Source organism: Camelus ferus, chromosome 8, assembly GCF_009834535.1.
Source record: "Camelus ferus isolate YT-003-E chromosome 8, BCGSAC_Cfer_1.0, whole genome shotgun sequence".
NCBI lineage: Eukaryota > Metazoa > Chordata > Mammalia > Artiodactyla > Camelidae > Camelus > Camelus ferus.
The window spans coordinates 64951595-65528310 of record NC_045703.1 but is presented as its reverse complement, the minus strand read 5'-3'; the positions used below and the strand labels follow the sequence as shown (position 1 = coordinate 65528310).

The 576716-nt window shown below is 40.5% G+C and overlaps 3 protein-coding genes and 4 long non-coding RNA genes across 16 annotated transcripts; 2 read left to right on the top strand and 5 right to left on the bottom strand.

Annotated features, from left to right (window-relative positions):
- Positions 1-24867: 24867 nt before the first annotated feature.
- On the top strand, positions 24868-64861 carry TMEM242 (transmembrane protein 242). Of its 2 annotated transcripts, XM_014554492.2 has the most exons (5): positions 24869-26758; positions 27299-27399; positions 34999-35136; positions 48389-48537; positions 62614-64861. In XM_014554492.2, the coding sequence occupies exons 1-5, from the start codon at positions 26671-26673 to the stop codon at positions 62615-62617; spliced, it is 480 nt and encodes a 159-aa protein (XP_014409978.1). In that variant the 5' UTR covers positions 24869-26670; the 3' UTR covers positions 62618-64861. The 2 variants fall into 2 exon arrangements, with proteins under 2 accessions (XP_006179074.1, XP_014409978.1); XM_006179012.3 differs by lacking the exon at positions 48389-48537 and having other exon boundaries at positions 24868-26758.
- On the top strand, positions 48545-50440 carry LDHAL6B (lactate dehydrogenase A like 6B). The gene has a single exon (XM_032485250.1). The coding sequence runs from the start codon at positions 49024-49026 to the stop codon at positions 50167-50169; it is 1146 nt and encodes a 381-aa protein (XP_032341141.1). The 5' UTR covers positions 48545-49023; the 3' UTR covers positions 50170-50440.
- A 67974-nt stretch (positions 64862-132835) lies between the features above and the next one.
- ARID1B (AT-rich interaction domain 1B) lies at positions 132836-513035 on the bottom strand. 8 transcript variants are annotated; one of them, XM_032485239.1, is made up of 22 exons: positions 510789-513028; positions 468067-468261; positions 400460-400609; positions 377633-377743; positions 291848-291889; positions 247033-247276; positions 222051-222140; positions 203135-203314; positions 190177-190504; positions 188261-188389; positions 173596-173741; positions 167356-167465; positions 166486-166644; positions 160602-160811; positions 157362-157566; positions 151678-151816; positions 151212-151384; positions 146025-146181; positions 143499-143595; positions 141312-142095; positions 139348-139478; positions 132836-137068 (listed from the first exon to the last, which is right to left on the bottom strand). In XM_032485239.1, the coding sequence occupies exons 1-22, from the start codon at positions 512571-512573 to the stop codon at positions 135356-135358; spliced, it is 7278 nt and encodes a 2425-aa protein (XP_032341130.1). In that variant the 5' UTR covers positions 512574-513028; the 3' UTR covers positions 132836-135355. The 8 variants fall into 8 exon arrangements, with proteins under 8 accessions (XP_032341130.1, XP_032341134.1, XP_032341132.1 ...); XM_032485243.1 differs by lacking the exon at positions 166486-166644 and having other exon boundaries at positions 510789-513033; XM_032485241.1 differs by lacking the exon at positions 377633-377743 and having other exon boundaries at positions 510789-513029.
- On the bottom strand, positions 316098-328429 carry LOC116665453. Its single transcript, XR_004322086.1, has 3 exons — positions 328419-328429; positions 317446-317453; positions 316098-317273 (listed from the first exon to the last, which is right to left on the bottom strand). It is a non-coding gene; the product is annotated as an uncharacterized LOC116665453 (long non-coding RNA).
- Positions 367363-373678, bottom strand: LOC116665452. The gene is made up of 3 exons (XR_004322085.1): positions 369575-373678; positions 368419-368429; positions 367363-368087 (listed from the first exon to the last, which is right to left on the bottom strand). It is a non-coding gene; the product is annotated as an uncharacterized LOC116665452 (long non-coding RNA).
- Positions 415276-433373, bottom strand: LOC116665451. Its single transcript, XR_004322084.1, has 4 exons — positions 433363-433373; positions 431946-431955; positions 427178-427181; positions 415276-416053 (listed from the first exon to the last, which is right to left on the bottom strand). It is a non-coding gene; the product is annotated as an uncharacterized LOC116665451 (long non-coding RNA).
- Positions 513036-518631: 5596 nt separating the features above from the next.
- On the bottom strand, positions 518632-556600 carry LOC116665450. Of its 2 annotated transcripts, none has more exons than XR_004322083.1 (5): positions 556500-556600; positions 552269-552470; positions 526841-526924; positions 525345-525512; positions 518632-523146 (listed from the first exon to the last, which is right to left on the bottom strand). It is a non-coding gene; the product is annotated as an uncharacterized LOC116665450 (long non-coding RNA). The 2 variants fall into 2 exon arrangements; XR_004322082.1 differs by having other exon boundaries at positions 552319-552470.
- Between the last annotated feature and the right edge of the window lie 20116 nt (positions 556601-576716).

Here is a 576716-nt window from a genome sequence, read left to right as displayed (position 1 = left end):
CTCCATTGTATATTCTTGCCTCCTTTGTTGAAGATTAGTTGACCATAGGTCTATGGGTTTATTTTCTGGGCTCTCTATTCTGTTCCATTGATCTATATGCCTTTTTTGTGTGTGCCAATACCACACTGTTTTGATTACTGTAGCTCTGCAGTATTGTCTAAATTCTAAGAGGGTTATTCCTCTAGCTTCATTTTTTTTTTTCTTCAGTATTGTTTGGCAATTCTAGATCTTTCATGATTCCATATAAATTTTAGGATTATTTGTTCTAGTTCTGTGAAAAATGTCATGGGTAAATTTGATAGGGATTGCATTAAATCTGTAGATTGCCTTGGGCAGTATGTCATTTTAACACTATTGATCCTCCTAACCCAAAAGCATGGGATACCTTTCCATTCCTTTAAGTCATCTTTAATTTCCTTAATCAATGTTTTGTAGTTCTCCATATATAAGTCAGATTTATTCCTAAGTAATTTATAGTTTTGGATGCAATTTTAAAAGGGGTTGTTTCTTTACTTTCGTTTTCTGATATTTCATCGTTAGTGTAAAGAACTGCAACTGATTTATGTATGTTAATCTTGTATCCTGCTACCTTGCCAAATTCTTTCATCAGCTCTGTTAGTTTTTGTGTAGAGCTCTTAGGGTTTTCTATATATATATCATGACATTGACTGATAATTGAATGCTAAAATTTACATTTCTGAGATAATACTCACTTGATCAAAATGTCCTTTTCATATTGCTGGATTTGTATTACTAATATTTTGTGAAGAAATGTCCATCTATGTCCATGAGAGTTCTTGGTTACTGACTTTTTTTTGTCATAGCTCTGCCAGGTTGTGGTTTCAGGAGTCTCCTGACCTCCTAAAAACAAGATGGGAATTGTTTCTTCATCTGTTTTGGGGGGAAGGTTTGGTAGGATTAGTATTATTTATTTATTAAGTGTTTGATAGAATTCACCAGCCAACTATTTAGTTATGGAGCTCTATTTGAGGAAAAGTTTATGGTATCAAATTCAATGTCTTCAGAAGATATTGAACTACTCTTTTTTTTTTATTTCATCTTGTGTCAGTTTGGGTAACTTGCTTTTTAAGGAATTTTTATGTTTCATTTAAGTTGTTGGATATATTGGCATAAATTTGTTCATAATGCTCTGTCATTACTTAATGTCTATAAGATCATTTATTGTAGATATTGACAGTTTTCTTAATCAGTCTTGCTAGGGTTTTATCAATTTTATTAATTTTTTTCAGAAAGACAAATTTTTGCCTTCTTACTCTGAGCTATTATTTATATTCTGTTTCATTTCTATCTGTTCTTACCTTTATAACTACCTTCTATCTATTTACTTTAGGTTTAATTTGCTCATCTTTTTTCTAGATCCTTAAGGTAGAACCTTAGGTTAATTTTAAACCTTTTTTCTTTTCTAATATAAATATCTAAAACTATAAATTTCCCTCCAAGGATCTCCTTAGCTATATCCCACAGTTTGATATACTGTATCTTCATCATCATAATTCAAAATATCTTCTAATTTTCCTTGTGATTTCTTCTTTTATCCATGGTTTATTTAGAAGTGAGTTGTTAAATTTCTAAATATATTACAGTTACTGGCTTCTTATTTAATTGTTTTGTGAACAGAGACTGTACTCTGTAAGATTTCAATTCTTTTAAGTTTACTGAAACTTGTTTTATTTTCAAGTATATGATTGGTCTGTTATGGTTTCAGATATACTTGCAAAGAATGTGTTTCTGCTCTTCTTACGTGTGGTATTCTTTAAATACCAACTAGGTCAAGGTGGTTGATAATTTTGTCAGGTCTTTCTTTTATACCCTTACTGTTTTCTCTGGTTGTTCTATCAGGTACTGAGAGATAGGTGTTAAAATCTCCAACAATGATTATAGATTCATCTATTTTCCTTTCATTCTGTCAGTTTTTGCTTCATGTTTTTGAAGCCTTGTTATTGGGAGCATATAGATTTATGATTGTTTAATTGTTATATATTCCCAATGAATTGACCATTTTGTTAGTATGTGTTCTCCTTTTCTCTGGTTATATTTCATGTCTTGACATCAATTTTGTATAGTATTAATTTGCCAGCTCAGCTTTCTTATGTGTACTGTTTGCATCGCATATATACTTTCATTATTTGACTTTTAGCCCCTCTGAAACTTTGCACAAAAGTAATTATTTTAAACAGCATGTAGTTAGGTCTTGCTTTTTTATCTGCTCCAGCAATCTGTTTTATTTATTGTTTAATACTTACATTTAATGTAATTATTAATGTGATTGGATTTATGTCCACTGTTTTGATTTGTATTTGTCTGATTTGATATTTTGATTCTCTGTTACTCCCTTCCTACCATCTTCTGGTTTTATAAAAAAAATTTAATATTCCATTTTAACTCATCAATGGACTTTTCACTTATTTCTCTTTGCCTTATTTTTTAATGGTTTCTCTAGGGATTAAAAATGCGTACTTGTCACAGTTTTTGTATAATATTTGAAATCTTGAAATTCTAGTATAGTTCTATTTCCCTCCATTTTGTACAATTGATGTCATATAACTAAATGTATTACAAACCACACAAATATGGTGAAAGTATCTTTGTTTACTTTCACTTTGCCAGTCTCTTTCTGGCTTTGTCATCTATTGATGAGAGACATCCACATGATAAGATATAGAACAGCACTTTATTAGCAAGGTTGATTGTTGAGGTTTAGGCAAAATATAGGCATCATCAAGAACAGGTGAGAAGAAATACCTGGAATAGAAGAAAGGCATGTTTAATTTACTAGAAACATGTAAATAGAATAAAGTGATAAGTTACACATGAATATTGTCCAGCCCCCATGATGGTTCTGTCCACATGTAAATCCATCACCACAAGAAAAACTAATGATCTCCATCTGCTTTTCTCTGACAAATATTTGTTATCCTCCTGGCAAAAGGGAAACTAGGTAATAAAAAGTTCATTTTCTTAGCCTTGGTATCTTAACAGTGAAACCAATCTAACTATCTAGATTAACACAGATGTTCAGTGAGCTTGCGGCAAAGCTTTGAAAAATCTCTCATAGGCTGAAAAAAAGACTATAGAAGAGGAGAACTGAGAAGGGAAAAAGGAGACAAAAGGAGCTCAAGTGATATAAAAAATGTAACACTTGAACCTTAAAAGTTTTGGGCACCCAAGATAAATTTGAGTAATGTTGATGACCTATAGTTTATCTATCTATCCTCAGAGTCTCAGGCATGTGCTATAGATTATGGGGCTGCAGAGATGGGTGAGAACTCTTACATTACATGTAGCAACCAGAAGGTTACTAAGGACAGTCCCATAAGGCAGATAATCACCACAATTTTGGTGCCCAAAACAGAACAAAGGGTCATAGATAAAGGAATAACTAATGTGGAATCTGACACTTGGTCTGGACCTTTACTCATCCTCAGTTAAAGGGATGAAAAGAAAATTCTAAAACCAAGGCAGAAAGACAACTATCATGGCATTGTTTAAATATTTGGGGGAAATGGTATGCATGAAGAATTATTTTTTTAAATGTATGTGCTATGGGCTGAAGTGTGTCCCCACCCATCGAAATTTATATGTTGAAGTCTTAATCCCCAGGACCTTAGAATGTGACTATATTTGGAGAAAGGGCCTTTAAAGATGGTGGGCCCAAATCCATTTTTACACGCGTTCACAGGGGAAGATCATGGGAAGACACAAAGAGAAGACGGCCATCTATAAGCCAAAGAGCGAGACCTCCAAAGGAACCAACCCTGCTGACACTTTGATCTCAGACTCCTAGCCTCCAGATTGGTGGGGAAATTAGTTTCTATTGTTTAAGCCACCCAGTCTGCAATACTTTGTTACGGTAGCCTTAGCAAACTAACACAATATGGTACCCTTAAAATGATAGCAAAAATCCTGTTTTGACCTATAATATTCAAGCCATATTATCAAGTTTTTTTAAAAAGCAGGCTATGAAACACATATATAGGATGATCCAATTTTGATAACATCATGCCACTGTAGGCATAAATACAGATAGAAAGATGACAAATGTTACCTCTAATGTTTTGTGTGATTTTAAAAATTTTCTCTGTTAGGCTTTTCTGTACTGGCCCATTGTTTTCATAAGAATGTGAGTGGATGGATTCAAGTGGGAATAAATATATAGAGCAAGAAAAGAATGTAGCTCAGGGCAGAACCTGGGGGAATGCTGATGTTTAAGGAACAGTCGGTGGAAATGAGCAACGGCAGCAAAGAAGATTCCGTCAGAGAGGAAAAGAACCTGGAGTATAATTCCGAAGAAGCCGATGAAGGGCAAGCTCTTGGAAGGAACAGGCACTACCCAGTGTGAAACACTTTGGAGAAGGGCTGCAGGGAGTCTAGCAGGAGAATGCTGCATTTGGAAATTAGGAGGTCGTGCTGTCCTCCAGAACAGTTTGAAGGAGTGGTGAGGCCAGTCTGTCTGTGGAAAGAATGGACAGTGAGGAAGGAATGCAGCAAAATCATGAATAGTGGCAAAAATCACAGACTTTCAGGTAGAGACTCAGACTGTCATCAACAAGCTAGGAATAGCCTGAAAACAAACCTGGGATGTTGAGATGCCAGTTACTCTAGAAACCCAGAGAAGAGTACCTTAGCAACGTGTACCAAGCTGCTAAATAACTGCATGGTGCCTGAGATGTTTTGGACCCATTCTAGAGTGTGATTTGTCAATTAGCCTGTAGTCTTTCCTTCATGGGAAAGATGTTTCTATAAGCCAAAGGCCTTGACAATGAGATCACTTAGTAGCGCCTCTAGAACAGCAAAAGGAATGACAGCAACCAGCATGATTTGTTGTTAGAAAGGCTCCAGATGTCACAAGAAAGTCTTTATAAACTCATCTGATTACTGGGAAACATGCTTTCTTGTCTAGTTTCCCTACCTCTTAGCCAGGTTCCTTGAGATGAGGACACAATAAAAACTAAATAGCCAAAAGAGAAGGCGAGGGAGAAGGAGAGGGCATGTGTTTAGAAAGCATGCCAGGCACTGCTCTTTCGTGGCCCTGGGATGGCATGGCACCAGTGTATGGCAATCATATATAGACACGTATTTGAGTATCATGTGCCAAGCAGCATACTACACACTTTACTTGAATTACTGTATTTAATTTTTATACAATCCCCAAATCCCAGTTAGGTGAGTACTTAACATCCCTTTTTTACTGAGGAAACTGAGGCATAGATAAGTTATGTTTTTTGCTTGAGATCACACAAATTATTTGATTTAAGGTAATTTCTCGATCAACAAGGGACACAAAGTGACTTCAGACATTAGAGCAACCTGCATCCTGGGAAAACACACAAGGCACATACAGAGTTATTGGCACCCAGAAGCAGCACATAAATGCTGTGTGAGAGCGGCAGGTGCCTACTCCCGGCTGGGGCACCAGGAAGATTTCTAAAAGGAGGTAGCTTTCAGCTTTGACTTTGAATGGGTAGGAAGAATTTGAGTAAGTGGGGATTCCCTTTACCACAAAATCAAAATGAATCTGTTTTTCTACCTTTCTGTCTTTGTGTTAATCCTTCCTGGCTCTTTTCAAGGAATCTCTAAACAGCAAGGCATCACTACTATGAACATCTTTTTATTCCCATCATCTCTAATTTCCCTCTGGGCACTGAAATTCCTTAGCAATCGCAGACAGAGGTGGGTGTGCTCAGGTGCTGGGATGCCAAAGCAGGCTTTGATTGCTGAGCAACCGTGGCAAGGATAACCTGGTTTTGGTGACTTCCGTAAAGGACAGAAGCCCACCTGCCTTTGGACAGGCATCTCTGAATGCTGTGTGGACCAGCTTTCAGGGGAGGCACTGTCTGAGGCAACTAGAATTCACCCTGGAGGCATTTCTGAGCACAGCTCTGATCCTCTATGGAGGTGTTCACTGAATTCACCTTCAGTTGTTGTCTGCTAAATAAAATTCTAAAATTCTTTGTCTCTTTAAAGTTGGAGGCTAGAGGGATTGAGTGGTCAATTTCACAGCTGTGAGCAGGTGACGTGAACATTGATGGGAAAGTCCACTCACCTGGACATTCTCCCAGGACTCTCTGGCATCCATCTCTGACCCTGCTTCCCCTAAATGTCTCTAATTGCTCCAGCAGGAAGCAGAAAGATAATTGTTAAAATAATTTTTCTAAATATTAACAAGGCTTTTCACATTGCTCATAATCAAATGCTCACAATTGTGTAACCAGAAGGGAGAGGACATGTTTTTAAAGCGGTTCTTTAAGCAGAGGGTAATTTCTGGATACCTATAGAAAACAAATTAAAAATATTGAAGAAAAATCAGAGAGTCATTTGCTCTTATAAAAAGCAAATTATTTCTTTTGAGAAGAAAAGCTCATTGACGGTTGATAACTCAGTCAGCTGAAAGAAACCTCAACAACTTAAAAAAACTTTAAATGGACAAAAAATTGAAACACTTGATTGCAGTGTCAGTTTCACATTTTTGACCTATAAAAGGATGAAGATGTTTCTATACCTCCTTCAAGTACCCGCAGGTTACAAGGAACTGCCTCTTCTCCACCTCTTCAGAAGAGAAATTTAATTTTAAGAACAGTTACGATTACATAACTTGAAAAGAAAAACCCTTATCTCTAAATTATGATTGTAAAATAAGATACTAAAGTGCTTGCAGCTTTAATTGTTCCTAAGAGTAGGGTGGACCACCACCCACTCACAACCCTTGCTCCCAACCTCCCTAGAATTCATTACATGAACAATGGAAGTACAATCCACTTTGTGTTCCAGATAACGTAATCTAAAAAATGCAGCAAGGATGCCATAGAGCCCAAACAGCTGCATCTCCAAACATTTCCTGTTATTTTCTGTTACTTTAAAATCTGGATCCCGAAGTGTCATTTCTTCTCAGTTTAAAAATAATGCTATTTTTATTATTGTTTCCTATGGAAACCATTTCCCTAGGCATGACAACAGCCATGTCTTAACAGGGAATTATTTATTTAAGCCAGTTGCCCTTGTTGAGCTTTGGATGACACAAACCCATATTTTACCCCAGTAGAATCTGCGAGGCGAATCCCTGCCCACTCTCAGAGGGTCATCTAATGCTCGGTAGCCAAGCTCCCAGCACGGAAACTATTCTGTTCTCCAGGGATCCATTTGAGGAGCTTCGGATCCCCAGCGACTAATGGAAAGTTACAGAAGCTGTGATCAAATTGTCAGAACCCTCCAGATATGCTTGAGGTCAAATGTCCAATATTAAATGGCAGATAAAGAAGTGAGGCTCAGAAGATGCAGAAGCAATTCAGGGAGCCTTGTACAGGAGCAGAAGAACTGAGTGATGCTTGCACAAAAGCAAAAGAACTTTCCCTTTACATGATGCATATGTCTTACAATGTAATATTCTCCTTTAAACATTAAGGAATGGGGAACTTCCATCACACCTATAAATGAGTAGCTTGTCTCAGACTAACTCTTCCACAAAAACAGCTGTAAAAAAAAAAAAAAACAAAAACAAAAAACAAAAAAAACCTCCCCTATATTGTGTTGGGATAGGCATGCAATACTATATAGCAATAAAAATGAACAAACTATTGGTAAATGCTCAGCATGGATGAATCTCACAAATACCATGTTAAGTACAGACAGAAGAATACGTACTACACAGCTTCATTTATAGAGTTCACAAACCAGGAAAAACCTGCAGTGACAGCGATCAGAATAACGGTTACATTTGGGAGGGTTTTGGCTGGGGAGGATGCATGAAGGAGGTTTGTGGGTGACAGTATGTTTTCTACCTTTATCTATTCGATCTTTGACTCTGTAAAAGTTCATTGAACTGAGTATCGAAGATATGTGCCCTTTACTGTATGTTGTGCTTCTATTTGAAAAGTATAAAAATATAAAATAGTAAGAAATGATTCTCAGTTCTATTCTCTACAACGTTTTCTTCAAGGAACGTACCTACCCCTACACACTTTTAGTTATTAGATTTTTGCTGGTGACTTAAATCTCTGTCCCAAGGTCCTGTCACCCTGCAGTCCTTCCACAGCCATCCATCTTTACATGATCCATTAACGAGGTGAATGCAGAGTCTCAAACTGAACAAACCTCACCTACCCCTCATTTGGGTTCACGGTGCTCCTCATTTTCAAGTACCTTCTCTGACACCTCTCATTGCCTTGTCTCCCTTGTTCTCCGCAGCATAATGGTAAGTCCTGTCAGTATTTCCTTTGGCTTTTCCTTCAACTGGCTCCCTTCCTCCTTTCCACTGTGTCAGTCAGGTTTCAGAGGCAGGAGATAGAAACTGCTTCAGTTATCTTAAGCAGAATGGGATTTAATACAGGGAATTCAGGCTTAAAGAATTATTAAGGGACAAGAGGAGACTTCTTCAGGCTGACCTCCTGGAATGACCCCCAAAGCAAGACCAGCAAAGTGGATCTCCAGGGGAGTTCTACCTCTGTCACAACCAGGCAGCTGGGCTGCAGGAGGCTGTCACTGGAAGTGTTGAGCTCAAAAACACCTCATCACAACTGCATCCAGATATCAGGGAGCCACCCAGTTGTCTCACAGAGACACTCAAAACTCGTAACATCAGTGACTGGGTACTTCAGAATAAACCCAATCTATGCATGACTTTGCCTGCCTGCAGCAACACCCAAGGTTGTCACATCCCACTCCAGGAAAGTGCATCTAATTGGTAGATGAAAAAGATGGTCTTACGTAGAGATTTTTTTTTTTTTTTACTGTCAAGTACGTTTTTAAGAAATTAAGCTAACAATTGGAAATCATTAGATTGTCTTTGAAAATTAGAGATGTGTTCCATATGAGAGCAAGGTGGTGCTTTTAAAGGATATAAGTATGTTCTGGAAAGTCTATTCATATGCATATCAATTATACCATTCCAATTTTTGGTCTAGAATAAATCATACTGTTCATGAAGGAAAGCATCTTTTACTAAGTCCCTGCCCCATTTAATTTGCTCAGTTTAACAAAAATCACTTGTTTCATTATAGCCAGCCCTGAGACACCAGATATAACCCCTGTGTGTCCATGCAGGTCATCGGGTTCTTACTGGGTCATACCACATCAATGCCATACATGTCCTTCTCTGACCTGTGGTGGATATTTAGAGCTGCTGCTTGTAGTTTATGTGTGCAGGTGTGATTATAGCTGGAGATTCCATGGATGACTGAGATATAGCTGGCATGTCATTCTGATAGTTTCAACTCTTCCCTTTGGGGGCTGTTTAATTCCTTGGCTCAAAATGTGCCACTCCATTTCTAATTACTGCCAGCCAGATAAGTGTGCCTTCTCTTCTGTCCTGTCCTATAATAATATGCATTATTAAAAGCTGAGTAATTTTCATCATCTTTAAAATATAAATTATAACCCCTTTAGGCCAGCTACCATATGAACTCGAGGCAGGGTTAGTAATGGTGTCTGGATGAATAGTAATAGCTAATATTACTCTAGGACCAGAGCTCTCATCTAGGCAAAAGCGTGAAGTGGGCAAGTTTGTGGGTAGGAGCAAGGGATCTTGGGCTCTGGCAGGTGTAGTCTGGTTCTATCTGAGGACATCTCTTTTTCGGAAGAGTGTGTGTGGCTTTCTCACAGTGCACCTGCCCCAGAGGCAGAGCCAGATCTCCATTTGACCTTGTGAGCAGTGTAAGCCCCTGATGCCTTCTAGGAAGGTGGTGGCCCATCTCATTCCCTGTCCCCAAGGCCTCCTGGGCAGCCCGTCCTCTGTTCTCATGAAGCCACAGGGATCCGTGGCCCTCTTGGGCAAAGATGTTAGAGAATTGGAAAGGAGGAGGTATGCTAGATTTTCAAACAGTTTTCCTTGTGCCTCTAAGCTTAAATTACAACTCAGTCTATTTACACATGTAGTAAGACAAGAATAATTAATTTCACTTTTTGTTTTATTAACTACCAATTATATCAAGTTGCACAGACTAAATTCCTTTAAACAATGACTCCCATTTACGTCTTGGTTAATTAAATTCCCTCAAATATATAAAACTGCAGTTATAAATTTAATGTATTCAATTTTCTTTTGAACTACTTCAAACGCCTATCCTAAGCTGCAAAGCCTTTCCAAGTACTTAAACAACTGGAATAAATCTGATAAATTAAACCTATAAATACTGTGATTCTCAGTTCACTTAAACATTTCAATATTGTTTATAAATTTAATCAAATTTTTGTACTTAATTTAAATTGCAAGTCTAAAATCAATTACTTAATTACGCATTTTAAATTGGAATCACAAGGGTACTCTGCCTTTGTTCTAAAATGTCCGATTCTCCCATTATAAACAGTGAAATCCCAGTATACCCAGCTTTCTTCAATGATTTCAGATGTATTCCTGAACTACACAAAAGTATGAATATTATGGTTTTATTTATTTCAACAACTCCATGCCTAATTCTAAACTCTCCTAGGGCTGGAAATACAGGTCACTGAGGGAATGACTGCATCACTCCCCAGAACCTGGGTCATCTTCTCAAGGTGTTGGAATCACTTATTGGCCAGGCAGCCGAAAGCCTACATTTGTCAGAGCCTGCATTTGTCCCAGGCAATCTACCTGCACCAGCAGTGGACCTGTGAGCCTTTGTGGCCAGACACCAGGGGACTCCCAGTCCTCACCTTACGGAGGGTGTTAATCTTGAAGCCCTGGCCGCCTGGGGTCAAGTGGTAGCATGACCTAATCTTCCATGTCTTCTTTCGACACCACTGCCCAATGGGGTGTGATGGAAAGCTGCATCCCCACATAGGTTTCAGTTACCTTCTAGAGCCCCTCACTACCTGTCACAATTTGAGTTCTTTTGCTCTTCCTTTATGGCCAGGCCATAACTCTTACAGACATGTAAATGACATCTGGTTGGTTCTGCACGTGTCGTACGGCTCTGTCAGATGACGCCGGCCCTGCTGCACCAATGTCCCTTCACATAGCCTTGGCAGAGCCGTCTACTGGGCTGCTGACCTTAGTAATCCAGACTGGAAGTGGCAACCTTCCTCTGTGCTCAAATACATCTCCAAAGTACTGATCTGAAGACACTGAGGTAGGCTTCCCATTGATGGAAGGGACCACGAGGTGATTGGGTAAAAGAATGTAAGTTACAAACATCAATTCTATCAAATGCCAGTCATGTATTCACTCCACAAACATCACTGAGCAGTTATTATAGGCTAGATAGTGATGGACAAGACCCACCACGTTCCTACTGTCACCCCAGTGAGAGAAACCAGATGCCAAGCAAGCAAACCACTGGGCCTCGCAGTAGTGTCTCAGATCCACCCAGCCCTCCTGTGGCTGAGAACTCAAACACCCGCCCCTATCCTCTGGGCATTAGCACGGTGGGGCCCATTGTTTTTGGCAGCACATGCTCTGGTTCCAATAGTCTGCCCTCCAGCGATAGAAGCTTCCACTCTGGCTGGCTCTGTGATCTGGAGCAAGAGAGGAAGAATTCCTTGGACAGCAGTTTCCTCCCCTGTCAGATGGTGTGGTGATAAGTGGGCTCATTCAGGTAAAGCACGTGGCACTGTGCCTAGCACCAAGCATGTGCTTTATAAATGATAGCTACTGCTGTCCTCAGAGATGCATGTTTAATCCCAGGTATGCATCTTAGTCAGCTCAAGCTGCCATGATAGGACACCACAGCTTAGCAACAGAAATGTATCTCTCATAGTTCTGGAGGCTTGGAAGTCTGAGATCAAGGTGCCAGCATGGTCAGGGTCTGGTGCGGGCTCTCTTCCTGGCTTGCTGTTGGCCATCCTCTCGCCGTGTCCTCACATGGTAGAGAGAGAGAGAGAGAGCAAGCTTTGGTCTCTTCCTCTTCTTACAAGGACAATAATCCCATCCTGAGGGTCCCATCCTCATGACCTCATCTAAACCTAATTACCTCCCAAAGACCTCCCCTCCATATAGCATCACAGTGGGGGTTAGGGTCTCAGCCTATGAATCTGGGGGGAAGGGACACAAACATTCAGTTCATAACAGCATATTTCTCTGAGACTTCAGTGGGCTTGGGGTTTTTTTAGCATCTCTTGAAAATGATACAATCCAGAGACCATACCTAGATGAAACTTGAGGAAGCATAGGTGACCATTGCCAAGGGTGTCCTCGATGTGTTATCTCCTTCAGGAAGTGAGCTGGTCACTCGCCATTCGTGCCTTCAGATCCATTCCTCATGTTCCCTGCCTTTCTCCATGCTCCAAAAAGCTCTTGTGAGGTCTATTTTGGCTGATTTCTGAAGGATTTGGCAGTGGGAGACACCAGAGGACATTGGTGGCAGGAAGCAGGGCAGTTTTTCCCTATTCCCTTCATGCTAGGTGCCTGATTCTGCAAGTGGCAACATCCCTCCACAACCACACCTCCTGCCAGGCTGTGTGCCTTCTGCCTAACTCCCAATCTCATTGGGTCTCCCTTTCCCTTCAGGTCCAGGGTCTATACCAGCTTCCCACTGTTATAGTCTCTGGTGCCTCAACCTCCCTTAACCCTGCCCACTCCTCTGTAAACAGTCCCTTCATTAAAGAATCTTTTGTTAAACCACCTGACAGGTTTTCTATCTGCTGCTGGGACCCTGGTTGATAGATGTAATTATAATAAATTTCAACATTTTCCCATGCAACCTACTTCCCTATCAGTCATCTCTTAGTTTAATAAAATATTTTCCATCATTAAAAAAGAAATTCTGGAGAATTTCCAACTGGCACATGCAGCTTTTGCAAGGTCATGATGATAATTGCCTTAAGGGAAATAGTCATTTTTAGTACTACTTGGAAATAAGAATGAGAAATACAGTAAAGGAAATATGATCTTTGCTCATGGCTTGATGTATTTAGAAGTATGATAAATGGGAAATTAGAAGTCAGCACAGGAGTCCAGAATCGAGTTATCAAAAGATCATTTTATTCCTCATTTGCTTTCCCACTTTAAGGCAAAGTACTAATTATCTTTTCATAGGAATCCAACACTTACCCTCAGGCAATATTTAGGGGCTACCACAAGGCATACCCTCATCCCCTCCCCCAAAATCTTGGAAACGAGGGAAATAAAATTACTCTCAGAGAGTTCGACTTTAAATCATTTGTACTGGATCAGAGCAGAGAAAGGCAATCACCTTAAAAATCAAAAAGACCCTTAGAACTGCAAGGAAGCCTTGGCTTTAGCTGGACTGAAAACACTAAACTATCTAAAGCAAAAATACGTTGGTCAGAAGAGGCCAGCCAAAGGAGAATCACAGAAACAGACGTCAGTGGTGTTCAATGAACTACCTTGCAGAGGAACAAGCTTAAATAATTTGAAATGTTCTGACAGCCTTGTAATGAGACAAACACCTCAGCTTATCTTAGCCAGAGACCATTAAATAATCAGTCCTTCTAATACCCTGTGTTTCAACTCTGTGCTCACCAATAAATATTTTTACAGTATTGATTTTCTTATTTCAAAAGTAATATATGTTTATTATAGAAATAATCAGAAAATGTGGGCCAAACCCAGGGATAATGTTAATGTCTCGATATGTTTTCTTCCATGCCATTTTCACACACATAAATACACAAACATACATATTAACAAAAATCAGAATGCTTCATCCTTACTGAGGTGTTTTTCAAGTTGCTGTTCGGTGAACATCTTTCTGTGTCAATAAATACACCTCTACTACAGCAGGTTAATGGTTTTAAGGTGGGAAATCCTATAATTTACTTTACCAAGGCTGTATTATTGCACATTTCTGCCATCTCCATCATTTTTCAATTACCAACAGGACTGCAGGAGACATCCTTGTAGCAAATCTTTGGATCTTTAACCATTTCTCTGCACAGATTCCCAAAGGGCATAAACATTCCAAGACATTTGATATATTTTGCCAGATTGCTTTCCAGAAAATATTATAATTGTTTCAGGGTTTGGCAATTTTTATAGGTGATAAATCATTAGATTATTATTTTAACTTATATTTTTCTGATTACTAGTGAAGCTGAAATTTTTTTCATGAATTTATTAGACATTTGAAATTTTTTATGTTCCTATTCATATTCTTCCCCATTTTTTATTCAAGTATCTATTTCTTATTTAATATAGGGCTTTTTACATCAATAGGGATATTAACTTTTATGATATGCATTGCAAATATTTTTCCCAATTTGTTATTTGCTTTTATTGATATATGATGTTTTGCCTTAAGCTCAGACTCAGTTAGGAATGAATTTTAAGTAACAGAGAACCCAATTCTACTGGCTTAAACAAAGAAGACTTATCGCACATAAAAAGTACTGCATAAAGAAGAAGCTGTTGAAACTTGTTCAAAGGGTTGACGGTGTGAGGGCTCACATTCTTGCCCTCTCTTGGCCTCCTCCTGCTTGTCATCCTAAATGTCACTAAATGGCTGCTGCTGCACTAGCCATCAGGTCTGTGTTATAGGCACAGGAGGAAGGGTAGAGGAAGAGACAGCACCAGCTCACTCTTGCTTATTTCCATTGGCCAGAACTGGTCACATGGCTACTCCCAGCAGCAAGTGAGGGGCAGGTAAGGGTGAAGAGGAAATGAGATTAAGTGAGCCAGTGTGCACTGTCTACCACAGAGCAGTTTTAAGATTTATATAGTCAAATAGGTCTATATTTAGTTCTTTGGTTTCATGCTTAGAAAATTTTTCCCCAACTAAGGGATGTATTCCAGTAGATAGTCATCTACATTTTCTTTCATTATTTTTATGGTTTCATTGTAACATGAGATAGCAATTAAACTTTTTTTCCAGATAATTGGCCAGTTGTTCCCAAACCAAAAATGTCCAAAACATTTTTGGACTTACTTCACTGATTTGAAATACTTTAATTGTTTACTAAGCTATTAAATACACTTAAGTCCATTTTGGTACTTCTATTCTGCTCCGTGAATCTTGTTAGCTATTCCTGTGATGGCTAATACTTTAATTAGTATAACTTACCATGCACTTTAACATTTCAGGACAAGTCCCCCCTCATGATACTGCTTTTTCAAAAATGTCTTGATCTTTCTTGAGTGTTTATTATTCAGATGAATTTTGAATCATTTAGTCAGGATTTTTAATGATCCTATTTAGATTTCAACAGGAATTGCTTTAAATTGATAAGCTGAGAATAACTGACAACTTGTACAGGTAAGTTTTCTGAATCAGAGATGCAGTGTATTCAAGTCTTCTCATGTGTTAGTAAAGTTTTGTGATCATCACATAGTGGGATCTTTTTCCTCTTTGTATTTTACTCAGTTACAGCTAATATACAGGAAAACTAGAGATTTTTGTAAGATTGATTTTACAGCTGGCCACCTTACTGAACCCTCTAGGCAGTCTACAAGTTCTCCTTACTTATTATTTGTCTACCTTATCTGCCGGATCCTGAAAGAGGGGGTGTCACACTCAGTTTCCTGATTGTCACCTGGCTTCCTGTGATGTGCTTGCCATATTTTTCATTACACAGTGTTAAGCTGGCACTGGGACTCATGAGCCTGACTAAAGTGATTCTTCCCCGAGAGATAAATCCAATCTTGCTCTGCTGACAAAACCAAGTTTCAGAGACAGCAGAGCTGAGCTGGCCCCTGTTCTGTGACATAAGCCTTCTTGAAAGTTCTAACATGTCATGAGGGCAGGAATGTCTTCTATCTCTTCTCCATCAGACATTAATTTGACTTCCACTGAGAAACTCCTGCTCAGAAATAATTTAGGGTTCCTAATTCCATTTGGGGGACATATCAAATTTTCAGAAGGGTTCTTATTTATCGTGACAAAATCTACCTAGTCTACTGCTTCCCTGTGTTTCCTGAGAGACTTATGCTTCCTTCTTTAACACTTTCCCTCAACGATTTTTTCTTAGATGACATGGTCAAGATTTCCCTCCATCCCAGACACCATCCCTGTTACCTGCCCTGCTCTCTGAGGATGCTTCCTCAGAGATGAACCAGATGTGTTAGAGCAGAACAGGCAGACCCCTCACAGGCAGGCACACAACCTTCACTGTTTCTGCATCACTGCCAACTAAATGGTCCAGGTCTTTTTCACGAGAAGTGCTGTAGGCCAAATCACTCCCATCCTGTACTTGTGTATTTTGGGGAAATTTGATTTATCCCTTTTAATGTTTCTTTTATTTGTTTTTGACTTTTGTTCTAATCTGCCTAAGTAACTTTGAGACATTTCTCTCATTCATTAAATCACTAAACCTTCCTGTTTTGTGCATTTTGTAAATTTAATAGGCATGCCTTCTGCTTCTAGGTCCAAGTTGCCTATGAATACATTGAAATGGCCAGAGCTGAGGAGCGAGACCCATAGCCTGGCCTCAGGTGTTTCCTTCCAGGTGAGATATAAATCAATACTCTTTGGGAATAGATGCTCGCCAGCTTCAAATACAACCCCTTATTCATAAAGTTACGAAAGGAAGGACTTTGTTAAAAGTCTACTGAAATAAGAGTGAAATAAGAATACAGTAAATAATGGTTCCATGGGACCCATCAGTGATGTGGTCGGTTATGATGCAGTGCTACAGTGGACCAGGGCGTACAGAGAGAACGCCAGGACCCAGAATAAGATAAGATTCCTGGAGTGAAATGCACAACGGGCTGGAGGTGGGGTTGGTGGTATGAGGACTCACTGCCAGGCACAACAGGAAGTGTAGCTCAGCTCCTGGCAACTGCCTGGGCCTTGGCTTCCAGAGGGTGTGTGAGTGGGACAGCATGTGGCACAGGTGTGCAGATGTTCGATTATCTGCTAATATAAAACAACTTTATGTTAGGGTGCATTTTTCCAATTCTAGCAAAGAGGTCATAAGTGACAACACCGTGAAAAATCACTCTAGTGACAGCACGGCAGCCAGAGGAAGAGGGGCTGGGTAGGAGACCTTGAAGGACAGCTTCAGAACTCAAGGAGAGAGAGCAGCAGAGTTTCAGGAGACAGGGAACAGTCAAACCATGCACTTTAATATGTGTTGTAGATCCACTGAGCCGTGTGATAAATGGGGCTCCTGTTGGGCAGAGTTACTGGCCTACCGATGACTGTCTTTGGGTCTGGTGGTGGTCCTGGTCCAATTCACTTTGGCCCGGGCAACTGGGTCATGTGATCATGTGACATGAAACATAGAAACCTCTGCAAGTGGACCTGCCTGAAGCCAAGGCTGTGATCAGCATACAACATACTACTGATTTCTCTAGTACGTGCTACCCCCATAACCATAGCACATGGAGTCTTTAAAGAGAAATTACACATAATGTAGAATATATCTAAGCCAACTGGTTGCTCTGCAATCAGGAGTCAAGACAGACCTACTGCTGAATCTGTAATTAGGAGAATTTGAGTGAAGCCCTTCCTGAATACAAGATGATCTGCTACACGACCTCTTAAGGTCACTCCTATTTCCATAGTCATGCAACTCCATGAAAAGCAACCAAATAAGGATAAGTATATAGCAGAGCTTGAAATAGTAAAGCTAATTCTACTGTAAGTCAGTCTATTTTGGTTTCTCAACTATACCAATTCAGACTGTGCTTTGGGGACTGCATTTTTCTTCCTAATTGATTGGAATGAAGTAGATTATTCATGACCATTTTGGCTCCCCCCCCCCACTAACAAATAGCTCTCTTTTCTCTTAGAATGTGAAGAATAACTCTAAATTTGACATGGGAAAGTGAGATATTATTTTTGGCACAAGTAGAATTAAAACTTCAACCCCTGGGTGAAATCTGGTCTTCACTATTCCAACTACCCTTCAAGTTCAGACTTACTGCAGAGTGAAGACATTAAATTTTAGACCTGACCTTGCAAATCAAAACTACAATCAGGTATCACCTCACACCAGTCAGAATGGCCATCATTAAAAAGTCCACAAACAATAAACGCTAGAGAAGTTGTGGAGAAAATGGAACCCTCCTACACTGCTGGTGGCAATGTAGTTTGGTGCAGCCATTAAGGAAAACAGTACGGAGATTCCTCAAAAGATTAAAAATAGACTTACCATATGATCCAGCAACCCCACTCCTGGGCATATACCCAGAGGGAACTTTAATTCAAAAAGATACATGCACCCCAATGTTCATAGCTGCACTATTTATAATAGCCAAGACATGGAAGCAACCTAAATGTCCATTGACAAATGACTGGATAAAGAAGTTGTGTTATATTTATATAATGGAATACTACTCAGCAATAAAAAGAATAAAATAATGCCATTTGCATTATTGCAGCAACATGGATGGACCTGGAGATTGTAATTCTAAGTGAAGTAAGCCAGAAAGAGAAAAGAAAATACCATATGATATCACTTCTTTGTGGAATCTAAAAAAAAGACACAAATGAACTTATTTACAAAACAGACTCACAGACATGGAAAACAAACTTATGGTTACTAGGCGGGGAAGTGGGTGGGAAGGAATAAGTTGCAAGTTCGAGATTTGCAGATACTAATATATATAAAATAATTAACAGCAAGCTCATGCTGCATAGTGCAGGAAACTATATTCAAAGTCTTGTAGTAAGTTATGGTGAAAAAGAATATGAAAATGAATATATGTATGTTCATGTATGACTGAAGCATTATGCTGTTCACCAGAAACTGACACAACATTGTAAACTGAATATACTTGGATAAAAAGTATATACTAGATCTGCCCTTGAGCTGCAAGGAGAGGCATTGCTCTCTGCCCTCTAAATGAAATAGCCTCATTTCTCCAAACTTAGCTAGAGTCATAGAGTTGGAAGTCAGGTTGAAGGGTAGGTGGGGAGATGGTAGAAACAATCCTAGTGACCAACTAGTTTAGTATTTCTCAAACTGTAGTCCAACATGCACAAGATGCTCCTAAACAATCCGTGGTCAGATTACCTATGGAATCACTGCTTATGGGTTCTCCTCTTAAAGACTCTGAGAAGCTCCGAAGCAAAGCAACCTGTTGTATTTTGTCTGCCAAACTGGTTTGAGCACAACCCCTCACCCCTTTCTTTTTCTAGGTAGCACCTAACAGCTTCTAGAACTGACATGCCATGAAATGTACCTTGAAGACTGCTCATCAATTCACTCCTTCCTCATTTTACAGAGGAGGAAATTGAAACCCATATTAAGAGAGGGTGGAGAAATCATCCCCATTCCTGGCAGGGCTGGGAACTAGATCCTGGCTTCCAGAAAACTGGTCCAGGCTCTTTCTCTCACCTTGAGAGAGGCATTTAATGGTGGTGGCTTTGATATATCCCCTAGTACATTTTCATTGTCTGGAATTTGAGCTTGTATTTATTTATAGTGCACTCAGCAATGAATCCATCAAATGCTCTGAATGTTTCTAAAAGGGCATTGGGTCCTGTACAGCTGACCTAAATAAAACATTCTGTTTTAAATTGCATGTAATTTACTATATAGTGAATTATTTTATCATGCTATATAATCCCTTTTAAGAGGTTATTACTTTCATATGAAACCATAAAATCAAAAGGGCCAAATCTCAGTAAAATATGTTATTAAAATGAAAGTCTACAACCCAGTGAGAAGTAACCATAGACACTTCTTTTAAATACCAAGAACAATAGTTGGTGAGCCAAAATTATAAAAAAAAAAAAAAAAAAGTCCAAAGGCTATGGGTATATTTTTTCAAATAAGGTAAATTCAAGCAGTTTGAGCATGTTAGCACTATTTGGAAACAAAATTTTTCTGACTTATTTTCTGAGTTCCAAAGACATTTTGAATCTATGTGTATCTAACCATTTCTTTAGCCATACAATTTTTTCTGAGAATTCAGACCTGGATACTTTGGGATCTTTCTTAAGATTTTTTTTCTGCCTTAATATATTTGAGGTACAAGATATACTCCCATCAGTTGAGATATTTTAAATTAGCTTCCAGCTTCTGAAAATTAAATACCCATATATGAGTCCAAAGCCAGTAGTGGCCCACGTGATACATTTTTGTGAACCAGGAAAAGCTCCCCCACTGGGGGCACTGGAGCTCTGCGCTAGGGCACAAGTCTCCGTGAGTAGACCGCAGGCTGGCTCCCAGTCCCACCTGTCCCCATAGCTGGAGGCCCTCGTGCAAATGAACAAGTTGTACAAATAAAGTAGGGGTCCTGTCTGCTCCCCTCCCTCTCCTCCAGCCCTCACCCCTGTAGGGCTGCACTGACTCCCAGCTGCAGACCCAGCCTTCATCCTGACCTGAATCAGGCTATATTTACGCACCTTGGGCCTCTCAACTCATCTTGCTGACTTAGCACCAGAGTCGGGCTGACTCAATCTCACTGCTCTGGGTCTGATAGCTGGGCTCCTGACCATGGTCCCTTTTTGGTGCCCACACTATTTTAACTGGGTTTGTGCCTTGCAATGGCCAGTTACCATCTGGGTCTTCGGTTCTGCCCGAGATCAGAATCTATTATTCATGGACAAATCTCTCGGTAATGCCAGCCTTCCTGACTGAATTTCTGAACTGTCTTCCCTGCCCTGGATCTCTTGATGCCATGTTAATGGTTTAGAAATCCTTCTGCTTAATCTCACAGCTAGACCACCTGGAGTGAAGACCTCTCTTGCCATGACCCCTTAGGCATGTTCTTTGTCCCCCAGAATAAGCCTATTGCTTCTGAGTCGTTTGTTGGGGACTCAGTCGCTGAGCCTACTTCTGGGCACTAGCCCCATCCCCAATTCCCCACCCTGAATCCCGAGGTCCGACAGGTTCAGCACGGATGCCTACCGGTCACCAAGGCCCTCTAAAGCCACATGTACAGGAATAGTTCATATTCAGAGGGGTGACCTGGAGCAGCACAGATTTTAAAAGCAAGAAATAAGAAGGATGCTTCTATCTATACTTTATTTTTTTAAGGCAGAAAGTAGAAGAAATACAGGTAAAAAGAAAATCAACCACAAAGGTTGAAACAAAAAAATGCTTTGACGAAATTCTCACTTAATTAGAAAATTGAGGGCCACAGAATGATAAGCTCCAAGAGCCAAGAGCTACACCTGTGTTCCTCACCACAGTAAATCCAGTGCCCAGTTAACACTGACTGAATGAATGAAAACTAAAATCAATCTAGACACAGTATTCAGTCAAGAAAGATTTCATTAGTTTCTATAGTCACTCTTTTATAATACCTGTGATAGAACCTGTTTTCTTTTTTTTAGTAATTTGGTAGTTTATGACCTTTAATACATCAAAAATAAGAGGGGATAATTAATAAAAAGAAACACAATACACATAATAAGCACTAATGACACAGTTGATGTCATGGATCTTAGTAAACATGAGTGAAGCATGTGGCTATGTTTGAAATACTGGCAAAATGATAATACTAGCATAAATGGAAAGATATTTTACTTTTGGCAATGTTAAAGGGTTTCCTATGACTGGGATACACACAGGACTAAAAATAATCATGTTTTGAAACAGACTCACAGACGTAGAAAACAAACTTATGGTTACCAAAGGGGAAAGGGGTGGGGGAGGGGTAAATCAGGAGTTTGGGATTAGCAGATACATACTACTATATATAAAATAGATAAACAACAAGGTTCCATGGTATAGCACAGGGAACTATATTCAATATCTTGTAATAACCTATCATGAAAAAAATGTATTATGTATAACTGCAATCACTATGCTGTAGGCCAGAAACTAACACAACATTGTACGTCAACTATACTTCAATTAAAAAAATTATATTTTATGTTGCCAGAATACTTGACAATTTACAAAATGTTTGAAAAAATGTGATCATATTTCGTCCTCACAAGAAAGTAGAGGACCATAGTTAAAGGATATTATTTGCATCACTCTTTTATAAGAATATATCTAGTGGCTGGTGAAATATAACAGCTCTCAAAAAGATTTCTGATCTATCGTTAACAGTAACAACTCAACTGATAGGCTAGAAAGAGAGAGAAAAGATACTCTCCATAATAAAGGAAAAAAATGAAAGGAAGGAGCCTATAATGACAACTTTCGTTTACTGTGATGAAGATTGACTTATATTATTCAGCCTAGGACAGTTATAGAATATAATTCTAAGAGATAAGTAATGAGGTGCCAAAAGGGAGTAATGAGTCAAGCTTTGAAAGTCTGGTTCCAGCTCACTGAAGAGGAATTATTACCCTATTACCATTTATATTGCATGATATTGATTGTTGTGCACTTCAAAGTAGCTGTAACTCTGGGAATCCAGAACAGATATTGGGAAGAGTTCAGGAGGCTCTGACAGTCCACTGGGGGACGCAAATGCCACGTGGGTTCTGAGCCATCCCAGAGTCTCTCCTTACGACACACACTTCTCACTTTTCTTTCCTCGCTTTCCAAGAGCGTTGTTACTGGATATCCTGCTGGAGAGTCTGGTATGTTACTCTGGAAACCTATATAATATTTCTACTTAAATAGGAAAATCCACCTTTTAAATAAGGTGATTTATTTTAAAGTATATTTATTGTTTCTTTCCTTTTGTTGTTTCGTCTTCATGAAAGTAATGCAAGTTCCTTGTTAAAAATGTTTCAAATATTATTGAAATATGTAAAACTGTTACTTTGGTCATCATTTATTTTACTTATTAAGGTAGAAGGTAAGGGAGGAGGTGGACTCTATCTGAGCGTGGCACATGTGCTGAGGCTCAGCCTTGCAAAAAATGTAGAAAGCAGAAGAAACGCAGTTAGAAAGTATCACCTTCTCCCTTCCCTCAACGTAAAGTCCAGCAGGTTTTTTCTTCTATACACACATTTAATTAGACAATGACTTTTAATAATCTCACCACTACATTTTTGACAACTATCTTATATCAAGAAGTAGTGAGAATAATGACCAATATGTGACCCTTATCAGATTTTAAAAAGAATTCAACCTCATACTTTAAACAGAAGCTCCCAAGAAATATTTTTTAAAAAATAGTTGGGGGAAAAGTCCATCAGTGTTTTGGAACTAGCTAGAGCCAGGACTACCCAGATTCTGGACACTACAAGGCTAACAGGTTTTTAGCTTTCAAAATTTGAAATAGAAACTACAGGGGCCAAAAGATTTGAAACAGAAATGTGGTCAGAGACATCACTGGTATGGACATTCAGCTGATTAAAACAAACACCAAAATAGCAACAGAGTCTGTCTCAAATGAACTTGCTTTCCCAGCAGTCTCTTGTGCTTGCGAGATTGTTTGATTACAGTTTTCTAAAAGGGAGTCATGCTTCCATTGAAATGGCAGTCCTGCTCACACTGCAAGGAGCACCATTTCGGATCACTGGTTTCCAGGCTTGGAAATGCTCTGTCTTGCTCTTTTAGAACTAGTGTCCCTGTCTTGCAAAGACACTGTGCTCAAAAGTTTGCAAGTCTCCTGTTTGGAGCTTGTATCCTGCATTTTCATAGAAACCAGTCTAGGTGGGATTTCAGGGTTCCTAGAACTGACCAGTTAATCAAATTGTGCCTGAAATGCCTAACTGTGTGCACTGTAGAAATACAAGACCTTGGGTAGTATCACCTTTAAAATATGTTTTCTTTATGCGTTCTAACTTGGGATGCCTGGAATGTGGTTCTAATCTCAGGGCCAGGGACTCTCCATCCTTGCACCGGGCTTGTTTCCCAGGCCCTAGAATCACCATCTCCCAGGATCTGGGACAGAGCAAGGCACCAAGGCTGGCGCCAGTGAGGAATGGGGTCGTAATCTCCCACCACAAGCTCGTCTTGTCCAAGTAGCTCTCTGTCCCTCCTCTCCAGTGTGTATCTGACAAGGACTCTCAGAATGCAAACTGCTCACCTAAGACAAAGATTGCCCATTGGTTTGCTTTAATTGCCTCTTCTGCCTTCTGTTCACTGGGAAAGTAAGTTTCATGTAGGAAAGAAGAAAGCTGTTCTTTACTTTTGGGAGTTAGAAAGAAGGAAGAAGTTTGTGAACCACATCCTCAGGAATAAAAGCAGATGGGTGTCCAACAGGGTTTGTAGTTACTGTCTCAAAATGGAGACCGGCTCCAGAATACAGGACGCTGTAACTGCCCTAGATTTAAAGATGTTTTCTCTCTCTTGTAAGTACTATATGTAAGTACTATATACACTTACAGTATATAGTAATGTGATCCTTAAAATAAAAAGTTTCTGTGCTTTTTGGGGGGACAGAAAAGAATGGGGAGAGTTGAGGAATTAACACTTTTTCTCTGTAAATATGTCTTGAGAAAACAGAATTCCAAATGTTAAAATGGTCCTAAACTTTTGTTTGTTGGGAGTTTTTAAATTACTTATTCAATTTCAGTACTGGTAATTGGTGTGTTTATATCGATTGTAGAGGTAGAAATTGTAAGAATAAGTCAGAGAGAAGACGGTCTCCAAGCATCAGCATCACCTGGGAAGATCTGCATCACTTGTTAGATCTGCATGTTCTCAAAACTCACCAAAAACTCTGGGATTGGGGACCAGTAATCTGTGGTCAAGAAGCCTGTCCATGTGATTCCAATTATCAAGCTCAAGATTGAGGATCCCTGGGAGATGGATAAGGGCTTGACAAGGAGCTGCTTGTAAATCCTGGCTCTGCCAATGAACAGCTGAGCAAGTCAGTCTCTCAGAGTTTATGGCATTTACTGAAAACACACAACCTAAAAGTTGAGTTATGTTTTATTTGAGGGTCTTACTGAGGACAATAGCCTAGGAATCAGCCTCTCAGACAGCTCTGAGAAACTGCTCCAAAGAAGTAAGAGAAAAGCCAGGATAGATAGGAGTTTTTGCTGGAAAAACAAACAAACATAATCAAACATCAAAAGATTGATGCTAATCACACACACACACAAAATCTCATGTTAATGATTCTAGTGTTTTGCTATGTATGGGAAGATGCAAGAGTCTGGGCTTATTGAAATTATTCCTTTGATATGCATTTTAACTGTCTAGGGCCAGTAACCTGTTTTTCTCCCTCAGGGTACACCATCCAGGCAGCTGCAGGGGCTAATGGCTTAATGGAGGGCAACATTCATTGTTTACTGAAATGGTAGGCAATAATTATTTCTTTTGGTCCACAATGGAGAAGATTAAATTAGATAACTTATTTGAAGCATTTAGGGCACTGCCAGACCCACGGAAAGCACTCAATAAATGTTAACTGCTATGGTCTCCATTGTGTAGAAGGGGAAGGATAAGTCTGAGGAAGGAACTTCAACAAATTAGCCCAGCATTTGCCAGTTTAAGGGGCTCTTTCCAATTATGACATTGTGCTTCCAAAGAATCCAAAGTCAAATTCTATGTGATTTCTCCCACACAGAAATTTGAATAGAGCAGTAGTTTTCAACCTGGTTCATATCAGAAGCCCCATGGAGATTTTAAACTGGTCTGCCTGGATCTTCAGAGCTGTAATCTACAGTGTGGAGGCCCTGAGCGTCTGTAATTTTTTTTTAAAAATCTCCATAGGTAATGCAGCAAAACAGCTACTGGAATCGAAGGGGATAGTAACTAGAGCTAAAATCTACTGGGTGTTTGTTTGTGCCAGGTATTATGTGAAGTTCTTTATCTACATTGCTGCATTTAATTCTCACAGCAACCCTATGAAGTGGGTATTCTCAGTTTCTTTATTTTGCAGGTGAAGAAATTGAGATAAGAGAGCCTGATAACCCCATCAGGTTCACACAGCTGAGAAGTGGTTTAGGACCTGAGCCCAGGTTTGGGCTATAAATTGTATTTTAACTGATGCGTTCATTTACTCACGCAAAATTTGTTTATTATGCATCACGAGGTAATATCCTGAAAGCAGGCCCGGACATTTGAAAATGAATAAGGATCTCCATCACCCACCCTCAAGAAGTTCCTGGCTTTTGTTGTTTAGAATGAACAAGTAACAGTCAGAGTGCTTCATTTTAAAAGATGATGTCTTGTGTCTGTGTTTACAAGGCTGAAAATATTTTGACTACTAGCCTCATCTTCTCAATGGCCATCTACAAAATCCACCACCATTCTCAAATCAGCCTTCCAGTCTGGGAAGACCAGGTTTGTCTGATGGTGGCCAGCCAGCGTTGAGCGGTTCTAGGGCAGCCTTGAAACTCGGTTGTTAGCAACTCCTTGGGGTGGTCCTCAGCTGGCCCGGCTGGGGTTGTGCCGTTCACTTCAGTTCAGCATGCTAGACATCCAATCCCCTAGGTTAGCTGATCAATCAACTAGTTGGATAGGAGGCACATGACCACAGAGCTGAGAGCCTGGCGTTCTTCCAGGGATAAACCCTGTCAGTTACACCTAAAGTGACGACTGTTAACGAAATTTCCCAGCGAAGTACAGAGAAAAGACTGAGACCTACTTTTTAGAATCGTGAAATGCTAATGCGGGCCAAATCCCTGGACATAGTGTAAGGCTGATCAGGAAACTAATCTCTTGGCTCGCCAACCAGGGTGGTCCAGGGCTGCTGGCGCAATCTGCGACCCCTCACTGCCTCCTAGAGTCAAAGTTGAGCATTGTTTCAAATAGACACAGCATTAAAGAGCAGCGATCATCACCTTGGAGCAGGCAAATGATCCTCCCTAGTTGACCGCCTTGGAGGACACTGGCCTCAGGGTGCAGCCACCGCATCTTCCCCGAGATTGCCCACAGGAAGACAGACGGCTGGGGACTGCGGTCTTTCCCCGGACCGGTATTCAGGTTGCACAGAGGGAGGTGGCAGCGGAACCTTTCTCCTGTGCCTCGCCCTCGCTTCCACCCGGGCCCAGTTGGCCCCGGACGCAGTAGTGGAGACTAATAAACATGGAGAGCGAGGGCTCTGGGACTGCGGACCCGTCCGCCGCGCTGGAGGCTCCGGGATCCACTGACGAGCGTCTTTTCCTGGTTAAAGGTGTGGTGTAGTGTGGGAGTGGGTGAGCTCACCCGGGGCACTAGCTTGCGCTGGAGTGGTCAGTCCCACGCACATCCCGCCCAGGGAGACCTTCGTTTTGGTGTCCCTCAGTTTAGCGGTTGGGATCGGGCGGGGTGTAGTCTCTCCTGGGCTGGAGGCTGGTCCCGTGGGCTGTTCTGTATGTGCTGCGTTGCCCCCATTCCCTTTACAGTTTCTCTCGTATCCCCCTTTTCTAACTCTCACTATCTCTATTGTTTTTCCCCTCCCCGGGAGAAACTTCACGCCACTGTCCAGAGGAAGGGACCCTGCTCCTATTCTCTGCACTGGGGAATGACACCTTGGAATGGCCTCAGAAATCAGAGGTCGTGAGGTCACGCAGGTTTCAGAGCCGCTATTATTTACCTTTGCCAAGAGCTGCTTAGCCATCTTTTCTCAAATTTCAAACAGTATCTGAAACTTACTTATGTACCTCTTTTTAACTTCAGGGTTTTTTTTTTCCTCTCCCCACCCTTCACTCCCTACCCCCAAAACTCTTCGCAGGTGGAATTTTCCTTGGTACTGTTGCTGCAGCAGGAATGCTGGCTGGATTTGTTACAACATTATCATTGGCGAAAAAGAGAAGTCCTGAATGGTTCAGTAAGGTTTGTGACACCGAAATCCATTCATTGCATTATTATTGTTTACAAACAAATGGCAGCTGTTCTGCTTAAGATAAGTAAAAGAAGTGTTGATGGCCTCTCATATTGCTGTAAGTAAACCAATATGTGCCTCATAGATTCAAGAAGTATACAAATTAGTCAACTATCTTTATTTTCATTTAAAAAGAAGTACTTAATTATGTGCTTTTTAAACTTTGACTTTGAAACAAGACTTTGAAAGCTCATCTAGTACATTTCCTATTCACATGACATTAAATCTAAATCTAGGTAAATCACTTTCAGTGGTAAGGGGCCCCAATGTTTTATGTACCACTGAAAAAGAAAAACAATGCCAAATAAATTCTTGAGACAATGCTGCGAGAGGCATTTTTGTCTCAGAGAGATTAAAATGTTGAAATAAAGTGCATCTTAGTATTGATGAAAAACATAGGTCAGCTCCTTGAACCCAGAAACCATGTGTGCTTGGGAGGTGCAGCAGCCTCACTTCCTAGAAAATACCTGGTACATAGTAGGTGCCCAGTAAATTTTGGTCAAATGACTATAACCTCCTAAAGGCAGAAAATCCTTACCTATGAGCAAGATCGAGCAGTCACTCTGACATGGATAAATGTACCTCATTTCCTCAGTTGATGAGAAATTTTCTTACCATTTACTTGTAGTTCTCTTGTATTGTCCGGTCTCTGGCCTACCCACCTGATGTAGTTTATTTATCCATTAATTCATGGCTTCAACAAATGTTTATTCCAGATCTTTCTTGTGCAGGCACTGTGCTAGCTAGGTACAAGAGATACAAAAATGAACAAAATTTATCTGCCCCTCAGGAAGCTAGGTCTGGTGCAGGAGACAGTTATTAAATACATATTAAATACATATGTAATTATAACTATATAATTACAATTTGATACTTGCTTTGGAAGAAGAGTGTTATGTGAAAAAATCATAAACCAGTCGAAGTCCTTTTTTGCTTGTATCTATCTTTAATAATCTAATAATCATATTTAAGCCTTAAGAGTGGCAAGAGATCACATTTGAAGTGCATTTGGATTCCCCTCTGTACACTCAGGGTTCGTATGGAGGTTCCCAAATCGATGTTATGCATTTTAAGGTCATTCTCCCTCTATGTTACAGAATATTTTCAGAGCAGAAATACGTCTCTTGTGGCAGAAATCAGTAAAACCTGACTGATAGTGGTGCTTTAATGTGGAGTTTTTGTCGATTTCTAAATACAGGTTATGATGATAACCTTTGGGTCACAGATCTATTTGAGAATCTAATCAAAGCTAGCGATTCTGTCTCTCAAAAAAATAAAATCACATACACATGTTCACAATTTTGCATTCTATTTTTCTATTTTGTGGTTCTAAGATTTGATATTACGCATGGCCTTTACAGTCTAACACAGTGGTTTTCAGACTGTGGTCCACAGAACCCTGGGGATCCTTGAGACCCATTGGGCATCTGTAAAGTCAATTATTTTCATAATACTGCTAAGACTTTTCCACTAATGGTACAGAAGCAATAGGGGGAAAATTGCCGGTGCCTTCCTGTAGTCAAGGCAGTGACCCTAAACTGTATTGTGGTCTTCCTTCCCACACACCTGTGGTTAAAGCCATCACTGCAGAAGAATGTCCTTGTTGAAGCAGTAAAATTATTAATCCTTAAAATCTTGATTCTTGAACATACCTCTTTAATATCCTATATGAAGAAGTGGGAAATACATGGAAAGCACATCTACTTTATACCAAAGTAAGATGTTTTTCTCAAGAAAAACCAGTTGTGTGATTGAGTTACACACTGAACCAGTCACTTTTTTCTCATGGCATATAATTTTCACTTGAAAGAACAACTGAGTTCTGAATAGCTGAACAACTATAGTTACTCAGTAGACATCTTCAAAATGAACAAAATGAGCCTGTCCCTTCAAGTGAGCCGTTGTTAGTATTTGTTGTCAATGATAAAATTCTATATCTTTTCTGTATCTATAACTAAGAAATCTATATAATTTCTTATAGGTAAAAATTAGATTTTAGAAAACTTGTATCTGCCATTGTGAGCTTGCCAGCTGCTCAACATTTAAAGGCTTTTCTAACAAGATTAGTAGTGATATTAATGATGTGACTTTTAAATATTTAATAATGGTGTCAACAATTGAAAGATCTACATAACTTGGCAAATCATTATTTCCTGAATGATTGTGATGCATGGATAAAAGTTCCATTCAAAATGTAAAACAGACTAATGGGTTTTAATGTAACAAAGTATAAAAATTCATTGATATGATTTCATATTCCATAGTGCAGGTAACTTTTAAGAAACTATTTGTCGAATTTGGGTGTAGTATCAAAGAAGCGAGGCTGTTAAAATACTCCTCTCTTTTCCAATCACACATCTGTATAAGGATAGATTTTATTCATATACTTCAACCAAAAACCTATTGCAACAGATTGAATATAGACCTGTATATGAAAGTCGAGCTGTCTTTTATGTAGCCATTTACAAGATTATCAAAAATGTAAAGCCTCGCCTCTCTTTGTACTAAATTTTTTGTTTTGGAAATAGTTGTTTTAATTCACAAAATCAGAAATCTTTGGGGTCCCAGTGTAAATGGATCCAGAAAGACTGAGAAGCCTTGTTTTGGGGGTTAAATATTCTTCAGATAACTGAGTTATTTCAAGACCCATTTATGTAGTGAGCAGACAGAAGGGTGAGTCATCATCCTTCTGAAATAGCTACAACTGCTGAGAAATTATAAAAGCAAATATTTAAAAAATATATACTGTGTATGTTATAAAAACAGTTGTTTCTATGGCGTAAAGAATGTAGCAAAATGTGTCAGATAAGAATGCTCTATAGGGGAAATAGCTAGATTGAACATTCTTTTAAATATCCATTTGATTTATATCAAATTCATCCCAGGATTAAACTGAAAAAAAAAAAAAACCCTAAAAACATGAACCTTAAATTCTTAGGTGTGCAGTTGACTTTCTGACAAACTGAGCTATTTGTCCTTAGAATTCCTACACCTGTGAATAATAGACTAAGTCTTGTTAAAAATAGGTAGAAGGGGTACCTATGTCTTTAAGCATAAGAGGTATTATAAATACAATTTTAACTGTGAAAATAACTTTCTGTTTTATCTTGGGGATATTAAATATCATAACTGCACTGTGAATTGTTAAATTCAACTTCCATATGCATATGCCTTCATTTTAATTTAAATGAAAAAAATGAACAATGTGGTAGTGAGAAAAATGTAGCTTTCATTTATATATACGTGACTAACATATGCGGTTTTATCTAAAGAGCTTTTGAAGCAACAGTATTTGTTGGCAAGTCAGTCTTTCCCTGCAGCCAGTCAGCCAGTGTTCATTTTGAAAATTCTGAGCAGGCTGTATGAAAGTCATGTGACATATACTCCAGCAGATAAAGCTTGTGACTAGACTTTTAAAAACTTAATAAGGACACATCAATTTTTAACATCATTTCCACTAAAATTCATTTTTGGAAGTATGCAGACATCAACTGATAATAACTCACTTCCTCATAATCAATTTTTGAGACATACACAAATACAGCATGTTCCTTGGTTTTTAATCAAAAAGTTTGGCAAGCCTAAGATTTTATTGGGAGTACTGCTATGTTATTAAGGATTACTTTTACGCACAGCTACCATTCTTACCTAGCAAAACAAATGTGGAATTATGTAGGCTTTAAAGATTTATGTATATCTGTAACACATATATAATTTCTTTCCTTCCCAGGGAAATAAAGGATTTTAATTTAAGTTTCTAAAATAAAATTTAAGCCAAAGCACTTAAACTGACCCTGGTGTAATAATATTTGGTTAGTGGTACCACTTCTAGATGAAAATTCAGGCCATTGAGAAGTTAGTGAATTTGTGTGAGATCTGTAGTATCCAGGGAACCACTGAAATTATAGCAACATGGCAAAAGGAATAATTGCAGAGAGTAGTATATTGTTTTCATCATAGAAAATAGCTAAAGAAAAATCTCTTGAAAGTCTGGTTGGGACTAGGATATATCTACAAAAGGTCTGTCATGTGATAGTTTCTGGTAGGTCTAGGCATGTGCTGGCATGGGAATGCAGGTAAATGAAGTGTTTCTGTGTACTCTGAATAACATTCACAGTCACAAACACATGCATTAAAAAACCTTTATTAAGAAATGGATTGAGCAATATAGAGAAAATTATTCTTAAAAAAAAAGACTTGAGTAAATGGAAACATATTTCCTGATGAAAGACAGGATGTCATAAATTTGCTGTCGCTTACCAGATTAGCTAGTAAGTTGTCATTCTAATGAAAATGACAATGAATGGGAGTTGGAGGAATCTTGACAAAATGTTCTGGGGTTTTTCTAGAAGAATTAATAAGCAAAAACAGTAAAGAAATGTTTGATAAAAAGTAATGAATATGATGTACTTTCTGGACATCAAGACTTTTTATGATTCTATAATTAAATCTGTGATTCCAGCAAAATTTGTAGTACAAAAATAGCTTAGAAACAAACCTCTCTATTTGCAAGTTTCTTAAGTAAGTTGGGAAGAGAAGGTTAATCCATTGAGTGATGCTGGGGCAGTTGCTAAGCTATTGGGGAAGCAAAATCTTTTTAGTTACCAGCTTCCATCAAAACTGAAATAAATACCAGATGAACTAAAAAGTTAGGGGTAAAAAATTTTTTCTTAAACAAAAATGCAGCTAGAAGGAAAGAGAAATGACTATGACTTTGGAGGAGGGAAGTTCTAGTAAGCTTAAAAGCATTAGAATGCATCTTTGACCAAAAACAAACAAAGCAAAATAAAAGGATAAAAATAAACCAAACTAGGGAAATATGATAGCACGTATGATAGGTTTAAGGACTTCAAAGAACATTAATACAGAAAGAATATACAAATCAGAAAACTTTAAGTGGACAAATAACAAGAATATGTAATTACAAAGATGTAAACATTGGCTCATGGTAACTTGGACCGTCATTCTCAGTAACAATAGAAATGTAGGTTATAAATAGTTTTATATAAATTTCAAAAGTTTCTTTTTTGTGTGTTTGTTTTTACTGAGACCATCTAATGCTAGCTAACTTGAAATTGAAATGGTCCTCATGAAACATTATTGTAACTTAGTACAACCTTTTGAAAAACATTTTGTAGTATGTATCAGTGTATAAAATGTTCATGCTTCTCCACTTAGTAATTCTGCTTTGAGGAGTTTTCCCCATGGAGTTAATCAGAAGAACAGGTAAGTGTTTAGGCACAAAGAAGTTTTTAATTTAAAAAATATTAAACTAGGATACATTCATAACAAATGGCTAAGTAAATTGTGATAAATCAGTGTAATGTAACCATTAAAATATGAGTTCTTGACACTGTGAGAGGATGAATGTTGAAGATTAAAGTTTTAACGATGTTAAATTGTTTTTTAAATGTCCTCAAAAAATCAAAAAGAGGGAGAATATGTCGAAATGTTTACTGTGGTTTACTGGATAATAAAATGAATTTTTTTCATTCATCATTAGGCTTTTTCATACATACCAAATTTTTCATAATGATATATAATTAGAAAAAAAATAAGACTAAACTTTTGAGAAAGTTAAATTATTTTTTCTGAGCATTTTTGTTTGTTGATGTTTAATGGGTTTTAGCAGACAGACTCACAGGAAAAAAATAATAAATTTTTAATAGTTCCTAAATTCTACAGATCCTTTTAAAAAAATTTTAAAGATAAATTGTATTTCATATTCAGGTCAAATTAAGGAAATAAATGAATGTCCCATAGTTTAAATTTCAAGTAGGCCCTTATGTATTATCACTTCTTTCTCAGCTTCCTCTAGTGTAAATATTTGAATTATTCTGAATAATGATGGTTTTTATTCTAATTTACACCATGGATTTGTTTCCACTTAAAAAGATACTTTCACTTGCATTTTGTATTGTGTTGTGTAGAATCAGAAGTGATGAATGACTGAATGGCAAGTTCCCCTTAGTCTGAAAAGCCAGACTGCTGAAGTGCCCTAGCTTTTATAAGCTGTGAAACCTTGAACAAATTATTTAATTTCTCGCTGCCTCAGTTTAGTCTTTCATAAGGTAATAGTACCTATCTCACAGAGTGAGGTTAAGTGAGTTAATACATGTAAAATGCTTTGAACAGTGCTTGTCTTATAGTAAAGGAGCAATATATAAAATTACACTTATATATATAATTATTAACTATGATATAGTATTTGAATATATAGGATCCCTGGGAGGTTGCAGTCCTGCAATCTTATTTAAAAATTAATCTCATTTTAAAATAAGATTAATGATCATTTAACAGTATAAGGAAAAATGTGCCTCTTTGGTTCTTCTGATCAGTCTAATTTAGTCACCAGTATTAATAGTAAAAAGAAACTTTTAGCGTATGAATACTGCTTGTGCAGTTTTATTCATAAAATAATAGATACAGAAAAATAGCTCATCACATCCATAGAATATCATCATACTTTACAAAAAATTAATTTATCTCCCTTCATGCTTGTCAGACCTTTACTATTTTGTTGTTTTCTTATTATGAGCTCCTTCTAACCTAAATTAATAGACACTAACCCTAGATATTGTCCTCCAGTGAGCATCTGATCAGTGTAGTAGAGGAATATCTTTGTTTATTTTTACTTCAGAGTTTCGATTTTTAAATAAAAATACACTGCCAACTTATATTTTAAATTACCAAATCATGGAAGAGACTTTAGAAATCTAATACTCCATTCCTCCCAATATTTTTGTCTTTCTATAGTGTACCCCCTTCACACACACACACCCGCCCACTACTCCACCTCAGTGCTGTCGGTAATAGGACGGTTATTCCTTTTTGAAGTATGCATTGCATTCTTACCCTTCTCTAGTCGGGTTTTTTATGCTTATCGTCTGAAAGTTGTTCAGTTATTATAATTATAGATTTTTACCTTAATATTATCTTGAAAATTGGGAGGAGGGTCACTTTATTTTCTAGTTTCTCTTTAATAGCTGCCATGGACTGAATTTCTACTATGTGCCAGGCATTTTGCATATATATTTAAAAGTCCTCACAAGGAATTATATCACACATCTTTCTCAGATTTAGATTTAGCTCACCTCTTTCAGGAACCTCTCCTTAAAACTTCCCCTCCCTGCAGGTAGATTAGGTGCCCTTCTCTGGGCTCACAGTGCCCTGTATATATGTGTGGTTCTATCATTGTCCTTTCCATTTAGATCATAATTAACTTCTAGGTGTCTGTCTTCACCATGTCCACCTCCACTATCCCCAGGACTGAAGTGCTTTGTCATAAAGAAGTTGCTCTGTTTACCTTTATTCCTCCAGTACCCAGCACGGCTCCTGGCACAGTGCCTTGCCTACTCAAATATTTGTCAACCAGAGAAGTTGTGACTTAAGTCATACAGTTATTAAGTAGCAAAGCTTGTATTTGAACTTGGGTTGATCTGGCTTCCCAATATCATGGGAAGAGAGAATTATTCATTTCAAACACTCTCCAAATATTTATTCTTTCTGAGCTGATGATTTTTACCCAAACCTTTCTGTCTTCGTTTCAGGGAAGTATGGCCACGGCTGCCTTACCAGAGAGCGGGTCTTCCCTTGCCCTGCGAGCCCTGGGGTGGGGCTCACTTTATGCATGGTGTGGGGTTGGTGTGATCAGCTTCGCAGTCTGGAAAGCATTAGGAGTTCACAGTGTAAGTAACTACAACCCTGTAATTGGTATCTGGAATGTTTATTCTACTTTGTGCAGTCTAAATCTACCAGATTTACAAATTTGTATGTAGTTTACTGTCTTGGGAAGTGAGTAACAGGGAATTGACTAAATTCTTACTAATAACTAGGCAACTTCTCATTACTAGTAAATCATATAAATAATTTAAATATTTGAAGGTGGTGAAACTTCAAATATAATTAATGACTAATTCATAGCAAATGTTCATTTTATATAAATTGGCCATTGCTGCTTGTTCAGTAAAATGATTTAATTTAGAACAATTTTCTATGCTGTTTGATGTCCATATATATATAAACATCCTTGTAAAATAGTTAAAGCATTTTAAAATTATTATTTAAATTATTAATGTGTTTATACATTATTGGGAAAAGATCCTAAAGTGTGTGTGTGTGTGTGTGTGTGTGTGTGTGTGTGTGTGTGTGTGTGTGTGTGTGTGTGTGTAAGTAGTACTCCAAGCAAAAAAGCTGTACATTCAGAATGACTGGCTTATATTTATTTAAACTACTGGTAGGAAGTTCTGTGGACCAGGCTCTTTGTGACAGGTGAGAATTGGTAGTGGTTTAGAATTGATGGCAGGAGTTGAGTTGATGAAAAGAAGTTCTGGATATATTTTGAAGGTAAGGGCAACAAGGGATCTGTTATAAATTGAATGCGGGAGGTGAGAGAAAATAAGTCAAGGATGTCTCCAGGCTTTGGGTCTGAACAGCTGGAAAATGGATGGGACGGACCAGTGAGAGAGGAGCAGGTGTTAGGGCATAATGTCAGGAGGTTAGTCTGGGACTTGTGAGTTGGAGGTGCCTTTTAGAGAGCCAAGTGGAGAGTCAAGTAAGCAGTTAGATATAGAAGTTTTGAGTTCAGGGGAGAGGCACAAGGTGAAGATATAAATTTGAGACTCATCAATATGTGGATAGTATTTAAAGCCACAAGGTCAGATGAGCTCACCAAAGTGAGTGTAGAGAGAAGAGAGCAGAGTCTGAGGAAGGAGCTCTTGGGCATTTCCAAGAGCTAGAGGTTGAGGAATGAGGAGAAGCTTTCCCTACCCAAGAGTTAGGGAAAACCAGGAGAATGGTGACTTGGATGCCAGGTGAAAAAAATGGTTCAAGGAGGTAGATGCTGGGTATAGTCGCATAAAATGAGAACTGGTAGTTCACTGAGTTGGCAGTGTGGCGTCTTTGGTGGGTAAAGCCTGAGTGGAGTGGATCCGAAAGAGAATGGAGCAGAGAGGCTGGAGGCAGCATGTATGGGCAAGTCTGAGTTTGCTCTAAAGGGAAAGAAGTAAATGAGGTCATAGCTGCTACAAGGGGGAGTGGGGTCGAGAGGTTTTTGTTTTTGTTTTTAAGTTGGTTGTGTTAATAGCATGTGTGTGCGCCGATGGAAGTAGTTCAGTGGCGGGGAGACTGATGCAAGGGAGGGGGAGTTGCTGGAGTCTAGGTGTTAGTGTTACTGCATTTTTCACGTTTAGTTTAATCATAACTACACACAGGCACTATTGTATTTTTTCACTCAAAATATACTGATAGACAGATGTTGCTTTTCCCCTAATCTTTATTTTTAAAGTAACTGCCTGCTACTCATTGTAATGATAAAGTACAGATTAGTTGAAAAAGTTAGAAAACCCATGACTGAAGATTTTTGATGATTTTGTTACCTCAGTTTTGCTTTTGACCAATATAAAATGTTTTCTTCATTTCAGCCATTGTACCAGACGTTTTAGACATAGCAGATTATTTAATCTTCATAATAGCTATGAAACAGGTACTAATATCCCCCATTTTATAAATGAAGAAATTGGGACTCAGGTTCAGTCACTTGACCAAGATCATAGCTTGTAATTGTCAGAGTCAAGATTTGAACCCAAGTCTGGTAGTCCTCAGAACCTAGATTTTTTTTCCAGTTTTACCTCCCTCTCTTAGTTAAGATGGGAAATAAAGGAGTAGGCAGAAGGGGCCAGGGCAGGGGGAAGGAGGTAGTGAACTTAATGGTGTTGATTGTGGCATGTTCCACACAGTTCCTGATAACCTGACAGGTTTTACTGGGCATCTTCAATGTGGCCCTCATCTCCCAGTATCATAGCTGAACTCAGTCTGGTATAGGAACAGCCATTCTTCTCTCATAGTATATGAAAGCAGTTATTTGAAAACAAGTGGAAAAGACTAGGAGGAAATATGTCTGGTGGTCATATGTGAATGAATTACAGACATATGGGTAAATTTTTTATTTCACTTTTCTGTATTCTTAAAATATATATTGCTTTAACAATAATATTGCTTTAAAAAAAAAAAAGTCCTAGACTATTTTTATTAATGTATGCTGACCATAACCCACAACTGTCTGAGAGTTGTCAAAACTTCCTTGACTACATATAAAGCCTGCTTGGGAGGCATGCAAATAATAATAAAATTATTAAGCTTTTAGTGTCTGTAAAAATGATGGTCTGTTAGCACTTCACTTTGAGTGCATGGAAGTGATAGGTAATGTTTCTAGAGCTTAGTAATGTAGGTCATAAATTGAGTAGTAAATTTTTAAGATATGTGAAAATATGAACAGTCTTTGATTTGGAAGAGTCATAATCCAAATTTTCATAGGCCAACAAAATCAGGTTATTTAAATTAAATTATATGCTTGAGAACTTGGGCTTCCTGGGCTAGACTGTGCTATTTTAGTTTCTAGAATGTGAACTTTTTTGTTTTATAGCACTGATAAGAGGATTATTACCTAAGTAAAATATTTGGGGGAGAAAAATTCTTTTCTCATTGGCACTATTGAATGTAAGGACACTTGAAATCGTTTTATATTACATGTTCATGTCTTTAACCAAAAAAGAGAACGCAAGTTCACTCTTCCTACATGGTGGTCATTAGGCATATCAATTTGATTTCCACATCTGAGAAAAATGAACCCACTGATACTTTTTTTAAGACATATTTAAAAGCAGTAGTGTTTATTAATTTGCTTATTCAAAAGACATTTCAGGCCTACCCTGAGCCTGGCACTTGAGCTAAGACAGGGCTCCTCAGTAAACTGTTAGTATATAAGGCTTAGGTTTTAAGCATCATGGATTGACTTTCCAAGGAAGTTTCTTATTAAATGACCCTGCTCTGAGGCTTGTGGAGAGCAGTGTGCTATATTTTGGTTCTGGAATTAGACAGTTTTGATAGTAACTGTGAGGTTACCCTGATTCCACTGATGAACTTTTATTAATTTACTGCATCTTATTAGGAAATGTCATCTTTCAATGAATAAGGAAAAGTTTCAGTCAAAAAATGTTGAGCAAAAATGGTCCCGATCTGTGCACTCAGTAAGTAATTGAGATGATCATTCTAGATAAATGCAGGTAAATAAGAATCAATTCCAGTGTCAAATAAGTGTTGGTAGCTACCTTGAATTGTATTAACTCTCCAGTATAAATCCAGTTCCATACAAAAGGGTGCCATCTAATGGCTGACTGAGAGAGCAGTTTGCATTCCCTGTTTTAAATCACAGCTACATCTGCTGGCCTAAAAGGGAACATGCTGAAAATGCTTAAAGCAGAGCTCTTCGTTTTCTTAGAAATATTTTGGATTTACTCTTTGTTTATTCATAATTAGTATAGAACTTCATTTCACATGGAACATGTTTAACACATCAGATATAAATATAAGTTTGTATTTTACATAATGGTGTATAGCATTTAATCAGAGGTTCCAAAAAAGAGCTAGTGGAAGCTATCTTAGATAAGTCAGCCGACTGATGCAGATCAGTGTGTCCAGAATCTAAAATGGGACCCTGCCTGCCTTTGTGCAGGAATCAGTACAGGTCCAGCCTGGCATCACCACACCAGCTCCACCCTGCTGACCAGCCTTGGGTTCGTCAATTAATTTGAATTATGGTTATGATTGAGGCAGCATTAATTTTATCACAGGAACTTAATTGTGTAAAGAATGGACATTTACTGTGGGTTCATGGTCCCCTAAGGCAGTTGTGCAAATGATCCTGGGAGACTGACATGTTCGGACATGTCTGTGCATACTGTGCACGTGATACTGTTAGATTGTTTTATTAGGGAAGACATTTTAAGTTTAGAAGACAGTGGAGATAAATGCTCTTCAGGCAGTAAATAAGGGCATTAGTGATGCTAACTGGTAATTCCCCAATTATCAAAAGAAAAAAAACATGCCATCTACAGTTACTTACATGTTAACTTCTTAACCTTTTATTATTTATAGTAGTAGTGACACTTGAAACCTTTTCTGAAGAGGTTGAGCATATTTATGGTTAAGCTATCTTGTCTTTTTTTCCTTCCCTTTGAAGGAGAAACATTAGGGATGTAAAAAATTCCTGATTTATATGATTGGAATCGTTACAGCATTTTATGCCTGTGGACCCTTGTTCTGCATTTGTTTGAGGTGAAGTTATCTAAAAATACTGGTCAGAATCGCCCAGTACTGGTCAGTAAATTGCTAACATTTACTGTGGTTTGTGTAGAATATATTCACAATACCTAGTGTAGTTAGAATTTACATATCACCTACAGTTGCCTTCATAGGAGCTAAAACCTCAATAGCAATAAATCCATGAATGGAAACATTCTCAGTTATTATGAAATATTTCAAATTTGTCCAGAGATTTAAATTTAAAAATTAACTTATAAATGGAAGTTTGTTTGTTTGTTTGTTTTTTACCATGGGATGAGAGGTATTTGTTCTTATTTATATATATTGGTGTTTATTTTTAAAGAAAAATATATTTCAGACCTATTTTTAAACAAAGATGGCTTTGTTTTCTCCTAAAAAAAATGAACTCATTGTTTTTTTTTTTTTTAAATCAATGTAGAAAAGTACAAAAAAGAAACAGAAATCACCAGAAATCTCCCTGAGTTGTAATCACTTATTACAGTAGAAACATCCTTCTAGACTTTCTATAGTAGGCATGTTCATATAATGGTATATAAATGTTGTTTTTTACTATACTATTCTGGAACTTTTTTTTTCACTGAATAGTCATGGGAACATCTTTGCACAGCAGACTATATAAATCTTCATCACTTTTAATGGCTACGTGGTACTCAGTTGTATGTTATAGATAATCAGTCTCCAGCCAACAGCATTTAGATTGTAATTTTTCACTATCAAACCCCATAGTGAACCTTTATAGGCAAACATCTTTTTGTACTTTTCTTGGTCAAGAAATCTGTTCTAAAGACAGAAGATGTTATTGTTGAATCAAAGTGCATTTTTAAAATGTTTTTGATATCTGTTGCTAAATGGTCCCCAGAAAAGCTTATGTAGTTCAGAGAATATCAACAATATGTACAAGTTTCCTAGCACCCTTGCCATTAGTGGTTTCTGTTACCCTGAAATTTTTGCCAATCTGATATATGGAAAATAATCTCTTCCTTTATTGCATCTCTCTGAAGACCCTGCTGCTGTAAAGACTTTTATGGAAATAATCTGTGATCAAAGTCTTGCATACTCTCCAGCCTGTCTTCCTCCTCATCTAAAATAGATTGCTTTTTTCTCAAAAGCCCAGACCTCTTTTTCTTTAAAAAACTAGAAGTAAAACATATTAAAAACATATAATATTTTAAATATTTCTCAAAAAATTGTCGTTTGACTTTTCTACTCTAATAAAGATCTTTTAAGAGAAGTAATATTATACCTTTTCTCTGGCACAATAATGGATGCACTCTAATAAAATTTTCTCCAGCTCTTTTTTGTAGCTGCAGCTATTGGCATACTTTTATATTAATATTTGGGCTCACTTTAATTACCTTATGACCAGCTTGAGGGCTTTTGCTAATTACAGCAAATCTCTCTCTTTTTACTTTTTGCCAGTTTCATTTTTACCAACGTTCTGGTGCATCTCATATTCAGTACATTTATTCTTACACTGTGTTTACTTCTTCATTTCAAATGAAAGCAGCATTGTAGAGTGAATGCTCGAACCCCATATGTAAAGTAGAACTATGGAAAAGCTGAAAAGGTTTTAACTTCTAAGATATCTAAGAAGGAAGTAGACTTCATGCTGTATATTTTTCATTGGTTTAGGTCAGAGGTTAAAAACAAATCTGAGTCTCCTGGCACATTGTGTAATTGTAGCCACTTCTGAGTGACCTATGGGGAAGTCTGAAATTTGGCTGAAACACTTCCCTTCTGCATCCTTGCCTAATCTAATTTCAGTGCTTCCAAAGGTTTCTACCAGCTTCTGCCCCTAGGAAGAAAGCTTCAGTCTCTGATTCTGATGACCGTACGTCAGCAGCCCCAGCCTTGCTTCCTCTTGCTGACTGTACTTCCTAGGCTGCCCAGGACACAGTCATCATGATCTTGCGGAGATAGCTCCATCTGTCAAGCTCTCGGGCCTTCAGACAACTGAAGCATTGAGGAATATTTTTTCCTGGAATCATTTTTAAATTAATTGGAAGTGGTGCTGTGCTTCAGTTAAACTCAGGTCTGAGGTGACAAGAACATCTCTATACCACTTATTTCCCATTCCGTTGCAGCTCTAATGGGCTTGGTGGGGAGAGGCACTCTGTGTAAATGTGGAGCAGCAATTTGCTGACAAAGATCAAATCAAAGGGACTTGCTCAGTTTAAAATGGGAGATAATGACCAATGTACTTTTCCTTTTTTTTTTTTTTAAGCCAAGGGTAGGGGGAAATCAGCTCTTTTGGCATAGTGCCAAGATTCCTCTTTAAAAACCCACCAGTTTCCTTTCATAAGTAAAATGGGGCCTTGAGCATTTTATAAAGTGAGAATGTGCAGCAGTTACCCAGAAGGATAAGCTCTGCCACAAAAGCCACCTTCTTCCAGGCCTGACGCAGTCGGGCTTAATCATCTCAGGAATGGTCCCAGTCTTACGCCTCTGGAGGAAAGGGCCCTTGATTTCACGTGGGCTTTCTTTTTCTCTGTCTTACTTCTTACACTGAGCTTAGAAAATTGGACTCAAGTGAGCAGATCTCTCTAACCAAAGCATGATGGAGTGAAGACCTGACAGCAAACGCTTCCTCCTGCAGCTTTGTTTTCAAAGGTACCTGTTATTGGTTAGTCACTTACAAATGCCTCACACTGTGAAAAATTTTTTATATATGTTGATATATGTATATATTATTCATTTATCAGTATATCAGAATATGAACTGTTCTCTCAAATTTTCCTGACTGAAATACCTCTGACAATTTTAAGAAGTTTTTGTAATGTGTTATATACCTTTCCACAAAGCAAATTGTGCTGAACATAATTTAGTTTCACCTTTTCTTGATGACTCAGATAGATCAGTTATTATTTGCTTCTGTGCTGACAGAATCTGGGCTTTCATACTTCTTACTCTTTTTGTACTTGTTCTTGATCCTAGTTTGGCTCTTGTTTTTCACTTCCCACTACCCCATTTACTTTGGGTTCCTTCTTTGCCCTTGTCTTTTCTCCACAGGTTAACTCCGGTGGCTTTATCCACCTACAGACCACTGCCAGGTCTGCGCCTTCACCTGGACCCCTGAGCTGCATTTGACTGGACACTGATGCTTGGATGTCCTGCAGGCATCACGTGTGTCTCCACCTGAACTGTCATTTACCCCACCCCACCCCCCAGCCTACTCCCAGGTCACGCACAGTGAATGGCAGCATCATCCACAAAGCTGCCTAGAGAAACACTGGGTTTTATTTATGACCATGCTCTTTCTCATCCCCGTATCCGATCAGTCACCAAGTCTTGCTACTGTCCAACCCCGACAGCCACTACAGTTAGGGGCACCTTCCTGCCTCAAGATATTTTCCCAGCTGATCTCCATTCTTCCTGCCTCCCACCTTGCTCCCTACAGTCCTTTCTCCATGTACTGCAAGAATGCACTGGCCTTCATCTCCCCAAACCTCTGCCTGCAGCTGTCCCGCTCCCTCTGCCTTTCTGTGTCACCATGGGTGGAATATCCATGCTGCTGCGAAAGCCCTCCCCTCATGAGGGCGTTCACCCTCCTCCCCGCACGTCTGCCCAAGGACCTCGCTTCCCTGATTATTCCCAGCCTTTGCTGATCACCAGGTTTCCCCTCTGCTGCAGTGTGTGGAGACCTGCTCTAGTTTCTCCCACCTCTAAAAATCTCTTGGTGTTCCTCATCCTCGTCCAGCTACCAGCCCATCTGCCTGCTTCCCTTCACAGAAAAGATTTCCTAAGAGAGTTTCCTGTGGTCACTGTCTCCACTCCCTGCCCTTCGCAGTCCAACAGCTTTCCCAGCACCCCCTAAACTGCTGGTGTTGGATCGCCAGTGCCCTCCATGTTGCCAGACCCGGGTCTTGTCCTTATCCCTCTTGTCACTTGACCTCCCAGCCCATTTGACACAAGTGAGCATTCTCCTCTCCGTGACACACTGTCTTTTGGCTTCTACCCTTTCTGTCTCACTGGCCATCTCTGGGTCTCCTTTGCTGGCTGCGCCCCTGCAGACGTCTAAATGTTGGTGTTTCCAGTGGCTTCACACTTGGACTCTTCTGTTTTCCATGTGTCCTTAGTCCCTTGGTGCTCTCACTTAGTCCCTAGCATTTAAAAAGAATCAGTACAACCTGATAATGTCCAAATATATAGCTCCCGCCTGACCTTCAGATTTTCCTTGAAACTGCATGGAGTCTACCTCTTGTATGTCTCACAGGCATGTCAAGGACCCGCATCCTAAGCAGAACTCCAGTTTTCCTCACCTCCTCCCCACCTTGCTCCCCCTGAGTCTTTCCCATTTCAGTGAGTCCCCTCCCGTCTCCTAAGTTGTTCAAGCCAGCAGAGAAGCCTCTTAGATGATCTCATTTCCCATCATTGCCTTCACCTGATCCATGAGCAAGTGCTGCTCGTCAGCTCTGTGGCTAACACTGTGTGGCTCTTCATCTCTCTCCAGCTCCATTCATCTTTTGCCTGGTATATTGAAATAGTTTCCTGTCCAGGATCTTGGCCTCTCCTTTACTTCCCCGAGAACTTTTCCACACAGCAGCCAGAGATATTTTTAAATGTAAGTCATGTCTCTTCTTTATTTAAAACCCCTTCAGCGTCTCCTATCTCCCGCTGAAGAAGTCTCACAGGATGTAGCCCCACCTACCTCGCTGACCTCATCTTGAACCAACCCAGTCACCCCTCCAACCCAACGCACCTGGCCCTGCTAGGGCCTCGGCCTCCTTGTTCCTTCAGTACCAGGGCCTTTCCAGCTTTGCCCAGGAAACTCCTTGCCTGGGGCTTTGCATGGCTGGCTCTGTGTTACCTTCCAAGGTTTCAACTCAGATTTATTTCACCTCCTCAGAGAAGCTTCCCCAGACCATTTAGTCTAAAATACAGTAGCCTCTTTACTCCCACCACTCAGGTCCTCTCTGACATTATGCTAGTTTCTTCACAGCACTTGTTGCAAAATGAAGTTATATTGACCATTTTTTAATTTTATCTGTCTTCACTAAAAGGACATAAATTCTGAGAGTAGAGACCTCATTTATCTTTTCATTGTTGTGGCCTCAGCGCCTGTACTGTGCCGAGCACAGAGGAGGCATTTGGTGAACATCTGTTGGATGGGCTCCCTCTTCCCTTGAGAACATTCCAGGTTTCTTGTAATGGTTTATAAGTCCCTCTGTGATCTGGCCCCTGCTGATTCTTTAACTTACTGGCTCTCAACCCAGGGTTGAGGGTGTGTGTGGCAATTTTGCTGTGTCCTTCCCACCTTACCCCACCCCAAAAGAGACCTGGCAGTGTCTGGAGGCACTGTCGGCTGTCATGATGGCAGGGGGGCCACCTGCATCTAACGGATAGAGGCCAGAGATGCTGCTAATCATCCTACAGCGCACAGGACAGGCCCACAGAGCACGAGCAGGTCCAGAAGCTGGCAGTGCTGCAGCTGAGCGTCTGGCTGTCCTCATCAGTCTCTGTCATGTTCAGAGTTCTAGCCGTGCTGAAAGGCCGCGTTCTTTCTAGATCTGGGCCTTTCTAGCTTTGCCCAGGAAACTTTGCTAATCCCCCACCTTGAATCCCCCTTCTTCTCCCCACTATTCCCAGCTCCTGCTGTCCCTGTTCTTTGCATAGATGGAATCTGGAGGCAAATTGATTTTTAACCTTTACAACATGGAGTTTTGACAGTTTGGAGTCTATAAAGGTAACTTAAGTTTCTACCTTAAGTTGAAAGTAACTTCCATACACAAAGATATTCTCCATGTCTTTTTTATTTTTAGATGAGTAACACTGTTGTTACTGAGGGCTATAGTATTATTTTTGTTAATCCAATCGCAGAGAATAAATGGGCTGAATTAGTAGAACGGCACCTATGCAGTTAGAGCTTATGGCCATGAAATTAAACTTTCTCAATAGTTAGATGCGATTTAGGATGTTTAAACAGATACTAAAGAATTTAAATTTTGTTTTTCATGTTTTGTGCCACATTAAAATAATTTTTTTTCCTTTTTAATAATTAATACAGGCAGCTTTTTTTACAGTTGCATCAAAAAGTATATGTAAGATGATACCTTTAAAGAACAAAAGTGGAATTTGGGTAATTTATCAGAAGAGCTTGCCAATTCATGTTGTAATATTTGAATACCATAAATAGGATGTTGATCCCAGGGTTGCTTTTTAAGTTGACATTCTGCCTTTATTCTATTCAGAAGACAAAGCTTTGTCCCCTCCTTTTCTCCTTCCCCCAGCATTCCCAGTATTACTGACAAAGGAAAATACTCTCAGGTACTGCAATATGAAAAGACCCCCACACGAGGATTACAAAGTTATATTTTACTATCTGTGAGCGATAGAATCACAGCCCACCAATTTAAAAAAAAAAAAACCCTACACTTTGCATTTTATGATTTTCGAATCATAAGACTTTTAAAATAACTGTGTTTATGTAATGCTCTACTTGCATGCTGGTAAGTTTATAGCTTATAATATTAACACTGCTTTCATTGCATTTTCTTTTCTATTCCAAATCAAGGGTTTTGTGCATAGATTATTTTTTAAAAGCTTTCCATAGAACAAAACATATTAAATAACTTCAAAGGATAACAATATTCTTTCTGCTGTTGCATATTTATCTTACTGTGTTTCTAGCACTATAGAATTTTTTTTAATTTGTATTTTCTAACTTGGTAAAGATGGTATTAAAAGTAATTAAGAAATCTTTCAGCTTATTCACAACTTTATCTGAAATTTATGCATCAACCTTGCTAAGAAATCCCAAATAGGCACCTATACATTTTACTTACCCCTTTATTCAGAACTCTAGTACCAGGTGGATTCTCCAGCCCTGTCTTTCCATCTCTCTTTCAGCTTTTAGCCTTCTGGCCTTAATTAATTCAGTTCTATAGTTATTTACTAATTCTTTTCTACCACGAACATTTCCTGAATTCCTGTTCAGGTACCAAGTTCTGTGCTAGAAGATAGGGATATGCTGGTAAGTAAAAGATGATGGAGTGACAAATTCATAAGTAATTACATCTAATTGTATGTGATAGATCCTATAATGGTTCAGAGTACACTGGTGGCAGAATTTCTTAAAGTTTGTTATCCTTGGTAGATCATAGAAGACTCAGAAGAGTATAAAATATTTGAACTGAACTCCTAGGTAGAAAAAGGGCAGGAGGAACTGGGGGTGAGTCCAGGTAGAAAGAGTAGAATAGCTTAGTTTACCATTCTTGGTCCAGAGACTTGCTGGTCATCTTCATTTCCTGCTTCCACCCTCCTGAGTGGTGTAAACAAAGGTATTACGGCGTAATCCTTCCACTGGCTATAATATTATACTGAATTTTGAATAGATAATTTGAGTTAGATTTTCCATTCGAAAAGAAGAATGAGCCACCTAAGACAGAAGGTCATTAGGGAGATGTCTAGCTATATTTGGTTTTCCACATCTTTGAGTAGACCTAAGTCTGCTCTGTAGGTCATATACATCCCCTTATCTTTTTCAGTTCTTTCCTTCTTATCTCAAGACTTACTGTAAATAAAAAGCTGCTTTGTTTAAGGTATTTTTTTATTTTAGAGAGTGCTGTTTTTCTCAAAATTGATTTAGTTGTGGCTAAGGGGAAGACTGAAGAGGCAGCTGTCATAGTGATTGTATTTCTAAAGAGGTTCAAAGTCTAGAGAGAAAATTACTATAAAAGAAGCCATCTAGCTGAGTCTTTATGTCCTTGAATTTCATCCTCAAGAACACTTATCTCAGAAAGTGGCTTGACTGGTCAAAGGAATCATTGCAGGAAGAAGGTGGGAACAGGCTGGGTTAAAACATTTCAAGCTATAACTGGGATAAAAGGAATAATAGCTGTCAAAAGTTGGTCTTTTACGAGGATTCCTCCAAGATGTCAGCCACCATTAAAGATGATCATTTAAAAAATTCTAGCTTTTAATTTGACAAACAGTTACCATAAATTTGACTACCAGTGTGATGAGAACTTATGTATGTGGTGCTCTTAACATTTTATGTGTCACGGAGCTTGCACTGTACCATCTAAACAGGGTACCAGCAAGTTAACACTGAAACAGGATTGCAGGAACTCCACTAATTGCCACACTTTTCTCACCCCCTCACCAACTCCTTTGCTTACTATTCGTCTCTTCTTGAACTGCAGTTCAGTGGCAAGAAGAATGAGAATAGCTTTTCAAGTCCTGAGTATAAAATGTTAATTTTGTCAAGATTTGATATTCTAAAACGGAATTCACGCACACATACATGTGCATACACGCAATTTTTTTCCCCTGTGAGGAGGCTCTGTACACCAAGAGCTCCATTAGGGGAAAGCGTATTGCTTTCTTAGAATGAGAGGAAAGCTTTGAGGAATCGTTACATGGTCAGAATTCTGTATATATAAGAGGGGAGAAAGTACCATTATTTTATTGGAACTTTTGTAGTATTGGGTTTAAGGGTATATATTTCATCAAGATGGAAAGTTTTTATTTCCTTAGAAACTTGAAAGGAAGTTCAAAAGACTGACCAGAGAAATGCAGAGGAAGGTAAGATATACTGATGCCATGTTGTGCTAGCTAATATTTTATTTTACTACTTTAATCAATAATCTGATTTGTGCATTGGTCTAAACTTGCCGTTTTAAGGTTCTTCATATCTTCATTTTACTATAACTCTACATCGTCATGTTTCTACTTGAGAAGTCAGTTTTAATCAAGACTCAATCACAAGCTTTCCTTTGGCATGAGAGAGAGTAACAGCCTCTCCCTGTGAGCTTTTACCGTTGAACTAGCTCACAGTCGGCTCCTTCCCGTTGTTAAGAACCTGCTTGTTTCCCACAGTTACATCTTGATTGGTATAAAGGCAATAGGAAGCCTTTCCAAATAGAAGCTTCTCCAACTGGATACGACAGGAGCCCTACTTCCCAAACAGATGCAGGGAAGTGGTGCAGGAGACCATCGGGAGACAAAGGACACGCATCTTATTCCCGGTAGGGATCCAGTTCAGAAAATTTAACCTTATTTTCATCTGTACTTAATGGAAGTATTTTTATTTTGCATAGGTAGTAAAAACAGAAAATCACTAATCCCAAGGATGTGGGTTGACCCATTATACACGCTAAGTTTTGGAGAGAATTTGTGTTTATAAAACTTTTACTCCAGAATCCATTTGCTAGAGAAGTCCTTTCTCCACCGTCGTCAGAACTGACACTGCGAGCGCTCTCCGAGGGTCCGATCCAGGTCACGTGTGTTGGGCCTGCCTTGCGCAGCCGCAGTAGCCGCCAAAGGGGTGGTCAAAGGGTCCAGTTTGCGCAGCCGCAGTAACAGGCGGAAGGCGCGTTCGAAGGCGCCGGCTTGGTACCGCCTCAGTAACTTGCTGAGGGAGCGGCCAACGGTCACAGGTGCTTCCCTTCGAGCTTTGAAGGCTGCCGGCTGCTTTCTCCCTTTCTCTTCCGTCATCTGTTGAGCGAGGGGCCATGAGCTGGACTGTGAGAGTCCTGCGGGCTGGCCAGAGAGTGGGCGCTGCGAAAGCGAATTTCCTGGGCTTGGGAATGGTGTTAGGCCCCCGCCAGACAGCTGGCGTCCCCCTCAGGGGCGCGTGGCCCGTCGCCCCCGCGTCTGAGATGGCGACCGTCAAGTGTGAGCTTCTGAAGAATCTCACTTCGGACGAGGCCGTTCGTTGCAGTAAGATCTCTATTGTAGGAACTGGATCGGTTGGCATGGCCTGTGCTATCAGCATCCTGTTAAAAGGCTTGAGTGATGAACTTGCCTTGGTGGATGTTGATGAAGGCCGACTGAAGGGTGAGACAGTGGATCTTCAACATGGCAGTTCGTTCGTCAAAATGCCAAATATTGTTTACAGCAAAGATTACCTTGTCACTGCAAACTCCAGCCTCGTGATTATCACAGCAGGTGCACGCCAGGAAAAAGGGGAAACACGCCTTAATTTAGTCCAGCGAAATTTGGCCATCTTTAAATTAATGATTTCCAGTATTGTCCAACACAGCCCTCGCTGCAAACTGATTGTTGTTTCCAATCCAGTGGATATCTTAACTTATGTAGCCTGGAAGTTGAGTGAATTCCCTCAAAACCGTGTTATTGGAAGTGGTTGTAATCTGGACACTGCCCGTTTCCGTTTCTTGATCGGGCAAAGGCTTGGTATCCATTCTGAAAGCTGTCATGGGTGGATCCTTGGAGAGCATGGAGATTCAAGTGTTCCTGTGTGGAGTGGTGTGAACATTGCTGGTGTTCCTCTGAAAACTCTGAACGTAGATATAGGAACTGATAAAGATCCTGAGCAGTGGAAAAATGTTCACAAAGATGTGGTTGCTAGTGCCTATGACATTATTAAAATGAAAGGTTATACTTCTTGGGCCATTGGCCTATCTGTGGCTGATTTAACAGAAAGTATTTTGAAAAATCTTAGGAGAGTGCATCCAGTTTCCACCAGAATTAAGGGTCTCTATGGAATAAATGAGGAAGTATTCCTCAGTGTTCCTTGTATCCTGGGAGAAAATGGTATTACTGACCTTATAAGAGTAAAGTTGGCCCCTGAAGAAGAGGCTCGTCTGCAGAAGAGTGCAAAAACTCTTTGGGAAATTCAGAAGGAGCTTGAGTTTTAAAGTTGTTTTAAAAAACTGCCATTCTGAAGTTATTCAAGGAAAGATAGTTATGGGGTTATGTATATCCAGTTTTTGAATAAATTTGAATTCCTAAAAGTTGGAAAGTGTGTGTGTGTGTGTGTGTGTGTGTGTGTGTGTAGAGAGAGAGAGATGTCATTTGGTTTTTGTTCTGGGTAGCTTATACCTATGTTCATTTAAATACTGTTTTTTAGAAGTTGTAACTTCCTATACAGTGTAAAAATAAATGTATACATAGAAGTACTTTGTGTAATGGAGCCATCAGCTGTCCTCATTCCCCTGTGACAACCTTATAAGCCAGGCCTTTAAAAAGGCATCATAAAATGGGAGCAGCAGGTCCTGTGTTTGTGTGTGTGTGTATATTTGCATCCGTTCACCTTTGTGTGCCAGTGAAGCAGGATCATTAGGTAAAATATGAAAAATAATAGTGATCTGGTTGGTAGCTGTTATAAAGTTTAATGCAATAAAATATAAAGCTTTTAGAAAGAGGCCTGTACTACAAAGGTAGTACAGTTACTAAAAATAAAGCCTGACTGAAATCATTTTAGAACTGCCTCTGAGAACCTGACCTGTTAGCCCATTAAATCAAGAAGCATGTTATGGAGGGGAGGGTATAGCTCAAGTGGTAGAGCACATGCTGAGCATGCACAAGGTCCTGGGTTCAGTCCCCAGTACCTCCTCTAAAAATAAATACATAAATAAGCCTAATTACCTCCCTCCTGCCAAAAAAAATTATAAATAAATAAATTAACAACAACAAAAAAGCAGCATGTTAAATTGTTCTTACTGGACTGGGTCTTAGCTGCAGAGTAGGCCTTGGCCCTAAGACACTCCAGGGTCATCTCTTTCCAGTTTACTTCACATTTACAGAAAGCATTTGCTTTTGAATTGTGTCCTGTTGTTAATCATTGTCATAAAAATTGGCCATTTTAATGAGTACTTAAGGGATTGTATTTCTCAGAAAGTTACATGTTCACTTTCTATTCCTAAATCAATTGACTTTACTATAGATTCTAGACTTTATGCATGTGTTACAGTGAGAGTTTAGGAGAAAGTAAAGATGCTTGTCTGACCTTTACCTAAATAATGGTACTAAGAACTTAGAAAATGAGAAGCTGAGATTTTTAAAATTCATCTTAGCCTTCCTAGTGCAACTGAATATTAAATAAATAACATGGTATGTTCAAACATCTCAGGATTTACATGGCTATCAACAGGCCTAATCAAAATTGAAAAGTACCAGCATCTGCTCTCTAAATTAAGCCAGTCCTGCTTAATTGAACTTTATCAAGTAGACACAGAAAAGCCATCCACCCCAAAAAACTGACTCTTTAATCAGAGCTCCCATACTATTTCATTGAAAATATCAAAATGTTCTGATTATACAGGAAGCTGTGCCATACAATGGGATTAGTTGTGCTGAGCTCCCTGAAGGTGGGAAGAGTGGTGCTTTGGTTGTACCAGGTGGTTCTAAAACCTTTTTAAGCTTAACTGCACAAGGTTCCTCTTATTTGTCCAGCCCTTGAGTTTATTTTTTATTGAAACATAGTTGATTTACAATGTGTTAGTTTCTGGTATACAGCATAGTGATTCAGTTATACATATATATTCTTTTCATTATGGATTATTACAAGATATTGAATATAGTTCCCTGTGCTATACAGTAGGACCTTGTTTATCTTGTATATAATAGTTTGTATATGTTGATCTCAAACTCCTAATTAATCCCTCCCCCCTTTCCCCTTTGATAACCATAAGTTTTCTATGTTTGTGAGTCTGTTTCTGTTTTGTAGATAAGCTAATTTGTGTCATTTTTTAAGATTCCCCATGTAAGTGATATCAAATGATACTTGTCTTTCTCTGTCTGACTTACTTTGCTTAGTATGATAATCTCTAGGTCCATCCACATTGCTGCACATGGCATTATTTTTATTCTTTTTTATGGCTGAGTAGTATTCCATTGTGTGTATATGTGTGCATGTATACCACAACCAGCCCTTGAGTTTTTACTCAGCCGTGTTTCAACCACATTTAATGTAATATGGAAGGGGACCAGAGCATGCCTTATGTCTGTTTTGTAATTCTCTCCATCAGCTATGTCAGTCAGGATAGGCTAGGTTATACCACAGTAAAAAACAATCTCCAACTGTGTGGCTTAAAATAAAAGAGGTTTGTTTCTTTCCTAAAATCCACTATGAGTTTACACAACTCTCTAGGAAGCTTTCCCCACAGGCCGGCTTCATACATCAGGTTGCCTTGATCTTGAGGCACCACCACAGCTACACAGGTTCCCATGATTGCTATGGAAAAGGAAGAGAGGCCTGGAGAAATGAACACCTGCAATTACACGCTTCACCCTGGAAGTGACATACATTTCTTTTCCTCATATTTTATTAGCCAGAATTAGTCTCGTGGTTACCTAACTTCAAGAGGGTAGAGAAGTATAACCCCCCTGTATCAAGAAATAGATGAGTGCTGGCTGTCGGTAAACATTGGTAATAATCTGCTATAGCATTCTAAATAACATGGTCACCATTGCAAGAATTATAGGCTTTTAAAGTCATTTTTAGTGAAATCTGTACATGAGTAGAGGTTGTAGAGGTGCCATGTCTTTACAGATCACAGAACCAGAGCGTCTGTGGGGGAAGAGCCTGGATATCAGTCAGGCAGTTGTACTCCTAAACCACATCACCATGGAGGGGTTAACCTCTCTGACCTCTGGTTGGTTCCTCATATGTAAAGTGGTAGTCCTCATTTATGCCACATAGAATTGGGAAGACTTAATGTAAAAGCCTACTGCTTGGTATATATAGGTGATCTCAAATGGCAGATGTTATTATTCCTATTCAGGGAACACTTACAGTCTTATTCTGTTTTATCTTATGAAGAACCTGAATTTCCAGGTTCTTCAGAATTACCATTGGCACTGTAAGTATTGACATATGCAAAGGCTTGCTCATCAGTTGGTCCTATAAAGCCTTTATTATTCCAACCCTAGCACTGAGGCTGGCAGTAGTCCTCTACCTACAAGTGAGGAAACTGAAGCTAAACGAGCTAGTTGATGGCAAAGACATTTTAAAACTTGGAGCTTTTAATTCCGATAGCTGTCTGTTTATTAGGCTAAATGCTGTAAGGCTTTTCTCAGATTAATTAAATTGGGGACTTATCCTCAGGCTTTTGTCATTTTTCATCACAGCATATATTAGACCAAAAGTTTTCATGTTGTTTTTTCCCTTGCCAAGATATGCATGTTAAATGTGTAGCCGTATCCCATGTTTCACTCCTGGTATACTGGCTAAATGGCTCTTCAAAAAGCCTTTGCAGTGTGAATGAGAATAGTAACATTATTGGAAACGTAATCTTGAATCTGTTCTAATATCTAAAAAAGTCAGTCAGAATGTCTGTATTAGTGAAAATTACTTGTAGTACATTTTCCAATTGTCATAACACTCTGAGAATTGCTGCCTTAAAGTGGTACTTTCTGGTAATACCACAACACAGCACTATTGGACACAATTTGGGACTTAAGGATGGTGTTCTTGGAGCAGTGGGCTCATTGCCTAGGGAGTGCCATTCGGACCTTAGTTTGTGGAGAGAGGCTCCTGGAGTTGTGCATTACTCAGTGGCCCTGCTTAGAAGGGTAGGCCTGTGATCAATAACCTTGGAAAAATTCTCCCTGGTCAAAGGAAAGAGGGAAGAAGACTGCAGGAAAGAAATCCCCAAATTTAGAAAATGCTTCAGATTAAAACTGAGTTGCCAGATGGAGAGTCAAGTTACCAGCATGCCCCATCTTCAAACTTGTGGGGTATTAGGGTAGAGGGATGGTTCTGTGGCAATGGCTGTGATTATTATTGTGGAATACATTTATTTTATAACCACATTTGCTTAAATGTACTCAGTCCCTAAATCTTTCATCAAGCACATTTGTAAGCAAGGGAATGTTCTGTAGGCCTGTGATGGAGTATCACTGATAAGACCAACACCTCTGATCTGCATATCAGAAATTGAAACAGGTGGAAAAAACTGAAGGTTTTCATCTACTATCCATATACATTAATACTACAAGCTTTAAAACCTTCTATGGAGCCCTATTGTTTAAAGCAACTTGAGGCCCTGTTTATAACTTAAAATGTAGACTTCATTTCCATTTCCACAGCTTACATTTTTTAAAAATTTCATCAAAATATAGTCGATGTACAATATTATGTAACAGGTGTAAAATACAGTGTTTCAGAATTTTTAAAGGTTATACTCCGTTTATTATTATAAAATATTGGTTACATACCCTGTGTTGTACAGTATATCCCTGTAGCTTATTTTATACATAATAGTTTGTACCTGTTAGTCCCCTACCCCTATATTGCCCCTCCCCTCATCCTTCTCCCCACTGGTAGCCCCTGGTTTGTTCTCTATATCTGTGAGTCATATGTTTCTTTTTTGTTATATTCACTAGTTTGTTGTGTTTTTTCAGATTCCACATAAAAATGATATCATACAGTATTTGTCTTTCTCTTTTGGACTTATTTCACTAAGCATGATACCCTCCAGACCCATCCATGTTGTTTCAAATGGCAAAATTTCATTCCCTTTTATGGCTGATTAGTATTCCATTATATATACGTGTGTGTATACACACCACATATTCTTTATCCATTCATCTGTGATGGACTCTTAGGTCACTTCCATATCTTGGCAATTGTAAACAATGCTGCTATGAATGTTGGGGTGCATGTATCTTTTCAAATTAGTGTTTTTGGTTTTTTTCAGAAATACTTCCAGGAGTGGAATTGCTGGGTCATATGGTAGTTCTATTTTTAGTATTTTGAGAAATCTCCATACTGTTTTCCACGTTGGCTGCACCTAGTTTACATTCCTACCAATAACGTATAAGGGTTTCCTCTTCTCCACATCCTCACCAACATTTGTTGTTTGTGTTCTTTTTAAGGATAACCATTCTAACAGGTGTGAGGTCATATCTCATTGTGGTTTTGATTTGCATTTCCCAGCAGATTTAGTGATGCTGAGCATCTTTTCATGTTCCTGTTGGCCATCTGCATGTCCTCTTTGAAAAAATGTCTATTTAGGTCTTATGCCCATCTTTTAATCAGGTTGTTATTTTTCAGTTTGGGGGTCTTTTTTTTTTTTTTAAGGTGATTGTTGTTGTTGTTGAGTTGTATGAGCTATTTATTTATATATGTTAGATATTAAATCCTTATCAGTCATATCACTTGCAAATATTTTCTCCCATTCAGTAGGTTGTCTTCATTTTGTCAATGGTTTCCTTTGTTGTGCAGTGTAATTAGGTCTCATTTGATTGTTTTTGCTTTTATTTCCTTTGCTTTAGGAGACAGACCCAAAAAAAATATTGCTAGTATTTATGTCAAAGAGTGTTTGCCTGTGTTTTCCTCTAGGAGTTTTATAGTTCCCAGTCTTACATTTAGGACTTTAATCCATTTTGAGTTTATTTTTGTGCATGGTGTTAGAGAATGTCCTCATTTCATTCTTTTACATGTAGCTGTCCAGTTTTCCCAGTACCCCTTATTGAAGAGACTTTTCTCCATTGTTTATTCTTGGCTTCATTGTTGTAGATTGATTGAGCATACGTGCATGGATTTATTTCTGGGTTCTCTAGTCTTTCCACTGATTTATGTCTTTTTGTATCAGCACCATACTTTTTTGATTACTGTAGCTTTGTAGTATAATCTGAAGTCAGGGAGTGTGATTCCTCTAGATCTGTTCTTCCTTCCCAAGATTATTTTGGCTATGTAGGGTCTTCTGTGTTTTCATACAAATTTTAAAGTTATTTGTTCTAGTTCTGTGAAACATGCCATTGGTATTTTGATAGGGATTGCATTGAGTCTGTAGATTACCTTGGGTAGTATGGTCATTTTTAACAGTATCAATTCTTCCAGTTCATGAACATGGTATATCTTTACATCTGTTTGTGTTGTCTTCAGTTTCTTTCATCACTGTCTTACGGTTTTCCAACTACAGATCTTTTTCCCATCGGGTAGTTTTATTCCTAGGTATTTTATTTTATTTTATTTTATTTTATTTTATTTTATTTTATTTTATTTATTCATTTATTTTTATTTTTTATTTATTTTATTTTATTTTATTTTATTTTATTTTATTTTTGATGCAGTGGTAAATGAGATTGGTTCCTCGGTTTCTCTTTCTGATAGTTCATTATTAGTGTATAAAAATGCAGCAGATTTCCGTATATTAATTTTGTATCCTGCAACTTTACCAAATTCACTGATGAGCTCTAGTAGTTTTCTGGCAGCATTTTTAGGATTTTCTATGTATAGTATCACGTCATCTACAGTGACAGTTTTACTTCTTCCTTTCCAATTTGGATTTCTTTTATTTCTTTTTCTTCTCTGGTTGCTGTGGCTCGGACTTAGAATACTATGTTGAATAAAAGTGTTGAGAGTGGGCATCCTTGTCTTTTTCCTGATCTCAGAGGAAACACTTTGAGCTTTTCACTATTGAGTATAATGTTAGCTGTGGGTTTGTCACATATGGTCTTTATTATGTTGAGGTATGTTCCATCTATACCCACTTTCTGGGTAAAGGGATGTTGAATTTTGTCAAAAGATTTTTCACCATCTATTGAGATGATTATATGGTTTTTATTCTTCAGTGTGTTAATGTGGTGTATTACACTGATTGATTTGTGGATATTGAAAAATCTTACAGCCCTGGGATAAATCCCACTTGATCATAGCGTATGATCCTTTTAATGTATTGTTGGATTTGGTTTGCTAACATTTTGTTGAGGTTTTTTGCATCTGTGTTCATCAAAGATATTGGCCTATAATTTTCTTTTTTTGTGTGATATCTTTGTCTGGTTTTGGTATCAGGATGATGTTGGTGTCATAGAATGAGTTTGGAAGTGTACCTTCCTCTGCAGTTTTTTGGAATAGTTTGAGAAGAATAGGTGTTAACTCTTCTCTAAATGTTTGGTAGAATTCACCTGTGAAGCCATCTGGTCCTGGACTTTTGTTTATTGGGACTTTTTAAATTACTGATTCAATTTCATTACTGGTAACTGGTCTGGTCATATTTTCTATTTCTTCCTGGGTCAGTCTTGGGAGATTACACATTTTTAAGAATCTGACGTTTCTTCTTAGTTTTCTATGCTATTGGCATATAGTTCATAGTAGTCTCTTAAGAATGATCCTTTGTATTTCTGTGGTGTCTGTTGTAATGTCTTCTTTTTTTATTTCTGATTTTATTGATTTGGGTCTTTTCCCTTTTTTTCTTGATGAGTCTGGCTAAATATTTATCAATTTTGTTTATCTTTTCAAAGAACCAGCTTTTAGTTTCATTGATTTTTTTTTTTTTAGTCTGTATTTCATTTATTTCTGCTCTGATCTTTATGATTTCTTTCCTTCTACTAACTTTGGGTTTTGTTTGTTCTTCTTTCTCTATTTCCTTTTGATGTAGGTTAGGTTATTGGAGATTTTTCTTGTTTCCTGAGGTAAGCTTGTATCAACTATAAACTTCCCTGTTAGAAATACTTTTGCTGCATCACATAGGTTTTGGATCTTGGATTATCATGTTTTCACTTTCATTTGTCTCTAGGTATTTTTTACATTCCTCTTTAATTTCTTCATTGATCCATTGGTTGTTTAGTAGCATATTATTTAGCCTCCACGTGTTCATGTTTTTTGCAGTTTTTTTTCTTGTAGTTGATTTCTAGTCTTACAGCATTGTGGTTGGGAAAGATGCTTGACATGATTTAAGTTTTTTTGTTTTGTTTAAATTTACTAAGGCTTGTTTTGTGGCCTATAGCATGTGATCTATCCTGGAGAATGTTCTATGTGCACTTGAAAAGAATGTGTATTCTGCTGCTTTTAGTTGCAGTGTTCTATATATGTCAATTAAGCCCATCTGGTCTAATGTGTCATTTAAGGCCAATGTTTTCTTATTTTCTGTCTGGGTGATCTGTCCATTGATGAAAGTAGGGTGTTAAAATCCCCTACTATTATTGTGTTACTGTTGATCTCACCCTTCATGTCCATTCATATTTGTTTTTTGTATTTAAGTGCTCCTATGTTGGGTGCATATATATTTACAACTGTCATATCTTCCTCTTAGACTAAACTTATGTCGTGTCCTTGTCTCTTATAGCAGCCTTTATTTTAAAGTGTATTTTGTGTAATATAAGTGTAGGCAGCATGTATATGCATCTTGTTTTCTATCCATTCAGCCACTGTATGTTTTTTGATTGGAGCATTTCTATTTAAGGTAATTATTGATATGTATGTTCTTATTGCCATTTTGTTAATTGTTTGAGGGGTATTTTTTAGGTCTTTTTTCCCCCTTTTGTTCTGTTGTGATTTGATAACTAACTTTAGTGTTACACTTGGATTCCTTTGTGTGTGTGTGTGTGTGTACATACCCATTATAGACATTTGGTTTGTGGTTACCATGAGGTTTCTAGATAGATGGATAGATGGATAGATAGATAAGTAGATAGAGAGAGAGTTGTTTTAAGTTGCTGATCTCTTAATTTCAAATGCATTTTAGCAACCCTGCATTTTGTACTCTCCTCTCCTCACTGTTTTTTATATCATATTTTATATCTAAGTGTTTTGTGTATCCCTTAACTGCTTATTATGGATATAGATGATTTTACTACTTTTATCTTTTAATCTTCCTACTAGCTTTGTGTGTAGATGATTTCCTACCTTTATTGTATGTATGACTTTACCATTGAGTTTTTGGGTTTTTTTTTTTTTCATTTTGTAATTTTCATGTTTCTAGTTGCGGCCTTTTCTTTTTCACTTAGAGAAGTTTCTTTAACATTTGTAAAGCTGCTTTGGTGGTGCTGAACTCTTTTAGCTTTTGCTTGTCTATGAACGTTTTTGACCATTCCATCATATCTGATCAAGAGTCTTGCTGGGTAGAGTATCCTTGGTTGTAGGTTTTTCCCTTTCATTACTTTAAATGTGTCGTATCACTCCCTTCTGGCTGGCAGCATTTCTGCTGAAAAGTCAGCTGATAGCCTTATGGGAGTTCCCCTGTATGGTACTTGTTGCTTTTCCCTTGGTGCTTTTAATATTCTCTCTTTACCTTTAATTTTTGCCACTTTAATTACAGTGTGTCTTGGTGTGTTCCTCTTTGGGTTAATCCTGTATGGGACTTTCTGGACTTGTATGACTGTTTCCTTTCTCAGGTTAGGGATGTTCACAGCTATTATATCTTCAAGTATGTTCTCAGCCCTTCTCTTCTATGATTCCTATAATGCAAATGTTATTGTGCTTGATACTGTTCTAAAGGTCTCTTAAACAGTCCTTATTTCTTTTCATTTTTTCTTCTGTTCAGCATCAATGATTTCCACTGCTCTATCATCCATCTTACTGATCTGCTCCTCTGTATCATTTAGACTACTATTGATTCCTTCTAGTATTTTTTTAGTTCAGTTATTGTATTCTTCATCTCTGATGGTTCTTTATTTTCTAACTTTTTGTAATTTCTTGCTCTGTGCATCCATTCTTCTCCTGCATTCTTTGATCATCTTTATGATCCCTTCCCTGAACACTTTCTTGGGTAGATTGCCTGTCTCCACCCTATGTATCCCAGCAGCACACTTACCCTCTCGTCACCCAAGCTATATATGCTCTAGGGGTTCCCTCATGAGGGGTGTGTGGGCCCTTCCGTTGTGATCTGCTGACTATGTGGGTAGTCTGATAGGCTTGGTTGGCTGCTGGTTGAGTTGGTTGTCAGGCCGTGCCTTGTGCGGAAGCTTCTAGCTGCTAGGTCCAGGTCACGAGGTGGCTGACTGCAGAACCTCAGGGGGCTCCGGGGCTAGGGCTAGGTCTGCAGGCTGCAGTATTGTGGTTTTCCTGAGTCTGGTGTCAGCCTTCTGGTGGGTAAGACTGTTCCAGAGGCTACAGCATTGTGGTTTTCCTGAGTCTGGTGTCAGCCTTCTGGTGGGTAAGACTGTTCCAGAGGCTACAGCAGGCTTTCTGGAGGTTAGGGCTGGTGCCTGCCCCTGGTGGTTGGAGCTGGGTCCCAAACCCTCTGGTGGGCCAGGCTATGTCTAGAGGCAGCTGTAGGCTCAGGAGGTCTTAAGGCAGCCTGTCTGCTGATGGGTGGGCTGTGTCCCTACCCAGTTAGTTGCTTGGCATGAGGTGTCCCAGCACGGGCAAGTACAGGCTGTCAAGTGGGCCCAAAGGAGAATTCCACAATGGCGCCTGCCAACACCAGTGTCCAAGTGGTAGAAGGAGCTCCTGAGAATGGCTGCCGCCAGTGTCTGTCCCCAGGGTGAGCTGCAGCTGCTCCGTACCTCTTGAGGAGACTCTCCAAGACCAGCAGGTAGGTCTGGCCCAGGCTCCTATCAAATTACTGCTATTGCCCTGCGTCCCAGAGCATGTGAGATTTTGTGTCCATCCTTTAAGAGTGAAATCTCTATTTCCCCCAGTCCTCTAGGACTCACAAAAAGCCCCACTGTGTGCCAAAGCCAAATGTCCTGGGGGCTCATTTCCCAGTGCAGGACCCCTGGGCTGAGGAAACTGACATGGGACTCAAAACTCTCACTTCTCTGGGAGAACCTCGGCAATGTAATTATTCTCCAGTTTGTGGGTTGTCCAGCGAGGGGATGGGACTTGACGATATCGTGAGTGCACCCCTCTTACCTGTCTCTTTGTGGTTTTTTTCTTTATGTCTTTAATTGTAGAAGATCTTTTCTGGTAGGTTCTGGCCTTTTCACTGATGGTTGTTTTGCTGCTAGTCATGATTTTGGTGTGCTTGTGAGAGGAGGTAAGCTCAGGTTCTTTCTACTCTGCTGTCTTGGCCAGTCTCCTCCACAGCTGTAAAAGAGGGCAAAATGGTGTTCTTTATCCCACTTGTCTCCCTTCCCTTCCCTTGCTCTGAAGTCTGTCTGTTCTTAGCTGGCTATATTTCAGATATGATTCCTTCTAGTGGTTCAGTTACTCACTTATGACCTTGGGAACAAGAAAATAATATAATATTTGGGAAATGAAAGGAAAGGAAAAAATTGGGCCAAGAAGAGGAAATGAGAACACAGCCCCCTGCCCCTGCTGAAGGAAAGCAGCCACTGCTATTTAGAAGTACATTTCCAGTCCCTCCCCAGGAATGCAGCACTGCCTCTAGTTAAGAACCCCTCATGAAGGGTTCATCAGAGAACAAAGTAGAGAGCTGCAGGGCAGAGGGGGTCAGGGGGAGACACACACGCCGTGGATGCCTGTGTGTGTCTTCAAGATTGGTGTCTGGGACCCAATGTTGAGATAGTTGGCATGGACCTTCTACAGCCTACATATGATGGGTAGCATTATATGTCTTCCACTATCAGAATATTTAAATCAAAATGATATTTAACTATAAATTAATGCTTTTAACAAACATACCATTAATATATATATATATATATATATATATATATACACACACACACACACATATATATATACATATATATATATATACATATATACATATATCTCCATGTGAGCTTTGTTCTTGGAACATAATATGTAATTTGATACTGTAATGACAGTAGCTGAAATATTAGTCCTCTCTCAAAGTAACCAGTCCAAGTAATGACTTTCATGTTGTTCTGAGTCCAGAGTGCTTCCCCAGTCTGATTGAGGAGAGTTGTATCTTTGAGAAATACTGGTTGGGATATGGCTGATCAGAAAACTGCAGTGCTGTGCTATAGTACCTCTGAAATAATACCTTCAGAACAAGACCGTCTACATTAAGAAGAATGAACCAGAGAGTGTGGAGCTAGTATTACCTAACCTGAAGATTACCCACCACCCATAAATTAGCACTCCCCTCCGTTAGGGCAGGGCTCCGGGCTGATACTGCATATTCAGATCATCCAACCTCCTGCTCAGACTCTCAGACCCCAGGTAAACCTCTGCTGGTTGAACCTCTACATTTTTCAACACTGTCTGGCATGTAGAAACATTCTAGTTTATCTGCCATGCATTAATTCCTTCTTTATTAGCCCCCTACTAAGTTTCTTCTCTCCACTCCTTCCCTCTGGCCCCAAAATTTCTCTAACTTTGAATGGCCTCGGTATATTCATTTATTCATTTAGACAGAAATCCCATTCTCAACTGCATCTTTATAATATGAAAGCCAACAACACATACCGTAGGGAGTAAACATCTTGGAGGGCTGATGGTTTAGGGCACATTGCCTTCCCGATTCAGAATGGAGTTTTATGTTATTTAGGGTCCAATAGATTTATACTTGGAAGAAGAAGAGATGTGTCTCATTGTCTTTCAAGGTAGTGAGAACAGTTTTTATCTTTTGTTGCTCTTCTTTGCTCAGTACCACAGCAGTGAGACATCATTCATTCAGCCACGGTGTCCATCTCTAATTGCTTTGGCTCTTTTATCCATCTTTTAACATTTAATGACTAATTTTTTTTTCATCTTTCAGATGAAAGACTTTCGAAGCAAAATGCAATCAATATTTCCAGCAATTCCCAAGAACTCTGAATCGGCTGTTGAGTGGGAGGAAGCATTGAAATCTAAATGAGATGAGCATGGTGGATGAAGTCCAGAACCATTGTTCCGGGAAAGGCTGGCATTGGAGATGCCACAACAGCAAAGAGACTCGATTGATTTCTCCTCAGGAATACATGCAGTTTGTTGACTGAACCTATGGGATGGATGGCATTCAGTGTCCTCATAGGCGGCCGATGGCCATTTCTGTGTGCTCTACTTTACCACTGCTGTGGTTATGCTCACAAGGGGTGTGTATGTATGTGTGTTGGTGGGGAGGGTAAAGTTTTCCCAAAGTTAGGAAGGAAGACTACTTAAAAATAATTATACAGATAACTTCTCCATATGGAGGAAATCCCAGTGGAAATACTTTCATGAATATAACAGTTGAAACTAAGTTTTTTACCTGAAAAAAGAATGTATAATAATATATGATAGAAAATCTTTATAAACAGACTCCTAACAGTAGTACCTCAACATGTCCAATTAAATAAGTTTCAGCAGCCTTTCTTGTCAGCATGTGGTTGTCCGAGCTTGGAGGACTTGCTTCTGTTAGGCAGACTCCAAAGTGATGGATCAGTAGGTGGATCCTGTACATCAGGCAGTGGGTGTGGCTCTGTGGTCCCGGACACAGTCTTTACTTGTATATGCTAGTTACTTACCTGACGCCCTTACCTTAAGGCCTGTAGCAGAGGGTATAGCTCAATGGTAGAGTGTGTGTGCTTAGCATGTACAAAGTGAGATCCTGGGTTCAATCCCCAGTACTTCCATTAAAAATAAATTTAAAAATTAACCTAATTAGACACACACACCCCCACACACGTACAAAAAAAAAAAAAAAACCCTTTAAATTCTTAAACAAGAAGCCAGTAACAGATTATAATAACTTGAAAGGATAATCATGCTAAAATAATGATACCAAGGGTATAAAATGTACTTTTTTGAGAAATTGGTTCTGGGTCCCTAAATAGTGACTGACAGTTTATAGTTTTATCTCAGTTGTCAGTATGAAAATAGCCCAGTTATCCCTTACCTTAAATATTTTCAACCAGAAAGTTACCTGAGTATTGAGTGTCAATATTAATTGGTACCACCTCCCTAATAGAAACAGCTATTGTTCTGTTTCTGTAAACACACCCAGCCCTTTCCTGTCCTCCAAGATCTCTCCCAGAAAACAGAGAATAATGTCTACATGCAGTTATTTTTGCTGGAGATGAAAATTTTTTTTAAGAAAAGTAATATGCCAATGTGTCCAGAAAAATAACCTCTGGTTGAATATCTTTCTTTATAATTGCTTAGGCCCTAATTAGCAATCAAGTTTAATAAAGTACATTTGAAATTTATCTGTTATAATGAAACCTTTTAATTTTAAGGAAGAATTTTAAATGAAATGTCGAGTGCATAATGTAACATTTTTCTCTGGACTGTGTTACCCTGTTTAAATTGCTGTATTGTTAATTAATTAAACAGGTGTAATCAGCATCTGGGATTCATATTTAAGCTGTTTAAAATCCAAGACTAAAAGGAAAGGGTGTAAAATTTATCCGGGTATGTGGAGTAGCAAAAACTTCACCCACCTTCCATTTTTAACTAAATCTCTGCTAACAAAATATCTTTAGCCTTTGAATGAAATGAAGGAAGGAAAGGCAGGAACAAGACAGAACAGGCTTTTGTCCATATTATGAGCCTGAATCTAGGGGCATGGTGGGTGCACTCTGGTCCACAGGGCCTGGCACACGGAGGCCTGGAGGAATGACTGAATGCATCTGTGTGATTGATAGGCCTAAGGTTTACAAAACCCTTTCCATAGACATCTGTTGTTCTTAAGGGATGGCGGGGGACTCGCATAAGAATCACCTGCTGAGGGAAGGTTGATGGGGACAGAGTCCTTAGGACCAAGCATAGACTCCAGTTGCATTTTAAAGGCAAAAATGAAGTAACAAAGATGACAGTTAAAAGGAAAACAATATGACTAAAGTGGTATTTTTCTACAGTCAGAACTTAGATATCAGAAGATGTAGTCATTTGTCTGTTCCTGTTATACCAGAGGCGTATTGTTAAGTTGGTTAATGGTAAGGAAAAATGTTTAACAGATAATGTTATTCTTTATGTGAAGTACCATCTGTGTACTGAGTTCTGAATGTTCCTGGATATGGAAGAGAGGAAGTGTTATGGAATTTCAAGTTTGCCTTCTTTGCTGTCTTTATCTTGGGTAGAGTATGACAAACATAATCACATTTATCTCCTGGAGCATAAAGAGTCTTAATCACCCTATTAACCAGGATGACATTTTTCACAGACTTAAAAAGGAATAGAACAGACATTATCTCCCCATAAGCAATCATTTCACGGAGGCTGAGCACTAGAAATATTTTAAAGGATGGATAACACAAGCCATTTCCATTTCATGTGAGCCAGCATTAAGGTGGCTCCCGTAAGAATGCTGCTTATACTGGTTGAGGGTTACGCGTTACATTTAGAATCTCAGCGTCAAAAGAGCCATTAGAGAAAGCAATATAGAGAAAGAGAGAAAACGTGGTGGGCAGGGAGGGGCGACTGCCAAGGCCTCGGGGTTCATTCAAGGGGGAAAAAAAAACGTATTCTGGTAAGTTACTGCTGCGCTGTAAAACTGTATCCATGGGCTGCTGTTATTTTCAGAATCAAGAAAATAATGATTTCTGAACAAACTGGGAATGAAAAATAGGGCATGGGACCTGCCTCACAAGATGCCTAGCAGCCTGTCTCCATGAGAAACATGGAGTCTAATGGTAGGAGAGTGAGCGAGCCGCTGCCCAGGCCCTGCGGAGCTGAGGCGTGACCCCAGGTGACCCTCATTCCATCGCGCTGACACAGGCTGATGCTGGAAAAAACCTGCCTTAGCTGCTCGGTCAAAAGGTGGCACCTCATCACCTCGCCTGTCATACATTCTGCTTAGTTTCATGGCTAGTATGGGACTCAGCTTGCAAATTAATCATTGCAACCTAAGGGGAAAATATAAGAAATTAAGGAAAGGGGGGAGCCCTTTGGGACAAAAGTAATTAAAATCCACTGAATTTAGCTATTTCACTTGAGGCAGAATTTAATCTCTCCTAGGTTTGGTTCATGGAGAACGTTGTATATTTTCACCTCATTTTCATGTATCTTCTTTAAAACAAACAGTTAAGTACAAATGAAAATCAGCAAGGTAAAATATAACATTTCTCCAAATAGTGAAGTTTCTCACAAAAGTTAGTAAAATACAGATGTTTCGAATATTTTATCATGGGCAAGTGAGATATTTTTCCTTCCTGACGAGTCCCTGAGTCAAGTATTTGGGTCCCTGTATTGATGTGATGAGGACTAATTATCAAAGGCTGTGCTTTTGTGAGTATAGCAGAGGAAAGGAAGCATCTCCTGTAGGCAGTGACATTCATCTGTAACGAGTGAAGCTGTTAGCAGATTTTGTCTGATGGCAGGTAACTCGGTTTTGGAGAAAATTATAATAGCAGTTACCAAGAAGCACACAGAGTTCAACTTTCCTGCCCAGGTGTTAGTGGAGCGATTCAGACCTTAATTTATATTTCTTAATAAGCTAGGTGACGACTTTTGCCTTATCTTTTGGTGAGGCAAGGCCACTTACTAAAGAAAACAAACCAATAGAAAAAGACAAGACTGCATAAAAACGTTCTTAATAACAGAAGGGTAAAAGTGATTCTTAATGGACTCCCCTAAGAATCTAAATCAGGCAAACTGAGAATGCTTGTCACATTTATAGAACACCTACCTGCTCACCTGAAGACGCTCCAAAAATTCATCTTCCTGCTGCCCCTGATGCCCTGGGCTTAGTGTGGGAGTCCCGCTCTGCAGCCCAACAGAAAACACCAGGGGACACATCAGGAGGGCTGCCTGGAATGTCAGCGTGAGGCCCGCTGTCTGAAAAGAGCAAGTTGACAGAACTGAGTATACAAAAGCTTAGATTTGACATTCTCTACAGAGTTGCGCGCAATTCTGCAGAGTCCCTTTGCTCTGCCAACCTGGGTGATGGGAGTGTGTTTGTTTTTATTGCTACTGGTTGTCTTCTCCAGCTGTCCCTGTGTGGGGTGTTTCCCTCTGCTTCCTACTCTAAGCAAAGCCCAGGACATCCTCATCCGGAGGACCTGGGCTGTTACCAGGGCTGGACCATCATCACCACCACCTTTGCCTGTATCCTTCCAGGTCCCTTCAATCCGCAGTGGCCACAGCTACTTAGACATCCTTCAGTTGAGATAGAGGTTACAAAACTAAGAAAATTCTAGGCGTAAATCTTATGCAAAGCTAAAATAAGACCTTGTCAAAAGATAAGAATGATTGAGGAAACCCTTTGCTCTGAGCTTGCGCTTGGGCCAGCCCTGATTCTGTTTCCATAGATTTTTATTACAAATGATTGTAGTAAAATATCCATGGAAACAGCACTTTATCGAGTCTTCCAACCCCGTTTAAAAGACTCTTCGACATAGTAAGTGGTGAGAGAGTCTCCACTATGGCGGCCAAGAATGCACAGAGGTGGGATCACTGTACCTTATTCAAGCTTATCCAGAGCTGGAGGCAGCTGGCACTTCAGCCTGCAAGACGTGGCTCTGACTCCACAAACCAACTTGCATCCCAGTTTCCCCCGTGCCTTTGCAAGCATCTTTCACATACAAGGTATTCCCATGAGAAGTGTCCAAATTTCGTGTCTCTGGTATGTTTACTAATGAGTTGGGGGTTGAATCCAAGTTCTTCACAGGACTATGCTCAATATTCCTAGTATCACTGAAGAGCAGGAAGGGAGGGCTGGGTTAAACACACAGCGCCAGGTGAGGCCTTAGAGAAAGGCCTACATCCCTGGCAGGGAAGCAGGCATCCATCCTTTCTTAGTTACTTCAGGTTTAAGACTAAGCCCATAATAAGCCCTTAATAAATATAGGGAGGGAGGAAAGGGGGAAGATGAGAGCAAGGAGGAGAAAAGAAACAAAGGAAGGAGGTAGGGAAGTGGAAGGGATGGAGAGAAAGAAGGAAGCAAAGAGGCAGGGGGGTGGGAAAGCAGAGGAGGGAGAGAAAGGGGAGGCAGGGCCCTCCTCACTGGGAAGAGGGTCCCCGTGTCCAGACCACACATCCAGCTCCCGGAGAACTCACATACGCCTTCTCATCCATGCTGACCTCATTTACCTCAGCCACCAGCACATGAGGAAATAAAGTCACGTCAGACTGATGAACCATTAGTTTCTGAAGTGGGTCCTGGGCCCTTGCTGGGGTTTCTAACTCCCAGTCCCATGACTAGGCAGGCCAAAAATTAAAAATGAAAAGCAAGATCCTAATGCACTCCCCAGCTCTGACCGGCCAAGCAGGAAGGACGAGAGAAGATGAAGCCCCATAAGAACAAATACCACTCTGGGTCACCTCGCGTCTGGCTAAGGCGAAGGCGGCATTCTCACTGTGTAGGGCCTGGTCGGGCACCCAGACGTGCAAAGGGGGAGTTTTCTCCCTGAAAACAAAAGATCTCAAAAAAAATCCCTGCTGCTTCTCACTTCCCTTTGGAAACCTCACTTTCTTCCCATTTGTTGTGTTGGCAATGCCATCGAGGAATAAGGTTCTTTCCTTATCTCTGGGGTGGAGAGTTTTATGCTGTAGACAGAGCACCTGAGCTGAAGTTCTATCTGAGAGTCCTGAGAGCAGGAAGAGCCCAGGAACACCCTGGGCCGGTCCCCTGGGCACAGAGTTGTTCACTGAAGAAATCAGACAGAAACCAACCTCCCATCCACTTCCCTGTGAACCTAATATGCCCCAGAAAAAAGTCCAATAATTCTACCTACTCTACCCAACTCGTGCCTTTGCTGTAAGCCTCAGAAGTACATCCTACTTTTTCGGTAGTCACTAAATCATTTTGAGCTGAGTGCCATCACGCATTAATTACCCAGCATGGCAAACCCTCAGGTCAGTTGGTTTTCTGGGGTTGTGTGTGCCGGGAGGTGCAGGAGTTATTAGAAAAGTTCAGGCCATCAGGTTAATATCCCTTCCTGTATCAGTGTGTGATGCCACGATCCGTGTTTGGGCTTTAAGAACTGCAATTAAAAACAGCTGCCTCAAATACACGACAGGCTGACAGTCTTACTGGCCCTGAACTGTCCTGACCAGGTGCAATGATTTTACCCTCTGTGGCTCCAAACTTCTAAATCACCCGTTCATAGTAGCTGCTCAGTAACCCAGGAGCTACACCACCCACTCTGGTCAGGGGTCCTATCCAGCGGTGGTCAGTGACAGGGCAGGCCAGGAGATAGCCGCCTTCTCTAAGATGGCAACATCCTGAGTTAAGAGGAGTCCCAGGAGGCAGGGAGCTCTGAATAGCCCCATGTGTTGGTCTGCCCCAGAAAACATTCTTAAAAGCATCCAGTAAGAAGGCACCTACCTCCAACTGAGTAGCAGCATTGCTGGTGCAGACATGGGCTGCACACACTATCCCTCCTCCTCTCCCTGTTTGTTTTATTCCGTGGTCACCAGAGCTAATGCCACACCTCCTTCTGGGCCTCAGTCCTCTGACTCATCTAGACTTTCTCCAGCTCCTTCTTGTCTTCCAGATCCTCCTCCATGGACACCTGGCGAAGAAAGACATGAGTGTGCTCTTGCTCTTAAACAAAGGGGCGTTTACTCCAACCTGGGGGAAGTCTTCTCGATCTCCTGGCTAGCAGAAGGTCAAGGCAGGGGGTTCCCAGTCCTTGGGTTTTCAAGGACTCCTCACATTTCCCTGGGTGCGCTGCACCTGGACCTGCCCCAGGACCAGCCCAAGCTCTCCAACGGAGACTCCACTGGGCAGAGTATTAGCAGGTAAACCAGCCTTTACTTTCTCTTTCAGAACAAAGAACTGTGGACGAGTGATTCTGCGATGCCGTGTGTTCTCTTCAGTTTTCTTACCTCTTCTTACCCGGTGCCAGCAGTCTGCCAGCCGTGTTTGCCCCTCTGGAGATTATTTGATTTGCTCTCGGTGGGTAGTCTGCTCTTTGGAGGCTTGTGTTCTAGGATCCCCTCACCGGGGCATCCTTCCTGGCCTGGGTAGTCAGTTCCAAACCTCATCTTCTTCACAGTCAGTTAGCAAGAGTCTCTTTTCAGTACTGTGATGCACCAATAAACATTTTTCTCTGCAGCTAAGACTCTTTTATGACAAACCGCATCTTAAACGTTAAAAAATTTCTTCACAATCACACAGCACCCAAACAACCACGCGGTCTTCCTGAAGGGGTTTCCACGGAGCTCCTAGAGAGAGAGGAGATTCGAGTCTCGTCACTTCCTGCTCCTCCCCAACCCGGCCACACCCTCCAAGGCTTCTCCAGCCTCTGGGCCTTAACCCTCAAACCCAGCCCCTCCACTCACAGCTGCAATGACTTTAGGCAAACAACCATGCAGGCCCACTGTCTCCATCTCTAAAATGTGTAGAACCTCTACATCTGTCGTTGGGAGGGTTAAATGCTTAACGTGGCAGCCAGCTCTTGAGACCTCCCACCTGCGCAGCGGGATACTGGGTTTCTGTTAGTGAGCACTGAGTACCACCCAAATCACTCCTCCAGCACACTCCTACGCACCCGCTCCGAGCAGCCTCCTCCCACCGCGGGGCCTCCGGGTCCTGCGCACCTTTCACCTGCCACCCAGCAAATGGGAGCCCCCTCGGGCCTGGGCTTCAGAGGCTACACCTGCTGGTGAGCCGGACACTGAGGGGGACGGTTCCCCATCTCCGCCCTAGAGCATCCCTGAGTGCTCAGACCACTGAGCATCTGAGGGGGGAGCGGAGCGCGGGCCTATGGGTTCACCCCAGTGGCGAAAGGAGGGCTTGTGCACCTCAGTTCTCTACCGACCGTGGTTCTCAAACCTCAATCAGCCTGAATGAGAATCACCCGGAGCATTTGAGAAACCAAAAGTCCTGGCCCCGCCCACGGCTACCAAGTCAGCGGTCTGGGGCGGGGCCGAGAACACCCCCAGAGGTGCTGATGCTGCCGGTTCAGGGACCACAGTCTGAGAACCACGCCCCGGCTCTGTGTCTCCGTCTGATGGTGGCGCTTAGGACAAAAGGTGTCACAGGAAAGCATCTTTGTTTAACAACCTTCGCAGCTTCTGTGAAAGCTACAGTTCCAGCCTTCCTGATTCCGCCGTCACCCGACTGGGAGATACACCGGTGGTGTCATCAGCTGGGCTGTCACTGCCCAAGGCCAGGCTCTGCGCCTTCCCCTCTCTCCTCACCGCCGACCCACTTTCCCGGGCAGGGTCCTGACTGTCGTCCAGGCAGCTGGCGGAAATAAGCACTTCCGTGTGGACAACCGGGCGACCCCCAGCGCCTCACCAGCTTTCCCCGTGCGGATCCTGGGGCCCAAAAGTCCGAACACCTGCGGGGCAGGCCTTCCCTGAGAAGACAAACGACTGTACTTGCCCCTCTACCCTCAGGCTGCAGAGCTGGGCCCTCCCATCACCTTCCCTCAAAGGCCCTTGTCATTGTCACCAAATGAACAGGGTACCGTTGGGGAGCTAACGCATTGCCTGTGATTTTATTTTCTCTACTCAGATAATGAAACTTTCCAAGGCTTCTTGTTTCCATCTTCGCTTTAGCTACGGGAAGGCTCAGCACTAAGTTTAACCTTGACTCATAGTAATTTTATCACCTTCTTAGCTTCCTCCTCCTGCAAGACTTTCCAACGTTCTATTCCCATTTTAGCAACCTGGTTGTGCACATGTCTTTTACTGGAAGCAGCCTCAAACCCCTTTTAGAAGCTGACAGGGTATACGTTATAAATAAATAATAAATACTGCTGAAACCTTCCCATTGTCGCTTTCTTATTTCTGGAATTATCTGAAGTCCTGACTTGGCATTTGTGATCAACTCAACACAAAACATTTAATGTACTGACATGTTTTAAAATTTGTTTCTGAAAGCCCCCTGGGCTGCTGTAATCCTGGACTCACAACTGAGGACTTTCCAAGGGAAACTGGTCTGTAAACACTGTTACTTCCTATAGTGACTGTTTGCAATACTTTCCCAAAATCTTAACAGATAATATTTGAGGATTATTCCTAGCTAGCTGGGAGTATTCCCATCCTCTCTGGGTCCTTTGCACTCCAAGTGTGACCCCCTCCCTCCCACAGGCTGGTTCTTCTGGCAATGATCCTGGTTATTCACCCTGGCTGGGTCTCCTGTGGCCCCCCTGCTTGCCCACGGGGGCTCACCTAGGGAAATGGGCCTTCCTCATCTTCTGGGCCCCATGAGCAAAGCACCTGCCCCTGATCCTAACTGTAGGTCAAATTTTGAGAGAAGAATAGCCTTCTTAAAAAAGAATCTACAAAACTAAATTTATAAAGTGCTGGCAAAAGTCACAGCTCCAGAAAGGTCAGCCATGTGGCATTATTCTCAATGTGAACAGTGTCTTCACAAGTATTTACATAAATGTATCAATTTACATGCAGTTCTCACTGGGTGCTGGGGTTATGGTGATTTTTAAAATCTTTATACTCTTTTGGACTGATTTTATCTTTCAGTGAGCATGGGTTACTCTTCTAACTAGGAAAAAAATGATGGAGTTTTGGGTTTTTTTAATTTTGAGAATAAAAAACCACTGCCTACTGTATATCGGTTGATCTAAACCCCCAAATAGTCCTCAGGTCAGTTCCCAGGAGGGAAGTAGAGGTGCCCTGACTTCTTCTCCAGAACCGCAGCTCCCGCCCCCTGAAGCCAGTCTCCATGCCGGGTGCGGGCCCCCGGCCCAGTGCCTCTCAGATTGGATTAGACCATCAGCCCTCTCCATGTTTCCTCTGCCTCCAGGGTGAAGCCCAAGCTCCCCTCTGGACTTGCCTACCCACCCGCCATGCTCGATATGGGTTGAATCATGTCCCCCCAAAAGATATGTTGAAGTCCTACCCCCAGTACCTGTGAAGGTGATCTTACTTGGAAATAGGGACTTCGTAAATATAACCAAATATGACTGGTGTCCTTAAAGAGGAGAAGAGACAAAGGCACATGGGGGAAGACAGTCAGGCATGTGATGGGGTGAGGGAGGCAGAGTTTGGAGTGATGCGTCTACAAGTCAAGAGACGCCAAGGATTTCACGGAGCACCGGAAGCTAAGAGAAAGGCACGGGAGCCTTCAAACGGAGTGTGACCCTCCAGACTCCTGAATGTTGGACTTCTGGCCTCCAGAATAAATTTCTCTGAGAGAATAAATTTCCTTTGTTCAAACCGCCCCAGGAAATTGATACAATGCCCTTGTTGGATCACTCACGTGCAGACCTGGAGCCCACTCTTCCATTGTCACCTTTCTCCTGAAGCCACCTGCCCTACTGCCCCAGTCTCCTTGGAGACTCCAGATGGTCTTACTGTTTGCCTGGCTGTTCTTCTCATCATGTGTCAGCTCCTGGAGGAGCTGGGCGCGTGTCTTGCTCCTCTGCCTCCCACTCCCTCTTGCATCCAGCACTCTGTATGCAGTAGATGCTGTGCAAATGGCCCCCATCTCGGGAAGCCGGTGGGACGCGGAGGTCAGCCTCACCCGCTCTTCCCTAATGCACCGCGAGTACATTTCCTTCTGAGATCAGTCTACACTCTCACCCTGTGCCCCTTTCCCAGTCTTCCCACTTTTGTGTTCTAAACGACTGGCTAGATTTCCGGACTGGATGGGACGGTGAGGGCCCGACCTGAGTCTGCACTTCACGCTTCTCCCAGCAGAGGGCGGCCGAGCCCGGGCCCCGGGGCCGCCGCAAGTCGCGATCAGTGCGGGGCGGAGAGCGGGGACAGCCCGGCGCCATCGGGGGGGCTGGGGGCCCAAGGCGCAGGGCTCGGCCCTTGCGGTGGCCAGGCCCTGCCTGCACAGGATGGGGCTTGGAGCCGCCACCATCATCTCGGGACACGGTGACCGCGGCGCGGGCTTCTCCCAGCCAGGAGGCTGGCGCCCAACCCAGCTCGGGTCCCCGAGCCTTGCTCGCTCGGTCCCGTAGGGTGCTTCCTTTCCTCCTTCTGTCTCCATTCTCTAGATCATGGGCCACTGGGGCTCCCGGGGCCCACGCGGCGCATCTCAGACCCCCGTGTCCTAGAGGCGTGGCCACAGCCACTTGGTCACACGCGTCTCCCCACCGCCCTCCTCCCCCAAGCCCTGGAGGCTGACAGGCCCCCACGACGGTCCTCTGCGTCCCCAGGACCAGGCCCTCAGGCTGCACCCAGACCCGGTCCACCGCGGCGCGCTCGCTCGGCTTCCTTATTTGCAGGCCCTCCCTCTCTAGCCCCCTCCTCGGACAGCATTGCTGGTGCCCCCCGCCTCACCTCATCACCGGAGCCAGGGCTGGAACCCCGCAAGCCGGCCCTCCTCCTTCCTCTTTGTGACCCCAACGGTGTTTCTGACAATTTGGGTTTGACGTGCCTTTTCCCAAGTGTGTGCCTTTTCTCTACTTTTTTGAGTGACTTTTCCCCCCTTGCTGCCCAATAACTACAATGCTCAAGGTAGAAAAATGAGAAAACAGATGAACAAATAAGTGAAAAGTCACCGGAAATCCAGTATTAGCATCTCGGTGTACCTATGGCCACATTGCGCCCTCTGTGTGAAGATATGTACCTATTATTTTTCCCAAACAGGGATCACACCCTCGCGGGACTTCTGTAACTGCCCTTCCACTCCACGACGCACGAGAGCATCTCACCCAAAGGCGCAGCTGAAAACGCACTCAGGAGTCCCGAGCCGGTGAGGGGTCTCTCGAGGAACCTCTGGGGAGCAGGGGCGTCAGGCGACCTGTCCCCAGGAGTGACACTGCCCGTGCCCTCCGTCATCTCGGAGGTAGGCTCTGGTGGCAGCGCCCGGGGCTTTGGTTCCTTCTTTTGAAGAGCTTTCCACGCCCGCCACTTTTCTCCGGTCCCGCCCACTTTTCAGTTGAAACAGTTCCTCTCTTTTAGGGCAGCTTTTCTCTCTTGTGTGACTTTAAATATGAGAGACACAAAAGGAATCCATGTTGACACATCATCCCTCCTTTCTTCATCTGGGCGGGAAGGACGGGCCTCCAGATCAGTGGTTCTCAACCAGGTGTGTTGGGGTGGGGGAAGGGGACTGTCTTCCCAGGGGACGTTTGGAGACATCTTTGATTGTCATGACTTGGGGGCTGCTACTGGCTGAACAGCCCACAGACAGCCCCCAGAAGTGGAGAATGAGTCACCCCAAGGTCAGTAGTGCCAAGCTCAGGACCCCTGCTCCAGATGGTCCTCAACACCCTCCTTGGGGCCCAAGAGGCTGGCAGCCTTGGTCGACCTGCAGCCCCACCTGAGGGCCCTGGCCCTGCTAGGCCCTGTCCATTTGGCCGGGACATGAAAGGGCTGGTGACAAAGAAGGCAAGAGGTCGGAAGGCAAGTCTGCTGAAGGAGAGGACGAGAGGCCCGAGCCGAGGCGGAGGAGGGCTGGTGTGGGAGGATCATTTGGTAGCTGGCCTGCCCTGGTTTCTTCATTGTGTTGGATTCAGATATTTCCTGGGCTACTCGGGGGAAGACATAACTCACTTTTGAGCCTCCTTTCAAGGTGAATCGGGACCACCTGCCATTTGCCCCTTTTGGCTACAGACTCTCAGAGTGTCAGCGCTCAAGGGAGCCTGAGATGTCTCTAATCCGAATGCCTCATTTTCTAGGTGGGACTCGGGGCCCAGTCTGCGGTGCACTCCAAGCCTCGTGTCTGGTTTCTGAGATGACGGATGGTAGCACCTGGCTGTCAGGCACCATCTGCGCTTCGAGCTCTTTCACGCACACTCGCTGCATTGCTCACGAGCCTGTGAAGGAGTTACCCCACCTCACAGGTGAGGACACTGAGGCTCCCAGACTCTGGGTAACTCATCTGTAGCCACATGGCCAGCAGGTGGAGGAGGACGCCGACCCAGGTTTCTCTCGCCCTAAATCAGACCAGGTTCCTGGGTAGAATCACCTGGGGCGTTTGGAAAATGCTGGCGCCCAGGTCACGCCCCAGAGATCCAGATGTAACTGGTCTGGGCACTGAGACCTTCAAACCTCCCCAGGAATATCCAGCCGCAACAGTTAGGGAAGCCTCCAGACACTCGCCCTCTGCCCCTCACCACAGCACCCAGGTTAACGTCAGAGCTGTGACATGGGGCAGGGGAGGGTCTGTTTCAAGAAATTTTGAGATCTTTGAATATCTTCTTGGGCACAATCCCATATTTTGAGTCTAGAACCGTTAGGATTGGCTTCAAATGGGTTTGCTTTCCACTCGAATGTTGAGGTCTCCTAACCTGGTCAGTGTAGGACCTGTATTTTCTGGCTTCCTTTTCCTTCCTAGATGTTTGGAGAGTTGAAATAACAGCTTAAAATATACCTATGGTGCACGGGGCGAGGTCTGCTTAGACAGCTCAGATCTGCGTGGGCGCCAGGAGGGGGCCGCCCAGGGTGTAAGGGCTCAGGCGGCCACTCCCAGGGATATTTGTGCTTTTAGCAGAGACTCTGGAAAACGGAAAGTCCTTCAGATGAACAACCTAGCAGAAGGTGGCATTCCAGACACGAGGCCGGAGGGGAGCATTCCAGACACGAGGCCGGAGGGGAGAAAACGGCCTGGGGTGGCGGCTGGCACTTCACCCCAAACCGCGGCTTCCGCTCCACAGTCCTCCCAGCACCTTCTTTTCCCAAATTCATCTGTTCATTCCTTTTAAAAATTTTTTTTTATTTTTATAAGTTTTATTTACTTATTTAGAGGCCAAAAAACGCGTTTATTGGGGGTTTGTTAGGACTGCAGGCCAGGAGACAGGGATCCAAGAAACATTTGAATTGTGTTTCACCAGACTACACAATGGGGCAAGTTGGGAAAGGCAAACAAAACACAACACAACAGCAAAGGTTCCATAAATGGTTGGCCAAGAATTAGGATTGGAACTGGCAAGCAGTAAGGGTGTTTGTTAAGCCAGGATTGGTTGGGATTTGAAATGTTCCTTCCTTTTTTAAAAATGAGTCTCAGGTCCGAGAGAAAGGAACATCACATAAAACTTTAGGCAGTCTCTTCTCCCCTTGAGTTGGACACATCACCTGCATTTTTGTCTTTCAATAGTACGAGCATTTTCAACCACACAGAGTACACAGCACGCAGAATCTTATGTCACTCCGACATCAACCCTGCCGAGCGTGTGTGGTTATTGGCATTTTGCAGACAAGGCTGCTAGAATCTCAGGGGCTCAGCCGGTGCTGGTGGGCAATGGGCCTCTGACTCAGGTCCTCACCTCCCCTCGTCTCAGCTGCCAGCCTCCTGCCCGGGGGCATTTGTTGAGCCTGGAAACGGGTGTAGGCTGCATGTACAGGGGAATGCTGCTGCCTGGCTGCCCCTGGAGGGCCCCATCCCTCACGGCCCCCTTTCCTGGAGCAGGATCCCTCTCGGTCCCTGGGCCGCTCCTCAGCTTTGACCCCCACACTCCCTGAACTGCTGTGCCCACCCCCCACCTAGGGTGAGTTGTGTTTCTTTTAGCTCAAAACTTCCTATCTTCTATGTCAGTCCGCCCAATGCACACCTCTAGGCCAACTGTATTACAACACTACTTTTCTCAGCTGGTTGAATGATTTTAATCTCTTTTTAGCTCTCCATTTTATTTTATTCACATTCTCCAAGCTCTACATAGGACAGGAATTGCTACATAGAAAGAACTGATGGGTTCGTTCTGCAAGTGTGTGTGTGCCATGTGAGTGTGGCTGTGTGTTAACCCACTGGACTGACTCTCAGGTGTGGGTCTAGAGCCGCGCCGGCTGCAGCATCTCTGGGAACCTGTTAGAAATGCAGATTGCTGAGTTGAACCCGAGACCTAGTGACCGGGAGACTCAGTGGTCTATGCTGTAACAAGCCCTCTGGGTGATTCTCTTGCGTGATAAAGTTTGAGAACCACTTATCTTCAGGATAAATCAGTTTTTATGATCTGCTCTCTAAGACAGAAGCTTATGATTTGCTCTGTTAAGATCAAGACGCAAACAGTAAGAGCTTTGACATTCTTGCAGAGGGGTTTGTAGACTTTTTCTCTTTTCAAATTTGTTATTTAACTGATAAGACATGCTTCTGCATGTGCATGTGCACCCCTCCCCCCCCCCCACACTCGCTCAGTTTCCAACCCTTGTCCTGTTTTGAGAGGCCTCCCCTCAGCATCTGGCTCTGATTCCTAGGGACATTCAGTTATTGGCAAATCTGTCTCACACTAAGGTAATCCTAAGAGAGTGGCTGAAGAAATCAAATGATTAAGCCAAAGGAAAAAACCTGCAATGGTGGAATTTTAGGCACCGGAAAGGGGAGTGGTGGTAGCGATGGTGGAGGTGATGGAAGTGGAGATGCTGCTGGTGACAGCAGCGGTAATGGAGGTGAAGATGGTGGTACTGAAGGTGGTATGAGTTCTGATGGTGGAGGTGACGGTGTCGCTGGCATTGGCGGTATGGGTGATGATGGCGGTAGTGCTGCTTCCATACCAGTCCCTGGGATCACAGTACTTGCCTCCCCGGCTCCTCAACCAGAAGGCGTGCCCTGCATGTGCCACGGTGTGCGCCATGGTGCATATCCTCGGACATGTGTGGGCAAGTGTCTGACCACTCAGGCTTTAGCACCTCCAAAGTTTACAAAAACCCCTAAAGCTTTTAAAATAAAAACAGGGGTTAAACCATTTGGATCCTCCAAATTAGAAAGAATAAATGAACCACCCAGCTGTAGTTATAGGCAATTAATGTGATTCTGAGAGGACTTCACCGCAAGATAATGGAAAAGCTGATTATAAACGAGCCAGGAGTAACGAGGGAGGTCAGAGCAGTCCCTTAGGCCTGGAGGAGCAGCCAGCGCTCTGCTCCGACCCACGCGGGCTGCTTGTAGGCGCAGGGCTCCTTCCACACCGGCCTCCAAACCCCGCTGCCCGCCCCGGGCCCAGCCTGGAGGGCAGGATGGCAGCTCTGGGGGCTGGGGTCAAGTGGGGAGGGCTGGAGCCTGGCCTGTTTGTGCCGCTCCGGCAGCTTCAGAAGGAGAAAGCAGCTGCAAATAAACCCAGAGAAGGGCAAGGAATTGAGGGCAGGAAGGAAGAGAGCAGAGGGAGGCTCCAGGGAGAGCAGACTGAAAGCAGGACTTCTGACCTGGAAAGACGCAGGCAGGAGCGGGGAGCCTGGAAAGCACGTGTCAGGAGGCCGCTTGGTGCCTCCTACCCCACAAACTGAGAAATCTCAAAACCACACCTGCAGATCAACTATGGCCCTTAAGTAGGCCCCATGGCTTGCATATTCACATTCTAATTTTATCCTTGTCTTGATTTTTTTTTTTAACCATTCTTCTGGGTCTTTTAAATATACATATAAAATTTTAATTTTCGCTTTCTTATATCCTACTGCAATTCTTTTCTAAAAACAAGTCTGAGTGTGAATGAACAGAGGAACACACGAGCCTGCAGCACTCGACACCCTGCCCTTCTGCTGTGAGCTGACCAAGTTCACCAGGGAAGCCGGGGCTCAGGTTAGGCCAGAACTGTCTTCAAACACAGGCTTTTTTCTTCAGAACCTGCCCTCTCTCTGGAGACCGGCCCCATGGTCAAAGGGACCTTCCACTATCTATCAGGCCTCTGGGCCTCCGGGTTGTTGAGTCGGCCGCAAGGGCTGCTCTCTGGCCAGACACAGCTCTCCAAGGAGCTCTCTGCCCCTACAGTTTCTTCTAGCTTTGCAGAGACGTGAGGGGTCCACCCTCTTGCTCAGACAGTCTGGCTACAAGTAGCCCTCCCTCCTCCCAACTGCTCTTCTGGGGCAGGACTTCTGGAGGATAACTATTTCCCCCACAAACCTAGTCTTGTCGTGCTGGACATGAGAATCACTCACTGGCCTGCTGCGACCTTTATCTGGCAGTTTACGTGGCTGGGTTGAGAGCGAGCCTGTGAGGACTCAGGCCCAAGGGCCTGGGACCAGGCTGCCTCGGTTCAAATCTGAGCTCTTCCTCACACCGGCTGGGTTACTGACAGCCTCTCTTCCTCAGTGTCCTCACCTGCGGGGACAGTAATAACCCTCCTTCGCGTGGCCGCTGTATTTAGAGATAAGAGATTTCAAGCACATGGTTCAGAGCCAGGCACAGTGCAGACTACATCAATGATCATTTTTATTATTATTTCCGCTGGGCAGCAGTCAGGTGCTGGCTAACAGGCGACTGGGGAAGTTGCACCATTGGTGCTCTGATCGGGCTCCAAAGCAGGGCCTTTAGAAGCTGCAAAAGCCTGATTCCAGGACACGTGTCCTGGATGACCCCACCCCCAGTCGTCAAGGTCCACAGAGACTAGTAAAACCAGCTGTGCCTGGTTTTTCGCATGCCCCCACGATCTGTCCCCCAGGCTGACCACATTCGTTCCCTGTGGGGCACCGTGTTTCCACCATCACAAAGACTGATGCTAACGAGCCTTGGACAGAGAAATGAAGGTCTTGGCTTAGGCAAGGAATTTTTCAAAGCATTCATTCATTCATTCATTCATGTGCCTCTGCTCCCTGCAGTGGACAGTCGTCTCATTTGGAGCCACCCCTCATCTGTAGTGGAGGAAATCCCCAAGCTGGGAGCCCTGACTTCCCGACACAAGAAGTCAGGACCCGGTTCCCGGCTCCCCTCATAGCTAGGAGGCAGGTCCTCCGCAGACACGGCCAGGCCAGACCTCAGTTCAGAGGGGAGCGGTGGGTGGGGACAGGCTCAGCCGGGGCTTCCATTTTGCTGGCACTGGGGAGACAAACACACCTGGTTTCAGGGATGACTGGAGTGGGGGCCACATCCAGCTCCCAGGGCGGGAGGCCCATCTGTGCCGGGGCAGGCGGACCACAGTGAAGTTGGGCTTTGACATCAGGGTGTGGTGGGATTTGAGGCCCTGAATCTGGAGGAGCAGCCTTGATCTGTTTCTCTCAGTGTTTCTCTGCTTCATGACCAAACCACGCTAATAATTCCCTTTCGGCCTAAACTGGTCGGCGAGTTAGTCAGTTGTTCACCACCCGGACAGCTGACGGCCACCACTGTTCTTGGGGCGCCCACCTCGTGCAGGGCTGCCTTTTCCTGCCGAACAAGCACCCCACGTCATCACACTGCATGCTCACAGGGCCTGGGGACGGGGCGGCTGGCACAAGGGTCATGCTGCCTTGGGTCACTCTGTCAGCCTGCATGGGGACAGTGATAGGTCCCCTCAGGGAGACAGTAATTTTTTGTCCTCAAGCCTAAAGTCTGCCCCAGACCTTTTCTAGAAGAGACTGGAACACTGAGATGGGCTTTGCAGCTCAGCCAGGATCTCAAGGTGCTTCTCAGGCCTCTGGAGCAAGCCGGGAGGGAGTCCTGGGCCACCTGGATCCGGCCTCCTCCCTCTCAGCCCAGAGCCCGGGGTCCGGAGAGGAGTGTGTACCTCACCCAGGCCCACCTGTCACCGCCCTGGGAGCCCCATCAGACCTGGGAACCTGGGGCTGAGTCCATCTCCCAACTGCCCGCAGATACCTCACAGCTGCTCAGCGGAGATAGATGCTGCCTTAGACTTGATGTGTATATGTGTGTTGTGTATGCATGTGTACATGTATACGGGTGTGTGTATGGTATGTGTGTGTGTATGTATATGGGGTGTGTGTGTATAGATGCGTGTGTGTAGGTGTGTATGTATATGCATATATGGGTGTGTACATATGTGTATTGTAGGGCTGTGTGTCTGTATATGTACATATGTATATATGTGGGTATGTGTAGGTGTGTGTATGTGTAGGGGTGTTCATGTCTATGTATGTATGTGTGTATGTGTGTACATGCATGTGTGTCTGTATGTGTGTCTATGTGTAGGAGTGTGTGTACGTGTATGTATGTGTGTGTATGTGTGTATATGGGCGTGTGTAGTATATGTGTATATGTGTGTGTCTGAATATGTATATATGTGTAAGTGTACATTTGCATATGTGTAGGTGTGTATGTATGTGTGCAGAGGTGTGTGTATATGTGTATACATGTATATTTGTATATGTGTAGATATGTGTATGTATGTATATGTGTAGGAGTGTCTGTGTGTACATGTATGTGTGTATGTGTGTATATGGGTGTGTGGAGTATATGTGTACATGAGTGGGTGTCTCTGTGTATGTACATGTACATTTGTATATGTGTAGGTGTGTATGTATGTGTGTAGAAGTGTGTGTGTGTGTGTGTGTATGTGTGTGGTGCTCTTCTTCCAGGCACTGTCCTTTACTGCAGTTCCTAATTTTATTAAACATCAGAGCTCTTCACTGAATGTTCAGAATATTCCACTAATGGCATTTATGCAGAAGCCAGAGCCAGTGCCACCAAAGTGACAGCTGCATTCATCCTCCCTCCTTCAGATGACACCTTCATCCCCAATCAACACCACAGAGCAGTTAACTCTTTCTGTGGGCAACACTGTAACTCTCACAGTTACTACCTTCAGGTCACAAACAGAATCTAAGTTCTGGAACTGACGGGCTTCACTCACTTAGTCACTCACTCGTGTGTACTGAGGACTCGCTCTGTGCCGGGCGCTGTCGGAAGTGTGGGGGCCCTGGTGGGACAGGGACAGGGTAAGCCTAGAGAGTCGTGGGAGGACCCCAACAGCTCAGCTGAAGGAGCCGGCTGGCAGGAGCGCCGGTGGTAGGTGGGAGCCAGCCGGGAGTCCTCGCTGTGGGCGGCCCGCTGACCAGGCAGGGGCCACGCAGAGAGCGGGGAACACGGCTTACGGCCCCCAGAGAAGAAAGAGAAGCCCGGTTTTTCCAGGGACCAGGCGGGCTGGAGTCTGGCCACTGGCAGGAGGGTGTGAGGACAGGACACCAGTCACGGGGCCCAAGGCAAAGTGAAAATGTCAGCCCCTGTTCAAAAATTATTAAGAATTTCCAGGCAGTGACAGCAGAGTAAGGAGCAAGCCTGGGACCCTGTGGGGCTGGGTTCAAATCTGAGCTCTTCCTCACACGGAAGCTGGCCCGGTGTGAGGACAGGGGCACTGAGAGGTGGACGGGGTCAGATCATGAGGCCTTGGGCCAAGGAAAGGGCAAGATTTTAGTCTACTGACCTTCCTCGACTAACAATGGGGTTACACTTGAAACTGAAAATGGGGTTACACTATAAACTGAAAATATTCTAAATCAAAATGCATTTGATGTACATAACCCACCGAACAGCATAGCTTAGGCTCAGCCTGAGCGAGCTCAGAACACTTATATTAGCCTACAGTGGGGCACAATCACCTGGCACAAAGCCTGTCTCATAACGAAGTGCTAAAAGCCCACCTGGCTGGGCGCAGAGTGGCTGTGAGTGGTTTCCTGACCCACGTGATCGCCGGGCGACTGGGAGCCCCGCTTGCTGCCCAGCGTCTCTAGAGAGGATGGTCCCACACATCCCTAACCCGGGAAGAGATCTAATTCAAAACTCAAAGCATGGTTTCTACTGAATGTGTATCACTTTAGCACCATCATAAACTTGAAAAATCCTGCGTCCAACCACCGTGAGTCGGGCAGGGTCTGTACTTGCAGCAGAGGTTTCAGGAAAGGCCTACCCCGGGGAGGTCTGTGGGGTGTCCGTCTCGGAAGCCCCACTGCATAGGGGGCTGTCCGAGAGGAGATGGTGGGCAGAGGGTGGGCTTTAGAGAGAACTGATGGGTGGGCTGGGCAGTGAGAGAATGGAAGCTCTGGATTCTGCCTGATACTTGCATTTGGAGTGGCCCATCCGCCAGCCACGCGGGACCGAGGACGGACAGGGCCTCCCCCAGGGTGGCCGCACCTCTCCTAGCAGATGCCCTTCTCCCTCCGCACAGAAGTCCAATCCCAGCTCACCGCAGCGACAGTGCTCGCTCGAGACGCCTCACAGTCGGAGGCTGTGCTGCCAGATGCTCAATCTCCCCCCTAAGAAATCGGAAGACAAAATGTGCAGCAGCCGCTGTCCAAAACCAATATGTACAAAACAGCACAGAGCCGGCTCGAGCAGCAGGTGTCACAGTGGTAAACACTGGAGCCAAACGTGTTGGCTTTGGCAATGCTTGTGCATCTTGTCCTGGAAATGGAGTTTATCGAAATGGAACCTGGGAATAGGAGGCTCAGCAAGGCTGTCAGCCAAAGCGCTGCTAGGAAGGGCAAGGTTACCATCGCTCAAGTGCCTGGTGCGTGCAGGGGATGGTCAAATGTCATGGGGCCATTCCCCAAGTTCTCTGACTCAGTCCCTCCCACAGCCTATGAAGTCAGCAAGATTATTCCTATTTTCCAGGTGCTGAAAATGGGCTCAGAGAAGCTGAATGATTTGTTCAGGATCACCCAGACAATAAAATGAAGCCCAAATTTAAAGCTAGCAGGCAGATCCTGTGAGTGGCCAGCCCCCTTTTCCGTGTTAATGGCATCTGATTTTTTATGGCAATCTGGCATATTGGGGATGCATTCTGATTGGTCATGGCCAGTCACAAGAATCCTGTTCCCCTTCGCCACTGTTGGTTTGGGTAAGCATGGAACCCACTCTGGCCAATAAGATGGGAGAGGAAGCGGCGGGAGCAGGAGCTTCTGGAAAAGATTTCCTCCCTGATAGAAAAGAGAGAACAGTTCAAGGCAAAATCCTCCTTGCATCCTTGGCCTCTCTTTCCTGCCTGTGAAGATGCATGTTGGAGGGGGAGGTGGGGTAAGGTGTGTGCCTAGGCAGCCTTTTTGGATCCATGAGGTGATAAGAATAAAGCTAACCAGCTGAAGATGTGATGGAGCCTTGGAACACGCCCAGGGCTAGGATGCCATGGCTGGGCTATCCAACCAGCCTCCGGCGTCCAGACTTCTCGTTGAGTAAGCAGCAAGTGTCCAATGGTCGAAGCCACTGTGAGTCAAGGATTTATTGGTTCTTTTCAGTTGAATACCTCCTAACATGAATCCTGGGTTGGTGTAACTTCAAAGCCTAAGATCTTTTTACTGTTATGCTCTGACGTTTACATGGGGTCCAGCTGTCACCCGAGGTAAATTCTCAGCCTAATGTACAATAATTACAGAAATGATCAGACTTAGAAACTGAAATCTGTTAGTTTAAAGAAGGAGAGGTGGTCAGTTCAGCAAGATCAGAAATCTGTCTTCTGGCCTTTATTGTTCTTGGCATGAATCCTAGCGTCACAGACTTCAAAGCTGGAACAGACCAGAACAATCCCCTGGCTCAACCCCGTGGTACAGCTGATGAAGCTGTGAGAGGCGAAGAGAAGCCGACAGGCAGCAGCCGCAGCAGCAGCTGAGGAGGGGGAGGGGGCCGGACTCAGCGCCCCGGGGGCTCTCAGCCACACAACCTCCCCTCGCTCCCCACAAACTCTTCATGGGGCGGGCCGGGGGTGGGGGTGTGGGGTCAAGTTCCTGGCTTTTCAGATTAAAGTCAATTCTCCAATCTCAAGCTCTGAAGGGATCCAGCAGGAGCACTGCCCTAAACAACAGGTTGGGAAGAGAGGAGTCGGGGAGTCAGAGTGCCACACCCTCCGTGAGGCTGGCCGGGCAGAGGGAAGGGGCTTAGGTGTGGAGATGCCCTTAGAAGGGGACTGAGGTCCAGGGAGGACAAGCGGGACACCAGACAGGCTTGAGGAGGAGACACAGAGGCTTCTCAAGGGACATTGAGGGGTCAGCACCCGATCACTGAGATTTTGGAATCTGACGACAGAGGCTGGGCCTGCTTGCTGTCCGGAGCTGTGGAGAAAGCCATAGCTGAGGGCATCGCAATGAAGGCATAGCCACAGGCATCACAGTGACCCATGCGAGCCTGAGGCCACACGGAGCTGTGAGTCCCTTGGTGAGCCCTGAGGATGGACAGCTGTGGCCAGCAGATCTCATTAGGAACCGAAGTCAGTAGTGAAATAGGAAAAGAAGTCTTCAGATCTTGGCAAATGCTAGTGTAAGTGGGGTACACTTCCCCTAGATACCACAACCTCATGTGATTTATTTACTACTGTCACTAAAATGCTGCATAGCAAATAACCATGAGCCTGGGTGGGGTTCAGCTCACCTGGAATGTGCTCTCACATGCCTGCAGTAGCTGTGGGTTGACCAGGTGGCTCTGTGGTCCTGGCAGGGCTCCCTCTCATTTCTGGGATTGCTGGCTGCAGGCTGATTGATCTCGGATGGCCTAGATCACATGCTGGGTGAGCCAGCTCTGCTCCACCAGTCTGTCATTCTTCTCCTGGGGTCAGCAGACTAGGGTGGGCATTCCCATCTCCTGACAATGGCAAAGGAAAAGATCAAAAAAGGGTAATCATGCATGTACTTTTGGAGCCTCTAATTGTGTCTCATTTGCTAAGATCCTATTGGTCAAAGCAAGTCACATGTTCAAGGCCAGAGTGAGAGTGGGTGGGCACAAAGAATTAAGTGGGGAAGGGCACTGCTGACACAGGGAGGAGGGGTAACTGAGCCACTCTTACAGCCTTGCACACCACTACCGCACCACATAAGCCACCACCTACCCAACAGCCCCAGAAATAAGAGGCCATTGAGGGAAAGGTTTGATTTCAACTGCTATTATACACGAAATGGCTGCTAGATCATGAAATTGTCCAAGTTTAAGCTGTAATTTATCTAAATTAGGTTTTCTGCCATTAGACAGAAATGGGGTTCAGGATAAAAATTAAGTTTAATTGTAGAAAAATGAAGTTACAATTTTTGTTCCTGTGATTTGTGACTGTGATTTTTTCCCCACTATGTTCTTTAAGCCAAAGATTCAGTATCACAAAAACAATCATTAATTTAGCCTTAAATACCTATGGGAGCCAGTTTTCTGAAGACTAACCAAACCAGGCAATGATATCCAAAGATGACATGATTTTATTTCCAAAAAACAAACAGAGAGGTGAGGGGACTGATTAAAAATTCCGATTTAGCTTACAACGATGGAGTCTGGAACACAGCATCCAGAAGCCTCTGACACTCCCCCTAGAATATTACCTTCCTAATGGCAGTCGTCTCCATAATTACAACCGTAATTGATTCAAATGTAAAATATTACTTATCTGGTTAGAAGATCTGTCTGGGTCAAGGCAAAAAATAAATAACATTCAATTGCTTGTTGTCAAATGAATAACGTTAACATCATTAAACTAGTTCTAGGGTACAATCTGGTGGGGGATGGGTGGCTCAATTTAGGACCAGCTGGGACACCAAAGTCTAAAGATGAACATTCCAGGTTGCTCCTCATGGCAGAGGTTCTTTCTCAGTATTTGCTGAGATATCCACAGTAAAGGAAGGGCCAGGGCCTCGGGGGAGGTGGGGGGTGGGCAGGAGTGAAACCAGAAAGGACGTAAATGCCACGGGATGGAGGTAGGGATTCCATATGTCGGAGCAACTGACTTCAAAACAAGTATTTCACAAAGGTCTCTCTGATGGGAGTGGGGGGGCCTCTCCATTTTCACAATAACGTTAAGTGTGATGCATCCGTGTCTCTGCCATGTCCTGGAACTTCCTCTGAGCGTGGTGGTCCGTTCCAGGGCTTCAAAAACGTTTTCAGAGAACAAAATGTCTGTGTCCCTTTTTTATTTCAAAGCTTTGTTGTGTAAGTTTCATGTATACATGATATTCCTACTTCTGTACACCCCACAGCCTGCTCATCACCAAAAATCTATTTCTATCCATCACCAGACCCTTTGTCCCTTTTGTCCTCCCCCTACGTCCCCTCTGTAACCACCACTCTGTTCTCTGTGTCTACAGGGTTGTTTTTGTTTGATTTGATTTATTCATTTGTTTTTTATACTCCACATACGATTTTTGTCTTTCTCGATCTGACTTATTTCACTTGTGCATCCTCAAAGTGCATCCAGGTTGTTACAAATGGCAAGATTTCATCTTTTTTTGGCTGAGTAATATTCTATTTTATACACACACACACACACACACACACACACACACACACACACACAGCATCTTCTTTATCCATTCATGGGCACTTAGGTTGCTTCCACACCTTGGCTACTGTACATAATGTTGCTATGAACATTGGGGTACATATTTGTTTCTGTATTCTTTGGATAAATACACAGAAATGAAATAGCTGGATCATAAGTTCTATTTTTAATTTTCTGAGGAAACTCCATACTGTTTTCCACAGTGGCTGCACCAATTTACATTCCCACCAACAGTGTATGAGGGCTGCCTTTTCTTCACATTCTTGCCAACATTTGCTATTTCTTGCCCTTTCGATGATAGCCATTCTAACAAGGGTGAGATGATATCTCACTGTCACTGTGATTTGCATTTCCCTAATGATTAGTGATGTTGAACATCTTTTCATGTGCCTGTCGGCCATCTGTATGTCTTCTTTGGAAAACTGCCTATTCAGCTCTTCTGTCCATTTTTAAATTGGGTTGTTTGTTGTGTCTTTTTTATAAGTCAGGGATGTGGAGCTGAGGCGAGGGGAGATGACAGTTCGTTTTGTCCTGATATTTTCTTGTGACTTAAAGTGAGCCTCTTGGTCAGAGGCTTCACCACAAAGTGGGGTTCTTTGAAGACTAAGGATTGCTCACATCATCCCAAGAGAAGAAATTAAGTCAAAAGATGGCCAAAAATGAACTGTACACGTACAATGGGTGAATCGTATGGCATATGAATTCCATCTCAGCTAAAAACATATTTTCAGGGAAGGTCTGGGATACTCAGGCCTGACATTTCTGGGGGCCTTGGGCAGTCTTTCAGTGTCCTGAAAACGCCAGCATGAGCATCGGGTCTTCCCTCTGTTAATAAAACCCCAGCGTAAAAAGTCTCCTGCCCCAGAGCAGACGTGCTGACCCCAGCGTTCCCGGGGAACGCGTGTCTCTCCAGGAGTCCGCGGTGGGCGGCTGCACGAGCTGGGGTTGTCCTAACCCGTTTACAGATGAACAGAACCTCTGGGGTTTCGGCACCAGCTGGGCAGCCGGAGTCGTCGGGTCTGAGGTCAGCCTTTCTGGGGTCTCATCTCTGACGCCCACCTGCCAGTCACCAACCTCCGCCCCATGCCTGGGAACAATGACCAGTGGGGACAGAGGACCACAGCTCTGGGATCAGGGTATTGGGGCCCATCATCTCCCTCGTGACTTTGCCTTCATGTCGGGAAAACTCTCCCCCAGGGACATGGAAAACCTGCACCTACGGCCCTGGGGTCTCTGACTTGAACCCAAAGTGTCGGCGGCAGCAGCACACGCAGAGTTTCCCCTCACCCTCAGGCCCCCCGGAGGATGGTGTCAAGGAAACCCAGCCCTCCCTCCGAGCCTCCTTGCCAATGCTGACTGAGGGAAGGCGTGGTTGGTGCAGGCGCAAGATGCCTGAGTTCTCAAATCGTCCCCGATGCCGGGGGTGCACGCTGGACGCCCCTGCGATACAGCCTGCATGGGAAATCGCGGGTCCTAGGACCGCCATCCACCTCTCCTCCAGGCCACCGAGCCCTGCCGCGCCCACCCGGCCCCAGCGGGGGGGTCTGTGGCCTGAACCCCCTCCCCTCCGCATTCCCACCCCCGTGCCTGCCCTCGCGGCCCACTCTCACCCGCGCCTGGTGCTGGGCTCTGCGCACATCCAGTGAAACAGAGGCATCTTCCGTTTGGGGTCCTTTTGAACGACTTGGGTTGGGCCTGCAGTCCCTGTGTGCCCAGGGCCACAAGCTGGCCACCTCCACAACCTAACGACTTTGTCAAGCCCTGGGGCCAAGTCTTCCTCTGCCACTCGCTGTGCTAAGGGTTGCCCATTCCACATCCCACGGTTCCTTCCAGACAGATCCCTTTCCCCCAGAGCCAAGGCTGCACCTTGATTGGCCCAAGGGCAAGTTAATCTCCCTGGCAGTGATTGGTAGAGTGGGCACGTGATCCAGTCTGGGCCGCTTTCCTGGCTCCTAACTGAGGGACCCTGAGAGACCCCTCTTCCTCTCAAGACTGTGTACCCAGAGCCCCCATGGGACAAACCTGGTGCCACCCCACCTTCAAACACTTGGTGTGAAGTAACACGTTGCCCCAGTGACTCCTCCAGTTTCCCTCCAGCTTTTCTGTCCAGCTTTTCTGTTCCTTCTGCTGGAAGCATCCTGAATGCTGAAGACACCTGGGCCTTCCCAGGACTCTGGTCCTATTTGGGTTTTGCCTCTCTCACCTGGGGCTTTCCCTCCCTTCCTCATTTGCATGCTCTTTGCTTGGCCTTCTTGAGAACTGCTCTTTCTGAGCATCACAGCTGTTTACCCTTCACCCAAGTCCCCCCACCACTTAGGGAGAGGCGGGAGGGGTGAGACGCTGCCGTTTCCTGAGGCCCTGCCCTGTGTCAGACCACGGGCCAGGCCAACACGTGCTAATTCCTATCCTCCTCTCAGGACTGTTATTATCCTGATTTTACATACTTGGCTCTGAAGCTCAGAGAGGTTAAGTGGCTTGTCCAAGGTCAGAAAGCTGGCAGCTGACAGATAAAGAAATTGAGCCCTTAGGAGATAGGGCTGTCGCAGGTGGCTGCTTCACCTGGCTGCCTGGGGCCTTCCCTCCGGGCCCCTCCTTGCTCCCCACCAGCCATCACCCTGACCTGGCTTCACAGCAGAGGAGGAAGAGCATGGGGTCACCACATGGAAGGGAAGGGTGGGCCTTTCAAGTACCATTGCCACAGTCAGTGTCACAAACCACCGTATGTCCTCGATGACATGTGAAAATGAGCTTGCCCATGTGACTTGCTTCCACCAGTGCGAACCTGGGGAGAGTGACTTGATGGGTCCTCTGTGAGCCTGTCTGTTCCCACTTGATTTCTTGCACTTTTGCCATCACTGTGAGAAAAAGCTCTAGAGCAGCTGCTGCCACCTGGGCCGGGCATGCACACACCTGGAGGAGAGGCATCCGGCTGATCCCTGGCTCTGCAAGGAGAAGCTGAGGCTCCCAGCCTTGCCCAGCCTGGAGCATCAGCCCCCAGTCAGGTGCAGACACTGCCCCAGCCGCCCTGTAAAACTTAGTGCATGTCACTGAAGTTCTTGGTTGTTGGCTACCTGCATGGTGGTGAGGGTCATGTGAGCTCTGTTTGCACCTCGATTTTCATAACTTGTGCTGGTTTGCCGTATCTTTGACCGAAGTGTTTTGGCCTCAGATTGCTATTTCTAGAAGATCTGGTGGGTAAGGCCCTTAATAGAGGACCTGTAGAGAGTGGACCCTTGGCAAATGTAGAGAGGATGGTGACAACAGAGGGGTGGTGATGATGGTGGAGGTGATGGTGATTCTGGGAGGCATTGGGTAGAACCCTGGATGCTCCGGGTACCCCTGAGCTCCCTACTCCTCTCCACAGAAGGAGAACCTCTTTCCAGAAAGAGCTTGTTCTACAAAGAGCCTCAGGCTTGCAACCCAAGGAACGCCGCCTTCGCCCAATCCCGCACCCACGGGCCCAGGCCTGAGTGGCTCTCTCTGATGGTATTTACCAGATCCTGACATTTTGGCTGATAAACACAGAAGATAATTTTTCAAAAAAAAATTAACAGGATTATTATAGAAAATAGTCATCACAGAGAAATGTGGATTAAAATAAGCTGATGTGATGGACTTTTTCATCCTGTTATTTCTGGCAGGAGGCCAAGACCTGACAAATAAAGAGGTGATAACAAGAAAAAGAAAAGCCGTCATCCTTCTGTGACCTCCTAGGCTTTCTTGGGGCGGGTTCAGGCCTCCCCCACTCCATCACCACTGGGTTTCCTGGTGAGCCTTAGGCAGCCAGGGTTGTGCTCAGCTGGAAGAGATGGGTTGGGGGTGCTGATGCTGCACTAGAAGGGGTTCATCACTCACTCCACAAAGTGCCAGGCCCCCAGGGGAGAGGGGGCCCCTGTCCTCATGGAGGTCACATTCAAGTGGGAAAAACAGACCGCAAACTTTTGCAGGAACTAACAAATGCTTTACAAAATGGCAAAGCAAGAAGAAAAAAATTAAAAGGTAAGAGAATGTTGAGGTGGGGAAAGGGGGTGTTATGAGTTGAATTGTGTCCCCCCCAGAATTCATATGTTAAAGTCCTAAGCCCTAGTACCTCAGGTTGTATTTGGAGATAAGGCCTTTAAAGAGAACATGCGTTCAGTAGGGCGGGCCCCTAATCCAAAATGATTAGTGTCCTTATAAAAAGGGGAAATTTGGACACACACACACACACACACACACACACACACACACACACACACACACACACACAGACAGAACACTGTGTGAACGCAAGCTGGCCATCTGCAATCCAAGGAGAAAGGTCGGGACTAGGTTTTCTCACAGCCTCAGAAGGAACCAACCCTGCACACATCTTGAGACTTCAGGGCAGAATATGCAAAGGGAAGTTGGTTGAATATCCAGGCTCTTTAGCAGGATTTACTGTTATTTGCAACCTGTCAGTTAGGAGGCGAGCTGATGATTCAGGGCCTCGAAAGCACGGGAGCCGAAGGGCTGCGCTCTCTGGGCACCGTGTTCCTACGCGGGGTCCGCCCCCTCCAGAGGTGGTGCCAAAAGATCGTGGAGGCTGGGAGTGGAAGGGGTGTGCGGGCCAGGTCTGGAAGTGGCCCCATTACTTCGGCTCCCAGTGTAGAACGCCCACGGCCACACCTACCTGCAAAAGAGGCTGGGAAGTGCAGTCTAGCCCGGAGGCCAGAAGAGACTGATCAGCCAGCGGCCTCCGCCCCTCCGCATGACGTCAACAGGGCCCACGACACAGAAGACGTCGGGTCTGAGAAGATGGGAGCATCCAAGATGCGGCTTCAAACATCGGAAGGGTCTTCTTGTGACCGCGACGAGGACCATCTTTGCTCTGCGTTACTCCACAGCCTGCGGAGGAACAGAAACTCCAGGGAGGCCGGGAGGGTAAACAACCATCCTGCACTGCCAGGTTTCAGCGCTGACCGCCCCCGCCCCACCCCCGGCCCCCGCGGGAGCCTGTCAGGCCCGGCACAGGCCCACTGTGGGCCGATACCCCAGAGTCTGTCCTAGGCGTTCTCTGGGGCAACACTCCTTCCTCCGTCCCCTACTCTTTCAGATTCAAGTGATAGTGCCTTTGACCATGAGTTCAATGTTAATAAGCCAACAATATATATCAGATAAGGCTTCTGTAAACAGAAACACCCATAACACTAGGTTATGTGTTGATCAGTTGATGAAAACATTGTGGCCAGAGTCTCACAGAAACCCAAGCACGTATTTGCCCAGGAGCAGTGGTGCGGTATTTGCTAACGCAATGTTCATGTAGACCAGAGCTACCAAAAATAACAAAAATTGACTGTCTAGCCATACGATGGAATATTTTTTGGCCATAAAAAGAAATGAAAGCTGAACCAGCATGGATGAACCTTGAAAACATTATGCTAAGTGAAAGAAGCCAGTCACCAAAAGACCACATGTTGTATGACTCAATTTTAGGAAATGTCCAGGCTAGGGCAATCTATACAGATAGAAAGATCAGTGGTTGCTTAGGCCAGGGGAGGTGGGATAGACAGTGAGTTGAAGAATGATACCTAAGGGTACAGGGTTTCTTTTGAGTGATGAAAATTGTCTAAAATTGATTCTGGTGATGGTTGTTCATGTCTGTGAATACACTAAAAAAACCGAATTGTACACTTTAATGAGTGAGCTGTTACAGTATGTGGATTATATCTCACTAAAGCTGTTTTAAAAACAACCCTCAAGAGTGACTCACAGGAGGGAGCAGACAGGGGTGTGTACCTTGGTGGCTTCCCCCTTGGCACCTCCTGCCCTGATGGCCCCTGCCCTTCACAGGTGGGCTCAGCCCCCACTCCCCAAATCTCGTGGTGGGGATTCTCTCATCACATCAGGAAGACTTTGCAGCAGAAGTGCTCAGATGCAGCCTGGGAGCTCCAGAAGGAAGCAATTCCTCCTCTGATCATTGAAGCACAGTTTGGAAGATCACTGCATGGAAGTGACAGAGTGGGGATCCAAGCAGATGAGAGCAGTGATTGTAGAGGACCGTAAAGTGTCTTCAGCTCAGAGAGCCTTGGGTCAGTCAGGAATGCTTTTGACTACAAGTAACAAAATACCTGACAAATAGGAACTAAGAATGAAGAGAGGTAACTACCTCAGGTAGCCAGAACTCTGGAGGTCGAAAGTCCAGGATGAATGCAGGCGCTGGATGGCTTCCTAGCACCCCTCTCTGCCATCCTCAGGAGGTGGCTATTCACCCTAGGCCTGCCACTCATGGCCAAAGGATGAAGCCAAGCCCCAAGCAATATAAGAACACACAAAGCATTCTTTGAGGCAGGAAGAAAAAAAGGTGCAAAAAGCCCTTTTCCTTCATTGACTTTGGGGAAAAAAAGTCTCTGTCAGAAGCCCCATCGGCAGACTTGGCCTGTGTCTCACTGGCCACAACCAGGTCCTGTGCCCAGCCCTGGAGTAGTCAAGAAGCTGCCATGATTTTGCTTCCATCTGGAACAGCGTGCCCTATGAGATTGACATCACTGGACCCTAATCCCTCCACCTCAACCAAACCCAGCTGCTCCTGGCAGGGCAAAATGGGAAAAGAGAGAATGGCTGTTGGATGGGCCATGAAGGGTATGGGGCCAGGGTAAGGGAAGGTAGAAGAAAAACCTACAGCATTCTCTTGCAGGGATACTGTTGTGATGTTTTGAGAATCACCAGGAAAGAGACTTTGATGCTTGCAATTATGAGCACTAAACCTAACCAAGTTCCACCAGTGGAGCCCAGGGCTTCAGCCTTTAAAAGTCCCTGGGGCTTAAGACATCAGAGCCCTCACCTGGATGGTGGCTGGAAGGACACCACCTGCCCGAAGAATGCCAGTGCCTGCACCTGCGTCTCTCCCCCAGGCATCTCCTCAGTCAGAGAAGGTGAAACTTCACTGTGTTACTGGCTACACAAGAAGGCTATCGCCTTCTTGCCTCTGTCCGAGATTCTTCAGACATGGAAAGTACTTTGAAAGTGATCTGTTGGCATGCACGTGGTTGAGTAATGGCTCATATCTGGAGCTGTGACCCTTCTGTGATGGGCAGTGCCTTCCGTGTGTGTGTGTGTTCAGACACACACCCTAAATGTGACCTCCACGTCTTATGAATATAGCAGAACAGCTGCCACCTTCTAAAAATTAATTGGTTTCTGGATCATTAGCATTTTTTTATAGTTTGCCAACAAAAGGTAGGGAGAGGGAAGGGAATTTATTAATGTCTGAAAAAATTCTCCAAAAGGAGAAGAAATGAGCATTTTCAGCATTTCCAGAGATGCTCATCTAAATATGACATCGAATTGCTTCCCTAGCCTCCTCTCCCGGGCAAGCCCCTCCAAGGGAGAATTGATATGCAGCTCTAAAACGAGACAGCTGCCGCGGTCGCCCAGAAACCGCCTGGGGCTTACATTATTTTATTCGGGGTCTGCATTATGGTTTGGTAACGGCCATTTTCAGAAAACAACCAAGACAATTTCAGGATTTGCTGTCACAATAGGCACACGAAAAATAAAGTCAGCATAAATAGATTAAGAAATTGACAGAATAACAAGGCATAAAGAATGAGAATGAGTGCACACGCTCCAGATGACAACACAGTGCACCATGCAGGAAGCGGGCACCGAGGGGAGGTGGAGACTGAGCTGCTGACTCGGTGGTTTGCACGTTTCCTGACTGTGGGGAGAGCACATTAGTGGCAGTGGAGGCTCTAAACTAAGGAGGGAAAGTGGCTTTCATTGTAGAGATTCCATTTTTTTCGTGGCTGATCCCCCTGCTAGAAGACAGATGGAAAGTTTTCCAGGGCTGACCCCCTCCTCCCAAACACGAGTTTGGAGAAGGATAGAGATGCAGTGCAGAAGGAAGTGAGCTGGAAAAAATGTTTAATTCAGTTCTGACATTTGGAAAGAATGAATTTCTTCGGAAAACTGGCATGAGAGGAAAGAAAAAAAAATCGTGTGCTAGAAACTTACTGTGCTAACTTGGGGAGGTGGGCTTCTGATCTAGGGCTCCCAAGCACTCTTAATCACCTGGTTAATAGCAAAGCTCTGGTTGGGGCTTCTGCCCCACCCCCAGCAGTGCGACTAGAAGCCCTTGGTTTTCCTCTATATTCCAAGCTGGGAATGCCAAGGAGCCCAGGAAAAAACCCAAATTCCTCATTGTCTCACCGTTCACTGATTCTAAAAAATTAGTTAAATAGAATAGAGGACCAGACACTGCTTTCATGAGGATATCTTATGGAATTTTTTGGAGTATCATTTCCCAACCAAGTTCCCTGGTGTTAGTAGGTATTACGTTAAAAAAAAAAAAAAGAAAAGTGTCCTTAGCTTAAGTAAGTTTGAGAAATTTGCAGGGGCATTTGTTGCACAGGACTTTCCAAAGTCTTTACTATGATCAAGTGCACTGTGAATCTTACAGGAAGGATAAAGTACATAGGTTCCTCAAATGAATTTTACCATGAAAACGCCCCCTTAAAAAAATATTTTTTGTGGAACACCTTGGTAGAATTCTCTGGACATGTGTTTTGTCCTAGATACAAACCACATGGTTTTCAGTCAATCGAATGTCCTGAAGCTAGCAGCACCTCATTCTTAGGAGAGGTGGGAAGGCTGAGGAAGGAACACAGCCTCCCTGCATTTCTTCCCAGCCAAGACCAGTTTTGTTTGAGAAAGGAAACATTTTTATTGGTATTTTTCCAACTTAACTGTCTACAGGGGTCGTGGCTTACAGAGTGGGGATGATGGCCCTGGGTTGGCCGACCTGGGGGAGAAGGAGGCAACCACAAGGTGGGTTTAAATCTTGCCCGGTGGCAGACACCTCGCCTTTGACGTTCCACGCTGTGCTAGTATTTGGCAGACATTTGGTAGCGGTCAATAAAAGTTAAATAAATGAAATGGGGCTCCGCTGTGGAGACATGTAATCATTTCATTAGCATACTATTGTGTCCAGGTGCTCTGCCAAGTGTAGAGCCGGTTATGGCTTCATCTAATTCCTCACTGCTGGGAAAGTCAGCCAGAGACTCTCCGCTGTTCCCTTCTCTCTGTGCAGCCCGCCCCGGGCAGCTGCAGGAGCAGAGGTGGCCCAGATGGGCTGCTGGAGAGGTGAACTTTCCAGGTGTTTGAAAAACAGATGGGATCTTCTAATCGATCTTTCTCTTGAAGGTTCTCCAACCTGATTGGAGTTGAGGGAAGGTGAAGACGGGAGGCAGGGTACCGGGTGGGGGGAAGTGAGGGTGCTCTGCAGCCTGACCAGGGTTTAGAGTCTCTTGGGCATCTGGAGCTGTGGTCCAGAGTGGGAACTTCACCTTTGCCATATAGGCTTCCTGGAAAATGGAAAACATGGTTTGGGGAACCACCCACCTCTGGGGAACGTGCATTCATCTGCAGCCAAGTCCCACTGGGGCTCAAGGAGCTTTAAGGATGTGGAAGAGCTGTCCATGCTGGCTGTGCTGGGGGCTCGACAGGGAGCAGTGCCCAGGTATCAGGGGGAGGAGTTTCAGGGGCTGAAGGCTGGAAGCAGAGAATTTCAGTTCAGAACTACACAATGAAAATTGAGATGCCTTCCCCATACATAGATGGCCAATTAATTTTCAACAAAGGTGCAAAGGCAATTCAATGGGGAAAGGATAATCTTTTCCATTGATGACACTGGACAAATGGACATCCATATTTTTTAAAATGAACCTCCATCCAAACCTCACACCATATACAAAAATTAACTCAAAGTAGATCATGGACCTCAACATACAGCCTCAAGCTATAACACTTCTGGAAGGGAACACAGGAAAAAAATTTGTGACCTGTGTTTAGGCAATGATTTCTTAGCCACATCACCAAACATGTGATTCATAAGAGGAAGAAAAAGTGATAAATTGGACTTCATAAAGATTAAAAATGTCAGCTCTTCAAAAGATGATGTTAAAAGAACGAGAAGACATGCCATAGGCTGGGAGAAAATATTTGCAAAATACCTACCCAATAAAGGACTTGTACCAAGAATATATTTTTGAAAACTCTCAAAACTCAATAAAAAAGAAAATAAACAACACAGCTAAAAATTAGAGGATTTGAACAATTTGCCAAGTTGTCAGATAATGCCAAATAAGATACATGGATGGCAAATAATCACATGAAAGGTGCTCAAAAACTTCACCAACTAGGGAAATGCAAATTAAAACCACTGTGAGATACCACTACAGCCCTATTAGAATGACTAAATTAAGAAGACTGACCGTGCCATGTTCTGGCAAGGATACAAAGCAACGGAGTCTCAAATCTGAGTCAGAAATAAATCGGTTACTTTCTAGAAAAAAATTATTTCAGAAGAGTGCAATATTGGTCAATAATGGTCAGTTTGCTGTCAGAAACCTAAAGCTCAGTGTCTGGGGTCAACAATCCCAGGAGGACGGTACCATTCTCCACCTCTCCATTTAACAGATCAGCACACCGAGATCGGGCGTACCTGGGTCACAAAATGAGCTAACATGAAAGGTTTAAAGCAGTTGGGTTAGTTCCCCAGCCCATGGCTTAACCCCTGCATCACACCAGCTCACACCCACTTCGCGACAGTGCCATGAAGACCACACAAAAGGCAATGCCACAACAGCAAGACTGGAGAGGAAGATTACTCCTCAACATCCATTCCCAGCTGGCACCTCTGCATCAGGAGGGGCACGTACAGACACATGGGTTAAGAAGGAAACCTTGAGAAGTTTGGAAACACAAAGGATATCTCTGAGAAGAAAAGTGGGATTTGGCAGTGAAGCTTTTTCTGTGTAAAATTTAACTTGTTTCTTTGCTACCATAAACCAGAAGGAAAAAAGTTAAATACAGACTCTTGAGATAGTTCCAGGCTTGTGCAAATAGACATTAGGAAGATGGTTGAAGTTTGCAGAAAACTACAACATGTAATTAAAACTTTGTTCATCAATCACTATTTGCCAGGTACTCTGATAGAAGTTTTATGCGTGATAATGCTATTCACTCTCTAAAGGGAGGCATTACTAGCCAGATTTTTAGAGATGATGGCCTTCAGAGAGATTAAGTAACTTGTCTAAGATCACACAGCTAGAAAGAAGCAGAGCCGGGGTGAAGCCCAGGTGCGTCTAATCTCAGGGCCTGTCTCTTCCATTCTATTCGTTGCCTCCACCAAGGGACTGACCTTTTGGGTGTACAGATACACAGGTCTCCTTGGGCAGGTATGTGTCCTGCCTCCATCCTATTTGTCTTTCATGCTTTATTTTTATGTGATGCTAAGAAACACGTGTTTATATGGTTTGCTCTGTAATTTCGAATGACTACCTTGCCTTTCCCCTGCTCTGCATCCCTCAGCAGGTAATGAGTGCTACTTCCCAGGCAGGAATTACAAGTGCAGACTCACCCTTCCTTCCTCTGTCCTCAGCAGTTTGGCCAATGTCATTAACCCTAGACAGAAACTTAAAACAGTTAGTGACAACTCCAGCTCCAGACAAGGAAAAGGGCCCTGGCCCCAACCCCCCCCCCCCCAAGACCCAAGTATTTATTAATATCACCTCGGGAAACCTCACACCTTCCAGCATTGCGCGGGGGCGGGGGGTGCGGGGGGAATTCAAAATTCTGATCAGCTGTGGAAATGATGCCACGTTTAATAAACAGCATTGTTTTGTCCCAGCGGCAAATGCACTTGGCAAGAATCGAGACTTGGAACACGCGGATGATGATTTTTAATTGGATGGGCCTCGTGGCTGTAACAAAAATCAATGTATTTCCGACGCGGCTGCAGATGCGCTTATCCCTCTCCGCCCTGCGGCCCAGGGGACAGAGGACGCCTGCGCCGCGGAGAGGCGCCCCCCAGGGGTGGGGCCGGGAGCGCAGATTCCACGGGGATCAGACAGTCCAACTGTGGGAAGGGGCTAGCAGGGATGGGCTCTGGGGTGCAGGCGAGCACAGGGCCCACGGACCACGCAGGGGGCGGAGGGGAGCGGCCAGCCCATGCCCCCTGCTCTCCACTTGCAGGGTCTGACTTTCCAGGGAAAGTCCACACCCCTGCTGAGGATGCGCCACTTACATCAGGGGTCGCAAGGATCCCACGCACAAAAGGGCCGAGCAGATGGTGAGACAGGGAGCCTTTCAGTGCTTTTGTTACTGGCTGGAATCACCATTGTGAGATACTAAAACTAAAACAACAGAACAGCCTCCTGGACGTTGACAAAAGCACATGGCTTCCCCCTGCTGGCAGCAGCCCCAAGGTCTTTGGAAAGATGGCATCCTTGGTTGTTTTTCGTTTGTTTTGGTGTTTTTGTTTTTGCTGGGGTGGGGGATTGTCTATGAGCAAAGGAGATGAGAGAAGTGTTCTATGGAGCCATAAAATTATTTTCTTTCACTCAAAATGATGCACTGAGCACAGAAAAATGTAATTGAGTACTCATACCACGAGGAAACTGCTGGTTTGAAGGTTTTCCTCAGGAAAGACAATGGCGTGGCCTCTCTTGGTATCAGGTGGAAGCAGACAAAGTGATCCCTTCTGCATGTGAGCCCGGGGGGACCTGGAGGTCAGCAAACCCAGATCTCCCTGCTCACAGCCGCGCTGGGGCGGGAGGGCTTGGCATCTGGGAGCCCCGATGGGAAAGGCCACCACTGCATGTGACGTGTCTTCTGAAGACTTTTGGAAGCTGCTTCTAGACCACAATACAGCCTTCCGGGAAAGAAAAGGAGAAACTCACTGTAGCATCTGGGGGTTTGCTGCAATTCCTGTGAACAGTGCCAAGCAGCCAATCCACTTTTTCTAAATGAAAAAGTCCCCATTTCACTTAGATAACATCAAAAATAATTTAAAATACTTTATGGCCAGCGGAATTACAGTTTCTGATCTTTGCCCTGGGTGGGTGTTTAACACACAGACACTGCTGAAGAAGAAATCTCTGACTTTGGACACCCCTAAACCCACCTGAGCCTGGCTCTTGGGAAAACATCCCTGACGTCTACATGATGAGCTGGTGGAAGCTTTGCTTGTAGGCTAGGTTGCATTTGCTACAAAGCCTCTGGTCTTCACAGCTACATAAGCTTTTCTCTCTCAACGCACTGCTTTGGGGTAGAAATTTATCATGTTTTTTTCATCAGTCCAGAAGTGAATTATTTTTTTTAAATTGAAGAAAATCCTTTAAGCTGTTTTGGACTTATTCAAGCATGTAAAAAGGGTAGTTTCCAACCATAGTTCAGATGCTGAGTATGTTCTCAGATAGCCCAAATCATTTGAATTTAAAACTTTGAATCGGGCCTCTTAGCCCAGCTGCTAAGCATCTTAAAAAGGTGCCATTTATGAAGAAAAATATGGTCATGAAATAAAGGATATGGGGAGTAAGTGATCCTGCTGGTTACAGTAATAGATTGAAACTCATAAATCTTAGATTCTATTCTTGGCTCCGGAAAGAATTTATGTGTTCACTGCATTTGGCACATGGAGGCAACGGGGAGAGAGACTCGAGAACTTGGATATGAAGGAAATAAAATCTTCCTGTAAAAGTTAAATGATGAAATCCACACTTAAGACCACAGAAAAAAGTGCAAAGCCACCTTCCAGAAACACAACAATTTACACGTCAGATGGTGGTCAGCCAGGATTGCACAAAGGGTCACAGAAGCAGCTGTTGGTGGCCCCCATAACCAAGCAAAAGGGAAGAGGATGGGGTAGGGGACAGAGGGGAACCAGGAGGTGGCGGAGTACCTCTGGGCCAAGCCCTGAGGCATTCGGCTGTTTGGGAGCAGTAGAGTGTACATGGTAACTGGGATTTCAAACCTCTTCTTTGCCATTTACTAGCTGTGTGATCTTTTTATTTTTTTAATATTTTATTTGTTTATTTATGTTTGGAGGGGGAAGTAATTAGGTTTATTTGTTTATTTATTTAAATGGCGGTACTGGGGATTGAACCCAGGACCACGTGCATGCTAAGCATGCACTCTAACCACTGAACTGTACCCTCCCCACTAGCTGTGTGATCTTGAGCCAGTGACTTAACCTCTTTGAGCCATAATAGCTTTATTTGGGACAACGGAGATAACCCCTTATCCCACTGAGTTGCAGAGGGATAAAGTGGTAAAATGTATATAAATCCCTGAGCAGATGGGTGGTGGTGAGAGTGTAGAGGTGGTCACGGTAATGGCAGAGGTGATGACGGTGGTGGTGGGGATGTGGAGGCAGGGAGCCTCTCCTCATGCAGAGATGGCCAGGTTGGGCGGACAGAGCTGATGCCATGATCGATGCCCACTAGCCAAACATACCAGGAGCACATGGGTAGTTGAACAAAGTTGGGTTTCTTGGTACTTGTTGCCACAAGGGAGACTGCATATCATGGGGAACCATGGGAGTATCTGAGGGGAGAGCTGGGCAGAAACGTATTCTGGGGATCAGGCATGTGTTAGATGATGTCTGAGGCAGTCACTCTGGATTGGAAATCGGAACATTGAAACTGGGTGTGAATGGACATCACAGTTTATGTAGGAAGGGGTACAGCTGAGGCTGTAATTGGTGGAGGAATGGCCATCATGGCATCCCACGCTAGCTGGGAGGGAGGGACATGCCGTTACACTGAGGTCTGAACAGTATGCTTATTCTTTTGTCTGTGGTCAAACGTGATTATGGAGTGGCCTTGTTTTCTCTCCATCCTGGTCACAGAGTGACCTCATTCGATGTTGGTGTTCAGTGAAATTGTGTTTGTTCAATACTAGAACACCGCGGCCGAGCTGTGAGGGCCAGGCCAGCTCCCAGCTGACAGCTGCCAGGCCCTGCTTTTTTGTTTCTCACCGTCTAGCCCCAGAATCCTTGCTCCGGCTCATCTGTCACCACAGACCTCTTTGATTATAATTGGGCTTTCCAAACACGGGACCTGCAGGGGACAGTCGTGGCCACACAGATCTGAACATTCCAGCTCCCTGCCGTGATGTTAATGTTCAACCATATGAAATTGCCACTCGTGGAGGTCAAAAGCATTCAAATATTGGCAGTTGCACACAGTTGAGCCTATTTCCCAATGTAGTTTAATAAACTGTCATCCTGGAGCCGGTAACTGTCTCCCGTGAGCCCATCATGAGAGGAGGACTCTGTCTCTGGTGTGAACGGTTTCGAGGCAGAGCTGACTAGCATTAAGCCACGCTCAAAATTATCAGAGGGAATCTGCCTCCAGAAAAACTTTCACGGTGCCAGTAAGTCCGTGAACTCACCAACGTGCAAGAGGACTGAGTTATGACGCCCCGGCCCCAGTGCTGCCTGGTGGAGGAGTTGGGTCGGTTGGGGGAGGGGGGGGCCTGCAGGAAACAAATGAGCAACATCCAGACACCCCCCAAGTGGGGAGCTGAGAATAAACATTTAGCCTGAGAGTGGGCCCAAGGCCAGCAGTATAAGCTGCTGGCTGCAGACCACACGGCCGTATCCAGGTACCTGTTACACGTCCCCAAGTCTGAATGTGACCTCAGTGAAATTCCCGTGGCAACTGCTGCTTTAATTGATACTTTTACACTGCAGGAGTCGTGGAGCGCCTGAGCAGGTTAACACATCGAGGCGTACAAAGCCACCTGCACTCTGAATGGCTCTATTATAAGGGCACTTGCTGAGGCCAAGAGAAGGACAGCAGGGACGCTGAGTTTTCCCAGTGTTCTTTCTGCCAGGCTGGGTTGTCCCCACCAGTTTGGGCATTTCCGGCCAGAATCGGTCATCCTCAGAATGTAGGAGCGGCTGCTGGAAGGCCCAATGTCAGCAAGTACCTTTCTGAGCCAGAGTTTGGTGAAGAGGAGCATGTTAGTCTCTGTGGTTGCTGTTACTGATGACCCCAACCGTGGTGGCTTAAGACAACATAAATGTCTTCTCTCGTGGTTTGGAGCCCAGAAGTCTGGAATCAAGCGTGGGGGCCAGTGGGGGTGGCGGTAACCTGTTCCATGCCTGTCTCCTGGCTTCTGGTGGCTGCTGGCCACCCTTGGTGTTGCTTGGCTGGTAGCCACATCACTTCAGTCTCTGCCTCTATCGTCACAGGGCCTAAGACTCTCCTCTGCTCCTTCCCTCGTGTCTCAAGTCTCCCTCTGCCTCTTCCTTATAAGGACACTTGTTACTAGATGCAGTGCCCATCCAGATAATTCGGGATGATCTCATCTCAAGTTCCTTAATCTAACTGCACCTACATAGACCCTTTTTCCAAATAAGGTCCCATTCACAGGTTCCAGAGTTCAGAGCATGGACATACCTTTTGGGGGCTATCACTCAGTGCACTGTAGAAGCCTGGGAGCAGCCTGGCCTCGCAGGCAAGTGTCCCGCTGCCTGGCCCTTGGTTAATGGCCTGATGGACGTCTCTCAACCAGGCTGGTACTTGATGAACACTACAGCCTTCTCACGTGGCGGGTGTCTTTATCCTCATCCCGCCCAGAAGCCCTAGGCCTGTGGAATTCCCCCTTACTGCACCCTCCACCCCCATAAACACGTGTGTGGTCACCTTCTGAAACCTGGCTGCCTGGCTTCCTTCCCTCTCGCCTTCTTCCTTCAGTGTTTACCCTGAATGGGCCTCATACAAGGTGCTGGGGAGCCAAAGCGGAGGGACCAGGCCGCCCTTGAGGACCCGATAGTCTACAGAGGCAGACACGACCCACCCTACCTCCTCCCCTCCCCTGGGGTGGCAGGTAGCACAGCTCACAGGTGAGGATGCCCCGCAGCATCTCAGGTGCTCCTGTTCAGCAGCCCGACACAGGTAAACAGGAAGGATGTGCCCCATCCTCTGGACCGGCTCCTAATTCCCCAGGCAGTGACTAAGCACCTTTCAGTCACTGCTCCAGCCATTAATTTAAGCGCCAGCGTGGCCTGGATGGCCTGTTCTCCTGGAGCGCCAAGGCTGTCCACGTAGCCATTGATTTAAGAGACAATATCACTTGCTTCCAAGTTTATGAGGCAATAAACAGCCCCCGCATATTGATGACCGCCGAGGTGTTTGCTCAGCACATTTGCTGTGCGTGTTTATTACGAGGGCTGGGCTTTAAAGCAAATGAAACTGCAACTATTTTTATCTCCTTTGGTGGAGCCATGCCCCTCCCCCAACAGCTGTCTTAATCTATTTGATCCCTGGTCCCTCTTCCTGCTGCGCAGGGATGCAATAACGTGACCAGCTGAGACTCACTCGTGCCTGGTCACTGAAAACTCGCCATCCTCACTCCCTTGGGTCTTGGGGAGCCTCGAAGGGCTCACACTGCTGGGAGGGCCTTGGGACAAGTGGAAAAATGAAGAAGCTCATTTTTCTGAGGGCCCTGCCCCTGAGGCCATCTCTCCGGCCTGTCTCTGTTCCCTGCAGAAGAGCGCACACGGTCATAATAGAACCTAGCAAACCGCCAGCATCCACTCCCCGCGTAGCAAAACACACCAAATAAAATTCCTTTTCATCTTGAGAAGCTGGGATGCTACAAGGCTGGGCTGCTAGTCCATAAAGATGAATCTTCAGGGCATTTACTGGCTAGAATGCCCTGTGAATCCAAACTGGTTTATGTATAAAATATTAGGAAGTTTCAGGGGAGGTGGTGAGGCCGGGTGGGGAGCGGGCGGGGAGCAGGCGGGGAGCAGGCGTGGAGCGGGCGGGAGAGATTGATTGCAAACTTTGTGCCAACTGAGCAGTTCCATGCATGCCAAACGGCGAGAACAACACTTGAAAAATGTATTAGATTATCCAGAACACAGCGCTGATTTATAGCCGCAGTAATCCCCATCTTGCCATCCATTTTCGTAATAGAGAGAGATTAGGGCAATGGTGGTGCTTTGTTGGGATTTGCCAGCTCCACCCCCACCCCCACCCCCAGCAGCCTCCAAACCCACGATGAATCACACGGTAAAATTAAGAGTTAACATTTTTAACCGGACATTCTGATGTGGAGGGTTTTAGGATTTGAAGTACTTCTGAGTTAGGAATGAAAACTGAGTGCAATGAGGAATTCGTTTTCTGTAAAAAAAAAATCTAATGATATTGATTGCTTAGCATCGCAAAGAGCTTCCTAGTGAGTGAGAGGAGGCAAGTTCTCCAGGAGCTCCTGGCTGGATTTAAAGCATGAGGTGCCTGCTGGGAGTGGGCAGGTGACTCACCTCCAGAGGCACCTCAGGTGGTAGCTGCCAGTGGTCCTATCTGGACATCCCTAGCACCCTGAGTACATGGCATCTGGGGCCATGTGAGTAGGGGAGGACAACGACAGAGCCTGCCTGGAGAAGATGATATGCACCCTCACTTCTGTCCATGACCATCTGTCTATTTAGTAGACATTAGCCGACACCCAGGATGGACAAAGCACAATGCTAGATTGGTGGGAGATATCAAACATGGGCGCCCCCTCTGCTGTCTACTAAGGGCTTTGTGAAACATTTGAGGAAGCAAATCTGGGGTCCTGCCCTCCAGAGCCTTACGATCCCAGCTGGAACTGAGGCACAGGAACCAGATGAATGAGCAAATATGGAGTAAGTACCCAGACCAAACAGGAACCAGCGTCTTGTCAAATCAGGGGTGGGTGAGAGGGACCCAGAAATCTTGTGGGGAGGGCGGGGGGTGAAGTGCACTTGAGGGGACTCTTCTTCCTGTGCAAAGGGCTCCGGGGAAGCACTGGAGATGGGGAAGTTGCTGTGGAGATGTGGCCCATCCACAGGGCCTGCTCACCGATATTTTCTGCTTCTCTGGAAGAACCATGACTCCTAAAAGCTGTCTTCCCAAACCCCTCTTCTAGGGAAATCTCATTCCCACGTTTGTTGTTCTAAGAAATCATTGAGAGAACTCTTGTCTTTCCTTCCATCTCTTGCACATGCCCAAGGTCAAGACTGTTCAAGGACTTCTGGGCAGCTCTAAACACTCTCCAGCCAAGTCCACCGTGCCCAAGCAGGGCAAGAGATTCTGCCTCTCCACATATCCACTTCACCAACAGATGGATCGCTTAGGTCCCTGGAGGGGATGCTCTTGGGGCTGAGGGGAAGGGGTAGTCCCATCACCCTACAAGACTACCAGCTGCTATAGCTTAGGGGTTGGTGAGGGTTGGTTTCTGCCCATAGGGCTGCCCACGAGAGAGGAACAGGGTGCCTGCCCAGAGGAGTGACCAACGGCATAGGGTAATGAGATGAGACGTACTGTGCACCCAAACTCATGGCACAGACAATAGGCACAGTCACCAGAAGAGCTGAGTGATGACACTGAGATCCAGTTGCTAAAAGAGAGCTCTCATCACCATCAGTACCATCACCACCACCGTTATCTTCAATATATTCCATCACTGTCCCCACCATCACTGTTTATTCCTGAAGGTGCCTGTGGGCCAGGCCTTTGCAAAGGGCTTTACAGTATCTGGATTAATCCTCACAACAACCCAGTGACTAATGGACCACTGTGATTTTATAGATGAGGGCACTGAAGATTAAAGAGATCATCTAAATAACAAGGCAGCACAGGAGTTCAAGAGCATGTGGCCTGACTCCAAAGCCTGAGTTCACCATATACCAAACTGCCTTCTCTCCCAAGATCAGGGTGTCTGGTTGATGCTGGTATCCTGAAGGTCTGACCTGGGGAGACTGAAAAGATCTATCACTTTAGGTCATGGGCAAGCTGCAGGTGGAGCGAGAGTGGAGATGTGATTGCTACATTTGTTCTTTGTATCATTCATTCCTTGACCACTGATCTGGGTGGAGACATACAGGCATGTCCCTGGAGGAGCTCACCCATGCATGGCCCTTCGGCAGACACATGTGGCCATGTCACTGTCCTTGCCTGGGAGGAACACCAAGAGCCCAATGTGTATATCATTCTCTGCTGTGAGAGCCGCCATGGGGGCAGGTGGCAAGAAGTCTCAGCAGCCTTCACCTGATGCCTCCTTTCTTTTTTCTCATCATCAACCTTAATATATATGTTACACACGATTAAAAAAATTACCCGCACAAGACAAAACCCCAATCCATCTTGCCAAAGACATTTTCCCTTAGATTTAAAACCTTGTGTAATTTAAGAGATGTAATTCATGTGTCTGCATTTAAACCATCAAAGTGCTTTTAAAGAGCTATTTGAAATCTTTGGAGCTTTATGAACCTTTAAAGTTCGTTCTTTGAAACATGGGAATCACACACTGCCAAGGATAGAGATAGTCAAATACCAAAGGCTAGGGGTGGGTTTGAAACTCTAAATCCTTGACATTTCGCTTTACAAAACTGAATTTCTCATCTTTAACATCCACTTCCAATTAGGACCGCACGCCGACAAGGAAGGCTCACACCTTTGTGCGCCCCTCTGCGCCAGCCCAGCCCGGGACGCGCCCCCGCCCCAGACCCCGCGTCCTTCCCTGCCTGCGGCGCGCGGAGGCTCCGCCCAGGGCTCGGCGATTGCCGCGCGGAGGCCGGTCACCCGATGGGGCGGACGCGCGCGTCGTAGGGGCGCCTTTTCTAGTGCCACTAAAGCGCCCAGGAGAGGGCACGAGTGTGTGGCAGAGGCGCCGCCAAATTTCTCGCCCGAAGCAGATTTAAAAAGCCGATTCCTGGGCCGCTTACCTAGAGTCCCTGAAAGATGTGCGCGGGCAGCTCCGAATCTGCGCCTGAGCCGCGCCCCTCCCCCCACCCAAACACACACAGGTACGCAGGTGGTGCCGGGGTTCACTCACGCCTGGGGACGCCACCAGAGACGGCTCGGGCCCTACCAGGCTCCGCGGCCGCATCCGCTGAGGCCCCGGCCCCCCACCCCCACCCCAGAGCTGACCTCTCGGGAGGAGGAAAAGGTCGGCGCGGAGGCCCGTCGTTGACCTTGGCCGGGGGGGTCGGGGGGTCGGTGCCCGCGGTCTGGCCCGCGCTCCGGAGGCGCGGAGAAGTAAGCCCTTCACCGCTGTCTAGGTTTGCATGATTCAAAGCAGTGGAACAAGCTCACCCTTTGGCCTCGGGGCAGCCGTCTGAATCGCGCGTGGGCCAGAGGGGAGGCGACCTCGCTGGGACGAGCCAGTGGTTCCCGCGGCGTGTTTATCCCTCCGCCGTCTCCCCGCTGGCGACCCGGCGTCAGACCGACCCCAGGCCTACAGCGGGGCACTGGGATGGGGCCGCGATCTGCGTCTGCCGTCCCATCCCTGGCGACCCCACCCCCACTGGGACCGCTGCCTGGATCCCTCCTCGCCAGCGCATCCCACAGGCCTGGACTCCGTGCTCCTGGCTCTGCCCCCTCCGCCTCCCCCTCCTCTCTGGCGCTGGGAAGCCCCCTAACCCCCGCCCACCCACTTCTGTATCCCTGGAAATGGGTATTTTACTCCTTCTCCCACCTCTGCCCTGCTCAGGACAAGCCTGTAACCCCCACCAAGGCAGCCTCGTCTCCCGGGTTAAAGATGGTCTGAGGCAGCTGTGTGGCCCGCAGTGCGGACTGGGCCAAAGGCAGAGAGCAACAGCCCGGGGACACTGCGCCGTCCTTCGTTTCAGTCCTTCGTCTCAGTCCGTGGCAGAATCCTACTTCACTCTGGTGACTGAGGGCCGAGGGGTGTAGCGGCCTCCCGGCAGCTGCCTGTCCGGCAGGGTTCTGTACATCCTAGCACCAGCATGGCTCCTCAGCTCCACCTAAAACCATCAACTAGCAAATTCAAGTGCTGCGGGATGCTTTTTTTTCTTTTAATTGTTATATTTGAGCAGCAGCATGAGATTTTAAATCCGTGGGCTTTGGGTTCCCTTCCAGAGCAGTGAAGAAAGCCAAGGTTGATGTGACTGGGCTAAAATTGCCAGGGGGGAGGGACCTGGTCGTGCCACTTCCTGCTGGCCTCCCCTGTCCGCCTGGCCCGCTTTTGCCTCCCAGCCCCTCCCTTGACCTAATTTCCCAACTCTGTCTTCCCAGTCCTAGTTCTGGCCACCAGCAACCTGACTTCCTTCCAGGTTACTACTCCCAGGCCTGAGTCCTCACAGAGTTCTCTCCTGCTGGCTCCAGGTGGTCTCCCATGACTGTGTCACTGACAGGGGACATTGACCTTGTCCAAAAGGAAGGAGAGCATCACTCCCTTCACAGACCCCCACTTTCCAGTTTCCCCACTACTTGCTACAAACCCCAAGTGCTACAAACTCCAACATCAAACCCACGTGACTAGGCTGACATCTTTCTCTCCTTTGCTCCTCTCAACACAAATCCAATCTGATCAAATCCTGCCAATTCTCTTCTTGAACTGCCACTCAGATCCACATAATGTTTAATGAAGGTTGAGTCTTGAAGGCCAAGCACAAGAGGAAGGACCTTCTAGATAAGGGAACAGCATATGCAAAGGCAAGGGGCAGTGAGAGCACCCCATGTGGGGAACCAGCCAGTGGTTTCAAGGCCCCTGCTCTTGGAGTCCAGTTCTAACTTCTGTCTCCATCACTTCTTGGGGAGCAATGAGCTTCTGAAGGCCCCTCCCCAGTGTGAGCAGGACTTCTGGTGTGCACACTGGAACAAATTCTAGTTCCAGGTTGGGATCAGGCTGCTGCCTCTCAAGGCAGAAGAGGCCCAACCAGCCTCTTCCACCTTGGCCTCTCCTCAAATCTCCTCAAACAGGCAGGTTTCCCGCATGGTCCACCACCACCCCCATGTGACCCCCACCTCTGGCCCTTGACTCCTGAGAGATTTCAGTCATGGAGCAATAGGGTGTTACTTACTGTTACTGAACTGGAGGGCGGGACGATTGCTGGAGGAGAGGAAGGCTTGCTTGGCCTGTTCATGGAGAACATTCACATTAGTTTTACGACCAGCAGGAACCCCGCCAAGTACACGAACACTGCTGACCACGCAGCAAGGCCTCTTCCTAGAGCCAGCCTGGGGCAAAAGGCCCAGCTGGCGGCATGTTTTCACCTAGGCTGATGTTCGTAGGAAAATGACAGCATATTCCAGTGCAAAGGCCACGTGTGACAGCTGGAGATCTAAGAATTCCCATGAGCCCTGAATTCTTTACGAGGTGCCTGTTAATTCATTTCCAGTTAAATACAGAGATTTTGGTAACACATCAGCCTTCTGATAAATCAGCCAGAAAGGGAGAGGTCTGACCTGGGGCCTTGGGTCCTCCCATCACCATGGAAACACACTCACTACTGGGTGCGAGTAGAGCCAGTTGTTGACCTGGTCCAAGTGTTCGGAGGGGACAGTCCTGCCATTGGTGCCCGCCTTGCCTCGCTCACTTTCTTCTTCCCCAGTCTGTGAGGTCCTATAAGTTCTGTAGAGTTTTCTCTGGGGTTCCCTGAGGGAGTCCCTCCCTCACCCCCAGGGTGGAAGACCAAAGGGTTTAGACAGATGCTCTGATGGGAACTTGCGTCCCACCCTTTAGTGGCTGTGTGATGCTGGGCAAGTCCAGAACCCTCTGAGTCCACCTCCCCGGTGAAGGGAGGAGTAACAGCCCAGCACCTGGCCTGTGTCGTCACACGTTTAAGGGGGATAAACTCCATGAGAGTGGTGTGTAGATTATACAGTGTGGTCAAATGCCAATGATTTTTGTGGTCCTTCCCTTCCCAACAGTCCTCAGGGGCTGGACGATGAGGCGGCAACTTACAGAATAACAGGAACAATGAACCATCATGAAGTGCTTCCTGCTCGGAGGACGGACTCTTCATATGAAGTATTTAAGAGCCCTGTTGGTGTCTCCACAGACAGGGAAGGAAAAGAGGGGTTAACCGCTTGCCCCTCAGAGGAGCTCTGATCACCAGTTGGCCAGCACAGACCTGGTCACTGTTTGCAGAATCCATCTTTCCATGGTTGCGTCCACACACCCACACATACCCACATCCACCCACCTACACACACACACACACACACACACACACACACTCCTCCACTCCCCACATGGGCCCTCTTGCCCCTCGGACCCTCACTGGGCCAGGAGGTACCTCAGTGGGCCTGCAAGTGTAGAGGCCCAGCCTCTCCAAGTGGGTCATGTTAGAAGTCCTGCTCCACAGCTTGGAAGCTAGGCCCAGTCCCAGATGGCCAAGGGAACACGTGGATGGACCAGGGACCCCCAGTCAGGTGGCCTGGCCTCTGAGGTATCTTTTGCTGTCAACCAAAATTGTCACCAATGTGTCACTCTCCCTTCCACCCCAGCCCCTGCCTTGGAGTACAGACTCTTGGAGTCCCACCTGGGCCAAGAGCCCCTCCACTGGGTTTCCAGTGCCCCCTTGGTTTACTGCCATCAAAGGTTGGGGATGAGGGTTGTGGCAAATGCCGCGTTAGCTCCCTGCCCTGGATCAAGCTCTCTGGGTCCAGAGAGTTGCCCACACCAGCTCCCCTTCACCCCGGCTCCTGCGGGGTCCCCGCCGTTCCCGCGCTATCCTCTCCGTGTGTCTCCCAGCCCAGCCGCCCTCGGGTTCCTGTTCCTTGATGCCAAGTTGGGTGGTCCAGGCCCTGTCCAGTCAGTGCTCCTCTCAGTTTAGACAGAGCCCACTGCCTCCCAGCTCCAGTCACTCCCTCCCGGTTGTCCGGGGCCAAACCACCCTTTGTGGGCACAGACATTGGGCCAAGGACATTCTCCTCAGTCATGAGATCGCAGCTCTCGGACACCCTCTGAGGTGCATGGAACACTGACCAAAAGACAGCCCCATGAGGCATGCCACTGTGTGGATAGTATTTTTAAAGAAAAACTCACCTGGCACCTCAAGCAGGTGCTCAATCAGGCGCACATTATTGGAGACAGCTCAGGGACGAGGATTGGCTATGTTACTAATGACAGTGCACTCACACTGCACTTTTCAATTTGAATTAATTTTTGTAGCTAATTCTGGCTGCTGAATGTCTTCATTTAAAAATATACATATACATGTATTTTGTTCAGTATTTTAATTAGGCCCAAAGGAACAGACTTTCAAAGTTTGGTACCCTTCATTTGTTATATTAATGAAAAGCCACTTTAAATCAAGTTTCATGTTGATATTTCATTATGTATGCTGTTCTCACATGTCTCTAAAAGAGATTTACGTAACAGGTAGAACCACAAATACTGGCAGTGGACATGCTGTTAATTTAAAATGTACAGTTTTCTTTTCAGGTGCAGCAGAAATATAAGGTTGCACAATTCTCCAGCGCAGCTAACTTCCCTAGAAAGTGGCTACACCTCGCATTGCAAGTAGAGGCCCTCCAGCACCCCGGGCCTCAGCCCTGGCATTCGGGGGTCTGTTGTTCAGGCCAAGATTCACAGGAGTGAAGACAGAATTCAGCGCAGGGTCAGAGCCCAAACAGAGGGGAGGGTAGCTGACATGGCCAGCTGGGCACCAGCAATGGGGAAGGAGAGGATTTGGACCCTTGGGCCCTGAACGCTGCAGCTTCGATATGCATGCTTGAGTGTGGCTCATGCCATCAGCACGCACACGCACGCACGCGCGCGCACACACACGCGCGCACACACACACACACACGATGAGGATACTGTTGGGGTCCCTCCCCTACAACATGGACGGCCTGGAAGGTGGCTTTGGCTTTGCCCTTGGCTATTGCTGAAGGTTTCCAGGTTCCAGGCCAAGCACGTTAGCCATACGCCATCATGTTGATCCCACACCACCTCAGTGTGATGGAGCTGGTACCGCCCAGTTGTGTGTGGCAGAGGAGAAAACTGAGACCTCTGGGGTCGTGGAGTTGACATTTGAGGCGAGGCCTGGGGCCCCTGACCACCGTGTCCCACTGACAGCAGGTTCTTCTAGGGACAGACCTCTGGTGCCTTCTGTTGTTGGGATCTTGCCACATAAACCTGGCTTAGTAGCCAAAGAAGGAGGCCACTGCTTTGCTCCCTGCAACACGGTTCTGCTGACGTTTCTCCTTCTAAGGTTAAACTCCATTTCTGACATGTGTCTCCGCACTCAGTCTTACTTCCACGCTCACAAGCAGTTCATCAAACCATCTCTCCCCACCCCAGCAGGCTGAAAGCAACCCGCATGGGAGAGTGAAGCAGGAAGACTGTTTTTCCCGCCTGCTCGGAATCCTTGGGCACATGATTTAACTCTGACTCCCTTTCCTTATCTTTCAGGGGAGGGAGGTGATAATTGGGGCAATTGTGGGAGAAGCAGCAGTCCAGCCCCACTTCCTCTAGTGACCTTCAGCGCTTTACAGATACTCTGACAGACGCTCTCCCACTGGACCCTCACGCTGACCCTCTGCACCAAGATGTTCTTCTTATTCCTGTTTATAGAGGAGCCAAGTAGTTCTCAGAGAGGTCAAGGGACAGGCCCCAAGTCACAGAGCAGATGCGGGGTGTCAGTGGAGTACAGAGGAGCCCCAGGTCTCTGCTGACTGACATCTGTGTTTTCCATCTTCCCTGGCATCACTGGGGAGCGGGGGCTGTATTCTGGTTGACTTCTTAATGTGAAAAAAGGGATTTCAGACAATATTTTGCAGCTTCCTCTTGAAAGAGAACTTCTAAGTGTACAGGAAAACATTAGTCCTGTGGTATTCAGCACCATATGCACTGATGTGGCCTCTTGATGGAAAGTGAAGATCAATATGGCAGTTAAGTGACTAAAAGAGTGTTCTACACATTGTCTGGTATCCATATTTGAACTGACCTTAAAAATCATAATTATTAATAACACATAATAGCTACACCTTCTTGAGTACCTCCTCACTGTGGCCTGGTCGATCATGGCATCAACTAAGGTTGTCCACATCTGCCTGCCTGCCGGCCCCTCCATCCAGTCACACAGGCCTGCTGACGGAGGAGCATGTCAAACTTGTTCCCACCTCAGGGCCTTTGCACATGCTGTTCTATCTGCCTGGAATGCTCACCCCTGAGCTTTGCAAATGGAGGCTGCAGGAGCCCGTCTCTGACCACCCAGTTGGCCCCTTGGGATGCTCTAACAGAGCACTGGCTTTTTCTTCCCAGCAACAGAATCCTGGAATTATGTTATTTCTGTATTTACTTATTTGTTTTCTTTCTATCCCACTAAGGGTTGTCAGATAAGATACAGAATATCCAGTTAATTTTGAATTTCAGATAAACAACAAGTATTGATATTTACACTAAAAATAAATTTATCACTTATCTGAAACTCAAATTTACCTGGAGATTTTGCATATTTATTTGCTAAATGTAGCAAACCAATTCCCATCAGCCCAAAGGCTACATGAAGAGACTGTATGGTCCAGCAATATATTCCCAGGGCCTGCATCGCAGTAGGTTCCCAGGAATTATTTACTGAGCATATCTAGCAAGTGGCTGCTTGGAGATTCCAACCCAGTTCAGCTGACACCACAGCCCACACACTTCCCAACAGTGCACAGAGCAGCATCACCCTCCCGTCAGGACATGGTGTCCACAACCCTGCCCAGCACAGCAACACCGTCGGCCACCCCCAATCCCCACTGTCAAGAGACTAGGGTTCAGAGCAGATCAGCAAATCTTCCAGTAAACCATCTTAGAGACACTAAAACTGGGCAGAAAATGAGAATTGCAGGGAAAGGAATCTTAGGAGATGAAACCAGACCTTAGGTGTACATGGGTGATTTGGGGAAAGAGGAGGCTGTCTGTGAGAAGGGGGTGTGTGAAGGCAGGGAGGTGACCAGAGGCAGCAGGTATGACCTCATAGGAACCGTGCCTCCATCAGAGGTGCCTGTTGCCATGAAGACCAGACAAATGGGTGAGCCGGCCCAGGGAGGCAGAAAGAAAGGGCTGTGGGAAAGGATGTTAAGAAGAGCTGGAGTTAAATGTGCAGCTAACTTCCCACATACCTAGAGGAGATGTGCACTGGGGAAGGAGAGGGGTGGTGTGCAGGGAGGCCAGGAGCTGTGATGCGGAAAGGTAGGAGGAGTTAAGAGAAGGAAGATAAGGAGGGGATCCTCATCAGGAGGCAGCATCTTCTGATAAACAGAACACTATCTGGGGCAAGTGCCTGTGCCTTGGTTTGGGACAGGCACACAGAGACCCAGGCAGTCAGTGCTGGCATGGGGACAGCCCCTCAACACCGCAGCCCTGACAGCGCCTCCCGTTTCTAGTAGCCCGGCTCAGGGAGCCTGATGAGCAAGGGCCTTGCTAGAAACTCTGTCAAACCTTGGAGCACTTGCACTTGGTCTAATTTGACCCCTGAGTCCCTGTGAGGCAGACGCGGGTGGGGTGGGTCTTGGCTGCTTTGTGCCCTGGAGGAAGTGCAGGGCAGTGAGGCCCCCGCGGTCTTAGCACCAGGCTTCTGATTCCCTGTCCCCTGCTGTGGACACCCTGGATAAAAGAGCAGCTACAAATAAAAAACAGCGGACAAGTGAAATTCCTCTGTGTGGCCCTCTGACCCCTTTGCCCAAGGTCTCTGTCTGCGTCCCCAGGGCTCACAGGTTCCTGAGGGGGGGATGCTCTTCTCAGTGACACCCACGGCCTCTCCAGCCTCGTTCCTGGCCCCTCTCCAGCTCTCGCCTTGTGGTCTCTAACTGGTGTCCTCCTGCCCACACCCTCGGGACTGCCTCCTGCCTCGTCCTTGGACCCCTTCACCAATGCCGCATCCTGGAAGAAGCTCCCTTAGTCCAATGAACCAGGAACAGACTCCTTCTTGACTCCCGGTGTCCTTCCCATTTTATTCCACTCTCTCTGGCCCTCTCCACGAGGCTTCGGTCGTCCTTCCAAAGCCACGATCTTCCCACCTCAAGGCGCTCCCACAGACCCCCTCCCCCCAGTTTTCCCATCATGGCACCCTCTGGGCTTGACTTATGTCACCTCCTCAGAGAAGCCCTCTCTGATACACCAACATGGGAACCTCCCGTTATCCTTTGTTGTGTCACCTCAGTATTTTTCCCTTTATAATATGTGTTCCCATTTGTAATTGTTTTTCATTTGTCTTCTGCTCATTGTCTCCCCCACTTCACTGAGGTGCCCCAAGGGCAGCATCCAAGTTGGTTTGTTCACACTATAGACAGCTCCTGGTTCACAACAGACATCTTTTATCTATTTGTCTGTCTGTCTGTCTATCTATCGTCTATCATATTCTAGGCATTGTATATAAAATGTAATACATATAATATATATGTTATAAGTATATAAATAATAAATGATTGACTCTCTCTCCTTGGATGCCCAGATCACTTTGCCTGTTAGTCTTTAACTGTATTTGGTCATTTCATTTTCACTATTTGACTAACTTCCCTGTTTCTTACTGAACACACTCCCACTAGACCAGCGGCTGATCTCCGGGGAGGCCCTGGCAGGTGCTCTGTCACGCCCTGTTTGCCAGACCTGGACACTGGGCCCCTTTGTGTTTTCCTTGGTTCTGATTCACAGGCAACAGCAGGAGAGTGTGGCTGTTTACTAAGTTCCTTCCATCCCAGGCACCAAGCAAAGGACCCTACAAACATCACCCCTCTTTATCTGAGACCCATATTAGAGTTTCCACTCACGAACAAGCACACTGGAGGCGAAAGTTTAATTTGCTTGAGGTCTTTCTCACTCGAATCCTTGCCCCCATCCCCGTCAATTTATCCACATGTAAAACTGGAAAACTGGGTTTTCTTAAATTTAAAAAATTATTAAAAAGGACTTTCCCTGGGCCATCACAAGAGTGCCAAGTGTTGATAGTTCTGAACCTTGATGATAATGTGTTTGTAAAATTACCTGTCACTCTGAAAGGATCCCACCCTCTATGCCCCAGCCCAGGCCCTTCCCTGGAGCCCCCAGCTCTCCTGCTCCCGCAGCCCCTCCTTACACTCTGAAATTTGGGGAGATGCCTCTCGGTGTCTAGAAGGGGCATTTATCTGCTCTGATCCCGAGCCTAACCTGAGGCATCCCACCCCAGGTCCTACTCAAGTGGGCTCATCTGGGGACGGAGGCAGCGGGGCTGGGCTGCAGCAGGACCTGGGCCCGGGGAGTGGCCTGCAGGCAGCGGCGGCCAGCCCTGAGCCAGCCTGCACCTGTGAGCCCTGATGTGCATTGTTACAAAGGCGCTTGATCCGCACATCTTCAGCTGAAGGCGGTGTAAGCTAGTGTGTGTTCGCTGGCCCACTTCCCCGGTTCTGGGCGTGCAGGACAATAGATAGTATTGCAGGAGTGCCTAGATTTTCCTCTTTCAGTAGCAGCGCGCCTCCCTTACCCCGCTGCAGCCTTGACTTCGCCAGTCCTAACAAAATAGCTGTTTTAGATCCTCCGAAAACACGGGCCTGGGAGAGCCAGCAAGAGACCCCAGGACTGAGAAGTCCCCTTGGGCTGCCCAGAGACATGAGCATAGGTGCATGTGGGTGTGTGGGGCGCGGCAGGGGAGGGGGGACTCTGCCAGGCAGTAAGTAGTAAATTCCTGGGCCATGTTTTTCTGTGGGCCCTGGAGTGAAGTTTGAAAAACAGGACACTGAATTCTGCTCCCATGCCCCTGAGAACCCCTATTTCAGGAGGTTGTGGCCCCAGACCCGAGATCCACAAATGCCCAGTGGGAGAACATTCCTCCTGAAGAAACCGCATTCCACTTACGGGAGCAGCTTTCCAGGGCCGACACGGCCTGACAGGACCCGGCAGACAGAGCAATGAGGTTCCACCCAGAGCCGCCTGAAGCTGATGACACACCGGCCCCGGGGACATGACTTTGGTGGCAGCTGCCCCAGCGCTCACTTGTAGGCAATGTCTGAAAGGAAGGCAGAGACAGGAGTGGTGTCACTAGGTGAACGACAGTCATATTTGTGTCGAAAAGTACAAATTAAAAAGAACCAAAAAAATTGGTAATCCTACCAGCTAGAGATGAACATGGTTCATATTTTGCAGATGATGCTCCCGGTCACACTGTGTGTGTGGGTTTACACGCACGTGAGCATGTACGAAAGGGCTTCCCTTGCTCTGGAATCTATTTTTCTTATGTAAAAAATTCTTGCATGTCACAAAAGTTACATCTACATCCAAGTCCCTTGTGTGGACAGATCATTATTTCCTCAACCGGTAAGTGGGGGAGGTTGGCCCCCATCAGGCACTTCTGCAGTTAGAACTGCCCGCACCCAGTTCCTGGTGTGAGACACAGGCACCTCAGCCTGGACCCTTTCCTGGAGGGGGACTGGCTCCCACTGAGACCTGTGAATCTGATGAGCTACCTGCCTGGATTATTCAAGTGTGAAACTCAACCCAGGCAGACATTTGAAATTCAGGTTTTCCTGGAGCTATGCTAATAGGTTTAGAGAACTGGGCAGGCCGCCAAGCGGAGGGTGACAGCCCAGAGCAAGATCTGAGCTCTTTGAAATGACCTTGGGGACAAGAGGTCATTTGGTCCAAGCGATACTTTTTGCAGATAAGGAGACTGAGGTCAGAAACAATTCTTATAAAAGATTGATAACCTGGTGGAGGAGTCGACAAAGAATACAAATAGAAATTCTCCAAAAGACAAAACATAGGTGAGTTGAGAAAATATTTTTTAAATGTTCAGTCTTGTTGACAAAGAAATGAAAACAAACGGTAAAAGATCCTTTTTGTCTATCAGATTTGGTGGTGGGGGGAAGCTAGTGCTGGCTAGGTTCAAGGAGTCGGACCCTTTCATACATTTCCATTGGGATTTTCAAAGACATGATTTCCCAGGCGTGTACCCTGGTGATGTGCCCAAATAGCTTTAAATATAGTCATCCCACTTGACACATTGTTTTTACAGGAATTTATCCTAGGGATTTATCTTAATGAATTAATTGGAGATAGTCGCAAAGATTTATCTTCTAGGATGTTCACTGCAGCATTTTTTATGATGGTGAAAATTTGGAAAAGACATAAATGTCCAACAATAGGGGATTGGTGAAATAAATGGAGCCCTAGGCAGCCACTAAGATTCAAATTTTAGAAAAATTAATGACATGAAAAGGCTCATGATATAATAAATTTTAAAATTTGCTTGTAAAATTGAACACTTTATTATAGTGGGTATTTCTGAGTGCTAGAATTAGAGGTAATTTTTATTTAAAAATTTTTATCTCTATGCTCCCGTATTTTTCAAAATTTCTATAGTAGCTACATTTTTAACCTGTTTCAAGAAAAGGCCACAGAAGGGAGATTGGATTTGGAAGGGATGATGCAGGGAGTAAAGCAAAGAAGTATTTGTGAGATAATTTCCTGACTGCCACTCCCTATTAGCCAGAAGCCTCAGGGTCAGGGGCTGGGTCGAGGCTGTCCAGACCCCCAGTGCCTGGCATCCACACAGTGGCCCGGGGCCTGTAGCCAGAAGTTCAGCCTGTCAGCAGACCCTATAAAACAAGACAATGGTGTTGAAGGCCAAGGGCAGCCTGCAGGCTTCAGTTTGCACCTGATTCAAGTAGCAAGTAGATCCTAAATGGACTCTGGTACTTTCGGGCGGTTTCTGGCACTGCAGTGCCTCTGCCACGTTTCCACACTTTCTTGTTCCTGGGACTATGGAGAGTTTTACTTTTCCCATGTCCCAGTTCCCTGTCCCCTTTTCTGACCAGGGAGAAGTGGGTGGGAAGTACTCTCCACTTGGGTTTCCTCCTCCCGTCCCTGGGTACGGCTCACCCTCCCTTCCTGACGCTGGCCGGCCAGCTCCCAGTTCTCAGGGCCTTCCCCCCAGTCTGCTTGGAAAAACTGAGCAGGAGCTCTCAGCCCAGAGCAAGGGCGGAGGATGGGGCTCGCTGGGCAATGGACAGGGACAGGGGGCAAAGGCGGTAGCAAGGACACAGGACCAAAGACTCGAGAGCCCTGCGGTGGTGTCACACCCCAGGCCAACCAGGACCAGTTCTCTCTGAGAGTGGAGAAGGGCGTGGTGACTGCAGGGAAGGCCGCCCTGGGGCAGGTGGCACGTCTGAGGCCTGTGGGGAAAGGCGCAGGGTGGCCTGAGCCCAGGCAGGAGATGGGGGCGTGGGCCCTAAGTGATGAGATCCTGGGAGGTGGATGAAGACCATATGGAGAAAAGTTAAAGAAGGAACATTCAGGGACCAAATTCTTCTTAAATCTAAATCATGCTGAAAACAAGAGGAGATAAACACATCTGTCCTGTAAGAAGTATGTTTGTAACCGAGCAGGACCCTACAGGCCTTCCAGGGTCAGACCCTTCTGTCCCATGTCCTCTGCTGTAGCTCCTCTCTGAAGTACCCAGATCATAGTATCTCATGCATATTTCCTGAGTTTTTCAGATGCTTAAAACTACCACTAAAGTGAAGAAAGGAACTACTTGATGATCCAGAGCACGGGGCCCCAGACCTTCTGAGGCCCAGAAGCTGATAGTGTTGACGCCCCGTTCCCACAAATTAAACACAGAATTGTGCACAAGTTCATCACATACCCTGCGACCTGCCCCCTAACCCCACGCCTTACCTGGCCTTTAAATATGCTTTGTTGAAACCCTTGGAGGAGTTTGGGGTCTTCCTGGGCATGAGCCACCTGGTCCTCCTTGCTCTGCCCTGCAATAAACTTTTCTCTGCTGCAAACTGGTGTTTTAGCTTGTTTGGCCTCATGGTGCGACAGGCACACGAACTTGCCTTCAGTCACAAGCTGCTCAAAGGAACTCCTCTGGGGTCAGTTCAGCGGGGACAGAACTGGTGCTTTTGGCCACATGAGCGGCTTGTGCTCTGAAGGTTGCAGGGAGCACGCAGGCCCCCAGCTTGCCCCGGTGGAGCTCCTAAGACTGATATAAATGCACGGCTGGACGACGTGGTGGAGAATCAGGGGTGAGCGTTGAGAGGAACGTTGTCAGAGACAGGGGGGCGGAAAAGCCACCAGGGGGAGGCGGTGGCGGCCCCCGTGGAGGAGGCAGCCTGGCTGTCTGGCAACAGAGCCCCCCGCCTGGCCGGCTTTTGCCCACGTCGGGTGGTGTCCATTTGAAGCCATCTAAGGGCTCAGTTCCTAACACAGTTCCAGCGGAGGGCCCTTGATCGCCCTCTAGAAGGCTAATTAGTCCCTGAACCGCGGTGTCTGCGGGGCCTGCGGGACAGAGGAACCGGCAGGTGGCACACATGGCGGGCCGGCATGGGGCTGCCTTCTAATGGCTTTCTGAAGATTGCTGTGCGTTTGATTGACAAATGCCATATGTCCCCCGTGTTCAGGGCTTTGGCCTCTCCTCTGAGCTCTCTCTTCTTTGCCTCTAAAACAGGTTCCTCTTTGCTTTGATTTCAAACATGAGATTGTATCAGTCCCAGTTCTGAAAAGGGAGGAAGTGCAGGTTTTAACGCCTCGCCTCGCCCTGCCCCTCCCCTAGCCCACGCCCCTAAGGAGGCCCCTGTCCCCTGACCCCTGCAGGGGGTGCTCTGAGCAGCAAGGATGATCGGGGCCCAAGGGCTTCCCAGACTCAGGCAGCTGAAGGCCCGAAGGGGCGCTGCGTCGGCCTTGAACAGCCAAGGGCGGAGGGAGCTTGCTGGCTCAGGACCGGGGTCTCCACTTGCGACCCCACCGGCTCCGGAGCAGTGGCTCCCTCCCAGGACCCCCGGCAGGAAGGGCTTTTTCCTGTCTCCCCCATCCTCGGGGCTGAGGCCGTTGCCCTTTCTCCCGTGTCCGTCACTGCCATAACAGCCCGCGCCCTCCGCACCTCCCTGGTCCTCATCCTCAGCTGGCTGGCCTTCTCTTCTCCAGGCAATTCCGGAAACCTCTAATTGCTTTGATCAGTCTTAGAGGCACGTTGAAAATTGGAGCTCTAGTTTCCTCACTTAGTCTGCGGCTGGGAAGGCTTGGCTGGGGGACCAGTTCGCACCCAGGGGTAAGTGCAGGGGCAGGACAATTAGAAGCTGGCAAAGCTGTCAGGGAATGCAAGTGACAGGCCTGTCACTGTGCTCTAATGACTGCCTGAGTGTTTGCTTCATTTTGTCAAAAACAACATCCCCGTCCACACGACAGTCCAACACTTGTCTGTCCCTCTGTCCTTCAGACCATGTCAGAGCTCTAGTGTTTAAGACTCTCAAACATCTCTCTCAAAAATAGGGGACTCCATTTTTCTGTCATCCATGTACTCTGCACCTACTGTGAGTCCTGAGACCCCTGGAGGAGCACCCTCGAGCCCCCATTACCACCCACACTGCCCTCCCAGCGAAGCCCCAGCACCCTCAGAATCCTTCTTAACCTGGGGAGCTGTCTGAAGCATCAGCAGAGAAAGAATTCCTTCTGGCCCTGCTTCGCTCATAGTGTGCCCCTCACCATCCACCATCTGTTGAACCACATGAGCCCCGTGGACAGGAGGGCCACAGGATGTCAGAGGAGAGCCACATGGAGGGGCACACAGTGTCCACAGTCCTCTCAAGCTAAGGCCTTGGCACAATCCTGGCAGGAAGGTCTGGGTGGGGACTGGTCTGGGGGCACAGCTGTTGTGTTCTCAGCTACCACCCTACTGTGGTCCCTGTCCTTTTGCTGAGCCTGGTTTTCCTCCTGCTAATTCTGTGAGCCACTTGATATCCTTCTGATAAAGCCTGTTTCGGCTTGAATTAGCCCATGTTTGTTTCTGCTGTTTGCAACTGAGGGCCCTGGCTGGACCCACCGCTCCCTCCCAGGGCTGCTGGAAGCATTGATGGCCTGGTGGGAGGAGCACTGGAACACCGGATAGTATCTGAGAGTAGGTGTCCCACCTTCACCCTCTCCAGCACACGGGCGGACTTCCTAGTGCCGGCTTCATTACTGAGGTTTTCCTGTTGTCGGAGTATTGTTAACATCTCTGGTTTGCTTGGGTTATTGAAGACTCACGAGTCGTGGAAGGCTGATGGGACTGTTCACTGCACAGAGTTGCGCCCGTCACGTCCCTCCACACATCAGTGAGTGTTATTCATAGGGGCCTCCTTGGGAAGGTTCAGAGCTGTTCATTACCTGCAGTCACTCCAGACCATCCCTCGCAAAAGAAGCCTTGTTCCATCATTACTGCCCTCCCCTGGCGACCTGTCTGCCTTTGTGCCCTCCCCTCTCTGAGCAGGGCCTGGCCGTCGTAGCCACCACATCCTCGGTCTGGACCCGAGCACTGTCCTTCCCAGATCCTGCTTACTTCCAGGAGCTGGAAGGAGGGGTCTTTGTTCTGGGGGAAGCCAGGGAAAGCACAGCTCACAGACAGACACACAGTACCTTGGAAGAAAGGAAATGTTGCTTTTTCCCTCCGTAACAGTAAAATCAATATATGAACAACAAGCTCATGAGAAGGCACACTCACAGCTGTGAACTGCGGCTCTCTCGCTCCCTTAACTACACTCCTTGCGGCAGGATTCCCTTGAAGGTCCTTCCTGTTTCCTCTGGGAGGTACCTTGACCCCCAGGGCCCACGCCTCGTGCAGAACGACTCCGAGCTCCCACCCTTGGACTCAGGCCTGGAGACGGTTGCCAACGTGGTGCTGGGCGGCTGCGGGCACCGTCCAACTCTCCTTCCCGCCGTGGGCTGTGGACGCCAAGCCTGGCCCTGGGGTGTGAGTGTGCAGGGACGTGGGGGTAGGGAGCTATCAGACCGGGCAGCTGGGCCTGGAGTACACACTCACCCTCCAGTAACACAGGGGATCCTCCAGCCTGGGGAGGAGGCGGAGGCCCAGCACCGGCAGTGACCCCAGGGCCCTGCGGACTGACTGAGGGGAGGCTCCTGGGAATGAAACGGGTATTTTCATTACCTTTGAATATTTTAAAGTATGGCACATACACAGACATTGTACCGAGTTCAGGTTCCTGGTTTTAATATTGAATACGGTTATCTAAGATGTGACCACTGGGGAAACTGGTAAAAAGCACACAGGACCTCCCCACACTATTTGTGCAACTTCCTGTAAATCTATAATTACTTAAAAAGAAAAAGTCATTAAAAATATGGGATGAAATTTTTTATAACAAAAACCTGGCCGTGTCAGGTCTCAAAAGTAAGCTCCCACAAATTCCAGCGGGGAAAAGTAAGAGCTGGGACGTAATTTTCGACTCCAGGCTCTGGGAGTGGAACCACTGGTTTCCCAGGTGCTGGCCAGGGCCGGGCATCGGGGCCAACAAAGGGCACCAGGAAATGCTGGTGGGGAGCCCCGTGCTGGCATCCACCCCCAGCCCTGAGCTGAAAAGGACATTATGATTGGTACCATGGGGACATTTCCATAAGGGTCCCTCATAGAGGTGGTGGCAGAAGTTAGAGAAGGTTGCAGCACCCCAGACAACACACAGACACACCCCCACACACAGACACACACAGACACCCAGACGCACACACCGCACTGCTCAGCCACCCCCACGGAGCTCCCTTCCTCTTTCCCATGACCCCGCCCCAGTGCAGGGTAGAGGACAGGCCCTGAAGTTACTGGCAAAAAAGCAAGTGTCCACAAACAGCTTCCAGGACACCCTGAGTGCCCGCAGAGCACAGCAGACTTGTATTCTTTCTGTGTAACTTCAGCCCTCTCCTTTATGACTCACAGAGCCTCAGTTAAAATAAAGAAAACATAAAATTTCCCTTTTACTCCTTTGTGTGAGATGGAAACATTTTAATACAATCTCCAACAAAATCCATCTCAAATCCAATTAATTATGGAGAAAGGTAACTGGACATATGAAAAGATTCAGAAACCTGAAATAGGGAGCTTGTGTGAGCGAGTACTTTCCTGTGAAACTGATTTTCTCCAAGAAAGAAGAAAACTTTATATTCTCAAAGAGGTGAGGGAGGAAATTGCATTTATGAAAAGAGAACCATCTGAAATGTTTAAAATACTGTGTTTAGAAGTAAAACAGTAATCACTCATCGTTTCTTAGCTCCACAGAAGCAGTGAACAGCATACTGGATGCTACAGAAAGCCAAACTAATACCTCAGGAAAGTCTCTGAGCGCTCGGAAGAAAATTTAAAGAGGCGAAAATGATGAATAGCAAGGAACATAGGAAAAAAGGAAGAGCACGGAGTATCTGTTGGGGAGACCTGCACAACACAGCTTCCAGAAGGAAATAATGGAGCAGAGAAGAAGAAACAATATAAGAAAAACGCTCAGATGTAGAAATTACAGAAGCCATAGTTCATGACAACAATACAAGAGAACTAAAGATCATTATTAGCAGAGGGGCGAACAGAGGGTAAAAATGAAACCACTTTCAAAAGAAAAGAGAACCGCCCCCCCATCATCCAGAGGGGATGGAACACCACCTTTGCAAGGTCTTTAAGACACAATCAAGGAATGTTCTGACAAGAAAATGGATACCTTGAATGTGTTTTACAGAATCAAACAGAAATGAAGATAAATATTCCAACAAAGAAGTAGGAAAATAAAGAACAAGACGACCTCGATGGAAAAAGGAAGGATAAGCTGAGATTCATGAGGGAGAGCGCTGGCCGGAGGACCCAGGCAGAGAGGGCAGGGCCGCATCCCCTGGGGAGAGGAAGGGCAGGAGCTTCGGGTCAGGTGTCCAGACCCTGGGAAGGCGGTGAGCAGCCCGGGGAAGGGACTTCGGGCTGAGAGTGGAGCAGGGAGTCGAGAAAGTGCCTGTAGGTGGAGGGGCGCTCAGCCCCCTCTCCTGGTGTTGGGGAGCAGTCGGTTTTGTGCTTCAACACATGAGCTCTTGGAGAGACAATACCAGACCACAGGCCTCGACAGGTGGCCATGGCGCTCTTCCCAGGTTCTGGAGGGACTACCAGCTGCGGCATCGCAGGCCGGTCACGCCCCCTCCCCAGGTGGCTGTGCTGCACAAGGAGGAAGCGAGGGGCACCAGAAGCCTAGATACTCACCTTGGAATGTTCCAGTAGCTTTGAAAGGCTGGTCTTGAGGCACTGGTGGCCAGGAGTAGAGACCTGGAGAGGAACCCAGGGCCCACAGGAAGGAGGCTGGCCGTCAAGGGGAGTGCGGTGCAGTGCTCATCTCACTCACCTGGGATCTGGGCCATCATCAGGGGCCGTGGGATGAAGAGAGCGCTGCGGCTGAGATGAATCGAGACTCCAGGATCCTGCAGCCCAGGGGCTGGCAGCACAGGATACGGGCCACTGTGGATCCGTCTAAAGTGCCCCAGGTCTAGATCTGTCCCCCTGGCTCAAGACCCATGTGACAGAGTCTGTGGGGTCTGGTGTCCACCTGCAGGCTGGGCCCCTAACAGTGCAGAGCTGGTGGTGCTCCCCGGGTGCGTGCAGCCCTGATGGAGGAGTCACTGCCCAGGATGCGGATGCAAACTGCTGCCAGACGACAGTGCCCACGGCGAGAACACTGGGATCATTGGCCAGTTCGTCTCTTTGATCCAATCGTTTTTGAAGAGCAAAGTAGAATTACTTTTGCCTGCACGAGATGAGGCAGGGCTGCTGTCCTGCCAGGACTTCCTTGGACCAATGGCAATAAGTTCCCCCTCATGTTTCTTCTGAGGAGCATCTTAAAGGGGTGGCCAGGCCAAGCCTTGGGGGGTCTGAAGTGGTGAAGGACACCCCCAGTGAAACTGCCCTCCCCACGCTGGTGACCTCCTCTGGAGTGCATGGACACAGAGCATCTCCTGCTGACCGGTGGCCAGCAGGTGGGACCCGGCTGACTTGCATCCTTGAAGGGCGCTCACACACACCCATCCAGGTGTCCTCTGCCTTGGACTCTGCTTCTCCTGGGATTCTCTCCTCTTCTTCCCCAGCCTCTCTCTCTCGTTCTGAATCCTGAGCCCAGCCCTCCAATCTTCCCCATCAGCACACTCTCCCCTCTGGGGATCCACATGTCCCCTCTATGCAGATGACACCCAGATCTTCACTCCAGCCTCCACTTTGGCGCTGGACCTCAGACCCCATGCAACTGCCCACTAACTAATTCCCCTGGGATGGTCCATATGCACCACAAACTCAAGAAACTCCTGCATTCGTTTCTTGGGGCTGTTCCCACCCAGCCCTCAGCAGTCCTTGTTTGAACACTGCAAAACTCGAATGGCTTTCACTCCTCAGCTTCTAAGCTGAGGCTGTAATCACACTGTTCCTGAGCTGAAGTCTCCATAGCCCAGCAAGGCCAGCTTTCTCAGGGGGGTGCCCGCCCCCTTGTGGTCCTGTCCTTGCTGACCACTCCCATCTCATCCTTGGCATTCCCACCCCTCTCCTCCCTCAGATCTCTTCAAAACCTGCAATGGAACAATTCTGGATTTATTTCAGATCCCAGAATGCCCAGGGATTTTCCATAACTCTCTTCCTTATGATGAGCCCTGCCTTGGAGAGAATGCTTTCTCCTTTTTTTAGCTCTGCTCCAACTCAGGTGGTCTTCAGTCTCCGACAGGAAGCCTTCCCAGGTTGCCCCCTCCAAACTGGGCTGGGTTCCTCCCCTGTATCTTCTGCCCACATCTCTGCAACACACATCACACTGAATGGTTCTTACTTGCTGACTTGTGTGGTCCCCTTTAGGCCCGTGATGAAATGAGAAAGCCTCTGATTACTAAATGCCTATTGTATGCTAGACAGCAAACTCACACTTTGCTCATTGTTTTACGCTGAAGGGAGTGACAGAGGCACAAAGGTAGGCAAATTCGGAATCCCCGTCTCTCCCTGGGGCAGGTACCCGGGCTGGGTCATGCCACCTCTGTGCCCTTGCACGGTGGGAGGGTCAGAAGCCCTTTGTCCTGGAGGTGATGAGGGCCTGTTAGCAGACACGGGGAGCTTGTCAGCTGCTGAGTTGGGAAGGTAGGCCTCTCCGGAGGAGGATGGGAGCCCTGTGAAATCCTCTGCAGGGCTCCACCAAATCTTGGTTTCATATGTGCTTTTGAGAACAGAGAAAACAGACTCCTCACCTCCACCTCCATAAAGGAAGCCAGGCAAGAGGCTTTGAGGAGAGTGTTCTCCAAAAACGTTCAGTTCAGTTCCCCAGACAAGCATGAGAATTTGAGAAACGACCTACAGTCCCTTATGAATCTCTACTTAATAACAGCCCTTAAAGACAGATTCTGGGTGGGTGGGAGGAAATGCCAGTTTGTATCCAGATTTGATTGCTCAGTACTGAGCCCCCAAACTGGTATCAAAACTAATTTCTGAACAAAGCCCACCAAGATGAAATTCCACTAATTAACAAAACCCTTCTTTTTCCAGATGCATTCCAATCTATTACCCACCAAAGCAGACATCAAACGTGAAACGTGGGGAGAGGGGATTGCACATAAAAAGTTGGCTGAGAGAGGCCTTCACTCCAAGCTCCCCTTTGGAACTGAAGCGCCTCTTGATGAATCACTGTGGCTCCTCGCCATCAGGAGCCTTCTCCCTTCAGAGCTCATGGCCAGGAGAAGTACCGGCCATATGTTCACACCATTTGGTGAAAAATACACTGAACCAACAAAACAAGCATCGCACTTATGGGTACATTTTTTCTATCATGCTAAAAGTGTATTCATCTAAAGTGTGTGGAAGATGTTGTGTCATTTTTTTTCTCCCCATGGGAACAAATAACTGTTCCTATTAGACCAGCATTTTTAAAACTATGATCCAAACATAAGCAACTGGTGTCCTCTCCATATGTCCCTTGTCACTTTTCATTCCTCAGGTGCCCTATTTTGAATCACAATGGGTGACTGGAAAGTGAAATAGGAAAGAAAAAAAAAAAAAAAGAAATTAAACCCTCAGTGTTGTCCAGCACAGGCACCAGAAAGGTCACTGACTGGTGGCACACTCCAGCAGCCCCAAGCCAGCGAAGCTCCCAGGCCAACCTAAGAAACCACAGGGTTGAATGAGGTGCTCGTTCCTACCCGACAGGCCCATATCCTGGATGACTCTGAATTTCAGTTTAAAAGCGAGCTGGGGGTTGGTTTATTCTAATTTCTCAACAAGTACCATCTGTGAAAGCCCATGGGCCCAACAGTACTTTCTGAGAAAATTTACATTCCAAGTTTTATGACATATTTGAAGGTCCTGGAGCGCAGAAAATCTGACCTGTCTTGGGAATCTGTCCTTGGTAGAGTTTATCTCATGTCCAGTAGGGACGTAATCGTGAGTTTCTCACGGGAGTTCACACAACCCTTGGACGTGAGAAGGGCGGCCCGAGGCAGGCTTGGAGGACTGAGCCCTGTAACAAAGGGCTGCGGACTCCAGGGAGCGGGGGGGCCTTACATTTGGACCTCAAAACAAAACGTATACAGGACGATGAAGGTGGTCACAGTAAAGAGACTGATGGAAGGACCTGTCATACAAGAACACAGCAGTGGCCGGAATTTCCCAATTTTGGTTTAAGTGTGCACCATGGTTCCCATTATGTCTTGGTCATGAGACTTCACAAAAGAACCCCCCCAGCCCAACCCCCGGCTCCAGTCTATGGCTGATCTCCATCACGGCTTCTGTTGTAAAAGTCCCTGTCTCTTCTGGATTCTGTATAAAGCTGAAAACCTTTCTAAGGCTAATACACATTCTTGGAAAGGGGAGGTCTCAGTTTGGTTTCAACTACTTGGTGTCAGCCTACGCCTCTTTTTAGAGAACGGATGTTATAACGTTCTATACTCAGACTTCTATGAAGAACAGCTAATAGCTATGAAATTCTTTCAAGTGCAAAAAACGTCCAAGTGTGAAGTAATCACCACTTACCAGTAAGCAGTGTTACAAATGCTGCTCGTTCTTGCCTGAAGGAACTGCTTCTGTTTGCACAAGGATATCTTCAAGGAGTTGAATCCAAGTTTAGGTTCCTTAAGTCTTAGGAAAATCTAGTTTGTAGAACATACAGAGCCAGAGCCAGCTAAATACCAAATTTATGCAGAAGATAAAAGCTCAGGCTTCATTTATTTACCTGACCTTAAGCTTATACAGAAACGAGGCACACCCTGAATCCCACCTCTATGGCCCACGGAAATACAGCCCGTCTCCAGCCAAGCGTGGAGACCGCAGTCCCTTTTCTCCAGGGAGGCTCTCTGCTGTGTGCATCAGACGAGAAGGAACAGCAAAGACAGCACTGTGATCGGCCACCTGCTGTATCTGACCCCTGAAATATGTTACAAGCCACTTTTTTTTTTTCCAGAAGGCCAGGACAGGGCAAATTTACTGCATGACTGTACTGCATTCCAGAGATATGCTTCTCCCCAGGCCTGCAGAACTGAAGGTGACATCTCCTACCACCTCTGGATGTCCAACAAGCCAAAACTGACACTTAGCAGAGAAATTACGCAGAATCAGCCTTGGCGCTAAACACAAGACAATCAGTAGGCTAAGCCTTTATGGCTTTTACTTGAAAACCAAGAACAACAGCAAAGTCACACAAACTGTGTGACTGATTATGAAAACGGGAAGCTATCCTCTTAGATCAGATTTTAAAACTATGCTTTACGGCCACTCACCAGACGGAAAGTGTGTATGTGTGTTTGGGATTAATATACCGTGATCACTTAGGTTACAAGAACTTTATACAATTATCTAATTTAATCCTCACCAACCCTGAGGTGGGTGTTACCTCTGCATTATAGGTGAGGAATTGAGGTTCAAAGAATGCTAAGTACCTTGTGGAAGGTCATGGAGATAGCAAGAGAAGATTCTGTGAAGTCTCCTTCAAGGAGGCCATCTCAATTTTAGTTTAAGGAGTAAGAATACACTGAGATTAGCAAGATGTGGATGGTTAGAAGTCAGGCATGATCCTTGGCTAAGACAGTTATTTCCCAAAGCTCTGCAGCATGTTTATATGGATTTTAAAAAAAAGTTCAAAGGTTGATTAAGTCAGGAAATGCTTGGGATAAACAGAGTTCTTTTCTGCAGGATTTCTCAGAGTCTTTAATGTGATGTTATGGATTATAGATGCCCAAAAGGAGAATATACCAGGGGTGTTTTTTTTTTTTTTTAAGATTGCTTGTTTCTTAGAATATACTTTAGAAAAAGCTGGGGTAAAACTTTAAGTCCTTGAAATCAGATTCAGGAGGAAGAAAAATGAGTCTCATACTCTGGGACACATTTGATGGTCTTTCTCCAACTTCCCCTCAGGGTTTCATATATGTAAATCTCAAATGAATGAACTTGACTTTGGTATTTGAGGGGATTGCATGACTTGGATCACCATAAAACAAAAGCAGGACTGGAAATCAGCGGACAGAAGCAGGAAACAGTAACTGGAGACAAGCAGGGGCACATGTGGCAGTTTGTGGGCTTAAGAACAAAAGGCCTTAAATAAAACCTTCTTGCATAGTTTCAGTCAGTTCCTGAGCTCCCAAGGGCTGACCACGTAAGCTGGGATCACGGGGGACCAGGCTACCACGTCCGGCTTTTCCCCCTCCTCTTCCGGAAGAACAAGTACCCTCATGTGCAGAGGAGCAGGAAGGGAACCAGATGCTTTGAGTCACACTGTAGGGCTAGAAGGGACCTCAGACACCGGCTGTCCCAGGGCGTTTTCTAGGGCTGACGGACAAGCCTGCGGGTCAGGCCACGGCTGAGACTTCACTGAGTTCTGATTTTCAGTCCAGACCTCTTCTCATCAGACCCACAGCTGATGGGGTCTTGTCTCCACAGCTAGGTCCTCATTTCTTGGTCAACAAAATGTACTCAGTGCTGTCACTGCATAAACACCGTATTTGGGAGACGAGTTGATTTCTGTAATTGTCTGACAAGAACGACCAGAAACGTGGCTGAACCAGGGTCTTTGCTCATTGGTGACTCCTCAGCGCCTGGAACAGAGCTTGGTAACACAGCATGTGCTCAATGTGTTTCTGCTGAATTAGTGAAAAATGTGACACCTGAGCAGCTTATATACTAGCATCGAAAATATTTATTGGCATTTTTAAAAGCTTGTTTGACTCTGAGACTCTCCGAGGGCGCTGCCGGGCAGGGGTGGGGGAGGGCGGGCCTGCCGGGCAGCTGCGCTCAGCTCCCCGGATAAAGAAGTGAAACAAAACTCAGCAAGAAGAAAATGGGCTGTTCGGATGGTCACTATGGCTCATTTATAATACTTTCTCTGCTTCCTTGAAGGTGAACAGAGAATGGGAATTTGTACATGGTGTTTGACAAAAATGAAGGATTTCCAGCAGTTTTTAAATGGATGATTTCAGGGCTAAAGCCATCTGCTTTTCGTAAAAGAGGTAGTTAACTGCTTACATTGTCTATCACGAAACTGCTCATACCCTTTACAAAAATCACTACTGTAACTTTTAAAAAAGCAGGCCTCACTAGTTTCTGAATAGGCAAAATTCACCAAGAAAAACTGACTCTATGTCATTCTCAACCTCAAACAAAACATTTGAATAGTTATTTTGGCACATGTGTCGCCCAATAGTTCATGTGACATTAAAGAGATTCACTCAAACACCAACAGATTCAACTTTATAGCACCATTCCAAAATACTAAACTTTCTTTGCACCTTTATTTTAATCTTTTTTCTTTTGTACACATTTAAAGTATGGGCATCCTGTAAATTTCTGAAAAGCCTCGTAGGAAAAAAAAAACCAACTAGTTTTGAGGACAAAGCAATAACTCAGTTTGTAGGCAAGATGATCTCAGGCAGGTGGTAAGTTCTTCACGGGCTTCTGCAGTCTTCCTTCTGGGCTGAGAATGTAGAAAGGATGCTAAAATCTTCCTGGGTTATTATAGAGATTACGTTGCATATCAGTATGTAAAATCTTGTTGCTCAATGGTCAGACTCTAGGTATTGATTACAACTCAAGTCATGACAACAATAGTCTTTTGTAATGATTTTACTCTTTTGATTGACAAACTTCAAAGTCTGTATACACTTTTTGTTCGTACAATGTAAGAGAGAAATTAGAGTAATATTGAATTCCCTCTTACAAACCTCCATATTTGAAGCTTGGAGCACTAAAATCTGTTCTTAGCAAGCAGATGTCTTTAAAGTAGAATTATAAATGGATTTTAAGTTCAACATGTATTTGGCTGCACTGTTACATAAGTTAACGTGGGAGTTGATAGATGATGAGACCTCTTGCAGAAAAAAATTTTTTCTTGTGACACTAGAGTCACGTTTCACACTCGGATTATAACTGAGTGCTCCTGTCTAACCCTTCTATGTATTACTGTGAGTAACGTGCGCCCGGATACCAGGTCTGGCGACAGGACTTGGAATTTTTGAGTCTGCTGAGACTGGGGGTTGTGTTAAGAGGTAGAGTCAGAAGGGTGTCCACTAACAGCTTAACTCTGCAGCAGTTTCAAAGAAATTGATTGTTATGCAATAACAGTCAATGACCCAGGAAGAAAAAGTTTAAATTAGAAGTGACTAGTATTAAAAAGCTACTGTGCACCAGGTAGGAAGGAATATGAGAATATTAATATGCCCTGAAATAGAAATAATCACTTTGCACTATGTACACCACATACAATATAACATATTCTTTTTAACATTGCACAATATAAATATTATACACGGTGGAGAAAACTAAATGCAAAATAACTTTGAGGCACACAGGAGAAACACGGAATAGATTGTACTCTGATCGAAATTACGACGGGGTTAGTAAAAGGCAAGGTGTTTACACTGTCAGGCCAGTGAGCCCTTGGGCTGTCACCTCGTAGGCTGGCAGCCACCTCCCATACACATCAAAAATTCTCATACCTCAATGTTGTTAGAGTTGACTTCTTCAAACAAAGACTAATGAGCTAAATACTTTGAGAAAATCAAACTGTTGCTCCCCACTCTAAAGTAGGTAACCCCTAAAGGTCCCTCCCGACCTCAGGGTTTTGTAAAGAGGGGCTATGTTAGTACAGGGCTGTATCTCCCCTAATTCCTGTTACTTGGTTACTATGAAACCACTTTAAGGAAACTACAATAGTATTCAAGAACACCCATCACAGTGCTTAACAAGATTTAATGTACATTTATTCTTAACATGTGGAACATATAAAGATTTTTATATTGAATAAATGATATTCATTAAGCCAGAGGAAAAGGAGGAATTTACATCAAGTTTTTTTCTTTTTTTTTTTTTTTAAACTACATTATCTTGAAATACAAATGTGGATTCTTGTCACTGAAAAATCTTTGAAGTTGTGTTTCTTCCTTTTAGTTGTATTTTTTCCTTTTTGTCTGTACTGGTAACCATTTTCTAAATCAATCCATATGCAAACCATTTCCACACCTTGATTCATGAAGCAAATTGTGATCAGCTGCTCTCCCGAAATAGAGCATGACTTTATACATACAGAAACTTGTACATTACCCTCTTTTTTTTGTTTTTTTTTTTTGTTTTTGTTTTTTGTATTTTTTCTTTTTTTTTGGAGATATGGCCCTAATGAAAAAATATATAAAACAAAAATAAAAAATTATTTAAATCTACCATCACTTCGTAGTTACCACATCATGAAAAAGAAACTAAAAACTTTGTACTAAAAAAAAAAAAAGAAAAGAAAAAAATGAGGGTATGTTTAATGTACAACTTCTATATACATCACAGCCCATAGGCAGTAAAAAAAAAATATTTAAAAAATGATTAGAGGAATTGTGAAGAACTGTCATGTGGAAGGTCAAACGACAGACAGCAGACATGACGGTAGTGGTGAGGAAGCAATTTCCATTGATCATTGTCAGGGATGTGTTTTCAATCTTAACTTAAAAAAAAACATTGTTTTTGCTCCTAGCCTAATGTAACCATTTTCCTGTGAAGAAACCAGTATCATTTCATAATTGCCTGCTGACTGACACACTTCTGTGAGCCCCTGTACCTACATCTCTAGGAGTTTCTATTGCACAGAGCTTTTTGGGAGATGGGATACAGTTTTTATTTTTTCATTATCTGAAGAATAGCACAGCTAGGAAATTGGTAATTTTCCACCTTTTTGCCTCAGTGTGGTGAAATTTTCCCATCTTAGCATCTTTTGCCACATTTTTCTTTAAAGTCAATTCGCTTCCCAAAAAATGCAGTACAACATGGAAAAGAACATTAAAAAGAAAGTATGTGAAAAACAAAAAGTGACCTTTGAATGCACTAGACAGCAACTTTGGTTAAAAAACAAAACAAAATAAAAAAAAAAAACCCAAAAGGATGTACTTATACACACAGACAGCAAATATTAATTTCATAACTGTTCGAATTAATTATCTCTTTAATTCCCAATTGGTAAATAGTGAATGGGGCAGAGGAGCAAAGATTTTCTTTCCTTCTTCCTACGCTGGAGAAACAAGAACAGAAAACAGCCAGTTATACGGGAGCCTCTAGTCTTCACTCACACATGCTGCCTCTCACTGATGTCATAACTGCCCAATCTGAAACAGTACATCACAGATGACAGACGCAACCAGAGAGTTCAGGACGGCTGATATCGAGATATCCAGCAATCGACCCTCGTGCAGAAGGAACTCTGAGCGGTTCTCGTCCACTCTGGCCATGGCCAGCAGAGCCTTGGCCGCCCTGCACATCATGTCCACGCTAGGGGGCTCTAGAGGCGGGGGCTGCATGTGCATGAGGTTATGCTGGCTCTGCTGATACTGGGCCATTGTGACCCCATCCTCCAGGAAGCTTATCAAGTTTCCAATGCTTCCTTTCTGCACAGCTATCGCCCTTGCAGCCAGCGCGTCCCCTTGGGCAAGGTTCGATAAAAGCGCCATGGACATTTCTCGACAGACTGGGTTTTTGCGATCCCCAACGTACCTAACTAACGTGGCATAGAATTTCTCCTGACGGCTAAATGGAGGCGTGGCCAAGATCAGGTCCACATTATTGTCCTGGATGCTGAGTTTACAGAGCGTCTCCAGCACAAGTCTCTGAGGCGACAGGACAGAGTTGGGTCCCACAGTTGGAAAGGGGTCTTGTGCCTCCGCAGACGGGCACACCATCCAGTGCAGCAAGCCATCCAAAATTGGCAAGCAGATGCTTTCCGTGTAAGCAGACAAGTCTAGCTGCCCAGAAATGTTGGCCAAGGTGACCAACGTGTTATCCCTTAAGACCTCGAGGCAGTCCCACCACCACTCATCTTTGCTGCAGGCCACCCCTTTGTCCTCGTCTTCCTCCTTCTCATACGTTTGCGGCGCCCGTTTCCTCTCGGGATGCTCGTGGTGAAGAAGAATCAGCTTCCCCAGGATCAGCACCAAGCCTGGATGTTTGGACATTTCGGCGTCATTCCCAGGCACAAAAGACAAGCTCCGGACGATATTCGACACACAGATGCAGCGCTTAGCCAGCGAGTCCTGCCAGTGCGCGACGGTGCAGAGCGGAGCCTCATCCCGGCTCCTCGGCTCATCCTCCAGCAGCTTGATGTTGCGGTGACTTTTGGCTTGATGGATTCCAAAGGGAAACTTACTGCTTTCGGTTTGGGCACCAGGGTTTGCGTCTTCTGGTAGAGCCCCTGGCCGGGCAGACAGGACATCATCGATGGTTGCAATGATGCTTTTCTCTTGCTGCTCCTCAGAATCCCCTTTTCCTTCTTGCTCTTTCTTTCTACCTGTGGAGCTTAAAGGGGGAGGTGGACGCCTGCGAGGAGGAATTTCAATCTTGCTCTCAAAGTGAGTCTGGATGTGCTCGGTGGTGTCCCCACCGCCGAGCTGCCAGTGCAGAAGTCCACTGCTGAACTCTTGAACACGACCCAGCTTGTCAGATCGGTCGACGACAAACAAGTTGTTCTTTTTGACTATCTTTATTGGCAGCTTGTCAAACTTACTAGCTTGCCTGGGCTTCTCCTTTGGATCTGCAGCGGTCACAGCCGTGCTGCTCCGGTCCTCGGTCTCGGTCTTCCCACCATCCTCCTCCTCATCCTCCTCCTCGTCCTCCTCCTCCTCAATACATTCAGCATCTTCCTCCTCTTTCCCAGAATCGTCGGCCAAGGACTGGCTGTCCTCTCTCTTCACCGCACTGTGATCAAGTGCTTTTTGGCCGGGGTCTCCCACTTCATATTCCATAAGAATTCCAAAAATATCAATCAGGCATTTCCTAAAGTATTCTACTAAAAGTTCGAGAAATCCGGACAACTAGAGAGGACGAGAAGGAGAAGAGGTACAATGTCATAACCTCAGGCGGGACTGAGAGGGTGAAAATCCTGATAGGTGGCAATGCGTTTTTATGATTAGTGTCACTTTTAATTTCTTTCTGGCTAGTCCAAGAAAGAGAAACTGTATATCAGTTAGAACTGTCTTCCTGAATTTTTCATTATTAACCAAACCAACATTTACCATCTTTCTTATTTGCTGTTTACTTTCTTATACTGTCTACATGAAAAGTTACTTGTTATTGTCATATTTCTGATACCATCAGGGCAGGGGTGCTTTGCTCTTCTTTACTTTGCTGATTTAGATACAATGTGGGCATCACCAGAAGAGTGGGAACCTGGATTTTATAGACTCATTCACCCAAAGTGAGTCTGTTCTCTTCTCTTATTTATCTGAAACTTTGCTTGCCTAGATTTTTATGGTTATTATTCTTAGGATTTTATGGTCATTTTTGTCTTAGGTGCCATAGGTTATTCTAATTTACATTCTCCATATATTTTGGGGAGAAGATAATTTCAGCAATGTAGCAGCTTATAAACACAGAAAATTAAAAACAAACCAATTTAGTCCCTGATAAATGAATGAGAATGTTTCATAGAATGCACTTTTATATTTCAGTTATTCACAACTCCAGCTGAAAGACAAAAGCCACTATAAGAACTAGTTTTATTTCCTTTAAGTAAATGTTCATATCAAGAAAACCAACATAATTCATGATTAGCAACTGGCTCGCTTCCCTCCCCCAACACCCACACCACTGCATTTAGGGATGATAAAGAATAAACAGTAAAAAAGGGTTTCTTAATGACAGATGTTATTATCCTGCTGTCAGTTACCTGAAATTGGGTTTGAAACAATTATTAAGAGGTAAGGGGGAGGGAGGAGGGTATAGCTTGGTGGCAGAGCACATGTTCAGCATGCACGAGGTCCTGGGTTCAATCCTATACCTCCTCTAAAAATAAATAAACAAATAAACCTAATTACCACCCCCCCAAAAAAGTAAGGGAAAACCTGGGTACCAACCAGACAGTACTTGTTCTTAGGGTATGAAGGCATAATTTTTCAAGTGGAAGTTTGGATGTTTCCCACCCCCTACCCTTAAAAGTTTAGTTTTTCCCAGGGCAAGGGAAGAGGGATAGCTGCTAAAGCGAATCTGGTTATGAAACAGTGCGCTCAAGGGCAGTTCACCTCACGTAAGGATGAAAGTTGATTACTCTAGTAAAGGCAGTATACATTTTTAAATACTTATTTTCTGTTAAAAAGGACTTCATGCAATGTTTATGACCTTATTAATACACTTGCCACCAACTGAGAAATTGCCTTTCAGGACTATAATGAGGACTTAAATGAGAGAAGAAAGAGGAAATGGAAGATTCTGGTCCGACTTCAATAGAAGCAAGGGAATTAGATGTTTTGGATTTTTTCAGCAAAAGCAGAGAGTTGTTCAAACACAGTAGGGAAAATAACCTTTTCTTATTTTTGTTTCTAAATATTTCTTAAAAAGTCTGTAGTCCAGCTGACTGCCTGGGCCTTTGCCCTAATCCTTAGCTCCCTTTCTGTCTTCTGGCTGTTATGCTGGGAGCTCCTTTAAGCCGAGCACAGAATAAAGGAGGGTTTTTAAGCTCATTAAAAGTAGTAGGCTTTTAAATGACTGCTTCCAAATAACCTGGAGAGAGGCAGAAATGGGAGGGAACAGACCAAGAAACAAGTCTGGCCATGACTTCATTACCACTGCAGCTGAATGATGGGTCCACGGGAGTTCCTTGGCCTGTCTTCTCTATTGTACCTATGCACTGTACATCTTCTATAATATAAAATTCTTTTTAACTTTACATTTATTTTTAATTAAAAGATGTTAGGTCCCCCTGGAAAACGGGGTAATGTCTCATTGCAATCTACTGCATAGCCAACACTGGTTACATCTGGATTAATTCCCATTGGCCTGCTAGTATTCATTCTGAACAACAATTTAATTTTATCAGTATTGTCTATTCCATTTACGTGTACACACACACGTGCACACAAGGTCACCACTTTCTTATGAAAAATATAGGTATGTGTACATTTAAACTAAATAAATAAATTATTCTAGATGAAATTCACAGACAACTCTACATTGATTGATGTTGGTCTATGACAACTACGATGATAAAAAATGTTCGCTGGCGAGTGCTGACTACATTAGGCATCAGCTTAAGCATTATGCACTACTTAATTCTGTTGTTCTCGTCTGTTCCTCGGTTGGATCGGTGCTGGCTTACCTGGGAGAGGTTGAAAGTAGCGACAGTGCTGTCATCATACAGGAGAATGTTAATAGTGTCCAAAGCCCAAGTACTTTCAGCCAAAAGACCTGATTTAAGGGACATCATCACACGCCAGGCCTCAGGAGTAACTAAAAATGGGAGAGAACAAGGCTGTGATTAATACTAACTCCACGTATGAAAGAATAGCAAATAACAAAAGAACAAGAAAAAGAAGTAGAGTGTTAAGTTAAATACTGATTTTAAACAAGTGTTCTGAGGGACAGTTAAACATGGTCTTTTCAGATTTCAGTCGGAGGTGACAGCTACACTAAGAAACTTCTGCTGCTGAAGAGCCTTTGGCTTTGCAGGCTACACAGAGGTGGGAGTGGTTAAGCGCAAATAGTCCTTTCTGTGTTTGTCTTCTTCTGCTCTGTTCACAAATGTCTCAAGGTGGCGTTCGGAAGGCTGGCCAACACGCAGAACATAAGCAAAGTTTAATTCCCGAGCAGCAGGTTCTCAGATACGAAGTCTTCATTCTCCCGTGCCATCCTCTTCCATCCGAGCGCTGCCCTCAGACAAGTACCAGCACTTTGATATTTCAGATTTTTCAGGAGCTTGGTCTGAACCAGAGGATGGGAAGTAAAAGTGCTGGAGTTTGTTTTCCCCATTCCTGTTACTGACGAAGCCAGACCAGTGAGATGGAAGGTTTGGATGATCTGTCATGAGATGGGGCTACGAGAGAAGGTGCATCTGTGTCTGAAATTTCGAGGGAAGCCGTCTCAGGAAACCGGCGGAAGCACACGGTATGAGCGAGCCTGTGCTATCCGCGCTCACCACAGCCAACGCCAGACACCAACAGTGATCTCATTTGCCCGAGGGGCCACGGGTTTCAACCTTTATTTTAATTTCATTTAGCTTTCAAATTTTCTAAGATGGGCACATAATACTTTTGTAATAGAAAAGGCAAACTTTCATTTTAAAATAGGGAACGTAAGTTTCCCTAGGCTGGTATACATTCACTAAGAACTTTTTAAAACTTTAAATATACTTATTTATTTATACATCTCTATACACACAAATACATGTGTATATTTTTACACTCACATTTCCATATATAACATGATGCTCGGTGTCTCTGTCTCTTCCTTACTTTTCTCCCTCCGTCTGTCTCCATAACGCCCAGTGATTGAAAACACCCTTAATATCTTTAATTTTCTAATCACTGCAAATGGTTTCAAGTCAAGCGATTTTGAGATTTTTGGAAAATTTTTTTTATGCAACTTTGCTATGTTAAAAAAGTACTTCAAAAGTCATGCAGAAAAATTCTGTGTACATCCAGATATTCTGGATCTCTAATTAGCATTCAGAACATTCCAAATGGGATGAACAAGCGACATCAGCATTCAACTGAGAGAGCCCCTCGGCCCGACACTGCAGCGCTGCACGGATCACACTGGTTCTAGCCTTCACAGCGTATGAAATTCCATAGCGCATATCATGTATCAATCTACATATCACAGTCCGGCTTCCATTTCTTCCTGGGGAAACTCACTGTCTGTATGTTGTTCCCAAAATTACAGAGTGGCTTGCCGTCAAATTTTCTCAGGCCACCCTAGCATCTCATCAGCCTCTGTTCTGTTAGACATATGTGGCAGAGAGTAAGTGTTTGGTTAAGGTCAAATCTTTAAGCCCAGAACACAGTAGGAGGTCTGGAGGAATCCCTGGTCTCTCACCTGGAGCTCTACCCTCTCCCACAAGTCACACTCATACATAAAAATACCATTTCAACTCACACTCTTCTCTGGCACCGTTGCTTAATTCAGATGAGCGGCTTCCAACTACTGCTCCTGCACCAAAACACATCCTAGTTGGGTGTCTCAGAATTTCAGCCCTTTGAGATTAAGGAACTACGTCTAGCCTAAAATTAAATTCTAGATCTCAACAGGAATTCATTGCAGGAACAGAGGCTGGGGAACGCTTACCGATATCTTTTGAGGTAATCTTTCGCCTTTGTTTCAAGACTGGCTGTGATGCTTCCACAGAGCCAGGAGGAAAGGTAATCTCCCTTCTGATTGGGGGTGGCTGGGGGGGCGGCCCCGTGACCTGGGACGTGGGGACGGTGGGCATGACCTTCTGCATCTTCATGGAGGGCAGGAAGGGGGACTTGCTTGGAGACATGCGACTCTCCAGAGAGCGCTGGAAGGAGGCGGGGCTGGGCGCTCTGGAGATGTGGTTTGGCAGTGACGGTGGCGTCTGGTAGGATGACTGAGGTGGGCGTGTGATGGGCTGCAGGGAGGCTGAGGAGGACATATAAGGCTGACGCTGGCTGACGTGAGAAGGCCACTGGCTCTCGTGATTCATCCTTTGATCAGGTACCATCATATCATCCGTGCGGTTCATGCCTGGATAAGGAGGTGCCTGTGCGGGACCACCGGGGCCCTGCCTGTTCTGGTATGGATAAGGCATATCGTTGCGTGTCGCCCACATGCTCTGCTGAGGCCCTTCGCTGGAGGACGACTGCATCGGGCCGCCCATCATCTGGGGCGGGAGCCCGTGCGGCTGCATCTGCCCGGGGCCCTGCATCCTCTCTCTGTTGTAGGGGTAGGGATACTGCCCCTGGATGGGCCGCCTGTCCGGCCCGGAGTAGGAGCTCCCGTACTGGTTGTACAGCTCCTGCTGCTGGCTACCGTACTGCACGCTGTACATGTCCCCCTCGTGGCGCTTGGCTGGAGGCCCGTACATGCCGTCCATATGGCGCTTGTAATTCTGAAAAGTCACATAAAGACAAATCATACTGATGTGCTTTTACAGGTATAATCACACACTCAGATTATGCAAAACAGTTATTACTTGGTGGAATGTTCACTTCAAAATGAATATGGGACGCTCCCACGACAACTGAGGACTAACAATTTATGTACTACATTCAGTGCTATATAAAACCATGTCACGTACTCTGAAGGGAGCCTCCACAGTTTGTTTTCATGTGCTTGACATTTTCTGTGGGGAAAAACAGCCTTCTCTCCTGGTATTTTCCAGGGCTGCAGTTTGGGAGAGCATGGCTTTGGTGACTATGACACAGGCAGTGGCTTAGGGACACAGTGGAAGCCTTCAGTAGGCAGAGAGGGAGAGAGGCCCCGCTGGCATGGACCGAGCATTCTGAGGCCAGCCTGAAGGGCTCCTGGGTAAACAGATTCCTTGGGGCTAACTTTACAGAAAAGCCTCCACACAGGGCCTGGCTTCTCAGACTGGACCTGTGCTGCCCTGACACCTGACATTCTCCGGCCCCCGCCCCAACTTTCAGCTCCTCCAGGTCACCTTCTCCATGAAATCCTGCCTCAGAGGACAGGGCTGGGCGCCGCCCGTTTCTGAGCACCCCCCGGGGATGCTGGGGGCTCGCACACGTGACCTCCTGACGAGACTGAGTGAGGGGGACGCTGATATGTTGATTAGTGTTCTGTCGCTTTACTGAAAATTGTTTAAGATCAGTTGGTTTGATAATACAAGTCACTGTACAAACATGCTCCAGTAAAATTTAAAAAATGTTTAAAATCCCTTCTATTTCACAAGAGGTGTTAGGCATGAAAAGGTGGTTAGAAACAGCAAATTCCTGGGTCTGAAAAGCACAGCATGTTGTGCAATCTTCTGCATTAGTGTGAAAACTGCAAGGTTGCCGCACACATTTTAAGACCTCGAGCTGAGTGCCGTGTATGAGCAGCAGAAACCTACACGCCTGTCCTGTGTGGTCAACATACGCCATCGTTAATATCTTATTCTTAAAAACAAATCAACTTTCACTATTAATATATAATACTTGAAGTTGTTTCTTCTAAATATCCTCTTTAAAACATACTGGCAAATTTCTGTGCTAAAATGTCATTTGATACAATAGTATACAGAAGAGACATAGGCTTAACATATACTTGAACTTGGGCTTATTATTTACAACGATGAATGTCTTAAACTTTCTAAAACATGCTATATTTTCAAGAGCTATTTCTAATTTGCTGATTTCAAAACCCCAACAGTTATTTTTTAGTATAAACAAATATAACCTGATTGTTCGATAAATGCTTGTCTTCTTTGTTACACCTCCTAAAACTCTTCAAAAGTAACACGAGTTTGAATTTTAAGCGGAAAGTAGAGATGCACCCCACTCGCCAACTCACCGTCTGCTGTGGATACAGGCCTGGCTGGTGCCCTCCATATGGCGGCTGTCCCGAGGGGGGGCCTTGGCCTGGGTACTGCTGCCCATAAGGTTCATGCCTAGAGTGAGGCATTCAAAGAAAACTTCATTTACCATGGACCTCGGGCCAAGGGAGAAAATTAGAGTCCATTTCTGGGAACTCCACGGCTGTCTCTCCTTCACTGCACCCTCCCCACAGAGGCACTCTGAGCAGCAGCAGCAGCAGCAGGGGTGGCGGCACCCACTCTGGGAGCACTGCCAACCCCTGGCTGGTGGGTGGGAGGAGTCCCGCTGGACGAGCCAGCACCCTCTGCCTTTGGGGAGAGGCCCCGCCCATCCTGAGGGACCAGGGAGGCATGACACATGCTGATGTGAGGTATTAATGAGGGCAAGAAACAACAGAAGAACCGAAGGAGCCAAGCAGTACTTCTAGGAGTACCAGAACACTGACATACAGTCATGGAAAATGTTCCTACTTTCTTGTCATGAATACAAACAGTTCAAGTTTTTAAAGGGATACTTCAAAAATAATCCAGATGATGCTGTTAGTACAGACCAAACTACTCAAAATTTCAAAGTCCTATGAGCCTAGAAGGCTACAGAAAAGAATAACAGGGATGATTTAAATGTACTTCTATTAATTCTTAAAATGCGAATGAACAATACATTTGTTTTATATTGAGAAATTATAAATATCATAAAAAATAGCATGTTTAAAAGAGCCATAGATTTGAAATTAAAAAAAAAAAATAAACTGGCTTAGTTAGTATATTGAATCTTGTAAAAAAGAGAATACTTAGACTGAATATATTCCTAAACTGGTCAAGGAACGAGAGTTAAGAAAGAAAATAAATGAATTTTTAGAGTACCACCTATAAAACAGATATAGGGGAAGCTTTTGCTAATGACATCGATAGCTAGAAGAAGCTTTATAGTTAGGAGGAAAGAAATATAATCGACATGGATGAAATTTAAGCTGAACAAGTAACACTTTTCAGAAGAGAAAACTTAATGAGGTAGACCCTAAAGCCAAGGTGGCTTTCAAACCCAGGCTGTGCAATGTTGGAGGCAGCATTCTAGAGGAAACAGGTAGGTGCACCTGCTTGGGTTCCTTTAAGAAAATACGTCTCAGGAAGACTGTCTGCCTTTTAATCTCATCAGCCCACCCCTCACTCCTACTTCACCAAAAGCCTTTCCTGGACCCTCAAAAACAATCCAAATCCTAGTAAAATCCTTGACCCGGTACACCACACATGACACAACAGTTAACCGACCAGTGCAGATTTCACAGATAAACCCTCACTGATAGCCAGGCTCAGAATTACAAGATTCTTGAGTCACTGTTAAAAAGTACTGTATCACTTCGAGCATATGATGCTATGTAGCTCAAGAACCAAGCTCACAGAAAATGAAGGAAAGAAACTTTATTTGGTAAAACAGTGATTTTTTTCAAAAGTTTTTCCCCCCTCTGTGTTAAACCAGGGCCACTTCATTAACCGTCCCTATATCCCCGGCATGTGGACTGAGGAGAGGCCTGACGGAGGCCCCGGCACATGGGATTCCGAGGGAGATGATGGAAACCACGCCTGCCCTAAGGCCTGCCCATGCGGCTGCGGTTAGAAAGAGGGCCTCCTGTTGTGGCTCCACTGGTTTCCTTTAAAAATCAAATTAAACTGAAGGCTTTGTTTCTGAGCACTTCTCCATTAGGGAGGTAACGAACATGCCAACCAGGGGAATGGGCTTCCATGGGCAGGACTAAGGTCAGGGGCCTTCTTCACAAGAATAAGTCCAATCTAAGCCACTATGTTAGGAAGCAGCTTGCTGTTACCCCTTAGAGACATTTCAATGACTTACTTTCTATCTTATTAAAATATTCCAGGCCAGTAATACAACCTAACTTGCCATTTTAATATCAAGATGCTATTCTGAAAAAAAGTATCCTGGGAAAAAAAAAAACCTGCTGTGGCTTCTCTTGGAGAAGCTTATTAAGGGGCAAAGTATTCTCTCTCTGTTTTGACAGTTCATAGGACAGTGGAAACATCTGAAAAAGCAATGCCTGGAAGACCCTACCGAGAACTCACCACCACCTGAGTCTGCCGGCAGCCCACGGTGGCACCAGTGCCCAGGCCTCGCCCTCTGGCAGAAAGGCAGGGGCTGCAGGTCACGAGAGGAGCCACGCATGGAAGCTGGAGGCGGCGGTCTCGGCGTGGTGACAGTGACTAGGATGACCGTGGCTCTGCACTCTTAGGGAGAAGCCTCTTGCCATGGCCAGCCCAGCCCTGGCATATTTCTAATCTATGCTTTTGGGCACCCAGTAATAAAAACACAGCTGTACTTGGGGCCTGGGGACAAAGGCCTTCTCCCCAGTTGTTGACTGAAGGCAGCCACCTGACACTCCAGCAGGAAAGCAGACACTAGTGTTGCCATCAGTGGCCAGGGCTCAGAAATGTGTGTGAGGAGAGCACAGTTTGCAGTAAATCATCTCATCTTCACAGCAGGAGACACTCACCTTCGATCGTAGCTGGCTCCGTAGGGGAACTGCTGCTGCTGCCGCTGCCCCAGGCCCAGGCTTGACATCGCTCCAGACGGACTTTGGTTGTACATGTCCTGCATGCTGCTGGTGGCCATCTGTCCTTGCGTCATGAACGGCTCACTACTTCCAGGCACTGCAATATTTTCAGTAACAGACAAGACATTAAGCACTTTCAAAAGCCAAAGGGCCCAAATATTCCTTTCTTGTCATTTCTGTTATCCTTAATATGACAGACGACAAAACCAACGGAAGAGCACAACGTCTGAAGTTAAGATGGACCCTGCTGGAGAAGATGCTAAGATGGACCCCCCCAAGGCCCCTGCCTCCCCCCGCCTGCCATGTGCACACCTTGTATGAGTGGGTCCCTTTGAGTGTGGCTAGAACCTATGCCTGTGATGGGGTATCACTCCCAGGATTATGCTATATCACACGGTAAAAGGGATTTCACAACTGTGATTAAAGTCACTAATCAGCTGGCTGAGTTAACTGAAAGGGAGAGCACCCACATGGGCCCTTTAAATTGGCTTCTAGAGGCGAGCAGCTCCCTCCCGCTGGCCTTGAGCCTTGAAGCAGCGGTGTGTGGCTGGCGGCAAGAGGCCCGCATGTTAGGAAGGCGCCTCTTGGGAGCAGAGAAGGCCCAGATGACAGCCAACAAGAGAACAGGACCCCAGTTCTACAACCGGCAAGGAACCGAATTCCACAACTTGAACGAGCTCAGAAGAGATGGAGTCCTGGGTGACAGCTTGAGTTCTGCTGAGACCCAAAGCTGAGGACCCACTGTGAAGGCACACGTATATGTTTTAAGCTGCAAGTTTGTAGTGTATTTGTTACATACAAAACAACACAAACCCAGATCCATACTTATTTAAATGAGTTACTGAGCTTCCGAGTTTAATTCCTTATCTACAAAATGAAGTTGGTAATATCACCTCATGGAATGATTGTAAGGAAGAGATAAAATATCTATAGAGTTAGTTCTCTTCCCTTTTAGAGAAAAAAAAAACCAAAAACTGAAAACCTTAACATAACCCATCCACCGACTCACTCCAAAATCAGGGTGAAGAAAATCAGCAGGGAGTTAAGAACAGCTCAAGACAGGATGAGACACAACTACTTCTAACACGGGGCAGAGTGTCAATTAGGTCAAACATGCAAAGTAGCATCAACTCAGAGCCTGAAGGAAACTGGGTCAAGCCCAGAAACTAGCCTGTAGGCAAATTAAACATTTTAATACTTTTCTTAATTGACATCCAGTACTACTAGCACCCTCCTGCATCCTAAGAAGGTTACTTTTATGTTCCGTGAGATAAAAGCAGATTAAAATTTTGCGAGCTGATAAAATTTGTTTGGCTGGCAGAGAGGAGCATATACTGAGGCTTGACACTGGTAGAGTGTATTTTGCTCTGTAAGCGATTTCACATACTTTATATCTGACATGATCTTACATTAACCTGCAGTAGAGCCAGTTTTGATGTTACTTTCCACTTTACAGAAGTAAAAACAGAGATAGAAATAAGTGGGATAATTAAAGTTAAGTAGCTTAATTCCCTAACATAAAGAGTTCTTAAAAATCAATAAGGAAAAAGACAATCAAATTAAAAAATAGGTGAACATACCAATGGACATTCATAGGAAAAGACAAATGAATGGCCAATCAATATATGAAAAGATGTGTGACACTTCACTAATTAAGGAAATTCAAGTTTAAAAAATGACGAGGCTTTTCCCTCCCCTCAATCTGATCAGCAAATATTAAAATGACTTGATAATAACTATCCTTAGTATGGTAGAACACAAATGCTCATGTTATGAGTATCACATTGGTATGATGTTTGTCAACAGCTTCTATGGTAGGCTGTATTTTGGTGACCCCCACAGAAGCACATCTCCAGGTATTCATAGCCTGTGAAGTCCCCATCTGCTGTGAGTCCGGGCTTAGTCATATGACCAGCTTTGCCCACAGGGGCACTGGCAAATGTGATGCAGCAGAGGGCGGTAAGTGGGCGCAAGCAGGACTGTCCCCTTGGAATGCTCCTTCTTGGAACCCATCTACCATGTCACGAGGCCCCCAAGCAGCTCCATGGAAAGGCCCCACGGAGGAGGCCCCCACCAACAGCTCCAGCTGAGTTCCTAATAGAGCCTCCAGATGACACCGGTCATTCAAGTGACATCCCATGTCCAGAAAAGCTCTCAGTCAGGCTTCAGATGACAGCAGCTGCCTCGGAGTCCCAGCCGACCACACATGGAGCCAAGAGACACCCCATGCACCACAGGACTGAGATGTAATTAAATGCTGTTGTTAAAGCTGCTAACTTTTGGGGTAGTTTGTTAACAAAAGTAAAAGATACTCAGTAAACTAAAAAAGGATTCTTATCCTTTGGTTTGGTTATTCTACTTCTAGAGATCTAATTCAGAGAAGCACTCTTAAAACTGTGAAAAAACAGCTGTACTTCAATAACCACTGCATCATTGTAATAGCAAAATATTATGGAAAAACAGATCTATTACTAAGAATAGGTAGGACTGTGTGTATAGACATTAATAAATATTCAAAATATACTGTTATGTTAAACAATATATTCATTTGTTGTTCACTTACAAGAAATTAGTCAGCCCCTCAGTCAGTGATGAATTAAGCAAGTGCGTGGGGCAGGCAGGCAGGCAGACAGGTGGGGCCTGGGCTACTCGGGGCGGCTGAGTCAGATCAGGCTCTTTTATCCACGCCACCACCACACGACAGGTCAACAGCAGTAGCAGGAGCACCAACAACACACAGCATGGTATCACTCATGTTGGTCATTAAATGAAAAAACCAGAGCACCACCAAGTTCACTGACAGAATATGGGGAACTGAGGAATGGAAAACTTTATCGTAACGGGGATAGAGCTATAAGAAAATCTGTGTCCTGCGGCTTTTCTGTTTATCTACTTTCACTTGGTACTAAACCTACTAGAATTGTAAGGTAGCAGGTGAGCTGAAACATCCTAGGGAAATGTGAGACAGAGCTTCCCTCTGAGCCACTGTATCATTTACACAGTTGATGAAAACACATTACAGAGCTACCTAATACCTGCCAAGGTAATCCACAGTCCCCCCCTCTCCATCCCCACATTTATTTTCATTATAAAAAAATTATAGGCATAAGGAAACAAAAGAAATAGAACTCTTGGTGTCCAATATAGCATATAGATTGAATACTGGAATAGTTCACAGTAACTTTTGAAACCAGATTCCATGTTACTGTCATATTTTCGGAGTCTAAAAATGTTATACAACCACCAAAGCACTAAACCATGTTCTTTCCAGCATCTCATACCACTAAGAAAAGCGGCTAACTCCAACATTCACAGAGCTTCTGAGTTTCTGACTTAGGGACTTATTGCATAGTCTGCAAAATCTTTACACCTGAAATAAGCAGCTTTGAAACTTCTTGAAAGGAAAAATTATAGATTACCTTGCTTTGTATAACATGTTGAAATATAGATGAAATACAACCTCATTTGTTAATTAAAATGGTAATATGCCCGACATTTAAAATTTGGAGATTATTCATTTTTATTTTTCATTGCTCTGTAATACTTGTGAAAACCAAGGCTTTGGACCTTAACGCTTCTCTCTACTCAAGACAGTATATCAAGAAATTCATGTCCCCCAAACCTCTGAATACAGCAAAAGTACTATTATGAAAGGGATCCCAAAATAAGTACTTCCATAAAAATATTATTCAATATTATGAAAATGTTGCTATCACGACTCAGTTTCACAGGACCCAAATGGATCTGGAAGCGTGTCAACGGCACGTGGAGCCTGCATGCCATCGGAGGAGTTCATAGGGCAGCGGCTTAGGTGGCTACAGTCTCAGGGCTGAGCATGGAGGGAAAAACCACCCCAGGTGCTTGCTAGTATCAGTGACAACTCTCTCGGTGATCTCACCCGTCCTACAGTGGTCAATACCACTTCTCTGCTTAGTCTCCTAGATTGCACCTAATTCCAATGCGCTGCCCAGCTCCAGACATACACCCTACCACTTACCACCTGGACATATCCACCAGTCAACGCTGGATTTCCTTCTCTATCTTGTTCATTTCCCAGGTGTCTACACCCAAGGCGGTAACATCACCATGTTCTCAGTCACCATCACTTAGTCCTTCTTCCCTAACCCCCTTGTTCAGTCCATCAGCACGTCGGTCCTATTGTTTCTACCCCCAAACATATAATGAGTGGTTCCACTTCTCTCTCTCTGCCAGGGTCTGACTCTAAACCATCACCTCTCCCTGGACTATGACAGTGGTCTCCTCAACTCTACCCTCACCTCTCTCTGCTACATTCTCCATAAGTGTCCAGTTATTTACTCATTTATTTTTAATAAAAAACCCAGTCACCTCGCTTCCTGGGTAACATCCTTCAGCTATGGTAAAAACCCAACCTCATCAGCATGCCTCCAAAGGTTGAGAAGCTCTGGCCCCATCAGCCTCGAGGCGCTCAGCCTGCCCTCTGCTCATCATGCCACAGAAGCCTTCCACCTCTTCCCACACACCGGCCTCACGCCTGCCTCAGCCTCCTCAGCCCCTTACTCCTCTCTGACTCCTTGTTCCCCAGGTCTCAGCAGATACTGGCCTCTCCTCAGAGCCCACCCCTCCTGGTCACCCTCTCTAAGGTGATGGCCCTCTCCACAGTGTCCCCACCCAACATCATGTCCTTTTTTCCTTTTTGTTTCCTTTCTTCCATCAACCACAATCTTTAATCATATGTAAGTGGTTTAACTTATTTTTCGTTTGTTTGTAGACGGTCAACTCCATGAGGGACTGTCAGATATACCGACATACTACCCAGCCCCCAGCCCCCTGCTCAGCTCACGCCATGTGACAACAATGACACCGACGGGAGGCAGGACTGAGAGCACATTCGCTTAGGATATGGTCACTTTCTACGGGCTGTATTTATGTGCATTAACTCAATCCTCGTGACCCATTCATTACTATCCCAATTCCTAGATGAGGAAACTGAGGCACAGAGATGCTAAGTACTTTCTCCAAGGCCAGAGATTTAGTAGGCTGGCAAGCTGAGACCCAAGTACGTCTTGAAAGGATCAGTGACTCATGGGATGGCAGACAGAGGAATGCCCTCTGGACCAAGCCTGCACAGAGGCCCCGAGCATTTACCTTTTCTCATTCCTCCAAAGGGGTCCTTGTTGGGCTCATAGGGCATCCTGCCCATCACGTCTGGCATGCTCATGCCCTGCTGGTATGGGGCACTCGGGGTCATGGAGTTGCGTTTTGGGAACGATGACTCACTTGCGTCTGAGAATGGGTCGTGGACACTGACGGTGCTGCTTCTGATGAGAAGAGAGACGGGAAAGCTTAACGACAGAGCATTAATCTCCTCCAAACACTTATTTAGAAAATAAGCCGATCTTGAAACCTGTACATGCAAAAAACCCTCCAAAATAAATGTCGTGGATGTAAACAGTGGTAATCAATATTTAAAAACTCACTAGAGAACATGTCCTCTCTCTGCAAAGTCTGCTCTAGAAAATTCCAAGATGGACAAATCTGATTTTTGTACAGCTCACGGAGATTTTTTTTAAAAACATCTTTATTGTGGTATCACAGAGATCTTTGAACGTACCTTCCACCTTGCATTGGGGTCATCTGTCCATGAGGGGTGGAGGCTGGTGTGGGTGGCTTCAGGTCACCTGGAACCTCTGCCATTGAATTACTGCCAGTTGACTGGGGCGTCTGTGGACCTTGCAGGGATCCTGAGTTAGCTGATAGTAGTAGCATCATGAAAAAATGGAGGAAAACTAGAGGTTATCAAGTAAGCGCATCCTTGATAGTTATTTTTTTAAAAAAAGGAAAGAAAATAAGATACCATCTTATTTAGAAATAGTAACAATATCTATTGCTGGTAACACTATAGTAAAATTAATTGCTCTTACATTGTTTATAGTGAAAATTAGTAAAGTTTTTTTACTAAACTATTTGGCAACACACTTCATATGTGAGCCATGAAACATATACTTTTGACGGGGTATTTATCCCAAGAAAATAATCTAATATAAAGGAGGCTTTAGGCAGAAAAACGTTTATTTCAGTGTTGTTTATAATGGAGATGACCTAAAAGTCTGAGAATAAGAAAAAATGGAAAGAAAATTTTGGTGTATCAATTTGATGGACTATTGTGCTGTTTTAGAAAAAAATTAGGAAAATTAACCTGGGTCTTAGGCAATGAGAAACGTTTCAGTTGTAAAGCAATGATACAAACTACTAATATGCCTCATATCACTGCAACACCTTCTCAACGTCTGAATGTGTCTATGTTCTGTCATGAAATCGTATTTGTTATTTATATAACACAAGTCATGTTGGTTTGGAGATCTTTAATGTCATTATCAGAGTTATAAGACTTGGCCTTTAACTATAATTATATTATAATAACAGCTCAGAATTGAGCAGATCTTTTTAAAACTTAAGTGGGATTCTTGAAAAAAAAAATTTAACCCCACTTTCTAGGAAAAACATGTATTTAATGGCTCTTGCCTTATCACTGATCACAGTCCTCAGCATGTTAGGTGTTCATAGATACTGGTTTTATTCACTAACTAAACAAGTACTGAGTGAATAATGTGCTGCTCTACTGCAGGCTCTCCTACAGCCGGATGCACCCACCGACAAAAAAGACAAAATTCCTGCCCTCATACAGTTTACAGTAAATACTTTCAGAACTGTTAACAAGCAGAATTACTAGCTGCCTGTAAACCGTAACACTGCATAGACTATTATCTATAGCTCCTCAGCCATGAAGTTCCAAAGGCTCACTACAATCACCACCACCCCACATTTTACTTTAGAGGAGGCTGAGTTACACAAATCACTGGAGACCAGAGTGTGTTACAAAGGAGTGAGAAATGGAAATGAGTCTATTGCTTCTACTCAGAAGCCTCAGCTGAGCCCAGGCATCTCTAGTGAGATCAGGGCTGCTGTTCCTGGCCTGGTCAGCAACAGTGCTGATAACTGGCCAGCAAGGAGGACATTCCACAACCGTCCCTCCTGGGCGCCTAGGGCTAAGTGACTCAGGACATTCTCAGAGATGCCAGGAAGACTGATGTTAAACGCAGGTATCTTCTTAGATGTAGACACCTTAAAATAAAAACCTACCAACTCATGCTTATAAACCAAACTCCGGTGAAACCCTGGAAATGCAAATTTAAAAGCAGATATAATAAAAGAGAAAAGTAGAGTCTTTTACAAATATGTAAGGCTAACCCAACACACGTGACCACCCAGAGAGGTGGCAGGAGAAGTAACCGGCTTCTTAAATCAAGAACCAGACTGCACAGCAGCCTGTACAGCTTCCTTGGAAACATGGCTCACAAGGCTGTGATTTCAGAATGACCCTTATTTACAAGTATTCACATTTACAGCTAATTAAAAAAAAAAAAAAGGAAAAATTCTCCCCTCTTGCCAGTGTTTTTTCCTTTCCTTTCAGGAGAGAAAAAAAAATGAATGTAACCTCTTGAAGTTCCGTTAATAGAGGAGGCTGGCTCTCTAGGATATCCCTACCTTTTGCCAGAAGCTACAAATGTATACTCGAAAGTAAACAATGGAAAGGTTACTGAAGGTTAAGTACATTCACACACTTCAGACTGTACAGCCAGACTCCTGGCTGGGAAGATAATTTACACAGCATGAACCTGGTGCCCGGGTGCTGGCTGGGGTTGCGGGAAGGAGGGTGGGGAGAGGAGGAATAGCTGATATGTCCCAGGTCTACAGCGACTGGAGGTCACCCAGAGGGCACCTTTGTTTATAACCCGAGCCCCTTTCTCATTTATCTTCCACTGAGGATTCCCTAGTTGGATCCACACAGGCTCTGTGACATCACCTGTCAGCTAATAATAGAAATGCAGTCAGCCACCTGCCAGCAAAGATGGATGGGTTTTTGGTTACAGACTTACTAATTGAATGCGTGGAGCTTCCTGCCACCTCCCCCCACCCCTCCAGGCCGGTCCCTGCCCAGCCCCACCCCTACTCCAGCTTTGAGGCAGCTCTTCATTAGAACTCCACACACTTTTACAGTCTATTATAGATTATAATAAGATCCCCACAGGCACCTCAGAGACACAGCCTACCCCAGGCCTTGCTCAGGTTTCTCTGAGGAGCCTTCTTTTCCCTGACTTGTTCTCAGTCCCCCTGGAAGACACACCTGGATCTCTGGCCTGAGAAGCCACACGCCACTCAACAGTGAGGATTGGGGTGCAGCCCCCAGGGCTATGGGGCTGACAGGATTGAATTTCAGAGCCCTATCAACCACATCAAATCAAAACTGGAATACATCCATTACTTATCTATGCTGCATCTTCTTTATCCATTCATCTACTGATGTGCACTTAGGATGCTTCCATATCTTGGCAATTATAAATAATGTTGTTAATAGTGGGGTGTATGCATCTTTTTGAATTAATTCTTATTTTGTGGTTGGTTTTACTCCTTTGATAATTATGTAAGTTTAAAAAGCTAAAGCTCTAAACATTCTCAGAAACAATGAACAGTATGTATATATATATATATATATATGTATATATATATATGTAAATTTTAAAAATACATGCAGTATATTGTGTAATGTATTTACATGCAATATATTGTATATGTGCAGTCAAACTGTAACAACTCTACCTAATAAAACTGAGAAATGAAAAAAAGATCTAAGTAACATAAAACATTAGTTCTCTATTGAAAAAAAAAACTGGAATACAGATGGATGACTTAGAATGCTAAGTCATTAGCACTTAGGATTTAAGTTGGTTCAGAATGACCATTTGAAAAACCATCTGGAGTGCTTCTCAGGGATCTTTTTGTTTGCCTGGATATGCTGTTAAGGAATAAAAACCAGTTATGTTCTGGGAAAAAACTGACGTCAAAGAACACAAACTTTGGCTGAAAGTTAGTTTAAAAAGTTTTTGCAGTATATGAGGCCCTGACATGGCAAATGATTGGGAATAATTTGTGTTCCTTCTCTGATAGTAAAAAAGTCTCAGAGACATTTTCCTTACTGATAGTTCTGGAATCAAAGAGGTCACTGATTCACAGATGCTGGAGGAAACACCTGGCTTTTGCTCAGAGGCCTGTTACTCACTGCCCCACTGACCAGCCCGTGTGTCCGTCTCTCTTGCTGAGCAACGTGCAGAACACGTAAGCCAAGCATGCTGGCCCCTGCGCCCCGCATGGTGCCTTCCAGGCAGCGCCCTGGCCGAATGGCCAAATCCAGGAAGCCTTCCCCCTGCTTCCTGTTTCACAGGACTAGGGCTCCATTTGGACCACGGAGAAGAACGTATTATCAGAAGTGCATCTGCAATCCAAGCTCTTTTGTGTCGTTAAAGCGATAATGTTGCCTTAAAAATGGTAGTTTAAAAAAAGGGGGGAAAGAAAAGAGCCGACTGTTAAGAGAATAGGCCCTGCACTTTGTGAAGCATCTGTACCTCAGCAGGACTCCGTGTGCTGAAGCTGATGCGCACTGGGGGAGCTATTCTCCACACAGAGGTGCGGACCATTCGGCGACACGAGTTCTTTCCTGGCAAATAAAATCCACCTTTAGATCTTTGCAGACATTGCCACTTTGGTCCCTACACCCCACTGGGGTTTTATTTTGTAAAAAATAGTTTCAGAGCTGTTCACAGGCAGTTTATTTTACTCTGTGAACTGAATGTAATGTTGTGAGATTTTAAAAATTAGATTTCACAGTTTTTAAAGTACACCTTCCCATCTCTAACAGGCAAAGGCTGTGAGTCTGTAAGGGTGGGCTTAGAGAGGAGGACTTCTACTTGTGTTTAGAACCAACAGATCTATACCTAGGTATGCTCACTACAAGTGTACCTTGGGCCTAAAAAGTATTTATGGGAGATCCCTTGATTACTGGCCTTAGATATTAGCGTTGCCATCCAGATATCCACTAGAGGAAATAATTAAAGGAGAAACAACTCCTTTCTTTGGCTCAGAGATACCTTGTATGCATAAAGAGTTTACCCGTTACAAGTTACAAAGCTACTTTAAACACAGGCCGGAGTGTGATAGGGACAGGGTGTAACACTAGAGCGAGATGTCTGGTATCAAAGTCCAGCTTTTCCACACACTAGCGACATGACTGTGAGCTTGTTACTTAGATTTTATGTGCCTTAGTTTTCTCGGGGATTTTAGAACAGTGAATAACAAGGCTAATATGAAGATTAAATGATAAAGCACTTAGAAAAGTACCCGGCACACCCTAAGTGCTCAAGAAACAGTGGCAATCATCTATGATCACTTGACGGCAGAACAAGCCTGCTCTGGGGCGGGGTGGGGGCAGTGGCAGCTCTAGTCAGCCCCACCTTGTATGCAGGTGAGTAAGTTAGGGCCATCACTTGGTCCACCAGCAGGGCTTGGACATGGCCAGAAATAGACGGCAGAAAACAGAATGACCAGATTTGAGAGAAGTTACCACCTAGAGCTAAGGATGATGCAAGTTTCTTCCCATCTCTAATATTGTATTTATCAGAATATAATGATTTAGTAATTTCAAATTTGAAACACTAACAGGTAGAACAAAGGCTAGCAGGAGAGCCGAAAGAATGGGAGGGTCTCCACCAGTCGAGTGAAGAGGTAGGGGAGAAGGCAGGTATCATTAATTAGATTTTGCTTATGAGAAGCTAGGTGAATCGCCATTATTCCTAAGTAGCATTTTCCTAAGATTCTTGACCTCTAGGTCAAAGCTAACTGGACTCTTTCTTAGAAAAAGATAGACCTTTATCATGACAGTTGGCTGAATTCCCTACAAGTGAGAACTTACAAGCTAAGTCCAAATTTTATTTTGCTAACGGTAGGAATCAGAGGGCCGCTGCCAGAGGCGGGGCTGGCGGAAGAGGGCTGTTAAGTGTGCAGGGCGGCACTGCAGGGGTGCCAGAGTATTTGCACAGGTTACTGGGGAGACTTATTTTGACATTTAGATGGGCTCTTTTAAAATGCTTGTATAAGGAATAAAGGTATACAGGTCAGAATTCCAAAGTGAACATTGACTTAAAAAAAGTAAAGCAAAAGAATGGTGCCTTCAAAGTGCTGACCAGAAATCTGGGCAACATCCCGAGTTTTACTCTCTTCCCTTAAGGACTGCCAACGGCGGGGGAGCAAGTAAACACACCAGGCAAAACCAAACGCGCCTTCATCTCTCAGATCCCCGTCTGCTCCCGGCCCACTCTACCAGGGAGTGGCCTTCTCAGCGCCGGCGGGGCTGCCTGCCGGCGGGCGCGGGCCCTGGGCGGCAGCTGCAGTGCTCCCACTTACCAGGAGATGGCGGCTGGAGCTTGGGCTGCTTCTTGGTGTCTCCCGTGCTGAAGACTTCCGGCGGGGGCTCCTCCCCTCGCTCAATCTTGCACTCAAAGGCAAACAGGTACTGAATATACTGCTTCTTCAGGGAGCTTGCTGCACTGCTCGAAGTGCCAACATTTAGGTTGGTTGCCAGCTCACGCCACTTCTTGTTTTTATTAACCTAGCAAGAAAAAATGGCAGGATCATTGGTTTGCAGCAAAGTGGCTTGTTTAAAGCCAGGAGACAAAAAAAGCACTTAATGTCTTGGTTTACTTTTTTTTTTTTTTTTCATTTGCCTCTTTTAACTAATGCTCATTACTCCGACTCAGTAGTGCACAGACAGCATTTACAGTTACAAAACCATTAAGGAAACCTGCTGATAGCTACATAAAGAGCACTGCTGGTGGAGATTCTTCTGCCTGGTGCATCTTCTAATGCCTCGCAGTCTTCCAGGGTTGGAGCTGCTCAGGGCCGGAGATTTATCTCTGAGCAAATGTACCCTCTCCACTCTACCCATCCCACCTCTTATTTATTTTTTTTAAAGCACGTCTAAAAACTAATTTAAAAAGCAATAACAGAACTATTTTGCAATTTAAGTGTTTAAGCCTTAAAATGAAAAACAATGTCTCCTTCAAACAGCCCCCAAGCTCCCAGAAAGAGGCTATAATTCCAGCCCACGCCCTTCCTCTCACATGAGGCTTCCTCGTGGTGAATGAAGCCTCAACCAAATGACCCCAACTTAAAAGCCCGGCACAAGCCATCAGCCCTGTCTGAGCTGTGGAGCCACCAGGTAGCTGACCCGGCAGCACCTGTGGGACTGAGAAGGGCACAGGACTCTCCAGTGTTGCCATTTACACTTAGGCTGGAGAGAATACAACTGCAGGAAGAGAAGAGAAAAAAGGAGAGAAATCCCCAAATGCTACATAAGGATTTTAAGCATTATTTTAACTTCTGTGATTCCCACATGGGAACAGAGTTCCATGAGGTGAACACATGAAGGAAACACGAAGGCCTGCAAACAGGTGGGGAATATTTTGCCTTTAGATGTGTCCTGTTAAGTAGCATGGGTTAAGGGGCAATGACTTTTAATGAAATGTTCCATTTTTTGATTCAAACTTTCTCACAAAGCTCTTTATGTTCGTACTTAGTACTAAATGGTGCATGATAAAACCACAGAATACTCTTGGGAATGCTTAATGCCATTTTTGGTACTTAATGCCAGGCTGCAACAAGCAGGCCTGTGATTGCTTCAGAAATGGTAACCAGAGCACTGCCTGGGACATCCCGGAAAGCAAGGCTTTGAGTGGATCTCTCCGTAGCTGCAGCACCTGTCCCAGCCACACCTGATAGTCAGCAGGTAGAGCTCAAGATGGGGTGTGAGCGACAGTGCCACGAGGGGGCTCACCGCTGTGAGTCACAGCTACATTCAAGCAACTGTTTTAGCTAAGCCAGCAGTCTTGCTCACAGACCCAACTCAGGAATACACGCTGCTGAGAGTCAAAGTGAGGTGCCAGCCAATGCCTGCGCTTCTGAGATGGGCGAAACCCAACTGTTTAGCATCCTGGGGATTCTACAAAATCTGCGCCAGGGGGTCTAGGTTCAGGAGGAAGGTCAGAGGAGTCTATGCCCAGAGGGGAAGCATCAGGGGTGTCTAGGTGTAGATGGGGAAGGTCAGGGGATTTAAGTGTAGGAGAGAGGTGTGTATCCTGACCTTTCTCTTCACTGACCACCACTCACACCTGGTCTGTATCCTGTGATTTACCACCTGATTTGGCAGAGCCTTGAGACAAGCTCTAATTGCTTGTTGTAGGTCTCCGGTCCCAGGCAGGAGGAGGCACCCCATGGAGGGCTGAGAACAAAGGCCTCTCCTGCAGCCCCACAGCTGTGCAGCACTGGGACCAGGTGGGCCCTCAGTGATACCTGTGGATTAGCTGATCTGCCGCTGGATAGTGAGGCCTGCAGCACCTGGGGCCTGGAGTGGCTCCTTTCACTGATCTGGGTGGGAGCCCAGAACTGGCAGCTTTTAAATGCTCCCAGGTGATGCTCAGGAACAGCGAGGTCTGAGGCTGATGAAAGGGCGTGCGTCTTGGAATCAGACAGACTTGGCCCTACCACTGACTCTGAGAACCCCTGGGCCACAACATTACTGGACAGTTGGCCTTCTGTGTCCCTAGGTTCCTCATTTGTAAATTCAAACAACTGCGGACTGAAAGTATTCGGGGGAAAAAAAATTCCTGAAAGTTCCATAAAGCAACACTTGAATTTGTACCGGCAACTATTTACATACCATTACATTGTATTGGCTATTTTAAGTAATCTAGAGATGATTTAGAGATATAGGCGGTTGTGCGTAGGTTATATAGATAAAGGACTCGAGCTCTGTGGACTCTGGTGTCCTTGGGAGTCCCAGAACCAAGCCCCATGGATCCCAAGGGAAGGCTGGACTTTATTTTGTTACGTCTCTTCTTTAAGGCTGATGACCCTGCATTCTATGCGTGTTGAGAAAGAAGTGACAAGAAAAAGCACGGTGCCCAGCATGTAGCGGGCACTCACTCCTCAGGACCCTTTCCCCGACTCTACTTTGGGATGTGGACACAAACTAGACCCAGTGCTGAAAACAGGGCTGAGACTAGGGTGAGGAAAGCGTGGTCTCTAGGGCACAAAACTGAAGGCGCAAGTGCACAGCCCCCAGGTGCCCCTCCTGCCCACGCTAGACCCAGCCTTGTGAAAAAGGGACAGCACAGCCTCTCTCATCACCCAGGTTGCCTGAACATGGTCTTACAGGTCTGACCCATCTTTCTTGCTGAACTGCTCTGGAAAGAAGGAAACAGTGAATCTGATTTATATCTGATCCAGACAATTCAGTTACTTGCAAAACATTTCTATTTACTATGAAATTCTGACAGATTCCACAGGATTCTTGAGCTGTCAGGGACCCTAATGAAAAATCCAGCCCAAATGTCACATTTTATAGGTGAGGATTGAGGCCCATGTAAAGGACCTACTGAGGTCACTCTGCGAGTGGGCGGCAGATCTCGGTCCCTGGTCCCCAGTGCTCTGCCCCTGCAGCACACAAACACGGATCCCAGTTAAGGTGACCTTCCCAGAGGCTTAGCTTTTTCTTTGTGAGAAGAGAATTTGACCCTGTATATTCAGAGAGCTGCTGTATGAGCTTATCTGTAATGTCTCCTTATTCACTCGCTCATTCATTCCTACCTGTGCCAGACCTCCAATCTCTTTAACGCAGACATAGAGCCGGAACAGGTCCAAGGGCTTCTTGCCCACTGCAGGCAGGCTTGAGACCGGGGAGCCTCTCTCCTCCATGAAGGTGAGGTATCGGTCGACCCATAGCTTCCTCTCGGGCTCATTCCCCAACTCGTATACCTTTGTGATCTTTTCCCCAGTGGTGGTAGATGAGCTGGACTTCTAGTGCCCAGGAGGAGCATTTGGAGATGGGGCATGGTGGGTAGAGGGAAAGGGAAGAAGGTGAGAAGAAAGTAATGAGCTACCAGATACAAGAAGAGAAGAACTTTTAAAACTACTGCTATCACACAACAATTAGGAATGAAGGCTACTAGTTCAGGCACAAAGTATACATTTGCTTAATTAAGAATTTACTTTGACTTTAAATAAAGGGCCCAAACTCCCCCTTTAATATACCTGAAAAACAAAAACAAAGGAACAAAGCCCTTTTTTACTTTATTGATATAAGCGTTGAATCCCAGAAGGCAAGATCTACTGATGCATAATGTCATTTTTAAAAACAAAAGGCTGCTAGCTCATTGAATGATCACAGTGAATTTAAAATTTCACATCACAGAGCCCCAAATCTACATGGACTCCTATGTTTCCTTGTCAAAATATGAATGGTCAGTTATGTGTCTTCATTGAAACTAAATCATTTGGAGGAAGAGCAAACACGTGGTACTTGCTGACAAACACAAGGCAGGTCACACGTCACAGGACCTAGTGGTGTATGGGCTCCACGCTCATTTGACGGCTTTATAAACTTGTGGCCAGTGAAAACTCTGGCATTCATTCATGGCGACCAGCTTTCTCTACTTAAGATTTCTTGAACTTCTCTGCTAAGTTAAGGGTCTATTTAGGTAACTATTTTAATACATCTCTTAAGCAACTGTGCTTTAACCACAGACACGTGCTATTTCATACTCCCTGCTTATCTATGGATAAATATACACATTTACTTTTATGTGCCCACATGGTTTATCCTGATACTCTAATTCTGGTCTTTTATTTTTCTAACTATATTTGATACTAAAATGTCAAAATTTGCTGTCTCTGCATACCTGATGCCCACCCTCTGGATTATGTGAACTGGGAAGGTAATAATTTGTGTCCTAAGCAGCCTAACTGCTTATTTTTCCTTTCTTTTATGTCTCTGTGACAATATTTGTGTACTTGTAATATTTGCAATTGAGTGATTATTGTGCAAAATCACTTCTGAATTCTCAATGAAGATTTCCTTGGAATAAGATACTTCATTTAGTCATGTTTATTTACTAGGTTATCATTTGTAATGTACAGCCATTATTTTAAATGGGCGTTTTCTTAACTTTTTCATTATATTTAGCTTAACGTAATTTTAAACATTATTGCTCAAATGAAGAAGGGGTTAAATAACATCAATGCCGTTGAGGTTTGATGCCACCTTGTTTAGCAAAATGACCTCATAAAAGCAGGGCCCGAGAAAGGATGCCTGAGAATGAAGCTAATCCAACTGGTGAGTGGCAGATTTCCCTCCAATTAACATAATTTTCCCGACCTATTTTTGCTAAAATTTTAAGCCTTCAGCTTTAGGGTTATTGAGGCATAAAATCTTTACATCAGATATATATAAATGGGTCATACAGTTGAGGTAAATAAAAAATGTAGTGGTAGGATATAAAAACAGTGTAATCTTTTAGAATTTATGTTGATGCTGAAGCTAGAGAGAAAGTCACTTAAAAATTATTTTAGATGAGAACTTAAAGTGTGTGTACATATCCCTATATGTCTGTACACCATGCATGTACCAGAATATGGAACGTACTCCATATCCAAGTAAGTTTTTAAAATTGATTTACCATATTCTTACACTCAAGGAATATCTAACCCGGAAAAGAAACTGTTTTAACACATTTTACACCACATTCTCATACTGGGAACATTTCAGAAGCTTTGGCATCATTAATGAGGTAGTTATTAACGGGAGGTTTCTAAATCCTAGAACTGATTTTTGGGGGGGGTACACTGAAAAAAGTGGGTCCAATCTTTTCGAAAAAATGAAAATTTGAAATAAGAACCAGAAGAAAAAAGCATTATCACCTAAAATCAATTAAAACAACCACCACCATGAATCTCTCCCTTGCATTTCATTTGTGAAAAATTGAGAGGTAAAAGTTTGAGATTCAATTTAAGGATAAGAAATACAAAAGCAATCATTTCAATTTACAATCACTCTGAGTGACTCTATCAACATCCTGAATCCAAGATCCAACTGCCACTTCTGGCCTGGTCCTCTCTGAACCCAGACTGGGGAAGGGTTCCGGGAGAGCAGTTAATCACCACCCAAGCAATGAGACTCTGAAGTGTTTGTCTCTATTAGAAAGGAGTGGATTCTCGTAACCTGAAATGGGCCTAAAGGAATCATTTACTTAGTCTGACTATCCGTATTTTAACTTTTCTTACCTTTCTTTGTTAAATGAACTAAAGTTTAATTAATTTCCACATGTCTCAATTTGTTCTTGTAGAATTACAAAACCTTAATGAAGATAATAGTTTTTAATAGAACTGTTTTATTTTTCATACTTTTTTGATCTTCAAAAACACATTTTTTAAGGTGCCAAAAGGTAGGAAAATGCCTCTGTAGGAAAAGACAGTGGCCGGGCCTCAGTTTATGAGTGAGGTCCTAGGAAAGGCCTCCCCGGACGCCGGCTTCCTGGCCTGAGTGATCATCACAGGCTTTGTTTGTCCTTGGTGGCACCTGGTCTCACAGTGCACAGAGATGGACGTTTCGTGTGGATTAGCTGTCTGCCCTCCGCTCTCCTGATGAAACCTTAAGTTCCACAAGGCAGGTCTGTGCTTTTTTGAATCACCGACAGTGATCACATACTGAAAGTACTCAGTACATATTTGTCTTTGAGCAAACACTCAAATGAACGAAAAAGGTTTGAAAAGTCTGGCACCATCCAAGTAAGAATTAACAGCTGATTAAAATATCCTATAAACAGGTTTTCAGCGAGCGAGGTGCAAAGTGAATGTGGACACAATCTAGCAAGACTGAAGGCTGAGAAGGGATGGGTGGGCATGTAACATCTCCACCCCCAGCCTTGAGGGCTGCTCAGTAGCTAGCCCATGCCCAAAGCTAGTATTTGGGTGTCCGAACAGAGAGAAAGGACGTTAAAAGGAACAAAAGCCTTAGGAAATAAAGACTATATACTTGATCACTGATCAGACTCAACATATACTTCTTTTATTCATAGACATTAGCTATGATGTGACCTTTGGATAAATGTCATTTACATTCTACCCACTGACAATGGGCAAAAAAAACTAGGGCTGCAGAGAGACAGTTAACTTTTCCAGGCCAGTAGGACCATCTTGTATTGCTTCAGTGTTGTAAAAACAGTACCCCACTGCATGAAACTGTCGTGGAGGTAAGCAAAAGAAATGGAGATTACTGAAAAATTACAGCAAGACATTATTATGGTGCCACAAATGCACAAATGTTTTCCTTGCATATAACTTAATTAAGTCTATAAGCACACTTTTCCTCAAGTCTTTGAGGCAGATTTACATTTCAGCAGTCTTTACCATATGCCTGGTAATATGTGTATACGCATGTGTATGTACAAATGTTTATTTTTATTTTAGAATGTTTTGTAACAAAACAATGTTGGTCCACGGCACACTGTCAAAGCATACAACATCTTTGTTTTTAGTCCATTTCAGGCCTACTATTAGACAGGCTTTATTAGGGATACTGTTAGGAGCAATTTTAAGTACAAGTTAAAGTTACATCTCAGAAAGAGAAGTTAAATACTCCTCAAATATATATATATGCAGTGATTTGATAGCAGAGATAATCTGAAGTCCTTCATAATAATCTCCTTTAGTTCCCTTCTTGAAATAGCATCTCATTCAAGGGAGGGGCTGTTTTCTCAATACAAAGCAATCCTCTACTACCTTCTACCACCTTGAATCACATCTCCTTTTGTTCAGCTGGAGCCAGAAGTTTGTTTGTAAATTTTTATACATGATGGTTATGGTAAGGAAGAGATAATGTATGTGGAAATACTTAGAAAAAAAGAGAAAAGTTATATGCAATTTCAAGTATAATTATGTTACAGCTGGAAAATGAAATCAACAACTCCGTTTTCTTTTTTCTCATATTTAAGTAGAAAGTAGGGTTTTGATAATAGTTGCCTACAGGACTCATTGGTTAGGCATAATGTGACTAGTAACTTAAAATATAATAAATACCTCAGTCACTCTTTTTATAGTTTGGGAATTTTAAAAATATAATATGGCCTATTAGAAGTCTTTGTTACTAACAAATTATTATTCTTAATTATTATCTTAAGGTCTTAAAATTTATTTTCAACCTCTGAAATTCTTCCCTCCTAGCCAATAAATAAATCTTTTTTGAAAAGTTACAACTGAGGTTCTACCTGTTAACTCGGGGGTATTACTGATTCAAAAATGCTTTTCCTATGATTAAAATAAAACAAAAACCCAGAGTAGATTATGGGGAAAAACCCCCCACAATGTTGGCTGCCTTCTGAGACTCAAAGCAAATAACACAAAGACATCAAAATTAAGGAGCTGCACTCTCCTTTCCGATTAGTTCTGCTTAACGGCACTAGAAGCATTTTTCATTGCATCTCAGTTGTTCAAAAAGTGAAACATACGTCTACTGAGAAGGTAACGGGCGAATATTGCCCTTTCTTCCTCTGAAAAGGAAAATGCTGGTTATACGAGAGCTCCACATGAATTTTACAAACATTTACTGGAACCACCATGTCTTCAGACCTTCAGCTCTGTCTGTTTAAACCAGCGAATGGATAATTAATAGCAGCTTCCTTTTGGGGTTTTGACTAGATTGCCAGATTTTGCAGTCAGAGTCTTCTTCCCTCCAACTTGCTTTTCCTGGGCTGTGCTCTTCAATACACAGTCTTACAAAAATTAGCGTATTAATTAAGCCTTCTTGGCAAGTAATTGCATGTTAAGTTTTTCTTTTTTTTAAAGATCTTTTGATTCCCTATACGAATATAAAATAAAGGTTACTACAGTGCCATTCTTCTTCTTTTTTAATGGCACAGAATTAATTTCTTTAGTAGGAAAAAAAAAAAGCCCTAGCTCTACAGACAGAATATTAAGGCTAGAAAAATTCCCTTACATGTACATTACCACTTTTGTTTTTTGTATATCATAAGGAAATCAACACTTAATTTCAAGATTATCAGCAGGCTTGTGCAGGATATAATTTTTCTATCTCAGCTGATTCTAACGTAGCCACATATTAATTTAAAAGTAGCATTCAAAATATTCACATGCACTAACATTTATTTCTACAACTTTTCTGTTAATTTCTGACAAGAAGATTGAAACCAAGCAGGCTGATAATATGCTAAACCATGTCCAATGTAATATTTACATTTTCAAGATTTGAAATAAGATGTTTCAGATACAACAGCCCATGAAAGATTTAGGCCAAAGGCCAAACTTGTCATTTACTCCACGGCTGCTATTAGTCCCCATGTAAATGGAGAAGTTAACTCATTTGAAAGATCTTCTATAAGTGCACAATGGATTAGACATTTAAACAAAAATCACTGTGTGAAGGAGTTTGGACCCAGAAACACAATCGCATGCTTTGTATACAGACGCTTCTTTATATCAGCGGTTTCATTACCAGAAAGCAACTTATATGATGCATATAAACTTTACTCATTTTGTTACTAGTATAATTATAAAGAAAAACCTTTCACGGATAAATTATGAAGAAAAGGTCTTATAAAACAAATAAGCAAGCATTAAAGTAGAATTAATTATCAAAAAACCCCAAAAAACAAAAAAACAAAAAACCAGAGCCACTTACAGGGCTTGATGGAGTCTTTGGCCAGCCTGGGCTGCTAATGCTATCACTCTCATCTCCATGAAATGAGGAGATGCTAGCAGAGCTGGGGGACATTGGGGAAGGGACTGGCAGGTTGCCGGGGGTTGGGGGCTGAGAAATACCCTGAGAGCTGTAGCTATCCTGTGGTAGAGGAATAAAAAAAAAAAAAAAAAATGACAAAGGTAGGGCAAACTTTATTTAAAATAACAAAAAGCACATCCAGTTTAACAGACTAATTTTTATATATAATAGATATATATAAAGACATGTACAAACAAACACACAAACACACACACATATAAAGGTATTAAAACAACATTCTTAATTAGTATAACTTGGTAAGTTTGCTGGATGCTGGATACGGCCACTAAGTCACCATGCTTACTTCAAGCTTACATGGAATGCTAAGCATGGGTTACCACTTATGAAAGAAAGAAAGGAAAAAAAAAAAAAAAGCTGTTCACCTTATTTATCAAATAAGGCAGGAAAGCAAAATAGTAAGTATGTTGCTGTTGCTGGGCGGCCAAAACAGGAAGCTATAAACTGAAGGCAGAGAAAATGGCTGCAAGTATCAAAACCAGGCAAGATCCCTTCCTTCTCCCCACCCCCAAAGCATTTCGCTGAGTGGGTCCTGTCCCTCCGCCCCTCTCCCCCAGCCACGAGTTAAATGCCTTTAAGAACTAGTAACTTTCAGATCCACACCATGAAGGGGGTGGGGGAAGAAGACTGCAAACATGTCGCACACGATGGAAGCATGCAGAGAAGAAACCAAATGCAAAAAAGGGAGGAGAGAGCCACATGGCAGCTTCAGCGAGGCAGGCCCCACACCGCGTGCAGAGGAGAGAGGAGTACCTTCGACTTGCTCTCCGGCTGGGCAGTGCCTTCTTCTTTACCGTCTGCTTTGAGAGGCAGGGGCAGTTTGGATTCACCAGGAGACATCATATCTGCAAGACCCATAGATGCTAATCGAAAACAGGAGAAAGAGTTTAGGATTATACGTGTGATTCGCCAGGCTGTGCTCCTGCTAACACAAGCTACTGAGTGATGCACAGGGCACCTGAATTTCCCTCCAACGAAGAAAAGAAAAAAGGAAAAAGAAATTGTAACTCAGAGAATACGAATTTCTGAAATCTAAGTAGGGTGACATTCTGGCAATCCTTTTTTATCTTGGGTTGGGGGCGGGTAGGAAGCGATCATTTACTCAAGACTTAAACCACTGAAAGTCAACTTTTATCAATCTCATTATTTTAAATTATTACAGCTTTAAGAGGGTAGGTAACAAGTGGAAATATGCCCGATATCTAAACTGTTCATTAGGTGCTGAAAGTAAATGCTGGATTATTTTTATTGTTGACTAGAAGATTTAGTGCTTCCCTAACTTTCTAAATTCACACAATCCATAGTCTATAAAATAATTTGCCATCTTCTATTGTTTCATTCAAAAATTGTTAACTATTACTTATGGCCTAGGCTGCAATAATGGAAGACAGCTGTAACAGACAACTTTAAAAACAATCATCAGAAGTAATTTTTGAAGGAAAGGATTTCTAATTATTTTGCAATGGGGCTGGTTTCCTTTCATTTTGGTGCAGTGTGGACACACATCAGTCCTCAGCAGCAGCTCAAATGCCCAGGTCAGGCACCCACAGCAGCTCAAGAGGCAACCACAGCTCCCAAGCAAACCTCATTTTCTATCTCCAGACTCAAATTCAATTTAGTTCATCTAGGCTTTAGAATGAAAAGTTCACCAAAGAATAACTGATTTATATACATTTACTACAATTATTAACAGAGATTTTCAAGTTAAAAATATGGGTTTAGATTTCTTTTTAAAGGAAGAACAAGGCTACAGTAGGGAATCAGTGTCGATATCCAGGGAGTAACAGCTGAATTTCTGCAGAACCCCACTGTGCAAGCCATCTGCACAGCACTGGGCTGTGAGCACCACACCAAACAGCTGTGTGAGGAGGCAGAGTGAGGAGAGGTGGAGGGAAGAAAGGGAGAGGGGAGAGAATTACGAGCCTTATAAATGAGTGAAAACCAGGAAACATTCCTATTGCAAAATAAAGTAAACCTGAGGTTTTATGAACAGGACCCACTTTACATTCTGCAAATGGAAGTGCTGGCCCAAGCAAGGCAGCGCACATGTAGCGTAACGTGCCAGGAAAAAAAAACAGCTTTAAAAAAAGGCTCCACAGATTGCCCACTACAAAATGATTATTGCATATATTCGTGTATTACTATGTTTTAGAAAATAATTAGTTTTAATTACTGCAGTGAGAGAGTGAGCAGGGCTCTGGCGAATTAGCTGGCAAGCTTTGTGGTGCTAATTTGCTAATATCGTTAGCATCACTGCAGGTTGAGACCAGAGGTCCTGCCAAAAAAGCCTACCCCGCCACGTGCCCATGAGTTTACATCAGCACACTCAATGATGCACTTTGAAATGCCTGTATTTTCCATGGGCACATTGGCTCGTTTTTCAAAGCCCATTTGCAGCCCAGTCAGCCCTTGAAGTCATCACCACACACACAAATCATAATTGGGATGTTTTTCTTTTTTTTTTTCAAATTACTTTCAATACTTAGACTTTAAGAACTGGAACAAAAAGCTTTTTCAAGTGATGCAGCTGCAGAGAAAAATCTATTGGGATCAGCTAAAAATGCTGTTATTTTTGTGAATGTGTGAAACCTCAAAAAAGCAGCTGAGAGATATTACACCAAGAAGACAGCCTCGTGCAAAGTAGTGGATTGCTTTCGTGCAGTTTTACCTCTCAGGTCTAGCAAGATATGAATTAGTAAATCTGTACATTAAGAAACATCCTTTTTAGATGAACAGAAGGGAAAAATAGCAGGATGAGTGTGGAAATAGGGGCTTCTTTATGAAAGCCCACATGTCCTCGCTAGTTATTCACAGGGACGGTTCAAAGGAACGACAGCCACACAATTCCTGAGAAAGGGGCAAAGTCATGGACACACGTCTTCTGTTAAGTCGTGCGCCTCCTACGGTTATAACATAGTTTGTCAGTGTTTACAATACATTATGCCTGAGTATTATTTTTGAGAAATAGGAAACAGTAATTTCTTAGTAATTCCTTCATGCATTAAATGTGTCCTTGTACACAAAAGCGATTTTTAAGCATAAAGAACTTGGTCAATATTGTATGATGATAATTAACAATAATTTACAGTGATTTAAAAATCACACTTAGATGATTATAAGTATACACATGTTGGCTTGAAATTCCTCAAACTTATTCATTTTCTATTATATATTAAAAAATGGACATCTGGGGTATGTAAACGTAAGTACTTCTAAAGTTACACTGCTTTCTTATTTTGAGAGATAAATAAGGATAGAATATAGAGTAACATTTTTATTTAACAGTCCTGCCTACAGAGTAAGTTTTATTTTACTAACTGGATCATAAGGTCTTTCCTTACTGTGGCTTCTACTATCCCTTTTGTTGAAATGCTTATTTTTGACTTCTTACCAGAGTTCTCAATGAATCACTGCAAAGAGCCACAGGCCTCCCAAGGCACTACCTTTCCCTCCTTTCCCAGAAAAGAAAGACCACCACTACTGTGAGGATGTGTTAAATCAAGGCGCTGCTCTTTCTCCTGGTGACGTCAGTAATCCAGTACGTAAAGTTCAGACGTAAAAAGGGGCAGTAAAGAATCTGTGACTGCAGAAAGTGCTATGTGAGCACTGTAAATACATTTCAAGTACTAGCCTCTGGCTTCACCATTGGAATTTAAGAGCTAGAATGATTTCTTAAAGTAAGTGTGGGTCAAGGTCCTAAGGCAGCTATTCCACCCTGGATTTAATGTATTCAAAAAGAACGTAAAGAACATATGGTGTGAGTAAAACTGAACTTAAACATCACTCTTACTCTCCCAGCTTCCTTAGCTCAGTCTCCCTGCAAGGCTGCAAAATCACTCCCAGAAGACGGTAAAATAGGACCAGAAACCCACAAATAGTTCTTTTCTTTTCATGGTAAATAATATACTATACTCTGTAAAATATTCTACTCCTTGGTTTTGAAAACACAAAAGGGTCTATCTATTTATCTATATCTGTAGATATTCATGACTGTATTTATATATGGCAATATATAAAGAATACTAACGCATACAAAGGATATGAGAAAAGCTCAGGACAAACACTTGTCTCTGGCTGGATCAAGAATCCCCTGAAACTTCCCTGTGCTGACCTACCTCTGAGGTGGCAGCGCCTGGCCACGGCGGCACAGGGCTGCTCATTTACAATCTGTAGGTTACTTGGATGGAAATGCCCTGCACTTTGTACAGTGACTTCTGGTGAGACAAACTTAGAAACACAGATGGTAGATAAATTTCCTGGAATTCTGATGTCTTCTTTAAGGAGATGGTTTACACTCAGATAATTCTATGACTAATGAATATTGTAAAATAAAACACAAATAAGTACAATGTAACTAACAACACAAGTATTATATAAGGGAATATTTAACAAAGTTGTACATAATTTATAATTTTGCCCATGGTAAAACACGATTCTAATCTTTTAATTCAAATAATTTTTTAAAAAGTCTCCTTTGGAGGGGAGCAGTCCCCACTGCTTACCACCCTACTCCCTTGCACTGACGTGAAGGAAGGGTTGGCACAGTCACACGCGCACTGACTCCATTTAAATAGTTACTTGCTCACTGAGGCTTGTGACAATTTGTCACTACACAGGAGGGCTTTTTTTGGTCCTACACACTGTCTACAGCACAACTGTTTGAACCCAGCAAAGAGGATACTGGAACGCCAGTTGCATAAGCTGCTAAGTGAGGTTCATAAAACCCCACTGCTAGCTCTGGCCATCATTTGTACTGTCTGCACTTTCTCCAAAAGTGTCCTTTGTTGGAGAAAATGCTTTGCTGTTTTCACTGGTAATATATCTCCATGGGCCCAACCCAAGCAGACTGATGTGATGATGATCTGAGCCACTTCTGGCCCGTCTCTAGGAAAGGCAGGTGTAGACCTTCAGACCACAACTCTCATCAGGAGCTACGCTGTAACATTCTGGGTTCCTTTGTCATTCTTATTTTCCTCCGAGACTATAACCCAGTTATAGCAGATTCACATGTACCTATCAATGGATACACAGTAAATGCTAAATCGTCAATATTTCTTAGATGTGCTGGATGATTACTTTCTATTAGGTAGCATTTGACTTAATAAAGCTGGAATAAAATCATACAAATGTGGAGAGGAAAATTTGATAAATGTTTAAATGATTAAAAATTCAATATTTCAAAATGCACAATGCAATAAAAAATATACTACTAGCCTGTACAAAAAGACTGTGAGGATAAATGGCCTTTCATTGAACAGACTTCCTCTGTATGAAATAACAAATAGCTGAATTATCTGAATAATAATAATAAAAAGAAATCCTCTCTGTGAATCTCCATTAAATTGGTTGTTCCTTAGGAATACATAAATCTTCTTAGGCAAGGCATCTATTTGTTGGTTATTTTTGTGGCTCTGGGGTCCAAAGGAAAAAAGGGAAAAATGAGTATTGCTAATAGTGGGTGAAAATTTATTGTGTAGTTTCAAAGCTCTGAAGTAATCTTATTTCAGCAAGCCAGACAAAACACATCATGTCATAACCCAAATACCCCATTACCTGGGACAGTGCTGGGAAGGGAAGGGGAAGCTTCCAGCTAACAGACTGTTCGAGAGCTTGCCACTTTTCATCTCAAATGTGAAAGCATCCACCTCGCTGGGATCAATGACTGCCTGCTCAACGTCAGGAAGGGCTATTTCATTTTTTTATTTATTTAAAACGCTTCATTTTCACCGGCAGTTTTTATTTTTAACTCTTCTGCAAACTTTTTAAAGAGGGAATGGCACTATTAAATTAGACCCTAGAAACCAATAATGTAGAAGCTCAGATAGGATGCAGGCCTAGCCTCTAGCTGTCTGTCCTTCCTGACAAAGAAACTACTGCTTCTGGGGTGGCTTTTCAAAGACGGAGAGGTCAGGGAGGTGGTAAAAGGCAGAGGAAATGAAAAAAGGGAGTAAGAAGGTGCCTGGCCTCTAACTGCACGTTTTTCCAACGCGTCGTAAAGCACAAACAGCTGGCTACGCAAAGCTCTGTATTAACTAAAAGGAGGGAATCCTACCCAAAATGTCGGTGCTAGAAAAAGTTAACAGGTCAGGTGAACTACATCAGCACGTTCTCATTTAAAGAGCAGCACTCATCACCGCGAGGTGGTTAGAGGGCTGGTAAGGAGGTGGGTCAGGACTCTAAGAATGTGGAATATGTGCAGTTTTAGACATTCTTTTTATTTCCACAAACGGACAGAATACTCTTATGGCACCAGTCAGACGGGATTTGGTAAGAATGCAATTGTTGAGATCATAAAATGTGCTGAAAAAAATTAAGCATTGTGAAAAATTTAAAACAATCCATTACAAAATATGTAATTTCTCAGTAGAGACCAATCTGCAAATAGCACTGAAAGAACAACTAGGTTCATATATCCATTTAAAGGTGAGTTTCCCTTTAAATGGAAAAAAAAAAAACTATTTCAAACACACCCTTGTTTTGCCTTTCAATCATTTCCTCTGAAATATGAATCTTTTTATTAAATTTTTTTTTCTTTTTAATTGATATTTGGGGGATTGAACACAGGACCCTGTGCATGCTAAGTATTCATTCTACCACTGAGCTATACCCACCCTCTTGAAATGTGAATTTTGTATGTTTATCTCCACCACTACCAAATGGAGTAGACTTTGTTATGGGGTCTTCCAATACCCCTAATAGTGCCCAAAGATAAAAAGAGCTCGGTGTATATACTTAGCGAGCAATCTCCAGTAACACTTCAAATACATCGACATATCACACAAACACAGAATGAATAAAAATAATTCACATAAAATGTAATGGAACCTGTAAGTCTTAATCAATAGAGCAAGTGTCCAAGCAGCAGAGAAGCAGAATTGTCCCCCTTTTCACCAAATGATCCGAGTTGCTTGTGTCCTCTCAGTGCTGTGAGCCTGAGGGGCGAAGAGGGGAGGGGGAGGGCAGCCCTCAGAAGCACCGAGCTGCCAACGTTACCTGTTGAGCTGTTCACCATATTGGGCGTCATGCTGTAGGCGGGCGCCTGGGTGTTCATCAGCCCAGAGCTGTTGTTCATGGGCTGGCTGTAGGGAGAGCTGGAAGCCATGAGTCCAGTCTGATTCATGCCGGGAAAGCCGCCTTGCCTATATGAAGAGAAAGCACAGGAGTACATACACTGACCACGCACAGCCACGGCGGTTCACCCTGGCCGTCATTTCTCACCATGGCAGTCATTTATGCAAGGGGTGGGGCCATTCTTTCATGTTCCCTTAAAATAATTTCCTGGAGAGAGAGGCTGAACTCTATTGCTAAGTAATTATTTAATACACTGTGTAAAAATTCTAAATAATAACAAGTTTCACAAATAATCATGTCAGGTGTTCCAGGTAATAATTTATGTGGAGGATAAGCAAGGTAGGGGGCGCTTGAAATAAGAACAGGAATTACAAAAGCAAGCAAAATTAATTTCTAACATTTAAAAAGGTCTGACTCTATTAACATTAATATCCTCACATCAAAAACCAAAAGTCAAGAAATGAAAAACAAATTGGCAGTGTGGGAATGTTGTGTTTAAAAATTTTTTTTCTTTGACCTGAATTTTCTGATATAATGAATATGGGAGAAAGCATTTCCCAAACTCCCTTCAACCTTATTTAACATTCTGCAATTAGATGCTATTAAAAACACACTAACTTTTCTATATTAAAATTACACAGCAAACATCAGACTTCCACTTTTTTCTGTAGGGTTTCTCCTGTAACAGGAGGGAAGGGGGGCTCAGATGGGCTGTCATTGTCCCTAATAGGCTCTGAGTCCCCCCTGCTCCACGCCTGCACAGACATTTTTCTGGTGACTTAGTTTTGTGCCTACGTTCTGTTAAAGACAAACTTCTCTTCACTCTTGCAAAGAGGAAAAGAGTATTCTTTGATCTGAAGGAGACAACTGTCACAGTGTCATTTTTCTAACTTCTGGTAATGAGACCAAGGAAGAGGGGACAGAGGTTTAAAAGATGCTGTGGTTTAATTCTCCCAGGAAAATTACAACACAAAAAGAAAGATGATGGCAATGTGGCAAAATCCTGCAAAGACTTCACTGTTGTAGTCAAATCAAACTTTCCTCATGTGAATAGTACACTTTAAAAAAGAACGTTTCAAAGTTTTGGCTACTAACGTTTTACTTTTGGAGTAAAGCTAATGGGAGGGGTAAAAATCCATATACTTTGCTTTTCTGTTCCAAATTAATTATGATTACAACTCCCTCCACCTCCATTAAACTGTCATTTGGTGGCTCTTATTGCATAATAGTAAACGTTTTTAGAGAGATTCTTTAAAAATTAGCATAAGTCATTAAAATTATACTATTCTTTATGTGTAGCTATTTTCAGTGGGTACAACTTTCTGGCTGGTAGAAGTTCAAACATCAGCTGTTTGAAAATTCAAAGTAGCAAAGGTTTGAGTGGTTTTTTTCTTTCTTTTAAATATTATACAAACCATTTAAGGAAATTCTATGCAAGCTAACACTTATGATGGCTTGGAAAGAACATTCTAGAAGCTGAAAGGCTAATGGTGTAAGTGTGGCTCTGGGAGGAAGGAGTGAATCCTCAGCTCACCCAAGTCCCCCTTTCAGTTACTAGAGACTATGGGCCTGAGACGACCCTGAGGCTTCTGATTAACGTCTAGGTCATCCAGTACTTATAAACACACCGCCCAGCGGCTATGAACATATTCCTATACAGTTAGTGTCTTTACATCAGCATGCAGACTGCTGGCATTAACTTCAATGTCTTAGGTTCCCTTCTGAGGTGTTTTCATTCAAACAGAAGAAAGTCAGCATTTACGTAACTGTTTCAAAAGAAAACAAGAAGCATCTGTTGGGACTGTTCTCTCAATTTCTGAGCCGATAAATCACATCCTTAAGTTATGTGTAGGCTGTGTTTTGTGGAGACTACTTCCAAGTCAGTGACTGCTTTCAAGTTTCAGCCAACTCTGACCCATCCTTCAAGGTCCAGTTTCAGGGCCACCTCCTCTGTGAAGGCTGCCCTTATTCCCCAGCCTGGAAGCTCGGCCTTCTCCAGACTCTGTGCCTTTTATAGTTTTTTTTTTTTTTTTTTTGTAGCTTTATAGCTTCTGCACTTCCCTTTGTATATTAAAACAATTGATGTGCATATCTTGGCTCTTCTAGGTGTGTATGCCTCCTGAGAGGCACAAATAAACTCATGACAGCTACTAAACATGAATGAACTGATGGAGTATTTTTATCATTGTAAACAGGCATCTTGAAAGACGGCCACCTTTTTCAAGTTTCCACCAAATTTAGTTTCACATGTGGTGAAACTAACATGTGTATGAAACTAATAGTTCCTGAAGCACACTTGTTTATAACTAAGGCGGAAAAAGAGAATCAGAATATAAACCCCACCAGGCAGATGGTTAAATTAAGTAACCTCAAAGGCCCAGCTCTGTTATTCCTCCTCAAGTCTCCATAGCGCATCTTCAATCACCATTAGATGATGAAAGTGCACATTACACAGGTTTTAAAAATAGACTTAAAATAACAAAAAGTTAAATATGTAAAGGTCTGTGTAGTGGATGCCAGTTGCTGGTTACAATGGTCCTTAATTAAACTATGTCTATAGCTTTAAAGGTCTAGTTAAAAAGCCAGGGGTCTTGATTCTGTCACTAGTGCCACCTTCCACTGTCACTGGGATCTGGGGGGAAAAAATCACCTTGACTTTCTGAGCTTCAGTTTCTACATATGAACACAGAGACTCTGATTACTAATAATATTAATAACTTATTAAGTACTTATAAAGATGCCTGGCATGATTTCCAGGTACATTTAATTTTTTAAATCCCTAGAGGAAGGAAGGTGGCATTATGCTCACACACAAAGAAAGAAAATAAGGATCAGAGACATTAAATAACTTGCCTGAAGACACACAGCTAGTAAGTGGCAGAAACAGAATTCCCCAAGCCTGCTTTCGGCCCAGTAGCCTACACTTCCTCTGCACGGGCCCTCTAACACGGCTAACGCTCGGTGAGACAGAGCAGCCCGTTGTCTACCACTCTCTCTTCCATTGTAGAAAGTGACGATCAGAGCGGTGCTTTTCTCTGGGCTTCCTGGGGGCACTCAGTGAGTGGCCAGGGAGAGGGGGCAGCAGGGGTGAAGGCAGCTCCCGGACATCTGCTTCTAGAAAGCAGTCCACCCTGGGTGCTGGGGGCCCCTTGGGTCGTGTCCAAGCAGGGGCGTGGCTGAGAGGGAAACGAGCCTTCCCAGGAGTGCAGGGCGTGCGGGGCCGGGAGCACAGCACTTGGCCATCTGTCTAAGTGGGGGCGAGAGCCAGCGTGTCATCATCACAGAAGAAATCCTGTTCACTACTGCTTCAGAAACTACTGCCAAGACTGTTGGTAATTTTGAACAAGCAAGATGGGCATGACACTAAAAAAGAGCTTTCCGTGCCCTCTGTTGAATTTTGGAAATTGAGACAATTTGTTTTTTGGAAGGAAACCTAAGATGGTGGCCTCTCTGACGAAGCCAAGCTTTCCAACGGACGGCAGTGCTGCTGCTCTGAGAGCCTTTCCACGCTCCAGACAGAAAGCTGGTGCGCTTGGGCTGACCATCAGCGCTGGGACCACAGTAGCCTCAGAAGACACTGGTCCCTTTCCAGAGGCAGCATCACTGACCGCCAGCTCCCTTTCTGACCCCAGCAACACACGTGGAATGCCCCGATGGATTAGGAGAGCGAGCACGTCACCAGATTCTTTTCTCAAAAGGAAACAAGAGCAACAAAACAACAGGCAAAAATACAAACCAACATAAGGGAAACATTTTCAACGTAAGACCCTCCCAAAATGTAAGATGTACCTGGAAGAGCAAAGTGCCCCACCTTGGTCTCTGGGGCTGTGAATCGCTGGGCCATCATTTCTAGTGGGTCTACAGGCTCAGACGGTTTTGTTACAAGTGACTGCTATCCTGATGCCACAGAGTCTTAACCTGCAGTGGCTGTGGCAATGAATGTCCAGTGACGTCTGGACACCAGGGAGGCTGATAAACGAGGAAAAATAACGTTGTGTTGCTGTTATGCTGGGGAGGCAGCTACTGCTCTGCGCCCTGTGACAATGACTGTGCTGGGCAGCATCACAAGTTGCTATGCACTTGCTGTGCTCTGCGCTTGCCGGGGCCGCGTGCCCAGCCTGGCACGACTCCCTAGGCTTGTCAGTGCCAAAGTGTGACGTGGGGCTTTGCAGACCTGCAGAATAACTAGAGGACCTTGATTTTAATTGGTCATTGGTCAAGACCAGACGTGCGTGTTTAAGATCTGTCATCCCACGACAAAAACTAAGTGGTTACAATGAGAACAATTCAGAAGCGGAGCCTGAAATGCACTTCTCTCAAGCACTGCTCATTCCTTCTCCTCAGTCTACACACACACAAGTGATTCTTCATCGATTTTCCTTTTATTCACATTGGAGATTTCTCAAACGTTACACATTCATCTGTCAAGAAAGAGCTGGCTTCGGAGAAGAAAACCCAGAAGTGAACACCAATTTTAAAGTGACCATTTCTAATGGTTCACTGTGAAGGCAGAAAGGAGAACAGAGCTTCCCACTACAGTCTGAATTGAGCAGTTAAAAATATCAGCATGAAAATCCCATAAAGAGTAATCATATTTCTACATATCTTGTTTTTAAGTCAACTACAATAAAACTTAAAGTAAAATAAAGTCTGTAAGTCTATATATGACTTTGGTGCTTTAAAAGAAAATTTAGGCCATACTGTTTTAGCAATCACCATGATTTTTCCTTAACAGGCAGAGATGGTAAAGCGTGAAATGTTTATTTTGAAAGTGAATGCATTTCTGAAACAGCTCTTTGGAGAAGGGTAGGGACAGACAGAAGAAATGCTTTGGGAACAGACCCCACACCGGTGAAGCCACTTCACAGAACGTCCTAGCAGCAAAGACACGTGGAGAGAAGCTCCACTCTGCAGAGTCCTAGCACTGAAAGTGTCCTTCCTGAGTTGTGCTCAAAAGGAACATAAAGCAACGCACACTTTATTGGAAACTGTGTGACTGCCAAATGTATGTATTTTCTCTATATGGACTGTCACCATGGATGTAGTTCAAGTTATGAAGCCAGAAAAGATTACTTACTGATAAAATAGATGAGACTAACATTGAAATTTGGGGCACTTTCTCACTTAAACCCAATAATTATCAGAACTAGGAACTTGAAACTTTGAAAAACCCCAATTCCAGCCAAGTTTACTCTTGGAGAGCTCCAACTGTATACATAACATTACAAAGGATGCCTTATTTTGTTTTATAAACACAAATAATATCCACAAATGTATCCAGATCACTAGTGAAACAGACTTTCAACCTAAGGGACACAGTAGCTCTCCCACAGTAGTACAGAAGGACACATTGAGTAGAGATTATTTTATAGTTAATATCTGAAGAGTGAAAATCACTAGCTATGTCCCCAGAATCAAACCAGAAGCGAAAGCTGTCCAAGCTGCAGACAATTTCCGGTGTGGTTAATCCATCAGTACACCTGTGACAAGAAATGCAACTATAGTTCCAGTGGTGAAATGATGTTATAATCTCAACAAGCCAGTTGCTCTGGCTAGAAATCAACCCTGTGAAGGTAAGGCCGCACTTAGATCATTAAAACAAAGACAAAGAATAAACACAAGTGCCAATGACTTAAGAACTGCAGATTCCTGGAAAGACGCATAGCCACATGCTACTTAGGCTATAATAACAAGATTAATCAGAAATACCTTCTGTTTAGTTGACAGCTGCAGTCATGTGTTCCTGATGGGTGGGGTGGGCACACAGGTGGGCCCAGACAACAGCAAACAGAAGTCAAGACACCAGGGCAGGGAGTGTCCAACTGCAAGCACGCCGTGTGGGTAAAGGAGAGGTGTGGGCCCTGGGGGTCAGAGGAGGTCAGAGAACGCTTCTTGTGGAAGGGATGCCGGCCCCTCCGACCCCTCCTCAGGTGAGACCTAGGTGAGGGATGGAACGGGACTCAATCAAGTGAGGAGGGGGAGACGTTAAGAGACGAGAGCAGAGAAGGAAGGGCCAGGTCACACGAGGCTTACGGTTCTGAGGTTTCCTCTGTGCTGTGAGAGGCACAGGAAGAGACCAGGGGTTTTACGCAGGAGAAATGCCAGAAAAAGATGTGTATTTCAAATGCACTGTTCTCTGGCTGGAGGGGAGGGCACATTGGAGGCAGGAAGAATGAATGCAGGGCAACGGGTGTGCGGCTATCACGAGAGCCCAGGTGAGGAAAGGCTGCACGTGCGACCGGACAGGGAGGGACAGGGAGCTGGGCGCTGTCTTGGAGGGAAACCCGACGGCACCCGGCGATGAGTCAGACTCTGTGGGGAAAGGAAAGGTGGCTGGGATGCCTCCTGGCTGCTTGGCTGCACAGAGGGCGGGTAAGGGGCAGCTGTGGGGAGGGAAGACACCAAAGAGACATGAGCTGGGCTCTGGACGTGCTCGGCACTGCCAAGAGGCAACACCATGAAGGCAGCTGGAGACTCAAGTCTGGAACACACAGGTGAGTTCCCTTAATTGCTCCTTCCTCCCTAAGCAGGAATTCCCTTCCCAGTACTTCTTGAGTCTGTGTTCTAAGATCTTTCCTTATTGCGAACGTGATCTCTTTTCAAGGCAGCCTGTTTCCTTAAAGAAAGCTAAAATGGGTAGAATGCCAGCAACAAATTAGCTAGAGCGACAATGATCATTTCCCAGCTATAAATTAGTAACTCCCTTTGGTAACTGATACATTTAAGTTTTATTTTTTCCTTTAAGAATGGGCAAAGAGGAATGTAATACCATTCACCATTTCTATGAAAAAGACCCTTCCGATAGAGGGGCAGAGGGGACTTTGTTAGCATATTCTCCAGAATGCGCTTTAGTGAGTGGATATTTGCAGACGACTTCAGAGCAGAACTTCTCCCGTGCGCGTTTGTGCCGTGGGCCTGTGCCGCGGTGTTGCGCACAGGGCCTCTCCGTGTCTAAAGCATTTCTCCTGGTTGTCTCTGCCTTTCTCCGAAAAGCTCTATTTTCGCCCCTGCATCTTGGTGAAGCTGTTTCCACCAAGCACATAGGAACAATGCATATTCCATCCTGGATTCCCTAAAAGCCTGTAACATCGGAAAACTTGTTTCCCCTTTTGTTAACTACTTCATGCAGACTTCTTGGAGGGCTCCAGGTGGCTCAGTTCTGCTCCTGGCACTCATGGCTGAAATGGCACCTGTCATGCAGTTGCAAGATTCAGTGCTTCCTTTTAGCCTCAATGCAAGTAACTGATTTGCACTGCTCCTAAAGCAGCTGACTGATCTTCACCTCCTCTCTCAAAGCAGCCAGGAGAACAAATAGAGCTCAAGGCTTTTGAAGCAAGAGACTTCATTGCCAGGGTGTGAAGAAAATGCAAAAACTAACTGGCTGCTTGAATTCTGGTAACTGATAACTAAGAATGTTCTCTTCATCTTAAAGTTGATTTCAGTTTGTAAAGCCCATTGTTCTGTTATTATGAACTGTTTACTGGCAATCACACAAAAATGAATTAAAAGTCTCCCTTCTGAAGATGCCTCATTCAGAGAATTTGAAGTCACTACTTTCCCCAAGTGTAGGGACTTACGAAAGCCACAGGGGACAGCACTGGGACCCCGCAACCTGTCTTTTTCCTGTAAGGTGACCATGGAACTTTGTGGGTGCTGGCATGCGTGGCTTCCTACTGGCCTCTGACAAGACGCAAACGGCTGAGTTCCCTTGTCTGGTGAAAATGAGACCTGTTGAATCTCAGGAAAGAGAAATTAGCTGCCTCTGACATGCCCTACAGAAGGAAAAAAGTGGCCCTTTCTAACTGCATTATATTCAAGAACTTTAAGAATGTTTTATCTTGAGATCATAATACAATTAAGAAAAGATCTCAAATTATTTACAAGGAGGCCTATTCCTTTACAGTGACAGGAGCTCCCACCTTTATACCAGGACACCCTCCTGGGTACAAGATAGAAGGGAGAGTGAGCTGACACGGGAATGGGTCTCCTTGGAGGCCTGGGTACATGGGACACAGCGAGCTATCAGCCTGACAGATACTGAGGAGCCAGGCAGCACCGGCAACGAGCTAGCCTGAGTGCCCTTTTAGGAGGGAGACGACTGAGAAAGCACAGAGCTCATGTGCATTCAGACTTCCTGTACCTTAATGGACCAGTCTGTTAGCTGGAAAAAAAAATAGAATTTTGGTCCTGAGATCTTCATCTCATACATTTTGTCACAGCAACATTTTGTAAGCCTCTAACAAGGAACGCACCTGTCCAGGGCTGTAGTGCCAGAAAATTTATCAATAGAGTTATTTCTAACTTACAAAAAAATCCTCCTAAAATTCTTACAGATTTTCTGAGCTAATGGTGGCCTTGGGCCACAAAGTTACTTAATTTGTTTTAGCAAAACACTGTTTAAAAGTAGGGTAAAAAAAAAAGTTGTAAGTAAGGCCTGATAGGTGAACAAAACTACAGTTCTTTATGTCCTCACCAGTCACGTTGCCCTGAGAAGCAGGAGGGGGTAGGATCCAGCAAGTTCTAACCTCGCAGATATTTAACAGTCTAAAAGCAATCCTATAGGAGTTAACTTTCAAAGGGACAAAACCTTATGGTTTGGTTTGGTTTTTTAACCTATGCGATGGAAGTGGAGTTCAAAACAGTAATGAAGGTCAAGATTAAGAGGAGCCTCAGGGAGTTGCTCCCACAATCCTTAGCGTATGAGCTAAGAGGCCCCCTGAGCAGTCAGAGACCCCAGCCCCTCACTTCTGCTCGTCACTCAGTCACCCACGGTCACCCACGATACCTCCCAAACCCCAGGCTGGGACACATCAACACAGAGATCATATCCTCTTCAGCACTTACAAACTGTCCCTGCTGCCTTCAGCCAAAAACCCTGTTGAAGTTATGAGATTTCAGGCTGAGAACAACTCAACACTTTCCAGTTTCAGCCCGAGCACCTGGTGGGTTGGCGACGAGGCCAGTGTTACTACTTGAGACACACGTGATCTCAACAGCCCTACCTTTAACAACTTTGAATAGCTGGGATTGTCTGGGCTGTGTTGCGATTTTTCCCAGTGATGGGTGGACTGCAATGCTGATTCTAAATAATGACAGTTGCAGTCTGGCTGGTATATGTGGGGGCGGAGACGTAAGCAAGCTCATGAGGTCAGATGTGAAGGCAAGTGGCCTGGACGTGTAAACAGGGCACTCCCTCCACTGATGGAGACTCACCTGTTAATCAGAGCCCCAACGTGGTGCAACACCCTTCACCGTGAGCTCCCCTAGGTGGTAAGGACAGCACCCAGCTGTGAGAGGTTCAGACTGGGACCTGGATAGAAGACCTTCTGAACGGGGAAGGCAGGTCTAGGAATGGAGGGGACTAGAGTATCTCAGAGCAAGGAGGATACTGATACCTGAGAGGACGTTCAGAGGCAGAAAGTGAGAGGGACTAAGGGAGACAAACTTCGCACGAGTCAAAAGATGCCCAAAGCCTGAGTTACGGTATCAGGTCTGTATAAACATGAGTTCCTCCTAATTCTGTGCAGTGTCCCCAACCCTAGTCCAGTGTTTCCCCGTTCACTGTCCATCAGGTACAAGCAGGGGCTGTCCAAGCCTGGGCTTCCCTGCCTCTTCCCTCCATGGTGTTCCTCAATCCTCCCCAGCAGCAGGAAGCCCTAATGCCAGTCCCCAGACTCGTGTGACCTCCTACAGCACAATCAGCTGGCGGGTTTATAAAAAATACAGGCTCACGAGCCTTGCCCCTTTGGCGGCCAGGGTGAGGGTGTGCGTGTATTTAAAAATCTTTCCAGATAATAACCAGCTGTTTAGGGAACCTCACAGACTCTCGTCCATTAATGCTTTGCTGTACATTTCATACTTTGACTCCTTACATCTCATTAAACTTAAAAAAAAAAAATCTCTTGGTTTTTAAAAAATTAGTGTTTTACCACTTTTTGATTTGAAGACTAATAAATGTACTCTGTGGCTGCCATAATAATTCTGGAACTCTGAAAGATTTAATTGAAATCACATTCTTAAAGTACCAACATAATAACATTCATTCAAATTCTAAATTTTGAAGGGAAAAGAGGAGCTAAAAATTAAAGCACAGTGTTTAGATGTTAAAGCAAAGGCTTACATTTAATTGCAAAAATAAAAACTCTAATTAAGCCTTTGAAATCTTTTTTGCTTTGTCTTTCAGTAACATGACTTTTCAAATCATAGCTATTATTTTAAAACCTAATTGTCCAAAATCCAAAGGGCTAAATTCTTAGTCGACACAATTCACTCACAGCCCTTCAGGCACATGGACCCACGATAACTGGGGCTTGACGCATGGAGAAGTTTCTGCCCCTTCTCTTTGACATGTGAATGCACTGTCTCCATTACTGTGTTTCCCCATCAGCGGCTCCTAACCCATCAGAACTGCATCATACTGGCTTCAGAGGAGAATGACAGAGAAAAAGTGCCTGGCTGGCAAATAGCAACAGGGGAAATGAATTATAAATACACCTCACTAAAGAATAGTTGCTGGAAGGTGTGTGTGTGGCGGGGAGGGTACGCAAAAGACACAGCTATAAGCGCCTACGTGTACCCAAGACGACAGACCAATCCACTGGGGTTTGGAAGTGCAGATGTTTCCAAACAGAGCAAGACCACTGGTCAGACTTTCACAAAACATTCAGCCACATCAACATCAATCATTAGGCTGCAACTGATCAAGTCACCTTATGGTTAAGACTTCATGGAATTTATTCACCTCTTTAGAGAGTGGCTAAGATTCAAAAGTAATAAGAATTAAAATTCCTAATCTCCTACTTTTTAGTATTTAAAACTAATTTCAGTTATCCTAGCTTTTGGTGTAAGAATTCAAATGTAGGTCTCCAGACTCAAGGTTGTGATATTCAGTATAAAAATAGGCAAGAGAAATGAGACTACAAATTGACTTATTTTTGCTCATTAAAAAAAAAAAAACTAAGAAGTCTGAGAACTTTCTTCTGTCTGATGTTCAATCAGTTCACTGGGGAGTAGTCTTTCAGGGACAGAAGAGGACGACAGACATCGCTTGTATCAGCAAGCAACATGCAGGTATGTGCATTTACCTGGGTAAAAATGCCAACTTGTGTTTCTGCTCTTGGACTCAGAATCCTTACTTTAACAGCCACACTCCAGTCTCAAGAATGCAAAATGCTAAAGTGCTATTATTGGTGGGCAGCTGAAGGGTGAAAAGGACAGAAATTCAAACCCAAGTGTGTGCCATCAAGTAAACCTTCACTTCATCGCACAAAGTGTGTGGTCCCAGAAGCAAACAACCTGGTGACGTGCAGGAGTCTGAGGGAGGGAGCACAGCACTCACTGCTGTTCAGGAGCAACAAAGGCTGAGCTAACGAAAACCAGTCCAGACCTCGACACGAGAAGTAGGACCTCCAGCAAGACACTGACTAATATTTGCTTTCTAATAGTAGAACTGCCTTTAGACGTGGGGGAGAACTAAAATTAAGAGTTTTTTTTAAAAAAAGAGAAAACCTACAGGGACAGCACTAAGCAGAAGGAAGAGCAGCAGGCGCAGGAGACGGGCCCTGGGGTCGCCCTGCCCTGCCCGTCACTGACTAAATGACCCAGAGCAGGCAATGTCGTAGGTCTTGGTTTCCTTCACCATAAAATTGAGGGGTGGAGACGGTGACATCTACAATCCTTCCAGTTCTAAAATTCTATTATTTTACAATTGAAACTCTATACTCTCTTGGAACCTACTCTTATGAAAATAGTTATCTTAAAGAGCTGTGCCAGGACTTTGATACAAACCATCTCTTGAAGACTTGATTAAAGCTGGTATATAGGAGGTACTGGGGGTGGCTGACTTTGAGAAACCAAAATCTGTCATGCCCTAAAGATCTAAGGTTTGTCAGGCTTCTGTAAGTTCCCTGAAGTCATGCATCATCCTTGGAGCTTATTTCCAAGAAAAATATCTGGACAATGCTGAAATATCCAAATCCACAGATCAGCTGTATTGGGCAGAGATGTCAATTTTTGGATAACAAGTATGTATGGGGGATTGGGGGTTCTGGACAGACATTACATATAAATGGTTAATTTCAAATTACTAGATCGTATTACTCAACTAATCTAGTGCCTGAACCATAAGATGCATCCCATTCTATTGCAGATCATCTGATAATCACAATGAGGGATTCCCTGGCTCAAAAGGTGAAAAAGAAAAAACAAGTCACCCATATGCTCCATATTTATTCAAGAAGCAGTTTTACTCTCACAGTGCCGCTTTTTTTTTTTTTAATGAGTTAGTAGAACAGCTTCCAATCAGTTAAACCTGTATGTTTTCCCTCTGCACCATCTCACACAACTGGCTGAGAAAGCCTGACGCAGACGGCCACAACCCTTCCTTTCTGCGGTGAGCTTTCTGCTTCTAACTGTGTGCACGCGCGCGCACACACACACTCTCACTCACTCACTCCTTCATCACTAATTTGTCTTTTTCAGATTCCTTCATAGGCTCTAGGCTCTTTGGGATTCTGACTGGAGAAAGAAGTCATTCCAACAAATTCTGTGAATACTGTGTTTCTGAAAGGCTTGAGGCCCTTCTTCGTGAGAAACTGCCATTAGTAGTAAACTGGCTTTTCAGGTTGCCAACCTAACTTTAACCTGGCAGAGGTATCAGTGGGGAAAGAAAACAAAAACAAAAGCAAAAACACGAGTTTACTGCAGTGAGCTGAGCTGTTGAGCAAAAGCATGTTGGAAATCAAATTTCTTAACCCATAGCACTAAAACATGAACAGCACATGTTTTCTCACATTCAGGCTTCCGCTTAAAAAAAAAAAAAAGGGCACAACAGATTATGTATATTACAGAATGCAAAGGAAGGAAGACTTAAAATCGGAATAAATAAATAAAACGTTCTTTTCTTTCTCTTTTAGAAAGAATAGTGTAGACACACACGGCAAAATTCAGAGCTGACAGGGATGGAGCTGCAAGGATGCGCCGTTGCCAAGTGTGTGTCATGAGAGTTACACAGAACCACTCCAACATCTTCCTTTTTCTTATCCTTAATTAAGGAGGAGGCGGTGTATTCTAGGGAAGCTATCTGGATGCTGCTGGCCGAAACACAGATTGGATCTTCTCGTGCTGGTTAGCTAACATTGATTTTCTGCCCCAGTGGAAGAGATTTTACTCTGATGCTTGCCATTTAAATTCATTTTACACAGCTGCTTAATGTGGCTTGGCAAGGCACAGCCAAACTAGCTTTGTGGGTCTGAATAGGACTCCTGAGTTGGTAAAGGACAGATCCTATGGATTAGCAGCTGATGATAAATGCTTTTCTCCCCTGACGGTTATCTTCCCACTAACTCATGAAGTGACCTTGAAGCTACTACAAGAACGGAAAAAGAGGAAAAGATAATTTCTCCGAAATAAGTATGTTTCTCTAATTCTATGTTTATTTCACTTTTAGGATTATGTTTACAGAATTCTCTATTTGTTGGTCCACATTTAGGACCATGTTTACAGGATTTAGAACTCTCAATTGCAAAATTATCATTTGCTCTTGCTGCCTAAATAAATGTATACTGAATATAAAACTGCTGAAAGCTCTTTGTGTCATGCACTCAGAACAAGCAGTGAAAGCATCATTCTGTTAAGTTCAGGCTTTAAACAGGGCTAGTTGACCATTCCGTTTTATTTTACAAAAATGTGGTATGTTTCTACTGAAACAACTCGTGAACATGATTCCATCTGTGTGAGATAATCTTATCATTGCTATATGCAAAATGGTAATCAATAGAAACATTTTTGCTTAGAAAATCACTCAATAATAATATACTTTGAGACTATTTACTAACCTAAAGCCTGTTATATAGGTTTTGTAGTAGGAAAGAAGAGAGACTTTTTGTTGCTGTATGTAATTCCTGTGTTGAAATCGATAATAATATGGTAACATTGTGCTTAGAAAGAAAATTTTGTTAGACTGTTTGGTTGTATTTTCCTGGTGACTTCAATATTCTAAACCTCCTTGGGAGAAGGAAGTAACAGAAATCTTTGGCACGGATGTTTGCTCAGTGATGATGTAATGAAACCCTCGACCGTCCTATTAATCACCTACGCCCTGCCTCCTGCAACCGGGCTCTCGTCAGCGAGGCCGCTGTCGTGGCAGGAATGACAAAAACACAGGCATGATAACGGTGCTGCACAACACAAGTTCCCAGACAACACAACGACAACAATGGGGGACGTGACACGGGAGGAGGCGGCTTCATTACTTTTACGTAGATAAAAGTCTCCGTTTCCCTGTCAGGCATGAAGGGAAGAAGCCATGCCGAAGCCATGCAGAGACAGGACCTGGGGAACCGCATGCAGGCTTCCACCAGCTACCAAGTACCGCCGGTGAGGATGAGAAACGGAACAGAACAGAACAAACGAAAAACCCGAAACAAACAAAAACCAACAAAAGACAAGCCCCTCTGAGACGGATTTCCTTTTTAGGTCTCTCACTCTCTTGCTTTTGGGTGTTCCTCTCACAGCCAGATGGCACGTTCATTAACAGTTAAAAAAAACGCCCAGGTCCCGCAGCAAGTCAGGGTGTGTTGCTACCTACCCGTACTGGTCAGGCTGGTGCATCATGGGAGCCTGAGAGTTGCCATAGTTGGGGTGCTGGGAAGAAAACATGGGGCGTCCGCCAGCCCCAGACTGGCTGGGATAAGCAGGCGACCTAATGTATGGTGGCCTAAAGTAGAACAGAAGAACAGCTTCTTTGGATTTGTTCTGCAGACAAGTATGAATCCCCCTGTCCACCATGTTATTTCCGCACATAGGTGTGGAGGTTCCAGAATGTGGCGTAACACCCTGCACCATGTAGCTACTGGGAGTGGAGCCGGGAAGTAATTCTTAAAAAAAGGGGTGGGAGACAGGGCAAAGGAGAGCGAAAAGATTCCCAGGTCTGATCTCAGTTTTAAAGTTCTGAAGCATAGCTCTCTGACTTTGGGAAAAGCCAAAAAATAAACAGTCTCCATTTAAACTCCCGGAGAGCTCTGATGGGCAGTGTGTGAAGGCAGGCTTTGCAATGGTTACTGATTCAAAACGGAAAATGCACGGATGTGTACTTGTATATTCATTTATATAAAATTATATATAAACTGATTCAGAAAGGGAACACAGCAAGGCTTTTTAATCAAACAATTATGCCTTAATCTCTACGGTTATCTTCTTCCCAGATCACTAGCTAAGGCTTCATGTCAAATGCAATCAAGTACTTTCTACTTAAAAAGGAAATAACTTGTGCTTTATGAGTTACGACAATGGACAATTCGTGTAAACCTAAATTAGAACTTGAACTGGACCAGCCGAACCAGTCCTCAGAGATAGGTTTATTAAAATATTCTTTCCACAGCCTGCATAGGTCCATTTCAGAGGTATACTGCTGGGGTTCAAAAGACTCTAAGTAACTGCAATGCGGATGAGAGAGACAGAGAGAGGATGTGACTGATTTTCATTTGGATTCCTCAAGGGAAATTTATTTTATTATTATTTGGAGCAAACAGTGAGACTGGAGGGTCCCTAACATTCCCACACAGCAGCTTCAGAGGAAAAGTAACAAAGGGATACATTTACACACACACACACACACACACACACTAGCTTTCATTTCTCTTTGACAAAAATCAGAATTTTCTTTTTTTTCTTCTGAAAATACCATATTTTCATACATATCTTTCAATGTCCTTTGTTTTAAAACATATCTTAAACATAATTCAAACATCTTTTGACATGTGCTTCTTTTAAAGCACACTCATTTTGCCTCATAAACTTTAAATTCAGTTATTTTTATACATGTCAAGTATTTACTTCAAGAATTAATTTTAAAATTCAGTATTAAAAACAATTAAGGAATTCAGGCTAAAGCCTTGCTTGCTCTATCAACTCAAACTTTCTGAAATATAATCTTTGCTTTACGAACCACCTTTTGGTTTGGACGGAGAGGTAAGCCCAGGAAAATAAAACACAACGTGAGAACATGAAGTCATAAACCTCACATACATGCACTTAGACGAACACACACAATGCACATGTGCACACACAGAGTTTCTGTTTTAAAAAGACTTTTATAGTGGGATAAAAAGAAGGGAGAAGTTCTTTTTGAGTGTTTTAGATTTTACCCAGTTTTTAGGCTTCAGAATTTGCTGCCTAAGCCTGGCTGTGGGCGATGGAACCACGTAGACACCCCTGTGCCACTGGCTCTGGGTCGCTTGCTGCGTGGAGTGTTCACAGCCGTTTCAGACAAGCCCCACAACTGACCCGCCCACCGCTCAGACTCCTTCCTCGATGTCTCAGAGAACATGGTCTGTCATTTACTTCTCTGATCTTTATGGTACAGAATATATTTAACACAAAAGGAACGGCCAGGCAAAACGACACTCTGCGGCTCTCCACCCCCATGTGACCCGGGGGTGACACAGCTCTGGGCTCAGCGCGTGCGCATACGTCCACACACAGACCGCCCGCCCGACGGCATACCTGCTTTGTGCCGAGTTTGCAGCGGCCTGCATCACTGCGGCAGCTGCCTCCTGTGCCTTACGGTTCACGGTTGGCATTGGTGGCCCCATTCCTGGCCCTCCCTGCTGAGACATGCCAGGAGAACTGGGGGTCATGCTGCTCATATTTCCAGGAAACGGTCTGTTCTGCATTGCAGCTGATGGCATTCGTCCCAGGGGCATAGCACCACATGGCTGGCTTGGCCCTTGTCCATGCATCTGGTTGTTGGCATTGATGCCCATGCCGGGCCCTGGGCCGCTGTAGCTTGCACTGGGCACCCCACTATAAGTTGGGGGTCTGGAGTAGTTACCTAAACAAAAATCAAACACAAATTAAAGCCTTTTACTTAATATTTGAACTCGTGAAAACATTCACTGGAAATACTTTTTATCCAACAATGTGATCGACACAGAGTATTAGTCATTATCCTTATTAACCCTTCCCCTATTGGCGCTGATGAGGTTGGCAGTCTCAGAAAACGCTCTCTCTGCACATTCCAAAGGCAAAGAGCCACACAGGACCACTGCAACACGGAGGGAAATCCAGATCGACCAATGAAACCATCTATGAGCGGACAAGGGAGGCTAGTCCGCGGTGCTGCTTCAGCACATCCAACACCTCATATTCTTACCAAATTTAACCAAAACAATTATTTCAGCCCCTAGTCCCTAGGTGAGCACCAATCTGAGACTGCACCACTGCCTCACTACCACATTGGACAGTTAGGACAAAGAGTTCAGAAGACAAGGGGTAAGAAAACAAGCACACACGGTCAAGACCATCCTTCAGAATCCCCCAGGGGGTGTCGTGTGGAAACTCAACATTAGTTCAGCACAGTTGGCTCTTCTCCAGTGTCTGGAAGACGTGCTTTGCTTGAGAACCAGATAAAGTGGCTGGTTTCTACCTGGTGCCGTGTCTTATAAAATGCAGATTCAACACTGCATGGCACTCAGCACTGCGAGGTGGTGGCACCGCTGGGAGCAGGGAGGGCCAGAGGCTGAGATGAGCGTCCGCCATCCCACCTCCCACCTCTGCTCACACGGGGGCTCAGGATCCCGAAGTAGAATGGGACTATTTCAATAGTTTGGTTTTCTCTCTCCTTCCACACCTTTTATTTTGATTGAGTTTACATAAATTACATTCAAGTAAATTAAAGGTATATATAATGCTACTTTGATAATAATAACAACTGCTGAACCGTATTATGTATGAGACACTGGGTCAAGTGCTTTGCATCAATGACTTCATTCATTTCTCAAGTAACATGTGAAATATATATACGACCATGACTCCATTTACAAATGAAGAAAATCGACGGCTAGTAGGTTAGGATTCAAGCTCAAGAGAAATGATTATGGAACCCATGTAGCTGACCAATAATACATGCTGCCTCCCAGTAAGTAACGGCTGAAATGAAATATACGTATAAAGGGAAAAGTGTTTGCAGAACAAGAATTAGTGTTTCTCCATCCATCCGTACTACTTTCTAGAAGAATCTCATCCATGTAACTGTCCTAGGGACAGGATATAAAGTTAAATGCAATGCAATTCTGGTACTCAAGATACTCACAGCCTAAGTGTGTGTATGTGCATGTGTGTGTGTGTGTGTATGAGGTGAAGCAGCAGGGGTAAGATGAGAAGAGAAAAAAAACAAAAGCAAAAGCAAAAACAAAAACAAAAAGATAATGCACTGTGAAAACTACAAGAAAAGTCAGTCTGCGTGGGGTGGGGCACACGGGGTCGCCTGTGGCAGGCAGGTGCTGAGTGAAGGTTTCTTTGAATAAGCCACTTTGGGCTGCAACCTAGGAGTCTGTGTGGGGCAGGGTCTGGGATCTGGGAGAGGTGGGGCTGAGTCAGGACTCCACGTATATGTATACACCGCCTGTATGACCTTAGTTGCTTCAATCTTTGTTTCATTCTCTTCTCTGTAAAACAGAGATAATTCTCTTTCATACCATCTCCTTGAAGAGTTGTTAGGATTACATGATGTAATGTATGTACAGTAGTTCAAACACGGGTGCAGAATGGTAGGGGTTTATTTACTGCTGGAGAGTGAGTAAGGCAGAGGAGGGCAGAGAGCACCTGTGGAAGAGGCAGGGACACCAGCACAGGCAAGAGAGTAAAGTCAAGAGCGAGTCACTGCTGAGCTTCGTGAGGCCATGAGAGGGGGCAGCGGGGAGAGGCCAGGTTCAGCAGGCCCTCGCGTCCCAGGCTTCCAAGCCTGGGATTTGTTCTGAAGATGAGGAGGAGTTTCTCCAGGTTTCCCAGCAGAAGCTGGACTGGATTAGTAACAATAAAAGCCAATAACTGATATTTACTGTGTGCTAAGCTCGGTCCTGAGTTCTTTGCATTACCTCCTTTAATCCTTACAAGTCTAAGAGGTCCCGTTATTATCATCTTCCTTTTAGGGGGGAGCAGCCCGAGGCTCGGGATATTGAGTGGTTTGTCCCAAGGTCATGTGGCTAAAACACGGAGGAGCCAGTCTGCACCCAGGGTGTCTTGGCGCAGTTCAGAGCACCCCAGTCTGGCCTCTGAAACGTTTATGGAAAACTTATGTAACAGTATCACCACAATGTGAAACCAGGTTTCGGCAGTGCACACCTTTAAGGCTGCATTGCCTACCAGTCTCCAAGGAGCCCAGACTTCTCAACACCGACTGGCGCTTGTTCCTTGTTAGGTGCCTCCCGTGAGCTCTTAAGGTGGCTGTCCATGCACTGCCCCCTGCGGAGGCTGTCAGGCTCACTGTTCACACCGACACGGGCTGACACACTTTCTGCAAAGGCTGGAGAGTAAATATTTCAGGCTTCGTGGGCTAGATGGCCTCTGTCAAAACTACACTACTACTGCAGTCCTGATGATGGCCAGAGGCGACCCACATGCAGAGGAGTGCCTGGGTCCCAATAAAACTTTATTTACAAACTCAGGCGGCCGGACAGAGTGGGTCATACTCTGCTAAACCCTGCTACTGACCAGTTTTGGCACAAGCTTCTAAAGTGCTCCACCAGCACAGACAGTGACCTGGTTAAAGCCACCAGCTACTTTTCCCTGAATGTCCCTGGAAACCAAGACAGGCTAGAGAGTAACAACAGGGAGGCACCGGCCACCCGAGGGGCTGGACATGGCCAGGAAGACAGGGAAGAGAAGCAAGGGATGGGAGGGGTTGGGCATCAATTACTCAGGTGACCCCCCTCCCCGCGGTGCATGTGAGTTAGTCTTTTATGGCTAGCACCTCAAATTTAAACTGCCTTTGCAGAAATAATCCAGCTTACACTGTTTTCAAGTAAAAGGTAAACATTCACTGTTTATCAATTTCAAAGCTCTGCATAAAGTTCCGAGGGTGCTCTGAATCTTCCATCCCACGGGACCACACAGAAGGTACCCGTCTGTTTTCCCGTCACAGCATCTCGGCGGAAAGGGCAACGTATGCTCTCCCTGGTTGGGAGGACGCAGGGCAGTGGGCAGGATGCTGTGTCCTGCCTCCTCCTACCCTCCTCAGAGCACCGTCCTCAGAACTCTACCCTGTAGCAGAAGGAAGACATCTCCCCACTCACTGACCTCACAGCCCTTCACTTTCAGAGTATCTGATAACATCAGTGAGGTACAATGCTCCTTTTTGGCTCTTGCTTTTATTAAAAATAAACAAACTTATTTCACCGTTTGAATGCAAATGAAATTAATTCACAAATTCATGTTACGGCTCTGCTGCTAGTTTCCATCCTGCCTCAACACTTGATAAGTGAGTCATTTTGTAAGAAAGTTTATTCAGTGAAAACATATGTACCCTTTGCTTTCAAAGGAAATGAAACGACACTTTAATCGTGTTTTAGAAAGCAAGCATTTACATTGCAGACTATGCCCACAATGCAGTTTTATTAGAGAGGAAGGTTCCTGATTTTGTTCAGTCCTGCTTATAGCTGGAGCAGAACGCTGCTCATACTTGGAACAGAGAAAGAAAACCGCCACCCCGGGTTCCTGCACCTTGGGTTTACTGGCCGGCAGGGGCTGTATTTTAATGAACATAAAGGAAGGAAACAACTGACATGTTTAGTTGCTGTGTATCTGATTTTGACTTCTATCTTTCTCATTCACTCTACGTACTAAAAAGAGAAGAGCTGTGTTCCGATAGCTTTGCTCAGGCCGGCAGCTGGTCTTCGTTTTACAGCAGGAAGCATTCCGCGGCCGTGCGGAGTGTGCACACCCGTACACGCGTGCCCGCACTTGTCCTCAGAAAGGCCCACTGAGCGCTGGGCTCCCAATCTGTTTTCCCTCAATCAGTTGGGCTGATTCCATGAATTGGCACTCAAAAGCACATGTCAAGGGAATACGCTCTAATTATAGAGGCCCCTATTTGGTAGAAGAAATACAAAGTCCCCTTTTCTTCTCCTTGAAACGTTAAAGCCTTTCCTCATTAAACTCACATGCCTGGATAAAAATGGTTTCTAAAGGCTTTAAATGGCTTAAGAGGCAGCAATGGATAAAGCACAGGCTCTAGAAACTAGGTCTGAATGCTGGTTCTGACACTTCCTAGGGGCGTGACCTTTGACAAGTTATTTAACCTCCCAGAACATCAGTTTTATTATGTAAAGTAACCATAATAATGGGGAATAGGTGGAAAGTGACGAGTACAGTGCCAACCACAGAATCACCTAATAAACGACAGCTGCGATCACCCCGCCACCAACAATCATAATGTTATCAATAATCATTAACATGATCTCTTTTCCAAAACCCTTAAAAATGTATGTTAGGTGTGAAAAATGATTCATCCCCAACACTTTGCCTACTCGGTAACGTATCTTTCTCCCCAAAATAAACAAAAACCAGCTATGTAAGCCAAGCAAAATACGAGAGGAAAAGCCAGGAATGAGAAGTGCAATCTTATTTCCATGTTCCTCTAATAGATTAGTAATTTGCTGGCACCAGCTCTGACAGAAAACAGATGGATGGAGCATTAAGCACAATGGAGGCAGCAGACGCTGGGCCAGCCCACCTCAGCTGGACGGGTCCTGCAGCCAAGTCCGAGAGCCCACAGTTTTCAAGTGGGTTCATCTTGGCACACCAGCTTTGGAAAATTGGTCACCAAATGAATTCAGATTTCAACCCACCAGGAGTTGTATTTGAGCACCAGACAGAGGAAACAGGAGCTAGACCCCCTTCAAGTCACCATCATCATTTTAGGAGGATCACAGATAATTCTGTACCTGACTCTAGAATTTTAAAATCTGCTAGTTACAATGGATATTCCAAGCTTACTGCTTTTTTTTTTTTGAATTATTGAATGTTTCCACTTATTTCGCTTCTCAGTTTCAATCATTTAACGATTACTCGTGAACAACTGCTACATGCAAGGTCCTGTATTATTTCCCTAAGCTGTGGAGGATAAAACGGTGCACCAATCATAGAACAGACATCTGACCCTGGGTGGGAAAAAAATACATGGATAGTTAGTTACATATTATCATAAACATATTTGTGAATTAGGGCTAAATATGCATTTACCTTATTGCTTAGCCAACAATGCTCACTTTTGATAGCCATCCATTACAATATTATTCTGTCGTGTTTACTGAGGTAGAATTTATATGCAATAGCAACCATATATGTCCTATAACCAGCAGCACAGTTGGGACAGGAAGTTTCTATCATGACAAAGTTTTCACTTTGTGGTCAATCTCACTCCACGCCCGCCCGGGCAACCGCTGATCTGATTTCTGGTCCTACAGTTTGCCAACCCCGCGATGTCACAGGAACAGTCGTACGGTGTGTGGTCGTTGTGTCCGGCTCCTCTCACTCAGCACTGTGGTCCTGAAATGCATCCGTAATGCTGACACGTCGATAGCGGGCTCCCTTTCGTTGCTGAGTAGCATTTCATCCTGCGGATGTTTGGGCTGTTTCTAGTTTCTAGCAATCATGAATAAAGCTGCTGACGTCTGCACACAGGTCTCTGTGTGGACACACATTTCATTTCTCCTGGTAAACTCTAGGGTTGAGAGTGCTGGGTTGTACGTTAACTGCATGTTTAACTTTATAAGAAACTCCACTAAAATACGCATGAGAGTTCTAACTGCTCTACATCCTGGATGTCGCCAAAAAGACATCAGCCGTTCCAGTAGGTGTGTAGTGGGTGTTTTTGCGGCTTTAATTTTCATTTCCCTAATGACAAATGATTTCGAGAGCATTTTTCATGTGTTTATTTGCTGGTCACCCTATTTAAGTAAGATCCTTGCTCTGCAAAAACGGCTGTATCTTGAAGAGCCTGCCAGATCTGCCTGCCTACTCAGACCGGTCACACAGTGCTGCTCTTTCAGGCGCTGCTTTGGGAGGGAGACTCAGCGATTAAGACCACAGGTGCAGATTCGAAATGAAAGCCAACCCACCCCGTGTTGCACTAAATCCGACTATTTGTGGGAACAGAGATAATTTATCATTTGAAATGACGTATAAAGCACCGTATTTTTCCTAGGTCAACATGCATTTTAAAAAGTCTTCAAAATGTGAAAGCAGTATCACGTAAAGCTTGTAAGAGAGGAGGAAAGACCCACTACATTACAGTACGACTTCAGTATTTCACTTTTGGTAGTTTTTTCTCGTATGTTACAAAAATTAACTCCTTTAAAAATTTAATTATATAATGATGCAAGCTTAACGCAGAAAATACAGCATCACAAAGAGAGATAGACAAAAATGATCCTTAGTGTCATCCCCCAAAGATAATTCTTAAGCACTGAGTATTCAGAACGATAGCCCTCAAGCATCAAGGCAGGGTTGAGGAGGTATGCCAGTGTCTTTGGAGCACTCTGTCTTCATTCATTTAGGAAATAGTTCTTAAGGGCCTCTTACGTGCCAGCAGCTCTGTGCTGATGGCTGGGGATTCAGCTGTGAGCAAAGGCAGAGAGCTTACGTTCCGGTGGCAGCAGACATTCCAAGAAACAAATCTAGACAATGTCACGTGGTGCCAAATACTATGAAGGAAAGTAAAGCAGGCAGAACTTACACAGACTGGTGAGGGCAGGTGCCGTGAGACGGGGACTGAGGAGAGCCACTCGGGAAGGGAGCCGGGGGCCCGCTGGCTACCTCTCTGGGTAGTGGAAGTGGATCTTTGGAGAAGCCACCACCACCACGCTGACATCACACACAGGCCCAGGGACACACGGCCACAGGCAGACGCTAGTATCTGACTTGAGGGCAGTAGGTGAAGAAAAGAGCACAGGCCCTCAAGGAGCAGGGACGTAACCGTCTGTGCATGTGTGACCTTCACAAAGCTACCTGTCACTACAATGTTCAGTTTCTTCATGTGTAAAAAGGGACAAGATGATCTATGTCATGTGGTTGCTGTGGGGAAAATGATACCAGTAACCACGGCTGGACTAATTTTACTTTCAAGATGCATAGATATTCAAATTTATTTCTTGAACAAAGTATAAGAAAAAGTGAGCACTAAGAGAAAAAATGTAAAATCGTATTATCTCAATTCAATAGCCAAATTTGGCATAAAACAGTAAAATCACTATGGTAAGAAATGAAGGGTTCTCAGAGCCGCTGTTGTCACCACAGCCTGAGCGCCTGTGCCCTCCCCCGGCTCAGACCCTGCACACTCACGTTGCCTGCATGGGAATGGCGCCCCCTGGAGGGACAGCTCTGCCCGGCTTCACCTGATGGCAGGCGGGGGAGGCCTTCTGAAAGGACCCTTGGTGCCACTCTTACAGATTTGAAAACTGTGTCTCAGTAGGTCATTTCTTCTCAAACAAACATTTGAAAAAATGGCAGTGCTATGGAGTCCCAGGGAAAGGCACCTTGCTGAGATGTAAAGAGAAGCTACATGTCCACGTGCTGCGTTTCTACACCGCTGTCCGTGACTGTCACGATCCAGACCCGCAGCACAAGCCCGCTGGCTGACCACGCTGCACGAGGCGCTCGGTCCCTCAGTGAGGGAGTGGATGCTGGCGCTCTGCTGCTGCTGCTTTTAATTAGCAACGTCAAATAATTAGCTTCACACTCGATGAAATTAATGTTGCTGTACGTTTTTTCTTTTTCTTATTTTAAGTTGATTTGTATTTAAAATTTTCCTTACTGCTTTCTTAATTCCCAGGTATTGATAAAATCATGATGATTATTGGTCTGTTAATAGAAATTCATGCTTAAATCTTGCAACTTGAAGGCTAAATTTGAACATCAAGAGAAGACTGCATTAGCCACATTTTGCTATAAAATGATCTATTACAATTTGTTTTTTCTACTAGCAAGATAGAGACTTTGAATAACAAAGACTTACAGAATATGGAATTAATACTTTTGCCTAGCACTGTCCATTTAACCATAAAATAAAGGTAATAGGAAGCAGTAAACATATCAAGTGCATTACAACCAGTTTCCCAAAAAATGCGTGAAACTTAAGAGGGAGTGACCAGCCTTTGGAAAGCCAAAGAAAAAGATCTCCAATTTGTAGCACTGTCCACGGGGGTAAAAAACGAATCCATGTGGCAGACACATCTCATCTCTGTAGAAGAGCAGATGAATTTAGCTTAATTTAATAGTAAGAGCGGAGACTGAAATCTTGGGTCATGGTGACACCAAGGTTGTCGTGGGCCTGTAAGGCACTCTCAAGTAGCTAGTGGGCTGCCAACTGGTGACGTTTCTATGTTGTTCCTCTTGAACTGAAACAGCTGTGAGATCATTAATGTGCATTTCACTACTCTGGAACTGCATTCACTTCCACTCAGTATCATTTAAAGTTTGCCTTTACTGAATTTATGAGAAATATTTTAATGAATGAAGGAGAAGGAAGAGTTCCGATGGCATCTGATATGCTTTAGAGAAAAACACTTTAAACCCTTCTGAAAAACACCTCTGGCCAAGTAATTTAGGAATGAAAGACTCACCTACTTGTAAGCTCCCTGCTTCCTAAGACACAAACTATAGAAATTAAGGCACAAAACCAAGGCTGAGTCATTGTACGACCTACATAGCTGTATGTGGTGGCCCAGACACTAACATACAAGGGACTGATAACTGGAGGGGCAACCAGGCTCAGAATTACTGTTAGTTGTCCAAGGTAATACTTCTAATTCATAGCAAAGCTAAGGCAAGACCCTCCTGTTTTGCAATTAATGACAAGTATGAAAAAATATCTGTGGACAGTTTGTGACAGACACTGTTCTAGAGAACACAAAAACAAGGAGGACAGTCGCTGTCCTTGGGAAATAGAAAGGCTATGAAGATGAAATTGATTTCAGCTCCCTTTATCCCATGCAAATTCATGTATTAATAATTAACATGTCAATCACATAATTCCTTTCTATTTATTAGCCCAAGTCCCCATGGCCATCTCTACTTGCAAACACTTTGTAAGCGTAGTTATTTTACACATGCTTGCTTCAAGGTAGGAAAATACTATTTCGTAAAATATACTGCAATTAAACATTTTTACACATTTAGATTGGCTTCATCCCATTTGTATATTAAATAATTCAGATTTTACAGTATTAATACACATTTCTGAAAATTTCCTCTTAACATAAATTTTTTCCTTAACCTCTGGCGTTTTGATGTATTTCCAAGCCTATATTCCCCAAATGTTCCTTGCTCCTTGAAGGCAAGTAGTTCGTCTTTTGTTCCCCCAGTGGCTCACTGAATGAAGGGACCAGTGAGGAAAGGGTATAGCTGAGGCATGGGAAATGACACACCAGTGACTCTGTGAGTGGCCTCTGAAGCCTCCCTCGGTTTGAACTCTGGCTCTGCACTTCCCAGCTGTGGGATTTGTTAAGTAATCTACTTAACCTGCTTATTTGTAAAATGGGATAACGTCGCGGGCTTCCCATTAATTAAGAAAACAGGTAAGTCTGCCTGAATTTGAATCCCAGCATGACCACTGTACACCCTGGGTGAAGGTGCTGACCTGGTATGAGCCTCAGTTTCTTTGTCTGTGAAGTGGAGTCATAATGGCACCTGTCACACAGCACTCTGAGAGGATTAAATGAGTTCGTATATGAAAAGCACTACAGGACCCAGGACCCAGGACCCAGGACCCAGGACCCAGGCAGTGTTGAATCAACATTGGTTGTTATTTATGAGTAATTTTGGAGAAGCTACTCCTGACCACAGAAAGGTTCATGAAAGGAGATTATAAAATATTTTCCCCTGAGATCTCTTAAAAACCAAATTAACCAGAAGAAAGCCATCTAGTTGGTAACCGACATAGAAGATGAGACTAACGACTCTGGGTCACCGCACGAGTGACTCTTTCCAGAGACATTACAACGTATAACATGAAGACATAAGCTGAATATTTTATGACTAATTTGAGTAAGTTAATTAAGAGAAAGAAAGAAAACTTCATTTGGGTCTCTGTTTAAAAGGATCAATCAAGAGAGAAACGTAAAAGTAAGAACATTTATTGACTTGAGCGATACAGGTTACGGGCACTATTTCCTGTCACTGAGAGTTTGCTGAGGAGCGGAGACTCCCCGGAGGAAAGCAGACACGGACCCCGGGGCACCGGGCACTGGCCTTCAGCACAGGGCACTAGTCAAGGGGCCAGGAGGGCCACCAGCATGGACTGTGTGGAGATGTCACCTGGTGGGGGGGGGGCACTGCAGAGAACACGAATGTGCAGGCACTTTTTTCAAAGTTAGAAGGTGCCGTGTATAGAAATCATTCTTATTTAAATTGTCTCTAATACTAACCTAAACTCAGTATTTATGTCTTAAAAAAACCTAAAACAAAAACCTTCTTGACAACATAACTAAAATGTTCCGCGGTGGATCCAGCGGGCTGCACTAATGTAAAAGGCTCTGGAGTTGAAGCAAAATTTAGACTCACAGAACATTTGCATTGGAAGCAACTTCCAAGGTAACGCAATCTAATGTTCTCATTTTCTACAGGAAAAGCAAATCCCAGAGAGTAAGCCATCTTCCAAGGACACACAAGTTTGGGTGAGAGCCCTCACAGGTTCACCGCTCTTAAATCAAGAATCCTAATGTTCAACAGATCCAGAAGACTGAGGGTTTTATTCAGAAAATAAATCCATTCTATAGAAATTAGCTTTTGTGTTACTAACTACTAAAGCTAAGTGCTCACCAGATAGTCCAAGGCTCCATCTTCCCTTACTTGAGAGCAGCGCAGGATGAGGCTGCAGGAGTGAATTATTTAAGAGTAGAAGAGATCACTTCTGAAGATTACACGGAGCCCTTGAGAGCGCTCGTGGTGCAGCCCAGGCCTCTGCCACCCCCAGTTCTCAGAACAAAGCTCTGACCTTCTCTCCAGTTATGTTACGAGTGAAAGTCCGCATCTTCTGCACACATCACAACTTACAAACTGCTTTTCCAACTTTCACTCCACTTTTTTCTTTTCCCGACAACCAAAGACCCCAGTTTTGAAGACACCCACCAGGCGGGTGCTGCAGGCAGGCGGCGCACCCACAGCTCAGTGACTCACGCCCGCCTTAGCTCAGCAGCAAACTCCGCAGGTCACAGCTACCTGGGGCCGACAGGGGACAGAGCAGATTCTTCTCTTCCTGTCACTGGGACTCAAATTCCTAGAGCTTATTGTTATTAATAACACGGAAATCCACTTACAACATGGTATGAAGGGAATCAAGCAAAACTCACATCTATATCCCCTCTGACCACGTGCACTACTGATTAGAGTCAGGAAGGGGCCATGGAAAAACTTTGTTTTGGGTGTTTTAACACAATTTTGCTAACAACAGAAATACTTGGAATGTAAAATAACAGAGCAATGTAAGGCAAGCAGGTGATGCTACACGGACAGTACTGAAGGTGCTTAAAAGAGGTCTTCAAAAAACAAGGCAATTTTCAAATGGTGAAGTAAAGAAAGCTTTCCTGAGAAAGAGCAGGTAAAAGCTGAGCAGGTCCCTGGCCTCCTCAAAGAATCATCTGGCCTTGCAGGTGCTTACTCGACGGCTGGAGAGGCTCAGAGAGCCTCAACACAGCATGTTTTCCCAACGGACACAAACACTCTTGGAAATTCTAGGGCTTTATTAAGTCATGAGACCCGGCTCTGCTGTGGAGGCGGTGAACACTTTATTTCACCACAGTTTCCTGGTGAGCATCGTGCTCACTTGGAATGTTCCTGGTACTTTCAGAAGTGAGGAAACTCTGGGAATTGTGCCAGATTATCTCATTCTCTCTAAATTATCCATTAATGTCTAATTTAAATAAATAGAAAGAAGGTGCTAAATTCAAATGCCTTACTGCCAAAAACGACTTAGAAAAAAAATGTATGTATCAGGTTAAAAACCCTGATAAAAGGATTCTGCATGTATAAGACAAAACAGACATCAACTTCCAGGAAGGCAGAAGGCAGATGGTGCATTTTGGGCACAGTTCCACATATTTTTCTACCTTTGCCTTATCTTCCTTTTTAAAAACATGTGTCCATTTCACACTTTGTCCTAAGAGTAGAATGGTAATGACTGTGACAAATCAGAACCACTGTCTACCTGATAAGAGCACTTTGGAGACAGATGGGGAGAGCCTGTACTGGGGTGACATCCTCCTGAGTAGGGGGCACATTGTTATAAAGATAATTACATAGAGGGAGGGGCCAAATCAGAATTCATGATGCAACCTAAGTTTAAAATATGAAACTTTTTGAGGACAAGGCTTGTGACATTTTCTCAACAAGCATTTAGAGCTCCATCCCAGAGACAAGGGTTTACTCCTTTATTATTAATAACACATGTATGAAGAGCACTTACCGCAGCGTCTGATGCATGAATACTTAATGAACAGTTGCTATAATTATTCTTCCCATCACTATGGGCAACTGAAGGACTGTGGGTTTGCATTAACCTCACAAATCTGTCAGGTAACAAATAACGGGATCTTAAAAGATGTTTATACTGTTAAGATCTTGAAGGACTAACATTAACAAAATTTCTACAACCGACTGCAATGCATTTTGGAGAAACTTTTTTTACCTTGTGGTCCATATTGGCTCATCTGTGCACCGTAGGTCCCACTTGAGCTACTCTGCTGAAAGCTGCTGATTCCAGGATGCACCTGGCCTCCAGGAGAGGGATGAGGCGACATGGACGGTCCTGTCTGTTGAGGTCCGTACTGAGACATCTGCGGGTTCCTTTGTGTGCCTGCCATAAAACCTAAGTGGGAAATAAATGGAAACATATAAATGCAGAGGACAAAAGTGGGCATGGAATTGAGTGGAAGGTGGATGGGAAAAAACTGATGCTGCAGGATTCCCCTAAAGAGCATCTAAAGACATTGCACCCCTAGTGTGCAGGGTGTGGAGGGCCCCAGGGGCCACCCTCGTCCCAACCCTGAACTGTCATCAGAGTTCCTGGGAACCTAGAGGATTGTGGACTTGAACTAGGGAAAGGAGGAGAGGGAGAAAAGGCAAGTAACCTTAACCTCTCTTGACCTCCACCCCTGCCAGGCTGGACATGTTGTGCACACCTCTCAGAGCCTCTGCCCACTTCCTGATCTCTAGGGTGCATGTACTCAGTCACTCAAACACTCCACCCCTCTCTTAAGCTCCGGCCGGCACCCAGCTCTCCCCTGCATGTAACTACTTCTCTCCCCTCTGCTCTCCCAGAGCCACACCTGTTCACCTCGACTCCTGCGTGCTGCAGACTTACTAGCTCATACTAGCCCTCAGGGGTGAGCTGTGAGTAAAAGGAGGGTCTGAAGTGTAACCTGCTATTCCAGAACAGACTCTGACTTCCTCCCATGAAGTTCTGCCTGCGGTCTCCCCAGCTCCACCAAGGGCACCACCACTCACCCCAGGGCGACACCCATGATCCCTCCCCGACTTCCCAGGGTGCGATGGAGCCATCGGCTCCTGAAACGGATCTCAGGTCGCTCTTCTCCACTTCCTCGTCTACAAAAGCCTCGCCCAGCTACCGTCCTGTCTCCCCACCGCTAGCTCACCCCTCTCTCCTGTTCTGCACCTTTTGGTTCACTTTCACAAAGCTGCCACAATGATCGCTCAGAAATAAAAAAGGAAGTTAGAGTACATCTTCTCTGCATAAAACATCCCCAGGCGTCTCACTGGACCTGGGAACAAAATGCAAGCATCTGACTATGACCTACAGGCTCTTCTGTGGTTTGGGGTTGCCTTTCTCACTTTAACCCCACTTCCTGTAGTTTTCGCTCCTTCTCAATATCTTGTATGTCCACTGGCCTTCTCATGGTTCTTAAAGGATAACTTCAAGCTCTTGCCCTTGACAAAGCCTACTGTCTCCTGTTCCCCCTTCTGAGAATGTTCTACTGCTGCTGGTTCCTTCCCGTTCTCCAGGCCCGTCCTCCCTGACGCGGCACCACTCCTTGACTTTCTCATTCATTTTCCCTCAAAGTGCTCTTTGTAACCTGTAATCAATCATCGTACTCTGTTTCTGACTCACTTAACCTCTCTGTTTCCCACTAAAACATAAGCCCCATGAAGGCAAGATCACGTCTATGTTCCTGGCTGCATTCTCAGTGCCCTGCAGGGCATCTGGCATGTGACAGGTGTCAGAAACTACTTACTGAGTGAATGAGTATTAAATTCCTCATGAACTCAGAGTGTTGAGCACAACACAGTAGGTGCATAGCAGGTAGTTGTCCAAATGGGTAAAGAAAATACATTTTTAAATTACACACTATGTCATCCGGGTACCTCCCCATCATCAGTAGTTCAGCCAAATATAAGTAAGCATGCAGAAGGAACTGTGAAACACTCATTTAGACAAGGAATACCCCAAGACAAGTATCTTAGGAAAAGATAATTCATCAAACCAGCAAACTAAGAGCAGTTTGAAGAACAACTCCCAGAGCCCAGGAGTGAGAGCTGATGAGAGCTCAAGTGCGTCAGGTGAAGGCTCTGGCTTCTGCCGGAGGAGAGCCGAGAACAGTAGCTCCTACAGAGCCTCCTGAGGCAGCCGGAGGGGACGATCGTGCCTGGATCCCACATGGTCAGCTTGAGTTTAGGGTGTTAAATAGAGAAGGGTAGTATTTACAAAGGTCACGGTTTACATTTCAGTAAGGAAAAAAAAAAGATCTATTAACACTGCTTCTGTCTGAAGAGATAGACATAAAATAGAAGTAGAGCTCTTCCTTTTTATTCTATTTCATTTATTTATAAAGATAAGTCTTGTGAAATTGGGCTCAACTGGCAGCTCCCAGATATAAATCATCATAGAAAATATGTTTGCTTTTTCAAATCTGAAAACAAACAGAAATCAGAGTGCTAAAATTACTATAAATGATTGCATCTTAAGATGTAACATGAAATATTTATCTAAGCTTTACTGTAAAATTCTCAAGAGTTTCATATAGAGTTGTTTAATAAAAGATGTGTTTAAATTTCATATAGATTGTATAAGTTTTCGTTCCTTTTTTTCTTTTGGACAGTGACTGCTTTCTTCTTCATTAGTTAAGGAAAATAATATACATCCTTTTTTTTAAGCATTAAATTTCACTTCAACCATGAAAGTGTCCACGCTGAAGGATCTAGAACCTCTGATAACACATTACATCCTTAACTTAGTATTGCCTCTGGGACACTCACTACAGGCTTAAGGTTTGTTCAGATGACTTTTAAGAATTCTTATCTGGACAAGTTACTTTTTTATTTCTGACTCTTTACTCAGTCCTTAATACACACACACACACACACACACACACACACACACACACTTGAACTATCCACTTGAACTATCTCACTCATCACTGGAATTTTACAGAAAATCAACTTTATGAAAAGGCTCCAAAAGAGGTGGAATGTTAAAGCTAATCCCAATGGAATGTATCACAGCATCAAATTCCACAACTTAGAGACAAGCTTCTATGGAGGATGGAATCCACTTCCTTCCACAGAAATTAAAATCGGAAAGCTAATTTCTTTTCTCTGTATGCTTTTGCAGTGGCACCACTTACAAGAGTTCCCTGAAATCTTGTTTTATATTTTTGGTAAGATTCATCCCTTTCCATGTAATCCCCAAGACAATGAAAGGAGATGACATAACTTCCCTGACTCTTTTTCTGAGCTATAATCATCTAATGGTGGTCAACCGGGAATAGAAGGCCTGGATTACAGTCTTGTTTGTGTCACTGGCTCAGAATCCAGCATGGGAGACTGATATGTAAATAAATATACTGCAGTGTGTGTATTGACCAAACCAGCTGTGTGACCTTAAGTGAATCATAATTTATCTGAGCCTCAATTTCCTCATCTTAAAATGAACATGAGGCTCCTGTAAGATTAAGTGAGACAGCGTATGAAAGTGTTATGTAATCTGAAATGTATCTGATACACAAAAATAAGAGATTATGACGGTATTTTTCTAGTTTATAAACCGCAATCCTATGGAAGTTTGTTCCTTCAGTCTGATTAACACTGGCAGAGGCCACACACAGTCTCAGCAGGAAAGCGGTACAACCTGACTTGCATTTTTGAAAACTAATTCTACTGTAATATGCAGCATGAAAAAAAGGACCGAAGGAGAGTAAGGCTAAAAGTCAGAAGACTAGTTAGGAGGTAGGTAAAGAGGTACATGATATGTAACCACAGTTAAATGCCAGCAGTGATGCTACTTAAAAAAAAAGCTTCCATTATGGATATAACCATATTTTTAAAAGGTTAATGAACATTATCATAATGTAAACAAACTGATGAAAATTAGCAGACATTGACCAAAAAAAAACTCTACTTTTCATCCTAAACATAGAAACTCTGCATGTCTATTATTTGTTTCCTCATCCATTAAATAAGGACCATTGTATCTATCTCATAGTGTTGCTGTGGGGATCGAATGAAACAATATGTAAAAAATGTGTAGTAGTACCTGGCACACAGCAAGCTCTCAGTACGTATTAGCTATTATTATTACAATATATTCAAAAAAGGGAAGCAAGAGAGGTAACATGGTGTGACAGCAAGGGAGCTGAGCTAGGATGCTAGTCGTGGGCTTCCATGTTTGCTGTGCCGAACACAGCAATTAACTTGACCTTTTTGGCCTCAGTTTCCTTACCTGTTAAATGGGGAGACACACAATACTTGTGGCAGTACTTCCAGCTCGAGTTCTCTATGATTCTGGCTTAAACTTTTTTTTTATTTTGGAAAAATCTAATTCAGGTCTGTAATCTGTAAGTATATTTATTTAAGGGTATTCTTCATTTTGTTTTATTTTAACCGTTATTCTGAATGAAATAAATATTAAAATGCTTCCAAAAAAATCAAACTTCAACCAAGAATTTTCTATTTATGGTAACGTATTTATTTGATTGTATCTTGCTTCCTTTAGAAAGTTATTATAAAATGGCAGCTTGTAATATAGCTTATGAATAGAAAAACTGACAGCTGAGAGAATGAAGCTGCTTTTTAAAAAAGTTGTGAAATTGTTCTAGTTACAAGCCATCTGAGTTTTAGAAAACCAAGCTATCTGGTAAGGAAAATTTAGAAAGTGCAAAATGAATTTCCTACATATTACAAATACTAGATGTATTATGGAATTATATGCTAGGTAAATAATCTAACATGGAAAATTCAAACCTTGGAAAAAAGAACTAATTTAGATAATTATTATTTACATTATACAAAAGGACTTACCAAAAAATCTTAGAAGCTGGATGAAAATATGATTTATTCATTTCATTCATAACATATATCCACAGGTTTATATAAATGGATTTACAATTTTTGAGTCCTTCATTACATGTGTATGCAAATCACAAACACTTGTACGACCAAACTCCGAATGAAGAGGCACAAGCTATGTTCTCAGAGAAAAGGTAACAGTAATGGGAAACAGATACAAATTGCACCTGTTGGGAATCAGATGTGGGTTACAAGCTGCCACCACCAACCACTGTGTGGACCCGCAGGTTCTCTTGTAGGAAATAGTGAATGTATTTCCTGTCCTGGCTTGTAAGATCGTCCTGAGAGTCAAGTAAGAAAAAACCTATGTGAATGTGTTTTTCTAAACTGGAAAACACCATGACAACACTAAACAAAGGCTTTGCTATTGCCTTTTGAGTGATGCCGTAAGCCCTTCTTCATTCACTGTGTGAGTTCCTAACTAAGCTATCATATGGGTAACTCAATCCACAATAATGATACACAAATCTTCTACCAGCATGCCCCAATTTTACCCTGGCATTAATGGATCTGTGGGAAGAATAAGAGAGCATTAAAAAAAAAAAAAGAGTAAAAGATGTGATTCTTGTCCTTGAAGGATTACAATTTTAGTTGAGTAGAAAATAAAACCTATCAACAGGGAAAAATGATAAACTAAAATTACAAAGCCCCTGAAGCAGGTGCGGGCTGGGTGCTAGGTGCTAGGGATGTAAGCCATGAGCAAAGCAGGATCCGCCCTCCTGGCCCTCACAGTCTAGTGGCAGGACAGCCATCCTGAACACAGCCAGAAGGAAGTGTGATGAGCACAAGAAAGCAGAAGTACAGGGGCTATGAAGATGTCAGGGAAGACCCAATTCAGCCTGGGGACAAGGAGGGTTTCCCTGAACAAATCCTATTTAAGCTGAGACCTCAGCTGAAGGTAGGAAGGATGCAAGCAAACTAACCACATCCGACTAGGACGAAAGCATGTCTGACTAGCAAAATGTCCGTCACACTGTGTACTCTCGGCAGCTACAGTTCCTGCATTCAGCCGAATCCTAGGGGCCACGGGCACCCTTTTATTTGGTCAGGGCTTGTCAATGGTTAGTTTGATATTTACCATCCCTTTCTTGAAGTCTGCCCCTAGCCCCGCTGCTAAACGTAAACAAATCACAGGCAGAGGCAGCATCACCTCCCACAACGGCTGCCTTCTCACCTACAGACATCCACACATCCATGTCCCACCCTTACGGATTTTCCTCCTTTCAGAAGAAGGAAATCTTTTCCTTGAATCCAAGGCTAGGGCCTTCACTTTGTGCTCTGAATGCCATCCTTTCTATCTCTCCAGGGATGTTCAACAATGCTTGTTAAAAAACTAGTCACTGACTCTTGACTGCTTAACAGAATGAAGGCATACTGTTGTGGTGTGTATTTATATATATATAAAATATATATATAATATATATATAAACTACTACTCAGCCATAAAAAACGAATAAAATAATGCCATTTGTTTCAACATGGATAGACCTGGAGATTGTCATCCTAAGTGAAGTAAGCCAGAAAGAGAAAGAAAAATACCATATCATATGTGGAATCTAAAAAAAAGAGACACAAATGAACTTATTTACAAAACAGAAAAAGACTCACATAGAAAACAAACTTATGGTTATGGGGGGGTGGGAAGGGATAAATCTGGAGTTAGAGATTTGCAGACACTAACTACTATACATAAAATAGATAAACAAGTTTCTTCCGTATATCACAGGGAACTATATTCAGTATCTTGTAGTAACCTATAGTGAAAAAGAAAATGAAAATGAATATATGTATGTTCGTGTATGATTTAAGCATTATGCTGTACACCAGAAACTGACACACTGTAAACTGACTATACTTCAAGGAAAAAAAAAAAGAATGAAGGCAAATGTATTGGCCCAGCAATCAAGTCTTTGTGGCCTGACCTGTTTCTCCAGCCCCATCATGGCTATATGGTCAACACAAGGCACCCACCCTGTTTCTATCACTCAGACACTTGTACCTCCCTACAGGCACCATGTCGTTTTAGACCTGCAAATCTTTGCACATTCATTCACTTAACAAATATTTACTATCTCTCATGTTCCTGGCATAGTGTTATTCACTGGTCTGACAACAGCTGACATTTACTGAGCAGATACTATGTGCTAATAGTTTTGTTCATTATTAGTTCATTTAAACTTTAAAACAACTATGAAGACATTGAGGCTCACAGAAGTTAATTCACTGAAAACACTTTCACACATTTTTTTACCACAATCCATAGTTAAGAAGTATGTTTTATACCATGATTCAATGTGTATACGTGAGCATACATGTTTATATATTCATATTCAGTATTCACACACTCACTGTATGCCTCACAGAACAATTTCTACCCTGATTTTTTCAATTAAAAAATCCACTAATGAGAGGCACAGTGTGAAAACAGAATGTTCGACTGTGTTCTCTATTGAACACTGTTTCACAGTGAGCCCCGAGGGCCATTCACCTCCCTGTAACTGACGTGTTCCCGTCCTTCCTGGCTCTGCCCCCCGCTGCCTTCCACAGCATTCCCTGGCCTTCCAGAAAAGCAGACACTTTCATATGCTTGGAGAGCACTAGGTATGTTAGCTGACGTAGAGCAGTTGTCGCACCGCCATCACTGTTTGCTGGGGTGACTGTCTCCCCCCAGATCGTGAGCACTGAGGCTTTAAGAACACTTTCTCTTCGCCTCTGTCTCCTCAGGACCAAGCAGAGTGTCTGGCACACAACTGGAACCAAACAGTATGTGTTTATAATGAATAAGAAAACATCTTCATTCAGAATGCATTTACTTTTACTTTGGGAAAACGATTTAATAAATGTGACGGTCTGACGCCTCGTTTCAGAGTATACTGGAGGAATCATTTCCGGGGAAAGGACAGCTATTCAAGGAAGGAACAACTGACAGCTGATGGCCTAACAGTCCAGAAAGCGCCGTTACTTCTATCACCTAAGTATCTGCCGAATGCATCCACTCCACCCACCTCCCCAGTCACTGCAAATTCAAGTTTTGGCTTCAGCCCTTATAGTTAGGCAACTTCAGGCAAATCAGTGAAGTCAAGCCTCAGTTTCCTTCTCTGACGGGTGGATACATCTGAGCCTACCTCCTAAGATGAAAGGAGACATTTGAGGTAAGCACACAGCTCAGTGCTTGCACACAGAGCAGAGGCTCAGTAAGTGACAGCTAGTATTTTTCAAATATTTTTAATACAACCCACCGTTTATTTTCTATCTGAATGACTCCAAGTTTTCAAACTGGCCTCCCTTGCCAGGCTCCCCTTTAAACCATTCTGCACGGCAAAGTCAGAGAGTGCTGCAAAGCCCTGGACCGTGGTCAGTTCCCTGGGTGACGAATGCCACAGCCTGTGGGCCTCCTGGCAAACAGCCTGATGCCCTTCCCCAGGCAGCACGCAGCTCCCTGAGCTGTGCTGGGCCTGCCTGCTCTCCACCGCCTCCACCAGAGCCAGTTACAGCTGATGGGGGCCGTCCTCATGCAGTTCACTATCCAGAAACCAGTGCCCGTTTCCAGGTAGCTAGTTCTAGAAATAGCTGGCCAGCCGTGTTATTTCACTCAAAAAGCTGAAGCTTGTCGGTTTCAGGCCGCTCAACCAACCACTACAGAACAGAGTAGCTGTGACAGCCTAAGATGCAGCGCACATCCTTCTCGGTCCCACCGAGCCCCTGGAGGCTGCCTGCTGGTGGGGGAGCAGGGAGAGAAAGACGGTGGGAAGGAGGAGCAGAAGACAGATGAGCAGAGAGAGCGAGAGTCCTGTCAGGTGTCTGAATAGACTCAACATGAAGAACAAGGATCCTGATTTTTGTTTATTACAGGATCACAAGCCCCAAGATAATGACTAGCTTGATAAACATTCATGCAATGGATGAATCAATACATTAGGTTTTTTGTGAGGTTTGCAGGGAGACTAGAGTCTGAAATAAGACTATTCTCTTTCTAGCTGTAAAGAAAAACTCCCACGACCTGGGCGCAGCATAACGGAGGGCTGCTTCTCTGCTGGGGCTCTTCCCGGAGCTCTGGCGCTCACGCGATAAAGGCCCACTCTTGGCCAGACTCATTTCCACCACCTAGTAAGATGCTAACAACTTGCCCTAAAGTTTATTCCAAAGGCACATGGGTTTAGATATTTAATTACAATTTGCTAATTTTTTGAATGCTGTTTTCTACGCATCTAATAGCTGAGGCAGGGTTGGTGGTGGGGTTGCCAGGACCTTACCTGGAGTCATTCAGTCTGCAGGTTATGAGTGGTTTTCTTTACAGTCATTCTCCTATGGATATTTTTATTAGTATCAATGGAAAATTCCTAGACCATGTATTCTATTACGGGGCAGTATAAGTCACGTTAAGTCTGGGGAAATGCTGCTTCAATGTTTACACAGAGACCAGTATTAAAGACTAAGCCAAAGAGGCTTTTTTTTTTTTTTTAATGTGTTTTAAAACATCTCTTCATTGTTTTCCTGGAATCCGGGGAAACTGGCCTAACAGAGAATCAGTATTTCTAAAATGTTTATCTGTATTATTAGGTGAGTTTTCAGGATCTTTCAAATACTCTCTTAAACACTGTACTATTTGTGTTTTATTAAGTGGGTATTTTTCCTGGTTTAAAAAAGGCTATGATTCTCTTATTTGAAAAAAAAGAAAATTCTTATAGAAAAGAAAGATCCAATATTACTGTCCGAACCTTAGCAGACCAAAAAAAAAATTTTAAGCAACTGACTTATACAATCATTATAAACAAAGTCACATTTTCCATATAAGAGATGAAATGCATATAAATGTTTTTATGCCGAATGAATGAGGAAAAACCCTTTACTGGACAAGACAGAGACATGGCTTATCTTTAGAATTACTTCAAAACTTCTCAAAAGTAGAATAAAATTATACTTAGGCCTTAAGGTGTATTTGGAGGAGATGCTAAAATAGAAAGACAGAGAGGAAAGCTCCCATGAGTCCAAATAGCCCACGACAGGCTGTTACAACTGCACAACAGTCACTAACGGGTTAAAGCACCATCCAGTGAAAATGCAGCCCGAAGCTGAAGGGTGCTACAGAACTGAGTTAGAAAGAAAGTCGAATAAATAATGGAGCAAATACATGGAATGTCAGAAAATTAAACTGTAAGGCATTTTAACATGGATCTGAGCCTCCAACCGTATATCCTTTCCCTCCTTCATGCAAGACAACAAATTCTGCAGCGTCAGCATGGGAGACTTTAAATCCTGTTGGAAAAAGCAGAGTTAAGCACGAGGCCCAAATCATGGTTCATCCCATCCATGAATGAGAAAACAGCCAAGAAAGAGGGAGACTGCTCAGGCTGCCACCGGAGAGCAAGTGAGTGCAGAAACAGTCACGCCAAAATGTGACCCCTTCATCAGAGGCACCCCTGCAGCTGGCAAGGCTCCAGCACTGTGGGGACACCAACAACACACCCAAGGCTCCGGAAGCCACCAAAAAGCAAGGCACGTTTTTCCTTTGGCACATGGACAATTTATTTTCATGTTGGCATCTGTTAAAAATTCACAGAATAACTGCCTTGTTTCCTCAAGCCAGTTCAATAAAAGATGCTTTCCCACATGTGTGAAATAATGGTCACACGCTGTACCACCTTAGTGGAGAGACTCCGACTATAAAGACAGTGATTTCTCATCACAAATAGGTGTCAGATTCCCATTCGGGGAGAAAAATAGATTTTAAAGAACATTCTTGTTACATTTTAATATCCTCAGTGTTTATTTGCCTGCCTGCTTCTCTTCACAACATGAAGTGCTTTGAGGAAGACAGAAACTAATGACCCGTCCAAGGCTGCAGCCCCGGCCCCCGGGTGCTCTCCCAGCTGTGCCATCAGGTTAACTGGCGGAGTCGCTCCCTCTTCCTTCCCCACCACTGCAGCGTCCTATATTCGGAGACACAGACGACAGCATCTAAGCTCTCCTCATCCACCCCCATAAAGCCCTCTCAGCCGCTGACATCATCTATCATCGGGAAAATTAGAGTCAGGGGAGGGATCAGAATGATTACCCAGATGGCAGATGGGGCCAAAATATCCGGCCTTTCCTTATTCAATTCTTTGGAGTTTTATCTGCAAAAGTTTGCTTCAGTGCTGAGGGCAAAGACAACTGTACGCATCACTATGTGCTACAAGGAGCAAAGGAACCACCTTTTAAGGCTTTCAACCCGGGTCTCACCTCAGTGACCTCACGCTTCTTACTAACATCTGCACAGTGCTGTGCAATACGTAACTTTTGGACATAAGGTTGCACCTGTGCAACAAATCCATGGGACACTCTGATCCTCATTTTCAAATGAGTAAGCAGAGATTTAATTAATTGTCCAAAGTCACAAAACCAGTTAGTGATAAGGCTGCACCTGAACTCAGATTTTTTGGTTCTAAACTCCCTAAAGATTAAGATGAGGAAAAGAATGTACTATAAGAGGCACTGGAGCTGAGACACTGAATAAGGACACATGGTCCCGGCTCTCACAGAGCTCTAGCTGGGGAGGGAAGTTACTGTTACTGTTACTGTTACTCCCAGCAGTGGGTCCTGAGCATGGCCAGCCTGCACGGGGACAGTGCCCAGCCCGCAGGGCCGCACCACAACAGGGAATGTTTCCTTTAACCACTCAGTAAACCTTGACTCATGGACCGACAGGTACCAGGCTGTTCTGAGGACATGAAGGATTAGTAAGATGGGCAAGGGGACCCCATGTTGGGGTAGGGGTGGGGTTGAGGAGTGGGTGGCAAAGGGTCAGAGAGAAGAGTTTATATGAAGATCCCAAAAGAGGTTCGGTGTGACAGGAGACTGAGAGAGGCAGTGGGGTGTTGAGAGCGAGATGAGGAAGGGAGGCTGGGTGGGAGGAAAAAGGGCCTCATGACCAAGCACATCACTGTAGCCTTTCTCCTCTTAAAGGCTTCTATGAAGGGAATGGCATGATCTCACCAGTCTTCTGCAAAGGCCATTCTGGATGCAGCTTGAGAAGCGAACTGGAAGGGAGCGATGCTGAGGCAGGAAGAATGGCTGGGAGGAGCCGATGGTGCCTCAGTGGCTGGGGCCGGGGTTTTGACAGCGAAAGCCAAGAAAGGGGTCTGTGTGGGAAACATCCCAGGGGTGGAGTTGCAGAATGGGATGACGTGTAGGGCACACGGGAGAGAAAAAGACATCAAAGATGCCTGCTGGCTTTCTGGCCTGGGAAACCAGGCAGATAGCAGCCTTCCACTGAGGGACAGACCCATAAGGCCCAGGAGAAAACACGTTATAAGGTGCACACAACCCACAATGCTGAGTTTACCTAAGGTCCAGATGTTCTCAGGCACTTCCACTGAAGAATAATGAGCCAATTACAAATGAGTGTTAACTATTAAAAGCAAGCTTTAACTGGCAATTCAAAAAAATTATTGCATATGCAAAAGTAACAAAACCAGACTTCCTTTGAAATATTCTAAAATTTAGACTGAGAGTTCCCCAGTGGATATAAATTGGCTTTTACTGTACGTGATACTTGTTTGCTGAGCTCTTTGGTGAACAGATCTCTGGACAGTAGACTTAATAGATTTTAACAATAACCCTAATACAATTTCTATACTGTTATCCTCTTCATTACTGACTAGCTTTGGCTTGGTCCACAACCCAGCCCAGAGGCAGAGTTCTGGGGCTGAAGAAATTAGAAACAGCTTTCTAGATATTCTCTCTTGTATAGTATCTCCCATTTGAGTTTATTTTCATCTGCCATGGATTATAAAAAAAGGGATCCTCAATTAAGAGCAGAGGCTAAATTAATTGCATCTGGGGATGGGGGTCGACTATCATTACTGCCCGCACATGCTGATCTACTACTGTGTCTACACAGCAGTGCTTGGGAGCGGGATCTGTCTTCTCTTCTTGACAATATGTTTGTGCTGAAAGGCAGCACCATTTTCTAGCTAGTGTGCTCACAGTATAAATGACAGGAACACCTTCACATGCAAGAGCAATTAAAAAGGTGGGCTAGGTCATTTTCTGACACCCAGCATCTACAGATATACCGAATACTTAAACAGAATCCCACAGAAAGAGAAACAGAGCAGTTTCTGCAGTTTTTGCAGAAACAGAAAAAAAAAAAAAAATTCTACTTCCAACTCCTTAACTATTATCTCAGTGCGTCTCCTTCATTTCTGTCCTAACCCGTTCATCTGTTCTTGACAAATGAGTTAGGTCAACTAAGATATTTTAAGATAATTTTTAAAACATCAAAACTGACTTTTGGTGTACATTTCACTAGGAAATAAGCTTTTTCTGAACTTTTACTTATGTCCATCTAAATATTCCTGGGTTATAAAGAGCACGATTGGTCTCTGGACAATTTACTTAGCTCCAGGCTCCAGGTGCGAGCACTCCAGCTCAAACTGACATCGTGTCTGTAGGGTTGTAGGAAGACATCTGGGGAGAATGGAAGGCAGAAGTGAGAGCTTTAATCTGGTGCAAGATCAAAATGCCTGCAGTGTTTTAAGAAAAACACTATGCTACAGCAAATGACCTATTATGGTAAAACTGAAAGAAACTTATGGGGTAAGCTTCCTTAATTTAAGAACAAGAAATATTTTGTTCTATGGTTGTTCTGTGCTCTGAAAAGACCTGAAACTTCTGAGTGGTTGTGAGGGCTGAATTATTTTCCGCTGCCCAGCTCAGTCTTTGTTGAACATCTATTATACAGGAGGTGCTGTTGTAGACACAGGGATGCAGAGCATCAAGATACAGTCCTGGCCCTCGAGAGCTCGGGCTAATTTACAGTAAGACACTGGATTTGTTTTAAGAGATCTCTTACTTATCCTTGGCATTAAGAAGTAGGAGAAAGATTTGCCCTAAGCAAATAGAGTGTGCCTAGAAATTTGATGAGGAATTCTATACAGACACTGAAAAGAAGCTAATATACATCATTAAAGGGTGGATAAAATTGTATCAAGGTAGTTAACATTTGGGATTAATAACAGAAGAAAAATATGTAAGAGTGATGAAAACAAATTCTACTCAATCAATCTCCATAAAATGTGCAAGTCTGAAACCTCACACTTCTGAAGGACACAAATCCTGATTCACATTTTCACGGAAGCACACAAAAAGAGCATCTAAATGCCCAAACCCACCTCTGCTACACACTTTTTTTGCATAATGGCACTATTTATATTTATTAAAATGGAGCAACTGATAAATATCATCGTGAATATCAGACTCAAAAGATGAGAATTTTGTGATTCATTTGACGTAGGGCTGTCAGGAACTAGGCCTGGCTGGATACTTGAGATGTATTAAACTGCAAAATTTTGTTATTTTTCCCTTGTCCTGCAACTACAGAGTAAATACATGACTTGTCTGGCTTGTCTGCTCGAGCACCAGCGACACAGTAAAAGCCATTTGTCAGTCAGGTACAGGACGCCTGTATACTTTGACTACAGGTCTGTTTAAATAGTTGGGAAAGACAGAAAAGGTGATCATGTAGATGGACAAGAGTGAAAGCTTGGAGGAGGGGGACCTCGATAATTCTGGAAGAGTCCACCCAGGATACCCTCCATACAGAGCTGACGGGCACAGAATGGTGCCGAAGAACTGCCTCCAGCAACAGAATACATTTTCTAGCACATCACAGTCCTATGGTAGCTGGCAGTCCATGTCCAAAAGGGGAAGTTCTTAGTGGTTCTGCTTTCAGCATATCTCAAGGACTAATTAAATCCTCATTAATACCTTCTAATTATTCAAATACTATGGGATTACACTAAGGAAGTCCCTGCTGGCACACTAGATGAAAAGGGTTAAATAACCTATGTTGATTTTGAGAATCCAGATCTAGTTCAGACCTTCAGAAAACGAGCAGCATTAACATGAATATTTAACTAGACACCACTGTGAAAATTAAAAGGGAATTCAATTAAAAGGTTTTCAAAAAATTAATTCTGACCTCTCTACATCTGTCCAAATAAATAAGCCTTCTTGAAACGTTTTCACCTAATTGCTAATCCAATAAACTAGAAGGGCATTTTCTAGTTTCATTAAGCTTAACATTTTACAGGGGTTAAAAATGTGATCATTTTGATGTTAATAATAATTATACTTATTTATCTACTCAGATGACTATTCCATACTCTTCCAAGCCCTCTTGGAAAACAGGACAACACATTAATAAGCCATTTCCTATTGCTCTTTTCAAATTTTAAGATACATGTTAAAGATTAAAAATAAGGATAAAGCTAATCTAAACTTGTTAGCTACGATTTTCTTGTAAAATGCATTTCAATACTTTAGGGTTATCTTAACTGTCCTTCCAATGCCTTAGGTAGTATGGTTTTCACTATTTGACTTTTGGGGTGAGGGGCTTTAATATCAATTCTGTATGTTGTTATGTGAGGTCTACAGAGAGAAGATGTGGTTTAAAATAAAAACCAATGGCAAATGTGTTACAGAATACCATACTTAAAAAAACCAACTCTATCAGTAACAAAGAAGTTAAAAACCACAGAATTTGAACTAATTATCTTTATTCAGTTAGTAAGAAGCACCACACAATATGCGAACAGGAGGGTCTACGTCAAGTTTTATATTGGAAAGTACACGAAACACAGAGGAGACAATACCACGTAAGAATAAAGAGGCCAACAAATGTCCCAGGTGTCTCCCTTCTTGTGACCTACGAGGGCCATATCCACACGTACCTCTTACAGATGAAAAATGCAGAACTATAGACACTCAGCCATTTTTGCCCACATACAATGTGAAGAAATGAATCTGTGACGCTTGCCACCAGGACCACCAGATAAGGAGGGCACTGAACCGAAGAGGGGCGGGCCCTGCAGGGCCGGCTTCTGGGCAGGGCGCTGACTGCACTCTGCCTCGGGAAGAGGAGACGGCCTCGCCGCTGCCAGTGTGGGCCAGGCCCCAGCACTGCCTCAGAGCTGCAAAATTCTCCTAGACAGGGTATCCAGTTTCTTACTAAATGTTCCTCCTGAAGCGGGATACAAGGACCAAATAGGAAGAAACGACAGCAGAACAAGACTTGAGCTTCTTGAGCCCCGAGGGACCTAGCGCCAGGGCAGCGTGTCAGCACTGCCGGCCCCGCTGAGGAGCTCTGGAGAGGACCCAGAAAACTGCACCTCCACGCGAACGTAGGCTCCACCTCTCGTTCTGTGCAGTTGTCTCTGTGCTGCCGTGTCTCTAGATCCTCTACCAATAAAGAAAAGCTATCTCCTATGGATACGTTAAAGAAAATGTGTCTAATTGTGGAATCCTGCTCTCTTATCTTACTCTCACCTGTTAAAACAAAGTAAGGGTGTTTCCACCTTGGTGGTTTTAGCACTCAGCAGTACAGAAAGCTATGTTCTCATCTTGTCTGTCAAGGTCCATGGTTTCTAAGAATATGTTTTTTGACAATAAAATGCTAACTCACCAATATAGTTTCCTCTCTGCTTCTTTCATCACTTCCTTGAACAAGGGGGGGGGGAGTATATCAATTGTAAAGGTATAAATGAAGTTAAATTACTTTTCAAACATGAGAATCAATATTGGGGAATTTTCTAGCAAGTGTTTTCTTAGATTTACTTTGAAGTATAGATACTGTTGGGACATACCAAATGGTGGTAAAAACAAACAAGAAAAATGTTTTATTATTGTATCAAATCATTAAAATGATTGTGTCACTTGGCATTAAAACATCTGATCAAATGTCGTCAGGTAGGAGCTTCCTAGATTTTAACAAATAACAATGCCATTTTTAAAAACGTAATTACTAATCAATTTTAGAGGAAATTTAACTCAAATGTGGCAAAGTATCATGCAACAGTCACTGTAAAACTAGTTTTCCTTCTCAGGGATTGCCCAAACAAAAGTGGCACAAGGGACAGACATGGTGTCTCTAGCAGCCTTTCAGGGGCAGTTGGAGGAACATGTTCATAAAACAATTCAGATTTAGCAAATCGTTACATTTTTATTTGCTATTTGAAGGAAATGGGCATTACAACTAGCGAGATTGTTATGCATCCACTACCAGTTACCAACACCACACTGCACGTGAGAGGGGAATGAAACCTCAGACATAGCTATGCAGTCGTTTCCCTGTAGTGACACCAGAGGAAAAGCCCTGATCTGGCCTTGCAAGTGTGTTCACTTACAAGTTTGATCTAACTACATTTCTTGTCATCGTATCTTTCACATTTGGTTTTCTACATTTTCAAATTCCTTAAATGCTCATCAGGTGGACGGGGTTGGGGAGACACTGGAGGATCTGGAAGGGGGTTCTTATTTTTTAGGTCTTAGCAATAAAGAGTAGAATTGTAGGACTTTCAAATAAGGTACCTCTTAATCTTTGATACTTGTAAAATAAACAGCTCCCAGTAGGAATGATGTTACAGGGCTATGGTAAAAATGAAATAACAAAGTATCTTCATTTTACCTCTGAGATTTGCCTGAGTAGGCATTCAGTGCAGGATAATTTCTTTTATCCCCCACCCCCGCCCCTTTCCTGACCTAGCAACGCAAGGCAGGTACAACTCATGGCCAAGTAAAGGAGTTTGGGGAGAATTCCCCCTTGTTTGGCTTTAGGGCTTTCTCTATGAACTTTTATAATGTCTTCAGATGGCCAGAGCTGTGAGGAGTTAACATAGAACCAGGAATTTATAGAGAGGATGTGAGACACAAGACTTCTAGGAGGCCACAGTGGAAAGTTTAGAGAAACAAATGCACATGTCATGCAATGATTAAAACATATAGTACTGTTAGAAGGCAGTGGTTCTCTGAGTACGGTCCTCAGATCAGTGGCATCAGAAAAACCTGGGAACTTGTCAGAAATGCAGATTTTAAGTGCCTCACACCTCAGACCTACTGACCCAGAAACCTGGGGTGTGGCCTAGCAATCTAGTTTAACAGGATCTCCAGGTGATTCTCAGGCACACTAAAGTTTAAAAACCATTAACTATTCTGTTATTAAAGCATATTGTAGTATCTTGATAAGAGAATTAAAGTATTAACTATACATTAAATTATAATACAAAGTTAAATATGTAAAGGTATTATAAGCTAAAATTTCATTTAATTCCTACTAAACATTCATTTCAATACAAATGATATGCAGATAAGGCCAATCCATCTTTTCACTGGCATTACTTTCTAAATAACCTGCTGCTGAGTTTTCAATATGTAAAATAATTGAAACTTTGTAATTCTAATTAGAAGTAAACCGTCATCTCTACAACCCATATAGAAATAATTACAAACATGAGGGGTCAGGAACCTTTAAGTGTCAGCTACCAAGCCAGCAACTTCCACGTCTGGGTGGGTATGAGAGAGGAAGGGGAGTGAAGAAGGCAAGTGGCATCTTCCATGGGCAGGCAGACAAGCCCTGACCCACAGGCAGGGGGAAGTGACTTGGCGCAGAACCAGATGCTGCAGTAGGCTTGTAAATTGCGGTCTGCACTAATTTGGATTAAAATCACCACAACCACCACCACCAAAAGTGGCTTTAATTCTGAAGGGGAGAAAGAAGATAGAAGCAAACAAATGAAGGCCTAAGGCCTCAACCAAGGCAATAATATATGTGGGTCAACATGCAGAAATGAGCTAAAAGTCAAAGAATGAGCAGATGTGGGACAGCTTGAATGTTCAAGGCTTTCGGGAAAAGCCCACATTCTTTTTTCTGACTCTGGCAGTAACTAGCCTCTGAGAATGAGGAGGTCATATAGAACTCCTATGGTCCTCAGTTTCTTTATTCACAAACTGAGGTCTTATAGGCCTGATACAGATCTAAGATCTGAGATTCAACAAAGTAAGGTCTTACTATGTGTTTAAAATTTTACTGTTAAATATCACAGGATAAGTAATTGATCCAAGCAACTAAACATACACACATACTCCAACATTTTACCTCATCAGGACCAATCTACAAATTGAATCATTAATAGTCATTTTTATACATCTAGACCAACTATCAGACTATAGTCATGTATAAACTATGCTTCATGGTTCTAAGTGGACATAAATATTTGGGTCTTGAGCTGTGCTTTGGCAAAACCGCCCAACATGCAATAACATGTTCATTGTTGAATGTAGGTTCATATTTATTGTTTTAATCAGATGAGGAAACGTAATATCCTCTAAAAATTATTTATAAGGACACACATAGGTAAGTAAATTCACATAAGCCTTATATACTCAAAACACAAAGGCATGTAAGATATGAATTGAAGACCAACCTCTTTCCTGTGGCATTGGTGACTGGCTCAAGGCAGGATGGGAACTGGATTCTGACTGGCTCCCAGGTGGCTGAGGAGGCATCTGACTGCCTGTAAAACACAGAAGGGGAAGAGGGATGGGGAACCTTTTGCTTAATATTGCAATTGTGCAAAACCAAGGCATAATTAAATTTATTTACTCTTCATAATCACAAGAGGTTATGGCTCCACAGTGAAAAAGATCTAGCTCAAAGACTGATATTTTACCCTTTCTTGGCAAAACGAAGAGGAAACATGCATAACCACATTTATCACATGCCCTTCTGAAAAGTTCAATTTCTGACTGAATGAGTTCCCAAGTTCACAGACAAATCAATCTGTAGGCGAAATCTCCTGACACACATGTCTACAGTGCATTTAACAAAATCTAAGACTGATGGATTAAACTCATCTTCCTGAGTTTAAAGTAGTCTCTAAGTGGGCAGGCATACATAGTGGCCAACAATTTTTCATTGGTAACATTTATTCAATATAGTAATAAAACTGACTTCTAAAAAATCTTTATAATTAGTTAGAGATTTAACTAACATAAACTTAGAAGAAAACCTCAACTAAAAAACATAAAACATACTGCTATAAAATAGTGTACATTATCAGTAAAGAAGAAATATTATTTTGCATCTCTTTTGATCTTTATTGCTAATAAAACAATAGTATCTATTTGATTTCCAGTTATTTAATTTTTGCTGTCTTTTCAAACTATAATGTAAGCTCCTTGAGACAGGAATCACATCTTTTACTCCTTTAACTCCTCCATTAGCATAACAAATATTTAATACATTTTTGTTATTTAATAGCCCTTAATCCAAGAATATGAATTAAAGGAAAATATACTATTTACTTTATTAATTAAAGTGAAACAATGAATCATGTGACGGCTAGAGATAGGACTTTGAAATTTAAGAATATGAGTCACTTGACAACTCAACTTACTTTCCGCCTCAGCAGTTTAGGTACATTTCTAAGACTAAAAGTATTATGGAATAAAAATGGCATGAACTTATTAGCACAATCCTCAAAGCACTAGCTCTCATGGCATGAGGACCAAGTTATTTTATCTTCTAACCGCTCCCTTTGCTAAAATAACTGAAAAGAGAGAAACACACACATACACATATACACATGCAAATATACGTATCTCCCAGCATAGTCCTCTGGGATGGTAGTCTGTGATCATGCTAGATCAAGCTAACTGCTTTGATACCATACGATCTACTGTTGCACAGTTTCGTGTATTGCTAAAAGGAATCACAATTACTGAGTAGAGAGGGAAATTAATGTACTGAAGATTTCCACCAGTTCACCCAGGTAATGGTCATGATGCAGAGCCTGGTGTTTTACACTGCAAACGGCCCTCTTGTGTTTCTACCTGATGGCATCTCTGTTAGGCCAGGCAGCCTGAGTACAGACCAGGACCAGGATGGTCTCTCAGGACGGCGTGTCATTACCAACTCTAATGACAGCTATATCTGTGACAGCCAGAGAGGCAGGAAAGTGATCTTCTATCAGACAATAGGTATAAAGAGTTGTAAAAATACAACTATAAAAAATTCTCAATGTTTTTGGGAGTTTAAACTTCTCACTTTTAGAAAAGAATGTAAAACTGATGAATGTATTTCTGAGTGCTGCTGGATTCAGCTGCCCCTCTCATTCTTAGATAAAGTGAAAACCAAGACCTGAATTTACAGACACTGAGAAATGTGCTGTAAAGCCAGTAAGAACTGCTCTTAATTTAGAGCCACAACTAGTAGGATGAAAGACCTAGACAAACAGCGCAGAGTTTGTTTAACCATTCATTTACCCTTAGGCATCTGCAGTAAATCAGTGTTAGTACCAAATAACTCAATACAAAGTAAAAAAAAAACACTTACAAAAAATATATATATAAAGTGAAAACAACCTCAAGGGTAAACACTGCCATCCACTTGGCCACAGAGACACAAAAGTTGCTGTGTGTCCACTCAGGGTCATGCGCTTCCTATGAAACACCCGAAGGCCCCCAAGCTCCAGTCCATTTAGAAATTTAAAGCACTCTGCAGCCAAATACTGACTTTTTAAAATGTCACTGGGGAATCAGCTGCAGTAAGACAGTGAGTGCTCACATTATAATGATTGTTTCTGCATGACAGACTGGATTCATAGACTCATGACAGTAAAAACAAACAGTGATTCTACGTTAATACAGGACACCACTCCTTACACTGTGCACACTCCAGGCACTGCTCTTATATACAATATTTCAAGTAAAAATAAAAAAGGCTGTAAGAAACCCATCATGAATTCATAAAATACTGCCATATCCAAGCAGTACGACTGGTTGTCTGGTATAATTCTAAGACAGATCTCTCTTTAAAGCAATGAGAGAATTCATTTTCTAAATGCACCCTTTAAAGAAACAAACAAGAGCCTTTTCATGGTAAAGATAGATTCTCTCAAGCTGTTTTAAATTCTCCACTTGCATTTACCCCCTATCTTTCCATCAGTAGTTTCATAGTTCCTGAGAAATAGCTTCATCCTCCATAAGCACAGATACAAGCAAAGTCATAGCAGATGATGAATCAGAAAGTATGTCTGAGAAACAAAACACAGAAGACTCATTTCTGTCCATTGTACATACAAAGAAGAAAATTCAGAGCCCTCTGAACCAACTGAATTGAGTAAAGACCTTCAACACATGGGTTTTTATGTGACATATGTTTGTTGTAAGTAAAACCTTTTAAACAAAGCTGGTAAAAGAGAATATTACCATGTGTAGCGAACAAACCAAATTTATGAGAAGGCTTTAACATTAAAACTGAGTTTTTAAAGAAATGGTTTTCCCCCCTCATCTATGTCTATAATGATGTAGGTACAATGGGAAAGAAAAACTGGAAAAAACTACCCTGTGAGTTAGAATAAATTTCCACCACTTCACACCTATGTATTTATTTTTCAATGACCTCGTGCACAATATTGTCCAAAATTTTGATGCAACAAACTAAAAAATGAAACATCAGTAAGTCATCTGAATTTCTACTTTTGCTGACAAAATTCCCAGAACAATTTTATAACTTCTATTTAAAAACTTTTATGTTTAATTAATTATAGACTTAGAGAAAAGTTATAAATTTAATAAGGGAGTTGCCTTATATCCCTTAGCCCACCCCCTAACCCCAAGAGGTCACATCTTATATAACCTTTATCTAAGTTTCAAGAGGAACTTAAGATGGTACAATGTTATTAATTAAAGATACTTGAATTTCACCAAGTTTTCCACTTAATGTTTCTTTTCCATTTTAGGGTCTCACATTGCATTTAGGTGTTTTTTCTCCTTAGTCTCCTCCAGTCTATAAAAGACCCTCAGTCTTTCCTTATATTTTATGACCTTGATGCTCAAAAAAAAAAAAAAAAAAAAAAAAAAAAAGCAGTATAGTTGATTTACAATGTTGTGTTAGTTTCAGGTGTACAGCAAAGTGATTCAGTTATATCTTCTTCAGATTCTTTTCCATGATAGTTTATTACAAGATAGACAGATATTGAGTATAGTTCCCTGTGCTATACAGTAGGTCCTTGCTGGTTATCTATTTTACATATAATAGTGCATATATAATAATCCCAAACTCCTAATTTATCCCCCCCCCACCCTTTGGTAACCATAAGTTTGTTTTCTATGTCTGTGAGTCTGTTTCTGCTTTGTAAATAAGTTCATTTGTATTATTTTTTAGATTCCACATATAAGTGATATCATATGGTATCTAACTTATTTCACTTAGAATGATAACCTCTAGATCCATCCATGTTGCTGCAAATGGTATTTCATTCTTTTATATGGCTGAGCAATATTCCATTTTGTGTGTGTGTGTCTGTGTGTGTGTGTGTGTACACACACCCCACATCTTCATCCATTCATCTGTCGATGGACATTTAGGTTGCTTCCATGTCTTGCCTACTGTAAATAGTGCTGCTATGAACATTGGGACGTGCGTATCTTCTTGAATTAGTTTTCTCTGCATGTATGCCCAGGAGTGTGATTGTTGGATCATATGGTAACTCTATTTTTGGATTTTTAAGGAACTTCCATAGTGGCTGCACCAATTTACATTCCCATCAACATTTTAGGAGGGTTCCTTTTTCTCCACATTCTCTCCAGCATTTATTATTTGTAGACTTTTTAATGATGGCCATTCTGACTGGTGTGAGGTGATATCTCATTGTGGTTTTGATTTGCATTTCTTGAGTAATTAGTGATGTTGAGCATCTTTTCATGTGCTTGTTCTGCTGGCCATCTGTATGTCTTCTTTGGAGAAATGTCTATTTAGGTCTTCCATCTTCTATTTTTTTGTGCATAAATGAGAAGACAGTAGTATATTCTCTTATATTATCTTCTACCTCACATGAAAATAGTACATCCTAGGTATCTTTCAGGTTTTGCTTTTTCATTCAACAGCATGTCCTGAAAAGTACTTTCTAGCAGTTCATAACATTTTCTTCATTTTTGTGAGAGTTTCATAGCTTATTCAACCACTTTCTTATGTATCAGCATTTAGGCCACTTCCAATCTTTTGCATATGTATTTCTGTGATGTTTGAGGTCTATCTTTAGGGTAAATTCCTTGAAGAGGGGCTGCTGGATCAAAAGGGTTAAGCATTTCCAAATTTTCCTCCCTGAAACTTTATTTTGCTTTTTTTTAAACTTTTATTGATTTATAATCATTTTACAATGTCGTGTCAAATTCCAGTGTAGAGCACAATTTTTCAGTTATACATGAACATATATATATATTCATTGTCACATTTTTTTCTCTGTGAGCTACCATAAGATCTTGTATATATTTCCCTGTGCTATACAGTATAATCTTGTTTATCTATTCTACATTTTGAAATCCCAGTCTATCCCTTCCCACCCCCCTATTTTGCTTTTTTTTGGTCTATGAAATACTTCTATGTTTCTAAGAGTCAGAGTTATACAAAAAGACTTATGTATGTACCTCTGTACAAAAAGACTGACATTCTCACCAGCAGTGTCTGAAGTGCCTGTCTCTCCATAACTTCACTTAACAGAGTATGCTATCGTTTAAAAATGTTTGCCAGTCTTTTACGTGAGAAACGGTATTTGAGATTTTTGAATTTGCATTTCTCTAATTCTGAGTGAGTTTGACCACTTTTTAATGTTTGAGGGCTATTTTTTATCTCTTCTTGTGGATTTTTTTGTTCATATCTTTCCTCTATTTTCCTATCTGGGTTTTTAGTCCTCTGTCCTGAAGTTTTTAATAGTCCTTCATATATCAGGGATGTTTGTCTGTGGTGTAAGCTGGGAATATTAACTCCTAATCTGTCAGCTGTCTTTTATTTATGGTATCTTTTATAATGGGATTTTTAAAAAAGTAATCAAACTTGTCCGTCTTTATTTTTATAGTGTCTGGATTCTAAGTCATTGTTAGAAAGCTTTTCATTGCACCAAAGTTCAGGAGGAACTCAATCCAGTTTTCTCCAAGTACACACGTGTTTTCATCTTAATCTGCTGGGAATTTATTTTTGTGTGTGGTAAGAGATATAGATCTAATTTTATCTTCTGTGATGAGAACCTTTAAGATCTACTCTTATAGCATGTTTTAATATCTAGTAAGTCTGGTCCTTCCCCCAACTCCCGCCTCTGCTTTTTCTTTTTCAGTGTTTTCTAGCAGTTTGTTTTTTCTACATGAACTTCAGTTTCAACTTAACTATATGAAATAACTTATTGATATCTGTATTGGGATTACATTGATATTGTAAATCAACATAAGGAAAACTGACGATGGTTGAGTTCATCCTATTCAAGAATAGGAGATGGCTTTCATTTGTTCAAGTCTCCTTTTGTTTCTTTCAGGTACATAAAACTTTGCACATTTTATGTTAAATTTATTCCTAACCATTTAATCTTCTTTGTTGCTACTACGAATAGGATTTACTTTCCTACCAGTATGCCCTCTAATCGTTTATTGCTTGCATATAGGAAGGCTATTGCTTTTTGTATGTTAACTTTACATCCTGCCACTGCACTAAATTCTTTAATAGTTTGAGTTAATTTATCATTGATTCTCTGGGGTTTTTCAGGCTTACTATTATGCCATCTATAAAGAGAGGCAGTTTTATTTCTTCTATGCTCATTCTTATGCCTTTGAGTTCTCCTGTCTAACTGCACTGGCTAACATCTCTAGAACACTGTTTAATAGCAGTGGAGATAGTGGTCATCTGTGCCTTGTTTCTACCTTAGTGGAAATGTCTCTGATGATTCCCCCACCACACAAGATGTTGGCTTTAAGGCATGTGCAGTCTACCATGTTGAGATTGATTGCTGTTTCCTTGACTGCTTTTATCACAACTGGGTATTGAATTTTATTAAAGAAGATGACATTTTCCCTTAAATTTGTTTATATGGTATATTATATTAATGCAGTTGTTAACCTTGAACCAATCTTGCATTCATCAAATAAATCTCGTTTAGTCATAGGACATTATTTTCTTAATATACTGCTGTATTGTGTTTGCTAATATTTTCCTTAGAATTTTAACACTAGGATAGGTTTTGAGGATAATTTTTCTAATTAAGAACAGTTTTTAAGAACTGGATCAAGATAATCATCAACTAAACATTTTTACTAACGAAACACTGGGAATACAGTATGTAACAAAACTGGGAGAAAACAGGTTAATATGTATATTTTTGGTAAATTAGCACACAATCCAGCAATGCGTAACTTACAGTGAGCAGACTGAGACATGAACGCATTACCGCTTGGTATACTTCATAGAGCAAGACGGTGGAGCAGTGAGTACTTGCAAGTGCTGAGCTCTGTTTCTTACAGGCAGCACGCTCTTAACAGTCTCCATAGTTCTTATTTTACTTCTCTGTTTATTGTTTGTCTCATCTCACCAGAATATAAATTTCACGAATACAGAGAATTTGGTGTTTTTTCCTACTATATTCCCTGAACCAGACATAGTAAACATTCCATGAATATTTGTTGAATAAATAAATGTGTGGCTTATTACTCTGGAAACCAAGCACAGACTAATAATTAATTAGATCTTTATAAGTTATCAGTAATTATGTAGTTTTACCGTATTATTCTAGGTAAGGAACAGGCAAACTTTTTTTTCTGTAAACTGCCAGATACTGTGTATTTTAGGTTTTGCAGGCCATATGTTCTGTCTCAACTATTCACCTCAGTTGCTGCAGTACAAAAGCAGCCACAGATAACATATAAAACAAATTCACATAAACAAAACTTTATTTACAAAAGCAGGTGGCGAGCTGGATTTGGCCCAAAAGTGGTAGTTGCTGACCCCTATTCTAAATGATAATATAATTAAAGAAACATTGAGGGACAGTTGCTCAGAGACTTAGTAAATGGTATTTATTAACAACAGCAATGACAGATAAAGCTGGTACATTCTCCATACGTAAAGACGTTTACATAAATAAACGTCAGTAACAGAATCTTGCTTACGTCCTCTTCAAATTAGATCTAGCATAAGGTGCACGGGATTCCCCAGCACCTAATACAAGTGCAGTTCTAAGACTTAAATGGCAAGTGCATTTAGCAAATGTATTTTTAGAGAAGTGATTCCTTGCAGTCTTACTGCCCTAATTATTTTTGGCCAAACCGTAACAAATAAGCAAATCAGAACTATTGATCAGATGCAATCATGATTAAGTTATACTCTACCACTGTGTGTGTTGTGTTGTGTAGTGGGGAGTACACATGAGATGAACAGGACTCCCGCATTAATCATTTACTGAAGCTGAAGTTTCCCTGTTTAATTCTTTTCTAAATTACTATGGCATACAACTACAGGAACACAGTAAGAACCAAACACACCACTCGGAACTACCTCTGGCAAACAAATCATTCATCCCTTTTTAAGTGATACTGTGCTCTCTCTATATAATATTAACAGACAAAGAAATCCTCAGAAATCCCATTTTTCAAAAGTTGTAGTGGCCAGAGAAAATGCATTTCTTCCCTTTACACTGTGGTAGCTAAGAAGATCAACCAACCTAAGATGGATCTAGTTATGTGATGGAATAGTGATATAACTAATCAACGTGCCAAATCTGGAGTTTGAACAACACACTACTTGATCTCAGTTTTACTGCAGAAATCCATTCTCCCCCTCCAATTTTACTACATCAGCTGACTTTGGGCAAAAGTGGATAAAGAGCGAGCAACATCTGGAATACACGTTTACTTGTCTTACCAGTTCTCATCTAAATTGGAGATGCTTTTATTTGAAAGTAAAAAATGATATTAAAAAAACACTCTGTACTTACCATATACAAGGCAATGTCCTAAACGATATTCCTCCATTATCAATTCAAGACGATTGGCTTCTTAAAATTAATATGAATGACTCCTTTAACCATAGAAATCTTGACAATTTTGTTGGTCAATCTTCCTCAATAAGGGTCTTTAGGGAACATGGGGATCATGAGGTGTTTAGTGACAAAGACTTGGACCCTATTCATAAATTTCTTGAGATTAACAAGTGAGCCAGGCTTGTCAGAAAAAGTAGGGTCTGTGAATTTATGTGAATTAAATTGCCAGCTGGGGCTGTTGCCGAATTTTGAGAAGAAACAAGGAATACTTTCAGTCACTTTGTGAATCATTGTACTACAACCAAGTTCTTTCCCTGGAATGCTGCTACAAAAATCAGTATATACTTCACAGTTTTTAGCAATTAGCCACTGAATTATTCTTCTACTCTTCAAGAATCCTTACTAACTTTAGTGAGGAGTTTAAGAAGAAAACCACACTGTAGAAATTCTTGCTGCTGATTATCAATACATCACGTCGCAGACCAGCTTTCACTCTGCACTTTCCTGTTATTCAGTTCTGCTGCATCCAAATAAGACACTGGGTGCTTTTTTCTAATACATCCTCATACTTTCTTCATGCTATGGAAATGGAAATCAGCCCTCTCTTAACAACATGAGCCTCATCTGCCACAGTCTGACTTCACAGATCTTCTGGAGGATATATTTCTTATACGCTGCCAATCCTGCTGGAAAGGGCACTGTAACTTCTTACCATAGTAGAAGCTACTCCTTTTATTTCTGAAACATGAGGTACTTACTAGTTAGGATCTTTTCGTCTGCCATGACAAACGACAAACATGATTTTGTTGAGATGGCAATGGTGGATTGCATGGTGGGCTCCGTATGTGTGGAAATCACTGAACATTCTACCTGAGACAGTACCCAAGCAGAGTGCAGTTACACAGTGCAGCGCTGCAGTGCAAGCACCAAGGATTTAGCTGCTCATTTCTTCAGGGAACTTAACTACCTGCATAATAATGCCTAATAACAACTGTGTGAGTGAAAAATGAGTTTTCAATACATTCATCGAATGTCCTCGTCTAGGCATTTATTTAGATGAGTCAGAAAACGCACAAATGATTTTGAGTATAGCGTCTTCTGTCAGTGTCTTCTATTTCATTTGCTTCAATAAAGGAAAAAAAAATCTTTCTTACTCTCGGATTCACGAAGCAGGCTGAATGCCATCAACTTCAACATGCTCCAAAGCAGACATTTAAAATATGGAATCTGCTCAGGTTGCAGCTGGGTGGTTATAGTGAACAGTTTACTGAAGGGTTTGACTGTGGGCTCACAGTAGTCACGACTGTTTGGCATGTTTTAAATAGGATCTCACTCTTACCAGAAGGTGCTGTGTCAGGGTACGGAGGGGAGAGAGGCAGCTGTGAACAGGTGTCAACACAATTCTTTGCTGGGAACTAACCCTACCTCGAATCAGAGCAGTATAAAACAGGAAATAACGCTCTCCTCTACCTGTACCCTCTAACTGGAACCCAGACCACACCAGCCTGCGCCTTGGATGACAACCTTTCCAGGTCTTATGGTTCAACATTTCATTCAAAATAGGGTGAGATTTCCTAAGTCCTTACCCAAGATACTGCTAACTGCTGATGTGTCACTGGGTCCTAAAAACAGGTGAATTAGCACAGCGGAGGCATATTCGACTTGTGTGCTTCTGAGCCATCAAGGTAATGAGAAAACTCCCAAGATGCCCTGAAAATGACAGGACCCTTACAGGAGCCACATGTCTTCACTCTAAACACAGTCAACACCTGCAGGGTTACGTTTCCAACCACTCCCCCTCCTGCACGCAGTCCGAGGGTCGGGAGTCCTCCCCGCAGCCTTACTGCTGGAGTCCAGGGCAGAGTAGCTGCAGAGGCCAATCATGTGACAAGTAAGAACCAAAGCGAGCAAGGTGCACCCTGTGAAGAATCATGCCTTCACAGGGCTGTACTACAAACTCTGTGGGGTGTATTGGTTTGTTTTTATTTGTAAACTTGTTATAATACATTATTATTTCATCTAGCCCATTGGATCCAAACCAGAATTTTTCCAATTGCCCTCTGTTATTAAGTACTTAAGTTACTTAATGTCTTTCATGTGAAGCCAGTCTGATAGCCTCATTATCTGAAACTCATTAAAGTCCTTTTGGGTAGACACTTTTCTACAGAGAACTCAAGACAAGAAACAAAAAGGCTCTCACAAGGTGCACAAGTCAAGTCAGGGGATACGAGGCAAAACAGACTTCTAGACTCTGCTATTCAGGTCTCAAAATAAACCAGAGCTCTAAAACACTTAACGTACAAAAGTCTCTCAGCATTAAACATAGCATTCTTCGTACGGACTATTCCTAGGAGACTGGGAAGGTGTGGGAGAGGAGCCGGTGACTGCACAGAGGCACGATTTCCAATCCTGCTCCACAGCTGTCAGGCCCGAGCAGCGTGGCCTGACCTGGCTACCCACTCTGTGCCCAGCGCCATTCAGTTCAGATGTTCTGTAATCCCCCAAAAACTCTGACGAAGTGAACGAAAACTGTTTCTTTCAGGGGAAAAAAATGGCCAATAAATAAAAGATAAAACCTTAAGGAAAGTTGATCAATTTTAGTTAACTTAAGGTGTGAGGACATACCTAGGAAATAGGTAATATAACCAAAGATGTGGTTTGGATGAAAGCAGGAGCCGCTCCATCTTTGGGCAACTTGAGCCTCTCAGGAGGTATCCCTTCGGAGCATCAGAGATGCACTGAAGTTCGCAGACCACCACACTGACATCTGCTCGGTGGCTATATTCAGCATTCTCACATATATACACCCTTTTCAATGGCTTTAAAGCATGGGTATACAATCCAAAAGCCTTTGGGGTCCAGAAAAACCTTTGGGGAAAGGGAAGTAGATTTGTGTTTGGATGTAACAGAGCTGGGCTGTCCTCCAACGGCAAGTCTCAATCCGGAGCACTCCGTCGTCTACAAGGAAGTGGTAGGTTCTGAACTTCACTCATGCAGAACACCAGACAGAAACGCAGAACAGCTACCAGCTAAATCTGCCCTAATCCTCGCTTTGATGTAAGGTAAGAGGCAGGGGAGGGGAAACCAGAGAGCAGCAGTTTCTATTTCTCTCATGAGGACAAATTAATAAAAACAAAACCTAATTTCCCCCTACTCTTACCCATTCTTATTCCTCCTCAATATTTTTCCTCTTTCTAAGATTCCTTTTTTGTTTGAGAAGCTTAATATTTGGCTGCCTTCTGAAGAAACGGGTACAGTGACAGATGAAAGACTTGTATTCATCGTATAATTCAGAATAAGGGGAAAAATCGACTGCTGTGCATTTAAGATTCTAACAACCTTGCAATTTTGTATAGTCGTTTCCCCCACCCGTTCTTTTGAAGAAATCTGCTTTTATTCTGTTAATAACTAACCACAGTTGCAGCAGCATGGATCCGATTAGCAGTTCTTATGGTACAAAGGGGAGAGGGAAAAAAAAGCTGTGAACAGGGTTGCCAATTTGTCCACCTGGGCCCCCAGGAGAAAGATTAGATGAGGCGCCTGCCTGCTCCCTTTTTTCCACTTCATCGCTGCTCTATATGGCCTGATAGAGACAGGCCTTTTTTAAAGCCAAGGCACTTTTTTTTCCTATAATAAAAGTTTCACTCGCCTCCATCCTTTCTTGTCACAGATTTCTCATTCTGGGTCCGAACGTGTCAGGACAAGTGTAAACGTGAGCAGCTGTGGAAAGCACCAGACACTGATGCTCACCGATCTGCATCTATAACAGTGACCCACAGAGGAGTGCCCGAATGCCCCGTGCAGAGGGGGACCACACTTTCTAGACCGAAAGGTGGGACGGATGGTCAGTGCATAGGCATTTTTGTGCTACTTCTGGATGCAAAATAAGCTAGGAAAAGATCCACAGCTTAGGAGTTTAATTTTACTAGAATTTGAGGAAAATAGCACAGTATATGTAAATTTGGGACCAACAGAAAAAATACTGGCATTGTAGGCAACATGGTTTCTATATATTTTCTATTTAGATATGGAATTAAGTGTCAATTTATGTACTAAAATAATACACTATTTTCTCAAAAGCTTTAAAAATTCACTGCATGTATAATTACACTTAATAATGAGAGCTTATTTTTGTGATAAAACTTAAGGCTTCTAAATCCTTGGAATAAAATGACTTTTAATAGTAACAAGACAGAAAGCTAAAGCATTGTATTATGCTGAAAAACTTACAAAATAACTCCAAGCCTTATGACTGAAATCTCAACATTCTAAGATGTATAGCCAACACAGAGCACTACTTTATTATTTTAAGTAAAGGTACCTGGGGTGCCAAGGTGGGGAGGAAACAGTGTTGCTTTCAGGTGTATGCCTCTTAGGAGCAAAGGATGGCCAGGGACAGGGCCTGGCTGTGGGCAAAGCAACACTCTGGGGGCGACTCCAGAGGGGCCAGGTGGGCGAGTCTAGGTCACACGGAGCCCTTGATAGAGGGGCAATTCTGAGAGTGTGGCCTATGGACTGCGGCAACACAGAGGAAGGAAGACATTCTGGACCATATCCTCATGTATTTTTTATCTGTTCTTTTATTCCAGATTTTAAGATCAGCAAGTATGCCTCTGCAGTGTACCTTTTTCATGAGTAGGTATTTTTTACCTTCTTCTAGTTGTTACTCTCAAATATCTGGAGTCTATTACTTATGTGTTGCTGAAGCCCAAATTCTAGTCAGTAAATAATATTGCACACTCCATGTTTATCTAGCCAATGCTGACAGTGGCTACTTGGGGAACAGGAATGTTGTCTGGGTAGTGATAAAACCCTCCCCAGAGCAAACCTGTTTTTAATTAGCCATTTTCTTTGAAGATATAGTTAGTTATTAAAGATAAATATTTATTAAAAAGATGAGACAATGAAAAACGTGGCTGTTAGACAATTCTGGAATTTTACTACAATACTTGTGTGACAATTTCTGTGTATGAGGGATTAGAATTCGGCAGCATCTCATATGTAAAGGTCTGGTTTAAATGGACAAATCTTGGGACCACTATTTCAGGTTCTGTTTTTGAAAGGAAAAGAAAGTAAAATAATCTATCATAGTGGAATCTCTTTTAGGAAAGAGGGGAAACAGAATAATCCCAGGAACACAGAGGCAGAAAGATGTTATATCAGTCATCAATTTTAGAACTTTTTCTTGAATTCCTGTTTATTCCAAGAGAACTGTGAGCTCTTTCATTTGGCCAACGTTTACTGAGTGCCTCTTACTTGCCAGGCTTTGTTCTTGTACCAGGGGTAAGAAGGAAGAAATGCTCACTGCCCTCGAGAGGCTCCCAGGCTAGCTGGAGGACCCTGGAGGCAGGTACATTTGGATTTTCTTTGGCACAGAGGGTTCGGTATGACTTTCCAAAGGTAGGCACTGGACTTGGGTCTTGAAGGATAAGTAGGAGTTTGCCAGGCAGGTAAGGGGCAGGATGGATACCCTAAGCAAAAGAAATTAGCTCTAAGAGCAAAGATCTGACACAAAGTCACTACCAGTAGTACTGCAATGGGGAATACCGAACTAGTTCCCTCTGTCCGCTTCTAATAAAAAGCAACGATGCAACATAAAAAAACTCTACACTGGGGCAGCTCTTTACAAATACACATTTTTGCCTTTTTTTCCAAGTAGAATTTAAATGGATTTTATGTGAAACAGACTTAAAGGAATAATTGTGAAAATAAAGGATTCTATCACTAACTGAATTAGGCCTGTGAAGATAAGTTATTCTATCACAAGAATTTTTTTCCTGTGACATTACAATTTCAACTGAATCACTACATATTTAATATAAAGGCAAAAAAGGGCAATATGCTGCTTTAAAAAATGAGCTAAAAGCTTATTCCTAAGCTTTTATAGGATCAATACATGCATGATCATAACTGGGAATCCTAGCTTCCTTTTAAAACATGCCTTCAGAACACTCCGGGAGAAGTGTTAGGCTTGCTGGACACAGCTGGTCTCTTCCATATTCCAGAAGCACTCTCTCTGTATTGCTTCTAGAACGCCACACTCTCCCTGTTTTCCACTTCTGCCCCTGGCTATTCCTTTTCCTGTTCATGGTGTCTATGTTTCTGAGTGCCCTAGGGTTCAGTCCTCAGAATTCTTCTCTCAGGATTTCTCAAACTTGGCTACACATAATAATTACCTGGAGAGCTCTAAAGAAAAGTACTGTGGAGTATTCCAGTCAGACCAACGAAGTCAGCATCTCTGGGGGCTGGCCTTGTTCCGGCATTCCCAGGAGGTTTCCTGCAGCCAGAGTTGAGAAGCACTGACCTTACTCATTCCCCAGGTCAGTAGTTCCCAGAGCAGAAACTTCAGTATCAGCTGGGCACTTGCTGGAAATGCAAATTCTCCAGCCCCACCCCAAACCTACTGAATCAGACACTGGGTGTGGGGCCCAGCCTTCTGTGCTTTCACAAGCTCTCCAGGTGCTTGTGACGCAGGCTAGGTGCCCTCGGTGATCTCATCTAGAACCCTAATGACTCACAAACTTTCCCTCCAGCCTAGATCTCTATTCTGAATCCAGGGTCTCGTATAACCAACTGCCTATTCAAAATCTCCCTTGGGTTGCCCAGCAGGCATCTCAAGTGCAACATCTTCAAAACCAAACTCTAGATCCCCCTTCAAAAATGTGCTCCTTCCTCTGTCTTCCCTTGTACAGAACCGCCATTTACCGATTTCTTGGGGCACCTTCTGTCCTCACTGCTGCTACCCACATGCCCAGCCATGACCAATCCTCCGCTAGGCCACTGCAGCAGCCTCCTAACCAGTCTCCCTGCTTCCTCCCCACGCCCTCTACGGTCCACTCAGCAGCCAGAATGATCCTCTCAAAGCGTGTACTGGATCACGTCATTCCCCACCTTCTCCACCAGAACACTTAAGTTCCTAAATCCCAATCATAATCTAAAAAACCCTATACAAGCTGGCCCTGAGTTAGCCTCTAACCTAAAACGTGTCCCCAGCCCAGCACACTGAACACATTCCTGATTCAGGCCCTTTGTACTTGCTCTTTGCTCTTTCTGGACACCTCACTCCCAGACATTTACACGGCTTGCTTTTGACTTTCATTCACTGAGCCTCTTGTTTGAATATCAATTTCTTAGAGACATCTTCCCTAATTACTGCTATCTAAAGAAGCAACCTGATTTTTACCCCCTGACTGTAAGTTATATGCTTATTTGCTTATTACCTGTCTTTCTCACTAGAATATAAGTTTCATGAGGACAGGACCTTTGTCATTTATGTTCAGTGTATTTTCTCCATTTCCTAGAAACATGGCCACAGCATAGAATGCATTCAGCACTTTGCTGAATAAATGAAAGAAGAAAGGGAGCATTTGGGCTGGTTGGCCTTCCTCAGGAAATCACCTGATTTATCCAATAGCAAAAGTACAATATGCTACTTGAAAAAAAAAAATCAATGGATTAACCCATTTGGCATCCTCAGCAAGGTCACATTTTTGGCATTCAGCTATATGCATTTAATGTAGTTTGCAAGTACAAATTCCTGTGTCATTTTCTGTTTGGAAGGGAGAAGATCAACATTAACAATCCCCGGTTATATCATTTATAAACATGCAGATGTGGATTATTAAAGATTAATGCATTTTAGGATTGGTGTCGGCATTCCGTTTGTCTCATGCCGAAACCAATTCTGTTCTTCATTAGTCAATGACAGCCCATATCACCCTGTTATGGAAGAGAAATCAAAGGTGCAAGTGTGTGAATTGAGAATAAGTGATGAAACTGATTAGTAAGAGACTTAACGGCTATAATCAATCAACACATCATAATAATCCTGGCTCCAGGGTTATCAGAAGATACGGAGATAAACATAGCACTCCCTGCAAAGTGGTTCTGTTCCTTTCACATCTACTACTTCTTCCCTTTAGAAAATACAGCAAAACTGAACAGAAGTTTGTGGAATCAACTTTAGGAACATCCTGATTATAAGAACTATTCATTTTACCCCCATTTTCCAAAACATAGTTAAATGATTTTCGAAACTTTTACTTTTAGGCTAAAATGAGCTCCTAAAAGCTTTTGTGCCGCTCCCTTTCGATTCCTCATTCCCAGCGAAGATGGAAAATGAAGAAGGTCAATGCCAATGGCACTTCAATAGGGGCAGCACACTGCTGATTGAAGAAGCAACAATGCTCAGTCAAGCACAAATGCCATGACAGTTCACTCCGCTTAAGAAATGAAAACAAACAGTAAACCAGGCGTCTGAAGTGCCTCTTCAGTGAATAATGTAAAAAATATATATATAACTAAATACGGGAGAAGTGGGAGTGGACTGCTGGACCCACCATGTGGGCACAACAGTCACTTCTGATCGTACAGAGCGAGACACAGAGCACCACCCTGGTGACACAGGCTTGCCTATTTTTTTCACATGCAGAAGATCAAAGAAAGGGAATGGAAGATGAGGTGAACATTTAAACTGAACTATGTAACTTAATTTTAACTAAGAGGGGGCGCAAAACCAAGTGGGACTGTGTATTTTGAGAAAATCCTGAAGTTCTCATTTCTGAATGTGAGAGAAGGAGAAAAGGCTTCCTCTGAAATTTGTTGGGATGGAAGAACTGGAAAAAGATTTCAGCTTTTGGAGAAGAAGGAGAAATACTCATTCCCCAGAGATCAGAAAAACTGACTTGGGTCAGGAGGGACCTCTAAAGGGCAGAACCCTGAGCAGCTGCTTCGAATGCAAGGATCTGGCTGCAGGTCAGCAGTGGGGAACCTGCCCTTTAGAAACAGCAGGAGAACTTTCATGACCAAGGTACTGAGTTTCTACAGCCAGCATCCTGGTCTGAATTTTAAATCGGTATCTTAAAGGTGGAGCTCTAATACTTATCAGTAACCAAGCCACACAGAGCTGCAATGGCACCTCTCTAAAAGACAAAATATGTTGTTGCTTTCTTAAGTGTTACTAAGCATCATTTGGAAAAAGATCTGAAATTACTGTTCTGTATAACATACAAATATTTTACTTTGTAAGGGAAAAATATACTGGCTGAAGTTCTCTTTGGTTTGTAGGACTGCTGAATCGATGTTTTCTGGGCTGCCACAGATTAAAAATATGGATATATCAATGGCATTTTCTGTTTAAGAATTTCTTTTTTTTCCCTGTTCAGCTTGTGCCAAAAAGCAGCATGCATCTTCCTTGCAACAAGCTGTTGTAGGATTTCTACTTCGAGAGAAGCCAAAAAGGAACACATGATAGATATTTCAAAAAAGGATTACCAGGTAGTGTGACTGTGCAGACTTTCAAATAAAAAATTTGTCATTCTGTCCTTTATGATTGGATTACTGCATTCTGTTGATTCTTATTTTGTGGCTGGCTTTATTCCTTTGATAACTATGTAAATTTAAAAAGTTAAAGCTCTAATCTGTTCTTAGAAACAACGATCAGTACGTATATGCAAACTAAAAAAATGTGCAGTATATTGTGTGTACGTATTTACATGAAATATATGTATATGTGCAGTCAAACTGTAATAATTCTACCTAATAAAACTGAAATAGGAAAAAAAATTGGGAAAAAAATTTGTCATTACATGCAACGTCATTTTAGAGATTGTACTAAAGTTGTCATGAAAGGGGGAAACTGGTTGATAACCATTTACATATAGAAATTAACTCACAGTTTTACCCTGAGTTTTATTAAAAGGATAAATTAAAAAGCGGAAAATTTACTTACTTAGGATGGGTTAGACTTGAGCCGTAAGAGTTCTAAAAATCCAAGGGGACTGGATTAAAAAGGAGACACTGATTTGCACCCGCCGGTGCTCATTTTATAGGTACTAATCTTGACAAATTAGACCAGGAACTATCATTTCCTCTCACTAAAATCCTTCCTGTTCACTTCAGCCTATGACTAAGTCCTAACTGCAATTCATTTTTCTCTTTCCCATTATAGCATCTTTCCAGAATCTGCTTGTCTGAATGGCAAATTAAGCAAGACAATTTAGTTTTGTTTTTTTTTTTTGACCAGAATATCTTCTTGTTTGTATCTGCAGCTATATCAGCCCCTACAGAAATCTACTTAGCTCTCACTTGAGAAGCAGAGGGTAAACCGGGTAAATCTGAGCACTCATACAGAAGAGCTCTAAATATACCACAGTGCTGCCCAAAGAGTTATTTTCCATATTGAATCTAATATGTAACACCCTTTTTGGAATTCATTCTTTTAGTGTCTAAGATTCTCCTGAGGGGTACAAATTCATTATGGTTAGTTGGTATGCTGGATGCATCATTCACCATCCAGGAACTGACATGATAAAGCTTCAGAGAATCAGGCTTGACCATAAACTAACTGGTGCTTTATGAGAGTGGAAGGGCTATCTCTGGCAAAGCCATTTCTGCAGGCTCTTAAAACCTGTGATCCTTTTCAAAGGACAGCAACTTAAGTTATTTGCCAGGTATGAGCCTGTGTGAGCCGCTCCGCCCAGGGAGGCACGTATGCAGAGATGCTCCAGGGGAAAGGCTCCAGCTGGCTGGAAAGGGAGGAAAGGAAAGCTTCTGGGGAGGGAGGCACGAATGGAAAAAAAATCGGACCAAGAGGGCAGCTCTTGAAAGATTGATGAAAGACTGCTCTCCCCTTGCCCTCCTCCTTCCACCTTTACAGTCTCTCCGCTCTCAGACCAGCCTGGCCCACGGCCTCCTGCTCTCCTGTGGCCAGCAGTCAGTCTGGGGAGGAGCGCGGTGGGAGGTGAGACACTTCAAACAGCTAAGCACATAAAACCTAAAAGGAGGGAGTTTTACTTTCATATCTGATGAAACTTTATTTTATTTCTGTCTATGACAACTAGGAAAATGCTCTTTGATTGGTTTTCTCATAATAAACACCTAGTACTATCCCAGAAAAAGAACAGCTTGAAACAAATGTCTCTTCGTCATGACACTAATGAGAATACCTAATTTTCTCTCTTCAGGCCCAGTCTATTATAATCAATAGCCCCTTCGCTGTCAGATCAAAGTGACTTAACTCCACCTAAAACTGGATTTGGTGGTACAAATGTCAAACGCTTAAAAAAAAAAAAAAAAAAAGAGAGTGGGTGAAAATCTATTCAGGAATTTACAGTTTCTAACCTTAGATCTTTGTTAATAAAACCCATGAACAATCTTCAACAGTCCAAACATTTAAAGTTTTAATAGACAAAAATGTTTATCAGGTTATGAACAGTTAATACCTGCCTGCCCATCACCACCCTCCCCACCGTGTGTTCACCCTTCTTAATATTTAAACACTGCTGCTGCTTACAGCACATGGAGGAAAAAGCTGACAAAAGACTTCGGCCAATAAAATAAAAATTAAAAAAGTTCAGCTTGTTTACATTTTTGCTTTGTTAGTAAACTGTAATGGTTGGCTCTGGAGGCAAGACAAGTGGAATTAACATCCACTAAATCTTCTGGCAACAGCAGTGCATTCTGATGTTGTGCTGTGTCAGCTTCCACTATGTGTTAGGACGAATTAGGCCTGGTATGAGACCTGCACAATACGTTCAAGACCTGAGTTTATTCTCCTTAAACCAAGGTAAAAAACTCCAGGCTGCAATCCAGGAAGCAGCAAAAGTACAATGCAACTGGATCATTTATTAGAAGGGAAACAAAATGTTTAATACCATACATTTCAGAATCAACTGCACCCGACATTAGCTTTGCTTTATTTATATACGTGTATACGTGCACACTACCAATTAGAAAGATGGAGAGATTTCATTTCTGTCTCTAAATATAAATACATATATGAAGAAGAGAGGGAAATGAAAACGATAAGTAAAAACCAAGAAAATGTATAATGGCCTTGGGGGAATGTGTAACGTTTACATTTCTGTCCTCAAATGCTTATTTAGATTTAAACAACCAGGTTGAATCCTTCCCCTTCCAACTACAGACAGCTGCAATGCTGGAGCCCAGTAATGTGCAAACAAAGGGAGAGAATCCATGTGGCTACTTACCACAGAAAAACCTCCATCCTGCTTTTCCAAAGAACGCAGGAAGGAAAAGCCCCACTGAGTTAGGGATGTGCCAGGGCTGATACAGTGCCAGTGTATTACAGAAGTTGTTCCCACGACACTCACAACGTTTGTGAGGCAGCATGATAGGAGGGCAAATTTGCAGTGGGTGGAGAAACAGTTTAACAGGCAAGAAACAGACTCAGCCATTCGGGATGCTTTACTGGGCTTTTGTTTATCTACCTCTGTGATACTTCTCATTAGCTGTCAATTTCATTTACCAGTGCAAAGTTGGAGAAAAATGATTGCTCTTTTTCGACAAACCCCAGGAAAGCAGCACTGGGAAGAATCCCCTCAAACATTTTGGCTTCCCCTCTCCCCAGCTATCAGCTACACAACAGCTGCACATTTTAACAATGACTTGCTGGAGAGACAATGATCGAAAGAGCCAATCTGTGACACAGGGAGAGGCATTAGCAAGATATAGCAGGAGGTAATGGGAGAGAAGTGAGGTCAGGAAAAACAAGTTAGTGCTGGGAATGAGAGGAAGGAAGGGAGAGAAAAGAAAGCAAGAGGCTACAGACAGAAAAATAAAGGGAAATTCCAAACAGATGTTCCCAAAGCAGCAGTTTGACTATCACGCTCTGGGTGAGGAACCATGCAATCTCTACCTGACATTTGTATTTCACTGGTACAGACTCAGAAGCAAATAAAGGTAGACTGTAAATTATCATAGGATCTAATGTACAGATCAACAAAATTTAATGTAAGGACTAGAGCTGGGAAAAGGCGGAGGTGAGATTAATCAATGAGCCTAAGGGATCACTTACTCTCCAAAGAACAGCGCTTGTACTTAACAGTTAAATAAAAAGCAAAAAAAAAAAAAAAAATCAACTTTATGATCATCTTAAAAAAATTGTACAATAGAAGCCACATAGGCTAAATGGAGGGAAAGAAAAGACCAAAATTTTTTTTCAATAAAAACCTGCATGATTCTTAACACACCCCATAAAGTAACACCACATAAAATTTTTGATGCTCATCTATCAAAAATGTATGTTTTCATGTCTCTGGGCTTAGCTGTGGGAACAGAGTAGAGAAACAGGTGGTATGCGGACTCAAGCCACGGAGATGACTACCTAGAGGTCCAGGGCAAGGGTGCTGATAGCTGTGGCTCCTTTATGTCAACTACAAAAGGGTGCCCTTTCCACCAGGACAGCAGCCTGAATTTCACTCCCATTTTCGCCTCCAGCCAATGGCCCTGGTACACTAAGCAACCTGCTCAAGTGCATGTGGCAGCCCCTGGCCAGGAACACAGAGAGGGCAGGCTGACGTTGTCTCAATATATGCAAAATATGTGAGAAATAACCCAGGATTTTGAACTTCATTTATTGTTAAATTTTATGCTAGACTTCCTGCCCAACATATCACACAGAAACCTATTTGCCTATAGTCCAAGTGAAGCAAGGGTTTAGATGCTTGTCTTCTGTCTCCTCTTAACCTTCCGAGACACATCTCACCAAGAAGAGCAATCGATGACCTTTTGTTTTTTCAAGTTAGAAGAAAAATAAATTCAACTTTGTGAAAATACATTATGCTTTTATGGCTAGCTCCTGTGGTCCAACTGAATAACCTCAGTAAACACAGCAAATCATCACTGGAAACTTTAAATACATGTCTTCTGAACAGCACAGAGTCCCAGTGGATTAGGAATCAGAAGACTTGTTGCCAAAACCAGCTGTGCTGTTCTGGACAGTAATGGTCATGGACAAGTCTCAACACCTCAGTGTGAATAATGATGACTGTAATCACAACAATAATTAACATGCGCTGAATGTTTACCACATGCCTGCTTTATATGTAGTAACACATTTAATCGTAATACACCCTATGAGATGTGATTATTATCTTTACAGATGCAGAAACTGAGGCACAAAGGATCAGAGGCTTGTCCAGGATTACATATTAAGTGGCAATAAAATGAGGAGGTGAGATATGATGATTTTAAAAGTTTGTCCAGTTCAAATGTTATTTGTAATTTACCGGGGAGAAAAGTGAATAAATGCCAAAACTTTTCAGCAGATTTTCTAAGAGGGTATTCCCCTTAAAATAACTTAAACATTAAAGAAATGTTCTATTTGAGAAGTTTCATATAATTCTATTAGTATACAGCTTCACACTCAGCAAAGTTAGTTACGAATTAACTTGACTGACATGCTTCTGAAAACAAGTGGAACTTCCGCTGTGTAACCTCCTCCCTGTACTGAACTTCACCGACCAGTCTGATCAGGCATCACAGAGAGTAATACCGGCTGCCGTACGATGAAGTAAAATGTAGGCCCTGGCCCTGGGCAGTCAGAATTTCTGACACAAGTTTAAAAAACAATTAGCCTTAAGCATCATTTCCAAGAAAGCTGAAAGTTTTCTATTAAAAACTCACTTTCCCAAGAAGTTAGCAGAGAAAACTAACATTCAGGTTCTCCCCGCAGGTACTCTGAAGGACCGGCCTCATTTATGACGGGGCTAACAGGTCATCAGACATGTGATCCACCAACTTTATCGTGTGCAAAACACAACTAAGTACTGGACTCCGGGACCAGTTCCATCTGCCTCCTCTACAACGTGTACTATTATCACATATCCAAAGCGAGCTCTTTTGTAGGGTTACGTGTGTTCTATACTATATCAAAATCCAAACAGTGAAATAAAAGTTTCAAAATCCCCATCTGGAATGATAAATATACGTATGAAAATTGTCAGATTGCGAACAACCCATGTCAGGGATTTCAAATGAAAAACGAAAATATCTTTATACCTCAGAAAAGTCTTCATTCAGGTTATTAAGAAAGTCCTTTTGATCCAATTCAGAAAGAAGGAGTAAGTTCTTCTTTGACAAATACACTATGTTACTTATAACTTTCCAATGTTCAGGTAAGTAGTATCTCAATAACCAACTCAATACCAAAAATTGCCTCAGGAATTCTGGAATACAGAGTATATATAGCTTTAAAAATGTTAAAAGCAGGTAAATCCAGGTTTTATGACAATCATTATGAGGACAAATATTTTTGAAAGAAAGGTAACATAAAAATGTCTTAACAAAAATGTATTAAAATATAGGTATATTCAACATATGGATCTTAGGACCATAATATTTAGTCAAAAAACTAACTTGGAGAAGGCCACATGCAGTATTATTGGGGTGAGCACATTTCTTCATTTGCTCAGACCTTCATGGTTTATGGCTGTTCTATTGCAATTATTAATAGCAACCCTTATATACTCAGAAGTGTCTCAGCATGTTTAATAAATTATATAGTCATTTAAAATATGATATATTTCTAATAAAACTCATAACTACATAAAACTAACAATATATACTCTAGTCAATAGGTGTAATAAAATTCTTAAAAAAAAAAACAAATCCCCGAACAACCCAAAAAGAGTGATTTAAAATATTTTCAGAGAATATTTGAGGCAGGGGAGAGGTATAGGGCCAAACATAAAGAAGGAATATACAGGTGGAGACAGTAACACCGTAAGACTCAAACTGGACAGTAGGTCGTAAGTGCTCACTTGATAGTTATGTTTCATAATTAGCATTTTTCATATGTTCATATACATCTGTATATATATATATATATATATATATATATATATATATATATATATATAACATCCAATTATAAGTATTTATTTAAAATATAAAAAGAGTAAAGGAGTAAAAAGGGATAAAACTACCATCTACATTTTCAAGATAATAAACTTGCAGAAAATTTATCAGCAATGCAATATCAATTCTCATAGATTAGTCAAAAGTGTTTTCTGGCAGCCACCTGCATTACCCTAGCAAAAGTTACACAGGAAAAATAAATTACATCTAGTTTGCAGATAACGGAAAGCTAGTTGCTTGGTGGGTTTGAACTGATGATGTTTGATGTAAGAAAGAAAGCTGAATGAGGATGAGGCAACTGACCAATAAACAAGTAACTAACCTCAAGTACATAATAAAGGAAGCAAAAAGTACAGAAGTAGTATGACCACTGAAACAGCTGACTGCGAGAGGTTAACTGGAACAGGAACTCCTTAATATCAAAGTTAGAAGGTAAGACTATTAACAACAAGGCCTTGGAAGTGTGCTGGCAAATTAAGACACCAATAAGTACAAACACTGAAAATATTTTTAAAAATAACTGCCGTGGTGTAAATTTAAAAGAACCCTAAAAACTAGGGCTAGCACTACCCAACAATCTCACCTTAGTGGCACGTATCAACAGAGGATCTTCTTTAACAGAATCATTATGAAACATATGCTAAGAGAATAAATAATTTTCTGCATAAGTTCAGGGAAATGTGTAAGCTGAAAATATCAAAGAAATTCATGACTGTATTCACTGAGTGTTTATGTTCATTACTTGAGTATCTTTAGGAACTGGGAGTCTTGTATGCTTTGGTGATAATTTAGAGTTGTACTCCTAACACATGGTCAAATCCTTAGGTTTTTAAATAGTAAAATAATAATAATAATAATAATGGTACATATGTTGCTGTTGCTATTGATAAAACACTAGGTCTGTATTTCTTACAGAGTAAAATAATAATTATTAAGAAATGAATACCTGGAATACTTGCAGGAGAAATTGGGCCAGATCGGGACTGGTTGCTTCCTACAGGAGAGCCGACAGGAGAAGGCGATGGGCCCCCAGGGATGCTGGAGAGGTGGGGAGATGCATGCGGAGAGAAAGGCGACTGAGCCGGATTGCTCTGATCCCCTTGGCTGCTCGTGGACCCGGATGCACTGACTGCTGAGCTCAAAGTTGCTTCCGTTCCGGTGGGGAGGTCATCGATGGAGCCAGACAGATCCTAAGAAAGAAACAGTGTGTATTTATTAGATTAACACATATTTGGACCAATACATGTTTAAAACACTAATTGAAAACCATAACAATGCCCCCTTCAGCATCAGAGTTTTGCTAGGTAATGCTCAAAATTCAGAGCATGGCCACTTGTTACTAGAAGACTTTAATGACGCCTCTTATAAGTTGAACCCACAGGATCTGGTCTATTGCTAAAAAGTGAATAGAGTTCTACCTCTCTTTCATAAAACTATCCTATAGCTTCCCTTTAAGCTGTCAGTATCTAGTCTAATAAACCTGTTCAAAAAGTCACAGGAAACAGCACTCTAGGTGGTGATGTTCCACTTGAATGACATGCCTGATTTGTAAATGATCATTTCATTAAACTGAAAACCAGAGACTTTGGATCCTTCTATTTTGAAATCAACATTGGAGGACTGTCTGAATCCCAAACTTCTAATGTAATAACAGTCAAGATTTTAACCAAACTTTTGGTGAGAAATTCTTCCATTTTAAGTAGTTGCGGAAGTGCTGTTATAAGAGTGGTATGTGTATTTTTATCTCATATTGTGAAAATAAGTCCCTTTGAAGTTATGTTGGCAGAAATGAGTCCTAATGTTAAATCTTACTTTCTGTAACAGTTTTAAGTTCAACAATCTATAAAGTCCTGTAAGTTTATCATAACACCCTCTACAGCAGTTATTAAAATCCCCATTTGACAGATAGAGAAGTGAAAGGTCAGAGAGTCAAAGTTATTGTTACTAGTTGCACCATGGAGAACAGACAGCATCCGCTGAGATGAAGAAGGGAGAATGAGAGAAAAGGAGGAGCCTGTCTTTCGCACGCTCATCAGAGCCAGAGGAGGACAGTCTTCACCCTGGTTTTCTTCCCCGCTGCAGCACCGGCTCTCGAATGCGGCCCCTGCCAGCAGCAGCCCGAACCTGAGCGCAGGCCTGGGCTCCCAGATCACTAAGCCTGCAAACCCAGGTAAGGCCCAGAGCTAGGTGCCAAACGAGCGCTCAAGGCTAAGCTGCAGGATAAAACATATTTGTCTTGATAATTGAGGACTAAATACTGCAGAATGGGATCAGAAATATCAGGTTATGCCACCATCTGCAAAGCATATTCAATCCTAATTGACACCTTCCACTCATGCAATTTTATTAATGTTTAATTTTATCTCTGCTTACTACTGGGACTGCTAAAACTAGGGCTTTGCAAACTGGTGGAGGAAGATGCTTACAATTTGAAGAATGAATCTAGACCGGAATTACAAAAGAGGCCAGGTAAAGCAGAGCTGGTTATAGCTTTTCAGGGTACCCCAAAATGTCACAAAGCAAATTCAGGATTAGGATCCTAGTCTCCTGGAAAGTTTATCTGTTAATCATCTGTTATATTATTTACTTCTCTTTTTAACATCAAAATTGCCAATGATTAAAAACACATTCTAAAGAATAGCTGATGAAAACGTTACAAAAAGATGAATGTTAGAGAAAAACAAAAATGTTTTATGCTAAAATTAACATCCAAGTAAAATAGAGAATAATCTTCAATGTCATAACTGCACTTATGAATAAGAAACATAAAAATAGTGATTGAAAATATCACCCCTAGAAAAAGTATCATCAGATCTCCAAAATAAAATGAGGCAAACTGAATCAGATTTTGAGAATTCAGAGAAACAATATATAAACACTTCGACTTAGGGCACACAGACGAGACGAGACGCAAGATTTTGCACATATTCAGCTGGTAAAACGCTGTATTCAACTTGATCATGGGTTCAGCAATAGTTTGAGTCACACTTTCAGACTGAACACAACTTTTGTGAAGCTAGGTAAAAACAGAGGAAGATTATTAAGCAAGTAACATGCTACATACAATGCAGAAAGTATTCACATTTCAGCAATCAAGGCGATTATCTGAGTTCCTCAAACAAAACTTAAGCTAACAGATGTCCATGCATGCTGACATGCTGAGTGCTGAAAGGGATGACAGGACAGGACACCATCTGTTTCTCCCACCTGAGACTGAATGCTGCCCCCTGCCCCACCGACCCCGGGGAACAGTCTCAGAGCCAGGGTGGCTGGGGGTGTGGAAGAGTGGTTAGGTCTTGGATGGTTCTTAAAGTGCCTGCTCCCAAGGCATTTCTTTCCTAACTTGATATAACCAACTCATAAAGGTGCAAAGGGACACACACCTGTGCGCTCTTCAAAGCAGGAGGGCTAAAATCAGACCCTACCTATTTTTGCTCTGCCCACAAGCCAAACAGTTTTAAATGACTGAAAAAGATAAAAAGAGTAATATTTTGTGGTATGTGAAAAATATCTCAAATGCCAATTTCAGTGTCTTATTGGAACACAGTCACAGCCATTCCTTTATGTACTGTCTGTGGCTGCTTTCGGGCTGCAATGAAAACCCTGAAAGAGACCCTGTGGCCCTTCAAAGCCTAAAAACTTTACGATCTGGCCCTTACATAAAGAGTGCCGACCTGCGGTACCTAGTATGGCTTGTGATGCCTTTACCTCTTCCCTCGGGGAAAGCAGAGGACAGGTCTCAGCTGAAATGCATGGTGACCCAAGTGCGTTAGGAACTGTACAAGCTTCACCAAAAACAGGGACTGACTCCACAACTACACCCACCTGGAAGACAGAGTGGCAACCAGACAGAGACTAACCCAGGGAGCCCCCAGTAAGAATGGGTGGTGAGCTCCACGTACAGATACCCTCTCTAACACCTAACAAACACGTATCACTCATCAACAAGGGTCCATGACACAAGAATCAGTTGGGAGGAAACATGTTTTTCATGCTTTCTTTAAAAAAAAAAATTGGTGGGTAACTAGATATAAAATAATTATCTTCTATTAATACTACAAAATGGAATTAAACATAGAAAAGATAATGAAGATTCAATTTAAAAAATCATTATTTGAAGTTAAATAATTTTATGCAAATCTTTCTTCCTAAAAAATCAAATTGTTACTTTGAAAATTTTTAAATTCTCTGCACAACCTATTAATTTCTTCCCTGTCCTCCCTTAAAATTCACCGTTATGGTTGAAAAAGTGACACGGATGGGTGTTAAGAGAGCTTCATTCAAGCTGCAAAGGCATGAAAAACATTTCTGTTATTCAACAAGCTGATCAAGGAAATATCAAGAGAAAAATATAAAAACGGTGGCTTTCTTAGTGTTCACTTGTCATCAGAATTTCAGTGCTGACTACACCTCAGTGTAACAGAAGAGTAATAAAACGATGTAATTTCTATATTACTGTTATATACACACGTAACTTTTGTATGTAAATTACAGAGAAATATTCCCGCCCTGCAGATACTTAGGGTATCCATATGTATAGCTATCTTAACAACATGTTAATAAAAGAAGTTCAACAGTGGTTTAAACATTCAGCCTAGTTAACAAAGAAGCTCTGTAACTAATACCCCTCCAGAGGACAATTTAGTCAGCAGGGCACCAACTCTATCCTTCTTTTATAAGCACTATCAGATCTATGATGCCTGTAAAGAACAGAGAGACCTTACTGCATCTCATTCTAACCAAGGCACCTTCAAGCTACAGTGCTTCCATTTATCTTGCTGGAAAGCTGGCAGGTAAGGTAATTGCAGGGAGGACTCTTTTAAGGGGCTGGAGTCTCCCTGCCCCACAGCGTTCCTTACATCCTGACTCTTTACTGATGGAGTGATGAGTAAGGCAATGACTTCACGGGCTCATGCATAGTAAATTCAGTACTTTGCCATGACAATCTGATTTGGTAAAATCTTGCTATCAAGTTGGGTTTTCAACATCTGACATCACTCAGAATACAGAATACTTTCCAGCACACCCAAAAATAACTCTTAACTACCAACGGTTAGTTTATTTTTAGAAAATCAATGACTTTTTTAAAAAGCTTGTTTCACTTTAAAATTTAATTTTAATGAAATTTCCCTGCAAAGACTTTCCCTCTATAATCATCACCCTTCCATCCTCTGCCCATGTAAAATGTTCATTGTAACCCAAGTGACAAGTACAAGAGATTTCACTGCACTTCGAATGAAATGCCATCGGGGAGCAATAACAATCCTATCAGACTCTGACAAGAGAAACACTTATGAATTTACATACAGCACAAATATGTTCCTGATTCAATAAGATGGGACAGGGTGGGGGAGGACAGCAGTGGAGGAAAGGATATAAGAACATGCCACAAAGGAGCACAGGAGGAGTTTCTAGAGATCTACAAATATATAAAATAGACATAAAACATTAAGTATAAATATCCCCTTACGGATAAATATTGTATACAATCCTCCCTAAAATATTTTACATTCATATCTTATGACATCAAGAGACATCTTTGGTTTTGATGGTATTCAATTTATCTAATAAGTTTACTAAAGGATAAATTCAGTCAATGCTGGTGATGTCGTACTGTCTTGAACTGGGAATAAGTTAGAAAATTTTACTCCCTTGTTTAATTAAATAAGTGGGTTTTTTTTTTTTTTTAAAGCAAATCAACTCCAAAATACTCTCAGCTACAGTTCTCAATACAATTAGTTGATGGTATTAGATCAGCCACTGGTAGAGAACCGCAGAGCATCACACACACTGGGCATCTCTTGCTCAGAAGAGCCCCAAGAGAGCACGAGGATAAACACTGAATTAGAAACAGAGAAGATATTTCAATCAATGAGACTAGTTCAGGTCTCTTGTTTAAGGATTTTAATAGGATACAGTTAATGATTTCTCACTGTGACTTCCCAGGGGTTTGAAGCACAGGTTAAAATGTCAGCTCAATGGTCTTTTAAAAAGTCTCTCAGTCATCTTCAAAAGCAGAAATAGTGCCTCTTCTCCTTTTTAGAATATTGAGTATGAAATCCAGGCGTGTAGTTTTTTTTCCCTCTCTCCAACTGGACCCTAACTTTCTAAGGGCAGTGACTCCTTGTGCCAGGTGTGGTGCTAAAGAGAGGAGGATCTGACTGGTCACTGGTGAACGCCACTGAATCTGTAAGTTCTACAGTAAAATACAGCTGCAAACATTATATACTGTAAGCCAGCACATGCAAGCATTTCTAAATATTTACCATAAATGCCCTACTGAAAATGATTGGGATCTCTATTAAAATTTAGCAATGAATTCTCGGCCCTCTGTTTCCAGTTAACATCCCAGAGGCCAAGCATCCAGCCTCATTAGATGCTTAGCTCTTTGGAAACTGTAAAATCACTTCATGCCCTCCAACCTTATTTTAGAACTATTACTTTGGACATGTGATACAAACACACCTTGAAGTTGATGTTAGAAGGGAGACAATAATTTGACTGACATATATGCACAAAAGGAAAAACCTCACAGTGACTCTGTTTAATTTCCATGTTTGTAGGCTTCTTTTTAGCACAAACCTGTGTAACAGTGTATTTCAAGACATCCACCTAAGTCCTTGCTGCTTTCATTTGTCTAGACAGCAAATGAGTTAAAAGCTTAGACTTTCTGTCTAAGTGAATTTAAAAAATGCAAAGGCACAGAAAGACAGAATCCATGAGGAAAATCCTTCTAAGCACTAACTTTTAGGCCTGTGGCATCTTCTTACAAAGTTATGTATATCTTACTTTCTACTTAAATATGTTCAAATAGCAAGTATTTATCTCTTTCTTATATGCGAAAATATATACAATTCTTAGCCTTAAGATTTATGAACTCAGCTGGAAAAAAAAAGTCTGATCTTAATTTGAAAATAATCATGAGCTCAAAAAATGACAATTACTTCATATCCAAAGCCAGGGCTAACACAAGGAAAATTAACGAGTCAGAATTCATTGTAAGAGAGGTAACCAAGAACCCCTTTTGGGGAGATGACTTTCACCTGATTCATCTGCATTCTTTCTCAAGCAAGGATTCTATTACGGGTAAATCTCATTTTAAAGGGACGTTTACAGGATGATTAGCTAAACTGATACTTCACAAAAGCAGGATTCAGAGTTAAGCATACTATCATAAGCAAAAATGTTTATAACGGTTATACTTCCTTTGATTTAAAAAAAAAATCAGCACCTAAAATAAACGCGATGGTCAGAGGTCTTTGGGTTAGAGCCGCTGATGTGAAATGTGCTGCCTTTCTAAACTGAGACGTGGTAAACAATGTACGTATGAAATACGCATCATGTAAGGGGATTTTTTGTCCCACTGCACAGGCCTCAGGGGGATCCTAAATTATTCTTCGTTTTTGAACTCTGCTCAGGGAGATTCTCTGCTCTTCCACTATTAACAGCAGTCTCGAGACACTGTGTAGGAATAACAACAAATAGACCCTTTAACACAGCATGGGCTGTCTTGAACTTAAAAATAATTTGTGTAAGAAAATGTATTTTATAGTTATTTTTTGGTTATATGAAATTTGGGATTAACTTTCATCTGGAAATAACACTACCCTTCTTGGTTACAACTGTAGGACGACCCTCTCAGGTGATAATGATGACACATGATCATGGAGATTTGGTTTTCAGTGGTAACAACTGTAACTACCATTCTCAGCAGCACAGATATTACGTACATTTTCTTACATGAGGAGACTACAGCATCCTGTTAGTTACAGTCCATTGTTCTTACCAATTGAAATGTTTTTAAACTGATTCCACTGGCCAACATAGCCAAGACCCTTCCCGATTCAAGTGAAGGCCAAGTCAGTGCTGAAAACACAGCAAAGACTCACCTTTGAATAGCTGCTGGCCCTTCGTTATTCTAGGAGCAATGGTATCTTTAAAACTGTACTTGTTAATACAAATGACAGACTACTGGTGAAATTAAAGCTATGTAATAAAGTGAGAACACTGAATAATTTGGTGACGGATATTTGTCCCGAGTCTTACCCTTAGGCAAGCATGCCCTCTCTTAGGTCTGCAGACGGAGCCCCGGGGCGGGTGGGTGGGAGGAAGTAGGAAAAACAGGTAGAAGGCAGTTTTTATACGTGGATGACATTTTATATTTAAATTGGCCTGTAATAGGTGATCTTGTACACGTAAATGTTCTTCTTTCATGAAGTCTTGAAGAAGAGGTACAAACAGCTAAACAGGTAAATTCTAATAAAAAGCAGAAATTCTGTGATGGGGGTGAATTAACAAGCGTTGTAAAGTAAAGAATGGTATGTCTTCAGCCAGGGCACATCTGCCCAGGGGCTGCTGTCTGGTCCAGACTAGGAGTGAAGGTGTGCCCTGTGGACAAGTGGTCGGCAGGAGGCAAGAAGAACTATGGGAAGGCAGCCACTCAGGGAAGGACGCCACCAGGGAGGCTGGAAAAGCAGAGTGAGAGAGGATGGGGCTGAAGAGGCCACTGAGGGCAGCCATGAGTGACCTCACGTGCCTGTGCCAAGGAATAGGGGCTTACAGTTTTACGAACTAGGGAGTCAACAGTGGTCTAAAAGCCGAGTTTTAATATTACCTAACAAGGAAGAAAATACGATGGGGTGTCAAATGAGAAGTGTCAAACATTTAAAAGCACCCCCCCAAAAACCCCTCATATTTTCAAGTGTTCATGAACAAGTAATGCTTTAAACATGATTAAAATTACAGGTACCATTTAAGAATAAATTTGTAAAGTGTTTTCTAAAAATCTATATATTTTTAGCACTATATAAAATTTAATGAATAAAAGAACAACAACAAACATGCCTAAATATATATAGTCAGGGTTAAATACTGATGTGCTTTATAACTACAATAATTGCACAAGCCTATATTGTCGTCCTACCCATTTCAGTTCTGTGTAAGAGTCAATGGATAAAATGAGTTGGAGGGTATACACTTTACCATTAAAATAGCCCAACTGTGTCTAAAAACTGTGAGTAGCATTTGTCTTTAACACATTATATTCTTTAACTATATTCTATTCCAAAGCCAGTGGCTCCTGAGACATTTACTTACAAAGGAGAAACACTCGCTTATGACATGCGGGGGCAGCGATGTGGGTTTGGGGCTGGTGCTTTATAAATATCAATGCCAGGTATGAAACTATAAGTATGAATGACCCATGTGCTTTGAAAGCAAATTGACAAACGAACAAGATCTGTAAATATGTAAGATTTAGAGCTTGTCCTCTGATACTAGGTTTTATTGCTGAAAGTATATCATAAACCTTTATAACAGAAAAGCAATCAACACCACCTTTTGTATCTCTCATGGTTAAAAAAAATATCCCAAATTATTGTTTACCTTAGAAGTACAATTCTTAGCATGTAGAAATTCTGAAAATAAAACTTAAAAGCAAAAAGGCATGAACCCTCAGGAGACATTTATTTCTTCAGTATACAGCAATGAAATACTTTAAAACAGTAAGACACAGAAACTGCAAATAAATTAGCAACTGAAACAAACAAAAAGAAACAACTCACAAATTTTACTGAGTCTACATGGACTAAAGAGAAGTTTTATTTGTAGAACAACACTAAAACTTAGTTATTTTGACATTTTCCCCATCACATGAACTACATGAACATACACCCTTGTTCTATATCCTTCATTGGGCTTTTAACACTTTTTGTTTTGAAATGACTTTAGATTTACTCAAAAGTAGCAAAGACAGCAGGAGTGTTCCTTTACCTAGCTTCCCTTACTGTTAACATTTTACACAGTAACCATGGTACATTTATCAAAACTATGAACTTGACATCAGTACAATATTCTTTTTTTTTAATCTTTTTTGGTTTTTTTTTTTTTGGTGGAGGGAGATAATTAGGTTTATTTAATTTTGGAGGAGGTACTGGGGATTGAACCCAGGACCTTGTGTATGCTAAGCATGCACTCTACCACTTGAGCTATACCCTCCCTCCTACTATAATATTCTTCATGAAACTACAGGCTTCATTTGTATTTTACTAGCCTTTCCAGTAATGTCCTTCTTCTGTTCCAGGACCTAATCCAGGATACATGTCACATTTATTCACCTTGTCTCCTTACTCTCCTCCAATCTGTGACAATTTCTCAAATCTTTGTTTTTCACAACCATGACACATTTAAAGAGCACGCCTCAGGTATTTTGTAGAATGGTCTTCAATTTGTGTTTGTTTAGTGTTTTCTCATGGCTAGGCTGGGGTTACAGATTTTGGGGGAAAAGTACCACGGAAGTGAAAAGCCCTTCACACAGCCTCACATCGGGGTATGATATCAACACTACTTATTACAGGTGATGTTAACTAGGAACACCTGGTTTAGGTGCGGTCAGGTTTCTCCACTGTCAAGCTACTACTTTCCCTTTTCCATACTCTTTTCATGAGAAGAGAGTCACTGAGTTCAGACACACCCAAGGGAGAGAAATTACCTCCTGGAGAAGGCAATTCAAAGAATTTGTGGATGTATGTTAAAATTACACAGTAATTAGTAAATATTTGGGGGGATATATTTGCAACTATGCATGTATCTGTTTCATCTTAAAGTTTTGGCTGCTAATTTTAATATTTATCAGTGGATCTTGCCTGCAGATTATTCTGGTGTCCTAACGTTGATTTTCTGTTTCCTTCATTCTTTCCCCATTTATTACTGGAATTCTTCTGTAAGGAAGAGCTGTCCTGCCTCCATTCATTTTTACATGGTCAAGACAACTGTTTCTCTTACACATTTTTTTGGGTGCAACTTAAGTTCCTTTATGATGATCAAGGGATACTCACCTCTAAATGACAGTAATACCTCCAATTGAGATTTCGTGATTATAAAACATTAGAGAAAGAAAAATATGCATTTTATGCTTTTTCAGACACAGCTAGTGGGAATTATAAACTAGTAGAACTAGTTCAGACAATTTGTAAACACTGTGTAAAGCTGAAGATGCATTTATCTTATGACCCAGAATGTCCACTCCTGGGTTTATACTTTGGCACATGTACATAGGGAGATATATACAAGCATAGAAGCATTGTTTCAGTGTTGTAATTGTAAAAAAAAAAAAAAAAGGAGACAATCTAATTTTCCAGCAATATAAAATCAAGAGATATTTTCAGAAAATGGAATACTATACAGCAATGAACCTGAATGAGCTAGAACTAAAAATGTTAATATGAATCTCACAGATAATATTAATAGAAAACAAAATCCCAATGCAGCAATATGAAACTAAAACAACAGAGAAGGCACAAAATAGAGTAGTGGACCATAAACCTGGTAGTGGAAATTCAAAAAGTCTAGAGGAGCAGTAATAAGCAAAGCTTGGAAGAGACAACCAGAGAGGGGAGTAGCAGTGTCTGTGGATTAGAAGGGAGAACCTGGTCTAACCTGAAATGCACCTTCACACTGTTCACTGGATTAAGCTCTACTTCCCTCTAAGATGTCCATTAATATCTTGGTAAGGTCTCCCCTGATATCTCCACCACCAGAATGAGCCACAAGCTCCTTCCTCTGTGATTGATCCCATGTCATATCTACCTATCACAGAACTGCTATTGTTGACTTTTAATGAACTGTTAGTATCTGCTACAGTGCAAACTTTGGAGTAGGCCACTTACATTCAAACCCTGGCTTTGGCACTTTGACACCAACTGTGGGCAACATACTTAACCTTTCCGTGCTTCACTCTTCTCATCTATAAAATGGGGGAAATACTTGTACTTGCCAAAAAGAGTTGTTGTGAGAATTAAATGAGAAATTGTAAGTAGAAGGATTAGTGAGGTCGGATGTCAGTAAATGTGAGCTACTGTCATTACTAACCACGAGGGCGAGGCTGTGGGACAGAGAGCCCGAACCAGGTGTAACTGGGGATACTGTGCAAAGACAGCAGTGGAATCAAACGCAGCAGCCGAAGAGTGAGGAAGAGGCAGGGAAGTGTGCCCTCCCCTTGCTTCCTCGTCCCAGTGGGTACTGATGAAGGCTCTGCAGGCCCTTTTGGAACCAAGTCGAGTAAGAGAGAGGAATTGGGCTTAAAAATGGAACTCCAGACAGTAGCAGCCAAAAGAGAAGGGCAATTCAGTGTAAAAGAGCTAAGTTTTTTTTTTTTCCCATTTTCCAGGTGACCTAGCTGTATCCATCATTCATAAGCTCTTTAATGAGTAAGACAAGGACTGCCCGCACTCTGTTTACAAACACAGGTTTCCAACAATAATTTTATTAATGAAGTTAAAATAAATATTCTAGTACTGGAAAGTGGTTAAGAAAAACACTCATAATGACTCACTACTTGAGAATCACAAATAAAAAATTGTTCCCAAAAAGGCTGTAAGAGTACTGGACGTAAGAGGGGGTTGAAGCTTGGGGCCACCATTGATCAGCTATGGATGAGACAATCTAATCTTTTATTCAGGTGTAAAATGGGAATTATAATGTTTGTCAATGAGTCAATATAATGAATAAAAGCAAATGACACTGAAATTGTGAAGGACATCACTTCTACAGTTTAAGATATTATTTCCCGATATTAAGTTATGTATGAGACACAGAAGTCAAATCAGTCAAGACTAAGTTAGAAATATAATAACAACGAAATAAACACTAAGGTCATATCAATTCAAACTGCAATTTCCTTCCTTAAATTCATATCACCCTTTGTATTCATGCCAAAAATCTAAAAATAAGTTATTTCAGTTCTTCAGTATTAAAAATTTGAAGACAGTTTTAATTATCTTTTTAAAAATAGAAGCTGTCTAATGGCTCAACAACAGGAAGTGTAAGTTTTTCTATTTCCACAGGAATCATTTTTAAGACTTCTAAATTCTTTAGAAAAAAGTAGAGAATCCAGAAATTTTTGTACATCATTAGCCTGCCTAGATTACAGATGGAAATGTTGTGTGAAGGCTATTTTTATCTTTTAAAATGAAATTCAACACACGCAATAGTCCCCCAAAAGCCAAACTTAAAAACCTGCATTTTTCTGTTCTCATTTTCAGTTATGATTCAGACTCACTCAAATAAGAGGCTGTTTTCAGCTTTGTACAGGGGCAGTCGGTCAGTCAACACCTCAAGTGCTAGCACTCTAGGGCAATTTTATGTAAAAAATCTTCCTAAGAGCATCTAACTATTTTATACTGTATTACTTTACAGCTGTTTCTCGAAAGGAGGTGGTCATAAGCCTATTCAGAGTCACAGACAGAAAGACAACGACGACGACTAGTGCTGATGGTGATGACGATGTCCTTAAGGGCCTGAGTTAGGTCACGAAGTCCAGCATGTTTCACACTCCACCACGCTTCCTCCCAGCAGAGCCATTCGTATGCTAGGCAGTGGTATTATGGTACCCAACACTTACAGGTAATTATCCTGTTGCTTGGAGCATGTTCCTAGGCCCACAAGTAGAATCGAGAGTTTTCTCTGATGACCACTTGAGTCCACTCTAAGTGGTCTCAAAGACAGCACAAATTAAGATTCTAAAAGGCGGAAGGGTAAAATTCACATTTCCATTGCCTTCTAAAACCTTCAAATAAGGAAGACTTAAATATCCTGACTCACAAACCCATCATATTGCTTCATTCCTCTTATACCAGTAAATCGTAAGTTTTGAAACAAAGTTGGACTTAAAATTCTTTGCCTATCTGAAAATCCCTGAAAAGCGCCACGAAGCCTCTTTCTGAATCTCTACATCTTATTCCCCTCCTCTAATGACCTGCTTCTGAAAAGCATTCATTACATGCTAGTTTTCTTTTGAATATTTTTCTTGTATCATAACAGTGCTCTTTGTGTATTGAGGGTGGCGGTGCTCACAAGGAATCTGGGCTCTGGAACCACACAGTTGATCCCAACCCCAGCTCGTTTTTCACTAACTCAAGGGCTCGGGCAAATGGCTGAGCCCCACCAGCCTCTGCATCTCATCCGGATTAGTATGAGGACAACAGAAGTTAACGCCCTCACAGTGTGGCTGGGAGAGTCACATGAGGTAAATGCTGTACATAAAGCACTAACTGTGATGCCTGGCGCTAGATAAGTGCTCATTAAATATTTACTGTAATGTAGGCATATAGTAATAGTGTAGCAGTTAAAAGCATAAATTCTGGAGAGAGTCTGAAGTCAAGTCTTGGCTCCATCATTTCTTCACCCAATCTTGGGCAAGTTACTTAACCTCACTGAACTCAGATTCCCCAACCAAAATATGGGGAAAATATTAACAATGCCATGGTGAGGATTAAATATGAGTACAAAAAGTAAGTATTAAGCATACAGTAAATGTCCAATCAACAATTGCTATGTATATAAATGCATATATACACATAACCATTCATACAATCCAGACGTTGACAGTTTTTTTAATACTATTTATGAAGCAAAATACATCTGAATACAGAAATAGAGATTTTATAAGTGACTTCTAGAAAAATAGCTCACTTATAAGAATAAGTAAATAGTAGTGGCATAAATGCATCCTTCCCTTCTTTTACAAATATTTACCAGATAATTATGTGTTAGGCAAACAGTATAATATTAATTGTTAATATAACTAAGAAAATAGCTTTTGGCACTTCTATAAAACGCAGCATCACCAATTATAAACACTGTACACCAAAGAGGGCACTGACTGGAAAAGGTAATCAGCCTGGGCTGTGAAGTCATGGTTCAAACCTGCTCCATCACTTCTTAGTGCTGTGAATTAGGCAAGTGAATTAATATCCCACAGCTTCAAAATGGATCTCTGACTCAAAGATGCCAAAGAATTAAGTGAGTTTAATAAAGAATCCACTTAATAAATATTAGCCATCATGATTGTGATTTTTATTGTGTCACACAGTATTCAGATAAGTTTAAAACATTATCGCTTGTTCACATCTAGAAAACTAGATGTTAAAATGGCAAAACACTAGAAACTGCCTAAATATCAATTTATCTGTGGGCTACCTAAAAATGTATAATAATTACTAGAAATATATATTTAAAATAATATAATTTTTATTGAAATGACTGTTGAATGAAAATCAGGTAACAGCAGAAGACAAACATTGGTATCTTATTCATGTAAAATAGAATAAAATGTTTCATGAACATATATTTTTGTATATATGTATGTATATTTCATGCTTAAGAAGTTACTGACTGATGCTCAATAAAATTTTAACAGCGGTAAATTATGCACTTGAATCTTCTTGTGGGGAAAAAAAAAGGCGACTCTAGAGATTTCAATAGTCTTTAACATATAACTACAGCACATCTTAATGAATGGAGTTTCAGTCTGTGCCCACTCTAAGGCAAACAACAAATGAATTAAAAAAAAAAAAGCCCATTTAAAAGATGGGAAATAGCTGAATAGTAGTAGTATTAAGTCATATTAGTATTTTCAAAACAGATGTTAAAACTTAATGTAAAAGTATATGGTAATGAAATAAGACCAAGTTGGACAAATATAAATTATGCTCATATGCACAGTTTTCACATTTTCTCAGGCCAAGGTATTTTGGTAACATTTTCCTCATGGTCTCCATTAGCAAGACTGTTTGCACACAGTTGAGTAAAACAGCCAAGAAAAACTTTTAAAAATTAGATTTTAGGTAAACAGAACAAAGCAAAAATACAAATACAGATTTTAACAGTATGGCATATGATACGGGAGGCCCAGCCTGACAACCCAATCTTCTCAAACTGATGAACGCTCAGCACACACAGACAGAGCAGGCGCCCTACAGAAGCTGGCATCTTGAACCTAAGGAGTCTCAGAAGAAACAGAGGTCACATGCCTATCAATCCTGTAGACAGAATCTGATACAGACTCGTAATCTGTCATTGCGGGCAACATTGAAGAAACAGGACCAATCAGGAGGAAATGCTGAACATCACTGCTTCGGGTTTCCGTACCTCCCACACTCTACACAACCCCACGTGAAACACTGCCGCCCAGGGTCTCTTTTGCAGAGTTACATGTTCAAAATTATTGATTTTCTTTTACTTCCAAAGAAAACTACAATTTTAAACATAACTCTTTGTGAACTGATGCTTTAGAATTTTCCATTTCATTTGGAAATTGTAAAAGAAAGAAAACAGGGGTTTTAAAGTATCAAAATGGAGTTGAAATAATAAGTATCACAAAATTGTAACTGGAGGTAAATTTGCTCTACTAGGCTCACTTTAACTTCTGGAATGAGTAACCACGTGCGACTGTTCAGGAGTGCCATCACGGGCCACCAGTTTGTGTTATGACTTGCCATCATTTGTCCCTGTGTAGAATATGCCTGTCTCTTCTTGCCTTTCTGCATCCTGTTCTCTTCTGGATTTTCCTCAGCACTACTAAGTGCATAAGACATTGTATTAAGGAAAAAATGGATTTTGGCTCTGAGAGTAAAAGCAATATATATTTAAAAGCATGTATATAAAGACTGGCGAAAACTACTTATGAATTAAATAAAAGAGGACTGAAGGAAAGATGTAAAACTACAGCAAGCATAGCAATCTGTTACGAGCTGAACGAGTGCCAGTTTGTGGGCCTCGGGGCTCGGTAGGATTTCTCTGTACAGTGCCAAACTCCAACAATATTGTTATGGTTAGAGAGGAATTTCTCACAAGAGCTAACAAAGGCAGAAGGTCATAAATAAACCCAGCAGGACTGCCTTGTCAGTTCTCATTATTAGCGCTGCAGGCACTTGCTTTTCTATGGGCTTCTTACAGGTTCATTTAAGTGTAAGAGTTTCTCCTCGAAAATTCAGATACTCATAAATAAAATGGTTCTTAATCTAACAAAGAAAAATACTTGAAAAGTAAGTAAGAAAATAAGTTAGCAAGTAAATAAATGTTGAAAGGACAGAAGCACGGCAAATGGCCGAGCTCAGCCTGGCATTTCCGAGAGCTGGATGGAATACCTTCACCCCCCCCCCCCCCCCCCCCGGCCTTCGCAGCCCAGCAGTGACCAACAGGATGCTCTGCTTTCTCACCGCGGTGAGAGGCTGCAGGATCCTATCTGGGCAGGAAATGAAGCTGAGCTCCTAAACTGATGCTGACATGTGTTACAAACTGAGGCAAGCGCAGCTGTGCGATCATTACTGCAATTATAAAGTGACATTTAGTGTTAACTCTATTTTACTGAAGATTTTAAACTACGTAACAAAAAAAAGGAGGTACAAGCCTACTAATGATAGATGCTGATTCTCAGCAATTAAAAAATAGGAATGTATTATGGGGTCTTACAAAGATAGGTAATACTTTTTGCTAAGGCAAATCTACACCTTAAGAGCGTTTCTTATCAATGCCTCTTAATTGAACAGATTTAGTTTGTCATATTTAACAAATAAAATACAAAACTCTATTCTTTCTTAATTTACGTCCTTGTATTCCAAGAAGAGCTGAGAATATCAAACTTCCACTTATCTCAGATACTACTTCAAAGGAGAAAAGATCTGATAAACTTCATTTCATTTATGACTCTAAACAAAACTCAAAATAAAAATACATTTTTCTTCAGTAACAAGAAAAATACTTCATGGTATCATCTATTTTTTTTTTTAAAAGAAAAAATATTTTAAGTAATAGAAACAAATGAGAGACGTATCAGAAAACAAAATGGAAAATAAAAATCCTCAGTAGTGCCATTATTTATAACTAATCAAATTGGAACATTTTGCCATATTTCCTTCTAGTCTTTTTTCTTAAGAAAAGCAAACCAGCGTATCTTTACGCACAATATGTGTGCAAAAATGAATAAGGCACCAACTGACCTACTTGTCATCCTCTATCAAGAAAATGAACATTGTTTCCCAGTTGATTTTCAGTTTTATAATTTGCCCATTTTCTATGCAATTTTAAATTAAAAATATTGTAAGTGTCCCACATCATGCCCTTTAAGAGAATAATTAAAGTTTCCAAGACATGAAAGTTGTTCTCAGAGGCTAGGATGCCAGAACACCATTCTGTGTAGTTAGTCAGTCAGAGAAGCTGCACTATTGAGTGCTGGCGTGTTATAAAGAAAGGTATATTTGCAGAATTACTTTTCACTGGCTTGCAGTCTCTTATTACCTACCACTCATGATTATTAGTGTCAAGCTGATGTTGAATTCTTTGCAGAGAAAATTCTCCATGTTTGCTTTAATTGGTCCATGTTCTCAGCATTCAAAAAGGATTGCCCTTGACTAACATAAGATTACTGGTACAAGGAACATGAATAAATGCTGAAAAGAGGGAGTTTAAATGTCCGCAAGTGGTAAGAAACTGAGACAGGCCTTCCTTTACATTGGTTGGGGAAAATGGGCGTTTCTAGAGAGTATTTCTAAAGCAGCTAAGTAACTACATTAACTGTAGCCTACACAAGAGATTTGTGGTGTTAAATTTGTAAGAGGCTGCAAACATCATGTTATATTTTTTGATTACTAGCTTTATAACCAGGTAGCCCATGGCTGACCATCCATAATGAGTCCTCAGGAACTTACTACTGAATATTCTGTCACAGTAATAAATAGAAAAACCATGGTTCCCGAATCTGACAAACGTAAGACATGAATAGTGCATAAAAAATAAAATGATCTATTTTAGAGTTCAACAGCTAACACATGCTAGCATTAACCAAACTAGTCTTCAGCAATTCTTACCACTTGTTTTAACAGATGTTAATGGGGCTCATACCAAGTATTCGGGGTACAAATTCAATAGAAGACAAATAGTAAAACGTGGGGAGTGAAGTTTGGCTTCCTTGGAAGAGAAACACTGAAGATGGACTGCTATGAACTGCACAGAATTTTCAGAACTAAACAAAGCCATAGTAAACATTTACTCCTATCTTGTGTTTTTAAAATGTGAAACTGAGGTCCAAAGCCTAAATTATTTATATTAAAACTATGCAAATGTTCTTTGGACACAAGCTGCGTTACAACAAAGTTTTCCAGGTATATATATTAAAACATTACCGCTGACATTGACGGCCTCCTTCAAGACTGCAGAGGGCAAGGAGGGTGCGTGCGCGCACGCCTGTGCACACACTGCTCACGAGAGCACGCGTATATCTACTCAAGTGCAATTTCTAATAGTTATTATTTCGTGCTGTGTATCTAGGTACATGATTCTACTCAAAATCTCATTTCACTTGGTAATAAGGATAGGACTTTGTGAGTGATAAAAGAATAAACAACGTGCAAAACCATGTCGCAGAGACGTCCCAGAATGCACAGTACCAGGATACAGGTTAACAGAAACTCTGGGGATTTAAAACAAATCTTTTATTTTCTAATTTCTATCCTGTGGTGTGGCTCACATAGTGTTTTCTCTAGTTCTCCAACTTCTTTTTCATCCCCCTCCTTGTGGGTGGGTCGTTAAGAGCTGACATGCACAGGCCCATAAACCAAGAGACCACAGAGCGGTGCCTCAGAGGACAGGTACCTCCCAGGGCCACAGACAGGAAGAACATACATGTCCTCTTACCTTGTGCCCTGATCTGAGCAGGCTGCCCACTTCCAACACAGAGAAGGTGTTCATGATTAGATTTAGAGGAAATCCAAACAGTGATAAGGTAATAATCACTTCAACTGATACAGTACCTGGTTTTTTCCTGACTACCCACAGAATTCACAGGAGTGAAATATAAGAAAAGTAAATTGTGAAGACGAACTGTTTGGTGAAATCACAAATCCATGCAGTACACCATCTGTGATCTAGCACAGTTCTCAACCTGCGATGATCCCCGGTGCACTTGACATACTAAATAGTTTATTTTATAGAGTTCTGAGTTCTGAAGTATCTGTAACTGTTTGGGGTCTTAAACACATGGGATACAGCACAAACTGAATTTAAACTCCTGAGAACAGTGGAATTAACCGAACCTATGGAGAAGCTGGCCACCTGTGATACACAGTTACATCCGGCAGGACACAAAGCCAGGAAGAACAGGGGGAGTAAGGAGGGACCACAAGAAAACGGGGGAAAGTTACAAAGGACAGGAAAATACAAGCACAGGATAATATACACAGCACATGTTTACATAGTTTTTGGATGAATGAATGAACAGACTAGTGACTACATGTGTGAAGTAAAGCAAAAAAATAGAGAAACCTTTGGGCACACCCAGCAACTAATAGTTGTTATTTAAGATTTGAACCTATTACTGCTAAGCTAAATTGCAGGGAAAACTCTACACATACATTTGGACAGGAAGCACCTTTGTTAGAAGCCAAAAAAAGGCGGGGGAGGTACCTTCTGGGCGGATGCAGCCCCAGGGAACCGTGGTGCCTCTGTGGAAGAACACTACCCTCTTCTGTACCCTCAGGGGAGCAGGAAAACTGTCTTACTTAGCAGACTGCACCGGGCCAATTCCAACCCAGTTTGTCCCTTCCAGAAGTGATGACTCCTAGGTGCACCATCACGGCGACCCTGCTGGCACCACAGGCGGCCATGACTTCTCTGGTAAACGAGGAGCTGAGAGAGTCAGCAGTTAGGAGCCGGGGCTTCGTGGTCTGCCCTTGGTTCATTTCTTATTTCTGCTAATTACTGGTCATTCAGAACTCAGGACTCTATAAAATAGACTGCATTAATTTATCAACATTACTTAAATTCTCTTAACGCTTCCATTTCTTCATGGATAAACCGGTAAAGATGTTGTTAAATTTATGTTTATAATGTTATTAAAGCCCATGGAATGGTGCTTGGCATATACTGAGAATATGATAAATTATAGTTACTATTATTATATACATTTTATCTGAACCGTTTTGTCATTTAATCCTGACAGCAGTCAAATTAGGTGGGCAAAACCAACTGCACTTTATACACGAAGAAATAGGCTCAGAAGGTGAGGCGGCTGGGCCATGATTCCGGTCCAGCTCACTGACTTCAGAGCCCATGCTATGTCCACTACTCTAACCCATGTTTCCTTCCTTGTTACTCCTCCTCCTATGCCACACAAAGGAAAAGAAACAAGTCAGAGTAAAAGAAAAAAAAAAGTACTCTTATCAATGTTTCTAGAGGTTGAGTGTTTTTCTAGAATGGAAATCATTTAACCATCCAAGCACATCTTCTTCCTCTCCCAGCAAAAAAGTCTTGGTTTTGCTTTGAAGGAAAATGAAAATCTTCCCCACTGCAATGAGCTCCTCCACTGAAACTGAAAGTAGCAGAACACTGCGACCAGAGTTCTAAGAAGAGGACTAACTGTGATTCGTTCTTTGGAATAAAAGATAACCCTGAACCCAGATATAAGCAACCTGTTAAAGACCATAATAACATCATGCAAACAGAATGATGTTTTGGCCTAAAAATGTCATTAAAATTAAGACTTCCTTCATTTAGACATTTAATGGGAGGTATTTTAAAACTAATATGCATTACTTGTCAGGAGACAATTTAAAAATCTGAGATTATACATAGTCTTCAGAAAATGTATATCTATATTAGAAAATATATAAGGAAGAATAGCAAAAAAATTGAAAAAAAGAACTATAATTTACTCCTTTTTCTGAAATTCTGAAAGAATAATTGTTGAACAATTGATTTTTCAATGAATCCTCTCTTCTGCGACAACCATCATTTCTAAAATTTCTTTTAATAGTTATATGAAAGAGTAAAAACTGATGTTGATATAAACTCCTTGAATAAGGTTTGTGTTTTCTTTGCACCAAACTTTTAACGTTTTAAAGTGGAGAAAGACGGTTTTCTGTAGGGAAACTAAATAAAGAATGGATTACCATTAGTGCCCACTGACTCTGAAATACCACTGACTTCCACTCAGGACAGTTGTCAGCCTCGGTGGGGGTTGAGGCATGGATGGAATGATGACACAACAGGGGCCCAAGAGCATTTCCAGGGTTCTGGTGGGGTTTTTTGAACTGAGTATTGGTTGTATACATACATTCACTTGAGGAAACAGATCAAGCCGCACACTTAGGATTTTTGCACTTCCCTGTACTTACGTTATCCTTCCAGAGTATTTACATTGAAAAAACTGACTTCGAGCCAACAACTGCATGGTCATCATGGTCATTAGTCACAGCACAGGTGAAAAAGCAACAAAACAAAAACCCAATCCAGCCACTTCTGGATTCCTTACAGCTCTATCTCATCCTAACACTAACATGTGCTAAGCTCTTTTTCAGTATCCTCCCTGAATATATGACCTGCTTTCAGAAAAGCAAGAGTCCAATTTAAACGGAAGTTCCTATGGGTAGGTAATGGCTTGACCCCTGATCCCACAACCACAATTGTTCCACTTCTCTAATGATTTCCCTGCAGGGTTCATTTACCAGTTCTGGGTCAAAGACCAACATGCCCACGAAGTCAAGGATTGACACAAGCAGTGCTTGATGGATTTGAAAATAACTGCACCATGAAGGCACATCTCGTCAATTAGACAGCTCTTAATTTAAATAAAAGGAAGTATAAACCAAAAATCACCATCATTTACATTAACCAATTCAGAGGGATACACGTATGGAATGATATATCCTGATTAAGGTACAGAATCAAAAACATCCAAAGCCAAAGAAGTTCTCATTTAAAAAAATTTTTTACTTCATTACCTTCACTATTATTATATTTAACTAGTATATATATATCACTAGCATTATATTTGAGAGCATTTTTCATTTGTCTCAGATTTTCCTTTAAGTTTTCATTAATTTGACTTTCTTTTAACTTCATATTCCTCGTGACTTTAACCAGCATGGTTACAATGGATCAGACAGCAACTCAGAGGTAAATTTTCCCAAGTATGATAAAATGCTGCTTTAACGATCTTTTTGCTCAAACACTACTTTATACTTTTCACATATGTAAACAGAACTACTTACAAATAAGAATTTGTTAGTTTAAACTAAATACCTCAGTAGGGTATATGTTAAAGTTGGTGCAAAAGCTACAGTTGGACTTGATGATGGAGTAATTATTCAGAAATGAATTCAGTTCTTGAAAAAAAAAAGATATGTAATTCCTTCTAATGTTTATTTGTACAGAAAAGGAAGGAAAGGAAGAAGGCAACAACAACAAAAGCAGAGTCAGGAAGGCAAGTGGGAGCTCAAGATGAAAGAGGAAGGAGTGGAAAGGGAAAAAGAGAAAGACCAGGTTCCGGTCAAAGATGGGGGATTACATACAAAGGCAGAGACTTGACACGAGACACTGGATTATGCCAGGGTCATATCTCTAAAGAACGCTTCATTCAGACTAGTCAGGTGAGGATGTGGGGACAGAGGGGCATGGCATTCTTCAGGCTAGCAGTAGTTAAGGAAGCATTTGGAAGTCTTTCCTATGATTCCAGCCAGCATTGAACATTTTTCACTTGACTAAACTTTGGATTGAGTTACAAGGCCTCATGAATGAGGGGGTCTGGAAGAGTAAAAGTTAAAACACAAGTCTTCACTGTGAGCGACAATATATTCCAAAACACAGAAGAAATGCTACAAAGAACGTTTCTACATCATTAGAAAAATAATACAGACTCTAAATGTTTTATTCTGCCCTTAGTATTACATATGGACTTAGCTAAACCAGCTTTTTTTAAATTCTCAATGTTGTAAATACATGAAAAACAGTTAATACTGTTCAGCGTATATATGTAAAGTCACCTTAAAGAGCAAGGTAAACATCTAGGCTTAGAGATACCTTCCTGTACCAGACAAGTTATACTGCTCTACCTCAAGAAAAACTATCAATCAAACAAGGGGTTTGATAAGCATTAGAAGCTAGAAAAAGAAAAATCACAGAGGTTACAAGAAATAGCTGACAATGGAAGAAGGAATCCAGGCCAACAGATATCAAAGATTACTGCATAATAATGAAGCGTGGAAAACTGCACTGAATGCCTACTGCGGAAATGCATGTGTCTGGCCACCCCAGTTTGAAACCACAAAACCTTCAGATTATTTAATCATCCTACATTCTGATGCTACGCTCACAAAGTGACCTCTTCCTGTGTAGATCTGCCACCAGGAAGACCACTGCCTTGCCAACCAGGGTGGTCAGCAGTCTTCTCCAAGGAGACAGGTCAACCATCTCTTGGTATCCTCCTGATGAAACTGCTTTCTGAGCCTTGCAGAATAGAGAATGGACTTAAGGACATTTCCCAAAGTAATGTCACCCTGTGATGAATCAGTAAGAACTAAAATTCTTTGGTAACACCCTGGTCATCTAAAAGTTCTACAAGCAACTGATGTTAGGTCTATGCACTAGTACTAATTCCATACATAAACAATGATTACAAATAAAATTAGGAAATTTGACTTATTAGAAATACATTTAATGAGTTTTAAATTTTATACATTGTTAACTCACTTCAGAAATGAATTCAGTTAAGAATTCACCTGTTAGTTAATATAGTGTTCTTCCACAGACTCAATTCTCACCATAGAAATACAGAATTAAACCCACTTTGTACAGGCCAATCACCAGTAGCATAATCATCTAAAAAAAAATCTCTAACAGAAAACAAAATGGCCCTTAAGATAAGCACTGTGGTGGCATGGAAAAAGTACTGGCTTTTTACTACTAGCTACACGTCCTCTAGTATCAGCTACCTAACCTGAGCCTGCTTCTTCATTTGTAAAAGTGGCATTATACCACCCACTGCTTAAGGTAGTGTGTTAAAAGAAAAAGCACATGTAAAGTACTTTGCAAAGTTTCTACTGTTTACTTGGTCCCATCCATCCTCCTTTCGAAAGGATTTTATTTCTTTAAAAATGTATTTTAAAACATTATCAGATTAACAAATGCTCTGTATGAAACAGCACACATCACAGAAGGAACAGGGTGAGACAGTCTTGATCAGACCACTGCTATGAGTTTTTCACAATACCCTCAGCTTCACATACTTTCTATGAATATACCAGAGAAAGCTTTAAAGCCAAACTCATGTCTACAGTAATTTACAACAATCAGCAGAAGGAAAAACAGAAATGAAGGTAAGCACAATAGCAACGAGAAAGCAAAGCATCTAATGCTGTCGTGATGTACTTGGAAAAGGAGATTCAGCTTATAACAACTGCTGTGTCAAACATTTGGTATCTCCAGAAAGTGCAGACCACAGGGGCTATCTTCAGCTCCTTTCACATTTACTGTCTCACTTTCCCCACTGCAAACTCAGTGTTTATTAGCTGCTGGAAAAATTTACTATGGCATCTCTCTCATAAAAATAATTTTCCACCTACAACATGTTGCTGGTTTGGAAAAACTACAGCACAGACACTTCAGTTTAACTGTCCTTGATTGGATTTTCTGAGAAACAAAAACAAATTTTAAGTGTTATGAAAAAGTACAGAAAGGGTTTAGTCAGCTATCTTTCAAATTTCTGGACTGTCGTTTAAGGACCGGCAGAGTAGACACTCTGTATGGATGAATTAGGGCTACCAGACAGAATACAGGAACCAAGTGAAATTTGTATCTCAGCTAACAAATAATTTCTAAGAGTTAAAATACACAAGCCCAGTGCCCAGATCCACCAGCAGCTGTGTGATGTCAGGCAGGTGGCAACCCCTGGCGCTCCTGTGCTACTCTCTACAAGGCGGAGAGGACACCTGCTGCAGCCACCTTGCGGGGTTGAGACGAGCCTCAAATACCAGCAGCAGCAAACACAGCGCTTACCCGTGCTGGTCCTGCTGCCAGTGACTCACTCAGTCTTCACACCTTTTTGAGGTATTTACCAATTATCACTCCCATTGAACATTTTACTATTATATATTCTCATTATTCAAAGAGCTGACAATGTAAATTCAAGCATAGCCAGGCTCTACTGCTGTAAAAATAAAAGTATGATAAAATGTACTCCAAAAGATACATAAATAGGAGATGTTTCTTAATACCATTAAATGATTAGAAAAAATTAAACTACAATAAAAATAAAAAGGATGGTCTCAGTTGGGGAATGGCCTGAGTAAAGAGCTGGGGGTAAGGGGGTGAGGGACACAGCCCACCCCTCTGCTGTCCAGAGACTTCCACAGCATGGCGGGTGAGGGGGTGCTCCCCTTGGCAACATTTTTTAAGAAGGCTAAAAATGAAAAAGACCAGCAGCTCCATGGGGAAGAAGCTGTAAAAGATCATTTATGAGTTAACTAACCATAGATGGACAAAATTAACCTTGGTGTGGACAAGGGATTTGTTGAAATGGAAAGGAAGGACATAGCTCAGAGAAGCTGAGACGAGCAAATTAGCAGGGGGTTAAGGACTGAATCAAAATGTGTAAAATAAGCTGTAAATAGATATTTATTACCATCTCAAAATTGTGAATCTGTGCTAAGGCAGCAGCATGTTAAAGCTACTGAAGGTGATGAGAAAATGAGAAATGGAAAAATACATTTCAGATTTTGCTTTAAAGATAATAAAATGCTTTCAAAGTAAGTTTAAAATCTGTATTTGTAACCAGGTTGAAACGTGTGTGTGTGTGAGAATTTGTTTTTAATGAAAAGTATTGTTTAAGAAAAATTACTATTGAAGCAACCAAGTATTAGAAAACTATTTTTTTCTTCCAGTGACCACAGACCTCGGGGTTTTACATTTATTAAAGTATATAACATGTGTTTATATAGAAATAGATTTGGTAAATAATTCTTACTCCAGATAATTACCCAATCTTAAAAGACATACACATGAATACTATACACTATTTATAAAGCAAAGCTTGAATATTCTCTGCTTTAACATCACATTTGCTTCTGAATCCAAAGCCGAGATGCACTACATATAATTCACTTTAAGAAATGTTTTCATCAACCAATGGGTTGTCTTTACAGATGTGAACTTATCAATGTTCTGCTTAGTGTTAGTATCTAGACAGGGAGTTGGCAGCAAAGTTCCTGTTTCACTAATTGCATTCTTTTCCAAAAGTTCACCCTGCCTGGGTGTCCAGGTAATTGCAATTAAGCCAGGAATCTGGTAATTAGAAATTCAAGTGCCCTGCCAGGAACAATACACGTCCCCTTGACGTGCTGCCCACGAGACCTCATTCACTTGGACAGGGCAGGCGCTGATGTGAAGTGGCAGCGTGGATACTGGTAAAGCAACAAGCACTGAGACAGATTTCTCTCCTCGCTGTTCTCCCTAAAACCAAATGCATTACATCTCACTTAAACTCCTACAAAGCTTTTTGTGAATTTGGAAAATATAGTCAAAAGCAGAATCACTAATACTCAAAAAAAGTTGCTCTCTGTCACAAAATCTTCCATGACAGGGAGGGGACTGAAACGGTACCACGCCCAGCCAGGCAGCAGGCGGGATGGAGGGAAATCAAGGGTCACCTGTGCTTTGCTCTTCAGTATACCCACGGCTCTCCACAGGGCCTGGCCCATTGAAAGCAAATAAAAAATGGCTGAATAACGAGTCTCAGAGCCAGCCGACACTCTTAATCACATAAAACTTTTAGTAAAATACAAGAATAAACACTTCTTTCACTTACCAGTTGACTAATTTCTATTAATCAGACTCTGTCTTCAATAAAACTCATGTTTTACAGTATACTACTGAACATTTACAAACAAATTCACTATATAATGAAGGTTTCAGACAATAAAGTAAAGAGACAAATATGTAACTTTCAAACTATTTCTTTAAAAAGCAATGACTTAGCTGGGCTGATTATTTTAACCAAACCATTTTTTAGCTAACAGAGTAATTTCACCAGTTTATTTTACTCTCGACACCACGTAAATCTATTACATAACAAGATGCTATATGTGATAATGTAAAAGTTTCACTTATACAATTTACTATTTCCCAAACACTTTCACATATTCTCACTTAATTCTAAAAAGCTAAAGATACACAACTGATCAATACACCTTCTCCAAATCCAGTCTTTCTTAGGCCAAGAGATACAGTTGACAAATGAATCTTTTTTTTTTTTTTGAAATAAAAACTCATCTCCAAGCTGCAGTGACTCTGGGTATGTCCCATCATGCTGAAACATGATGAAGCATCTAGGAAAGATACCCAAGGCGCTCCAACCTCCTTCCTACAAAGCCCTGCCAAATCTGTCTATGTGTTCCTCCCTGCCTGTGATGCTTCTCTGATGGCACCAAGTCACATGCCCTTCGAGGCCACAGCACCCCTAATCACATGTACTTTCTCTTTCATGGAGCCTTGCTGTGCCATAACCAGTTAGCACTTGTCATGTGCTAAACTGTCCCATTTCTCCAACTGCACGGGAGAGTCAGTGATGGCTGGAACCATGTCTCACATCCTCGGGGCCCTGCACAGGATGAATGAGACAAGAATCCATGTGCAGCAGCTGTCTCCTCTTTGATCATAAGGCCTGCTTCTATTAAATACCATGCCATCAAAAAGGGTGGCCTTCAGAGTGGTGGGAAATAAATAAATAACAGCACGGGGATCAGCATAAAGTAGTTCCAGGAACAGTTGTTGACAGTACTTCAGAGAAAAGCCTGGTGTCATTCAGGGAGGCATCTGAGTGTATCTTAACTCCCTAACCTCACTGGGGGGATGTGAAGGGGCTGGCGGAGTAGATGGAACAATGACTTCGCCACTCTGGCTTGTCTAGAAGTAGTATTTATCCTGCTGCACTCCGCCTCTGCTTTTCTTTTCTTATTTTTTTTTTTGCCTCTGCTTTTCTTAAGTGCTGTATAGTTCACCTTGTAGTCATCTTCCCCAAAAGGAAATCCATAAAATATTCCACTAAAACTCAAAAAGTTCTGCAAAAGATGCAAAATTAATTAGGAGTTTTCATGCCAACATTAGTAATTCCTCTGTAATACTAGAAAATCATCCTATTCTAGTTACGGGATATGTCACTGGTGTCATCAACTCTATCTAAAATTAATTCTTCTAAACGTTTACTTGATTCTAGAATCAACTGCAGTAAACATTTATTACTTTTAAAAACTAAAGTATTAGTCACATTTTCAAATTCTGAGTAACTTTAGAATATCACTAGATTTGCTCCTCATCTGCCTGTTTAAATTTTTGGCCCAAGAGAATTCCTCTATCGAGAGGACTCAAATCAAGTGCATAGAAATCCTATTTAAAATTTATTATTTTTTTCCCTAAAGTGATTCTGAAAGGAATCAGGTATGGGCAAAGACAAATTGAGAGTATCTTCATGTGGGTACATAGTTTTAAGAGGATAAGTAATGATTTTTTAAAAAAGAAAAAAGATAGTTTGGATTTTTAAAAATACATTGTTTCTAGGCCTGATCCACAGAATCTGTAGGGGAAAATACAATGTTTTTTAAAAAAATTAAAACAAAACTTGGATTTCATAAGCCAAGTTTTTCCTTATATACTCCAAAAATGATTAGTCAAGTTTGAATGTCAAAATGATGATTTTTTTAAATAGCAAGAGAATTTTTTTCTTAACATTTAAAGTCTATAAAACTAACCAGAATCACCAGACTCAGTTTTCTGTAATTGGCGTGCCTACAAAGATCGCTGAGATCATAACCAAACATATCCACTGGAAGAAGAAATTGAAATCATCAAAACCTTGCAACAAAAGCACTGGAAACAGCAATGCAGAGCATTCTCCACCTGCCCCAGAAGTCCATCAACTGCACAGTAAGAGTCCATAGTAAGAAATTACTTCTCTGGCTCTAGAGCAAAGCCTCAGGAGCTAACAGACGAGAAATAAGCTGCTGTTATGATGGGTTGCTCTGTTAAAAGTGCTTATCATTTATTTTCCATGTTGTCGGTCAAATATGTTCTATTACAGCCCACTTTCAGTTCCCCGCAACTGCCTTTTTGGAATTCAAGTCAAGGACACTTTGAGTACATCCAGACAAAACCTTTTCATCCCTAAAATCTGACAGCAAATGTGAATCAGTACCTGCGGTAGGCAGAATTCTAGGATGGCCCCCAAGATCGCCTAACTTCTAGTGTACACATTCTGCATGATTTCCTCCCCTGGAGTGTGAGACTGAATGTGACAAATAATACTCCAGTTATTATGTTATGTTATAGGGCAGAGGGATTTTGCAGATGTAGCTAAGGTCCCTAAGCTGTTGACTCTGAATTACTAAAGGAGATTATCCTCGGTGGGCCTGACTTAATCAGGCGACCTCTTAAGAGAGGTGGGAGGGATTTAAAATAACCCTCCTGCCAGCAAAATGTTATAGAGAGGGCCATGTGATGGGGAATGGCTCATGGTTGACATCCAGCAAGCAAATGGGGACCTCAGCGCCACAAGGAAGTGAATTCTGCACCTTGGATGAGACCTCAGCCCCAACAACACCTCAGTCTCAACCTTGTGAGACCCTGAGCAGAGAAGACCCTGGAACTGAACTGCTGACCTACAGAAACTGTGACGTAGTTACTGGGTGTGGTCTTAAGCTGCTAAATCTGGGCGATTTGTTATTCAGCAGTAGAAAACCAATACATTAACAAATTTCCTTTCCTTTCATATCTAACCTTGTAAGAATTTTGGAATTTTACTCTTTTTTTTTTAAAGTTAGTTTTCTATCTTCATCAAGAGTATTACAATAAATTTAAGGAAGACAAAAGATTGCAAGGCGATATTACAGTGAGCACTAAAGGCTTGGAACTTAATGTAATTATTTACACTTATGTTTTTAAAGCAAAATTTTGAATATCTATTTTCAAGTGTACTTTGTGCAAATTCTACAGGTGAATTTACATGACACAGACACAAACAAAAAACATTATCTTACTTGTAAAGAAAAAAATCAAAGCCATAAAACAAGATAGATAAACTAACGATTACTCTCTAGTAAACTGATTAATGACGTCTCTTTTCTAGTGGCACACTATTGAGAACTTGGCTGGATGCAGAAGGAAAAGTAATTACTTGTTATTTCTTAAGGAGATGAACTAGTAAAGACAGCAAAAGGAAAGCAGTGAATGGCCTCCAGGTTCACACAGGAGAAACTCTTCGACTTCCGCCGGATATATTCACAAAGTCTTCATTCCCTCCTGACATCTGCCCAACGCCAGAGACGAGGCGGCTTCTCTCGAGAAAGCCCTCCCACTTCTCTGTTCACGCCAGCTGAGGTGCGGGCTTCCCGACAGTTAGCTGTGTTTCCTCCTCAGCGTGTTTATGCTACACATTCCTCCAGTTGTAAAACTCAGTGAGATATGGAACCAAGTAATGTATGAATTTGAAAAGAAGGAAGCTGGAAAAGACCTCACTCCACTAAAGATGAACGAACTGCTAAAAAACTGCTGTAGAATCAGGTATGGCTGAGTCAGCTGTAAGATGTGAGATGGATGGAGAGGGAGAGTGTTAACCTCTGTGTTAAAATAAAATGAATAATGTATTATCATTTATTAATGATTTGTTTTAACCAACTGGAGCACCAACAACCACACTAGTAACGCCCAGTAAGTAGGCTCACACAGTGCTTCCTTCCCCTTGCACAGTGCAATGTGTGCAACTCCTTTCTACGTACCTTGCTCACTAGGCAGGAACCATCTCCACAGGCATAGAAGAAAAAGCTCCAGATGAGGAAGGAGCAAGGAAACACCTGGTCTAGTGGGGTCTGTTGTCCTCGCATGAGCCTCACTTCCTACCTTTATAATTTCTCATATCCCCTGTGGCAAGAATTCCATAATCATTTAACATCTTATTATAAAATAATATAACCACAATATTAAAAAAAAAACAGCATAACTCATCACCATAAAAAAATCCTTCAATTATATAATAAGGATATTAAAGGATGCTACAGAAATTTAAGAAAGTTAGTCTTATGCTGTCTCATGTTAAAATTCTCAGTTTTAAGACAGACCATTTCCAAGTGGAAGAACTGAATCTATGGTAAAAGATAGTGACATCACAGTTCTCAAGCATCCAACTGTGTGAAAGAACATTTTCATGTTATCATCAAATTTACAGTGAGACATGTTACATCAAGTAAACAACAAAAGCCACTAACATGATTTTTTTTCTGACTACATTAAACAAAAGCAAAACCTTTCAAACTGAGGACATTAAGAAAGAATCATTTTTACATTCAAGTGATGATAATTATAGCAAAGATTCAGGCACAATGTCTCAGGATTGAGTAATTGCCTACCAGGAAGGAAAAATAATAAACTGCTAGTAATAAAAAACAGATGTACAAAAGTAAATAGGTTTGTATACTACTCCTTTTAATACTACTGACAAGGGAAAAATCAAGACACCACATCTCCAAAGTGCTGCTGCCACCCTTCCTTATACAGTGAGCTTAAGGCGGCATTAACTAAAACATGAAATTTTAAATTGGTTTAACTAAAGCTTGTAAAACCTGACCTTTGGTGCTGTTGTTCATAAGGTACTGCGTGTGTCCTACCACTATCCATTTAATTTTAAGTTCTATGATGCTAACTGCATCTTTTCCTTTATAACTTCCACTTAGCCTTACACGTTGCTCTATAGAAGCAGCCCTTCACATTATATGTCTGAAAGAGTAAGGTAGTTCCAAGAGTCTACTTCGGAATTCCAAGATGGATACTGATTAAAAACATCCATAAGGAAACTTCACCTTGTTTCAGAGGGAATGTGCAAAGGAGGTGTCCATTACATTGGGGGAAAGCGATTAGCTCCAACAAAACTTATTTGAGTAGCAGAGTACAGCATCTGTCTCCAGTTGACATCCATTCCAAAGGCATGCTTTGTTCTAGACAGATCCATTACCATTCAATAACCTGCTTGAAAGCTATCCCCTGATAAATTCTGCTCTCTAGCCGAGTCACAAAGGCTCTGAGAAGCTGGACTGTCTGGAGATAATTCAACAATATATGAGGGTCGTTTTCTTCATTTTACAAAAAATACAACTTCTGCTATTCAACCTGTATTCCCATTGCTTCATCTACAAGACAAAATAGCACAGTTGGGGACAACACTTTCCTACATCATTATCTGGTAAAGGAGAATGTGCTGGGAAGCTGACAATGTGGGCAAGGCCTCATTCTTCAGTTTGTAACAGTCTGTTTCCACAAACTGCTGTTCTGATTGCATTCTCGAAATACTGACCTACTTATTAAATACACAAAACTAACGTAAAGCAAAACACTAACATCAAATCATATAAACGACCAAGAGATTACAAAGAAGTATTTTTAAATACTTTTGTAAAATACAGATACAGGATTATAAATGGGTATGACAAAAGGAAACAATACGAAAGGGAAAATACTGCTCTTTCATGAATTTTTTTTTCTATAAAAATACCAATACCTAAGTGTGCAGCGAGAACCGTACCACTGGCTGCCTTCAGTCTTGTCACTCAAGAATGAGCTGTACACTCTCTCACTAATTATATCATTGTATTTCCCCACTATTATAAACATTCATTTTTTTTCTCGCCTTCCTCTGCCATTTATTCAAAGACATACAGGCACAAGAAATCGAAATACGTCTAAGCTAACATTCAAAAGATACAAAGCATGAAATTCAGAAGTGTTACAAATTACATTTCAGTGTAACCTAAAAAACAGTGTGAATTTAAGAGGCTGCAAATCACAAATATTGTCACCTCAAATAAAAACAATTCCTTCAACAATTTTTTTTGCTTAATATGAGAATCTACTGTATATTCTTCTTTCAATTATTATTTCCTGAACTCTAAACTGCATCTAGCTGCCTGGATCTAGTTCCGTTGTGCTCATTTCTATCTGCTGCTTTAGTTTAAGGCACATTTTCCTTTATTTCACTTTTCCACAAGCCATAAAAAAACTCATTTCTAATTCATCCGTTCGTTCAGCTTAACCTCTCTTCTCAGCAATTAAAGCACTCTGCGCATCCCTCATCTATCACACAGCCAGCTAAATAATGCATTGCGTCCCCCGCTCATCTTTTATCATCCCAAATGACAGGTATTAGCATATCTCCCCAGTCAATTACAGTGCAGCAGAATAATCACAGCATAATTGGGCGAAAGCCACTCTAATCACCAACCCTGCAAACTCGCAGAATAAAAACTGAGTGGCAGTTCAGACAGGCCGTGCTCTTGTCCATGACTCTAGCCAACAAGCCTGGCAGATCTCCATTTCTTCCTCTTCAGACTTAGCCTTTAGAGAGGTCAACTTCTCCATACAGCCTACGTAAAAGAAAAGGACATGCACACACATGTACACGAGCGGACCAGTTACAACACGCACACGTGTGGCTTTTCATTAATACTTGTGATTCTAGATGTTTGTACATACAATTAAATAGCACGTTGTGAAAAACGCCACTCTCAAACCAGAAAAGAAGTCATTTCATGAATATGATGTCATTAGTTCCATTTCATGACTCATGCTGAAGTAAAACAACACATTTTTTTATAATTTACTATGAGAATTGAAGTCCTTCAAGTGTCTACATGGTAAAGGTACCCTCTGCATCTTAAAAATCAGGATTTCCCAGCTTCTTTCCAAATTACTCATTTGTCACAGGAAATATCTTTTAATTGAACATCCGTTGTTACTCTTATACTGCAGTAGTATATAATAACTTTTTTTTGAATTATGATGATATTAAGTACAGGTAAACATATTGCAACGAATAAAGAAAATACACTCACATCTCTGTAAGGGGATTAAAATGAAATGAGACAAAAGTAGGGGTATAATGTGAGAAACTTAGAAGGTGATTACAAACTTCAGATACAATAAATAAATGTGTATTTTTAAATTCTGAGAAATGTTTTGGAAATTTATTTGAAATTATTTTTAGGATACTTTTTGTAAACTTATTGATTTTACCATGATATTTTAATGCACAGTATCCAATCTAGACCCATATCCAATTCTCATTTTAAATAATGCGTATTCATTCATTTGCTACTCCATTCTCCACCTTCTCTCCCTTTCAATGAGACACCAAAAACTCATTCTAAAATGAAAATTTAATTTGGGAAGAGTGGAGGGAGGTTAAGAGGAATTTCTCATAAAAATGTATGTGGCTTCTTAGGAAGCAGCCAGTTAAGTGCTTTAGATTGCACAATATGAGGCTAAAAATAAACAAAATTTTCTGTAGGATTTAATTTACTCTCTCTCGATCACACAGAGCATGAGACCTGAGACCTACTGTTCCCCACACTTCTTTTCCCTTCCTCATCTCCTCCACTCTTTTTCACAGTTCCATCTAAGACCAACGAAAATCCACACCTGAGGTGTGCTCTGGCTTGGAGAGATGGCTTCCCTGCTCAGCCAAAGGCCAGTGTCACCACGGTGGAGCAGCCTTACTGGGCAAAGTGGGCAGTGAATCACGGCAGTAGGTCTCAGTGCCCTGGCACACGCGGCCACACAATCAGTGCACGCTGCACGGATGCTTCAGCTGTGCACAAATGAATAAATTACACATGGCAACACCCTCTGCTTAGTGATTCAATAGTAGCCATGACACCAAGAGAATTCAGGAAAGTATGAAAATAGGCCACTACTGCAACAAAGCAAACAAGATATATATATATTACTTTTATTATTTAGAATTTGTGAGACCTTCAACCACAACTGTCAGACGATTCAGTCCTTCAATACACACAAAGACACTAAAGCAATTATGCAGTATCAAAAAGCCAACTGTCAAAAGATCACAGTAAAAACAGAATTTAGACACAACAAATAGTCTCCCAGACTTTTTCTTATTTCCCATTCTTGTTATTTTAAAATTATAATATGAAATGCTTTATTTGCATTATTACTTCAAGAACTCTGCATGTATTTTTGTTGGCGTATCTTTGCAAATGTACCCACAGGATAGATTACTTCAGTTGTAAAATGGTAATTTTATTGCTTATTGGGGAATATCCATTACAAGTATTTATCAGCGGTACATCTGGTATGCAAGTATTAATTCAACAGGTTTTTTTCCCCCAAATCTGATTTTTAAAAATCACCTCCTAATATATTCTTTAATTCACATATAAGTGTTCTACTTGGCTTTAAGCATCTTCTAACATATTGGCTCTTTCAACACTAGTCACTTTGACATTCTCAACTGACTTGCAAAAACTGACATGGCTTGGGTAAAAGCCAGATTTAAGGCGGGAGGAGGGTTTTCACCATCTGAAGAAACAAAACTGGCTTTAAAATTTGGCATAGGACAGAACCTAAAACACATGCAATCAAAATCATCCCCCAACTCCCTTGGAATAATTTCTTTGCTTCTTCCCAACAAAATCTTAAGCAGCTTGATGATTATTAACATGGTCTATGCTAAGGAATTTTCTAGGCAAGCCCAGAAACGTCTCTAATGATTTGTGCACATCCCAGTGAACAGGTGCTTGAGGGTGGGGATAAGAAGAATATATGCACATTTTTATTATTACTAGAAAATTAAGTCCTCAAAAAATAGTGCCAAAATAATGTCCCCGGAGAAAAACAGAGTCAATCAAACTCCAGAATATGCAAGTAAACAAGCTTCTTTTCAAGCATAACGCCTCCCTTCCTTAAAAAGATCACTTTTGAGATCCACAGCACCTGAGGCCATGCTTAATTCCTAACATCTTCTCCTAAGAAACCAACGTAAGTCTGACAAAAGCAGGTATGAATTCTGCTTACCCCACTCACTTTTCTGTATTGACCACCATTAGGGCAAATATTTCTGCTCAAATATACTTGCTAGATCTAAGGACCCATGCCATGGAGTCAGGAAGTCCATCCAAAGACTGGCCCGCCACCGTCACCTGACACAGCATTTGGCCCAGAAGGAACGGAGCTCCCAGCACACTAAGCACCCACTTGGTCATGATAAATATTTCCGGTATTTTATGTAACATAAGAGCCTATTCTGGAAACATCACATTTTCTTCATTAGGCTATGTGGCCTGGTCCTTTCATGCCAGTTTAACTCCACAAACATCCTGTGATCACTCTCTGTTTCAAACAGAATGCACATACACACTCCAGGTGGGATAAACAGCTTTTAAAGAAAAACAGTGTTTTCACTATTGAATGTAGACCTAAAATGATATAGGAGAGCCCTAATACACTGAACTGAGACATAGGCAATTGCCAACATTAGACCAGTTTTGAGTTATAAAAATGTCAATTCTGTAAGATTCAATCTAATCTATAGTTTCAGTACTGGGAATACTAAAAATAAGCATTACTGTAATTTTGTATAAAGGGCACTGGCCTGGGGGGCAGAAACTTGAATTTTTTCTAATTTGCCACTAAATAGGGCCTACAATCAGTCATGTTACCTCCTTCAGCCTTACTCATTGTGAAAAAAAAAATTGAGATTCCTATTTTGGATCACTTTCTCTTTGAGAAAATGATGAACAAATAACTGACCCATGAATCTAAGCCTCTAGTTAGTCAAGGTGGTTCCAAAGGAAGTTAGGACAGGAGATTAAATGAGGCACAAAATACAACACCTATACTTTGCTTCTCTTTAAAAAAAAAAAAAAGTCTAGCTTTATTTCATTAGGAAGATTTGTTCATGGACAAAAAGTATTTATATTTTCCCCAAGACAATGAGAACAGCTTAAGACTAGTAGCAGGGAGAAGTCAGGAGAAGAATAAAAGAGGACAGAACTGAAGGTCTGACTTAATGAGTATGGGAAGACCTGCAGCATTTTAGAGCTGGAAAGAACCTTAGTGATACCAAGAAATCAACTGTCTAATCCTATACTAAGACTTAAAGTAAAATATGGTCTGCTCACTTTCAATCAAGCAGTCTTAATTACAAAAGAGCGGGACGGGATTGCTGTTCCACATTTAATTCACATTCAGAGATTAGGGAAGACCCCCAACAACTCTCAAGTAACTCTTCTTCATGGCGCCCAAGACCTTTTATCAATAAGTCTGTGAGTATCTCTCAGTGCTTTGGCCTTCACAGTGTTCTGTCTTTTCTAAATTTTACATTCATATAATCCTCAAAGACAGAGTTGAAAAAGAAGCTAGTAGCCTTCAAAAATATAATTAAACATGACAAGCAAAACTGCATCAAAATATTACAGGTGAATAGAAACAGAACATTTCCCCAAAATCTTTCCTAAATAAGAATAAAGCAGATTGGTTTTAAAAATCAAACATGTAAGTGTTTGAACCACCAGCAGATGGCAGAAGGAGAGGCTGGGAATTCTCTAACAAAAGAAGGGAGCAACACAACATGGATTCTCAAACCCAGACTTGAGAACTGCCATGGCTTTTTTTCCTTCTCCAACGTTTCTTTTACGGAGAAATAGAAAATTATTTTACTTTACCAATATATATTTCATCATTTTAATATAGATTTAATGACTAAAACAGTAAAGAATAAGCTTGGTCCTCTATTCCTCTAAGAATTTTTAGTAGATTTTCATTAAATAAAAAATTGTAAACGCAAAAATAAATCCTTCATGTTATGAAAAGTAATATGAGTTGATAAGATTATGAACTTCAAAAAGAGATCTGCTGGTTTCATTTTCAATGACATTGTTACTTCAAATATACTTTTTTCACCTAATTTATATTCACACCCATTTTAGAGAGTTAATTCCAAGCAAATTCACTAGAAAATACACCCTGGAAAGAAGATGGAAAGAACTGAGAAGAACAAGAGTTAACATAGCTTCACAAGAAAAAAAAATGTGTTTTTAAATAGAAGATTAATGTATGTTTTCATGTGGTTATATTAATAAACGAAGGATATTTGAACAGGGAGAATCTCTTACTACACGAAGGTAAACACTCTAAATCTGAAGTACTATATTCAGAGTCCCCGGGCATAACCCTAGGTAAATCAATGAATTAATGGCCCATTACAAGAGTCACCACCAGAAGTATGCCTAATTTCATGACCTGGTTTAAAACCTTTATACTCTCAAAATCCAATGGGAAATGCCAACTTTATTATATATATTATATTTTTACTGAACAGAACATCCCTCTGCTCTGTGTTACTTTACTAGAACAGCAAATTCCTTCTGTCCTCAACTAATCTGCTCTAATCCTCAGGATTTTTCATCAATTAAAAAAATTTCTATTCTAATTGTGAAACGTGTTATGTTACAATGTTTGTGTCATACGAATATTTGGAACCTTTATTTTCTAGATCAGCTCTGGCCAAAGAACTTTCTTTTAAGTTGGAAATGTTCTATATATGCACTCTGCCAATGTGGTAGCTGCTAACAACACGGAGCTATTGAAATGTAGCTGGTGTGGCTTAAGAAATAAAATTTTAATTTAATGTTAATTAATTTAAATTTAACTAGCATACATGTCTAGTAAACACCATACTGGACAGCATGGTTCTAGATGACCAGAATATGCAGTGAGAACTGATCAGGCAGGAGTCCTGTAAGTTGGACTGATCAGAAAAGAAAAATAGCCAGTGAACCTCCTCCCACATATCATTAAGATCACCTTTTTGGTTCTTAGTAAAGGAAACTGGAGCCCACTCAGAGATGGGCTACCAATGATGTGTTCTATTTCCCCCTTAGACATTATGACAAGCAGTTAGATAGTTACAGATTGATTCCTAATGTTTTACTTTCATAAAGGAAAGGAAGGAAATATAGGTGATTTGCATAATGGCCAGATGTCAAAATACAGGAATAAGTCCAAAGGTAACTTAAGTCACTGCCAAATATGATGCTCCAGCTATACAATTTTCCACAATTAAAAAGTACCTTACTTTTAAAATGATAAAATAAACTTCACTTTTATCTTATTTGAAATTTTGTTTATAGGTGACTAATCCCTTTGTTATTATAAGTTTTACAAGTCAAATTGGAATCCTATTCCATTTTGTAGAATACAACGAAAGATTCAATTAAAATAATTATACCACAGAGTAGCAAAAAAAAAAAACTATACACAAAAGGACAATATAAATTTGCATCTTGTCTAGAATTTCTTCCTGGAATAAGATCATTCCAAAATTTGTGTCAAGAATGTAAAGTCCATGGAAGCAAGGGTTTATTATTCTTAACACTGCATTCCCAGCATATAACATTAATGTATATTCCACAGGTATTTGAATGAAATGCAGTAGAATGAAATATGATGAAATCAATGAATGTAACCAAAGAACCTAGATTAGCAAAGATATTTAAGTTAGTAGTAAAATAAATTGGAACCAACAAGTTTTCAGTGTCAACCAGAACCACTCAACAGCTTCAACAAGCATTAGCAAAGAATATGTTCCTTCAGTTGGGCTCTACAGAGCTTCTATAAAATGCCAAATGAGTATACTAATTCAGATAATGGGAGAATCAGTGCAAAAATCCCAAATAGAAAAAGGGGGGGACAGTAGTAATGTGTTAATATCACAGGCTTTTTTTTGCTCATTACCATCACGATTGTTAAACCAGCAATAAAACGCTATATAGTCAGCAACAATTATTCACTGTGAACCAAGTGCAAGTCAATATGGATATAAAAAGATGAACAAAATGGAGTCGCTAAGCTTACAATCTTGCTCGAAAAAATGTGACATAATGGAGCAGGGCCAGGCCATACCATGCTGTCTCCCATATACAAAAGAAAACAAAAACAAGTTGGCAGAAGAGAAATTCCAAATCAGTTTCACAGTTAAGTGCCGTATAAGCGCAGAGGATGAGGCTCAAAAGTCTGCAGTACTGAGGGGTAATGGCACAGAAGAGGAAGAACATAAACAGTCTGGAGAGAAGACAAATTTGAAATTCAGCAAGAGGATGGAAAAGCATTTGAACGGAAGGTTAGGTATGAGGGTATTAGACTCAGAGGGAGGTTAAGGGCTCGGGAGAGTTGAGGCTACGTCAGTGGGGGTTAGAAGACCTGTTTGAACTTTGATGTTTTTTTTTCTAAGATATTTAATCAACCAAAATGTGAATAAAAAGTAATACATAAGAGTAAACAAATTTAGTATTCACTTTAAAATCTTATTTTGAGACATTTTAAGCTTAGTTTTTTCTTTAAAACAACAATAAATTTTAGATGCCTAAAACAAATACTAAAAATTACTGCCAAGAGAGAATAAAAAGGTGAGTAATTTAAATATTAATAGGAATTATTAAATCTTTTTATTTAAATAGGAAAAATAATGAAATTACTAAAATCCTGATTTCTAGTCCCACCCCTGTCAGTAAGGAGCTATGACCTTGGGGACAAGGACTTCTTTGGCCTTCAGCTCCCTCATCTCAAACATGGAAGAAGGCACCTCAGAGGATTTTGGAGATCTTTTGCAGAGATAAAATTTTAAGATTCTAGGGGAGTGTAGTTTCAGGAAAAGACAGGAAAAGGGGAAAGTATGTACGGGGAGATACACAATGAAGAGTGGGCCCTGCATCAGAGTTCTGGGGAAAAGCCCTTACTAATAAGTTTAATATGCCTCTCCTAGGGGCTGGTTTAAAAGTTGGGGGCAGAGAAGGGAGGCTGGCACTCTCCTCCTCGCCAGGGGACCACGGGCTGGTGACCTCTAAGAAGAGCAGCAGCTTAAAGAGCACACAGGAGAGAAGGCTCTGTCACCTGTGGGCTCCTATGGTGAGCTATGTTTTATTTTCATTCTTCCCATTCTTTTTTTAAAAGAGTAACACATATGCTTGATTTTCCTTATCCTTCTTTAAAAACTGACCTCCCCACGCACATTTTTTGGGGGTAATAATTTCTATCAAAAATTATAAAAAGGGGCATAAAATTCAGAGTGTCCTTCCAAAGACTACATCAGCCGAACATCAAAATATTTTTGGATTTGTCGATTTCTAATGCTTATTTATAATTGGAAAAAAGTGAACTGGTAGTATACAATATACGTATTTCTATCCACCCATCTTTCAAAGGGAAAAGTCTTTAAAAATTATTTAACCAAATTATATTACTGCCAAGCAAGTAGGAATTTATTCCAGGAAATATGTTGTATTAAACAACTTTAAAATCTTATCTTGGCTTTCTGCATATTCACTTCTTCTGCAAGGTAGTTAAGAACAAGCCCTGGAGATAGAGGAAGAGGTGTCACTGGCATAATCAAGGAGGAGGAGAATGGAGCCCTGGTGAAACCACCATGGCTGTGGGGAGGAAGAGAAACCCTGGCCAGGCTCACGTGAGGACGGCCGGCAGAGTGCTGCTGGGGAAGCCAGAGGAAGGCAGCAAAGCAATGAACAAGAGGCCAACTGAGGCAGATGCTGCCAAGAGGCAAGTTGTTCTCCTATAGCGAAGGTCAGAGAAAGCATTAGGGACCTTAGCAAGATGGGCAGAGTGGAGACGGAGGTGAGGGCAGCTAAGATGAGATGGAAAGCGAGGAGAAGGGCAGGTAGCAGTGTGGGACTCACTGGTTCTTGGGACACTCAGAAGAGAGGACAGGCTTGGGGCTGACCCTCCTGGTTGCAATCCCACTGCTGTTATTGATTGATTAGCTGTGTGAATTCCTATTTCCTCACCCAATCCTGGGATCAACAATAGTGCCTAACTCATATGGAGCAGTTCAAATAAAAGTCTTGCTTCATTGTAATTCTTGACTTAGCTGTCTACAACAAATGAGAAGGCAAGAGATTTGTCGTCAAACAACTTTTAATTTATTTAGATTCTGAGATGATCTCTTGAAATTTATGGAAAAGTTATGTTTACATAGTTTTTCTTTTTTAATGACCCAGGGATATTTTATTCATTCCTCCTTTTTACGTCCTTACTATAAATTTCCTTATAGAACTCATAAGTAACAAAGTCAAATTTTTAGCCTTTTTCTGTTTAACAATATAATTACTTATTTGCTTAGCTGATTTACCTTCTCATCACTAGGCAGCTTTACCTAATACATTAATGATACAGAAGGCATACTTATCTTGTAGAAAGAACCAACCCACGTTGTTTGCCCCTCAGATCCCTAATTTATGATTCTAGAGAATTATAAACTTTTTAATACATTCAAGTCTTGATTAGAACTGAAGTCAAAATCAGTGGTCTGTAGTTTGTAGAACTTTCCAAATATCTTTGCTCATTTTTATTTTGAAGCACCTCTTCTACTCACTGAAATTCTTGTTTCTATTAGTACACGTAATTTTAAATTAATTAAGCATCTTATTAGACCTGAGCAGAAACAAATTCAAGAAAATCAAAGTTATCTAAATTCAATGGAAAAAAATCAGAACCACTGGAAAGCAGCAGAACTGTTTAATATACTGTGAAACAGTTATTATCATTTCAAATTCTAAGTTACCTTTGACTGAGATAAGCCTAATAAAACAATGAATCAGGATTTGAGTAAAATTAAAATTTATGAAGAATAACAAAGAGCATGGATATTTCCCATTAGATTAGCTTTAAAAAATTAATCTTAAAACAGTTATAATAGCCATGATATGTTTGAAGTGCTGCAAGTTTGTTTTCCTGGATTATAGTTTCACCACACTCATACACAGAAATAGGTTGTTTGTACTCTGAGTCCCAACACAGTTAAGTCATTTTCCAGTGAGACAGATGAACTCACGCTTGTAGATATTAAGTAAATATTAAGCTTGTGGATTTTAGTTTGACTTGGAAGGAGAAGCATACAAAAAGCAATAATTAGAAACTGCCCCCCCACCAAAAAAAAAAAAAAAAAAAAGGGAAAGAAAGATCAAAGGCACATTAAAGATCACTAAAAGGATCAGAGTCATACAAGGGAAACACACATACTCCAGAGGTCTACTCATCCACCAAGATGACGCCATTGATGTATTACCAGTGAGTCAGATATTTGAGTTATTTCCCCCATGTATATAAAAACAAGAAGAAAGGTCAATCATGAATAAGTGTTCAAAAACCTGACCAATACTGAATACCAAGACCTTTTAAGAAACAAGATAAAAATATATTTGCTGTAACACAACATTGTAAATCAACTATACTTCAGTTAAAATTAAAAAAAATATATATTTGCTGACTCACAGATAAAATAAAAATTTTCAAAATTGTCAGTTTTAATTATATGTGTAAATATTTTGAATTAGATATGCAAAAGTGAAATTCTTTCAAAATCAATTAGAAAAAAATTTCAAATTGTGTTTCTACAAATTGATTTCAGCTACAAAAGCAATCTGCTAATTTAGCTATGAAACAAATGTGAAGCCTTCACACAGTGGGGCAGACTATGAGAGCTGTTGGTATAACAATCATCCATAAGACTGCTGCACAACTCCGAAGTATGAAGGATTATGGAGATGAGTTCAGAAGAACTGAGACAATAGGTTTATTAAATATGCAATGAATATTCTGCACACATGCTGGGATCAAATAAAAACTAAAAAATTTAGAAGATGACCATATGTTAATTATTGCAAATAATACCAAATTAGCTCTATTTATAATTAAAATTTTCTTTTAGTAATTTTTTGGCAGATACAGAAGCACAAAAAACATATTAAGGATATAAAACTTGAGCTGGTTTACCAAGTATTTAAATATTTATAAGGTGTTAATCTATCTTTTTACTTTTAATTTATATTTATTTATAATGTAAACCTTGCTAAGCTTATAACCTCTAAACAGTTTTGATTCTGGTAGTATTACAATGTTATCCACCTACAACTGCAACACAGCTATTAGATTGTACTAACAAAACCCCAAGCATCTAGAAGGGAAAGTAGGAGTCAGGTGAGAGTAATCACCCATAACTTGCGCTCTCAAATCTTCACCAACTATCCTTGGAAGCTCCTGACTTTCAAAGTAATTGATGGCACCTACACTGTACTTCTATGCGGCTACATGAAAGTGAAGTCAGACTGCTTCAGCAAGTACTTCTTACCCGTTTTTTTTTCCTTGGTTTAAGAATTACTAGCAAATATATACAAAAGGCAAGTAAATCTGATAAAAACTACAGGTCTGGAAGATTATAATTCTTAAAATCTGTGACTCTTCCTGTGTTCTGTATCTCAGTGCAGCCAATCAATTCCTTGGTCTCATCCTCAGCTCCTCTGCCTTCCTCACCATGCACATCTGTGATCACCAGGTCCCACAGATTTACTTCTTAAGGATCTCTTTCCTCTTCCACTAGCTCAGGCCCACATCGGTCTCCACCTGACCTATTCAAGCACTCTTCACTGGTCTCTGGCAAGTCCATCCTCTACAAAGTGGCCAAAATCATCTAAGTTGCAAATCTAACCACTTCTTGACTTTAACTCTTTTAATAGCTTTGCATTTTCTATAGGATAAAATTCAAATCTTTAACCTTTTCAACTCTACATCTTGCCACACAGGGAGAATTTAACTACTTTTAGTTCCCTTCGATTTTTTTCCATGGTTCCCTTCTGACCTGAAAACAGCTCTCATTTCTTCTCTCTTGCCTAAATAGCCCTCAGGCTCTGCCCAGGGATCAACCTCCTAGAAAGCCTTCCCACTCAACTCCACTGCACTCCCACAGCCCTCAGCACAGCTCCAGCATGGGGACAGCCACGCCGCAGGGTAATTCATCTGCCTATACCCACCAACCGATGGTGAGCAACTTAAGGGCAGGAGCTGAAATTTAATATGGTCGTGATTGGAATACAGGGGTTCAATAAATATTTGAGGCAGGGATAATGAATGCATGAGTGAATGAAGCTCGAGTTATGAATCAAAAATAGCATTCTGATAATATCCAGTGGTTAGATTTCACAGTCCCCAAACTGAGGGAAATTTCAGTAATTTCTATTCCATGGCTATTTCTATTCAGTAATTTCTATTCCATTCAAGTTTAGAAGTCATTTTCTACCAAAATAACACTCTTGGTTTCCTGTACTGTTTTTCATATTCTCCACAACAAAGAAAAAAGGAAAAAGGAAATACTACCATAGTCTAATCTTAACCCTGATAAAAGGGAAATCAAACTTTGGAAGATTTTAAGGGCTCCCCATCTGATTAAAAAAACAAGTCCTCTCTGTTGAGCCTTCTAATCCACTTAGGGGAGCTGATGAAACCTGTACAGTAAGCTACATCAGACTACACACCTTGAGTCCAAAGGCGGTATCCTCCGAGGTCAAGACTTCAACCTGAAATCATAAGGAAAAAAATAACTTAGGCACTCTCAGCAACCTTCCTTGCGTCTAGCCGCAGACACCAGAGCACAGGTGTGGCCTGGAACTAAGAGTTCTGAGAAAACTGGTTTTCAATTTATGTCAGGTGTCAGGAAAGAGAGATCTGTGAGTCTCTTCAAGAGTGGGGTATAAATCCAGGTCACTGTCCCAGGTTCCAGTTTTATAACAGGGTGAGCACCTATCAAATTAATATATTTGCCATCATGTTGAAGTGGTGGTGTAAGCTCCTCAGAATGATCTAGGAAGTTAGCAGAATCATCCTTCTCACTTAAATCACAAGATGTTGCACATACTTTTTGATCTTTTACTGACAGTGAGGGAGAAGTTATGCTTCTTAAAGCAATTTCATCATGCTTGTGAAGCTGCTAGTAATTTCTTGTCCTGCTCACATCAGAGTGGGTAGTCCTGCGTCTCGGGAATGCTGCAGAGCAAGGGTTCCTAAAAGCAATACTCAGGAAAAGGCGGGCAGAGTCTAAACAACAAGTTGGGAAATGATGGCAAAACTTCAAAATTGCCTGTCAGTCTTATGCATTAGAAGACACAGCTCATTAACATGAATTTAAAAGCTGTGTGGAACAAGACGTGTATTGATAATTACTGTTTTTTAAACATAATTATTCAGTCTGGTGTAGAAAGCGTTTAACTTTGACTACTCCGAAGTACCACTATATGATGGAAAAGAGCAAGGAAAGAAGCAACAGAACAAATTAGAGTATTTTTTAAGTGTCTGGGGAAAACAGTGGGAGTGGGGCAATAAAATCAGACTTGCTGGCTTCACTGTTAGTTTTAAACCTTTTAAAATTAGGCCCTTGTGGTAGGCGTTTAAGCAGAAGACATATAGGCCATCCAAAGTATCCTACTATAAAACAAAATTGGATTCTTCCCTTGGGGGGAGAAAATACAGAAAGGAAGATCATTTCAATAAGATTGTCATCCAGTACGAAAAGTAAAGGGGTCAAAAAAGAAATGAGGAAACAAATTGTACTCTCCAGCTGCTTTACTGGAAGCAAGGCTCACCCACCACCTGGTACCTGACAGAGTCTGGTGCACAAAGCAAGAGAAACGCATGATTAGGGACTGAGAAGATGAGCAGCTTCATTCTGATGAAAACCGTATGTTTCCGAGGCCAAGTGTGATTTTAGGCTGAAGACTGAAATGTTGGATCAACTATAGCACAAAATCATCATAAGATTCACTGACAGCATTTCTGTTTACACTTAGATTTCCAAAGCTAATTGTTAGATTTAGAAACAAGATCTTATCATAGACTTTCAGTTTGAGAGGGGAAAAAAACCCAGTTATTTTGCAACTTGCATATGTTTGAATCTCCTAAGTCCTGCTCTTCACAACATTAGGTTAGTAACCTCAAATGTTTTTACGTTAAATCCTGTAATCAACACTGGAGACTTTAGTTAAAGGAAAACATAAGCAACAAATTCACCAAATCTTAACTACTGTAAACCCAGTATGACATTTACTATTGAATTATACACAGAGATCATATCTGCACACCTCAGTGTTGGGTACATTCACCTTTGATAAGATATTTTAATATGGATACAATTACTTTAAAAATATGTTATATTTTTAAACCCACAAAAATCATCTCCAGAGTGAGTTCTGCATTTGCTTAACATATTGCAAAAAGTTAAAGTATTAAGAAAATTCAATAGCAAACAGGAATCTATTTAAACATATGGCTTTAATATATTTGACAACTTGAGATGATAGCAAACCAAAGCTTTCAAGTGGAATTTAGGAACTCTCCATGTGGCTGTGTCAGTAGACAGAGACAAAGACAGACCTTGGGGAGTGGAGTAAGGGCATGGAGCTCAAAAGGGCAGCCTCATCCTCCACTGGAGATTTATCTCCAGGAGGGCTCCAAGTGATGTATGGAAATTCCTAAGTATTAACCAATTTAATACTTTTAAAAATATATGTTTTGGTCAAAAACACTATGGGTTAATAAGTACATGTGCACTTTAGTTCAGCATCCCTTATATTTTCTGTTTCTGTAAGATTTTAATTGCAATACTTACAGAAAAAAAGCTGATTTTTAAAATGAGATTATTAACCTCAATTTAATAAAAAAGAAAGATCAATGTCATACACAGGTTTTCATGTTATATCGAAGAGCATTTTTACCTAAGTTGGAAGGAATCCCCCTCTAGTGGGAGTGAGGGAGTATTTCAGCCATCACACATAATTTTCAGGTAGTAGTCATTAAACTTAACTGTCAACAGAAACCAGCTAAGCTTTTTTGTTCTTTTGTCATAAACCTGAATCTTTTAAAAAGAAGATGAGTATTTTTGTTATTTCATAAGCCCCCAAACACCTATAAGTCCTGTAAATAAACTAGAAGTAAATTCGTGCTCATCTGATGGGATTTTAGTTATTAGACAACCATCGTCATCAAATTTAATTTGATTATAAAGTAGTCGCAATTTTAAGTTAAAACAAGAGTGTACAATCGGAAAAAATTAGTATACTCTCAGTGTAAACATTTAATGACGTAGCGGGAGGACAGAGGACTGATCATCTGCATTTGCTTGACTCATTAACAAAGACTTTCTGGATATTTACAGCATGCAAGGCATTGTGCTCAGTACTGTAAGATAAAAAGTGATGAGTTTCACTAAAGTATTACTATTTTCATGAAATGTAGTTAAACATTTATTTAAAAATAAATTTAAATTCCATTATGATGTGGTGAGATTATTCATGGTGTCATTTTTCTTTTTAATCTTCAGTTTAGGGAGATTTAAAACTGGCAGTATTATAAAAATCATCAAGAAAAAGGGTCATAGGTTTTATCAAAATAAAAATTAGGACATAATACTCAATATTCTCCTTCTCCATGCAGGTGCTATAACAAATGTAAAGCTAACTCTGAATACCTGATGAGAAGCAGGCCTGACGTCACTGGGAGAGAGAACTTGTCAAGGGGTCCCAAGGTGACAGGCGTAAAGCGGTTTGTGCAGGCTAACAGGGCGGAGACGGACGGCTTCGGTCCAGGATAAGGCCCTTTCCATTACATCACACTTCTTTCAAATGATACTATACACAACACTTTCAAAACCAAGTGTGTAAAAGGACTCCATTTGTAGAGAAATTCTAAAATCTCCGTGGAAGTTCAGTCCACAAAGTTCAGAAGCAGTTACGCCATTCAGAGTTCTTTCACTTTACTCAAGCACAAAACCCTTCAATTGGCTCCTCTCTCTCCCTATTACTTTAATAAGCCCACCACTGCAAAAATGGAAACAATTTAATTTCCAATTATTCTATTAAGAAAACTGGGAAAATTTGAATTCATGAACTTGGAAGTAAAACTGTATCTTTCTCTTTCTTGATTCACTTTAAAAGTCCTTTTTATTTCATCTCTAAAGCAGAAAACACAAATATCCAGTAGCATTTCCATCAAAATAAAATAATGGCAAAACTATGTCCATTTTAATTTTTAAAAAACTCTAAAATCAAGATCACACTGTCACAAAAAGAAATAAAGTAACGAATAATGATTTATAATCATACATAAAGATTCTTACACATAATTAAAGGAATGCAAATCAAAACCTCCAATATTATTCGATTTTTCTCCCTGTGGATTACCAAAGTTTAAAAACTTACTTATGATTTTGACAAAGGTGTGGGAAGTCACTCAAATCATAGTCTTGCACTGATGATGGAAGCATATATTGGAACAAAGTGCAATTTGGCAGTTTCCATCAAAATATATATGCACATGATTAAGTCTTAACCCAACAATTCCAGATATTCAAGTTCAAAAATAACAATTCATAAAGTTGTTTATCAGAGTTATTGTTAACAATAAAAAGCTGAAAACAACCGTCAACTAAATTGTTCATCAACAAGGGGGCATTTAATAAATTCTTATACAGACAAGCAGCAGAATATTATACTGATGTTTAAAAGGTGTGTATGAGTCTATCTGTATAGATAAGAAAACATTTCTCTATCACATGAAGTAGAAAGAATTAAACAGTGTGCACAGTAAGTTAACATCTGTGTTAACAATAAATAAAAGTGGAGTGGGTTATATAATTGATACACTTAGGTCATTTTGGAAAGATACGTAAGAAACACAGTAGTGACTGCCACAAGGGAGGGACTTATTTTTCATTTTATTTTGTCTCACAACGTAAGAATTTTTCTCACCAGTGCATGTGTTTCCTGTTCAATTAAAAGTATTTAGTGAACAAAATAAGCCAAAAATAAAATTAAAAATTGTTCAATAAATTGTTCAATGTCAATAATACTCATAGAAATGTAGGTAAACATCTTATCCTTCAAGTTGGCAAAGATTAAAAGTAGAGTAGTCAATGCCTGTGTGTATAACCAGACCCCTCAACACTTGTGATGGCTATGTAAATAACAACAGCCCTCCTAAAAAACAATTTTCCATTACCCAGCAATCTATCTGCTAGAGAAATCTTTGTGATCTAATTTGTGATCAACTGTTTATAAATTAAGTATGTATATTCCATCATTATTTGAAACAATGACAAATTAGAATAAAGTACAAAAATAGGGGATGGTTAAATAAAGTATGACATTCATGACAGATCATTATATAATCATGAAAACCTCAGTTTTCAAGAAATTTTTATAACATATGGAAATGCTTTCAACATGTTAGAATTTTAAAGCAGGATTAAATACAGAAATTTGACATTATAAACATTCAAATCTATCCATTTGTTCCCTCCATGTTTTCTGGAAATATGTGCCATGCTGGAAAATTTCTTGCCCACTCCAGGATTTTATAGTATTCATTCACATTTTCTTTTAATACATTTCATTTTATACTTTTTACACTTAAATATTTGATCCATCTATAATTTATTTTGACATAACAAGGGGAAGAGGTGTCTCAGTTTTAATTTTCCATTTGACTAACTGTAATGTGGAATAATCCATTATTTTCTCCAGTGATCAGTGATACCACATCTTCACCATAATTAAACATTAAAATGATATAAATTTTGCCTCCAACTCCAGGTAGGGATGGGAAAAGCAAAATTATCCATGAGGTATTCAACCCAAAGGCAGATGGGAGTGAAGAAAGGAGAAGAACCTGATGGAATCTGTAGTCACAATATTTGTCCACAAGTAAATTACTAAGAATTCAGATGCTCTGAGAAAAAACTAATTTTTGCCTAGATTGATGTTCAGGGCTAAAAATACTATTTCACTTACAAAGATTGCTGTGTCTTTGGTTGGTCCAAAAAGATCAATATACCAAGTAGACCCATTAAGCACAATTCTACTTACATTAAGGAGCAGATATTAATAAATAAACTGCTCTCCAAAACCATGTCCCAGGGTTTATGACAATTTAGGCTGTATGAAATGCCCTCCCTCCCTGACCTCTCTCCCTCTCCCTTTCACATAAGCACAGAGACAGCTCACATTAGGCAGCAAAGTCTTAATTTTAGTAAGCATGGAAGTTGTTTTGTCTTTTTCTTTATTGTTATTGTTTATTATCACTATGAGTATCACTACTATTATCATCTTACTTTTTTGTAATCCATTTAAAAAAAGGACACTTAAAAAACCATGTAAAACCTTGCCAGAAATCTTCTCTCACTTATTATTCTCCTCATTCTCCTTATTAGCACATACGGGCCACATGACAGCTCAAGGACACAGCCTGCTGAAACTGCTAGGTGCTTGGTTAGCTGGTAACAGAACACACAACGATGCCTTCTACTGTTAAGTGCTCTGAACAGAACTTCTATTCTCTGAATGTATTTAAAATTAGCTAAAAACTGGTACCTATCGAGAGAACCAATAAATATTAATGATAATGATAAATTTCATCTATGCAACCAAAAAGCATTTCTGTTGTACTCAATACAGTGTAATATGACTTCAAGACAAACAGTGGATATATTATAATTACACTTTTCACTACAAGTATTATGCTCCCATTATCTTTTATACAAGGATGTTAACTATATCTTCATATCCTAGGCTGTTAAATTTAAGATAAACGTTGTGAGCATTGTGGTCATACTCCTCTTTCTAGTAATGCTGAGTGAAGATACCTTCACTTAAAAGTCACAAAGCAGTCATGAAGTCATGACTCATGATACAGCTCAGAGAAAACAGACACTGGGTGTAGAACAGTGTGCAAAAACAGTCCCCACTATGCAGGGGGAGTCTGCTTCTCTCCTCCTTTAATCTGGCTGGCCATGTGATTTGCTTGGATCAACAGGATCCAGCAACAGAAATCAGAGTGTACTACTTCCAAGTATAAGATTCAAGAGGCAATGCATACTTTTAACTATCCTCTCGGAAGTCAACCAGCCACCATGTGAACAAGCCCAGAGTCGTTTGTTGGAGGATAAGAGGCATACGGTTCTGTTACCACATCACTATCACTAAGAGCCAGTCAACTTCAGGAAGCAGAGCCACCTAGCAGAGCAGTGTACCTAACTGAGAAGGGAGAATGAGCCCAGAAGAAACCAGCAGAACCACCCAGGCCAGACTGTCCATCTGCAGGATCATGAGCTAAATAAGTGTTGGCTGCTCTCAGCACTAAGTTACGGGCTGTCTGTTGCACAGCAAAAGCTAACTAATGGTCTAAATAAAAGACCTCTAGGTGTCATACATCTCGTAGCAAGGCTCCAGGCAAGCAGTTCAGAAAGCACTTGTAGAATCTACACAAGCAAGTCCCTCCTCCATCTCCACTCCCTAATCGAAACTTTCTAAGACCTTACATTCTATCTCAGTTCTTCATGGTGGTCCACAAGAAGCTAAACAGTGGCTTCTGCCTGCCTCACTGATGCCCAGTCCTACCACTCTCACTCCATGCACCACGTTTCAGCTACACTGGTTCCCTTTCTGCTCTTCAGAATGGCCCTCCCTTACCTCAGAGCCTTTGCACTTGCTGTTCCCTCCTGGACAACCTGCTGCCAGATCTTATCACTGGTCCCTTCACATCACTCACACCTCAGTGTAAAGGTCACTTCCTCAAAGAGCCCTTCTCTCTTCCTCTCTCACATTACCAACTGAAATTTGCTTGTATATCCCTTTACTAAAATGTAAACTTCATAAGAGCAGGGACGCTGACATTCATTGTTGTATGTTTCTTACCTAGAATAGTATCTGACATGGAGTAGGAGCCCAATAAGTAATTGTTGAACAAACATATAAGTAAGTATGAATAAATGTGTGACTATAACACATACAATGAAAATACAAATACATGTTGATGAACCACAATTTGACACAGCTCATATGTCACAGGTGTAGATCTAACAAGATTTAAAACATGCTCCACCTTATATAAATATGTAAGTTAAAGTCTTACGTACCATCTGGCTGATGGTATACATACTTGCATTACATATTAGTGTTATTAAAAACAAAACAAAACCAAAACTCAGTTTTACTGTATTCAATGATGATACATATATATTTGATGCATTTGTCTTTCTAGCCAAGAGTAAATTTACCTTTAAAAGGATTAAGTTTTGTCAGTTGATGGCAATGAAATGACTACAGTGAACATTTTATAAAGAACATACACAGTTCATAATTCTTTCAGACTTAATTTTTAAAAGTAAATTTCAGTAAAATTTGAGCTTTGCTTTTAAGCTGGTTGACCACAAGACAGCAGGTGGTAGGAATGCCCTACACATGTTACAGGTCATGACTTGAAGGATACTGACAGACATGAATTCTACAGAAGAATACTGACACTTTTAAGGCTCAAATGGCCACGGGACCATGCCTACTCCAGAGATGATCTCCTTGAGACAAAGTAGGACAGGTGTCCAAGTGAAGCTCTACTAGTTACATGACATATATTTGTAGATCTAGGGGTTATACCCAAAGAAATCATATGATATAAAAGTTAATCATTTCTATATTTCCAGTGTTTATCAACAAATATGGACCACCAAATCATGAAAAATATAGACCAATGTATATGTATTTATTCATGATTTCCTTTGTCTTTTCTAATGCAACATGTGTATACAAATAATGTAAATTTGTAAATAAAACTTTTGGAAACAGATCATACTTTGAATAAAAGCAATGCTTTAATATTTACCTTTAGATCTTTCTGCAGATCATTTTATTAAAGTAGAAAACATATACAGTAAAACATTAAGTACTACATTATCATTTCAATGTGACTGCTTTTTCTGTATACTTCAAGTTAACATCTATTTCTTATTAAGATTTTTTACACAATTGTTGGTAAGTTCTAAGAGGTTTGATGAAGGAAAATATAAAAGTTACAGGTGTCCAGGCAGTTCAAAAGTTTAAAACTTCTGAATATTAAGTAGGTGGCAGTTTATCTAAACTTTGTAACCAATGAGATAAAACTATTATTTCATCTTACATTGTGTCATATTCATTGTGAATTCTGTCATAATTCAATGTCATTTTAAGCAATACCTCACTGTTTACACAGGTATATATTCATTCATACATGAATTGATATAAAAAGTGTATTAAATTTACTATACATTTACAAATTTATGATACTAGTTTGAGAAATTCAAATGACGTAAAAACATTAGCCAATAATATAAACTCCTTTTTTTCTCATTTTAGTTTCATGAAAAGGAAAAATTAGTTTTAAAAAAATAACTGGATAAATCTACTAAAATTAAAGTTGAAAATTAAGCAAAACTACCAACTGACCATACTTAACCTTCTCTTCCAGCCCCATCCACCATTAAGGACAGCCCAGAAAAGAAAGTTGAAAATTGTTATAAAATCATTATACAAAAGAGGTACTGTAGATAGATAAAGGCCATGTAAAAGTTAATCCCTGTAAGAGTAGGAGGTGCAGCGAAGATGATTTTTACTGATTAGATGAGGATGAAAAGATGTTTTCAAAATAAAAATATTTTTAGGTCAACAAATTAAAACTTCTATTACTGTCCCCAAATGGCTGTTGGTACATTATTAATTGACTGCGTGTCACTGCTTTCTTTTTCTGCTGCCCTCTCTCCTGTCCACATGTCCCTGGCTCCCTAATTCTCTCACCAGTGTTTGCATGTAAAAAAACTGACACATGAAAGAAACTTTCTACCCTAAAATACTTCTAACAAAATAGACTAGCTTAAAAAATACTGAAATAGTAGTTATAGACTTCTATCACAGTGTACATTTAAGACCTTTCAAAGTTTAAATTGTTTAGGACTATCTTGATTATCAAATTGGAATGGAAAGATAACTCAATAAAAGAGAGAGAAAAAAAGTACAGTTGATTATACTTATGCCACAATCCTTTACTTTTTAATTTAAAGCTGCTTCTTGTTTTAGATGAGACTTATTTTGAAGACTCTCCCTATTTAATTAGGTAAACTAATGACTGCAGAACTCAGAAAGAAGTCTCTGGGGAAGAAACCACTTTTAAATTCTTTTAATAGTTCTCTAAAGTGCTATTCGCCCAAAGAAATGGCTCCATGCCAATCATGTCACCTCTTTTGTTCCCTCATATACACTGTTTAAGATACCCTTATCTGCTAAGGCCAACAATAATAAAAATTTTAATCCAAGACTGTGAGTATGAGAAGGAAACTGAGGCTGGGATAGGAAGTTCTGACAGAGGCAATTTAAGAAGAAAATAGTTGGAAGTTTTCAAGGCAACTGATAGTCAGCATACCACTCTTCCAGTCCACCCCACCTTCCTCTCTCCAAAATAAACATATCATCTAAAATAAAATTGTATGAGAAAAAGAGGAAGCCTTCAAAAATATGTATTAGTTGTGTGAAAAAGTTTTGCCACTGAGTTTCTTTTCGTGTCGTTTTGAGTTCAAAATTGTTCAATATTAATCTTCTATAATAAAGGGCCATAAGAATCGCAAAACAATCTCTAGTCTTGAACAATCAAAAAATATTCGTAATTCAAGACATGGACATTTCAATACAGAAAAATGTCAGGGAGATAATTACAATCCTCATCTGCTCACTAAAGAACTGGGTGCCTGAGGACACAGGAGGCTAAGGTCAGACTGGAAACAACTAACAGAAACCTGAAAAGGCACAGCTACGGAACAAAGGCTGACCCAAAGGGAAAGGAAGGCACCACGCTTGTTGGCCACACTCATATCGCTACTTCATGTCAAGGGGCACATCTTGACATGAAATGATAAAGTCACTTTCTAAAATACTGGTGACATATGACTACAGTGCTCCCTCAAAGAGTAAATTACTCAGGAGGAACCCTGGTTCCACCAGAGACAGCAGTATTACTTGGCAAAAGAAAATATGAGTAATTTGTTTAAAAATGTGGGATTCAAACATGACAACTGATTTTTAAAAAGTAATCTGTTGCAGCAAAATAATAAAAGTAGACTTACCACATGATCCAGAAATCTCACTTCTACGTATTTACCGAAGAAAAATGGAAACATGATCACCTGAAAACCTATATGAGAATATTTATAGAGGCTTTACTCAAAATTGTCAAAAACCTCAAACAATCCAAATGTCTATGAACTGGTGAACGGGTAAGCAAAACTATGAACCAGATCCACATAATGGAAAACTACTCAACAAAAAAATAAAAAGGAACTCATTACTGAATATAAGCAACAACATAGATGCATCTCAAATGCACTGTGCTAAGTAAAAGAAGCTACAGTCAGAGTTAAAGGCTACCTACTGCATGACTCCATTTCTATGACATTCTGGAAAAGGCAACTGTCAAGAAAGAAAACAAATCAGTGGTTGCCAGGAGCTGGGTGTGGTGGGAAGAGCTGACTGTAACAGGGGTAAGGGGAAACTTACGGGGGTGATGAAAATGTTCTATTAAAAATGTTCTAAAGTTCTACTGAAGTACTTATTCTTCACATATTATATTGCATTTCACAACGTAGTAATCCATGGTACTTGGAAAATGTTACCTTTTCTGAATATACAGACAAGAATTAAAATAATATTCCAGTTTGTCATCTTGAAAATGCCTTTGATTTTCATTGTAGAATATCCCTTTCTTCTGTTTTGATAAAGTGTTCTAGAGCATAGGACTGAAATTTCAGTTGATAATTTCCAGAGATTTCTGCATGATTTGGAAATAGCTAGATTTTTCTTCTGGGGGGTGGGGTGGGGGTTGAGGCTTTTGAAATTTTTTGGTTACGTGGAAACAATTTTAGGTTGATTTCTGAAGCTAAAGAGATCACGTGTCTAATGAAAATCTGATATTTAATACAAATGCATAGAAATTTGAACTTCAAAATGGAAAGTAACAAATCAACTTAAACAAAATTTCAGCCAACACTAAAGCTAAAGTAGTATGTACAAATTCATACAAGAAAATATACATGCTTCAGATCGGAAGCATGGCATTTACCTCTTCATAACAGCACCTTCCTACAGCTCAGACATTCTGAAGTTCAGTTTTTAAAATTCAAATCTTTAAAACAAAAATCCTTAAAGGACCACATATTTACATTTGTTTGGTAAACCAGCCCGAATAGCTCTAGGAGATACACGAGACAATTCAGTTATTGAGCTTATATCATGAAACTACTTTCTACTTATAAAGTAGCAAAAAGTTTGAAAAACAGTCTCAAGATGGAAAAGCTTGTTTTTAATGTCTGAAATACCTACTCTTGGTAAGCCCTTTTAATATTTTTATATTAAATAGATAGTTTTGTTTGTACAAATTCTTTATAGCTTTTTAAACAGAAATGAGGTTTCTGAAATAAAAAACAATCAAACTAACAATTAAAAAAGTATTTACTTGGCAGCAACATTCATTTCCTGTCATATTTTACCAAGAGTTTATAAACAATTTTGGCCAAGGATTTCCAATGGATTTCATTTTCGCCTAGACCAGTGGTTCTAAACCAGGAATAATTTTGCCCCTGACCCACCACTCCAACAAATCAGAGGATATCTGACAATATCTAGGGACATTTTTGATCCTCATAACCGGGGGTTAGGATGGGGGTCTTGCTTCTGATACCTCACGGGTACTACGATGCACAAGATAGTCTCGTTACAACAATCAATTATCAGGCCCCAAATGTCAATGGTACTAAGGTTAGAAATCCCTGGTTTAGGCATGGGAAAACCCAGCCACCGACACTCAAAAGCATAAGCACAGGAAGAAAGATCTTGATTCAAATAATTTTATTAAAATGAATACAAACAGTGTTTGAGATGAAAGCTACCTCAGTTGCTGAAGCAATTTAACTGCATCCTCATTAGGTTAATGGTAGAAGGGCTACACAACCAAGGTTCCACAGAGCAGCAGTTTAATACTGCTTAAGTAAAATGCTATGAAACAAGTTTTTCTTCCAGAAAGTTCTCACACTCAGTGACAACTCTGCATAGGCAGATAAATCTACTCATACCAAATGTGAACTTAATGCCATAGTTCATTTTTTAAAAAAAGGAAGGAGAGTTGTTACCAATTATAATACAAATTCACTATTCTACAAAATGGGGAAATGGGTAAACGTCAAAAATAAAAATAACTGAGGCCTGTTAACGTATGTGTATATGCAGGTGTGTGTGTTCTGTGTATAAATATCTTAGCCTTATCTATAATCTAAATGCAAAATTAGTAGAGTCAGAGATTCACTTGAAATCTCACTTAAATGTATTATTTATTTTAAGATTCCCTTTGAAAAACCTGGGGGAGTGTAGGAATCTGACATTCACTATGATATTATAGGTAAGCAAAGTATAACTTCACAATTTGCTATAAACCAGGCCAATGCAAACTGCTTTTGGAGAGAATGGACACAAATGACTATCCAAATAGGTATGTCTTTTGTGCTAACATTTATTTGGGTTAGGATATCTGATTTCAAGATTTTATGGATAATAACAGGATGGTGACTCCTAAATAAAGTTTGATATGCTGTAGTTTTAGATATATTTTTACCAGTAGGATTAGAAGGTATCCATGCAACCATGGAATGTGCTGCTGGGAGGGTGAGAAGTGAAACTGTTTTTGATTCAATTCATGTTAACCATTCTCAAATTCCATCAGCTTACGTGAAAGGGTTTGTTCTGTTTTCTTTTCTAATTATACATATTTCTGAGATACACAGAAAATTAAGCCTTTTCATTAATTCAATATTCACAAAGCTAGGGTGTTTAAAAAAAAAAAAAAAGCTTGTCGATTGCAAACGCACTGATCTGAATTAACTTAATCACTATTACACAAGATTGCAGTTCAAAACCCCCCAAAAGGTGCTAAACCTGGCCCACTGACGGTCACCAGTGAAGATTTACCCTAACACTGCATTTGATCTTTGTATTCAGCATAATGTGAGGAGGGTGGGGAGCACAATAGCATAAACTGGCATATGACTCCACCCTTTTAACAAAACACTCAAATATTGGATTTAACTTAATTTTAAAAGGGAACTGGCCAAGTGTCATAAGTGAACAACAATGATCAAGGTTAGAAATGTCCCTGCTAGAATCTATTATTTTTATAAAATCTCATTTGTATACACATCACAAGTTAAAATACTATGCATATTCATCTGCCACAACAAACATTATAAGCCATAAAAGCAACCAGAAGAATGTTAATATTCAGAACTCCTATTCAAGGCCACTTCTCATATTCTTCAAGACACGTTTCCTAGATTCTGCCTCTACATCAGTACTATTAAACTAACTCAAAATTTAATTCTCATAATAGATCATCAAAATTAATTTCCAGAATCCCCAAATTAAGCTGACTTGAATGGGATAGAGGAAACATACCAAACAGTAAGCTATTTATGTAAACAGGATCAACATCAGAGTAAACAGCTTTTTAAAATTATAAAGCCCATAGAGTAGAATACAAAGTTTAAAACCCAAGTGGCCATAGCTGATTACTACTAGTTGGGTTAAATGTATCTTAATTAATTTACTACAGTTTTTTGCGTCGTTTAGCTTACTTGAAAATGTCAAAGGTGTCTACATTGCAACATCCTACTTAAAACTCCTACAAAAGTGACCAAAAAGAACACCCAACAATTCCTAAGTCGTCATGACAGAGAAAGGCTAAACAGCAGAAATAGAATGTTCCAAAAACTCTTTAGCATTTAGTTAAGAGTACGAAACCACAGGCAGAAGGAGATGAAACTTTACAAGCTTAGACTTTTCTCAGCTCTTTAAAATACCCTGTAAGTTGCTCTTCCCGCCAAGGAAGGTGGATGAGCATGTACTTGGCTTCAGGCAGCAGCTATTGCACAAATGGAAACCAAGTGCCTGTCCAAGCAGCCCCAGCCTGGGTCAGCCTGACTCCAGGCAGCGCTGAAGCACCAATGGCGGCCGTCGCCCCGCCCCTCACCCGCGGGCCCAGCTGAGTTCTCATAGGCCTGGGCTTCGGGCTCCACCCCGCCCCATGCACAGGCCCCGCCCCTTGCCGAGAGGCACGGGCCCCGCCCGGTTTGGCAGCCAGGGCTCTAAGCTCTGACCTCGCCCCTCGCCTGGCGGCCCCGCCCTGTTTTTGTCAACTGGGTTTTGAGCTCCGGCCCCGCCCTGTGTTTGGAGGCCTGGGCAGAGCTCTGACCCCAAGCCCTTCCTCCTCCGCTCTTTCTGTCCCTTTTCACCGTCATCAGGCACTCATTTTAATCACACAAAACGACTTGCAACTCATCCAGCCCTGGAAGTTGGGTGGTGATGTTCCTTTTGAGGGGGAGGAGGAAAAGGGTGAAAAGAGAAACAAACCAAAGAAGTAGGGAAAAAAATAAAAACACAGAATTTGGCAAGCCAAACTGGAGGACGAAGAGAAGGTTAGGTGGCAAATGAAGTAATTTCGGGTGGAACGGGCTAGAAATGGCACAAGAAAATGCTGCCTTCGTCAGTCTGTCTGGTGTGCATCCTTTAAATGTTAAGCTGTGTCAGCAGAAACTTTACAGAACCACGTTTGACAGGACACTTGGCACCTCCAGCTTAGGTGCCCATTTTCCAGCTGACAGAAAGCTCCACAGGAGGTGAGGGGACCCCCACCGGGAGAAAAAGGGCTCCGGGGCCTTCCAGTCCCACGGTAAACGGCCAGAGAGGCAGGAGCCACGGGCTACTCAGGCTAGAACTCCCTCCCCCCAAACGCACAGGCGCATAGGCTGCTTGCGGGGGAGGGGAGGGCGGGGCGCGGGCTGCCTGCCGGGAAACCTGGAGCGGTGGGCGGGGCGCGGGGCCTGCTGGGAGCTCGCCTCCCGGAGCTTTGTTGCACAACCTCGCCCCAGCCGCCCTGGCCGCTCCTCCACCGGTCCTCCGTGGAGGCTCGCCGCAGCGCCTCGGAGCAGAGACTCAGGGTTCCTGGGGCTCAAGGCACCAAGGGAATTTCTGAACTTGCTTACAGCATTCATTCCCCCCCTACCCCTACCCCAGCACCCTTTCAGGTTTCTTTTTTATACTTTCTTCCTAAACATTTGTGTGATTTTCCTAATGAGTGTCAAATCAAATCACTGGATATATAAAATTGTTCAACATATCTGGGTTATGAAAAGGAAAGACACAAACGCAGAATTGTTTTTAATATACAGGAAAATGAAGACAGTAATATTAGGGCTGGTGTCTAGAAAGGGGTTCTCTCTCCTTCAAATACTCGCTATTCTCCAAAGCCAGTCTCTGGCAATGAATAAAAATAGATAAACTATTAGGATGGTGAATGATTAACTCGGAAGCTGACAGGCAAGGAAAGAGAAACAGGAGGCGAGCCAGAGCCAGGGAGAGAGACACGGGGAAGGACTAGGCACAGGAAGGGGCCGCGCGGGCTCTAGCTCAGCCCTTGCCAGCAGTCTGCTGTGTCTGAAAGGTCATCCTTAACATGCCTCTGAAGGCAAATGTTTAGTTTTCGGTTTCCAAAATGTATATTTAACTATCAAATTCTACAAATATGCCACACTGTCACCCATTAAGTTTATAAATATAATTTATGGCCACAAATGCCATATTACTTCTTTTTGGAAGAAAATGAAGGAATCAGGTAGGTCAATAAAAAATATATACAGCATAAACTCGCGTATCACTAGTGAAAAATAATAATTCTTGAGCTATAAACAAGAGTTATGTGGAGGAAGGTAGCAATGGTTTGAGGGAAAAGAAGGAAAGAGAGGAACAAAATTAATTTTGAGGAAACTTTAAATAGAATTTTAAATCACTACTGTGTAAGATTATGAATCTCAATTAGAGAAATGACTAAAATTAGATTTCATTGTTGTTTATATGAAACCATTTCTCATTCAACCCTACCTACTATTTACAGTACCAACAATAATAGAAAAACATGCATGGTGGGTGACATAGATGCTAAGAATTCAAACACACACAAACCCTTATTCAAACTTTAAAGTCTGGAGTAATAAAAAGATGCTGTTTATTAAATTTATCTTGGATTTCATGTTTTTAGGTATGAATTTACAATTACATAGTTATAACATTTTCCCAATATAGATTTGCTCATACGCCTTTTACTTTTTAACTTTAAATTATATCCCTTATAAAGTGCTCAAGTTGTATGAGGGTGTAAAAGGATAACATATAATGTGATGCTATCTACAAGGATAAAAGACAAGACTACAGTGAACTATTCAAGTCCATTTTAGGTAAATTCTTCATTAGCAAGGAAATGTCCAAAACTTATTTACATGCGTTTCATTTATGTTCTAAATACTAAGTTTTCGAAAACATACTTTGCTAAATGGTTTTCAATTTTATTTCAAAAACTTTTAAAACCATATATACCTGGTATTTCCTTAGTTATATATGAGCTACTCCCTCCCTCCTGAAATTACTCTCTCTCCTCCTGTCCTTCTCACAGCTACTTTTTAGTCTTTTGCTGCTTCTCAGTTCTCCAAATTGTGCCAATTGGTTGGCTGGTAGGTAAGTATTTATATGTTATTTCTGTATGCATGCACACACATCAGAAGAAAAAGGCCGGGAAAAAATAGCTGAAGGGGCCTAATGAGATTTTTAGATGGTTGAAGTTCTGATAAGATAATGGCTATAGGTGACAGCAGTCAAGATGACACCCCAGTTTTCAAGTTGGTGGTCTGAATGATAGCACAATTATGTCATTAACTAGCAACTAATGAGTTTGGTTTAGGGCTGTTTACTTTCACATGCTTGTGGTGCACCCAGGGAGGAGATAGCCAGCTGGTAGGAGGAGTACAGGTCAGGGTAGACTGAAGACTAAAGACTAAAGACAGTGAAGTCATGGGCAATTAGATGATGGTTGAGTTCATGGGAATGGATGACTGAGCTTATTACAGAACAGCATTGCAGAATGAGATAATAGAGCAGCCTCGAACAGAACCTTCATGGACACCAAGTAAAAGACAAGCAACTCCCCGCTTTGATGGAAGCAACCGCCACTAGGATAGAAATGTCACTAGGACTTCAGAATTTCTTTTTCCTCCATATCCAGAAAGAAACAAATTAAGAGATTGGACTGAAGCAAGACTACGGGAGACTGAACTCAATTCCTCCAAGCACCGGTTTTGTATCCCTAGGCACCTTTCTTAGCATCTCTGTGCCTCATGTATAAAGCGAGTGTAACAGTAGCAGCAGATGGTTGTTATGATAATTAAATAGCATCTTACTAAAAGTTCACTTTGATCATCATCCAGTCACCCCCCAAATCCAGTTTTCCAAATCTCTCCTAGCCTCTATTCCTGTTTCCACTGCCTTAGTTGATTGCCTCATCTCTCCTTTTAAAACCTAGACTACTGTGAAACTGGATTCCTTGACACCAGGCTCTTATCTACCCATCATCTTTCAAGTGCCCTAGTGTTTTCAGCAAACACAGATTTGAATATGTCACTCTGTTCAAAAACTTTCAGAATATCAAGAGAATTGGGTCCAGACTCCTTACCTTGGGATAAGGGCCCTGGGGAATCTGTTTCTAATATGCCATTCGGTTTCATCTCCTGGTACTTATTCCTTTAATCGCCTTCTTTAGTGACTTGTGTGCTGAATCTACCATATTTTCCCCCCCTTCAGGCCTGTATTCATTTCATACTGAGCCCTTCACTCTCTCTATAATTTTGCCTTTTTGAAATCCCATGCTTTCTTCCAAGAAGACTTTCTTCATCCCCTTCATTAGAATTACTGCATTTTGTACACTACTGGATTGAACTGGTACAATTTTATATGTAATCATACACATATCTGTTTTCCTCTTAAATCTCTGAAGGCAAGGTCCATCCACTGTGTATTTATGTATATTCACCCACCTCAAGAAAGTGTTCCACACACAGTAGGTACTAAGTTAGGCAGAGATTTTTAAAAAAGAGATAAATGCTGTAAATCAGACATTCTCATACTCCAACAATACAAATCCTCAGATTAGTAAAGTAGCGAGTAGGGTTGACACCTGAAGGTTTTCTTTTTCATATGTAGATAGGCAATCATTAAATAGCTGTATTGGGGTAAATATGTCCAGGAAGCAGAGAAAATTTTTTAAACTTACAACTTATTTTTGAACATTTTTTCCATTAAAAAGTAAGTTTCCATTTTGGAAGATGTTTAGGCTGTAGACGTTTGCCCCACACAGAAAGAGCTAGGGCTATGTTTACTTTGAATTTCAAAGCATCATCTGAGAAGGTGAGGCATTTCTAAGTGAGGTCCTCTTTATTTATGGATTGTCCTCTCTCAGACCAACAGAGCTTTCTTTCCTGATGAATGAGGTCTGGTCTCAGGAGAGAGACCAAAAAAGGGGTAAGAAGCAATCACCTAGAGGAACATGCATTTTTATTTTACTGGAACTTCAGCTAGCACCACTCATTTCCTAAAATAACAGATACCATCTTTATACTAATGGATTCCTGAAATGGTGCTAACAAATTACTTACGTTATAAAACTGGCTACTTTAAATCCCCTTTGGAACAAAGGAGAAAGTAAAAACATTTTATAAAATCAAGTAGTCATTCTTAAAGAAATTACAGCCCAAACATCCAAAAAACATCTTTCTGTGGCCCCCAATAGATGGTCTCACTGGTTGCAAGTATTATTTTTAAGTGGCTCAGTAAATGTGAATTATTTTCTCAATCTGCCCTTTGCAAAATTCTCTGTAATCAGCAAAAGTGGCTTTAAAAATCATCAGCATTGCTGCTACGTTACACCAGAGGCTTCCGTACTGGGCAGTGACATCAGAAACAAGAGCAATCAATCACTAACAAATCCAGAAGCAGGGGCAATTCATTTGGGGCGTGTGGAGGGAGGGGTTGTATTCTGTGTAGCTTAGTCTAGAGCCACACAGTCCAACAGAAATATAATGCAACCACATATGCAATTTAAAATTTTCGAGGAGCTCAATAAAGGGAAAAGGTAAAAGTAATTTAATAATATATTTTGTCTGACTCAATATATCCAAAATATTATTTCAACATGTATTCAATATTAAAAAATGAGATATTTTAACTTTTTAATGCTATCTTCAAAACCTGAAGTGTAATTTGTAGTTGTAGCACAACTCAGTCTGGACTAGCCACAGTTCAAGTGTTCAACAGCTATACTGGAGAGGTTTAGATGTCTTTGGAAAACAACAACCTAAAACTACTTGGGATTGGATGATGTGGTTTAAATTTATAGGGAGGTGGACTTTTTTAAAAACTAAAGACATCACTGCAAAAGGGTTATCAGTGATTCCTTTACTGATATGGAAATACAGTACAAAACATGACAAGGGGATCTATAAAGACTAACACTGAAATGTTTCTAATAATGTAAAAACAGCAGCCAGAAGCTCAAGTATATAAATTAGTCAAATGTCTTCTGAGAGACAGAAATGAAAAAGCCATTTCTACCAAACCTTCCCAGTACCAAACTGGAAAATGTTTCTACCAAACTGTGAGAAGATATCTACAGGGACAGTCTCATGTATCAAGAGACTCTGATCAGTCTGAGACAGTTTTTGCGGACTTAAGGGCAATGAAGATGCAAGAATCCCACTGCAATCTGCCTTTCTGAAGGATGGGGTGTATGTAGCGGCAGGACAGGGTAATGCTGTGACTGGCACAGTCAGGACAGGAGAGCATTTCCTATAATTTTGCTTCATGCCAGGGATGAACGCAGTGAAGGGAGACAGAATAACAGCAAACGCAGTGTTAGACAGTCAGCACTTGCTAAACTCTAATTCAGGAGAACCAAATGCTTCCAACAGAAACAGGCAGTTGAGGTGCTTGGTTCTATTGATGGTGGGTCCCTTTCAGAATAAATCTAATCAGATCCAGAAATGTCAATTTAAAAATACTCTCTTCTTCAGATCTATCACAGACATCCTTATCACTTTCCCTGAACCATCTTACTCACTCCCATGCTTCAGATGGCAAACATTTTGATGAATCCTAAATCTTTATCTTCTTTTCCTCTGCTTGAGCTCCAGGACTGACCAGATCTCTCCAACTGCACATTGAACAGTCTCACAAAGATGTCTCTAAAAAACCTTGAATTCAGCAAGTCAAAAACTAAACTAATTTTCTCTTATCATTCCACTGATCTCAAAGCAACTTCTGTATTCTCTTTGTTCAGTTAATGACAAATTACGAGTCTGCCTGAGCTCAAAATTTTGAAATTAATCTCCTGATAGAAACTGTTGCAATCAGAAATCATACTGCAGCCCTTCTCTATATCTGCTTTAAATACAGGCTCTCATCAACTTTTTATTCTTCAAGGCACAGTTCAGACTTAATTCCACATTTTCTAAGTGGCTCCCATGTATGTAGCCAGCATTGTGTGAAATATGCAAGGTAGAAAAGATGCATGTGGTATCAAATGTCACCTTTTCTTTCCCAATCCTGTATCTCAGTCAGGTTAGCCAACTCCTTAAAATACTGAATTATAATGATCTCATTATTTGTCTTCTACTTTAGCCTACAAGTTCCTAGAAGACAGAGAATAACATATTTGCTATTAATTTTTTATTCTTGGCATAATACAGAGACAGCACAGTATTTAGTATATAGAAGGTAAGTGATAAATTCTGTTGAATAAATGAAATGTTCATTTGGCTTATCACCCTTTGTTTACAAAGGGTATTTCCACTTGTGATATCACCTAAAGGTTCACAAAAACTAGATGATTATCCTTCTATCAAAAAGCTACTTAATTCAATGGAGTTGGTAACATCATTCCACACTGTACTGCACAAGGTAACTACTGTCAGAAATCTAGAAACTTTCATTCGAAGTTTTACATCCATAAAGCCTAGTAGCTGTAACAGGTGAGGTGGCAAAAAAACAAAAACAAAAAAAAACCTTGTATTTTGTAACAATGTAATTACAAATAAGTTTCAACCCATGAAATTATAGAAAAACCGTATCTTATCACTTAATCTATCACGACCCAAGTTACCAGTAATTCTTAGCATATCTCTTGTTAGTTTAAAACTTGTATGGTCACAGGGGAGGGTATAGCTTAGTGGTAGAGTGAGTGGCTGGCATGCACAAGGTCCTGGGTTCAATCCCCAGCACCTCCACTAGAAAAATAAATAAATTAAAAACAGACAAACTATACCCCCCCCAAATTAAAACAAAACAAAAAACTCATATGGTCACTAATTTACTAACTGTAACTAATCAGAGTTCCTAGAAAGAACTGAAACTGAGTTTACCTAACTCATCCCAAGAGGGAATTTCATGAAAGGATATTAGGCTAGTTCACAGAATTGATTGTGGAGGGCCAGTATTGGAAGAGAGGAAAGAAACGAGGGAGACCAGTCAACAGAAATTATTTGCCCAGAATGTCACCACCAGCATTTATTAACAGTGGACACACAATGCTTCCAATACTGCCAGACTCTCAACTTCTATGCGGTTTAATCAAACAAGAGCTGATGATGGCCAAGCCTTAGTCACATGCTCTCTCAACAGCTTCTAATATCTGGTCTCCTTTGGATTCAGTAGTAAAAAAAAATACGACTTTTTTTTACCAAGTCTCATCCTTGGAGGACTGCCCCAAAAGAAAATAGCCTTCAGAAACAAACCAAAACATTCAACAAATTTCAAATTCAAATATTCAGTAATATTATCAAAAATATCATGATGCCCAAAGGTTTCTGGTACATGCATTGGCAATGCACAAACTCAAAGCACTGAGTATTCCTATAGTGCTGGCCTATGTTACGGAATATCCCCATTTGGCTGGCTCCTTTCACTGATTTTTGCTTGTCACTTCTATTCTGTTCAGTTATGCCTCTGAGTTCCTTTTGTGATGACACCTAATTTTGCTACCATGCAATCAGTTTCCAGTCAGTACACAAAAAGTAAGTTCCTGAGCTTGTATGCAAGTACCCCGCAACCTTCAACTCACACTCATTCAAAATCTTCATATGGAATTTAATGTGAGTGTTGGATACCAGGCTCGCTCTGAGCAAAAAATACACTGAAATTCTTGGCTCATGACACATCCTGTCTTCAGTGATAGTTACATAATCTAGTAAATACCTTTTGACCAACCAAATGAAGTAAACGCAAAGCAGTAACAGGACTCCTGGCACTCATTTTTTATCATTAGACTCAACTGAGACCTCAGTGCAGGATGAAACAGTTCTGATAGTGAATTCTTTTCCTACCATTACTCCATATGAAACGAATAAGCTGAGTAAAATTACTTCAGAAAGCATGGAATCTAAGTATTAGGGACTGGGGTTACTGATTCCTGGGATCATCTCAGAGATTAACGCAACTTAACTTTGGTGGCGCTGACTACCTCTGCAAGGCATGGTACTGCTGGAGACAACGTTAGACAAATAAGATGGCTAGCTCAAAAACTTCACGCCCCATTTGAAAACACAGTCTTCCTCCTGTACATATGACTTGAGCACATTTATTGCTTTCATTGGTATTTTGCAGAGATATTCATAGACCTGAAAGAAACACTGGATATTAAGTGAGTACTTCGTATTTCATAGGTGAGGAAAAATGTAAAGCCAATAGATTAAATGACTTATTTAAGGTCAAACATACTTGTTTGAGAAAATCAAACTAAAACCTAGGTCTCCTGACCCAATGTTAGTGCTCTTTGTACTGTATTATACGATTCCAATAATGTCTTGTATCTACATTTGGAGAGACCCAGCTACTAACTGAAGAACCTTTAGGTTAGAGTCAACCAATGACCACCAAGGCCAGTTGGGTGTCAGTGGACTGTCCATTCAGGTGCCCTTAGCCTCCAATATTCCTTTCTATCTATCAAAATGTATCCCACTTTCCTAACATGTGTCCTCCATCTAAGTGACTCTGTTCCTGATTTCTACTCCACTTGTCTGCTGAGAATGGAGCCCTCCTAATCTGCTTTATTGTGCCACTCCAGTATTCCCTCAACTGCCTGTTAGAGTTCCTCAGCCGGGACCAACCCTCTCTGAGAATGAAGTATGACCACGAGCTGCTGACATGGAAAGCTCTTTCCAGGTGGTGCTGGTACACACCTCTACCCAACACGGAATCCCCCACATTCTTACTTCTTGAAAAGTCTGCTCCTGGACACATTTCTTAGAGGCCAATTCTAAACTAAATTAACTAGCTTCTTTGTAGCCCAGCTCAGCTTATGACCCTTTCCCCTAGAACCTACTTTATACAGAATAATTTGAAAGCCTGCATCACTCACAGGCTTCACTTTTTACAATTAAATACTTCATGTGTTTCAAACATACTGATATATTAATTCTTACTCTATAGAATGCACCAATGAGAAGAAATAAGGTTAAATTGTAACACAAGGAAAATAAGTTAAATATGAGAAGAACAGCAAGATTTGTTTAATTAAAGAATTTAACTAAAAGAGTTAAAAATTGTGGCGGGGGGTTCACGGGGTCATAGGAGCCTTAAAAAGTCACATGATACATTTTACTGATGTCTGGATCTCATTTCCAGAGATTCCACTGTTAACTGATCTGGAGTGGGACCTGGGTTTGATGAGTTTTTAAAGCTCCCAGGTCATTCTAATTTTCAACTAAGGTTGAGAATCACTGCCAAAGGTAAAGATATTTAATTGGAAAATGTTCTAGACCTGCACTATCCAATAGAAATATGGATATTCACAAGTATGATTCACATAGGTAATTTCAAATTTTCTAGTAGCCATAAAAGAAGAGCTTTAGAAGTTAAATTCACGTTAATATTTTGTTTGACTCAATATATACATAATATCTTTTCAACAAGTAGTCAATATAAATAATATATTATGAAACATTTTGTATTATTTTTTATACCAATGTGGCATCACCAGACCTATGATTACTGAGAGCTTTTACAAAAGTAAACCTTTGCACTTACATGCAAAGCAGTGAAAAGAAACAAGTGGGCACAGAGGAAGTTCATTCTGAGTGAGGGACTGGCTCCATGGGCAACCAAGGGTCTTCTAAGGCTGTGGGGATCTTACACGTAGTGTCCTCAGAATTAGCAGATTTGGATTATGGGACTTTTTGATGTTCCAGACACCACTGCCTTCCCTTCATCCCAAATTCCAATTCTTTCAGAACTGGCATCTTTCAAACCAAGCAACACAGGGGCTATACATACCCAATATTTTTGTCCCCCAGATGGGAAACCAATCAGTGGCATCTCACATGGGCATTGACGGTACAACCTAAAGGGCTCTTTTCTTTTGATATACAGAAGTAAAAGTGCATCTCACAAATGCTCTAGGTCTGAACACAAGTGATGGTGATTGAAAGATACCCTGGGTCACATTTCATTATCGCAGGGAAATGTAACTGCTACCAGGTCTGCTAGCCAGGGTTTCTAAGTCTCTGGAGCAAAGCTCTTCGGTTTCCTGCCATAAAATACAAGATCCAGGAATCAAGCACTACCATGGCATACATGAGGGTACTCTAAACATCTCTCCACAAAGTCTGCCCCTATTGCTCCTTTTAACAAGAGAACAGCCTCTCAGAAAGACAAGCCACAGATGAACAAAAAAACCAACAAAAAGAAAGCACTCCTGGTATTCATTTCTTAAAGAACACTTGAAGAGCTAGGGGGAACTTGTTGTAGAAAGAGTATGAAGGTTTTAAAGAGAAGCAAACTTGGGTTTGGAGTCTTCCTCTGCCACTGGTCAGCTGTGAAGTCCTGGTCAGGGTAACCTCTTGCAATATCTAATGTTTAACATGTGAAATGGACAAAACAATACCTTTGTTAGCAGAGCTGTTGTGAGGACTATAGATAAATTAGTAGCAAAATGCCCAGACCAAAGTGGCACTCAGTAAATGAGAGTGATTATTAAATTTTCAAAGTAGGGGACAGAGAGACTAAACAAACGAAAAAATTGAACCCAGGACCTCGCGCCTGCTAAGCACATGCTCTACCGCTGAGCTATACCCTCCCCTCAGGCTCAGTATTTTTAGTCTCCGATAATCTGGAATGACCTTGGATATAAAGGTTTCCTGAACTGATCAATACTATAAACAAACTGAGGGAACTTAGGCTATTTAAGATTAAAATCGTGGTTGTGTTGTTTACAGACTTTCATAATCAGGAATAGGTTTAATGATGTTTTTAAAAGTCCTGAGATGCTCTAGTTGAGAACAGTTTATTTTGTTTTTGCAAGATTACTATCAGACCGGTAAGACTCCATCTTATTTTCTCCTCTACCCCCTCCCCCGCTCAGCTTACTGTTCTGTAATATTTTTCACTCTTCTTATTCTTTCGGTGGTTTCCCTTGACATTTTACCATGTATTTAACTAAACAAAATCACCTTTTTGGACAGTAACAGGACTCTGGCTGTAATGTCCCTCTTTCCAGCTTACATTCTCTCATTGAATAACATTTCAGTTCTTTTAATTCTGCAAATTAGACAATTATTATTTTATATCATGTTTGTTTGCCTTTATATTTGTGCCTTCTATCTGCTTACTATCCCATCTTACATCTCAAGCATTCTTTCTATGCTAATTCCTCTTTCTGTTGAATTACATCCTACAGAAGTCCCTTTAGAGGAACTCCAGAGGTCTTTCAGTGATAAACTCCCTCAGTTGTTGCTTCTCTCTAAATGTTTTTGTTTTTATCATAATTCTTGAATAGTAGTTTAAATAATTTTGCTAAACCCTCATTTTGTAGCCATTTTCCTACTTCCTCTGGATCCTACAGTACTATATACTATTTCTTTATAGGTGTGACCTGTTCTTTTTCTCCGATTGCTTTCAAGACATTCTCTTTGTCTTTGATGTTCTATAGTTCAGACAGGCATATGTTTCTTATTTAAACTTGGAAATACACTGTGCTTCCTGGATCTGTGGATTCCTTATTTTAATAAATCCTGTGAAATAACAATACCTTTTGAAATATGCAACATGAGTATCAACCAAGATAGGGCAGCAGAGAAAGGCAATGGTAAAAATTTTATGGTATTTATGCATTTAAATTCATTTGTAATAAAAGACAAATTCTCTGATAATATCCATATTAATATCTCTTTTCCATTCTGAAATAAAAAGATTCAGTCTAGGAATTGCAGCTGGGTGTTAAAAGTCTCTTCATGAAAGAGGTAACAGCACAGGCTCCTCTTTATTAAAAATATTATAACTGCTCTGAGTATTTTGAACAAAGTAAAATACTTTTCATTCTGAATACACATTTCCTGTTGATATCTTTCCAATGTGAAAAACTTAAATAAGTTTAACAATTAATAACAAATAAACTGTACTTAGTAACTAGCTTAGTTACTAAGAATGTTCTCCTAGGCACACCCAAAGGATTGCTTAATTACAACTGAAATTGGTACTCCTTTCCAATGACATAGTATCTCTAGTCTGTAGGAATATTTTTATAAAATAGTATAAATTTGACCTTATGCTATAATTCCTTGAATATATTTTTTTCTGTTCAGAATGGCAACTTTAGTGCTGAGGGTGTGTGAGATGTGTATAGACAATATTCCACATCGGTCACATCACACTGAGCTACTGCCTCCACCAGCATTTGTTTTAATAAAATGGCTTGCAGTACACTGAGCTTCTGACATAACCTTAATGAAGTGATGGTGTAAAACTGTGTATTAATCACAGAGCACAGAGATGGTTCCAAATAATCTTTAAATCAGGTCTCTGAAGTAAGAACCTTTTTTGAACTAATATGTGCTATGAATTTCTTTAACAGTAAGTCAAAATATCTCTGAACTTGCCATAGAATACCGATAGCAAAGGATTCTGTTTTGTTTGGATCTTTTACTAGGGGCACAGGAGTGTAGGCAGGCACAAGAGAAGGGAGAACAGAAGGAAAGGAGAGGGGAGACCAGAGAACCAGAGTGGGGAAACTTTAGTAAGTAAGCCTCTTAAGTAACAGTGTAGCTATAGCACTTAATTCCAAGGCATAAGTAATAAAGTTAAAAAACAAAAAAACAAAAAAACAAAAAACAAGCGGAGAGCTCAAATCTGGGAGTTAGGAAATAGCAAAGAGAGAGAATTTGGGAAAAGGTTGAAATGCAAGCCACACTTTTAACAAGCAATTTAAAAGATTTGAAATTATTTTGTTACTCTATGAACTTAAAATACATTATGTTAAATTAATCTGCTCATAAAATGTAGGGTGTCGGGATTTCATCTTTAGTTAAAGTTTAAGTTAACTAATTGTTGATCCTTCTTAAGAACTGGTGAAGTGGACTTCCTTGCGATTTAAGACTTTTCAAATTGCTATTTTTGGTGGAAAGAATCTTGTATCAAAAGTGCCCCTGAATTTTCTAAATATACAGGAAAAATAGGAAAGGACAGATTTACTATTCTATAGATGTTTCTCTCCTATTCTAAGAAACAGACTGTTTCTAGTATCCATTGCTGAACATGAACAAAATTAGTAAGCAAAAAGTACAAAAGTGCATGCTTCCTCAAAGACTGCTCCTAACTCAATATAGAATTATTCTAACATCAGTACAAAGGTGCCCGGTGTGCAAAGCCAAATTCAACTTTACAACTGTTCTGTATACATTTCTAAATTTAAGGTAACTGTCATTTTTTCTGTGGGTTTATAAAATAAACCATTTTTAACTTTTAAGTTATAAACATGTTTTAAAATTTTTTAAAAATCTGTTAAATGAAATAAATGTTTACTCTCCTTACTTGGTCTCAGTGTTCCTTTGAGCCTTTAAGTCAAGAAATTATAATTCATAAAGTCAAGCAAAATACGGTATTTTATCACTTAGATCTCTGTTTCTAATGTTCACAAGAGGAACAAAATGGTTTCACTTAATATTTTAGGAGCTGTAAAAGGATTACATTTACTAACACTTAGTAAACATATAATTTGCAAAGCAATATAATGCTAAGGCTCTTTAAAACAAACAAACAAATATATATTTAGTTTTCCAGGTTTCACACATTTCAGTGAAAACCATCATGGGATGTGCCCTAATGCTGACTAATAGCCCTTGGTTGGATGTAGACATAAAAGGCAGAGTCACAGGAGAAGCTGTAAGGTTACTTAGCGAAGCTGCCATTATCCTCATGCCGCAGGACAGTCAATTCCTAGGTGAAAAGGGGAAGAAACAACAAATGGATGTACTCCATTTCCTGTGCCCCCTTATTCACTCAGATGAGCCAAGTCCGAAAACCAGGCATCTCCTCACCTTGTGCCCCTCCTTCACCTTGACAGCCAGTCTATTCTGAGACCTGGGCCCTTCTTCCTCAAGAACTCTAACTCTGTTTTTCTTCAGCTCCAAGGTCACTGCCTAAACCCAGACCACCACAGCCTCAATTTCGAATGTCTACACCTTCTCTGGAGCTGTAGTGTAACGCGACCTGAGCTGTGCACTAACAACGGAGGAAAGGGCATTAACGTTATGCTCCCTGAAACTCAACGCTGCATGACCTGCAAGGCCATGATGGCCATACCCAGATGTTCTCCAAGACAGATCCTCTGATCCATGCTCCACACAGCAGTCAGAAGGATCTTTCTCAAATTCAAGTGTATTCTAATCAAGTCCCAGATCAAAATAATGTGTTATCAATAGTTTCCCATTGCTCTCCGAATCAAAATACAAAACATTTTCTCAATTTTTAGTTTACATGAAAGTTGTTCAAGGCTTAACTTCCATGATTAATTAGGGCTGCCCTAGCTTATCTCCCCAGCCTTCACTTCCTATCTTCCCTCCCCAATAGACACTGTTTTTCGTGGAATTCCTCGATCACCCTATGCTCCCACACACCTGGTCTCAGCTCTTCCCTCTGCGTAGAGTCCTCTTCTCATTCTGATGCTTGGCTACTTGTCCTTCGGGTCTTAGCTTACTCATGTGCCTTCTCTGATTTAATAAAACACTAACACCTCCTATGTAATGCCATATTTATTCCTAATGCAACATTTTCTCAATTTGTAGTTTACATGCAAGTTGTTCTCATCCACTAAACCATAAAGTAACATGTAGGCAGACCTGCTTCCTGTTCATTACTCTAGTTTCGCTACTTACAGCAGGTGCACAACGAAAATGGACTAGGTGGAAGAGTAAATGAGCGTTTTCACGCAGACCAACTTTAAATACTCCACTGTTTCACAATTCTAACAAGTGAGTTCAATGTTTTTCAAAGTATTTGCAAAAGACAACTTTAACACAACTATAAGAAGTATCAAGAATGAGGAGATCTCAAGAAAGGGCAAGGGCTTCTGGGTAGACAGCAATACAGCAGATTAATAGAGCATGTCTGTACTCTTCCTATGAATGCAAAGCAGATTTGCTTATTAAAAAATGCCCATTTTCTATAAGAAATTTAATATATGGATGTTTTAGCCCTCCTAGAAATTAGGAGGTTTTAGAATAAGGTTAAAGAAGTCTCTGAAAAAAAAATTTTTTTAAGTAGAAAGAATAAACATCAAGATGCCTTTGGCTAAAGAATCTTTCAAAATTAGAGAGCTTCAAAAGGAAGATAAAATACTAAAATTTCAAAAAGTTACACATTTAACTTCTCAGAGTTAAACATCTGCCTTCAGGTATTAAGTGTGTCACAATTATGGAATCTATTTCTCACTCTGACTTGGCAGTCAGGAAACTAACACGAAGCTTTTCTAAGTTCTAGTTACTAAATAAAAGCTAACACTTCTGCGGTACTGTCGCAGCTGATATACAGCAGGGCAGGAATTCTGTGGATATTTTTGTTCATGTGAATACCCCGTAAATCCTTAGAGACATCTTCCCTATCCTCAAATGCTGGAGGAGACAGGTCTTTCTTGGTAAGGTATGCTGCCATGGCATCAAGACCTCTCTCCCCTCAGGAGGACTTCAAGAGCAACCCCAGGAGCCAGTGTCACCTCCCCCAATCCTCACTGCCTTCTGCAGGTTCCATCTTCTTAGAATAGAGGCACTAAAGTAATGAGGAGGCAACTAGCCAAGGACAGAGGAAGTGTCCTGTCCACAGCTAGCACATTAAGTGCTCATAAACCCAGAAATACAAGTATTTCCACTTTCCTTGGATTTGCATGTATTTTTCTTTGGGGTGGGGTGGGGGCTCAATCAAAATAAAAACCCAAATATAGTTTAGATATAATACTGCATAAATCAAACAAGGCTTTCTGGCTTTGTTTAATACTCAAGACTATTAAATTGTTAAACACTCAAGAATACAAACTTCAATAACCTTCTTCCTAGACCTTCAAAACCTTAAAACAGGGATGATGAGGAAGCCCATTCTCACAGTCAGTCTCTTAGGCTACTCTCCCCTAGAAAGACCTATTCTTTCTAGAGAAGCATAAGCAATTTCAGATCAGGTGCAAAATAATCCAGAACCCCACAGCCATCTGCAGCCAGTCAAAATGGTTCACATGAAACCTGGAGCACCTACTATTTATCCATGTAGACTGTGAGGAACCCTGAACTCTGATTTCTAATCCTGGCTCTGCTACCATGAAACGTAGGAACGGGGCACCAGGCCTCTGAGCAGCGGTTTCTTCACCTTTACAAGGAGACAACTTCAACCTGCTTTGCTGGGTTTGCTGCAAGAAGATCTTTTTAAAAAGAACCTAGAATACTGTAGGTGCTCAGCCAAGTTTCTAACCCTCTATCCTCTGTTTCCTTATTGTATAGCATTAAGAAAATACTCTTAGAATTTAAATGTATATTAAGTTCTGAAAGACAATTAAAGAGAGCTAAAAAAAAATATGTCATTATTTAAAATGCTATGGAATGGTGCCACAACACTCATTCCTAACTTGGGCATGCCTTATTAAAAATACAGGTGTTTAGAAAAGAGTATAAACCCATCATAATTACTGGAGCAATCACCCACCCCCAAAAAGTATGTTTACAATGGTGGAAAAACTTAAGACTATCATTACATATTCACAGAGAGTGCTGAATACCAAGCAAATCATTATATGCAGAAGCAAAATTAGGGGAAAAAAACCCCTAAAATTATTTATTACTCTCAAGTATGATGCTACATTACATTTTCAGTATGTATTTGGTTCACAGTATATAGGATATTTTTCATGTACATTAATATACTCATATCCCCACTACAAATAAATAGGAAACATTATCTTCATTTGATAACTAAGAAAAGTAGGAGGCAAAGCAGCCAAAACTCTGGTTCCCAGTGATTTTCCGGGAGTCCTATTCAGAAACACAACACAGAGACTCTCAAACCTTGACTCTTTCTATAAGAACTAGTTAAAGAACAAGATTCTGGCCCCGCCTCTCTCTCCAGTCCCCTGCGATCTATCTTCAGTGACGTCCCATCCAGTCCAGTGTCACGGCCCTTTCCTTAGCTACTTACCCCTCTTCCTGGAATGCTGTCACTTCGGATCTTTGCGTAGCTAGCTCCTTGTCCTTTGGATTTTTAGCTTAGAGGTTTATGTCCTCTGAGAGGTCTCCCCTGATCATACAACATAAATTAGCCACCTGCTCACTCACTCCCACATGGTCATAACTAATTCTACACACAGCAGTCACCACTCTCTGCCATCTTCCGTAGATCTATTTACTTACTGATCACCTTCTTCCACTGGAACACAGGCTCCCTGGGAGCAGCAACCGTGCTGGCCTTTGCATGACTGTTCCTAGCGCCACCCAGAAAAGCAGGCCTTAAACGTTTGCTGGAAAGACTGGCCTCTGTGTGGCTCAGGGGTACCTGTATGCTCACACCCCAAACAACGCGGCACCCAGCACTGGACACCACTACCAAGTATCCTGGTGCCTGTTCCCGTCTCAGCAACTGTGTGTGACAGCAATGGCAGAAACAAAAGACAGGAATTACAGTTTTCTGAACCCCCACAAGGGAGCGGACCTCTGCAGTATTTGTGATGGAGACAACGGCGATGACGATGACAGTGACAAGAAGGTCTGTAACGAAACTCTTCTGGGCTCTCAGCTGTCAGGCTCAGACATGGGCTCCTCTGACACTTACAAAAGCCTGAGTAGATGGGTATGGTTGCCTTTAAAGATGAGGAAATTATAACCTAGAGAAATCAAGAATCCGCTTCAATGTCACACAACTGGTTGCATGATTGGGTTTTACCTGACCACAGATTACATATCCCAAGGACAAATGGATAAAAAGAAGCCCCTGAACACAACCCTAATGTACTGATCATTGTAGCCGCTTCCTACACTTGAACAGCACAGTATGTGTAAACACAGAGCTCACTGTGCATCCAGTCTCCACGCAACTGCACTCCACACGACTCTGGGGCCTTTGCACAGAATGTCTCCGTGCCCTCACGGGTTGGAAGTTATAAGCCCAGGAACATTATGGACATGCCACACGAGGTTGAGAGCATCACTGACGACAGAACACAAACATTTTTCCTTCTCCCACCCCAAATTCCTTTCAGCAGCTCTGCTGTATGACGTGGAGCATATTCTCACAGCACTCAAGCCTGCTGAGTGCACAGCAGTCTTTCCTGAAGAGCCACATACGACCAGAGCTGGAGGAAAAGAATGTCTTTTTCCTCTTTATCAGGCAGGCTAAATGCGGCTTGGAGTTAACCAATAAAATACCCCAGAACAGAAGACCAGAGAAAATGCAGTGGGTAATGTTTTACCTTATTAACTGTTAAAGAAACCAAACTTTCAAGGGCAGTGTTGCTTCTACCGTGCTTCCTGACTAACACCTGGGAATGAGAAAGCAACCACCACCCTCAGGATGAGGGAAACCCGCTGTAAGTACTGACTGTGGGGACGGACAGCTCTGCACCCCTATCAGTCCTTACTCTTCAACCTCTTCGAACTTTTCTCAACTTCTTCCAAAAGAGAAGGAAGCTGGGAGAGGAAGTCAGAAAGCTAGAGCCAGGTAAACTGGGTGTTCACATCACCAGCATATTCAGAGCTGCTTTCTGTCCACATCCTGAAGCACGGTTGTGAGAATTACCACACTACGCTGGACCTATAATCCATACTGTCTATGTACTGTGACCAAAGGATTACCAAAGTGACAATCTCCATGATGACATCATTGCTTCAAGCATTCTAGACTGAACAAGGTAAGGAATATACCCCAAAATGTTTTCCCATATGGGGGGGAGGGTAAAGCTCAAGTGGCAGAGCGCATGCTTAGCATGCACAAGGTCCTGGGTTCAATACCCAGTACCTCCTCCAAAAATAAATAAACCTAATTTACCTCCCCCTCTGCTAAAATAAAATAATCAAATAAATGTTTTCCCACATGAATTTACTCAAACTCATTACACTAAAATTTATGATGACTTTGCCAGTATTCATATTTTCAGATAAATGGTTTCCTGGGATAATGATGTCTTTAGGCTTATAGTTTATTTTGTAAAATTTCAGTCTTGTAAATCTTTCAGAAATAATACATTCAGAATGAAATAACTTTGTATCAATTTTCAGTAAGAGAATCTTTAGTTATTAAAATGCGTTCCTTTATGTTCATGTAAACTTAAATGTAAAATTCTAAAAACGGTGAGGGGAAGGGTCATGTGAGTAGTGAGGTACACTGGAAATAACAGGAATAAAGAAATTAAAATACATGCGCTTAATCTCAGCTCTACCACTTGCCATTTGAACTCTGCAGTAAAAAGTTTTCTACATCTGTTACCTCTTAAACAGAATAAGGATAAAAATGCCTGCCATATTTATTTACCTCTTGGTAATTGTAAATATTTAATAAGATAATAAGGCAAAACATTCTGAAACCTATAAAATGCTAGTCAAAGGTAAGAACAGTGACCATGATAAAGAAGCGCATCTTATACTAAAGTAAAAGACATGCCAAATGTATAGTTACAATGCCTAGACAGACACAGAATAGGGAACAGATTAAAGTGAGGTAACACAGGTTGTAGAGTTCTTACACAGAACATGAGAGGAAACTGCAATAAAAACATAAACCTCTATGGTTTTGAGGTGTACCTTAAGTTTAACCCCTAAATTTTGTCAAAACGGGAAAAAAATCACATTTATATAAATGACTAGCGTGATATGCATAATAAATCACAACTTTTTAAGAACATCAATTTTACACCTATTTTGGTGTTTCCCACAGACTACATCAATTCACATGTGCTTGTGAAAATAACAGCTTCAAAAATAACACCCTGGAGACTGAGATTATTGAACATTTATCTGTCTTAAGTAATGCTATTGACCACGTCTGTGGGGCCAGCTTTACCAGGCTGCATGCTCTCTCTCTGTTAATGACACGTCTCTTTCTGCTCCCAGCATCATGTTGTTTTTTCACTGTTTTTTCAGTCAATATAATAAATTATCAGGATGATATACTAACATGGCCACTTCAAACAAAAGTGTGGATTTAAAAAAAAACACATAAATCAGGAGGCCACTGTGAAGCCACAATTCCAATTCACAAAATTTATTAACAATTATGCAAGAAAAATCTAATTCAAAATGAAGCATTGATAAGGCTTAAAATTCAGTTGCTAAAACTGAAACCCTGGATAAAACTTTCCAAAAAACAAGATGAAGCATAATAGTAATATTCACAGCCTTAATACCCTCTATCTCCAAAATTCACCACAATTTATAAAAACACTTTCAATATATTATTTTGATTGATCATTGACTTTGATTCCCAAAACAACCCTTTGAGGGCAGATAATATCACCATTTTGTAGTGAACAAAGTGAGGGCCGGAGAAACAAGAGACTAAGTCCAGCTCTCACAGAGAGGGCTGGGCGCCGGCTCCTGAGGCACTCTTTCATTTCACTGTCCTGTCCCCACCCAGGTACCATGAGGGTGGTGGCTTGCTGGTGATGCGTTTGTAAGGTACTGTTTCTCTGGCTCTGGGAAAATCTTAAGACACTCAGCCCCTTCTGGTTCGAGACACTCTTCACTGCAGGAAAAGAACTCCGCCCCCGGCTTGGAGTTCAGCCCTGCGATGTTCCTTCGGGTTTTGCATCACTTGCAGAGAACAGTAACAATGGCCAGACTGTGGTTAGACTACCCTTCGTTATCCAAGCTTCTGGATGAAATTAAGGAAAATTATGTATTTTGTGGGGAGAAGATATTCCTATTATTCACATAGTACTTGAGTCTGATGCAGGGTTAAAGGATTTACTTCTGACTTTTGAAGAGCTTAAAGATTCAGGGGAGCTAAAAGTTCAGAATTCCAGCTGCTGTAGAGTCCTGTGGTTTTCAGCAGCTTATCTCACGGAAGGAAGGCTTCTTCTCATTGCGTAAGTTAATTCTTCTTCCGTATGGGGTCGCCAGGCTTAGCAGTATGTTCTGTGTGGTGTGTCCCATGTAATACATGGGACCTACTTGTACTACAAAAAAATTTATTATTGTCTGAAAATCAAGTTTGTCCTGAATTTTATTTGACAACCCTACTTCCACATCAATGACACAATAACACTACTAGGCTGCAGGCAGGTTGTCCAACTAATCTGGTGACAGCTTAATGGTAGCTAGTATAGCATTAGCTATAATTTAATCCTCTAGCACTCTGTCACTGAGCACATCTTCACAAGAACTACACACTAGCCACATAAATGAAAACTGAGGCTCAGAAAGGTTATAAGGGGCAGATCTGAGGGCCTAGTCCCAAGTTGTTCAATTCACAGTACAGTGCCCTGTGCTGGGCACAAAGCAGACACACCACACTACAGGGCCACATATTACTTACCAACAAATACTTAATCTTTGTCATGCAGCTTGTATGAAGAGTTACCAAAACTCTTCTATTCATTTAGGACAATCTCTGTCCATAAAGCATCTAATCAGCTGGTTTCTAAATCCAGCTATAAAATAAAGTACAGGGTAGCTATTTACTGTCTCTTCCTTTTTCTTGGCCCTTTTTGTACCTTAGATGCAACCAGAATTCTTTGTGGTCAGAATAAATTAAGGGAGAGATGAAAATGAAATTAATTTTTCAAAGACTTGTTTGTAGATCATCTCAGCCCATCCTGGGAGACACGGTGGCTGCCTACTCCCTCATGAGACAACAGGTGCACCTGGAAGCCCCAGGCCCATAAGAATAGGGCCCAGTCACCTGCTCTGGTCCTTCCTGGGTTCTCTTTGAAGAGGGACTCAACTGAGCAGCTCAGGGACCTCCTGCTCACACTCCTGCACAGCAGAGAGGCATCCCAGGGAGGACACACTGAAGTCCACGAGCCCTGACTTCTCTGCCCCTTGGTCACCCACACGTCTGGGCACTGGGGGCTCAGTGCTCAGGATAAAGAACCTCCCCCAGGAGAGACAGAGACAGGGAGAGAGAAATCCAGGGCCCAGAGAGGAGAGGGAGGCAATGTCTTGTTGTAACAAGAGGATATGGTGGAGGACAAATCCTGGAAGCCATCTTCTGTCTCTTAACAGCTGCACAGTCTTGGGCAGGTTACTAAACCTCACTGGAGTTTGAGGGACTGGTCTGAGGATGAGAGACAGAGCACATAAGGTGACGTCACACAGCTAACAATTATGGTTGTTAAAAATAATAGGCATGTTGCTGCCCTTACTCAATCAGTTTTAAAAAATTAAAAGGATGACAACATCAAAAGCTGCTTCTGATTATCCAAGTATGAGAAGTGAGTTTTTACTTGGGAAAAGCATTTTGTGAATATATATTTTGTTTCTGTGTTTGTTTAAATATCATTTCCTCCTCTGGAGGGAGTAAATCAATAAACGTATCTCAAACTCCTCTGCAGATCTGTAAACAATCAAATGGCATTCTTTGGAGTCAAACTGCTATTTTATCACATGTTTAAGGTATAAAACCCACCGGAGTATTCTGCACGAAGAGCACCTATCACCTACGTGTAAGTCAGATCTGTTTATATTAAAAGAGAACGTGGACCAACATACCTGATGGGCAGAGTTCCGGTATTAAAATCACTTTAAACGAATGAGCCAGACAATCCCCTTAAGTCAAATAACTCATGAAGGAAAAAAAAATTATAATAAGTTACTACTTCCACTGTCACTGTGTCAACTATTCTCAACTAATACTTTTGGAAAAAGCCAATACAGAAATCCATCAACAAAAATTTTCCAAAAGTGAAAATATGTATCTCAGTTTCTATACACCAAATTTTACATTCCTACATAACCCCTGTTACCATAGTACAGCGGCCTTTGGTCAGTCTGGGACACTCAGTAAGTACTGACTTTATAATATGAATAAGTGTCATTCAATAATAATTCTAGCTGTTCAGTAAACACTTGGTACAGGAAGTATTTTACAAAGACATAACTTCCGAAATCTACATTTGATTTTTTAAAATTTTAGAATGTATTATCCATATATTTATCAACAGAAATTCAAAAGTTAATCATCACAAGTCAAAAGAATGTTCAAAAAAAATCTTTTTGTTTCTAGCCTTTATGAAACAGCAATGGTTCCAATCTATGCTTGTCAGCAGGATAAATATTATTTCTACTTCACTCAGCAAATTTTAAAAGTTGGAATAGTTGTACCAAAGCAGCCTTGGGACTGTCATTAGGTATACAACTTCATGAGGGCCACCTAGAAGAATCAACACTTTAGAGAATTTTTTGAAATATAATATTAAGACCTTAACAGTCTAAAATAATTTATATCTAAGCACCATATCTACAAACTAATATAAAATGAAGTAACTCAAGCATCTCACAAAACAGGAAATGTTTGTATGCCAGTATCAATACACTGTGTGTCTAACAGAATACTTCTGCTAAAAACCTGAGGGTAAAAAGAAATTTCCCCTATCCCTTGTTACAACTAGAATATAATTAGAATTGAGTAAATCTCAGCCCTTTACAGGAGGCATTTGAATTTTAGACCTATTAATAAAGTGTGTCTTTTAATTCACTGAATACTATTTTCTTAATCATGCTTAGCTATTTTTAAATCAGAACATACACTTGGCCACCAGAAGAACAACACTGAGTTGCTGCTCTCCACAATCCTTTCTGTTGCTGGTGGCAAGTCCCATACTGGGTTGCTAACCTTTGTGCCACTGCACCATTGTGTGCCTAGAAGCCTGGTGGGACTTCTCTACAGCTAAGCCAACTCTCCAAGGGCCAGTATTTAAGCAGAAACAGGCCATGTCTGGGGAGCCAAGACAGCTGCTGCAAGTTTTATCAGCGAACAGGCCCAACAGATGGGAGCCCATGCTGAAAACCTCCTGCTCCAGAAGGCAAGGCCCTGGTCCTGGCCTTCTGTCCTTCTGTTCACTGGGCTCATTTTCTGATAAGGAAAACAAACAGAGATCTCACAAACAGGCACACTGAAACGGAAAACATATTCAGAACAAAGCTGGAGGATCAGTGAAAACAATCTAACCATATTCTGTATTCAATGGCTGTGAAAATAAAACAAAAGTAATTGGCTTTTCATTTTTTATTATGATTATGATTTTCTATGACTATGATCAAGTTAGAAGGGCATTTAAAACATGATGAAATGTTAATATATAACATTTTGTTTTGCCAGATTTTTTTTTCTCCTCAAACCTGTAAACTTAGAAATGAGCTGCCACTGTACCAAATGGCCTTCCCAAATGAAGGTCTACACAAGCACACAGAATCACATTTGTGTCTACATCTGTAACTATTTGCAGCAGAAAATCAGAAACCCAAAAGCTAAAATATAAGCTTAGTGCAATTTACACTTACATATCATTATGTATAGTTATTACCATATGTTACAGCATTATTACACATATGTAGTATACACACTACAGACTACACATGAAGTATTTCTATTATGGAAAGAAAATTAAAATTAACCAACTACGTTTAGCTTACTGTTCATAATAAGAGATATACCTTTGTAACTTTGTTGACTATTTTTTAAATACTGTTTTGTTATTAAACTAGGATTACAACTCTGTTACACATCTTTGATAATTTGAATATTAAGAATTAAAAAATTTATACTTGAACAAACATATCCATGAGGAGCAAATTAAGGTGAAAATAAAGAGTCACTTACAAAGACTATCTAATTTCAAGCAGAACTTTTGAAGTACCAAAAATTTTGGGGGGAAAGGGGGTCAGTACATTTAGAATAATTACTTTTTATGTTTATGAAAACATTAAGTTCCAATTATTCCTGATTAAACTAAAAGTCAATTATCCTGATGCTGTATTCATGAAAATGTCCTTCAAATTTTTGAAATTCAAGACGGATAGAAGAAAGATATAAAAATGATCTTCCTCCTAACATTTCTCTAATTCTAAATTGGTACAATATCATTAACATACAGATGGACCCTCATTTTCTAATGAACATCACTACATGCCAGCACAGTAGGTTCCGGGGGGCTACACTGCCAGGGTTCAAATTCTGACCCTGCCATTTATGTCAGCTATGCAATCATGGCCAAGTTACTGCTCTCCAGAGCCTGAAGATAAAATAGGACTAATAACAGTCCTCAGAGGAATGTTGATAAAATTAAATGAGTTAATACATGCAGAATGCTTAAAAAAGTGCCTGGTTCATAAGGAAATGCTCAATCAATGTTACTTGTTGTTACTCTTATGTTATAATCATTAATCATCTTGGCTGTGAAATATGATTAGTCATGAAAAGTCATTTATGATACCTAATTATAGTTAGTACAAGCAATAGAGCAAAACATAAAATAAAACAAAAAGTTAAGGAAACTCGCCTTGGCTCCCTATCCAGATCACCACCTCTAAGAGTTCACTAGACTCAAGTTCTCGAAGGACCAAGGTCACATCCTGTTCATGTTTGTACTCTCAGAATGGTCAGCCCAGTGCCTGGCAAGACAGCATATGCTCCTTAAGTGCTCACTGGATCAAAGTTAAAAAAACACCTTTTGTGTAAGAAATTTTACATTACTCACTGTAAAGTTAAAAATCAAATTCACTGGCAAGGATTATACCAAAGGGATAAATTACAAGCTTAGATGTCTCTGATTAAGTATTAGATCACTACCCAATGTGGCAGCAGCAGAGCAGGGTCTTAACATATGTGAAATAACAAGAAATACTACTACTCCTACAGCCATGACCACGCCTCCCTTGACTAAGCGTCTGCTCTGTGTGCACACTGACATGTGAATGGCAACGTGACGTCACCTTGCCCACTCCTTGGAGCAGCCCTGTGCTGGGGGCTACTGTCTCCACTTACAGATGAGGAAAAGGAGGCTGGGAGATGTTGAGTAAACTGGCTGTAGTCACACAGCTATCACATGGGCCAACTGGAATAAAAACCCAAATGTGTGTGACCCAAGAGTTCTTACTAAATGACAATCCACTATGAGTGAAACGTTAGAATGTCTTCCATTTACACACTGGCTTTGGGCAGTACAGCTATGACAGCTTCCCACAACTTGCAGTCACTGAAGATTAACATTCATTATCTTGTGACTGTCAAAATACATTATTATTTTTTGATTGGAATCTTCATAACCATAAAAAGACATAACCTTCACTTCACCATGACCTCCAGAATACAGGATGATCCTCTACAGCAGGACCATCAATGGCCATAATCGTCTAATTTTACCTCCAGCAGTGGTAAAAAGACATGTGGAAGCAGAGAAACAGCATGGCTGATCTGACTTGGAGGGGTTCTGCAGAGCAAATGGGATAGACAGGTAAGGGGGGGAGGGGGGAATGAACCAAGAATAATGACAGTAAAATACAATGAACAGTGGCCAAGAAGCTAAATCCAAAAGGGAGCTGAATGAATTAGGAGAAATCGCAACAATCTAGTGTTCTCCATGTCATAACAGCAGGAAGAAAGAGCTGAAAGAACCAAAAAAAGCCAACAGAGGTATGATTCCCCCATGACAATGTGGCCCTTATGTGGCCATGAATCCAAACTACAGGAGCAGAATACACATTGGAGGAGGGGGGAAAAATAACAACAAAGGAAGGAAGTGAGAGAGAAGGGAGAGAAGGGAGGGAGGAAGGAAGGAGGGAAGGAGGGAAAGAAGAAAAAAAAGAAAACAAACCTCTCCTACTTTTATGACACACTTCTCTGACTGTAAGAACGCAAGTGTCTACCAAACACTAACACTGCCTGGTGTTCTCTAAGGTGGTGGTCAGAGGTTATGGTTCTGGAGCTGGTCAGTCAAGGATAATACCAGCTCCAGATGCACAGGAATAAAGCAGTAAAGTATTGATCTCCTTCCCTATCAGATCATTCAAGATGCTGAAATTTGTTAAAAATGACTAAAACATGCTTAGGCATTCCGCTGAAACAAAGACAAACCAGTTAACGCTGGATGCAGTCACTGACAAGCCATCAAACTTGCAAATGCATTCAGACACACATGAAATGGAATGACCGGAACTGGGGGGGTGGGCGAGCTCCTCCGGCCGCCCCTGACTACTTGCTAGTGCAACCATTCACTTTCTGGCTAAACTCGTTAAACTAAGGAATGGGTGGCCAGGAGACAACCATGAAACACTCCATGGTGCTTTTGCCTGCCTTCCCCTCCCTCTTACTGCTGTCTGCCTTGGAGCCTCAAGATAAGAGTGTGGAGCAAAACCAGCGTGCACATCACAGGTGCTGTATGTGAACAGATGAAGGTAGTACAGAATGGGAGTTGCTCACCTAATGCAACAGAAGTGCTCTTTTGAAGTCCTGCACAAATTGGGCACATGCAAATTAACTCTTTGGCACATTTTACATTGTTTAACACACTGTTGGTTAGTTTTTTATTTTATTTCCTTAAGGTCCTTCCCCACTCTCCAAGTCCCCAGTCTTTACATCTACATCTAAATCCTTGGGCAATGATCCTTTCACCTTCAGCCCAAAACCATGCTCTACAAACCCAAATTTTCCAGTTATCAGATTTTCTTAGAGTGGACAAGAGGAAATAGATAAAAATATTAGCTATAGTAATTAACTATCTCCCTGGAATGGAAGAAAGCCAAGTATCTACCTCCCTTTTATATTTTCTAGTGTTTTGCAAATTACTTACAATGAGTGGCCGGTTTGTGTTTTAATCTTGTTTAATCATTTTACCGTTATAAACTCTTAAACCGTTATGCTAAGAGTTGTTTCCTTCAAAACTGACAGCACTGGCTTAAAAAAAAGTTGAATGTAGTCTGTGTTAAGGGATCTAAGGGTCTTTAATAGTAATAATAGTAACAGCAACAGCTAGGTAATTACTGAGTAACTGCTATGTGCCATGCAGTGTTCTAAGCACATTACATGTTAGTCTTAAGCAAAGATACAGGTATTATTGTCCCATATGACAGGCAAGGAAACTGAAGCACGGAGAAATTAAACAATTTGCACAAGTGAGTGGCAGAGCCAAATTCAAACCTAAGAGCCTAATAGCCAGTCCTGGTTAACTTGTTTGTTGATGATGTTAGTTGGCAGGAGGTTTATACTCTGAACAACGCTTAGAAATAATTGACCAACCAAACTTTGGAAACTTAAAAAATTTTTATTAAACAGAAATTAGAGCAGAAATAAAATTCTGTATTTAATAAAAATTAGTCATGAGTTTGTTTGAGAGAGGAAGTGTCCCTCTAATGGTTAGAAATGCAAAGCATCCTACACAGGTGTTGTTGACTTACCTAGCTAAGGGGATGGGAGGAAGGTCAGGGTGGCTAACAAAACCAGCCCTGAAACCATGACGCCTGAAGGTAGATGAGTAATTCGAATGAAAATTACATAACTCTGAAAAGAAGAGCCAAAGAGCTTCCCTAGATCTCTTCCCTCACTAGTGTGAATCTTGACAAATCAAAGACAAAAGCTTTCCAAATAAAGGCAAGTTGGAAGAAGTTGATGAAAATTGACAGAAAAATAGTAGGAAGTAAGATTATTAGTACTGAAAATTATCTCGTACAATGGGACATCTCTCAAAATCAAGTGGTAAAGGTCTGTTTCTGTTTTGCTTAAGTGAGTGTATCAGTTTCTGCAAGCTGTTCTAAGCTGAAAGGCAGGGCACAATCAAGCTTCTAAGGGTGACGTGGACAGTATCATGACACTTAAGTATGAATTGTCTTGCAGAATTAAGTTTTGCAACAATGTGCAGATGTTTAACTTTTATTATCAATATGGTTCATGTTTTCAGACTACATAAAAAGCATTTGCAATTAAAATCAATGTGTGTAAAAGTTTTAATAAAAAGATTCAAGACATGCTGTTTATATCTATAAAAAGAAAAACTTTTAATGTATATAGCAAGATGAATACTAAAGTAAATTAACAAAAAATAAACAGCCAATGTAAAATAAAAACTAGAGTTAACCGAGGTTGTTAATGTCAGTTAAATGGCAAATGATCCATTACAACCCATGTTTAAATGTGTCAATTAAATATGAGCAGACAGCCTTGCAATTCGAATTGAAAGATTTACTTCTTCCAGATTCGTGTATTGTCTTTTGAACATGAACATTTATTCTGAATGAAAAACCTTTCTTTATACTCTAGATACAAACACTAAATAAAAAGATTTTGCCAATTAACTTTATCAAAGCAAGGGATATTATTACACCGATTTTAGAAAGGGACAATCCAAATCATTTCAGTAATTTTTTACAGAACCACAACACAGCAGTCTCACTAGTCTTCGTTTCTTTTTCCTTCAAGGACTGCTATCAATAAAATATGTTACGGGCTGCTCTTAAGAGCCACAGCCTGAAAGAATCTCAAAATGAAGCTTTCTTTCCCTAAGTACTTAAAAAAAAAAAACAGTGTTTAACAATAATCCACTGTCTTTATTAGGAAATAAAAGTCTTTACTTGCAAAGAAGAGTCTCTTTCTGAAATACACTCCGTTTAGCTGACCTAAGTTTTCTGACCTCTTTCCAGATGTGCGTTGAAGTTGCACCCACAACTCCTACCTCGCACCTGCACCGCCCACTGCTTCACGCGGCGGAACTTTCTCCAAAGCATTCAGAGAAAGCTGCTTTTCCTCACTTTACTTTCCAGTAACATCGACTCATTAAGATACAACCCTTGAAAATTCCTAAAAGGCCAGTAGACACCACATAGGTGCAAGGAGATCCAAATTCCAATTTGGCAAATAACTGTCTCGGGGCATCTCTCACTTATTGAGAACGCCCTTTCTTCCACGGTGATGCGCAGGTGCCTTTAAAAGAGCAGAATAAGAGCGCTGTGGGGCAGAAATAAGCAACTGAAAATTGTATCTTGAGAAGGGATTTAAGTAGAAATTTGAAAAGACCCAAGGGAAAGCTGAAGAGAGAACTAGTTCCAGTGATCATTAAGCCAGCGGGTCCACCTCCCGTGGCCTGCTCCCGTTTCCGGAGCGAGGCCGCACTGCTGCCGCGCGACCACGCCCCACTGCCCCGTCTCTAAGCTCCGGCCGGAACGCGTAATGCCCCGCCGACCCTCCAGTGCGCGGCTGCTCTCCCGCCCTCCTCCAGCTCCAGCCAGCGTCTGGTCTGCAGCCACGTGAGAGATCCCTGGTCAAAACCTCACTCTTCCTGAACTCCTGACCCAAAGAAACAGTAAGGGAAAATAAAATGTTTTAATAAAGTGAAGTTTTGAGGTGATTTGTTCACTGAGACAATGTTACTAACAATATATGCAGATGCAAAAGCAAACAGAGGAATGAGAGAAAAAACAACTCAGAGAGAAGGGGGCCAATCCTAAATGAGGGGCATAAGAAGTAGGTTATCAATAAGGAACAAACTGCATAACCTGGAAAGCTCAAGAACTGGGGATCAACAGACTAAAATCAAGGGAATTAATCGAAAGTCTGTGAACCATACCATTAGACCACCACCACCCCTAAACCATCACATAAGGGAGATTCTCTGCAGACATGGAGCCAGAGATGCTCAGGGCTCACAGGGTGGGGACAGCCTGTGGAAAGGTAACATGCCATCATGAGAATAAGAAAGAATACTGAGACTTTAACCCCTCTTTTCCCTAATCTAGCTCCAGAACGTCAGCAGCCAGGCTTAAACATCACCCACCACCTCTCCAAGCAGAAGACTACAGGTACCTCCTTGGGGAAAATTAACCATGAACTCCAAAGAAAAAGATTTTCACACATCAACCTGAGGAAGTCCTCAGTGAGAAAGTTGGCTGATAACACTGGTCCTGAAGAAACCCCTGCCCATCCCCAACGCCAGCTCACACAGAGAGCTTCCCATCACCAACTCAGTGCTTCACCCTGACATATGAACACTTCTGAGCAAAGCCTCTGGCATGAGAGGTTATAAAAAGTAAAACAAGTAATTCAGAAGAAACAGTGCGAGGAATAGAAGAAACTTTTTAAAAAAAATAGCATTCTGTTTCAGAGAGGAAAAAAGATACTGCATCCATAAAACAAAGGATGCCATAAAAAAAGAACAATATAAACACTTCGATATAAAAATTATAAAAAGAAAAATAAAACAGTAAACAGGTTGTTAAGATAAAGACAAAGTTATCTCTTAGAAAACAACAATGGCACGGAAGAACTAGTACAGAAAAGATCAATCCAGTATCCAAATCCAACCGACTTTTAGAATTAGAGCATATGAAGGAGGAGAAAGAAATTATCAAATAAATATCATAAGACAATTGCCCATAAATGAAGACTAGTATAAACTTAGTGCCCAGCATAATAAAGAACAAAAAAGATCCACAGAAACACACACGATTTTAGAACATGGGTGAAGACTAATAGCTCCCAGATAAGAAAGGGCCCCTCATCAAAGCAGCATCCACCTTCTCAACAGCGACATGAAATGTTTGAAGGCACAAATATCAGAAGTTAGAAGGATTTATTTTTTTAATTCTTAGAGAAAATGATTTCAATCCTAGTTTACTCCATCTAGCCTAGCCAAACAAATGATCTAAATGTGAGGATGTAGTAAAGGTAACTTAAAAAACACAGAGTCTAAAAATTGTAGCTCCCAACCACACTTCTTATGAAGCCACTGTAGGATGTGCACAATCAAATAAGTGATTTAGGAAACAGAAGATCCATATACAAGAGGCGAAGGAAAGAGTCAGAAAAATAATGGATATCCCAGGAGACAGCGTGGATGCATCTAGACGTAACAATCACCCCAAACTGGGGCAGGAGACTGGAAATCCGCAAAGTATGTCTCTTAAGAGAAAAAAAAAAAGTTGGAAAAAAGTATCCGTCAAATCTGACAGTTTGAAAAACTGTTCCTATTGAGCTAGTGGAGGGTGTGTAGCTGGTTATTCAAAGAAAATAAACCATAAGAAAAAATGAGGCAAATTTTAACTCCAGGAAAAGTTACCCAAGAAAAGAAGTGTAGTTACAGTATAGTACCCAACTTATCTTAATATGAACAATACTTAAAAGATAAAATAATGAGAAGAGTAATACAGGCTTAATCAAAAGTTGAGATATAATTGTATTGGGAGGATGGTGAAGAGGGGGAGACTGTATAAAGCAAGCTACAACCCTCATCTACTGAAAAGCTATTAAATAATATCAAACTGAAGAATTTTTTAAAATAACATATTAATGATTGTATGGATGCACATTGCATTTTAAAATATATACATATACATGTTTTATATAAAGGTAATTTAATTTGATTTTTAACTATCACCTACAAATGACATTGTCTAGATTTTGTCTATTTTTGAAAACTTAGAAAAGGACCTATGTGCCAGTAACCCGTTTTTGTTTTCAAATGTTTGATTTTATACACTAGACATGAAGAAAGGCAGACTCTCTCCATTTCCCAATTTCAGTTAACCAGGCCATTAATTACCTCTCACCCCCAAATTTCCTACCATCTGTCAAAAACAACAACTTGCCTGCCTCGTGCACCCACGGTGATGTGAGTGTGAGGCGGTCGTAGAGAAAGCCGCCAGCAGCGCTTCTCACAGTCAGGACGGCACTGGCAGCACACACAGCAAAGACAAGGCGGGGCGCTTGCTGGGAGTCTCAAGAAATTAGACACCTTTTGGTTTTTTTGTTGAGTCACGAATTAAACAAAAACAGTGGTTTCACTCTACTGCCGGGATAACAAAGATCTGTACCAAAATGTAAGTATCATAATAAATACTGAATACATTCACCATGAAATTGTTTCTTCCACTGAATGAAAATGATTTAAATTCTGAGATTTAATTCTAAATTAATCAAAGAGGTTTTCTCCAAAATCATCAACCAAGATCTACGTACTTCCTCTCTTTGTTGAAGGCTCTTCAATGCTTCAAGCTACAATCTCAGCTCCTTGTACAAGGAACTCTTCTGCCCCTTCTGCGAGGTGCAGGCCCCACTCTGCTGCACAGGACAGGTCCTCCACGTGGTCTGGAAGGCCGTCCCTCAGCTGCAAGGTGACCCTCGCTGGGTCTCCTACAGCGAGTGCCTCCGCTGACAGCAGAGCTCATTACATGGAAGCGTTTCAGGGAGCACCTGTGCCCCTCAACCAGACGTCCCTCCAGGGAAAGCACCCTGAGTTTCATCTCTGTAACCCAATAACCAGCATACTTCCTGGCACGTAGAAAGGAGCTCAATAATTCTTCTCCAGATATACTAATCAAATTATAACACTGTGATTATGGATCTAAGCAGTATAAGAAATTTTAATGAATGTTTAAAGTTTTACAGATACTTTCTTTAGAGTCTTTTAACTTGGGTGGTAAAAAAAAAAAAAAAAAAAAAAAGGAAAGCCACACTGCATTTAACGTTTAAAAGAAAGAACCAACTGACTAAAAACAATCCATGTGTGTATTTCACGCAGATCTCTAATGTTCCTGGACCATTGCCAAACTCAAATTCAGGTGGAGCAAGTAGTAATTTCTAATATTCTCAGCGGCAAAGAAAATGAGTAGCAGCATCCTGCACTCCCAGCCTCCCACACCTGTCACTGGGGTGGGTAATGTCTCCCATGGCAGGACACAGAGAGCTTACAGCTGAGTCAGTTTGCCTACTAGCATATTCTGTATAAGGCAAACAGGATTCACTGGAACTTGACCTAGAAAGGATAAAAGTTTTCCAACTAGGCATTTCAGCAGTTACTTTAGATAGATATTTTATCATAATATGATGCAATATATAATTATCTTTGCAAAGTTGGGATTCCTATATATTGAGAATTTTCAAACGATACTGTAAACAGATAAATATGGTAGCAGTAACGACAGAACTACAAAAGAGAAAAGTAAAGTTCTTAAATCACAATCAGGTAACATTATCAACACTACTAGTACTTTCAGGATGATTCGTTTTACAAACTGAGACATAAGGCACCAAAGATATTTAAATCTTCTTTCATTCATTAAGCAGTTCAACGGCATAAAAAAGGATTTATTACTTTTAACTTGAAAAATGTAAACACACTATCATGTACGCTCAAGTCAGCTGCCATCTGGATAAAAAATGGAGAGAGATTTGGAACAGAGTAACAGTTTGATTCTGCTATTATAGGGAAGCCTGAAAAAAATACATAGCTAGAAAAATATACCACATTTAAATATATCCTACTGGAGTTACAGAACTTACCATTCTCCAAAGGAAATGGCTCTTTTTTTAAACTAACAAAACCTCCAAATTAAATTCTCTTTTAAATCATATTAATGAAGACACTCCTACCATGGAACTAAAATGGATTTTAAGTAAAAATCGACCTAGTAAAACAGCACAGTGAAAATAACCTTTGACATAATGACACACAACAGTCTCTGATAACCTGTATTGCACAAGAATGAAGTATTTTCATGGTGAAGAGATGGATTCTATACCATATACTGAGATTTCCATGATTCTTAATTTAAAAACAACACTAAAATGACATCTAGCACATATCTGCACAGTAAAACTCAAAGGCAATAACAAAATTTACAGAAGAAATCATATCCTCTCATTATCAGTTATGAAGACAGAAAGATCTGAAGAAAACAATGGCTGAAAAATTTCCAAATCTGATGATCTATAAATCCACAGGTCCCAGTCAATGAACTCTAAGCAAAAGACACACAAAGAGAACTACAGCCACACAGCCATGACTACAGAAATATCACGATCAAATTGACTAAAACCAGTGATAGAGAAAATCTTTACAGGAGCCACAGGGGAAAAAACACAGTATGTAAAGAAAAATAAAAATAAGACAGACTTCTTGTCAAAAACAAAGAAAACAGAGGACAATAGAACAGTATCTTTAAAATACTGAAAGGAAAATACTGTCAAACTACAATTCTATATTCTGTGAAAATATTTTTCAAAAATGCAGTGATCGTACATTTCACACAAAAAGCACACGTGATTTAAAAAATGATAAATTGGACTTCAGTAAAAGGGGGAAGGCTTTAAAAGACACCTTTAAAAAATGAAAAAGGCCACAGGCTGTGAGAAAATATCTGCCAACTATATATGATAAAGCAATTGTATTCAGGATACATAAAGCACTCCTAAAACTCAGTAAGAAGACAAAATAATTCAATTTAAAAGTGAGCAATAGATATGAACAGACATTTCCCCAAAGAAGGTATACAAATGGTCAATGCACACATGAAAAGATGTTTAATATCATTAGTTATTGGGGAAATACAAATTAAAACCCCAGTCACATCCAGAAGAATGGCTACAGTGAAGAGAAAGAAGATAAATGTTGGCGAGGATGTGGAGAGGAACACTGCTGGTAGGAATATAAAATGGTATAACCACTTTGGAAACTAGCTTAGCACTTTCCTAAATTGTTAAACAGAAACTTACCACATGTCCTAGAAAAATTTCACCAGTTGGTAACTACTCAAGAGAAATGAAAACATTATGTCTACAGAAAGACTTACACATGACTGTTCATGGCAGCACTATTCATAATTAACCAAAAAGTGAAACAACTCAAATGTCCACCAAATGGTGAGTAAGCAGAATGTATAAGTGTGTAATTAAACCTATGACAACAACAGCAAAAAGGCCTGGGGGAGAAAAGGCAGTACATTGCTGTATAACGTACTTACACTACGTGTGAAGTGATAGAATGAAAATTGAAGGTAGGCTGTGAGAAGTAAAAATGTCTATTTGAAACCCTAAAGCAACAGCTAATACAATATAGCAAATCACAGCTAATACATTCTGTTCCAGGTGATGCTACTCACTGCGTTAAAACAAATCTGCCAATATCTAACAAAAGACAAACTAAAAGATAAGAGATTTTTATATATGTTTTCACTTGGCTTTTTAGTTATCTGAATTTCACTTACATAAATAATATGTCTTGCGTTAAGAAGATGGCAAAGAATAGTACTTGGGGTTGTTTTTCAGTCTGTGTTTTCACATTTTCAAGGAACCATTTAACCTTTACCCTCTCCAATCTTAGGCAAAACTGCAACACTTTCCTATCTCCACACAATTAGCCTTTCGTGGACATTAACCAAATAAGATTATTTACTATAAAACTATTTGATAACCATAATTCAGTGTTTTGAAACGAAGTACCCTGCAGAAAGGAGAGTCAATAATGCTTCCCTTGTGAGAAACTAAGAAGTATGAATAATGACTGGAGGATTCATATGGCTTTGTTATTACAAGGTTTATAAAGCTAAAGCTGCCAGAAGAGTTTACATGTTTTAAAACCCTGAACTATAGTTAATCTGAACTTGTTTAGACTGTACATCCTTGTTCAGAGTATTAAAAACAAAATGAACATAGATATCTTTAAAACACACCCACAGTAAAAGCTCAAAATTCAAAATTACATTACAGTTTTTACTTCACCCCTTCCCATATTCTCTGTTTTATTTGGGGGGGGGGGGTTCCTCCCCAAATCTGGACTTTGTCAATCCCTGAATGAATAAAATAATTTTTTCAAGTCGGGTGCCCTTTGGGAAATAACATCTAAATTAGCTGAGCAAAATGTTGTAGAAAAATGTTCCATAAGGAAAAACTTTTGAGATACAGAGAAAACCTCGGTTCAAGCCATATAAAAACTAACTAGAATAGCCAAGAAGTCTAGGGTTTGGAAGTAAAACAAAAAGACAGACCACAACACACTTTTTCATCATAACCACAAATATACATCTCAATATTTTCTGGTTTCCTATGCATAATCAGAGTAGAAAAAAGTTACTAAAAAGTTATGGAGAAATTTTAAAATAAATCTGATGTTACAACTATTGAGATAAATTAGTAAATCAAACCGAACAGATAATAAATGTGTATAAGGAAGGGGGTTCAGGACAAATAAACCAATTGAATGGTTTTGGAGAGTAAAACACATAAACTAAATGGAATATTCTTTATTCATTTCATGTGCCTCCTTGCCTCTTTAACAGTGGGAATTCTGTGATGCCTAAAAAAAACTAAATTCCTTTTAAATCAACTATAAAAATTGGTTTCATTTTTTAAAAGTAAATATGCAGGAAGATGAGCAACGTAGAAACTCACTAATAAAATAAACCTACAAATCCTATTAAAATGCGTTTTAAAGGAATTTATAGGAAACAATAAAGCACAGAATTTAAGAACCAGAATAGATATTAAAGCCCATTTAGTTAGCTCTTTATTGTATGAACTTAGAAACTACACTTACATCACAACTGTTTAAAAGAACTTGCTGACCATAGAAATGTTCTACATTCGGTGCTGTCCAATATGACAATAGCTAGCTATATGTACCTACTGAACTTTAAATTTATTAAAATTAAGTAAAATTTCTAATTCAGCTCCTTAGTTGCACCAGTCGCATTCCAAGTGCTCAACAGCTGCATGCACCTGCTGGCTACTGTACTGCACAGCACAACCCAGACTAGCACTTTTCACTTGCATAATATAATGTGAGACTGCTGCAGCAATGCAACATTAATAGATGCCAACCAAATAAAGTATGAATTATTTCTATGATTTTTGTATTTATTTCCTTCAAAAAAATAAAAATACCAAAAAAACTGTTGAAAGTTAAAAGCATCTCTTTCATGTAATATTTTTTACTAGAATTTCTAGGATAACATTTTTGGTGGATCCTTTGTTAGAAGACTTTGTTTTCAGGAGCAGTATCTCTGAACTGCAACCAGTTCCATTTCTGATTTCTGTAGGTTCCTCTGGCTAGAACTAGTCCCACATGAGGAGACTGCTGTAATTCCAGCGCTCACCCGAGTCCTAGAGGATTACCGAGGAGAGAGCAAGGGTCTACCTGAAAAGATATAGACACATCCTCCTATTTTAACAAACAGTGAGTGAGAGAGGCCTCTGATTTCAAACTAGGGTACCCAAGTTTAGGTTTACCTGCTTACTAAAAATGTTCATGCTCCACTGGTTACTATGTAAAAATTCTTAATAATGTAGATTTGCATAATTTTATACTCAGAGAGACAAAGGTGAGGGTAACACGTGAAGTAGGCAGGTAACTAACTTCCAGCCCTCACTCACTGGTGCTGTGACACTGAGCTAACCACTGGACTCCCCTGGGCATTTGGTTGCCCCCACCCTGTGTCCTCCACCCACAAAACAAAGTTACCAGCCTAGACCATTTACTTCTTATTTCTGATTCACAGTCCCTCAGACATTGCAAGTGCTCAATAAACATTTGAGAACTTCTCTTGTTGACTACATAGATATGAGCTAAAATGCTTTCTAGAATTTCAATCCTGTAATTTTTTTTTAGGAATTCTGAAGGAACACTCCTGTCAAGTGAATAAAAAGAATTGTCTTAGGCTTTTGGGTTACCATTTTTAAATTTTTGAAGTTCAGAACTGTAGAAACGAAGGCACGTACATCTTTCCTAATCCTCTCCTACTCTGGGGTAGGCAGAATTCTAAGGTGGCTCCCAAGATGCCTGGCTCCTGTCTGTACATATCCTGTAAAATCCCCTCCCCATAAGTGCAGAAAGGGCCTATGGATATGTTGAGCTAGTGAACCCATGATTGAGTTACATTATATGGCAATGGTAAGGGAGTCTGTGGATGAAATTAAGACTACCCATCAACTGACTTTAAATTAATCCAAAGGGAGGTTCTCTTGAGTGGGTCTGACCTAATCAGGAGAGCTCTTTTAATAGGGTCAGAGAGATTTCCTCCAGCTGGCCTTGTAGAAGAGTTTTACAGCTGCAAGGAAATAAATTCTACCAGCAACCACACGAGCTTGGAAGAGAAACCCACACCTCAGATGATACCCCAGCACCAACTAACATTCCGAGCATAGGACTCATCTATACCATGCCCAGATTCCTTACCAATGGAAATCTTGAAATAATAAATGGGTGTTGCTTCAAGCCTCTAAATTAGTGGTAATTTATTACATTGCAATAGGAAACTAACAAATTCCCATCCACTGCTTACTGTTTGCTGTATCTCTTGTTCAGAAATTTTATTTGTATATACACATGCTTTTTTCAGTAACTCTATGTTACATCATGCTGTTATTAACCCCATTTAAAAAACAAAGAGTTTGAGGCTAAATGACATGGAAATAAACTAAGTCCTACTGTATGCAGTAAGGAATTCATTATCTTTTTACATTACATAGCTCAATTTTCTACCAATAAGGATAGGAGGCTCACTTTATTGCTGACACTGCAATTTCAAAGAAGTCATAATTTTTTCAAGATCACAGGCAAGTAAAAGTAAAAACAAGAATGTTTGAAATTCAAGTCTATTTGAATCCAAAGCCCAAAAATCTCTCAAATTTTTCAGTTTTTACCTTGTGGTAATTACACTTCATTAAAGATAAATTTCTACAAATGTCATCCACAGTGAATTTTAGGATGCATGAGGATGAAAGAGGATGCAGCAGTCCATCGTTTATATGTGTGACTAGCATCAGAGCTTCCCTGGCTACGGATACCAGCAGCAGAGAGAAAAATCAGCACTCAGAGAAAATTAGCAGTCTTCCACGCAAGACACAAACTGGGCCAAATTATGTTTCTCCACTAGAGATCCAGGAGTAGGGAGGCAGGATGGTCAACACAAGGCTGAGAACCAGGTCCAGCCTATGATAGGCAGGTGGCTGGAGCAAGATATAGAAACAACGCATACAACACTCAGGGTACTCAAGCAAAATCTGAGGCAGCGGAAGTCAAAAGGCACCCCAAATGTTCTGTCGCGTCAGTGAGCACAGAGAGGGAAAGCGAGAGAAGTGTAACAATACAGAAGGAACACAGGACATTAAATAATGTTTCACTGTTAGCTACAAGCAGTTGTTCTATAACCAAGGATGTCCCTTTTCATTGTTGTTTACCAACCACAAAAATTTGGCAGTATCTATGAAAAAAGATTAAAACAGTTTAGAACAAACTATTGTTAATATTCTAAAATTTGTTAAATTGAAGTATAGTTGATTTACAATCTTGTGCTAGTTTCTGGTATACCGCATAGTGATTCAGTTACACATATATATTCGTTTTCATTATAGGTTGTTACAAGACATTGAATATAGTTCCTGTGCTTTATCTAAAATTTAAAACATCATGGCAGACTTACTAAGTGATCTTGATTAAAATAGGTAAAGTACATTTCAAGTGTTATAGAATAAAATGTCAAATGCTTTTAAAAATATAAAACCAAAAGTAATGTTCTAAAAATTCAAAGCTTTTATTCATAGAAATCAAATACAAAATTCTACATAATGTCTACATTCACTAATTGACACTGAAAAGGTAAATATTAATTTTCCTTACAAAGTCTGAATTGCTTTAACCTAGAATTGGTTTGTCGGGTACTAGTCAATGCAAAAAGGCATTACAGAATAAAAAATAAGCAAGACAGAGAAAACTAAATTGAAGTTACTGAGACTTGCAAGTTATCAGACATTGTTTTTTTCTTTAGAAAATCAGGATATAAAACTAATATATTCTTTTAGCTCCCGTTTAATAGGACATTTAACAAATGTTACAGTGTTTAAGTTGTCCTGGCCACATAAAGCTCACATATATTAAGCCATACATCTATACTTAAGAGATTAATAGTTATAAAACTAGGGCCGTTGGAGTAAGGTTAAGTAACTTGGATTTGGGTAATTACTATATGTAAAGTAATTGTATTATTATGAGGCCTTAAATGTTTTTCCTGACACTTCTTTTCAACAAATGTAGAAAATTCTGGCTCCCTGCCTACCATGTGAGTTCAGTAGCTTAAACAAAGTTAATTCAAACTACTCTCCTGTCATAAAACATATACCAGTACTCAGAGGGAGAGCCTACAGTACAATTCCAACCAGTTCAACAGTACAAATCTAACCACCACCCAATCCTTAGGCTGGAAAGAGATATAATTTTAGCCTAGAACAACAAACTTATTCTGAATAGAGATTTGCATTCATACTAAATATTTTCTGGATAATTTTGTTGACACACCCATACACAAACAAAATCAACTGAGATATTCATAGCAAGGTATGTTTTTACTTGGTATCCATTCTTGAAATAATTTAGACATAAGCTGCAATACTTAAGAGTTCATCTCTAAGTCAAAGTGTTTGGAACACGGAATGTATTTTCCAGAAATACATACTAAATTAAACTTCTCAGCCAAAGAAAAAATTCAACTCCTAAACAGAACGAACATTACCAGAAGCTAAATATCTTTTACAACAGTGCTTCTCTCTGGAGCAAAAGTCGCCCAGCTGCATGCTGAATGCGCAGCCAGAACCTGTCTGGGTTCTACTCACAGTTGTAAAAGGTCTGCTCCCATTCCTTCACTACAAGCAGCCAGCACAGAACCTCAAGCCAGAATAATCACTAACAGTAAAAATGAGCAACCATTTATTGAGATGCTGTATGTACATAATCTCAAGAAATCCTGACAATAACCCTGTGAAAGAGAAATTTTATACCCATTTTCTGCACAACAAACCAGGTGAAAAGTCAGATAAATTGCTCAGGTCATAAAGTGGTGGTGCTGAGATTCAAACTCAGATGCAACTAACCCCATCAGATTCTATTCTTATAAGCACTGGAGGAGACAAGAATTCTGAGAGCGTAGGTAATCCTACATTCACACAGATTTCTAAAAGCATGTACAAAACCAGAGAGTAAAGGTGATCACATGGGGGGTTCTACATCAGACAGAGCGATGATGAAGATGAGGATGAGAACAGTGAAGAAGGGAAGAAACAATGTACGGTTTTCCTTCTAAGCATAATCTCCAGTGAGGATTTACTTTCTTGCTAATGGGCAATGAATAATCAGTTAAGAGAAAAGACTTTCTACATTTATCATCTCCAGATGTTTCACATCTTTATATTATGTTTTTCAGACAGATTTCTCATCACTAACATTGTCACTCAATTTCCCTTTTGCCCTCATTTTTAAAATTAAAATACTGGCTACCATGCAGCATCACCAATAACAACAGTTTAACGGAATCATTTCCAGGTGGTGGACAACACCCAAAGAAGGTATTCAAGGGTGTCTGGTTAACACAGGAAAGAGGGGCTCTTCCCACACTCCAACCCAGCAGGCACAGACAGTGAACAGACAGGGACCAGGAAAGGTCACTGGTGACCTAAGGTGAAAAAAAGGACAATCCTTTCCCAGGAAATAATGAACAAATTGAGTGCCCCCAAATTTACACGAATCTGAATTTTGCATACATCTACTGCAAAGATTTACTTCACTGAAAGAAAAATAAAATTTGAAACTAAGCTCCCTATTGAATGAATCAAAGTTGTTCATAAATCTATTTCTAGCACTGTCAAAATAACTGCAAGCCCCCCAAAAGGAGGATCATAAGATATTAATATTTCAAATACAATTACAAGTTGATGTTACAAGAAAAGATAATTTCAACTCATTGATCAATTCAAACAATACTGAATATATTCAGAAAAGTCTAAGACTTAAATTTTTATGATGATGACAATAATGAATACGATATATGCTTTAATCCTTAACAGCAGATTAGAAATTTTTATTTCAAATGAAATACATAAGACAACTTAGTATTATTTTTTAAAGCACTGAAATAAATTTGATGCACCAGTTACACATATATGCACAACACTCTTTCCTTCCTCCTCTTTCTCTTTCTTACTCATCCTTCAGAGAGCAGTGAAAACGAGCCAAAAGAGGGAAGGATCAGGATGGGGAAAAAAACCTCCTTTCCAAATTAATCATTAACCTCATGGGTGACAGCTGATTTATCTTCATGACTTTTTCATACCTATTTAATGACACTTCCTATGGTGATTCTTAACACTGTGACTATTCTCATCTAGAAAGTGGTGTGTATGTACATGCACATCGGTATGTCTGAAACTAACTTGTATTCAGTAACACATACCTTCAAATGTTGAAATGTAAGATATATTTTGAAAAACAGTAAGAATACTATGACCCTTTCAAAGTCCCTCAAAAGACAGGTTTATATAGATCTCTAATGACGGTTCAGATAAAATCTCTAATCAAGGCAACTGAAAAGTAGGACATTATCACCATAGCAAAGAGCAAATACAGAGAGAAAGGAAATGGACTAAGTTATTAAAAGAGCTAGAAAAAGAGGCTGTTAAAAACTATGTTTGTACTATAATAACTCTTTCCACAAATCAAAACTACTCTTTCCAAGCATTTACACTATCAAAATAAGAAGATTAACAAGATTTTAAAGTCTTGGTGTACTGTGGACAGCAATATACCAAACATTAAAATATTACTCTAAAGTCTTAATATGAATTTCAAGTTAAGCAAGAAATGGTTAACTACAATTTGTTTCGCTGTAGGTCTACTTGTTGAATGGCATTCAACAGTATATACAAATGGAGACTCATTCCATTTACTGAAAAGAAACTGGGCAGCACATCCTTAGTATCTCAGAGGTACTATGAGGAGCCATGGGCCCTGTGCTGAGGCCAGAGATCCATCCAGTTCTGCTAGTAACACATCAGCAAGCAGTAAATAAAACAGAAGCAAAGCATGCAAATAGACAAAGAATACATCCCAGTCATTAAAACACAAGCAATATAAACAGTCTACATCTTAAAGACAAAATTTAGTAAGTCTAATCTGAAAATTCTCAGAATTTAGGAAAAGTTATCAAATTTTTGCATCATCTATGACAGACTCCAAATGTACATTTATGTAAGATTTTTGGATAATCGAGCAAGCAATAAAAAAAATTTTATTGTTCACAAATTCCTCCCAAAGATAATTAGCAATCTATAAAGTTAACTATATTTGTATAACAAAGCTTTTCCCTTATATTGAAACCACAGTTTTTAAATTTAATGTAAGCATTCTAACCCTTCTATAAGTATTAATATATATTCATGAAATGCAAATTTAGTTTCTTGCATTAACCCTTGCTAAACTGGGCAAAACAGTCAGGGAATAATCAACAATAATTTTTCTTAAATGACACACACTTTCCATCCACACTGCTAAGATAAAGCAGAAGGGAGACTGAGTAAGAAAGATAGCTACTTCAGAAAAAGAGGCTTCATCTAGATGAACAGAAGCGCCTGTGTGAGGGTGGAAAACACCGGTACCACATTCTTAATAGGGATAAGCCTAGACAAAATTTAGAGAATAAGCCATGCAGTTATTTCCAATGCAAGAAAGCACTGCTAAATTATTTTATTACTTTGAACCATTAGAAAATTTTTTTAAATAAAAAACTCTTAATCACAGCTGCTCTATGCAAAAAAAAAAAAAAAAAAAAAGACAGAATAACTGAATTTCAAACTGCTGCTAACCAATGTCTACCACAAGGGGAATAGAATATGTATGTAGATGTATATGCAATGAAAAAAATAACTGTTATGAAATATTCATTTGAGAAGTAATCGAGTCTTACAATTGAAAAGTTAACCTTTCACAACACAAAAATCATCATGCAGCTTTGAGATTAATACATTCTTATGTCCTCTAGTGCTTATTACAGTTTATTTAGCACTTCATCTGTTTAATATTTTGATTTTTCTATTTTTTTCAATTCCTACAAACTAAAATAAAAAAGAACCAAAGAACAATTCTCCCCAAATATCTGAAACAAAAACTTTACAGACCGTATAAACCTTAGTAAGTTTCCTAAAATATGAAAAATAAACCTTTTCAAGTAAGAGAATCTACACTTCAATTGAGGTTAAGCTGTTTAAAAGAACTGGTTTAAAACCATATCCTCTTTTTTGCAGAATCAATACCTCCAAATTTACAATTTTTTGAGCACAGAGGTATACAAACCCATGCACACAACCTTCTGTGACCTGATACATATACATACAATTATGCTACCAAAAAAGAATTTAAAACCACAAATCTCTCAAATAATCCTGGCCTAATTTTCCCTACACAAAGTACCAAATTAGGCAGTATGTAGTCTCAGCACATAAGCAAAGAGAGATATTTTTTTTTTGGTCAGGGGAAGAAATTAGTAGGATTTTAGGCTTCAATGGCCAAAACAGACTATTAGCTTCCATTTGGCTATTAGTCAAATAAGCAGAGTGGCCTCAAAAGTGTCACCAAAAGATAGTAATAAATTCTCAAAATGAGACAGCACCTGCTTTTCTCATTGGGAAGGGAACCAAAAAAGCTGATTCAGCATATGCAGTACATCCATTCAAGTCTCATACTACTGATGTCACAGGGAGCCTTGACAGCTCCTAGTCTTGAGGAGCCAAAGGTCACAAGATGAGTTAATAAGGTGTGCAGCTGAGTCCAAGATAAGGCCAGGCTTGGTGGGGAGAGTATGGGACACAGGGCTCCCCATAACTGTAAGCCAAAATGCAGAATCTTTGTGACTTCCCTTGAAGACATAAGAGATTCTGAAATGGAAACAAAAAGCATGGTATGCAAGAAGTTCTCATCCAAGTGTTATCAAGGAGAGCTTCTTTGCACACCTGGCAAGCACTTTTTATTCTGAAGACAGACGGAACAGAAAACTGTCTCAGGACCCAGACTGACACCATGCCTAGTTCATGCTACAGATTATCAGTCATGCCTCAGACTGCTACCTCATAAGCACATTAAAATCTTCTCCTCCCAAAATAAACATGATACAATTTCTGTAAACGAGAATCTCAAATAAATATACCAAGAGGAAAAGTTTGTTTTAAGGAATCCTGTTTGTTTATATAAAACAAACTCTTCCATGGTTCTGGTTTAATTTAAAGTAGCATTTGTTCATTCTTAGTGAATACTACTCAGAATTTTTAAAAACTAAGTATCATTTTGAACACTAAAGATCAATATGACAAAGAAAACAACTCAAAAATGCAATGCTCAATTATACAGTATATCTAGGCTTAATATTTTCTTAAATGTGCTTATTCCATATGGATGCTATGCAACCATTTAAAATGATGGTATACAACTATATGTAACAAGAAATTACGTTAAGTTTTCTAACTAAGCAGGTTATAAAACAGGATATAGACATGATCCTGTTTCTCTAAAAGAAATTATCCACGAGTATACACAGAAAAATATCAAAGATACAGAAATTAGTAATCTCAACTTAATCTCAAATATATGATGAAATTACTACCTATGTCATTAGAATGACCAGTAAAGCTATTTTTAAAAAGAAAACTTCTCTCACTGAGCTCGAGGCTTTTCTTATTTCCTAATCTAACTCTACATTCCTTATTTGATAGCAAGAATGCAGCAGTTAAATAAACTGTAAATAAAACAAAGAGTGATTTTAAACCCACTAAAACAAACAGACCCATTATAAATAAGCTATGACAACTATAAAGAAATTGACACAGGCACAGATTTCTGAAAAAATACTTTCTAAAAATAAAAAACCAAAAACAAAATTAAGAAACACTGAGGTGAATTTTACCCTGGTTTTATTCTGAAATTTTTAGGGAAAAAACGCTTAAGGACAATTAAGGGGGGGAAAGGGAAATCTGAATTTACTGCTGAATTGTCATTTACCCTTTTATAGCATTTTTAAAAGGGTATATATGTGTACATAAAGTTACTCTGAAATAAATCAGTATGTCCATTCTTTCTGGCAAAAATAGCTGACTTATTTTTTGTACAAAAAAAAAAAAAAAAAAGAACTGGCAGGCCGTTCCTCCCACATGGTGCTTCTTACTTTATTTTGGAATACATAGAAATAAAATGAATTTTCTTTTTAAAAATACATCCCTCAGTAAACAAAATCTCAGCCTTATAAGATCAGAGATCTGCTCCTCAGCCTCGTGTGCCTGTTTATTTCTAAAGAAACAACCAGCAAATACTACCTGTATGTTGATTTCACATTCAACAGGAGATTAAAAACTATGCATACAGTGACCTTGCACTTCATGCCTAATTTCAGGTATTCCCAGTAACACTGCTGATCACCAGGCTTCAAACAAGGTCATTTAAGTGGTGACCCTGAGGTAGGGAGCAGGAGCAGGTGAGGGCCCAGCACTTGTGCACCTGGAACAGCTCCAGGCCCCTGCTGCCCCAGGGCGATTCAGATGAGGACAGAGACTCAGAGGTTCAGCGCTTAACAGTGGGCAACAGCCAGCAAGCAGCTGAAGGGCTGGACCTGCGGCTGTACGAAAGAAGTCACCTCAGCTCCACACGGGAAGAGTCAAAGTCACAGTTTTCTAAGTCAGCATTCACCACCTCCCAAAGGTCCTTACTGGTCATTTCTCTCACTTCTCTCTCCAAAATACAGACCTAGTTGTATGGAACGGTATCACACTTTAAAAATGTAGTCTGGCTTGAAGTCTGACGATAAAAGAAGGTTGACTGAACATTAAACAAACTATTTCGGCACTCGTTTTTGATGCAGTCGCCCCAGCTCGGGGGAAACTGAGGCGCGGAGCGTGCGCGGTCTGCACAGCCGCGGGCGCTGGGCTCGGAGCCTCGCGCGGGGCAGCAGACAGCTCCGTGAGGGGTGCGGGGCTGGGGTTTCTTTCTTTGATTTCTAGGGGGGCGATTTCTTATCTTTCCTGTGAGAACACATAAAACTTCAAATTTAGAAATCAATATTCCATTTTACAACTATTTGCTCCTTTTTAATGAAGTAAAAAGGTGGCTCATTTTGCAATGGTTTTTCAAAGTGGCACCCTGAAGTATATACAAGAAAAAACAGTGAGCTCTGCTTTCTATACTTCCAGGGCCTCTTTTTAATAAAATGTTCAAGGAATAATTCTGCTTCTTCACTGAACAAAATCACCTCTCTAAATTCAAGCCTTAAAAAGATACAGGAGAGTGTTGTGTGCCTATAATTCTAAAACCCTGTAACTTTGCTAAATCCAAATCCTGTTCTAGTTTACCAGGCCCTTTTGTGTCCAAAGAATAATTTGGGGTTCTCCTCTATCTGACAATTGCCCTGTAAGTACATAAAAATAAATGCAAAGACTAGAAGTGAAATTGTTGCTTTAATTTTTAAGCTTTAGCCAATAGTTGCCCCATGGAAATCGACTCAAAAGAATGCACACCAAACCCACACAAACTAAACACACTGGCTCATTAAAAAAAAACAAAAAACAAAACAGTGCTTTAGTTTCTCAATAAAACAAAGTTTATGCACATTATTTCTTGCTGATAGAACTAATATAATTACCAAATAAAAATATAATTTTTGTTTACTATAAATTAGGATAAATTTTTTTAAGAACAATAATTCCATTATATCAATGCACAAGGGAACTTCCTATGAGTCAATAAGGGACATCTGTCACACAAACAGATGCCACATCACGCATGTACAAAGCCCAATTCCCCATCAGAAAACAAAAATTTGTTTCATTTTTAAGCAAAGAAATTTAGAAACTGTAAAGAAAAATGAAATACTGCTTTTAAAAAAAAATCACGACAGTAGTTTAGGATGAACATAATGTTCTCGGTTAAATCAAGAAATGGATGATCTTCAAAGACAGCCCTGACTGAAAATTTAACCAGGAAACGTGGGCAGACACAGAGCAAACCAGAGAAAGAGGCATGGTGTGCAGACTTCTCATGCGCCAGTAATGGATTAAAGAAAGGCTTGGGTTGGGGGGCAAGAAAGTCAATTCAGCTCAACTCATTTAAAGAGTAGACTGTTTCCATCCTGATTTGAGAAAACGAAATGCTCTTCCTAACAATCAAAGTGACCTAGCTCTCTTCAAATGTCCTTTAGTTCAACAAAGAGCTATCTATCACAAGCAGAAAGCATTATTCACGCTCCCCCCCAACCCCCATTTGAAGCTTATACCTCAGTGCTTTCTCAGCAGAAAAAAAAAAACCTTAATGGCCAAATGCCTCAAATGTATCTGTTAAATCACTTTGCACTTTCAACAGCGCTCTTACAGATTTCACCCAATATACAAAGAAAAGTATAGCAGGAGAAATCTCAAGCTTTAAATATTACTTACTAGGGGAAGGTGAAGAAGGATCCATATTTTTAAACCAATGATACATTAAAAAAGGACAGACTCAGACAATGTGGTCAACAACAACTCTACAACTGTTACACTTTCTTTAGAAAGATGTCTTGTAAAATTTCAGTAAATGGCTAAAATTTTATTGAAAATGTCCTGATAATAAGACAATACATCTGTCACTTGAAGAATGAAACCCTACACACTGTAACCACAAACACTCAAATTGGGCAAGACTTTTCCAACAGAGTGAAGTAAGGTCATTGTCTTGCTTCCACCCTTCACAGACTAGACTAAAAAGCTGAATATTATATTCAATCATTAATAGAACACAAGCTAAGTATTATTAATACAAGAATTCCACTTTTACAGAGCATCCTTCCTATGCAAGTCTCACAGACTCATTTAATAACCTTCCCATAATCTTATTAACAAAAGTACAATAATTAAACTGTCTTTGGGGTTTTGTGTTCAGTTTAGGCACGTATAAGTAGTTAATGATTTTATTTAACTGAAAATTCTAGATAACAACAAGGTTGAAACAAAGGGCAGGGGGCTTCTTGATTTTTCCTTACCTTTAAAAGTACTTTGCTTCATTAGTGAACTAACTCCCTATCATTCCTGTCCTCATCATCTTTTGTGCTCTGCTTCATTAACTGGACTACAATCACTCCTTGGTTTTAATAAAGCTTTCTTAATAGAAATTACCCAGATTACTGACTTTTCCGAAAGGTGGGGGGGGGGGGGTGGAGACTATTATTCCTCAAAAGAGCAAAAAGAAATCCAAACTGTAATTAAAAATAATGATTATTCAAAAGAAATACTGAAGACACTGGGAGAATACTTAAACACTCCACCACCAGATGGGCAAATGTATATATGCCGCAACCAAACATGTTTGCCAAAAAGCGCTTCATAGTCTCAGGGACTCTGTATTTCTTCATCTTTCTTCAAAACAGGAATGTAGCCATCACCAATGGCACACTGCAAAGACTCAAGGATTGCTTAGTAAAATGAATCCATAAATTCCCCTTCTTCCATCATAAATAAAACAAATTAGGTTTATAGACTGAATGAGTAAGAACAACTCGCAATAATAACCCATCCATCTACTTTTGATGCTGAAGTGTACAGCATGCCACAGAATCAAACAAATATTGAGAAATTATTATTACTCATTTCTAGTGTTTTTCATCCTCTTGGTGGGATGGGAGGAAAGTAAACAGTTTAAAAATAAAAAGATGTTCCCAGGTGTGGAATAATGACTATGGGGGAAAAAAAAATCAGTCAGCATTTAACCGTTTGATATCAGGAAACAGACACATCGTGTTGACTGTACCATGACTGTTAAAATGTAATGTTTGGTAAAATGAGTGCAGAAACAAGCTAAAGTCAAGTTCTGAAGGCGGTGACAAGTGAATCGGAAATCCTGGAACGTATTATTCAAACTACTCAACTACATTGTTTTGAATGTAAAATATAGTTCTTATGAAAATTCTAAACATGCAGAACATTGAAAAGTAAATGAAGTAGCTGCTCTTAAATCTAAGGGAAAACGCTGTTACAGATTCTCTGACAGAATACAAAACCCACTTTTGGGGGCCCTGGGAAGGGACAACTACATGGACTCCGTACCAGGGTTTCATTGGCATCACCATCTCCATCACCACCTGGCAAATGAGGAAATCACACTTAAAAAGTCAAGAGGCTGAAAATTTCCTATCCTGACCTGAAACTGCCACCTACCCTCATGTTCTAAATATCAAATTATCTGAGACACACAGTGGAAAACACCTCGTTGCTCTTTACAACTAAACAGAAGGAAAAAATTCTAAGTATCAGTGGACACTATCTGTACACATTCAAGGGCAATTATAACACTAGAGGCTCAACCCCAAGCTATCTCTCAGATATGACACCCAAGTTATGAGAAAGACGTCAAGCGACAGGCCTTAAGACATCCGACACTCCACATCCCAAAGCTCCAGCTGAAACTCGCGCAGTGGTGCAGGCAAGCAGACGCCGGGAACTCCATCCACACGATGCTCCACTCCCCACGGGGTGACAGCACTGCTTGACCCAGAGACTGTGTCCAAGGGCCCAGGCTCCTCACGGCTGAACCTGACCCTGGTGTGTACGTGGGAGGAAGGTGGGGGCATCCAGAAAACATCCTTAATGTAACCGCCTCTGCAGTAACTATTTCCAGTAAATACAGATCATTGAAAGCACAGATAAACAAACAGGCAAGTGGAAAGACATGTAAACATTTCAGCTTTCTAACTTCTAAAACAGTACCCACTTGCACAGCATTTATTTATTGAATGTACAATTATTTTTACTCCTGAAATCTTGGTTTTCAACCTTATACAACCAAAACTCAACAACAGATAAACTCTACATCTAAAATGTATTTGTACATACAATCTCTCACACACATGTATGAGTAAGTTTAAATGCTAGCTCAGAATGCATCGTAAATCAGTGATTTACATGCCAAGAACCTGAAAGCCTTAACGTAAACTCGCTGTTATTTTCATCAAAATCTACTTTGTAGTAAAAACATGACTACATAGGATCCGTAATCTAGAACTGCACTGTCCAATATGATATCTATTAGCCACATGTGGCCATTTAAATTTAATTAAATTTGAAATTCGATTGCTCACACTAGCCCTATTTCAAGCACTACGCAGCAACACATGGCTAGTGGCTAACCTACTAGACCACACAGATATGGAGTGTTTCCAACACTGCAGAGAGTTCTATTGGACAGTGGTGACCCAGAATACCCAGAAGTCCCTGTAATACTCCTGCTACAAATGCTATAAACAGGGCAATATTCAGAACCAAAACTCACTCATATTTTTCCTTTTCAGGGAGGTTCATTTAATGAAAATCTCATTAAAAGTTTGAGTGGAGTGAGAACCTGCCCATTCCTCACCCCAAATTCAAGCCAAATTGCTAGTCAATTAAAGAAGCATAAATGGTCACCAGCTGTATACTGCCTACTAAATGATGAAGGAGAGGAATGTTGTCCCTGGAGGCCATCCGTAGAGGACCATTTCCCACCTGCCATTCCATGAACAAGTACTGGTCTGAAGTAATTTTTGTTTTCTAATCTATGAAACTTATTGTCAGATTTTGAATTTGTAAGTGCTCTGCCTCCCAGGTACCTATCTCTAGAATTTGAACCCTGGCTCCTGCAGAGAAAGAAGGTATGGATATGGATGTGAGGAGGGAGGAGACAGCTTTTCACAAATGTAAGCACAAACTGTGTGCTTACCCTCCATGAATACATGAAAGGACCTGGGACTCGTTCAAAAATAGAATGCCTTTTTTGTAAGTGACCCTCTAGGCTCACGCTTCCCTCCCCTCCCACAGGCAGTGGTGAGAAAGGATGCAAAGCCCTCTGTACTGCAGAAGCAGATGCCCGGGTCTCCTCCCCAGTACCACACCCCCAGTGCATGTCTTCCCCAAGGTTTGCATGCTCAGGAAAGACTACCCCAGATTTAACTTCCCCAGTACCCAGAAATTCTGGACAGTTGGTGATAAAAAGTAAAGCACGGGTCATGTGTCAGATACACAGATGAATATAGGGAAACAAGGAAGAAGGGGAGGCCCTCGCAACCACTACCTGCTGTCTCAAGTAGCCATCCTGACGGAATAGGCCGTGGCTTCTGTGATCAACAGTCCCATTCCCTGAAATCACAGGCCCCTCAAATGGGACTGCTTCATTTCTAAGATCCCAAGACCAGCGGGATTATCTTCTACCTTGGACCCATGACATTCAGGGCCCTGTTTCTAGGGTCCTTTTGGAGATGGACACAGGTAGTTCTGCCTTTCCTTGATGTTTATCTTGAATATTCCTCCTGGATGAAGAATGCTCCAATGCATACAATGCAGATATAGAGGTAGCAAGATGAACTTGTTTACAAAGTAGATTTTCTTCTCTCACAACAGAAAAGTTAGGTTTCATGAAGATAAAATTATCTCAAAAGCAAATTATGTCTAACTTTCAATATTATAAAGACTTTATATGTATTATTTCACTGAAAAGTCATGTATAATTCACAATGATTAATTTTTAAAAATAGCACTGTAACATGCATAACAGAGTATAGTCCAAATTGTTCTGGATACCTACCTAATCACTGACTAAGTTTGTTAGGATAGTGTTGTGGTTAGTATGTAGAATATGACCTAGAACATACAGCAGCTCTAGACTTATTATACTTGGATGAACAGCAAAAATCATAATGTGAAAAAGTTCTGCATTTGGTCTATTTAACTTAATTTTTTATATTAAGAGCTGTTATGAGATTTTATAGATGACATAAAATTAAGAATTATAATAAACACAATGGATGATTCAGGATCCAAATACATGTTAGCAGGCTTACACAATGACCCTCCCCCAAAATACCACATTCAAAAAGGGTAAATGTGAAAACTGTACTTGGGTTTGGGCACAGGTGCAGGATGGAAGAAACATATGCCTTAGAAGCAGTTCCTATCAGAGTACCAGAGTGGGATGCAGCTGCTACAAAACCTAGTCCGCCCCAGATCATGACGGTCCAGAACAAAGCAGGTGGCAGGCTGGCTCCATACAGACCATAACTTTGGAGTATTCAGTTTAGTTGCAGATTCATATTTGAAGGTGCTTACACAAAATGATGTTTATCAAAGAGTTAAGAACATGGTGGTAGACGGACTTGAAACCACCTAATTGGGAACATACTTAAAGGAACTAGTTAGCCTAGTGAAAATTCAGGTAAAATAGCAATAATCTTCAAATATTTGAACAGCCATATTACAGAAGATAGATTGAGATTTGTCTTGTGTGATTTAAGAAGGCAGAAGTAGAATACAAATCCAAAAACATATTTCAAGTTAATATCAGGAAGAATTTCCTAACAATTTAAATTATCAGAAATTAAATACTTTCTGAAGTGGTAAGTTCCACTGCAAAAGGTATTCGAAATTATATTTTAGAAGCAATTCACATATCCGGTATGGAGGGACATGTATATATTATATGAACTTTCAAGATTCACTATTATTCTAACAACAAAATAATCAAGAATCAACAAGTCACACGTATATATAAGTAACTAACTGATCTTAAACCAAAAAGATTTAATATGTGAGAGAACATTATTAAATCCTCAAAAGTTACATTAACTAAAACCTTTACAAAATGTCCCACAGTCCCCCACAACTGTAAGCAGTCTCTCCTTAAATATCCTATGTGAAGATACAGTACAGGAGAGGGGATAAACAGAAACTTGAAACAAAAGAAACATTAAAAAATAGTTACTGCCACAACTCATGGGGAAAGACTGATCAATTATCACTGTCAGATTCAGAGTTTTAAAAATAAGACACGTAGTTCATTTTTAATATTTTAAAAGCTTAGTTCCTCCTTAGAACTTTGTCTCCTCTGAAATCTTACAAGATCAAGACCATAATGGGTTAAGTCCAAAAAATAAAGGAGCAACAGAGCAAATCTGACTGCATGTTTGAAAAAGCCTATAAAATGTTACAAGCAAAACAGGAAAGCCTATGTTAATAATGCATAAACCAACAGAGAAAAAAGCTACCCATTTAATGGAATAATGCTTTTATCCTTGCAGTTAAAATGAAATAAGCCATGACTATTAATCTAGTAAAACCATGTAAAAATGTAATTTTTAAACATTTACTAAAAGAGGATAGTTGAGTAACCACTCTAAAAATCAAGGCCTTGTGTACAGCAGCGTTTAAACGCTAAATACCAATCTCCTGTCTGTGGACGCCATTACCCACCCTGTCGCCATAGCAACGCTAACAGTAAGCCTGACTTCAAAGACAAAGATGTAATTTCAGACTTCCAGCAGCCAGAGGGAGTGGTAAGAATATTCTACCCAGGCGGTGTCAGCTGATGATAAATTATAAAAATATCCAGGAAGGTTATGAGGCGGACTGTACCATATATTCTCATATTCCTGGGGGAAGACTTACATTAGTCAAACACACTGGGAGACAGCAAGAGTAAAACAAAAAGTAAACAAGAAAGAATCTCAATGGAATTCGATTTTTTTTTTCTTTTTAAAAATTACATGGTACAGAGTTCTGCCTTCCTTTTCTCTTGCTCCCAGGAGAAAATAAAAATAGCTTCTACCATCCCCTTTCTCATTCAAATTAAGAGTGACTGAAGATGTGCATGGCTGTTCGAAGGGACTTGCAAAACCACCTCCATAACTGCTACTCCTACATTTGTGAAACTCTGGCATTTGTCAAAAACTGTTTTAAGCACAAGCAGCTAGCTAAGGGAGCAAAATCGATTTGTGCACTTCAACTACCAGAGAACAGCTAGCCTGACTCGGAGTTTTTTTCCAATCACCCAATCTAATCCCAACATACTTAAGATATTTTTTAAGCCCTCTGAAGGGAAAATACTAAAAAACAATTTGCCAATTTACAGGTTTTCGTGTTTTAAAAAGAAAAATGAATAAAGCTGACACAGAGTGCTATTTCATGACTTTGCAGCTGAACGGTTTTTAAAAGCACCCCTAGAGGTGAGAGAGCTACAAAATCCTGAGCAAGTAATGTTCCTAGAGGTAATGAAATACCAAATGTTATAGACTTTTTGAAGATTCTCTACAAGGAGGAACTACCAAACTACTAGGACTTGCTTTTACTTGAATGAAGTTATACATGACTAGACTGGCCAACAAATGAACAGAAATAGCTTTATTATAGTGTTACTGTCGTTTTATAAGAATAAATATATGTTAAATTGTCTTTTTGTTAAATTCCATCGGGTATGGTTAGGGGCTCAAAAATGTCCCATTCCCTTTCAACAACAGGAGCACAATACAGCTGCCCCTTTTCTACAGATCTAAAGGACACACCCTGGTCCCTTTCCCTGCAAAGGCTGAGGAGTGGCAAAAGGGAAAGACAGCTGCGGACTCCAGTCAGGGCTAGTGTCAAGATCCTCACCCTTTCCCGGGTCACTGGCCTGCTGCTCATACCCACTGTCGCTAAAGCACAAGGCACAACCACCAAAATAAAGCTGGAGTCTAAGTTCTTCCATGGGCAGTCCTAGGGCTGGGGGACCAGGGAGATACACAGATACACCACACCAGCTTTAGCATTCCTCCCCACTCAACTCTGAAGAAACTTGACAGATTATGGATTTATCCTTTTTCTCCTGATAAAACACATCTCCAATTTTACAATGTACTCAAACCAAGAGGTACAAGAAAAATAAATCACGTGAATTTTGCCACAAGATATAAACTAGAGTGGCTATATCTATTAAGTCATTTAGTGTAATGCTTACATTGCAAACTGTAGGCCATCATCAGTCTCACCAATAATCTTAAGCCCAATTCTTAAAATCCAAAGATTAGCAATCTTCTCCTATGAAAACATACAACAGGAAAATGCCAAATTATAAAGAAAATGTCATCTATCCCACAAAACAAAGAAAAATAAGTTGACAAAAGATACTCTCTTTACAAGAACTATTTCCTTACTAAATGACTTTCATCCTGCAACATATATTATGCTTACAAAATAGTTAATTTTAAAAATTACTGTGTAAACAAACTTATGGTTACCGGGAGGGGAAAGGAGATGGGAAGGGATAAATTGGGAGTTTGAGATGTGCAAATATTAACTACTATATATAAAATAGATAAATAACAAGTTTCTTCTGTACAGCACAGGAAACTATATTCAATATCTTGCAGTAATGTAAAGAGTACGAAAACAAATATATACGTATGACTGAAACATGATGCTGTACACCAGAAATTGACACACTGTAAACTGACTAATATACTTCAATTTAAAAAAATTACTGTGAAATGAAAATGGCTCAATAAGCTACTCAGTTGAACAGAATTGCTGAATTTATAATTTTTGACAGTTGAGCAAGTTAGATAAAAAACAGCCAATCATTCATTCATTTATGCCACTCGACACCTAATTTAAAAGACCCTGGATAATCATCCCAAGCAACATGAAAAACTTCTTTAACGCTAAAAAAACCAGAAAACTCATATTTTGGCATCATTATTCATTATTTTCACAGGAGTATTTTATATGTTCCTTTATAGCATATTTCCTTTTACAAAATAATAGAAGAAAAGTGGTATGCCTCTTAATATTTTCCATATTATGTTAATAATTAAATAACCTCAGTTTTCCCATTCTACCTTGGTAGTCAGGAATGCAGCCTTAAATTTAATAGTCATTCATGGTACTGCATTATCATGGTTTGTCTGCTTCTCCCTTTTTAAAACATTTTTTTAAATTTGTATTCCACTTTGAGTAGTCTCAGTTTATACAAATGTTTTACTGTAGGTCAGCTCAAATCCTTTTTAGAAGCACACAGGTTGTAAATTCTATATAACAACATCACAGGAAATGAAAACCTTCTGTCACAACAGGACTCTTTCAGTTGAAAGTGGCCACGGTATATTTAAAAGTAAACAAACTTATTTATAATTCATAGGGACACATGTTGAAAGACGTCTAAGCTGTTTTTTTAAATGCTTTTGTAGATGAAAAAATCTATACTCTTTAACTTTAATCATTAAGTTATACAGCATCTGGGTCATACTTTATACTAGAATGCCACAGCATAAAAAAATTCAGTCAGAGAGGTCAAAAAATGCACTAATTACATTAAACTTTACGTATTTTAATAAGAAACTATATTTGCAGGTAAACTGAGAAGTAAAACTGATTATGGTCAGTATAATACACAAAGGATATGGCAGGATAGTCAATAAAATGTTGACAAAAGTAAAATACCTTTATTTACAACTGTAAAGTCATATTCATTTCCTCTATAATTTGTCCAAGTACCTTTTCATTAGCTTCCACTGCTGTCTAAATATAGCTGACTTATGAATTACCCTTTTGTAAAAGTGCCCTATTTAGGATGTATCCTTTAAACACCAATCAATACAACTGTCTAAAACAACAACACTAAAAACAGGTATTTCCCCCTACAAAATACCACCTGACTCACAACGTATTTATTTAACATCATTGAATCAAATGAGACAAAAAAAAGGCAGAATTCAAAAAGGTGTATCTCCTATATTAAGAAAATTATTTAGGCATGTCTATATCACAAATAGACACACAGACACACAGATGGATAGATGGATAGAGTGTTTACGTTATTTGATTTAAAAGGATATCTTATTTTACCTGATTCACCACCTGCAGTCTCCCACTAAAGATGTGTCACAGTCCACCTGGCTTTTCCTGGACAACCACTACGGTTCATACACTTATCTGTCTCAGAAATCTGAAAACCCTTTGTAAAATCTAAAGAGTTTTTCTAAAGCAGACTTTATTGTAAGCAATGTAGATTTCTAGCCATGCCTTTGTTTATGCCTTCTTTTTATTTACACTCTCTCTTCTTTTAGGTGATTTTATTACTCACTGTTCATACCACAAGTTGGAAAGAGCAAGGGAAAAATAAACTCCAAAGTAAACTGCAGCCATTTAGTTAGGTATATTGTTGGGAGTGCAGATTCGTATAAAACCAGTGACCAATATTACATTTTTGAATTATCAGTAGATTTCAAATGCCTAAACTATATAGCTGTAATTTTTGATAAGTAGTCAAGAAACGAACCATAGAGGATTTTGCCTCTTCATTCCCACCCTCCCCTTCCTCCAATAATTTAGTCTGCGGCACTTAAAACTAAAAATGACAGCACAATATTGGGAAAATTATTTTAAATTACAATGTATGTTAATGTAGTTTTCTCATATTGGCATTCTTCTGCTATGTAGTAAATAAAAACAAAGAATACACAATCAAAATGAATGCAGAAGAATCCCAGTGCCATTCACACCAATCTCTCTATCCAAAGAGGTCAACAGTACTGAGGTTCAAGTAACAGGAGAGGAGTCAGTGAAACAAAGTTTTAGCCGAGAGTCAGCTCTCATGATCTCTGTGCCTCTACAATGCCTCTGTCCCCGTCCTCCACCTCCATAGGACAGGAATGCTGAATCTCAGGGAAGTTTGGTAGACTAGTGATATTAACAGGCCCTGGCAGCCAAACGCAATTCCAAAAGAGAAGGAGGGCAAATAGGTAAGAAATTAACATTTACTGAGCACATACGTATGTGGCAAGTACCACACTAGAAGGTTTTACGTATGTTTTCTCTGCAGTGATGTAAAGGGGTAAAGGGAAGGACCCAGGAGTGACGCTGAGTTGACGGCACACGGGAACGTGCTGTGTTATCCGTAACATGCGTAGTTAGGTACACTTTTCAAAATCTGATACCCCAAAAAGGGACAAGTCTTATCAAAGATGGCTAGACCTTTAATATCTTGTTTTCACCCCTAAGAAAATAGAAAGTACAAATTAAGTTGGGGGAAAAAAAGTGTAAAAATAATAAAATCCTTCATGAAGTGACTCAAGAAAACCAGCATCATCATTCTTACTCCACCAAGCCAAGTGTTCACAGAAGTGCTGAGAGGCAGGGTTCTCCTAAGAACACAAGCACCGATGATACGTTATTAAATGCCACTTTATTATATAACAGGTGAATATAATTTTGATATAGCTATCATTGCTTTTAAATATTCAAGACTTCTACAAAATGGCAAGTCATTTCTTTGAAATTACACACGCCGGAAGTATGAATTCTGCAGATTCTGTAGATGGTTCTCTAAAGGTAAAAATGAGATAATATGTTAAAGTACTTTAAATAACAAGTATCCCAAATATAGGTGTGTTTTTTCATTGATTTCTTATTGCCGAATATATTATAGGAAAGAACAAACAATAATAAGCTAGTAAAATAATTAATTTTTATTTTTCTTTCGTTATATCTAGTATAAAATTTTAAACACAGGAGGAAATCAATAAATGATTGTTAAATGTAATTGAATTTTTCTGTGTAGAGTCAAATCTTGTGCCTTAATCAAGGATATCAACATGTAGACATGACAGCCAAGGAAAAGCTTAAATGCAGTAACTACAAAAAGCAAAAACACTTGGAGAAATTTGAGCACATTCATACTTATTCAAGGACACTCATGACTTAATCAAAATTGGGGAAACACTGGTTTTATTTTTTTAAAAAAGGACTTAGGTTCAACAACCAAAGTTTACAAGGACACGGAGGCACATGCAGGCGCAGTCGCGCGGGCCACTGCGGCAATGGTACCAGCTCAGGCTCGCTGTGACGCCCCGGCTGCTGCACTGAGTCACGTTTCCCGCCATTCGTGTGTGTCTATTTTCACATCTGGGAGATACTTTTTAAAAATTGGAATCAAATTAAATATGTAAAAACACACACATTTAATTTTAAAACCTCATTAATATTAAACCTCTGCTCTTTACGTAGGAAGTGAAATGACAGCACTTTAAAAACCAAAGAAAAAAGTGGATACGGGCTTGATTAGAAAAAAAGAGAGGGAGAGAGAGAAAGAGAGAGAGAGAGAGAGAATCCCTTCAGAGTTCATGGTAATCTCCCTAAGGTCCCATTTCCTTTGCTGAGATTCAAATGTATCACAGAAATACATGGTTATCAAAGGGGTAAATCATTTCTAAAATAAAAGAGAACATATTTCAAAAATAGCATGTTAAAAACAGGTTTCCTGCCCCCTCCCAGTCACCCTCAAAAAATGAAAACAAACAAACAAGACATAAATTTGTATACTAGGCTCACAAACCCATATACTCAAAATAAGCTTCAGAAAAGAAGAAATTATATTGAGATAGCTAAGGAATGTTCCTCCAAAATAAATTGGTACAAAAAGAACAAAGTCTAAATCATTCAAAAGTAAACCAAACAAGGCAATATAAAGTAACTTACCCCGAGCCAAGGAAAGCAACATATTAGGGTATAAACTTACTGCACTATCCTAAAAGCAACGAAAAATGAGACCAGCCATGAATGCTAACCGAACTGTATATACATACATATATATATATATATATATATATATATATATATATATATATATATATACACACACACACACATATACAGTTCGGTTGGCATTTATATATTTTTTTCATCTATTTCTTGAGACTGCACTCTCATCTTATTCCAAGTTGTTTATACAAACTCTGCTATGATAGTCTTCAAATCACCTCCAAGAACTTAAATAAAATGTAAAGCTATGGCCAATGCTATCCTTCTTTGAATATCAATTTCTATCTATGACAATGGTTTAACTCTTACATAAAGAACTATACAAAAAATAAGGTTTTGGTAACAAATATGAATTGCTTTCCTTTAGAACTTTTAGAATTCCAGCACAGTTACTCAGGAGTTGCTTTTTAATCTCATAAAATCTCTGGCTATTCTTTTCTCCCTAAACCAACTCCCCATCACCATTTCCTTGTGTTTGTCAGCAACACAACCACACTTCCAGGTCACTCAGCTTAAAGACCTTGAAAGCATCAACCATTCATTCCTCCTTTTATTTCAACAACTTTCTCCCTCTGTGTTCTCACTGCTATCACTTCTTTAATTATCTGACTCAATCTCATTAGTGACATAACACAATAGGTCTAAAGTAGTCTCCCTCCCTTCAGTGGTAATAAAGGCATTTTGAAAATGAAGGCTTTTCATAAATAAAAGGCATGGAGCAACTCACTTGTCGCGGTAACCTAAGTCCCAGACATTCAAAAACAGAAGAATAGGGAGGCATGTGGCTTCCAGCAGGCAAAACAGACGTCAGGAAGTCCTGTTTTTAAAGTTCATATTAAACTTTATTCACTAAGATATTCACTAAGAATCTTACTCTGGGCATACTTCTTCTTTTACTAGTAGTTTCCTGTGTCAACTAACTGAAATTTTCATTTATATAAAACTAGACATTTTTAAGTGGTATCCAATAAATTATTATATATATAGTATATAGATTATTATTTTGAAGCCAAATTTTATCCAGATACAGATACTTACAAAAGCCCAACCACGTATTTTTAGTGTCATCAGAAGGCGTTAAGTGGCTGCCTGCACTCAACCACCCAAATCCGTTGCAAAAATAAAGACTAATGAAGATCACTACTCACATCAGAAAATTCTGAAAGCAAAGAAAGAGAATCAGTATCAGGGCAGGTTTCAGACAGGGACAGGATACTGCTGTACTGTCCTGTCACTCAGTGGTCACCAGGTTCACTCATTCTGGCCTACTTTGAGAGAAAACATTTAACTGTGGGTTGGTATAGTCTATGACCACCCCCCTTAATGCACACAATTTCGTGCTTTGACAGAAAGAGGAGTAAAAGTAAGCCTTTTGGGTAGAGTAACACGGCACTCCACCCAAATCAAGCCAGTGAGGCCAAGGACTTAAAACAAAAAACGCACACAAACAAAACGCAGTGATGCAAGGGGCATTATCCACGAACTGGTTTGGGTTCATTAAAAAGAAGTGGTTTTCACAACATTGTAAACTGACTATAACTCAATAAAAAAAAAAGTTAAAAAAAAAGATTTTCATGTTCCTGGCTTGCTAATATTTCCACTAGTGGTAAATCTCAGTTTAAAAAGCAGAGTTATTACTCAATTACTTTATAGTATACAAGTGTAAACCAGGAGTGCCAGAAGTAAATAGAGACCTCAGGTATAGACCATCGGGACCTTCCTTCCACCAGCATGAAATTAAAACCCACTGCTGCTTGATCATCCTGGTTCAGAGAACTGTCTCCACTGGACTCCCACTCGTCCAGCAGGAAAAGGCATACAAACTTTGCATCACAAAGGCAAGACTTCATTGTCTTGCAGCCTCCTTATTTGCCTTTTCTACCGCCCACTTTATTGGTCATAAAGACACCTGGAATACATACTTCTCAATTTCTCACATGAACTTTTCTGCTCCCTAGACCTCCCTAGACTCAAACACATCAGATTCCCAAACTGATCACATGGGGAGGGGAGGGAGACCTCTGCAGTCTCTGAGATGTTAGAGACAGAGACCACAAGGCCCATGGCTCCCCCATGACCTACAGATAAGGCTATGCACTCAATTAGGCAACCCCAAATTCTTAAATATGTTCAAAAGCAAATGGCTCCTAAGAATGGGTAGGGGCCCACCAGGGGCGTACAGGAGCCATCACTGAAGATTTCAAGATGACTGCACTTCTCTCACTTGACATCTTCTAACGTTCATTTTTTCAGACAAGGACAGGCAGATCCTGAGAACTGACATGAATTGCTCAAGACCAGAACCTTGGCTGGAGATTTCGCCTTGTGATCCATTCAACATCATCATTAGAACAGGTCTCCAGGTCAAAATATATTACTTTATCAAAACAAAGTCATCATTCCTTCCATACAAGTCATTATAAGCTCTTCACTTTCTCTTTTCTGAGGAGAGAAAAAGAAGGCATGATATAAACTGATTCCAGCTAATCATTTTTATAATGACCTAACAAGAAAATACAGTTAAATATTTATATCAGTCCAGTCTAATAATCAGGTACTATTTAAATCAAGAGAACTCTAGGAAATTAGCTATCAATAAGTAAATACTAAAAACCATGTGTTTAATTTAGAATTAATGTTCTCACACACACTGAATGTGGGCAATGTGCACAGATGCACACAGCACACAGATTCCACTGCAAATGAACACTACTCGGAACACTTTAAAAAGTCAGTGACAGCCTGCTAATGAAATAAAGGGAAGAGACACACACATCACAACCTAACATTGGATAAGATGCAGGTTCTGTGGAAAGAGCCAACAATAGTACCTAGAAACTTTTTTTTTTGAAATAGAATGCATTATGAAGAAAAGTGGTTGAGAAAGCTTAGTCACTTTTTTGTGACTTAAAGCTTTTTTCCCCCTCTTTTATTCCAGGCTTAAACAAAGTTCAGTGGGGCATCAAACTGCCTGTTTTAAATTACAGTCTGTATTTTAAAATAGAATGCATGCACGGCATGTTCCTGAAGCTAGGGGGTGGGAGTGTTATTCACGGAAAATTGAAGGCTTGTTGAGTCAATAATCTTCTTTCACACAGTAACAATTTTCAGCTAAAATTTCTTGACCCAAACAAAGGAAAACAAGACCATTCAGTTATTTTACAACAATTTGGCAAAGGTAAAGAAAAAAGATGAGAAAGAGAGAGACACCTCTAACATCTTACATTGTGAAGGAAGAATAGAAAATTTGGCTCTCAGGTAAGAACCTTCTCTACATATATTTATTTCCTATCCTATACTTAGAGTTAATATTAAAAATAGTTACTTTCAGTTCAGAAGAAAAATAAAAGCAATTAACAAGACCACAAATGCTACTATGAGTTCCTGCTGGTTATATATCTCTTGTTATATAAAACAGATGTGTGCCTTCAGTTACCTACAAAGTGGAAATCTGTAATTAAAATTTATTTCCCTAACTTGGATACTATAAAGTAAAAGGCACTGAGCGCCTTACAATGGCCATGCCTGAATAATCTGGAGGAAGCCTGCGACCCCTGGACATACCAGAGAATAGGAGGAGCACTACGAAAGAGGAAGGAGGCTTTCTGGCTCAATACGCCAAGAACTGCCATTCATAAAAACAGAAACAGCAGGTCGGACTAAGAAAAGGTACCTCTGAACAGCCGCTGCTTTACCATTCTATCATAAAAAATTAAAATTAAAACTCTAGGGAGCTACGCTGCTGACAAACACTTCCATCCGTGCCCGCGTGCCCACATGTGAGAATCCCTCACACACACTGCTTTTTGTGGCTCATGAAGAAAGCCCAGCACTGCTGCTCTCCCCCTGGCTCTTGGAGACGTCCGTCTGGTAAGAGAGGCTTATGTCCAGATAAGGTTCTGCAGATATTTGCAGACAGGCCTGACAGTTGCGTGCACCCCAGGCTGTGGGGCCACAGAGAAAGCCCCTTGGCCTCACATGGGTCATCTGAAGAGCTGAATGCTGGTCAAAACCTTCCAGGCCCCCATTTGTTACAGCAAAATTTGTATGCTGACTTTTCCATTAGCCAGGAATATCTGCATTTATCATCCCTTACTTAATGAGCCTCATTTATCAACTATAGATCATAGTTATCCTTCTATTATCAAAACCAATATCCTGCAAATCAGTTATGTTTCAGCCTCTCTTCATCTCCAATTTTGTCTAGTGTCTATTTTTTATAGTACTCCTTCATTAATTTTTTTTTTGGAATTGACAGTCCCATAAAATGGGTTAAAATTCATTTCCCCTATATTTTAAATGGAAAGCTCCAGAATATTTTGTGAAAAAAGCTTGCAGGGGTGTGCTTAGCTAAAATGTGTTTTTAAAAATTAAATAAATGTTTAAAAATAACACATTGCCACTAAGCAAATATCTTAGCTATAATGAATTTAGAATTATCCATTTATTTCAAAAGGATTGAAAGATCTCAATTTAGAAACACTTTGCACACAAACATTCAAGTTATTTAAAAGCAAACTAAAGTTCTTTTTAAATATTAATTTATTCAAACTTTCCATATATTTAGCCTGCTTTAACCTGGAAGAAATCCAAACTGGTGAGGTTTTATTGAATATTCATTTACAGAACAAATATTTAAGTGGAAGATTGTTTTGAAAGAGGGAGAAACACCTTTCCAACTCGCCCAAGTTCAGTTATTTCGTCTATTCTCAGAATGACTACCAATATCACAAAAATACTCTGGAGGTATAAAATTACAGAGTATCACATCTTAAAGAAATAATCTATGTTGGAAAATAAACATTTGTAAGAATCACTTTTCCTAAATTAGGACTTTCAAGTAAGGTCTTTACATGCTTCTCTCAGTCTTAATCCTAAAAGTACTGACATTTCCACACAAAACAGACCAGTGAGTGAAATTACATTTGAGAATACGGTAAATCCTAGGTAAGAAACAATAATGAATGTTGCATGTTCCATTTAACACTTCTCCAAAATTTCAATATGTGTCTGTACCTTCAGTTTCAAAACTATGCCAAATGTACAAGGAGACGTACAGGGAGTCTCTCTCCCCGACAAGGCGCATCCCAGAGAACCTCCTGCTCCCTTCACAGGGGCCCACTTTTTATGACTTCATAACTTCACGACTCATCATGGTCTAATAACATTTAGGCAGCTCTGATAACAAACAGCTGATGTCTTCAGTTGCACACGGGAATTATCAATGCTTGAACACTGAGATAAGGTGACAATAGATTAAGTTTCTCTTTTATTAACTTAGAATTTTTTAAATGTTCGGGATGATTTGAGGGCAATCAATCAACAGAAGACAAATACACTCTTAACCTTTCAATGACAACCATTTAAATCAAGCTCAAGATACAAATAAAAAGTTTGGAAAGAGTTCGTTCAGCAGCCATATACCTATTTCTTACCTGGTAAATTTTAACTTTTGCAAAAACCTGCCAACTACCCAGTTAAGATCCTATTACCAATCTGTATTTCTAGATGGGTTGAGGACTTGTTAAAATGAAAATCCAGTTTAAAAACACTTCACCTAGCCATTTTCAGTAGTTTCCAATCATTCACAGGAACCATGTTATCAAATCTACACACTTAAAATGTCCCTATTAACATGTCATCAATTTTCATACATGCCTCCAAGTACATGACCATCTACCACCACCCAACAGAAGTGTCATTAAAGACTAAAAAGTAAACACACACACAAAGTATTCTTTTTCAGTAAAGGCAGATCACTGTATGCTCTGTTGAAAACCTAACACCCAAAGAATATTCTTGGTGATACTATAATAAGTTTTCAAACCATTCTCTTTGAGGCTTCCAATATCCTGTTTAACACTCTCTCTTTCAAAGAACAACCAGCATTTACTACCTCCTTCCTTTCACCAAAGGCAAAACAATTTAAAAATTAAAAGTAATTAATAAAAATAAACTATATGTTTTATCTAAACCTCAGTACTTCCTTCTAAATTGCAAACTAAACAAAAGTGCCATAAGCACTATTCCATGTGACATTTAGGGTTTTTCAAATTAAACTTGGAAAGATCAAACCCTTTTCATGTCTACTTCTTTAAATACTTCCTATTTAAGGAAGAGGTTTTTAATGACCTGATGGGCTTTCTCAAAGGACAGTAGAATATGACTGATCATATTCTGTATCTTAGGTACACAGAATAACGGACCTGCTATCTGAACCATAAACTGGTGGCAGGTCTCTCTGAAGAATAAAACAAATTAGTTATTTCTAAATTGAGAAATATTAGCAATTCTTCAGATCCCTGGAGGAGAAAGCACTATTTGCTTAGAACAAGGAAGATTTAAAAAAAAAAATCAAACCTTTTTTGTCTACTTTCTATACATGTTCATATTTTATTAACAACATATCTATCTGTATTGTACTTACTGAAATTATGATCACTGTCAATTTATTGTAACAACTTAAAATATACATTACTAAAAAAATAATGTTTTCACACTACTTTTAGCTTAACTATAAAGAAGTACCCACTTCTTCTCTTGAAGCTTAAGGTTACCAAGGTAAAATTCAAATTCCATTTTATAATAAAAGAAAATGGTTTTAAGACTAAAACAACCCGCCTAATACAGACATCACACTCATATAATCCTTTAGTATCAACAGCATATGGAGAACACAAGCTCTCCTGATGTCAATTTAATACTTTGGAAAAGATCCTGTAAGCAATTAAAAGAAAATTCTGAAACTGGGGGAAGAATGTATTTAAAAGTTCTTGCATAAATTCTATTAGGAAAATACTTACTGAACAACATAATAGATTCTCTGAACATATCCTGGTCTAATGGGGAGAGGGGGGCACAAGACAATTATAAAAGTAACTGCAATAAAAGGATGACTAGTAAATGCCATAAGAAATGAAAAAATAACAAAAGACTCAATAAAAAGTATATTAAATCATATTTTGGTGGTTATCTTAGAATGTAAATTGAGATATACTCAATGTTTATAAAATAAAGGAACTGATAAGCTATAGCAGTTTTTTACATTTTCCACTGTGTATTTTGCTTAATGATGGCTTCATTTCACATCAATATTAGAGACAGAAGAAAACTATAATATGTGCTTGAATTTTAAGTGATAATATTCCAAAGAGATAGAGTTCCTCAAGCTAATTTTTACATCACATGCTATATGCTAAGATTTGTTAGCAATGGTAATACCAAGGGTATGTAAGCTATGTCCCTCAAGAGGGAGAAGGCTATGTGATTAAGAGGTACAGAATCAGCGGGCATTATAAATAAAGGAAGATCTGTTCTGAGCTTAGGTCTGTGTGCACTAAGTAAAATGGTCATGGCCCCAAGACAACAAGAAGGCAAATATTAATTTATTAGTCATTTGCTTTATGTGCATGAGCTGAAGAGCTCAGTCAGCTGGAAAACATAACTGCATTAGTTACTGAAGATCACCAAGAATTTAATGACATGCAAATACAGACAAATACCAATTTAAACAATAGTAAGAGGACAACTTAACTGAGGGATCAAATTCTAGATCTAGCATAAGGAAATACTTAATTTCTTGTAAAGTTAACTGTGTAACAAAAATATGCTAAAGAAAATATCACACGTGCAGAAAAATATTATAAAACCTATCAATCTAGCTCAATTCAAGCAAAAAATTAAACAACTACTTAAGAAGCTTCCTTTTTATAGTCACATATATAATGGATAAAGACTTGATTATAAGAATCAGTTTTACTACATTTTTAAAAAATGTATAGATAAGACTTAGAATTTCCTTAGTTCAAAATTACAAAACTAGAGATTACAAATATGATGGATTGCCTTTAACCCTGAGTAAAAAGACAAAATTTATATCACTGACACTTGAAAGGAAAAACACAGCATAAATCTACAAAAGACCCAATAATAAACTCAGATGTGATAACAAATAACAGTTTCACAGTACTTATAATATCAATTTAGCCAAGTTAGAGAATAAAATACTTAATCAGAGGAGAACTTGATTTGCAAACTAGGTTCCGACTTCTCCATTCTTTGGCCATTGAATAAAGCTTGTGCTGTTCCAATCTCAAGTAAGATAAAATAAATCAAATATTTAATAACAGTTAAAATATATGATATTCGAGCCATACAGAATACCAACAAATCTCTCCCAAAACTGTATAATTACCTTAGTTGTGTACAAAACACTGATGCAGTGTCTACATAAATAAAAATGTATTTATAAACCCCATACAGAAAAATTTTCTATACAAACAAAGCCTGGTGAAAGAAAAGTGGAGCACTAAAATTCATTTAAATAAAGTCAATTTTCATCTTAACAGATTGGGACCGGGGCGTTTAGGTAGGAACACCAACAGACCTATGATTTGTGATTTATTCAGTAACTGATGAATACCATAAAAACCTAGAAACTTTCCTCTCTGAAAAAAGACTATTGAAATGTTACTTAGTCAATCAGCATCCTATTTATCTGTGAGTTACAAAAACAGAAAGAAAATACCAATTAGGGCATTTCTTTTTTTAACAGCTTCCTCAGAAAATTTATATTATGAGCAACCTTAAATCCTCTTGGGAAGGAGGCAAGACAAACATTCAGGAAGAAAGTAAGCCACTAAATGTATACAAATAGAACAAATTGGAAAGACAAACTATTAATGAATATAAGAGCCCCCTTTCAACTTGAAAAGCACCATCCCAAAGCAGTACGACCACACTTCACTCCCTTCTAGCGTTAGCTTAACGTCAACCATCCATCCCAGAGCAGAGCCATGAAAAGCAGCACAGCTCACTGAGTGACACCAAGTTCAAAGAGATAGAAGAAAGTAGTACAGTGCCAACCATTAGAGCTACGTAGAAAATTGGTATCAATTTATAACAAATTCTCCAACCTGTTCAACTGTTCACATCACCAGATAATGACAAAGTTTCTAGCTCCTCTAGAAACACTGAAAATCTTGGGAAAGAAGTGGAATTCACTGTCCACTTGCTTCTCTTGAGTCAATTTAAATCCTTAAAACCACAAGCCAATTTCCAAATATTCAGCAAATGTTGCATTTATCAACAGCATTCACAAACAATTGCATACACACACACACACATACACACACAATGTTCACCAAGCTGTGAATTGTCTATCTGCTAAAGAAAAAAGCTTGCAACATAATATAGAATCCATCACCTTTTCCACTCCTTCAAAAACCAAATAACTAAAGAATAAATATTCCAATATGACCAAAAAGTGACCACAATAAATTTCACCCACCTCCGAAGACAGAAATAAAAGCTATTAAAAATTAGGATTTCAAACACATGTGCATCAGATTCAAAGATACTATACACTCTGTAGCCATCACTTACCTTCTCCTCTAAGGCTACATTTAACTTAAAAATGGGTATTGTATGCACACCAAATGTATAACATTCTTTACAAATGCCGGTTCTTAAATGTTTAAAAGTAATATCATAAATCTTACTTAATGTGAACATATTTCAAATTCAAATTAAAATTATGGCTAGCCTGAACTTCCATCTTAAATAAAACTTCTTAATAGAGATTAAGCAGTAATGATAATTCTTCAAATCAAAATATTTTAACAAGAAAATAAATATAAAAATTTGTTTGCACAGAAGTAGTCTTTTAATTCATAAGGAAAACCTCATTTAAATGAGGTTGCCCATGATAAAAAAGAAAGAAAATTAAGCACAGATGAATTATTTAAGAGCATTAACATGTGCCCTATAATACTGTAACACAGCTACTACTCCAGTGAATATAAACCCAACACACTGACTTGCTGGAGTAAATACTTAGCAGCTGCTTTTTCCAATTTTAAACTAAAATACTTTCTTCTGGGTGAAAAAAGATTGGGTGATTTCTCATTACATAAAATCCCAGAAGATATTCAAACTACCACTGGATGCTTTATCTTATCATTTATATCCTTTAACAAATGGGAATTTCTTTACATTTAACTCTTATATAGTTATCTCTGTTCTGAATCACCACCAGAAAGCAACAGGCTATGCAAAGCACAACTGTACATCAGAAACGTCTTTCTGCCACAAAACCTATCAGCCAAATAAAAGCTTCCAACTGGACTAGAGATACATACAATCACCAGACTCAGAGATACCTACAAATAAAACAAACTTATTCAAGACTACACATTCCTTCAAGATGGAAACTCTAAAAAAATTAATAAACCACAAATGTATCTGAAATCCAGAAACTTCTCCCCCACGTCTTAACATAAAGTAGAAAAAACAAAAAACAAGCGCTCTTTTTAGAAATCTGTAACTAATTACACCTCTAAATCAGCACATTAATAGTCTTACTGGTAAACTTGATGGTCTTTCTTGTTGTATTAAGTTCAAGTCTTCATGGTTAGGTTTTCCGGGAGCCAGAGGAGGTTGAGACCTAGTTCCATAGCCTTCCTGAGACATGTCCTAGACAAACACAAACATAAAGCACTTCATAAATTTCTCAGTGGGTTATAAGCTTCTCTGGCAAAGAAAATGTACCAAAGGCTTATCACAAACTATCAACTCATGTTACATTTAATCAGACATATAAATATGTTATCGCTATCATTTCTGTAACACTTTATCAAAAGCAAAAACAAAATATAAAAAGTACTGAATCTTCAAAAGCAAAAATACATATAATTAACAACTAAATTTATTATGCAACCATACAAACTAAAGTCCGTATTTGAGTTTTGCAGGAAGGTGACAGTCAGTAAAAGATGGAGAAGAAAGCCAGTTATACTCAAACTCAAACCAGAGGAAACCAAAAGCTCATGGTATTATTCAATTCTGACTTTGGCTGAACTTCCTTTAATATTACCTTGAAAATATTAAAACAATCAATGAAAAATTTACTATCAACTGACTTTTAATATGCCCTCTCAGTAACCCACAAAAACAACATAGTTATTAAGCTCACAGTATTCTGAAGTTTCTACAAAACCAATAAACACTCATGTATAGAATTCCACATGTTGCTGTGGCATACTTTCCAGAGAACCACAATAAAGAATAAAATAGTAGTGGGGAACAAAACACACCCCAAAAACCTGCTGAGGTGCAAGAAACTTATTGTTAACATAGCCTTTCTGGCACCCAACTGAACCTTTTTCCTGGAGGTATTCTGCATGGTTTTGGTATGAGGATGAAATCATGTTATATAAACCAAATACTACACCACACCAAACTTACTGGAGACCAGATCTCTAGCTGTCTCATGTACGCTCAGTTACTAAACATTCAACCACCATTTGTACCTGAAATCAGACGGCAGGACAGAATGTTAAATGCTCATTATAGCATGTCTTAATTGGCACTGAAAGTTGAAGAACCAGTTTCTGATTAGAGAGGAAAAAAGAATGGAAAATATCACTTAAAAATAAAATTCTCTCCCTTCCTCTGTCAGCTTAAATATGTGTTAGAATTAAAGAAACATTATATATAAATTCTACTTCTGTTAAATCCTCAAAATATTACTTTAAAAATTAATGTTAATCAGTTGAAACCCTATAAAAAGCTCCTGCTGGCCTACCCCTTTCTCACACGGTATACACTTAAAATTACACAGCTTCTGAAGCCAAGAAACTTTGGATCAATAGCTGGTACTAAAAGCACACAAGCTGTACCAACTAGACTTAACCAGCCAAGTGCTGGTGCAACCTGCCTTCACACAGGTTCTGAAGAGCATGCCAACAATCCAGCACTTCCCTAGCAACTCGTTCCCTTCACATAAACCTACACACATTTACACGCACACAACCAATCAAGATACCTAACCGCTACCAGTGATGCAGAATGCCCAGTCAGTACTGCACTCCTGTAAGAGAATCACACCGAGGTGTCCAGGTTTTCATCTGGTAACAGGTGAGGTCTCTGAGCACAGGCAATCCAAGGATACTTAAAAGGGTAACTCTTCAGTCCGGCTGCTGGCAGAGGGTAACAATTAGGCTGCAGGGGACAAAAGCCAAAGATGATTACCATTCTCACACCCTACCCTCCACACACACCACTTGCTCTGGATCCAAGACTTTCACACTTGTCACATGGACTTCCAGCTGCGTGTCCTGCAGGTTCCTCTAGATTAACAGAGAGGATTTCAAATCAAGCATGGCACAAGGCCTCCATTCAGGGGCCTTCACTCTGTTACAAAAACCCCCACAAAGGTGCAGGACAGCCTCACAACGGGCAAACAAATGAGCAGATCCCTGCCTGTGCCTCAAACACGCGTCTGTGCACACAAGGTTTACGGGCAGTGCTCAGATACTTGTTTTAGTAAACTTCTGTTAAGAAACAGGAACAGGCAGGCTCACATGCCCTCTGCTTATTAGCCTTTTAAATTTCCTTTTGTTTTCTCTTTGTAGTTATATGAACTGATTTTTAAAAGAGTTGAAAAAGACCATTACAACTATAGTAAACACACATTTTAATTCAGATGCTGTCCCCGCTAAAATAAGCAGCACTGAACTAACAGACTAAGAAAGCCATCAGAAAATTTTACTATGACTTTACATTTCATTTTTTAAGGCTTTCCCAACCACAAGAGGCTTTCAATTATTAAATACAGTTGGAAATAAAACCAACAAAATTTAGTGAGGATCACTGAAAATGGACCTTGCTCTGCCTCAATTTAAGTTGAGCAGAAGGATTCATTTAACTGAGAGAACATCCAGAAAAGGTAACCAGGTTTTAACCTAAAACAATCATCACCTGAATACAACTTACACAGGGGCTATAAAGTCTACATTTGGCAGCTTTAATAAAGATATAAAAGTTATATCTCATAACAAACCTGTGCTTTTTCCCCTTCAGAGCTATATTCATTCTCTGGTAGGTACTTATTTTCATCTCAGGAAGAGTAAGTAGGAATAAATAATTTAATAGACAATTTGAGGGCAGTGTCAGGATCAGAAAACAAGAACTATGTTGAGCATCACACGTTGTAAACAAACAACAAAGCATAAACAAACCAGTAAGTACAGCCTTCATTTTTAACACATCATTGCCATCTCTGTTATTACTAAGTTTAAACCAGCGCACACTAGCTTGTACACCAGTTCACACACTATCATTGCGTTCTTCCGCCACACATACACACGGCTGTGACTGTTGAAGAGAAGATTACACTGTGATAATACTGCAACACAGAAGAACCACGCAAGGGGAATGTGGTTAACCCTCTCAGAGTCCTTTGTTAGTATTATTTTTCTTCAATTCACCCACAACTTTTCACCATTGATGGATTCTGGTTTTAACCTTCTTTATGCTATGGGTCAAAGATAAAGGGAGACTGACTCAAAAAACAACAGAAGTGTGAAAAGAGCTAAGGATAGGGGCACTTACACATTTATTTCAGAAGTTTTCACGTAGATGTTACTTTTAACAAATGTCTAGACATTTATACTGAAAACCTTGCATGGACCACTCCATCTTAACATCTTACAGTGTGAAAACTGTCACCTGGGTACACTGGAAAGGTTAGGAGCAAGAGTGCTTCTTTTCTTTTATAATGAAAGAATTAAGTACTAATGGCAACATGAGACTCTGAAGAAAATGTAGAATAAAATGTCCAGGAAATCTTTCAAAAATGAAAAGGGAAAAATATTCCCGTGGTATGCATTTGAAAGATACAAAGAGATAAACAATGAAAAGAAAGATTGCCTCCTCCTTCCCATGATTCCCTCCACAAACGTTCCTGCTAACGGGTTGTTATTTATCTTTCCACAATCTTTCAGTGCATAACCAAGTACAAAAATAAATTTAAACCCGTCTTCCTTTAAAAGCAATAAGGATATATTTTTGTACACAGTCTATTCTTTGGTCCCTTAGCAATACATTGTGGATCGCCTTATTTATCTGCATCTAAATATCTACTTTATTCTTTTTATTATGCTACATAGTATTGTATTGTTTGTCAGTCCTGTGGCTTATTTTACCAGTCCCCTATTGATGGACATCTGGGTTGTTCTCAGAACATCCTTGTGCAAACATCTTCAAGTGAAATATTTCTGTAGCATGTATCTCCACAAGTGGAATTTCTGCCAAAGGGCTGGTACATTTAAAATTTTCATGGAGGCTGGCAAAGTGCTCTCAACAAAGAAAGTGTCAATTTACACTAACAGTCCATCACTCTACTAAAGATGTTTATCTTAGCATCACAATATGCCTAACCACAGTATAAAAGGCAGCAAACTGAGACTGGGAAGAGGTGGGAGGGTGGGTAGACAGTAACAAAAGACAACAGCTTAGACAAACAAATGGCTGTGGTACCAAGAGGCTGGGAAGGGTAAGTCCAGAAGTTAGCAAAACCTGGTTGTCTTTAAAGACCTGCAGGGAGTTCAGATCTGAAACAAAAAGCAACAGGGAGCCACTATGGCTTCTAGATCTAGAACATGTGATTATTACCGTGATATTTAAGAGATGTTTTCTCAACAATCAAATGAAGTACAGATGTACCAGAAAGAGAATGGTGATGGCACTTATTACTACTGCAGTGATCCAGAGTGAGGTGATGGGGATCTCAGTAGCCTCAAAACACCCTGCAAGATCTAGGTCAGAATAATTTCTTGCTCCTTTTCTCTTCCTGCTTTGTGAACTCCTACCATCAACCCCAACCACCGACAGGACACAGAAAGGGTCCCTGCATGTACGACGCGGCAGTGGGGGGAGATGGGCTCAGCTCCACAGAGACGACGCCCACTGGCCACACAGGGCTGCCCCACGCAAGTGAAACCGTCACTCTGCTCGAGAAACTTTGCATGCTACTGACCTATTTTTAGTTTGTACATTTATAAATGTAAAATATCCTCTCCAAAAAGAAAACAATAAAAATCTATAAAGAACCTACTTTGAGAATGATACAGTCAACCCACCTGCGTCCTCAGGAACGCCCTAATGAAACACTGTTGCCAGGCCAGCTGACACTGTAGGCGGGGCTCTGTGACAGGCACTGTGCAGTCTGTCTATACAACAACCCCATGAGAAAGTCCCTATTATCCAGCACCTTGTCTTCTACCATGAAGAAACAAAACCTTAAGCAACTCGCACAGCTAGAGTCTGAGCACAGGGCTAGTATCTCAACATGGTAGACAAATCCCAACTGTACTTTACAGACAGCAGGAAGCTTCAAGCACTATCATAATACGGATTTAATCTAAGTTAACTTTTTAAGGTATTATCCTACACTTCCTCTTATTCTCCTAAATTCCTCTTTCAAAAATTATAACAAATATTTTATATATGGGATACTTTCCAAAACATTCAATTACAATATTATGAATAGAAGAAATATTAACATTCAAAACCCCCTACAAATTTGAATACAGGGCCACTCTCCCTACCACTCATTATCATCAAACAGTTGTTTCAAGCCCACAGGCTGATGGAAAGCAAGATAGAGAGACCCATCGTACCGCCTCAGATGACATTCACTCAAGGCTCCTCAGCGGGTTCCTCTCTTTCACCCAAGGACTCCACACTGACGCCTGGATGGTGATGATTCCCAAATCTCTCTGCTTCAAGTCCAATATATTTTATCTGCATTACGAACCAGTCTCCTGCACTCATATTGTCAAGAAATGACTCTCCTACCTGCTCCTCCTCCCTCAGGTCGCCACCTCATCAAGGGCGTCACCATCCACGTGGGGCTCCTCAGAGCCTTCCCACACAACTCATCTCTTTCACCATCCGTGTACATCTGCACATGACCAAACCTAAAATCATGGCCAAGTCCATCCCCTTCCTCTTCCTCCAACTGCCAGCCCCTTTCCACTGCAGCCTTGTGCCTGCCACACCACCAGAGCAGACTTGCTAAAATACAAACCTCCACGGTGTGCTATTGCTTGGAAAAGGCCTCCTCCGTGTGCCTGCAGAAGGAGGCCCACAGTCCTCGGCTTGGCACAGAAAAGCTTGTCAAACAACCTCCAGCTGCCACCTCAGCTTCACCCTGGCCTTCCCCAGGGCCAGTGCAAGTCCTCAGCTTCACCCACTTGACTGCTCACAGGCTCCCAGAGGGCCACCTGTCTGCACGTGCAGCTCTCTCGGTCCAGGTGAATGCCCTTCTTTCCATGTCTGCAAAGCATCTGGCTGTCCTCAAGATCCTGCTAGAAATTAACTCCACCACGCCCCCAAACAACAACCTCATGCCGACCTCAGATGTGCTCCTAAAATGCAGAATTATAAATTCTTTAACTATTTGCTTGTGTATCTCCTGAACTAAACTAATACTTCTTTTTGGGTTCCCAGCACTGAGCACCGACAGGTACCCAAAAGCCTGGTGAATGACTGAACGCCTTCTAAGAGCTTACATTTAGAATTAGATACAGCAATTCAAAAATAAATGTATGAGGACAAACACATAAAACTGAACAAAACTTGGGCTCATGTCCAAGAATATTTATCATGTTAACAGCTATACTGCCTGGTAGCAATGTGCTACAAAACACATTTTGCTGTTTGTTACTGGCAGTCTTAAGGCAAAAAGATGTCTGCAAAAGAATGTAGTAAAAAAAAAAAAAAGTGTGTGTGTGTGTGTGTGTATATACATATATTTACTGGAAATTAGAGGGAGGGAAAGACTATGGTGAGCATCAATGGTGCCATCAAAAGAGAAAAATCAACACATCCTTTACCTCCTAATGGATAAAACAGCAATGAAATACTCTAGCAAAAGAAAAAAAAAAAACATCCTGCTAATGAGTTTGATAAAGCTTATATACCTATCAGTTTATAGGAAGTTAAAAAAGACTGAGGAATACATTAAACCATAGCAAATCAATCAGCAAATCTCATACTGTGAGAACCTCTACTAGACAAATGACCCAGTTTTTTCAGTAAGTAAGTTGTAATAGAAAAAAGAAAAAGAGAAAGGGAGAGATGGAGACAGAGGAAAACCCTAGAGATGAAAAGGTAACAACCAATTGTAGGATCGGACTTTATTTGGATCTTGATTAAACTACCTCAGAATATAAATTAATCAAAAACATTTCTTCCATTTATGAAACTACTGGAAATTTGAACATTGGATAATTGGCATGAAAAAACTGTGTGTGTCTGTGTGTGGTTTGATTTGATGCCTTTCACTGAGCCCTTACTGTATGCTCAGCATGGTATTTTTAACATTTTTTTATATTACAGTTGATTTAGAATGTTAGTTTCTAGTGTACAACACTGTCACTCAGATATAGATATATATATATATATACACACATATATATATATTCATTCCTTTTCCTATTCTTTTTCATTATAAGCTATTACAAGACACTGAATATAGTTCCCTGAAAAAATTGTATTTTAAGTGTGATAACTGTATTATGTTTCTTTTTAAAAGCTCTTTATCATTCAGAGTTATATACTGAAATATTTACAGATTAAATGATACATTATCCAGGATATATTTCAAAATAATATTGAGGGTGGGAGCTGGGGGTGAAGGGAGAGAGAGCCTGCATACAAGACCGGCCACATAATCACTGAAGGCTGCGTGATGGCTGCACAGGGCTCATTATACCTCTGTCTCCTTCTGTTTATTGTTTGAAAATTTCCATTTAATTGAAAATGGAGTGAACAGTACGAAAGACAAGTTCAGGAATCCAGAATTGGGGCTAAGACTGTGATGCTGACTCCAGCTTTCACCCGAAGGACTACAAGAACTTTTTAATTGGTCCCTTGCCTTCAGTCCTCACTCTCCCAAGAAAGCCCACTACGCATTGATCATTTAATCGTTCACAATTTCTTAACCTCCCATTTTATCTTTAACATGTTTGCTGTACTACTTAATCCTAATACTTAGCTGTCTTTAAAAAAAAATCCCTCTATAATCTTAAATAAATTAATCTTGCCTGTTTCACTCTCCCCTGGAACCCCAAGGTTAAATCTCCTTACTATTGACTCAGTGACCCTTTGGACCGCATCTCCTGACCAAGCTGCCCTCCTTGCCTAAATCTTACAATCTTACATTTACCTTGATCCAGCCTGTTAAAGGCCCAGTTTCCTATTTCACTGACTCCAAGATGCCTTCTCCAGCGACAGATCTCTCCAAAGACCAAGAACCTTTGAGTCAAACCAATTTAGGCTCAAATTCCAACTTCAAGAGCACTCACTAGCTGTGCGACCTTGAACAAGTTTTTCTAAGTCTCCTACTCTGGAAACCATATTGGGTTGAGCTAACCCGGGAAGGTTCAGGGTCAGAGTCTCCCAGTGCTGATGAACAGGGTTTTTATGTATCATGATTGGCATCTGTTTAGGATCATGGGAGATCACTTTAGTTCCAAGTCTATATCAATACTTTCTTCTACATCGTCCTTTACCCTTGCTCTTTTATATTAGTTAAAAAAAGAAAATTACACAACCAAAGTTCAAATGGTTTTTTACCTACTGATTCCAAAGACAGATCCTAAGTTTATATCAAAGCCATATTCCCTGTAATACACTATATATACCAATGAGTTCAAAGGCTAGGTTTAGAATACCGTTTATTTTCTAAGAATTCAAAAAACAATTATTTCCATATTTTAAAAAAATATTCTAGAAAAACAAGAGGCTTGTCCAAGCTACTTTATGAAATGTTCTTTCTGATAAGTCTCATTAATATTGATAATAGATTCCTCACTACAGTTGTAGCCTGCCATCAACAAGAATGTTACTCTGACACACAACTTCCCAGTACACATGAGGCTGCAGCTGCCCCTACACCTGCAGCAAAGAGGAACCCTGAGAGGACTGGAGAACAGAGAGAGGACCACCAATCAAACATTTCACTGACCCACTGAACTGGGACTTTCTCCTGAGGCCGTGACGCTGCTGGAAGGAGCGGCTAACAGTGAGGTAACACGTGCTATTCACCACGCACTCTTCCACGTGTTTCACTCACTGAGTCAGCTCGTAGCCTCGAAAGCAACTCCATTAAATAAGTACTGTTTTCAGATGAAGAAACTGAGGCACAGGGGTTGAGTAACTCACCCACAGTCCAAACCAAACAGTCAGAAATTCTGGGAGTAGGGTTCAATAATCTGTGTTTTAACAAGCCTTCCAGGCAACTCTAATGCTCACTTAAGTTTGAAAAACCCTGGGTTAACAACTGCAAAGTTCCGTAACAGTGGCCTTAAGGCTTGCATATCAGGCTACCGCTGGAACAAAATGTATCTCTACTGTGAATAATACTAAAGAAGACAGTAAATTCTTTAGATTAAAACTGAGTTGGGATCAAACCCAAGCTCCACCACATTCAGGCACAACTTGCTGTATGACCTCTGAGGGTTACTATTACTATATGAACTAATATCCATCCGCCATGGTTTGGAGTAAGAAAACTTGAGCAAACACCCCAGGTGATCCTGATACAGACAATTCTCCTCTCCTCCTTTTTTTAAGAAAACCTCAGCTGTGCACTTACACACTGGCTCTGCTTTACCCTGTATCTCTATCTTTCTTTCACTCCCAAGGCTAATGCAAAGACACATAGATCCATTCCTCTCTCTCGCCAAAAGCCTAGCACTGTGAGGGAAATCAGTCAGTGAACTGGGGCTGGTCCCACTATCCTTTCAGAAAAAAAAGGTGGCCATTGCCCACACAAGCAATGCAATTCTAAAAGTAACCCTATGTGTCAAACATCTGCAGATAATCATCTTCTGGAATACAACATACACAGAGCCTGTTACTCTAAGAATTTTTAAAAATCAAAGATTGATGAAGGAAGAATTTTAATGATATATATGTAAGTTATGTTTCACTTCATTTTCCATACTTTAACAAATTGAAATGAGTATTTAAAGACAAATGAAGATAGCTGAGAGTAGCAAAAAAACAATCCAGGAAAACCAAAAATTTCTCAATCTCCCTAGTGCCAGAATTTGAATATCAAGGAAGGAGAATTGTATGAATAAACATAATGAACCTGGACGATGCTTTTAACTGCATAACCGACTCTATCTTCAACTTCATCCCTCAATACCAATAGGGGGAATGGGGTGGGTCATCAGAGAAGAGAGCAGGTTGAAGGGGTACAAAGAGAGCCGCAGTCAGGTGAGAGCCAGCTCCACACAATGTTCCCGTCCACAGAGGGACAGGCTTCCTCCTCCACCCGCTCGCTGAGTCTGGGCAACTGGGATAAAGAGCTAGAGATCACGTCCCAAGTGCACCCAAGGGTCAGGACGTCCAGTTCAGTCCCACAGCTCCATCGCAGTTAGAGACAGAGATGGAGATGGTGGAGAGGTGGAAGAAAAAAGTGACACAAAGAATGGAAAAAGCTCACCTACCATTACAGCTGTGTTAGAAGCAGGGTATGGTTGGAACTTCAATGATTTTTTAGATCAAATCCTGCTCTTGTGTTTTGAGGGGTTTTTTTCAGCTTTTAATAAAACACATCTTAAACAATGTAAGATTTTCCTCTTCTACCACCACAGCAGACAGTCATGGCCAGCCGACTGGATCTTTCGCATATTTCTGAACAAGCCAGATACTCTCTAACAACCAGACACCAGACAGTCTGAGCGCAGCCTAAACCAGGACCGGGCTGCGCACACGCTCCAAGCCTGTCTGTGGCTTTCAGGGTGCTCTTCTCAGGGGGAAGCTTCCGTTATCTTTCTAAAAGTAAACTAAGTATTGAAAATATTGTTATTGCTATATAATTCCTCACTTCCTGGCTTTGTTTTCCTTTGATTCTGGTACTTGAAAGAAAAAATTATTTTAAAAATATTTTAAACATGAAAATTATCAAATTATAATCCAATGCAGTTAGAGTGCCAGTTACAACCCAAAACATAAAAAGAATAACTATTGAAAGTTCTCCATCAAAGAGCCAAAAATGCTTTATTACTGGAGATAATCTGTATAAAATGTGAGAATTTTTCTTGCTTTTCTCCACTTTTATAAAATAAAAGCAAAGACCCAGGCAGACATAGTTGCATAGGATCACCCTGATTTTTACAACAACCAGAAACAACAACAAAACATTCACATCAAATCCTAACATTCTCAAAATGTGTTTCTTCATTCTCCAGTAGTTTTTTCTATTTGTTTATTTAAGAAGCTTTCAGGAATAACCAAACTGCACACAAATACACACATGGAACTGATCATTCTATATAAACTGAAACTTTTAGGGCAGCAAATTATATCTACTTGTATATTCAAAATTAGTGATGAGCTTTTAATATACTGCTCTGTCTCTCAAGAGAGAAAAGTAGCAGAGAGAGGGAAGTCACCACTTTCTCATTCCAGTTTTTCTAACCTCTGGCCAGGCCAGACAAAGGCCCACCACGCAGCCTGCTGCTGGTTCCAGCCATCTGAGCACCACCCGAGCTCCCAGGAGTGGCTCCAACCCAAGTCTAGAAGCAGTTACGTGGTTGGCTACCCAAGCCAACAAGCAGAAATCAGCCTAGGAGCGGGCCTTGGAGAGACCTGCAGGTTAACTTAAAAGTTTCCTCCTCAGATGCTTACAAGCTCTTTAAACGTAAAATGAAATTCCTCAGCCCTGGTTCAACACCTAAGACAACTGTAAGCAAGTCAGCAAGAAGGAAGGAGGAGAGTCAAATGCAAAGGACACCCCTGGCTTCAGTAGGAATCACCTTTAAAGCAAAGAATATCTTTATCAATCGACATTCCAATTGCTTTTATTATCAAGTTACTTAACAGACTCCTGTGTTAACATCTGAGTGCTAGGCAATCAATGGCAGCAAACTATAAACATCCCTGTCTTTGCTCTTACAATAAAATCCTGTAAAGCAAATAATATGACCACTTCAGTAATTTAACACAGACCTCCTATGGTTAATTTTCTCCAAAAGCTGCCGAATAGGAGTGGCTTATAAATTAGTATTATTCTGTCTTATAAAGAATAAAAAACAAAGATTAGAATAAATAAGTAACAATAATAATAAAGAAATGTTTATGCCACAATGGATCACCATCAACATGCTTAATGGAACTTCTGAATTCCTTCAGAGACTTCAGTAGAAAGTAACTATGAAATATTTTACCCTTATGTTCCAATGCTATCTCCTTCTTTTCAAAATGATGCCGATTTGCCAAATACTTTGTTTACTGCATCTCCTTTTGAAAAATTCTGTCCACAAAGATGGCTAAATAAAGGTATTTTAGAAAATATAAACACTTGTGTCTACCTACGCATATATAAATAGACTTAGACTTCCACTTGGCTTAACTACTGAGTGGTCCACTGTTACAAGTGAACTGCTGAACTAGAATTATTTTCGATTAAAAAAAATTACTGAACAATAACCTTTTATTTCTTTCTTAATCATCGAGAAAAAGCAACATAAGACACCAGTTCCAAGCCTAATTAATATGGTCCTTCTAAATGACCTTGACTATCAAACCCCAATGTTAGAGTCCAGTTCAGTATCATTCAGGGTTGGGCATTACCTCTGTTCTCACAGAGAACTAACTGGTCCTACCCCAAGATCATTTCTTCTCTCACCAGCAAACTCTTATTTATTCTTCAAGACCTCCACTGGGACACTTCTACTAATATCCAATCATAGCTTGAAAATACACCTCTCCTGCTGTAATGTCACCTGCATATGCTGACCCTTCTATTCAACTGGAGTTCTTCACTTCAGACACAACGTCTTACTCTGGACTCCCAGCATAGCATACAGAGCACACCCAAGCACAGAGGGATTCAATACATAGTTTATGTTTTGCTTTTCCTGTCTGCCTTCTGCAATTTTTCCAGTAAACCTGAAGTCAAAAAAATATTAAAAAGACAAAAGTTGTACCTTGAGAAGTATGCATTGGTAATATCCAGTATTTCCTTCAAGAATCTGAAATAATTCTACCAGCTGGAAGGGTAAAATATTTCATAGTTAGTAACTTTCTACTGAAGTCTCTGAAGGAATTCAGAAGTTCCATTAAGCATGTTGATGGTGATCCATTGTGGCATAAACATTTCTTTATTATTATTGTTACTTATTTATTCTAATCTTTGTTTCTTATTCTTTATAAGACAGAATAATACTAATTTATAAGCCACTCCTATTCGGCAGCTTTTGGAGAAAATTAACCATAGGAGGTCTGTGTTAAATTACTGAAGTGGTCATATTATTTGCTTTACAGGATTTTATTGTAAGAGCAAAGACAGGGATGTTTATAGTTTGCTGCCATTGATTGCCTAGCACTCAGATGTTAACACAGGAGTCTGTTAAGTAACTTGATAATAAAAGCAATTATTCTCTTATTGCTTTAAACTTGGTTTTGTTTTGTTTTGTTTTAAAGATCCATCCTGATATACTCTCTTTAAATTAACTGGGACTTGAATACAGTTACCTCCTACAAATTTTCTCTAAGGAAAGAAAGATTTTTCTGGCTATGGAAACAACAGTGTAGATTAAAGTCATGAAATACAGTGTTCTGCAAGGCTGCCAACTGTCACAGTCCTGGAAGCGGAGCTGAATCAGCACAAGACCAGTGTCAAAGGAAAGGGTATTGACAGACAGTCTGATTTCTACACCAGGTGTCTCCCTGCAGGTTACTTGATTCTTGGAACACTGCCCTCGATATCTAACAGCTGCATCCGTTACAAGCAGTGGGTAGAAGGTCCGGGAGAAATGTGTGCCACAAGAGAAAACAGGATCTCTTCTTCAGCATCTCATAGGAGTGGGTCTGAAGTAGAACAGGACTTAAAGGTAAAAGGAAAAAGATTATGAGTCTACAGGTAAAAGGAGGAGAAAGGAAGACAATGAGAGTTTGCCAGGAGGGGACAGTAAACCAGGAAACAAACTGGCATATAATACTTTAGAACTCAAAAATGATGAAATGGAAGGCAAGTGGAAACTTTACAACAAAACAAAAATCAAAACAAAAATTAAAACTTACATGACATTTAAGGAGGTTTTCTCCAGTATACCAGATTATTAAATCTTGTGTAAAGGAGTTTGAGGAACATAAGCTAGGATACAAAAATGCAGCCTCTTCAAATAGAGGCAACTTCTTCAAATAACTATTTTTTTAAAAGACTTAAAAATCAAAACTTTTTAAAAGAAGGAAATGTCAGCATGTTGAATAAATAAAATGGTGACTGGACAGTGCATTTCACTGCTGTATTAATCTCTTGGTCTACAACAGAAAAAATAAACCAAGCCCATTTATTCTGTTACTCTGTGTGTGTATGTGTGTGTGTGTGTGTGTGTGTGTATACTTTATTTAAAAACTTAGGATATCACCACACTTTGGGGTAACTTACCTTTTCTGTTAAAAAACGCTGTGAGCATGTTACTTAAAATGTTAGAGGTTTTCATTTTATATAATTGCTGTTATACGGTAATAAATCCCATGGATTCGAACCCTGCTCACAATTTTGGGCTGTTCAGGCAACATAACTATACGACAATCATTTGTACCAGTAGAGTTCATGGTTATTACATATACAGGTGCAAGTCTCTATTTCACATGTAGACATGTCTGAGCATTTACTTATGAAAAACACAATATTTTATTATAATCTACTTGTTGGCCTTTCCATTACACTTATGGCATTATACTGATGTTTGAAATTTTGTATCTAGATAACTCATATTATACATGAATTTTTTTTCAGAAAAAATAAGGAAGCATGTAAGTTACATGTATTGACAAGATTCCAAGGGGGCAGTTAGCTGCAGAAGTATAAAGAAATGCCATGAAACTTGGTGGGTGTGAGGTAGGAATGCCAGATTGTGCTATGATGTATGAGAAAATGATGTCACATCCCGCAATCATGTCAAATGTCCCAACATTCATTTAGATTTAAAAACAAACTACACAAAAAGCTAACTATTTGTCTAAGGCTAGAACCCAACTCCATTTTGCATGTAAGAACAAAGTATTCTCAAAATAACTTTATTATATGCTGAATTTTCTAGGAATACCAATGTATCTTGAGAGATTATATTTCTGTTTTGTTCGGACTTTGACCAAGAGTCGCTCAGCACCTTAAAAGATGACATTTCCCCTGACGACCCTGCTGAGAACATCTGAGCGGCTGACGCAACCCTCCTGTATCAGTCTCACTCTGTAGCTGTCAAGCTCACAGTGATCCCACATACACACACAGCATCCATCTCACGAGTCTTCAATGCAATCATGTCCAAGCATTTATTTAGTTAAACAGACAACATTTTATTATATACTACTTTCCCTTCACCTTTCCATATACAGTTAGTGCATTATTCTGACTTGCTTAAAATTCTGGGTAGTAACACATATTATCAATGAATTTTGTGTAGGTAACATATATCTATGGATTTATTTCAAAAACAGTAACGGGGACATTAGAAAAGTTTCATTATAAAATAAGAATTATTGTCTGTATGTTCTAAAGTATCTATTATATTACATGCTTATATAGTTTTAAACTGTATACAAGATACCAGATAAACAACTAGGAAATAAAAAGGAGTACCAGTTTCAGCAGCACGGCGGATTAGAGAGTCTAATGTCGATGGCTGAAAAATCTAAAACAGTGGATAACATGCCTTTTTAAAGGATCACAAACTTGGCATGAGCATGAGTAAAACCAAGGATTCAGAAAGTAAACTGAGAACATGGAAAGTAAGAGAGCAACAGAAGCTGATTCTGTTATAGATTTTAACTTTCCATTTGATGACTATACGGGCAACAGGAGAAAGGAGGACTCTAGGGCCCACCCAAAGGGAGTAAAACATGAGACAATCCCTTTCAAATAAAGCAGGGGACAAAGAAGGGATACCCCTTCATTTAAGAGCAAGAAACCCCACTAAAGAGAAGCCAGAAACCCCACTAAAGAGAAGCAAGAAACACCTGTCCCTCAACTTGATACTGAGAGACAGGAGGAATTAAAAAATGGCTCCTTTGAGAAATAGCAACCACAGGCTAACCATCACCAGAGTTTCTGGTCAAAATTAACACTTAATGGTGTGCCCTACAAAACCTCAAGATGAGAATTCCATTTAAAGTGGTCCCAGAGGCCATCATCACCTGAACCCACTGATCAATCTTAATATCACTTGCTAAAGGACAATGAAATATTAGGATGTTTAAACATCCTGATGTAATACACTCACAGCATCACCTATAAAGTATCCAAACCATGTCAGTCAGTAACGATGTGTAACAAGTCACCCCAAATTTAGCGGCCTAAAGCCAACAGTATACATTATGCTCACAGATTTTGTGGGTGAGGAATTGGGACAGAGTACTAAGGGGAAGGTCTGTCTTCATCACAATGTCTCAGGCTGGAGCTGGAACCACTTGGAGGCTTCTTCACTCAAAGGGATGGTCACAGACCCTCCAGTGAACAGGAGCAGTGACCTAAATGCTCGGGACATGATTTACAACAATCACAAACAAAAATGTTTAACTTCAGTCCTTTGGCTCTAACTTGGAATTTATAGGAAACAGAGGTGTTAGATGAACAAAGTAAGCCACATCAAGGGAGAACAATCAGACAAAGCCATTTCACAGGACAACTAACTGACTCAAGTTTTTTCAACATATCAGAGGCACAAACAGGGGCGGGGGTAAGAGAGAACTGTTCCAGATAAAAAGACTTAAGAACCAAATCAATGTGTTAATATCGTTTGAATTCGGCTTAAAACAAATAAGCCATCAAGGCATTCTGAAGACAATTGGAGACGTCTGAATATGGCCGGGTTAGCAAATGAAAGTGCTCGCTGTATCGCTGTTTATCAGTCTGTGAAGAATTTTTTAAATAATTAACTTTACAAAATAAAATACAAATTATGATTTCCAATGACAAGTGCTCACAGGCAACTGGCAACAGCATATATCAATCCTTCTCAGTGAACAGAATATAAACTCAGGCCTCAATAACCTCCCCCACAAAAAAGGATGAAAGGAAGTAAGGAAATTCTTAGACCTAAAAGAGAACAAAAATAACACATATCAAAATTTGAGAGATTCAGCCAAAGTAGTACTCAAGAGGAAAATTTTTAGTCTTATATTTGGCTTCATCAGACAAAAAAAATGTTTCAAATAAGCTAAGAAATCATTTGACTATGAAAAAGAAAAGCAAAATAAACATCAGTAAAATAGAAAGCAAGACATAATCAAAGAAAGAACAGAATTTAATTAAACTTCTAAAAGAACATGTAATAAAGAGGGCAATGACCAAACTGGCTTTGGAAAAGCAAACCACTGGCAAGATTAATCAAGAATAAAGGAAAGAAGCAATAAAATTATGAATTAAAATGCCTTAACTCTGGATGTTATAAAGATTAAAGAAAGAAAGATTACTAGGAACTTTATGTTAATAAACTTAAAAACCTTGATGCAATGGATATAGGAGCACATATAAGTAAAAAACTAACTCAAGAAGAATTCTACAACTTGAATATGCCTACATTCAAAAAAGAAACAAGACCAGGAATGGGACAAAAGCTAATAACCAAGGGCTACACAATCCTTTATGGCTTTACAGACGCTTCTACCAAACACAGGTAATTACCAAAAACAGGTAATTCCAAATGTTAATATAAAGTCTTCAGGTAAGTTTAAAAAGGGACTAGTCTCCAATTCATTTTTACAAAACTCTTTAATACAGACACCAAAACCTCACAAGGATAATTACAGTCCAATCCAATATGAACAATGATTTAAGAAACCTAAATAAATGTCAGCAAACTGAATTCAGTGATGTACAAAACGATAATATATCATGAGGCTAGGTTTATTCTAGAACGCATATTTGGTTCAATACTTTAAAAAAATGTAGTAAACCCCAGTAACAGATTGTGAGAGGAAAACAAAGTGATCATCTCAATAGATTAAAAAAAAGGCACATAAGGTAAAATTCAGCATCCACTCATGATAAATTCTTAGCAAACTAGGAAAAGAATGAAACTTTCTTGTCTAATAGTGGGCAGCCACAAAGGAAAAAAAAACTAAACATTATATTTAATGATGAAATGCTAAAAGCTTTCTTTTAAGTCAGAGATAATACAAGAACAGACAGTCCTTTCAAATAGTGCATTGGAGAAGCCAGTCTGCAGAAGGACAAAACAGGGGGAGAAGGGAGTGTTTTCTTTTTAAAGCAATTTTTTAAAAAAGATTGAGAAAACCTAAGAGACAATAAACGATTAGAGTTAGTAGAATTAACAAGAACCTAAAGGGGAACTGGGGAAAAAACTAATATACAGAGCTCATTATATTTGCATATATCTGTAACAATGAGAAAATACAATGTAATAATGAATAAAATGTAAAATTTCTGTTTATAATAGCAACAAAAAAATAAGGTAAATAGGAAAATTCAAACCAAACAGGTACAACAGCTCTTTCTGAAGAATGTTATAAAGGAAATTAAAACTACCTAAACAAGTGAAGAAATGGAGAGAGAAGTCACTCAGGAAGACAAGGGATGCTGGGGTGGGAATGTGAGAAGAGAAGGAAAACTGGCCACGAGAACAAGCGGACCAGAGCATCCCCCACAGCACAGAAGCAGTGCTGAAAGCAGATATGGACAAGGCCACTTCTGGACAACAAAAATGACTAATCATCCGCCTCTTCTAACACTGTCTTTGTCTAGGTGACAGGTGCTTCTTTACCAATGACAAGCCCGGCCGCTTCAATCCTACGTTGCAGGTCCAAACTAAGACACCTAATCACCAAATGCCCTCACTTCTTGAGAGCAGCCAGCTCAAACTGACCCTCATGTCCCTAATTCCTCTTAGAACCATCCATCACACACCCAATACACACACACACAACTCTATAAACCTCCCAACCCCACACTTCTCATGAGGCTCTTCAGGAGCATGTATCTCCCTGGCCCACAGCAACCCAAGCCAAACACAGCTTGCTTTATTATAAGTGCACTGTTAATCATTCAAATAAGGTACTTCTTTTTGTCTTACTCCTTATTTTATAAGTATCACCTATTTCACAGAAAAGGAAAAAGGTACAATGAAAAAAAAAGATTCCATTATAATAACAACAAAAAAGACAAAATTTTTAGGAAAAAATGTGGTAAGAAATGAAAAGTTTATATGAAAAACAAGCAAACACACATCACCAAGAGAACTTTGAAAATGAAGGGTAATGAAGATGTATTAACCCTACTAGATACTAAAAAAATAATAAAAACGGTATAGTACTGAGACATTAACAGAAGGACCAACGGAAGAGAATAAAATTCTCAGAATAACCTCAAACATTGTACCTAAGAGAATTCAACAAATAATAAAAGTGGGGAAAAAATAACTGTAATGGCTAATTTTATTTATCAACTTGGAGAGTATTTTTAGATGAAATTAACATTTAAATTGGTGAGCTTGAGCAAAGAAGTTTACCCACCATAATGTGGGTGAGCTTCATCCAATCAGTTGAGGGCCTGGACAGAACAAAAAGACACCTCCCACTCCCCAAAGCAAAAGGGAATTCTCCAGCAGACCGCCTTCAGGCTTCATGCTCACCGTCTCCTCTACTGGTCTCAGCCTCCTGGCCCACTACTGGATTCTGGATTTGCCAGCTTCCATAAGTGTGAGAGTCAATTCCACCAATAGGCTATGTATATGTACACATACACACATTCTGTTTCTCTGGCAACACCTAATACAACAGTCAACACAAGAAAAGTTACTTAACCAATTGGCCATCTAGAAAAAAAAAATTAAGTTGGATCATACCTCTCTTCATAGGTTAGGGTAAGTGAAATACAAAAATGAGTCCATAAAAATACTACAAAATAACATGGGAGAGCTCCTTTGTAACTTCAGAGTATGGAAGGCTCGTACTCCACTAAAATAAAATCTAGGTATCATAAAAGAAAAGACTAAAAATTGTGACTACATGAAATTTTTTAAAAATTCAAAAAGCCTTTCTGCATGACCAAAAAAAAAAAAAAGAAAAATTAATATCAAAAGACAAATGACATGATGAGGAAGGGTTCTCAGTAATCCACTTTAGATAGAGGTCCAGTCTCCCTAGTACATATAGTTTTTTATAAATCAATAAGAGACCAACAACTGAACAGAAAAATTCAAGATAAAAGGACATGAATTAACAGTCCAGAAAAAGGGAAACAAAAGCACTTCTAAACATGAGATGTTCAACATCACTCATTAACAAGATAAATGCAAATCAAAGCTACATTATCAGATTGGCAAAAACCCAGAAGTTTCCTAAAACCATGCTATTGGCAATGTGTAAGGAAGCAGGGACTCTCACACATTGATGGTGGTAGTATAAATTGGTATAACCTCTAAGAGAAACAATCTGGCAATATTTACCCAAATTACAACTGCATATACCCACTGACACAGCCAAGAATTTATCCTACAGACACACTTGGACATTTATGAAATGACACATACACAAAGCATCATGACAGTATTGTTTGAATTGCAGCTAACTAAAAATAATCTAAATGTTCATCAAACGAGAGCTGGTTAAATATATTATAATATGTCCATGAAATGGAATGAAACTATAAAAAAGAATGGAAGATTGCCTGATGTACTCCTTTGGAAAGATCTACAGAAATATATTTAAGTGGGCGGGGAAGGGGGATGACAAAGAACAGAAGACGTTTATAGCATGTTACATACAGTGTACCAACATTTGTGTAAAGTTAGAGTTAAAAATTAAAATATGGTATTTTTCTACTCTGAAACTAACAAAAGACATACAATAAACTAATGAAGCGGTCATGTGGCAAAGGTGAAGTGGGCGGTGAGCTAGGTGAGAGGAGCTGTGGTGGGAGCCTTGGATCTGAATCATCTCCTTGAACTTGTACATTTTTGAAACACATGAATGTATTTATTCAAAACATTACACATTTAAAAAATATTAAAGACACAAAGTGAGGTATCTTAATGGAACCCTGAATGTACCTTTTGTATCAATCACATTAACTAAAGACACAAAGTAGTATTTGCTGATGATGCCCTAATACAAAAGTCAACAGACTGTGTATTCTGTATCTGGGAACAAAAGGAATGTCTGCAGGAAGGAATGTTCTGCCTGTTTTGAAACACTGGTCTGGCTTCTTATATTAAATACAACTGAGCTACTTTGGTTAATTTTAAGTGTATGTGAATTCAGTATTATACATTCTTATTAAATCAGGCTTGATTTTGAAAATACTCTAGTGGTTATATTTACTTTGTTTTGGGATAGACTTGGGGGATTATTCTGGTATTAGAGGTGTTAACTATGTCTGAAATACTAGATCTCATTTCCTAGAGGCACTTACCCAATCTATTCAAACATTTAACTCCCTTAAAAACCAAAACTATTCCTGTCAAACCAGACCTTCCGATTAAGCTACCTAAATATCTCCAATTTCTACTTCTCTGTCCCACAATGAGTTTACTGAACCTTAAAAAAATATTTAGACATTGTATAGTTAGAGAGTATGAAAGGAAGAAAAAATTTCTAACATGCTTTGAGCTATATTGGTTTTCCTCAGAATATCCCAAAAATGACAATATTTACATTAAAGAGTCATTTTTATATAGTATTTCCTGACATATAATTTATCGTATTCAAGTCAATACAACAGTGGCAGAACTGATCAAAGCATAAAACAGACCTAAACTAAGCACATTAAAATAGTATTCATTAAAGATTTTAGCTGCAGTATGTTTTAAATATTTAAATATGAAGGATATTAAATAACTAATTGCCATGTGGAAGAAGTCATCAGTGAATGCCTCATAAAGGAAGTAAATTTTGAACTTTGTCTTGAAGGAAATGACAGGCACTCAGAATCCTTAATCAAATTGGTTTTATAATCCGAGATTCATTTCAGCACACCAAAGTAAAATGAGTAATGTAATCTCTCTGTTGAGTCCTCCTTAAACTTTGATGACATGACAAAACATTCTGTCTATAGAGAAATTTAATAAGGCTCTAAAAGCCCATGAAAAAGCCTATAAGTTTATATATCACAAACCCAGATACCAGTCTTTCTTACTTTTAAAAAGAAATGATATTGAAAGGTTATTTTATTTTCCCACATTTTAATAAAAGACCAGACTAAATAATGTACATTCCTACCTCTATAAATTGCTTCATATAATAGCAAAATTTTGAAAACATATACGTAAAAAACAAGATTCTGTAGAATCTTCAATCTCAGCTGTTGCTTTAATGTGTTTTGTTTAAAGTTATAAACTCTCTCTGAAACTCTTAAATAAAAGTCACATGGGAAAAGACTCCAAAGAAGCCAAGAAAATTCTTAAGAAATCAGCTGAATGATTACAATTAAGCTTCATATATTTATATATTTTTGCTTAGCATCAACATTCTCTCCAAGCTGTGTAAGAAGCACTTTAAAACTGAATAGTCAATGTCACTGTCTTCCCCTCTCTTCACCACCCCCACCCCACAAAAAAGAAAGGCGAGGAAAATATAAAATGCAAACTTACATTTTGATGCTTACGACTGGAAATGCTATGAAAGTTTTACTTGAATTCAGAGTACGGGTCCCTAACTCATGATGTCTTTTAACATCACTCATTGACACTCACTAAAACAGGATGAAACCGAATCACTGTACCAAATGCATATGCACTATCTTTCTACAAACTGTGTAAGCTGAAATACATAGCCCAATAACCGAAGAGTATTTAATGGGGTTAATTTAAACTAGAAACTGCTTAACATACTTAAAGTACATGATTCCCTTTAGTATTTTAATATATTGTAATTGAAGTGATTATCTGTTTATAAGCTAGTTCAGGAAGAGCAACACTGCCAAAGGCAACAATGTTTTGATATAGTAGCACTTACCATTATAACAAAAACAAATTTAAAAAAAAGCTCAAGATAAAAATACCATGTATGTGCCAATTAGCAAGATTAAATGATAAAACCATTTTCCTGAATAAGCCTCAAAGTGACAAAGCACTTTCTTGAAAGATTCAGAACACAAATGACAAGAACATGAAATGACTGACATTTTCTGCTGTCACTAACCAATAATGTAAGAAGCTATTAAACCAGTCATTCCTCCCACCTTTCCATCTCAAACATCCATTCATAAACAGTTTAGATTAGGTTATTGATTTACATTTTCTCAAAACTACACTTTTTTCCACCGAGAACAGAAATTGTTTAAATGGGACAGGAAGATGTCTCAGAACCTGATCCGGCCTGCGAACACAGAACAGAGGCCTGGGGACCAGGAGCTGCGCTCACCTGCTGAGGCTGGTACCTCTGCTGGGACTGGGATGGCAGGTACTGCGCCTGCTGGGGGAGGTGCGGAGGCTGCGGCTGCTGGTTGTAGTAAGGCTGCTGGCCCTGCTGGCAGTAACCACTCACGCCTTGCTGTCCATACTGAGGCGGCATCTGTCAAGAAGTCAAGCAAGGCAAATGAGAAAGTCAAAATGCACAATTCAATGAAATCAAATACAGTTTCAATTCAGCGACATAAAGTGGGTTCTTTGCTAAGCAACTGAATTCAGTATTTTTAATATTCTCTCCATTAGATAAACTGGTATATTACCTTCTACTCACATATTATCAATGAAAACAAAAGATAATTTGACTTTTATTTAAATTTAAAAAAATAAAATTTTATCATATATCAAACATTGATCATTTCATACAAATCTAGGGAGCAAGGTAGAGCTCCTAATACTGACATTAAAAATACTCTGCTAAGAAAGTCAAAGAAGCATTATGCTAACCCACTCTCATGCAACACTCAAATGAAAATGAACTCCAGTCCAAGTTCACTTACAAATACTTTGTAGGACGCTTGTGGTTTGGGGGCATGTTTGTTTCAACTAAGGTCAGAATACTCCAATTACATTTGTAACAGATATCGGTTACATTAGCAATTCCACTTTTTATTTTTGCTAGAAAGAAACAATTTTGCTTTACAATCAAATGAAACCCTTTCAGAAAACAATACTATGTTTATCAAACAATATAACCACCAATACGAGTTCTTGAAGGAAAGATATTCAGATATAATATAAGGATAGTATTTTCCTAGTTGATAAAACAGGTAATGATGTAAAGCAAAGTGTACTGCACCACAAACACCTGAGATACAGACAAAATGGCCTAAGATGTGCCTTCTCTAGCTCTAATTTACATGAGCATAAAAATTCTTGAAATCATTGTTCAAAGAAAAATCCTTCCTTCCTCATGCAATAAATACATCATTGATATATTTTGATTTTCTTTCAAATGAGAAATCTATTGACTTTTTTTTTTTCCCTAATTGGGAGAGAAAACGGGAGTAAAAGAAAAACAAGATACCAGAATGGCAAAAAGCACTCCTGGGACGGGAATGATGAAGTCAATGTTAATGCCACAATATGGTCCATTTGAGCACTCTGAGAACTTGAGCCCCATAAGCCCACACACTTCAGAATTCAGACATCAGTTCCAGATACACACTTAAAAATCAAATTCACTACAGAATACTTAATGAGGAAAAAGAAGGAATAAGAAGGGAAATATTCAACACTTTGCCTCTAAGACCAATTAGGACAGTAATTCATAACATATAAAATGAAGTAAAAGGAAAAAAATGCAAAAAGCTAAAGTTCATATTCCTTTTGACCTGATCTAAATTATTTTCAAGCTGTCAGCAATGGTGACAAAACATTTGGCCACAATGCCTTACAAACGCCTCTCATCACACAGACCCTAAGTTAGTAGAACAGACAAGTTTGTATTGAAAACCATTCAACAGCACAGTTGAATTCTTTGCTTGTATTTATTTTACAGCTTGATATCTCATAATGAATGTATGTCCCTGCCATAAACCAAGCCAAAGAATTTCCATAAAATACAACTCCACATGCTAGAATACCATATACCACCACAACACATATCCTTCCGTTCAACACCCATATGTTTGATTTGATATCTAATACTATATTTCACACAAGCATCTTTCAGTTTGATTTGAAGCAGTTAGGATAACACTTTGCCAGTGTTAAAATGTCTGTAAAGCTCAGTCAACACAGCCAGCAACTCCCCTATGAATTGCACTTTAATATGTTGACTTTCTGGTTTATAGAAACCCTTACACACAATATGGAAGTGTTGTTTGGGGTGGGAGGGGGGCTCTATTTTCTGAGTAAGACAAACAACAGGACATACTGCAGGAGCCTCCTAATGCTACAGCAGTCATGAACTTGTAAGAATCTGTTACTATCTGTTCCAGTTCTGAAAAGTTTGGAAGCAAGTCAGGTGCAGGGGAGACAGGACGGGTCGTAGTGTAAGCAAGTCATCAATGGATCCGTAGTAACAATGTGCAGAACACAGTGAACTTCAGAGGGAAAACCATCAAAAGCACCTGCTTGGGAGATTTTATTACTGTCTTCCACAATTAAAAACCTACTTGCTATCCTTTTAGATACATGGTCTCATTATTTGATACTAACTGCACCTAACCCTCCTGAGAGCCTGTGATAACTTGTAACACAGTACAGTTGGGCTGTCAGACCTGGGGCCAATCAGTTGCATTCGATCTAATGCCCATATATGGGAGCCACATTGGACAGAGATTACTAAATTCTGGTCTAGCTAAAGAGTCTCTGCATTAGAAATGTGTGAAATCTAAATGCAAGTCCTCTTGTACCTCAGCTGTGTAAATACAACCAATCACATAACGATAATTATCTTACATCTCCATCCACAAAATGGGCTACTTCCAATTTCTAAATACAGTATCCCAGCTGTCAGGAACTCAAGCCTAAATTCTTTAACGATCGATAATGTTTTTGCTTTAATCAATTTAGATGCAGGGCTTTCAAAGATCTATTATATGCTTTTCTGACATCTTAAACCAAATGATCATTAGTATGAAACAGAAATCCAAGGGTGGAGCCACCACACACGCAATGCCCCAGAGCCCACCCCCCAAATCCCAGAGTAACTCTCCCTGCCATCTCCTCACATGCCATCAGGCACTCAGCCACTGCTCATCACTGACCTCCACCTTCAAGACAATCTGTTGAGGACTGAGAAACCCATTACATTGTTAAAATTATGATAGCCCAAGGGATGAGTCCATGACAAGCATATGAGAGTTTTTATTGCCTCAAGTTTTGTAAAATTAATTTTGGCTACTGACAGTCTTTTTGTTTATCTCTTAGCTCTCAACCACATTCATGGTAAATAACACTGCCAAACTGTTGTATGCAAGTGAAATTTAACCAAAAGTAACTGAGTGCCAGGAACCAAGTGCTGAGAACTGAGGATGCAAAGCACTTCTTTGCTTAGATGCCACCCCTTCCCTGACCAGCCTATCTAAGCACAGCCCCAACAACCATCATTCTCGTGCTATTTCCAACTTTACCACAGGGGAGATTGTTAGATTTAGTCAGTTAGTTAACCTCTTAATTATGTGTTCATGTATTTACTGTTTGTCCTTATCACTAGATTACACTCCTACACTCATGGTATGCCTTCTTAGAAGAGGGCCTGCCACTCACTGTTTGTTGAATGAATAAATGAATGTTGTTCAATGGATTACTAAATCAACTTATTATACAAAATCTCAAACTAATGAAGGAACACATTATAAAATGGATTACTAAATCAACTTATTATACAAAATCTCAAACTAATGAAGGAACACATTATAAAACTGAAATCATTTGTACCAACCAAGTCTTTGATACACATATGTTCAGTTTCATCCAACAGCCTAGAAACACCAAACCTCACCCTGACAGCGGCAGAGTGCCCTCAGCTATTACATGCTAACCCTCCAACTCATTACCACCCAGAAAATGCCCTGGACATTTATCACTAAACTAAACCAAATGAAGATCTCCAGAAAATGCCTAAGATCAGAGATTTTCCGTTTTTTTCTTTTAAAATAAGAAAAACAAAAATTGATTTCTCTGATTTCTAAATAAAGAGGATCGTAAAGTGGAACATAAGCATACACAGTAACAAAAAATTTATTACAGTTTTCAAAGAAATGTGAATGCTTTCAAGTTGTATTGGAGAGAGAAAGTATAGCTAAAAATGACTGATTTACTTTAAATATTTATTTTAGGAAACTACTCTGATAAAGAACATGAGTATTAGCTTTCATATCTCTGTATCATGTTAAATGTACAGAATTTCAGGCCCCATTTTTCATTTTACCATACCCCAAAATCTTCGCTCATACTTCAAAGTTGAAGAAATGATCAGGTTTATATTCTCCTTATTTCCAAAGAAGTTTTAGAAATTAGTTTCCCACTAAGTTTCAAGGTGCATTTTCCTAGGACCCAGCAATTCCCTTTGTAAATACATACTCATGAAATCCTCACAGGAGTCCCAGGAAGGGTATCTGGCTAGCTAGAAAGAGGCATGAGGAAGCGTCTGCGAGTGATGAAAATATTTTGTATCTTAATTGGGTGGTGGTTTCATAGATGCACGTATCTGTAAAAACTCATCGAACTGTACACTTCAGATCTGAGCATTTCATCATATATAAGTTATACCTTAAAAAACTATTGGTAGAATATGTGTATACACTTAATAACAAAAAAGTATCTATACTTCTCCCTCATATTTTTTATAATATATTTATGTTAAACCATTCTTGCTTATTGATGCTTAGATGTAAATTTCCTATTTGATAAATAATAACATTCCTAGGTACTTAACAGGAAGTTTTCATATTTTTCACTTTACATAATTCTAAAGCATTACAGAGCAAGTAATATTGAAATACTCCCCTTGAGTATGTAAAGTCAAATATTTAAGGCAGGTCACAACATGTATAGGAACAATAACCCTTCAACACAGAATTCTACTTTTGAGAATTCATCTTAAGGGAAAATATGAAACAAGGATGCAAAGACATATGTAAGCAAGGTGTCCACCACACCTCCATGATGGCAATCCCACTCAGACACACGGAAACAGCCCAAAGGTCTAAATGTCCATCGACAGAGACTGGTTCAAGGAGGGTGTGGTATGATATTTTACTCAATAAGATATCACAGAGCCATTAGAATGAATGAATCTAATTGAAGATAATATGTACTGAAGAGCAAAAAGGTCTGTCCATGGATTATTGAGGTTGGACTTAAGGGGTAGCAGGTAACAAAACCATATATATTATTTTAAACATGAAAATCTGTGTATGTGTGTTAAGTAAGCAATTCACAGCCCAGAAGAATATACATCAAATGTTATCTATCATTTCTTAAACCAAATCAGTGCTTTTCATGAATCTAGAACTAACGCAATTTATTTTGGATTAATGATTGCTGTCTGAGAATTATCAAAAAGTATGTTATAACAATTTACATTTAATAGCGGCTCCTTAATTTTTGTTTGTTTTTCATCATAAATTTGAGAACTTCCAGGTAAATTCTACAAAATGGGAAATCAAAAAGCACAGGAAAAATTACAAGTTCACAACAGCTACATTTTAGTCATTACTGTGTGGCAAATTCTGCCGGCTCCTGATTTCACAGAGAGCAAATGCTATTTTTCATGCATAGGAGACAGACTGAAAATTCCCCACAGCAAGGAATTCAGATGCTAAGCCAATGTGTGGTTGAATCAACTGCATGAGGAAACTTTATTATGTCAACATGTCCAGTCAAAAATAATGTGCTAGAAGTTAATAAAGTTTACAAGTCAAAATCCTACAATTGCTCCACAATCTACAGTCCCTTAAGCTAAATTCTCAAGTGCGACTTCTGAACAACTCAGGTGCTTTTTTAAATTCACTTTCTTATTTTAAAAAGAAAAATAAATCTTGCCCTTAGACTTGTCTAAGGAGGAAAAAAACCTCCACAATTTCCTGAAATTACTCCTTCATGCTTGAAAAGTGAGAAACATTATCAACAAATGTATATTGAGTGCTTATTGTAAGCACTGTACAGTAAAACTAAATTCCTTCCAATTTTGTTCAGCTTCCCTTGAATAATAGGGAAAAAAAAGACAACATAAGGTTGAAGGAGCCAGCAAAGCAGTCAAGGGTCAAGCAATGTCTAAACTCCAGAACAGGCTGCCACACAAGCAAGCTTGTTACATAGCTCACGTTGCTATGGAGCCCACGTTCATTTTTGTCAATGCCCTTGTTCCTGACAGATAACTTCCGGGCCATAAATAATGCTGTTTAATAGACTGAAAAATAACCAACCTATCTGGACTACCTTAGCACATTCCTTTAGCTTAAAAAAAATTTTTTTTTTACTTCACATCAGAAAATAAATATACTTTTTGATTTGTGAAACTAAATTGAAAAGTTCTCATTTATCATCAGTAAGAAGTCTTTGTTCAGGACAAATTCTGTTTTCTAAAACTTCCCTATCAGGTACACACAATATAAGATTATAAATACAAACAGTGAAAATAATATTCCTATAATCTCTCCTCGATTTCTTCACAATGATTAATTGCCTACAAAATTTCACTGCTTATTCTAAGTCCAACTGTTCTATATTCAGCAAATCACAGCTTAAGTGAGTAGTAGGTCAGACCAGTGTTCTGCAGCGTGAATACTCCACGTGGCTATGGGGACCAAGTGGTGGTGCCTCTCACGACCTCAATCTCCAAAAGTTGATGATATGTCCTGGACAGCCTTTATTTCCCTTCATAGTCACTATCATTCAATTACCCATGAATTTATTTATACCCTTCTTAAATTAATTTATATTTCTAGTCCACGCCACCTCTTGAGGGTAACAAGTTCTGGAACATTATTATCCATTTTGTAAAGTGGTACAATCTTTAGTTCTCATAAAATTAACTCCAAGCTTCAAGCAGTGCCCCCTAATGCTAGTATATGGAATCTGATTAGCAAACGTATGGTCAACCAATGCCAGCCAAAGCCTTTTATTCTACCAGAGCGGATTCCCTGCCAACCGCCTGCTCTCTGTCTCAATCAGTCCCTTGATTGTTTCCATTGCCTTATCTAAGCTGGTTTCACTTTGTTAGTCTTTACTGTGGAATAGCAGCTAAAGCAGGATGAAAGATTCCAAAAGCACAGCAAGCAAAGCTGTACACGGAAGTAAAATTATTCTTGTTACTTTTAGAAAGAAACCGCTTTCTTTCTAAAAGAAAGCACACATTTTGTGTTCTCCCCGACTCCTAACTACAGATGTTCTCACCTTTCTTTCCAGGTCAGCCAATTAGAGATTTTGTTTAAGTATTCATAAAATGCAGGCATTCACTGGCAGTAAAATGCTTCCTCTCATTTACAACCAGTGTTGAACTAAAGTCTTACTGTACACAAAATTAACACACAAGTGTATAATTGTAGTTTTATGCTCAAGTGCCCTAATTATGCACTTTAAAACACTTTCTTCCCAAGGATCCATCAAGGGCATTCGATATCACAGATCTATAAAGTCTACAGTGTGCTTTTTAACAAGAAAAAAGCTGCAGCTTAAGAGAGAAAGTACGTATGCAATGTACAAGACGATAAATCTCAGTCTAAAGATTTTAGCTAAAAAAAGAGCATATTCGCAGTGTATATGAATGGGGGGGGGGTCTGCCTAAGAGCAAAAGATTGTTAATTCATACTGCCTATTCCTGACAAAACCAGAACCAGTATAGCAAAACATGTGGTCTAAAATCTTTCATAAATCATCATGCAGAGAAAAATTCACCTATGAGTTTACATGTATCATTTATGTAGTAATATAAACAGGAAAAAAATTTAACAGTAAAAAGAGCTTTGCTCATTTCTAATGTGGAAGCTCTGACATCTAAGTTACCGGCATTTACATTTAAAACAAAATGAAAAATAAGTATTTTCCATACCAAACATATGTGGTCATTTTTAAATTAGAGAATCATAACTATGGAAATGTATCAACACTGCTGGCACAGAGCCCTGCTCGTACGGAGGTCACAGTATGTACGGAAAGAAGCGAAGGGCTCCGAAGACCATCTATAGTAGGAAATAGGTCAATCCTGCTAACAAGCAACATTTTCCTGGAAAAAGCTACTTGAAAATAATATTAAAAAAAAAAAAAAGAAGAAGAAAGAAGGAAGAAGAGAGAGAGGGAGAGAGGGAAGGGAAGACAGAAGGAAGGGAGGAAGGAAGGAGGGAAGGTCTGTGCTGCCTCACAGGGATTCAGCTCTCTCCATCCAGGAAAGCACTTTCCCAAGAAAACAGGCACATGATGTCATTTGTTTGGTAAAGAACACATCTCACGTTTGGAGTTTCCATCTTTCTTGTTATATTATTGCCCACGCTGCAACAGGTAGTTCTGAATTGGTGAATATAATCTTTGAGTTGTTTCAATTCTCCAAAAAAAAAATAAAAAGATTACAAAATCAAAAGTCAAAACAATACAGCAGTACCTCACACACGTTAGAACAGCGGGGTTTTCTAATAAGACTTTAAAATAAGTGTGAGGCTACAGAATGCTCATGTTTTTAAAAATCACCTACTTGATCCACACACACACGGTAAGCATACCACTTACTCCAGGTAAAAATGGAAAACACTCAGCAATACAACTGATGGGAACTGTAGAAGGACCTTCTTGCCTAGCTGCGCTTCTGGCCAGCGTTTCTATTTTTATAAAGCACAAAAAAGGAGCCAAGAGCTTTACCACTTTCCCATATAAACCCAGCTGCCAAAATGGATGTGCCAAAGGGGAATTTCAGAGAATTTTAAAGAGATAACCTTTGCTGAGGCTGCAATGTCAACTTTGTAACCGCATGACTGGAACATGTGCAGTGAATGCTCGATTGAAAAAAACTGTTCTATCAGAGATGACTATAGAGTGGGGGTTGGGGGAGGAACAGAGAAAACAGGGATTTACCAGAATCACACTAGAATTTTAAAATAGCCAATGGAGAGACAAGCAGCTGGTATCTTCTATGGAGGGGAACATGATGTTGGAGGGACAAGGAGACAGACCATTCTCAGCAGGACCTATCTGCCTTGGGGATTTTATATCATGCATTTAAATTCCTTATCCACTTGCGTGTGTACGTGAGAGAGAGAGAGACAGAGAAAGAGAAAGAGAGAGAGACAGAGAGAGGGACAGAGACAGAGACAGAGACAGAGACAGACAGACAGACACAGAGACAGACAGATTTTTAAAAACAGCCTGAAGCTGTTTCTTTTTTTAATGAAAGAGTCAAGGTAGGAAACTATGAGAATGCATTGTTCCAACAGTCTAAAGCTCACCCTTTGAGGGTGAGGGGGCTAGCTGCTTCTATAGCCTTTCTCTGGCCACTATCCCGACCCCACCCCCGAAAAGTGAGAAAGAGGAAGGACAGAAAGAAGGAAGGGAGGGAGTGAATGACTTGTAAATGAGTTGATAAAAATGTTAGTAAAAAACCACCAAGACCTTCAAAAATGGATTATTTCAAAAACCATATTGTGTTAAAATATGATCCTTTAAAAATCTGGTCTGTTTCACAAGATATTTTTAAAAGGAGAAATGCGTACCCATTAATCTATCCACGCCTAATTGTAAATGATATAAATGGTAAAAGAAAATGTATGAATAGAGAAAAATAATAGCAATGCTAATAATGCAAAAGGGTCAGACTTCTCTACATACCATGGCCAAGACCCAAACCTGGCTTCCTCTGAGACTTTGAGAATTCAGTAGACTGAAGAATCTAAGAATAGACAGTCTCAGGGGACGAACCAGTATGGGGACCTTTACTGGCATCCTCCCTGAGTGGAGGCATTGACACTGACTCGGAGGGCGGGGAGGCAGCTGCAGGCTTTGTCCTGTGCTACCCAGAGGCAGAGCAAGCTTCAAATGACCGTAACTAGTGGTCATTTTAATTTTTGCCCTGATTTTCAGAATGAACTCGTAACAAATAATGAAGAGTAATAAAGGAGTCCTTCTGCATTAGGAGGTGTTTCTACTACTAACTCACCTTCTCTCACAAATCAGTGATTTCTCCCCTGAACCCCACGTGCAAAGACTAGAGGAAATACATATACACATCAGTGGTTGAAAAACTGACTCCTGCATTTTATTCCCTGGATCATGGCGGGGGCGGGTGCTCAAAAGTGTATCCAACACACACAGTCACATATTTGGATCAATAAGTTATTGTTTCAAACTGAAAATACACATCCATTCCCCCATCCTCAGAAGGCTAAGCCTAATTATCCTTTATTGTCAATTACTTTATCAAGCACTCCTGAAAATGGAAGAGATTTCAGAGACCACTGTTTCAACCCTCTCCTTATTAAGATCAAGAAGCTAGGGTCAAAGGTTAGGAAACCCGCACAGTTTCACCCAGCTAGACTCACAAAGAGAGCTCAAGTATTAAGATACAAAATTTCTACCAACAGAGATATCATATAATCAAGGCAAAAGTAGGAAGGAAGAATCTCTTCATTTTGAGTCACTCAGCACATAAATTTAACCTATATGATAAACTTGTGATATTGGGTATTAGTTTTAAGAGGAGTTTCATTCTGATGTTGAGACAGTATGAGGAAATGATGCTTTGGATAAAATATCAAAGCCCTGGAAATATAAATATATTTCAAAGCAAATGTTTATATAAGAAGATAAAATCATTTAATTATGTCCCTTGAGATCTGTAATTTTTTTCTTATTTCATCAGATGGAACAACATGTGCCAAGTATTCTCAAAAGATTGGTCAGGAAAAAATATAGGATGTTGACATTTTAAAATCATTAATAGAAAGACACTTGGCGGCGGACAGAGGAAGATTTACTTAATGGAGAAATTTCAACAAATGTTTCACTTCCTCTACTGTCTCCTCTATTTGTATTAGGAAATCATTAAAATTAGACATTCTAACCTATTCATTCCAAAAAACAACAAATAATCAAAAATCATAATTATCCCCCACAAAACTATACTTAAGCACAGATGTAATCTCAGATTGTCCATTCTAAGCACCTTTGCAGGTAAGTCAGTAACTTTAGGATGATACAAAAGCCATTTAACCGTTTTGCTAAAACATGAAGGGGGATAAAATAGTTGGTCTAAGATACAGTCCTCCAATCTAGTGGCAAATAAGGATAATTGGGCCAAAATATTTCTTATTAGACCATATTCTAACTCTAGTTTATTTTAACTATATAAAAAAAATTTCTTGCATTACCTTTAAAAGGAAAAAGCCAGGTTTCAAATAGTATACCACAATAATTTTCACGTTAGTAAATCCTTTAAAGCTAAACGATGCACTGGACATGTTAAGGCTACGGTAGGGGTGGGTGGCAATTTCCAACTATTCATTTGACGTTATTTACTTTCCTTTCAAGAATGTTGCTTACAAAGACCAGTGGAAATCCATCAGAGTAGCAAGGCAACACTGAGGTCAGGAAGGCTCTCCCTGGCTCAAGGCCAGGTATGAGGAATTGGTGAAGGATGATCATTTTCTAAACAGAGATACTACACTGAATGATAATCACAATCACTTCAAACCTACAGCTGTTTCTTACTGCCAGAGGAAGGAAGTAGCAACACTGGTATCCGGTCATTTGGTGTTTCCTAAAACCTCTTTCCAATGTCCTCCACTCCCCATACTGGTGGGAGCTAATAAACCTAGAAACCTCTGCCACCTCCTTAGCAGACTCTGGTCACCCCACAAGCCCAGGACAAATCAACGGTTAGGGTTTGGGGATGCCACCCTGAACAGGTTCTAATCCTGCCAAATGAAACTCCTCATCTGCAGAGGAGCCTCTAGGCGGCTGCCCTCACTGCAGGCTTCTTCTCCAGCTTTGCTGGGACGGGGTGCAGGCTGTTTAGCTGGCCATGCCCTGACGTGGGGCTGACATGGAACGTAGGTAACCTGCCCTGCAATTGGCAAATCAAGTAACTGTGCTTTCAATTTTCCATCAGGTTGTTCTGCAAATAGGCCATATTCTAATTCTACTTTATCTCAACTACACAAAAAAAAATAATTCTTAAATTTCCATTAGAAAGAAAAGGAGATGAGGAATCAGAGGAGCCAAAAATACTGGAGGTTAATCAGAGCAATGGCTTTCAGATGTTTTGATTCCAAATCGGAAGAAGAATCGTTTTATATCACAACCTTGAACACACATGACACCCTTAAACATGTAATGCATTCATATTTTGTTTACATTCAAATTCTTTCCCTTATTAAAAATTTCTGGTTGACGCTTAGTACATTGCTTTCATGTTCCCACAAATGGATCACAATGAGTAATATGAAAAACACTGCGTTCAAGGATGATTTTTTTCAGCGAATCTCAGAAAGCTGTTTCAGGTGATATTGTATCAGAATACATTCATGTCCACAGATACTGGTTCCTGAAGTTCCTTGACACACAACGCCACTGCCAGAGAAACAGAACCACTGCTGACCTGACTAGGCTGAACAGCTGAAGCAGTTCAACAGGAGAAAACCAGCGAATGGAGAGAAGGCGAACTCCAACAGAGTAACAGCCTACCAACAGTGACTACTGCTCAGAGAGAAGGAGACAGCCACGCTGCAAGGAATCAGGAGTCACAGCCAGAAAGCGCAAAGGAGAGAGAGGAGGCTGGAGCAGCCAAGCAAAGGTCCTGAGCAAAGAACTGGGAGACTGAGGTCATGCGATGTGAGCAAGAGGCCAGGGCCAGAGATGGCCCACGTCAAACTGACAGCTGGAGGAAAGAAATGAGACTAAAAGTAGAGGATGGACTGAACTCCAGAGGAGGCGAAGCAAGGAAAATGAGATGGGAGTAAATTTTTAAATATAGAGAGTAAAGAGAAATTCTGGCTATGACTTCTTTTGATTTTCCACATAGATCCCAAAAGAAAAGTCAAACATCAGAGAGACAAGGCAACGTATCTGTCTGGGTGGCAGGGGTTGGAGGACCTCCACCGTGGAAGTCCTGACCATCACGTCCCTGGGGTAATTCTGAGGCTCCCCAGCATTGAGTTCTTTGCCAGGTTTATAGGAATATTCAGGCAAATAATCTCCCTGGGTGAAATACTTGGAAAAACTTATAACTATGATTACCTGAAATTTACAGTAATGCTACTAAGAAGAATAAAGACAGTTAACATACAATCAAGAACTTGAATGCTACTATTCAAGTGTTCACACGAGAGGGACTACTACAGGGACAGAGGCACCGGGTAAGAGGCTACAGGTACAGGGAACGTTCCCTGACCAACCGACACGAGGGGACAAAAGAAACTGAAGGCAGCTGTATCAACTGTTTGCATCTTTAGAAAATAGAGAAATTAAGCTACGGAACTTTCCCTCTCCTCACGTTTCCCCTGTACTCCATTACCATAGCCTTGCTTGGTCCTCTACCCCAAGGCCCCTGGATACAATCCCCTACACCACAAACTACAGTGTAAGACTAACCAGCTCTGACTCTTTTCTCCAAAACAATTTACCACAGTAAATACCAGAAAGATCTCATTATAGAAACTGTTCATTGTTATCAGCTACCCTCCCAAAATATAACATGCATAACAGCATCAATACTTCAATTTACGTGGCGCTTTTAAACTGGTTTCACACAGATGATATCGTTAAACTCTGAGAGAATTCTAAGAAAAGAGGTAGAATTAGTCCCTTTGCACAGTTCTGAGTACGTGGTCAACTGGTGACAGAGCCATCGATAGCTGCCTGGTCTCCTGATTCAACAGACCACAGTACTGAAGAGAAAGGCCTGGAGAGGCTCCCTGAAAGTTGGCATCTGTATCTATGCTTTGTTTTCACAAATGGATTTCAAACTTCTCTATATTTTCAATTATATTTTTCAACATACAATTGAACAATAAAGTGTCAAAAGAATCATCCTAGGCCCTGCAGAAGATAGAAATATGAATAAGACAAAATCCCTGTACGTAAGCAGTTTACAAGCAGAAGAGAGAGATGTTTACAATTCAGAATAAACAAAGATTTTGAGAAGTAACAAAAGGACAGCAAAGGAGGGAACAGGTAAATTCTACCTGAAGAGTTGGGGAAACAAGTCCTAGAGCATTAGGGAAAGCGGCTCAGACCTGAAGTGTTGCACCTAGGCCAGGAGGGAGGACTCAACTTTCAACTGGCAGAGAAGAGTAAAAAGGGAAACCTCTGTTGAATAACAGAAACCCAGTTGGGAAAACAGGAACACATTAAGGGAATGAGGACTAAGTAGTTCAGTACCGTGTGAGGAAATGACAGAAAAGAATTTTGATTAATTCCCAGACCGTGCTATGCACACAGCAGATGCTTAAAAAAACAAACCAACCAACCAAAAGAACACTGGCTGTATGAATGGGTGACTGTAATAAATTAGTACATTTCATTTTTAAAAACAAACATATGAGTACCATCCAAGATAATGAGTTATAGTTAATTCTCAAATATCAACTGTGAATTGTTACTGGAAAAAATTGAAGCCTCTTAAGGCTTTCCCCCTTACTACACACACCTCCAGGATACCTCCTCATATTACTGGCTAAGAACACATCTTTTTCCTATTAACCCAAGTAAGTCATAGGTAGAGAGATAAACTTTCTGCCGTCTGAAATCAAATACTACATTCCAAAACCATGCAATAATTTTTAAGGAATATGTACCACTTGGGAATTACTGCTGTAACTGCTCGCCTCTAATCAACAGGAACACACATTGAGCATGCCTCAGTGGGTACCACTTAGGCCAAACTTCCAATAACGAGTGATGGAAGTAGTCAAATACTGAGGTACGGGAACCCATGTAATCCTCAGACTCCCTGAAAAGTGAGTGATAACAGAGCTGAGGACAACATGTCACATATGAATACATTAAGAACGTGAATATGGCATAGGTGACATTATACATATACAGCCTAGTCCTCTCACCCTCCTCTCCCCTCGGTGACATTAGATATTTATTTGAAAAATAAAACTACTAAAAATTATTTAATTTCTTCAAATTTCTTTTGGCATATCTTGAATTCCAAATCTGATACATCCAGAATTTCAAATATCACGTATCAGACCTCAGTCTGGATCCAGATAAGTAACTTGAGGGAAGCCTTGGTACTAAGTAACTGACATCAGCCTGCTGAGGTTAGAGGAGGTGTTCCAGACCTCCCAGCCAAGGTAGGGGGAGGCGGGGAGGGAGCCGGGGGCTTGGGGGTGGCTGACTTGGGCCCAGTTACAAATCAATCACCTGGTGGAGCTGTGGTAAGTCCAGCCCAGGGCAACACTGCAACTGTGGCTGCACAGACCCACAGGCTCCTGCACTTAAAACCCCTTCTAACCTCTATCAAGCCAACAAGACCAGTACATGCTTCCAAAGCCTTCTCTTTAGCTTTTTCCTCTAGAAATAGGAGAAAATGACTACATAAACCGTCATCAACTTGAAATGTTTCCTATATAAAATTAACAAGTATTTTCTAAAATAATAAAAGCTTAATAACTACCATACACCAAAAGCCATCAGTATTTTTTCTTATGCAAATCTTACACAATAAATTTATTAAATAATTATAAAATTTTTTATTCTATATAAAACATTATGTTTGACAATTTAAACACTACACCAACTTACCAACTACCCTGCAAAGGCTCTGGAGTAATGAGCTTTTGTCTCTAATACCTTCTCCCTGGTTTTCCTTCTTTCTCCTTCATCACCAGGAATAGTTTCTGCTCCCTTCTCTGTCCTGTCACATCCCTTTGTCTCTGACTCTCCCAACCAATGCCAACGTCATTCTTCACCCTATGATGTCTCCCTCCCCTGTTAAGTATCTTTCTCCTAACTCCCAGCCTTGTCCTCTCACCCTCCTCTCCCCTCTGTGACAATAACTTGCGCTCTCTTACCACCTGGCCCCCACCTTGGGCTGCAAATAAACCATGGACGGGAGGTGGGGGGGGGGAGAATCTGCACCCCCAGAAGAACAGACTTCTACAATCTTTCAATGTTGGCTGGGTTCTTCTCCTCTGGTGACAGTTTGCCATCTACTGATGCAGAAAGGGGTTTTGTTTCTGCTGTTTTTGCTTTGTTTTTCTCCTATCATTATGAAACAGCTGACTCTGTTTTTCCTACAAGATATGACAGATCACTGGTCTGAAACTCAGGAACACTAAGCTTAACACACGTACCCCCTGCATGTGTACATATGCATGTTTCATGTTTACATCTCAAGCCACAGTAAGAGTTGATGCCATACTTTATAAAAAAACAGTAAGATATAAACCCACTATTCCTATAAGGAACCCTCTGTTCCTAATACTCTTAAAACTCTTAAGAATTTTCAGCAGTGTTTAATATGATATGAAAAAAAAAATCAACTTCAAGTTTGAAGACTTCTCATACGATTTGTTTTGAGGCAGTTCATTCCCAAAACATATTTCCCAATGTCATAATCTTTTAAAGTGCTGATCTACCTGGCTTCCACAGTAATCCACAAACATGAAACAAATACACAATTCACAGAGGGGGGAAAAGTGCAAAGGCTTAACCTACTGTGCTTCTATTTGCCAGAGTATAGAGGTGTGGGGCACAGTCACAAATGCGCTTGTAAATTCCACTGGTCTAACGAACAGATAGTTTTCATAATTTTTATTGCTGTCCACAGCTGAGTGACTGTCAGCCCAGTGCCAAAGTACAGGTTCCATTTAAATGACATATGGTTTCAGTCAACCAGAGAGATGTTACAACATTGAACAAAAGTAGACAGAACAAGAATATAAAACGCAAACTGCCCCTTGCAGAACCAGATATGCTACTGCACATAACTGTCCTGGGAAGAGGCTCTGTGTGAGTCTATATGCCTTGAACACACCTTCCCGAGCCCCTCTCAGCGTGGCACCAGGGCACTGGATCTCACAGGCTGGTGCAGTGGGAACAGGCCACAGGCACGTTGAAGTCAGAAGCTCAAGGTCAACCTACAGTTCTGCCCTGAACAGCTGCAAGTCCTCTGTGAGACTGCACTACCTCTCTGCCCACCAGGTTCCTTATAAAACAGTATTACAATACTCCCCCCACCTTACTGAATGAGATGCCGACACAAAAACTTCCTTAATGGTCAACCACTATGTAAACAACCACATGGTAATAACACGTATCTCACCAATAAGAACTTCCTGAAGCACACGCAGCCCAAGCAGTAAAGCAGCAGTGTGGTCAACATCTGTCTGTCTGTCTGGCTGCGAACACTTCTTGTATTTGGATAATCCCTCACTAAGTGTGACAGGAGGCTATGATATGGTTATTTACAGTAAGAACACATATTTGGTCTTTGTCCTCATTTCTGGCACTGAGCACCAAAAACCCTGGGAATTTCCTAAGTGCTGAGAGCTGCAAAGGTGTCTTCTGTTATGTTAATGACACTTCCAAAACTCACCTGAGGATGGGGGCCAACTGCCTAGAGAACCGACCAAGTGATTAGAGGACTGAACCTTTCAGTCCCACCCCTCGATTTCTGGTGAGGGGACAGGGGTTGGAGGTTGGAGGTTGAATCAATCACAATGGCCAAGGATTTAATCAACTGTGCTTATGTAATGAAGCCTCCATTAAAAACCCAAAAGGCCGGGTACTGAGGGCTTCCAGGGGCTGAACACATGGAGGTGCTAGGAGAGCGGAGCATTCAGAGAACATGGAAGCTCCCACTGCTTCCCACTTACCTGACCCGATGCGTTTCTTCCATCAAGCTATTCCCAAATTACATCTTTTTATAACACCAGTACTCTAGTAAGTGAAATGTTCTGAGTTCTGTGAGCCGCTCGAGCAAATTAACAGAACCCAAGGAGAGGGTTGGTGGAACTTCTGGATCTAGTCAGTCAATCAAAGGACAGGTGACAACCTGGATTTGTGACTGCCATCTGAAGTAGGGGTTGAAGGGCAGTCTTGTAGGACTGAGCCCTTAATCTAAGGAATCTAATGCTATTTGCAGGCAGACAGTATCAGCATTCAGTTAAACTGCACAACACTCAACTGGTACCTGTGAATTGGGTGGTGGTGTGGAGTAAAAAACAGACAATACAATTAGTGTCAGGGGTGTACAGACAGACTGCCCGCTAATAGAGGCCGAAAATGTCAGATGCTTGCTTTCCCAAACTCACTGGCAACTGGGGTATTGGTATGTGAACCAAGATCATCCAATCAGATGCACATGCTCTGGCCTTTGGCTCATTAGCTAGTAACACAAACAAACAAGGACAGGAGGAATTTTTCCTGGCAGTTCACACAGCAATACTCAATTTCAGGCGCGTGTCGCACGTTCATAGCAGCAGGGATGACGGTGGAGGACAAGCTACGGCGCCCTCTGCTAAGTGACCGTGGAGGCATGCCTTCTCTGTCCGCAGGACCTGATTCTGGCATTGTCCTCACAGTGTGGGCTTCCGTGTGCCTTCCCTCCTTGCTGGCCCAGTTCTGCAGCCTTCCTGGCAATTCTGTGAGCTTCCCACTAGCCTGTCAATACTTCCTTTTCTGCTTGGATTGGCCAAACTCAGTTTCCACTGCTGACAAGTTAAAATTCTGGCTGATACAAGCGATTTCTGAAATGGTAGAAAAGATCAGAGAAACTGCAGGAAAACTTCAAAATGTGTACCACAGCACAGTGAAAACAGAAGATGGAACATGATACACAGCTGTCATGATGCACATGAGGAAGGGCAGTCGCTTGATCAAGTCTATAGGACAAGAGCAAGAAAAGAACCAAGTCCTTCATAAGACTTTAGGTAACTAATCAAAAGTCAAGAATAAATATGGTCATGTAAGAAGGTCCACAAGTCACATGGAACGAGATTTCAGAGGCAGGTAGTTCTAATGTATTACATAAAGATCTCAAGTTCGGTAGCAGACACATTTAGTATCAACCAACAATTGTAATATAAGGAGAGAAGTTTTAATTGAAGTAGAAGTTGCTTAAATGTAGATAGGGGCCGGTGGGCGAAGAAGACTTCACTCACAGAGAAAGTGACATCTGGAGCAAACAGGGAAGGGGACACAGAATGGGTCATCTCAGACAGAGGAATAGTGGGAAACAAAGGATGGTATATTCTCAAACAGCAAGTAAGTAGACTGATGCACAGCTTAGGAGGGAGTGCTGGCAGAAGACAAGGTGGGAAAGAAGACAGGAGTCAGTTTAGAAGGGCCATGCCATCAGGCTAACAAGTTTGGGTTTTATATAAAACAGGACTTCACTACAGAACTGTAAACAAGAGAACAATGTATCAGATTTAAATTTTATTTTAGCAAGATTACTATAAAGATTCTGTGTGAAGAAATAATTATACTGGTTCTTAACCATTCGGGATTCACAGATCCTTTGAGAATATAACGACCAGAAAAATGTACCTACATACATACAAAATTAAATCTGAATATTTAATTCCAAAGAATCCATAGCCTCCTAAAGTCCACCTCTGACTGCTCAGGGGTCCAGTAACCGCAAAGTGAGAATGACTCAAAGCAGGAGGGAGACAGCTGGCGAAGGCGCTGGTCCAGAAGCAGCAGCAACTGCCACACCTGGTGGCAAAGAGCTCAACTCAAGAGAAGGCTATGAAGAGAGAGAACCAAACAGGTCTGGCGTAATCTGCCAGATGTAGTGATCTGCTGGATGTGGGTAGTGAGGGAGGAACACCAAGCATGACTTCCAGATGGATGACTTTAATGAGTGAGCTATACCATGATTTCATGGGACAAATGGTGGACTGGAGAAAAGACAAGACAATGGAACACTTAGAACTGAGTTTCCAGGGACACATCCAGGCAGAGATGACCAGCTGGCATAAGTCTCAAGCCAAGCAGGCCATACTCCAGGGTGGCATCCCTGGACCACATGGAACAGCAGAAACTACATGGGCCATCTAGACGTGGCAGGGTCAACAGGATACAAGCCAAACCAGAGACCATAAGGGGAAGCCAGGACTCAGCGTGATGTCCACAGTCCAGAAGGGGTGAGGCTAGCAGGGCCTCGGTTCAGAGTCAGACCACCAGCACAAAGTCATTTTATAAACAGAAACACAAATGAACTAGTTTATGCATGTGACCTGTCTGCATGGTCACACCAGTGTTATCTACTCCAAAAAGTACAGAACCTTTAAATAACTCCATTCAGTGGCTCGTAGATGCAATAAGAAAATCAGCATTATTATCTGAAGATACAATTCTCAACCTTTTCAGAGCCCCGACTTCAAAAAGGATGGTGTGTGCAAATACAAGTTTTTAAGAATGCTTTTTAAATACCCATATAATTTGAAATATTCAACAGTACACTTCAGTAACACTAAAAATCTAGAAAGGAATTTGCAAACCCCTTTCAGGAAAGCAATTCTTCCAACAGTAGTATTTCACATGTTATATAAACATGCTATTCAGAGAAACGTACAACATAGGGGACTTTCATCACATTTACTATATTTGTTAGCCAAAATGTAGCAGTCTTGTAATCACCAACGGAGCTGCAGTAAAACCTCTATAATATTAAACAACAACAAAACATGGCAGTAAGCCATCCTTCTATTAAGAAAAAGAAAACAAAACATTCTCAGTAAGTACAGCTTTCTTTGTGACTTTTTTCCCTGTGGCACTCGTTTTAAACAATGGCTTACTGGCAAAAGCGTGATACTGTTTAAATTTGGGCAAAGTCTGGCATCTTCACTTTGTAAGGATAAGTTGGCAGGAGAAAGACTATAAAAATTTTAAGGTTCCATTATTCTCACATTAAAAAGCAGAGTATGAAATAAAAATAACAAAAACATTAATCCAGAATATAATTTTGGCTGGTCATTTATCTCTTTATCACCTCACTCAGCTTTTATCATTGAGAATTATAAATGCAATTAATTTTTAATAAATGGCAAATAGTTCTATATTTTCATAGGAATTAAAATGTAGTTGTCATTAACTGGATTGAAAGATGGACACAGGTGTGAAGAAAGCTTACGGTACTCAATTAACAATTTCTAAAGCTCTGAAATCTGATCATGTACTACATACAATCATTTCCCTAAAAACTACAGAATTCTCCCCTTCTAAATAATGGGTTTTCTGCTACATAAACTACTGAAGTGCACTGGTACTTAAGGCCAATTTAATGAAGGAATGAGGGAACGGGAACAATGAATAAATAGTTATCAATCTCAAATATTAATCTAGATCCAACTCTTGATCTATATACTCAATAGGCAATTCAAAGATGGTCTTTCAAAAGTTCTCATCACAAGAAAAAAGTTGTATGTGTGGTGATGGATGTTAACTAAACTTATTGTGATAATAATTTCACAATATATACATATATATTGTACACCTAAAGCTAATACTATATTATATGTCAATTATATATCAACAAAAACTTTTGAAAAACAAACAAAAAAACAAAACACACAGTACATTCTAGCAGGTAAAAGAAGACAGTACGTCAATTAAATTCAAGTATTTAATTGATCAGTTACCACAGGCAGGCTCTTCTACTTTATGCCACAGCAAAAAAGTTAAGATGTGACTCCTGCTCTTAAGGACCCAAAGGAGAAAGGGCCAGTACTCAGATTACCATATGTCAAGATTCAATATGCTATGACCATGATGAAACATGCTTAAGGCTCATTTCGGAAAAGAAGACATGCTCCAGGAAAGAATGAAAGGAGAATGAAACTGTGCTCTGAGGAATGGCCAGACGTTCAGCAGACATTCAGCAGACAGAGATATATGGGTAAAGAGATCAGGACTTCCAAATCAAAAATAATGACACAATAAAAAGTGTGGGACGTACTTGAGAAAGCAGAATTTGTGTAAGAGGGGAACGAGAGACAAGGATGGAAGGGGATGGGGGGATGGGCCAGCAGAGAGTTCCCATGCAAGGGAGATGCAGGTCTCAGAGAATTACCCAACAAGTGACAGAAGTGGGAGACGGAATTCCAGTCTGAAGGTCAGCTACCTGCTGGTCCCTGGACCTATATGCTAGACCTTGGGCTACGTCCTTTCACTTTCTCAACAAGTGGGGAGGTAGAGAGCATCACCCTTCCTTTACAGATGAAGAGATCAAGGTGAGTGATCTCACCTCACACATGTGTAAACAAGCCAGACCAGAAACCTGGAAAGCCTGAAGCCAGGGCCCCTACTGTAATGCACTAAAATGAACTAAGCTCGAGAAATTAATCAACATAGGAAACCAGAGCAAAATCAAATATGACTCTTTGGCACATGGTTTTGTTAAGAGAAATAGACAAACCAGATGGAGAAATAGCTGTTTCTGACAAGGCTTGAGAAACTCTTCAGTAGGCAGTTGAAAAGACAAGCCTGGAGCTGGAAGGTAGGTTAGGGCTGGAGATGAAGGCCCAGGAGCACCTGGCCTCGAGGAGACAGGTCAAGCTAAGTGAAGCCGGAGACTATCAACAGAGGGGCTGAGACAACGGACTGAAGACCAGACTCATCCTTCAAGATATAATCAGTTAAACGTATCTAAGTTAAGAAAAATCGTCAAAGTGCTTAAACTATTACAGTAATGCACTGTACAAGATTCCACTGCATCTGCTAAATAACACGCATTGTATATCACAGCTCTGATCTGCAAACCAACTGCAAAGACACAGACTGTACCAAAGCAGATGGTTTATAGATTTCAAATACATTGTTCTGGATCTTCAGTGACATATAGTTGTATTTTCACTTACCCTAGAAAATGCTGTTTCTCCCTTTCAAAAATTAGTCTCTAAATTTTATACCAAAGCTCACAAAACTATGCATGTCAAAAAATTTTTTTAAGTTTAAAGTAACAAAAGTAGATTAATGTTAATGATCTCCCCAAACTATGATAATTTCTTTACAAGAAGGATGTTTTCTAAGAGAAAAGACTCTACTTACTTTGAACATATAAAATACATCAATATCTTGAGTTGACCTATTTTACAATTATGGTGACAGAAAATTTTATACAAGTGGCCTAACACTGAATTTTTCAATCTCCAATCTACAGGTTAGTTTTACATGGATGCCAAAATTTGTGCTCATTTATTCAACAAACTTTTCTTGAAGGCCTCCTATTTGTGAAGCACTGTGTGAGGTGTCAGGAACAAAAACATGAAAAGCTATGCTCCCTGGCTTCTGATGTAGTTAGAATCCATAGGAAAGAAAATTCCAATGGGGTTTTTCATAGAAATAGAAAAAACTATCCTAAAATTTGTATGGAACAACAAGAAGACTCCAATAGCCAAAGCAATCTTAAGAAAGAAGAATAAAGCTGAAGGCATCACACTTCTTGGTTTCAAACTATGTTACAAAGGGATAGCAATCAAAACAGTACAGCATTGATATAAAAACAAGCACACAGACAGTGGAACAGAATATAGAGCCCAGAAATAAACCCATGCATTTACAATTTTTGACAAGGGTGTCAAGAACATAGAATGGGGAAAGGATAGTTTCTTCAATAAATGGTGTTGGGAAAACTGGATTCCATATGCAAAAAAAATAAAAGTTGACCTTACCCCATACACAAAAACTAACTCAAAATGGATTAGAGACTTAAATGTAGGACCCGATACTGTGAAACTTCCAGAAAAAAACAAAGCAGGGAAAGCTCCTTGACAGTGGTCGTGACAGTGATTTCTTGGATAAGACAACAAAAGCAAAGGTAACAAAATCAAAAATAAATAAATTGGGACTACATCAAACTAAAGAGCTTCTGCACAGCAAGGAAAACAAAAAATTGAAAAGACAACCTACAGAATGAGAGAAAATATTTGCAAATTATATATCTGATAAGGGGTTAATATCCAAAATATATAAGAACTCATTCAACTCAACAGCAAAAAAGCAAATAACCCAGTTTAAAAAGGGGACAAAGGGCCTGAATAGACATTTTTCCAATGAAGATATACAAATGGCCAATAGATGAAAAAGTGCTCAACACTGGGGAAATGCAAATCAAAACCACAATATCACCTCACACTTGTATTATTTAAAAAAAAAAACAACAAAAGATATCATGTTTTGGCAAGGACTTTGAGAAAAGGGAACCCTGGTAACTGTTGGTAGGAATGTAAATTAATACAGTCATTTTGGAAAATAGCATAGAGTTTCCTCAGAAAGTTAAAAACAGAACTACCAAAGGATGCAGCAATTTCATGGCTGTGTACATATCTGAAGAAAATGAAATTAGGATCCTGAAGAGGTATCTGCACCCACCCCATGTCCATTGCAGCTTAAGTCACAATAGTCAAGATATAGAAAGAGCCTAAATATCCTTTGATGGACTAATGGATAAAGAAAATAACACACAGACACACACACAAATATGATTCAGCCACGAAAAAGAAGTAAGTCCTGCCATTTACGACAACATGGATAAACCTGGGTGTGAAATAAGCAAGACAGAGAAAGACAAATACTATATGATATCACTTATATGTGGAACCTTTCAAAAAGAAAAGAAAAACAACAACAAGAAAAAAGCCAATTTCATAAAAACAAATTAGTATGGTGATTGCCATTGGTTGGGGGAGGGAAAAATGAGGAACTACATAAATGGTACAAACTTTCAGTTATAAGAAATAGTTTTGAGGATCTAATGATCAGCATGGTGACTACAGTTCATAATACAGTTTTATATAGTTGAAAGTTGCTGAGAATAGATCTTTAATGTTCTCACAGGAAAAAAAAAAGTTAACTATGTGAGGTGATGGATGTGTTAATTATCTTCATCTTGGTAATTATTCCACAATGTATATGTATATCAAACCATTATACTGAACACTAAATATATACAATTATATCTTTCAATTATTCCTCAATAAAGTTGGGGGAGGGGAGTAATAAAGTACCACAGAGGGAGGAGGAAAAAAAAAAATCACTAACTGCCAGGTGTAATCACAGTCACACTGGAGCTCAGCCTACAGTTACAGAAAGACTGGTAGAAGGAGGAAGGGAGAGTCAGGGCTTCACTAAGCAGGAAAGTCCTGGAGTAGGAGAAGCCCATCCATCACACAGTATAAATAGGTAGATGGGTGGGAGTTCCAGGCAAGAAACAGCATGTAGGAAAACAAAGAGCCAAGATCAAGAGAATGTGTAAGGATAACCACACCAGCAGGTTCACAGAACATCAACAGTGTGGTCTTGTTATTTCCTAAACACTTATTTCCTCCCTACACAGTCTCCAGAAAGGCTCTGTCTTGATGAATGAAAACTATCAGTGAACGTTTAGCAAGCCATGAAACAAGACAGACTGAGAACTGATAAGTTTATCAGATCAGCTATGATTCCAAGAAAGGATGAAATAAATGGAGGAAGGAGCATTTCTTAAGCACTTAGTGGCAGGTTCTAGACTACCAGCTTTTATACACAGAATCTCACTTAGTCACTTAGTAATCGCAACTCTCTTTTAATAAAAAGGACATTGACTATTTAAGTAACTTGCTCTAGACCACTCACCTTGAGAAGCAGCTATTACTTAAATCCAGGTTTATTTTATTCTACAGACTCTACTCCCCCTCCCCTTAATACAGCACTCCAAGATCATATATATCTTCATACCATATTATGTAAGCATTTATTCATTTATTATTTTTTAAATCTAAGAATACAGAGAAAAACAGAAAGAAAAAGTGAAGTCTTCAAGTATACATAAGCCATTCAAACACCAAGAAGCCATCAGAAAAAAAGCACACTCTGGGTCTTCAAAAAGGGAAAGAAGTGATTGCTCCCGTAACCCCTGTTGAGCCTAGTCCCCAGTGGCCCTGGAAGATGCTGGCATCATCCTACATAGGACCCTGCACCTGCATGGTGACGCGCCCATAACCTCATGCTGCAGAGGGGAGATGACACGGACATTCTGGCTAACCCTGCAGTAAGAACATGTAAGAAGAATAGGATATTCTCAAACCAGAATATGTCCTTCCACATGGAACCTACAAATTCATAAAAGTAGGATAAAATACTAATTAAGAACAGTGTTGGAGTCAGACCAGATTCTAATCCTGGATCTGTCACTTAATTATGTGACCTTGAGCAACATAACCACTCTAAGAAACCAGGCCTTCTCTACTACACCCTATGTAACAGTGAAGAGGATTATGCAAGAAACCTGATTTCTGCTCTATCAAGGGCCATTTTTCACATTGTCCACTACGTAAGTAAACAAGATCATTTGGTGGGGTCCCTCAACATTCTGTTACTGCTTCATTTAACAAACGTTTCATGTCAGGCACTATGCCAGCTAGGTGCTGGTAAACACAAGAGATGAATAAGCCCTGATCGCCAGAGTTTCACTTTTCTACACCAGACTGTAGGTTTATGTGGGTGTTTATATGAAACATAGGCTGCACACAATACAGAAGAAACAATGAAAGTGGGCTGATTTCAAATCTGCTTATATATCTGCTTATACAATAATTGATGAATGGGTCTTGAAAAAGGAAGTCTGTCTTTTTCCAAGTTAATGACAGATGAAAAAAAAGCCACTTAAACTCTAGTTATAAAACTTACTGAGATAAGCTCTAAAGCCCTTTCAGACGTAATGCTAGGAAATCCAAAGGTCCTAGATACCACAAAACAGGAATGAAAATCACAAACATAAAACCGGTTCAGACTTATGATGGTTGTTTGCAAGATGTTACCAGGAAATTTTTTAATAGAGAATCATCACTAAATATTGTTTCAAGAAAGCAATTTTTAGTAAAATATTCTAACTCTGATTGAGTCTAGAGTCCAATGTGGCACAATTTAAAAAATATTTAAACATATGCATAACGGTCACATACAATACACTTAGAAGCTCTTTTCCTATTTATGAGGACATACACATAAATTCTGAGTACTGCTTAAAAAGTATTTCTACTTTCCTGGCAATACCCAGAATCCACATTCTTCCATCATAACATCTACATTACCACAGAGTCAATCTTTGACACGACTTAATTCAAAGCAAGCTTTTCAATACATAGCCACTAAAGCGTAAGAAACCTTTTAAACTTACAGAAAAGAAAATGAATGAAATTTAACACGGATAATTTATTAAATGGCAAATATATTTGCTCCATGTTATCCTAAGCCCTGAAGTTATAGGACACATCCAGGTGTCCCTGGCCTTTGGCACCAGACTGGATGAACTGTGTTCAGGGTCAGTCAGGGCCGAGCTAAAAACAGCTATCAGAACGCCAGCTGGAACTCCCTGCCAGAGTCCTGTCTCTTAACACAAGCCAGAAGTCAGGCTCAAAACTGGGACTTGCTATTAAACCATAAACGCATGTAGCTGGGAGAAAGAAGGGAGATTTACTGACATTCCCAGTTAAACAGGGAGCTCTCTCCAGCCTCTCCCATTATCACCCAACAGAATGCAGGATAATCATCTCCATTTACAAGGCAAGTACAGGGGTGGGTATTTCAGCCACTGGCTTTCCAACTTCTGCTGTAGTCGAGGGTGTTCCAGAGCTAGGACTGTCTGGAATGAAGGCAAGGAGGAGTGACAGGAGAAGCACAGTCCTGATCCAACCAGACCAGCAGGATGACGACTCCTGGAAAACGCAGACAACCTCCTACCTGGCTGCCCCTCCGCTATCTCACTGCCATTGGTCCCTGCAGTGTAGGGAACATTCAACAGGGAAATCAGCAATGTCTGTAATTATCAACTGTTCCATCTTCTTACAATGAATATTAAAATATTATTGGAAAAGATACTTAAATACTCATTTTCAACAGATGTCTAAAGTTCATAAGTATGATTTTACTACTAGTTCTCAGAAATGATTTTCCCCCATAGGAATGCATCACTTTTTTTTCAAAGGAATCTCAATGGGTACATAAAATCTGACATAAAGAAATTCACTTTATAGCTCACTCTAGACAAATCCATCTCTTCACATATTAACTGACATTTGTATTAACACTTGGCGCTGGCTTCCTCTTGCATGCCTGCAAGCCTGCTAAATTAGTGCAAGGAAAAATAGCATAAAATTAAGTCTTTACATGTCCCAACCCCGTAGATAAAGTAGTTAATATACATCACTGACACTTTCCTTCTTTAATTCTCTATTTTCAGATAAATCAAATTTGTGCAGACTAAAAGTTAAAAATTAACTTGAGTATAAAACTTCATTAATATTTATAGGACAGTTGTGCTCCTCAATGTTTATCTTCTAGTAATACAGAATTTTCATCCAAAGATGTAGGTATAAATTTCGAATAAACACTATTATTCACTTTTCATAGCCAGATGCTGAGGCAATGGAAGATGAATGAATTATACCAAAAAAGATGACCTAAGAGAAAGACACAAAAGATATTTTGTAATAATTATCATTCAAAAAAAAGCTAAAATTATTAAATCTGAGAATCTAGCCACTTCTGAAACAAATTTGATACAGATTTCCAAATCTTCAAATTCTTCTTGAAAAAAACATATACAGTATATATACATCAATTAAAATAAAATTATAAATCTCAATTGATAACAGACAATTTAATGCATTCAAGGAGAAAAGTCTAAATTTTATATCAGAAATTTTATAAACAATCAAATATCTCACCCTCAACATTTAAAGTTATATACCCCAAGTAAAATTAGATACCCAATAATAACTAGTCTTTACTATTCTGTCATCTCTTTCATAAAAATTTTGCTGAATTCTCTTCAAAATCTTTCAATTCCACATTGATAAAACAGAAAATATCATATTTAAAAATTGAAATTAAAAGTTGTCTCTAAATTCTATTTCTAAAGATACATTTACAGTCCTGAATGGTGTATGAATATGTAGTTTACTGTTTTGTTTTCTTTTGTCTTGAAGCTTATTAGCACGTTTACTAAAATCCTTTTTTCATCATACTATGTTTAGATTCTTAATATTTATCCTAATGTTATAATGAGATAATAGTAGCACCCAGGTACATCAGTGATAAAGCTAAAGAAACTCCATTTCCTCCCGGGAAGGAGAGTGAAAGAGGAAAGTTTTTTAGAGTTACAGTTTTTTAGAAAGTTACAGTTTACCCAAATAGCCCAACAAAGAGTAAACATGAAGGAAACGGATCCAAAGTAATGTCAGATTTTCAGTCACGATTCGGGAATGACATGCCCACCCCCTGCGGGGACACAGGACTAAAGGACTCGCCATCCTTCACAGTCGCGAGAGACACCAAGGCCTGTGCGGCAGCGACACTCCAAGATGAAGCCAATACGCATTTTGGACGTCAATTTCTGAAACGGACCTCTGGGTTTCTCTCTCTGTCTTTCAATTAAAGACCACGTGCCCTGTCGCGGCTGTATACTATCGGCGCTGAGCGCAGAGAGAGAGGTGCGAGCGCTCGGGACAGAGCAGAGCCAAGCCCTGCGGAGAGGACAAGCTGCCTTCCAGAGCCACGTGCAAGCAGAGTACCTGTCCCTAGTCTGAAAAGATGGGCATTTAAAAGGCCTAAAGGAAAAATAAAAGTATTTTAACACATAATTTTAAAACTTCAGAACAATATATGTTCATTAGTAACTGCAAACCTAGAACTTCCAATTTATTCCTTCCCCCACGTCCCCCCTAGTAACCATAAGTTTGTTTTCTATGTCTGTGAACAGATATTAATATACATAAAATAGATAAACAACAAGTTTCTACTGTACAGCACAGGGAACGATATTCAGTATCTTTTAGCAACCTATGGTGAAAAAATAAGAAAACGGATATACGTTATGTTCCTATATGACTGAAGCATTGTGCTGCACAGCAGAAACTGACACAACAGTGTAAACTGGCTACACTTCAACAACAAAAAAGTACAATTAAAAAAATCATAAAGAGGAAAAATAGAAACTCTGATCTGAAATGTAAATAAATTAATATCTATATGAATAGAGGAAAAAAAACAAAGTATGTTCAGATTGTTTTCACATATAACCAAAATGGGAAAAAAAAAAAAGGGTATTTCTGATAACGGCAGCACCTGGTAACTCTAGCAGACCCTGGTAAAGAATCAAATATCATAATAAATTAGCTGGACCAGCCTTCCACAGCAGGCAGCACCTTCCCACCTCTTAGCGCTCCGGAGAGGAAACCGGTTCGTAGGGAAGACCCTGCCTCCTCTTCCAGAGCCGCTCAGAGGAACTGGGGCTCTGCAGCTCCCTCTCCCAGCCGAGCTCAGGACACCTGGGCACCTGCTGGTCACCACAGGCCTTCCCCTGCCCCAGCTGCCTCCTGCCTCCCGGCGAACTTCTATGACGCCACTTCAGGCCATCTTAAAACTTGTATTTTAACATCCAGAAAGATACTCTCCTTCGTTACTCTGCAGTAGGTCCAGAAATGTCATTTGTACACCTTTTGCTGGTCATCAAAAACCAAAGCCGTCCAGGAGCGTGCACAATAACTGGCAGAAAGGCCACTAAAGAGGCCACAAGGCAGGCCACAGCCAGGCGGCGGGAGCATGCGCAGGACGCCGCGCCGCCAGCTGGGGCAGCCCGGCCGCCCACGTGGCTGCTCCCTCACGAGGGCGGAGAGGTGCTATACCTTCGGAGGGAGGAAGACAGGAGTGCCAGGATGGACTATTCACATACACGCACAACTCTACCGAGTGTGTCTATGTATGTTTTTAAAGGAAAATATTTCTGAAACCAGTATCATTATAGCCAAGTGAGCTCTGCGCCAGGCCATGCTGAGTGGGGTGTTCATGAACAGGGAAACACTGTGGTCACAAGTCATTTTCAGTTGTCTATACAGAAAACAAAATGCACAAAATCACATTTAAATGAAGTGACTTCCGTGATGCTTGCAAAATCAACAGTATTTAACTTGCAAATAGTATATAAACCACTCAGAAGAGATCATCACAGCGTAGACAGTTCTTGTAGCTGTTAATTACATTTTAATGTCTGTGACAATTTTGCTTATGTAAGGGACAGACTGTAACCCACAGTTATGTACATATTCACGTAAATTACAAAGGTATTTATAAAAGAGCACACTTGGGTCTGACCTACAAATTAAAGGTACATATTTATAACCTAAAGAGAGATTTGGGATAAACATGGCAGACTCAACCCTTACATCCAGTGTCATGCTCTCCTAAAAACAAACTCACAAGAATAAGAACAACAGCAGCAAAATTGTGAATGCAAAAGCATATGGACAGGTAGTAACTAACTTAGCCAACACAGTCAACAAGGCAGAATCTTCAAAGGCTGGGAAACTGGTGGTACCAGATACCTCTGAGAGCAAAATGGTGGTATGCTGGGGGACAGGGAGGGTAAGACAGGGGTTAGCTCGTGCCTAAAACAAGGAGGAATAGTTAAAAGTTGACTAAGAAGCAGCATGTCTCCCACTGAGCACAGCACCTCCTTCAAACCTAGCAGAAGCCCAGAAATTCCCAGAGGAGGGAAAAAAAGAAGAGTCAGAACCATTGCTAGAGAAGTACTATAGCAATATCTACTAAATGCTGAGATTTGCTCATAGAAGCCTGCCAAACAGTCCTCTTCCCTTGGTAAATCTGAGGCCAGCCCAACAGGAAAGATCTAACCACGTACTGGGGTAGGAGTATGGTGGGATCCCGAATTCCCCTCAACAGCCCACCCAGGTACCCCACAGTAAAAATTATGGTCAGCAAGCCCTGCCAAGGCATTTGGACAACCAAGGATTATTGGTAGCTGAGGAAAGCCTTCAACATGAAATAGAGACCAAAACAAGCAAAAAAGGACAAATTAGAAGACAATGAAATGATGCAAAAGAGAGTACAATCATTCATATCTCAAAGAGATTTAAAAAAAAAAAAAAAACTACCCTGAAACAAGAACAGGATTCTGTTAAAACGTAACAAACAAGAATTAAGAAAAGAAAAGCGAAAAATAGTCAAGAAGAGGAAAAAGGGAAGAAGGGAGGGACTTTTGAGAGGACTAGAAAGAGCCTTGGAAATTAAAAATATAAAGGGATAAAGAACTCTTCCAGAAAAGGAAACAAAAAGAAAATGACACAGAAAAGATAAAGAAAGTAGTAAGTCCAGTAAGTGCAGCATCAGATGAAATAAGTTCTAAGAAGGCAGAAGAGTAAAAGTGAGGGGAATTCAAGAGATTTTCCCTGACTGAAAGAGTGCGCAGGGCAGTGGATAAAAGGGCTCTAGAGGAACCTTAAGGGTACTGGGGGGAAGGAAGGTCCCACGGACAGCAGGAGTTGAGAGTTGTCTAGAGAGGTTCAGCAAGCAAGAAGAGTGGCTTCAGACTTCAGAACAGCAGCACTGGTGGCTAAGTGGCAGGTGAGCAACCGTTTCAAATTCTGAAGGAAAAAGATTTCCAGAATAGTATTCCTAGTGAATCTTTAAGTCAGTATGAGGGTAAAATAAAGACATTTTCAGAATGCAAGACCTTAAAATTTTACTTCCCTGCACAATTCTTGACAAAATACTAGAGGATGAGCTTCACTAAAACAAGAAAGATGCAGAATCAAGGACACCAAAGATCCAACTAAGAAAAGAGGTGGAGGGAAACCCCAAGGTGACGGTACAGGGAGACTGTGGGTAACAGGTACACACAGACACAGACATACTGGAGCACCGTGGAGCTTCTAGCAGACATTTCTCTAGACGATACAACTGATAACATACCTGCTGGATCTGAACATCTTACAAGAAAAAATGGACAGTTATAACTGCTAAAGAATCTAAAATGGAGTGAGTGATAAGCATGCAGAAAATTAAAAGAAAAATCAATTATTAACTCCAAGAAAAATAAATAGCTGTATAGGAAAGGAAAATAGCAGTTTATTCCACGGCTCATTTCTGAATAGTTTCCTCAGTCTCTGTAATGTAAACAGAACAGTGATCAACCAAAATCATAACACGTCTGTATTGGGAAGATGAGCTGATATGAAGGATTCATAACTGTGGTGAGGGCAGGATGAGAAGAGAGAATTAAATGGTCATCTTCCAGGAGAAATCAACAGATAAATCTTAAAAACTGAAAGTAGCAATACAAGTACATTATTCAAAAATATGAAGGCATCCTGGAAGAATCAGTTAGCAGAGTTCAAAGTGGCAGCCTGTGGGGAAGGGGAACGGAAGGAGGGCAGTGACTACTGTTTTTGATGGCAAATCTTGTAGAACCACTGACTTTGAAAACCATTTACATCTATAACCTTGATACAAATAAAAAACTTTTTAAAAACTAGGCTAAAAGAGAAGATTAAAGACACCAGTGGAAAAGATATACAGTATCATAAGCCAAAAAAAATGTAAAAGCAATCCTTTCTGTATTACCATTACTTAGAGTCAAGCTAAAAGCCCAGGGGAGGCGTTGAGGGCATACTCACTGCTCAAAACACACTTCTGAAAGACAAGATAACAATTTGTCAGAGAGCGTCCTCTCCTTATCTCCCTCAGAGGGCTGCAAGATTATTAATCTGCAGAACACAAAGAAGTGGAAAACTACAATTCCCAGTATACCCTGCAGCCCATTCAATTACTTTAAGTACATGAGGCTTTGCTATGAGGGAGAAGATTAATTTTAAGAAAATATTGAACTTGTTCTCACAAGCCATTTCTAGCCTACTGTGTTCTACAGACATAATTTTTCCATTCTCCACTTGAAGAAGAAAAGGATAGAAAATAAATCATCTGTTGGGGTTGAACACTATTTCATCAGTTACATCAAAGAAAAAATTTAAGATGATGGCACTGAAAGTCTAGAAACACAGAATGTTCAAGCTACAAAGAAACTAAAAGGCCACAGAATATCTTTCCCCTCTGCATGCCCTAAACATCCAATGCTGCAAATGAAGAACCCAGGGCTCTGAGAGATTCAATGCCCAACCAAAATGCTCAGGAGCTATGTGCAAAATCTGAGGTTAGAATGATTCAGTTATCCATTCAACAATTAAAAACACATTTTTTGAAATTACTAGATATAATTAGATCACAGAATTGGAGAATTCATAAACCTAGGTTCCACCTCCTCTTTTATACTTTCGGCAAGTCACTTAATATTTTAATTGCTTCAGATTTCCCATCTGTAAAGTAAAGATACAACTATCCTATATTTCAAAGGAAAGTTTATGAGAATACAGTGGAATACTCTCTCTACTATCTTCACTGTACATAACTAACATAATCACCTCTAACTCTCAATATGTCCAAAATCAAACTCAACATCCTCCTCCTCAAAACGTGCCTCTCCTTTTGTATTCAGGCTCTTGGTTAACTGCCCCAAAACCTTCTCTTCCATCCAAACCAGGGAATCCTGAGTCATCCAAGACTCCTGCTCTCTCAGCCTGCACCTTCTTACCTCAATATGGTCCATCTCTGTGCCCTACCATATAGATTACCTTCCATATAGATTTTGTCTTAGTTCCTTCAAGGTATAACAGAAATACTATAAACCAGGTGACTTAAAAACAACAGAAAGCTATCTTTCCTAATTCTGAAGGCTGGGAAGTCCAAGGTCAAGATACTGGCAGATTTGCTATCTGGTGAGAGCCCACTTCCTGGTACAAAGACAGCATCTTCTCACTGTGCCCTCACGAGGTAGAAAGGAAAAGGAACTCTCTGGGGTCTTTTTTATAAGCCTCTATCCCATTCATGAGGGCAGAGCCCTCATGACCTAATCACCTCCCAAAGGTCCCACCTCCTAATACCATTACACTCGGGGTTAGTTTTCAACATATAAATTATAGGGAGACACAAATACTCAATCCCACCCCTTTCCTTTTTATCCTTACCACCACTATACTAATCCACTGGGGTCTTACTTTATTCTGGTCTTTGTGTGGCTCGGAACAGGTCATTCCATGTCTTCAGGTTTTCTTCCCTTTAAATCCTTCTTCCCCACCAAGGAGCAGGCAGACAACGGCCTACCTAAAATGCTAATTTCAAAGGGCCACTCCTTCCCCCTCCTCAGAACTAGAAAGGCTTCATATTGCTTACAGGATCAAGTCCAGCTTCCCGACTTGTTGTTCAGAGTTCTCCATGACCCAGCACCTCCTCCAGTAACATCCCAAGCAAGCCAACCACAAGCAGCTAAGCACCAGTTCCTCTAACAAGCAAACTGGAGGGCACCACACTCCACTCTCCATCTACTCGTATACGACTCTTTTGCCTAAGACACAAGTCTGACCTTTTTGTTTTTTAATGACTCTTATTCATCATACAAAACTTGGCTCATCATCTGATCTAAGTTATCGTCTGTTTACTTTACAAGACTGCAGGCTCATTGAGGTTGGGAAGTCCAGCACCCATGTGGACACAAAGTAGGCACTCAGCAATGCAGAAGCACTCATGGACCTTACAAAACAAACTCAAAGAACAGTCTATATTCACTGGCCCTGTCCTTTCTTCATTCACTCGCCCTGTCCTTTCTTCATTCACTCCTCAAACCACTGCAATTTAGCTTTTACTATCAAATCACAGGAAAAAAAAAATCTCTCTGGCCACTTCATAATCCTTACTTCTTCTTGACCTTCTACAGCATGTGGTATTGCCGGTCACTCTCTACCCCTTGGTAACAGCTCCATTTCCCATCTCTTTCATGACACTGATACCCCTCTCCCTGCTCTGCTTTCTTTACTGTACTTCCTCACTGCCTCCTCTTTTGACATTCACCCCTAAGTGCTTGGTTTCCAAAGTCTGTCCCCAGCCCCCTTCCCTTTTCTACTCCTTAGGCAATGCACTGCCTTCCCTATGGCTTCCATTATGGATCTAAAACTGCAATTCTCAACCCAGGTTACACAGGCTCTAGGACCCACTCCAGACCAATCAAAATAAACTCTTTGGGGAAGGACACATCGTGGACACTTGCTAATGTTCCCCAACTGATTCTAAAGGGATGCCAGGGCTCAGAAGCACTGGGCCACACGTTAACTTTAGAATGGAACCTCAACTCTCTATCTTCAACATCCACACCCCCACAACCCATATTCCCAACTGCCCAGCGAGCACCTCTGTTCCTGGCACACTCCCACCATAAAACCAAAGTCATGTCTTCCCTCAGATCTGCTCCTCCCAGACATCTACACAGGCGTCCAAGCTGCACACTTGAGAACCATCTTAAAATCCCTCCTTTGCCTTACCTGATACTCAGTTACTAAGATCCATGTGTTCAACCCGTGAAACACACCTTAGGCCAGCCCCCCCCCCCGACTCAAGGCCTAAGTAGGATACCTTCTTTATCATCCACCCTTCTTCCAGGCTCCCTGTCCAGTCTACCCTCCACACCACCAGCAATCACCTTTCTGGAGCATATTTCATAATTACTCCCTGGGTAAAACTTCCCACAAAAAGAGAAAGCTCTCCTATTGAGATGTGTCAAGTCCAAAGTCTTTAGAACGGTGTATTAGACCACTCCCATTCACCACCTTTCTCTAATCTACTTCCCTAGTCCAAGCCTCTGTCACATTCTCCAACATCTTTAGTCCTATGAGAATCAGATTACCATCCTTATCAACATACAAGTTTAGGATTATAAATCATTGGATATTCTATTTCCACTGTCAAGAATATGAAACACATACACACATTCCTGTTATTCTCACTAAACCTGTAAAGCCTTCCCACTGTAGCTTTTATAGAATCAGTATCTCCCTTACCTGTGATCCCCACAGCTTTTTTATAAACCTCTATTATACTAATTATCACACCATATAAGGTCGTTGACACACCCACTCTATGGCTCAACTGTTCTCTAAGGGCCTAGAGTGTATATCTTTTTCCAAACCAAGTTTTGTTACATTAGAGAAATTATAAAATGTTGCACAAAAGGCAAATAGCGTGGCACAACGTATTTAGACCAAAGTCAGTCGACCAAAGGCTTTTTTCTGAAGAGACTCAAATTGACAAAGGCGAGAAAAGAAATAGCAGGAAAAAAAAGACGATTTCTGTTTTAAATTCTCTGTTCTAGTTATGAGAAGTACAGAATGTTATTCCTCAAAAATCAATTATTGACATCTTAACTAAATGTCTTTTGTGGGAGTTACTGCAGACTCCATTAAATGGAAGTTAAAGCCATCATTTTCCCAACTGAAGACTGGAATTCTTTTTCTCTCTTATAATAATTCTCAAGTAAATGAAAGAGTAACACTATTGTCTTCAGCTTGGTGTAGACGTTAGATAATTAACTTGCAGGAAGAGCAAAATTTACGGCTCTGGACTACAGTAATACTATCATTTTATCTTACTACCTTTTTATTGGCATAAATCCCATTTTTCAATGGTCTTCTCGTTCCTGACTATTAGAAATTATTGGCAGTTTACACTAACAGGCTTCCGTCATGTTTCATTTCCAAATCCTATTGTGGCTGTTCATTCCAATCAAAACCAAAATAGATCAATTTTTAAGATTTTTTTAAAGGGGACATTAGAAAAATAAATTATGTAAGCAATCTAAAATCCTTCCAATATTATCTATAATAAATTCTGAACATTAAATAAGATTATAAAGAACTAATAAATCATTAAATTTCTGCTATACCAACTTTAGAAAATGAAATTTGAGAATATAGCATTAAAATTGGTAAGAAAGCAAATTCTACATAAGAAAATGTATCCGTAAGTACAGGTGTTTTTATCCATATTCACCTCATTTCTGCAATGGACTTAACTAACTTACTAAGCAGGGACGTTAAATTCTAAATCCTTCTATGGTTTATCAGATTCTCAAATTTGCATCAGTACTGTGTCAAAAAACAGTCTCTCCCTGTGCCCCCCACCCTTTAAAAATCAGGATGAGACCAAATGGCTGCAACAACTCCTGCTGCATGCAATTATATAACTAGGCAAGAAGGGTGTGAAAGTTTGAATGAAAATATTAGAAGTGACAGCTTTCCACCTTAGTCTTTCTGTGCCCTCTCCAAACTGCAGGGAGCAGATGGTAATTTTCAAGCACATATAGACCAGGCTTGGAAGGACAACTCAGTGATAAAGAAATAACTGCACATGCGAAAAACCACATGTTTTGCAACCTACAGTTTCCAATCTAGAAAAGCTTTAGTCCCGGTTAACACAAACAGAAAGGCTGCCATACGCAAGGCTCCATGTAAAACGCTGGTGTATAAATTATAAAGTAAATTTTCAACAGTTTCCTTTTCACATCTGCACTTACAACATGCCAGTAAACACTGGAATGTTTAAGCAAAAACAATGGAAAAACTAAAATCTAAATATTATTTAAGTCACCAAAGAATACTAACTCTTAAGGGATGGAGAGCGCGTCTCTGGTAAGAATCCCTTTACAGTCCAAAAACTAGGCAATAGGTGGCAATGCCAAGGGTGTCAATACCAGTATTGCTCTCCAGCACATCATCACAGGTTTAAGGCCAACAGTGTAAAGGATAACAGAGAAGGAATAAACTAGACAGTGTTGACTCATTTATACTTCAAATGTAAAACTGACTACTGTGCTGATTAAGGAATAGAAAGCTATTTGCCTTTTCCTCTTCAAGCAAACTAAAATAGAAAAATGAAAATGAAAGCAGCTCCAGAACAGGTGACCAGGACCTTGGCCATGGTTCTTTAGCCCCTCTCTCACCTCCAGCTCCACCTTCAATTTCTAGTTCAAACAGAATTTCAGAAATAAGCCCTCCCTGACACTGCCCAGGGATGCAAATAAGTAACCACAGTCCCAAGCAGGAGAGCCTGGCGGAATCCCCGCATCAGAAGTTTGGACCCAGGCCACAGGCATGCCAGGGCCTCTCTTCTACCCACTGGGCCACCTGTCCTTTCATTTCAAGTGGCTTATGCTTGGCATTTAAGCTTCAGAGGGGCCACATACTGCCTCCACATGGGGAGGAGCATAGCGTTCTGACATTCTCTCAAAATTGTGGGTAACACAGAAAGAACACACCTTTGTCATCAGCAAACATAGGCTCACCTTTTGACACTTCAAAACCGTGTAACCCTGGGAATGTGACTGGACCTAAACCTCCATTTCCTCATCTGGAAAATCTAATACTCACGGGATTATTTAGCAGGGCTACTACGAGGTTCAAGTGAGATTACTGGTTTAAAAGCACATTTGTTGAACTGAACAAATCTTACTTACTAAACTGATGTTCTAGCTGTTGTGATCCTTCAAGCTGTTGTGACACTTTTCCATGGCGGGAAATACAAGTTTCCCTCAATCACAACTGTCACGACAGGACACCCACAAATTCAACCACAGGCCTCTCTGGGCCACTACAACCTTGGAATAAATTGGTGGAGTCAGATCCCATCCTAACCTTACATCACCAATACTTCAGTCTCTCAACTGCTCAGTTCAGAAACTGCCTCAACCACATTTCTAGCTTTCCCCCTAAATGTCTTCCCTTTACATTTTACAGTTTCAACAAAATATGATTGATACATTTTACATTAAAGCAAAGCAATGTATTTTTAAGCAATGGGTTTTTTTTTAGATCTAAGCATCTTGAAAAGCTGACATTTATCTTCACGTGTGTGTGATTTTCATGTGTGAGAATATACACACACACAAACACATACATACATACAGTGCAATAAATGGGCTATGTCACACGTGCGTGCAAACACCCCCTATACGAGGGTGAGCTGATACGGGGACCCTCGTGAGAACCAGATCCAGTGTGTGATGTTGAGGAGGCAGCCTGGCTTACTGATGAAGAGGCTGGAGCAGAACTGACAGGACCGAATTCCAGGTTCTCCACTACAAGTACTGGGGAAAGTTAGTTATTAATCTCCCCATGACTCAGTTTCACCACCTGTAATGTGAGATGATGGCATATATCTCGTAAAATTGCTGTGAACTTGAACGAGTTATGTAAAATGCTAAAAACAGCATAAAAACACTGGGGGAGTACAGTGTTTATATTACCGTCATTCAGTGTGTCTGGTGATCGTCACCTACACAGGTACATATGGTTTTCTGCATTCAGATACAGGTGGACTTTGAACAATGCAGGGGGTTGGGACACCCAAAATCCATGTATAACTTTACAGTGGGCCCTCTGAATACGCAGTTCTGCACCCACGGGTTCAGCCAACCGCGAATCATATAGTACTGTAGTACGTACTTAGGGAAAAGAATCTGCACATAAATGGACCCAGGATTTCAAACCTGTGTTGTTCAAGGGTCAACTGTATTTGAACATATCTGTTTAAGCATACGCATGTCTTTCCATATGGTATCTGCAATAAGTTCATTTGGGTTAACATTAGGCAAGACATACTGAGTGTTTACCTTATGCTGGGCACTAAGACCCCAGTAACATCTGAACACATTTGATCCTCATAACAACCCTACAAAGAAACTGAGGTACAGAATGACTCCAGAACCCAGTATCTCATCCAGATCGGCAACCAGTTTATGTGAAAACAGTTATAATTACAACACATGAAAAGAGTAGGTTACATAATCAGAAATTTTCCCTGGGAATTTGATAACAGAAAATAAACCACTCTAGTCTTTATTTTCACATTGGTACTTTCAACAATTGTCTTTTTCATAAGAGCACTATAGCATCTCAAAGAACCCAGTGAATGAGAGCAGTCAGATGTTTCCCATATTCTAGAGCTCATTTTAATTTCTCTGATAGAAATCAGTGGATTTTATATTCCCATCTCTAAATGTGGTATTTTAAACAATAAACATACATATGCCCCCCCCAAAATTTAGGGCTCCATTCAAAACAATGAACTGTTTTGATAAATTTAAAGCTTCACTATTTTAACCAGTTTTCATATAGCTAACTTATTGCTTGGCTTGATTATTAGTATTTCATCTTAATTTAATTATAAAGTGAATAGTTTACAACTTTTATAAGAAACACTGCCTAAAATATGTGATATTTTGTCAAAACAAAGGAACTGAAAATAAAAGTAAACATGTAGTCTGATCAAATGGTTTATTCATTTGTGAAATAAATACCAGTTAAACCAGGACATGTGAAACATACAAAAGTGAAGAAATAGGTCTGCTACACTTTGTGAGCTACAATCACATGCTTCGATTTTAACATACACGTTCCACAAAAGAAACAGCCTATAGTCTATAAAAGATAAACTTGTACGCACTTTAAACAGTAACGTTTTTGTAGCTGAAGTTCACTCTCAGTATAAATTCTGGTTAGATTCCCAGCTTTTGAAAATCAAAGAGCAGTTTGCTCATTAACTTACTTTTAAGGTATCATGCATACCCCCTGAAAATGTATTGCTAATTCTTAATAATAATTTGATAATATTATAAACTTGCTTTTCTAAAACTGGACTTTATTCCTAATCTCTCTGACCTATTCATCCCTTCCTGACACTGGCACCATTACAGCATGGATTTTACCTTTAACATGTATTCAATTTCATATGAGAAGCATCCACCCCACTCACTCCTGCCCAGAGCTAATAGTTTATCAAAAAAGCCTTATGAAGCGGCCCAAGTGGACAAAAGCTGTCTAGCAGTTAACTGGAAGTTAACAGGACAAAGCAATGAAAGAAACAGAAACTCATGTTACCACCTAATTTTGTTCATTTATTCTGATGATCATGTTTTTGTTTTAATTATTTATGATAATTACAGCAGTTAATGTGGCGTAATATTTTCACAAAAGACATGAACTCTCACTATAATAAAACCTTCCCAAATCTTTCAGCATTTCACTCATGCCCAACACACTAATCACAACAACCAGACTGTATTGCATTAGTTGATTTCAAGAGTCTGAAACCATTCCACATTAACTAGATCACGGGGAGGCGGAGAGCTTATGAGTCTCCAATGATTCACATCAATAAGATCTAAAGCACAGAGGATGGAATAGTCTGCATTTCCTCAGTCCTGAGACAATTTGGGCAGTTCTGAGATCTGCTCCAGGCACCTGCCTTGGGGGGGGTTCTGAAGAGTTTATTTAATAAGCCTGGACAAATGAACCAGGCACTCAAATCTCCAGCGTGCTCTGCTGCTCCATCAGCCCCTAACCCGAGCTTCCCACCCTCTCAAAGGGTCCTCAAACTGCCTCAAGTATGGGCGGCAAGGACCCTTAATTTTCTGAATTCCATGGAAGATCCCCAAATAAAATCAATAATCACTCAAACCCAAAGAAAACAGCCATTTCAAGTACATTTTAGCTCACTATGGCAATCGTGTTCAATCCTCGCCCAAAAAAGGGGGGTGGGGACTAGGGTACTAGTTATTAGCTTGCTTTGGTTCATAAAAGAAAATTGTTAATGTCACAATTCAAAACTCACTGAAGAACCATATGTTCTGTGAAAACATCCACAACAGTATTTTCACACACAAAAAAATATAGCTTTCAGTGAGTTCTACTGATAAATTCTTTACAAATATCATCTCATTTAACCTTCACACAAACCTATGGAGGCAGGTTAATACTATCAGATTCAACTAACAGACGTGGAAACCATGTCCCGGAGTTTAAGGGTAAGCTTAAGAGCTCAAAAGCAAACAGGAAGGAGTGTCTGTGTCACAAGAGGGACATGATGTAAGACAAGAGCAACTGTGCTGGCAAATCAGAAGACACAAGGAGTCAGACCCTTCTGCCACCACGTGATACCCAAGTGGAAGAAGAGAGAAACAGGCCTCCACCAGGCTCCAGCTGTGCCCTGGCTCAACCCACAGGTGATGCAAAGGTAAACCAAGGCCTCCTGGAAAGGAAGCTGGGCCCCAGATTGACCAACTTAGGGATCTACCATTAGGGCCCATTATCATGCCCAGAGTGGAAATAAAGCTCATCCTTAGACACTCCTAGGACTCTGAATTTTAAAATGTCAAGATAATCGTAAAGAATATTTCAAAGTATTTCAAATCACTTTCACATAGACTTTCATCTAGTCTCACAAGACGTAACAATACAGGCTGATTTAAGAGCTATAATTCCGATGGGTTAATTAGGACTTAAAGCACAGAGCTAAGCCTGGAATTCTGAAGTTCTAATTCCTAATCAAGTCCTTAAACTCAATAAGATTATAAAGTACCACCCTATACCATGGTCCTGGTAATTCCATCCGTCAAATAGATTGCCTATGTGCAAATGATGTGCATAGTACATTCCTCAAAGTAACATTAAAAGTTTCTCAGCACTGTTCCTCCTATTGGCATTGTAATAGGATCCCACTGCATTTTACAGCAAGCTCACGAAGGCATAAGGAGGTTTGGGGTTTCAAGTCGAAATCTGTTTGGTAAACTTGTCTTCCTCTGTTCCCCCAATTAAATGCGGGGGAAGAAACATTAAGTATAAAAACTAAACCATAAGTGAAAAAAGAATCTTGTCTCTGGGAAAGTCTTGTCTCTGGGAACACTAATGATTATATCTGAAGGCTCTAAAACACAGTAAAGCATAGCTCACTGGCACAGGAAAATATAAGTCATTAGCTATTAATAGAGTCAGAGAGTCAATTGTTGTAATTAAATCATAGTTTAATCTTCTGTATAATCCTCTGAGTTAGTCTTGACATGTTTCCTTGCGGTCAGTTTTGGAAAAACATCTGCTAATGGTACAGTTTTGGGTTCTGAGGGGCAAAAATTACATCCTTCTGGTTGGAAAAGAGTCATAAGTCTTAGGAGACTAATTTTTATGAAAACATTGTATTAATGAAGTCCTATCACTGGCTCTTCATTTTTTTAACTTAAAAGAGACTTAAAACACAGAAACAAATTTATTTAAACAAAGAAGGCTACTACAAATTGAACAATCAAAATATTCTGATTCAGAGTCTACATGTGCTTATTCCAGAGATAAAGAGTAGAAATAGAACTTCCCCAATTAGAAGGGAAATACGTAAATAACAAGTATTTGTACAACTGACAATGCCCCTTTTCTAGACCAACCTAACAGCAAGAGATGACAATACCTCTATGACACCCTTAAAGAATACAGGGCTGATCCCAGATCACGGGAATCCGTTACCGCCAATTTTGCTAGAGATCATTTAGATACAATTATATTCAAGCCTAGACTTTTTCTAAAAAAGCAAAATCAACTCTGATTATGTGCTGGGGTTTTTTCCCCATTATTTTAGTATTCAACATGAAGCACTCAATAAATAAATATTCAAGTAAATTAACTGTGTAAGAAGTTTACTGTACTTAAGTCATTTGAATGCTGAAGTAGTAATTTTATAGCAATCTTTGCAAAATTCCATGTTACATTGTGCAGGCCCAATTCAAGCCCACTCCTGACACCCTACAGCTATAAATTATCTCTGGAGCTTGAAAGTGAAAGATAGGCCAGGTCTGAAATAGCATAGCAGTTGGACAGTTCCAGCTTAGAAGGCAAACCCTGCAATAATCTAGATCCAGAGCCTCAGAAGGAGTCTAATTCACTGTCAAAAGAAGAAAAATCCCTTCCAAATATATTCTTCTTTAAAAAGTAGACTCTTTCTTGTTCTTTCTTAAATATACAATTAAATAAGGGAATGCCAAAAACAAACCAGAAAATAAAATCTGCAAAATAACAAGAAACAAGCTGAATCCTAAATGACTAGATGGTGCTTGGAGAACAAAGAGGGTACGTTTCCCCCTTGGAGTCAAAAGTTCTGGATCCCCTTTCTGGGTTCTGAAGACCTGGGAACAGCGCCTACTGCCGGGGCGGGGGGCTCTGGCACACAGAGAGCCCACAGTAACTGATTCTTCCCATATGTAATGAGAGCACTCAAGAACCAGAGCCTGTCCACTCTAGCATGGTAATAAATGATATGACCACACAGAACATGTGTAAGACAGTGTCCAGTGCTGTTAGTAAATATATGTTAGACAAATATGCAAAGTTCTAGAGATTCATACAACACCTTGTCACCTGTTGTTGTCACTGGGTAGAAGGACTATGGGGGAATTTTTATATCATTATTCTTTTTACATTGAATGGACATTTTACAGAAAACATCTATCATTTCTCTTGTCAAAAAAAAATTAAGCCATTCTCCTTTCTAATTTTTAATTTAGTGTGGCTTCAAAGAAAGGATGGTAAGTAACTGTAACATCTTCAACCAGGTCAGTGGCTTTCAAACATGCCTACTGAGCCCCAGATCACTGGCGGCGGGGAGTTGCAACAACTGAAGCAAAACTACTTATCTGTCATGTGCCTTAAAAGGGTAATTACACAATTCTTTCTATCCAGAAGAAATTCTGAAATATTATGTCTAACTTTAATTTTCTGGGAGAAAAAAAATGCTTCAACTTCTTTAACAGTAAATATTTATCTGTGGAATTATACTAATTACAATGAGGAGCCACTTTGTGATTATTAAAAATGACTATACTTTAAGTTTAGTCTAAGGGTTTATTATAGTGTTTCCGTCTACCCTACTCTACCTCACATTACGTTTCATCCTTTTAGGCATTTATGTCTTATAACTCCAATCAAATCCCCACCTGCCTAACGACAGAAACTTTCTCACACTTTGCTGAGCACTTTGCACGGAACAGTGTTCAAAAAATTACTGACCAGTGGACATTATCCACTTTCTAGACTTTCATTTAGCTATTGTTTTGACTACAAAATCAAAAAGAATTCGAAGGCAATAGATAAGCTCAGAGAAGTTTCCTAACATTATGGTATTCAGTGCAGATCATAGAACAGGAGGAAATAATGTTCACACAAAATAGACAATTTATCATTTTATTAATCATCTATTATAAAATGCAAGCAAAATTTAAAAATTTTTAAACTCGTTTCCTGTAAAGGAAAGCTTTTCACTTGCAGATCAAAGACAATATGAGGAAGTTAAATGACAAAAAATTCCGTCTCCAAACAAAAATTAATCCTGAGAGATTTTCCCCTCCAAAATGCATTCTTTGCAACATCATTTGTCATAGTTAAATGCTGGAATCAACTCAAATAGTCTTCAATCAGAAGTTTGGCTAAATAAATGAAGATATATCTAAAAAGAATACTGTGCAGCATTATCTAATATGATGATGGATAATGAAAACAGGGAGGGAATGTCTACAATACATTAAGCAAGGACAGCGAGTGGTAGAAGAAGATGTGTAACATCGTACTTCATTTAGAAGTACACATAAGGGGGAGGATATAGCTCAAGCTCTAGAGCACATGCTTAGCATGCATGAGGTCCTGGGTTCAATCCCCAGTATCTCCTCTAAGAATGAATGAATGAATGAATGAATAAATAAATAAACAAACAAACGTAATTACCTCCCCCCTCAAAAAAAAAAAAAGAATAACTAGACATACACACAGCAGACTTGTTATCTCTGACAAGTCAGATTTCAGAGGCTTTTTTAGCCTTTTACTTTCTGCAGTAAGCATTTCAAAACGTTTTAATCTTCTTCAAAAGTAGTACTTTGTTATCAGGAGACAGACTATTCTTCCATTCACCCCAAAATGTAAAGTTTGTTGTTTCCCTGGAAATAAAGCATATCTATTTGTAGTTACATGTACCTCATTTACTTAAAGATACTACCATGTGCAACAACAAGAGTTGGAAATGGTTCCATATCACTAATTATCAGAGAAATGCAAATCAAAACTACAATGAGGCATCACCCTCACACCAGTCAGAATGGCCATCATTCAAAAGTCCACAAATGACAAATGCTGGAGAGGCTGCGGAGAAAAGGGAACCCTCCTACACTGCTGGTAGGAATGCAGTTTGGTGTAGCCACTTTGGAAAACAGTATGGAGATTCCTCAAAAGACTAGGAATAGACTTACCATATGACCCAGTAATCACACTCCTGGGCATATATCCAGAAGGAACCCTACTTCAAAAAGACACCTGCACCCCAATGTTCACAGCAGCACTATTTACAACAGCCAAGACATGAAAACAGCCTAAATGTCCATAGACAGATGACTGGATAAAGAAGATGTGGTATATTTAAACAATGGAATACTATTCAGCCATAAAAAATGACAACATAACGCCATTTGCAGCAACATGGATGTCCCTAGAAAATACTATTCTAAGTGAAGTAAGCCAGAAAGAGAAAGAAAAATACCATATGAGATTGTTCGTATGTGGAATCTAAAAACAAAAAAAAAAAAAAAAAAAAAAAAGAAAGAAAGAAAAGAAAAGAAAAAGACAAATGAACATAAATACAAAACAGAAACAGACTCATAGACATAGAATATAAACTTGTGGTTGCCAGGGGGGAGGGGTTGGGAAGGGACAGACTGGGAGTTTGAAATTTGTAGATACTGACAGGTGTAAGTAGAATAGATAAACAAGATTATACTGTGTAGCACAGGGGAATGTATACAAGATCTTGTGGTAGCTCACAGTGAAAAAGTATGTGACAATGAATATATGTATGTTCCTGTATAACTGAAAAATTGTGTTCTATATTGGAAATTGATACAAAATTATAAACTGACTATAACTCAATAAAATTTTTAAAAAATAGGATTGTTTTTATGGACTTTCCATCCTACAAAATTAGGAATTTACAGTATGAATTTACAAAAGCCACTTGCATTTTAGAAACAGTTCCTCAAAAAAAAATTTATGCAGTTTCTTGTGAGAATTCAGTCCTGAAGGACAATGCTGAAATCCAAAATCATCAGAATTGCCACAATCAAAATAGCTAAGTTCACACTGACCAGCAAAATACAGGTCTTCGAACTAATCATCAACTGTTCCAGTATTGTGAAGACTTTCCCACTACCGTGGCCCATCTTCTCTATTTTCAGAAAAAGAAGTGATGATTCAAAATGAGAATGTGGCGACTGTGTACAGTGCAGTATGTAAACTGCTATAGTTCTTTGTCCATCAACTTAGAGACAGGTAAGCAAGACATTCTCTCCCAGTGACAGGCAGCCCTGTGCCGAGTAACTACATAGATGCTAAAACCTGTCCAGAGCTACCTGTTCAACGACAACCCTGCAAGGATACTACAAGTTCTGACAGACACTACTTTGCACAAAAGCATCCACAAAAATGTTACAAAAAAGACAGCAGTGATGTTTCAGCAAACTCAGTGTCAAAAAGGTACTCTCATGCATTTTTAATCCGCAAGAGAAAGTGAACAGTTGTCCTTCAGTCATCAGTGTCAGGGACAACGACACGGTTTCCCTTCCTCCAGCTCCAAACAAACTGTTACAATTGGCTTATCAACCATGCTCCTCAAGAGCTCTAAAAAGCAAAACAAAACAAAACACCTCCCCCTTCCCCCAAACCCACACAAATATTTGTCTTTTTCTTCTTTTTCCCCTTCCATCAAGTGGTAAGAGAGGAGAGAGAAAATCAATCTGGATCGTCTGCTCTTTAGGACAGAACATACAAAGAGGTGTTTAAATGTTGACTCTTCTAAACTGTTATTGCAGAAGCTTCTGTGGGTTACAAATATTAAACAGCAGAATGTTACTTAAGTGTTAGCACTGGGTCGCATGTCATGACTGACTAAAGTACATGGCCTGAAAATTACTTCCAATGAAAATTCTGCATCATCATTTCTCACTTCATCAAATTTAATAAAAATCAAAACAATGTGTGAATGGCTTTTATTACTTTAACCTTATGGTTTTCGTGTATGAAATGGCATCCAGGAAAAACGGTAGGGAGAAAAGATAAAAATGGTTTTCTAGATATTGTTAGGGGAGGAGGAGGAAGAACTATGAAAATAAATCACAGGAAATTGCAAGCAACAACTTAGAATAAAAAGCAGCATGCATAATCCCAAGGAAATTCTGGACATAATTTAGGAAAAATGCCACTGGACACGGAGACCAAAAATGAAGACTAAATGTCCCCAAGTTGTTGACATTTAATAAACATGTTTCGCTAGGAACCTGGTGCTCATTAATTAGTAAAAATATATGTACTTAGGCAGCAAAGTTTCTCCCTAGCAGATGGTACAACAGGCTTCAAAAATAATGGGAAATCTTACTTCAAGTTGTCTCCTTGGTTAGTTTAACAAACATCTTACCAAAAGGCATGGGGAGAGGGGGTTTGGTATCAGATTACAGATGTATTTTATTTAGGATGACAGGGCTAAGGCAGGATGGCAGCAGGGCCTCCCAAGCCAGAGAAGACCCTACCCACAAGGCCACTCCCACACCTCCCCTCAGTGCTAAGCTCCATTCCCAGGCCAGACAAGGCTATAAAAAGCCTGGCCTCTGGCCAGCTGGCAAGACCACACACCGGTATTTTTAATTTAAGAGGGCCTGAGGATGAGGCCAACACCAGGGCACCAAAACGTTCAGGGAAGAACCACAACCACCTCCAGCCAGGATGGTGGTCGATATGTAAGATTTTTTTCCCAGAAGTATCCTAATTACCAATCAGTGATTTAATAGTGATGGAGACATAAAAAGATAACATTTGTGAGAGCTGACAGAAGTGGGCAGATACTTCACTGTGAAAGGCACAATCTCTCTGAAAGACCATATGTACAGTTATATCAACGGCAACGCGAACACCAAACACTGGCCAAATAAACCCGACCCTTCTTCTTTATTCCTGACACGGAAGGCTACAGACTCGACTTTTGTTATAATTACTCTAACACTTTGCTGCTGCTGTTCTTAGCTTCACACTGGTCTCGTTACCAGGCCACACATACAGATACCATGAGGCTGTTCCTTCAGACAGAACTCAAACGCAGCAAGATCACAGTCAAAATGCTGACGTGCTCAAGGACACGCTGCCACAGTTCAGGTAATTCTCTGGGTAAATAAGTATTAATCAGAAAGTACTTTTAGTTTCATCCTTTATTGTGAAAAATTACATGTAAACATAGACGTTAGTAAAGTTTTCTGCCTTAAATGAACCCCATTTCATCTTTCTTTGAGAACTGCAGGTTCTCAGAAGTCTCTGTCATGACTCTAACTCTCAGTTTGGAAAGCAGGACTGCACAACAGCAGGACAAGGGGGAGGCAGGAGAGTGGGGCTCCAAACACAGCCGCCTCCCCTTTACTGCTGGGTCTCCTGGACCCTCGGGAGGCTTCCAGGGTGCAGGTGGGGGAGGACTGCTGCAGGCGGACGGCACCCAGAGTTTGCAAAGGCCCAGGTCTACAGTCAGGTATTTCTTTCTAAATATAAGCTTATTAAAGCATTTTATTTAACTTGCTGTTTTTTCTCTTAAAAGCAAAGGGCAACCAGAAAAATGTTATCTACTTGTAGATTTGCATTAATAATTTTATTACAGACTGTATTCACTTGCAACGTATCCTTAAAACTGAAAAAATTAAGATCATCTTTGAACTAAATGTCATTAAAATGTCTGCTCTCATATGCAGTTAACCTCTGATTTTTTTTTCCCCTTCACATCACCTCTCTCAACTAGCCTCTCCTCTTAGTTCCCCTTCACTGGGAAACTTCTCTCCAGACAGAGGCACTGATTTCTCCTCTGGATGGTGTGAGGGAGCCTCACAGGCCTTCCTACTTCCGACCTCCCTTTCGCTCGGTCCTAAACACAGCTGGGGAGATCATTTTCCCCCAGCAGCACTTCCTGAATTCCATGAGGCTTTTCCTGGCTAATCTAAACAAAGGCCACCCCCGCCTCACACAGCCTCCTCAGGCCAGGCTCCATGCCAACCAGAGGACACTCCAGTTGTGCTGTTCAATTCATTTATTCATAGGTTTATTCTTAGCCTACAAATTCCTTGAGCCACTGAAAAGTCTAGTGTATTATCAGGTAGCACACTGTGAAAACCTCTTAAAGTTGACAACACATTGGTACGGAAAAAACTGCTTTATTAAAGATGTTTTTATGGAGATTTCCAGTAAATATGTCAGATTAAATAACCATGTTTCTCTCTACTCCCTCATAGAACCCCCTTAAAATAAGGGTAAAGGAATTGTTTTAAACTATAAATCCACAAGGACAAAGAAAGCCTAAGATGAGATGACAGCAGGTAAGAGAGGTCAAAAAATTTTTGGAAGGAGAAAAGCAGACAGACAAGCGATAATTAAAGTTTTAATTTGTTCTAGGTGAGAAGATAAGAAGGAAACTAATTAAAGCTCAGAACCCCAAAGACTCAGGAATCAGAGGGTGGCAGGGGGCTGGATGAAATATCTGTAAAGAAGAATTCAGAGCTCCCTCCTTCCTAATCGTCACCCCAATCCTGTCAGAAGTCAAGAGGATTACCATCTGGAGAGGCTGGCAGTGGAGGAGTCAATGGAAAAGAGAGGATTAAGTGGAAAATACACACACAACACAAACACACGTGCGCACACACACACACATTGGCCTCCAGACGCCCTGATGGCCTCACTGGATGAGTTTCTGGGGGGAGGGGAGAATACAGATAACAACATTTGAGGGTTCTCAAACGAAACGGTCTGATCCCCTCCGCATCACCCAGACCCACCGTGGCACACCTGCCCCAGGACACAGAGCACTCTTATCAGTTCTCAGTGTCCATGTGCACCAAACTGCTATGCCAGAGATTTCAAGAAAGCCTCCAACAGGTAAGACAGTAGGTAAAGATAGTAAGGACTCAAAGGAAACAGACAAAGAGAACTACAGAGCAGATCTTCAAAAACAAAGGTCCTAAAATGATCTTCAGTGAGATAAGCTACTGTATCCATAAGATAAGAATAAGATGGCAGTTTTAAAAAGGCAAATAAGCAGACAAAAGTAAGTTTGTGGAAAGTAAGATGGCATTTTTAACAAGGCAAATAAGCAGATAAAAGTAGTTTGTGAAACTACGATAACAAAAACTAAAAATTCATAAGAGGGACTGGAAACCAAATTCAGACTATCTACCAAGAAATAGAACAAAAAAGACAGAGATGAAAAAGGGACTGAAGAAAAAGCTTAAGAAATAATAATAATCAATCTAGTATTTCTAACACCCAACTAACAAGAGTTCTAGATAGTATGAGCAGAGAAGATCAAGATGAGGAAATTAATAAAGAAATGACAGTCCCCCTTTCCAAAAAATTCCCAGAACTGAGTTTCACACTGGACTGGTCCAGCAAAATGAACAGAAAAATACCAACTCCAAGGTTCATCACTATCTTAGAATCCAAGAAATAAAAAGCTTCTAAAGTTACCAAAGAGGAAAAAAATAGGTGACATATAAAAGATGAGGCACTGGATTTCTCAACAGAAATACTCAAAGCTTAGATGACAATGGAACAATAGCTTTTGAAGAAAATTATTTCCAATCTAGAATTCTATACGCAACCAACCAACCAATCAAGTGTGATGGTAGAAATGGCATCTTTCTGACATGCAGGGAAACTTTCCTCTCCTGCACCCTTCTTAAGAAACTTCTAAAGAACATACCCCACTAAAATGAGGAAATACCTGAAGACATGGATTCAGAAAATTGAGTTTGAGGCCAAGGTAATTCTAAGAATGATAGTTAAGGGAAATTTTACTACACATACGCAGCAGGTCATGAGCCTAACAGAGTAAGAACGGAGAACAAGGCAGAGGAATTCCAGTTCTGACCAGGGACTCAACTGCTGCCTGCCGAAAGCCACAGAAATTTGGAAAAAGCAACATGCTTCATTCTAGATCAAAATCTGCCATGGTCAGTCTGAAAGAATTTAAATCATCTGAATGCATCCTAGCTGCAAGGAAAGCTATTTTTGAGTTCTGAATTCTAAACTGGAGAGGCAGAGCTTTTAAACTTGGGCATTTCTCCAAACATAAAATAGCTATTCAACAAATGGCCAAATGGTGGACATCCACGAACTTGAAAAACATTCAACAGAGTTGGTAACTGATGAGTTCCACCTTCCTGAGAGGAACTGTACAGTTCTATCACAAGAGGAGGATAAAATGATTACATATACATTTTTCAAAAGTAAACCAATGAGGCAATTATCAACTCCAGGATAATAAAAGTTGTATATTAAGGAAATATATTCACAGCTTATGTCTCAACTGCAGGCATTTATATAGCCCTCTTAATGTAAACACTGAATGCTGATTTAGCCTTAACGGGACAAGAAAAGGAAAGGGAATTGTAAGGCAGGACAGTGTAAAAGAGGTAACTTTTACATAGTTAAAATTAATGGATACAGTCTAATTTTGAAAAAAAGAAAAAATAGCAACATAATTATGTCATTTAGAAATGGATTTAAGAACCAGAATAAAACATGAAGAGCTGAAAATGGCCTCCAGGAAACGGAACTCATAGTCAAGGAAGCAAAGAAGGCATTGGTATTTTTTCAAGAAGCCTTGTAATGCTTTTATTTCAAGTCTATACACATATTATTGAGGAAATTTTTACCTTTTCACTGTACCTGCCTCCTCCACTAGCCTGCAAGCCTCTCCATGGCAGGCCCTTTATATTGCCTGATGGGCACGCTGTGGGCCCTCTTCAGCCAAATGCCAACCAACATTAAATATCTGTGATATTATTTTTGACAGCATGCACTCATTTTTAAATAGAAAGAGGAAAGATCCTTCAGAATGAATGTGATAATTCACTAAGAAAAAACTGCTGGGCTCAGCTACACTGCCCAATCAACTGACCCCGCAGTCCATACACCAGAACCACACTAAGCAAAGTAAAAGAGCAATGGCAACAAGAGAACATTTGCTAATACTGACACTGACACTGGCATCCTTTCCAATATAATCTTTGTAATTAATTTACTGGGTATTGCAACTATACATTATCTGTAGGAGTGTTTAAAATGCGCATCTTTGGCAAAGCCATCAAAACTTAAGTTCATATTTAGTTTTCCAAATGGCAAATGAGTCACTAGAGTTCACAAGGATTTGCAACCTTCCTTACTCATATTTAGACTTAGGATAAGGTAATCAGCGTAAAACAAGGTAAGTCATCCCTTACAGATTTACCCTGAAAAGAAATTATTTGACTTAATTTCATGTGTGGCTCTGGATTTCCGGGTAACTTTTAATAATCACATATGCCAGTCTTACATCTTGTCATTAATATGAGAACAATATAATGAATACTAATAAAAATACTAATAAGGTAAACAAGAAAAGATGCCCTAAAATATGTTATCAAGGGCAGTAACAACATGAAACTGGCAACAATCAGAAAAACTGATGAGAGGTGTAGTGTTGTTACATTCCTGTTGATAAAAGCAGAGGTCAGAGACGAACATAAAAGTCAACTAGTAAGCTCATTTAAAGAGGACGATAAACAATGTTTAAGTTTTTATTCAAAACTTGGCTTCTTTATATATTTCCATATCATCATTCATCTAGTTAAACACACCAGAATAAAAGTTCAGAGTATGATTATATTATCTGAATACTACTTTAGATTTTTGGCAGCTTCCTACTTCTAAAAGCAAAACTCATCAGCACTGTGGACTGCACAGGTTCTTTGCTAGGGTATAAACTTAACTGCCACAGAGGTGTAACTGTATGATGCAGACAGTTCTACATAATCTCTGAGGCAGAAGAAAATAAGGTTACTAGAAAGCATAGGCCATTTTAAAAGGCCTACTTATTAAAACAATGTTTACAGATAAACATTATGTTTCTGCCTCCTCTTGATACATGAATAGCTTAGTAATGTTCTCCATTCCAGAAGCCGAAGCAAGGGGAGGCAGCTTCTCCTCTTAAAAATCAAACAAGATCCAGCCAGCCTTCATGCAGGAGCCCTGGTGCTTTCTGAACTGATCCATCAAAGCACCAAGATTGGCAAAGATGAAAGGAAAATTTGGAGGCAAAAGTTAAATTCTATGCTTGTGAAAACTTAAAATGTGAAAAAACTTAAAAATTAATTTAAAAAGCCCCTTAGAGCCTAACTGAACTGCAAAGCACCCCCACTTTCGTCTCCCAGACCCAGCAAACTCCTACTCCAAGATCCAGGTCTAATCTGACCTATTCCAGGAAGCTGCCTCCCCTACCCATGCAGCTTTACTTGTTCCTGGAGCATGTTATCCAAATCTTCACTACAAGCACTCACTCAGCACACCATCTTCTAAGTACCTATATACTTGCCTTTCCTTGAACGTATAATTGTTCTTACAGTTATCAATAAATGTCTGTGACAACTAAGTGATCAAACTATTAAAGACCTTAATTTTCTCTTAATTCAATAAACGAAAAAAAATTATTTAAAAAGCAAATTAAATGAATGTATAGATAATGGTATCAATTTTTAAAATTCAGCAGGGACCTGTTATAATTAGGATCAGTCTATATGAACACATAAAGTCTAACACTCTCTCCCACGTCCCCCTCCCAACCCCCACCTAGTGAAGCGTTCACAGCACCCTAGCACCAGGTTAAACATCAACACCTGCACTCACTACGTACCATTCAACTTACCTACCTGCAGAGCATCTCAGGAACAAAGACCTGGTTATCCTCATCTTTATATTCCCCAGTGCCCCATGCAGTATAGAACACATAGCAGGCATCCAGTATGTGTGCTGAGTTAAACTGGAAGTGAGTAAACTCAGCTTACAGTATGAGCCGTTTTTTTTTTTAATGAATCACTTTTTTAAATTCAAATAATTTTATTTTAAAAGAAAACTTTGTATTTGCTACTATAGATAGAACACCAGTATTACTTGCCATAAACAGAAGATCACTAGAATAAATATTATGAAGACAATACATTTTGATTACATTCTAACTGGGTAATGATGCCTGCCCAAGGTTCTTAGACTGATACCAATTTTTTAGGAAATGAAGAATGGGCAGCAGGGGCTATGAAGTTCTGGAATGCTGTTAGAGCATACCTCAGTTCATAAGAAAGACAAGATGTATAAGAGAATTCTTACTATGTAGCCCAACGTTATTTAACGCTGTGTATACATGCCACCCAAACTGATCCTGCCCAACACTAGCGGCATGTGCGGCCCACAAAGAAGCCCTAGGCTGGATGGTCTTTAAGGATTCACTACCTAACGGGGAAAGGACCCCCTGCTTCTGCTCTAGGACCTCAGGCAAGCTACTGCACTGCTTTGTCTCCCTTCTAGTAAAGTGAGTAGTATTACCTACCTCATAGATTTGGCGAGAATCATATGAAATGATATACAGAAAGGGTTTGTTTGGTAAGATGCCCTGGCCTCAGCAAATACCAGACCAATGTTAAAATCCTATGATTCTAATGTAAAATGGTACAGCTGCTGTGGAAAACAGTCTGGAAGTTCTTTAAAGAGTTAAATATAGAATTATCATATGACTTAGCAACTCGACTTCTAGGTGTATACCCAAAAGAACTGGAAACAGGCATTCTAACAAAGACTTATACACAAATGTTTATAATAGCACTATTTACAATAGCTAAAAAGTAGAAATGACCCAATGTCTATCAACAGATGAAAGATATACAAAATGTGGTATTATCCACACAGTGGAATAATATTCAGCCAAAAAAACAAATGAAGCATTGATACATGCTACCACAGGGAGGAACACTGAAAGCATTATGTACAGGGAGAGAAGTAGCCAGACACAAAAGCTCACGCATTATATGATTAGATTTAAATGAAATATCCAAAAGAGGTAATCCATAGAGACAGAAAACGGGTTACTGGCTGCCAGAGAGAGGGGACCTGTGAGGAGGAGGAACTAGGAAATGAATGCTTATTGGGTAACAGGGGTCTCACTTGGTGGAGACAGAAGTGTTTTGGGACTAGACAGAGGTGATGGTTGCACATAACTGTGAAGGTACTAAATGGATCGTACAGTTTAAAATGGTTAATTTTATGTTATGTGAATTTCACCTCAATTTAAAAAAAAAAACTCCAAGTGTGATAGACATGGTATGTAACATTTAAATTTCAACTTGGTAAAACTTACAAAGGACTTTCCATGAAACTAATATTCAATGTCAAAATGAGGCTACCTTAATTATAATCAGTCTTATTATTCAAAAAAATTAAATGAATTCTAGCCTCAGTGGTGAGAATCATTCCGGTTTTACCGGAATCATAAGACGTCGTGCTAGCACGGGCCCAGGATTAACGTGTCAAGAGTCGGAAGTCCTTTCCCTGCCGCTGAGTAAGCACGTACATTTGAGCAAGCTGGCTAACCTTTCTTCCCTCGGTTTCCTCATCCATAAACTCAGGATCATAACACCCACCTCGGAAGGCTGTCATGAGGACTGAGTGAGTTGATCCATGTAAAGCAAGTAAAACAGTGTCTGACGGAGAAGCCCTTGAGAAACATTTGCTATTATTATTGTCTGTACAATGGAGGTAAATAGAAGCGAGGCAAGGATTAAATGAGTTTAATGTAAAAGTACTTAGCATAATACCTGGCACAACAATTGCTACCGATGTCCCCTAGTGACCATGTCTCTCAATTTACAAATAAGAAAATGGGCCCGAGAAGAGGAGGAAGAGGAGGAGGAGGCTGATGAGGCAACATCTACAGGAAGCACTAAATTCTTGTCCTTCCTTAAAAGTGAAAATTACTCATCTATCATACATCCTCAGCTAGAAGAAACCAGAGAGCAATAATTTTTAAAAATTCAATCTACATGACCTTTCTTTACTTCTAGGTATAACTCATTCTAGGGGTAGCCATGACCTCTGCTCCTGGAAACAAGTTACAGTGCAGCGTGGGCATAAGGGAAACAGCTCCAAATCTCTCTGTAACACTCCCTTTGTTAAAGCTAAACTCTACAGAAGCGCACTGGCCCCACAAGGCATGTCTACTAAGAACACTGAGTTCAACTTATCAGTTACACTTATGGAGAACTGAAATGTCACATATAAGGTTTTTTTTTTTTCCCATAAATAAACACTGACTTTTACAGAGTTCCAGTATAAGCATGAATGTAAAATGTTCCCCCACCACAAAGGGCTTGCAGCCCATTTTGCAGTCCTCATACTTCCACCATGAGGGCAGAGCTCTGCCTCCACTGTGAAGGCATTCTCTTCCCTCCGGCAGTAAATCCCTACCGGAACACCGTCCGTTTTCTATAAACAGCATCCTAACTATTCTGGGGGGTGGGGGTTTCCCCAATAAGCAATGTCAGATGACCGGTGTTAGGACGAAGAGCTGAGCTCACATCACACTGGCGCCAAATCCAATTCAACTCTGTTGAAGAATCTTTGCTCACCTCCCCCTACTTAGGGTACTGCACTCAATACAAGCAAATTCAGAGGAACATCACCCGTGATGCAGGAAAGCAGCCATTGTCTCCAACTTACTCCTGGGGCTAGGACCAGCCAGAAGAAACGCCAACCCCTGCACTACACACACAGAAGTAAGCAACAGCAGAAAGCCACCCTGTTGTAACCACCACAGGCATCAGAAGTTCCTCAGGAGTCTAAAAACAGGGTTAAAAGTACAGCTCACAGGCTGTCAGCAGGCTTCCTACCGGATCAGCAAAGGAGCTGAGCACCGAGTTCACCCGGAAACTCAGAAAGCCAAGCCGAGGTGCAAGAGCCTGCCGCCCAGCCACGCACAGGTGGCAGACACACTGCTGAGACACTCAGACCTTTGCACACGGGATCCGTGGGCTTCGCTGGCCAGAGCCTACAGCTCTGCAAATTCTCTCCTTCGCTTAAATCTGGAGATACCTGTGAAGGGCCATGTACTGCTCTGGATGGTGGGCTGCAGCAAGGAAAACCAAGTCCCTGTCGTCTAGAGCTTATGTCCTAATAGGAGCAACATGCACTCATGTGGGGGAAGCGCTGTGGAGGAAGGAACAGTGGCCTGGGGTCGGGGGAGGGTGCACTTTTACTTAAGAAAGTCAGAGATGGCGTCTCAAACTAACATTTATTTGAACAGAAAGCTGGAAGCAGTAAGAGAGCAAGACTTACCTGCCAAAGCCTCCCGGCAGAAAGGAGAACAAACCCAAAGGCACAGAAGGAGGGGCCGCCAGGAGTGGGGAGGGAGGAGGGGAGCTGGGGGACCCTGAGTCAAGTGGGAAGTCACCGAAGCAGTGCCACGGCCTGACTTACACCCTCCGGAAGGACCACTCTGGAGTCCCCTTGATCATCCAAATGGGAGCTGTGGTAGCTGTCGAGGGTGGTGAGAAGTACTCAGTTTCCAGATCTATTTTGAAAGGATTATTTAACAGATTGAAAGGCTGAGAAACAGAGGATGACTGTGAGATTTGGGCCTGGATAAGCAAAGCAGAAGCATGAAGCTGCCATTTCTTGAGTCAGGAAGACTGTAGGAGGAGAGGATGGGGAGGGAAAGTTTTACACGGGAGAAACTTCGGAACTGTCGAGTGTTCCTTACAAAAATTTTTGTAACCAAAAGCTCTGCCCCCACAGTTATGAGTTCAGAACTCAAATTCATAGCCTCCCTTGCGAGGATGCATTCAGATGATTTAATTCTTCCGATTAGACCCATCACAGCCAAACCTGCTTTGGAATCACGCACGCCGTGTAGTGCTCAAGGCTCCATTTCTGCAGCTTTCGGCAGTGGTGGTCAGAACTGGACTCCCTCCTGGGTCCCTCTGCTTCCCTGTTCACTCTGCACTTTACTACTCCCCTGACCTGCTGCGTGTGTGTAGTAAATCGTCCTGTCGTTCTGGGAATTTCTCTGCGTGTGCTGTGTGAGACACCTGATGTCATGAAGACAGGACCAGTGATGTTACACGTTATCACTCCTTCCACCCTTTATTTTTCAAGCCAACAAGGAAGAAGAAGGGGGCAGAACTCAGCCAGAGATACAAGTGGACAAGGAAGAGAGCTCTCTTGGGCAGTCCAGTGGACTTGGAAAGAATTCTGGCCTTTCAGCTTCTCTCCAACTCTAAAAATTTGGCCAACTCCTGGGCAATAAGATCCTCTCATCTCCAAGACTCCAATGAGTGGCAAGGAACAAAGGTGGGAAGTAGAGAAGGAAAGTCTTATTTCTGTATGATGCCCAGAAAGCTGAGGAGACCCTCCAAAGATGTAAAAATGCTGAAGATACCTAGATTGTTGGGATATGGGAAAATCTTAGTGGAAATTTCAAGGTAACATAGCAATTAAAGGAAAGGGAAGTCTCCTTTCTGGCTGATCCCTTTGAGGAAGTATTCTGAAGTCATACAGCCCACAGACCAACAATTATTCTGATCCTTTCCTTTTCCCCAGTTCTCTCTGGCAGCAATGATAATGGTGATATTGATTAAAAAGGAACTTTTTACTTTCAGAGTTGGGAAACCATCCCTGCTTGGCTGTCTTTTCTGTGGTGCATCTTAGATTGGTTCCCTTCCCAGCAGACATGTCCCCAGCTCTCCTTGGGACCAGCTCCTACAACCATCCAAGTAGAACTAGATATTTTCAGTCTTAGGACCAATATGTAAAACTTAATTACCTCAGCAATGACAGATTGTTTTTGCATTTTAATTCCAATACTTTCTTTTTGCTGTTGATATTTATCTTACTCTTTGTTTCTGAATGTTTGCAGTCTTCCTAGAACTTGACCTGGGGTCTTGCCTTTGACTAACCCTGAAGAGCCAATTCCACTGGTCTGTTTAGTAGTTTAAAAAAAAAAAAAAAGTATGCTCTTAATGATTTAATACCAACAATAAAGGGAGACCAATTTGGTTAAATCTTGGAATAGTCTGTTTTCTAGAGTGAACACACTTTTTCATAGGAAATGGGAAGGGGGGTAACGCCTGCTGTTGTAGACAGTGACTAAGCTTGGGTTCGGGATTGTGCAAGACAAGGGATGTTCATGTTATACGTACACACTAACCACACTCAAGTCTCAGCTCCAGCATTTCCAGGAAGCTTCTAACACCTGGCTCCACGGAGAGCGTTCCTCTAGAGGCCTGAGAAGCCTGGACCGAGCAAGGTCCCCAGTGCTAGTGAGGCGTCCGCCCAGCAACCCCACAAAGCAAGGCTGCTGCCGCTTCCTGCTTTCCCCCCTTGGAATCTGTCTTCCTGGTGCTCCCACCCATCCCCTTTCTCCTCTCTCTCCACTAAAGTGGTTTTCTAATTCCATTCACGACAACAGATTTAACTTTATTAAAGTTATTTTCAAAACTGTAAAGGCCAATGGCCTTAATAAATTTGTTGCATATAAAAATAATCAAACTGTCATTAACAACTTTTTACCAGAAAGAATATAACTTCCTTCTACTATATAAAAGAAAAAAATTATTTTACCCTTAGGGGAAAAAACCTGTTTTAAAATACAAAGCCATCCAACTATTCTTTGCGGACGTTACAGAGGAGTTACAGTTAAGGCACAGAACAAAATCTTATTAAAACTTATTTCTACTCAGAATGCACTGTACACAGTTTATCCCAATGTTGTATAGAATACACTATTTTCAGAACTACTTAGAAAGTACTAATGTGTAAAATGAGTAAGTAATTGCTGGATCTTTCTTTATTCCTTTCTGTGACTCCAAATAAAGTTAGCAGCTCAACCTTAAGATTTTTTACATATTAAAAAAAACTTCTATGTATCTAACACACACCAGATATTCAAAAGAGGCTATCTGAGAAAATTTTCACTTTAAAAAGAGTAAGTCAGAAAATAATTTATTGCACTGATTGCAACAATTTGCTACTCTTTGAGGAAGCTATAGCTCTTTCCCCTTTAGAAAGAATTTTAAAGAATTTGGGTCAGCAGCTGTATTAATACAATCTGTCAAGCATCAACCCATAAATTTCAGAAGACTGTATTTGAAATGACAATACTCTAAAATCTAAAACCAAAATAAAAAGACATTAACTTACAATTATCTTAAAGGGAAAACACAAGCTGGGAGATGTTATAGTCAAAGTCATTCAGCAGATGAGCAGAGTGAGGTGCGGATTTTTCCAATACTGCACACAGATTCAGCATTAATTGACAAGGACTAAACTGTCCCAACTCCAGTTCTGGCCACACTTCATCCCTTCAGAGCAGTGGTGAGTTTCTGACTCCCTGGGGAAGGGCTGGAGAACAAGCTCTCAGCAGGTGCAGGGCTGCAGGTCAGGAACTTTCCGTCTCTGTCACCTGGCTGTTAACCCCAGCTGCACAGGGGAGTCACCCATGGGGCTCAGAAAAAGGCAGAGGGAAGCTTTTAAATTCAGATGCCACTGATACGGACATCCAATCCAGGAGGTTTTAAAGCACGGTAGCAGATTCTAACCTTCAGCAAAGCTTGAGAACCACTCGCCTAAGCCATGCCACTTAGTTTAACTTTCAGTTTATCTTCTGGTATTTTCGTTGTTGCTGTTTGTTTCTCAGGGAGCACTGAAGGAATGCAAGTGGCTGATTTTACTGATATGAACTGTTAGCTTTAACTGCATTGTTTAAATTTTAACATAAATATCACAACTTCATGCGTCTTCAATGAAAGCAAATAAACCAAGTTTACTTAAAATATACTCAAGTATAATTTATAATGCTACCTAAAGCATATACTTGAGATTCACAGCTCAAAAATTAAAATGTAATAGAAAAGCTTAACAGATATTTTAGGTTGTAAAATACACAGAACTCATATGTAAATGACAAAATAGTATAAACGACCAACAGAGAATAGGACCTGTACACTATAATTTTTAGAATCTCTAGGACAATGTAAATGTTCAGATAAAAAAAAACAAAACCCCACAAATATTTCAAAATAAACTTCCTAATACAAAAGTAACTTTCCAAACTAAGAGAAATCATTTCACATTTTCTCATTAAACTTTCAAGTATAAAGCCTGGTCTTTCCTCATTTTTTGGAAAAAGGCTAAAGGTTTAAAACTTTGTATTTAACCTGAAATGTGATCTCTTCTGATACACCTCTATTAAGAATGTCACATTGAATGCTTCGAAATATGTTGAAATTCAGCTACAATATAAAAAGCAAATCAATCAAACTAGTTAAGTAGTCCAGAAATTTAAATTTTAAAGTGCAAATAAAAATTACCATATCTACAAATCTTTTCAAAAGTATTTTCTTGGTACAAAACTCCATCTACAGGGAACTTTGGCATCAGGCAGCAGCATCTGCTATCTACTTGGAAGCAGAAATGTGAGGTGTAAATGTATTTTGCTGGTAAACCGTAAATACCTTCATATTCACTGATGAAGAACAAGTGAGGAAATCAAGACAAAATGTGGCCAACAAAAGGCCACTATTTATACAAATTTGCAATCCGCTGAAAAACCTCCAAACGTTTCAGGTGTACAAGCAAAACAGCTTGGCTCCAAGTCTCTTAGTACAAAACATGCATTTATAAAAATGCTGTGAATAACACAAGAGAAAGAAATCACATGGCATTCACTATTTTACTGGCCAAAAGATTTACCTTTATGTTACTGGTTTGTTTTTTGTTTATATGTGTCTATATCTATATACATGTAAAATAAATGTTTAATATATTATTGAATATACACACACAGATATATTTCATTACACCAGGATGCCACTATCACACAAATGTTCTGCTTAAAAGACGTGTGTGTAAGTGTGTGTGTGCATAGACAGGTACAGGTAGGTGTCCCTGAGTGAATATAAACTATCAAAAATTAGGAATCTGAATGTAAAACAGACACCAGGCACGTGTTCCTCCCCATCATGTTAAACCTTCCTTTATTTCATTAAGTCAAGCCTTCCTCTCTCATCCTATCACACCCAATTATGTTCCTTAAAAATAGGAAGTCTAAGCTCTTCTCAGAGAAAACCAAAATTAAGCCCTGACTACTGGATTCACACTTCAGATTCAGATACGTCTAAACAGACATTTCATGTCAAAAACTCTGGAATTCTTAAGTATGTAACCAGTCCTCCTCACCCCATTCTTCCATACTTTTCAGAAACATTGTTCAAACTACACCAAAACATAATTTTAACTATATTTTAAAAAGCAATTTTTTTCTTGGACTAGACTGACAATATAAAGTGACACAGGTGGGAATCCTAGAACTTGCTTGGCTCCTTAATAACCCCAAAGAAAACATTTATTTTAGCCAAACAATTGTAATGTTTGTCTCTTTTTAGAAACATCTGCTGCCAAAATAAACATTTGCATTGGAAGAAGTGCTTTGGCTGTTAAGATGGTACCAAATAAAATGCTTATGTTCTGAAATAAATATTTTACTCAGAAAGCACACAGCAAAACAGACACATCCAAAGGGAGCAGAGGATGAATTAAAGATGCAAACGCAAACACCTATTCATTTTTAAAGTCTTTTTCAAAAGAACCTCAGTTTTTAATTCAGTTGTTATTTTGACTGAAAGGGGTAAGTTATTTTTAAGGTGAGCCATCTGAACTTCAGTTCTATTTAATTTGCCATGATAACTTTTAAAACAACAATTATACTCCATACTCTTATTGTTGCAAAGGTCTTCACAATACAGATATGTTTTTAAAAACTAAAAAAGTAATCTTTTCCCATTATAAGAGCACTCATGAACTTAAGTCTCTCACTCTGCCCTCTTTCCCTTCTCCTGGTTTTATAATTCCAACAGGTATCAGGTTATACAAGCATCTACAATAAGATAATGACAGTTAAGATATCAATTCAATAACCCTTGATAACTCAGGAAAAATCTCAGGCCACATAACTGAAATCTGCTTGACACAAATAAATGTATCTTCGCTATGGTATATATTTCTTCTGGGTGTTATTTCTTTTACATGAAAAAGTCTTTTTTAAAGCAAGTCAGCACAGGCCTATGTACACATTATAATCACAAAAGACAAGAAAAATGAAATAAAACATTTGCTCACCCACGTGAGCAAAGGGTGCTCCAGCAAAGGGTATACTGGTGTCTAAGTTTAAAAAAACAAAATCTGGAGAACTCAGATTCTAATACCCTTAAAGATTATACATTCTTTGTGTGACTCTATATTAGATGAAATCAACCAGTGCACTCTGTTAACCATCCCCAGGCTTGAATTCCAGGAGCCTAGAGGCAGAACATTCTCCACAGAGGCATAGAAAATTCATTTCCCCTCTCAGCTCAATAGAAACCCAAGTAGACTAGTTTTTAGGGCACCGTGCAAAACTAATCTGTTTAGCCATGTATTTGCCTGATGATGTGAGAGAATCAGCATGTGAAAGACCACAAGTCTAGTTCCAGTTAATAAACACCAAAATGATGTGCTATTATCAGTCATGCTTCAAAGACCCAGTCACGAGTATGTTTCAAAAATAAAATTATCACCATACAAATCAAGAATCACTAGGTTAATACTAAAATCAAACACTCAGTAGCCAGTTCCTCCTGACCCTCAGAGACAAAAAGTAAGCAGTGATACTATGCATGTTAAATTTCATGTAAGCCACTGCAGTTCTTTCTAACAGACTACTCATTTAAAATTCCTATCACAGGAGTGGAATGCCAGCCAAGAATCAAACTGTGACCCCTGAGCCAAAGACAACTTACCACTCAGCTGGTAAGTGGGCAACTCAATTTACAAACTTAAATTCCTGCATTTTAAACCTTTGCAGAAATATATGAGCAATATTAAATGAACTGGATTCAGCTCATTAGAGGTTCACAAACCAAGCACAGGAAGCTTTGGAGGCCGTCCAAAGCAAATCATGCCTAGGTGGTGATGTCCACTCAATAAAAACTCAATGTCATCATTATCTTTCAACTTTTTCCCTGAAGAACATTAGCAGCCATGACCACAACAATGCTCAGCTAGCTCCATTAACACTTGGAGAAGACGGACAGGACCAGCCACCAATCACTATGCCAGCACCTTGTCTGTGGACCAAATTTACTTATCCAAAATTCACAAACAAAGCAACCAAATGAAAATTCCTCACCAAAAGACACAGAATAAAGCTAACAAAATAAATGTGCTCTAATAACCTTTACCAAAACCCTATTTCTTTTTTTCTTTTCAAATCTACTAATTAGCCTACACCTAACTGATCACATGAACTTGGTACTGTGTTGTGTGTCCCCTTTAAACATGTTACATACACTCAAAAATGCATTAGCAGTTCTTAGACTTTTAGATCTCAAAACAAGATACAACATACTTCAAGGCTGTATTACAACTACATGAAAAGGTGAAAAAGCAGTAAAGATTATTTAGAACCCTCAATTACGATAAACTTAATATGGAAGTTTGACATTTTACAGCCAGGGCATTCAATTTCTTACCAGATACACTTGTCCTTTCATGGTCAGAAAGATCCGTGCTTAATTGGAATTAGGCACTTCTTTCGGGTAGCAGTAAAATACTTAATCTAAAATCTTAATTAAAATTTTGCTAAAATACTTGGTGGGTAATCTTTATCAATTTGTTCCTGCAAACAAAGCCAAGAGTTATTGGATTTCAAAAATATGTAAGAGCCATCAGGATTAAATAAAACCAAAAACCTAAGAAATCTGAGGTTATTCTATGTAACTATGTATGTCCTCTAGTTTTAGCTTTACCTATTTGGGAAGGAAAAAATGAAAAAAATATTCCTAGGTAATCATCCCTCACACAACTCTATTGTTAAAGTCCCACTTTGGGAATGCAAAGTAAACCAGTGTCTTAAACTTCTAAGGAGACTTTAACTCATTCAGAGGAAAAGGTAAAGGAGCATCCAGCAGCTTGCTATGAATAGCACCTTTTGAAATGACTTTCATATTTCACTTCAGGAAAGTATGGTGGAAAGGAAAGTGCAGAAACAGGGGGTGGTGGCATCAGCTTCCCCTACTAGTCCTGCTATTTCTCATTGCCTTTCTGTCTCTACTCTCTCCCTGTAGCCAGAGTATCATACAGAACTGTCAGCCCCCAAATGAAATCAGCTATAGCATGGAATGAGGGCACTTCATCTGTAGCTGCCTCAGCCTTCTTTCCCTCAACTAAGGGAAAATTAGCTTTCAAACTAAAAAAAAAAAGAGCGAGAAAGAAGGAAAAAAAAAATCACAACTTTAACCTTACTTTTCAATCATTTACAAATTATCTCTGTCTCATAATTAGCAGCCTCAACTAAAGATTTTTACTCTAGGCAGCAAAATATTACTGGAAGAAAGGAGTAATACTGAATAAAATTATGAGTACAATTAAGTATGCAACTGACTGCTAGAATTCTGAGTGGCCAAACTTTAATAAACAAAGAGTGAGAACTTGCGACAATAACGAAGGCCATTTAAGGAACAAAAAGCTGGGAGTCAAAAGCTGAGTTCCTTTCATCTTTCCTCACAACCCCCTTAAAATAAAAACATCACCAAAGGATGAACTAAGATAAAGAGGAAAGACAATTTTCAGTCTCTAGAAAGAAAAGGCTCAGATGCAACTTATTCATGAACTTTTAGGACAGCAGTGGAGCATATGAAGTGGGATGTATCATTCTCCACATCCACTTTAGAGAGAACAAGCGTTCTATCCAATTCTTTTCCCCACAAATGATTTTTGGTCAAACGTAGGGAAGAACTTCCTGAGGAAGCACTGGAAGACTCTGGAATGGGTTACTGGCAACACTATGGAATGACCGATCTGGACAGCACCCAGGGCATCACCCGATGCACAGCCAGGTTAAAGCATGGAGTGGGAATTTACACAGAAGCCCTTCTGCTGTTCCTAGTAACTAAATACTCTAACAAGTCTGAATCTAATTTACTCTTTTCCAAGGCCTACATAACAAGGATATACTCTCCAGTACCGAAGAGACTATAGGCTTACTATTGCTAGACGTAGAGAGTCTTTTAGGGTAACGACAACTACTTGATTCTAGACAAAAACGAGGAAAAGCACCAGATCTTTTTTAAGAGCAAGAAAAGTCTTTTTTGTTTAAGTAAAAACACAAAACCATCAAAACCTAAGAAAACTGATACACCTCATATTCTCTTACATGAACTACAGAAATCTTTTTCAAAAGGTACAGAAGAAATAATATGTCAAGAAACAAAAGCAAAAATTAACTTTCTGGGAGACAAAAAAAATTTAAGTTGATGCCATCTTTATGAGAAAGATCTTTAAGTTACTTAAAACTTCACCTTAAGAAGTTTATTCATAGCTCAAAATCGGACACTGTCTGACATCAGAAATATTAGAAAGTCTAGTTCACTTTGGGACTTAGATCTATATAACTTGCTGCAACATGATGACACGGCCCATCTTTCAAATATAGCTTATAACAGGCGTTCTACCAAACAGGATTTTTGTCCCCTTTGTGCTAAGAAGCTCACTTTTTCTTCTTAAAAAGAGAAAGGGGAAAAAAATTTTTACCTGTGATTATTTCAAGAAACTATGAAAATTAAAAGCAGAAAATCAGTGAAATGCCTCCTAATGCTCTCAAGACTCACCTTCAATGGACAGTAAAAAATAAAGCAGAACTACAACCAATTATGGGGGAGAGCGGAGTGAAATCAGCACAAACCTGCTGCTGTGGGTACTGCATTCCTCCCATGGCCCCTGGGGTCCGACCCTGAATGCCAATGGGGTACCGCTGTGGGCCTGGGGGGCCGTAGGAGCCTCCCGGGTAAGGGCTGCTCTGCTGTGGCTGAGAATGAGGGTTGCTGCCCATCCCATACAGCTGAGGTCTCTTCATCACCATGGGATCCATTGGGCTGCCCTGTGGAGAAATTAAGGAAGAAGTAGACTTATTAAGTCATTATTACAAAGGCAGGAAGTTTGTTACGCTAATAAATACACCAAAAACACAACTACCTTTACTTTTGAAAATATTAAAAACAATTATCTAACAAATAAAACCCAGAAGAACATTAATTTAAAAACCTAGGTGGATACAAGACATTTAGTTTTGTTACTTTTAGCAATTTTTTAAAATTAAGAGGGATCCGGAGCAAACAATACAAGGAAAGATATTGCATCTAAGCAGAGAGGAAACATTTGCATCTAAAATTCTACTCTGCAAATGGGAAAGGGGCATGATAGGTAATCTCACCCAGCTCCTTTTAGCTTACCGAGTGGCTGGGAACCCTTTCTGACTTCAAAGTATTCTTAGAACAGCTACTTTATTTTAGAACTGAGTCTGCAAGTCCTGATCAAACATTAATGCATCCGAGTGCTCATTAGAAAGTGAAAGAGTAGATTTTAGATAATACAGAATGTCTAGGGTAAAAATTTTCAAAGATCACTAGTGTGCACGAGTAAGCACCCAGACTATGAGTCACAAGCCACCTTCCCTATGTAAGGAAGCATCTTACCAAACATAACCAGTTCAAAACCACACTGAGTTTTATTTTTGGCGTGGTGAGTCAGCCCATGGGCCTCGGGGCTGAGGCCACTCAGGAGGGCTCGAACTGGTGCCTCAGCCTGGGCTTTCACGCCCCGGGCACTTCAAAGGAGCAAGGCGGTGGTGGGGGCAGTCCCTCACGGCGGTGCAACAAAGGATCCTTCTTTCCTTCCTTCCAAAACCATATACTCACACCTACTGTGTGCCAGACTCTATGTTCTCACTGAGAACAGGGGGACTCTCAGGGAGGCTTGATGATTAGCACGGTACATGGGGAGAAGCCAAGTTCAAGGCAGGAAGGGGCACGGTGAGGAGTATCGCAAAGCAGAAGAAACAGCATAAAGCAAAAAAGCTCAAGGGAGACTAGCTGCCTGGCATGTGTATGGTAACATGAGCAGTTTACATCCAAATGAAGCAGAGAAGCAGCAGCTGAAGCAGGCAGAAGCCAGAAGATGGGTGTCAATTTAAGGGCTTCAGATTGTATCCTGGGGATAAACCACTGGGTGTTTAACAGAGCTATAGTCAGATCTGCCTTTTGGAAGGGCCGCTGTCTCTGCAGCTGCCTGGAGCCAGGATGGGTTGCTGCAGCAGGCAGGTGAGCTGAGTCCTGGGCTGGTAGCAGTGGTGGGTGAAAGCAAGCCCACATTTAAGTAAAAGGATGGAAACGCAGCACGATTTGGGAGACCAACTGAGTGACAGAAGACAGGAGTCAAGGGTAGCCTACCAGATGGTAGGACACCAGGGGAGAGAGAGCATGCAGGGACAGGAGCATTTCAACCCTCTCCCCCGGGTGGGAGCTTTCACTATTCTGCACACTAAATGGGAGGCTCCTATAAGAAATCCAGGTGAAAGTATCCAGAAGGAAGAGTCGCCATTGAGTCTCCAGCTTGGGGAGTATCATAAATAGGGAAATGAGCATACAGGACAGCGCTCCTGGAGGGCAGTGATTCTTGTTTTATTCACATTGTATCTCCAGGACACAAGTCAAACAGTGCACCTGGCATGAATTAAGCAATCTGACGTGTGTAAACTCAAGCACTTGATCCAGGAAGAATATATGAAAAGAGAACAATGGGTAGAAGACAAAATTCTAGAGACTAACACTATTTAAGGAAAAATGGGAAAGGAGTCCACAGTAAGGCCAAAAGAACGGCCAGAAACTGTAGTCAGAGGCTGTAGAAGGTGTGATGTACCGGAGGAGAAGGGAGCATGCCCGCCAGCCCAGGTATCTGACAGGTGAGGGCGAACGCTCTCCTGCGCTTGATGAGCAGGAGGTAACTGCTGAGCTGGGCAAGGGCACCTCTCATCGCAGAGGTAAGGGCGGCTCCTGGAAGACCAGCAGCTGAGGCATGAACAGGAGGTGAGGGGGAGCCAGGAGTGTAGACCCCAAACTCAAGCTGGGGAGGCTCCAAGAACCACCAGTCCTCCCTCCCCGTACACCCACCCCCAGGCTGCCCCCGCTCCTGGTCTCTGCCCTCCCTCCTTCTTAGGGGTACCCTGGTGCTCATTTCAATGACTTGAGTAATCCACTCATCACATTATCTACGAAGTACCTACTGTGTGCACTGTCCCTGTGTGGGGAACAGGAGGCAAAAAATGGACAAGTGTCAGTGGCTATCCTGGAGAAATAAACAGGTCACAGAAGGAGACAGTCTGAACAAAGATCACAGTGCAACCCAGGAGACATCCTAAAGGGACACCAGGGCCCTATGAGGAGGGACCATCCCAGTGGGCCTGAGTTTTAACAAAGCCCTCCTAGAGAAATACGTGAGCGGAGTCCTGAGGGGTTCGTAGGAATTTGCCAGGAATTGATCTGACTTGAATGAAAATATGTGTCAGCCAAATAGTTCTGCTCAAATTTCACAATTTCATGGAACTAATTGTGTTACTTTCACCAGTCAAGAAAAATGTTTACTTTCAATGACAGAAGCTGCTCAAACAATACACTGATGCTCCACAACCTGTGCCAACTTCACAGTTCAGCACAGAGCATACATGTTAACCTCATGTCATGAAACTATGATCACAAACTAAGAATTAAGTTTTCCCGGAATGATTTAAATTCGAATTTATGCCTAAGAAAAGCAAAATGTAATGATTTTCCACACTTTCTTTCGAAAGATAAAAATAAAACTTTCTATGGAAGTGTGAAAATCAAGGCTGAGCTGGTGATGCTAGAATCCGCAGAGTGAATGAATGGCCCACAGAGAGACTGAGTAAATCAGATTTCAGGCTAAATTTCCAACACGGGGCCCCGGGGCAGCCCTATCCTCACATTCCGTCTGAACTGGCCAGGACACAGGGCAGATCTGCTCATTTCACTTTAAACACTGCGCAACCCAAACTGGCTTAATTAAAGCAGAAATTTTAAACAGGAAAATGATTGCAATGTCTATATTTTAATGCTATAGATAACAGTGCAGCAAATTCATCTTATCAGTGACTAAAATTGTTTTGTAATATCTGTCTCATCACTGCCATAAACTCTCACAGTCCTACTTAAAATTCAGTTAATTTGCACCCATGTCAAAACGTTAGCTTAACCCTGAGATTTCTGAAAACCAAAAGCATGAAATACAAAGATTATCTCTACCTCTCAAAAGGCAGCAAATGCCTTTCAGTGAGAGTTCAGATAGGAAAACAGATATTTCCACAGTGCAAATTATTTAATTTTAACCTTCTCTCCTTATGGGCTATTATTAAATATTCATCCACAATCCAGATTCATCCCGTTGTGTACTCTTGCTATTTTTAACACTAAATATATACAACAGCAGGATCTCAACCCCTGCTTTTTACTACTATCTCCTTAAAGAAACCAAAAACCAAATCGAATCTAAGACTTTTCCAAAAAACATAATGCCCAAGTCACTTCCCATATTCACAACTAACCCAAAACAATTTCGTGTTTTTACCGTCTAACCTTCTATTGATAGATTCCAGGATATCACCATTTTCATTTCTCACATAAAATTTATGCTATATCAGAGACATCATCCACATTATGAATAGTTCTCAAATATTTCTCTAAATATGTCATTTCAAGCATATTTTTTCTTTCTAGATACCATTCCACAACTGCTGTTGTTTGAACTTAATTCCATAAATTGAGACAAGTGCTTAAAGAAAGAAACCCACAATGTATACAACCCATTTTCAAAGAGGTCCTGGGGAGGGCATAGCTTAAGTGGTAGAACACATGCTTAGCATGCACGAGGTCCAGGGTTCAATCCCCAGTACTGTCTCTAAAAATAAATAAATAAACATACTCCCCTCCCCCAAGAAAACTTAATAAATAAATAAATCACTCTTCAAAAAATATTTTTTAAAAATATTAACTAGTCTAGGTTTACTCAGCTTCTAATTAACTTTATTACTCGGTAAGACTTTCATGTAACTCCTCCTTATTAAAAATGGCTTTTAAACATGTATGTACTTAGAGATGAACTCATGTATGTACAATCTATGCATCTCACACACACACACATTTAGTTTTCTCTCTCACTAAATGCGAAAAAGAATACCAACCTCATGATTACAATGAAAATCAAATTAGTGGGAACTGAAATGATCTCAGAGCCACTAATTGTTCAAAGAAAACTGAAAGAACCCAACAATTCAACGATTACAGACTATGAGAATGAGCCACAAAAATATCAACATAGTGGAATAGACAGGGACATGGAAAAGTACATATGAAATAAAGTCAGACGTTGCAGAGTGATGTGCATGAATTACAGCTATGTGAAAACTCAGCTGATAATGATCAAGGCCAGCCACCGTGACCTGTAAGTAGTGACTGTCATATCATGAAGCAATCTATGTTGACTTTTCTGTGATGATGTCTAAATATAACTCTAAAATGCCTCTGTTTTTTCCCAGGCATCCTGCAAAAATTACTATGGCTTGCTGTGGGGTGGGGGTGGATGGGACACAGCTGTCCCGCGTTCCTCCTCCTCGCCCTCCCATCCCTGCACCCACACTCGCATTTGCAGCACAAACAAGCCGGAGGATGCTCCACTTTCCTCTTTGCTGGTCTAAAACCAGGCTCCCTCAAGCCTGGGTTCAAGGACCACAGAGCTCCCCCTTCACCACACCCCAGTAACACTATCTGTGGGACCTGCTGGAATCTCTCCTATGCAGCTTGTAACCGACTTCTGAGTTGCCTTGTATCAATATTTAACTCACTGTTTTTTTCATTTTTCATGTGTTATTTCTTACCTCCCAAGTACACTAAAATGGTGATGTCCACGCTTTGCGCTTTTAACGTCTCACTTAGCATACAGCACGAATAACTTAGATGATCATGGTGACTCAGTAACAGCCTGGGAATGAGGACTGGTCACAGAGTAAAGCGTTTTCGAAAAATAAAAAGTAAAACTCAACTAGCCAATTTCTGCATCAATTCTGTACACACATGCAGAAGATGCATGTCAAGTCAAAGATAATACATGATGCAACATCAGTACTCAAGTTCTTCTCTTAATGGCATTAAAATTGCTTTAAGTCAAAAGCAGGAGAGGGGCACAGAAGACTCTTCCCTCATAAATAGTGCATATTCCTCCTCAAGCCAGAAAATACCAAGATTGTCAGCCCACCTCCCCCATCTCCTATTACACAGTTGGTTAACAGACTCTAGTGGCAGAAGTTTTTCTTTATCTCTGCTTACTCTCATTTTGTTTGTCTCTGGTCACTATTCTAAAATATCTAACATATTAACTGCATTTCCTATTGATGTCAACCACCAATTAAATCAGCATGTCATTTCATTCATGCCTTCACTTCCTCCAAGGCACTGATAAAAATATTGAAGAGGTCAAGGGAGAGGACAGAGGCCTGGCTAACTGCTAGTGCCATTCATAAAGACTGGCATAAATCCAGACACCAGCATTCTTGGAGGAAGGTCTTTATTAGAAACCTTAGGAAAATCCTTTCCACTCAGCTGTCACACTCTTCCAAATCACTCTCTACACTTGTTATGCAAGCACAAGTCCGTATCTGCCTTTGGATGACAACCTCTTACCCAATTCAAATGCCTCCATCTTTTACAATACGTAAAACAAATAGTCCAAAGTTTAGAAAAATAGTAAAAATTTGAGATTAAAAGGTACAAGGTAAAGGCAGGGGGTTTAAACAGACAAACCTGGGTGTAAACCCTGCCTACACTACTCATTAGCTACGTAAAATTAACACAGTACACAGTTGTGTTCGCCTCTGGTGCTGCAGAAGGATTAAATGAGGTGCCACAGGATTTATCACGTGTTAAGAGTTTCCTAAATCTTTTTTCTCTTCCTCTTAACAAATTAGCAAATTGAAGTCAGAGTAAAAAACAAAAAGATCACTCAATAATTTAATCTATTTATTTTCTTGTCTTCCCAGCATACTGTTAATTAAAGGTGGAAATTTTGTCTTACTCATCTGTGCATACCCAGCACTTAGTACAATGCCTGACATAACATTTGCTGAACAGGAAAAGCAGTGGCTTCTTCAGCGCCACAGCACCGGTTCACAGTAGGGCCCCATCAGATGGCAGGCCCCTCGATGCCCAACAGGTACAAGAGGCAAAGAAGTATGCATCACTGCAGACAAAGCTTCCCCGTTCACAGGTTCACATAGCCACAGCTTCCATTACCTCCTCTCGTCTGTGCCCCATCCCCCCACCACCAATTCATCACCCTGGGCTGGCTTCTCTCAGACCCAGAGCCCTATACCCAACTGCCACCCAACAGTCCTGCCTGAGTGCCTAGGATCCTCTCCTCCTGGTTCTGATCTCAGTGGAAGACACCCCTACCCTGATGTACAAGTCAGAGTCCGGGACGCCTCCGGACTCCTCTCTCCTCCCCACCATGGCCAACCCCTCACCAAGTCCGGTGAGCTGGACCCATCATTGTGGCCAAGAAGAAATCTCCCCATCCAACCACACCGGCCTCTTTGGGGCTGTCAAAAAACCACGTCCCATCCCACCCCTGGGCCTTCAGCTACAGTGTGCCCTCCACGAAGGAGCTCTGCTCTCGCGCAGAACTCAGTGCTACAGCCTTGTCCTCAGAGAAGCCCTCCCCAAACACCAGACTGGGGCAGGATCCTCTCAAAATTCACTGTGCTTCTCCTTCACAGCACTCGTCAAAGAATATTTGTGTGACTACTTGACAAATGTCCCCAACTAGACTGTCCCACAGGAAAAGGAACAGGGAAGTGAAGAAAGCAAATATTAAACCCATTTACAGCTATCATCTTGGTACCAGAGAGTAAGTCCAGAAATTTAATTGTTTCGGTTCCCCGGTTTTCGCCTGATTTTTATAAATGGACAAAACCTATTATTTGCCTAATCCCCAAGCTCAACAACTTGTAAGTCAATTCAACGAGCAAATTACTGTCTGACTGAACTATACTCTCAAATTTAATGTAGCAAACAATAATTTTACAAACAAGCTGAAGTTCACATTTTTTTTATTTCAAGAGTAAATGAGATCTAAAAGGAATGTCAAAATAGTAATGGAATGTCTATTTTCCCTCAGATTTGTTATTTTCATCATCTATAACAACTATAAAACTATTACCATGGTTTTAATTTCTAAAATTTACATCTCTAAGTACACAATTTTGTTGATATTCATGTACCACTACTGACAACCTATTCACAGGCTCTTATTTAAAAGGGAAATAAGATGGTCCATTTCCCATATAGATACAGATTTAAATCAAAAAAGGAAGCTTTTTTGAGATTATGTCAAATTTCAAGCCCTACCACTTGTAAAACTAAGTAATGCTGAACAAAGTCACCACTTAACTTCCCTGCATCTCAACTAACTCATCTATACACCAGGAACACTAGCAGTAATCACTATAGAGCTGTCACAGAATTGGAGACAATACAGCCAAGTTCTTGGTATATAACAGGCTTTTAATAGTGATAGATTTTATTATCATCATTATTATATGGAGGTATAATTCCAAAATAATCACTATGAGGCATGGATGCCCTCCATCCCCCCATTAATGTGCGTAAGGCAGGCACTGCTAATCAGTCACAGCATTCATCTTCCTAAAGTCCACTGAGCCTCAGAATCTCACCCTGTGGAGTGGCAGGCAGCCACTAACAGTTATCAGATTTTGCAAACAAGTAGAAACCAATTTGCTATCTCTAGTACAATGGAAACACATAAAGTTTGACATTGGATAGACCTGGATTCATATCCCCCTCCTCGTGTTTCTGACTAGCCATGAAATACGTTGTGTAAATTATTCCAGTGCTCCATGCCTCCATTTTCCCATCTTTCAAGTGAAGATAATATCTCCTTCAAAAAGACAATTATTCTAAAGGTGTCTGGTGTATGGTTTGCATGGATAAACAATTCCACAGACACATCAGAGCAGTACCTAAAGACAAATAGAAAAGTTACTGATTTCTCCAGTAAGCTCCATGCCTCTTTCAAAGTATTTGATTAATTTTTTTAATTAACAACTTTAAACTTGTATTAAAGAAAATGCCATTAAAAAAAAATCAATGACTGATAGCAACTGACTTACCTGTCTGTGGACAAAGAGTGCCTGCTTTGCTGATACATAGACTACAGCCCCCTGATATAAACAGGCTTCTCAGAGACCTGGCCCTGTTGAAGATCTACTTTATGAGAGCCATAATTAAGTGAAAGTGAAAGCATATATTGACTCTTATTGTAATATGATTGTTCAAAGGAAAAAATTAACATGACATATATAGTCAAATATTACAGACTGAAAAAGGCAAGGCAGCTAAAAGCAACACACAGGCTCTGGTCAGGGCACTACACTGAAGGAAAGGTTACTATACAGATGCCATTAAGGCAGCAGACAAAATAAGGGCAGGTTCAAGTACTGCATCAAAGGTACACATCCTGACAGAGATAACTGCACTGCGCTATAAAAGAATAACCTCGTTCCCAGGAAATACACCAGGACTCTGGGGCTCGAACCTATGACGCAGGATGTATGCAACCTACTCTCAAATGATTCTGGGAAAATATAGTGTAGACAGGGAGGCGGGTAGATAAAGTAAATGTAGCAAAATATTAAAAATTGATGTATCAGAGTAAAAGCATATGGGATTTCTCTGTATAATTCTCACAACTTTCCTATAAATTTGAAATTATTTTGAAATAAAGGGGGGAGGGGTAAAAAAGACAAGGATAACTGAAAAGAAAAATAATCACTACCCCTCACATCTGCAAGGAAGTGTGCAGCGGCTCCGAACCAAGGGCCACCAGTGACCGCGCAGCGCGGGAGGGGCCCCAGCAGGCTGAGGGGCAGGGGCGCGGGAGGACGACAGGCAAGGAAACTTGGAGAACTCCTGGGAGAGGGAGCACCGAGGGAAGAAAGGAGTGTGCCTGATAAGCTGGGGTGCACTTTCCCTAAGGTACTCAAGTTGGCAAAACAGGTACTGAATACATATTTTTAAAAACATTTTTCTAAAAATTCTTAGGTAGCTTACATTTCACAAAAATTTTTATTTATTTATTTTTAAAAAAGATCTTCCAGGTTAAAATCCTGCTCTGGTAGAGACCCTTTCCCACAAATCACCTTTTTCAGGTTATCACCCTCAACCCTCAAGACGTAATGAGGCTTCTGCTCCCTGAGCTTTCTTACTATGAGGTCTTACTATATGCTAAGGTCGCAACCAAGCACTTAAAGATCTCTTCCCTACAAAGGGTGCACACAGACCAGCTCCACTAGCCAGCAGTGCCCCCGAGGGCGGAAGGGTAGGGGGGCAGCCGCCAGCAAGTTCTCAGGTTTAAAATAAGGAAAACAACTACCCAAATGAAAACATACCTGGGATTTTCAAATTATTTTTTACAAATTAAATATATCTGGGATTTTCAAGTCATTTTTCACAAATAAAAACCTGAATTATTCCAAAACTGGCTGACAAAGGCTTCAGTTGGAGGAAACAAAGGGTACAGAGACTGCCAACTAGTTAACAGTTTATTTGCTTGTTGTGCAGATGGAGCCTAACTCTCCAACTACCCAACCTTAGGGCGCAGCAGAGTGAGGTGAAGTACACAGACTCTGGAGTGAAGGCCCTCTTGCCTACACCCGGCTCATGACATACTCTGTGATCTTAGGCAGATCACGTGAATTCTCTGAACTTCAGCTTCCTTCTCCGAAAAGTTAGGATAATAACAGTACATACCTCACAGCATTGTTACAAGGATTAAATAACAGTAGATACAAAATCCTCAGACCAGTGCCTGGCAAACAGTAAGTGCTCAATTAAATGTGAGATTATTACTACTGAACAGTATCACTCTTCTGAGCCGCACAACACCCCACACGGAAAGCGACGACTGAGAGATGAACCCTTACAGTCTCTTTCCATCCTAGCCTCCTGTAATTCGAGTTATCCACCTCCCTGCCAGAACTTTCAACTGTCATGGTAAGGTATCAACAGGAATGTGGACCATTAGGGATATTTCTCCTTTCTGCCTCATTCTTTTTCTTTAGGAAACAACTCCCTTTTATTTTTTTTTTCTCATTTCTTCTTTTTTTAATTGAAACAGAGTCAGTTTACAATGTTGTGTCAATTTCTGGTGTACAGCATAATGTTTTATATGTTCATACATAAACAAACATATATTCCTTTTCATAATTCTTTTTCACTATAAGTTACTGCAAGAGACTGAATATAGTTCCCTGTGCTATACAGTAGAAACGTTGTTTGTCCATTTTATATATAGTAGTTAGTTTCTGTAAATCTTGAACTCCCAATTTACCCCACCTCCTTTCCCCCAACCCTGGTAACCATAAGTTTGTTTTCTATGTCTGCAAATCTGCTTCTGTTTTGTAAATAATTTCATTTGTGTCATTTTTTTAGAGTCAACATATCAGTGATATCATATGGTATTTTTCTTTCTCTTTCTGGCTTACTTCACTTAGAATGGCGATCTCCAAGTCCATCCATGTTGCTGCAAATGCTTTCTGCCTCATTCTTTTATCAGAAATCCTATCAATAAATTACCCTGAAGGTCAAAAGGCAGGGAGAGGTCTACAAAGGGGTCCAAAGAATTCAAAACGTAGAAGTTCAACATCCAAACAATCAAGGCTCACCTTAAGGTGACATACCTGCCACCTGTCAAGCCTTCACCCACAGGGACCTTGGACAGCCCTCCTGCACAGCTCCGTGCAGCTGCACTAAGGAACACCCCACTTCTAGAATGCTCTTGCACCCCATATACCTTTGGCCACCTGTAAACCAAAGAAACTCTTGCTACTCCACAAACTACCACAAGAGAAAGTATTCTGCCTTCCCAGGGCTCCCACTATATATTGAGACTCTGTCATTTGACAGATATTTAACATTTATGACAACCAATCGCAGTGCTTTGCTCCCTCATCAGTGAGCTCCTAAGAGCAGAAATGGTGTCTTTCTCATCCAAATCCTTCTTATGGCCCCAACCTCTCAGACACAACAGACAATTATTGTTCCTATTATTCACTAATAAAAAATTTTAAAAAGGAAAAAAATTCAAGTGCATCTTAACCCTTACCTCTCCAAGCCATCCACCCTCTTCTAAATAATATTGGACTGCCCCACTACATGTGTCATTTACAAGTAATAAAAACTATGAAACTGGATCCAAGTCTAGCTTGTAACCAGCACTTGATAAATGTTTGATATATGAATGTGAGAAAGACATCCAGCAGTGTCTCCCCTTCCAGGTGCGACTTCTCCTGGATTCAAATGATAATGCTCCAAACGTAGGCATTTTTCATTTCTGTGTTATAATGTCACGATTCCTAACACTCTTAAAACATCATTCCCAAAACTACGCTTATAGTTGTTACTGTAGTTAAGAATGGAAAATGTCTATAAAGCACACACCACTCTTTAAGATTCATAATCTATGGCAGCATAAGAAAAGTCTAAAACATCCTACACAGAAAAAAGACCTGTCTAACTTGATCAGACCCAAACCTGTCTGGGTAAGTTTTCTGTTTTATTTTGTTTAAATAGAACGCAGGAAAAACCAAACTAGGATGATGTAAAAATATAATAATGCATTCCATCTTCATTGCTGGCGAGGTCTATCCAAGTAGACAACCAACCAGAGAGTAAGTATGTGTGAGAGCGTGACATGCCTGCCACCGCAGGAAGTGTGACAGGGTAACCGTGCTTAGCTTACCTGTAGATTTTTTTATTTAGTCGGTCAGTAAGAGCAACAAGAAGATATTTTTATAGGTAGCTGGATAGTAAGGATAACAACAAGGTATGCTGGTCATATATCTTTAGCATTTATGGCAAATTATTAATCAAGTCCCACCTGAAACAATTTGTTAAATTGATTTTAATCACTGGGCCTCTCATGTGAAGCTTTGTATAATCAGCATTTCATTTACAAAATTAATTGCCTGATTGATTCTCAGGAGGCAGTTGCTGTCATTGCCCTGCTGTCATAACTTCTGAGTAGGGTGTCACAACATGAAATTCTGACAGTATGAAAAGCACTGCTATTTTAAAAATGGGTGAGGGGAGAAAGGGATGAAAGAGGAAAACCAAAGAAGTTACATTACCCCCTTCAGCCTAAAAGAAAGTTGAAAGTGTTTCATGCCAATTATACTCTATATCAATACCCTTCTGCTAAATTAATTATCATACAAATCTAGAGTTCAGGGCATGAAGGATTTTTACTGTATTAAAATAATAACTAGAATGTGAAAGCACAGATTCACCACTAGAGTTAAATTTTAACCTATGTTACAAAATCCATATCTTGATACAGATAGATAAAGAGCAGCACTAAATTGGACTGTCAGATTAATCCACTGCTAACCGTTTCAAGTTCCCATACTCTGTCTTTCTTATACTTCTAATTAAAAAAGGGTATGAGCAGAAATTTTAGGAGTTTATGACTAATACCAAAATACATCTATTTTAAGCATATGCAAATCACATATGAGCATACATTTGTTCTGCCTTTCAAAAACATTTACATATCTAGTATTGTTAGGTACACACCTTTATATTTATTGCTCACTATCAATATTTAGTAGTCTATTGGTGATTGATCATCACAATTAACAACAATTAGGCTAAAAAGTACTTTCCATGTAAGAGAAAAAGATAAGATGGATACAGAACAAGGGAGGAAAGAAGGAATTTTAAGTTACTCAGTATCATTAAAAGTGAGACCACATTACCTCTGTAATATTTTCAAATGGACCCATGCGAGCATCTGTATCATTAATTTGCCTTTTCAGAAAGGATACCCAACTCCACAAGTCACCCTACATCTTGTACCTTCCCAGCTCACAGCTGCATTTCCCCACACCCTCAACATTTCATAAAAGCAGGGTAGACCACACAACGCCAAGTTGTTTTCAAAGGTATAAAATAATTTCCATAGTATAGAGGGGGACTCATTTAAAACAGTCCCCATTCAATGCAATCCAATTTCAAATAAGCCCTCTTTTAAATGGGTCACTTTGAATTTAAAAGAGACCTCCTCCGGAGACCAGATGTAATTTACTTTCCTTTCAGTACACTGAATTTTGATTCCTATGTACAGCCACAGATTTCCTTTAAAAAGGAAGATCACCTCGTAAATTTGCTCTATTATCCTGCGACCGAAGGTGTTTTGTTTGCTGGCTTGGTAAAGAGAGCTAATTGGGACACTGTATCCCCTCCCTCATTGCAGGCTAACATAACAAACTCATGGTTGGAGACTGTAAAGGCAAAGTTTTTCCAGCCCACACACCAGGGGAGAGGCAGGGGACCCAGAAGGGCAGGCCCCTCCTTGACCTCCCTCCCCTGCGGAATAAGAGCAATGGTCTCCGATGTTCACTTGGCTCACAGGAATGCCCTAAGCGTTGATAAGGAAATGTCTACAAAGTGCTTTAAGTCCTTGAAAGAAAGGCATTATGAAAGCATAATAGGTGCCTAGGATCACTTCTTACGCAGCACACAATTTGGAAAACATGGTTCGCAAATTGAAATGCATATCAATTTAACATTTTTCATTACAAAAGAACCGAAAAAAGGGAAGACAGTTCCCTTAAACATGTGCAAAGAGGAGATGCCACCTAAACATTTAACGCGAGCATCAGTACTACCTATGACAGAATCCTGCAGTATGTCAGAAACGGCTTAGAGCAGTAATTCTCAGAGGTGAAAATGGATGAATGCTGTATAAACAGGGATGGGGCTGGTGGGAGGGTGCAGCTGAAAGTGTATGTTCGGGATTATAATTTTCCATTGGGAAAAGGGCGGGAATATTTTTATAACACACTACGTAAAAGTAGAGTCTGATAAAAAAAATAATTTTAATTGTTCAGGATTTGTGGGGGAAATCTAGCTTGTCTTTTTAAGGGAGGTGGCGATTAGGGACCTGGTCTTATGGAAGGATATATCTGAATGCTGGAAGAGGTATGATTAAATTTATGTTTATCAAAAAAAAAAAAGGTATAAGTTAGAAAAGCTTAAGAAACAAATATTTAAATAAAAGAAGCAACAAGTTAGTCGGAGACCATATCCATTCAGTCATTTAAACATTATTTAAACTGAACAAACATTAATGTGTAAGGCCCCATAAAAGACAGTTGTGTAAGATGGTCCCTGACAGTAAGAAATGTACATTATAACAGAGGAGATAAGAGTTGTACAAAAATAACACAAGGTATAAATAAGCTTGTAAATGCCACAGGACAGAGAAGAATAAAGTCCTATGAGAGTTCAACTGAGGGTAGTAACCTCTGGTCGGAAGGAATGGAAGGATTCATGGGAAATTTATCATTGAAGATGGATAATAAAAGATAAAGAAGATATACAGGAAGATCAAGGCACAAATATGACAGTAAGAGCCACCATTTAATGAGTGCCTACTGTGCGCTGAGCTTGTGTTAGGTGCTTTACAAACCACATGACCAATCCTATGAGAATCCTGCAAAGTAGTTACTATTACTAACTACCATTCTTAATTGAAGAAAACCATCTCCTAGATTAGGAAACTTGCCCAAGGTCACCCCACAATATGACAAAGTCAGGATTTTCCCAGGTCTGACTGGTGCTCTTTGGGGAAGGAGTCAATAACAGCCATTAGGTTCCCCTCCAAGTAATTCCTATTAATATTGCTTGTGATAGCAAAGAACTCTGAATACGAGAAAGACTCTTTTAACCTGAGTTGTGGCCCCCAAAATTCTGATGTTGAAGCTCTAACCCGTAGTGTGACTGTATTTGGAGCTGGGGCTAATAAGCAGGCAGTAAAGGTTAAATGAGGTCATAAGGGTAGGTCCTTATCTGATAGAATTGGTGATGAAAAGATGAAAGAAGATGAAAGGCCAGGGTGTTCTGTCTCTCTCCCCACCCACACACAAAGGAGAGGTCATGAGAGCACATGGCAAGGTGTACAAGCCAAGAGAAGAGACCTCAGAATGGAACCTATCTTGCTGGCATCTTGATCTTAGAAATCAGAACTCCAGAATCTTGAGAAATAAATTTCTGTTGTTCAAGCCATTCAGTCTACAATATTTCTTACAGCAGACTAAAACACACCACTGCTACTTCTATTGATTTTTAGCATACAGCCTGAATTCTAAGAGGGTGCCCTGGGACTCCAGCCCCCCAGTATCCATACCTTTGTGCAGTCCCCTCAGGTCTTGTGACGGCAAGATCTGTGACCTGCATCTAAACCCAGAGATTATAGTAAAGGTGAAGGGATTTTTGCAGAGGTAATTAAAGTCCCTAATCAGTTGATGCTGAGTGAATCAAAACTGAGAATATCCTGATGGGCCTGACATGATCTTGTGAGCCCTTTAGAAAAAGGTCCAGGCCTCCCCAGAAGTGAGACTCCTGGCAGCAGCACTGAGAAGCACGCTTCCATGAACTCCCTAGCCACAAGGAAGTGAATCCTGCCAACAGTACGAGTCCACGGGAGCTTTCCCCACCATCTCCAAGTGAGAATGCAGCCCAGTGGCTCCTTGACTGCAGCCGCTGAGATCCTGAACAGAGGATACAGCTAACTGGTGCCTAAGCTCCCTACCCACAGAAACTCTGAGATACTAAATGTGTACTGTTTTAAGCCACTCAATTTATTATGCAGCAAAAGAAAACTAAGCCACAACTCAGTAAAAAGAATGCTTTCTACTGAGTTCCTCCCACTTCCATGTGCAAGCAGACTGCTACTAACCTATCAGGCAAGACCTGCTACTGCTCAAAATATTGGTGTTGGTATTTTCACTGACCAGAAGCCCTAAAACACGTAGTTCCAAAAGCTATTGGGGGCTCTTGACTTTTCCCATTTCTGGGAACTCTTACTCATCTTTCAAACCTGGACTCAAGGATCACCTTCCCTTTCAAGTTCCTCTTGAAATCATCAGACAGAATAAAAACTGTCTCTTCTGTAATCTAAGAGACCTTTGAGGAAACCTCTGTTATAATATTTAGAAGGTTTAGTTGCAATTTTCTGTTTACTTGTCTCCCCAACAGCAGAGGCCAAGTTAAACAAGATCGTTTACAAAAACAAAGGGAAACACTCCTCATCCTGTAAGAGAGACAGAAAAGGGGCAAGAATCCAGTTCTAGTTCACCAGCCAGAGAACTCACCTCTCTAGGCCTCACTGTCCTTCCTCATCTATAAAATAGAATAGTTTGCAAGTGAGTGTTAAATTTTTATACCCGGAACCTACCACAGTATGTCTATAGAATGAATAAGTAAGACAATTAAAATATGCTTGAAGGGTCAACCTAAAGTCTAATTCAAAAAACTGAAGTACTAGCAGTGATACCAGTGGAGGAAACTGTGTATAAAATTATGAATTGAGCATAAGCGGTTAAAACGAATGGCAACCACTGACAGCGTATATATATATATGCTGAGAAGGGATATAAGTGATTTAAAACAGGAGCTGTTTTCTTCTCATTCCCTACCCTTCATACGTCAGGGCAGCCACAGGTCTCTGAGTTAGAGCCTGCATCACCTGCCAGTCTTCACCTTACTCCTGAATCCTATTCCTGGTCTTTGTTGTACAGGTTTCCCAGGTGACTGCTTACACCCTCCAGGTTAGGGCTGCACCTCTACCTTTTTCCTGCTACCTGACCACACAAAACACCCTGCCCACCTCCAAATAGCAGGCCTTGCCCAGAGTGCTGAACCTAATTTGAGAGACCATGTCACAGCTGTAGCCAGATTTACTGTCTGGTTGGCCTCAGCCCAAGTAATTTGAAACGGTTATTTCTGAACCATTTTTGAATAAACTGACAAACTTAAGGGCAAAGGGAGCTCCCCTCCCCGCCCCTTTTGTAAGTGAGACCAGCAAATTTTTAAATGTTCTTGACAATGATGGTACAGAAGCCTCAGATTTGTCCACACTTATCTAAAAACTACATCTAACCTAGTCTTTCTGTATAATGCAATTGATTCGCTAGTATCACTTTACAATTCCGATTAGGTTTCTCTCAAATCCTGTTTATTAAATTGCTTCCTTTAAGCATGCGTAGTTACTGATTTGTTTCCAACTAAATCAGGTATCATATGAAAAGAGTATACTGCAACAGTGAAAGAGCACTCCGGGAATCACGTTTCATCCAGATTTCAAAATTAAAATAGGGCTACAATTTTACAACTGTAAAATTTCTTTTTAAAAAGAAAGGCAGCTGAATTTATACACAGGTTTCTGGGTCAGTAGAGTGTCAACACTCCATTATAACATCTTGTGTACAAAACGACCACTTCTTTCACAAAGCATATGAAGCGAAGACCAAAAGACTCACTGTGGACCTCTTGCCGATTTTTCTACAGTTAGGAGGGCAATCATGACATGACGCCCGCCGTTCAGCAGTCCAGAGCCAAAACACACTGAGCCTTTATGAACCCGCTTGGTGCACAGAAGAAGCAATGTAAAGGAGTGCAAAAACAAGATGGCTTTTTTACATTAGGTTATTGGTATTTTACTTTTAAAAGAATGAAAGCAAATCAATTGAGTAAATCAGACACAGTGAACAAAAATCTCCAAAAAATAGTATTTCGAGAGATTTGCTCAGCCATGTGGCTCTGATTAACTTTAATTAGTCACACAGATAAAACAAACTCCTATGTACAAACTTTAAAATATTCTCCCCAAAGTCCAATGAAATTAAAATCCTTAACACTGCTTTTTAATCTGAGATTTTAGTAACTCTAAATGTTTATTTTTTTAAGTTCCTTTTCTTTCATCAAGCAAAAACAAGAGAAAAGAGGATATTCATTTATATTTTAAAACCAGATCAACAAATAATTTGCACAACTAATTAGTAAATCCTTATTAACAGTACAGATGTTTTTACTGTCAATTCTCATTAACTATGGAGATTTAATGTACTTGTAAGATTTTTTATTTCCGCTGAACTGAAAAACATTCAGGTATGAAAGAGAACGAAAGAGGAAAAAGTATGAGTGCAAGGCAATCTGGAGTATGGAGACTCTAAGACAATTACAAATACTTCAGCACCGGGGCTGCTCTGGGTCACAGTTGGTTTTGGCCAAGACCCACACGCACACCACGTGATAGACTGCCAAGAACACAATGAAGGCTCCCTTTTCTCTAGAGGTTTTAATTACAGTTATGGCCTACACCTGACTAAGACATCTATTTAGCACCAGACCTGAGAAGGAATGAGAACTTCAAGGTATTCCAACACCCACGGTACACCACTCCACATTCTCCTTTCTGCTCTCCTCACTCTTACTTCTGAAGCTAACTAGATACAATGAAAATAACTTAAGGAAAAAAATCCAGTTGATGCCTTCCAAATAGGAAATGCTCTCATCTTCTCTCAATTACTTTTGAAATTTCAATTACTGAATTCAGTTACTTTGAAATGTCTCCCTGTGCTTCAGCTTTGGAATACAACAGGGTTAAGCACGAAAGGTACCACACCTTAGCAATGAAGAAGCTGCATTTTTATAACACACGCCTTGTAAGAAACTTTGTTGTGGACAGCACACAGCGAGCGGCACAGGCGGCCTGGGACAGCATCAGAGGGGGTCAGGAAAGAAGTGATGCAGGGCTGGTGTCTGAATACCCTTCGCAGTCCCTCCAGGCAAATCCTCCTGGCTAACTGCCTCAGAAGACAAGGACATTCCAAAATGATTCAGCAGCCCACGGCAGAAACGATACTGTGTTTTTTTCAGTGACTGTTTAGACATTAATAAGGGAACCTCTCCACACACACACACACACACACTCTTACTCGAAGGAAAAAAGCAAGACCACTGTGATGTGTCCAAAAGAGGCTTCAGTGGAGCAAAAGGCCAGTCCAAAACTATGCACAGTATGATCATGAATGTTTATGTTTATATAACTATATATGTTCATATGCAGTATTTCTGAAGAAAAAAAGATGAGAAAAAATTTAACTTAAGAGTATATATTTTTGGGAAGTGAAATCAATAAAAGGAAATTTAAATATTCAATGTACATGTTGTTCCCAGTATCTTTTACATAAGAATATATTCATGTACTACGCTTCTGTAATTTAAAAAATTCTTCAGACTAAAACTCAAAACTTTAGGGGAAAACTTAGGGAATAGACAGACTGCCTAGAATACAAAGAAACAATTAAATCACAGCCAGTAAAAAACAAAATAAGCCATTGTATAGAGAATAAAACCCTGGTTTAACATGTGCAAGTTCTACTGCTAATGGGATTCCCAACCCTCGGTGATCCCTTTACTCTCTCTGGACCTCAGTCTCATGTAAGACTGAATATCTTCCCAGCTCCATGCCACCTAAGTGCTGTTCCTTGAGCCAAAATCCCAGAGAATATGGGCTGTGTGAATGAAGATGGCTAACTAGGGGGAAGGTGAAAGATCGGGATGGAGGCTGAAATGGAAAAGTGCATCCCGTCCGTAGTATGATCTAAACCGGAGGTTGGCAAACTACGGCCCACGGGCCAAATCTGGTCCACCACCTGTTTTTTTAAGACCAGTGTGCTAAGAATACTTTTTACATTTTTAAACAGTTGGGGAAAAAAATCAAAAGAAGTGTATTTCACAACATGTAAAATTATATGAAATTCAAATGTCAGTGTCATAGTGTTATGGGCACACACTCTCCCCCTTCATTCACAGACTGCCTGTGGCTACTTTACTGTTACATCAGCAGAAAAACAAAGATCATGCCCATAAAGAAAACAGCTACTACCTGGCCCTCCATAGGAAAAGTTCGCCCACCCCTGATCTAAATGCTGAGTGCGCACGTTGAAGAGTCACTGTACACACCACAGAGCTGGTGCGCAGTGCCAAAGCTCAGATTTGGGGCACAAAATCTAGTTGAGATCTAAGATGTATCCTTAACCAAGCCACTGAGCTTCTGCTTCTGTATTACAAAAAAACGGATATTAACCAAAGCTCCCAAGATTATGGTGAGATCTAGGTAAGAAAAGCACTTAGGAAATAAGTAAATGATCTGCGAAGTTATTATTACTAAGTAAAATCAAGCAATCCACATTTAAACTTTGGTTGAGAGTGTGATACAGAAAAGCACGTGAAATGTATTTTTTTATGGGAAATGTGTTTTTAGAAGAAAGGGCAGACACATGGAGAGGAGGAACATCTCTAAGCCAGCTCTGGTGAAACTATGACAGCCAAAGACAGAAGCTGTTCTTCAACTGAGTGGCATATAAGGCACAGTGTCCCGACTCCAGAAACTAAAAGCACTTTTTGAAGACTACAGACTGTGTTTTTAAAATGCTTTAAAGGTTTATTTAGATATGCTGTACACAAGTTTATCATCTACTGAGGAACTAGACAGTTTATCCTCACAGCAGTTCACATCATCCCCATTTTACTGATAAAGACACAGGAGGTTTATGGTTAAGATTTGGGAGGACAGCATCAAACCTAATTTAGTGAATGTGATAGAGGCAAAGTAGCCATTATATAAATGAGGGGTGAACCTTCTAACTGGGAAACAGTCGCATCACAAGGTTTCAAAGTTGCAAAATGTATGTAACTCTTTTTCCTACTTAAATAAAGAAAATAAAAACAAAGGTGCCTTTTGGATAGAGAAAGTTTTCTGGGAAGAGCTCTAAGAGCAGAGTATTCCTATAGACGAACCGACACCTGCCCTTGGATAAAGCGTAGCCCAGCTTCCGCAGTAACGGCAGTGGTAGTAACAACCCACACACAAAAACACTTGCCATACGCTCTACGTATACTACCTCATTTAATCCTCAAAACAACCCAGAACCTAGGTACTTTATCATCATTTTACACATAGTAAGTAGCAGAGCTCAAACTGAATGGCTTACTTGCTACATTATCCTATCTCCTCCCTCCCTCACAAAGCACACTGCCCAGCAAGAGGCAGGAGAAAGCCAAGTGTTTATGCTGTACGTGCTGTAAGATTCAAATCCAAGAGGCCACGACCATAACCCAGAAAAAGCATCGAAGATGTAGCCAAACTCAGGATAAGTTGAGGGACGCTGATTCCAGCCTGAATAATATAAGCAAACAAATGCATGGCTCCAATAATCAATTACTGGTTAAACAGTCAAAGGTCAGTGAGTTTAGAACTTTAGCAAGATGTCCGCACGTGTTAAACTCTTGTTCCAGCAGCAGGCCTCTACATAAATACTGGCCATTACTAATACTGCCTAATGTTTTAAATTTACAGTTTTAGAAGGAAAAAAAACAGGGACATTAAGAAATAAAAAGGGCCAAATTTTTAATACACTTTGGCAAAAAGTTAACAACAGACACAGAGAAAACGTTATATGAATGCCCACTCATGGCAGGATATGGAATTTGAAGCTTATGAAATGCTCTACTCCATGTGAGCAGCTGAGGAGGGACAGGAAGAACTGGATCAAGAAAAAGAAAAAGACAAAATGAAACAAGAGAGAACACGCTGTGAAAGAGCATTCACTTTAAGTGGCGGGAGGGGCAGGTCATAAACAAACGCAAAAACAAAACAAAAAAGGCCAGGTGAAAATGAGACAGACGTGCACAGAGGGACCAAGACGACAGATGACAGCAGAAAAGACAGACTGACAGACAGACAGCTAGCTGGCTCAAAGATGAGAGTCAGTCAAAAGGGAGGGAAAGGAAAATATTTTGGTTCTCTATTAAAAAGGCAAGTAGCATCCACTATCATCTTTGCAAGACCGATTACTCCTCTATGTGTGAAAACTCAAAGGAAAAATACATGCATTTCTATTACATAATGTATAAATGTGGACTGCATTCCATAAATAAAATGCTGGCTCTCAAACTTTCATTCAAAGACTTAATAAATGCACAAAATCACACAACAAAAACTCAATCATCTCTGCATACTGGAGTTAGTCTGATAAAAAGGAAACAAGGTTGCTTGGAAGCTCTATGATCAATTTACAATTCCCTTTACATATACCTATCACTATAGCAGTAAGTAAGTAAAAGGATGAAAAAAGTAGTCATACACATAACACCCATCAGAAGCAACAAGCAGATGGAGAGTTGCAAAAGCTGTGTTAGTGTGATAGGATGACTCCACTATTTTCCTTACGTGAAGTTACAGTAAATACATACAGAAATATACACTATGGACATATATGTACACATATACTCATATGCCCTTTTGCTTGTAATCTGCTAAAAATACTTAGAAATATACAAATAATTTATACTTGGCCACAGGAAAACGAGGCCAATGCATAATCTTTCTCTTTACTTATTTAATGCTTCTCCCCTCACACTTTGTATGAAACATCTATTTTAGCCATTCTACAATCTATGTTTGAAATTAAAAGCCCCAGGAGGCCAGGAGAGTTATCCCTTAATAAATTTAAAGAGATAACAAATTCCAAAGAGAAGCTTCAAAATGAAAAGTGGAGGAAGAGTAGCCAAAAATACAAAGTGCTACCTAGGAAACCTTGAGCCGTTCCTGAAATTAACATTGATATTTTAAAAGTAAAAAGTCCATGATTTAAACACTTCATTATCTTTCATTATTCAAACAACTAAATCCTCAAATCCTAAATCCTAAACAGGGTATTATTCTGCGTACAACAGAGCAGTGACTGAAGAGAGGTGCACAGGCATGAAGAACCACTGACACACTTTACACATAATCAAGCTTCCAGAGACGCTAAAAATTTATTTTTGCTTCATCTAATGATGATGTGAAGTAAAATGTTTGCAAACAGGAAGTTTATTTTTTCTAATCCATAGCCTATAGAACTTCTTAATTATTCCTCACAGCAACACTATAATCTAACACTTTCAGAAGGGCTGTGATTTTTCTGACACAGATTTAGGTCCCCCAGTGAAGACAAGCTGTGAGAAATCGGGTAGGAGAGAAGGAGAAAGGTGCCGTTTACACATTTATCTGCTCAGCTCACACCTTTGGTGGAACATCACTAGCCAGTTAAACATTCAGTACTGCAATAATTTTGTCTCCATCCTTTTGACAATTTGTTTCACGCCTCATTTGCTATGAAGAGTTAAAACATTTTAGTCAACCCTGAGAAAGCAATTTGATTTTTTTTACATAGCAAAATGCATAACTTATTCCAACTACCAGGCCACTGGTTAAAGTTCAAACTGTGACAAGAACAGGAATCAAGTACTTTCCTTCAAATGTTGCAGAAGAAAAAAAAACACTAACCAGTCTTAACATTTATTTGCAGTGGATACAAAACAAAACCAAGTTTAAAAGCCTTCCACATACTTGGTTCCAAATAGCAACATCTTCTCTCCTGTTAAAAACAGTGGACGACCCAGATGCCCTCTCCGTTCCTATGATCCTCAGACAACTCAGCAGAAGCCCGGGCAGAACACTCCAAAACAAAGAAAGAAATTCTTTCTCATAATATTCTTTTATTGGGTTTTTCATTTTTTTTTTTTTGTATTTTGGATCATCACAATATACCTGTACTGTTGATAACAACGAAAGTTTCAAAAATGATTATTCCAGATCCAGTCCTCTGCACAGCCACCCAAAATTCAGGCAGCTCACGTTGTGCACTTACTAAGAGCACTGCACAATAATCCTATGCTTAAATTGTTTTTAAAACTATAAAATGCAACCAGCATCTCTATAGCAGCACTGTCCAATAAAACTTTCTGCAATGATGGAAACATTCTATTCTGTGCTGTATTTGTGCTTTTAAGCACTTAAATTGTGGCTAGCACGACTGCAGAATAGAATTTTTAATTTTCATTAATTTTAATTTAAATAGCCACATGTGGCTACTGGCTACCATACTAGACAGAGGAGTTCTGGGGGGTAATTTTAACGCTGAAAAGGCTGTCTGCTGGAAAACAGCTCCTTTAGTCACTTTACGCGCCCTGATGCAGTCTCCTCTTTTGGAAGGGGAATGGTATGAAAACTAGGCCAAGTATTAAGATCCCCTTCACATTCTCACTACAAATAAATACACTTCAGTTCAAATTTGCTTCCTAACTGGTAAGGCAGGAGGGACACATGTAATGAAAATGTTTGCCACAGAGAAACGGGGGAGTCCCAGTGGGCACCTTAGAACCACATCTCCTCGGACACCAAGAAGGACAGGCCTCCTCCTGCCTCACCCTCTGGCTAGGGGTCGTACCACCTACTGTGTGGCTTCTTGGAAGATTCCAGTTTCTGTATCTCTCTAACCAAATGATATCCCATCTATGGAAAGACAGCATCTCTCTTCTTCAACTTTTCCAATATCCTCGTAGAATATCAAATGATGTGAATACAAGGAAGGAAAAAACACTACTGTAGTGAGTTTCCACAACATAAATTCAGGCCATTCGCCTAAGTCTACTCACGCCAGTAACTGCTGAGAGCAAGTACAGAGAGCACAGTATCAGAGAAGGCAACAGAGTCGGATGTCTGGGTTCAGACTGCGCCTGTGCCACTTCCTAGCCATAGGCCTTAAGCTTATCTAGATTGTGCCTTTGTTTACCCATTTGTAAAATGGGTACAATAATTGTACCAAATTCACAGAGAACACATATATGGTTCTTAGCACAGTGCCTGACACCTAGAACTATTCAACTAAATATGTATTACCCATTATTCAAGACCTAGTGTTTTAGTACAAGGGAGGAACAAATGAGGTTCCCTCCGAGGTTGCAGGTTCCAGGAGGGAATCTGACGTATAATCTGTAATACTCAAAAGGGGATGTGTGTGTGTGAGCTGTACTTTAAGGAATAGTGTCACTATAAATACACGAAAAACACATACCTGCCTTACATTAACAATTTTAACATCTAAGAATAACTTAGACACACAGAGCAAACTTTCAGAATTTTTAGTAGCTAATCCTGAATGCCAGCTCTCAAACACAAGTTTTCAGAAGGAATAACGAGAAAATGTTTAACAACTTTTACTTCTACTGGCCACTGCCTTGGCCTGAGATTACTGGCAAAACCAGAGCTAACTGCCCAAATGCAATCAGCCCTGGTTTAGGAGGGCTCGGCAGACCTCAAAGATGCCTCCCTACGACCAGGTGACTCCCCACTTCATGTTTACAGTCAGCTTTACCACGGCATCAAGAGCACCCAAAACACACTGGTGTTCGATATGTTACAAAATTTATTTTCTGGAAATGTTTGTAAATAATCTTTATAAAAATGTGGCTCCTTCCCCTCAGCCTACAAGTTTAGTGAAATACCCTCCATCCTTAAAGACAAGGGCAACACAGGCTCTGGGTGAACTTGATGCAGGTCGGACTCCTGGGTCAAAGTACATGTGCTCCTCTGATCCTACATTTCCTTAGAATCTATAAAACAAGGATGGAAACACCTCTCTTGTAGAAACGTTGTGAGGATTAAATCAGAGACCTCATCCATCACGTGTGTGGCCCCCAATGAGCACACTCTTGAGTCCTGCCAAGGGGGATGCATCAGGCGCTGGGGGTACAAGGAAGAAGAGGCCCCCCCTTCCCCACCAGAGCAGTGCCTGGTCCACTGGGAGAGGGGAAAGGTCAGCTGACATTTAGGGAACCCCCAGCACAGTGCCTAGGCAGAAAGAAAGGCAGCATAGTGAATGCAAGTCCTCTATCCCTCTTCCGGTTAAAATTTTTTAAACAAACTCCCCGAGTCCTTCCAACCATCTCAAAGCCTCGTTCTCATTTCCTATTCACTCCTCAGCCTACGGCTCGCCTCTTTCCCAACTGCTCTTCCGAAGGTCACCAATGACCAATGACCAAATTGTCAGTCCCCACTCTTACCTGACCACTCCTCAGTGCTTACCGCTGCACATGTCTTTCTTCCAGAAACCTCGACCCTCCATGGCTTCTGCAGAGCTCTCCCCACATCTTCCATCTCCTTTTACAGTTCTTTGGCTGGCTTCTTTTTCACTCCTTAAACATCAGTGTTCCCTAAAAAGTCCTCAGCACACCGCCTTCTCCCACACACATGCTCCCAAGGGCAAACTCATGAACCCCACTCTCAGCTGACACCCCCTGTTAAGAAGCCCCATTTATATTCTGGGCCCAGATCACCCTCCTCTATTTCAGGTCCCTATTTTCTATCTGCCTACGAGCATCTCCATTTAGCTGTTTGGAACACATCTCAAACCCAGCATGTCCAAAACCACAGCCTGTTACTAAATATACAGGATGATTCAAAAGCAACTGAACACCTTCATGAAGTTACCATGCCACGTGACTCCTCCCCGTGGCGTCAGTTCCAGAGCTCGGGGTTCGCACCGCCTCTTCCTCTCAGCTTGGAGGAAGTGAAGGCAGCACTGGGGCTGCCATGTGCCATTTCAACCAGTGACAGTGAGAAGGCTGCGTCTGATTACTGCCCTGTGACCCAACAGGTGCGTGCCCAGCACTGCTAAGAGCCTATGGGAATCACCACGACAGCTCTTTTACAAACTGATTTTAGTAGATATTTGTATATAGCTGCACCACTAGGAAATGTTCAATTCTTCTGAATTTCCCTGGGCAGCTGTTCATCCCTACTAGAAAAGCTACCACCTCCATGTAGATGGGGGGGTTCTGCTAACTCTGGGATTAAATTTCACTAGAAGATAAACCTTATGAAAGCAAGGCTTGGGCTTTATTCATTGCTGTATCCCTAGCACCTAATACTACCCATCACACAGCAGGTGCTGAACAGACATCAGTATCTGGATAGATGTCAACAGCTACCTGTTGACTGAGTCAAGGATGTACACAAAGTAGCGCAGCAGCTGGCAGATAGCTCAGGTCCTCCACCCACTCTAATCCTGGCCTCCCTCTTTTCTTTCGCAGAGTCTTTGGGGATGTGGAAGGTATCCCCCACGTCTTTATACTCACCGCTTCTCCTATAGATTGGTGTCCCAGGAATGTAGGGCATGGCCTGCTTCTGCCCTGATTCCCTCGGGAGGTCACCAGGGACCAGCTAGCAGGGCCTGTTCCCTCCCTGCAGCTCGCAGAACTTGCCGCATCTCAGCTGCCTGCTTCTACGGGCCCCTCACTTCGACCCCGCTGCCCACAGCTGCTCCACTAACTTCTCCACTTTGTACTTATAATATGGCCAAAAGGAAAGCTACATGGAGAACCAAATAACTATCATCTATGCCTGAAAAAGGAGGCAGTGGCTTTATTTTTCTCTGACAGTTAAATTCATGAGCATTTTGACAGTTATTTTCTCAGAGCTTTCTCAGCTGTTTCAGAATGTTCAGGTTCCACTGTTGAAAATTGTAGCACTAGATGAATGATACATTCCTAGAGAAATTCCTCTGAAAGGACTAACACAAGTAGACAGGTGTTAGCTTTCTAGGCAAAAGATACCTTAGAGCGAACAAGATTAAAATGTGGCTGCAAAGACAATGAAGATGCCCATTCCTTCAGAAGCTTGAAGAACAAACAAATCAAAGGTCTGGCCTTAAGAGAAAAGGACGTGCCTGTGACACACGGCAACAAACCTAAAAAACAGGTTACAGATTTTGCTTTGCTTTTTTCTTTTCTGTGGGGTCCTACAAATAGACTCTTAATTCATTTGCGTAAGATGGGTTAGGTGTAGTCAGCGCTAACTTCAAAAACTATTACTAGTGATATATTATTATAAATAATAAAACAAAATCAAATACCATTAGAAAATAGGAAACAAGAGACAGGAAAGCCTTCATTTAATTCTAAGCTAAAATTAGCATGAAGGAGGCACATCATTTGGAAACATTCTCAGCCTCAAACTTAGGAGCAAGCAGGAGGTGAGGAAAACACAAGTTGAAAGCCCAGGAAAGAGACATGAACAGAGCCAGCACTGTGGCCTTTCCCATTGCAGTACTGGTGAAGCGGGATGCGACTTACATCGCTTGTCTCAAACAAGGTTATGCACCAAATTGGTTTTTTTCAAAGCTGTGAGATTTGGTTTTATTGACAAATTTTAGAAGAGAGAAATAGTTGGGGACATAAAAGGGAAATTTCCCAGTATTATACCTTACCATTAGACATAATTAGGAAGAAAAAGACTAAAAAGGTCTCAGGACCCATCCCAACACCCTTTGTCCTGCCACCCGAAGTTCCTTAGCTAAGTAGGTAACAAATGGAAATGACGTATTCGACTGGGTCCAGGGATTGAGTGCTCTTAATATCTTCCCAACAGCACTGACTGCAACTCCAGAATGGCCACGTGGCAACAGCAAAAACAGAAATAATCATGACTATATGTCATGAAATGACCCCACCAAAGAACTGGAGGATTTTTCTGCCTTACGTTTAATTTGTTCTTGTAACCATACAGTAACATCCTGATGAATTTAAGATATGCTAATTTGGGGGTCTGTCAACTTTCAGCACCACAGGAGTTCACTCCAGGCACACAATATGACATTAAATTTTACTTTGTTGGTTTTTCCCTCTAAAATTCTCTCCTCCAGCTGCCTGTACTCTCCCTTCTCTCCAGTCTTCTGGTCCCTGATTGTCATTTGTCCTCTCTTCCTACGTTTTTGGACTTACAGACTTCTGGACTCTGAAAACCCCGAACACCAAGGCCCTTGAGATACTGTCCAGTCCATTCATCTACTCCCTCATTCAAAAATATTAAGTAGATATATTAGTAGACACTGTTCTATATGCTGGTCCATCACCTCCCCACCCCAGAAACTTCAGTCACAGCCACATGTAAGTGATTCCAGATAGAAAAGAAACTGTGCTCCTCTTTAAACATCAACAGACTGTTCCACAGCCTCCTTGATAACTTAAATCAATGACCCAGATCATGGAACAGAATTCCCCCAACAGGCAGATGTGAATTAATGTTCAATGACACCATCAGAAAAATCCAATAGCCACCTTCATGCCCCTGAAACACAGATTCTTTCCCCTCTTTTGTCTGGTGTGACTATGAGCAAAAATACTCTAAAAGCTCCTCAATTTTAAGAATGTAATTCTACATGTCTTAATGATGACAAAAAGTCTGTTTATGTAAAGTTTACCTCCACCTTGTCAGTGACCTCTGTGGGTGGCAGAAAGGTGGTGTCCAGGCCATTCCACAGCCTGGGAGCATCTGAATCCCGGAGGGGCTTGGGAATCTTGCCCACCTCCCTGGGTGAATCTGACATGCAACCAGGTTTGAGAACCACTCATTTACTGAAGGGATTGCAGGATTTAGCATCAGACAAACCTGGGTACTGAACATACGTCTCAATTCTACCAGTTTATTTGTCTATGAAATAGGGAGAGGGTCCTGCAAGACTGTTGAGAGGATTGCGATTATTCGGTGCAATGTGCTGGGCACACACAGTAGGTGTTCAATGACCAGAGCCATCATTACTGTTTCTGTTCGATCACTATTATTTAGGACTCTTCTAAAGATCTCTCTCTGAAACTGCATTTCTCTATTTGAGACACCAAGAACAGAAAGCAGCGGGTGACAGTTTTGCCAACTGTGCCCAAATGGAGTAAGAGGTTGATTTCATGTGTCCCCACATTACAGTCTCATGCAGGCCACCCCTTTAAAAAAAAGAAAAATCACTCAAGGTTTGACTGCTGACTCACTACCACCTTGACATTTTTTCTGCCTCGTCTGCACCCAGCTGGCTGCTCTCCCAGGAAGGCCACTCTGGATTTTATCACGTGCCTGCCCTGCTCCTCCCCCGCAGCAGAATTACTCCGGCTTCCTGAGTGCAGGCCACTCCTCCTCACCTCCACCCTTGCCTTAATCTCATTTTGTGGGCACACCTGCTACTCCCTCGTCCCAACTGCATGTAAAGATTCTGGTCACACATCGGTCCTGCCATCTGTGAACCATCACTCCTCGTGTCGCGGTGTTAACAGAAATCCACGAGGCGCCCCACAGATACTTTTCCTAATTTTTTTGTCAGTCCTCATATGGAAAGGAAACAAATCAAGTCAAGGGTTCATTTTCCTCCCCTCTTAGCCCACACACAGACATCCTCTTCTTCACCCTGCAGAAAAGAGCTGAGTCTCAGTAACGCCTCCACAGAGCGCATAAGGGATGCTCTGACCCACAGTGTTTCACAAGCCCTATCGTACACAGGGAAGACTGGACTCTGAAAGCCACACAAAAGCACTCATAAATTCCAGACTGCCCTCATCATCCCCTCCCCGCCTTTTCCTAAGAAACTAGGAGTACCACTTCAGAGGCGGGATTCTTTCAAGAACTTTCCTTCTCAAATAGTCTATCTCATCAACCTAATCAAGTGTCACGACTATTATTTATACTGAATTTTACTTTAATTCACATATGTTTACTAATAGAGCAAAGGGCATTTTAATAGAGCACTTTAAATTCTTTAAATCAGGTTTTGCCTAACAAAAATCCAAAAATTCACTATTTGTTACTTTTACTAATCATTACAACACTAAGTATGGACTCTCACATGAGTAAAGCTGTGTCTATGACTATCAATGCATTTCCAAATTCTGCAGCACAAAGACAAAGAACGTGCTGATCCCTCCCGACACAGGCGATACAGTCATCTCTCCAACTTTCTAATGACTTTCAAAAGATTCATCTAAATTAAGTGTATTTAAGCCTAGGTCTGCCCACAATATTAAAATTATTCAATTCTTGAGTAGTATTAAGAAATAAAAATTCAACAGGAATTTCAAAAATTTAGGTTAGAAGCGAAAGAGTAGAGTCAAAACTAATTAGAAATGCGATAGTGACAATTTTCTTTTTTTTAAAAGGACATTGTTCAAAACGCCTGTATTTATATTTCTCTCTCTCTGTAGGCACTGCTTTTCAGATCCTTCACACCAGCACATTATCCACACCACGGAGAGTTTCATCCTCCGCAAGGAGGTAAGCTTGCCTGCCTCCTGTGTTATCTGTCCACGTTCCATTTGAATCCAATTTCCTTGCATTACCTCTGCCCAGGTCAGGGATGAATGGCTGTCAAATTCCCAGTGGAATAAAAAGAAAAACCCTTTCTTCCTGAGGCAGCAAGTTTCAATTCACAGAGCACATGGCTAATCTACATATGTGAAGGTCACGGCACTTCAGTCAAAGAGGTTAAGAATGGAACAGCTCACGTAAGGGGTTGTCTTAAACATCTTGGCATGATGCCCAACAAGTAAGATTGTTGAAAAGCAATAGATAGCTTCTGGCAGCGGCCAGGGGAAAAATATTTTGATCATGTGATGCCCTACACACTACCTAGTTTATTTCGTGTGTGTGAAACTTTGAGAGTCCCTAAAAAATACCACATATGTAAATCAAATCCAGATTTCAGCTTTACCAGTTTAGCCCAGCTAGTACACCTCCCTCTTCATAAAACACACTTATATGAAATTTCTAGATGAACCAAGAATAAAATTCCAACATACTGACAACCAGTTGGCTCAAATATCTTAACAGCTGATTACAACTTCTTTGCATTATTTTTTCAAGTCGAGAAACACCAGAAAAAGGTATTTACACGAAGAAAGCACATTTCTTCAAGTTATCCAAATAAAACTGTCTTAAATAAAATTCATCTCCTCTCTCCATTCTTCTCTTTCTTCATTAGTATATGGAAAATTACAGGAACTTAACGCACAATAAAAGACAACACAAAATTGCTTTTCACATCCTATTTTCACCAATGAATTGTTGAATAAAAGTAAAACACGGCTGCTTTAAAGTGCTCATACATCTGACAAACATCTCAGTGGAGGAAAAAGGATAAAGTCTCGCCACACATAACGGATACCAGGGGAGAAACCAAGACAGTCACAAAGCACGGCTCTGCCTGCCAGCTGCAGGGCGCTTCCTGAGCTGTCCCCATCCAGCCAGATGAAACTGAAGGGAGCTGGCACCAAGAGCGGGGAAAGGGAAGAGTTTCAAACCCAACAACATCGTAAGAAACCTTACTACAATTTTTTAAACTTTTCAACAGTTAAGAATAATAAACTACTTGTTTAACACATGGAGAAAATTAATTAGAAGCAAAAGACCCATTTCACCAATTTGCAAATTGCCTACCACCAGTTTTCTTCAATTCAAAATTTAAATCCCTTATGATGCCAGCGTTATTCAATCCACATTTCTAATTAAATGGAATAGTAAGTAAAATAAAAATATCCCACAAACTATCTTGATTTATTTTAATCACCAATACGCACTTAGCAATCTAAGGATATTCCTCTATGCTAAACAATGAACACTACAATGCTTAGCAATTTTCCAATATTCTCTGGATATCTTTTTATCTAATACAGCAAGCGTCCCTTCACCGAAAGGTCACCAAATGTTTCTGATGGTGGTAAAATCATAAGTTCTAATTACTGATCTTCTAATTTATTTTTCCTTACCAATTTTTAAAAATGACTGAAAAAATTGGAAAAATACAGGAGACATTTTAGAAATGTGATCAGCTGCTCCATAACTTTTCCTAAACACTTGGCAGGGTAAAGACATATCAGGCAATAAAAAACTGAAACTGTCTGGACTAGAAATAAGCTTCAAATATTAACCTATTTGTTCTGAGAGGAAAGACTAATAGGCTGTTAAATTAACTAGTACAGAATCACATCTAACTCATTTTAATTCCTTATCACGCATCCCTCTCCTTGCCAGGTAGTACCAGTACTTTATCAAATCTGCTTCTCACGCGAATTCCGTAAAGTATCCTTCCCCGTTTCCTTAGAAACGAGGAAACTGCAAACCTCAAAGAGGCAAAGTACCTTGCCCAGGGTCACACAGGTAGCAACCGTCCAGTCTTCCAGGCTCTCTGACCTGCACACCCATGGCTCTTGCCCCTGCCCTGCTTTCATCCCCATGCCTCCTCTCTTGGTCAACTTCTGCTCGTCAATCAGGCCTCAGCTGATCAGACATGATGTACGGCACAGAGCTCCCATCCCCATCCCAATCTAGTCTCTGTGAGGTGCCCCTAACATTTAAACTTCTCCCACCTGAACCGTTTACACTGTACCGTGTACCGTGTCAGCCTGTCCTAGTCACTGCACTGTCCATTAGTCAAGATTCAGGCCTTCTCATCAAGGGACCCATCATCCAACCCGGTGTGAGCACACAGCAGGCTCTCCACAAGCATTTGCCGAATGCTCCCAGCTCTGACGCCGACTCAGTCCTATAGTCCCAAAGCCCTGACATACAGAAGATGGTTCAATATGGTAAAGGGAAATGAACTGAATTTTAAATCCTTCATGCTATTGATACTATAAACTCATTTCTTCAACAGAAAAATCATTATATGATACCCAAAACAAAATCCAAATTAAGATCACTTTCTCATCAATGTCATAGCACCTAAGAACAACTTCCAAGTACGCTGACCTTCCACATAAAATAGTGAAATGTGTAATAACATTCACCAGGAAATTTTCAGTTTGGAATTATCATCTACTGTTCAAATACTTAGATGATGCACTTTGACGGATATAGTCTTTCTGCACAAAACTGCAGAATAATGTAGCCATTCATTTTAATTTCCACTTTGTAAAACACCAGGAGTCCATGATAATTCACCAGGGAAAATTGTGGATCGTATGTTATATTCACTCTTTGTATCTTAAGCACCAAGTGGTGCTCAGTAAGTATCTGTGCATAATAGAATTACATTTTGTCCCTGATATTTAAAAAAATCTCAACATGAAAAACTGTTCTTCTCTACATATGTGAGGCAGGTCCTTGGCATTCTCAGATTGGACATTCCCTGTTCTGACTATTTGAGAGCAGCCCTAAACTTCCCTGATATGTAGAATAAATCATAATCTTGCAAAGGACCAAATCTGAACCATGCGATTGATTTTGACCTATTCAGTGAAGCTGAAGTAGATACAGAAATGAGTTACTTAACCAATGAGAGACCAAAAGCCACCACCTAGAATCTCAAAGAAGCCATGAAACTTTGTTCTCTTGCAAAAAGGGCATCCCCTAAAAAGCCAGTTATTTTTGCAGATCATAAAAGTGGAAAGGTCTCAGAGGTAGGAATGACTCTGGCTAAAGAACAGAATTTACTAATACAGAGGAGGGAATACTGAATGGGTCAGTGGCTTAGATCCAACAACATCAGCCTGCCACAGGCTCTATTGGTAAATCAAAACCAATTCATGTAACTGTTTACAACAGTCCCAATCAGTACCAAACTACATTTTGTGAGGGAAATTACAGTGGAATTCACAAAATCTGTATATTTGTGCAGGCCTCAGTTTATATCCTCTGAACGTGACTGGAATCTAGTGTAGTTTAATAAGATACTCAATGATACACAGTTGATTAGCCAACATATCTTTTAAAGTATTCGAAGCAGCCCAAAATTTTGCAGCTAAGAGGGGCCAGGGTCACTAACTGATGGAGGCAGGGCTTGTCCTCAACCACACCCTGAAGCGCAGCAGGGCCAGGCAGAGAACAAGAACCTAGGCCCCCTTCACTACACCAGTGGGTAGACAGGTGGGGAAAGAAGAGGTGCCGCGTAAGGATGCTACAGGATTTATAGCGATGGCCTCAGCGATAACCTCGCCCAGCAGGCAACAGTCCAGATAAGGACACTGAGCCCCGGCCAGATCTCAGAGAAAACAGGCACTGAAGCCTACAAATGAATCAAGGTCTGACCAACTCCAAGCCCACAATCTTTCCATTGCATCATGCTGCCTTACAATATATTCGTATTGTCTCATAAATCCTCATAATCACAGAAATATACTAATACACAGCAAACATACCAGCCCCCTTAGAAATACATCTGCTTCTTCAGAAAGATACTTGCTCAGCAGTCGCAATGTTTTACATTTCTGTTTTCAAGGTCATTTATAATTCATTGGGTAAACTGAATTTATTATAAAATATACAAACAGGAAGCAGAAAATTAAAGGATAGTAAAATGGGTTTATAGTCTAATACATATAAATATATGGTCACTGAATCTGAAAGTTTGCTTCTTAAAATTCCAGAAATTATATGTCAAATTCTAGACAAATTTTAGAATTACCAATCATTTCAAAATAAGTACAAAGTATGGTGAGCAGTTTCACTTCTCGGATGCTCATCACAAAAAGAAACAGGAGATACTAAGAATTCTGGAACAGCCTCCACTAGTCATCAATGCCTCGCTTTCTGAAAGGTTTATTTCAGGACCCAGAAGCAGTAGCTGAATTTACTCCTCAGCCGGCATACATTATCTAAACAGTTACCAAAAATACTCGAGCAATCTAAGTATCTTCCTAAATCTGAGCAGACTGTTTTAACTTTTTTTCTAAGAGCCTATATAATCTAGAAAGCTGAGAAAAAGAAAAAGAACCATTTTATATAAATTTCAAAGTAATAACATTCTCCTTCTTTTAGTTATTATTCTCTGTGGTGGATCTATATTTTGCTCTGGCACCAAGCCAGTAACTGACTGGTAGAAATGGAAGAGTCACCAGCTCACATCAACTATTACCACAACAATCCACAATTATTTGTTTTGCCAAAATCCAGTCCCCCACCCAAAAAAAAGCAGGCCAACAGACTGCTGACCCACATGGTTGCTATTTGCACTTTGTTTAAATGAGCCAGTTCTAAGTCAACGATGCCAAAAATACCAAGCCCAGGTACAGTGGAGCAGGCTTTGGCAGGATGTCTCTGGCCTGAACTACACACAGGAGCAGCCGCAACCCCCACACCCCGGCTACTGTCTGGGTCTGGCACAGGACTTAAGAAAATGGGTGCTCAATAAATATTTGCCAGTTGATAGTCTGGAGCAGACATTTACCTAACAAGATACACCCCACAGCATACACAAATGCTAAATGTTTACACCTTAAGAAGTAATTGTTGCTTCCTGGTACAAGCTCTTAAATCTCAGTTCATTTTCTCTGTGCCCTCTGTGGAATCTGGCATTGGAGTACATAACTGATCACATCCCAATACTTCACACACAAAAAGTCTGCTCACAAGAAAGACTAACCAAGATCCAACAAGTATCTCTTTGCAGCTGCCTCTAAAATTTAATTAAAAGGCTAATCACCTTAATTTAGGGATTTTTCTGCCTACAAAGAATTTCTGCCGCTTTGCAGAGGAAGACAATTAAAAACACGAGGTGGGGCACAAGTTTGAGGCACATAACACTGAAAAAGGACACAGCATCACGTGGATTGGTCATTCACTCTAGGCTGGAGGGGTGAGGTGCCCCAAAACTTACAACAAAAAATTTTTTAAATTATCATTATAAATGATTCCCCCTAATAGTAGAAAGACAGAACCAGTAATTTTAAAAAGAAGCTAAAAATGCAAAAGATGAGAGAAATAAGGGGAAAATGATCATGCTAACAGTTCATTTCCATATCATATTATCTAACAAAGTCCCAGATTTCTCTCAAGAAAGTACCTCAAACCTTTCAACAGAAAGACTTCAAAAACCTGCTTTTTAAGCTTTTAATGACATAACTGACAATGAAACAACCAACCTGCACAAATGCACATTTCCAAATTGACAAAATCTGGGAAAATTGCTCTAAAATTAAAATTGGAAGTAATGGACTAAGAACAAACAAACAAAAAATACCTCTAGTGTTCCTATGGAACATTTGAGGGAGAATTTACTAACAAACTAAAAAGGGGCAAAGTTAATGGTTATAAAAATAAGCTTACTTTACTTACAATATATGTTAATAACTAATGCTTTTAAACTTTAACATGAAGAAAGGGAAGGAAAATATGTATTTCATATTTCCATGTGAGGATGAGATTGTCCTGGAAATGGATGGGGTGATAGTTGCACAACAATGTGAATGTACTTAATGCCACTGAACTGCACACCTAAAAAATGGTTAAAATGGTAAATTTTATGTTATGTATATTTTACTATAATAAAAAATACATATACATATAAAATTTTTAGTATCCCACATAGGAAAAAAAAAAGTGGTCTAGAATTTTCTTCTGGATTTCATCAAATATGGCTTCCCTTCCAGAGTTACCTAATAAGGAATGACTTTCTCGTCTGATTCTCAGGTTTCATCTTTCATCAAGGCCCGATGAGACACTGAGAAGTGCATCCTACAAATACAGTTAACAGAGGCCAAGTCTAGTTCAATGCAAAAGGGCTGCTGCGCTATGACAGACCTATTCCAGATCTGCTGCCATCCACCAAAAGTAAGAGTCTATAGGTACATCAGATATGCTTAAGATCCTAGGGCTTGAACCTCTTTCCTAGCAATAAATATCATTCAAGAATCAAATTAATTTCATCATCAGTTCACCAGTCAAAGTCAGCAGCTTTCTAATATCCTTGGCATTAATCCATTCAGAAGTGAATTTGAAAACTGGCCACTGGATCCTGTTCAATTAAAGTAAACCTAAGGAAATAGTTTTTCCTTAAAATTACTCCAAGTTAAAGACTCTGAAAAGAGAACATATCTGTTGAAAACGTACTATGGAAACACATATTTTACTCTGATAAATCCACTCAGTCACTCAATGAGCATGCATTGTTAAGTTAAAACTGTACTATACAGGTATCAACAATTCCATTCACTCCAATGGCATAAGGCAAAATAATGACACCTAGGTAATTATACTTAAGTCATTTTTCTTCATCAAATTTCTGAGGAAAAGTCACTAACATATATCAAGTTTTGAGATGAAAATTAACTTAATCACTCAATTAAACCAAAAAGGGCCACTCACGTCTTATACAAACAGCCTCCAAACTGGAAAAAGCAGCATTGTATAATAGTTCTATATCTATAAAAATATATCTTTGTGGGATGAGCAGCTCTGCCTGGTAGCTCCCCCCACACCCGGGAAAACAGGACCTCGGATTCCTCGGCCTGGAGCGTGCACACACAGCACGTGTGCAGCTCTGCGGCACGTATCCACACAGCATCTGCACAGATCTCCGGATGAAGGACACCTCTGAAAAGGCAAGTGACCAAAAACTACCCAATTCCAAAAAGGCCTAGGATGTGGATGTGACCCTTGAAGCATAAACAGGATTGTAAAATGTCATAAATTTTTGTAATATCCATTTTGAAAATCTAAATATTGTAAAAAAAATTAATGGAACTTGAGATTTATTAATACTCATTTTGAGCCCTCCATAAATCTGCTGTTTTAAGTAACACACAACAGTTCTTTCAAACACAAACAGAAGTCCCAAATTTATAAATCTACACACAGCCCAAAATGAAAGTGACCCAAGAGAAATACAAGTTCCTCAAACATGGATCAAAGCACACAGATCCTTTAGCTGAGCAGTGAGAAAAACCTCTCAACTTAGGGCACTGGGCAAAAAAGTAATGCAGTTCCCTATGCCAATACATCTAACATTTACATCTCCAAGTCAGACTTCAAAATTTCACATACCCCCCAAAATTTTTTAACGAAGCCACTCTTTTCCTAGGAGAGGACAGGGTTAAAAAAAAAATGAAATGATCATCTTTCTAGTTTGCCTGTCATATTGGTATTTATCCTAGAGAAATAAGTAAGCTCCTATTACATCAAAAGTCTTTTTTTTTAGCTACGCTATGCCCCAAAATATAGAATCCATTGATAAGAAACGGAACTGAAAACTCAGCCCCATTCTATTACACCTGTTTTCTTTAAAATGTGTCTATGCCCAATAAAACTGCCAAATGAGTTTTACATTAAGAGACTTCCTCTACACTGTCTTAAATTTTTTAAATCAGTTCTCAAACCAGAATTAATACTATTTTTATACCAAAATAAAGATGTTATTCTCTCAATTCGAATGAAAGAACATGATATTTAGAGGGTAGGTTCATTAGTAAAAGTGTCTAAGTCTGATTTGGAATATTTCCATATCCACAACACAATTCTGATACTTCTGATACAACATGACATGGGGAAAATGGAACAAGTATAAAAAGCTTTGCCAAAAATTCATTCTTCAATATAGATAAAAAACAAGACCAAAGGAAAATGAGGAATTCGGGTTTCTCATTATAGACACAAGGTAAGAATACGTTGTTTCCTGGAATATACTTAACGATTTTGTGTTAATATGAATGTAAATTTAAGTGATAGCTGTCTTACAGAGTAGTTGCCATTAAAAAAAAATTGTCAAAAGTAAGTACACAGAAATCAGGATCCCCAATGAAAACAATTTTAAGCCAAGCATAATTTCATCTCAGATAACCTAAAAAAACAGAAAGCTGTAGACATATTTGTTATATTTTCTTTGTTTTTTAAAGCATAAGCCTTCTCTATGAACCACAGTTGCCAATTCCACCTCTCCTGACGATGGAGCAGCTGGCTGGCCATACCTCAGCAAATACATCAATTTAAGCCACAAAAATTTCTTTATAAGATTTAAAATATCAGATAGGATAAGATTTCACTGAGAGGGAAAGTGGGAAGTGATATTATGCTATAATGTATCTTATACATATTTTTAAGGTAATCAGGAACCAGCCTGTAACTTCCTGCTTTGTAAGTCAGCTAATCACTTTTCTTTTAATGGTAAATAAGGCCCTTTTTTCTCTTATTACATTGTATTATATTCTATAAAACTAAAGTTAAAGTAGCAATAATAAAATTCAGCACAAATGTGGACATCACAAAATCTTAGTTATGTGAGCAGACCTCAGTATTCCTTTCGAGACTGCTTTATCTGAATACTTTATCTCACAAAAACCCACTAACTGTATCGTAAAATGGCTTATTTCACTTTTTAAAAGACCCTCCCACTACAATATATGCACATGTTTTGCTCCCAATTACAAAAACATTTGCCACCTAATATAAACCATTCCTAAAATCAAAAATGAAACTAAATGTGTTAAAAGCCACAAGAAAATTTCCTCTTTTAACAATGTGATTTAATAGTATTTCATGCCCTGTAGTAATTTAACAGTTTGGACAAATGACTGTTTCTTAGCATAATTATCATAACAAATACTAAATAATACCAGCCTTCCAAAAAGAAAAAAATATAAGAAAGAGACACATTCCACATGTTACACAGTAAGGTACCCAAAAGAAATCGGTGAATCTAGGTCATATGCCCGTCATCTTTCTTCCTCCTGATAAATAAAAAAACTATTCCCAAGGGTCATACTGAGGACATAATGGATTCACTCTCATTCCAAGAAAACAAAATACTTAAAATGATTGGTACCATTAGGAAAAAAAATACCCTAAAGTAATACCGACCTACATCTGCCTCTTTCATCCTTGTTTCTAGTTTACAAAGATGTGAATTTTAAACTGCCCCTTTAAAAGCAAGCTGACAAAGCAAATCTTTTTAAAATTAATTACATGGGTTTATTTACTAAGGTTTCTCTATGTTTTTACTTCTACAAATCAAAAATTAAAATTAAAATCCCAACCTTCTTATGAAGAATAGTAAAATACATTATCATTAAAAGTAAAACTCCACTAACTAAAGACTAGAAAGGAGTAGACACCAACGTCCTCAGCCTGGGATTCACACAATTATCTGTTAAATTCAGTACTGCTGTTCACTCTGACAAGTCTCTCCTCTAAGACACGGTTATTATTAAAATACACTTCCCTAAAATAAATGAGCTAAGTAAAAATATATACTACAACCACTGTTATTCCTAACAGATTAGATTTTTTTTAAACTTTCATAGCATTAAAATGTCTATGGAAGAAAAATTATCTGGAAGAAACACACCCAGCACAACTTGCATGTAATATAGTTTCCCTAAAACATTGTGTAAGCAGTTCAAATAAGGCTCACATTACCTAATTTAACAAAATAATCAAGGGGGAATAAAAAAAGATTCCTGGGACATTTCTGCATTCTCCACAGCAGAAGCAAATATAAAATGATTTTTAAAATTCCCCAAGAACATTCACTTCTTCCCTTTTAATTAATTGTCCACAAAAATTACTAGTTTCCCCAACTCATGTCTTCTTAAATATAAAGTCAATTCTAACTAAAACACCTCATCCACAAACATCTTAAAACGATCAAATTGTTAAAACACAACTTACTAAAAATATAGCTTTAATCTTGTTATAAAACTAATTAAATATCACTAAAGTATATTCCTGTATATCAGAACCTTGAAATTTTTAATGCTGTAAGTTTTAATTTTACATTAAACTATATGTGCTGACATAATTCAAATTTTTTCATGGTTTAATCCCTAAAAAGTACTTTGATTAAAGTTTTACAAATCCAGAAATTGGTAAAATTCTTGGTTTAACTATTTTTCAATTGCCATATATTCATCTTACAACTAAAGTGCATGACAAATGCAGTGTCCAAGCTAAGACTGTCAAAGAGCTGAATTTTGTAAATGCCCAATACTGGACACCAGCATAAGGTTTGTATGTGTTTAATCCTTTTATTAATAACTATGATTCATGATAATGTAAGCTTTAAATAATATTCAACCTTACATCTGCTTGTAATAGAGCTCAGTTATTATTTGTGGCAAGAATTTTTGTGACTGTACTGCTCAGCACTTCTATTTACATCAGCAGTGCTAAATGCCCAATGGTGAGAGGGGAGCCAATCAGATGGCAGATTAGATGTCAACTCAGAGGCAGCTGTCTGGAGACTATTACAGCCAGTTTACCTCCACAATTCAAATTCCAAACCTTGCAAAGGAGATCAAGTCAGTCTTTAGGCTCAGCCTACGAGCAAGAAACAGCAAGAGTGCAGAACACTTCCTAATAACGCTGCAGGACTTGGGTGACAGGAAATTAAAAATCCAAATAAATCCGATCCCAAAAGATCAATTTTCACTGGTCTATTTCACTGGATGTGCTGAATAAAATGTATGCCTAATCCATGATCAAAATAAGTTCAATTTAACCGGAATGTGTCCCTTTAACATAGCCTATCTGTTGAAGGTGACTCCTTTCAACCAGCCTGCACACCAAATAATGGATTTCCCTATTCTTAGAAATGAATCAATATATTTTAGGATATCTTACCTCCACATCGTTGTAAATGTGGTTATTATTTTTGCTACTAAACACTCAAACTCAAAGCCCGCATCGGGTTATCTCCGAATGGCTGGGCACAACTACGAAAAACCCACTTGGCTGCTACAAAGCTAACCTATTTTTCCTGCCTTCACCTTGTAAGCTAAGAGGGAACGTAGTGTGGCCGGAGGTAGGACAAAGTTCCTCATTCTTTTCCCGGTTCAATCTCATTGTTGGCGCTAACCGAGAAGAGGGGGTCAATATTCCTCCCCAGAACGTACTGGCCGGGAGCGCCTATTTTGTTAAAAAAAAGCTGCCCGAACGGTCCCCCGCGCCCACACGGCTTCCTGGCGGCGCGGTCCCCGACTCCCGCACGCGCCGCTCGGCGCCTGGGGTGGGGTGGCGAGGCGGGTGCTCGGCGACCGGCAATCGCGGCGCCCGTCCCGGGCCTCGCCGAGACCCCCTCCTCAGGCCCCGGGCCCCGCGCCGCGCAGTCCGACCCTGTGCGCTGCCCGGCCTCGGAGGGAGGCAGCCGCGAGTTAAAATGGCTTTGGGCGCGTCGCCCCCGCCTCCCCGGCAGAAGACGCAGAAAAAGTACGCGGAAAGAAAGAAACTAGGGCTCGCGGCGCGCGGCGAGGCCGCCGCGGCGGAAGCAGGCCCGGCCGGCGCGGGGGTTACCTGGGATCTGCCCATGGTCGGGCCGGGGGTGCCGGGGCTCATCGCCGGGTGGCTTCTTTGTTGCGCGGCCGCCCAGGCCGGGCTGGCAGCAGCGTACTGGGCGCCCATGTCCTTGCCCAAGCCCATGCCCGCGGCCGCCTGCTGGCCGCCCGCCGCCGCCCCCGCCGCCGCCGCCGCCGCCGCCGCCTGGGACTGGGGCTGCGACGGCGGCGGCGGCGGCGGCGCGCTGGGGCTGCTGTAGTCAGGGTAGCTGCCGCCGTAGCTCCTCATCATGGGGCTGGGCGAGGTGAGCAGCTGGTTGAGGGTCGGGGTGGCCCCCGACGGGTGCTGGTTCTGCCCGGCGAAGCGCTGGAAGCCCCCTGCCGCCGCGCCGGCGGCCGCCTTGCTGAGGCTCGCGGCCCCGCCGCCCCCGGGGCCCATCATCATGCCGCCGCCCTGCTGCCGGGGGGAGCTCAGCACCCCGTACCCCGAGGACGAGCCCCCATAGCCGCCGCCGCCGCCTCCTGCTGCTGCTGCTGCCGCCGCCGCGGCCGCCGCCGCCACAGCTCCCGCTCCTGCTCCTCCTCCTCCTCCTCCTCCTCCGCTGCCTCCTCCTCCTCCACCTCCTCCTCCTCCTCCACCGCCGCCGCCGCTGCCGCCGCCCGCGCTGGGCCGGCTGTAGCCCGGATAATGGTTGTACTGGCTGTTGGGGTACCCTTCGTGGGAGTTCTGCAGGGGGTCCATGCTGTTGGGGGCTCCGGCGGCGGCTGAGGCGGAGTGCATCATCCCCATCCCGGGGCTTTGTTGTCCGCCATGTTGATCAAAGCAAGGCCCAGCGCGGCCGCCGGGGCCGCCGCTAGCAGGGGCAGCGCTGCCATAGTAATTACTAAACTCCGAGACGGCAGCCGGGCCGCCGCCACTGCCGCCGCCCCCGGGCACGGCGACCGGCGGCTGCTGCGCGCCCAGGGCGCCCAGGCCCGGCTGCTCGTACCGGCCGCCCGCCGGCTCCCCCATCTTGGGCGGCGCGTCGTCCTCGTCGCCCGGCTTGCACAGCAGAGGCTGGCCCGGGGGGTCGGCCTGGCTGCCCGCGGCACTGTCCTTGGCGCCTCCATGTTGCGGCTGCTCCATGTCCTGACTGGGCTGAGCGGTGCCGCCGCCCGCGCCGCCGAGGCTGTTGTTGTTGTTGGAAATGGGATGTTGTTGCTGCTGCTGCTGCTGTTGCTGCTGCTGCTGCTGGAACTGGTTTAGCTGCTGCTGTAGTGCGTGGTGGTGGTGGTGGAGGTGGTGGGCATGGTGGTGGTGGTGGTGGGCATGGTGGTGGTGGTGGTGCTGCTGGTGGGGCGGTGCGGCGGGGGCTTCGCCAACGGTTTTCAGTTTGTGGTTGGGGAGCAGCCCCGTCTCCATGGCCGAGCCCGGGCCCGACGAGGAAGAGGAGGATGCCGCCGCCGCCGCGGAGGAGGAGGACAGCGCGGCGGCGCTTCCACCCTCCTTGAGAGCCGCCTCGGAGCCGCCGCTCTTGGCGCTGTTAGTGCTGCCGGCGGCGGCCGCCGCGCTCGCGTTATGGGCCATGTTCAGTTCGTGACGGGGGTGCAGGGGGTGGTGGTGCACATTATTCAAGCCGCTGCCGTCGCCGCCGCCCCCCAGCATGGGTCCCGGTGCCGCCGCCGCCGCGCCGCGCGCCCCCGCCTCCAGGTCCCGGGCCCCGGGCGCCGGCCGCGGCCCCGGGGGCGCCCGCCGCTCGCCGCTGCCCGCCCGCGCCCGCGCCGCCGCCGCCGCCGCCGCCGCTGCTGCTGCCCGCGCGGCCATGATCGCCGCGGCGTGGCGAGGCCGGGCGGGGGGCGGGGGGAGACAATAAAACCCACTTTTTAGTCGGCGGCCCCTCCTGTGCGCATCCACACGCCCCGACGGGAATCGAGCGAGCCCCCTCCCCCTCCACAGGCCCCGCCGGAGCCGAACCGGGAGTCACGCCTTACGGTCTGGGCCTGCTCCCGCTGTGTGATTTCATGGTGAAAGTTTTTAGTTCAGGTTTAAATGAAACTTTTCTCTTTTCCTCTCTAACCCGGATATGGGTAAATACACGACTGACTGAGCCTATCGGGCCCAGCATGGCATGAGAGGGAGCCGAGCGAGCCCGAGCAACTATTATCCACTTCTCTCTGATTACTCGTGTGCACTCGCAAAACGCGGACTGGACTCAGCCCGGGCCGCCGCCCGCCGGGCCGTGCGCCCGCCCGCCCGCCGGGGCGCAGCCTCGCGGGCACCGGCGGCCCCGGGCCGGGGGCTCGGGCCGCTCCGCAGGCGCCCGGAGCGCGGCGGCGTGGGGCGACGGGAGGCTGCACTTTCCCCTCGTGCCTCCGTCTCCTTGCCAACCGGGCGTTCGCGTGTTTGTTTTCACGTCTAAAAGGAACGATACAAAGGTGGAAAACGAGTCTGACGAGCAAACAAAAGAGGGAGAAAGGCAGGGGAACAAAGTTGTCTGTTGGCCTCAAAGGTTACGAAGCCGACGGAGAAAAAAATATTTGGGCAATCCGTGCAAAAGCACTGCCTCTCCCCAGAGTTATGTAATTTTTCAGAAGGTTAGCCTCTCTGCCTTGATTTCGGGCCATCGGCGTAATTCCCACAACTTCTTCAAACTGCAAAATTAGGAAGGAGTTGAAGTGAGTCTTAGTCGCATTCCCGGAGCGCCCTGTATACAGCAGGTATTCAATAAATGCTTACGATTGACTGCACCTGCTCCCAAGATAACGTTGATACAACTTTTTTTTAAGTCATCTTATATTTGTACGTAGGTTTATCAGTGAAAACAAAGTATTTCCAAAGGGGCATTTTCCTTACTATGCACTTGTCTGTCCTGTCTCTGAAGGCAAAGTCCTCAATTATGTAGAGCGGTGTATTATGCTCCCAACAACTTGCACGTGGAAATTTCACTATTTGTGCCATTAATAGTGAAGGCTACGGTTTATCTCACATTGTCATAAATCTATGACTCCTTTCATCATGTTTCAGAGGTTATGTGCACAATTAACCCTCTTGATATGAGTTCATTTCTAAGTAATGTGAGACAAAACTAAAAGAAATACATGTTGTATGTAATAAACATAAGACCAATAATGATATAAATCCATCAACTCTAGTCTTAGAGCAAAAACGGTTCATGATTTAAAAAAAAAACTATTGTTTTATCACTTCATGATGTTTCAAATGTTTTTATCATTGTGAATTTGTCACTTAGTAACATCTCGAATATCTTCAAAAGCAAGACTTCTTAACCCAGACAATGGCTCAGTTGTACTAGTGTGGACTCAGTTTTCATGGAGAGAAAGCATTTGAAACCAGATCTTTCAAGAGGTCATGCTAGCTGAAATAATATGTATGATTTTGATAGAAGGTAGTTTTCTAAAATCATCTTGTTCTTCAGCTTTCCATAAAGACTATTTTAGTTTATTTCATCTGCGGTGGTTATTTTTGTTTGACCAAGTGTAGATATGTTACATGACCAAATAGAAAGCGATAGATGTGAAAAACTGGTGACTAATTGGGGGGGAGAGGAATCAGGTGCACACCCAGGAGTCATTATAGAGTGCAGAAACAACAAATTGCAATTCTATGCAAACAACTGGAAAACAGGAGTTATACCATCATGTGTAAGAGAGAATAACAGAACTGTAAGGTGAATTCATGCCAAATCATTCATTGGTTATTGCCAAGAGAATACTACATCTTTGTTAGTGTGTCTCTTTGACATTTTCTCCTGGATTTTCTCCCTTTATATATTCAAATACATACTAATTATATACATTACACCACATAAGTTGAATTTTTAAAGTTTTTCATGTGCAAATATAAATATATCTGTTTTGTGTATATGTGTATATATGTATATTCTAAAATCAATTACATATTTATGCTTTTAGACATTTATAGTCAAACTAAATATATACATAAAATTATAAAAAGGCATTTTTTCAAATTGATGAAATATATCAAAGTCAATTCGTTCAAGTGTAGCCATATTTTGTGGTTTATTTTCACAACTAATCCTAAAAGGGAAAATGAGTCACCAAGTTCAGCTCTGGCCCTTTTCTTTAAAATATTTTCTCATATAGAAAAATCGTGAAACTAAAATATATATATATATATATGTGTATATATGTATATATAAATACATACATATGTATATAAGTCGAAATATCTTTTAATTTCATTTGCTTCAGCAAGTCAACTAGAAGATTGGAACCAAGAGGCTATGAAATAGAGGCCCCCAGCACAATGAAATCAGTCTGCTATAAAAGGCGACACATGCCAGTTTCTCCTCCCCAATGGCAGATGCCACACCCTAAAGCAGACAGAAGGCACTGCAGTCTGTAAGAAGCACAACACAAAGCCAGCAGGACTTGGTTTTGTCTCTTAAACCACAGAGGATGCTAAAATACCTTTTTAAAAGCATCTTGCCGAAGATTAGTCGTGGGCTCCTATTTATTGGAATTAGGCTTCTCAGACACACCTTCTCAGGAAACAAAATAAAAGCCTCTCACAGTTTCATTGAAAAATCCAGGACTTAATATAAACAAAATCGCAACTGTCAGGAGTCTGTTAAAAAGTGACGAAATAGGTTCACATTTCACAAAAGCACAATTTGAACCATGGATTATCATTTCTATTGTGTCAGTTGCCTCAGTTACCCTATTTGGCAATTCTACAGTATTTTTTTATGTAAAGTAAAGTAATAGAAATCACCGTGTTCATTTTCCCTAATGAATCCCGTATTTTTACACCACTTGCCTAAATTTCAAACCATAATGATAACTTTAATAAGTTACTCTAGCCACAAAGGAGCCACGGAGGTGAAGGCCCAAAAGCTTCTGAGTGACCTGGCTGTGCCTGCAGCAGACCCTCCCTCCACCCACAGGTTGCCCAACACCCTTGTGTTTAGCCAGAGGATTATCCATTACTTTGTTAAACATCACTTTTTCGCTACAAAAACAGAGTTGTTCAGGGGTTTTGTTTTGTTTTGTTGCTATATGAAAAATTAATATTCAAATACTGCTCCTTTTGAATAAGTTTTAGGATACTGAATAAAAGGCTCTTCAAACTTGCCCACTTAAAGAGGATGGAGCCAGATGGTACTTAGACTGCCGAGGTTCTGTTCTTTCTGCCTCATCGTAGCCCATCATACTGTTTGCTTTCAGATTAGTCCTCTTTTACTGTTCTGGTTATTTATTCAGCAAGTAAAACTATCACGATTCACTACCCATCATATTTCTCCATATTCTTTACATAATTTGGAAGCAATTTACAATAAAGCCCTGTCAAGGTTTTACAAATAAGAACTATTAAAGAATAAGGCTTTGGATACTTGCTTTCCTTTTAGATTTATGAGAAATGCGATGAATGGAGCTAATGGGATTTCCCTACTGATCTTGGTCAGGGACTTTAAAAAGCACTAAACAATTGTCCTTTTCACTTCTCCGATTTAGATGTTAGCAGGGAATAACTGAGTAAATGCAAGATATGTGATATAGCATTTGATTTGAAACAACTATGCAAATTTAATAGTAACCCATAAGTTTAGGATGCAAAACAATTAGGCAGGATTTGAAAAAAAAACCTAGGCAAGAGATAATTTAAATTTGGGGACTGTGACTAACAGTAGCACTATTCTATTTACTAAGAATATAGTGGGGATAATAAATCTGGATGGGGATCAACTACACTTTTTTTTTTTTTGACAAATTTATCTAGAATCTATTTTGTGACATGCCCTGAGAATAAAAAGATGAATATTACCTTCATCCTGTCCTCAACAGGGGAGATAAACTATTACCTAAACTTACTCAGGGCTGCCCTGAAACGTCATGGAGGATTTGGCCAGCAAAGAAGCAAGTTCAGACTTCTCCACCTAACAGCATTCCCTGCAGCTCTGCCTTGCTGGCTGCCATCGGCTGGGCACCTTGCCCTAATTCTCCATCTGGCACAGTTCTGACATGACGCTGGGAACTCACCAATATTGGAGCTAGAATCCCAGAACCCTAAGTCAAGTATCCCTTTAGGCTACTACAGTTTCTCTCCAAAGTCCCTAGAAACATAGTAACAGCAGTGAAATAAATTACATTTATTTCCTTAATACATTTTGGAACATTGTACTTTGTATCTTATACTGGACTGTCCACATTTTGAGTGATGTGTAATAAAAATTTTTAGAAATTTTAGAAATTTTTAACTTAGACAAATGTGTGTTCAATGGCATTTCTTTCACTTTATTCCCTGTATTGTCCTCATTCATTCCGCCATCAGCAGAATCACTTATTGAGCACCAACTGGTGCCTTTTAATAGTATCGCCTATGATCACATCATGTCACATAATCATCTATATGGCTTCTGTCACTGATAACCTGCTGCTTGAATAAAGGCACTTTATTGATAACACCACTCTAGTTCCTCGTAAATAAATACCTAGGAAATAAATGTATTTGAGGTCGTTTTGTAATAATCAAGAATATATGCAGTAGTCATTTAGAGAGCTAATCACCTCAATTTTCTGGGAAGATTTTTAGTGGGATATTTGAGGGCCTTCTGGGTGTTTGTCGTATGTGATTAATTGCTTCATAGTACACATAAACTTCTAAAATAAAACTACTTTTGAAGCACAATAAATTTCAAACAAATAACTCAGGAGCATTAATGTAGCACATTTGTGATATTTATTTCACCCTGCTTATCTTCAATTGCTTTGTCCCTAATTCATTAAGAGCATCAGTAGGCGCCTTTAAGGGTAAATTACTGACAGTCATCTGTTCTGCTAAGGTCCAAAGGACTGGGTTATATGCTTTTCTTACACAAAATGACATAATTTCATTGGGGGATTTGCTTATCAATGCATTCCTCTAAAAATGCCCAAGTGGTTAAGCATAAATATTTTTTATCTCCCTAACTTGAAGTTAGGGAGATAAAAAAGGAAATTTCCACATTGTAATATGTTACTATAGGACTTAAAATTCAGCAGTCTATGCCTGGCATCTTCTCTAACTCTCAGACATCTCCTTTCAGGCTGTACTTCTCTCTGTGGTGCTGATGACCTGCTTTCTCCGGGACCATGTGGGTTAAAGGTTTCCCACCCAAAGACTAGTCCACAAGGAGCAGCTGGGAAGACAGCTTCTTGGTTCAACCCCATTCATTCATTCATTCATTCATTCTTCAAAGAATTGCGGAGGCCTGCCTACCCTGCACCGCCAGGGGCTAGGCTCTGCGGCCCCCGCAGTGGGGAAAAAAAAAAAAAAAGCTTCCCGCACTGTCTACCAGCTCGACGTTAATCAGATGATCCCACTAATAAATGTATAATTGCACAGAGATAACGTGCTCTGAAGGAAAGATGCGGGGTTCTAGGAGGGAAATAAACGAAGACGCTGACGTAGACTGGGGCCTGAGGGAAGGCTTCCCGGAGGAAATGGGGCTGAAAACCGAAAAGTGAGAATCAACCAGGGAAAGAAGGGAAAGGGCGTCCCAGACGGCAGGAGGCCAGCGGGGCTGGAGAGCAGAGAGGGGCAGGCGCGCCGGCGAGGCGGGGGCCACACGCTGGGCCCGCAGCCCAGTTCACTCAGGGCTGGTCCTCCAACAGCGGCGCGGAGCAACTGCAGCATTTAAGCAGGGAGCGGACGCGGGCGGGGCCGGCTTGTCCCGGGACCCACTGGCTGCTGGGAAGAGAGGCGGAGCCCGAGGAAGGGAGTGGGAGTGGAGGCTGGTCCCAGGAGTCCAGGCTCCAGCCGCTCGGCCCGAGGCCTGGCCACCTTCATTTGTTGAGGCTGCCAGTATACGATGATATTGAGGAATAATAAAAGAGGATCATAAAAATGAGTTTAATGTTTACAGGTTTTTAAAACATATTCGGCCTCAAAAATAGAAGGCAATGAAAAAAAAAAATAGAAGGCAATGCAAGTGTGATTTTCACAGAATAGCTCTAAGATGTATTTATTTTTTTTAATTAATTCACAGTGCCTCACAGGCTGTGTGGTCTGTTAATAGATCACAAGTTTAAAATAATAATAAGAAGAAGATGAACACCTTTTCCTCTAGTTATTGTATCTCCAGGACTAAACTGTAACCTTTCTTGGCAACCACACCAAAGTCTACATTTGAGACTCTGTACATGGCTCTCCCACTCCTTCCTGATCCGAACCAATGACAAAGCAGCTGGAAATTCCAGCTTTTATCCCTACCATCCTGGCCACTGACCCATCCATCTATCCTACCCAGTTCTCTCTACACTGCTCCCCACCACCACCGCTGCCCTGATAAGCCAACTCTGTTCGTAGTAGAATCTCAGCCCTAAAAACAACTTAGAAGTTTTAAGAAGCTGAGGGAAACTCCTCAAATCCATACAGTGTAAATATTTCGTGACGTGAGAGCCTTCTCTCTCTTATCTAGGAATTTGTAAGGTTGAGATGATCCATGGAAAACTCTTGGAAACAAATAAACCAAATGAGTCAAGACACCCAACCCATAGATTCCAATTTGCCTCCCTTCCCAGAACCTCCTGTTTGCACAGTGCCAGGGAGTGTCATGCTGGTTGTCACTGATTAAAGGACACCTCTCTCCAGTGTGGCTGCTTATCTTCTGGAGTTATGCATTGTGACTGCCCTGCTCCTCCATTTGTGAGAGGCCAGAGCTGTCATTTGCAGTCCCTGAAAGGGAACATGGAAAGAAAGCAGAAGCCCATGTTGGGAAATGACCAGGCCTGGGCAGTATCCTCGTTTTGTGTCATGACTTGGCTTTCTGCCACCTTTCCACAGGTGTAAACCTTGGGGCAAGCCACCTTGGGGCAAGCCACCTTGGGTATCTGGAGGAAGAAAAGGAGCGGCCAGCCCTGGGAGGCAGTATTTGGAGCACCCCACACGCACTGCCTTCATCTCACCCACCTCCCTATTTAGGGGTAGGGCATAAGTCTAGAGAAGGGAAAACCTCAAGCAGAAATAGTTGTACTTAATCAATAAACCATGCTACCTCTGGGCTGCTTTGAGTTTTATAACTATTAGGACAACATTTATTGTGTTTATCCTGTGCCCAGCACTTTGCATACATACAGCAGAGATGCAAGTTGCCTAACCTAGCATCTGTTCTCCTCACCTTTAGTAAGAGAAACCCCGATTTTTAACTGGGCACATGACCACCCATATAAAAAACAAGTTTACATTTCCCAGATCCCTTGGAGGTAGGTGTGGCCATGTGTTTAAGGAGAGCTGTGGTGCTGGCTTAGTTACTGTCTGCCTCTGAACTTGGTCTATGAGAGAGAAAAATAAACCTCTGTTTAAGCTACTAACTTTTTTTTTTTTTGGCTTGGTTTGGTGTTTGTTTGGGATTTTTTTCTTTTTTCTTTTTTCTTTTTTTCAGTAGGAAACAAAATCTAAACCTAACTGATACAGTGCATTATGATTTCTCATATAATCCTCACAACAGCTCTGAGAGTTCAGTAAACCTCTCAAGCCTTGATTTCCTTGTGAAATGACAGTACCTATGCCCCTGTGCTTCTGAGGATCAGATGAGTGAATCCCTGCAAAGCTCCAAGCACAGTGCCTGGCACTGGGATGGGTTTGATACCATTATTTATTTTATCAAGGACCTTACATCTCTCCAGCTGGATTATCAATTCCTTAAGGACAAAGTCCCTATCTTCAATTTCTCTTCCATCTTCCACAATGCTCAGAACAGTCCTGGACCCACAGTGGGCTCTTAGCCCTTAATTGTTGAGAGAACTTTGTGGCTGAACACAAATGTGCAAATAAAATGATTTACATGCATTTTCAAATTACTTGTTCCTTTCAGTGCAGAGAACCCAGGTAGCTTAAGCAGCAATAACTTTTTATGTGGTTATGCTTTAAAAATAAAGACAGGATTCCCTACTTCATTTTGTATTTGCTTCAAGGTGTAGGAAATTTTTCTGAAAAGGACAGGTCTACCTGTTTGTCTGACTTTCCATCTTCTCTAGGTAGGACTCTGTTATTCTTGTAGGCTAAAGGAACATTGTGTGGGCATGAGATTTGTCACTGGAGAGAGTGTTACAGAGTTGCTTTCAACATGTTAATGCTGGAGCGAGTCTTGGACTGCACTAGTTTAGCGTGGCACTTGTTTATAAACATAATTATTAGTGCCGATTCTATGAGATTGGTTTCCCACTGACCCCAACAGAAACAATGCAAATACTCGCTCTTTTCTAAAGCATAGTAAAACTCCTGTGGTTTTTGAAACCAGACCAAGAACACATGTAGAAAAGCCCGTGGATTATTTTAAGTGAACTTCTTTTTTTTTAATCTCATTAACTTTTCACCATATGCTGTTTATTTTTTATATCCTGCATAGGCTGAAAATGAAAAGAGACCAGGCCACTATTTTCATTCGGGGCACATCATTACAAGGATGACATACACAAATTCTGGGGAGTTCAGAGAAAAACAAAGATGAGTAAGGGCACATTTTAATATGACTTATTGGAAAAGATCCTTAAGGCTCTATATGTTCGTTAACTGAGCAACCCAGGAGGCAGGCAGGAAAACTGCTTCCCACCACATGAAAAGAGTGCTACCTCGGGGGACTTCCTGATCTGTAGAAAGAAGCTGGATTCACATCCCAATTCCACATTTATGGGCTGTGCATGTTTGGCAATTTACTTAACCTTGTGCAGCAGAGTGTATGTGAAACACTAAATATCTACTTTGCAAGATTTTTTTTTTTGCTAAGAATTAAATGAGAGAGTATATGTAAAGCATTTAACATATTGCCTGGAATTAAACAGGTAAGTAGGGAGTGTGTGTGTGTGTATTTTAATTTCTAAATAGAATAGATGTCTGGCACGCTATTTCAGGAAAACAGTATACTCCACTCAACCCCAAACATTTCTCCTGTTACCTAATTAAAATTTCTCCATTAAAGATTTATGGATGTGTTCCTTTCTCTAAAGGCTCTGAGCCCTGTCAAAATAAAAATATGCTTCTAATGAGTAATACCTTCAGCTTTTATCAGTCATTCATACCTTATGACGACTATATATCGGATCCGTTCCTGAAAGGCTACTCTGATGCAGAAGAAGAGGTGAGAAGGAAGGTAAAAGGAAGGTAAGGGTGTGAGGGGGAAGATGAGAGGAAGCAGGAGGGTCTGAGGTGGACCAGGAGGCGGCAGCAGTGGGGACAGACACTGCTGATTGCAGAGTTCTGTTACCCTCAGAAACAGCCCTACGTATCAATGGGCTGAAAGTATGAAAAGGAAAGCATATCTAAATACTGAAGAAGTTTTCTTCCCATCCTGAGTTCAGGCTTGTGGATCCTCAACCCCCTTCCTAAAGGCTGGAGTCCCAGGACTTGTCATTGCTCTGTTTCGGTTGATCCTTGGTAGATCAATGTGGGTACTGACGGGGAGAGGGAGGGACCCTGCACCCTGGAAACCACAGGGTGTGTTTCCAGGCCCAAGTTCACACCACGATTCTGAGGCTAGAGAGGACAGTGGATGATGTGAACACTTTTGTTCTGGAGGATCATGAAGCCCAGTGCATTGGCCACAATACAAAAGAGCCGGGTGTTAAAGCCAGAGGGAGGGGAGAAGAGAAGGGGACTCCTGGCTGAGGCTTCTGGAACCCCTGCCCTGCTGAGGGGACCATGTGGGTCTGGCTGCAGTGGCAAGGATGGGTGGGTGCAAGGAGTTGAGATTTTGCCTCATCCAGGGTGGGAGCTGTGGAAAAGAAGACAAAGAAGGAAGAGAAAAACTGTGAGGGAAGGGAAGGGGGGAGAAAAGGAGGGATGGATGGGAAAAGAACAACAGACAGAGACTTCTGGAGACCAGACTGCTGTTACTAGAACTCTCACCCAGTCTGGAAAAAACAGTGTTGCATATTGCAATTTATCATTTGATACATTTATCATTAACTGGGCTAGACCATCTTACTACGTGAGATAATTCATTAAAAAATTTAGGTTCAAGGTTAAAACTTTAGAATAACCTTTCTTGCTGAACTTCCATGACTAAATTCCCTGAAAGTTGGTCCACCCGCCTCTGCCTCCATTTTATTTCATAATCCCTGGTGTATTCTGATTTCTGGAAAAGTGTCATCTCCAATTTCTAATTTCTTCCAGGAAAAACCATTTATCTTTTACTGTCTTTCCTAAGTTTCAGTCTTTGGAAATATATATTGGAACCTGAAGCATGGTGTTCTGTGATTTTCATTCTACTCCTGCTTGTTAAAGTTGGGGGAGATCTATTTAGATCATCTAAGTTCTTCTAAGTGCCAACTAGGAATGAAAAGACTCGAGAGTGTGGTGGGATGGGAGTTTCAAGGACGTAAGACAGGGTCTTTGACGGGAGAGAAGCACATACTGGCAGAGACTCCAACGTCCAGACCTACAAAAGGAGACAAATGAAGTAGTTGGTGGCCACTCTGATGACTCTGTAGGTCTATAGAGAGTTGTTTCTCTCTCCTTCTGCCTCCCTGAGACCATCCTAGCCCAAAGCGTCTACGCTGTCTCCTTTTCCTTCACCAGTTTCTTTTCCTCTTAGCTGCCAGTGCCCAACCCTGAGGGTGCACCTGCTCCTTTTCTGTCAGACCAGCCAGCTGACCATGGTGACCCTGGTCAGGAAAGCAGCGTCTCTGCCTCGATACCTTTCTTCTGGTTCCTCTCTCTGTGCACTTCATTCCACTGACTGTCCAGCCACCAGACTCTGGCTCACTACTCACCGCCCCGAGATGTCGTCACTGATAAATTACCTTTCTAATCACTTGCCCTACCAGACTTTCTCATACCTCTTTGCCTTTACATCTGCTACTTTCTATTCTCTTTCCCACTGCTTGGTCAAGAGCTACTGTCTTTCAAAGTTCAGCCCAATGTCCCTCCCTTTGTGAAGCCCTCCTGATCACAGTTCCCACATACCAAGTGGAACAGTCACCTGTAAGCTATGCAACCAACTTGTGGATATCACTGTTTCAGCCCTTATTATAGTATGTTGCAATTTTTTATTTCTCCAACCCCAGACTGAATGCTCCAGGAGGACACCCTACATTTTTTTTAAATCCAGGGCCTAACGTAGGACCTGCCCCTCCATTCGTGTTTGTTGAATGAATGAATGACCTCTACAACCTGTCAGAGTGATAACAGGGCAACATTCCCTCCCCCCAAGCATGGTACCAATATGACAGATATACTTGAACTCTTCTGACACTTCCTGAGGAGCCACAAAGTCCCTATGCATGAGAATGTACCCTTAGTAATCAATCCATTATTCTAAGGAAATTAAGCAGGATCCTTCTCATGTCAGAATGTGGGTGGTGATTTCAGAAGGTCACCCAATAGAACCATGTTATTGCAAGACAAGTGCTAGCCACTCTGCTCATCTGATTGCAGTTTGTGGTGGTCGGTGCAGGAACAGGAAAGTGAGACCACCTCCCTTCTGCAACAAGGCAGAAAGAGAGCGTTCTCTCTCAGAGCTGGAGAACTTCCCATAGCATGACCTCCTTAGGGGGTTAACAAAGCGGGAACTTTGCCTTGGGACAGCATGAAGCAAAAGTTCTCCTCTCCATGTAACCAGAGTCAATGGCTGAGAAAACACTGTTGTGGATGCTTCAATGATTTTCAGCTGTCAGTGACGGGGAAGATGTCTGGAACAACATGGGGGAAACAAGATTTTCATGGAGAGGAGCTTTTAACTAGCATGAAAAAAGACTTTCTGGCCACCCTATAGACTTAGGATTTTTTTAAGGTGCTATGACTAAAATATACTATTGCAAAATCTTTCTCATTATAATCCCAAAGAGCTCAAGATTATTAGAATTATTAGATATAGATACTAGAGATTTCCTTGTGCTACAAAAAATAAAATAAAATTATTAACATGATTGATCTAAAACAAGGCTAATCATAGCTGAGTACTTATCATAAGTACTAATCATACCTGGTACAAAGTACCAGGTACTTTGGCCTTACTTCTGATTTTTTTTTTCATTCCAGTATAAGATGTTAGCTATTATATGACGTGCAATCTTGGTCTTGTATTATTTTGTCAGGATCTGATTTTTATTTCTTTGTTTTGAAAAGTTTTAAATTAAAAAATTTGGGGGAACTATATATATTTCATAGTTTCTGAAAAATGTTGATTTGGCTTCTGGCAGCTTCTCTATGCAAACTCCCCAGTGGAGGTGGCTATATGCTCAGCAGCAGGGAGTTTGTAGGGAGGAGGAACATTCTCTTGAGGACAGAGGGGCAGGTGTCCCCCCACATCCAGGACTTGATATTGTCATCCATTCCTCTAGTTGGTAACATCACGAGTGGCCTGTATGTCCATAAAAACCCCATGCCTTCTCCAGTAGTTTACTCAAAGCCATTTTTAGTGACTGGAGGATAAATTAGAAAAATATCAGAAATAAAAAGATTTATCCTTCCATACCCACACACTCTGAAAGTGAAATGTACTGGTGGTCACCTGTGCGCCTCAGTCCTCCACAGACATCAATCACTCTGGCTTAGGCCTCTGTGTAACAACTCTCAAGGTCATGCTTATTCTTAGTCTGCTAACTGTATTACCTGCAAGTCTTCAAAAATTCTTACCACCACATCCTACGTGCCATGGGTAATAGGTGTGAGGTGGTGGTCAGAGGGCTGCTGGCGGTGAGAGAGCACACGTGATGTTGCTCAGCCAAGGCTGGGCGGTCAGCTCCGGGTTGCGGGGGGCCTAGCATGTATTGGTGTGCAGGGGCCGGAGGGTTGCCAGGAGATCTGGAGAGACAAGTCCATGTGTTGTTCAGGACCCAGACACCAATCAGGATTTTAAATTCTTCATTTTTCTTACCTACCCCAGCCAGTCTATTCCTCACAGCCAGAGTGCCTCAGGTTTTGTAATACATAACTAAGCCCACATAACCAAACAAAATATTTGGGTCTATGGCATTTAAAGGAAAGCAGAAAAGAAGGAAGGAAGAAGGACCATTCCAAATAATAAAACATTATTTAGTGTGGCTTTCCTAAAAGTACAGTTCACCTTTTATTAGACTCCAAAATTACAACCTTCCCACCACCTTGGAAACAATTTAAAAGTCTGACAACATGATCTGTTGGTGAGGCTGTGGAGGAACAGGAATTCTCATATGTTGCTAGCACTAGTAAAACATGGAACAGTCGTTTTGGAAAGATTTGGTAATAACGAACAAAATTATCAATGAACTGACCAGTGACTGCACTTCAAAGCGTCTGTTCTATTGATGATACCTTCTAGTAGTACAAAATGACCTACAGCCAGGATCATGCCTTATGACATTGTTGCTAACAGCAAAAGATTAGAAACAACCCAAGTGCTCAGCAACACTGGGGAATTTGTTCAAGGTAACTACGGGGCATCTCCACAGTGCAGTACTATGCAACCCTCACAGTACTGGAGAACAAAGATTTCCATCCTCCAGCGTGGAGAAACATATAAGGTATTTTGTCAAGTAAAAAACTCCAAGGTATATATAGTGTGTTACCTTTTGTATAACAGGCAAGGGGCGTAAGAATAGGTACATATATTTGTTTATATTTGTGGAAAACAGCACTGAAAGGATAACTATCTGTAGGGGGTGGTTCTCTGTAAGGGGCGGAGAAGAATGGAAGGGAGAGGACAGGGAAAGGGAGACCTCCTGTGTACCTTTCTGTATTTCCAAACTGACACCGTTTCTTGTTCATTTATAGCATTTACTTGAAGAAATTTTAAAAAGCATTCAAAATATTCAGGCTTTTGACTATCTCAGATTCATTTTCGTCATCTAGTCTGAATTGGTGATGTTTCGTTGTAATGCATTCTAAAGTCAAATGTAAAATAATTTTAGAATGTTGTGTGACTTCTCTCTCTGCTTCATACAGATAGTTAAGAGTAAAATAATTTCTGAACTATACGGTAATATGATACCATAATCTAGTTTTCATGAAACCTTCTTTTCAAAATTGAAATCATTTAATAATATTTTCAAATAATAAAAGTATTGCATAATCATTGTATAAAGCACAGACAATAAAAGGCTTTAATAGAAAATCAAAATAACCTGTAATCCCACTCAAGAAAGAATACTTACTTAAATACGATGTAAATTTGGGTGTAAATCAAGACTTCTACTACTTCTGGCTCAGCAACATGAGGGACTGATGCAGACACCCTCCTGTAATAAACACATAGATATTTCGCATAAAATATAATCAATAAAATACATTACTGATAAACATATAAACTGTGTTTTTAAAAGTAGATAATTAAGCCAACATAGAAGAAAGGGAAATTCTCTGGTAGCTTGAGCTACAAGGTTGGGCTGACAGAACCAGCACCTATAGAATGGGGGTTGGAGTGTAAATCTTACAAGGAGACAAAAGACATGGCCTTGGATCCACTCAAGATGAATATCTGGAATTAAGGGGCTAAATTAAGGAAAGGCTCTTGCAAAGTTGCTTAGTCTGTAAAAATGGCACTAAAAAGAACTCCATCAAAGGAAAAGAGCAAGGAATCTTCTAATATTCAAGGCTTTGAGTATGAAGGAAAAAGAAATATCTCTTTTAAGAAATTAAAACCCCAAGCCTGAGTGAAGGATCTAATTTTATTCTAGTCTTATTGCATGAGAACATTCAGTTAATAAACTGACAAAAAATTGAGCAAGAAAAAAACAAATATGGCCAAGGACCATGAAAACTCTAGGACCCTTGCAGAATCAAATGTAAATCCTCACTACAAGGAGCAAATCCATAATCGAGGGTACATAGGACACCCACAGAAAAGATTACCACTGCTTAAGATGAGCTCACAATAAAAAATTACACAGATAATACTACAAAGCTACAGTAATCAAAACAGCACAGTATCAGCACAAAAATAGACATATGAATCAATGGAACAGAATACAGAACCCAGAAATAAACCCACACACCTATGGTCAATTAATCTTTGACCACAGAATACACAATGGAGAAAAGACAGTCTTTTCAGCAAGTAGTGTTCAGAAAGCTGGACAGTTGCATGTAAATCAATGAAGTCAGAACACACTCCCACACCATACACAAAAATAAATTTAAAGTGGCTTAAATACTTAAATATAAGACATGACACCATAAAACTAGAAGAGAACATAGGCAAAATATTCTCTGACATAAACCATACCAATATTTTCTTAGGTCGGTCTCCCACGGCAATAGAAAAAAAAGCAAAAATAAACAAATGGGACCTGATCAAACTTACAAGCTTTTGCACAGCAAAGGAAACCATAAACAAAATGAAATGACAACCTATGGACTCAGAGAAAATACTTGCAAACAATATGACTGGCAAGGACTTAATTTCCAAAATATACAAACAGCTCATACAACTCAACAACAACAACAATAACAAAACAACCCAATCAAAAAATGGGCAGAAGACCTAAATAGACATTTCTCCAAGGAAAATATACAGAAGGCCAATAGACACATGAAAAGAAGCTCAACATCACTAATTACTAGAGAAATGCAAATCAAAACGACAATGAGATACCGCTTCACACCAGTAGGAACAGCCATCACTTAAAAGCCTACAAATAAAAAGTACTGGAGACGATGTGGAGAAAAGGTAACCCTCCTACACTGTTGGTGGGGATCTAAATTGGTACAGCCACTATGGAAAATAGTATGGAGGTGCCTTAAAAAAATAAAAATAGAATTGCCATATGGTCTAGCAACCCCACTTTTGTGCATATATCTGCAGAAAACTCTAATTCAAAAAGATCTATGAACCCCAATGTTCACAGTAGCACTACTTACAATAGCCAAGACATGGAACCAACCTAAATGTCCATCAACAGATGACTGGATAAATAAGTTGTGGTATATATATGTGTGTGTGTGTGTGTGTGTATGTATGTGTGTGTGTCAACACACACACACACACATATACACCACATATAAATATATATATAATGGAATATTACTCAGCCATAAAAAGAATAAATAATGCCATTTGCAGCATGGATGGACTTAAAGATTATCATTCTAAGTGAAATATGTCAGAGAAATACAAATACCAAATGATATTACTTATTTATGGAATCTAAAATATGACACAAATGAACTTATTTATGAAACAGAAACAGACTCACAGACATAGAAAGCACACTTACGGTTACCAAAGGAAAAAGGGGATGTGGAGGATAAATTAGGAGTTTGAGATTAGCAAATACAAACTAATATATATATATATATAAGATAGATAAACAGCAAGGTCTTACTGTATAGCACAGGGAACTATATTCAATATCCTGTAATAAGCCATAATGGAAAAGAAAAAAATTATAAACCATATAAGGAAATGAGGATGAATCAAAAGACTCAGTAATTAATGAAATTAATACTCAAAGAACTATAGATAATTGAACATTCTGAAAGGGACTATAAACATTGCTATGCTTAAAATGATGAAAAACATAAAGGAAGGAATTGAAATAATGAAACAAAAGAACAGTATGAGTTAGAGAATAAGCAGATTCAAAACAGGACCAAATTGGACTCCTGGCAGTAAAAGATTAATTCATTCAAATAAAAAAACCTCAGTGGATAAATCATCATGTAAAATAGTCAACTGAAAAACAGATCTGAATAAATCACCCATAATGCAACATAGAGATAACAAGATGGAAATAGTAAAGAGAAGTTATGAGACATGGAAGATAAAATGATTCGTTCTAGTATACTTCTAGGAGGCATTTGAGAAAGAAAGTTGTAGAGACATTCACAGAAATAATGTGAGAAGAGAAATACTGTTATAATTCACATGTTGTATGGTTGCTTTACGTAGAAAACCCAAGACTGTCCACTAGAAAAAGCCAATACCCACTGATAGAATGGATAAACTGTGAGTGATAGGACACTGTACAGTAATGACCAGGAATAAATCAGTTATACGCACTGACATGATAGAATCTCAGGGACACAATTTTGAGTGGAAAAAACAAGTAGAAAAACATGTACAGCATTAGTTCCCTGATACAAAGTTTAAAAACATTCATAACAATATATATTTTCCTTGTGGAGCTACAAAGAAGAGGAATAAACGATAAATACTAAGTTTAGGATAATAGTGGCCTCTGAAGGGAGAGGAAATAGGTGGTGTTATAGGGGGAATTGAAGAATACTGGTTTTGTTCTTTTCCTGCATTGGATGGTAAGTACTTAAGTGTACTAATCTTTTTAATTTTTCCCATATTCTTTATACTTTATGTATATTTTAAAGAGATTGTTTTGTATCTATTTGTATGTATTTATTAAAAACAATTTAAAAGACAGAATGTTAAAGAGTCACACTTTTCCAGAAATGAAAAAGGACATGAGTCCTCAGATTGTAGCACACCCAGCCTTTGCAAGTTAAATAAAAATAAATTCAAGCCTAGATGGATGAGAATGGCACAAAAGACAGAAAGAAAAAACAAGGAGAAAGATAGATTGCCTTTTCTCAAAGGAAAGGTACATTTCTCTGCAACGATGACAAACTCCAAAAGTGAAATAACAACGCTAAGTGCTCAGAGGGGAACATACCCTGAATAAAATCCTTTACACAGCTAAGTTCCGTTCAAGAGTGAGGGCTAAATAACGACCCTATAAAGTTTAGTCCTAGCAGACCTTCACTGGAAGAACTACTAAAAGAGGTACTGATTAAGAAGGAAAATTATCCAGAAAAAAGATGTTGGAAACAAGGAGCAAAGAAATTGGCAAATATTTTTGTAAAACTGAAAAAAACAGGGGTGGACCCATGTTTTATGTGACATAAAGCTTTTATAATTTGAGGAACACTTTTTAACAAAAGAGTATCAAAGTACTAATAAAAAATTAGGTACAAAAGTTTATATTTCCTTAGAGTAAAAATAGAAATCACAACAAATTAAAATTTAAATTATAGCTAAATGCTACAAAACCTCACAAAATCCAGGAATGTAATATAATCTTTAATTATTTTTATTATAATTTTACTTCCTCTATAATACATTTTATACCCAACATTTTTTGCCTGCATTCTCTTTGCTCACTTCTTAATGGGATAGTTACTTTTAAATACCATCCTATACAAACAAGTAGCAAGATAAACCAGTCTTCTAACACAGTTGGTCAAAATTTGTTCTTTTTTTAAAAAAAAAAATCATAGTTTAGAAAAGTTTATTTTAGCGTCACATTCCTTATTGGTACTGGGGGGAGTCCTCAGATAACTCCGGTCCTTTGATCTCACTGTCACAGCAGGCTGATCAAGGTTGGCTGGGTTTCACCACGCCCAGTATCCCTCCCTCCCGCTACCTTGCCCGGGCAGTTCTCAGCAGTGGGGAGTGCCAAGGTGACCACGAACGAAGCCAAGTCACACGGCTCTCAAGCTGAGAGTGGAGCAGTGTCACAGTCAGATTCTTCTCCTTAGGGAAGACAATGACGCTCCGAGGGGTCCACGGAATGTAAGTTGTCCCTGGGGACTGGTGCCCAATGCCCACCCCTTCTTCTGCAGCTCTAAGACCACCACCAGGGCAAGAAGAATGACCTCCAGGCCAGTGGGACTTTGTTCCTCCAACTCTTTTGGAGCTGCTGCGTCCTTCTGGTATTAGAGCCTTGGGAGGGTCCATCAAGTTAAGGGCCATGAAGTGGAAATCTTAGCTTCATGTTTTCCATAGGCCCAGCCTTAAGCAGGGGCTATAGGAAACAATATTTACAAGAACAATTACTTCCCATAGAAAAGAGATTCTATTGTCTCCACAAGGAATAATACAGGAACACTCTCAACTTCTCTCTGTGCCCTTAACCATTCCTCCTAAAAGGCAGGAAGATTGGAAAGTTTAGGAGGAAGACCCAACAGGCTTGGCTCAGCCCCTGCTGTTCTCTCCCCATCAGACCTGCCCGCCCCACTGAAGGAAAACTCTGGTCTGCCTGTGTCCAGGTGGTGAGCGACCAGCCTTATTAGGGAAACCTGCTGTTGTCTCACTGTGCCATTGGGGACTAAGTCCATCCAATTCAGGAATAGCGTATCAGCAAGCCCATCTGGCCACAGATCTAAAATCACTTTCTCCAATCAGCTTTATCTGAAATAGAGAGAATACTGTATTTTGATTTTCCACCTCTTATTCCTGCCTCTCTCCTCCCTTCTTTCTCCACATTGTTTCTGAATTCCAGAGAGGAAGAGAAGCTCTATATGGGATGCCCTACAATCCTCATAATAAAGGCTAAGTTGGAGAGATTTTTTTTTTTTAAAAACAGGTGAAACTGATAAGCTAGACAACAATAACATAGGAGAAGAGAGAACAGAGCTACTGATTAACTTCAGCCTTAAGTCAAGTGCAGCATGTTCAGAATTTAAGGGTAACCTCCAAAAGAAATAGAATATATATCTTCCAAAACACTGGAAGGGGAAAAAGAGAACAAACTTAATCAATGCAACAGGAAGCAGGTAAAAAACCCAAACAGTAAGAAAAATATGGTAAATAGAAAACATAAAATAAGATGGCAGAAATAAATCCAACTATCAACAATTCTAATAAATGTAAACATTAAATTCACCTGTTCAAAAGCAGAAATGATCTGAGTTGAAATATAAATTCTATCTGTATGCTCTTTGCAAGCATAAAAGACAATGACTCTCAAAATTTGAAGTAAAATTATGGGAAAATATTCCATATAAATACTAAACAAATAAAAGTAGAGAAGCAATATTAATTAGATGAAATAGAATTGAAGGTATAAAGGTATATATATATGATATAGAAAGAGCCATTATTTAATGATAAAAAATTACCAAGAAAATATAATAATTCTGAACTTGCATGTACCCAAAACCCTAGCCTCAAAAACATATTAAGACAAATGATGAGATATACAAAAAGAACTGTTAAATCCACCAGTCATGCTGGGTATTTTGGACACACATGTGTGAGAAACTGATTTAGAAAGCCTACAAGTAATTATGGAAAGAGGAAGTATAAAATGTCTTAAACAAAACATTAAGCGTGTTCTAAAGGACATATACAGAATCCTGCTCCCAATAACTAAAGAAAACATAATTACCAGAGAGTGACCACAATCCAGTCACACAAATATCAAATTACTCACTTCATACAGATTACATTTCATATCACAATACAATATAGTCAGACGTTAAACTACCAAAAAGATAATTTAGAGATTCTATTGTTTTAGAAACTAAAAAGCACTTCAAGAGAGATAAATAGATAGAAAAAAATATATGAATGGGCAACTAGATAGATAAATAAGAGATTTCATGTTCTGAATGTACCATACTTTATTTGTTGTTGAACCATCTGTGAGTCAATATTTTGGTTCTGTGGCAGGGACTGCAGGTTACCTCCTAAAAGCCCTTCTTCCTTTCTTCCTTAGTAACAAGACTCCTAGTTTTTAGCTGGAAAGTGCTGTTTGGAATAAAGGCTTATTTCCCAGTTTTCCTTTGTAGTCTGTTGTGGCTATGTGACCAAACTGAAGTGTCATGTTCAGCTTCCAGGAAGTATCCATAAAGATAAGAACTCTTTATTTCTTCCTACTGTATCTTCACATACTACTTCTGATGTGTATGGATGAGATGCTTGGAGATCAAATAACTACCTCGGACCACAAGGTAGAATCCTCATAGAGAAGCGACTGTAGACACAAGACAGAAGGAACCTGGGTCACTGTTGATCATGGATTTCTTAGCTCAGGACTTTATTTACATGGCAGGAAAGTGAATTTCTACCTTATTTAAGCTATTTTATTTGGGATTTCCTGAATAACAGATTCCCCCCCAATATTTTGCTGTAACGGTCAGCTGCTATAAGCAGTCTTTTTTGCATATATTTCTCTACTTCTAATGGAGTGTGTAAGTCATGCAATATATCCTTCTAAAGACTTTTGAGATGTATTGCCAAATTTCACTCCATAAGATTGTACAACTATACTCTTCCACCAGCAGTGTATAAAAGTGCTCCATTATTCCATACCCATTCCAGTGCTGGATCTCATTCTTTCCAGTCTTTGCTAGTCAGATAGGCCAAGAATATGACTGCATTTTTGATTACTAAAATAGTTAAACATTTTAAAAAATTGTTTGCTATTTGTGTTTATTATTTTGTATATAGCTTTTTTAAAGTTCTCTGATCATTTTTCTATTGAGGTATTCTTTTTCTTACTGCTTTTAAAAGATTTTTTTATATACTGAGTATTTAATCCTTTGTCTGTGTTACATATCATAAATACTTTTTTCAGGCAGTTCATTGCCATTAAACATTGTTTATGGTGTTTTTACACAGAATTTTAAAATTTTATCAGGATTTCTCTTACTTTTTATTTTATCTTTGGTATCATTTTTTAGAAAGTTCTCTCTTCTTACAGATTATGGAAATATCCACTAATACTTTTGTGTTGCTTTGTTTTTATTTGCCTTATTTTGAAATTGTTAACTCCATCTGGTATTAATTTTGTTATATGATGGGGATCTAAATTTTTACTTTTTCAAGAGGTTAACCAAATATTTCAATATTTATGGTGGTAATATAAACTGGTGCTGCCACTATGGAAAAGAGTATGGAGGTTCCTTAAAAAACGGAAAATAGAGTTGCCATATGACCCAGCAATCCAACTCTGGGCATATATCCAGAGAAAACTTTAATTTGAAAAGATACATGTTCCCCAATGTTCACTATTTACAATAGCCAAGACATGGAAGCAACCTAAACATCCATTGACAGATGAATGGATAAAGAAGATGTTATATGTATATACAATGGAATACTACTCAGCCATGAAAGAGTGAAATAATGCCATATACAGCAACATGGATGGACCTAGAGGTTATCATACAAAGTGAAGTAAGTCAGAAAGGGAAAGACAAACATCATATGATATCCCTTATATGTGGAATCTAAAATACAACACAAATGAACTTATTTACAAAACAGAAAGAGACTCACAGACATAGAAAAAAACTTCTGGGAAAAGGGAGAGAGGGAGAGATAAATTAGGAGTTTGGGATTATCAGATACAAACTACTATACACAAAATACAACAAGGTCCTGCCATATAGCACAGGGAACTATAGCTAATATCCTGTAATAAACCATGATAGAAAAGAATATGGAAAAGAACATATATGTATAACTGAATCACTATGCTGTACACCAGAAACTAACAGAATATTGCAAATCAACTAGACGTCAATAAAAAATTTCAGCATTTATTGAGTAAGTTATCCTTTATCCCCTAATATAAAATGCTATCTCTGTCTCTAGGAAAAACTAAATTCTCCTTATGTGCATGGGCCATTCCAAACTCTTGGTTATGTTCTGCTGATCTGTATATCTATTTCTCTAACAGTGCGAGAGGTTTAGTTATTCTAGTTTTTAAATATTTGCATAATAACTGATGTAGCATATCCTCCTTAATACATTTTTAAAATATTTCTTGAGATGAATTTTAGAATGTTTTAAAAAATATATATTCCAGCAAAACAAAAAAAATTTCTTTTCAAAAAGATATACCCCATAGATTTGCCTTAATTAGGATTTTTATTGGTATTTAACTACACTGTTAGATTGATTTACATACAAATATTTGACACTTTTTTACTATTGACTCATCAATATAATATTGATGTGATCCATAAATGTATTTCTTTTTATTTTCAAGTGAAGTCACTTTGGTTTTTTTCTGAGATGTTATCAGATCCTTTAAATTAACTAGGCCAGCAAGCCTCCCATATATGTTAAACATTTTGGTAAGAGTAAGAAAGTCATGAAAGCAGCTCTTGCTTCCAACATGCTTATATTCCACTAAAGATAATTAAAACTGCATTGAGTTGACATGAAGCCGTATAAAATAGAAATAAAATGCTCCATAACTTTATTACTGTAAATACATTGCTCTGTACTTATATCCTGCAAATCTGGCTGCAGTGACAAATGGCAATAAGAGCAGAATGAGATTGATCTGGGATGGTGGAGGAGAGGGTGAAAGGCATTGCAGATGGCAGAAGTAGCATTTGGACTGGAGAGAGTGAATTATGAGGCAGATTCACATGTGTTCTAGGCTAGCAAAGATAATATAAATATACAATAATTTTTAAAAAGGGTAACTAGGGAGAAGAGAACCAATTGTCAGAAAATGTTTCAACATGGACCAACAGTATGGATTTTACAGGAACAAAAATTTGGACCTATTACAGTTTCTGAAAATGAGTCCGAAAAATCTAAATGGTGCTTAAGGAAGATAATTCTTGCTGCAGTGATCACATAAATTCAGAGTAAGAAAGTAATTAATAATTTGCTTAGGAAATTGGTGCAATAATTTATTTTAGAATTTTATTTAGTAATTCAATGTTTTTATAGAATATTGCTCATTATGTGCCTAGCACTGTGTTAGCATTAAAATGACTTTGTTTGCTTGCCCAAATCTATTTTTACAAGGCCTTCATGACAGATGTCTAATGACACCACTTACAAAGAGGGAGACATTCCCCAGGTACTTTTGTACTTTGTTCAACAGAAATTTAACTGCCCAAGCAGATGCGTGATTGATGTTATTCAATGATTAATGCAGCGAACTCCCTACTTTACCCTCTACAGCAGGAATCTCTATGTAACCCCTTGGGATATGTAAGTGCCTCATTTCTTAAGAAACTACAGTGAGATTAGGGAGAAGGGAAGGCTCCACAAAGCAATTAGGGAGAGGACAGATTAATCCATCCTCCTCTTTATTGAAAAGCAGCTTCAACCAGGGCATTGCCTACTAATATAAACTTTTACCTACAAAGGAGTTTATAAGAAAATTTGATCAAATAAGGGAAATAAGTAAAACAGCTATTAGGACAACTTATTTCTCTCCTGTTTTACGTTTTGTTTTGTTTGGTGCATTGAATCCAACAGCAGAAAATCTCACTGAAATAAACATTTCTAAGTGTATCACAGTTGCTTTTCAGTCTGCAAAAGTCACTCTCCAGTAGCACTAATATTTTGTTCTTTCCTCCATACATAACTGATGCCTACAAGATGTGAAGCAATCATGGTTCTTGCTGGTGCTGCTATTTAGAATTGGAAGAGTTATTTGGGATTGGATCTATGCTACCAAAGAGAACTTCAAAATATTTGCTTTTTTTGTGCCTTTAATTCCTCTCCACTTTCCCTTACTCATAATTAATAGCTGCAAAGTGTGACAGTGTGAAAGGAGGTGAAAAAGTGCCCCTCAGACCTGGTGTGCATGTGTCTCTAAGCATCTTCCGGCCTCAACGGCACCTTTATCTCAGGAGTCAACGATTAAAGAAGAGTCTTTCCACCTGGAATGCTATGAGGGAGACAAGAGAAACAGGGATTGATAACATCCCTAATCTTGTTTCTCTTCTTGGAAAAAGTTCATGTGTTGTGGTTCCTAGCTGATTTAGGGATGCTGAAACAAAATATTTAATATAGCTCCATTAGCTATGCATTTTTATAAAAATAATACATTCTCATGGCAACAAAAAAGCAGAGACATAAACAAAACAGAACAACAAGAAAACTAAAAAGAAAGAAAATAAAAGACATGTCATGGGACAGAATTATATAAAAAGAAAAAGTATTTCTCACCCTCCCACATCCCAGTGTTTTTTCCAGAGCACATACATAAAATATTTACTTCAAACCCAAAGGATTATAATTTACGTTCACCAACTTTATTTATTTCACACAAAATAATTTATCTTGAACTTCTTTCTAGTAGCATCTATAGCTCTCTTTCCTTCCTTTAAACATGTCCCATGCAAACACAGATGTGCCATAACGTCTAAGGGAACCAGATTCTTACTGATGGATCTTCAGCTGATTTTTTTTGGCTATTTACAAATAATGTGGCAATGATTATTCTTATTCATGTGTGTAAAAAACTACAGGGTAAATTTCTAAATGGAATTCTAAGATCAAAGGATGTGTTATTTCAATTTGAAAGTAAAATTTATACGTTAAAATTTAACACATCCTGTCAAATTGTGCTCTAAAAAGTTTGCATCAATTTATGCTCCTACTGATGGTACCCAAGCATTGCAGATTTCCCACACCCACCACAAATATTTTCATCCTTGGCAAAATGAAAGAAGAAAATTCACTTTTCAATTTTAGAAATTTTGAAAAGTTTAGAAACTTCTTCAGTTCTAACAGAGATTGAACTTTGTATATGTTTATCAATCCATTTTTCCCCCTGAAAACAAACTGTTTATCTATTGTCTTTAAATTGATTTGTTTACCCTTTTGTTGATATGTAAGAATATTTGGATATTAAGGAAATTAACACCTTGTCATATGCATTAAAATATTTTTCCAAGAATGTGTAATAAACATTCTACTTTTAAAAAGAATATTACTAATTTTACCAATAGATCCCTTATCCATGGTGAATTTGATTTAAAATCATCTCTATTTATATCTCTCAGTAGGGAACCTGTATTTAATCACTTTCTCCAAAGAACTTGCATTCTTTTATTTGATTTAATCTTAAAATAGTTGTCTGATGTAACTTTAATACATAGTCTTCACCTCAAAGATAGATTTATGATTCAGAAAGAAGGAAAAATTAGGAAACTGAAAAGCCAAAGAATAATGATGACCATTTCCTGTCTCATGAAATCTTTTGAATAAAGTAAATTAAGAATATAAAACATAGAACATTCATGAGGATGTAGCTCAGAATTTTCTCCTTAATTACTTTGCCATTTTTTTTTCTTTATCATTTCTATTGCAGTTTTCTCTTTGGGGACATATTCCAGACTCTTTCTCTTTACTTATAGTCTTTTCCAAGTTATCTCACATATCTTCTGCAATTTTTTATATTTTGAGGGAAATAAGGCTTGACTTAAGAGTTAATCACTGTTAGATTCCACACACTGTATTACAGAAAGGTCATTGTCTAAGGTTCAGATTACTGGACAAACAGTTTTATCAGTAGCAGTGTTTTAATCTACTTGATTTAACTTATGTTCATCAAAGTATTATCTCTGGAAAATCAGAACATCGATAGTAAATTTTATTGATGAAGTAATCTAAATACTAAAGGCTGGTTTATGTAAAACAACATTCTTTAATTTTTCTAAATCTCTGAGCATCATACCATCCTATAATTTAACCTCTAAAATTCTATGAACTTATGACTCTAGGATTTTATGTGGAAGTAACTGTTTAACTATGTTTACAAACCATTGTTTCAGGGTCCACATTGTTTTTGATGCTCAATGGCTTATTTTTTTTAATCAGTTGACTGGCTTGGAGAAATAAATTATTCCTTGGACTAAAGAGTCTATAAAATTGCAGGCATTGTAATAAAGTGATTAAATTAAAATCTGATATAATTAAAATATGTTGGTAGGTAAGCATTTTAATTTTATTTTTAAATACAAAGGAAGTAAGGGTTATTTAAAACATTATTTTATTTAATATTTTAAGAATATTTATTATAACATTTAAATAATTTAATTTTAATTTATTAATATTTGTTTTTCCTTTTTTTTTTAGTTTGGGCAAGGGAGATCAGAGTATTTTGCTTTTGTTTTTGACTCAGCAAAGGAAAAAAGAGAAGACATATCAGAAGACACAGGTAGACTTCTGACCCAAGGAATCTGGAGGTGGTAACATTTACAGACCTTTCCATTCATTAAACCAATATTCACTGATCACCTGTTGAGATTAATTTGGATAAAAACTGAATTAAAAGCATTTGAAATCCGAATCAAGGGCTATCTGGACTTTGTAAAAGCCTCTGTAAAAGCTAAGTCCATGGGGGTTTAATACAGAAGTTGCTGTCTACCCCAACACAAATTCAAATTTTAGTTGTGGTTTATTAATAATAATGTGGAAATACAACCAATCTGTTGTTAGATGATTGCATTTCTTTAAAAATTACTTTATACTGCCTTTTAATTTACTCAGAAGACAAACATGTATTCCGGAAAAAACGTCAGTACTGTTAGTTTAATAAACCATTTACTGCTCTACATAATGGAATTCTTGTTGGTTGTAACCCTCATCACTGAGGATAAATTCTTGTAGCCGGAGGGCTGTCAGTTTACTGGGTGCTGCGATAAGCGAGGGCACTTGGGCTCGATGCCTGAAGCACCCTGCTCACAAGGCAGGGGTGGGGGCAGGTGGCAAACAAGTTTACCTTGGAGAAAACCCTGGAGGGAAGAGTAAGGCTCCAGTGGAGGCTGCGCTGGAGAGTGGAGGAGGAAATGGGGCCCCAGTGGCTGGGGACCTGGGGTCAGGGATGGGGTAAGAGATGTTCAGTGGGGCTGTGGGGTACAAGCGTGCACATGGTGGGACGTACTCCTCATGATGCCACCACAAATCTTCAGTAAATCTATAAGAATAATGGACTGAGTGGATTTCTTGCTCAAGCCAACGAACAGAAAGAGTTTATGTTGAAGTGGCTCCAGACAGAAATAGCGCAACACAGATTAAAAAGAGAGCATTCACCTCTGTAACATACACAAAACAGTAAAAGAGTAAATGCTGAGAGAATTACATGTCAGACGTGTTGCCATTTAGTTGTGTCTGGAGTTGTCAATGCTACTGGGCCTACACAATGTTTCTTGAGACACCGTGGCCTGCCTACTTGGAATAGCAATCAGAATTCCCTACAAACACGTTCAGAGATGAAAACCTCCTAAAGCAGACCTCTAGGGGTGATTTACTAAAGAAATTACACAAACATAATCCTCCACAGAATTTTAGGTCTTAAGGAAGGCAAAAGTCAAAATGATCATAGTTTAAAAGTCAGCAAAAAATGTTTTTTCTCAAAACGATATACATTCTCAAAAGCCTATTTAATTTTCATAGTCAGGTTTTAAAGGAAAAATAAGATTTTCTATCTATGCTGTCTCTGCTTCATTATCAAATATTTTAAGACTATTCAGACTTAAATCAACTAAACAACAAATCTATTGTAACATGTATCTAATATTGACAATTGGTGGGAGAATACTGTCTACTAGCTCCTCAATCCAAATGTCAGTGATTTTCCTCTGTAAGGTTGTACTCCTTGAGCATGCTTGATGGAGTCTCTTTATGCTGTGAAAGAAAATAAAATCATTTGGCAAGAAATTTCTGACTCCAGCAGTATTTGTTCATTCATATGTTAGTGAGCAATTTGCACGCTAGTTAAGGATGTTGCAAATACATCTCTGACTTGTATCAGCAAGAGGGAGAGATCAGATGCTGACAGGATGTATGTGAAAGCACTTTGGAAGGTACCAACAAAATACAGTCTTCTACCATCAAGGTTGGACAGAGGCTAACAAAATAAGTCTCAGGAAAAGTCATGAGGCAAAGGAAAATTATTTGCTCATGAAACCAGAATTGTAAGTAATCAGGCACAACTATATACCAAATATCTTAAAAATTCTTTTTGTTGTGTATATTGAGGTGATGAAATCGTTAAAAAGATTCAATTCATATTTTAATATAGTTTGTGTTATTCAGCCCCTCTTTTGGGGGGCTTTTTATTATGTACACAGTCATTTATTATGTACATTTCATTTTCATAGCAGCTATTATTGTTATTAATTTCTAATTTTACTGCAGTATGATCAGAGAATATGTTCTATACGAAACCAATTTTTTGTTATTGATTGAGATTTCCTTTGTGGGAAACATTAAAATTGTTGGATTTTTCCCCAACTAGATATATACTTGCTTTTGCTTTTCCTGTTTGGGAATCAGCATACTTCCATTTTTAGACTCTTATATTCCATTAGAGAAAAACTTCATTGACTTTCTTTCTGAATGTTGCCTGTCTCCCATTGCTACCCTCTCCCTGTGTCTCCATGAGGTGTATTAGTTGGACCTTCTTCCTGTATCTCCTGCATCTCTGAATCACTCATCTCTTCCATCTCTTTCTCTCTGTACTACATTCTAAGTGGTTTCCTCAAATATATTTTCCAGTTTGTTAATTTTCTCTTTGGATGAGTCTAATATGCTATTTAATTTATCCAGTGAAATTTTAATGACTGTAATTTTCATTTCTAGACATTCTATTTGTTTCTTTTTAAATTTGCTTATTCTTCACCTTCATGATGTCCTGTTGTTTCATGGTGTTTTCAGTTCTTTTTAAAAATCTCTCTGCTCATTTTATCTATTTTAGAGTGTCTTTGATTTTGTTCTGCCGTCTATAGTTGTTTTGGTGCTACTTCTCTTGATTTTTGCCTCTGATGATTCTCCTTTAGGATAGCATTCCTTGTGTACTTTATAATTTATAACATTTCGTTGTTGTTGTTGTGAATTTATCTTCAGTGGGTTCAACTGTTTTTCAGAGAAGCTTCTGTTATGAACTGAATTTTGTACCTCAATCCCCTTTGAATTCGTATGTTGTAGCCCTAATCCCCAGTGTGACTGTATTTGGACATAGGTCCTTTAAAGAGCTAATTAATAGTAAATAAAGTCATAAGGAAGGGGCCCTAATCCAATATGACTAGTTTCCTTTAAAGAAGTAGAAAAGACACCAGGGACATCTTACACGGAGTAAAGGCCACGTGAAGGTGCAGCCAGAAGGCAGCGGTCTGCAAGCCAAGGTGAAAAGCCTCAGGAGAAATGAAGCCTGCCACACCTTGCTCTCGGACCTCTGGCCTCCAGAACTGTGAGAAAACAAGTTCCATTACTGAAGCCACCCAGCCTGTGGAGTTTTGTTACGGCTGCCAGAGCAGACTGAGACAGCTTCTGGCCCGTAGGCTGTGAGGTGACTTCATGGAGCGCTTTGGCATCTGCTTTGATCAGGTTCCTAAGGAATTCAAGGTGCTAGCCCTATTTTTATGTTAATTTATTCGCTTAGGGAGACCATTCCAAGAGAAGGGACTTAGGGTTAGCTTTCTAAGCAAATAGTATAACTTTAGACCTTTCGATATGTGACTCAGGCTGGTGTCAGTTTTTCTCAGGTGAGGTCCCTTCCCTAACCTGTGCCCACTCTGGGGATCAACAACAGCAAACGTCCTTGCTCCTTCCGCAAGCCAACAGTGTTTTCCTAGCTCTCCTTCCGAGGCTCTCAGCTTGCTGCAGGGTCTGGCTTCAGCCTTCCTGCCCAGTGAGCCTAAGGCCTCATCTCCTGACCCATCTTCATCTCCAGGGGCCTTTATCCAGGACAAAAACCCCCATAGGCCCCCACAGCATCAGCTTGTACATATTGCTTTGACTTTGGCTTCTTGCTTTATTTCTGACATCTGGGAAGTTTTGTTGCTTCATCTTATCCATCACTTCCATGAATTTGTACTAGGAGGGAGTCTTTCCATGCCTCATTTCCCACCATGTTTGCTTTCTAACTGTGTATATGAGAAAGTGTAGGTCTATTTTCTAGCACGCTAGAAATGCATCTGTCTTCATACAGCTGGATCAAATTTGTCCTTGTACGGTAGGATTATGTGAGTTAGTAGTCAGTAAATTTGTTACAATTATATTTTTAAAAGGTTCTATGTGGATAGAAGAATAAATTAATTTTAGAATTTAGAATAAGCCTCAATAATGTGATGAAACTGTCATCAGGAACCTTATTTCCAGACTTGATATCACTATAATATACGGATAGATTTATGGTTTTAAAAAAAACAAATGTAAAGAATAGATATAATTGTGAGTTGAAAAGCAAGAATAAAAGTCTTCATCTTTGTGCTTGTATTATAATTGCAAAGCCACTGATATCTTCATTAGCCTTTAATCCACTGCTATGGGCTGATATGTGTCCCCCCCAAACTTACATGTTGAAGTTCTGTTCTAATGTGATGGTATTTGGAGATGCAGCCTTTGGGAGAGAATGATGGGATTAGTAGCTGTCTGCACACCAGGATCTTGATCTTAGATTAAATGTCTGTTGTTTAAGCCACAGTCAATGGTATTTTGTTACAGCAGCCCAGGCAGACTAATACATGCACACACTGTTCATGTAGCTGTAATTTGCTTTCCTACCATCTATTTTTCAGCTTTATGCTGTCCCTACATACTTACCATATAAGTCATAAGTGATGGTTTATGATCACTCCCAAATTCAGCATATTTTACAAGCAGTCAAGTTTCTGAAACCCATTTTCTCCATTTAGAGTTCTCCTGACTCAAATGCACTCTTAATTATTTGACACAACATTGTAAAATGACTATAACTCAATAAAAAATGTTTATATACTTTAAAAAAAACAAAGTAATTCTATGTTCTCCCTCTTATTCATCTATCTGGGGTTTCATTAAGATTGATGTATTCTATAGCCCAAAACACTATACTTCATGCTGGGGGATGTTGGATGATCTTACCTATGTAACCAGCAGTAAATCGCATGTCCTGGACACAGAGGCACCAATCGCATGGATGAAACGTGCATGCTGTGAGACCTTCGTGGAGTTCTGTTAACAACTTGGTTTGTAAGAGTATGAAGGAAGAGAAGCATAATGTTCTGTCACACTAAGGCATCAGGAATTCAAGTCTTGGAGTCTACTGTGTAGAGGGGATACTTCCACCTTTCCCATAGCATCTACTGACTACAACCATAAGGAAAGGAGGGATTGAAGGAGGCCACAAATGAAGCTCCAATAGGAACCAGGAGACATCTGCCATTTGAGACCATTTCATTATGGCTTCAACTTTACTGGTAATTCAAATTGTCCTTAAGAGAGTCCTTGACACTTTACATTGGCTCATTCTCTCCATTTCCATTTACATAGCAAGTGTTTGGGTTTTTTTTTATCCTGATGTCTTTGAGTTCCTGAAATGATGATAAAGCAAGTCATACTGTACTTATGCAGATTTCTTTTTAAAATAGTTGTCTGGAGCCTGGCTTCTGCAAGACTGGTCCGGATTCCATTCCATGAGAGTCTCCTGGGAGCTTCTCCAATACAGCATCTTGGGCCCTACCCCAAAGCTGCTGAATCAGAATCTGCACTTTATCGAGATCCTGGGTGATACAAATGCACATTCATGATTGAGAAGCCCAGGTTTAGAGTATGGCGGTCTCCACCTGACATAATAATAGCTACGCAATGAGATGAAGGCTCGCCCATAAACCTAATGTGGCATTTTGATATCCTGTGAACAATCAGGCATCACAGTAGGGTCTCTTTTTCCACACATAAGGAAATCTAATACTTAAGTCTATAGATGAGTCAGAAAAATTGTTTCCATTTCAATTTAATGTGAGTGTGGTCTTGCTCACAACTGCTAAATTGGAAGCAAAGAACTGTTTCCTTTCAGGTTAATAGGTTTCCCCTCATCAAGCTGTCCTTCTTTCATGTAGTCTAGACTTTCACCACTTACTTATTTTTTTTTATAACTGTTGTTCTTTTTTAATAGGATTATTCATCCTTCCAATATTAACAGCAATTAGACTCACCTCATGGTGCGTCATGCCAACTCAGTCTGTGACTGTCAGAGTGGCATCATCTTAGTCTTGTCTCAGTAACAAACTTTGACAACCAAAACAAAGCAGCAGGCAAAATACATGAAGAGAATTAACAATAAAGGATCACAGATGACAAGAACTTCTCGAACACGATGGTTGCCTCTGCCTGTCCTGTCCTCAGGGAAACTATGATGTTCACTCTGCTTGGACTAACAACACTACGACATAGTCTTAAACTGTCTTTTTCAGGAAAGTTTTAAAAGAAGACTCTTTTAAAGCCTTAGAAACATTAACATTCTCTTTATAAATCTAATCTATTTAATCTTACTGGAAAACATTTACAGAGCTCATCAGCAGACTCTCTAGTATTGAGTAATATTTAGCATGCTGTAATCATGGGAAGGAGAGATTTAGATTAAATGCTGCTTTTTATTACTATTCAATCATCATAAGTTGTTCCACTTTTTATCTTTTTAGTCAACAGATTTCAAAGGTGGGAAAATATCTTCATTTGCAGACATACCTGTATTTATCTCATATTATATTTTCCATTAGTGTCTACATGAAATTTATTCCCAGTGATTCCCAACAAAGTAAATGTGAATCTCCTAACACCAGATGCTAATAATAAAGACAAATGTACCCTATCTCTTAGAGATGTTATGAGAATAAGTTAGATAATATTTACAGGAAGATTTGACCTCACTGGAGATAGTATATAAATGAGATACGAAAAAAAACTTAAAAAAAAAATCCATTCAACTGTACCTAGATTGACTTGACAGTACCAAATTACGTTCTGAGTGAAGAAAATAGGCCTACTAATAGTGCTTCTGCTGGTTGTGGATAAATGTCAAATACTGACAATGAATCCCAGGTCTGGGATGAAATCTCAGGCATCAGTTTGGATATGCACAAAATGAGCTCTTTGTCTTTTTCTACATGTCTACATTTATTATACTTGGGATACTGGTAAAGCCTTGTATATGTTGGGTTAAATTATCAAAGTTATTTTAAACCTCTCTCTACATTTAATAACATAAGGATTGTTAATAAAGCAGTGATATGAACAAACTTTAAGGATATATGTAACACATATACCTCTAGACAAACTGTCACATTTACACTATCTAGAACCAAAAAGGAGCTTTCAGTAGGGCAACAGGCAAAGAGGGAATCACAGTTATTGCAGACTGAAAGGCCCAGCTGTCCTCACGGGTATGGGGAAGCTGTCCATTATATTCTTAGTACTATTTGTGGGATACAGGAAAGTTCTCCAGTCCCATATATTTTTCAAACATCCTGCCACATTGCCCCAGATTCTATCATTATAAATTATCTGAGTTAAGGAAAGTGGCTGCATATTCATGGGAAAAGGCAAGATTAAAAATTGTAGGATGATGAAGATATTTAACAATGTAATAAATGAACACTTACTGTGTACCTACTATATGCCAGGTACTATTTTAAGTGCTCTGCCAGATCTATCTCATTTCATTTCCACATCAACTTCATAAAATAGGTATTATTATTATCCCAGTGTCATGCATGTGGAAACAGGCAAAGAGGTTAGGAAGCCTGTCCAAGATCACACAGGGGGCATGTTCTGGACACCCTGCCCCGCCAAGGCAGTCTAACTCTAGCTCCATGCTCTGAAGCAACATGGTTTCCTACAAGTGTAGGAGTTAGCACCATACAATACATTACTGTTAAAACATGAAACTAACAATACTTTGCTATCTTTGATGCAAAGAATAATGTGAGAGTTGAACATTTTTGGATTGTTAAAGCAGCTGTTGCATTTTTCCAGAAAAGCCAAGATTTTAATATTAGGGCAGCTTCCACTTTTCCATTTTGAACAGAGGATTCATGGACATCGAGTGCTCATAGTATAATCTTACTGTGTTCAAACTGTTCACCAAGAACCTGCCAAAAGGACAGCTCTGTTGTGGAGCCAACAGCAGATATTCGGGTGGAAATGAGAAATGCCACAAAGAAAGGAATTTAGAGGTGGAAACATCAGAGGAGATTACAGATAATACGATGCGATAATTGCTATTTATTACTAACTTCTGTAGTAAGAGGCTACTAGCTTCTTGATACACACAATGTAAAGAAGGCCTTTAAAATTGTTCTCTAATGTCAGAAGTATGTGCTGTACATTTTTTTTGTTTTTTTGTTTTATCCCATAAGACATGGTTTTTAAAAAGACATGAACTGATACCCTGGTTTTCCTGCTCCGAACAGAACACTGTAATATGGTTACGTACAAACCTTTCCATAGCAACGGACATTGTATATTAGGCATGAACCCTATGTATCTCCCTTGAAGAAGGCTTTAAGGATATAAAAGACAAATTCAAAAATAAAGCTTATGATCCCATGACCCTGAAGCCTGCTTCCCCAATGAGCTCAAGAAAGGATGCACTGACAAACGACTCACCATGGCTTCCTGTAGTTCATTTCTTTGCCTTTCTTTTCCTTTAAATGGCACTTCACCCTTAATAATTACAAAGCTTTCAAGAGTGAGAACTAGCACCACCTGAAAAAGGACAAAAATCCAATACAATCATGGTTTGCAGAAGTTCAGCACTGGACTTACTAAATAGTGTTGGAGGGTCGTAGTTTCTCTACTTTGAGACCAAAGGCTCTCATTCTTCTCACCCTTTGCTGTTTTATTTAGTGCTTTTCTGCTCTATGAACATCATGTGAACTGGTCACCTGGTAAGCTATAATTCTAAAATAGGTATTTTTACATAGGGGAAAAGGTAGCTTTGGGGGCATGACACGTTTTCATAAATACATATAAAAACCACCTTCTTAGGCAATTGGAAGTAGTCGGTAAAACAGGGGCGAACTGGATATGCCCCTCATGCATACAGTTGCATATGCAAACCGTTAGCTAGGCCCCCCAAACACTTGCCTGCGCAGAGTGGATGACTTCCTCTGCTCACCCCAGTTAGGCAGGAAGCGCTGCCGAGGGCCAGGGCCAGAGAGTAAGCTGCTCACTGTTGTCTCGGTGTGGGAAGAAGCGACCCTCTGCGCCACTAACTGTGTTGTGGTTTGCTTTTAGCGTGTGGAACTAGGCTTGCAGACGCTATTGACTGTAGTCAGGAGAGAGGAGGTTAATATGTTGTGAGTGTACATACTATATTTCATCCCTATTCAGGTTTAAACAGCATCCTCCTCCTAATACTCTGTTCTAACTGCATGTTAAACAGTGAAACAGATGGTCTAGTTTTATATTTCTTTTCCTTCAGAATTTCTAATGCAGCTCAGGGACCTCAGTCTTCTGGGATCTCAAATTATACTTCGGCCCATCGTACGTATTAAGTTTTGATACGAAGATGGCATGTACAAATGATTCAAAATCCACATGGCCACAGCCTTTGCTAGTTCTTAGTGTGCCATGTGCTGTTCGTTTTAATTGAAAATATCCTAAAAGCAAGATTGATGTGTTTTCTATCCCCCTAAAATAGAAACAGGTTCTGGGCTCATAATTGAGCCCTCATAAGCCCCCTCTCTTTATTAACATGCCCTCTCTAATTTGTGCCTCTGTTTGCACAATATAAATGGCCTTTAACAGCCCTTCATTCATACAATGGTCTCACTAACCCAAAGAAAATTAGTAGCAGGAAAAAGCCTATTTTTACTGACACAGAGACAAAAATGCTAATTACCTTAAAATATTCTCAAGTGTATATCTTTGGCATCCTTCCAGGCAAGGCTCAAAAGTTTTTTTTTTTTCCTTTTATTTACCAGTTATACTGGAGGTTGTTTTTGTTTTACATTCAGGCTTATACTAAGTACGTTTATTTCAAGTTATAACTTGAAATCTTTTATTTGGGTCCAGAGGACTGGTGATAGGTGAGGTATTTGGCTGCTTTTTACCCATGGGTACACTTGAGAGCATTGACTATTTGTGATTAATTAAGTTTTTGCTATCTTTGTTAAGGCACTTAAGGACATTTGCAGAAAAAATAATGCCTAAAATTCTGATTTTATTTTATTTAAACATATTAATTACCATAAAATATTGTTTCCTCAGAATTGCTTTTAATTTTTTGTGATAATTAAATTTGTTTATCCAAGTTTATACTCTAAAGTACTCCTTCCTTTCAAAAATAGTTTTAAAACTGAAACCTTTATGTGCAAAATAAGTAATAAAGAAACAAAATTCAACTGGACTTACTAAATTATGATACCAGGTGTGCTGATGATATTTTCATAAAGATGATGAGCTTTTTGTCATTTATGTAAGAAATATTTGTTAAGGATGTATTATTTTCAGATTATTTTTTATGAATCCTGGTTCATAAAAAAAAGAAAAGGTAAAAGTGCTCATCTTCTTCAGGGAGTTTAAAAATCAAGTTTAGAGGAAGTAGGGGGACGGTATAGTTCAAGTGGTAGAGCACATAGTTAGCATGCATGAGGTCTTGGGTTCAAGCCCCAGTACCTCCTCTAAGAATGAATAAACAAATAAACCTAATTACCTCCCCCCACCAAAAAAAAAAACCCAAAAACTAAAAACAAAGTTTAGAGAAAGTGTCCATTGATGGATGAATGGATAAAGAAAATGTGATACATACATATAGTGGAATATTATTCTGCCATAAAAAGGAAATTTGCCATTTGTGACAACATGGGATGTACCTTGAGGGCATTATGCTAAATGAAACAAGTCAGAGAGAGACAAATACCATATATTCTCACTTATATGTGTAATCTTAAAAAAAAAAAATCTCATTCATACAGAGAACAGATTGGTGGTTGCCAGAGGCTAGAGCTGGGGGAGGTGGGGCAGTAAAATGAAGGAGGTCAAAAGGTACAAATGTCTACTGATAGAATAAATAAGTCCTGGGGAGATAATGTATAGTATGGTGACTATAATTAATAATGCCATATTGTATATTTGGAAGTTGCTAAGAGAGTAAATCTTTAAAGTGCTCATCATAAGAAAAACATTTTTATAACTATTTATGGTGACAGATGGTAACTAGACTTCTTGTGGTGACCATTTTGCAATATACACAAATATCAAATCATCATATCACACATCTAAAACTAAAATGTTATATGTCAGTTATACCTCAATTTAAAAATTAAAAAAAAAAAGTTTGGAGAAAGAAAATGCATTCAGTATAGATGTTTGGTAACAGTGGGAGACAGCATACTACATGAGTCACAAGTGTAAGATGAAATGGTAACTAATAGTAAAAAACAAGTGGTGTCCAACTCAATAATAAGGCAATCAATCTAATTTTTAAAAGTGGGCAAAAGATTTGAATAGGTATTTGAATAAGGAAGATATACTAATGTCTAATAAGCACAATAAAAGATGCTCAAAATCATTAGTCATTAGGGAAATGCAAATCCAAACTGCAATGAGATGTCACTACATCCCCTCTAGGATGGCTATAATCAAAAAGACACAATATAAAGTGTTGACAAGAATGTGGAGAAACAGGAACCTCTACACATTGCTGATGGAAAAATAAAATGATACAGTCACTTTGGATAACAGATTGGCATTTTCCTAAAAAGTTAAATATAAACTCACTATGAAACACAACACTTCACTCCTATGAATTCATCCAAGAGAAATGAAAACATATGTTCAAAGATATATATGTGAATGTTCATTCATAGCGGCATTAGATCCCAAAACTCAAAACACCTCAAATGTGTGTCAGCTGATAAATGGATAAACACAATGTGGTATATCCATATAATAGAATTCTACTCAGCAATAAAAAGGAACCAAGTCCTGATAAATGTTACAACATGGATGAGTCTCAAAAACATATGCTAAAGGAAAGAAGCCAGATGGAAAAGACTACACTTGTATGACTCCATTTATATAAAGTATCCAGAAAAGGCTAATTTACAGAGCACACCAGTGATTTCTTGGGGTTGGGGGTAAGAAAAGGGATTAACTGCTAACTGGCAGGAGGGAACATTTAGGGTCATGGAAATGTTCTAAAACCAGGTTCTGGTGATGACTGCAAACTATATCCATTTACTAAAAGTCAGTTGCACTTACAATGAGTGGGCTCTATGCTATGTACATTACACATTCATAAAGCTGTTAAAGGAAAACCCAGGAAGTGTCATGCTTTTTCATAGGGTGGGTTGAAGTGGTCATCTGAACTTTTTACTTCAACACTGAAATGTAATTCAAACGTGTATCCATATCAACAGATGTGTGAAAAAAAATAGATGTGAGTAATTCTTCACAGTTTGCAATGTCTCTTACAATTTTCAAATGTATTTGCTTCTCACACCAATCCTGTGAGGTAGGGTGAGCGAGTATTAAATAATAGACAATAAGTACTTTTTTTTTTCCTTTTCGCTTTGCTCTGAGGAAACTTTAAACACTGATTAGAGCATATAATTTAAAAACCAAGGCCAACCTGGATAATATAATCTGAATAAACTGGATAACAAACATTATCACTGCCCCAAGCATCCCAGATGCTTTTGCAAAAACAAGAATCCTCCATTTACCAAACTATTCTAAACAACAGGTAAACCCTCAGCTGGACACTCATTACAGATCGCTGTCAACAGACTTGGCTGAACAATCTCACCTACAGACCTACCCACTTGTCCGGCTGCCTCATAAAGCCTATGGAAGTCAGTCACTCTAAGGTGTTTGCATTTATAAATATTGAAATGCATGTCTACACAATTAGGCACACAACAGCTAACATTACAGGAGCTAATATTCCCCAGCAGAAATAAAGCCAAAAAACAAGAATGGAAACTAGTGTATTAATTTGGTTCATAGCAAATCCTTCTCTATTTCGCTTGAAAGCTCAAAAGTAAGTTAAACAATTCCAATTTAGCCTGAAGCAGAGAATGGTATGTTTAAAGAAATGTGACTTATAAATAAAGTGTCCAATTTTGTAATTTGGAAATGTATGTGGCATGTGTACAAATACCCCTAGACTAACCAAAAACCACACGAACCTCCCTTATCTTGATAGTACACACAAGACGGGCCCAAATCACAGACTTTTACATCCAACCCCAAATTTCACTCTCTGGGTTTATGAGATCAGCTTCCGAATCAGTCTCTCCCCACTGTCTGCTCAAGGAGATAGGTGAGAAAGGAGCTCTCAGTGGTAGAAAAGAACCAGATTCTTCCATACCCAAGATCCAGTCTTCCACTCTCAGCCTCAGATTTGCTTATCCAACCAACCTCTGCTTTCCAAGGAAGGCATGAACGCTTCATGTATTTTAGTGTTCTCTGTCTCCTTAGAAGATCTCCTGAAGTCCTTTTGCAGAAGACTGGTTGTTTGAGGATGTTTCCATGATCCTTGATCTAACACAAGCTGTGTTTCTTGACTGAGACTGAAAGTGAACCAGACAGGATTAGTCTAAACAAATGTAGAAACATTCAACTGATTTTAGTCAATAGTAAAAATCTGATATTTTCAAATTACAGAAGTTTCATATTAATTTATATAACGCAATACATAGTGTAGTGGGAAAAGCATGTGATTCAAGGGCAAGTGAATCGTGTTTGGATCTGGAAGGTACCCCTATAATGATGGTGAAGTCCCTCAACTTCCAGGACCTCAGTGTTCCCAATGGAAAAAAATTAGAAATTTGAGGTGAAATAGTCTCCAAAGTCCTAATCATAATTTGACAATCATTTCTTGAGATGCTGTTATTCTACAGAATAGAAATATGTATCTACATAATATCACTGAGGTCACATGTATTTTGCCCTAACATGCCCTCTGACCTCTTCTGTACTGTTAGGATTAAAAGAAGTAAGGATTTGAAACTCATAGACAAAGAAGCCATTTTCACTATCATAAAATGCCATGGAAGTTGCAGCTTGGAAGTAAGAATGATACAGACAGGAGCCAGATATTAATCGAGTGAGATTTCACAAACTCACACAAACACAGAAACACATACAGACAGGTACAAGGAAGAGGTAAGTCATCTCAAACAGTGCCGTATATTTATTTTCTTTTTAGTAAGTCGTACAACAGTACACTGGCTTTCACACCTCCCAGTGCTCCAGCGTTCCTCTGTGGCCCTTGAAAAGGCTGAAAGTACTAAAACCTGTTCCTCCACTGCCTGCCCCCCAACAATCTGTTTGTATCTGTTTTATTTATTTGGCTTCCATTCAATGTTTTTTTTGGAAAAGAGTCCTTGGATAAATGCAGTCTGAAAAACCCCTTCATGACATAAAGTAAATCTTTTGCTTAAATCCTATACTGTTAAAAAGTGTTTCATTATTATATATTCCACTTAAAATATAAATCATCTTACAAGTCATTCCAGCAAAGACCAAAGGTTAGAAAATAATTTTCCATTTATAGTCTTTTCTAAGGCTATAAATGACATGCTATATTTAATTTGAGAGTCCCTGTACAAATCATCAAATACTTTAATAACTATACAAATATTAATATTTGATACAAGGGATCTCCCAAGTTACAGCATAATCATAACTCAGGACTGATAGGGGCTAAATGGGAAAATCCTATGTAGACAGTTCTAAGAGAACAGAGAGTGTTTAATGACACAAGTTTGATAGTCTTATCATCATAAGATTGATCGATATTTGGTGTAATTTAATCTTTGCCAAAAAGAATCTTGAGAAAAGGAACAATTTGTAAATTAGATTAATCCCCCATACCTCCCCTTCAGTCCAATTCATCTACCTCTTATTCTGTGGATGGTCCCTTGGTCTGCTGGCTATAACAAACTCTTTTTTGCACCATGATTTTAATAATTAAGAGCTGGTTTTTAACTTTATTTTTTTAAGGACACCTGCCAAGGTTGATTTGTAATGGTGTAAGTAAAACACTACCCCACTTTGAATATTATTAACTTTCTAAATTGACTCAAAGTGCATAACAAAAGAGTAACAACAAAATATAATCTTTGGGTCATTTTTTCTATGATTTTGAATCTATTTACCACTCAGATAGGTTCTGTGTTACTGTGAGCATTTGTGAAATAAAGTTAGGTAAGTCCTTCCAGCCAAAGGGTTTTCTCATTTCAGTCCCCTAAGAGTCTGCATTTTTCCCATAATAGATGGATTTAGATTCCTCTGTAAAATGGTTTGGGGACCACTGAGATAAAGGGTTATAAAAATGACCACTATATTGGAATAAAGTAGGAAAAAGTCCTTTTTCTCTATGCAGAACATCCTCCAGTAAATAACCTGAGGAAGAGAAGCAGCTGGTATCGCCATGAAGATCATTGGAGAATATCCTGGAGGGTCATGAAGAATGGAGTCATTTCTCAGCTCTTTACAAACCCCATGGAGCTGACAGCATGATACCATCATCAATTTGGGCGTGTAGATCTTTGGGGTTTGACTTCCAGTAGGTTTAGATCAGTGTACCAAGCAGAGTGAAAAAGATTTCCTTTATCTTTGGTAAGTGGTTCACTTTCTCTTTTTGTTTTCTTTCTGCAAGACAGCCTCTGTCTTTCTAAGTTTCACTGTATTAAAAAGGAAGGCGTTCATAAGATCAGCAAGACCATTCCACGGGGGGCTGATCCTTCCACAGTTCCTACTCCCACCTACTTTCCTCGTTGTTTTTTGTTGGGAACCTAATTTGAGTGGGCAGATCTTCCAGAACAGGACTTTGGTGTGATTGAGGGGGCATCCCAGGGGTTGGGACCGAAGCTACCTTATGCCACCTTCCTTCTGCTGCTCTATGTTCCCGTCCTATCTCAATATACATACATGCCCCAGGGTCTCTGAGTTCTCCCTTGGGAAACAGCAAAACCTGGAAAATTACAGCAAATGGCCGTCTCTGCAGCTTGGACTCAAAAGCATGTTTGTTGCTACAGCAGCAGGAGGTTTGCAGGTACACATGCTCAGAGAGAGAGAGAGAGAGAGAGAGAGAGAGAGAGAGAGAGAGAGAGAGAGAGAGAGAGAGAGAGAAAAGGAATTGCTGACTATCTCTGACACTATAATTTTAAAAAGATTCTTAGAAAGAAACCATTATTTTGCTGGAAATGTAAAAACGTTAGAGAGCAAGGACAAAATATGACTCCCCATAAACATAAAGGAAACAGAGAACAGCAAGAATTAATTGCTTCCTTTAGGATTAATTTAGATTTGTGCAGAATGTTCATTTAGACTGCATTATATCACTAATCCTAAGAACTCGGTTCAAGTTGGTGGCAGAGCTCTGAAGCATTACTTCTCTTTGAATATTACCTAACTCGGCTTCTAAAGGTGATGAGGGTGGAGGGAAGGGGGTGGAGGGCGTGAAGAGGTTTCCTGAGTCTACAGCCCAGAATTCAGCGACCCCTTTCCTCACTCTTGTGTCTGCCAGGACTACAGCACGCTGCGTTGGCAGCAAGCTTACAGGATTGCTCCAGGAAGACTCTGGCATACGCTATAGAGGAGGAGAAAGTGTCACAAACAACCCCCAGATCCCTCCGCCCAGGTCTCGTTCCACCTGGTTTCTCAAGAGCAGATTGCTTAGCCAACCTTAATAATCCCAGAGAAACGCCAGGGCAGGAGGCTGGATTCCAACTACCTTCGCCCTAATTTATTGAGGGCTTTAAAAGTGGAAAATAAAACTTTGAACTCATCTGAAGCTTTACGATTCAGGTGTGCTACCTGCCTTCAGGGGCACCAAAGATCACTTAAGTTAGTGACAAAAAAAAAAAAAAAGAAGTTCTGTGAGCTGCAGAACAGAGAAGCGTGTGCAGACCTGACCAAGCTGGTTCTCGTACTATATTAACTTGGCAGCAGGAACAGAAGTCCCCGGCTCTGCCCTCATCCTTTCCTGATGGATAGGATTTCCCCTGCTTACCGCCCTTTAATCCTCCTCCTCTCCAGACATCCAGAGCCTAAAAAAAAAGGGACCGTGAGGAGAAGGGAACAGAAAGAAAAGGATGAGAAAAGGAGGAAACAAAAATGGTTCGTGAGACATGGTTGAAGAGAAAAATAATAGGTCAAGGATGAAGTCACTTCTAACTTAACATAGTATCGAAACTTGGGAGTTTAAAAAGCCAGCCCCTGCAAGTTTGAGCTAGTCTGTATGACTTTATACAAATAGCACGACCTACTAAACCCTTTTTCCATATCTTACTAGGCAGATATTAATAGCAACCCCGTACCGCTGGGTGAGGACCCAGTGCATTAATTTTTGTGCCTCGCATGCGCCCTATCGTGGCGGGGGATGGATTTAACTCTGATCTTAAGACCCTACTATTAGTCCACAGAAAGCGATTTAGCAATATTTCACCTTAGATGCAGCCTTTTTGGCTACAGGGAAAGCCAGGCCCAAAAGGAAGGAGTGATTTTTAGCCAGCCAGAGGTGAGGTGGACTTCCCTCCCTCGCCCTGGGAAATCGAAGCCTCCAGCGTTTTCTAGAGGCCAACTTCTCTCACCTCTTTAGGAAGGGCCTGGAGCAAGGGCTGCCTTCCAAATGATTCCTTCCCCCTGAATTCGGCTTCTAAGCACTTTCCCTGGAAAGGACAGGCACCTACTGGCAACGCCTACTAGCCCAGTGGGTGCGTGTAAGTGTGCGCGCACGTGTTAGTGTGTGTGTGTGTGTGTGTGTGCACGCACGCGCAGGGCATGGGGCAGGGTTTGGGGCGGAGGTTGCCCTTGTTCTCAGAGGCCCTCATCAGCACCGCATAAAGAGGTGCGCTGATCTGGAGGCCACGCGACGTTATCAGGCAGAAGCCCGATGTTGTCACAGGCTCATCCAGGGTACGGCCCGGCCCTCCTCTGCCAGATCCTGGGTTCGCCGGCACGGGAACCGGTTTTCCTCCGCCCCAGCGCCTCCTCCGGGTGGGCGAGCAGGCACCAGATGGGGAGGGCTGGGGTGCAGCCACGGGGCCAGCCTTCCCAGCGCCCCGCCCCGCGCAGGGCGCTCCCCTTTGGAGGAAGCGTCTAGAACGGAATGCAGGCACTGGCTTGTGAACGCTGGACGGCGACTCCCCGAGGGCGCGTGGTGTGTAAACAGAACTGTTGTCAATCAAGTCGCGTCTGTGAGTTTCAGGAACCGCGTGGTGGACTCTTGGGTAAAAGGAATGTCTCTTGGTTGGGAGGATACTTCCCCCTCCATTTATATCATCGTTAATTTCAGGTGGTCGTCGCCTTTGCCAGCTTCGCTCCCAGTTTCCCTCTTAAGTCCTTTCTCGTGATCCTTCCCGCCCTTCACTTCCCACCTGCTGCAACTGCTGAGAGTGTGTCATCAGAAGGTAGAATTTACCAGTTTTGAAAACATGAGCTTGTAACCCAAAGACTGTGGTGGCTGGGGCACAGAAAGAGTGAGAACTTCCCCCACGCTCTCCAGCCTTAAAGGCAGAATGTGTGTCCCTTCCAGTCACCTGCCTCTGATTCTCTCTGTGCTGGGCTCCTCACCCCCGGGTGAAGCCGCTTGGGACAGGTCTCCCCTCTCCTTTCCTGGAGGAGACAGCTGTATTTCACAAGGGATGGAGTGATTTATGTGCACAATTTAAATAGTTTTTTGGAGCGCTGAGGAATGCAAAATGCAGCATGACTTGAAGGTACAGTATACTTAAGGGAAAACATGGAATGTATCAAATGTTTTCTTTTCCTTCTTTTAAAGCTAGTTTAAACGTATTTCACTGACGAAACTGGTTAACCATGTGCAAATGTGTAATTCTGCCTCTTGACAAAGTGGGCCACGGTTGGGATGGTGGGCCATGCCAATGCTGGGAGCACGGATAAGTCTCCCAGGGGCTGCCCTGAACCATCGAGTTCCCCCTAAATTTAAAATATGCTGAAAGAATATAAGGCCTACGACTTTTTACAAATTGAATGCCTTTCTTTAAACCCTCTTTTTTAAATATGTATATATATTTCAGGGAGAGAGCTCATATATTTTAATTTTTTCCCCAAATGAAGATAGTTTGGGTTTTGAACAAAACTGGGTAATAATTATAATTATAATCAAATATTTTAATTAAAAATCATTTTCATTGTATTTATGTAAGAAAATACAAACTACAGATGAGAGTGGGAAAAAAAGGAAAAATCATTCCCATCTCTCCATCCGAAGAAACCCACTTTTAACTTAAATTTTTTTTTGGTGTATAAACGTCCAGATTTATTCTTCTATGATATATTTGTATTTTTATACATCATATGTGAATATATACAAATACATTATATATGTATGCATGCAAATATATATGGATATACAGTTGACCCTTGAACAACATGAGTTTGAACTGCATGTGTCCACTTATATGAAGATTTTTTTCAATAACTATTACAGTACTATGCGATCTGTGGTTGTGGAACTAAGGATACGGAGGGCCAACTATAAAGTTATATAGAGTTTTGACTGAGGGAAGGATGTTAAGGTTGTTAACCCCAGGTTGTTCAAGGGTCAGTTGTGTATTTATATTTAACATTTGGGGATTCTGTATTTTTTTGATTCAGCATTGTATAGTGAGCATTTCACCATGCCACTAAATATTCATTTAAAACCACAACTTTAATGGCTGCAAATTGGTTCATTGTAGGAATAATTCTTTGGTTTATATAACTATTCACCTGTTAAACATTTATATAGTAATTTCTTGCCCTTACAGAAAGTGCTGTGATGCAGTATAAAGTGTTTATAAACCAAAACATTTTTTGATTTATCTTCTTCATGGTGGTTTTAATAGCTTTATCAGTCCTTTTGTTCCTGGAGCAGCTAAAATCTTTAAAGATTAAAATAAAAGCCTTTAACTTATTTTAATTTTTTTATTCTCTTCATGTTAATGTGTCTTATTCCTTCCCCTGGCTGTACAGGGTTCTAGTATAGAAATGCAACACAATTTAGGGAACCATTCTACAGCAGATGGGCATCTGAGTTGTCTTAGGTTTTTGCTGCTGTAAACAGGGCTGCTGTGTGTGTTGCCTTTGACTAGTAAGAGAGCTTCCTAACCAGCTCCACCTCTTTAAGCTGCAACCACCAATTGTCAGTTCTGTGACTGGACAAGTTATTTCACCTTTCTGAGTCTCAACTTACATCATCTGCAAAATGGAGCCAACAGAGGTAATAACTAACATTTACTGAAGGCTTATGACAAAGCAGCGACTGCTCTAGGTATTTTAAATGAGTTACCTCATTTAATGCTCACAGTATCTCCATCAAGTACATACCAGCAATACTCCCATTTCACAGATAATTAAACTGAGGTAGAGAGAGCTTACATAAATTACCCAGATTGCAATCAATAAATGGCTGAGCCATGAGTCAGACTTAGAAGACTCTGCCCCCATAGCCTGCCCCCTACTTTTAAAAAGACATTTGATCATACTTGCTTTCTCTCTCCGTCTCCTTTTTGCTGACTCATTTTTAAGTTGTAGACATCTGGACATTTCACTCCCAATTACTTCAGAATTATCATACCTAAGAAAATTAACACTAATATCACTTAACATACATGACATACAGTCACACAACACAACATCCACATTATATAAATATAATGTGCTGAGAAACAGAACACCTAGAATGTAGGGTATACACACCAACTTGACTAAATACAAATTGTTTTTTTACCATCTTTCCCCATTTAGACCCCTCCACCCTCTCACCAGTTTGTATGAGAGTTTCTGTAGTTTTACAGCCTCATCGACACTTGGTATTGTCAAACTACAAATTTTTGCTAATTTAATGGGGTGTGAAATGGTGTCTCATTGTGGTTTTAATTTGTATTTTCCTGATTATTTATGTAGTTGAACTTATGAGACAATTCTTTTTTCCCCCTCTTATGTGAAATGCCTGTTCATTTATTTTACCCATTAAAAAATTGGTTTATTTGTCTTAAAAGCTTTTCTTTTTAAGATGGAAACTGGCATGACAAAGTCTTACTGTAACCTCTGGTTTCTCAGTGGCTCGGCATCACAAATAAATGGTCCATGGAGAATGAAGCTGAAGATAGAGGAATGCTTTCCTAAAAGTGATTACTTGGAAATTTGGATTTCAAAGGTAGAAATGAGGCATACAGCTTCATGCTGAATAGCAAAATATACCAGTACTTATAAAATTTCCCAAGATAAGTAACAGAAATAGCAGCAGTGCTATATTTAAGTAAAAGAGATGAGTTGAATTCCGTGTCCTATTTCCCACCTGTCCTATTTCCGGGCGTTGAAATCTAAGTTATGAGGCTGGTTGTAGGAAGGAGCTGCAGCCTCTGTGACTGTCCTTCAGACAGGGAGTGGACTTCAGTCATTAGTGCTCCAAGTCACTCCATTTTCACCAGAACTGAGGCACGGAAAATCAATAGTAGGATCGTTTAATAATGCTCCAAAGACTTGAAAAGAGCCTGTGAAGAGAGGTTTAAACCCAAATCAAGGAACTTCAGAGTCAGGTGCTCCTGCACTTGTTGTTATTTCCCTCTGACTTACAGAGAACTATATGTAGCTCTGTACCTCTGTTGGTAGCATGGAATTCTGCCTCGGCTGTTAATGCAGATTTTTCAGATAGGCCAGAAGATAAGGTGTATTGGTTTATTCGTGTGGCAATATAAGAAAATTTGAAAAGACAATGAAGCATGATTAATCACTTTTCAGCACATGAATGTTAAGATTTGTACATTAAAGTACAAATCCCTTTACAGTGATTTATAGCATTTTCTGTTTCTTATCTAAATGCCTATGGAAAATAGAACTATTCTTGTAGATGGGGTAAAATGTGCTATTTACTACACTGTATCTCATTATCTTCAAATCTTGGATGCTATTTCTAAGATTGCAAATTTAAGATTTGGAAATAGAAGCTTGTGTTTCATTGCTATTGGGTCCATCCAGAAAATAATTTTCCTTTAAAAGTTATTTTATGCTGTACCTTGATTGGATGGGAATACAATTTCATCAAAATTAATAGAATTAATTTAAAATGTGTATTTTGTAATATATAAATTATACCTCAATGAAAAAAGAGAATTGTTGGGGAAATGACATTTCAGAATCACCCCTCTGGCTGGGGTGGCAGAGATGATATCATCTGGTAGTCTTCAAAGTATTCAGGGGACCCTCCAGGAATCCATGAAGGGTCTGTGCTGGCCTAGAATGTCATGTCTGGTGGTCTTGGTAAATGCGTGAGAATCTTTGCCATCACTCTGAGAAAAGACAAAAGAGCAGGGGCTATATTTTTAGCTGCCATAAACTTAACAATATAAACCATGAGCAGATGTTCCCAGTAATACTGTCCCCATGGCCAGCCTGAATTGGAAGAAATGTAATTGGACCCCACTTTCTCTCCACTCTGGCCAAAGTAAGGGAGACCAACTGTCTGGAAAATTGTAGGAAGAAGAAATGTAGAAAGTGATCACATTTGAGATTTATTCCAGTTCTCTCTGCATCCAACCCTTTGCCTTAGTGAGAAATGGGAACAAGTAGGTAAAAGTGAGTGAGTGGCTTATGCAGTTTTATATTTGATCTCCTCTCCCTGTCCCCTCCTCCTCCCGCTTCCCTGCCCTAGCCCTCTCTCCTCCTCCTCTTCAGAATTGAGGCAAACAGCAGAGGATGTAGGGACTTCCTTAGTTTGAGACCTTCTGAATTGGAAGCATCCCAAGGGAGGCTTTTACCATTTGCAGTTTTTTTACCCAGATGTTTGCACACTAATAAATTGAAGATCCAGTGATCTGGTGTACCATTTTGCCTTCTGAAAGAGATTTTTATTAGTCAAATAATTCTTGTAAATATTTTAAGGAGACGAGACTCTTCTAAAATATGTATACTAACCTTTGTTAAAGGTTGAAACATCCTTAGAGTCACATAATCCTTCCTTCGCTCTAATATCAATCTTTTCTTTTGCAAATTAAATTCGTTTTCTCTCCCAGAAACCTCTGCAGATAATGCTAATGCCAGTACCATTAACTGAAGACAGTTATCAAATCAACCTCCATAGGTTTTATTTCCTACTTATTCACACTGTATTTGTTCTTTGTACTTTTCATTTTGTTGAGGGGGCAGTTTTCTTGTGTTGCCTATTTGTGTAGAATTACCCTTGGAATGAATGGCTTATCATTTTCCCTCCCTCCCTCCTTTTTTCTCCCTTTCTCTCCATCTCTCTCTCCCTCCTTCCTCCTTCCTTCCTGCTTCACAGTATAGAGAAAAAAATGTGAAGACACATGGAAGCCTTTATACTTGTTTTGAGTCCCAGTTTCCTCCCTTCTCCAAAGGTAGCCACTATTCTGAAATTGGTGACTGTCTTTCCTATCCTTGTTTTTATATTTTTTTCTTCATATACTTGTCCACTACCAGTATTTTATATTGATTTTTTAAAATATACATTTATATTCATATAATATATGTAAGTATCACTCAAAAATTTTTTTTAGGTTTTCTATATAGAATTTATTTAGATTTTATATTTCTGGGTTTTTTCCCATCCCCTTTTATTGGACTGTCAATATCTCAAGTTCTCTTTTTCTTTTAATTTCCATCTTTTCTCCTCTTTTGGTTTAACACTGTATTTCTATTCCTTAACTATTTATTCTTAGAATTTCTTAACAGATGTAAAATTAATCAATATTTCTGTCCTCCTCCAAACTAATACAGGGCTTTATGACCTTTGAACTCAGATCTTTCTTTGCAATGTCCCATGTAATTGTTGACTGGTTTCTTAGTATTACCTTATTTTAAAGTCCTCTCAAATTAGTCATCAGTTTTATTATTTACAGCAAATTGTTATTTAATTTTGACAACTTGTTTACCAGTTTCTTTATTCATCCTTATGTTCTGCTCTCCACTTCCTTCTGATTCAATTGCTTTTCTTACTGAAGAAAACCCTATAGTAGATCTTTTAGGAAGAGTCATTGAGTGGTAAACTCCAAGTCTTTGTTGGTTTGAAATATCTGTTTCACTCAGTCTGAAATAAAAATTTAGCTGGGTATAGAATTCCAAGATGAGGATTATTTTCTCTTAGTAGCATAAAGATGCTGTTTCCTTTCCCACAGACATCTATAGTGACTGATAATAAGTTTGATGATGGTCTAATTGGATTTTTTTTGCTTTTTTTTTTAGGATATTTGCTTTGGTTTCTTTTAAGATTTTTCTCCTCATTATTGACATTCTGAAGTTTCACCATAGTGTATCAAATTGTGAATTAAAAAAAATTGTGTTTGTATGCTTCTAAAATCTGAAGACTTATTTATGTTTTACTTTATTTCTAGAAAATTCTCAGATGTTATTTTCTTAAATATGATCTCTTTCCCTCTTTCTTTGTTCTCTGTTCTGTCTAGAATGTCTAACTGATATATATTGAAGCTTCTCAATTTATTTTTCATGGCTCTTAGCCACAATTTCATAGTTTTCCGTCCCACATTCTGAGAAGTTTTCTCAAATCTATCTTCTGGTTTATGTATTCTTTCTTCATTTCAGTCTTAACTATTCATTATCCTTTTCAATGAGCTTTAAATTTTAATGACTATGTTTTTCATTTATAGAGACTCAATTTGGTTCTCTTTCAAAGTTTTTTATTCTGTTTTTATATTGTCTTCCTTTTTCATTAAGGCTTCTATGCCTTTGTCAATATCTTTAGTCATGTAATGGCCATTTCATAGTCTCTTTCAGAGTGTTATTTTATATGGAGTTCTCTGAGTGCTGATTCTTCCCTCTACTATATCTGTTGACTCACACATGGCAGTTTGTTCTTTGATAGACCTTGTAATTTTTGACTGTGAATTTATCTTTGATTTTTTTTTTCTCCCCAGGAGATGTGAAAGCATTCCCATGGAGTGAGTGTACATTTTTATTGCTAGGGCTCTAGAGGTTTCAAATGTCCTGGCTTGATTGTTTAATTTAATTTCTTAACCTAGGGTTCCTGAGTCAAGCAAGTAGTATGAATTCAGTCCTCATGTGCATACATAGCTCAGGCCTGGAGTTTCCATTTCTTAAAGGTGTTTTTTTTTTCCTATCCAAGATCTCAGACATATAAGACACCACTTAGGGATACAATCAAACTTTGCTCTAGTGGCCTAATCGGAAGGGTTTTATTCTTCTAACATAACAAGAAGGCTGGAAATAGGCAGAGCAGGGAAGAAATACTGTCATCCATGTCATTTTCCTCAAGCTCCTTGTATCTTCCTGCCCCTCCATCCTCAAGGAGTAGCTTTTATCCTTCTGCCTGTTTCATGGTGGCAAGCTGGCTAATCCACTTCTAGCCTCATGGCCACAGTCCAGGTAGTAAAAAGGGGAAGAAAGCAACAAGGAGGAAAGAATGGCCCTCAGATCAGGAAAATCAAACTTTCTGTGAAATCCCTAGCCCACTTCTGCTTACGGCCTGTTGGCCAGAACTGTATCACATGGTCACCCCCAGCTGCAAGGGAGGTGGGCTGGACAGCTTGTGCTTAACAAACACCTTGCCTTTGATGCTTCTTTTCAATTGTGCCACTTGCAGATTGCCTTCCCCTTCCTTCCCAGCTTGGCTGCCAAAACACATTTTTATTTGTTATACCCATTTTTTCCCCTCAAATCCTTTTGGAAGTTCAGAGATAGCACAGGCTCTACTGTTTCTCCAGCCTCCACACTAGGGGTCCTTCCCAGGGAAACATTGCACTTGATTTAAAAAGCTATTATGAGACCTGTAGCTAGAGACATAATGCTCAAAATATATACAAGAGGCAGTGGGCAGACTGGCTTGGGTCTTCTTTAGCCTTTAATTAATTACCCTGATTATTTGCTCCACTGTCCACTTAAGGCCTCCATACCTGCTGAGCTTAAGAGTCCCCCTGGGAAGAATGGTTCCCATCTCCATAGCAGCCTCACTGGTGCTCGTTTCAATTTGTGGTTTCCTTTAGCTTATCCATCAATAGGAGTCCATCTGCTTTCTTGTCTTTCATAAATTTGTCGGATTTTTCTAATTGACTGTTGGCACCTTTTCTTGTTTAAGCACTATTATGGAAGCATTAGATTTTGTGTATCATCATTTCAATGGGATTTTGGGAAGTAGGCTGAGTAAATGTTTGTATGCAATTTGCAACTTTGAACCAGAAGTTCCAAATACGTGGTCATGCATCCTGTTTGCTTAGCACTAAGCTTGGCGCTAAGCAAGACAAGAGAAGACAGTATAACATTTAATCCTTGGTAGCCGTGTGCTATAGCCAGCTTTCACCAGTTTGCAAGAGCCAATTGTTAAAACTTGAAGAATTTTATGAATTGGTTGACTTTGCTTTGGTATCTTGAAATTGACCATGGTAGGAGTATTTATACTACTGAAATCAGCCAGTACTGTGACTCAGCCCCCGCCCCTCCTTGAGAGCTGGTTGGTAGATATTTGTCAGCAGACCACTAGTCTTTAGAAAACGTAAGACATATCTTTATGTCTTGAGAAAAGACATATATGAAGAAAAAGTAAAAGCCCAAGTAAGATAGTGCAAACCAGAGTCGTACAGGCACTCCAATTGCGAAGGAACTCAGACGGCAGAGATCGTTGTTGACTGTAACCTTGCAGAAGCTTGGCAAGGTAGCAGCAGTGCAGAGAGAACACTGCTGCTCTTGTCAAAGTAAAAGGGTAGGCTCTGAAGTCAGAGTTTGAGTTCCAGCTCTTTCACTTACTGCTGTGTGACCTGGAAGAATTACCAAATCTCTCTAGTAAGCCTAATGACAGTCAGCATTTACCGAAGCCTTATCATGGGTAGGCAGTGTGCTAGGTGCTTTTCCGGAAATGAACTTAATCCTTACTTTCGTCATATGCAAAATGTTGCCTACCTCACGGGACTGTTCTGAGTTTTCCATGACATAATTCACGTAAAGAGCATGGCATAGTAAAACCTCCATAAAATTCATTTTTTACTGCCATGTTTCTTGTAAAAGGTAAGCAATTTCTACGTGCAGATTTTCCCTACAGAGCCTGGAAAGATGAGTGAGATCTGCTTATGTGAAACGACTAGCAGAGGGCATTTCAGCCAAAGGGGAGGTGGGTCCCAAAGCACAGAGAAAAGGCAAATAGGAGTGTGGTCCCGGATCTGATGCTAGCCTGAGGGAAGTGGAAGTGGTACTTCAGGGAGTAGTTAAAACAACTGAATGAGTCAAAGGAGGCACATGACATTGTGGCAAGTCGTGTGTTCTCAGTAGAGAAATTTACGTTTCATGTGATGGGAAATAGGGAGCCACAGTAAGTTCTTGGAAGGGCAGAGGAATGATTCAAGTGGGATTTTAAGAATAGGATTCTGGCAGGCAGGCACTTGTGCAAAATGAATTGGAAATGGGGCAGAGACCAAAGCATGAGGTGGTGGAAATGGGTGAGAAATGAAAAGGCCAGGTCTGAGAAACAGTTCAAAAGAGGGATTTGTACGGCAAAGAATTTTGTTAAAAAGACAAAAAGAGTAAGATTACTTTACAAATGAATAAACTAGAAATATGTAGTCACAATGTTTCTAAGAGCAATCTGGACCAGAAATTAAGAAAAATTAGAAAGGAGGACTCTTTCTTCATCCCTACCTCCTACCCCCTCACAAAACAAAGCAAAGCAAAGCAAAACAAACAAAAACTAATTAAAAAGTAAGAGTATATATATTTATATATATATATTTTTTAATCAGCATAAAGTTTTTTGGTTTTTGTTTTTCACACTGCATGTGGGTTTTGGTACTTTTAATTAGATTAAATTAATGTGAATAAGCTTTTTGAGAGTTTGTTTAGTTTTGTAACTGAATATCATGGCCTGTGTAGTTAATCCTCTTTTCCTAAATACCCACAAAATGATGTTAAATAATGGTTTTATCATGGTTTGGAGCTATAGTTTTTTTTTTTTTCTTAACCTCTGCAGAGGGTGGAGAAAGGGGGCTGGACACAGTCTAGGTATCCACAAGGAGCATGTTAGTGAATGTTCACGAGCCCGTCAGCAGGACGTACACGGAGAGATTGACCCTCCTGTGGGGATGCCACACACGGAGCGCCAGGACCCAGCCTCACTCCTCCCCTTGTGTGACAGCCGGCAGGGACCCCAGAGGGCTGTGTGTGGCACCACACCAGCCGGACTTCTGCCTCACCATTCTGCTGCAAAGGCCTCCGGTGACCTTCATGCTGCTCAGTCCAATGGAGATTTCTTGATCCTCATCTTTCTTGAGTTCTGAGCAGCCTTGACACTGAACCACTCTCTCCTTTTTGAAAAACACTCTTTCCTTTTGGCCACAGAGACTCCATATCCTCCTGACTCTCTTCCCTCCTCTCTGGTCAGTCTTTCTTAGTGATAGTAAGTTTGTCATCCAGACATTAAGTCTGGAGCTTCTCAACATTTTGTCCTAAAATCTTCCTCTCTTTCACTCTCTCACCTTTTTTTGTTTCTACTGTTTACTCTCTATCTAGCAAACTCACTGCTACCCGTGGGTACCATCCATATTCCAATGATTCCCAAATTTATCTCTCTCACCTGACCTTCCCAGACCTATAGCCAACTGCCCACTCAATAACACTTGGCTGTCTCAAAGGCGCTTCAGTTTCAACATGTTCTAAACTAACCGTGCACTCTTTCCCTTGAGTATTGTCCTTTTTTAGTTTTACTCATTTCATCATAAATCACCAATGTCCATCTGAAACCTAGCCAGAAACTTAGGCATCCTCCCCAATACCCCTGTTTTTCTATCCCCTACTCCCATCAAGGATCCAGATCTATCACCAACCCCTGAACATTTTACCTCCTAAATAGTTTTCAGTTATATCTACATCTTTGTATCTCTGTGTTCACCATTGTCCAGTTATGTACATTAATGTAGTAACTGCCTAACTTGTTTTCCAAAATTGACTTTTTTTTTTTTTTTTGTAATCTACTTTCTGAATAGTAGTTGCTCATCTTTTCCAGACACAAATTTGGTTGTGTTCCCTCAGGCCTCGTAAAATCCTTTGTATCTGTCAGAATAAACTAGGTAGTACTGTAGTAACAAACAACCCCAGAAATCTCATTAGCTTTCAACAGCAGCAGCTTACTGCTCATTCACAGCATGTCTGTGGCTTTGCTCCATGGAAATTCCACTTTGGAATTCAAGCTGATGGAGCAGCCTCTACGCGGAACATTGTTGGTCATGGCAGCAATGACCACGACTGAAGAGAAAGTGTGATCCACATGCTAGCTCTTAATACTTCTGCTTCCATGAGACGCATGTCACTGCTGCCCACGTTGCAGTGGCCAAAGCAGGTCATAAAGTCTCTTCTGAGTTCAGCAGAGAGGGATGCATAGTCTCCTCAATGGGAGGAAACACTGGAGGAAGTGAAGCCAGAATATTTGGTGACCAAGAATACAATTTACCACACTCTTCAGTGACTTCCTGTTGTTTTGAGGAGAAAACTTACCAGGCCCACCAGCCCCTGTGATGTTTGAGCTCTCTAGCTTTACCTCGCAGCTCCCTATCCCTCATTCTCTGCACTCTAAACACTATATGATGCCACTTATATGTGGGATCTAAAAAAAACACAGAAATGAACTTATTTACAAAACAGGAACAGACTCACAGACATAGAAAACAAACTTACGGTTACCAAAGGGGAAAGTTGGGAAGGGGTAATTTAGGAGTTTGGGATTAACAGACACACATTACTGTATACAAAATAGATAAATGACAAGAACATACTGTATAACATAGGGAATTATATTCAGTATCTTGTAATAACCTATAATGGAAAAGACTCTGAAAAAGAATATATATGTATATATATCTCTATATCTGACTATGCTGTACATCAGAAACTAACGCAACATTGTAAATCAACTATATTTCAATAAAAAAAAAAAGAAAGAAGTTAGAGGCGATGAATCAAATTTCTGGTCACTGTAAGAATAAACTTTCTGATAAAGTGAGTGTCACATTGTATTCATTCAAGTAAAGACCAAATGACCAGGTGTAGAAAATGCCCATAGACATTCTAGATGGCAGTGGTAGTAGGAGAGAGACATATATTTGACCCTCAAACTCCAAAGTGGTATAATTCTATTAGAAAACAGAAATAGTAAACAAGGAGACAAGAAAGTACAAGGCACCAGTTATAAGGCAATGTAACTAGAGTGGCACAGCCAGTAGGAACCACACTACCCTATCTTGGCTTGAGACTTTTAAGATTGTCACAGAGGATCTTTAGGTAGGTCATCCCCAATCTATGCCTTCATCTGTAATTGCTTAAATAAATTGATTATAGATGTGTCTCTTTTGGAGGGCCAAGGGAGTAAGCAAAGTAGTTTATAAACAGTCCTAGAAAACTTAAAACTCCAACACTATATATAGCATGCTAGCTAAAGAGTGCTTAAACAATGGTAAACATTTACACATAACATGAAAGCATATATGTTAATGTCATTTCCTGACACTATTGTGTGTGTGTGTATATATAGCATGTATGTAGCATACTTAAAAAAACCCTCTGTTACATTTTTATCAGAATAACAGATGCATCGCTTATATTACATGGTTAAAAACAGTATGGATAACGTTACAATGCTATAATCAATAGATGTAAATCACCATTATAATAAATATATGTAACATCTTTTAAAATATTAGTTCAGAAGGATTCACAGTACACTGGAATAGTTAAAAGTTTTCTTGAAGGAGGAGCACTTAAATGAGTACCCCCCAAAATTGGGTAGATTTTTATAGATGCATGAACAGGAAGAAATGCAGTGAATATGCCCACCTTATGTTCTAGATCTTCTGAGACAGTTTTGACTTCAAATATAACCATGGTCCTGCAAGTATGGTCATAATTGCTAGAGCGGGTGCCCAGCTTTGGAGTTTGAAATACGGTCAGTGTGAACATGAACAAGTGCAAGGAAGTGAAACAGGAGATGGCTAAACAATGAGTCAAGCGAGTCAGGGCTTAATCAGAGCAGGGAGTGGGGGCAGGTGGAGCTCATCTTCCATCATCCAGTCGACAGCTACATCTCCACGTTCTAAGGTCCTCCTCTACCCCCACCCCCTCAGTAAACCAACGTGACATCCTGATGTCCCAGGGGAAGAAACATTTGCAATAGAACAAGAAATATGCAATCTGTACTTGCAATCGGCTACATAGATTGCGAAACAATCGTCATGGTTCTATTCTGTGACAGGATAAAAATTGCAAATCTTTTATAAGATAGAAACTCAACCTTAAGAGAGACCCTGAGCATCATTTCCCACAGTATGTTGCCAGGTCATCTCCCCAGCCCCTGCCCCTGGGGCACAGGACACAGGTTCTGGAGGGCAGAGCAGTTTGGTGAGATTTTGCTCACTGTAGGCATCTTGTTTTTCTTTACTATTATAATGGTAAGGCAGTAGAAATCAGGTAGAAAAAGGGAGGGTGGGACTCAGAGTAGGTGGGACTAAAAGCATACTGGATTTTCAATTTTTTTTTTGTCTTTTCCAGGTTATAAATAAAGTGTTTATGAGCAAAGAAAAAGGTGCCTATAGAATACATAAAATGTAAAACATAAACCCATTCTGAGGAGAAGGCTCATTAGAATGAGAAGAGCATTTTATCATTTTTTGCTTTTCTTGGGTCTTGGGCCCAAAATTCATCATAATAGTCTAAAATTGCTATACTTTTTATACAATAGGAGCATTTATGAGGAGTTACATAAAAATATGAATGGTAAGGCACAATTCACTTAGTGTCTTTTTCTTTTGTTGATTCTTACTTGAATCTCTTCATTTTCATTGTTTTCACTTAATGAGAGCCTCACTTTAATTAAGGAGATCCAATGTCTGGCAACTACACAGTGAAATCACAGGGCCAAAGAGATGAGACTGGAGGTGTGACAGAAGGATACTGATTCCTGTCGTCCTCGTGACACTAGAAAATACCATGCACTTATCTTTAGTCATAAATACAAAGTTTCTTCATAGTATGTTTAATTTCTCTTATGTGTCCCTTTTAGAATTTCCTAGGTTCCTACAGTCCTTCTGAGTCTGCAACATTATCACTATATTCATACTAAATTAAAACACAGATCTGAAAAAGATAAAAGTAGCTTCTTTTCTCATCTCCTGTCAATGCTGTTCCTTTCAGTTGACTCAGCTGTCAACTGTGGCCCAGAGCAGCTCTGAACACATGGTCATATAATTCACTAGCATTTAGACAGGGCCTCCATCCCAGCCATCAACACATTCATTCAAACATGTTTCTGAAAAACGTTTAAAAACCACCTTGTAGCGTTGTCTGTGCTTCTAATAGCTAAATAGATAAATATGCTTATTAAGTGTATTTAGTTTTGTTTTTGATTTGGTACCCACCAAAATTGTCTTTGAGTTGGTGAGAAAGTCAGCTTCACCAGAGTGGAAGGGAAATGAGAAACATTTGGTTTTAGGGGAATGATTTTACATTCTGGGTTTGGATGAATTGCAGAAGTCAGTGATTCTCCCAGTGACCTCTCCAATTTAACTGTGAAGCCAAATGATAGGAAGGAAATGTTACAGCAAGTGTGCTAGTTAAAATGATAGACAAAGCAAAGATAACCAGTAAAGACCATACTTTAGTGTAAATTCCCAAAGCAAAGTTTGGCCTAAACAAAGAATGTTTGTTGCCCCTTTTTAGATGCATCGAAGACAGCAATCTAGGCAGTATATTTTAATGCATTACTAACTTTCTTCACAACTTTTTTTTTCAGCTTGGCTAATTGAGTAATTGATTCAAAAACGTTTATTGAGTCCCAGTACTGTACCAGACAATATTTACTGAGTTAACTCCATCCCCTTTTATAACTCATCCTTTTCTCATTCTCTTCTTCCTCCTCCTTTTCCTTCTATCTCTGAGACCTCTTCCATTTTCCTGCTCAGATTTGTCTTGAATTTTTTTTTCTTCATCATATGGATGTGAAAATTTTCCCACAAAATCTATTTTTCCCATTTCAACCCTCTTGGAAAGGACTGTTCTTCGACTGAAAAAGTGGAAAATATCCATGAATTTTAAACATAAATATAATTATGCAAATATGTAATGATGTTTCTTTAACTGTTTTGGAACGATGGACTTGGTCGTTGATTTGTTTATTTGGTATGTGTCCTTGCTTTTCAGGGAATTTCTGTCTACTTTGAAACTCACCTTACTTTCCTTACTCAGTGGACTAACAAAGCAGTCCAGCTAAGAATGAAATAATTTCAGCAACTATGAAAATTTGCAAGAAAGTGTGGCCAACAGAAAGCCTTCATTCTGTGTTTATATCGGTACCAATCTTAATGGCATGCTGTTAACGCAACATAAAGCTATGCTTTTCAAACAATTCAAGTTCAAGGGCATCCCATTTATAACCAAGCATGTTCCAGGCCTATAAAATATTTGCAGTAACAATCCAAACTGGCATATAAGTTAAAGCTCACTCTGGGCAACTTAAATTTACACGATCAGCCTGGGACTTGCTCATCCCATCGCATCCGGACACACAACCTCAAGATCCAGTGCAGTTCACACCTCACGATTCCAGGAATCGATGGACATGGATACACAGTTATGTTATTATGAAATCCAATTGCTTTGCAATTAACCCAATATGACACCTATACAAATGATTCAAATAAAGAGCCTCATGTTTCACAGGAGACAATCAATGAAGTGAAATCACAGCTACTGACAGTGCCAGCAATGGGCTTGTTACTATAGCACCACATTTTTCCCAGGTAGAGACTGCTGTTCCCCTGTTGAATCACAGCTACCATAACTTTCAGCTGTTGGCAATGCTCATGCCTCACAAAGGCATAACATTCAAATACGTTTGGCCATTCCTAACCCATCTTTGCTGCGTCATGAAAAGTTACAATCAATCTGGGAGGTACTAAATCATAAATTTTCCTTCTTTGCTCCCAAAATGGAATGAGAGCTTCTTTCCCCAGGAAAGGCTCACTTAATGGTGAAAAAGAAAATAGTTGCCTTTGTTGACAGATAGCATGTGTTCTTAGGAAAAAGACAATTCTTACTCTTCCCCTTGCACAGATGCTTTACAGTGAGCTGTCTGAAAGCAAAACCAAATCATAATAGCATCTTTCCCAGTTATTATTATTGTTATTATTCTGTAGCTTTTTTTATCTCCAGTTAAGTAAAAGCACTTTACAGTTATAACCCTGATCTAAACCAAGTTTTTGCAGAAATATTACAACCCTCTTATTATCTCACCCCCTTTTGGCAGGTTTCGCCAGTATGTGTATGATTTCTGCCAGAGAATTGGCTTCCTGAGCACAGAGACTGTGTGCGTCCTTCAGAGGTCTAACAGACGTGTACACGGACATTCCACAGGTGTTGTCGACAGCCTATTTGAGTACTGCCCTGTTAAGACCTCATAATTCCTTATTTTAAGCAGATTGAACTCGACCTTATGGAATATTTAGGACAGGCACTAACCAAAATGTGTATTTTTTTCCCACGGCTCTCTTTATACAGTTGTTTCTAAACAGAGACCAGGCAGGTCGGGTGCGTTTGCACGAGGCCACTTTCATCTCCTGAAATGGAGAGACTGGAACGTTAAGTATGTGAAATGTTTCTGTCTTTAAACAACCAGTGTGGATGACTGAAAACAATGACTTATTTAACACTCTAAGCAGGGTCTGTTCTCCATGAATCATCCTGTATACATAACGGTGATGAAAATGTTCAGTTTGAAATTTCTCCCTGGCCAGGGAGGAAACCATGGGGGTGAATCATGGCTTTCGTGATGACTGTCCTGAGGAAGCTAAATTGGGAAGCCACAGGTTAAAAAAGGAGTGGGGAGTGAATTCAGAACAGGAATGTAATGGTCATAAACTCCGAGAAGGCAACAGACACCCCCTTTGGCTGCTTATACCCAGGTAAAAGCCTGCAGACGAAGAGCTCATGGATGTCCAGCCATGGGAGAGAAACTCTGAAAGCAGAGGAGACCAAACACAACGTCCATGCAGAGTTACCCATGGATTGGGAAAAGAAACAAGACTTCTCGTTGAGGGAAGGGAGATAAATGGCTGCCTGTTTGAGGAACACAACTGCAGGCACTCACTCATGTGAAAGAAATTCATTTAAGAGCAATTGGATTAGAAATGGAGATTTACGTGGATGGGTTTAAAGAAGAGGCGCGTGTGACAGACAGTCAAGATGTGTATCAGTCATTTGCTGCAAAACTGTAAGCAGCATTGGGGACTTAGGATACCCTGTTAAATGGAAAAATGGGCCACTAAATTGTAATTAAACTATGATTGCAATTATGTTAAATAGATGTGCTATGGACAAAGGCTGAACAGGAATCCAGAGAAACAACATAGTTATTGTGTTAATGTTAATGTAGTGGTTATTTGTTTTCCAATGTTTACATTGTGTGGGTGAGAATGTGAGGGCAGGTGGGGAGAGACTGTATATTGAGTCTGATAGTAAAATGGCGACACAAGGAGTCAGTAAGCTGGTGTTTAAGTTTCACGCCAGGCCAGCTGTGAACTTCCCTGGGCCTGTCTTAATATAGAAAGTGGGAATAATAGCACCTGCCCTGCACTAATGGGGGAGTGAAAACTTTGTAAATTGAAAGTATTGTAGGAGATCGTGTGTCGGATTAAGATCAGAGTGCTGTATATATAGAACAGAGACTTAAAAAGTCCAGAACTCAAAAAAGCCATACTGAATTTCTTGTCTCAGCAATTATTCGGGAGCTGGACAACATGTGTTATAACTGCACAACATTCCAACCGCAATCACTTACTGGGCACCTACTGATGGTTTTACTAACCAGGTTTTCCGATACCATTTATAGAATAACCCGTCTTTCTTCTATTTGAAATGATTTGAAATGCTTGCTTTAACATATACCTGAGTTTATTTCTGAACTCTACTGCTTGATTGCTTACCATTCTGTTTTAACTTCATAACTATTGTAGCTTTATAACATTTTTAATCTGGTAGGGCAACTTTTATAGTTTTTCTTAAAAAAAAAAAAAAAGGATCCAGGGTCGAGCGGGAGCTATTGGAGGATAACCAAGCTCAGGCCCAAAGAAGTAAGCATACCAGCCCAGCGGGACATGGCAGTGTAGCACAGTCCGGGAGGAGACTCTGAAATCAGAGCAAGCTTAGTTCAAATCCTGACTTATTAATTCTCATCTGGGTGACCCAACATATATTACTTAATCTCTCTCACCTTTCTTCATCTGTAAATTGAGGATAATACCACCTACCTGAGTGCTGTGCTGTGGATTAAATTACAGAATGAATGTGAATTTCCCTAACACCATGCTTGGCACGCAGCCTTCCTTTGTATGCACTCCCAGTGGTGAGGATGGGGCTTCCCTTTCTTAGATTTTCTTGCATCTGCAAAAAAGGGAAGAAGAGCCAAGAATGCTCACCCACTTCCACACAGCATTCTGAAGGCTGGTTTCACTGTAGAGGGATGCGTGGTAACTGTATAGTAACGAAACAGGGCACTTGAACTATTCATATGTATTCGCTGTTTCCTGAATGTGGCAAAGCAGGAGATACCAAGTGCCTTGTAATCCATAAAATGCACTGTCATTGTCCAGCCAAGAACATAAGATAGCAAACAGATAGGAATGCCAGGTAGTAGGTTCCTGTCAGGCCATGAGGGGAGCAGAGTGCAGGAGCATAGGACTGAGGGGACATTGCCAAGGGTGATGGGGACAGGGTAGAAAACAGGGGAAAACAATGGGGCCTCTCTTCCCTCCTCTGCTCTGACAAGTTTGGATTTTAAGTGATTTGGGGCAGAGATCATATCTATTATCTATTACCTCTTTTTTTACACTTCTAGAATGTTATTGGATAACATTTATGATATTGGATGATGAAAGTGAAGAAATGTCACATAGGGTCTTGAGAGTGGCTGGGACGACTTTTGTGGGAAGATGTTTCCTTCTGTCCTTTGGAAGAGAGGGATGGAACCTGATTATAATTAATTTTAATAAAGACCTGACATGATGTGCTAGGATCTTGGCCATTCAAATGAAGTAGAGCCAGCCAGCCGGCTTGGGCAGAAATAATCTCAGTTCCCCCTCACTGTGGGCTTTAGAACACATCAAGTCCAGTTAAAAAGCATTTATTTTTTGAGGGATTTTGTGCCTAGTACTATAAAAAGGTATACAAAAGAAGGACCCTGTCTGACATGCACAGTCTGAGTCAGACAGGCAAGAAATATAATAAAATAATAATAGGCGCCATCTGTTGAGCCCCTGACTTATGCTGTGCACTGAGGGATGTGTTCAGTTAATTCATGAATGCTTTCCACAAATGTTTCTTGAGTGCCTATTATGTACCAGGCATTCTGTTTGCTGGCAATACCTCAGGCCGGAAGAAGGAGGAGGTCCCTGCCTTTGGGGAACCTGTGTTCTAGTGCTCATAAGCAAGTGCGTATATGGTATCACTGATGTTATGATAAACGCTATGAAGAACAGCAAAGCAGGGCAGAGGGACAGAGAAGGATTTGGTGTTTGTAGGGGATATTTTAGGGCAGGCCTCTCTGAAGATGTGACCTAGAGGGACGGAGTGAGCCCTGCACAGCTGGGAAGATGGGTGTCCCGGGTAGAGAGAAGGGGAAGAGTACAGGTGCTGAGGGGGGAAGAGCGTGGTCTGCATACTCAAGGCCGGTGTGGCTGGGATCCGGGGAGCGAGGCGAGCGGCCGGAAGCAGCAGGAGGGACAGGCAAATGAGAAGCATTCCAGGTTTCATTCTGAGGACAATGGGATGCTCTCTGGAAATTTGGGGCAGAG

Bases quoted from the DNA above. Each gene is read 5' to 3' on its own strand.
- TMEM242 (XM_014554492.2), top strand. From the start codon at position 26,671: ATGGAGAGCGAGGGCTCTGGGACTGCGGACCCGTCCGCCGCGCTGGAG. The intron at 26,759-27,298 runs GTGTGGTGTAGT...AACTCTTCGCAG, and splicing joins GCGTCTTTTCCTGGTTAAAG to GTGGAATTTTCCTTGGTACT. The intron at 27,400-34,998 runs GTTTGTGACACC...TCTTCGTTTCAG, and splicing joins GTCCTGAATGGTTCAGTAAG to GGAAGTATGGCCACGGCTGC.
- LDHAL6B (XM_032485250.1), top strand. From the start codon at position 49,024: ATGAGCTGGACTGTGAGAGTCCTGCGGGCTGGCCAGAGAGTGGGCGCT.
- ARID1B (XM_032485239.1), bottom strand. From the start codon at position 512,573: ATGGCCGCGCGGGCAGCAGCAGCGGCGGCGGCGGCGGCGGCGGCGCGG. The intron at 173,742-188,260 runs GTAGGTAGCAAC...CTCTTCATATAG, and splicing joins CACCAGCCTGACCAGTACGG to GCAAGGCGGCTTTCCCGGCA. The intron at 151,817-157,361 runs GTAAGTGGGAGC...TACTACTATCAG, and splicing joins GCTCCAGCCGCCATCTCCTG to CTAACTCAGGATCCCTGCAA.